Source organism: Balearica regulorum, chromosome 15, assembly GCF_011004875.1.
Source record: "Balearica regulorum gibbericeps isolate bBalReg1 chromosome 15, bBalReg1.pri, whole genome shotgun sequence".
Classification (NCBI taxonomy): Eukaryota; Metazoa; Chordata; class Aves; order Gruiformes; family Gruidae; genus Balearica; species Balearica regulorum.
In genome coordinates this window covers 11,288,701-11,850,522 of record NC_046198.1, presented here as the reverse complement: position 1 = coordinate 11,850,522, position 561,822 = coordinate 11,288,701, and the positions used below count along the sequence as shown (strand labels likewise).

General features: G+C 49.7%; 20 protein-coding genes, 4 long non-coding RNA genes and 1 pseudogene across 56 annotated transcripts in view; 13 read left to right on the top strand and 12 right to left on the bottom strand.

Annotated features, from left to right (window-relative positions):
* The window catches only part of FOXK1 (forkhead box K1), a 49,046-nt gene extending 45,181 nt beyond the window's left edge, over nt 1–3,865 (top strand). The window contains exon 9 of one of the 2 annotated variants that reach the window (XM_075768003.1): nt 2,143–3,865. In XM_075768003.1, the coding sequence (XP_075624118.1) occupies nt 2,143–2,363 (221 nt within the window). In that variant the 3' untranslated portion in view covers nt 2,364–3,865. The remainder of the gene's footprint in view (nt 1–2,142) is intronic. The other variant, XM_075768001.1, reaches the window with a different exon arrangement.
* Nucleotides 3,866–13,360: 9,495 nt separating this feature from the next.
* AP5Z1 (adaptor related protein complex 5 subunit zeta 1) lies at nt 13,361–22,515 on the top strand. Its single transcript, XM_075767185.1, has 17 exons — nt 13,361–13,459; nt 13,741–13,878; nt 14,270–14,456; nt 15,789–15,933; nt 16,400–16,512; nt 16,989–17,157; nt 17,595–17,738; nt 18,120–18,157; nt 18,237–18,399; nt 18,669–18,847; nt 19,367–19,509; nt 20,124–20,273; nt 20,403–20,514; nt 20,909–21,006; nt 21,271–21,403; nt 21,571–21,785; nt 22,080–22,515. The coding sequence occupies exons 1-17, from the start codon at nt 13,419–13,421 to the stop codon at nt 22,348–22,350; spliced, it is 2,439 nt and encodes an 812-aa protein (XP_075623300.1). The 5' UTR covers nt 13,361–13,418; the 3' UTR covers nt 22,351–22,515.
* A 408-nt stretch (nt 22,516–22,923) lies between these two features.
* On the bottom strand, nt 22,924–45,251 carry RADIL (Rap associating with DIL domain). Of its 2 annotated transcripts, XM_075767183.1 has the most exons (15): nt 45,148–45,251; nt 41,389–41,950; nt 35,685–35,974; nt 33,951–34,616; nt 33,745–33,782; nt 32,488–32,648; nt 31,641–31,753; nt 30,527–30,764; nt 29,603–29,775; nt 29,174–29,324; nt 28,623–28,813; nt 27,404–27,776; nt 26,971–27,110; nt 25,992–26,131; nt 22,924–25,423 (listed from the first exon to the last, which is right to left on the bottom strand). In XM_075767183.1, exons 1-15 carry the CDS (start codon nt 45,181–45,183, stop codon nt 25,318–25,320), a joined length of 3,378 nt encoding a protein of 1,125 aa, XP_075623298.1. In that variant the 5' UTR covers nt 45,184–45,251; the 3' UTR covers nt 22,924–25,317. The 2 variants fall into 2 exon arrangements, with proteins under 2 accessions (XP_075623298.1, XP_075623299.1); XM_075767184.1 differs by lacking the exon at nt 45,148–45,251 and having other exon boundaries at nt 33,951–34,611; nt 41,389–41,660.
* On the bottom strand, nt 41,917–69,327 carry MMD2 (monocyte to macrophage differentiation associated 2). Of its 3 annotated transcripts, none has more exons than XM_075767188.1 (8): nt 68,929–69,327; nt 56,615–56,696; nt 55,734–55,894; nt 55,570–55,644; nt 55,169–55,270; nt 54,504–54,573; nt 45,148–45,252; nt 41,917–41,950 (listed from the first exon to the last, which is right to left on the bottom strand). In XM_075767188.1, exons 1-7 carry the CDS (start codon nt 68,973–68,975, stop codon nt 45,196–45,198), a joined length of 594 nt encoding a protein of 197 aa, XP_075623303.1. In that variant the 5' UTR covers nt 68,976–69,327; the 3' UTR covers nt 41,917–41,950; nt 45,148–45,195. The 3 variants fall into 3 exon arrangements, with proteins under 3 accessions (XP_075623303.1, XP_075623301.1, XP_075623302.1); XM_075767187.1 differs by lacking the exons at nt 41,917–41,950; nt 45,148–45,252 and adding exons at nt 50,960–54,121; nt 64,488–64,602; XM_075767186.1 differs by lacking the exons at nt 41,917–41,950; nt 45,148–45,252 and adding an exon at nt 50,951–54,121.
* A 3,351-nt stretch (nt 69,328–72,678) lies between these two features.
* Nucleotides 72,679–96,407, top strand: WIPI2 (WD repeat domain, phosphoinositide interacting 2). 3 transcript variants are annotated; one of them, XM_075767081.1, is made up of 12 exons: nt 72,679–72,922; nt 82,186–82,268; nt 86,942–87,111; nt 88,361–88,457; nt 89,056–89,153; nt 89,628–89,720; nt 90,490–90,560; nt 91,489–91,596; nt 92,367–92,531; nt 93,529–93,636; nt 94,818–94,915; nt 95,709–96,407. In XM_075767081.1, the coding sequence occupies exons 1-12, from the start codon at nt 72,849–72,851 to the stop codon at nt 95,819–95,821; spliced, it is 1,278 nt and encodes a 425-aa protein (XP_075623196.1). In that variant the 5' UTR covers nt 72,679–72,848; the 3' UTR covers nt 95,822–96,407. The 3 variants fall into 3 exon arrangements, with proteins under 3 accessions (XP_075623196.1, XP_075623195.1, XP_075623197.1); XM_075767080.1 differs by having other exon boundaries at nt 94,818–94,948; XM_075767082.1 differs by lacking the exon at nt 72,679–72,922 and adding an exon at nt 74,419–74,577 and having other exon boundaries at nt 94,818–94,948.
* Nucleotides 96,408–111,100: 14,693 nt separating this feature from the next.
* On the top strand, nt 111,101–117,768 carry SLC29A4 (solute carrier family 29 member 4). Its single transcript, XM_075767694.1, has 11 exons — nt 111,101–111,278; nt 113,421–113,590; nt 114,281–114,412; nt 114,530–114,643; nt 114,723–114,851; nt 115,375–115,449; nt 115,836–116,101; nt 116,189–116,324; nt 116,565–116,752; nt 117,027–117,267; nt 117,342–117,768. Exons 1-11 carry the CDS (start codon nt 111,250–111,252, stop codon nt 117,482–117,484), a joined length of 1,623 nt encoding a protein of 540 aa, XP_075623809.1. The 5' UTR covers nt 111,101–111,249; the 3' UTR covers nt 117,485–117,768.
* Nucleotides 117,769–120,585: 2,817 nt separating this feature from the next.
* On the bottom strand, nt 120,586–177,912 carry TNRC18 (trinucleotide repeat containing 18). Of its 7 annotated transcripts, none has more exons than XM_075767958.1 (29): nt 177,716–177,912; nt 176,061–176,461; nt 158,537–158,662; nt 156,295–158,097; nt 152,933–153,035; nt 152,308–152,513; nt 151,948–152,094; nt 151,260–151,444; nt 150,067–150,490; nt 148,622–149,569; nt 147,811–147,986; nt 146,939–147,075; nt 146,333–146,461; nt 144,274–144,448; nt 142,846–143,212; nt 139,910–140,191; nt 132,672–132,911; nt 129,839–130,281; nt 128,853–129,017; nt 127,919–128,060; nt 127,335–127,452; nt 126,975–127,050; nt 126,486–126,594; nt 125,551–125,667; nt 125,109–125,273; nt 123,277–124,571; nt 122,693–122,929; nt 122,145–122,219; nt 120,586–121,587 (listed from the first exon to the last, which is right to left on the bottom strand). In XM_075767958.1, exons 2-29 carry the CDS (start codon nt 176,260–176,262, stop codon nt 121,381–121,383), a joined length of 8,799 nt encoding a protein of 2,932 aa, XP_075624073.1. In that variant the 5' UTR covers nt 176,263–176,461; nt 177,716–177,912; the 3' UTR covers nt 120,586–121,380. The 7 variants fall into 7 exon arrangements, with proteins under 7 accessions (XP_075624073.1, XP_075624075.1, XP_075624076.1 ...); XM_075767960.1 differs by having other exon boundaries at nt 128,853–129,014; nt 177,716–177,911; XM_075767961.1 differs by having other exon boundaries at nt 142,846–143,209; nt 177,716–177,911.
* A 34,678-nt stretch (nt 177,913–212,590) lies between these two features.
* Nucleotides 212,591–237,753, bottom strand: FBXL18 (F-box and leucine rich repeat protein 18). Of its 3 annotated transcripts, none has more exons than XM_075768122.1 (6): nt 237,191–237,753; nt 235,754–235,954; nt 233,320–234,860; nt 230,255–230,473; nt 222,328–222,406; nt 218,457–218,561 (listed from the first exon to the last, which is right to left on the bottom strand). In XM_075768122.1, exons 1-5 carry the CDS (start codon nt 237,545–237,547, stop codon nt 222,334–222,336), a joined length of 2,391 nt encoding a protein of 796 aa, XP_075624237.1. In that variant the 5' UTR covers nt 237,548–237,753; the 3' UTR covers nt 218,457–218,561; nt 222,328–222,333. The 3 variants fall into 3 exon arrangements, with proteins under 3 accessions (XP_075624236.1, XP_075624237.1, XP_075624238.1); XM_075768123.1 differs by lacking the exon at nt 218,457–218,561 and adding an exon at nt 218,581–221,344; XM_075768121.1 differs by lacking the exon at nt 222,328–222,406 and having other exon boundaries at nt 212,591–218,561.
* Nucleotides 237,754–242,799: 5,046 nt separating this feature from the next.
* On the bottom strand, nt 242,800–247,675 carry ACTB (actin beta). Its single transcript, XM_075767681.1, has 6 exons — nt 247,538–247,675; nt 245,975–246,103; nt 245,409–245,648; nt 244,439–244,877; nt 243,921–244,102; nt 242,800–243,549 (listed from the first exon to the last, which is right to left on the bottom strand). Exons 2-6 carry the CDS (start codon nt 246,095–246,097, stop codon nt 243,406–243,408), a joined length of 1,128 nt encoding a protein of 375 aa, XP_075623796.1. The 5' UTR covers nt 246,098–246,103; nt 247,538–247,675; the 3' UTR covers nt 242,800–243,405.
* Nucleotides 247,676–249,211: 1,536 nt separating this feature from the next.
* Nucleotides 249,212–265,932, bottom strand: LOC142604026 (uncharacterized). Of its 2 annotated transcripts, XR_012837929.1 has the most exons (4): nt 265,510–265,932; nt 254,051–254,317; nt 252,811–252,916; nt 249,212–252,578 (listed from the first exon to the last, which is right to left on the bottom strand). It is a non-coding gene; the product is annotated as an uncharacterized LOC142604026 (long non-coding RNA). The 2 variants fall into 2 exon arrangements; XR_012837928.1 differs by having other exon boundaries at nt 252,811–254,317.
* A 5,564-nt stretch (nt 265,933–271,496) lies between these two features.
* FSCN1 (fascin actin-bundling protein 1) lies at nt 271,497–283,180 on the top strand. Its single transcript, XM_075767871.1, has 5 exons — nt 271,497–272,373; nt 279,420–279,576; nt 280,080–280,201; nt 280,474–280,641; nt 280,742–283,180. Exons 1-5 carry the CDS (start codon nt 271,551–271,553, stop codon nt 280,942–280,944), a joined length of 1,473 nt encoding a protein of 490 aa, XP_075623986.1. The 5' UTR covers nt 271,497–271,550; the 3' UTR covers nt 280,945–283,180.
* A 1,620-nt stretch (nt 283,181–284,800) lies between these two features.
* On the bottom strand, nt 284,801–366,355 carry RNF216 (ring finger protein 216). 4 transcript variants are annotated; one of them, XM_075768078.1, is made up of 17 exons: nt 365,457–366,355; nt 350,475–350,603; nt 349,182–349,312; nt 347,238–348,095; nt 345,405–345,481; nt 341,617–341,719; nt 340,588–340,752; nt 339,482–339,596; nt 339,056–339,195; nt 337,812–337,862; nt 336,654–336,791; nt 335,527–335,675; nt 334,989–335,067; nt 300,187–300,284; nt 297,512–297,734; nt 289,047–289,116; nt 284,801–288,393 (listed from the first exon to the last, which is right to left on the bottom strand). In XM_075768078.1, the coding sequence occupies exons 2-17, from the start codon at nt 350,539–350,541 to the stop codon at nt 288,074–288,076; spliced, it is 2,784 nt and encodes a 927-aa protein (XP_075624193.1). In that variant the 5' UTR covers nt 350,542–350,603; nt 365,457–366,355; the 3' UTR covers nt 284,801–288,073. The 4 variants fall into 4 exon arrangements, with proteins under 4 accessions (XP_075624193.1, XP_075624191.1, XP_075624194.1 ...); XM_075768076.1 differs by having other exon boundaries at nt 366,183–366,355; XM_075768079.1 differs by lacking the exon at nt 365,457–366,355 and adding an exon at nt 363,738–363,761.
* A 738-nt stretch (nt 366,356–367,093) lies between these two features.
* LOC142603971 (urotensin-2 receptor-like) lies at nt 367,094–368,975 on the top strand (annotated as a pseudogene).
* Nucleotides 368,976–371,380: 2,405 nt separating this feature from the next.
* Nucleotides 371,381–417,598, bottom strand: SMURF1 (SMAD specific E3 ubiquitin protein ligase 1). 4 transcript variants are annotated; one of them, XM_075768114.1, is made up of 18 exons: nt 417,371–417,598; nt 390,573–390,611; nt 389,793–389,901; nt 389,054–389,187; nt 388,870–388,935; nt 387,937–388,012; nt 387,334–387,572; nt 386,422–386,506; nt 384,040–384,186; nt 382,568–382,772; nt 382,302–382,405; nt 380,994–381,108; nt 379,883–380,061; nt 378,920–379,057; nt 378,423–378,543; nt 376,694–376,895; nt 375,786–375,870; nt 371,381–375,078 (listed from the first exon to the last, which is right to left on the bottom strand). In XM_075768114.1, the coding sequence occupies exons 1-18, from the start codon at nt 417,423–417,425 to the stop codon at nt 374,979–374,981; spliced, it is 2,199 nt and encodes a 732-aa protein (XP_075624229.1). In that variant the 5' UTR covers nt 417,426–417,598; the 3' UTR covers nt 371,381–374,978. The 4 variants fall into 4 exon arrangements, with proteins under 4 accessions (XP_075624229.1, XP_075624230.1, XP_075624227.1 ...); XM_075768115.1 differs by having other exon boundaries at nt 375,786–375,861; XM_075768112.1 differs by having other exon boundaries at nt 387,334–387,587; nt 417,371–417,591.
* Nucleotides 417,599–421,348: 3,750 nt separating this feature from the next.
* KPNA7 (karyopherin subunit alpha 7) lies at nt 421,349–478,162 on the bottom strand. Of its 8 annotated transcripts, none has more exons than XM_075768039.1 (16): nt 478,023–478,162; nt 474,290–474,404; nt 473,410–473,471; nt 473,126–473,281; nt 469,749–469,843; nt 432,785–434,250; nt 428,784–428,892; nt 427,960–428,097; nt 427,322–427,407; nt 426,581–426,849; nt 425,998–426,080; nt 424,570–424,833; nt 423,979–424,212; nt 423,466–423,648; nt 422,614–422,760; nt 421,349–421,555 (listed from the first exon to the last, which is right to left on the bottom strand). In XM_075768039.1, exons 7-16 carry the CDS (start codon nt 428,847–428,849, stop codon nt 421,475–421,477), a joined length of 1,551 nt encoding a protein of 516 aa, XP_075624154.1. In that variant the 5' UTR covers nt 428,850–428,892; nt 432,785–434,250; nt 469,749–469,843; nt 473,126–473,281; nt 473,410–473,471; nt 474,290–474,404; nt 478,023–478,162; the 3' UTR covers nt 421,349–421,474. The 8 variants fall into 8 exon arrangements, 4 of the variants coding, with proteins under 4 accessions (XP_075624154.1, XP_075624153.1, XP_075624155.1 ...); XM_075768038.1 differs by having other exon boundaries at nt 432,804–434,250; XM_075768040.1 differs by having other exon boundaries at nt 432,804–434,250; nt 469,749–469,860; nt 473,149–473,281.
* LOC104642004 (uncharacterized) lies at nt 458,228–463,863 on the top strand. Its single transcript, XR_012837944.1, has 4 exons — nt 458,228–458,872; nt 462,530–462,692; nt 463,185–463,428; nt 463,758–463,863. It is a non-coding gene; the product is annotated as an uncharacterized LOC104642004 (long non-coding RNA).
* Nucleotides 465,393–471,360, top strand: LOC142598237 (uncharacterized). The gene is made up of 3 exons (XR_012837946.1): nt 465,393–466,403; nt 467,422–467,633; nt 468,381–471,360. It is a non-coding gene; the product is annotated as an uncharacterized LOC142598237 (long non-coding RNA).
* On the top strand, nt 477,455–492,672 carry ARPC1A (actin related protein 2/3 complex subunit 1A). 3 transcript variants are annotated; one of them, XM_075768042.1, is made up of 10 exons: nt 477,455–477,650; nt 480,872–480,976; nt 481,555–481,659; nt 483,927–484,149; nt 485,854–485,961; nt 489,281–489,493; nt 490,177–490,252; nt 490,442–490,635; nt 491,321–491,411; nt 492,287–492,672. In XM_075768042.1, the coding sequence occupies exons 2-10, from the start codon at nt 480,913–480,915 to the stop codon at nt 492,323–492,325; spliced, it is 1,113 nt and encodes a 370-aa protein (XP_075624157.1). In that variant the 5' UTR covers nt 477,455–477,650; nt 480,872–480,912; the 3' UTR covers nt 492,326–492,672. The 3 variants fall into 3 exon arrangements, with proteins under 3 accessions (XP_075624157.1, XP_075624158.1, XP_075624159.1); XM_075768043.1 differs by having other exon boundaries at nt 477,483–477,650; nt 480,895–480,976; XM_075768044.1 differs by lacking the exon at nt 477,455–477,650 and adding an exon at nt 478,312–478,449.
* A 4,317-nt stretch (nt 492,673–496,989) lies between these two features.
* On the top strand, nt 496,990–504,338 carry ARPC1B (actin related protein 2/3 complex subunit 1B). Its single transcript, XM_075767531.1, has 10 exons — nt 496,990–497,131; nt 499,992–500,065; nt 500,759–500,863; nt 501,217–501,439; nt 501,795–501,902; nt 502,259–502,465; nt 502,733–502,808; nt 502,892–503,088; nt 503,487–503,577; nt 504,035–504,338. The coding sequence occupies exons 2-10, from the start codon at nt 500,002–500,004 to the stop codon at nt 504,071–504,073; spliced, it is 1,110 nt and encodes a 369-aa protein (XP_075623646.1). The 5' UTR covers nt 496,990–497,131; nt 499,992–500,001; the 3' UTR covers nt 504,074–504,338.
* A 1,468-nt stretch (nt 504,339–505,806) lies between these two features.
* PDAP1 (PDGFA associated protein 1) lies at nt 505,807–515,091 on the bottom strand. Its single transcript, XM_075767533.1, has 6 exons — nt 515,001–515,091; nt 510,995–511,086; nt 508,947–509,054; nt 508,414–508,535; nt 507,358–507,509; nt 505,807–506,642 (listed from the first exon to the last, which is right to left on the bottom strand). Exons 1-6 carry the CDS (start codon nt 515,011–515,013, stop codon nt 506,584–506,586), a joined length of 546 nt encoding a protein of 181 aa, XP_075623648.1. The 5' UTR covers nt 515,014–515,091; the 3' UTR covers nt 505,807–506,583.
* Nucleotides 515,092–515,293: 202 nt separating this feature from the next.
* Nucleotides 515,294–517,658, top strand: BUD31 (BUD31 spliceosome associated protein). Of its 2 annotated transcripts, none has more exons than XM_075767534.1 (5): nt 515,294–515,403; nt 515,809–515,987; nt 516,546–516,668; nt 516,898–517,064; nt 517,393–517,658. In XM_075767534.1, the coding sequence occupies exons 2-5, from the start codon at nt 515,894–515,896 to the stop codon at nt 517,441–517,443; spliced, it is 435 nt and encodes a 144-aa protein (XP_075623649.1). In that variant the 5' UTR covers nt 515,294–515,403; nt 515,809–515,893; the 3' UTR covers nt 517,444–517,658. The 2 variants fall into 2 exon arrangements, with proteins under 2 accessions (XP_075623649.1, XP_075623650.1); XM_075767535.1 differs by lacking the exon at nt 515,294–515,403 and adding an exon at nt 515,569–515,681.
* A 416-nt stretch (nt 517,659–518,074) lies between these two features.
* On the bottom strand, nt 518,075–522,659 carry PTCD1 (pentatricopeptide repeat domain 1). Its single transcript, XM_010302650.2, has 8 exons — nt 522,102–522,659; nt 521,711–521,851; nt 521,295–521,513; nt 520,575–520,676; nt 519,435–520,193; nt 519,070–519,186; nt 518,637–518,819; nt 518,075–518,412 (listed from the first exon to the last, which is right to left on the bottom strand). Exons 1-8 carry the CDS (start codon nt 522,567–522,569, stop codon nt 518,227–518,229), a joined length of 2,175 nt encoding a protein of 724 aa, XP_010300952.2. The 5' UTR covers nt 522,570–522,659; the 3' UTR covers nt 518,075–518,226.
* Nucleotides 522,660–522,731: 72 nt separating this feature from the next.
* CPSF4 (cleavage and polyadenylation specific factor 4) lies at nt 522,732–529,839 on the top strand. Its single transcript, XM_075767532.1, has 8 exons — nt 522,732–523,036; nt 523,996–524,046; nt 524,551–524,703; nt 525,493–525,588; nt 525,743–525,836; nt 526,292–526,364; nt 527,242–527,334; nt 528,693–529,839. Exons 1-8 carry the CDS (start codon nt 522,934–522,936, stop codon nt 528,759–528,761), a joined length of 732 nt encoding a protein of 243 aa, XP_075623647.1. The 5' UTR covers nt 522,732–522,933; the 3' UTR covers nt 528,762–529,839.
* Nucleotides 529,840–530,973: 1,134 nt separating this feature from the next.
* On the bottom strand, nt 530,974–532,833 carry ATP5MF (ATP synthase membrane subunit f). Its single transcript, XM_075767536.1, has 4 exons — nt 532,695–532,833; nt 532,499–532,606; nt 531,508–531,624; nt 530,974–531,145 (listed from the first exon to the last, which is right to left on the bottom strand). The coding sequence occupies exons 1-4, from the start codon at nt 532,708–532,710 to the stop codon at nt 531,117–531,119; spliced, it is 270 nt and encodes an 89-aa protein (XP_075623651.1). The 5' UTR covers nt 532,711–532,833; the 3' UTR covers nt 530,974–531,116.
* Nucleotides 532,834–545,843: 13,010 nt separating this feature from the next.
* On the top strand, nt 545,844–558,793 carry LOC142604012 (uncharacterized). 2 transcript variants are annotated; one of them, XR_012837909.1, is made up of 4 exons: nt 545,844–546,088; nt 551,455–551,625; nt 551,886–552,568; nt 557,965–558,793. It is a non-coding gene; the product is annotated as an uncharacterized LOC142604012 (long non-coding RNA). The 2 variants fall into 2 exon arrangements; XR_012837908.1 differs by lacking the exon at nt 557,965–558,793 and having other exon boundaries at nt 551,886–552,714.
* Nucleotides 558,794–561,822: the final 3,029 nt, after the last annotated feature.

Sequence of the window (561,822 nt, the reverse complement as noted above, 5' to 3'; positions counted from 1 at the left end):
GGCTGTAAGTGTTGGTGGTTGATGTCCTTCTGTCCACCTCTACTCCCTTTCTCTAGTGGAAGAGTTTTTTGCTGTCTACCACTGCTTCTGAGAAGTCCAGTGTCTTTCTTTTGTCCTTGGCTATTCATTTATTACTGCTTACACTCTCTACCTTTTGAGGGTTAGTTGTTGAAAGTGTTAGTGATTCTCGTATAGGGCCTGTTTTCATCTGTTTTCTTCTGACAAACAGCCTTTGCTTTCAGCGTGCCAAATAATAAAATTTCCATGGTGCTCTTTAGATCTTGTGAAATATGACTCCATAGAGTATTAAGAAAATAACATACTTTCCCATCTTAAGGTCTTAGAGCCTGAGAGAAATAAGATTTATTTCATCAGGTGAGTGAATGTAGGATTTTTATGTACAGGATGTGTTCCAGTCATTTGAGCCTGATTTTTAAAATCTCATACTAGTTATGTCTTGGCAGCCTCCTCTTACTGCTTGCTCAGCACCTCAGGTTTTGTCCAGTTAAGGATTATGACTGGGAATGGTGATATCAAGGTTTCTTACAGCCCTTTTCAATGAGACACTAAGCACCTCCACTGTCCCAGGCAGGTACTTACAGGGCAATTTAAAATGAAGGGCGCTGGTAGGATTTTGATGGCTTTCATGAAGCGAAGTAGGAATGTTTCTATAGAATTTTCTGCCACAACTATTCAGTGTCACCTGGTTTGCACTTGAACTGCAAGAACCTTATTGGAGCAGTGAAAAAATGATAGCGATAAGGTTTTCATGCAAGACTTTATTTAATATCTTAGGATGTTAAGATATTAAATAGATAGGTGGAGTTGCTGCTACCCAGCAGTAGTGTTTGTCTAATGTAGAATCAGACAGGTTTTTATTCAACATTTTTATGTTAAGATATTCTAATCTCACCAAAATCTCTCTCATCAAACTGGAAAGTATTCCAGTTGCATCTGAGGTTTGTTTTGTAAGTGGTTGACAAAACGGAGCCGAGTCTCTTGACTCTTGTCTGTATAAAGTTAACTTATCTTCAGCTGCATGGTTTAGGTTTTCTGTAAGTCTCTGAACTGTAATTGGTGACTGCCCTCATCCTTGCCTTATTTTTTTTCCCCTTCATTCTCTTGATACTCTACAGCCTCCTTCCCATGCCTTGGTAGAAGTTGCTGGCACTGAGGGCCTTTGTTCTGTTAACTTTGTTTATTTATCCTAGGGCTCCTTTTTTGATGCACTTAGTAGTGAACACATCACTAATGTTCTGTCATTCCATGCTTTGCAAATCAGTCTGGAGGTCAAAGGATGTGCTGTCTCCTGAGTCCCCTTTGGCTGCCTCTCCAATTGATGCAGAGTCCAAAAACTGCATGTGTTTTGTTTTCCAAGCAGTGTTATGTGCCAAAGTCAGTGTGTAAGCACATTCTCCTGTCTGGAACTAGAAATTGTAGACATTTTTACTTAGGGTTGCTACTTAAATCGTCTTTTTTTCTCACCACTTTTATTAATGGAAGGGTGAGAGCTTTTGTCGGTACTGGAATACAAGATTGGGAACTAGAAATTTGTATGTTCTGATCCCAGTTCTGATGGGAATGCATTTGGTTGTCTGGGGTAAGCTCTTTGTTTTCCTGCCCCTTTTACAAGTGAGATGTCAGTACACTCAGTATTTGGATTGTAATCTAGTTTCCTAACAGACTGGCTGTTCTTACTGAGCAAGAAGGGCTAAAGAGAGCCCCCTAAACTGAAGGCGCATCACACAGATGTCATAGCTTCCAAGAAGTTCTGATTGTAGGTGGCCAGAGAATGATCTATCAAAGAGGTGGTGTGCTGTAATTTTAACAGAAGATTGATCCTCCCCTTCTGGAGATGAAGGCTTAGCTGGCAATGCCTTGTTTGACAATGGATAGGAAAAAAAGTTCTCCCATGAAAGGGGTTGTTACCAGTTTGGTAAACTTGCACAAAGCTGAGATTGTGGGTGGAGAGGGAGAGACAAGGCTAGCAAGCCTTACAAAATGGACTTGAAAAGAGTACTTGAATATGTGCCAGCTATTGCATTTGACTGTGGTGTTTTGTTTTCTTGTTTTCTGGAATAGCAAACACTTGTGGTACTTAATCACATTAATTCTCTTTCTCTCTCTTGTCCTACTTTCCAGCTCTTACAAATCCATTGCAGCTTCTTGCAGCCCAGGCCAGCTCGTCCACTCCTGTTGTAGTCAGCCGGGTATGTGAGACAGGGACCGAAGAGACAGCAGCAGCCTCTTCCAGTGAACCTGAAGTCAAAAGACCCCGGATAGAAGAGTCCAGTGGAGCAGTCCCAGCCCAAACTGGAGTCATCACATCTACAGTGCCACAAGGACAAGCAACCAGTGAATGAAGAACCGGTGGGAGGAGCTGGAGTGATGCGGGGTGGGCATGGGATGGCAGAAGCCCTAAAGCAGCTTTCAAAGAAAACAAACCACAACTGTAACAGCTCAAAACATAGCGGATAAAGAGCTCTTTTTAAAGTGAGATATTTAAATGGGAGGTCAACAACTGTTAGAATCACAGGGTGCCAAAAAGAATGGAAAACCCCTCCCAAGAACCCATATCTGGAACTCTGTTCTGTCTTTACCTATGGGATATTTCTCCTTTTTTTTTTTTTAAAAAAATTCAGAAAAATACAGACAACTGATTGTATGACTGCTGGGATATTTTTAACTGTCTTTTCCCCTTTTGGCTCCAAGGGGATGGGATTTGCAGTTCAGCATCTAAAGGAATGTAACACAAATACAGTCTGCTCCCTGGAAAGAAAACTCATTTTCTATGCCTTAATACTGTGCTTCTTGGAGCTTTGAACCATAGGACCATTTTAAAAAGGCCACCTAAGGCAATCAAATGCTGAAAGATGGGTGCAGTATCTCACAACAACAGCATTAAAGAAACATGGTACCAAGCTTAAAGAAAAAGGCAAATTATTTTGTTTTTTTATCACAGAAAAATTCTGAATGCGAACGAATGTTTATTTATGTGGAGATTCAGGAGGAAGAGTTACAGGGCTCAACCGCCTGGATTTCCAGATGCAATTTCTCTCCATTCCCTCTGAGGGAGAATAAGATGACAGAGGAACTGTATTAATTTGGTTCCTGTAAAGCTATTAAAAACAAAGGGGTTTGTACCTTCAATGATTTCTTACAATTATTCATCACTTGCTCTGGACAACAGCCAAAGTATCTTGATGACTGAGGATCACATGGGGAAGTGTATCTCCAAAAGGTTCCATGTGCATTTGATTGATCACATCCTGTGCTGGAGCATCAGGTTTTTGTTAAAAATAGCACTGTAGGTGAAGACATTGCCACTGTCTCTGAACTTGAGAAAATATTGGTTGGTCTTCTGCATTAAAGCAGTTTGCCTTCACCTCCTATTGGTAGTGTGGTCCTCAACTAGATGGTCTGGAGGCCAGGGCTGGGTAGGAGTCTGTCACTGACCCTCTGCCATGGCTCACAGCAAAGCTCCTGTGTTATTCTTCTGAGAGGGGAGTTGAGAGCTGGGGTGAGAGGCAACAAGTTCATACAGTGTTTAATTCTGTAAGGGTGTAGAGACCAAGGCAAAAAGAAGCCTTTTAATTCAATGTGGCAAAAGTCACTGGAGGCCTTTAAACAGGTTTTTCCAAAAGGAATTTGGAGGTTTCCTTGCATTGCCTAGCTCCCTCTCCCATCCCTCCTCCCTTGAGGACCATTTGGGTGGGCCAGTAGGAGGAAGTTTTATTGAAACTATATTCCAGGCTCTTCATGTACTACAAGTACATCTTTTTAGTAAAGTACTTTAAGTACATCTTACTTAGCAGATTTGAGTCACCTCAGCCATGTGGAGCAGTGGGTGTGTGAGACACCTTGCGACTGGCAAAGAAATCAACCCCTGTGTAGCGTCCAGCTAACCCCTTTGGGTTTATGCCTGTTTGCGATCCCCTTGGCTAACATGTCTTCTGGCAGCACAGCAGAGATCTTTTATTTAGAAAATGTTATGGCTTTGGCAATGGCAAAAGACTTAAGAGGGATGGGATATGCCTTTGGTAGGCTATCCCCCTATCTGTACTGATTTATTGTCAGGTTGCTGTCTTGTCAGTGTGTACAATACTATTGCAGAGCAGAGAGTCAAGCCCACTGCATAAACATGTTGCAAAAAGATTTCCCCGATGCGCAGTAAATTATATTGCCAGTATGTCTGTGGGGATTAGGGGGCAAGGCACAACCATTCAATGTCTACTGGAATTTGGGGAGCGGGGGAAATGTGCAAGGTAACAGCTGGCATCATTTGTTCCCTTCTAAGTTTCCTTTCTCTTTGCTAAATCCTGTTCAATAGCCAAGTCCCACCACTTGAATAAAACCCAGCCATGTTTTATTCTCAAGCCAACTGTTTTGTGAGAAATATTTCTGAAAGAAGGAAAGAATTTCCTGGTCTCGTGATTTGTGGTTACATTCTGCAGTTAAAGGCACACAAAGTATTCAGGACAGTTCATTTATCTACAGCTAGGCTTTCATAATTTAGGTGTGTGCTTTTAGTGACAAGTTATTAGATTGGATTTTAGTACTTTGGAATGATCTTGTGAAGGAGGATTGTTACAGACCACAAAGTAATTGAAGCAGGCCAGCCTCCAGCTGTCACTTTTCCTGCTAGGAAGGCTAGGTGCGGCATAGCAGAAAAGCTCATGGATTAGTTCTGTTTTCTGTAGCCTTTTCAAAGCCAGAATTCAATAAAATGGACTTCAAGGAAAAATGCACAAATGAGTGCAGCATAGTTTATCTGTGATTAATCCTTACTTTTGGGTGACTGGTGGTTTAGATACGGGCACGCCTCTGAAACAACCCTGAGGCTAGGGAGCTTTCCTGAAGCAGAGGAGTCTTTAGGTTTCCAGTACATCAGGTGAGTCAGGGCAAGATGAGCAACCAACAGAATGCTGTTCAGCATGTGAAGCTGCCAGTGTTTTGTGGATTTTTCTTTATAGCTGCTTTTTTCTTGGTAAGTCTAAATAATTGGGCCCTAAACTTCTGTAAACTAGTCTAGCACCATAGAAATACATCAGCTGAATGACAGTGTTTTCATAGACCAGCTGCTGCTTTATAGATACCTCTTGAAAGTCCGTCCTCAGGTTGCATGTATAGATCTGCCTTCTCAGTATCTGGAACAGTATAAAGCTTTCTCCCTCTTCCTTTTGTGGCTCACAATGCCTGCTGGTTAAAATGTGAGTTGAGGATAAGCAAATATCTTTGATCTGCTCACCCATTCTGCTTGAGGTGTCCAGAACTTGTCGGTTCATCCTGTCAGGAGATTTTTTGCTTTATCAGTCTGCTATATCATCCCCCTGCCATGAAAGAAGGAAGAGCCATACCACTTGAATTTTTTTTTTTGTAGGTTTGCCTATACATTGCTTATATCATTGGCTGATACTAGGTAAAATGACAGTTCTTCCTAAATCCTGTTGAGAGCTGTGGAAAAATGTGCTCATCTGGAACACATGAGATGGGGACATCTTGTTTCAGGCCTCAGATTAATTCTTTCAGTACATTGCTCAGTCTGGAAGACAGCATGACTCTATGTATCAGTCCTGATTCCCCAGGCTTTCAGTTTTGAGCACTGGAGAGGAATGAAAATTAATGTGATAGTAGAATTAAGTCTTCAACTAGAAAGAAAATGTTTACCTTAATGGTTATGTGCAGTACTTGGATTATTTTAAATTGATATCTAACTTGTTATTGTCTAAAAAGTTGCATCTCCTGTCCCTAATTAATTACATTAACTGAAGGAGGCTTGAGGGGAAGAGAAGTAGGAGGCTTCACTCCATCTTCCGCTGTCTGTATAACAAAGGTCAAAGCATGTTAAATATTTATCCTGATACAACTTAGACCTGGGAAAACTTTAAAACAGAGTTCTTAATGTGTGAATTCACTTTTTGCCATTCAGTATTGATTTTTTTTATCTTAGGCAACAACAAAGACTAATTTTACTTTTGATTGCAGTCAGTTTATAGCAACTTTTGTTGCCTCAGTTTGCAAAAGCAGAATGCAGTTGTCCTTGGGTTTATTCCACTGGAATTCCTTAGTTATTGTTTTGTCTTGACCTTGGCTCTTGTGATACAGAAAGCTTTTTGCAGTGAGATCAATTTAATCTGATTCAGTGATAACACAACACAGTACTGAGCACAGAATTGAAGTTCATGATTAGCTCATATATTCTTTTTCAACTCCTTTTTTCCTCCCATATTCCTCCCTCCCCCATACCATTAACGCTGTTCCCTGTAGCATGTCCAGTCATTTTTATCCACTGACAGGAGCAGCACCGTGCATTAAGCCCTGCCCAAGGACTCAAAGATGAAAATACCTGTGGGATACATGGAGCTCCAGAGCAGGTTGAGAAAGGTCAATTTGGTCACCCTGTATTTAATTTTCATGCTGTTTTAGCCATGTTACTGTTGGGCATACCTGGTTCAGGAGTGTGTTTTCAGAGACGTATTAAAGCTTTGTAAGAGGAAAGAAACAGTTGAATAACAGCTGAAGCCTTTACTTCAGCTTCTGCAATCAATGTCATGGTCTGGCTTCAGGTTTTGGGGGGGGTGAACTTGGGTTTGCATGTTTTAGACATCTGTCTTGTGTACTGACTTAGAACTGTCATTCAGAGTTAACTTCCACATTTCCTCCCCTTTTTTTTTAGTAGGGAAATACCAGCAGCAAAATAAAACTTGAAGCATAAAGGGTTAGGGACCTATATCTAAGCAAGTGAGAGCGTCTGACCTGAGCTTTCATACAGTGTGGTGTGGAATGCTTTTTGCTGACTGCTGGAGATGTTAAATTGGTGTTAGACCTTTTCATCTCTGTTAGCAAGGGAGTTTCCCAGTGAGATACTTGGTATCACTGTAATAGTGTGCTAGCATGTAAATGAATGTCAAAATGTAGGGCGAAAAGAAACATTTCCCTGCTATACCTAGGTTTGGGGATCTTGGGTGACACGGATTTAGTCTAGTAATAGTTCTGTACCTTTCCATAGAGGATCAAAAGCCATTTCTTCAAGCTTATTGTGTCTAAGGATTAAATTCCAACTGGTTGGTTAGTCCATCTTTGTTTCTGAGGCTTAAACTAGGACTTATAGTTTATCACTGATAAACAGATCACATAAAACTGCAGTATTAGGGAAGATCAGATCTCTATTTGTTCTTTGTTATTGACCAGTTGTAGCTGTGTAGAAATATAGAATAACTTGAGTTGGAAGAAACTGTTGGAGATCTCTGCTATAACCTCCTGCTGAGAGCGAGTCCAAGTAGATCATGTTGCTGTGACCTTGTCCGGCTGAGGTTTGAATGTCTCCAGAGACAGAGGTTCCTCTCTGACCACCCACTTCTCAGCTAAGAAGTATTTCTCAAGCAGCTGCATGTGTTCCTTTCCTCTTGTCCTATCATATCACACCTTTGAGAAGAGCCTAGAGAGCAGCTCTTCCTTCTCTGCATCTTCCAAATAGGTAGTTGAAAACACCAGTAAGTTTGTTTTCCCTATTTGCTTCCTTTTCTTAAGGCTGACCCAACCTAGTTGTGTTGGTCTCTTCTTGTACATCATATACTCAAGCCCCCAGGGCATCAGGTGGCATTGCTGCAGGTCTGTCTTGTGCTGGGGAGCCCACAACTGAACACAACATACTCCAGATATGATCTGACAACTGCTGGATGGAATAGAAGAATAATCACTTTCCTTGGCCTGCTGGCTACACTTTTGCAAGTACAGCCCAGTACCTGTTTGGTCTCTTGCTGCAAGACACTCTGCTGGCTCACCTTCAGCTGCTCTGAGTGTAAGAAACTAGAGTAGCAAAGTGAACTAGAAATACTCTGGATTACATTCATATGTATGCAACAATCTTGTCCCCCTCTTCCAAGGAAGAGTGGCAGGTTGGGTCTTACAGCCTTTTTGAACAGGAGGCAGTGCAGAAGGATTCTGATTACTTCTAAAAATATCTGTGCTTTACCTTTTCAGATGATAGTTTCAACCCAATGTGAAATTTACCTTGAGTTTTTACCTTGATGCAAAAATCTTTCAGGTTTCAGTTTAGTCCTGCTGCTAGTAAGTTGGACTTGGGTATTAGGAATGAACCTCCAAAGGAACATGACTAGCTTCATAGTTTTGCCCTTGCTGCACACTGAGTTTTTGAGTTTGGAGATGCCATTCTGCAGCAAATGATCAATCTTCCCTTGCCTGCTGGTCTCTCAGACAGCTCCTATTTCTGCTCCCCGTCACAGTTTTTTTTGCCCTCTGTTTGTAGCTGTTTTTGTCAACTCCAGAGTCCTTTAATCCAGCTCCTAATTTAATGCTATTGCTTCAAGGTTTGCATCTGGTGAGAATCTGTGTTAGGTTGCAGTTATACAACAGAATGTTCAGTCATGTAACTCCATTTCCTTCTGGGTGGAAAAATTATGCGAAAGCTGCTACTACTATAGCATACACTAGTGTTGGAAAGTGTAGCTTACAATGGAGCCAGCTGTGCTGCAGAAAACAGTTACACTACAAGGTCATCTGGATTGCTGGAACTGATGGGAGTGGGATGGGATCCTTCTTGCACTTTGATCTGGACCTGATCAAAACGTAGCTGTGACTTTGTGCTGGGGCGCCTCTCTCTGCAGCTGCCTATGGCTATTCGTGATTAGTTAGATCAGCATCTCTGTTAGGTGGATTGTTTGCAGGACAGCACATGTGTTTGTGCACACAGCTGTGGATATATGCATGTATAATAATTGGTGGAAAATACCTAGCTGTAATGGTGGGCTTTCTCTGTTAGGCTGTCTTTCACAGGGCAGTAATACAGCAGTAAGCATTTTACTTTGGCCTGAGCAAGACATTTTGAAAAATACTTGTTTTTCTTGGAGCACTATATTTAAATTCCAAATTTTTAATCAACTTTTAACCTTTGTATTTATATGTTCAGAAAACTCTTTTGATACCTTTTCAATTTACCAACACTGAATTAAAACCCTTCAGAATGTATGGCTGGTCCTCTCCTTATGTGTCACTTTTAAGTTTTAGAGACCGAGGGTAGTTGTACCCCTTCGCTCTCAAGATAGAAGAAACCATTGACAATTCATAGGTGGCAGCTAAGGAAGAAACCCTTTAAATATTTTTTTTTCAGAGAATATTAAATTAGATCTGTGTAAGCATAAAATTTATATTTATTTGTGTGTGTGAGTGTGTGTGTGTGTATATAGATATATAAGTGGTCCATGACTATTTCTTTCTCTTAAATGGTACTTTACACAGACTTTTATACAATATGTTGGTAAATTCCCGCACCAGGCACTGATTCTAAAAGATCGATGTACCTGTATTTGTAACAAATGTGGGCAGCCGGTAGAAGCAGTTTTACTTCAATGATTGCTTTCATTCCTCTCGCAGAGCAGAAGAGACTACTTGGTACTTGCATCCTCCTTGCGCAGGAGCCCTGCTTCTAGCTTTGTCATGCTTTCAGCAACCCCAGTCTGTGCTGCTTTTCTGGCAAGAACATCCCCCACGTGGCACTAATGAAAGCTGGAATCTTTTCTCGCCTCAAATTATCTCTAGATGTGGTATCAGGGAGCTCTTTACAGATTCTGCTCTGTAAGTAATGGGACCTTATTTCTAGCAGGAAATTAATGGAGGGTCCATGAGGGTGCTGTAAGGTTGAGGGGTTCCTCCCTGTCTGTCAGGTGGCTAAGCTAACACTGGGGCACTATGAAATAGTTTCTTTTCTGCTGTGGTAAGATTATTCTCCTTTTAAGATACTTCTGTCTCTTCATGGGGTGTGAGGTGTGTATATCCCCTTAAAAACAAATGTGTAAGAGGTTTTTTCTGATGTCCCATTCACAGGGAGTAAATTTTACTTAACTGGCCAAATTTCAATTGTAGTTTAGATCCACAAAGATCACTAAATTCAGAGGCATGTGTTTTGACCTACTTGGACCTTTTGAGAATTATTCTTAAAAGCAGGTGACACTTGGCTTCCTAATTCTAAGAGCTCTTCCAGAAGTAGAAATTCCTTTCTCTGAAAGGACCTAAATGAATGCTTCACTGCAGTTTCTGCTTACTGTCTGGTGTTTGGGCTTTGATACTTAAGGGAGGACAGGATTGGTGGTAAGAAGAGTAACCAGAATAGGAGCAGTGAAAGGAAACAGCTTTCCTCCTCAGCAGAAACCAGCCCTGGTGAAAACCAGACCTCCCCTAGTATTGGGTAACTGCTTTGTCTGCCACTGAGTTAAGCAATGCACACTGTATCCCAGTCCCTGGCACCTTTGCCATGATCAAGACCTTTCAGTCCTGCTTCTATCCCACCTCAGTTTCACTTAAAGCAGTCTGAAACAGAGCTTTTCCTAAAGCTAAGGGCAATGTTGAGGAGAAATGTCTGTTCACTGAAGAAAAATGAGATTTTAATGGAGCAGAAAAAGTGATATTTCCTTCTGTTTCACTGCCTTGCTGCTAAAAGTCTGGTGCAGAACATCATGATGTTCTGCTGATTTATACGCCGCTCTTTGGGGGTGGACAGGCTGCTAAGTAGGCAAGTTGGATCTGTAGCAAATGAATTGCTGTAAACCTAAACTCACTTTGTGGGTTTTTTTCTTTCCCCCAAATGGGCTTGAAGTAGAGGGAGGGAACCAGAGTATTGTTGTTTGTAAGATCTTTTTGTTTTATTGGAAAAGAAAACAGACAATTAAAAAAAAAAAGTCATTCAAATATGCTGATAGAGAAAACAGAATGGCTTAAAAATACAAAAAATCTTACAAGACAGTATATTGTCCTGGGTTCTGAACGTGTTGTTTGTACCATGATGAGACTGGCCTTGTCCAGCCTGCCAGCCAACCTCTATGGCTGTCCAAAGGACTGTTATCCACAAGATTGTTAAAAGCTGTTTAGGGATAAATCAAAAAATGTATGTCAGCAATGTATGGTAAAGCTGGAAATTTGGATCCAACTCTGAGTATTTGCTTTTAAAAAAAAAAAAACACAACAATTTAGGAAAATCTGAATCTCCCCCTGTTCCGCATATATGCATTCCCACTGAGTCCTTAGGGGAAGGCTGCAGTGAGATGAGGACCTGAAATACCTCCGTGGCTTGACAGAAGTGTTTTGCTGCAGAGATCTGGGGGAGCCTTACCCTGTTCACCTAGATTTGGCACTTAATTTAAGGATGGGGATGGGTGGGGGAACTAAAGCCATGCTTGCATTTCAGTTCCTGGTGTTGCCTGCACAAGACACCTCCAGCCAGATGATTTGGTTTTTTGGGGTTTTTTTTTTACAGCTGATATCAAAAGTATTTTTTGTGACTTGTTTTCATTATCAGTGCTTTTTAAAAAACAGGTGTGTATCCCAAGGGGGAAAGCTCCTTCTGGGGCAAAGGATGTTGAAGTTCATCATCCTTATCTGGCCATGTCGTGGCATTGCTCCTCTGAGATGTTTAACTGTGTGGGCAGACCGTGGCTCTGGCGAGGGGTGGGACAGTGGCCTGGTCACGCTGAGGAGCCGGCTGCTCACCAGAGGACGTGGCAAAGACGAGCGTCTGAGGAGCAGGACCTGCATTTCCACATCAAATGGGATACAGTGGGTTTGGTTTTTTTAATATGGAGCCATACTTTTTTTTAAGTAATTTGAGATCTGAATGTGATTTCTAATGTATCAAGAACGTTAATATTTTAAAGCTATAACAAAGTTTAAAATTTCTACTATTTTTTTCATTTATTTTAACTGTTCTGTTCTGTTACCTTAATTTGATGTATGTGGTTGGGGAATGTTGCTTCTCCTCTTAGCATTTGTTTCTATAACCAGAAATAAAATTATATATGAAAGAGAAAATGCCCTGAAATTGTTTGCTGCTTTTGAGTGACAGACTTGGATGCTTCCAGTGTCGTACAGCAGTTTGTGTTGTAGAGCCTGTCCCTTCTCACGATGAACTGCTGGTATGTGAGGGGACGCAGGGTTTTATCACTCTTTCCTTTTGTTATCTGCATTAAATGCTGTAGGAGGGAAGTATATGTCTGAACACCTTGCACTGTTTCAGTGATCAGAGATTCTACTTTTGATCCCTTGTCAGTTATTTGGGAAGCTCTTCATTTGCACCAGCGTGAACATAAGTACGTGTGTGAGTTTGAGATCTGTGATGCTTCCCCTGGGGATTATAAACTATTCTTCCAGCTCTAGCTTTCATTTTGTCATGAAGAGAAACATTGTTATTTTGAAGGATAAACTACTTCTCTGTATTTCTCTCTAATTTATAATAATTGTTTCATTTAAGCATGAGGTCAGAAAATACTTATTTTTCCACTTACCTTATAGTTACATTTTTTTCTCCCTTCTAACAGTTACAGTTTAAATTCAGGGTTTGTTTTGACTAAAAGTTATTCTGAGCTCCACAATGGAATAGGATTATCATTTTAAGATCCCACTTGACATAAAGTATCCATATTTGACTAATGTTAAAAAAAAAAAATTTACGCAGCCTAGCAAAGATACTCAACCAGAGCTGCCTTTTTTTTTTTATGGGGGGGTGGGGTGTGCATCTTTTTCAAAATTGTCATGTCTGGCGCATCTTCTGCCACAGCCAGAGGAGATGATGTGTGGGTGGAAAATCTGACTCTCTGTGCTTGCCCTCCTCTCTGTGTCAGCCTGCTGCCTGCAATTAGCTCTGTTAATGGCTGGGATGATGCTGCATCTGTGGAAGGCAAAAGGGAGCTGAGCTCTGCTGGCTAATCACCAAGGCACACTGTTAATGAACTTGGGTGCCCGGGGGCAGAGGGCAGACATGTACCAAAGGGCAAAGCGCCGAGCTTCTTCCCTGGGCGTCTTCTCCTCATGGGGTGATGTGCAGTGTGGCAGGAAGAGCTTCGGGCTTATGAGCAGTCAGGAGGAGATGTATCTGTTGGGGAAATGTTCTCCTTTTGGAAGCTCTGAAGGCCACCAGCTGAGCAGCTATTTTTCACATCTCTTGCCCTTTTCAGAAAGGATTGGTTTTGAATAGGTCCCAGAAAAGGCTAATGCCACCTTCTACTGTCATGTGCTTAAAAACCCCAACTCTGCCCTGTCCCTGCTGTGCGGTGATGTTTCCTGTTGGAGTCCGGAGAGCTGCTCTCCTTTGGGCTATGTGGGATGGCCTCAGAGCTTCACCTCGGGCTCCTGAGGTGGAGAATAACAGCACTATCATCTCAAAATAATGAGCAGCCACTAGAGAGGACTTTGCCACTATCCATTCTCCTCTCCTCTCTGCGGGCAGGATCCGGCCCCGTTTCCCAGGGCTAGGACCCGCCATGCTCCAGCCCCACCGGAACTTCCCTGGCAGGCGGAACCTTCGTGCAGCAGCAGCATCGTTCCCCCGGAGCCGGTCCAGCAGGACCGCCCACCTCTGCGGGGCCGCTTTAGCCGCGTACCGAGGCGAGGAGAGCGGCGCAGCATCCGGCATGTTCACGGCGGCGGCCGAGAGCTTCCTCAAGCAGGCGAGGTACCGGGGGGCTGGGGCACCGGGAGGGGGGCTGACAGCCTGGGGTGGGCGCTGAGGTACCGGGGGAGGGCGGCTGGGGCCCTGTGGGGGGTGCTGGGCCGGAGGCTGGCGGGGGTCGGGCGGGAGCTGAGTGGGGAGCGGGGCCCCGGGCGCTGCCTCACCGGGTTGGGGGGTTAGAGGGGGGTGGTGGGTGCACCCCTGCAGCCCCGGGGCTTCTGAGGAGGGCCAGGAATTGGGCCCGAGCGGAGGGGGCCGGGGTCTGACGCCCGCTGCCCCCCCAGGGAGATCCAGGAGGAGGAGCTCCGGAGATTCGCCGCCCGCGTCGCCGCCCTCCTGCAGGGCCCGGAGCTGGGCCCCGAGGCCGTGGACTGTCTCCAGAGGCTGCACCTCACCGTCGCCGCCACCAAGTACCCCCGCAAGTGAGTGGCCTTGAGTCTCTCTGATGTTCGCAAGAACCGAAGCGTGACTTTCTTGGGGGAAAGAAAGGAGGCGGGGGAGGTGTGCTAGTGCTTTAAAAAAACAGCCTGTTTTGAAAACACTGGGCTTGATATAAATGTAAAGCCCCTCTTTGCCTTTTTTTCCCCACTGCTAAGTAGAAGGTGCACATCTTTTGCAGTGAATAACGAGCATTTGTGCCACTGAGCACTCTTTAAAGTTGCGCTAAGGAACAAAATTCAGAAATGAAGATGATAAGATGGCATTGGTTAGAGTCACCATCAAGCGAGATCGTCCCAAGACCAAGAGTATACAGGAAATAAATGTCTGAATCTATTCTTGCTTTGTAGTGATGCTTTACTGTGACTCTTTTAGGTTAGATGGCAAGTTCGTGGAACTGTTGCAGACGGTGCTGTGTTCGTCCAAGTACACTGAGCAGGTTCAGGTGTTATGTGCTGCCATCCTGAGAGAGATGTCGCCTTGCAACGATCTGATCCTCTCTTATGATGAGATTCAAGATACAAAGCTCTTGAGCCTGGTATTATCTGTCCTTTTGGTTCAGGTAAATGACCTGTCAAGTCAGAAATCTTCTCTTGTCTATATGGATTTGCTTTCTGATTGTTCCCCGTTTGTTGAGCTCAAAGAGTATCACTTCTCTAACACGAGTGCAATGGGCAGCAACCTCACTCATGAAAGCAGCCGCACATAAAAAGCAGAGCCTTTGCAAACGTCATCATTGTGTTTCAATTTGTCACTGTTTTGGGTGGACATCATCCTCCTTCTCTTTGCCCTTTTGCCCATCTTGGCTCAGCAAAGCTGATGTTCTTTTTGTAAAGCTTTTGGTTTTCCAGAAAACACAGCCTCTGGTGTTGCATTAGGAGCTGGAAACCTGCCATTGATTTGAGTTCATCTGTTTTCCTCTGAGCAACAAGAGATGTCAGCAGCACACATAAGCAGCCCCATCATTTGTAGTGGGCTGCAGCAATGTATCCGCAGGAGGAGTAGGGTTGTCTCTTCCATTTTCCTTCACTGCACAGATCCTCATCCCTGAAACTTACACTGCCTTCTCTGTATGTTGTTTTGGTTGATTTATCCATGTCTGTTCACGAGAAGCACAGGAAGTAGCCTCGGTCATGGGTGAGGTTCCTGTATGAAATTCCGCACTGGATGCTCGCCTGTCATTTCCTAATTGCTCCTAGTGATCTGGTACAAATCTGACTATTAGGTGGGGAGTGTCAGAGACTGGTGTTTGTTGCCTTCAGCAGCCAGCTCCCCAAGACCCTGAGCAGCAGAGAAGGTTTGCTTCTTGTCAGCGTGATGACATTCATGGGGGAAAAAAAACCTGTCAAAAGTCTGGGTCCACCTGTCATCTTTAACAGAGTTGTATTGGACAGAAGGGTTTGACAGCATCTCGGAGCCACAGCCGTAACAGCTTTCAAAAGAGGAATCGGCTTTATTTTCTGCATTGTGAGGATATGGACTAACCAGAGAGTCTTAGAACATGTTACAACAGTCCATCTTCTGTTCATAAATTTCTAATTTAACAATTGAGCTAGTAAACTGACCACCTGGGGAGTAGTTAGTGCTACTACTCTGCTCTAGAATTGATGGATCATAGTGTTTAATTTTAAGAGCTCCATTGCAGTTGTTAATTTCCACTTCAGGTGCTGGTTGTCCACAAACCTGTTGATGCATCAGTGTACGCTTCCCCTCATGGGATCTGTTAATTCACATTGCAGAAGATCTCTCTGTACTGTGGTATAATAGCCTGTGCTGTGAGTTCTTTTTATGTTTGACATTGGTATTGATGTCTGATGGAAGAGTTTGTATGGTATTCTTCTCTAGCATTAGTAGAAGATTATCTGTCTAGCTTTACCTCTGCTTTATTTTTAAGGGAAATAAGAAGGCTGAAGTGTCTGCTGTGGGGCAGCGTATTGTAAAAGGCCTCGAAAGAAGACTGCCTGAGGGTCAGAGTGCTCGGTACCTTCTTCCTGTCCTGTCAAAAGTCATCAGTCTTTCACCAGAATCTCTAACTGAAGGTAAATATATAGGAAGGCCTCAGATTATTATCTGGCTGTGATCTGTATAGCGATCAGGAGGCTCTCTGAAGGCTTTGGCTGGGAGTAGGACTTGGAAACATATTTGCCACAGGGAAGGTGAACTTACTGGGCGAGATATTCCACCACTCAAAAATGGAACTGGGTCTTCAGCTGCTTTCAACCCTTCTGGGTGCCAGAAGGGGTTTGCATCACAAATCTGCATGGATTTGTATCACAGTAACCTGTACCCTAGCTAAGGTCTCCAGATGCTGTAGGAGTATGAGATTGTAGCTATCCTGAAGAGCATCAAGCAAAGAGAGAGAGAGAAACAGAGGCATGCCTGTGTATCTGCTCAAGAGAGCAGCAAAACCAACTAGAAGTGCTCTTCATAAGAGAGGCAGGACTGTGTTGCAGAGGCTGCTTCTCTGCCTGCTCTAGCAATGACCCTGTGACTTTCCTTGCACAGAGCAGACCAATGTAGTCAGTAAAAAGATGGCTGACTGGCTGAGGTATGCAAGTATTCAGCAAGGAATTCCTCAGTCCTCTGGAGGCTTCTTCTCCAATCCCAGGACCAGACAGGTGAGTGCCGAGTTGCTGTGGTCATCTCATGGGGGCATTTGCTAGACAGGTACCTGCTCTTTTGGGTTCCCAGAATCAGGTTCTTTTGGGAAATGGTAACCTAGAAGGGCTGCTGTTCTTTGTCACTTTTTCAAAGCAGGGGGATTTATAGCTCCAAGACTTAGGAGTTCTGCTCTAGAGCCAGAATTTTGATCCATGAAGTAGTTTTGAGGAGAGAGTCTTCTGGTGACCACGTACATCAGAGTAAAAGCTGATTTCAAATGAAGCTTGTGTGAGAGAGAAGGGGAATGTTTGGGATGTTTTAGCTGGGGAAGACAATCCAACACAGTTGGCTTTTCTCTCTCTGGATAACTGCCTCCCTGCAGGCCCCATAGTACATATAAACAAGGGCTACTTGTCTCCATGGGCTCAGTGGAGTTTGCCTTGCCTTGTCAGCCTCTTCCTGGGGATCTGACCTGCTGCATCTTTTCTCGCAGCCTGGTCCTGTCACAGAGGTGGATGGTGCCATTGCCACTGACTTCTTCACAGTGCTCTCGCTGGGTCAGTACTACACACAGGACCAGTGGCTCAACGTGCAGGCTTTCTCCATGCTGCGAAATTGGCTGCTGTGCTACGGGGGCCAGGGATTGAAGACCCCAGAATCAGGTATGAACTGAAGGGCTGCAGGCCAATGTCGGTTGTACCCCCAGGAGGGGGGTGTGTGCTCTGAGATGATGCACCAGCAACCCAGCAAGTGGCGGAAATATAGGCAAGAGTTCAGAGCTCTTGGACTAGGAGCAGGGAAACTTTGGGAGGGAATATCACAAAACCTCTTGACTGATCCTCACCAACCTTTCCATGAGGAATTATCCCTTCAGTGGGGCTCCTGGTTTTAAGCAAAACCCCGTGGGTCCCTGAGAAAAAAAGCCTGGGTGGTAGAAGACAGCATGTCCTTAGTGTTCTTGTATCCCTCCCTTCTTCCCCAGCCTCCTTTTTCATCGCAGTGCACCTGGGGACAGACAGCTCCCTTGGTGTTGCTGGGCAGCTGTGTGGGTTACACTGCCCATGACACGAGCCTATACGTGGTAATGTTTATCCCATAGATGACAAATCGGGAATGGACATGGACAGGTCTGTTATCTCCGCAGTCTCTACATCCACATCTAGTCGCCTGCTTCCCCCAAAGGACCGTCTGCGGGAAAAAGCCTTTGAGTACTGCCAGCGGCTTATTGAGCAGAGCAACCGGCGTGAGTCTTGCCATGAACCCTCCTTGGAGTTTTCTTGGTAGAGTTCTTGAAAATGTTACTGGTTCACTGCCTCTTTGGGCTGGGATCTCACTCCCTAGAGTCTTGCAGTCAGGCTCTAGGCATGGAACCTGTTGCAGCTGCAGGTGCAAGTCATTGATCAGTCCTGAGCTGGAGTGTTGGGAGGGATTTGGAGGCAATGGCCATGTTCTGCCTCCTACCCTTGATTTGCAGGGTGGAGCTGTGGAATGTGTTTCTCGTTAGCCTGGAACTGGGATCAGTATGTGTTCCCACCTGTCCTGAAATCTGTGTTAGTGCTCAAACTGACAGCCTAATGTTCCTGTTTGGACTCCAAAGTTTAACTTGGACTCCTTTCTCTGGCAGGACCCCTGAAGAAAGATGATGGAGACCTGCAGAAAGCTGTAAGTACACAGAGTTGGGGCTGAAACTTTGGGAGTTGTGGCTTCTCCCACTCTGATCTGATTCTCTGCTCTCCTGCAGTGTCTCATCGAGGCAGTGACAATCATGGATATCATCTGCAAACAGGACTCCTCCTATGTGTACCGCACAGTCTCCTTCCTGAAAATCCTGCATGGCAGAATCTCTGGGGATGCCACTTATGCCAGGGCCCTACTGCCCATTGCCCAGTTCTTCCTGAACCACAGTAAGTCAGCAGCTCTCACCGCCCCCTCCATGAGCTAGCCTTCCTACTCTCAGCGCAGCCTTTTGTCCTGGCAGTTTGCTGGCTGCCAGAGTGGGTAATTCAGCCTTGGCTGTACTCTGGGACGGATGGTCTTACTCCAGGAGAGCCAGGAGCTGGGGTGTCCGTGTGTTCTTTAGAAAAACATAACCCAGATTTAGCTTAGCCCCTGGAGCCCTTGTTGGCAGGGCTGCTGGGTGGGCTGTGCTCAGCAATGTGCTGTGTCCTCCCAGGCAAAATGGCAGCTGTGGACTCCGATGCAATCTACAAACACTTATTCACTGATATCCCGGCTCAGCTCTTCCACAACCCGTCACTGGCCTTCGAATTTGTCCAGTTCTGCAAAGACAACAGCCAGCTCTTCACTGAGACCTCCAGCATATTCAGACAGAGCTTTCCAAATCTCTTCAAGGTACAACTGCTCGAGCAGCACAGCAGAGAGCCTGCTGCACGTTCCTTTCTGTACCCCAGAACTTTCTGTTTGCACCTCAGAGCTCTCCGTATGCCTCCATGGCAGTGCTAGGGAGAGCACAGGCAAAAAGGACTGTTAGAAAAGCAAGTGTGAGTTTGAAGAGGGAAGAGGGTTCTGGGTGTGATTAGCACTGCCGGTAGAGGAGAGGCTGCATTAGTTTTACTGCCAGTGGCTTGGAAAGTGCAGTGAACACAATTAGGACACAGCACTTTGTTTCTGGAAAATTTTAATAAGTTGCAGCTTGCCAGCCGCTGAACCAGCTGCCAGATGCCTGTGTTGAGCTTCCATCAACCTCAAAACCTGGGACTTCCATCAACCGCAAAACCCTCAGACTTCTCTGGTTTTGCTTTTCAGAAGTGAATTTCCCTTCCCTGTCCCTTTTGGTCACAGTGTAAGAATCCTCTGGGTGTGTGGTGGAGTAGCAGGTACAGTGCAGCAGTTTGTGCTTGTTCCTTGCAGTTCCTGGCGTGGAACAGCCCACCCCTTATCTCTGAGTTTGTGGACCTTCTCCCATTTCTGCTGGATGCAGGCACAGCCATTGAGATCTTCCATTTGCTGCTTGACCTGCCCTGTTTGACAGCAGCTCTGGACATCCAGCTGAGGTAACGCTACCTTCCTTTCTTGCTACTTCTTGCTTGCTACTCAGGGCATTCACATTGACCATAGCCTGACAGACATTTCTCTGAGCCTTCAGGTGCCCTCTGGCTGCTACTGTCGCAGAACAAGAGGCATCTGCTACAGTCAGGTTAACAGTCAGGTTTCTGGCTTTGTTCTCCTGCAGTCATACAGGAGTTTCTTCCTGAGGTCATTAGGAACTGTGAGTCTCCAAGAAGATGGGCTAGGACTGGCACTGGTTCTTGGTGCTGTACCTCTGCTCTTCCTTGTCTTACCTGACATTAGCAGCTCTTTCTGGAGTGCTTAGAAAAGGGAGTCATCCTAGAGGCAGTGGGCTTCGATGACAGGGATACAGAGCACTGTTTTCCCCTTTCCCAGGAGTGATACAGAAGCAATTCTGGAACTGTTGCCTGAGCCTGAGGGAGGAGGTCTGAGCTCATGATTTTCTGTCATCCTGGTTCTCTGGCTTCCAGAGGGCCTGGATTAGACCAACTTGCTGTCCCTGTTCCAGTGAAAAGGGAGTTATTCCATTGTTCAGTATTCCAGCTATGCCCTGGCCCATTCTCATAACGCAGCACATTCTGTGTGTGCCTCCTGCTAGGTCAACTGCTCTTCCTACCTCTGAGAAGGCTGCCAGCGACCCAGCTGTGAAGCCGGCCACCTGTCTGGAAGCCTTTCGCCATCCCCTCTACAAGAGCATGTTCCAGTATCTTCTCCGCACCAAGTCTGCTCCCGAGGACCCCCCAGAGAGGTAGGAGGCTGCTGTAGGAGACTGCCACAAGCCTCAAAGCGCTCAAAGGTCTTGTGGGGAAATAGGGAAGGGCAGCCAGGAGAGTAGCTGGGAACAAGCCTTCAACAGTAACTCTTCTGTTACCCACAGGCTGATTCCACTTCGGCAGCTGCTGGGATCCCTGGCCAGCAGCCCAAGGGTTGTGCAATGTGCAGAGACTGTCCCTGTCTTACTGGAGCTCTTTCTCAGGGTGGTGGCAGAGGTAGGCCCTTCTTGAGGGAGTTTGGCTCCCAGTCGTGCCATAGGGATCTCTTGTTACGTGAAGCACAGCCATAGAAGCAAAATTGTTAAGACACTGCAGCTTCAACAGAGGGGTGCATGAGGGGAGTGTGGGACGGTCTGATACTGGCATGTACCAGCACTGAGCTGGCTACTTCATCTGGAGGAGCGGAAAAGCTCCATGGTGCAGTGTCAGGCTTCACGCTGTTCCCTCAGGCAGCTGCGAGAGCAGAATGAGTGCCTGATGCCTGCTTTGTGTGCTGCTCCCCTCCTGCTAGATCAGGCTGTTTCTGTGCCAGCTGCCTTATCTGACTGGTTAGTTTGGGTTTTGGCTGCTGGAAGACACCGATGTTGCTGAACCTAAAGTTGTTTCTCAGTTTGCAGATGGACCGCTGATAAACCAGCTGGTGGTGCTGCTGCTGCAGAGGAGTGACGAGCTCTATGAGATCCCAGCATTTAAAGACAACGTGTACAGGTGAGATGGGTCAGGAGGCCCAGCCAAGCTGCCAACCCTTCTGCTGGCTGCAGCCTGGCAGCCCAGGAGCCTTTTCCATTGTGGCCTAGTCCCTGCTGCAACGCATCTTTGGAGGGTGCAAAATGGGAGCTGCACCTTCAGCCCCGCTAGAAACATCCTGAGCGTACAGCCGCTGTGCCAGTGGCTGGGTGCTGCTAGCACCTCCTCGGTTTGGTGATGACCGCCTTGCCCATGGTCTGAGTTCTGCCCATCTTTCTTGTCTAGGGTGCTGGGCTCACAGCTGGTGATGCTCTGCAAGCTGCACCCTGCGCTCGTCGTGGAACTGTCCACGGAGATTCTGGAGTTCTCAGGAACAGTCAGCAACATCCAGAACAAGGAGGCCATCTTTACCCATGTGGTAAGCAGGGCCTGCTTGTATAGGTTGCTCCAATTGCGGTGCAGTCTGTTGGTCACCTTCCCTTTCCTTCTCTCCTCTGTCCTAGCATTTGCTGATTTGCTGTTCCCTAAAAATTGTTTCCTTCCCTTTCCTTCTGCTTGCCCTGAGCACATCTGCCTTTGCTTCAGGTCTGGGCTATTGGAGAGTACATGTCTGTGTCCTACGACAAGCGCTGCACCGTGGAGCAGATCAACCGATTCTTTGAGACTCTGGAGGCCATGCTATTTGAAATCACCCAGCTCCGACCACTGGCCAGCACCCCTAGCTATGCACCCCGTGCCATCAGTGTCCTCATGGCCACCTTGACCAAGTTGGCAGCTCGCAGCCAGGATTTGATCCCCAGGTGAGGAGGGATGGCAGGGGCTGAAACGTGCAGGTCTCATGGGTCCACACACAGATGTTTGCTAGTGTTAATGGAACCTGGAACTGAAACAGGCCAGAGGAAACAAGCTGTGGTGGAGCAGTTTGGGGAAGTGGGATTCATCTGCTGATTAACACTCTGTGCATCAGGAGGATGGGGTGGGTAGCATCTGGTGTTCACCTGCAACAGAATCTTTTGGAGTACACAGGCTTAAGTAGTGATCTTGCTGGGTGCAAAGGTCCTGCCAGCTGATGTCTACGTCCTTCTTTCCTGCAGAGTGTCCATGTTCCTGTCCAAGATGAGGACATTTGTGCAGAGCCCTGCTGTCACCGCTGTTTACTGCGAGGAGGACCTCGAGGAGATCCTTATCCGGGCAACTGAGCTCATGAACCTACTGAAAATGCCAAGCGTGGCTCAGTTTGTGTTCACGCCACCTGTAGAGGTGGCCAGTACACGGTTTCAGAGAGAGGTGAATGACTCCCTCCCTTTTGCCCTGAGGATTGTCACCCGTCTCCTAGAGCCGGCTCCTGGCTTCATGCCAGGGTGAGGGCATGAGGTTTCTGAGAGGCTTCAGCCTCTATTGTAGTTCATCGGACGCTGCTGGTGCTCAGGGCTGAGGCCCTGCTCTGAACTGGAAATGAGGAACTGGAAATGGTTGTGAATGAAACAGAAAACAGGAATAAGTAGAGCTGAGGCAGCTCTTCTGGTCTGAGGCTGTTTGTATTTCTGTCTGGTAGTGCCTGTTGCTTTTCTGTCTCCTAATTTGTCTTAGCTCCCCTGGCCAGTATGGATTGAAAATCCCCCTGGATGTAGGTGAATGTGGCAGGAGGGTGAGTGCATGCATTGATACCCTGCCAGCACACCATGCCCCTCTGCAGACGTCCTTCTTCCCTCCCCTCCTCTGACTTGGTTCTCTTGCCCTTCACCCTCGCTACACCCTGGCTATGCACGTGCTGCTTTTATTGCCTCTCTGCTTGCAGCAGATCAGCCAAGCAAAGGCCTGTGTGAGGTGGAGAAAGCAGAAGTGACTCCATTAAGTCTGCTGCAAGCCCTTGCTGCTCTTCTGTCTTGCCATCAGAGCGAACGTGTCGAGATCCAAGAGACAGCTACCAAATGGGAGCTTAGAGAGATTTATTGATCCAGGTTCTTGTTGACACCAAGAGCATGTCTTAACATACATTAGCCCCTTGTCAAGGAGGCGCCATGCTGTGTTCTGTATCTGTGTGAGAAGTTTATACACGTTTGAGCTGTACAGTATTAACAAATGGGGAAAGTAAATACGTCCCACTGCTTTTCCCAGGAGAAGCAAGTTCTCATGCACACTAGTAAATACCTGGGTTTATTTACAGTCTGTTTCAATACCTGACTGCGCTGTAAGCAACGCAGCTCTGGGGCTGTTCCCCACTCCAGGCGTGCCTGGGGAGTCAGGCTCTGGGGAGCTGAAGGTTGTGTTGGTACCACTGGATCTTGCCAGGGAGCCACCCCAATTCTGTCTAGTGCAAACCAAGCCTCCTCTGAGCCCCGGCTCCCAGGCAGAGGGGAGTACAGAGTGCATGCAGTTTGCCCAGGGACTCTAGGCAGCCGTCTCCTGCCCTACAAACCTGCTGAGCTCCGTGGAGGATGACAGCCCAACATACCTACCCATTCAGTCGAGTGAATCACCAGGAGCCCTGCGGGGCCCTGAGCCTTTGCTCACCTGCCTGGTACAGCTGAGCCAGTGGCAGGAGGGATGCGATGTTCCTGCTGGGGCGTGAGCATGGCCTAGCAGAGAAGCAAGGCACTAGTGTCTCAGTGAAGGTGCTTTGTCCATCTTGCTCTAGGAAAGGCAGGCCAGGCTGCATCGAAATCCAGTAGTGGAGTGTTTCCCCTGCATGGATTATTTTGACATCTCTCCTTCTGCAAAGTGCAAGACTAAGCACAGAACCCAAAACTTCAGCAGTGAGGTTTAAAATTAAGGCCAACCCTGTTAAGCATCCCTTTTTTTAGCATCGCAGTCTTCGGAGCACTGTTGTTGCGAGATGCCGTATGAACATCTGATTTGCTGCCAGAGCCTAGACCATGCTGGTTTAAGCGCAGGGTGTGATGCAGGGCTTCGTAGCAAGCTGTTCGAATAGGGTTCGGCTAAACTAGGTCTTGGTATTTGTCTATATGTGGAAATCAGGTCGGGTTTATCCCGTTACTGTTGCTAAAAGCGCAGGGAGGACTCGGCAGGCAGGAGGCCGGGTGTGCAGGGGCCGGCCAGCCGCGCGGTGGAGCTGCCACCTCGGCTCTGCTGACACCGTTGCTGTTGGCAGCAGAGCTGGGACTGTTTCTGGGACGTTCAAGACTGACCTTCTGAAGGAGCCTCTGCTGCTCGTCATCACCCATCGGCACGTCAGCAGCACGCACTTCTGAGATGCTCTGAGCTGGGCAGGAAAGGGGGCAGCCATACAATGGCCTGGCAAAGCTCGATGGAGAGGACCAGGACGCAGTGCCAAGATGTCGTTTGTCTGCCTGGGCTGGTGTCAGCCACACCTCCGGTCTGGCACCGCACGCTGCCGAGCTGGCTCAAGTCCTGGGTGGCACAAACCCACCGTTCTGGGCTTTTGCAGGGGCCAGGGGCAGGCACAGAAGCACTAACCTGGCTGTAACCCCTTGGAGAGGACAGCAGCTCCTGCATGGGGAAATTCTCAGCTGTGGATGCCCCACGCTGCTGGCTCAATCCCAGGAGACTTCTGCCAGGATTGTGGTGCCAGAGCCGGGCACTAAATCTGCTGCGTGAGCAAGGGCGAGAGAGTCCTTTTCTTCAAGGGGCTCCCCCCAGGACTCACAGGGAGGTGCTGGTGCTGTTAGCCCTTTGCTGTAACTGCTTCCCATCCCAAAGCAGGTCTGGGGACAGCGTGGTTGTAGCCCAGCAGCAGAAAGGCACCTGATTTAGGGTATGGCACCGGGGAACTTAACTCCTGGCAAGGCATCCTGCTTTGGATTCTGCTCCCGGGTGCTTGTGCTGCCTTTGCTACCCCCTAGAGCTGGGCACCCTCTTCCAGCCTGATGTGCCAGCGCCTCAGGTGGTCGCTGCCACAGCAAAGCCCAGGCCTGCCTCACATGCTGATCTTTAAATCCCAAAGGTGTTTCAAGCCTTCTGTCTGCCAGCGTGGAGGATCACACAGGGCTGCCAGCCTAGAGGAATAGAGGAGCCTGTCTACAGCCCCCGTGGGGGGAGCACTCCCTTTCTGCCCCCCCCGCCACGGGGGACAAAGGAAGAGGAAAGCTCCTGAGAAGGACAACACAGAGTATAAGATGAGGCCAGGCAATTGGTCAGGAATGATGCTCCCAGCTAGTGCAGTGGGAGAAGTGTGCACCACCTTTGCATGTCCTTTCATCCACTGCAGCGCAGGGGCGAGGCATCAAAAAAGCAAGTCGAGGGCAGTTGTGGAGTCCTGGTCCTCCTTCTTGCACTCCAGGCTCCCCAAGGTCAGCCTTAACCAGAGCTGCACCCACAAGCTGCTGCAGAAGGACCCTCGTACCACAAGGACTAGGAGGAAGAGGAGCTGGAACTGATTTTTTTGGCTATTTCCATGTCCGACTTGGCAACCAGAAACCGCAGCTTCTTCCCTCCGGAGCGGATGAGGTCCACCGCACTGCAGAGAGCAGCAAAGGGAGAGAGGTGAATTCCGGCTCCCCACAGGCTGGCAGTCCCCCAGGAGCCTGCCAGGTCATGGGCATTTGCAGAACACCCCCCCCCCCCCACCATCTGCAAAACACCTGCACCCTCTGCTCTGCGCCTGCTCAGCGTTACAAGCAGAGTCTGTTTCTCTTCTGCATGTAGCTTTAGGGGGAGCCTGGCCTTCACGCAAGTGCTGCCAGGACGAGGGCAAACAAGCCCTGAGCTGCTCTGCCTTGTGGGCACCTGAGCTCTGCCTCAGGGTGTGAGATGCTTCATCCCACCACATTTCCCAAATGGGCTCTCTAGCTTTTGCTCCATCCTCCAAATCCCTCCACCTAGCTGCCTGCCCTCCTGTCCAGTGTCCCGGGCAGGTCACTCCTCTCCCTGCAGCTTGCCTCTGCGTTGTTGGCCGGGATCGTAGCACCAAGCATGGGGAGACCCTGTGCAGCTCTTTGCTGCGAAACAGCTGAAAAACCTGGGCTTCGGCATTAAGTCTCACAGTGCCGATACTGGACCGGGCCCTCCGGCGAGGTGCGACTCACCTTTGGTAGTCTGCCCCGATGAGACTGGTGCCATTGACAGCCAGGATGCGGTCCCCGATGGACAGCCTGCCGTCGGCGGCTGCGGGGCTGTCCTCGATCAGGGTGCGGATGTAGATCCCCGGGGAGCAGAGAGGAGTGTGCTGTTGGCAGGGAAAGGCGGTGAGCGACCAGCCAGGGTGGAGAGGACACAAAAGGTTTGCGGTCCCAAAGGGCTGAGCTCCCCAGGCAGGGTGACTGTCCCCCACCGCTCACAGCTAATCGGGTGCCTGATGCCAGGTGGGACCCTGGAGGCACTGGGGAAGCTGATGGCTGGGCGCTGGGGATGGTGTCACTAACAGTACCAGGAAGGAAATGCAAACCTTCAGTTCTATACCATTTTATACACAGAAAGGAGAGGCAGGGGCAATTTTTTCTTGCGCAATTTAATTAAGAGTAAAGCACCGTTAACCTGCAGCCGCCTTGGGATGGGAGCTCTGTGCTCACGGCTGTCCCAGGGGCTCGGTGATGCCCTGTTTCCTACTGACTAATGCGCTGCCGTGAAAGGCCACTTAGTAAGATGATCCACCGCACTAAGCCAGATTGCAATGCCGCTTTATGCAAGAGCAGGGAGAGCAGCAAGTGGCGGAGCCGTTCTGGCACCCTGCGAGCCTCCCTGCTCCCCTCGCTTCCCTTGCCACCCACTGAAGGGTGGAGGAAAGATCTCGGCTGAGTCATTTTCCTTCCACAAGAGCACTGAGCCTGTTTGCTCTCTCCAGCTGCAGGCCAGCTGTGATGGACTCTGCATGCACGGCACAGCAACCCAGGAGCGGAGATCCGCTCCTCCCTAGAGATCACTCTGTGCCTCATTTTCCCCAGGAGAAGCAGCCCAGTCCCGTGGGAGGTCATTAGCTTCTCTGCTGGCTTTTCTTGGGGTATAAAATGTCCCACTCCAGTTATTTGGAGGGGCATCAGCACTGTCCCACAGTCGGTGTGAACTCACCAAGCCATCGATCAGCCCCATCCCCAGACCGATGGGGCCTCTCTCCAGCTCCACCACAAAGACGTAGCAAAAGTCATCGGTGGCAGAACTGCGGCTGGAAGACTCTGGCGTGGGGTAGTCGTAGGGGGTTGGTGAGCATCCTGGCAGTGGAGAGACCAGCTTACCGCCCTGGCATCCCCTAAACCCAGCCTCACAGCCTCCCACAGAAAGCTCATCCCCAAAACCCCATCAAAGCAGACCTTGGGTTGCCCCAGAGCTGGTTTTCTACTGGGGTGGGAGCTGGATGAGATGCTCCGTTTGCTCTCACCTGCCCTGTCCAAGCACAGTTCCCTGCAGGAACCGTGTGTAGGGGGAGGGCTGCACAGACCGGCAACAAACACCCTCGTGCCCCAATCCTGCGCCCCCAAAGCAGGGCAGCACCAGCTTTCGGTACCTTCAGGGGTGCTGCCTTTGGTGCCATTCATTCCGTTCCTCCGAGGGTCGTGCAGCCCCTTGCCGGTGCCTTGCGGGGACTCCGGGCTCCCAGAGTCAAAGTTCAGGGGGGTGGTGGGTGGCGTCAGCAGGCAGGAGAGGTCTGTGGGTGCTGTGCCAGCCTTGGGGGCCGGACCCCTGCCCAGCTGCAGCTGCTTGAGCTTCTCCTGAAGCTGCGGCTCGCCGGCGGGGTGCTCACAGGGGCAGCCGTTGGTGGCCAGGCAGAGCGGGGAGCCCCCCTCTACCTCCGGCTCGACGCAGCCCCCCAGGGAGCAGTAGTCCTCCTGGGTGGCGGTGCTCACCTCCAGGACATCTGGTGTCGTGCATGCCTCTTTCTTAAGAAGGAGAAAAATGCTCTGTGGGAACCCCCGTGGGTGCTGTTCGCACCCTACCTGCACCCCACCACCCTGTCTGCTTTGCAGGCAGGACGGCTGCTGGCTCCAGCCAAAGCCTTGGCAATTCGGACACCGCCAGGGCTCGTCCTGGCTTCCCAGCACAGCTCCCACACCCCAGTTTTGCAGCCAGGACCATGCTGGGGACCCTCACAGCCAGCCAGGAGGGGACTCCTGGTCATGTCCCTGCTGGGGGATGTCACTGGAGGGGGGCACAGGGAGAGCACGGCTCCTCCTGTGGCCCCAGAGCTGGGTGACATGGCCCCAGGGTGACAGGAGGAGGCAGCGCAGTACCTGTGGGTGTTGCAGCGGATGGGGATAGGGCAGGAGAGGAGAAGGGGACCTGCTGGAGGGACATCCGCTCCAGGGAGCTGGAGACAAATGGCAGTTGAGCTTAGCACCCACAGCATGTCTCGCCCTCCTGTGCTTTGTAGGCATTAGCTAATTAGTGCTTTTGTGCAAGCCTGCCTGGCTACGCAGGCAGGGCGCAGGGCAGGAAGGATGGTGGAACGTGCAGGGAGAAGGGGACCTCTGCCTGCAGATATCCCCTTTTCCTCCCTCCTCCCTGCTAACGAGATTGCTGGGACGAGCCTGTCCTTCCAGCTCACCTTCCCGCACCCCCGGGCTGGGGGATTAGCAGCACTAATCCTTCCAGCAGCTCTGCATGAGGGCATCGCTGCAGGCGAGGGCAGCGAGCCCTTGGTGCCGGGCTTGGAGGGGCTCCAGAGGGACCTGAGACCCTCCTGCCCACCCAGGAGAGGAACAGCCCCTCCTTGGGGTGCAGGCTACCTTTGGGGGTGCTGAACCCGGTCCCTCGCCAGCCTGGGGGCTCTTGCTCTGCAGGCTCCAGAGGAAGTGGCGGATGTAGAGGAGGTGCCGGTAGATGTTGTCGTCCAGCGTCTCCACCTCCAGGTCCACTTTGAAGCCCCCGCTGGGCAGGATGATGGGCGGGTGGTTGTCGAAGGACTCCAGCATCTCATCTGAAAGGCAGAGGGAGGGAGGCTAGCACTGACCCGGGCTGCACCCCGCTCCTGCCTCCTGGCTCTCAGCCACACGTGGTCCCCCAGCGGGACCGGGGACGTGGTGAGCTGCGAGGCAGCAGCAGCATCCCTCGCTTGGGAACACAGAAAGAGCCCCAAGCCCTTCTGAGGGCGCTTTGTTTCTTCTGCAACACCTGAATCGCGGGGCTGTGGTTATTCCTGATCGCTGCAGTTACTACAGAATCCCAGGGAGGGGAAGGGAATTGGCTGTTTGGTTTGTACATAAAAACCTTGGAGGGAGCCTGTGGGTGACCGGAGCACGGTGACGGAGCAGCACCGAGCGCGAAGCCAGGGGCTCACCAGGCTGGAAGGTGGCCGGGCTCTCCTCCTCGCCGGGCTGCCACGCTGCGATGCAGCCCACGTCCATCACCGTCTGGCATTGGCTCAGCACCCGGTGGAGCTGCACGGGGCTCAGCGCTGGGAACTCAGCTCGCAGGGACGGCCAGGTCATCTGAGCAAGGAGACAGAGCGTGGGGCAAACGGCAGAGGTAAGGAGCCGCTTTCTCCAAGAGGCAGGGGCTCGCGAGGGGGATGGGAGGGAAAGACCGGGCACGATGGAGTGAGTTCCCTCCTCGGTACTGCCCATCCACAGACCCACCGCCCCAGGAAGGGGCAGCTGGTGACAGGTTCCAGGAGAAGGGCCATGTCACTGCAGGGACCCCCACGCGCTGAGCCAGGTCTCTCCTGCCTGTGCCCATCCTGACACTGCGAGCCCCCAGCACCCCTCACCTGGACCAGCTGGGAGCCAGGCATGGCCAGCAGGTTGGCCACACTGGCGAGTTTGGCGAAGAACTGGTTGGCGAGCTGCTCGAAGCCGGCGCCGCGCAGCCAGTCCAGGAGCAGCCGCACGCTGGCCCGCAGCTTCACCCCCTGCGACCAGTGGAAGCAGCCGAGAGAGGAGCCTGCGGAAGCAGAGCATCCGTCAGCACGTGTCGGGAAACAGCCTCCTGGTTCCCCCCGTCCTTCAGCCAGAGCCCAGCCCCTGCCCCAGGGCAGTGAAATAAATCCACGGTTAATGTCCCCAGCATCCCATAGCTGTAGCTCCTGGAGGTGGCTGGACCTTACCTGGTGCTAACAGCAGGTAACGGGGCTGTTCCGTTAATGAGGGCTAACGGACACCATCTCACTCCTCAGTTACAAAGCAGGCTGCAGTCGTTTATTAATGAGCTGCCCTCCAAATTGCTCTCAGCCTCCTCTGCTAAGGCTCAAAAGGGCAGTGCTCTTGCAGAGGGTGAGGATGGGGCATTTGTAGGGTTAAACCCCTCCTGGGAATGGGGACCCTGGAGACAGCAGCTGGGTCAGTGCGGGGGGGGGGGGTGTGTCTACTTAGGGACAGCTTGACATCAGCCCAGCAGCGGATGGGCCCAGGAAGAGAAGCCAGGGCAAAAGTCAAATCCGTATGAGAACGAACCCCAGAGGGACCAGGGGACAGAGAGGTGAGGAAGCAAATCTGCGTGGGCTCAGCAGCTGGGTTTGTGCTTCGTCTCCCTATAACGGTGCTGAGACCTGCCCATCTCCAGCCCCCTCCAGCTGCCTGAAGCTCCCTCCCTCCTGTACCCCCCAAGGTGGCACTGGGATGGACTGGAGGGTCTCCCAAAGGACTCATTCCTTACGGGTGACCCAGTCCAGGCTGGGTGTTCAAGGAGGACTGACCCTTGTCCAGGAGCTGGTTGAAGAGCAGCGTGTTGGAGAAGAAGAAGAGGTAGGCAAACATCTGGGAGGTGATCTCGGGGTGCACTTCGTACTGTCGGAGCAGGTCCAGCGCCGCCTGGTAGATGAGCACGACCCTGCGGAGCTCCTCGGGCAGCAGTGGGGATGCCCGCCAGCTCTCCCGGCACTCATTCTGGAAGGGGTTGCACTCCAGCAGGGCAGGGAGCGACACGTACAGACACTGCCGAGAGAGCGGCACGTTCACAGCAGACTAATTTTGGGGGGTTTTGATGTAAGCCAAACCCTTCCAACCCTGTCACCTCCACAAGCCGAGCAAACCTCGCTGGCGCTGCTCCGGCAAGGGGCTGATCCTGCTTACCCCCCGCCTCGATGCGCTCCAGTGGTGTGCAAGTGTTTAAAAAAATAAAATGAACGTGTCTGTCGCTTTTAGCAGTTGGAGGTGACGACATGGGATGGCTCAGGTAAAGGGACCCGAAAACTGATCTGAACCAGGGCAGCAGCCGGTCAGTTGGGCACGAGGGTGAAAGAAAAAACCAGGACCGAGGGGGGTGACCTTTCCCTATTGCTTAAATGGGGGAGCAGCACCCACCTCTGCTGAGGCTAAGGGAGAGGCGAGGGTGCCGCTCCGTGAGAGCGGTGCAGGAGCAGCCCCTGCATCCCCGCGTGCCGACGCCAGCGGGCAGGCAGGGCCGTCCCGCACACAGCAGCCTTTCTCCTGCCTCACACTGCCCGCTCTGTTCCCCGCTCCCCATCCCGCCCGGCTCTCGCAGTCCAACGGTGACGGTCCAGGGGCCCCTTTCCATCACGCCCTGAATCGCACCATTATGCCGCGCCGGCCGGAGCCAAGCAGCTCTCCCCAAACGCCTCCCCTGAGCCGCTGCACTGCAGGCAGGGAAACACGCTGCAGTAATTCAATACTTTTCCTGGGCTGTGACCAAAAATCGGGGTGCTTCAGCCCAAAGGAAAACACCTCGGCGTGATGCAACCACTAAAGAGCAAAAGCTTAAAAAAAACCCCTCCTGCACAGCCCGCGAGCTGCTGGGGATGCTCGTGCTGGCCCTGTGGGACGCTGCCGCCCTCCCCAGGGAGCACGTACCTTGGAGATGTAGTAGACGCACTGCTGGAAGGTGTACATGATCACCTCCTCCAGCACCGTCATCGCCTCCTCGCTGGCTGTGATGGTGGAGGAGAACAGAGACTCCTTGGAGCCTATGGAGCAGAGAGGAGGGTGAAGGAGCTAACCTGCAGCAGCAAGGCAGGCCAAATTCACCGCTCCCCAAATTCCCAGGGTGGGAGTTATTAGCGCTCCTGGGCTGGCATCGCCACCGTGGCATCCCTCAACAGGGGCAAAGAGGCTCCTCTTGCGGCAGAGCGCGCCCACCTGCCACCTCCCAGGGCTCACAACGCTGCTGGCAGCACAGCCCGGGGGGTCTCTGCCCCGCAGGCAGCCCAGGGCTGCACCCCTCCTTCCAACAGCCTGTCTGACCTACGAACGTTTGAACTTGCTGCATAGACCAGAAGGATTCTGAGGCTGATTTAATTCCTTTTTCCTTCTTCTTTTTTTCTGCTGGCATTAACACGGGCTCACCAGTGAGCAATTCTGCAGGGCTGCCTGCAAATCCCGGTGCCCTCGCAGCGGCCGGAGGGGGGGCAGAAAGGCACCCCCGAGGCAGTACCCACATGCTGCCGTGGTGGAAAGGGGCGGCTTGACCACAAACACAACACAAACCGGCCCCGAAGCTGAGCAGCACCACGGCAGGATGCGATGCTGCTCCTCCCACACAGATTCCCCCAGCCTGCACCATGGAGACGTCCCTGGTGATGAGGATTACGAGGGGTTAAAGGAGCAGCTCCGGGGCACTGACCACCGCTCCCGAGTGGGGATTAGCAGAGCAAAGTCGCTCCGGCCGGAGAAGCGAGCAGGGCGCTGCGTCCAGCCCTACCTCTGACGTCCAGCTCTTCCTCCATGCTCTGGATGTAGGTGGGTGATTTCTGCTGGACGAAGTAGAGAACCTCGATGGCGTTGGCCATCCAGAAGAGGATGTGCTGCAGGTCCGGGAGAAGGTCCGTGATGGTGAAGCGGGACAGGGCGGCAGGGTCCTGGCTGGGGAGACACAGCGGGTGTTACGGCTGCAGCTCCTCAGCATCCCCACTCAAACTTTTGGGGAGAAAACAGCCAGCCTGGGGCAATGCCAGGAGAGCGTTTGCACCCCCTCCACCCCAAGCCTAGCACCTCTTAGGAAGAAAGACCCTTTGGAAGCAAAAATCTGGTGGTTCTTGCTCTGCGGGACAGCAAAGGGGACCCTGCAGGGACCAGGCTGGCCAAAGGCCACCTGGCCTTTCTGGGGTGCCACTTCTGGGGAGAGGGACTCCCCCTAATACAGCTGAGCTGCAGTAAATACTCGTGGCTGAGGAGCAGCTCTCCCCAAGAAGTATGTGCTGTTCCTGCCAGCTCTGGATGGTTAAACCCAGCCTGCCCGCACCAAGCTGTTCAAAAATAAAACAAAATAAATAAAAAGCATCTGGGAAGTTTCTCAACAGCTGAACTGCTTTTTCCTGCTATAGGAAAGGCCTGGGAAGCATCCTGAGAGCTTGTCCTAAAGGAGAGCTCACAGCAAGCACCAACAGTTTCTCCAGATGCTGCTTTGGAGCCTGGATTTTGGAAATGGCTGGGAAGTCGACCTCACACCCCACTGGGAGCCAGCCCCCCGCACCACTGTGGCAGCCCCGGAGTGGTGCTCCCCACCCCAGGACACCACATGCCACCATCCCTGGATGCACGCATGCAACACCAGCCCCGTCCTCGCTCCACAGGGTGGGGTTCTTCAGCATGAACGGGGTGACACCCCGCGCCAGAGCCATCCCTGCTACATCCCCGGGGGATGCTGAAGCTCCACGTGCAAAGCCTTGGCCTGGTCTTGGATTGGAGAAGACCCCAGAGCTGCTGCAGGTCCTTATCCTTGCCCCCCCCCAAGCTCGCCTGCTTTTCCAGCCCCACACGTTGCCAAGCAGGGTCCTCGCAGGAACCGTGGTGAAGGACCAGAGCGCCAAATGCATACGATTGAGCTGGAAAACGCAGCGTGCGTCGGCGCTGGGAGGGCGGTTATAACCAGTCATGGGCTCCCCTTGCTTGTGGAAGAACTGGTTTGAATTCTCTCTGTTTCAGGGCAAAATGAGGAGGAGCAGTGGGTTGCACTTACTGCTGGGACTGCTTCTCAGCCAGCTCCCGCGTCCGCTCCTGGGCAGGGAGAGAAGGGAAAGCAAAGTGAAAAACAGCAGGACAGGGTGGCACGAGCATTGCCCCAACCAGCACTCGCTGCTGCCAGGCGCCGGGCTGGGGGAAGCCCCCGGGGAGGCTCCAGCAACACTCCCACCCCACTAACGCCCCCTCCCACCGCCGACTGACCCACACTGTCCTCTGGATCATTTTAGCCGCTTTGAGCAGCAGCTGCCCGAAGTCACCCGGCTCAAAGCTGGTGGCCGAGTGCTGGATGCAGAGGCAGAGCAGGAAGGCAGGGGTCAGCTTGTGGTCGTCCCCCCCGGGCTCGATGAGGGTCATAATGCGCCGCAGTAGCACGTCCTCGGCCGCCGGCTCGAACTCCAGCAGCAGCTTTCTGCGGGGTGCCCTGGGGCCACCGATGGGCGACGGGCCCTGCTTTTTGGTGGCAGGGTCCCTCTCCCTGAGCAGGCTGCCGCACGCCCCGCAGACGGGGGGACCCTGGGGGACGGCGGAGTGCAGGGTTCGCAGCCTCAGCAGGGTCTGCGCCGGCAGCGGCTGCGCCTTCATGGGGTCCTTGTAGAGGAGCAGGTAGTAGAGACCGAGGGAGAGGAGGTCCCCGTGCCGCAGCACGACCGTCCGAGCCGCCTCGGCGAAGTTGACGGAGATGGCGGCACCAGCGATGGGCTCCAGCACCAGCTTCTCCTCCGAGCGATGCCGGGAAGGTCGGAGCTTCCTGATGGTGCAGTGCAGGGGCAAGATGTCGGGGGCCGACAGGCTGATGCTGGGCTTGCTCGCCTGCGTCCTCTGGCCCACCGTGTGCTGCTCACGGTTCAGCAGGTAAACCAAGCTGTCCTGCCAAGCGGGGAGATGCGGCATGAACCAGGGAGGAGGGGGGAGAAGGGACCCTCCTGCCCGCCATGCAGTGGGTGCTGCAGCCTCCCTCTGTCCCCAGCCGTGCCCTCACCTGCTGCACCTCTGCACAGCAGAAACACGTTGCTCTCTTATTTTCCTCGCTGCCGAGCAGAACAGCAGCAATTCCTGCTTTGGGACCGCTAGTAAACGGGCACAATAACTTTGGGCATGCAGTAAAAGGGGCTGCTTTGGGCATAAAGAGCCCTCCCTCCACCTCTCCCCCTTCACCCTTCCTGCAGCTGCTTTTCCTTCCCACGCTCTCTCCCCAGGCTGCAGCGATGCCTGCATCCCCCTGCCCAGGTGAGGATGGTGGGACCCCAGTCAGAGCAGCGGCTCCCTGCCCTGCCTTCTCCCCCCGCCTGCCCGCACGCCCCAAGGCAGCTCCCACAACCGCCCCGTGCCTCAGTTTCCCCAACTGCACTAACGGGATGGCTGCAGGTGGGCGAGGGCTGCGGTGCCAGTGTCACCCTTCCGGAAAGCTTGGAACAGCCAGATCCTCAACAGGGACAAAGTAGCCATTTACTACAAGAGCCATCCCATTCCTTCCAGGTCTCCAAGCGTCTCCAGCGCTGGGGACCAGGGGCTCCCAGACGAGCTGTCTCCTTGCTGCCTCTCATGACGTTTGCCACCACCGAGGCAGCCAGATGGGGACGGGGCAGCTCAGCCATCGCCCGCAAAACCGGGCCCCCCCCTTGTGCCAGGGCAGGGCTGCTGCTGCGGGGCTTCCCCCGTGCCCCTCTGGGGCATTGCCCGGGGGTCGTGGGTCCCGGCCCCGCGCCCCCCCGTGCTTGGGGACAGGCTTGGGGACAAGGCTGCAAGTCCCAAAGCTGGCACCGCTCGTTTTCTAAAGGATGCTTTCCCGCATCACCCCCCCCCACACACCCCAGCAGCTCTGGCCATGCAAGCAGCCCCTCTTCCCCGGGGCTGGGGGGGGGGGGGGGGAGAGAAAAGCCGGGGGGGTGCCGGGGGCTGCCCGGGGGGGTGAGCGGGAAGCTGCGCGGTGCTTACATGCTGCTGGCTGTAGCCCTGCAGGAGCAGGAGGTGCGGGGACTGGTAGAGGGAGTACCGCATGCTGCCGCCGCTCCGCGCCGCCGCCGGGCTGCCGGGCAGGGTGGAGCAGTGCCGCTGGAGCCGCTCGCCGGCCCCGGCCCCGGCCCGCCGAGCCGGGTGGCCCAGGCTGGTCTCGCTGAGGCTGCGCCGCAGGGCCGGGGGGGGGCCGCGCCGCTCAGCCCCCGCCGGTGGCCGCCGGGTCCCCCGCGCCCGGTGCCGCTGCAGCTTCCGCGCTTGGGCGTTGATGCCTGCGGGGATGGGGGGGAGAGCAGCGTTCAGCTACCACACACCCCCACACCCCCCCCCACACAAACACCCCCACCCCCCGCCACCTCCTGGGACCCCCGCAGCCGCAGCACTCTCCGGCTGGAGGGATGCTGCAGCGTGGGAGCGGGGATGGAGCAACTGAAGGGCCCCCCCCCACCCCCCCCCCGCCCCGGGACGACGCACCCTCCCTGGGCTGATGGCCCCTGGTCCCCTGCCCTCCACGAAGGGTGATGCCAGGACACCAGCAAAAGGAGTTTTGTGACCCGATGCCACCGTCGAAAAGGGGGTGTCCCAGCCCACCCCAGCCCCCAAACCCCACTGACCGGGGGGCAGCCAGACAGGGCTCAGCGTCTGCAGCATCCCCCACGCACCCCGGCCACGCTGCCAGGGCTGGGAGGGGGAGAGGAAATCTGTGCTATAAAGAAATTTAGCTCAATCTTTGGGGGGGGGGGGGGGGAAGCCTGGCTGCTGCTTTCGGGCCTTCAGCACTCAGTGGCCAGCAGCAAGCAGGAGCTGTGGGGACCCCCCCCGGTCCCCCAAGCATCAGCCAGGCATAGGAGCTGTGAGCTGCAGTGGAGCCTGCCCGCCGGGCTGCCTGCCTGCCTGCCGCAGGAGCAAGCTGTAATTAACTTCCCCCAAGCATCAATTCGGGCAGAGCTGTCCGCAAGACGAATGGGAGCCGGAGCAAATGAACAGGCCTGGCCGAGCTGCAAAAGCAGCCCCTCGCATGGTGTCCCCAGCGCCGGGGGGGGGTCCCTGAGGGCCCCCCTGTGCTGTAAGCGTGGCTCAAGCTCTGCAGGAGAAATAAGAAGTTGCGAGTCCGATGGGCGATGGTCGTACCTTGGGTGGGCAGCCTCCTGGGAGCAGGTCACTGGCATTCGAGGAGGACGGAAAGTAGGGACAAGACCTAAAGGGTTTCCTTGCGGGAGCAGCACTGCAGCGGTGCCGGTGCAGCACGGAGCCAGAGCCCCGCTCGCGGCTTTGGCCGGTGAGATTTGGGGACAGTCGTCGGGATGTGGGGACGGCAGAGCGCAGAGCCTAGTGCCCAGGGCTGCTTAAAGGGACACTCACAAGCTCAGACCCAAAAAAAAAAAAAAATGTCATCTGCCTTATTTGGTGAGGAATGGGCTGCCGGTTCTGAAATACATTTTTTTGTTTGTTTGTTTAAATCGAACGCTCCTTTGCTGGGAAAATGAAAGAGATGGGGATGGGGATGGGGGTGGGAGAAGGAGAAAATAGCCCCTGCTGTTTACATGCCTTGGGATTAGAGCAAGGCATGGCCAAGCGGCCCCGAGCGGTCCAGTGCCCTGCATCCTTCTTAAAAAGGCAATCGGCCTCCCTCACGTCCCCATTATGGCCAGTGGCACGGCATGGGACGGCTGCATCCTGCAAACATGAAATCCAAGGGGTGTGACAAGCCTACCCGGGTGGGGGCACAGCCCAAGCCGTGCCGCTGGGGATGCCACCCCAAATGTGTCTGCAGGAGGCCCTGGCTCCCCCCAAGAGCTCTGTCCCCAACCCACAGCACGGAAATGGGCCAAAGGGATGCAGGATGGCTGGGGCGATGCAGGTCCCAGCCCGGCCCGTGGGAGTGGAGGAGGAGAGGGGCCGGATCCTGGGGAGCAGCGATTGCTGGAGCTCATTGCACCGGGAGGGAACAGGGGCTGCGGGAACTGGGGTCCCACCACCCAGAGAGACACGCCATCACCGGTCCCTTATCTAGGGGAAAGGAAGCTTCTGTATTTATTTTGTGTAGGAAAAAGCTGCTTTTTTACTGCTGATAGAGCCCCTGTCACAGGCTCCCCGCTAACCCTGGAGCTGCGCTGGAAAGATAAACACAGCTCTTTTCCTGAGCATAACAAAGTCCCGCCATAAAACGGGTTATTTTTTTTCAATGCTCTGGTACTGTTTGCTCCTCCCGAGCGTGTGCGGGCTATCCTACCCAAAACACTGCACAAGCATCTCAGGCAGCGCGGCCGGGGCAGAGCCATCAGCTGCCGAAGCCGCATGGTGATGCAGATGGGAACGGGGCAGGATCGCAGCCTGTCCCTTAGGGAGAGCTGGGCACCCCAGGCAGGGGCACCACACACCCTCCAGCCAGCCCCCACCGACCTACTTCTTCTAGACCCATCCTGCATCTCGGGGAAAAACCTGCCGGTTGTGGTGCCTGGGGTCTTGGCTGGGACCTGCCTCCTTTTCTGCATAGGAAAGAGTTTCCCTTTTCCTGGCTGAGAAATAAAACAGTCAATAAATAACTCCATGGGCTCCAGGAAAGATGAAATGCTTTGAATTTACCCAGGAGGGGCTAACTCTGGGCTCGTCTTTCCTAATGTAATTGCTACGCAGACCCTGCAGGGAATCCTCCCTGGATGCAGTTGTGCTAAGGTATATCAAAGCCAGACCCTCAGAGGTACCTGGCAGAGCATCTTTTAATATAACAGCCTTAACTCCTAAGTTTCTCGAGGTGCGCACGCCTCCCAGGAAAGCCCCAGCAAGCTCAGGACATGGTGCAAAATGGGGCTGTTTAGGAAGATGAATGCCATAAAGATGCCAAGTGCTGCACCTCTGTCCCAGCACCCCCCAGTTTGCGGGTGTTTTCCCCAGATGCTCCCTAACCGCTGCCCTGTCACTCCCCCAAAAGAGCAGGGCCAGGGGTAGCAGTGAGAAAGGCCATCAGCCTCGTTTACTGTAGTGATGCTCTACCTGTGCTGCTAATTAGTGGCATGAGATGTAAACACCTTTCTCTCCAGTTGGAAGCAGCTAATAAGGTAATTAGGATAATGGGTAACTGAGCAGATAAAACTCAAGCTATTTGCTAACAGGTTATGGATGGGTGTGGAGCCTTTCCCCCAGCCACCAGCTCAGCAGCAGGGTGAGCAGTGATGCACCAGCCTGTGTGACACCAGTGGTCCCAGTCCTGCTGCTCCAGTGATGCCCTGTGTGGGGAAGGGCCCTGCAGGTATTTCCCTGGGGATCCTGCTTTGCAGCATTCCTCTTTGGGGTTTTTGGGTTTTTTCCCTAGGGAGCTACATGCCCAAAGTCCCTTTGGTTTTTTTTTTTTTTTGCACGGATGCTGCATTTTCCACACCAGTACCCCATGACCACGGCGTAGGCAGCTGATGCCTGGTGAGAGGACCTCTGCCAGCTTGATGCTGGTGACAAGGGTGACCCTGGCAGCAAAGACTTGCAGTCAGTCCCCATCACACCTGTAATTTTGTGTCTTTTTGTGGTGCTGGATGAGGGGGAAGCAGATGCGTTCCCCCAGATGTGCTGCATCGCTCCCATCCATCCCTGACAGCTTGCGGCTGGGGTGGGAAAGCGTAGTCCCAGCCCTGCAGCATCCCTTTGGCAGTGTTACCGGCACGGGGCAAGGCTGGTGACAGAGCCTGCCACCAAAATAAAGGGCTGAAGAAGTGAGATTTTTTTAATGGGTAAGAAAAATAAGGGCTGTGTAGTCTGCAGAGCAGACAGCCTAAATAAACGTGGGTGTAGGTTTTGTGTCTTGGAAGAGCTTGGTCAGCTATGGAAAATGCCCAAAGGTTAAAAAAATGGAGAATTTCCACCACTCCACCCAGGAGTGCTGAAACAAATGAAGCGATATCTACATTGGAAGTGTAATGGGCTTATTTCCAGATCCAGGGCACGCGATCCGGTCAGGAACTGCTACTCCAGCAGAAGTTGCCGAGGGGTGCCAAGCCCCGACCAGCTTGGTGCTGCCTGCTCCCGTGCCGGGCAGCCTGGAGCCTGCCTCTCCCCTGGCCGGTGTGGGAGCCCTACCTTCCCCACAGCTGCCAGCCCACCCAGGATCCAGGTCACGGGTGGGAATGCTGCTTCCCACATCCGAGGGGGAGAATTTGAGGCCAAGAGCTGATGTGACCTTGGGCTCAGGCAGGGAGCTGCCACGTGGCCCTCCCCACTGCGTGCTATAACCATTGCACTTGGATCTTGCCCTTTCCTCTATTCAAAAGCAGCTGGTTTTAGAGTCACCGCTCTCCCAAAGTGCTTAACGGCTCTCTGATCCCGGCTGGAGAAAGGGCCGAAGGGGGATGCTCTGCACTTCTTTTTGCGACTCCCTCCCTGGCCTGAGCTCCTTTCTCTCCATTCGCATCACGCGTGCAGCGAGCTGGGACCGATGCCGTAGCGTCCCCTCCCTGAGCGGACACAAGGACCGGACACAGGGAGGGGTGGGGGGAGCCCTGGCTTACCACCAGGTGCTGGCTCAAGGCTGGAGGTGAGCCCACCCTCGCATCCCTGCGCTGATGGGGACCTGCCCACAACACCAGCACCCCCCAAAGCTGCAAACTGCACACGCAGATTTTGGGGCACCCAGGCAAAATCACAATTGCAAATTGTGGCCGGTGGGACGCCAGCAGCATCTGCTCTCCCCAAAATGCCCACGGCTGGTTCCCTTTGTGCCGTGGGCCTGGGCTCCTTCCAGCCCTCGTTAACGGGGACGGGAAAGGAGCCCTGACCCGGCTGGCGTGGGACAGGTTGGGCCATTTGCGCTGCTGCTGGTGGGGGGAACCTTGGCTCCTCTTTGCCGAGCGCCTGGGGTAACCTAATGATGATGCAGGATTACTTCTGACAATCGCAACCCTTTCCTACAGGTGTGAGGAACCACTCGGTGCCCATCCCAGCAAAACCTCCTGGCTAACACCTCCTGAGCCTGATCCAGATCCCTCCCTCAGCAGGTCAGACCCATCAAGGGCATCATGCAATTTAAATACCTGATTTTAAACCCTTCCATCCCTGTCCTCACAGGGCTTCTAGCTGAGGGCAGAAGGATGGAAACTTCATTACTCTGTGCTGGGGTCACTTATTAATCTGCTGGTTCCTAATGATGCACTTCTCTCCTCCTGCCAGCCCTGGGCTCAGTCAGGCACCTCCAGGGGGGCTCTCCTGCCCTACATTGCTCTCTCTTCATTAGCTTTTAATTTTGTTTAATTGCTCCTGCAGATTTGCCTGGGGTGCCTCGGCCTGGGGGATGCAGGCGGGGAGACGAGGCAGGTGGTACGGGGGAACGGGACAGTGCTCTGCTGAGCACGAAGCTGCGCCGAGGTGTGGGATGCCGTGATGCCGGTTCCCAGCGATGGGAAGAGTGAGCAACGCTGATGGTCTTTCCTGCTGCACATGGGGATTTGCTGTGGACCCCTAGACTGGCTGGCGTAAATACCTGAGGTCGCAGGTACCGAATTTATGCAGGAGAGCGCTAAGTACCAACTCTACTCAAGAGTTGTGCAGCTAAAACACAGCTCTCCTCCCACCCAGCACTTGCACCACCCCGCTGTGTCCAAAACACAGGCAAAAGCTACTGGTGTGGGGTGCATCTCCCACAGGCAGCTCGGGGGGATCACAGCTCCCCGGACCCTCTCCCTGCCCCACTCCCGGCTCTGACCTGCGGTGGTGGTGTCCACGTCCCTGGCTGCCAGCTCCTCCACCTCTGCCCTCTTGCGCAGCTCCAGCCGCCGCGCGAAGCCCTCCCTGGGCTTCCAGAGGTCCTGGATAAGCAGTGGTTTCTCATGGTCACCCAGGACCCTCAGCCCCTCCGTCTGCCACTGCTTCTCAGGGCCCTCAAACTTCCCGATGACATCGCACAGGGCGTACTGCCCGGCACTGAGCTGGCTCAGCCCGTAGCGTTCCAGGGCTTCCTTCACCAGCTCCCGTGCGCTCGAGCTGCCCGTGGCCAGCACGCTCTTATAGTTGGTGCCCACACAGATGTTGCCCCCGAAGATCTTCAGGACGCCGGGTGCAGAGAGCTGCGTGGAGAGCTCGGCCGGGTCATCCTCACCGGCTGCTGGGGAAGCGGAGGTTGAGCTCCGGTCCTTGTAGCTCAGCGTCCGGTACAAGACTTGGGAGAAAATCCGGCTCTGACGCTTCAGCCGGTTCTTGGATGGCGGAGCCATGGTGGAAGAGGATGACCCATAAAACATCGCGTGTGAGGTCGTCATGAGGCACAGCTGGGCAGGGAAGAGGAAAATGGGAAAGATCAGCGGTTTGGAGGCCAGATGTGCAGCAGGGAAGAGCAAGCAGGAACTGGCTGGTGGCTGCGGAGGAGCCGCTGTCACCTCCAAGGTGGAAAGAGACAGCGGCGAGGGAGGGCCATTTCCCTTGTGCAACCCAAAACACCAGCAGCCAAGCTCCGCTGGGCTCCTTGGCATCAGCACGGTTACCCCAGGATGGATTTGTCCCTGAAAACAAAGCCTGGAGTGATCCCAAATTTCTCTATCAATCATGTGTATTAAGAGGTCCCTCTTGCCCAAGCAAAATGCAGTGGGAGGAGAGCAGAGCCCAGCAGGACTTGGCGGGGCCCATCCTGATCAGCAGCCAAGGCGTCAGGAGTTACTTTCACTAACGAGTTTACGGAGCAATCCAATCCCATTTTTTAGAGGTGAAACAGAAAGCTCAAGTGCAAATTCAATCACTCTGAGGTCACCGCTAAATGCTTTTGCTCACCAAGATGCACAGGGTGAAAATGGGCTTTAATTAGCCTTTCTAAAAATGTCCTGATATTGGCAAGTCTCTTGGCTGTTGCTAGTTTGCAGAGGATGTTAAAGCACGCGGTGGCATCGCTGACAGTGCTGCCCTCGTCACGTTAGCCGGGGCAGGGCTGCTTGGGGTGGCCCCGGACAGGCAGCGACCAGAGGAGACGTGGCTGTGGCCATGCAACAGCTCCCAGTGCACCGCGGTCACCAGGAACCGGCTGGAAACCACGATGCCCTTCTGGCTTTGCGCAGACAGTGGTCCTGCACGATGTCACTGCCGACAGCTGGGGCTGACTTTGAAATCGCATCCTGGCTGCACAAACACCCGTTGCTTGCACGGCGCTGATAATGTCACTGGCTGCACCACAAACTGCTGGCGGGGAAGGTCCGGAAAGAGGATTTGAGCCTTTCTGATTTGGACAGGGATTTCCCTCACCTCCGGACTGATAACGTGCAGCCTGCGTGCAATGAACAGGCACAGGTAGGGACTCTGTGTATACACAGGGGACCCCCAAAATGTCCCATCCACAGCTATCAGAGCTGTTTAATGCAGCAGTTGGCATGACCCAGCTGTGCACGGCCAGGGAAACACGGGGTGCCAGCAGCTTTCTGCAGCTCTCTCGCTCAGGCAGGATCTCGCCGCCGGAGCAAACCCAGCACTATCAGGCAGAATGATGTCGGCCCTGGAAAGCCTCCAAACCACCATCTAATTGGGGAAGAAAAAGCGTCCCTGCTGCTAATGGAAGAGGTCACCTTCTAACCCAGAAACAACCTCCCTGCTGTGCACAGAGGATGTCTGCAGGACATTCATCTCCCCATCCCAGGACTAGAGGTCCACTGAACGCTGTCGATGGGGAAACTGAGGCACCAGCAAGCGCTAAGGCTGCAGGACGTGCCTGGGAACCGTGTGATCCTGCAATGTGCTGCATCCCAAGTCACCCCTTTCCCCCCGAGCCCTCCAGGACTGTGGAAATGCTGGGGTTGGTCCTTCTTCCCAACCTGCTGGCTCGGAAAGCGAGGACACGCCAGCCGTCTGGGTGCTGCGGGGCAGGGAGGGGAGCTGGCAGCTGCCCCGGCACATCGCTCCTGCCTGGCTCACTGAAGCTGGGCTTAGTGAGCAGTCTGGAAAGCAGGGCTCAGCATCTTGTGCTTTGTACCTTGCCAGCCGAGCCAAACATTGACTCCAGCAGCTTCACCACAGCTCGCTGGGTCTGGGGAAGGCTGTTGCTGCCTTTCAACTGGGGAAACTGAGGCAAGGATGGGGTTAAAGCTATGGCTCCTCTCACACTGCTGCGCTTCCTCCAGCTGAGCCAGGAGCTGCTGCTCCTCCTGGGGACATCCCTTCACGTCTGCTGTGTGACATCTCCTGGGAGTGCCAGGGCAGACCCGACCTGGGGAGCAGGTCAGGGCACTGGCAGACAGTCGGGTTGGAGAACGGCTTCCCCAGGCTGTTAGCATGGCCCCGCCAGCCCTCATTAACATCAGGCAGAAGAAAAACTCCCCCAGTGTCCCTACAAGACCTTGCCATCAAGGATGCAAAAGACAAAACTTTGTCATCAAATCACTATTTTCAGTTTGCAGATTTAATCTCCGCCCTGAACTATCTCCAGCACAAAGGGAAACCTTTTAACATCTGCTGCTGGTAAAATCATTCCTCCAAGCCCACATCACAGACGGAGACACCATTCTCGCTTCTCACAGGTCCCTGCCTGGTTTTGAATATGTTATTTATAGCTCAGCTATTTTCCTGCTCTTTCTATCCAATGCAGCTTCTACAGAGTGCAAGGGCAAAAAAGCATTTCACAGGGAAAAAATATGAAGCCTGGATTGAAAGAAGCTTCTAGCCCGGTCACCCTGTTACTCAACATCTGGAGCAACAGCAGTGCAATTTCACCAGGCACCAGCCCAGGCCACCTGAGCAATCACAGCCTTATCCTGAAGACAGCGTAATGCATGGTCTTAGTCAACTCAAATGGACGTGATAAGATGATAACAAGATGGGCTCTTCCTGCATTCGTATGCTTGGGCATGTTCATCATGAGCATCTCTGAGGAGGCTAAAGAGAAAACCACGGTACGTGCGATGCTGTTGGGTCCTGCTGTGAGAGCTGGGATGCTCCAGCTGGACCCAGCTACCTGGGGACAATCTGGCAAGGGAATGAACTGTTTGGGCGCATCTTTCCGTAGGCTGGTGGGACACTTGCCCTGGACCTCCCCAGCCCAGGTGAGCCATCTCCTCGCTGCAGGCAGCCCGGTTCCCCGGCTGTGCTGTTGGAGGGCGTATCTCTGTAGCTATAGAGACATCACCCAGACTTCCCAAAGAGTCCCTTTCTTCAGCATTCAGTGACACCTTCTCTGCTAACAACTATACAGGAATTAGCCAAAAGTCTGTGACTGCTTCACAGCGGGATCTGTCTCAAGGATCCTTCACCTCTTCACACACCATGCCCAGCCACGCCAAAATCAGCGATTTACCTCAGCCAGCACTGTCTGTATTTACTCTGCAGTGCTATGACAAACACTTTTGGTATTCACATGGCTACCACATGTCCTTCTATCACCACAACTGACTCCAACCGCCAGGGACTTTCCTGTGGGCCCTGAGGTTCCTGCTCCCACCACAGAGGAGCAGTTCCTTCCCACTTCCCCTGCCCAGGCAAAGCCTCCCCTTACCTTGCCATCCTTCTCACGTGCCTCTTCTCCTTCCATTCATCCTCTTCCTCAAAATGGGCCTTTCCCCCCGTCATGCATCGGTCCAGGCAGGCGTCCGTCATGCCTCTGCAAGAGGAAGAAGAGGACCGGTCCTGTGCTGCTCACAGACATCAGCTGCTCACAGCATGGTGGCTTTGGAGGGCCCAGAGACACAGTGACGCCAGTCCCGACGTGCATCCTGTTTGCAGGCAGGCTACTGGGCCACGTATGTATCGTCTGTAGCTCAGCATCTCACTGTGCTCCCCCTGCCTCAAATCAAACAGCCCAAGCGCTTGCTGACCCCTGGAACAGAGGGGGCACGTCACCCACGGGGGACATGTGGCCGGTGCCGGGCGTGTTTGCACATGTGCATTCAGCCATAGCCTGCAGATGGGAAGACCAGCCCGGCCCCAAACTCAGGCTCCAGCGCAGGAGGAACACGGCAGCCTTGGAGGGGAGGTGGAGCAAACCCAGCCACATCTACGTCCACCAACAGCATCTATCCTGTCGCTAAGACACGGGGAGAAAACAGCCATAGGAAAAGACCCGCTATGGGAAAGGAAAGGCGGAGCAGGGGAGATGGGAACGGCAACAACCCCATAACTTTTATCTCCTTCTCCAAAGCACACATGTCCCTGGGAACGCCAGGCTGGGGACCCTCTCACCCATGGTGGACAATGAGTCCTGGACCAGCTCCTTCCCCCAGGGATGCTCACCGAGATTTCTTTTTCCTGAATCTCAGTCTACTTTGCTGGAGAGCCACTGTCCTCTTGACCTCCCACCGCAGAGAGCTGCAAGAACAAGACCACTGGTAACCAAAAAAGAAAGCGAAAAGAAGCACCTGCAAAGCGCCTGCAGTGATTTCATGGGTGTTTCTCAGAAAGAGCCAGCAGGGCACAAGAAATACTCTTCTCCATGGCTCCACGGTGATTGAAGACAAACGTGCCATCTAATTAAATCACCTAATCAGGGCCTCTGTGCAGGTTTGATTCAGCCCCTCCTGCTGGGGCTGGCCCAGCGCTGGGGCTATGGTGGCTATTCTGCAAGGCGACGGGTCGTGATGCGAAAGGCAAAGAGATGCCGAACCCACCTCTGCTGCTCGCCGTTTCTTCCGATGATTAATCTCTCCCGCCGGTTAAATATTTATGCCTTATTTCCAATGTGTCTGCCTTCAGCTGCCAGACATTGATTCTTGTCATGCTCTTCTCTGCTCAATTAACGAGCTTTTGGCTACCATATATTTTCTCCTCTGCAAGAGTATTTAGATGCTTTAATCGAGCCCCCCTCGTTCCCCTTTGATTTATGAGTAGTCTAACTGGATGGCCATCTCGTCCCTCACTGCATTTTCTGCAGCCCCTCAGTCCCCTCCCCTCAGTTCCCGCATCTCCTCTGTTGAGAGGGACTGGGTTTGGCTGTCATAACCCCAAATTTGGTTCTGATAGCGCCTCGACCAAATATGCAAATAACTGCTATATTTTTCCAGAGCAAAATTTCTCATTACCCTGAAAATTTTATATTCTCCAGCACGGAAATCAGGACAGACACACAGCCACCCCCCCCCAGGCAGCTCCCGCTGGCGGAGGGAGCCAGTGAGCCCCTGCGCTGCCTCTCCCAGCATCTGCGAGCGCGCCCGGCCGAAAATTTATCATCTTGATTAGGGACAGGAAAACATGTGCAACCGGTTATTATTTTTGGGTGCAAAAAGATTTCCATTTTCCATTCTGCTCATTTAGGATGCCTTTTGATCACTTAGTTCACCATCCGGATTTGTACAAAGTATTAACACTGTGCTGCTCTGGGTCAGCCCCAGGTTTTTCCAGAAATCATTTCTATCTCCTTCCAGATTAGTGATAAAAGCACTGAAACGCCAAGGGCATGCTACCAGGCAGCAGTGCCCAGCAGTGATAATCTCCTCTGATAACTGCCTTTGAAATGGATCAGGTTTATTTAATACCAGCTTTCTTGACACTGTATAATGTCAGCTCTAAATACTGGACTGGACTGGCTTTTTTAATACTGCAAAGTGCAGATTTTTACAAGAATATCACCTTGCATAACTCAAGTGATTCGCAAAAGCGTATTACAGCCAGAGAGTCACCTCTCACGTCGGAGACTGAAATAATTTCTACTTGCCAGGAGTTATTTTCCATATAGCCACATTGGATGGCAGGAATTTATTCCTGGTGCTGAAGTCTTTAATCAATTAAAGCCTGAGCCAGGTTTCTCCCTCTTATCCCTGGGGGGATGCTATCAAGCCAATCAACCTGTAGCTACCAGGTCATCTTAGTCCATTTTGGGAAGAGCAGCAACACTATTAAAACACTTTTTAATCTTCTGGAATTTCCCTGGGGCTCAACCCAGCATGGACACAGCTCTGCATGGATGGGTGGTGAGATTTCAGCTATAACCATCCCAGAACAGCAACCAGAAAAGCTATTTCCCCAGATCTCTATTTGAAAAAATTCCTTTTTTTTTTTTTTTTTTTTTGGACAGAAACAACTTGAGTCACAGCCTCAGTCTAATGGCACCGACCGCAGCCTGGATGCTGCAAGCAGAGGGAGAGGCCGCCCCGGCACTGCAATGTGGAACAAATTATAACTTAGAGAGCAAAGGAAATGAGAACACCCTGGACGTGGTGGTTTTGACGTGCGCTCCTCGGCTCCAAATCCTGCCCCTCTGCAGATCCTGTCCCTACAGCTGAGGCTGCCAGAGCAGAGCCCAAATCCCTCTGTTCTGAATCAGAGCCCCCCGCTCCCTGCCATTCCGGATCAAGTCTCCACTTGAGAGCCTGGCCTTTTCTTGTGTGAGTTTTATCCATCTAACCTAGGGACAGATCGGAGGCTGATAATGTCGATGCCAGCCTCGGTACCGTCTTTAGCCGGATCAGAGTGGGTAAACTCCTTACCGTGTTATTATTAGCAGCAGGCACTCTGCGGTAGTGCCCTGGACCCCACAGCCCAGGGACCATTCAAACAGGATATAAAGGCAGTCCCAGTCCTGCAAAGATGAACTAACAGTTTGTCCTAAAGGCAGCTATAGCTCCATAAACAGATTATAATGATTTGGGACGCGATTCTACAAGAACGGGAGTATTTTTAGCAGGTTTTCTTTTCTTGCCTTTTTTTTTCCTTTTTTCATTATTTTGTACGATCTTTTGAGCCACCAACGTGCATCAGCTCTCCAGTAATGCGCAAGTACAAATGCCAGCCCTCTGCCTGGGCAGCTCTATTCACACACACACACGCAAGAAACATTTCACAAAGAGCGTTTGCTTTCTGCTGCCTTGCGAGCAGCACAGTCTCGATAGGCTGCCTAATTATAAGATCTTAGCAGTAATTTTTCTCCAGCGATAATTAACTGATCCTGGAGAGCGCTGAAAATAAGCACTTCCCAAGCAAGTAGCAAACTCCCCTGAGTTTTCTCTGCTAAAGTTACAACTCAGCATGAAACAGCTCCAGCCTCACAGGGACACAGACCATCCTGGCACCTCCCTGCCAAGGCCTGGGATGCTACAACAGTCACAAGCAGCTGAACGCAGGTGAAATAGCGTGTGTGGAATAGCAGTGGGATCCCAAGGAGTGCGGAATGGGACAAGGATTCCAAGGGATGTGCAATGGGGAGAAGGATCCCAAAGGGTGTACAATCAGGGGAGGGATCTCAAGGGATGTGCAGTGGGTCAAGGATCTCGAGGGGTGTGCAAGGGGACAAGGATTCCAAGGGGTGTGCAAGGGGACAAACATCCCCAGGTGTTTGGCAATGGGACGAGGATCCCAAAGCGCTGCGTCTCCCCAGCACAGCCCTCCCCGCCTGCCCGGTGCTGGTCGGCAGGCAGCAGGGCAGACTGGGTCTCCAACGGCAACCGGACAAGCCTCAACCCTCGCCGCCGCGTCCCTCCTGCCTCCACTTTCCAAGGGGACAAGAAACAAACATTCCCGTCCGAGCAGGCGGACACACACACACACACACACACACCCCCACACACACACCTGCTGGCCCCATTCCGGGAAGAAGCTCCCGGGTGCGGGGGTGTCCCAAAGATGCTACAGGGGGAGATCTGCCCCACTACCCCCCCCCCCCCCCCCAAAAATAACAAGGGGGTACCACGGCCGGGTCCGTCCGCGCCATCCCCCGCGGTGCGCGCCCCCCGCCCCCGATACTCACCGTGCGGGGCTCGGCGGGGCAGCCTCGGCGCGGCCCCCGGCGGCTGCAGCGCCCGGAGCCGCCGGGGCTGAGCGGCGCGTCCCGCCGCCGGGGCGGAGCGCGGCGGAGCGGAGCGGAGCGGCACAGCGGAGCGGCACTGCGGCGCCCCCCCGCGGCCGCCCGCCGCCACTGCCCGCCGCGCAGCGCCGAGCACCCCGGGACGTGCCGCGGGTGGAACGAAGGGCTGCGCCTTTCCGCCGTGCGTTATAAGCGGCCACGCCGCGGCGGGACGGTGCCCGGCTCTTCCCGCCGGAGCCTGGGTACGGGGCTCGATTAAAGTCCCAGGGAGCGAGACAGGCAGGGCTGCGCGTGCAGCGACACCTCGCCTGCGTGGGCGGCTGCTGGGCTTTGGCTAAACAGGTTTTATCGAGCAAGCTCCAAAGTTGACCTGGAGACTGCTGTGGCTGCACACAGGCTGGTGGTTGAAATCGGGAAGGGATGGATCACAACTGCACCAGGGAGTTGTTTGAGACAAGGCGGTCGCTGATGGTCTGCCTCCCTTGGTTAAAAATTCTCCTTTTGGTTAAAGGGATGTTTCTCTGCCCGACGGTGAGGGGGTTACGCTTTGGGTGGGAAGGTGGGTCTGCCACCCAGACACCCCCAGAAATGGCAGCGTAAAAGCAACGCGAAGCCGGGAGGCCTCCCAGTCCAGCCTGATTGCCAGCAGCAAAGAAATTAAGGGCGAGGTGGAAGTTGTGGGTCAGGTTTCGAGGTGAGTTCAGCTGCCCCTGGAAGCAGGGGACCCTTCCCAGTTCCCCAGCAAAGCTGCTGAGCATCGCAGCCTGTGGGGGATACAGCCCTGGCGTAATTACGATGGAGAGGTGCGAGCAAGAGGGCAGCCAGTGGGTGTGCAGAGCTCGGGGCAGGCAGCACTGGCGGGCAGGCTCCCTGGATACCTGGATAGGGGCAAATTCTCCCTCTCCAAGAGGAGCCAGTGCCCACGGGAGAGGCTGGTTGGAGCCAGTGGGTGATGGGGTGGTGTTCCCTTCTGGAGTCTGCGACCAGCAGTGCTTGCCCTCTGCCCGATCTGCCACATCTTTTCCTCCTCCCCAAATTTGGCATCCTTCTTCCCCTGCGGTGGCAGCCCTGAGACTAGACGCATGTCAACCACAGACTCGGCCACTGCAGGAGTGGAAATGACAGGGCCAGAGCGGGCATACAGAGCGGTGACGCTGAAACCGCCTTGGCGAGATGCTGGCAAGCTCTTCAGCCGGCGCCACCGAGCACAGGGCTGCCATCAGCACGCTCACCAATTTATTTATTTTTTAAGGAAACTCCACAGCTTGGAGCTCAACCTGTCCCTGACCTCACAAATTTCCCTGTGCAGCTGGTGTGAAGAGCGGTGCTGCCCCCCCGCCCCCCCCCCTGCCCCCGGCAAGCTGAGCCAGCAGATGGCAATGCCATCCATGCACTGAGGTGAGTTGGTGCTCAGCGCTCCATCGCCGTGAGCAGGGCCCCGCTGCAGCTGGTTGAGTGGCTCCTCTCCTCACTGGGGAGCGATGCCATCCGGGGCAAGTCAGATAGAAAATGGGTTTATTTCCAGATGCTCAGGGAAAGTCATTTTGATTTAACAAGCAGGCAATAGTGAGGTATCTTGAGTTTTTATTTCAATCCTACTCCACAGGAAACAATATTCGCTAGCATTATCTTCCTTACATTTGTTTTTAATTTGACGCAATACTGTGTTAAATATAAAATACTGATTGAACAAGAATGGATGGTGAAAAACACGAGATACTAAAAAGATCCCTCAAACCCTCCTCCACAGACATCCTGAATGTTACATGTTGTTTAAAATTAGTATAAAATAGGAGGACAATCTGATAACCTGCTCTGTGTCTCCTACCCTGCTTTGCAAGGGAAGGACTTAGGGAACAAGAGAAGAGGAGGGACTTCTCAATTATGGAGAAGCCCACTCAGCAAATCTGGGCTCAAGGCAGGGTGGCAATGTCCCCGGCAGAGCCTGGCCACCCATTCCCACCCAGGCATCTGCCCTGCCCTGGTTTTTCAGCAGGAGACTAAGATGAAGTGGCCTCAGAAAGGTCCTTCTAGCACCTCCCTGTGCCTCGGGACCCCCCGGGATGGATTTAGGGCCCAAAGCCCCCAATGACAAAATGGCTTCTGAGATAAATTCCTTGGGATGAAGCCTGTGGACAAAACGTGATGGTGGTCCCTGGGCATCCTCAGCCCCTGCCAGGGGATGTTTGCCCAGCGGCTGGGTCTGTCCCCAGGGTGGTTTCCCCATGGGATTTAGTGATGGAAGGGGAGGAGATCTGGGCACGCTGAGCCGCAGTTGCCACCGTGCCCCACGGGGGCTCTGGGGATCCAGTGCCCCAGACTCGGGGAAAATCGAAGCACATATTTGCAAAGCGCTGTTTGTCCTCCAAGTGCTTCACAGGGCCCTCACACGAGCCCTGTAAGGTAGGTCGGTGTCTTCACCCCCATTTTAAAGATGGGGAAACTGAGGCACAGAGTAGGGTAATGACTTGCCAGACAGGAAAAATGGCACCTCCTGCTCTGGGACCCCATATCCCGCTATTCCAACCCCAGACATGCTCCACCAACTGCTGGTTACTCACAGATTGTCCTTCTCCACCCCTCCATCTGTGGTAAGTGACGGAGAAGGGCTGCGTCCTGGGAGCCTGGGAGAGGCAGCAGCAGAGACCGGGCTTACATTGGGTCATTCAACCCCTGTCCCTAAGACCACCCCAAGAGGTGTCCCAGCCCAAAGGCTGCTTTGGGATACCCTGGGCAGAGACCCCCCTAGCAGCCCCATGCCAGGCTAGGGTGCCAGGCACAGCACCCGAGAATCCTTGTAGGAAGCCTCTGCCTATGGAAGTAAAAACCCATCAGGTTTTTTTTGCCAACCTGGTGACCACAGCCACCATGTCAGGAGGGGAAGAGTATCTGGATGCTTCTCTTTGGTAATTTGCTGCAAATGGCACGGCCCTGGAGAGCTGGTCCTGGGGTACCACAGGCTGGGGGGGGACCCTAAGCTCTGCGGGAGGTGGGTCAGAGCCAGGAGCTCGGCTCCTTGGCACACTGCCGGAGAAACAGGAGATGTGGGATGGTGGCCATAAATCTCCTTCGCTTGCCACGTTGCACTGAGACTGCTGCAGTTGCAATTAATCAAAAGGCCAAAGAGATGATGGGAAATCAATGTCCTCAGGGTCTCCTGGGGAAGGTCCAGGCAGGGCTGAGAGCAGCGCTGCTCTGCTGGCTGGCTCCCGGCACAGACCCCGGCATACACCAGAGCCCGGCATGCACCAGACCCTCCCAGCTCCAGGAGCAATACCAGTGTGTTTGGGGAGTGGGACCGGGTGTGGGTTTCCCATTCCAGCAGCATCGGGGCTGCTCCTGATGCCTGGGCAGGCACTTCATGTCCCGTTATCCGCCCTTGGAGAGCACCGCGTAGCCGTGGTTAGGGATTTAAAAACCAGCTAGGACCTCCCCATCACAGCTGACCTCTGAGCATCACACGAATATGTCCCTTCCCTGTGGCATTCCCGGGAATGTCAGAAATCCTCCCAAAAGTGGATTTAAATCTAATACTGAGCAAGAGGCTCATCATCAAAATGGGAGCAGAGAAGACAGGCAGCCCGGTCATCCCAGTTCAAGGAGGTTCGCTTCCCTCCCTCAAGGAGAAAGAAAATCCCCTGACGCGGATGGGCTGACCCCAGCCAGGTGGATGCCAGGAGCCGGATCCCCGCTCTGCTCTCCGCCAGGCAAAGGCACGTGCACGGCAGAGCCCGGGAGCGGGGCCGTGATTTGGGGCTGCCGCCATCACCAGGACCAGAGGAAAACAAAGCGCCTCAGGGAGAAAATATCCGTGGGGGCTCCGAGGGCTTGTCTAGGGGAGACATATGGAGTTGTGCACTTAATATTGGCTTAGAGAAAGGGTTTTCCAGAGCCCTGGAGGAGATTCAAGTTTCAATCTCATGTAAGGCTTTGTTGACTCTGGACCTTCCCATCAAGAATGTGGGAGGGGGTGGTTAATGCTGACATGACTTAGGGCCATTTAGGAGCCAAGCTCGGATGGTGGGGGGGTGTCAGCGTGCCCCCCTCCCAGCTGGGGCAGCCGCATGCCCAGGTATCCCAGGGGAAACGGGACAAGTCTCTCCCCCTGCCCCAACACCTACAGCCCCCTTGGGTGGCCCATGCTAAGGGTTCTGGTAGCCAAACCCAGGGTATCACTAGCCAGGGGTGTGCAGGGCCAGGGCCCCTGCTCCCGCAGGATGCTTGAGGTCGGGAGGGTGAGCAAAGCCCCCCCAAGCTCCCCAGCGAGCAGTCGCTCCCCTATCACCCGCAACCCATTGGTCAGTCACCGTGTTACAAAACCTTTGCCTAAAAAAATAAACAGTTCCCAAGGTTAAAAAAGAAAAATCTGTTTAAAATCAGCCTCCAGGCTCTCCTGTCCCTGCGGAAAGGGCACTGGCGGCTGCTGTCCGTGGGGCGAGTGGGTGGTTTGGGGCGAGCCCACGGTGCAGGCTGCCTCCCTGCTCCCCTCCATGCCCCCATGTGCCGGTTGGTGCAAACAATGTCCTTAAGGCGTCTACCGGGATGTTTTAGCCTCCAGCGCGCCAGGCCGGTAGAGGTACCTCCAAATGGCATAGTAGTGGATGCCAGCTCCAATGGCCACAAAGAGGTGCCAGATGGCATGGGCAAAGGGGATGCGGCCGTCGCTTTTGAAGAAGACCATGCCCAGGCAGTAGGAGAGTCCACCAGCCACCAGCTCCGGGAGGCCGTCCCTGTTGGGCTGGGAGCAAGCAAGGAAGCAAGGCTCAGCGATGGCCATGGCATGTCTGCCCTTTCCCCACGGCTCCATCGAGACCAGGAGCTTGGGCCCAGCTGCGAGGTGCAGGCAGGACCATCGCTCTGCCTTCTCCTACACCCTCCCTCCAGCAAGGCGGTGGGGACCCAGCAGCCTGGCTTTGCTTGGATGCTTTTCAACGGAGCCTGGGCAGCAGGTCCGCCGGAGATGCACATGGTATCTGCTGGGCACCCGAATCATTTGCTAAACCAAGCCAGGCCACATCGTATTCAGGGATGGCTTTATCACTATCATGTAGCCTGGATGATGCCAACCCACTGGACTTATCCCTCGCGCTGAGCCCACCTGCTTCCCGGCAGGAGCTTACCATGGAGAGAATGACCAAGGCAGGGAAGAAGCCCATGATAACGTAGCACACCAGCTCCACCAGCTTGTACCTGCGACCAACAGAGAAGCTGCTTGGAGGCAGGTACAGAGGAAGCATTGAGTTTTACACTTGCAATGTCCACTGCCATGCTATAGGAAAAGGGTTGGCGGTGCCACCACAGCAGGTCCCACATCCTCATGCATGAGCCACACCACCACAGGAGGGCTGGCACCCTGCTACAGGGGTGATGGAACCCCCACCTTGGCTTGGGAGCCTCCAGCTCAGGGCCAGGCGCCTGGGGCTTTGGGGAGACATCTGAGGCCTTTTGCTTTCTATTTGGTGCCACCACGTGGAAGAAGCAACTCACGGCAGCACATCCCTGCTCCCAGGTCCCTGGTCCCATATTCCTGCTCCCACATCCCTGCCACCAAAGCTCCTAAAAAGAAGGTGCAGGTGAGGAAGGACATGGTCCAAGGAAGTCCTCCACTTCCAGTTGGCCAGGAGGCTGCCCAGGGACCCTGTATCTGTCTGTCTGTCTGTCTGTCTATCTCCATCCTTCTACTCTCCCCTTCAGCTCGACTACCATTGGGGCACTAAGAGGAGCTGGCAGAGCTTAGCTGGGCTCTGTGATACCCACTAACGCGGGGCCAGGTAAAAGCACTCACCGCTCATGGAAGAAGAAAACGTAGACGGTCCCGACAGACGCCATGATCCAGATGATCCACCGCATATGGGAGGCCCAGGGACCCAACTCCCGCAGGTTCAGCCTGCAAGAGCCGGGTCTGCGGTGAGTGGGGTCCAGGGCAGCGCCCCAATCAGGGCTGTGGGCAGCGAGGGGGAAATGCTGCCCTCATCCCCATGGCTGTCCCACCAAAGGGTCCTCCCAACTTGTAACTTCAACTTAAAGGGTTTGAAATCTATAGGATAGGAAGGTTTTATGGAAAGGGGTAGGGTACAGCCTTGAGCAGAGCCAAAGCCGGAGAGGGAAACCCTATTTTTTGGACCTAGGCTGATTTTCTCACCTCCAGTTGGGCCAAGCAATGGCCCCTACCCACCGACAACTCACCAGGGAGCGTATGATGCCGCGATGAAGAAGTAGATCACCATCCTGTCAAACATGTGCAAGCAGTGCTCCACGGTCCTGCGGGACAGACAGACAGATGGGTCACAGCCCGCGGCACCAGGGGCCTCCAGACCCTCTCCCTCTTCTTGAGCGATCAGGGTTGGTACCTGAGATGCCTCTTCTTCCAGGAGATGGTGTGGAAGATGGTGGAGACGATGAAGAGGCTGGACAAGCCAAAGCCATAGATCCAGGCTGAGATGGTTTCCCACTGGTCATCGGAGAGGATATAGAGGATGGAGCTGCCGAGGATGCTGGGCAGGATCCAGAACTGGAAGGGAGAAGCAAGCCTGTTGTTGACTCTCTGTGTTTCCATTGAGCAGCTACAATACAGTCTCTGCTTTTCCTTTCAGGTGTTTTTTTGCTTCTGCTTGAAGCTACCACCCATGAGGGGCAGGCTGGCTGCCCACGCTGCCAGGCAGGGTCTCTCCCTGTGTGGTGCAGCTCCAAAGTAGCTTCTCCAGGTGGAGGTAGGGGGAAGGAGGAAGGCACAAGGAGGATGGACACCTCTGAGTCATCTCCCAGGGCTCAGAGCGGGAGCTGCCAGCTCCCAAAGGAAACCCTGATGTAGGGAGCGCTTGCTCTCACGGCTGTGTAGGCAGCCCCATGGGGCGCCTGTCACTGTTCCTGCTGTGAAAAACACAATTTTCAGGGAGCTTTGCAAAATACTCCTGCTCCACTAAGCCCACAGCCAGCTTCCCTGGGGTCACAGGTGGGTGAGAGTGAGGAAGATGCGCACCGGCTTCTCAGGGCAGGAGGAGGGAGAGCATCCTCGCTCCTGCACATCTGCCTCATCACAGCCCCGAGACCCACAGGAGCTGCTCCAAGGCTGAACACAGACATTTTTAACCATAGAATCATTTAGGTTGGAAAAGACCTTTAAGATCATCGAGTCCAATCATAAGGACTAGTGTCCTTTGAGGTTCCTTAGGGGATCCACAGACAACTGAGCACCATCCTCCCTCGCCCTGGGATGGGGACAGGGACTCACTGCATGGGTGGCACAGTTTGCTGCGTGCTCGTACTCCGTCGGCTGGTACCTGCAGTTGGATGGGACACGGTGATTCATGAACCTGCAGGGAGAAGCAGGGAGAGAAACATGCTCAGGGGATGGGGCTCAGGGGAAAGCCCTTTTGGAGGGGTCTGCACAGGGACACCCACCAGCCCCCCCAGCCTGGAGCCCCACTTCAGCTCGGCTTTGCTCCAGCTGCCCTGCAGAAGTGACCCCAGCACTGGACCAGGCTTGTCCACCCGGCTGGCCCCAAATGCCAGGACCCCAGGTCTTGCTCATCTACAGCTCAAGCTGAAGCATTTCCCAGTAGCTGCCGTTGCTTGGAGAGCAGAAGGCAGGAGCCAGCTCTGCCTGCTGCTGCGGCAGGAGAGGGCAGACGTGGCAGCGGTGGGAAGAGCCCTAGCCATGAAGAGGGCACACGGAGTAGTGGGGGGACCTGCTCCAACCAGGGTATCCCCCGCAATGCCTTTGGTTTCTGGGTACCACCTGTATCTACCTCCTACCCATGGGGGCTGCATGTCCCAGCACAGACTGCTGCAGGGGGAAACCCCACTGTGCTCTCTTGGAAACCTGTATCTTTATTTCTGTTCCTCTTAGTCTGAGGTATCAGCTTGCTCTTGGCATTCAGAGGAACATACCAATTTCTCTTGTTGGATCAACACACAGTGATAAAAAATAGTGTTGGGCTTGGCTAGTCCATTGCTAGGTAGGTAATGCTGTATTAAGAGGCAAATTAAATGTGCATCCGCGATAACAGGTCGGAACAAAGCGCTGCCTTGCTCAGCATCCTCTTCTGGCAGGGGCCAGCAGTGGAGGCTTAGCAAAAGGGAATAAGAAACGGGCAAATAGAGAGTGATCCTTCCCTGGCTGCTCCTCGTAATCAGGGGTTTAAAGACCTTTTCTGCTGCGGCTCAGGTCAGGACAGCCAAGCTGAGCGGGCGCCGGCGAGGCTGCCCTGCAGGACCTGGGCTAATTGCTTTCTGACCCCGTTTGCTCTCGGCTCCGGCACCATCTGTGGCGTGTTTTACAGCTGAGCTGCGCCTGGCGAGGGGGCGAGGGGACTGGCAGGACCTTGCCGTTGGGTGCAGGGTGACCCCTCTGTCCGGGGCACTGGGAAAGGCACTAAAAGTCCCCTCTCCCCCTCCCTGAGCCACCCACACCCATGTAGACTCCTCTGCCATCTCCTGCCTACTCAAACCCACCACCCGAGCCGCTCGCTGCTGTTAGCAGTGAGCCAGGATGGATTAAATAGCTCAAATATCAATGGTTTGAGTGCGGGGGGAGCGTGGCCACACAGGCCCGGGCGTGCGAGGCGCTCCCCGGCAGGCGGCAGTGACAGCCCACACGGGGACCCTGTCCCCAGCCCCTGCCCTGCCTGCGCTGCGGGGAGAAGCATCATCATCGTCACCAAATGTCTTGAAGTAAGCGGGGGAAGTGGAGGGGCTGAGCTCCCATCACTCTGCGAACCGAGGACCCGCATTGTGCAAATCAGGGCTTAGCAAGGCTGCCGCGGCCGGGAAGCAGCCGGGCATCCCTGGGGATGTGGCCGTGCCCGGCGTGCTGTCACCTCCATCCCAGGGGACACGAGGGATGCCCTCCCCACCCCACTGCTCCGCCACGAGGGCTGGCCGGGCTCCCCATGCTGGAGCCATGTCCCCCTGGCAGGAGGACATTACTGTCCCAGCGTTGCCAGGAGACTGTCCCCAGCTCCCCTCCGCTTTCTCTTTCCCTTTCTTTTCCCTTTTAATAATAAAAGCCGGGGGGGGGGAGCCCAGACATGTTGCGTGATGTCGCGGTTGCTGAGGAAACGTGTACGAGGCCTTTTCCTTGAATTTATTTGTTTTACCAAAGCCCTGCACCGTCTCCCCTCTGTTCTGGCGGTTGCTGTTCAGAGCAGTAACGGGGAGCAGCAGCAGGGCTGGTTCCCACAGCTCCCCCCCAGGGGCCGAGGGGTGCCCAGGCCCTTTGGGAAGGGATCCCTAGGGTGCAATTATCCTCCCTAGCTCTGGAACAGGGATGGAGAGGCCAGGAAGGGCCACCCCTGCCATCTCCATGGGATGAGGTCGAACAGCATGTGCTTCCCTGAAGGCCAAAGCCATGCTGGTGCAGCCCACAGCTTTTCCTGGAGGGAGAAACAGCCTTGAGGAGGATCTTTTTTTTTGACCTGGGGAGAGATTGCTCTTGTTGTCCTGCTCTGCTTTCTAATAAGCATCATCCTGTGAAGGATGGGAAATGGAGCATTGTGGATGCGGGACACGCTGGGCCAGCCTGGGTACAGCCAGGTCCTCCCAGAGCAGCCAGAATTGCGTTTTGGGGCTAGCTGGGCACATTTTTGTTGCCCTCTGTGCTCAGCAGCAGTGCTGTGCAAACAAGCCCAGGAGCAGCCAGTGTTTGCACATCTCCTGGCAGGCCAGGATGAGTCCCCGGCTGCCCTGCAGCACCTCGGTCCCCAGGGGCGCAGAGGCCATTTCCTCACTGTCTCTTCTCTCCTGGGACTTTATCCCTGGCTGTGCCAGGATGCCAAGCATCCATCCAGCTCACGTCATCATAGGTGCAGGCCAGGGCACGGGGAGCCCAGCGTCACTCCCAGCCTGCAGAAATTTGCCATACCAGTGTACAAAACCAGCCTCAAACCTGAGCTCCAGCCCGGCCAGGCGGATGGACACTCTCAGGGAGGGCACCCGTGACTCCCGTTAGAGCTGACGAAAGATCCCCGGCTGCATGTTTCCCAGCCCCAGCTCAGGGCAACTGGGGTCAGGAGAAGGGGAACTGCTGGCAGCCGGGCAGAGCTCCGGAGTTTTTCAACACAAGAAAATAAGGGGAAGAAGGGATACACCTCTCCAAACTTAGGTCTGATCCCCTGCAGCAAGACTCCTGCCCAGCTGGCTGAATCATCACCAGCTCCACGTCATTGCACCCGTAGGCTTGGGGACACCCTGGCAGTGTCCCTGGGGTGGGAGGAGATGAGTGGCTTGTCCCCAACAGGCTCCAGCCCGTGCTGCCGCCCACCCAGGGACCCAGCAAAGCCACAGTGATGCAGCTCACTCAGCACGATGGGTCCGGGAAGCCACGGGCGGGTGGTTACATACCAGCTCGGTGCTTCAATGTATTTTAGCAAATGCTTTAGGACTGCAAAGTCCAAAAGACACAGAAAAGTTTAAAATGTCATGCACAGCAAGAACACGAGCATGTTCATTTTCAGGGATGGCGCACGGGAAGCAGAGACCCGAGGGGCTCACGGGCAGCTTTTTCTCCTGGTGCCATTTCTGGCAGATGCTATACAGACCAGCTATATGGAGATGGGGGGGCCTGGTGGGGGTCTGAGCAGGGGTTATTCACCGCAGCCCCAGGGTTTTTGCCTGCCCTGCTTATGCCTGCTTCCCCCTGGCCCCTTTCCCAGGGAGGGAGACTGAAAAGGGCCAGTGCAGCAGGCTCCGGCTGGGGAAACAAAGAGCCCCTTGTCCCAGGCAGCCGGGGCAAAGTGCAGAGCCGGCTTCCCAGGCTTGTTCCTTTCTCCTTCTCTTTCTCCCACTCTGTTTTTTTGTGGCTTTTGGGTTGGGTTGGTTTTGAGTTTTTTAAAGACTTTTATCCAAGAACAAAGTTCTGACCTCAAAAATCATGCAGATATCTGCCCAGCTCTTGCTTTGCCAGGGTGGGGGAGAAGAAGGTAAAAAGGGAATTAAATTAACTTATTCCTCAGGATGGCTCATGTGTGAGCATTTGAGCATCTGAGCTCTCCTGAGGGCACCAAGACAACCTGCATCAGCCGCTCTGTGGACACCACGCACTCACACAGGCAGAGCCATGGGACACTTTGCAGGAAAGCTGTCCCTACACACGGGGAGGCACAGCCCTGACGGAGACCGAGGCCCGGCTGCGATTCCGGGCAGAGGGGCTTTAGTCCTGCCTTCAACACTCTCTGGCCAACCTCTGCCACGTCACTTCATCTCCCTCTCGCCCCTGTTTCCCTCTGTCCAAGTGAAGATAATCATTTTGACATCCTTTAGGCGACCTGGTGGAAGCATAATGTGAGGAGGGTGTAAAATCACCACTAAAATACAGATGGGGAGGTGTGAGCTGGGGGTTGCCTCATTGAGCAGCTCATCTCTGCTCTTGCAAGAAGCCAGTCCAACCTCTGACACCCCAACCCCGCTATATATCAGGCTATATACACAACGCACGCCTGTGTATCTGTGCGTTGAGAAGCTGGGCTGCCCCTGCACATTGCTGAGGCTGTGGCCATGGCCGTGACACTTGAACAGCCACCACATCCCCTTCACATCCCATGAAGCACTGAATGACAGAGCCATGTGTTACACCATGGGCTGGGGGGACGAAGGAGCAACCAGCTTGTCCAAGGTTGCTCCCAGGTGATGCAAATGTCCCCAGACCAGCTAATCTCCACAGGTCTCACCTGTGAATGGCTTATAAAAGGGCTGGGCTTGCTCAGGCTCAGTTTTAATGTCTCTGGAGGTGGGATGCTGGTTTGCTGTGCATTCACCCTCCTGCCCAGGGAGCTGGGGTGTTTCCAGGCTGTGTTCCCTGCCGGGCAGCTCCTGGAGCTTTGACTGCAAATTGGAGGGATTTCTCCTTCTCCTTGTGACTGGGTGTTAGCACTGGTTTTCAAGGAATGGAGAGGCTGTTGGAGGATTATATCCTGGTGGTGCATCTTGTCAGAGAGGAAGGATGGAGAAAGCCTTTGCTGGGTGAAGACTGGTGAAGACTGGTAAGTCCTGCTGGGGGCCTTTGGCTTGTCCCTTGGCAGAGTAAGTGTTGCAATGCCTGAAGTGGCAGTGATGGAACAGATGTGTCCCTGCAGGGCAGACTGGACCCAGACCCCTCTTCACTGCATGGTCTGGATTTGCCCTAATGAGCCCAGAGGCTGCACACCCAGTGCAGATGCCAGGGCTTGGTCCTCAGGATTGCGCATGAGCATGCGTGAATGTGAGCTGCAGCAGCATCCCTGTACGCTGGGACTTGGTGTGTGCTCTGCTTCTGACCTGTAATCTGGTAATGTTCCAGCTGCAGTCCCTTGTAAGAGGCTTCATCCCCTTGAGCTCCTCCGTGGTTTGTAATTAGCTCAGTCCTGGGGAGCTGTGTGTGATGGTGCAGCGTAGGGCTCCAAGGATGTAGGAGATGGAGCAGGGCAGCAGGGATGCACTCAGGGCCCCCTCAAGTCCAGGACATCAATTCTGCAACTCAGCAATGTGGGAAAGGCTCAGCAGCCCTCCCATCTCCCCTATGGTTGCAGCTCCTGGTGCAGAGCCCCCAAACTCTGCAGGACCGCAAACCTGCTTTACTCAGCCCAGGACATTTAAGAAATCCTGCTTCTTCCTCCTACCCATTGAAACGGAACGTTTGCCACCAAGAAGCAGAAACGCAAAGGCTCGGGCTGATGCTGCCCAGCACTGCTGCCTGCAGAGTCACCCACGCGGCATGTGCACAGCTGTGTGGCACCCCGGTAAGAGCTGAAACCTCTGTTTCCATGCCTGCTCCTCAATGCTTCCATGCTCCTACGCAAACATATGGTGTTCCTGGTTTGGAAAACTGAGCTGTGCATGCTGTAAGCTTGTGGTCAGCTCCCTGGGCTGGGGGAGAAGGGACAGTCAGGACAAACCTGTTCTGTGGGCTTCTCCTTTGACTCCAGCCCATCCCACGTGAGAAGCAGCAAGATGGCACAGTGTTTTCTTTTGTACTGCTTCCTGGCATCGTGCAAAGAGCTGGCAGCTTGGGTAGGGAGTGACTGAGGCAGAAAACTGAAAGGCTTTTCATCTAAACCAGCATCTTTCAACCTTTTTTATGGGTAAATTAGCAGATCACCAGATTTCTGGAGTAACCTCCCCAGGTGCCCCTGGTACAAGACTTGCTTCTACAAAGCAAGTCAAAAAAGGACTGCAGATTGACTGCTCGTTTGTCACCTCTGATTACCCTCATCCCCATTTTGCTTGTTCCCAGCACTCTGACATGTGGAAACACCCTGGGCTGACTGCAGACCATCCCTGGCACCGTGCAGCCTGCACGCCATGAGAAATGCCGAACAAGTCTGCTTGCTGACTTAGAGATGCTCCTGGACAGGGACCACGTACTCAGCTGTGTCCATGCTGTGCCTGGCCCTGAGATGTCCCCCGTGAAGGGACAGGGAAGATCCCTCCCCAGCACAGCCTGCTGCCACAGCAGCGGGTACGTGAGGAGCCAAGGCTGGCAGGAGGGAATATGCCGCTGTTGTTTCCCCGAACACGCCGAGGGTAGAGCTGATTCCTGTTCCTTGCCCCTCACCCTGAGAGACAACCGTGGGAGGCTCCAGGCCAGGCTGGGTGCAGTCATAGACCATTTCTGCACCAGTGAGAGCCCATGTATATCTAGCAGGGCTTGGTTGGTGGGTGGAAACTCAACAGGTAATTCCCAGCAGGGTCATAACTGTCCACGTTCCCAGCCTCGGTGCAGAGAGATTTATTTTTCTCTCCGGCAGGCTTTCTGCTCTTTATGTATACAGTATCTCAAACTCCTCCAAGGCAATTCATGACCCTGCAACTACAGCAGAGCTGTTTGTTTATTCACAACAGATGGGATTGGTGAGTGTTGCCCAAATTACTTTCTGAGCTGGGACTTCTTGTTTCATTTGGTACTCATGAGACCTCCAACAACAGCTGATTAGTCACAAAATGACTCTGATGTCCCAGGTGTTTCACAAATGTTAGGAGGACTGTTTCCAGAACTGAAAATCCTCTGTTATTCACTATTTGCTTGTTTGTCATTGTTCATGTTCCTTGCTGCCTTGCCTGCGTTGCCCTGAGCACAGAAGTCAGTGGGACAAATCCTGAGCTGGCTCTTCCAGGTTAAACTCTGCAACAGCCCAAGGTGGGCAAGAGTGAGCATGACCATCAGCTCCTCTGCTTGCCGGCCAAGGATTTGGGCAGTTTGGGGGGGCTGGAGCCTTCCCAGCCTCTAACTCCAGCTGCCACTGTGAAAGTACACGGGCAAGTTGTGGTTTTCTGGGTCCGTAAGGTCTCCCCACAACATCCCCCAAAAGACAGAGCCTGGCTCTCATTTGGGATTCCTAGATGCTACTCAAGTACAAATGATATCTGTAAATTATTCAGCAAATGCCTCTGGACAACAAAGGGACAGGAGGAGAATCATGCATTTTACCAGCCAGGCAAGCAGATACTAGGACTTTTATTAGTATTACTTGCAACAGAGAGCAGGGCTGTGTCTAATGCTACTGTACCAGCCAGTGCTGAGCGCAGCAGAGGAGGAAGCTCCTTGCTCCTGACCTGCTGATCTCTCTCTGCATAATAAAATCCTTTCCTCAGCAGCAGCAAGCCTGGACTATAAACTTGAACAGGATGACAGACTTGGATCCAAACTCTCCTGAAGGTCAGCACTGCTCAGCATAACTAACTGGCATCTGAAGCAAACACCAGGCCCATGATGCTCGTGGTAGCATGTTACCATGAGAAGTTGCAGTGTATCATATCAGGCTCATTAAACTCTGGATTGTGAGCACTACATGAAAATGTTGAGGTTCAATTCCACACGGAGGACCCCAAAGGGAGACTTGAGCTCTGTGTGCTTGGTTGTGTCTCCTCTGCCCTGCTCGGCCCCTGCACTGAACAGCCATCCCCTTGCAGCATCTCTCTGGGTACCCAACCAATCTCCTTTTGCAGCTGTAGCCAAGCACCCTGCAAGAGCAATGAACTAAGTTATGCTCTTTTCTTTCCTGTCTGTAGGAGTTGTAGTTGGTTTGCATTGCTTTGTCTCGCTGTGGAGCTGGGGGTGTGAGAAGGGAGGAGGAGGGGAAGGCGAGCCTGGGAGCAGTCCTGGCAGAGCCATGCTTCTTGCATTCACTGACCTGCTGCGCTGGGCAGTGGCTTGAATTTCCCATGCATCGTGTTGGCTGCTACCTCATGAAGCTGGCCATAGTGAGCTGTGCCAAGGAATCACATCAGGCTGATATCCAACACCGGCTGAAGGAGGGAAAAAACCATCAGGCATCCATTTCCCAGGCAGCCAAAAGACCGTCCTTCCTCCAAAAGCACACGGCATGGGGGTCGGCTTGCCCACTGCTGTGCATCTCCAATGCAGTGATCCCCACCTGAGCATCTCTCCCAGCCTTCCCAAAGGAGGGAAAGGGGCAGTTTGAGGGAATACTCCAACACAAACGATGTTCTGAGTACTTGTTGCCTTCCAAATACCTGGCTCCCATGACATCTGTGCCCTGGGCATCTAAACCTATGTGAGAAGAATCCTGCCAGTGCTATCTTAAAAGGGTATCTGACTCCACCTGGCCTCACAGAACAACCAGTGTGGAATTGGTTAGTGACACTGGTTTCCCTAGGTATTTTGGGACCTCCCCATTTCTTGGAGCAGTGCCTTTTCCAGCAAAGGGATCTCCTCAGCTGGGGGCAGCCTGGCAGGTCATGCTAGGGACAGTGGGATGGGGCTGGTTCTTGCACAGTGAGGAGGTCTGAGCTGCAATATCAGTGCTGAAAGCATTTCCCTTCTTGCTGCTTCATCCCACACGGGCTGTGGGGGAAGCAGAGCTCTTGGAAAGCATCTCGGCATGTGTGGGAGCAGGCGAGGGCTGCTTGTGCTTTCATCGCAAAGCAAACAGGGACCAGATCTTCCCAATGCGGTAGCTCTGCTCAGGCTGTCAGCCTGGCATCGCTTTTCTCGTGTTTGGGGTCTGAGCACCCAACATTTTCTCACTCCTATTCCTGCTGGTTGTCCTCTCCCTGTCGTGCCTGTAAAATGCTGGAGGAGGAGTCGGTGAGTGTCTCCTTGCTCAGTAATTACGGGTGCAGGGAGCAACAAGGAAGGTCTTCCCAGCTGCCTTTCCCCAAACTCAGAGGATTTGCTTTTGAGAAATTGTAGAGTTCGGATCTCCATCCCGTTGTGCCGGTGAGGAGGTGGCAGTGTTTGCATTGCAGACACCAGGCAGCTGAGGACAAGCCTGGACCACACACCTACAGAGGCCCCTACTCTCCCTAACCTCCTGCTTCTTTGGTGCTGAGAAATTAATGTGGATTTTCCTGGCTGCTCTTCTTTGTTTCTCTGCACAGGGCAAGACAAGCAAACACAATAAGATTTAGAGCTTTTTACATGAACAAATCAAATTGTGAACTGCTATCAGTTAATTAGGATGATTCAGTGCCCTGCGTAGCCCGGAGCTCCCAGCAAACCCCTCTCCGCCGGCTGTTCCAGAGCTGCTGAAGCCAGCCAGATACCACAGTCCCCTGCTTAATCGTGTTTCCTTTCAATTACAGCTCTGGATGGCCAAAGTCTGGGAAGCATTTTGTGTCCCTGCAGGGAGATAGGGGCTGAGCCACAACCCCAGGGCAGCTATGTGGGCAGGAGGTATGGGACCATGTCTGAGTAAAAAGTGGGCCAAAGCTGGCAGTGAGGTGGAGGGGAGCGATCAGTTACTGGATCGGTATAACCTGGCTGATGAGACTCAATGAAGATGTGACTTGCACCCATTTGTCGCTCCGGTGGGAAACCAGTACTGTTTTGGTGAGCTGGGAGGAAGGGAGGAGGAGAGGAAAGGGCGGAGGGAGAATGGAAGAATAAAATGCTGGTGGTTGGGTAAAGCAGGAGGAATCGCATCTGCTTGCACCCCATAACTGCGTGCTGCTGCCGGCATCGTGGCTGAATGTGCCTGTCACGCAGGAGCTGGATATCGCTTGCCATGGTGCAGGCTGTGAGCAAGAGGGAAAGCCTTGCAGCAAAGGTGCTTTTTAACTCCCTTTCTGCATGGTGGCAGATGATGGAAGAGCCTTCTGGACCCCGCAGCAGAGCAGAAACCACCACCAGCCTCATTTATAACCACAACCTGCTCAAACAGCATTGCTGTGCATCCCTGCTCCCACAATGGCCACAGCCCCCTCCTCTTGCTTTCTTCCCCTCCACCCCAGCTGTGATGCTCCATCTCTGAAGCTGAGCCAGGAGGGATTCAGGGACACCCCAGTGTCCCTTCAGCCCCGAGTTTTCTCTTGGCAGTTCACAAAATGCTCCCACATTGATTGCTGCCTTTCATCTCTTTGTTCAAAGCCCGGTGCCTTCGCTGCAGCTTTCACATAACAGGTCTTTCATCACCACGCTGGTTTTTATTTATTCCTTTTGGCGGGTGTATTGATGGCCAAGTTCCTCCTTTCTTGGTCCTCGCTCAAAATTAGATAAAATGACATTAAAAATGAAGCCGTTCCAGGCTTTTCCACCACAAGGAAGGCTTTCTGATTTATTTTTTTTTTTTCTAGGAAGGCCACAAGCAAGAGCTTCTCATCCTCTGAAAAGATGTCACAAGATGCTTCTGATGCCTTGAAGGGCACGTGCCACCGTGAGCCCAGCCCCGTGGCTCCTGCTCAAACCAGTCCCCATTGCAAAGCCCAGTCCCCGTTATTTGCAGCCCAGGGAAGCTGACAGAGCATCCCTGGCACAAAAGGAGGAGCAGCTTTTAGGGTCTGTTCTGGGATATGCCACAGCAGAGCATTTCTGTGGAGAGGAGACCTGGTATACATGCAGCGCGGGGGGGGACAGGGATTAGCCAACTGTTATTTTTAAGCACTAGGCTAAGAGGATCTCTGCGGTGATGTAGGAAGATCTGGGTTAGCATCTCGTGCTGGTGATTGCTTTGGTGTGTCTTGGGATGAAAGCCAAGGGAGCACCCGTCTCCTCCTGCTCCCTGTCCAGCCCTGGCACCCAGCAAGCGGTGGAAGATGCCCTGTGGACCTCACCCTTCCCCTGCCCCACGTGTCGGCTCTATCCCTGCAAGAGACTCTGTAACACCTCATCCCCGTTTAACAAGTTGTCTCCAGAAAGCACCAGGACAAAGTTTAAGCATGCTAATTTTGGATAAATCAAGCAACAGGCTGGCAGATGGGTTCTACCGGGGTGGATTGAGGTGTGGGGCTGTCCAGCTCCCAGAGAGCCTCTGCACCACTGCTGTGGGGCAAAGGTACAGTTTTCTTCCTCCTTTGCTCAGCTCCATCTTCCCCAGCCCTGTCTTTTTTATGCTGGCTGGGAAAAACAGTTTTGGATTCTGTTTTCACAAGTAGTTTTGGACCAGAAGAACTGTGCAGATCTGCTGGGTACCTCCTGCATCTCCCTCAGGTAAAGGTTATCAGGAGGCAGTGACAGCATCAAAATGGTCTTTGAGCAGATGCCCGCATGTTTGAGGCAGCTTTTGGAGGTGCAAGCATGGATTTTCCCTGTGGGACACCTCGAAGGAGAGGAGCTGGGGGGCAGGAGGGAGATGTCCTGCCCTTACCCATCCCAGGCAAATACCCCTCAGGGGTGGTCCTGCCTGGAACAGGCAAGAAACACCATCACCACTTCTTTCCAGACAAGTTTTTCTCCAGTATCTGACTCGAACAGGACCACTTGGGGTCTGACAGTGACAGCAGCAGAGCTGAATGCCCCCAGGAACTGTGCCAGCCTGTGGGACACTCAGCAGCCATAAAAGCATCCCTACCACAGTCACAGGGAGCTGGGAGCAAAGCCTGTCCTTGGTGCAAAGCTGAGCACCCCCCCAGCACCCCCCGAGCCCCATCTGGCCATGCATTGCCCAGCGCTGTGTGACCTGACTCATCCTCAGCCACCTGGTGTGCTGAAGGGCCGTGGGCGGCCGTTGTCCCCGTGTCACCCTGCTAAAGGCCACATCTGATCCCATAGCAGCGTGCATGGCCAAGTGCCCTCTGACCCGTGCCCAGCAGTCCTCAGGTTTCCCCCTACGCAGGTAATGCCATGAGGTTTTCTAACACACCTGAGCTGCTAAAACAAGTCCCTGCTGCTGCTGGAAAACCTCCCTGGGTATTTCACGGAGCTGGGAAAGGATCCACCACCAGTGCATCCCATGGGAGCCCTGAGGAGTCCCCGGATCCAGACTGGGGGAGCCCCCCTGGTGGGGGTGGGGACGGGGGGGAGGCGTTCACCTGGGCGCAGCTGGACCCTGGGCAATATCAGTCCTTCTGCGGAGGGTTCATGGCTGGCGGTGGGGTCTGTCCCCGTGGGGAGCCAGGCTCCCGGTCCCCCAGCAGCAGGAGGACAACGGTGAAGTTAGACCCAGCGAAAGGCAGCGAGGGCTCCCAAGGATGCTCAGAATCCCTCAGGGATACAGCAAAGCAAGTAGCCTTCTCTCAAAAGACCAGCCCGCACCTGCCCTGGGCTTTGGGGCACTCAGCAGCTTTTGAAGGTCCCTTCGGGCTCCAACCCCGCCGGAGCCGAGCCCGGGCTGGGGCTGTCCCGGGACTCCCCGAGCACCGGGGGATCGGGGACCACCGCGCGGACGGCTTTACCTGGCGTAGCGCGTCTTCTGGAAATCCAGGACCCGGGACACGAACATCGCGGCGGTGCCATGGGGGTCCCGGGGGGGGAGGCGGCTGCTCAGCCCCGGGGCGGGGGGGGGGAGAAAGTGCCGCCCGGGGAAACCCCGCACCAACTCCGCGGGCTCCGGCGGGGCGGGGAGGAGAAGGGGCGGCCGGACCGGTCCAGCCCAGCCCGGCCCCCTCTCGCCCCCCCCGGCTGCTCGGGAGAGCGACACGGGGAAAACAAAGGCGACCTCCGGGAGGGGGGGAGCCGGCCCCGCTGCCGCCCTCAGATGTGCAAAGAGGAGGAGGAAGAAGAAAAAGGGGAGGGGGGGGATCCCGTCCAACTCCGCCCGGCCACAGCAACCTGCACGATCTCCCTTAGCAGCCCCGGCAGCTTTAAGCACAGCTAAAAATATTCCCCCCCTCCCCGCCGCCACCCCCGGAGGATCAAATAGCAGCAGATTTGAATTGAAAATGTGATTAAAGCATCGGGGGGGAGGGAGCGGCGAGTGCTGCCCACGGCCCGGTCCTCCAGGAGGGGCACCGAGATGTCCCTGCCTGCACGCTGCCTGCCCCAGGGCAGGGCCAGCCCAACCCGGCATCCCCAGGGAGTTGCTTTGTTTGGCTTTGCCTTTATTTATTTGATTTTAATGATATTTTTTTTTTTCCATTATTTTCCAGAGGCCTCGACAGGGGTGGGCGGCTCTGCCCTAGCCCCATCGCTGTGGGGTGCCCATGGGTGGGGACATGACTCCCACCAGCATCCCACCATCCCTCCCTGCTCGGGAGAAAGGGGAGGAAGCTGCACAGCAGCAAGGGAAGGACTGGAGACCCCAGGATCCTCACCCCACCTCCATCCTAAGCCTTCACCTCTCCGTCCTCTACATCACCCGGTGGAGGATATCACAGGAGGTGAGATCCCAATGTACATCTGAGGTTGGGCAGCTCAGAAAGGGGCTGTAAAGCGTGATGGGGACTTGTCTGCAGGCAGATGGCCATCATCCCTGCCCACCCTGTGCCAGACAGCGCAGGCACCTTCAGGCCAGCAGTTAAGGGACAAGAAAGGTGAGGTAAGGCCAGCAGCAACTGGAGAAGGAGAGCCACGATCTCCCCAATGCAACCTCTCCTTGCTGATGCTGTAATAATGTTCATGGGTGGAAGGTGGAACAGCTGAGGACATCTCGACACAAAAGGTTATGCTCATACGGCCATTGCCATGGGAAATCACACACACACACACACATCTTCCAAAAGCCAAAACGGACCAAAATTAAGGGGTCCCTTAATTGAAGACATGAATTAATCCTGGCACCCTCTGCAACCCATTCCAAAAGCAGCTCATCCACCCAGGGGTGATGCTCCAGGTGCATGCTGCATTGTGGAGTGTCCTCAACATGCACAAAGAAGCACCCCAGGGTCAGCCGCCCTTCACGTTTCCCATCATGGACTGAAGGTGCTGTCGAGGACTAGGCTGGTGACAGTGGGATCCAGGAGGTGCTGGGGGAACAAAATAAGCTCCACCTTTGGTAGGACCTTCCCAGTGTATCTGGGACAGCCAAGGCCTGGCTGAGATCAGCAGGTCCAAGCTGAGATGCAGAGTGAGATCATCTCTGAAAACCTCTCCCACGCTCTGCCACTTAGCCGAGAAGATTTTTTTTCAAGTTCCTTCCCCAGCCTTCTAGATGATGAGGCTTTGGCAAAGGCTATTTCATGGTGCCTGTGCCCTGCTTTACCTTTCTCTGGGCCTGAATAGTGGAGGGAGAGAAAAATGACAATAAAGCACATTTAACAAAACAACCCCCAGCCCCGAAGCCCCCAGCCCGCAGTCGGGGTGCTGGCGAGGGACACCTGAAGTGAACCATCAGTCCTGAAATAGATCTGTCTCAGAGGGCAAAAGGCAAATTGAATGAAAAATAAGTTACTATTTTTGAAGCCTGAATCCAGTTGTTATGGCAACCAAAGCCTCGCGCATCATGCTGGGGAATGGCTCCAGCCCCGGCGCTGCCTCCAAACCCCGCGGCCGGAGAATTGCAGGCAGCCGGGAGCTGCTCGATGGTGGGATGTGGAGATGTCCCTGCTTACGCCACCTGTACCCCACTGGGACACATCCCATCCCCACGTGGCAGCTCCCCTCGCATATCGGCTACCTACGAGACCGCCTTGCTTTTCTTTCCTCCCCCATTCCCAGCGCTCTCCTCACCTTCTTGCAAAGATCTGAGTAATTGCTAATGACGTTAAGGAGAGTTTCCAAGATTCAGGGGTACCCTAAATGTAGTGGCACGTTTGTAATGGCACCAAAATAGGGATGGGGGCAGGGGTGTCTTGCAGTTTTCCTTTAGAGGAGGAATCGGTCATGAAGCCCAGGGCTGCTTCCTCCCCAAAATATGCAAAGTCCCAAACCATGCAGGAGTCCCATAGCTGGAGACACCTCTGTGCGTTGTCCCCCGCCCCCCCATGACAGGCCCCAGCGGGATCCTGGCTGTGAAGGGTGCGAATACCCCCACCTTTGGGTGCTATGGCGGTGGCGTTGGGCTCTCCTGGCAGCACATGCTGTAATCACGTTTCCCCACGCACATTGAGCTGCTGGAGCCAGTAGGTAAGAAAAGAGACGATTTGAGATTAAAATCTGCCGTCTCTTAACAGGAAAAACCTTCCCAACGGAGAAGAAACTTTGTATGCGCAGAAGGAGTTACAGGGTGCACAGATAGGGCAGCAGCCGTCATGGAGGCAGAGGCGAGCGTGGGGGGCAGCGTGGGGGGCAGCGTGGGGGGCAGGACTGGCTGGGGGGTGGCTGTGGCAGGGTGGACACGGGGCAGTGGGGTGCCGGGACAGGGCCGCTTGGGTTTAAGCCATTTGGAGGAGTCTCCTCGCCAGCAGCTGGAGGGTAGTTAAATGGGGGGGAGCCCAGGGGGTCCCTTACACATTGGGGGGCCACTGGGCCGGTGAAGGAGATGGCTCCATCGCTCCCCACAGCGGCATGTGCATCATTCATGAATCCTCCTGGATGAGCCGGCCCCAGAGGCATGAACCCCAATACCCTGCACTCCCCAGCGCGGCTCATTTCCCTGCAATTAACTCCTTTCAGGACCAAGCCCTTGATTTCGATCCGGTTCCCAGCCATTCCCAGTTCAGTTGCCTTTTTTTCCCCTGCGGTTTATTTTATCTCCCCACAAGATGCACCCTGGATCTGGCCACGAGTGACTCCCCTTGCTCTGAAATTGTCTCCTGCCCACGCCTGGCTGTCCTGCGAGCTGGGGAGCCCCAAAAGCCGATGCACCCCTGGCCACTACAAGGCCATCGCACGCAGCTGCGAGCTCCTCACAACGGGCCGTGCCCAGGAGCAGAACCCGGTGTCCTCCGCTGTCCCATTGCTGAGCCTTGGGGACCTCCGGTGGTACGGAGCAGAACTGCAGAGGCGCTGGCGGGCGGGCACCGTGACGCCGTGGGGTCCGTGGGGACCGTGACAGGGACGTGGCCGTCGCGGCCAAGGCTGGGGACAGCGGGGACGCGTCTGACTTGGGGACCGCCGCCTGGACTGTGAGTCTCCCATCCAGCCGCCGACCCCCGCGGGCCCTGCTTAGCTTTAGAACGCCGCTGCCGTCCCCTTTCTCGCAACCAAGTTCGGCGCCACCGCCGGGGCGCGTGCGCGACTCCTCCCGCTCTCCCCCCCCCTCCCCGCAGGGTAGGCGCAGGCGCAGTTGCAGTACGGTGGCCGGGAGGAGGGCGGGCGGCGGGGGCGGGGCAGCGCAGGCGCGGGGCCGCTCCGCCGCCCGCAGCGTAAACAAGGGGCCGGCGGGGATGAGGAGGCCGCGGGTGTGCGGCGGGGGCCGGGGCCGCCGGGGCTGAGGTGTGCTGCCCGCTGGAGGCGTTCCCCCCCGCCGGACGGGGGTGGCGAGGGCCGTCCCGCCATGAACTTGGCCAGTCAGAGCGGCGATGCCGGCAGCGGCCATCTGCTCTTCGCCAACTTCAACCAGGACAACACGTAAGGGGGCGGCGCCCGGCCTGAGGGGGAGCTCGGCCTGACCGGGGGCGCCTGGCCGCGGGGAGGGGGCGCCTGAGGGGGCTGTGCCCGGACCCTAAGGAGGCTTGGCCGTTGGGGGAGCCGTGGTGGGGTTCCGTCCGCCCGCCCCGGCCTGGTGTCACCACTTGCCGTGGCAGGGAGCCCTGTTGTGCCTCTGCCCTCGCTGCCACAGAGCGGGGCCGGCGTCCCCCTCATCCCTGCGGCGATGGGAACGCCCCCCCCCCTCCCCTGCGGTTTGTGCGTGGAGCTGCAGGGTGCGAGGCCACCCTTGTAGGGACGTGTAGCGTAGTGACAGGCTGGTTTGGGTTGGAAGGGACCTTAAAGATCACCTAGTTCCAACCGCCTGCCATGGGCAGGGACACCCTCCACTAGACCAGGTTGCCCAAAGCCCCATCCAACCTGGTCTTGAACACTTCCAGGGATGGGGCATCCACAGCTTCTCTGGGCAACCTGTTCCAGTGCCTCACCACCCTCACAGTGAAGAATTTTTTTTCCTAATATCTGATCTAAATCTCCCCTCCTTCAGCTTAAGGCCTTTTTCCCCTTGTCCTGTCACTCCATGCCCTTGTAACCAGTTCCTCTCCAGCTTTCCTGTAGCCCCTTTAGGGACTGGAAGGTGCTGTAAGGTCTCCCTGGAGTCTTCTCTTCTGCAGGCTGAACAACCCCAACTCTCTCAGTTTGTCCTCATAGCAGAGGTGCTCCAGCCCCCTGATCATCTTTGTGGCCTTCTCTGGACTCACTTCAACAGCTCCATGTCTGTCTTGTACTGGGGACCCAAAAGCTGGACCCCAGCAGAGGCCTAATGGGCTGCTTGAGCTGTGGTTGCAGCGTATTGCCTTCTCCCTCCCCCAGGTTCTGGGCTTTACATTCTTGTACTTGCGAGACATTGCTCGCTGCTGCTTTGGGCAGGGTGGGGAGGGCTGGTTTTGCTTCTTGATGATGTCCAGCCAGAGACTACAATAACGTGAAGATCCAAGCCTTCCAGAAGGTGCAAAGATTTCCTCTGAAAGCTTGTAATAGTTATATTTTCATACAGCTTTTTTATTTTAACCTGCTCTCTGTGTTGAAGCAGTATGCCTTAGGCTTAAAGGTATTTTCATGAGCTAATGCTTGTTTTGGTTTTGAAAAAGAGGCCTTTCTCTTGTAGTCCTTGAAATCGCACTTATTTGTGTTTCAGTTCTAGAAAAGGTCAGATAGTTCACGTTCCACATCTTGCAAATTATTTAACTATGGCAGCATGTTTAGATTAACTAGGGCATATTAGTTTTTGTATGGGGTATTAAATAACAATATTTTTCAATTTAAGACATTCCTAATAGTTGGCATTGGAGCACTAAAGATCCTTTAAAGAAGGATTCGACTGTCTTAAATAACTAAGAGGTGAAACTGGGGGGCAATAACCGAAAGAACTTGTACTTGAGAAAGGAGGAGTTTTGTTTTAGGAAGTGAGTAAGAGGAAATGATCTCAGATTGGCATCACAGAGCATAATCCACGTGTGTGGTGGTGGTTTTTTCTTTTAACAACTTGTTCGTTTTGCAAGCAACAATATCTTGTCCTCACAAGAGAGATCTTTGGCTGTCTTGAGCATGTACTGTGGCATATGGGAATTGCAAAGGCGAGAAGATTGTGTATGGTGACTGCCAAGACTGAGGAGAAGGGTCACGTTGCAGAAGGAAATACTCTTTGCTTTTGTAGGTTTTGTTGAGGGTAAAGAGATGAACAAGTGGAGCCGGATAGACTTGAGACAAGAGACTTTAATAGAAAATAACTTATGAAAAATGATGGGGGGGAAGCAATAGTCTACTATGTATTTATAAGTAAATCATTATGTGTATGTTGATTTGAGCCAAAGACTTTTGCAACTACCTTTCATGTCTTTTTTTTGTCAAGTACTATATAGAGCTCGCTCTGCCATTGTGTGTATAAAACATGACTATGTTCTTCTCAGATACCATCAATTTTTTACCTATTACTAGATAAAACAAGTCATAATAACTAGGAAATCTGTCCCCTTTCTTTTGCAGTTTATAAAGTTCATTATCTAAGTTTTTGACGTTAAACAGTGCTGTCCAGTGTGGTGATCTAAAAGCTTTGCTATTTCTCCTTAAAGCAACTGCCTATTTTCAGTTGCACCTTAGCTTTGTGGAAAGCCGTATATATTTAAAGATCACTGAGTTGTGACAAAAAAACCCAAACAAACCTCTCTTTAACAAGAGAGCTGCAGGCTTGACTTGAGAATAAACCCAAGACAGATGTAAAAAGAAAGCAAATGTAATATAAGCTTATCTAGATCTTTGGCTTGTACACCTTGAAATCTTTCTTCAAGGAAGAGTAAAGCGTGATTACTTTTTAACTTTCAGTTTATGGGGAAAAAAGGGACAACTGGCTAATTATTTCTCTCTCAACTATGTATGTTACTTCACTACTTTTCCCACTTCATTTTTGTAAATATCCAAATTTTCTTTAATTTCTGTGCTATAGCTGACTTTTTCTTGAGTATTCCGCATTCTAATGTCCATTATGCAGGTAGATTAATTTTTTTTTAATATTATTTATATATGTAAGACACCTTGAGATTTGTCGATGAGAATTTTGGTGATGTATCTTTTTGTGATCCAGACCTGGCCCATATATCTTTGCAATTCAAAGTCTTGGGATATTAGGTCTTTCATATAGCTTTTTGGAATATGTTTGCATTTTCAGATATTCATTATAGAAGCTACATAAATATAAAAAGGCTCCTGTTCATATTTTTGTCTCAAAGATATGAGAATAATTTGAAAGGTCACTTACTTTGAGACAAATGAGATGGTTGGATGATGTGGAATAAACATGTCTTCTGTCTAATAGTGTCTTGAAGAAATCTCTCTAAGAAAAGTAGTGAGTATGAAACAAGTCTTGCAGATGTCTTTGCAAGCAGCTTTTCACTAAAACACTTGTCTGATGTGATAAGTGACCCAAATAACCAAGTTGCATTCTAGTTCTTGAACAGAGTAGAATTTAGTGGTTGTGTAAGTTCTTTAAACTGAAGTTTATGTGATTTTTTTTTTTTTTTCTTCCCCCCCCCCCCCCAGCCATGATCTCTCTTAGTTTCTTGTTTGAATAGAGAAACAAGAAGTCAGCTCTCAGGGTTTATTAGTATACTATGCTATGTATCTAGCAGATCACGGTCTACCAAGTGAGAAGAACTGAAAAGAACATACTAGGCATGAATTACACTTTCCCATGCTGGGCCTCAGAAAGCTTACTTATTTTCAACTTATATTACAAGTAACTGGAGTCCTTCTCCAGACAGGCAAGGTAAACAAATGCATATTCTTTCAGCCAGTATATGAAAGACAAGCTTTGTTTATGTCTTCCAGTCAGTAGAGCTCACATGTTTTAAGGTGTGCTTCAGTAATTAGAAAAATCGCTGACAGACAAAACCGGAGAATAAATGACATGGGTGCATTGTTGTTATTACATTTAAAGCTTTTACCTTCAACTTAACAACGTGCCAGTTCCACTCATGCTCAGATGTGTCTTGCTTACCTGGACAGCAGAGCCAATTGCTTTGTATTAGGAAAAGATGATACTTGTTGCTGGTAAAAATAGGTATCAAGCTAACTTTTCCTAGGCTTTATGAAAGGTCAGTAATTAATTATTGTCTCCTGTAGGAAGGAGATGAGCTTCGTGGTGGCTTTTAGTCTTGGGAAATTGGATTGCTGGTAGTTAGAAGAATGTTGTCCACATAACTGGGAAAAGCAACAGCAACATTGGTTGCAATATCCTCCATCTTGCTTTTAGTTGTTTGTTTTTCCCAGACTTAACTTCCTTTTTTTAAATGTTCATTCATGGATGGTGTATGTAGTGACATTGTCTCTTGGAATAATATCTACGTTATTGCAAGTGTTGTCTTGCCTCTTTATTCCATATTGCCCTAAGCTTTATTTACATGAGAGTTGTGAATTGTTAGCCGGGACTGGAACTTTGCCTGAAAACGCTCCACCTATAATGCAGCAGAAGCAGTTGGTTTGTGGCTTCTCTTTGATATAATATGTTTTCATTAAGTAAAAGCACGGAGAAGGTCATTTTCAGAAGATGTTAGTGTGCTTGTTTTGGACCTAGCCCTTTTCTCCAGTGAATCAATCATTGCACAACTCAGCGTGACTGGCATTCTCTGATTGAGAGGCAGAAGCTCCAGCCTGCAGATGAAAGTAACCGATCAGAATTCAGGTATCCTAGCAAAACATGGTGCTAGGTATGTTTTAGCAGTTGGAAATCTTTAATGATAGATAATTCAGTAAGAAGTACTGCTTAAACCTGAATGCTGTTTGTATTACTTCTGGGAGAACTACTAAAACTGAGCACAGATATCGTATGAAATATTAAACTGGCCTCACAAACTCATAAGAGAAATGCCTAATGTAATAAAGTTTGTAAATTTTTAAGCAAAGAATAACTTCCAAGATCTCAAAGCTTATATGTATCTATAAAATAAGTAAAACTTTCAGTCTTCAAATTGTTACACAAATATTCCCAAAGAAATGCCTTTGGAAGAACTTAAAAATTAACGTATATTGTGGTCAGATTCAATTTACAAAAACCCCCTAAAAACCTAAGAACCTGCTTGTGAAATAATGCAAGCTGGCAGACTGTAGAGAAGTTTTAGTTGCCCTTTTAAAAATAAGTAATTACGTGGAAACAAAACAGTCGCTGTAGTTTTGAAAACAGATTCCTGATGAAAGGACAAGAGGAAACCTTGCATTTGGACTTCTAATGAAAACACTTGTGTATGCCTTACTTGCAAAGTCATCTTTAATCTCTGCTTTCGTTTATGTATGGAGTGACATGTGACAGGTATCAGTCCATATATCTGTTCTTTCTGATTTAATTCTGCCCTTTATTCCCCAAATAAATCAGTTTCATTCTATGTTCTGAGTAAATGCTTATAGCTCTCAAGTTGTATAGCATGCTTCACGTTGCAGAAGCTGTATTCTAGTTCCCTTACCATGTCACGTTTGGATCTCTGTAGTAAACTGCTTGTGGTGAGAGGAGCAAACGTTAGGTGCTGAGCATTCACTCCTCTGCCTTTGTTTCTCCTAGGTTCAGGTGTCATTCACCCATGATCGCTGAGGACAGGAGAGCCCTTTATTCCAAGGAGGCTTTAAAGCTAAAACAAAACCAAAAAAAAAAAAAAAGCGGGGGGAGGAGGAGGAAGGAAAGAGCAATCTCGTAGCTCTCATGCTCAGGGAAGATAGCTGAGAGAAGCAGTCATATGTCATGTTACTTGCTGTTGTTGCAGTGGAGATAGCAGCTGGGGTGGGCTTGCATGATAAATCTGGACCAGAGGGACTGTTCCTCAGCATGTGACAATTTGGATGGGGATTTGGCCTGAGAGTAGGGATGTTTACTTGGATTATGAATGTTCTGTTGTCCCAGCCTATTGCTGCCTGTTAAGTGATGAGCAAGTGTGGTCTCCTCTTGCTGTAGCAGAGTTAACTTTGTGTTGGCTTTCTTTTAATGTAAGAACAATGGGAAAACCTCCTGTGGGTTGTCAGAGCGTTGCGGACATCTGTTGAACGTATGACTTTCTGCATCTAGCTCTTGTCCAAAATAATTACATTCTTGACCTTTCTATTAAGACATGTCTGTAAGATGTTATGACTTTGGTTTCAGCAGACATTTGGGAGGGGGAAATAAAGCAAAGTAAATTTCCTTAGTAGTTCTTTTCTTATGTCATTTCATTGATTTTTTTTTTTTCTTTTATTATTATTATTTTCTCCCTCTTCATTATAAGCCTTAGTTCACAAAACATTTTGGTTTTGGAAATTTACATTGGTTTTGAAGTGAAGTAGAGCATTAGTATAAGACAACTGTATCATAATGAAAGTAGGTTTAATTAACCAGTTATTTAAAATAGTAATGACTTCTGGAGTCCTGTTTATACAACAGCTGCAATTGATTTTAATCTGAGAGCGCTGCCCTTAATAGGATCTTTCTGATTAATGTAGAATATTTCCTTAAGGTCCTCTATGATACAGAAAGGGAAAAACTGGTTTTCTGCCTTCTGTATGTATATTAAAGAAGCAAAAGAAAACTGGTACGATTCTAACCCATCTGAAAAAACTTGTTTCTAAAGAGCCAGAGAGATTGAACCAGCTGATTTCCCAGTCTAGGTGAATGTCAGCATCTTGGAACAAGTGTGTGAAATATCTCGTAACACTGTTCACTTGATGAGTTTAGTTTTAATTATTTATGACAGCCACTCTTGAAAATACTCTCAAGATTTATGTAGTCTTGGATCAGAGTACAGTATTATCTTTGAAAAAAGTGGGTAAACACAGTTTCATAAATAATGGCTATATTGGTAATTTTGTACTGAGTAGACAACCTTGATGATGAAATAGCCCAAAGTCTACAGTCTAAGGTATGTAATAGAGACTACACATAATAGAGCTAAAAAATACCTATGTGTAGCATAATGTTAGAAGAAAAAAGGCAATTTTTTTGGATATTGATTTTATTTTCAATTTCAGTCTCTCATCAGCTTCTGCAAATTGGTGATAATAAAGCATAACACCCGCATTGTAAAAGGAGCTTCTGATAAACTACAGTATCTTCTTGTTGGCCACTGTGTATTTGAGCAATAGCTGAATGGCTTATTGATCATATTTCTTCCCCATATGGTTGCACATTTTTTCAGAGGTGAGGTAATTTTGGTGAGATACTTCTTTTGTGGGATTTGTTCATTTAGATAGCTATCAGGTGTCTTAAGGGCTTAAGTGTAGCATCGGTGCGGGGGAAGATGGGGGATTTAAATCATTATGATTATGCTGGTATAACTCAGCCTAGTGAGTTCTCTTATTACATATAAAAAGCCTTTTTCCAATAGTTTCATAAGAAGTAGTTTGAGAGTACATTAAAGAAAAACAAACAAACAAAACCCAAAACAAACCCAAACCTTTCCAAACCAGGAATGCTGTTCTAGAAAAATGGGTTGTTTTGTATTTATGCTTGTATACTGAAATGGGTTTAATTATACTGCTTGTACTGTCCTATCTAAACAAATGATTTGTGACTTCATCACCATGATCTTTGAAAGAAATAACAAAAAGCAGTTGCCATGGATGGAAAGGTCTGTTCTGTGCCTCTTCATTTTGACATCTAATGATTTTTATCATTTGTACACCTCACTTTTGCCACTGTTTTTGAATAAAGCTTGTTTAAATGAGATCTAGGTGGTCGGTAGGACAAGAAAAATGGTCTTGCTTACTGGTTTCAGTGATACAGCGATATTCTGCATTTAAAGCTGTAAGTACAATAAAGGGATCAATTCTGCCTAGTAATACACTCAGCTGCTATGTGGAATTCTCCGTGAGAAAATCATCCTGTGTCTTTCGTAGATCGTTTATATTGCAAGGATTCTTGTGACCATTTACTTTTAACTCACTTGAGTGCTTGTTTACCTTTGTGTAGTGACAGTTTCAATGTCATTCTTTGTTAAACTTTCTTTTGAGGGAAGCAGTAGATAATTTAAGAAAAGCCAACTCATTACTCTTTTTTTTCCAAATTAGTTTCATATTTTTTTCACAGAATTTGGATTTTCATTGAGTTGTACAAAAGTAGTTGAGGAAAAACACTGTAGCATCTTTGGTGACAAATCAGATACAGTCTGCTGAACATACCGATTTTGTCTGAAGTAAAATTAAATTCAGTATTTCTAAGGTGACTTAGAGGAGCAGCAACAAAATTTTGTTTTATAGCTGCTTCTCTGTCTCTAAGCCTAATATGCTGGTTTTAATATCTTGGTTATTGAATCTAGGGAGGCTTACTTCTCTTGCCTGGACGATGCATATTTTAATTTGAATGTTTAAACATTTTCAAATAGAATTCCTTAACCAGACTGTGCCAGTTGTATTTTTCTGTAGAAGAGAAAGTCATACCCTCATACAGAAGTTGATTTTCTAGCTTGGGCTCTTAATTTCAGAGGGTAGACCATTTGAGGAATTGTTAATTTTAACCTTTAGGGTACCTTGAAGTTTAAAAAGGGCTCACGCTGGAACCATGAGAGGAAAATACAGAAAGAGCAAGAAATCTAGGAATCTGTATTGTATTCTAAATGCAGAACTGATTATTAGTGCATCTGAATTATAGAGAATCACGTTGCTGAGTTCAGAAGGGCATTTTGGCAGGCTGACTGGCAGGGTTGCCTTTGAGCCTTGTATTGAATGACTCGCCACAATTTGGCATATCAGAATACATTTTATTGGAATTTAATTAGTTTTTCTCCATGTGTCCTGGCAGTAAGAAATATGTGAACTATAAGCATACTAAAATGCTTCTGCACAACTGTATTGACTGTTAATTTTCTTTTTCTGTGGCATAAAATCATCCCCTGCATGGGGAGGGGAAAATAAGAATGTGCCATTGTCTGCTGCCTTGATGCGTAAAGACCTGCAAGACAAGCCTAAAGGTTTTTCTAGCTTAAAATTTAAGACCTGTCTTTGACTCTGACTGGAAAAGCAATTAAATGGTCTGTGAGCTAAGTGTGAAAATTGAGTAATGGAGGAAAGACGGGTTTGTAGTCAGTGTTTTAGTGTTCTACTATTGTTAAAATCTGTTTAACATCAGTGACTAGCATTTTTAAGCGGGCGCCTCTGATCAAAGATTCAGCACGAGTATTTGTAAGACTGAGACCTAAGAATGTTCTTTGGAGATGCTAGGATATCATCAAATAAAACCAGAGAAAATTAGAGTTGGCAGCCTTTTAATTCCTTTTTTTTTTTTTTTATGTAAGCTCTTTTGGGGTGGTTTGGGAAGGTTACAGTATAAAGAGCAAAAAATCCCCAGACGATCCCAGTTTAAAAGGTCTTGGAGGTCACCTCTAACAATGAGGCAATGATGTAATTGGTTTGCATTACATTATTGAAGTCATCATCTTTGCCCCACACTAAAGCTTTTAGTTTGTGTGGAGAAATCGCCACTATGAATTGGGCAGTACGCTTACATTAAGCTGTGAACTCTCATTGCATTAAATGTGAATCAGGATTCCATACCTGGGGTAATTCTGAAGCTATTTGGCCTTTTCAGAGTTGACGAAGCTACCTGTGTCTATTGTGGCTTTTCATAGCTTTTCTTGAGCTAACCCAACTGGAGTTTTAGAATAGGGTAAGAATCTGAGTCTGAGAGTAATTCACAGCTGATTTGGTTTATGTTCCTGACTGGCTTGTTTCTTTTTCAGATCCCTTGCTGTTGGCAGTAAATCAGGCTACAAATTCTTCTCTCTTTCTTCTGTGGACAAATTAGAGCAGATCTATGAATGCAGTGAGTATCTTCTTTTTTTTCTTTTTTATCCCCTCAGTTGGCATAATTTGGGAGGGATAAGACATGTTTCATTTTTTTCACAGGTGGTTTGAAATTGACATAAGAGGAACCTTAAGTGTATGATGAAATATCGCACAAATACAAAACAATTGATTGCTGGCAGGGTAAAACTATATATCAGTGGCCAATATTTAAATTTAGCTGATATGTTGTGAAATTTGGTAATAGTTACGAGAAGAACTCTTTGCTTCTCTAATTTTAGGTCCAATAGCCAGGTTATGCAGCAGCTGGATGTTGTGGGGAGAGGTGGGAAGAATTTGTTAGAGAGTGTCTTTTGGGTCTTTGGCTAGTGGGGCAGGCAACCACTAATACACCATTATCAAATAAAAAACCCAAACCAGTCTTGATTATCTTTTTCTTTAATTCTAATACTTGCTGTTTAGAAAAATACTTTTTAACATGATAGTTGCAAGTTTACTTATCCAAAAGGGTGAATAATCTATATTCCCATAACTTCTCAATTCTGATTGCAATTGAATTGGATATGAGATGAAATGGAGGAAGGCTTAAAGGAGAAATTGTATCCCCTGTTTTGCCAGCAGTTCATGGACTTCCCTTTTTCAAGGTGCTAATAAGTAAACTATGAATGCTATGCGTGAATATCCTTGCTTTCTTATAAACTCCATGTGAACAGATGGTACCAGTAGTTATGATGTCAGCATTTATAGTAGGATCCTGGTGTATCATACTTCACAACAGAGTTGTCTTCAGACTCCATTCCCTAAGTGACCTGACCCTGTGGCATCTTAAGTTTGAAAATGGTGTGTGATTCAGATCACTATTACCTGTGGTGACAGCCTGATTCTGTATACAGTCAATGGAGAGGAGTAATTGTGAGGTTTAAATTAGGCACCTGTGGTCAGGTTAAATTCTGTTGCAGCTACATCTGCCTGTTTGAGTCATGGTCTGGTTGTACTGGTTAATCGGTGGGTTGAATTCCATTTTATGCCGTTGGGTTTAGGTACCTGACCTCTGTAGTATGTTAGGCACTTACAGTATCTGGCCTGGTATCACCCCAAGAGACTTGGAGAAGATGATTCCTGTTACACAAGACACTGAATAAACATATTCAGAGACACTGAACTGAACTTTGCAGGACTGATGCTTCTAGGTAGTCTTTGAAAGAAAAAGTACAGATTGGATAAAATGCCTTGCTCAAAATCCTGCAATAAATTGATAAAGCAGCTGGGATTAGAATTTAGACCTGCTGATTCCAGTCTTGTCTATGAACTGTTCTAGGTGTTGTCTACAAACTGTTGTGGGATGCCTGTATTGGCTTAACCTCTTTGATATTGTAAGTTTTCTTTCATGAGTGCTAAGTCTGTAAATGCAGAGCAGGGAATGTGAGGTAACACTTAGTAGAAAATTCGATGGTTTAACTTGTGTAAACCAGCCTGTCTTGACCTCGGCTTATAGGGCATGCAATGTCTGCAGCAGATTTAAATACTTGAAATCTTTATTTTTTTGTATGCAGTTAAATAATTTTCAGTCTTGGGCTTGCACACCATGCCAGTTTAAAACTTGATACAGGGGTGGAGGGCTTCCTACGTATTGGGTACCTTCTTTCTGCAAGGAAGAGGTATCTTGAGGCCTCCTGGACATGTGCCTGCTGCCTCCCAGTTTAGTTTCAGTGAGTCTAAAGACTTTGTGTTCTTTTGAGTGAGCACTTTTAAGGACCCCTCCCTCTCTTCTGCAAGATTGATCTGCCAGTTCTTGCGTAGGTGTGTAAACTAAACTACAGAATATGCCCCAGCTTTCTTGTGTTTGAGAGGATGACTGAGAAGAATGGGAAGTTTCTTTGCTCTCATCACTGACTTCCATGGTGGCTCTGTACCAATCGCCTAACTCCCTGTTCACTTGATCCCCCTGTAAAAATCAGTATTAGATTGGAGAGTGCTTTAAGGCTTAATGAGTGCTTATAATATGCTTCATGTTCTTGGACTAAAAATGGAATAAAAGCACAGCTGATCATAATCTAGCTGGTTCTAACCAGCTCTTGTCTGTGATGCTACACACTTGTGTTTATGAAACTGTAATCTTGTTATGTATTTGCTTGTTCTCCCCTCGCTGCTGATACTTAAATCATTTTGCAGTTCTTTTTGTTCTTACTATATTTTGAATCTGAGCTTCTGGTCATCCTCACTTGTGTAAAGGAGAAAATACAAATAGAAAAAAAAAAACCTGATTAACAGTAGTGCTATAGGACTTAACTAGTGCTTCTAAACATATGATTAATTCAGGTAAGCTGGATGTAGGGTGTGCAGTACAGCCCAGTACTCTACCCAAATGGTTACTAGTTAGGAAGCATATGTGAGTTGGCAGCTGTGAAGAGATTTTATCACTTCTTCCTGTTAGGGGAAGACAAAGGAACAGAGGTGCATCCTGTATGTTTCAAGTGAATTTAATTAAAAGCTTTTCTCTAAAGGTAACTATCTGTATTATAGTAAGTCTTTTTACAGTGAGACTGAAGAATTTTTAAGTGTTTTCTTTGTTGAAAGTTTTTTCTTCTGTCTGTGACGGCTTAGCTCTTGACAGCGCTCTTCTGTGTGCCTTCCCTGCTGCCTATATTTCCCATCAGTGCAGCATAGGACAGCACTTCTTCCATCTGAATCTCTGCTGCTGTTCCTCTTCTGAAATACCAGTTCTCCTGCTTGCCTGGGAGAGTAACAAATCCCAGAAGCTGTGTCTTAACACAGTTGCCCCTGAATGAGGAAAGAAGCTGTGCTTGTCCAGGAGCAGAGAGCAGTCACTGTGGTTTTTTGGATTTCTGTGTGCTGGTCTTCTGTCTTGTGTAAAAGGATGCTGTCATTACGAAGGACTTCAGACTTAGAGGCTATCAGCTTTCCATCCACTGTAAAATATTTGAGAATCTTTCGTTACTAGTCTTACTCAAGGAACATGGACCTCTGCATTTGAAAGTCTATGCATAATTTTATTGAAGCAGATTTTTGTATTTTTTTCATGTGTTGTGTGTGGCATCAGGAAAATGGAGAACAATTCCTTGGAAAACAAAGTCATTGCTAAAATGCATTATCGCTGCTGCAAAAGTGAGGAAATTGAATTTTCAAAGCTTCTGTGAGCTGTTTTGTCTTCTCTGGAAGAGTACCATATTAAATATGAGATTTAGATAAAAGTCAATTATGTTGCATAGAATAATGAAAATGCTTAGTATAAACCTGCTCCTGTTCCATAAGGAGGCTATTTCTTGTGCATGCTCTCTCTCAAAAGAATGTAGAGCATTAAATATTTTCTCTTCTTTTTCTTGAAATAGCTGCCCAGAAAAAGCACTTTCAAAGCAGACATGTCACACAGTGATGACATTGTCATATGCTGAGAATGTTGGACAGACCTTTTTTCAGGGAATTTCTGTCATTGGTGATGAGAACAGTGCCAATTATTTAATGTTTCTCTTGGCCAAAACAGAAGCCTTCAGAAATAAGCTGCTTTTTTCTTTTTTTTTTTTTTTTTTTTTTTACTGGCAGTTTTATGGTTTGGAACATGTTAAGCGTTGAGCTAATCCAGATACTGACTTCTGAAAAGTTTGGTTGTTCTGATGGATGAAGGCCAAAGGCTCAAGTCACTTGTCTTGATTCAGTTCCGTAACGGAACAGCAAATGTAGCCAGTAGCTGAGAGAGAGCTGCCAAGAGTGGGAAAACTCTCCAGCTTTCTCCTGCTGTGAAAACTACGTCCCCCTTGTCTCTGGGGCTTTTGGAGGGGACTTCAGGGGATAGTAGGGAGAAGCACAAATGCCAGGGTAACTGGTGGTGGGACTTAAACTCCTACCAGCTTGGTCCAGTGCTGTACTATAATCAAATGCTCTGAAAGTGCTTCTTTGCCAGAGATCCTGGACTCTCCTCCTTCTTGCTGTCTTCCCCACATTTTGAATGGTGACTTGTGTTCCTCCTTTGCCTCTAGTACTTCCATAGCAGAGCACGTGACAGAAGTAATGCTGTCTGATGGCTATGCATACATGCTGGGCTTTGACTCCTGTACAAATTGTTTTTAGGGACTGTCAGGTAAAAGATAGTATGTGTCAGAAAAACACTGATCAGTGGCTGAAGCAGTCTTATAACAAACAAGTTTAGCAGTTTCTTTGAGTACAATAACCGTTCTTTCTTCATGGAGAGGTGTGCAGAAACTGCAGGGGTTTTGGTCATTGAGAACACTTCTGTGCATAGTATAGCTTTAAAAAACCCACAGAACACACACAAAAAAACCCCACCCAAAATGCTAAAAAACCTTTGCCTTCCTAGATTTCTGCAAAGATAAGAGAATATTATAAAATTCTGGAATTCGATAATTTGCTATTTTTTGTATCTTTGGCATTTTTTTTTTCTGTTGGATCTTGGGCATGGGGGAGTAGATGCTCTGTTATGAAGGGTCATGCAAGTTTACACCTGGGGGGTGGGAAATCTTTGTAAATCAGCATTTACTGTGTAGATTCTCTGCTTTAAAAACCTGTCTTGTATCCCACCTCGACTCTGAGCTGTTGTGGCAGAATGTTTGTGGTGTTAGACTGTATTTTCTTAGACAGTATTTCCTGTTGATGTGCACCATTCTTCTTCCCTGAAATATCCCTCTGTATTTTTCCCTTGTTATTGTGATTCCTCAGCTGACACAGAAGACGTGTGCATTGTGGAGAGACTGTTCTCCAGTAGTCTGGTGGCCATAGTTAGCCTTAAAGCTCCACGCAAGCTGAAAGTTTGTCACTTTAAGAAGGGGACAGAGATTTGCAACTACAGTTACTCCAACACCATCTTGGCTGTCAAACTCAATAGACAGGTGAGTAGTAATTTTGACTAGGTGAAAATATGGGAAGGGGTTGTGGATCTTATTTCTGGCACTTCCTCTGCTGATTGATGTCTCTTCCGTTAGTGACAGAATTGCTATTTTGAAATTAACTTGTACTTTTCCAACTGTAGCTTCTGTATGGCATCTCAGTACTCTGATTTGGTTAAGTATTTTTGGTTCTATGTTTATTTACTTATTTATTTAGGAAAACGCCCTGAGTAAGATGGGCATGCTATGAGCAGGAAGTTGGACTAGAGACCTCCTGAGGTCCCTTCCAGTGTGAATCATCCTGTGATCCTAAATATGAAAGTATGTGAAACTGTCAGTTTCTGTAGAGGCCTAAACTGAAAGTTATTATCTATTCACTTTTTATGGTTTTTTAATCCAGTTTCCTGAATTCTTTCGAAATCAAAAAAAAAAAAAATCACTGAACTGGAAGTACCTGCAACCACAGTTTGCTGTATTACTAAGTCATTAATAGGCTGTTCTGCAAATACAGATCTCTCTGTCTTCAGTTCATTCAAAGTAGAGAGAATGGCATCTGAAGGAGAAAATCTTCTTAGTGTCCATCCCCACTCCCAATATCGGGTGTGGGAGGATGAGATTCCTGTTTAAAATTGTAAGAGAAACAGTGGCAAATTTTGATTTCTGGCACAGTGAGGTAGCATTAAATGAGTAACATCTTGTTAGTCATCCAGATGTAGTCTATGAAAGTGTAATGAGATGTTGAAGAACTTAGTTTAAAAAAAAAAAAGCCCCTCACAAAAGATTAGGAGTAAGTAATTGGCTCTGTAAATGGTTAAAAAGTCTTACATGTTTTTCTGTTTAGCCAAAGCAGAAAATTATTTCCACATGTGAATTGGCCTCTTGAGGCGGGGGAAATACATAAGGGTAGGTACAGAATAAGAATTAAATAGCTTTAAATTAAGGCTTCTGGCTTGCTGACTTAAACTATAATGTAAATCATTTTCATTTAAATCAATTTGTGCTAGCGTGGTTGAGAGAAGTCAAGTGCACTGGTCAGTTCAAGTGACTGAGCATAGTATTGCGCGGTTGAAGCCTTTCAAGAAGTGTATCTTGTGTATCTTCTATCAGACTCTTATTTCTGCCCATCAGGTGGGTACAATCTTTTCTCTATTGAAAGGTATCTACTGCATTTTGGATACAATTTTTGTAGGATTGATATATTAATTTAAACTCCAGTTTGATATCAGCATTTCATCCTCTTTCCCATGTCTAGAGGCTGATAGTATGTCTGGAGGAGTCTCTTTATATACACAACATACGAGACATGAAGGTACTACATACAATCAGGGAGACACCTCCCAATCCTGCAGGTAAGTATGTTGTTAGAAGCTAGCATAATTCTGAAAAGTGCGTTCTGTGTCAACGTATGATGTTTCCTTCAGGGAACTATAGCATTCTTAATTTCACTTTCAAATAAAAGTAAAAATACTTCAGTGTTGTCTTAAAGCCTACCCATTTGATCCGGGTGAGGATTTTGAGAACAAATAGCAGACTCTGCCTTAAACTGCATCTTCCCAGTTTTTTAGTCTCCTAGAGTGGATGTGTTGAAATGTTAGAAAGAAGCAGTAGAGATACAAAGTGGACTTTGCCAGCACTTGGTACAGTTAAAGGCTTTGTCAGGTTAACAGTTCAGGAGTCATGGCAGACATGGGAAATTCTGCTTGATCAGTTATAGTAGCTCTATTGGTATTCTTCCTTTTCTACTTTATATTAAACTTTAACTTATGTTAAATAGTTTAATATGTTGCAGGTTGACTCTGAGATCACTCATTCTTGTTCTGTTTCTGTTGATACCTTGTGAGGATAACTTGAGTTATCTTTGTAATAGTCAAACATAGAATCAGAAAGTTTTGCTACGTAAGTCTTGGAATTTGCCTCTTTCTAATTCTGTTTCTGCATCCTTTCTAGGGTTGTGTGCTTTATCAATAAACAATGATAACTGCTACCTGGCCTACCCAGGAAGTGCAACTATTGGAGAAGTACAAGTCTTTGACACCATCAATCTGGTAAGGATCTGTGTGAATGCTGTTTCCACTTCTAAAGATGCAGGTTTTGGTAATGACTGAACTTCCTCAGAGAGGAATTACTAGATGCTCAGTTAGGTTCCTCCACATTAGTTTGCAGTATCTCTTATAGCTGGGCTTCACAGAATGTCTAAAAGAAAAAAAAAAAACAAAACAGATGTTTAATATTGATTTGATGACTAGAGTTGGGCAAGTGGGTGGAGCAAAGTAAAGTAATTTCTGTTTGAATTGCATTTGAAGTATCTTTCTACTGTTTATACTCTTTATGCACATGCTTCAGTGATAATGTTATGTACTTCTACTTAGCAGTTACTGAAACAAATATTGAAGCTGTTGCCCATTAACACAGACCCATATTTGCCTTGAATGCTCTTAAATATGCAGTCTTTAGCTGCAAACGTGTAGCTTTTAACCTGGACTGTACTAAGGTTTTATTTTATTGATTCACTCCTGCAGAGAGCTGCTAATATGATCCCAGCTCATGATAGTCCCTTGGCTGCTTTGGCATTTGATGCAAGTGGTACAAAACTTGCCACTGCATCAGAAAAGGTAAGGTGGCTTTTTATTGACTTGCCGACAGTGATAAAAATGAAATTTGTTACTAAGCATTTTAAGTAAGTTTAAGCGTGCACAAGTGCCAAAAAAGAAGGCTTACAGTTATAATGGTTAATGATATCTGACACAATTTCAATGCTGTGAAATGTTGGATAATAAGGCTATTTAAACAAACACATTTTAATCTGGCTGCAATCAGGGCAATCCTCTAACTGTTTCTCCCTTTAGTGCAGGATACTTGTTAGAAATTAGTTGTCTTGTTTTGATGCTGTCTTCCTAATGAAAACAAGACAGCTAAAGTCAGAATAGAGAGAAGCGTCGAAGTGTCTTGCCAGTCTTTGGCACGTGATGACAAATTGTCCATCTAAATTGTATAAATCAGGAAGTCTGAAGCCTCTGCTCTTTGAGTAATAAGCTCAGAATAGAAAGGTGTAACTGATTCCATCTGATAAAGGTGCAAAGACATCCAGGTGACTGTACTTGTGGTCCTTGTCTAGTGTGGTCATCTTCATGATCAAATATGATAAGAAGGGCTGTTCTTGATGCATAGCTTGTTTTCTACATTAGTAGCTCCTGCCTCTTGTTTCTCTACTCTTCAAATGCATCCTACCAACAAGGTCCATAAATACTTCATGCTGGTATGTGCTGTGCAACAATGGCAATAAGTTAACAGCAAAATGGTTTTCTGCTTGTAGTTGTACTCTGCTCACTTGAGCTAATACACACTGAACGAACTTGAAATGATTTTTTTTTTTCTTTACAGGGGACAGTAATAAGAGTGTTTTCCATTCCAGAGGGACAGAAACTCTTTGAATTCCGAAGGGGAGTGAAGAGGTAAAGTTCAACTAGGCTAATTATCTGAAGTTCGTTCCTTACGGTGGATCTCCAGTCTGTTCTGCAATTGAGCTGGCATCGTGATTTTTGCCTATTTTCAGCTTCATTCATCCCTGCCAGTGTGCTTTATAACAGTTTCAGCTTGAATGTCTTCCGATTTCACTCCTTTGGACTTGACTATTCTACAAATCAATCCTGTCAGAATTGTACTCCCTCTTGCCTTTTAAAAATTTATTGGTGAGGGAACTTGTTTAAAGTGGGTCACCTTTTGTAAGATATATCGTATTCTTATGGCAGTTGGCGGCAGTACATCTAATATTCTTGCTCTCTTCTAAATCCAGCTAGTGCCATGATCATTGATAGCCGTTGTAAAATGTTACTATGACTTGTGCTAGTAGTTGTCACTCTGTAGCTCTACTGTACTTTATACAGAAGTAAGAATGAGTTCAGATTGATGTATACAAGATACAGGGGTCAATTAGTAACAGAGTTGAACATCGTTAATGGGGATCTTGCTCCTGAAGTGCTTTAAGAAGGTATCAGAACTCAGAATGCTTACTATGGCGATGTTCTTTTTTCTTACTTGCAAAGCAGTGGTGACTGAGAAATCTGCTTAACTATTAATTAAGCCAAATACTTTGCAATTGTGAGTCACCTGCAGTCGCTGACAGGAGAAGAGCAGCAGGTGAGTCTACCATGCAGCCACAGTTCCTCCCAGCTCTGACAGTACAGCTTGCGTGAACATTATGGAGCTCCTTAGTGGTGAATGTGCAGAAAGACTCCTACCTACCAAATAGAGAAGTAATAGTTTCATTTAAATCTATTCCCTTGAGTTGGTTAACACTAGCTTTCTTCTTATACCAATTGATACAGTACTAGAATGTCAAAAATAACGCTTCATTGTTTTTCCTTTTTTTTTTTCCCCTAGGTGTGTGAGCATCTGTTCGTTGGCTTTCAGCATGGATGGCATGTTTCTGTCTGCATCCAGTAACACAGAGACAGTGCATATCTTCAAACTTGAGACTGTGAAAGAAAAGTAGGTTTCAGAGATGCCTTAGATTTTTCAAGGAAAAGGCTTTAAAATCGATTATACTCAACAGGATGAGTTCTCCAAAGTGTGGACAGACTTCTTTTGAATGCTTCCGTAAAGGAAAGGGCATAAGAAGTCATTTATGAATCAGCAACTGCAGCTGAGCTATGTACTGTTCTCTCAGTGAATAGAAAAGGTATTTCTGCCGAAGAGAAATTGGCAATCCTTGGCAGAGGAATGTGGAGCAGCTCAATGTTTTCAGTTACATATGTGTTTCACCTCTTCTGACGTCCATATGAAACGAGCTATCTTAGCAACATCTTCCAGCTGCCTACAGGGCTTTAAAAGGCACCAGACTATAAAATGTTCCTATTTATGATTTGAGAGGACAGTCTTTCTTACATTTCTGTGGGTGTTGCTGGAAACAACTATTTGCTTAATGATAAACAAGTGAAATAAATCTTGACGTGTAGTACTTCCCAGTAGATCTTGCTCTTGTATAACGAACCTTATGAAATGCAGTTTTATAAGCAGAAGTATCAGTTTACAATCAAACATGCTTAAGTAACAGGCTGAGAGTATTGTAGGACACGTTGTGCCCTATAGCATAAGTGAAGCGCATTAGGGTTCTCAAAGGTGTTTGTTAGTTATTTCTGAAGAGAAGCAAATAGCTGCTTAATATCTTTAAAAATAGAAAGATTTTTCAAAGTGCTTATGCGCTTTTCTCTCTAATGTGAAGAAGGCAAAGTCGGTCACTCTTTTCTTCTGACTTGCAGACCTCAGGAAGAGCCTACAACCTGGACAGGTTACTTTGGAAAAGTGCTGATGGCCTCAACAAGCTATCTGCCCTCTCAAGTAACAGAAATGTTCAACCAGGGTAGAGCCTTTGCTACGGTCCGCCTGCCGTTCTGTGGGCACAAAAACATCTGCGCGCTTGCCACGTGAGTAGAGAAATGGAGCCTGCCTTCACCACCCTGCTGGGTTGCCATGTTGGGCTCTGGAGAGGCTGACACTGCAGCACATAACCTCATCTCCAGCAGAGTGGGTAGCACACAGAGCAGTGATCACCTGTAAGCATTTCAAAGCCTCTTCCAGTTTGAGCAACATGTCAGAGCTATAACACCTTACAGTCCTGTGAGGGGAGGAGGGAAAGGCATAATATTTGGATGAGAATAGATGACTTCTAAGTGTTGTTTAAAGATGTCTTTTAATTTTGAAAGAAGAATGTTGAGAACAGACCCAGGAGCTTATGGCATTTGCTTCCATTAGTGCCAGGGGGAGTGATAGTGTATGTTGTGTTAGTGAATTGCAAAATTAGGCAATCCAGACTAACCATTAAAGAAGTCTTTGAAACCAAGTTCACATTATTCTTGTCTCTGAAACAGCATAGCATTCATTAAAGCTAATTTTGAGGACTAACTCTAATCTTTATTCTGTCTCCACCAAAGGCAGGTCCCACTTGGCACAGCTACCAAAGCAATAAGCCGAGTGGTAGTAAACTTATTTTGCGGGGGTTTTACAGTTTTTATGCTAAACTGACTGCATGTCTGTACTCTCGCTCCTCTGATCTCAAAACAACCTTTAAGCAATAATTAAGCCTTGTAACATTTCTGAAATAAGCACATACTTCCCGTTAGAATATTTGTCTCTGGAGTTGCACAAAGCTTGATAACAGGATGGTAATTTCTGAATCTCTTCTACTAGGTTATATATAAGTTGCTTGATTCCTGTGGTATCCCATTAGCCCTAAAATGTCGTTAACACCTTACTTTTTTTACACACAGTTCCTTCCCAGGTGCTCTTGACTGTTAACAGTGTTCCCTGTCTAGAAGCAAGAGTGTGGAAAATAATGGCTTAAAACCATGAGAGGGGAGGAGAGTGTGCTGATATGAACCTTAAGTTCTTATTAATCTGTTGCTCTGCCCTAAACCTTTCTAGAATCCAGAAGATCCCTCGTTTGTTGGTGGGAGCTGCTGATGGGTATCTCTACATGTACAACCTAGACCCCCAAGAAGGAGGAGAGTGTACACTAATGAAGCAGCACAAGTAAGTCCACGTTAGCTGAGGACTGTTGTATTCTCTTTTTTCACAAAATCCAGTTTGTTCTTAAACTTAGTTCTGTTCTGCAAAAGTCTCACTTAGAACAGCTCATTTCTTTAATCTTTTTCCAGACCTCTGACATGAATGAGTAACTTCAGAATTCCCCTGTGCCTACCTTCCTAGTATCTGCTACGCTAAGCACTGCTTTACCAGCAGAAACTTAATACTGTCCGATTGCAGTGAAGGATCAATCGCTGTTAGCTGTATGATCTTGTTTCTTCTTACTTGGCAGTTTGAATTGAGTTACTTAAACAAGAACTTGAAACGTCTGACACCATCCTCTTCATCAATAAATGAAGCGGTTACAGAGATGAGAAAGAGATGTTACTCTGACTTCCCACAGAGAGGAATCTGGCCTACGAAATCTTCTGTATTCTCTCTCTACCGGTGTCCTTATTAAATTTCCTTGCATATAGGCCAGCCAACTAACATTCTGTCCCAGCACTGTAGAAAGCTTAAGGAAAATACAACAAGGCGTTGTTACTCTTTTTTAATAAGACTTGGCAGGAAAAGCTAGGTTAATATAGTCAGATTACTTACGTGATCAATCATAGAATTAAAGCAAGTAACTCACAAGGATAATTCAGGTCTGCAGCTTTGGTCAGTCTATAATACTGGTCAAAAATCATACCTTTTTCTGAACACTTTAAGATATGATCTCTAGTTTCACTTGTAGATCAAGTGAAGTCTCAGAGGGAAGTTTTTATCAAGTTCTTAATCTCTGAAATGCTCTAATACCTTCACTAGAGGGTTTTCTAGTATATGTGTATGAAGCAACTGCTTCTGTTGTGGACACAGCTCAAGAGACAATCTGTAATATTACTGATTGGAATGGTTATTGGTTTTTTAATCCTGCACTCTTGAGTCTTTTTTTCATAGCATCAGCAACTAGGATCTAGATTCTGATGCCATGTCAGAGGCAAGCATGTCACTGAGTGTCTTCCGTGTTAAATACCAAGTGTTGTCAGATGTCTTCGTGACAGTCCTCTAGAATGAAGGGACCAAATTCCTCCTGTTGCGTGTATTATTCTTGCATGTCTAATGAGATATTCTTCTGTAGCTATCAACTAAAGCTACGTTATGCTCGGGTAGATCACCTCTCCAGGTAACCTCTCTCTGCTTGCCAGGCTCGATGGCAGTATGGAGCCAGCCAACGAAATTCTAGAGTCTGCATCCCATGACCGGCCGTTGGTAGCGCAGACATACAGTGCTGCTGTGACTAAAGGTACATATGTGCCTTCCTCACCCACAAGGCATGGTAAGGAGAAGGCTGGGAATGGGGCAGAGAGCACCTCTGCGTATTGCTTCTTTCTAGATGGCTGCGTGAGCTCGTCTACTTCAACACTGAGCTTTTCATAACTGCGGGGGTGATGTGGAACGCTGGTGAGCAGTAGGAGAAGAGCGCTTGTGATGTACAGTAGCTTCCTAAAGATGGATCAGTCATCTTTGCTACTTTCTGGGTAGAACTTTGTCTCGAATTGTGGTTGATTACTGTACTGATAGTTGCAGTACATGCCAAATGGTTCTTGAGATGCCCTAACACAATTATTTCATACAGGAGTTCTGTACCCACACCTCATGCAAAGCATCTGAATTACAGCCTACTTTTTTTTTTTTCCTAACAAGGTTGATAAATGCTCCTATCGTTCCTTCATGGGAACAGTGACCTTTTAGCCTCATTTGCTGCTCGGTTAAATTGAGAGGATGAGAACTTGGTTAATGCTGCAGCTCTCTAAGTGGAGCTTTTACCATCTTTGTATGGCACTCAGGTCAGCGCAGAGGAAGGACCATCTGCACGTATAGCATCAATAGTGGGTGCAGACTAAGAAAAACATCAGCCTGCCCACAGCACCAGTACATCTTGTGCACACATGGAGTAGTTGAATTTTGATCACAAACTGCTCATGGCAATGAAACTGTTGCAACTAATGTCTGGTACTTGGGCTCTAATCGCTCACTTTGGTTCCAACCTTAGTTTGTGCTGTTGATCCCCCAACTGCTTGTTCCTTTCTCTATAGCCTATACGGATGACCTGGGTGCTGTGGGTGGAGCTTGCCTGGAAGATGAAACCAGCTCTCTTAGATTGGATGAAGACAGTGAGCATCCCCCCATGATCCTTCGGACAGACTAAACTTTGACCTGTGAACTCACTCCTGAAGCAGAGAACACTGGCTTGATGTTTCTTGAGGAACCTCGTGTTATGCTGCTATGAACTTTGACATGAGTTGGGAGAGAGGATGACAGACTCTTACAGTTTTAAGTCGTAGCTGTAGTTCTAATTCTATACAATTGGAAAAATATATGGTTTTCAATTCAGTGGCTTTTAATCTTGCTTATCTATTTTAGCTGTGTTTATTTTTTTGTTGCCAAAACCTGCTGTTCGTGCAGCCCTCAGAGCCTACTAGCTTTGCATGCGTTCATGTGCCAAGCGAGCATAGGAGGGGGAGAGAGAGAAGCCACTTTATAACAAACTCAAGTTTGTATTTTTTTTATATATGTATATAATATTTAGCTTATATAAGGAAGGAGTAGAGAAGTGGTTCTGGAAGCTGAGACTAGTTCTGCACTGACAAAGGTCCAAATGGTTTCCTGTGCATGGGCTTGCAGGCATACCTAGTGACTGACATGCAACCTTTCAAATGCAATGGCCTGTTTTTTTGGGTTCTCCCTCCCCTTTCCTGGACCATTTTGTTAATTAAAATTCCTTCTGAATGTTGTGTATTTGTGGGACTGTTCTGTTTGTTGGGATGGAAAACTGGAAGTGTTTCCCTTCATAAGGATATAGAATATAGAAAGTGCCTTTACAGGGAAGAAAAGAAATTGCTGCAGGAAGAAAGCTAGAATGAAGAAGGAATTGCTAGAGACTTGTTTGTATACTTTTAGTACTTGGGTGTCTGTGGCCCATAATGGCTGATAAGCTTGTGGGGTTTTTTAGAGAAGACTTGGAATGCACTTTCTCTCTCTCTCCTGTAGATTGTCTTATTTCCTTGGTGGAGTAGCAATAACCTTTTTTTATACTTTTTTAAATTATCCAAAGCAAGGATTCTGTCAGGTTGGATGAAAGTCCCTGTAGAGTATGGCAGCCCCACTCTTTAAAACAGCCTTAAGGTTTTCAGCTGGAAGGCATCGTGCTCAGTTCTTGCTTCTCTTCAGTCTGTGGCTGAGTGTACTGCTCTAATAGTGAAGGTTCATGATTTTTTTCCAGACAGTGATGTAAATATAAATGATTTTGAAAGATTAATTTTCTTCTGGGTTCTCTTCTGCTGGATAACAGTGCTTTTTCGTTTTTCTTCTTTTATTTCCCCTTTCATCAGAGTACCTCTTGCGGTACACTCAAAGGACTGGTTGTCTCTTTGGCAGTTGTGGAAAAAATCCTTAATTGCCCTGACCCTGGCTAGGGCTTTCCAAGGCTGAGCAGTGCTGCAGACTATTTTTAGGGTTGTAATGTGCCTTCTCTTAAGTCTTGGATAACGGTTAGTGAGCAAGTGATTAGCAAAGTACTTGGTGAGTGTTACTTTCCTTTGCCAAAATGAGCATGCTTTGCCTTTTGCGTAGCAATGTGGGTTGCTTCCTTTCCCTCTAGTGACTGCAAAGAAATAAGAACAGACAAGGAAACTGCAGATCTGGAGGGGAGGACAGAAGCTGAGTACTCCAGCTAGATGTGAACTCCCTACCACAAGTAGACAATGATGTGCTTTTAGGATTTGGCGCTGTTAACGAGTTTTCTCTCAAGCAATAGCAGGCAGTGGTCTTTGTCCCCAAAGCCCTGTGTGGGCTGGTGGGCTTCCACTTCCTCTAAAAATGCAAAAAGACGGTGGTAGCCCCTGCTAAGAGAGCTGCCTGTACCGGTAAGGCTACTCTTAGTCTGTGGGTGTGGAAGATGTTCTTACAGGAGCACATGTGGGAGGGAAGGGATCAGGCTTGTTTATTCACTGAAAAGCCTTGACTGTCCTAAGTAGCTGGCTGGAGTGGCTTGTGGTGTCCTCTCCAGAACCCAGCACATCTGAAGCACACCACTGAGTCGTGCTGAAATCTTGTTTAGTCTCTTGACTTTAAGCTCTGGCTGGCAACTAAATTCCATGGTCTGGAATTCGTTTTTAATTTTTTTTTTTTTTATTTCAAGTGCTATCGGCTTTGATGTGGAGCTCGTAACTGCAGAGTAAAATACAAGTCTTGAAGTAAATACAAGCTCAGTGAGCTTTGCTGGCAAACTGAACCGCCCAGGAGCTGTCAGATGTCTGCTCATTCCAGACTAAAGCTGTTAACATTCCCGATCACATACTTGGAGGCTTGGCATAGACTCCACAAGTAGAGTTAGCAGTAAACACACGTAAGCAACACAGGTCTGCTAAGCACGCAAGTTTTACAACTCTCGAGTGTAACAAAGGCCATCTTACATAGTAAGATAGACCCCTTAATGTAATAGCTAACTCTTACTGCTAAAAATTGAGAACATTTTTTGTACTAATTTTACCCCCTTCTTAACTTTTACACCTTGTCTTCCACAGGTGAGTTGGAGATCCTATATTCACTGTATTTGTGTCTTCCATATGCCGTACTATGCTTCTGCTCCTGAGCCACAGACTGACTGTTGAATCGCTGTGCCCTGCTTGGTTCACTCTTAAGTAGAAACTGGAAGCCAGTTAAAGTATCTATTTTGTTGTTGTAACTGGAGAAAATAATTTTAGAGAGCAGAAGTATTAATACTGTGGAGTTAGTGATCAGCATGGAGCTAGTAGGGTGGAGCAGGTGACTTTTGTCCCCATTGACAGTGTATTTAAGAGTGGTTGCAGTAGTTTGTCTTAAGTTCATTGCGTGAGGATATAAACTTTTTCTCAGAAAAGATAGGACTAATATCCTTTCCCTCTGATGGCCTTAGGCCCTCAGTTAACCACCCTGTTGTGGTATGCTACCAAAGTTAGAAGCCTTTCAGGTTGGGGTTTCATCCCAGTGACACAAAGATGTTTGGGTTTGTTTGTTGTGGGGTTTTTTTTCCTTAAATGTACCAGAAATGCTGTTTGTAGCTGCATCCTCACCTGAGTATGGAGCATATGATTGCACTGTTAATGCTCTGTGGATCAGGCAGTGTCTAAACATGTCTATTCTGATGGTGTAACAGCCCTGGATTCCCCAGGGTAAACCAAGGAGGCTCTAGCCCTGTGCTGTGGCCATGGGCTTCCAGCCATACGATATGGGAACACCTATACAGCTCCTCTCGTGTCAGACTGACCTTCCTTGAAAGGACAGTGTGTGTTCTGTGACAGTGCGTCTCTCTCTAGGTACAGACTGTACCTCTCAATAGCTTTTTAATTCAGTAGAGGGTTTGGGGCAGAGATAGACAACTGAAACAACCAAAGCTGGGGAGGGGGGAAGCACTTAGAAACTTGGAATCCTAAACTCAGGTCTTAGATTGCAGTGGGATCTGTTCCCAGTGAGTACCATGGGGAAGGAGCTGTTTCTCTTGATGTGCAAGTAGGTAGTGAGTGTACATACTCCGCTGCTGTTTCGACATCTGTCTGTTTACCCTACTTTGTATTTCTAGTTCTGAGGCAGAAAGCTTTTATCAGCTCTGGTCTCTTCTTATGTCACTGTTTCCAAAATACAAGTGATAGATACAAATCTAGCAGTTAAAAGGCTGGGCCTGGCAGAGGGGGAGGAAGTAAAAGGCATGAAGAGGTTAGTAAAAACTCTTTGTTCCGACGCCCTGTCCAGCAAGACGTTTGTGCGGGTGCTCCCTCCAGGATCAGGTGTGTGTATGTACCTTGCTGCTTCAGGTCCTGTGCAAGCGAGTTTCTCGGGCCTGTTTTATGCAGAGGGTGAGGGTAGAGGTGGTGGTTTTTCAAGTCTGCCTGAATGCAAATAAATATCTGAGAAGACTTGTAATACAGTGACAGGTGTCACCACAGAGGAAACTTGCGTCTGACCTATGCGTAATACTAGAAAGGGAGGAATGAACTGAAGAGCCACTGGCTCGGTGAGTAGCATAGAGTCCTGAGAAGCCGATCAGCAGAGCACTCTTCATGTTACATCCCGTGTTCTGCTTTCTTGGCTCTAATAATGGCATTAGCACCAAAGCAACATGCAGTAAGACAGTAGAATTTCTTTCCTTGAAGGTTGCTGAGCTATTCACTATACCACTTGTGTGTGCAGATGCTCTGCCGCTGTTTGCAGAGTGACAGGAGTCTTTGTCCAAAGCATTGGTGGGGATTAATCACTGCAGAAATTTGGAAAGTTTTATTCTGTGCTCCAGCTGTCCTGGCTGACCGTCGCCTTGATTTAACCTGTTAACATCTGAGAGCAAGGCAGAGTGTCCTCTCCACACGTGCAGAGCAGGCCTTTCTTTTTCTGGAATCTGTGCTGCACCATGAAAGGCTTGCAATGAAGAAAGCATGGCTCTGACTGTAAACAAATACTTTCAGATTCCAGTTGCACAACCAAAGGAATTCAGTAAATTCCTATTTTTCTAACCATGACATGCCTCATTTTAACACTCTTCAAATTGGCAAATCTCATCTTAGACTGCCTTGAGAATAACAGACAAGAAGTTTTTATTCTGGCTTGCAAATAGCTACCGTTGTGCTTGTTACAGATATCTCAGTGCTGTGGCTTTGGCCCCATGGCTCCAGCGATCCATACACTGACTCCCCCTGCACTGCCTTTGCATGTGTCTGACTCGTTTCTCAGGAGTGGTGCGTTGTTCCTGAACCTGTAGCTCTGGGTCTCTATGAGGCGTCAACTCAACCCTTTTGTCTACTTGGATCTATTTGCTCTTGCATTTACCTTCCTCACCTGGAAACAAACCCTGCGTGCTGCAGTGCTCACTTACTCTGTTCGATATCTGTGTCGATAAGTGGAAAAATCTGTCTAACATTCCATCTCACCAAGTGTCTGGCTCACTGCTAGCCCACCGCTCTTTGTAATTTTATAACTGCCTAAGAAATTAAATCTGTGTTGTGATAAGTATTCTGTGTCTTCTTCCTTTTGTTTGCTGCTTGGAGATGGGGCCGGATAAGATCAGGGTGTGACGCTACATGTGTTCTGTGGCCCAAACCGAAATGCCAGCAGTAATAACCCCTCTGTCCTAGCTGAGCTGCGTAGCTGCGCTCGAAAGACACAGTCAGCTTGGGTTTTGCAGGGACTGGGAAAGGAAAAGCTGAGTTTCTCCTGGCACACTTAGCTTGCAAATGTAACTTTCCCCTCCTGTTCCTCCTTAAAGCTGCTCTTGGACTTGGACTTGTGCATTTTTCTCCTGCTCCTCAGGTGAGTTTAGGTAATTTCCTTTATTCTTTCTCTTTTTGGGTTGCATCTGAACCAGTGCTTTCAAATACGCACCCGCTCACTGTGCTGTCACTCCACGCTTGCCGCTTCTCACCTTCGAGCCCAGGAGGAGGATCTGGAGCGAGCCCATGTGGATGTGTGAGGAGGCATCTCCTGCCTCTGTGTGTATCCTTCCTTTTGCAAAGCCACGGTAAACACTTTGATTGGGGTGGACGAGAGGAGAAAAAGCCTTTCTGCTCTTGCCAGCAATGGTGGAGCACGCAATGAGGAGACTCTCCTCATTCTCCTGTGTGACCGTTTCCTAGCGAGGCCTCGGCTGTGAAGCTGCAGCCAAAGCCTGATCTAGCTCTGGAGGGCAGCGCTGTCCTGCCGGTGCCGTCTGTGCGCCTCCGTTTGCTTTGGGCAAAATAGGTTGTGTTAGCTCAGATGAGTGTTTCTAAACTGTTTGTTCGGCGGCTGGTGATGTTTCCTGTCTTCTGCCTGGAGCAACCTGAGATCTGAGAGAAGCTGCTGGCGCATTCAGTAAGTGGCAGCAATGTCCAGCCGCAGTGGTGGTGCCAGCAACTCTGTCCCCTGGATGGATGCGATCGTCCAGACCCGCTGATGGAGCGGGAGGTTTGGCTGTCCCTCTGCTCCTGCCTGGTGCATAAATCACTGCAGAGCAGAATATTCTCTAGTAAGCATGGGAAAAATCCAAAATAATGGGTCAAACCCAGCGACAGCTGCGTTCAGATTGGCAGTCTCATGTCTCTGCCGTTACGGAGTCTGGCACATTAAGCCTGAATTCCCAGGGAAGGGACTGAGAAATCTCATCTCCAATTATTTACAAGCGTAGACATGGACTCATGCCTGTTTTCCTTCCTGGCGTGCTTTCTCTTGGTGTAGTGAGCAGGCTTTTGGGTTTAGCCACGTTGTGGTTGGCCACCAAGTGACCAGGCACTGAGACCCGTTGCTGCTTCTCCTCACTCGTGACGTGAGACTCGGGCCCAAGATGAAGCAATTCGGAGCGAGTCTGGTGTAAACAGCCCAACTTCCTGGGCCGTGGCTGTGCCGAGCGTGCTGCCGGGAGCGGAGGTGCCGGGCAGAACGGTTCTGGTGGGCTCACAGCGACCTCAGCCTTGCTGGTTTGCAGGAACCCTCCTTTGATGCAGTGTCACTGGTTTTTTAGAGCAAGTGAGTAGAAAGCAGATGCGGGGGAGCAGCAGGCAGCAGTGGGCACCATCCCCGCTCTGATCCTGCCCCTGTTTGGGAGCAGCCGCTCCTGGCTGAATACTCGCCTGTCCCCAAGCGTGCACCTTTCACGTACCCCATCTCACCTGGCCCTGGACAGGTCTCGGCAAAGGTTTGGATGTGGTTCTGCCAGGCAGTGACTTCTTCACCTAATTAACGGTGAGATGTGAGCTAATGAAGGCTTTCCGCCCAACCTGCTGGAGTTGAGGGAGTCTGATGCCTCCTGTTCTGGCACCTTGTTGCATGGTTTTGGTTTTGTTTGCGGCTTGTTGGTTTTGGTGGTGTGGTTTGGTTTTCTTGGTTTTTTATTTTTTAGCAATGAGCTTTACTAAGTTACAGGTTATAATAAAGGATTTGGAGATTGCTAAGTTCAGGTAAGTCCATAAAATAGGCTGGAGGTTTTTGACAGTATTTTGATATTCTGGATAGTATTTTGCAGGGGCAAGGAAGGCCCCAGAGGAGAGAGAGAGGGAGAGGAGCTTGTGTTTGCACAGGTCCAGGTCAAGGGCCACGCCAGGGACCACTGGGTGACACGGGGGAACGGACCCACTTTGCCCACGTGGTGGGTGCAGATTGTCACCTTTAGGTGCCAGCGTGGCTCAGCACCTCTGGCTGGGTGCCCCCCTGCCCTCAGCACCTTCCCGCCGCCTCCCCGGCCCCATCCCCGCTGAGGGCAGGGCAGGCCAGCCGTGCTTTGCAAAACCCCTCCGGGCCCTTCACCAGCTGCTCCCCCGGCAGCTCCGCGGCCGGGCTGGTATTTTATGTGCGGAGGGCAATCGGAGCGGTGTCCCAGCGGAAGCCTGCGCCTTCTGATTGGGAAGGCGACCGTGCTGGGAGCCGGGGGGAGCCGGGGGGAGCCGGGGGGAGCCGCGCTCTGCCGCAGCGCAGCCGCTAGATGGTGGTGCGGGGCCCGCAGCCGCCCTGCGCCTTCCCCGGCAGCGTCCCGGCCTTTTTCCCACTAGAATCATCCAGGCTCTTTCCTCCCTTCCCTGGGAAGCACCTCAGCCTTCGCCCCGCCATCCCGCCAGCGCATCCCCGCTGGTTCCCTCTCTGCTCATCTCTCTGCTCGTGTCTGCAGCGCCTTCGGTGGGTGCTCAGGGCAGCTGCTCGGTCACTCGGAGCAGAACAAGAAAGGGGAAAAAAAAAATAAAAAGAAAAATGCTCTGTGTTTGCCCTCAGCCAGCCCCTCAGCCCAAGCTGCTCGGGGAGGCAGAGGGCTCTTTGCTGTGTGTGCCACAAGTGTCCTGCGTGGGAAAGCTGCTGGAGAAGGAGCTTGTCTGCAGCTGTGCTGGGGGGCTGTGGAGGGGCCAGGCCATAGCAAAGCTGTGGTGGTTTTAGCTGTGTCTTTAAGCCAGTGACTGTACCGCTACTCTGCCCTGTTTTCCTGAACGAATTGTATCGCAGCTTTTGAAATTGGGCTCAAAAATTGAGTCTTGGCAGGAGGGGGCAAAGCTCTGGGCTTCACCTGTCCCCACAGCCCCTGGAGCAGGTCTGGTTTGTGGGGAAATGCAAACCCTGTGCTGGGACCCTCTCCCTGCGCACCATCGAGGTACAGGGGGCTCTGCTCCAGGTGCCCATGGGGACCCCCCCGGCCCTTCAGCACCCTGTATTTGCTTCGTATGGGCACCAAGCACAGTGAAATCGCAGAAAGCATCTCTTCTCACCCAAAACCAATTTTGAAAACAAAAGCAGGGAGGCAGAGCCGGGAGACGTTATCTCCCCGCTTTTTAGCATTTCAGATAGGAAACAGCCTTTCATGTCTCCCAGGACGAAAGGCAATTTGCATTTCAAGAGGTCAGGACACAGCTATTTCTTTTTACCATCTGAAATTAGTTATTAAAAGTCTATTTGGAAACAAAACAACGCACGCATGAAAAGATGGCCTCTGCAGGCTCAAATTAACTGCTCCTGTCATCCCTGATTTCCCTGGCTGCTGCTGGAGGATGCTGACTCGAGGAGGTATGGGCACTGCTGGAGATGCAAATGGTGCAAAACGACGAGCTCCTCTGGCTGGCTGGAACTGCTCCGGGCATGGGGGAGCTGCCGGGAGAAGGGGGACAGGGGTGTCCCCTGGGAATGGGGGAGCTTTGTACCCCGCTCCCATGCACAGCCTTGGCTCTAGACAGGGCGCTGCGGCGAGGATAAGTCAATAACCATCTCCCTGCAAACCCTGCCTCCCTGTTTGCTGCCAGCTCCTGCACTCACCCAGGAGCGGGACCTCAGCCTGGCCCCGACAATCTAATTCTGCCTAATAAAAAGCCACGGGCAGCCCAAAGCAGCCCCTGAGGTTGGCTGGGGCTGGGGTTTGCTGGGCTCTGCTTGCTTTGTTTTCTCAGCTGCCGCCTCTGCCCTCCCCGAGCTCACCGCTGCCGCTTATTTATATTGGAGTTTGCATTAGCAGATGCACTCTGGGATATTCAATTACCTATAAAAAGCTGTAACAACGCAAGCCTTTGCTGGAGCAATCAAGGGGGTTGGTTTTTTTTTTTTTTTCCTTGATTTTGGGTGCTTGGGTTTTTTTAACTAGCTCTTAAGAGAGTCATAGAGATGGGTGAAGTGGTGGCATTGAGTTTAAAAAAAAAAAAATAAAATGTGGAGTAAAGAGTGGGAGAAATAAATAATTCTGTTTATGAAATGAAACAACCGGGTAGAAAAATGATCTCCGGGAAGAAAGCAGCTCCCAGGGCTATTTTTAGCTCTTCTGTTTCTTTTTCCTTCCCCCCAGCACAGGTTGTGGTTTTGGTACATGTCAGTCCCGTTCCCCCCCGCCCCGCTGTCACCTCTTGAGTGCCAGGTGATGCTTTTTTTTTTTATTTGGTTTGTTGGGGGTTTTTTTGCATCTTATTTATAGCGCAGAGGCAGGGGGAAGGGCAGCAGCAGGCAGGAGAGAGGCCATGCAGGCTGGGAAAACTGGGGGCAAGCTGGCAGGGGCAGAGGCGAGGAGGCGGCGGCAGGGGCTATGCATCTCCTGCAGGACCTGTCAGCAGTGGGGTTACCCCAGAGCTGGACTTGGACCCCCTCTTTGCTCCCCAGTAGCTTCAGGGCTGTTGCAACCTACAGTTGCTGGGCTCCCTGCAGCTCCAGGGGCAGGCGTCACATTTGATGCTTTTTTCCCTTGGAGAGCCCCATGCTGTCACAGCAACCAAGGTTGGAGGAGCCCTGGAGATCCACCGGGTTCTTCTCCACCCCCTAGGCACCATCACTCCTCAAGCCCTCCCAGCAAAGCTTTCCTCTGCCGCCCTCAAAGGCACTCAGTGCTGCAGCCTTGCCCAGGCATCCCTCCCAGTGCCGTATCCCCCCCAGCTCCAGATCCCCCATCGTATCCCTCCTGGACGGTGCTGCTGCCCCAGGACCCCTGTCCCTGCATCTCCTCTGTCGCCAGCTCCTCCCGAGCGAACATCCGCGTGGGCTCCCATCTTTGTGCCTTTATGGAAGAAATACATAATTCTTTTATTATTCAATTAGGAATTTAACTCACAATCAGGTGATCGCTTTAAGAGGATTTCCTATAAGGCAGGATTTGAATAACCGGGCTACGAGTAATATATTCCCTTAACTGGTTTATTCCTTTATCAGATTTTTTTTTTTCCTAAGCACTTTAATGCATTTACTTTCCCATTGTCGACACTTTTCTCCGCGTTCTTCCTCCCTCCCCAAGCTTATGCAAATCCCCCGTAAGGCGTTTAACGCGCCGTGTGTGTCAATAGTGCCGAAATCTTCACGACAGCATTAGGCTTCATGCATGCCCTGGCTGATTAAGAAGGGCGGTGGGGCCAGCCTGGCCGCCCAAACCCCCTTTCAGCCCTCGCCATGAGGCCGGGGAAGGGGCCCCCGGGCTGGGAGCTGCATTTTTCTAGAGAAAAGGCTGGAGCTGAAAGTAGCTCTTTTCTTTTGCAGGGTAAAACGTGAATAGGGAGCGCGGGGCTGACCTGCCTGCTGCTGTTTGCTGCCCTGTCGCTCAGCTTTTGGGGTGCTGGGGGATGTGTGGAGGTGTTAAACTGGGGAGAGGGGACGAAACGCCTGTGGCTTGGATGTGAGTGGAGGAGGAAGAGGACGGTGGCAAAATACCATATAAGCCAATCTTAGCATCAATTTGCTCACACATCGCCTGCCCCTGTGGCAGCAAGTGCGCAGGGTGCATCACCCTCGGGTGCCCACCCGCCTTTGGGAGCCCTGTGGGAACGGCAGGAAAAGCAGATTTTTTTTTCCCCGCTAATTGTGCCACCGAGGGCTCAGGTCGGCTCAGCCGGTGGCTCTGCCCGTTGCCCATTGCCATGGCTCTGGGGGTGCTGCCCGCCCTCCCTCGCACCGCTGGGTTGCTTTCCAAGGAGGAAGAGGCTTTCCCCCTGGCTGGGGCTTGGTTTGCCTGGGTTTTTTTGGGGGGGAGGGAGGGAGTTAACAGCCTTCACAGATGTGGGGTCTAACGTACCCGGTGGGCGGGGGAGAAGCCTGCAGCACTGGCTCTGGGGGATGCGATCACCCTGCTCAGTGGAGCGTTCACTCTGAAACCTACAGACAACCACTTGGACACCAGAAAAAGGGAAGCGCGGGGAGGAGGGCAGCATGTGGCAGCACGATGGGAATAGCCAAAGGGGCTGTATTGCCTGTAACTCGTGGTTTCCCCATCGCCGGGGGGCTCAGGCTGTGGGGCTGCTGGCAAGCCCCTCTGTGAGCCCAGCGCAGGGAGCGGGGGGAAAACCATCCAAGGGTGGCTGTCACCATTTTGTCCTTCCAGAGAAAAATCGCTTCTCTCAACCTGAGTCTTTAAATAGCGCGGTGAGTGGGAGCGAGCTGAACCGGCCCTTCCCGGCCGTTGTTTCCTCTGCGCCCTCCGCTGACTGTCTCCTTTTTTATCCCATCCTGCTGCTCTGCCTGTGCGTGCAGCAATTATGCAAAGTTGCAATCAAGGAGCTGAATTAGCAGCTCATCTTGGATTAATTAGTGATGGATGCAAATCTCTCCCAACAAAGAAGCCGGGGGGGGGGGGAGGACTGCAAAGGCTGTGGGTATCTTCTCTGGGTTCCTCCAGCTCTCCCAGGCTGGTTTAGCTGATTTGGGGGTGGGAGAGATGCACAAACTAACCCCTTGCAGGAGAATCGGGGCATCCGCGTGGAAAAAGTTGGGCCTTGGCCTTGGCCTTGGGATGAGAGCTGCGTGCCCTGAAGCTGATGTTCTCATCTCTGTCTCAGCCCCTGCATCTCCCCAGAGCACTTAAACCCAATGCTTTGGGCTCAGAGCAACTCCTGCTTCCCAACCCAGTCCCGTTGCAAAATTTGGGGAAAACCCAGTTAATCCCCGTGGCCTCCAGTGCTGAGCTCCCGCCAGCGCCGGGGATTTCTGTTCACCTGCAATCGGATTGCGACAAACCCCTCCCCTTGCATTGAACAAATTCCCTGGCTACTCCCCGTTTCTCGCAGGCCCTGGTAATCCCCCAAGCATGACTCCGGCCAAGTGACAACATCCCTGGTTAATCCCCACCGTCTCCGTGCAAAGCCGGTGCTGCCAAGGATGCGCCCGGTGCCGGTACGGCACGTTCAGCCAGCACTGGGAGCAGCCTCCGGGGAAGGATGCAAAGGCTGCGATGCTATTTAAAGGAGCTTTTCCAAGAGGGGATTGCAGGCTCTGGAATGGCCTCCCCTCTCCGTGAAGCGCTCCCGGGACCACTGAGCACGGGGGAGCTCAGATGTTTCATCCCTTTGCCCGGTCCCCCCAGCTCAGCGATTTCAGGTGCGGTGTCACCCACCCTGGCTGGTGCAGAGGGGACACGGCATTGGGCACGGAAAGCCTGCGACGCCCTGGCAGGATGAGCACAGCTTGGTTAAGGAACCACATTTTGCTACTCCTTAACCAAGGGACGGCCCATGGCTGTGCCCACAGGGGTGGGGACAGAAGGGACAGCTGCTTCTCGAGGTCCCCAAGGGTTTAAGGCCATGGATTTTGGCAGCGGGTGGGATGCAGACACCTGAAAGGTCTCTCCTTCCTTTCACCTCTGCAACAGCAGTGATTAATAAAACTCCACTTTGCTGGAAGGGCAAGAAAAAAAACGCAGTACAGGAGATTTCTGGAGACCGTCCTAATCCAACGTCTCCGAGCCAAATGAATCAGCAGCGTCTTATTCCACCCGGTGGGATTAATCAGTGTTCGACCAGGCTCCAGGAAAGCGAGGTAAGGCTCTGAATAGCAAGGAGCCGTGGTGAGGCAGCCGCAGGGTGTTAGCTGGTTCACGGAGCCGAGCAAATCCCTCCTCGTAATCCGACAAACGCAGCCGGGATGTACCTGTTCGTACCAGGAGCCATGGGACAGAAGGCAAAAATACCTCTAAAAAGCTGCGGTTTGGGTGAGGGATGCTCTGTGACCCGTGTTATTGGATGTGGGGGGTGCAGGGGGAGACCGTGGGATGGGGCTGCATGCGTGGGGTGTCCCTCCTGCCATGGGGACTGGGGTGTCTGGGCCAGCTTTGCCCGGCTCACTCGGAGCATCGCGCTTGGCAGGTTCTCCTGGCTGTTAAAGTGGGTCAAGCAGAAACCCAAGGAGCATCCGAGCTCACCAACTTCGAGCCAGCTACATCAAAGCTGAATTATTCAGGGCCAGCTTAAAAAATTGAAAAACCCAGCAAAACTCAGGGAGAGCCCAGCTCCCGGGACTGCCCCCCATGGCCCCGTCGGGCAGAGGCGGCTCAGGGCACCTAAAGGGGGGGCACCTAAACCCTGTCACCAGCACAGAGCTTTGGCACTTTGGGAGGGTGAACGGTGTCGTTTGGGTCTAACGCTGCCCTTGGGGATGGGAAAGGCAGAGGGAAAGCACTCGGAGTTCACCCTGGTGGATTCATATGGTCCCCCATAGCCCCCCCCCCAAGCTGTAGCAGTTTCCTCTGGTACCCCAGCATGCCCCCCCTTGCACCCATAGCAGAAATAGCAGAAAGAGAACCCCTTTGTCCCCCAAAATGGGGGTCAAGAGGTCATGTGATTTTAGACAGGACGGTAAATTCAGGGCCTTGTTATTTGCCACAAGGTGTTTGGTCACAGCATCTCCCCGCGGCTCAGGGAGCACCAAGTGCATTTGGGAGCCAAGATGCTCCCTGAGCTCAGTCACTTTTATAGGACACGGGGACACACACACACACACACACCCCGGGCTCCATACCTGGGGCTTCAGGATGGGGAGAACCAGCTCAAGGGGAGAATCCCTGCGGAAAACCGTGAGTAATGCTGGCAGCGGGGCCTTGCTGGCGAGCTGTGAAAAGGCAAGCGCACATATGCTTCAGCTCGTCCTGCTCTTTTTGTAGAGCACTCGCACCATCTGGGTGCCAATCCGTGGCAGGCGCGGCCAGGGAACCCCCACCACAGTCACCCCCTTTTCTTAAATTTCCCAGTTTCCTGGAAGGGGGTGATGAGGTCTGGTGCAGGGCAAGGGGACGTACCCCAAGAGGAGTGAGGTGCTTGGAGATTTTATAATGCCTTGTTGTAAACCTAGCGCTATCAACGCTGAGCTGAACAAACCCAACCAAAACAAGCAGCCTAAAATAATCCCCCCTTGCACTAGTGCACTGAGCTTTGCAGGTGCTCAGCCAAGGCGGGAGCGGGGAAAGCTCAGCCCCTGGCGCTGGGCAGAGCTCGGTGCAGCAGCCTGGCTTGCTCTGAGCCAAACTCCAGCTATTTCAGCCAAGGAGAAAAGATGGAAATTTCCACCTGGCCTGTTTTCCTCCCTGCGATGAATTTGCAGGAGCCCCTTTGCCCAGCCCTGCTCCCGGCAGAAGGGCGGCTGAGGAGGCGCAGCCAGTTTTGCCTCTAATTTCCTCTGGCGTGAGCAGCAGCAGCACATCCTGCCGGCCCCACGCGCTGATTTACACAACGCAGCATTTATTGACTGCGAGAAGATTATAATTCGCAGCCCGGCACGTTGCAGCCACGGCATGCAAGCAGGCGTGGAACCTTTCCTCCTTCCCGCTGCCGCCATCCTCCCACGCTCTGGGTGGGGAGAGCCCAGCAAGGGCTGGTCCCCCAGGGCTCCCACCCAGCTTGATGGGAGGGGGTATCTGCTGTGTCATCTGTGTCCCCCTCCGTGCCTTGCTGCTCCTGCAAGAAAGCCCGATAGCATCAAATCCCCGTGACGTCGCCTGCAGCCTTGGCCGGCTCACTCAGCTTGGGAGGGGTGGGGACAACCGCGGTGTCCCTGCCTGGAACACGCTGCTTGGGGACACGCATCCTTTCCCTGGACAGATGTCCCTATGCTGTTGGTTCCCTTTCTTCTATGCTTCGACCCCCTGGCTGTGCTGGGGAGCAGAGACCCCCCACATACACTTGCTTCCCCAGAAAGCTGGGGGAATTGATGCATTCTGCTAGCCAGAGCTCCATCCATCCATCCATCCATCCATCCATCCATCCATCCATCCTTCTGTGCATCCACCTATTCTTCTGTCTGTCCATCATTTCATCCATCTGTCCTAGCTGTACATCCATCCATCATGGGGCAGCTCATGCTGACCCCGTCGGCCCCTTATGCCAAAACTGTTTGCAGGGTGGGAAGGACCCATCCCTGCCAAGCTCATGTCCTAAATGAAATTACCAGGGCTCCCTTCCTAATTAATCTCTTTGCAATTAGCTCCAGGCCTCTGAACCCACACCCCCCACACCACCCCCCCGCCCAAAGCGTCTATAGGAGGTACCTATAGGCAGTACCTATAGGCGGTACCTATAGGCAGGGGTATGAATGTGCTCTGTTCACTGCAAAAACCTTTCCTGCGGCCCCCGGGGCTGACCCAGCCCATCGCCCGGCGGCCCGGGGGGGGGGGACACGGACGCGGGACTCGGTGCGCGCCCCCGGGAGGGGACCGGGGGGAGCGGAGGAGGAGTGAAGGGGAGGCGGGAGGATGCGGGCGGGCGGGAGGCAGGGCCGGGGCCGCCTCTGCTCCTCGCTCGCAGCCGCCGCACTCGCTGCCGGCCTCCCCCCCCCCACCCCCGCTCCGCGCCCCCCCTCCCCCGGAGGAGGCTCCGGCATGGCGGGGCCGGGGGCCGGCGGCCGCGGGTGCTGAGCGGGGCGGGCGCAGCGCTGATGCCGCAGAGCCGCCGCGGCGGAGGGAGGTAAGAGCCGCCACCGACCTGTTGGGCACGGCCGGGACCGCCTGCGTGCGGGGGGCGAGGTGCGGGGAGACGCCTCCCCCGGGCCCCCTGCCCTCCCCGGCTCCCGAGCATCTTCCCCCGGGCGCGGCCGGGGACGGGTTTTCCTCCCCGCTCCCTCCAGCGAGGAGCTTCTCCTTCAGCCCGAGGACGGGGCGGGGGGGGGCGGGGGAGGTTATTGAATTCCCCCTGGCTTTTTGCAACTTCGCTGCTTGCAAGATGTCGGGGCAGCCTTTCGCTGGAGCAGAAATCGTTTCTCTGCCCTGACGGCGGGGGGGGGGGGTGTCTGTGCTGCCCGGGGGTCACCCGGCACGGGGGGTGCAGCGGGGCAGGGGCCCCCCCGCTCTGCCCAGCCCTGCCCCTGGGTGAGACCTCCCACCCCTGGCCGTGATGGAGGACCCCCTCCCCTCCCCTCCCCTCCCACCATGGGTCCAGAAGGGTGGCAAGGCCCGATTCTCTCCTGTGTAGACGGGTGTAAATCCAAAGGGAGGGGACAATCCAATTTACCGCCGCACAGGGATGCTCGGATCAGGCGAGGCAGACGGGTGCTGGAGGGCTGGTCCAGCGCCGTGGCTGTGCAGCGCATCCCGCTCTGCTCCCGGCCCCCTGGCACCGAGAAGTTTGGGCCACAGTAGGTACAGGGTGTTTCCAGCCAGCGTGTTCTCCAGCTGGGATCTCTGCTATGGAGAAACCCCGCAACAGGCTTTCCCGCATCCCAGGAGATGCTTCCCGGTGGGTTTTATTGCCTGGGGTAGCATCAGGCACAGGAGGGTGATCAGCAGAGATCACAGCCAGCTCCTCTGTGAGCGACGGGATGGAGGGGCGTCCCCAGCTGAAACGTGTCCCGCTGGCTTGTTCTGCACATAGTGCTCCGGGATGGGGGTCTTGGGGCCCACCCTGGCGTGGTGCAGGGTGGGGACCCCAGCCTGGCCCTGTCCAGGCCTCGGCACAGCCTCGGGGCTGTGGCAACGCTGCTCTGTGCCACCAGTCCCTGCAGCGAGCAGATGCATTTTAGGCTCTAAGATTGTGTTTGCAGGGATGCGGGCACCACGTTTGCCACCCACCCTGGGGTCCGCCAACATCTGACCCACCCTGGCAGCCAGGGAGATGCTAGAAAACCTTTCTGCTCCTGCAAATGCCATGTCTAGCAGGGAGACCAGACAAACCACTGCCATTGATTTTTCTTCCCTTGCCTGCCTCAACCTGCTGCCTTGGAGGAGGTTTCCCCCCTCCCCGTCCGGCTGGGTGGTCTGCGGGCGGCGGGCGCAGAGGCAGGCTGGCATCTAGCGACTGGCGCCGGTAATACAGAGCGGCCCCCGCGCTGCCCCGGGCTGCTCCCCAGGGCCTGGGCTGGGATAACCCCAGAGGGATGAGCCACATTTTGGGTGGCACCGGTAGGATTGCTGGAGGTGTTTTAGGAGCTCGTTGTGGGATGCATTTGGTGTGGACCCTCTCGGGCAGCTGCTGGGGCCTCTCTGGCAGCTCTCTGAGCATCTCCCTGCTGTGCCGTGGTCCCTCAGAGACACAGATCCAAAACGCTCGCCTTAAAAGCTGGGTCGCATCCCATTCTCTCTGCGAAAGGGCTGCAGGAGTGTGTCTGCCCAGGCCGCTGTCTCTGCCCCAGCCCCGGGCAGCAGAGAGCTGAAAAAGGGCATAAACCAGAGTAAGTATGTGCTGCCTGCAGAGAACAAGGGGAGGCAGCCAGGATCCTCCCCAGCAGCCGCCCTCTGTGAGTGGTTTTCACCCATTAATTTCTCTAATTGCTTTTGGAAAAAAAACGCGGTGGCGGCATTTGGCACTGGTAGCATTGCGGTGAGGTGTTGAGCCAGGCTAGGGCGAGTGCTGTGCCTTGGGGGAGGCTTGCACAGACCCCCTGATCACCCCTCACCACCCCAAATCCAGTGGGTCAAGGGACCCCACTCTGCTCGGGGAAAGCATCTTTCCAGGTGGAAAAAACATAGGAGCTGCAGCGGTACGGTGGGGTGACGAAGGCTCAGGGCCACCCACGTGCCATCCATCCCTTGCAGACCCCTGGCATCACCGGGGGGGATGATCCCCAGGGGGCACAGGAGCGATGCCCCCGGCTGTCACCGCTCTCCTTCCCAGGTTGGCCACGATGGGCTCGGTGGGAGCCGAGCGCTTCAAGGAGCTGAGCCCAGCAGGGACGCCGGAGGGCAACGTGGTGATGAGCTTCAGCTTCGACAGCTACCAGCTGGAGGAGGACGAGCTGCAGCGGGGCAGCCAGGCCAAGGGCATCCTCACCTTCATGGAGCCGGGTGAGGGCAGGCACGGCCCTGACCCAGGAGCCGGGTTCCCCACTGGTTTCCCATCCATTTAGGAGCTTCCTGGTTTAAAAGCCACAAATGGCCTGAAATGCCGTAAAATTGTCTAACAACTTTTTTTTTTTTCAGACCTGTTTGTAGCCGTGTGAGCCACCACAGCGTCCCGTGGCAGGGGGCTCTGCAGGTTGGCAAGGAGTTGAGGGCTCATGCCCTGGCTCTCCTGCCCAGCTCACCCCCAACCTGCAGCTTCACCCTTTCCCGTGTAGGGCTCAGGGATGCCCCTGGGATTTACCCCAGCCCTGCTCCACGTGCCAGGGCAGCCCTGTCCACCTCCGCACCCCCTCAACCCCTCCTGCACCCTGACTTTGACTCTCACCTACACTGCCTGGCTCTCAGGTTATTCGGCTGCTATTAAAACTCGTCAGGCCCCAAAGCCCGGCTGCTTTCCTGCCTCCTGGGTCTCTTGTAGAAATGCCCTTATTTAGGGAAGGAGTTTCTCGGGGCTGGGGCCCTTTATTGGTGAGAACTGGGGGGTGCCAGGCTGCTTGCTGCTGGTGGGACGGTTTGAGCCATAAGGATGTTGAAGCACCATTTGTCACCCCACGGCTGGGGTCTGCTGCAGGTCCCATGGGTGCAGCAGTGCCACTGTCACGTCTTTTCTCTTTCCTTCCCCTTTTGGGGCAGTTTCTGAGGATCCTGAGCCCCAGGATCGATACCATGGGATTTACTTTGCCATGCTGCTGGCCGGGGTGGGATTTCTCCTGCCATACAACAGCTTTATTACTGATGTGGACTACCTGCACCACAAATACCCAGGTAGGTCTCCAGCAGCTGCAGCACTTCCCAGCCACCCCAAACCTGGGGAGAGCTCGCCCCCCCCCCCCCCAAAGGAAGCTGAACCCCCACCATCCCTCATCACCTGCCTCTCCACAGGGACTTCCATTGTGTTCGACATGAGCCTCACCTACATCCTGGTGGCCTTGGTGGCTGTCATCCTCAACAACGCACTGGTGGAGCTGCTAAGCTTGCATACCCGGATCTCTGTGGGTGAGTGGGGGGGTCCCAGCAGACCGTGGCAGTCTGACCCGTGCTGCCGCCCCCACCCGCCTCCATCTCCCACCCACAGGCTACCTCTTCGCCCTGGGGCCCCTGCTCTTTGTCAGCATCTGTGACGTCTGGCTGGAGCTCTTCACCCGCAGGCAAGCCTACGCCATCAACCTAGTTGCCGTCGGGGTGGTGGCCTTCGGCTGCACAGGTACACGGGATGGCGGCCAGACCTTGGGCAAGCACAGCCCTTCAGACAGGGATGGGAAAACAGGCATCCCTAAGAGCCATGGTCTTCTGGGACAACCTCTTGCTCTGATCCCTATAAACTGACCCTATAAACTGGCCCTCACGTCCCTGCTCCATCCCCTCCACATCTATATAGGCACCGTGGGACTGGCCGGGGGCACCAGCACCAAACCGTGCATTGGTCCCTGACACCACTGACCTGGGCCACCACAATGGCTTTGCCATTTGGGCCACCATGGTGGCTTCCCAAAACTCTGCACCTGGTGGCCACTCTTGGTGGGAACAGCCATGGTGGGGCATCCAGGGGGCAAAAACCTCTCCCACTTTTGGGGCAAGAAGGCTTCAGGTGCTGCATTGGCTGTTCAAGAAGGGTGCAGCTCCTGGGTGGCATGGTGCATGGGCCCCCACCAGGGTTTCTTTCCCTACACGGTGTTTCGGCTGCAGCAATAATCCCTCCTTCTCCCCTCGGCGCATCTCTCCTGAAGTGCAGCAATCCAGCTTCTACGGCTACACGGGGCTGCTGCCCAAGCGCTACACGCAGGGGGTGATGACGGGCGAGAGTAAGTACCTGCACCCGCTGCCGGTGTCTGACTGCGTGGGCTTGCTCAGGGGGACCCTCCTGCACCCTCTCCTGGGGCCCAAGGCCATGCTGTCCCCAGCACAGTCTGGCCAGGTTGTCAGAAGATGGAGGACACCCCAACATGCTCCCCAGCAACCCGGGGTGTTTAATAGGCTATAAATCACTTGCAAAACCTGCTGTGCTGCCACACCAAGCTGAGGGTTGGGGGGTGTCTGCCAGGATCTGGCTCCGTTGCCCCAGAAAAATCACTGCTTGTAGCTCCTCCACATCTGGAGGCATCACCTCCATGCAGTGGGGGGCTGCTGAGGGTCCCCGAGCTGTTGGGCTCAGTAGGACCTGATGCTGACAGCTCTCCCATGCCACCAGGCACTGCTGGGGTCATCATCTCGCTCAGCCGCATTTTCACCAAGCTGCTGCTGTCGGATGAGAAGGAGAACACGGTCATCTTCTTCTTCATTTCCATCGGCATGGAGCTGACGTGCTTCATCCTCCACCTCCTGGTGAAGCGCACCCGCTTCGTCCGCTACTACACCGCCTGCTCCCGCAAGGGTCTCCCTGAAACCCGGGGGGCTGGTGATCGTGGGACGGGCTACCGCGTCCACCACGATGTTACTTCGGAGGATGTCCGATTTGTAAGCCAGGGGTGGGTTTCCTTGATGGCCTCTGGGGTCCCTCTCCCCACCAGAGCTCAGCACTGGTGTCCCCTCTGCTCCATGTAGGAGAATCGGCCACGGGGGCAGCCGAGCTCTCCTCAGGGCAGTCCAGACCCTGAAGCTGAGCTGGCTGGCAGCGGCACCTACATGCGCTTTGACGTCCCTCGGCCCAAAATCAAGAGGAGCTGGCCCAGCTTCAGAGGTGGGTAGTTGGCTTGGGGGCTAAGCTCTATCAACAGGGTGGTTTTGCAGCATTTTGTGGGGCAGAATGAGTGATTCGTGGCCCAGGGCTTTGGGGAAGGGTCATCCTTTTCTCAGTGCGCCCAAAACCATGAGGCAATCACATCTTTGGAAGCCAGTGTTGGGGTGCAGGCAAGACTTTCAGGCTCTGCAAGGATAGTGCTGTGGATTTTGGCTGAGCTGTGCTCCCCATCCCTGCCAGACATGCTGCTCCACCGCTACGTCGTGTCCCGGCTCATCTGGGCCTACATGCTCTCCATCGCCATGACCTACTTCATCACGCTGTGCCTCTTTCCCGGGCTGGAGTCGGAGATCCACAACTGCACACTGGGGGAATGGCTCCCCATCCTCATCATGGCCATCTTCAACCTCTCCGACTTCGTCGGCAAGGTAGGAGAGAGGCCAACTCCACATGGTGGAGTGGATGCGTCCCTTCCGCTGTGCTTCCTTTTTGTGTCTTCTTTCTAAGCTGCTTGGCTCCACCAAGGGCCATCTCCACCCCATGGGTATCGAACTAGTGTGAGGTTACTCACTGGCATGCCTGAGGCTGGGCTCCTGCAGCAGATGGTCTTGCCACCATCTCATCTCCTTGCTGCCCCATTTTGGGCACCATGTTGCCCTCCCAATCCTCCCCCCACAGCATTCTCTCTGCTCCTTCCTGCAGATCCTGGCTGCCTTGCCCTACGACTGGAGAGGGACCCACCTCCTCATCTACTCCTGCCTCCGTGTGGTCTTCATCCCCCTCTTCATCATGTGTGTCTACCCCAATGGGAGGCCCACCTTTGGCCACCCCGCCTGGCCCTGCATCTTCTCCCTCCTCATGGGCATCACCAACGGCTACTTCGGCAGTGTCCCCATGATCCTGGCCGCCGGGAAAGTGAGCCCTGAGCAGCGTGAGCTGGCAGGTAGGACCAAGCCCTCCCGGGAATTCCATGCAGGGTGTCCCGCATACCATGACACCCCATGTCCCTTCCCACAGGGAACACCATGACTGTGTCCTACATGACAGGCTTGACGCTGGGCTCAGCCGTGGCATATTTTGCCTATAGCCTCACCAGTACGTCCCACAGTACCTGTTTCTACACCGAAACCTCCAACAGCTCCTTCACGTCAGGGTACTGAGCCCCAGAGCGGGGCGATGGGGACAGGATGGGACCTGCTTCCTACTGTGGTCTCCACCGCCCCGCTCAGCCCATGCCCTTCTTTGGGGAGGGTGCCCGGAGCCGGAAAGCTGCCCCGTGGTGGGCAGGGACCAGCATCCCGTTGGCATGGGGCCATGGCATCCCTGGGCCATGGCATCCCTGAACAGCCCATGCTGCCCAGCAAGAGCAACTTCTTGGGGTGACATTCCCCAACTTGGGGGGGGGGACAGTCATGTTGCTCTTGGGGGGGCTTCCCATCAGCAACGTGCAGCTCTCTGGTGGAAGGGGTGGGTGGGTCTTCTGTTTGAGCCAAGCCATTGCCAGGAGGAAGAAAATACTGCCAAATCCCAAAGGGAACAGGACCAGCGCTGGGGAGAAGGGTGATGGAGGGCTGGTGAGGAAGACGAGGAGCAAACGAGGAAGGAAATGCTCCTTCAGTCCCTGCTGGCTCTGGGAAGGTGGGTCTCAGCTTTCATTGATGGTGCTGCAGGTTTTCACCTGCACCTAGTGAGAGACCGGCTTGAAATCACGATCCCTCCCCAAATACACGAATTGCTGTGTGAAAGAGTCAATTCACTTCTGCTGGCTGGAAAAAACAAACAAACAAACCACATTTTGTCGTGTCTTGTTTTTGCCACCCCGACTGCGAGAGAGGCAGGATCTTGCCTCCCCTCACCCCACACTGCGGGTCTGCCCCACTGAGGCCACAGCACTGCAGATGGCACCCGTGGGCAACTGCGGAACTTCAGGATTTATCGGAAGGGACATAAATGAAGCTGGCATCAGAGTAAATGTCTTTGCAACGATGCCTGGTCGTTAGCCATGTCACTGTCACTGTCACGGCGCTGGCACTGCAGGCACTCGGCTGCTGGCAACAGGCTGGGCTTGCAAACACATGTGGGGTGATGCCTTGTGCCTGTCCTGTGGCGTCTCGGGGGTGCCCCTTGTACTGCTCCCCATCTCCAGGGTCCCCTCTGTCACCTGGGGCAGCTGGATTTGCCACTGGGTCCCATCGAACCCCTGCCAGCCTGAAAACTGCTGCTGGAGTGCAAGACCTTTACAGACAGTAAGCGGGAGAGAGCCCCAGGCTGAGCGGAGCAGAAATCGTCTGGAGGAGGTGCCAACGCCAGAGGCTGCCGCGTTTCTGGGACCAGCTGCACCTCGCTGTGCCAGGAGTCGGTGGGTGCCACCTCCCGAGGAAGTGAAGTCCAAGGGCTGGCGTTGGCGGGAGCGGGGGGGCACCCCCGACCCAGCCTCACCCACACCAGAGGGTCTCGCCCTGCCGAGCCCCCCAGCTGGGTGAAATGCAGCTCACACCAAAAAGAGCAAATCCAGTGGTTCATCCTCCACACCTCATCCCTGCAGGGCTCGGGGTACTGGAGTCACCATGAGCACAGTCGCAGGGGAAGGACTCGCGCCTCCTGCCCCGGGGCCCCGGTGAAAAGAGACCTCCAGGGTCCCATCCGTCCGTCGGTGCCACCCCGCAGGGGGACTGTCGGACTGACGGGGTGTCCCCAAAAAGAGCCACATCTGCGCTGGGTCTTTCCCTGAACACGAGGCAGGGACTGAGCCAAAAAGTGACTGTTGCTACCAAGGGGAGAAAAACCCTGCAGTCAGGACAAGCGAGACAAAGAAAGATGCTTCATTGGATTGCTTTTTTTCAATTAATTTTTTTTTTTTTATGAAAAAAGATCACACAGAGTTCTCCAACAAACAGAATGCCAAAAAATTGTTTTAAACAAAACATAAACAAAACAAAACAAAAAAAAAAAAACAAAAACCTGGCTCTCCTTTCCTCTCGATTGTCTGAAATATCCTTGTGTTCCATAGAAGGCAGTGGGTTTTAAGTGCTTTCTATTTAACATTAGCATAAAATCTCTCTCGCGCGCTCTCTCTCTCTCGCTCTTTAAAATATGCTCACACAATTTGCTTCTAGAAGTACAGTACACTTTGAGCGTGGGGGGTGTGCCTGTTCCCAGATCATTTACAATCACAATCCAACAGGAAATAAAAAATAATATTCTAAACGTCAGACTGTGTTCATTTCTGTCGTTGTTTTTTTTCTTTTTTTTTATAGTTTCATAATTTTTTTCACAGTTTTAAAAAGTTTATATTTATATATATATATTTATATTTATATTTATAATTAAAAAGTTGAATCCATTTAAAGACTTATAATACAGGAGGGCTAAAGAGTCTTTTGGTACATTAAAACTGTACAGGCTAGAACCGTCACTATCCGCCGCGCCGAGGCGCCGGTGGCCCGGGGTGGAGGTGGTACGAGCTCAGCACCATGTGGTTCATTTAAAGGACGAGGGGTAACTTTGCAGGGGCATCCCTCTCCCCTAAGCCCTGGCCTCCGGTCTCTGGTAAGCAGCCGGTACCAGGGCGGATAGTTTCCAATCTGTCCTTGTCTCGAGCGTCTCCCCACTGGAGCCTGGGCCATCACTCCCGACTGAGCCGGGCCCCGCTCCGCGTCCTAGCAATCTGTAGTGCGAGTCGGTAGTTGCAAAGATCAGTGCGTCTCTTGGAGGTTTTTTTTTTTTGTGTGTTTTAAGTGCAAGGATGTTGCATCGTTGCGTGGTTCTCCTCCGGTGTTCCCTCCGGCCGGGGGCAACCCTGGTGTGGCAGCGGTGATGCCACGGGTCCGGCGCGTGCCCAGCGGGAGCGAGACGGGTCAGCGCCGCAGAGGGAGGAGGAGGCAATGGTGGCGGCTCTCTTGGAGCCTGGGGAGGTCACCCGGATCGATGGAGCAGGCTGAACGGTCCCGTCCCTGAGCCCAAGGTGGCAGTGGGGCTCTGGCTGCAGAAATGCCGCAGGCAGGCACGGCCAGGCTTCACGCTCTACCCCCACTCCCTTCAAACAAGGGGGTGAGGGCTTCCCAGCAGCTCCACATCTCTGCTCAGGCAAGGCATGGAGGGTAAAGCTGGGCGAGGGATGGCAAAATCCAATGGCCTGTGGTCTCCTCTGCTCCAAGCACTGAGCAGTAGCTTTTCCCGGTCTTTCCCTGCCTCCCTTCACTGCATGCTCCAAGGCGAGGTCTTTGTTCGCCCATGTCACCCCCTGGCCATGCGTTTGCTCCCCCCCAGCACCTTTCCAGGGCAGGAGGGATGCAGATGGATGGGGAAGGTGGGTTCAGACTGTTTGTTCAAGGGAGTGGGAAGGCAGCATCCAAGACTGGATGTTGGTTCATCTTCCACTCGGCTCCTCCCAGCCTGGAGAACCTCTTCTGCCATCTCCGTGCTGGGGCCAGCTCTGCCCCATCGTGCTCCACGCTGCCAGCCAGGGGCCTCCAGGGAAAGGGAACCGCAAAAAGGCGCGGAGAGGATCGAGACGAGGCGCTGAGAGAGACTCATCTCCTTTCTCTTTCACCCTGTCCTTCCTAAAGGGTCATGCGAAACTAAGCAGGAAAGGGAATATAAGGACGGAGAGGAGTGTACGCAGAAGGCTAGCAGGTGTCCTTCCACGTACAGGCGGCTTCCAAGTTACTGATGGGGGCAAATGACACAAAAGGGATCCCTCTTGCTGGGGGTCCCGCTGGTGAAATGATCACGAGACCCATGTGCTTTCCTGGACCAAAAGGAGGAAGGGAGAAGTTGGTCAAGTGTCACCTTACTTAAAGCCACTTCCAGAAGAGCCTTGGGGTTCAAGAACCACCACCACCCCCCCCCACCGGCATCTCCCTCAAATCCTGTAACTGCTTCCCCAACCCCTTTCTTCAGCCCTCTCCTTCCTCCTCGTGTCTCTCGCGCTCTCCTGTCTGTAGTGTGACACAGAAGTCATGAGCATTGAAAGAAACAATCATGTCGTCTGAACAGGCACGTCCTCAGGTTTGTCCCATCCCTTCCCAGGGGGTGGCACGTGTCCCCTGGGCGGTCAGCAGATGACAGGAACCCCGTCGGTGTTGAAGATCATGCCCGTCGTGGGCTCGTAGGTCCCTGCAAGGTAGTAGAGGTCCTCACTGTCTTGGTATTTCTTTGTCTTTAGCATCTGCTCATATTGATCCAGACCAACAACAAGACACTTGTGTGAGATGGTCTGGACATCGTTTTCATCCACGTGAGAGGACTGGTAGAGGGCTCGCTGCATTACAGGAACGGAAAGAGACGGAAAGAAAAGGAGCAATTAGATCTCACAGCATTTACAGCATCATCATCAACATGCAGGAAAAACACCCATCACCACTGGCCAGGGCTTGTGCTCACTCTCGAGCAGAACTCCCACTCATCCCCACTGCCAGCCCAGGGCAGGGACACTGGGAATCTGCACGGCCCACGAGCAGCGTGGACACAATCCACCCAGCACACTAAACCTGAGCTCTCACTCAGCTCCCACCGATGGGAACACCACAGCTGCCGAGCGCGCAGACAGGGGAATATGGAGGCCAGGAGTTTGTCATCCTCACTACAAGGATGCAAATGCAAAGATGGGTGCTGGATACCAGCACTGTGTTCCTCTCAACAACCAGCACCTGCAGCTACTCCCACCCTCCAGAAACACCCATCCCAAGTCCTGGGCACTGCCGACTCAGCAGCTGAGGCAAAAAGCAAGCGCCAGAGAATTTCAGGGAACATTTCCCCAGCAGCATTTGTTATGGCGTCCCTAGCATCCCCTCCCAGCCCTGCCCCAACCTCACCAACCTCCATAAAGTCCTTCCTCTGGTTGGATGCCTGCAAAGCTGTGGACAGACTCCTGCCGGATTTCTGATCCCAGCGCTGTGCCCAAGAGGAAGAGAAAAGAGAAAACAGAAATGAAAAGCAGGTAATTAGTTGGTTTTCCATGCTATCACCTCCTGCCCACCACATGTGCCTTCACAACCTCAACGCCCATCCACAGCCACCGGTAATAAATACTAAGAGCCGCTGGAAACCACACTGCACATCTGTACAAAATTCGGTGTTTCTGAGCACCAGGCCAGTCGTTTTTACACTGTAAGAAGACTTGATCCAGCTCTTTTTGGACCAACACAAAAGCCTTTATTTCCCACTATGATAAAACCCACCCTTCCTCTGCTCAAGGGGTAAACATCAGGCTTGTCCACACAACAGGCAGCCCCTCAACATGAAATAATGGGGTCACCCCCATTACAGTGTCAGTAACAAACTGGGACATGGGTGTTTTCCTCATCCATGGAAACAAAAGGGAACAAGCAGCTTTGCAGCCCTCTCGGCGAAGGAGACCAGCCTACCTTGCCTTCGTTGAGTTTCTTCCCAGGGTTGGTTTCTTCTGGGTGATAAAACCATTTGACTCGGACTACCATGTTGTTCCCCCACGACTCCCACATGCTCTGGATCCGGCCAATGTAGGGCAGGTTGGGGCGGCCGGCTGAGAGGAAGACCGCGCAGTCTCCGATGCGGATTATCTCCTTGCCCCGGACGATGGCCTTGTAGAAGAGCTTCCTGGCCTTGCCTTTCATTCCTCGTCTCTGCCAAGAGAGGACCACACAGGTGAGCAGCCAGGGATCACCTAGGCTTCCCTCACCCACCACTGTTTGCCCTGTCCCGCATCCCACCCTTCACTGTCGGCAGATCCACAGTGTCCACAGGCATTCCCAGAAGAAACGGGGTAGAGGGACAAGCGGTGCAGGACAGCTCCCCCAGCCACAGCGAAGGCCAACCCCAAACTCCTTGCAAACTGGAGACCCTGGCTGGGAACACACCAGGCCAGCGGAGTTTCACCACCCCAGGGGAAGGGAAAGGACACGGGTAAGAGGCACCAAAAGGCAAACACCAGCATAGAGCACTATGGAGTGGCAGGAGAGGCTCCGCTTACCTGTGTGGGTTTCCCAAACCACTTCCACAGCTGCCGCGCGGGGAGGAAAGCAGCAATCTTGGGCCTGTTCTCCACCGACGGCAGTCGCTGGCGCTTGGCCAGCTCCTTGGTGGTGGGCAGGTGGATGCCCTCGCGCTTTTTGGGCCTGCTCTTGTTGCCGCTCTGCTGTGGTGCCGGCTGTTGCACCGGCTGCTGCGCCGGCTGTTTCTGGTTCTGGGGGTGGGAGGACGCACGGGATTTCCCTGCCTGCTTGGTTTGCTTGGGTGGGAGGGTTTGCTGCACTGAGGAACTTGGCTGGGCCTCAGCTACTTCGTCATCAGAGCTACAGGAGGAGTCTTCATCTGTAGTGGAGGAAGAAGAAGAGCTGGAGCTTGATGAAGAAGAGGTTGATGAGGCTGAGGAAGAGGAGGAAGAGGAGGAGGAAGAGGAGCTGCTGCTGGAAGAGGAAGAGGAGGAGGAGTTGGAGGAAGAGAGAGGGGTGGATGCTCTCGAGCTCGCCGAGCTGCTGTCCTGGGCTTCCCCTCGGTTCTTCTCAGCCTCCTCTTCTCCCTCTGACTCCGAGCTGCTGTCACTGCTGTTGCTCTCAGACTCCTCCATAGCTGCTGGAGCTGTTGCCTTTTCTTCCTGGTCCTTTGAAGCAGTGAGGCTCTCTGCTGAGCCATCAAACTTTCCTCCAAAGCTGGCAGGGGAAGGGTCTCCCTCAGCTGCTTTGGCTCGGGAAGTTTTCTGCTTGCCCTCTGCACCCACTGCAGGGGAATAGCCCAGCCCCAAGAGGCTCTTGCCGTCTCTGCGACTGACCAGGTTCGAGTCCTCCAGCATCCTCATTGCCTCCTTCATCTTCTTTGTCTTTGGAGACATCACACCCTCATGGTCCAGCTTGATCAGGATTTCATTGTCATGCTTTCTCTGAGCCTTGGCCATGGTGCCAAACTCCTGTGTCTCTTCTGTGGGCCGCCCTTTCTTGGTCTTGGCTTTCGACGCTGAAGCATCGCTGGAGCCAAAGGCCGCCAGCGGCCCCGGGAGGTCGCTGTAGGGCTCTGTGCTGAGGATGCTGCCAAACACAGCAGGCTGGTAAGTGGGTTGTGGGGGGCTATGCAGCTTAGCGGAGATCTTCATTTTGCTGGCTTTTGACCGCTTTTCCTCTGTGGGGGCAGGAGAGCCTCCAGTCGGCAGTGGTTGTGATTTTCGTGACCCCTTCATGGTTGGCTTGCCCAAGCAAGCTGGCTTCTCCGGGACTGAAGAGGTAACAGGTGAAGACTCAACCTGGTCCTTCTCTTCTGGTAAGGCAGCCTCTTCTGCAGAGGGGAAGAAACACAAAGGCATGATGGTATCCATCCAGATGGGCCCTATTACCTCAGACACAACCAGACATCAATGCTGACTGGTCTATGGCCAAGGGTGGCTTTTTCCCGACACCCCAAAGAGGCACAGGTCCTCCCTGCTCACTGAACAGCCTGACTAATCAGCCTGGCCTGTGACCATGAGCAGCTGATGGGCAATGCCCAGCAATGCTGCTTCAACTGCAGGGGAACCGGATCTGCTGCATCTTTGGCCATACTGATGGCTGCTGAGATGCTCAGCTGAAAAAGGAACCCCGCTCTGCAGCGCTGACTGACAGAAGGAGGCTCTCGCAGTGCAGGCCAGCTTCTGAGCCAGCCTCCTGCAAACTGTAGCCACGGCAGAACAGGGTGATGCATGGATGCTCTGCATTCAAGCAGTGTATCCACTCCCCTCCAAATCTTTCCCCAAGCAATAGCTCTAACTTGGGGAGAGTGGTGGGGAACTGTGCAACGACTCTCTCAACTCCAGGTCTGGCAGTGGTGACAACCTACCAGCTTTCACCTTGATGCTTGGCTTTCTCCCTCGCCCTTTGCCCTTCGACACGGGCTCCTCTGACCCCAGCGTAGCTCCCTCTTTTCCTTCTCCAGTGTCTTTGCTGGATTTACGGCTACGGCGCTTGGTGCTGGGCACCAAAAGGGCCGGGGAAGGCTCAGCACCTGGAACAGGTGAAAGAGATGGTCAAATGCAGTCAAATAACACATAAAACAGAGATGCAACACGGGGAACGTAACCCTACCAATTCTGCAATAGAAACTGGGCCTTCTTCCCTATGGGTTATATCCCACCTCAGCTCTGCATGTCCATAATTGATGGTGCAATCTTTGTGATTGAAAGTCTATGAACTCAGCCCAAAATCTCAGAGGCAGGTGGCCCGAAACTCCCTACATTTCACAGTGGGAAGTGTCATGCAAAAAACTGAACAGCAAGACTCACACTGGATCTTGTAGTCAGGTGGGAGAAGCCGAATATGAGACAGTGGGATACGTCCCGTGTCCCCGTCATCAAACTCTACTGTGATGAGATCACCATCTTCCTCCAGATCCAGGGCTCCTGTGGGTTGGGAGAGCAGAAGACGGGATTAGGGACAGACATAAGAGTACAAATCCCTTGTCAGGGAAGTGGGGACATGGGAGAAGACAGGGATCCTGCACCAGTTCCAAAGCATCCTGTCCCCACTTTTCCTAGGCTGTGCAGGGAGAGCACGGAAGGCTTGCTCTGCAATGGAAAGTCCCGGATAATACTACACCCGCCCACCCAGTGTAAAATTTCCCAGTCAACAGCACTGCTCCAGAACATTAACAACCATTCCAGTTTGAATCCCCACCTCTTTCCCCTATTTTCCTCTATTCTTGCAGAAATTCACTTCTCTGTTTTCACTGCAGTATTTTTTTTTTTGACCGGCATTTTGTAACTACTCAGCAATCACAAGCTGTTGCTTTTCACCTTCTCTCCAAGAGAAATAAGCTGTGTTCCCACCCTCCCTGGAGTTAATTCTGACTTTCTGAAGTGTGTTGAACTTCTCTGATATTTTAAGCTCCTAAATTCACAGATTGGTAGGGGTTGGATGGAACCTCTAGAGATCATCTAGTCCAACCCCCCTGCTAGAGCAGGAACGCCTAGAGCATGTTGCACAGGAATTACTCATACCTCTTCCTACGAGAGCACATCTCCTGGACCAACAGGATGTTACTAAACCAGCATCATGATGGAGTTGGGCATGACCCGGTGGAGAGGAACGGGCCAGGCTCTGACCTCCAGGACACTCACAGCAGAACTCAGGGCTTCCCCAGACAAGCCTGACATCCCTCAGGACACATAGGACTGAGACATCCATGGTTCACAGTGCAGAGCATCCAGGGCAGCCTTACCTCGGACAACTGTCCCTGGGTAGAGGCAGCGGTACTGCTGGCTCCAGTAGGCTGCAATCCTCGTGCCCTCGGGCAGGAATCGCACTGAAGGTGGTTTCACATCGATGATCTGCTCGGGGCAAGAGGAAGCCAATTACTGACACTCTTGGCACCAGCACAGACCATCCCACCACACTTGGCGTGTAGCGAAGCAGCTCTGGAGAAGACAAGGGACAGTTTCCCTGCTGGGAAATGGTCTCCTGTCTGCTCACAGGGCAGTGTGAAGGACCATCCCTGCTGGCATACAAGCCTACTGCCCACTGCCAGTGGGGGAGCTCAGCCATGGGGCAGTGACCCACACAAAGGGGAGCTCTGTCCAGACTGGCCACAGAGGCAGGACCAGGGCACCCCTGCAGCCCCAGCTGGGGAAAGGGGAAGCTTCCAGTTAGCCTCCTCCACCCCAAAATAGGGCTCAGGCACCAAGGACAGGCACCCTTTGGCCTCACATACCGCTTCCTGCAAGAGCTGCTCCAGGCAATAAATGTGGGGACGGTTTCCTCTCTCACCTTCCACCACCACACGGTATCTGAAACACAAAGGCCTGGTCAGACACGGCACATGGAAGACATCACCCTGATCAGCTAACACCTCGCTGAGCCCTACCACCAGTTTAGTTGAGAGCATTTAATGAGAGGCAATTGGATTCTCCTCAGTGCAGATAAACCGGAGTGGACTCTCCTCCCCTCCCTGCCAGACTCTGTCAGTCTCTCTCCAGTCAGCTCTTCACAACCCCCAAATCGATCCCTGCATCAGCTACATCCCTGCTCACTGGCAGAGCCCAGGTGGATACAGTAGCCTCCCTCAACTCACATGTCTGGTGAATGCACCGTCTTGACATGCCCAGCATAGAGCAGCTTGTCATCCATGGGGATGAGGACACGCAGACCGTCTTTCAGCTCATCCTTGTCAATTATGCAGGAGCGGGGAGCTGTGAGGTGTTGGAGCAAGATGGGGATTAGAGAGCACCATACGTGAAAATGCCACTGCAAGGGGAGAAGGAAACCTCATACTCCCAGCATCACCCTCCCCCAGGAAAAGGCCAGTGAGCCCTTTGCAGAAAGGGCCCTCTCTCTCTGGCTAGCTCCTGGCAGAGGAAAATTTTTCCCTCTTGGCAATAATAAAAAGTTCCCTCTCTTGGTAATAATAATATACCAGTAAATGAAAACAGGGCAGCTCAGAGACTGGGCTTCATCTAGATGTCGCAGTAGGCCACTCTGATAAGGCTTGTTTTTGGCAAGCCAAATTGACTGGAAAAGCGGTACCTCCACCTCAAGGACTCGTAGCTTTAGATGAGGAACACGTGAAAGCTGTATAGTGCTCCTCCAAGCAGCCGTGGGAAACTTGCCCAGTTCCTCTAACTTTACCATTAGCCCCCCGACCCCTCCTGTGCTCACCTGGTGTGGGCGGTCGCTCGACCAGCATGCTCAGTGGGATGTTCTCATCCTCTGAGAAGCTGCTGTCTTGGTTGGGTTCAAAATCCTCCTCTGCTGCCATGCTCTCCATGAGTTTGCTGACAGCTCCTCCTTTCCCTCGGTTCTGCAGGAGAGCAAGCAGCGTATCAGCAGGATGACAACAGGCAACAGTTTGATCCCATCTCAACTTCCTCCAGCAACAAATAACCTGAGAATATTGGGACAAACTTGTCTCCATCCTCAGCAACATTAATCACACAGAGAGTTAAGTGGGTGTACGCAAACTTGCTTTTTGGTTGAACAAAGATCTTTGTTTTTCTGGGTTTATTCCCAAGCATCACTGACAGCTGACCAAAAGCTACTTAATACATCCTAGCCACATCTTACTCCTGGAGGTTAGGAGAGATGCTGTGGAGCAGACAGCTGTAGCTCTGCTCTGCCTTCACCATCTCTCTGCACAGTTTCCTGAGACCCTGTCTTCACTAAACAGGCAGCAGGCACTGCTCTGCTTTCTTCTGAAAGCCCCACGATCCATTTCCTCCTGTTACACAGAGACCATAAGCATTACACTCAGAAATCACGTGAGAAGACACGGTAATGTGTATTATGAGAGAAGACAGGCTACAGCAATGGAGCAGAAACCAGTGGTGACCTGGCTCGCCCAGTGCTGAGCAGGACAACTCCATCACCATCTCCATGGTCCTTGCTATCCATGAAAGCTCTCCTCCACCTCGTGGCCACCTTAAAGAAAGTTCTGACTGCTCACTAATTTGAAGGATGAAGTCAAACACCAGATGGTAGCAGCAGCAAAAACCTGCATGTCTGTTTTCCCTGCCTCACATTGCAACAGCCCAGAAAAAGAGCAGGGCTCTGCCAGCAACCCTCCAGTTCACCCAGACTAGAACCAGCCTCTCACCTCTTTTTTCACCTCCTTGGCTTTCACTTTGGCTTTGCTCTTCTTGGTGGAGCCCAGGGCACTGGCCAGGCTGACACGAACATCAGATGGGGAGCTAGGGATGCCAGGAGGAGACATGGACGAGGAGGAGGAGCAGCAGGGTGTTTCTTTACCCTTCTTCCTCTGCTAAAAATAAAAACATTAACATCAGTAAAGAGAGTATTGGTAAAGATCTGGGCCCAGGGTAAAGATGGAGCAAAGCAGGCTGAGCACAGGTAGGATGACATTCAACCAGCAGTTAGTTCACTGACCACACTACATCCTACATCTCCCAGCTCTGCTTTCAGACTTCACACATTTTGGGAAGAGCTTTTCATTACCCTGGAGAGCAATTCCTGCCCATCAAACCTTCCCCCAAAGAGCTCCAAGAAGATCCCAGCTGGCCTCATGTCACAAGTAACTTGTCTAACTCTCCCCATAATCAGTGCTCCTCCATAACGCTGCCATGAACTGAATTGGAGACGGAGGGAGTCGAGCTTTCAGCCAAGACAAGGAGGCAGCAACCCAGAGATCACTGTCCACACCAGCCAGGGACAGCCCTCAGAAGGCACCATATAAAAGGTGAACACCCTTAAAGGGCAGCATGGGGGGGGCACAGCTCAGCAAGCGGGTATGGTCGTGCAGAGAGTGGGAGAGAGATTTCTGAAATGTTTTAATGGATGATGTCCACTCTGGCCAATCCAAGCAGGATGGATTTGAGACATGGAGGGTGACACAAATAACCTGCCCTGTTCAAACACAACAGGCTTTTACTCCCTGTGAGTCAGATCCAAACCTGACAGCTCCTCAGGGTGTATGTGGGGCTGGCAGGGGTAACAAGGAACAGCCAAACAGCACTGGGGCAGCCAGTGAGACAGGACTCAACTCTCCCCTGCCCTAGCAGAGTTAATTGCCCTCCCCTCACCTCCCAAGGGTCCCACACCAATTCTTGCCAGCACATTCCTCACCTTGCTTAGGTCCTTCCTCTCCTTCCCCTTGCTGCCCTCCTTTTTGGGGCTCATGGGTGCCCCCTTGCCACAGCGCGCAGGCTTGGAGACAGGAGTAGAGCTGGCAGGCACTGCGGGGGTCAGCATGGCTGAGGACGTGGTGGCGTCATGGAGGAAGATCCGCTCACTCCGGCGCCGGTTCCACAGGTCATCATCACTGGCCTCCAGCCCAAATTCAAAGCTCAAGTCCTTGGGGGACTTGAATTTCTTCAGCTTGCGGCCTTTCTCAGACCCAAGCTTGGCCTTGTCAGCGCTCCCAGATCCGGAGTCAAGGCTGCTGGGGGCCTGGCTTTGCGGGATGCTGCTTGCCTCCAGCGGCCCCTTCTTTCCCCGCAGCAGCCCTGAGGGCGACTTCTTCCTGATCTTGATCTCACTCTCTGAGTCGGTGTATTCAAACTCTGTCCCTAGGTGCAAAGGATTTAACCATCAGTCAAAGCCCAGGCTGAGCCAAGAGAGGCAACGTCCTGCTGGAAGCTTTTGGGCTCCATGGGAGATGCCGTGCCTGTTCAACAGAGCCTTGCTTGTTACCCTTCCCAATCCCCACATCCCTCACATTTGCATTTCTGCCCCATAAAACACTGACTTCCCTGAAAATAAGTCTCCCCTGCCCCAAACCAGAGCCCACCCATTCAGGCAGTGTGGTTCAGTGTGTACCCTGCCTCCATTTTCTCCCTTCTCCCACAACCAAAACCCTGTAGGGAAGCTCTGAAGAAATAAGAAACTCTAACATTTGCTCCTCCACAAAAAGGAGTTGCTTGGCTGAAGTAAAGCACAAACCCCACAAGCTAAGCCTTCCTCCCCTCCCGGTGGGAGTCCTCTCCGATCTCACCTTCGTTTTAGGAGAACGATCTCTTTAACGAATTGAATAAACCCAGTTTTCAAGTTTATTTTTTCCCATTGGCCATCAGACACCACAGATCTTTTTATTGGCTCAGGTAATCGCCTTTAAAGTCAAGAGAGGTAAATGATCTTTTGTCTGTGGCAAATGGAAATCCCCTCACATTGGCCTCCGCTCGGCATCATGGGCACAGCAGTACCCAGAGGCCTGAAATGTTGTAGTAATGCCAAGATGTTCACCACCTTCAGTGCATTTCTCTCTCCAGAACCTGATGAAGGAGAGCAAGATCATACATTTCCAGGGACAGAAAGGAAACTGAGGCAGCATCTACACACACAGCAACATGGGCAGGAGGTAGGCAAAACACTGTGGCTGCACAGGCACTGTGCCATCAGAGGGATACAAAGAGCCAGGAAGAAACTTGCCAAGGTCATGCGGTAAGTCTATGTTGGAACAAGAGACTGAGCCCAGAATTTCTAAATCCATTAGTTTCCCAGGGCACTGGACCTCATAGGATGGCACGGCACCTCTGAAGATGTGTAGAAACATCAGCAGAATCTGGTTCTCCCCCTCCAAAAAAAACCATCAGCCAAAGATCTCTCTTGTATCCTCCTCCAACCGGCTGTGGATCTGCCCTCTCTGCACACACATCTGCATGACTCTTGCCTTCAGACCAAGGTCTGAAACCAGGTTTCTGCTTGGCAGAATCTCTTCTCAAGTGCAAACAGTGAACAGTCCCTGCTGTGATAACCACTGCTTGCAAAAGACCCTTGAGAAAGGACATACAGGACTGAACAACATTCACATGGGTAAATGAAAACATACGAGGCACAAGCACGGAGAACATCTTCTCTCAGTCCTTCTCTCTCAACTATGCTCACTTTCCTGAGTAAATTCAGTCTGCAGGAACCTGCTCGCATCTTCTACCCAAACCTCTTCCCCTGAGACAGCAGCAGCATGAGCAGGAAAAGAGCAAGCCTGTCAAAGTCAAAGCCAGCAAGGCTCAAAATGAAAAACCCACTGGAAATCACAACACCCCTTCTCCTCTCTTACTGCCACATGAGACAATTTCTAGATGCTTCCAGTTTCAAGGAGGGCAGGTTACAAGACAATAAATTCTTAACAGAGGCTGTTGGAACAAGTTGGCAAAAGCCTAATACAGCTTAGAAACAGTGCTAAAACAAGCCGGGCTCCCAAGGAAGACATCATTTTCCATTCTGAAGCATGCTATAAATTCCATTACCACTTAATAAATATTAATAGAGAATTTATAAACGGAGCTCACATAGATCTGTCTGACCAGGAAGAATGTCACCAGCAGGCACTTGTGCAGCAGGGCACAGGGAGGGGAAGAAATGAAACTGCCAATAATGTGCAACACACTGAAACTGAGAGACGGGTACAGAAACGCAGGGTCTGGCACTGCAAACGTGTGAGCAGAGGAAGGAATGCTTGTTTCAAGTCTCGCTGGCCAGTTTCTATGAGGAAGCTGATGGGATGGGCTCATTGAAGGGTTTTTTCTACTGCTCAGGTATCTCTGCTTCTCCTGGGTATCTAAGATCAGCTGCATGTAGCACATGCTTCCTTCCCTGAAATGTAAAAGCACTTCACTGCCTTCAGCACTCTGTCCAAGGGGACACAGTATCCCGTCACTTGCCTTTGCAGCGTGACTTGTTCAGGGTTCACCAGGGAGGAAAAGAGGAAACTTTGAGGAAGCCACACGCAACTGCACCTAGGGAAGCCATGGCTGCAGCTGCTAAACCTCCCATACCCGTGACTGGTTCTTGTTTTCTTGCCATGCAATTGACCCCGCCTTCAGCATCAGCACCAAGCAGTCAAACGCAAACAAAAGGCAAGACAGTGTCTGGGTGACAACCTGCTCTCTTGCAGCACAGTAGGACCTCCTGAACCTTCTACCTTGTCCCTCATGGCACCAACCCTAACCACACAACTCACCCATCAGGCTCTGCCGCTCCTCCTTCTTTTTCGCCTTCTGCTTGGCCTCCAGCTGGATGATGGAAAGTGGAGGGGGAACGATGGGGCTGGGCATCGCGCTGGCGGCAAACCTTGCTAGAAGGCCCAAGCCACTCTCGTCGAGGGCAGGCGATGAAAGCCTGTCAGTGCCATCCATCCCATAGTCCTCTGGTTCCTCCTCTTCTTCTTCGTCCTCCTCTTCCTCTTCCTCTGAGCTAGAATCTAGCACGCAGAGAAGAGGGAGCCCATTACAAATCTCATGGAGTTGTGCATCAGCCACACTTCCACCCCAAACCGATAAACTCTCCGGCTGCTCAGTGCTCATGTAAGCAGCACTGAGCCACCCATGAGCTGAGCCAGAAGATGTTGGCCATGGACACATACATCTTTGCAGCCACATAGCCACTATCACCCTGCCTACCACCACCCCTGAAGGACACAGCAATACAGGGTATGGCAAAGAGGGAGGGAAGAGCAGGGTGTTGGCAGAGATTTGAAAAGGACGCCATGCACCCTTTCCCTGCAGCTTTCAGGAGGAATTAAAAGCTTAATTCCTTTGAAAATCCCAACCTCAGAGCTGTGGGATTCCCCTCCCGCCCACCACCTCTCCCTCCATAATGAAATCCATTAGTGTAATCAGAATCAGAGATCAGCATGGGAGGGGAATACCAGAGAGCAGCCTGTGCCATGGTGGGAGGCAAGGAGGACACAGAGAGGAGAAGGGGCAGGAGGCAAAAATGCAAAGGGAGGGAGGGAAATAATAATTTGAAAGCAATGGATTTGGAATGCATAAGGGGGGAAAGCGTAGGTAGTGTTGGAGACAAGGAGGAGTGTTTAAACACTCTGCCTCAAAACTCTCCATGCCCTTCATTTCCCTCTCTACAGCTCAGCCTAGGAAAGCCCAGCTCAGCACAGGCAGGAAGAGCTGCCCACAGCCCAAAATCTAATTTTGGCAAAGAAATCAGCCTTGCTGCCTGCCTCGGCTGACACCCGCAGAGAGCAGTGGGCTGGGATTTTCCTTTACGGTGTGCACACAGCAGGTATTTTGGGGGTAGATGCTCTGAGAGTGGCACCTCTCCCTTCCTACAGCACTTCCCAAGAGTCTGTCATCAGCTCAAAGGCAATTAATTTTAACAGCATCTCATCCAGTTAGTGCTGGTGAGCGAGAATCACTACACAAATGCACATACACCACACACATACATATACACACACATATAGGAGCACATATATATATATATTTAACTGCAAAAAGTGGGTCTGGAAAAGATATTTCATTTCTCTTGAAATTGAGGGCTTAAGTAGGATCATCAAGGTTGTTGAAGAATTTCCACCGCTAGCAGGAGCCCTGCTCTCCCTGCCTGAGCCCACTCGCCAGCTCCCCACCAGCCGCTATCCCTGCGTCTGAAAGCCAGCCAAATGAGAAACCAGATCCCTTCAAAATGAGCTGGAATGAACATGAAAATCCTTTTCTTTTCACGTATGCCCTCCGGGATAGATAAAAACGTCCTCAACACTTGGTTGTTAAAAAAAAATACAATAACATAAGTGTTATTTTTCCACTTTGGATTATTTTTCCATGACATTAGAAATAACCAGAATATCAAAAACCAGTGTTCTCATCCTTGCATTTTACCAACTGAAGTAATGGCCAGCTATTCTTTTATTATTATTATTTTCAACAAGGAGAGCTTTTCTCCATAGCATACATCAGACAGTCACAGAATACTAATTTTTCACTGCATAAAAATCCCTTCGCCCTTTCAGTTGCTCAGACTTGTTCCTTGTGATATAAAAATGCTACTAAACCTACAGTCCTGCAATAAATACCAAGAAATCCACAGCCCTGCTCACTCCTTGCACAAAAACCACATGAAAAAAAAAAAATCCGCAGCAAATTAGGATCAGATTCCTTCCCCTACCAGAAAAGGGGGCACAACTGCTGTTTTCTACCACATTTTGCCAAAAGAAAAACAAATCCAGATGAACTTGGCTGAGATGCAGAAACCACCTGCCTGAAAAGAAGCAAAACCGTGCCTGAGTTCAACACACCATGGGGTATTGAGACCCCCCTCCACGCATCCCATTTGGCTCCAAAATTCAGTAATTCTCAGCAAAACCAGAAAAATTTGAAAAAAATCAACCTGTACAGCCCCTCATGCCAGACCTAGCTGGCTGAGCAGAGAGTTGCTCACTGAGCAGCTGAGGAGGAAAACAGGCCAAAAGAGGGGAAAGTTTGCAGGAAAATCCCTCCACGACCTGTCCCACGCGAATCCCCCACAGCACTCTTGGCTTAGCTGCACCGACTGCCCAGGGGCTGTGCCAAGCACGGGCAGCACCCCTCCTTCGGCACTTAGAGACCCTGCACGTGCGAGGGCACACAGGTATCCAGCAGCTACGGTATTTCAAATGCACCAAGGTAAAACAGATTTAAAAGCCAGGATGAAAGTGGCTATTACTCACGCTATAGAAAACGTACGATACAATAATGTACCTGGCAGTTATTCTAACCTCTTTCAACTATACAGTGTCACACTATGGAAAGACAACTGAAGATAAGCCTCTTGTCAGCATTTTTACCAAAACACTTATCTTTTTATCTGCATGAGATTCAATTTTCAGCCTGAAAATAAACACATTTTAATACATTCACAGCACAGATCTATCCTCCTCCACCTCTCACGGCGAGGGCAGATCTTGCTAACTCCACTCTACATGCGCAGCACAATCCCAGCTCCTCATTTTCCAAGGGACAAAAACTAACAAATGAAACAAAAAGAACACATTTGGGACTCTGCGCCAAACCCACACGCTTCTAAACTAAGACCCCAAATTTATGGTCATGGTGGCAAATAAGCTGCTGGTGCTCTACGGCCATCTGCACAGCTTCTTCGGGAGACTGTATTTAATCTGAAGCAGGAGTTTTACTCCTACTGTACCCAAATTATGTGTGGGCTTAAAACGAAGTATGCACAGATGCCTTAACACAATTGAAGCCTCAATTTTTTCTCCTGAAAAGGTGATTTTTAGTTAACAATGGGGAAAAAGATATTTTAAAAAATCATTTTTTCCTTCAACAGTAGTTCTGTTAACACTAAGTAAGGGTAAAGGAAAAATATTCAAAGTTAAAAATATCTTTTCTATTTGACATTTTTAAGAGCATGTATATGTGTGTATATACCCACACACGCAACCACACATGTACATACAACTCTACTGCCAAAACAAACAATAAATTCATATTTAAATGCTACTGATGCCAGATAGAACAGCCAAAAGATTTTTTTTCTAAAATTTGTACCTGCGTTAAATTAAAAACCAAACCCAATTAAAACCACTAAACTTTCTCATTGCTTTTAACAGCTAAGCTGCCGTGGTATTTCGCTGTAGGAGAGCAGTAAATGAAGATTTGTTAATGATGAACAGAAATTTGTTAAGCAATTAGGTTTTTAAAGACTGATGTAACAAGATGGATTGAGGGGGATGTGGAAAGGAAAGGCTTGGGAAGGGGGGAGTAAAAACACACACTTAAAAGAGTCATTTCACATTGTAAAAAAAATAGCATGATTTTCTCATAACACCAAGCAGGCCTACAGCATACAAAGCAGGCTAAGTACAGGCAGACTTTAGACAGCTACTGGGTCATTGACATCTGATTTGTGTGATCTGTCCAAATTCTGGAGGTTACTTATTTTTGAATGTCCAATTTAAGATTGTACCTTTTTTTTTTTTTTTTTTTGTGAAACAAGCCAGTTCTCATCATTGGAAGATTTCCCCCCGCCCCCATATGTGCTGTGCTGCTGACTCCAGAAGTACTTTAAAATTAAAAATATTACCACTATCACATGGGAATGACTGTTTAGGGAACAGGTTAACCCTGTTTGGTTAACTGTTAACTGTTACTGTTTTGGTTTTTTCATTGAGATAAAATCATCCTCCAAGTCAGGGAATGGACAGCGGGGAAGAAGGTAGTTATTTCTTAGTACTAATTTCTTAGTAACTTTTCAAGGAAAACAGAGTATTGAGGAGGAGGAAGTACTGGTCTTCAGCCTCAGAAAGCTCATGGTATTACCTATCTGATGGTTTTCAAAGGTCCCCTGTGGCTTTGGCCCACATTAGCGGTTTCCTCTCCAAGGTCACTGGATGAAAACCCGCAAGTTTTGCCCGTTATCAGAATGTCAACGTGGTGCTCGGTGTGCAAGAAAGCACGTGTCCCTATCTCTTCTATCTCAAACCAGATGATAACAGGTCTTCCTGCAGCTACTCCTACCTCTGACGTAGATACAGGCAGGGCCACGGCCAGCCAATTACCCTGAAGGTACAACAGTCTGCATCATGGGCCAGAAACCTTTAAGGACAGTGGCAGAGCCTTTGCAGGCAGGGCCGTGGCTTCTCATCTCGGACCCATCTGCAAATCCTTCCCTTCGCTGGGTTAAGGGGTTCTCCAAAAGAAGGTCTGTAAACAGTAAAGCATTTCTGGAGTCCTCAAACACATACACACAAGCCAATCTTCCATGCAAGATTCTTCATGGACAGAGGAAAGTCAAAAGTGGACAGCAATCATCTTCAAAATTCAAATAACCAAGAGAATGCAAAGAGCTACGTGTCATTATTCATGGAGGTAACATCGAAACATCTGAGGCTGACAGATGACATAAAGAAAAGTTATTTTGCCTACCTACATAACAATGGTCAAGGTTCGGGTTCATGGCTAGTGACCCTCGCTGAGAAGTGTCTGCCCTACAACCAGCCAACCACTTTGCTTCTTTAGTGCAGCGTGAGAGCAAATGCAAGAGACCGACACAGACATTCAAAGCATCATGGATAGGGGCAGGGGTGAAAGGGTTGGTCAAGCAGCTGCAAGGAGAAAGCGAGCACTTCTAGAAAAGCTGAGGTTATTAATCGGTTTAGTATCAGGGAAAGCCATTAGAAACCCTATTACCCAAATATCCCTTCAAGTAATGCTTCTGAGAAAGAACAACCAAAAAAAAATCATTTGCAGAAAAAACCAAAACTGTAATCAATAATCCCTCCCCACCTCCCCCTCCATGCCCACCTCCCACCCCAGGAGGTTTTGCATCTTTGGTTTCCCCACCATTAAATGACACCCCAGAGGGATTTACAATGCATTTCCCCATTTGTTCCAGATTGCCCAACCTCCTCCCATATCCCCTCCCCACCCCAGACTTCATCCCATAAAACTGGGATTTTAGTTGTTAGGTTTTTTAAAAGCAGACAGGTTACTTGAAAAATAGACAAAGCCAATTAGGGACAAGTTACCTATCTGCTTACCTGGAGCAAAACCAAAAAGCAAACCCAAAAAACCCTCAAGAACTTGGCACCTAAAAGGGACTGATATCCTCAAAATTTCCAATAGCAGCAAAATAAACAAAGAAAAGATGCAGGAAGGAACAGGGAAGGGAAGAATGGAAGTTAACACAGACTCTTCATGGAAATGTGGCAATCTCACACTTACATAAAATCCACGATCCCCAGAACTTTTTGAATTCTCTAAAGAATTTTTTTTTTTTTGAAACATGTATTTCTCTTTTGGATTTTCTTTGAAATGCATTGGTGGGTCCAGCCCAGAGCCACATCAAACCAAATCAGCATTCTGTATCTTTCTGCTGTGTATGATTTTTTTTTTTTAGCTTAAATTATCTTTCTTTGGAGGTTGGGTTTGGAGAGAAGAAAAAACAAACAGGTACATGGAGAGATTAACATCAAAAAAATAAGAAAAACAAAACAAAAGCAAAACTATCCAGCCCCATTTTCAATTAACAGCCGTCTGAGCAGTGTGAAATACTAAAAAGCTTTTGCTGCGCTGCATCCAGATCTGCCATGTAAGGTAGATGATAACAACTGGGGATGCTCTTGCTTAGCATTCAGCCCAGATGAGCTACTTTCTTTTGGGAGCCAAGGGCTCATTAAAATGACCTTTCTCCATGATTATTATTTAATGAGTGTGCTCTAAAACAGAAACCCCTTGTGTCTCTGGAGAAAAAGTCTCAAGTAATCTCTTTTCCCACTGAAGTACTAATGACAGGCTGACAAAAAAAAAAAAGCTGCAAGAAAAAAATTGGGGTGAGGGTGAGGAAGGGAAACTGCAGAGTCAAATTTAATGCAGTAATTGCCACATCCTTGAACACCATGGGTTACATCTGGGCATCTGAAAAAATCTTACCACACAAAAAGAGACACAAAAACTCACTGTATACAATTTAAAAAGTGAAAAAGAAAAATTTCTGGCAGTTAAATAATGGGGACCTTACACCCAGCACCCTCCTGCAGCACCAACGAGGACCAAGTGCCTCCACGTTTATCCGCCTGCCTCAAGAGAGTCTATCAACAGAGGAAACAAGCTGAAAAAAAACCTCAACAAAACAACACTGGGCGAACAAAATAAAAATGAAATCAAAGGTGTTGGGAGGGAAAAGCCTAGGCTTTATCTGGACAAAGGCAGAGGGATATTTGAATAATAGAGAGTACCCCAGACTAGGTTAATTCCAGTTCTACTCATGGGGAGTGGGAGCAGGAGGGGGATGCAGAGCAGGATGAAGTGAAGCGGCAACCTAATCGCCTGATAAGAGACACAGCAAGAGAGACAAGGTACACAGGTTTAGTTAAAAATGAACTCGATATGTTTAATAAAGCTTGGTATACCAAATCGCAGTACAAACATCAAGTCACACGGCCACACAACAGTATCCCGGTATTAAAAAAAAAGGAAAAAGTAAAAGATAAAAGAAAAAAAAAGGAAAGTAATTTAAAAAGACCAAAAAAAACCTCCTTCCAAACCTCTACAAGGCCCATGCCAAAATAAAATAATAAGAAATAAAATAATAGTAAAAGTAGTAATAATAATATAATGGTGGTGGTGGCAGCAAGGAAGAAAGTGAGGGAAAAACTGAAGGGAGAAAGGGAACAGGAAAGCAGGGAGAGGTGGACACTAAAACCCAGTTGATATAAAAGCTCTAAAAGAGCCAGCCAGTAATAATATCACAATGATACAGGTACAAAAAGGATAAAAAATAAATGTTGGGCTGATAAAGCAGGCTACGCTGCCAAGAACAAAGATGGCCACCCTGGCTCCGACCATCAAAATGGCTGACCCCAGCCGGCCAGGCCCCTTGCTTGCTCTAGGCCCCCCGCCCCGCCCGCTCCCACACAGACATGGCGGAGGGGTGCATTTGGGGTTGCGTTTGCTATAAGCTAGTAACCTTGATCGAACGAGTCCTCCGAGGAGTCGCTGAAGGAAGATCCTGCCTCGGCCTCCCGCAGCAGCAGGCAGAAGGGCTGCTTTCGGCCCGCCGCTGCCTTCGGCTTCAGCGGCCGCCCGGCCACTGTGCTGCGGGGGGCCACCTTGGGGCCACCGGCTGCCCGGCCGCCCTTCCTGGCTGCTGTGCTGTAGAGACCGGGCGGCCGCGGCTTGGGGGCAGACGGGGGCTGCGCCGGCCACTCGTCCCTCAGGGATCCCTCCTCCTCCTCCTCCGAGTCCGTATCTGTGGTCAAAGCGGGTGGGAAGAGCGTTACATCAAAGAATGGAGGTTTGGGGTTTTTTGGGTGGGTTTTTTTGGGAGGTGCTTTGGTGACTTTCTTTGTGAAAAGGCTGTAAACCAGGAGGGTAAAATAGCTGCAGGAGGGGCCGTGTGCTGCCATGTCCCCCACCGCCAGATCCTTCTATCACCGCAAGTCTCAGGCTTAAGAAGTGGGAGCCAAATAAACACAGAAATAGGTATTTCCTTCTTTTGGTCAGAAATAGACACTCTCCTCCTAGGCCACAAGGCTCCTGTCCTTCCTTAAGACAAGATCCAAGGAGTGGTTTTAGCTCAGGAGCAGAAAACTGAGGCAGACGTTTCCACCGTGAAGATGTCCACCAAAGGCACAGCAATGCCAACACCTGGACCATCAACCTGAATTAGTCTTAACCACGGTTATGTTCAACACTCGGACCTAAATCTCCTTTTCTACACAAACCAGCTATCCCAGAGGGTTTTCGACGTGGGCAGCAGGAGCGAGCCCAACTGCCAAAGCAGGCAATGTGTCTAACTCCAAATGTCTAACTCCAACCATGCCACCCCAGCCACTCTGCAGTGTGCAATACAAAGTACACTGAAATGAAGCAGGGACCAAGCTGCGCCTAGGTCTATGAACTGCAGCTTTACAAAGCCACCAAGCCCCATGGGTGGTGAGATGTTATCCAGCGGTCCCCTCTGCCATCTGATGAGTGGAACGAGAAGTATATGGTACCTCTGGACACAATAAAAGTGGGTATGAATTGTCACCTCCTGGCTCATGAACACATCGTCAGCTCCACAACATTAGGGACATTGTGGCAGGGACCATTCCAGCCTGTGAGCAGCAGCAGATGTTCTGCAGTGTCAGCCCAGGTCAGGCATCACTCCCCACCTCCATTGCATTGCTTGTGGAGACGAAGGAACAAGGGATAGCAAGTTTAGAAGGTTCAGAGCCCAAATACGCAAATGATTTTGGGCATCTGACTTCTGTTAAAATCTGTGGGAACAGAATGCTCAGCTCACCCTTTGGATCTATGCCCAAGGTTTTCAGGACTCCAGCTAGAAAACCATGAGGTTAGGAGGCAGAAAGAGTTGGCGTCAGTCCTGCTTCTCCTCCTCCACAAGAGCAGCCCACCAATAATGAGAGGTGCTGCCATATGCTCGACCTGCCTCCCCAAATCCATCACGCCTGAGCGACCAAATGACAGACTAAAGCCCCTTCCTTGAACCTGCACACAGCTGAAAAAGCACGCACCAAAGCCGAGCCATTTCAGAGTAGGTTCCTCACTGACAACAATCCACCTGTGCTGAGATTCATGTGACAAAGGGGCACATTTCTACACCAGGAGACTCGCTGGAGAGGAGAGGTGTGAAACAGCAGCTCCCTTAAGTCCAGGAGGGAAGTTTTGTTCACGAAACCAGAGTACCAAGTGCCAAGGCACTGCAAAAGTTCCCTCTACCACGAGCCAAGGCTTTTAGCTCCAGCAAGAGCCTGTGCCTCCTCTCCCCATTAGCTCCAGAGCTCCCAGTCTAGGAGCCATGCGTCTGTCCTCGGGAGTGAAGCCCATTCAAGAGCAGAACTGTTGGGTGGTGTGTACAGTACAACCAGCCAAAGGCTTTGTTCAAGACCAGTGGACACAATGGCTCCTATTTTGCGATGTAAATGGCTAATTTCATGCCAAGCATTTGTTCAGTTGGAGAATCACTAGCTCATCATCTTCCTCATTAGTGAAATTTCTAAACCGGTGTTGCACCAAGAGATACATTTGTTATGCATACAAGCACCCCATTATGGTTTTAACATGGGACTTAAATAGCTGCAACCAAAGGAAAAGATGCGCATGCAAGTGAGCGAAGACAATTACACAACCGGGCCTCAGACCATGAACTCCAAGTCCCTCATATGCTCTCTGCCCCGTTGTCTGTCTGAACCACTAACGACTCTTCTACCTCTGGTTCTACTGCCTTCCCAACGCTATCTGCAATTCAGCTTTTTCCTTCTGTAACAGGAGTCCTCAGGTCTGCTCAGTTGCAAGAACCTTTGCCTCAGGCGCACTTTGGGTTCAGAAATGGCAATTAGTACAGAGGATGCTGGGGTGGAGATGAACACTGATGAGACAGATGGGAAGGCTGAGAACAGTCGGCCTGGAACCAAGCCGAAACACTGAAGGGCAGGAGGACGCCTACAAACATCAGTGCCCCTGGCAGCCTTTGCCTTCTCCAACTGACTCCATGGCATTCTACCCAACTCACCAAGGACCTCAAAAGTCAACCATTAACCACCTCCTGGAGCAGAGGCCGAGTCCTCATCTGACAGGTAGATGGAGAGTGTCTACTCCTACCAAAAGCAAGGAGGTGAGTCAATTTCTTTTTTAAAGCATTTTTCCCCACTGATGATCTGTACAATACAGGCCAGGAAGAGACACGCTCATGTCAGCCACCTCTTGGATGGCAGGTTGGGCAGACAACTCATGCTCACCCCAAAGATGCAGCAGCATTGATTAGCCAGGGAGGAAGTCACCTTTCACACATGAGCAAAACCAGATCCATCTCCAAGACCCCTTCCATGAGGCCAGAAACCCCCACAAGCCCCCACAACAGATTACACTGTAAGAAGAGGTAAATGCGGGATTACTTACTATAGGAGTAGCTGCTAACTTCAGATATTGCTGGTGAATGGGAAACCTTGAGCTGATTTTTTACTTTTAACCCCATCTCCATCTTCTTCATTTTGGCAGCCACTTTATTTTTACCTTCCTTGGTGGTTTTCAGTGACAAGCCCAGGTTCTTGGCCAGGCTCTTCTTCTCCTCCTTGCTTGGCAGAGCCTCGTGGGGTGGGAGGTACCTGCTGCTACCTCCACTAGTTTTCAGCTTTCCCCCAGAGCTGTCGGCAAACTTGAAGGGGGATTTCAGCTTGTCTTGTTTGGTGAGCGACAGGGCCTTGTCAAGCTTGCTGGCCAGCTGCTCCTGATCTGATGGCACCTTCTTCTTCTTGAGCTTTAACTGCTGGGGTAAAAGGAAGAGACACAGGTGAATATAGAGCAGATATCATGGCAGGCCTGAGGGATTTTACTAGCCCTCGTAACAGTCTCTCATGCACGCTAGTTAATAAGGCCTCAAAATGATGGTCTTAAGCCCCAGTTGCCATAACCCACCATGACGCTAGGGAAGAAGGAGAGGAAAATGTCAGCAAACGGCACAGCTTCACCCTTATCGAGTGCTACAAAATCACAAGATTAACTTAGAAAAATTGAATTTTCTTCCAAAAGAAGTATGTTCATAGAACAACATGTTTTGGAATTCTTTTTTCTCAACACCTTCTGGCTTTTAGGATATGTTTGGGTTGGTTTTACAAGCTTTTCTCTAAACCACGAGGATTAAAAATCGTCTTTACCCAAAACCCCAGCCAAATAAATACAGATTTCCACATAATCAACCAGCTCCAGAGGCTGGGATGCCAAAAAGACCCAAATACCTCTCAGCACTACTACATTACAGCCAGGGCTGTTACATTCTTTTCAGTATTTTCTTGTTTCTTGAAAAAAGTAAATATACTTTACATGTGCTACAGCTAGATAACAGCAGTTGTAACTCAGTACTTCGCCTGGATGCATTTTGGATTTCATCAGCAGCTTAAAGCTCCAGTAAATATCTCATTGCCTCAACAGGGGCAGAAGAAAGCCCTGCATTTAAAATAGCGAGGTTGCGCTCCCTTTCCTCCGTCACTTCGGAAGTCCGTTCCCCTCCGCTATCTCGACAGGCGAAGGGGTAAGACAAGCACTGCTCTGGATTCAGAGCTAGTGCAACACTGCAATGCTCTGGCTGGCTCGAAGGCGCTTGCCTCTCTGCTGCCTACCAAAGAGGTCCAAGCTCCATAAGCCAACGTTAGCTTTTGCAAACACCCCTCCGCTGCACAGACAGTCCTCTCATGAAGAGCTCCTAAACCCACATGAACTGAGAGCAGACTCTCTAAGATCAGGGGTTATCCAGTGCAAGCCAGCACTAGCAAAGCAGGAAAGAGATCTGCTTTTGGCCCGTGGCTCCATGTTCCCCATGAGGGCACTGACCTCGTTTGAGAAGCTGGGAGCTGCATCATGCTCTTCCCAGCTCTGGTTCCTCCCTTTCACCTTGCCACTGCTGCTCTCCACATCCTCGTCCTCCTCTGGGAGGGCCCCTTTGTGCCGCTTCTTCATGCCCTCGCCAGTCTCAGAGTCTTCAGAGAGCAACAAGGACTTGTTCAGTCTGCAAGCCAAGCACAGGATGGGTCAAGGTGGGGGGCTTTCCTCCCTGTGATCCCCACCAAGCTCAAAAGTGAGGTTAAATGCCTCCTAGGGCAGCAGGGATCCTCAATGGGAGCCAAGTCCACTGTGAAGTGACAGCCGTTTGGACAAGGTTTTCCACCAAACAGGAGAGCCAAGGAGCCCTTCTTGCACACTCTTGGCCACCAGTACAGATGAGGGTGCCTGAAATCAGAGACCTGCCAGGTGGTCTCTGAAAGGAAGTAACTGGTGTCGGCTACTGAAAAGTGCCCAATTTGGTACAGAGCAGCAGAGGGAAGGACAGACAGCTGAGCTGGCCCTGTAGGTCTTTTCCCACCTCTACTTTCAAGGACTCTGATGAGGTGCAGAGAGAGATTCTCGAGGCCCGGGGAGGTGCCTCACTGCCCAGACACTTGCTCTGGTTGCTTGCGTATAAGCAAGGAGGTGGTGAGGAACTGCCACGCAGGGTGACACAGAGGGACAGGGCACTGCAGGGACTGGCTTGCCCAAAGGACAGGCAATCTGCTTTGCAAGCCTGGCTCCTCTGCAAGAGTCATTTGTGATGTACGTCTTCGGTCTCGCTTTGGGATTTGGGGGGAAAGGAGAGGGTAAATAAATAATAATTAAAAAAAAAATAAAGTCAGTGAGACTGTAAGCACATCTTTCACTGCTCCCCAGCTGTCTCCAGGAATTATCTGATGGATGACCAGTCAGCACCTCAATACCTCTACCAAGCCTCCATTACAAGCTCTCGTATGCTGCATCCTTCATGTGAAGCCTGCTGGCCCAACGTTACACCACCACCACAAAGCCACTGACATGGGGCAGCCTCCTCAGCTTCCAGGTATCTCCCCTCCCCTCTGTCCTCTCTGCTGACCTCCACAGACACCTAAACCAACACCTCAGGCCCTGGACACTGGCTGAGGGTGCATCTCCATCTCCCACGCCACGCTGCTCAAGCATTCCTGTGATGCGGGGACATGCACACGCAACACGCTCATGCACGCATACATGCACAACTCCAGCCACCTCTGGATGACTCCAGCCTGTCCAGCCATCCAAATAAGAAGAGCAAAACACAGAGCCACCAAGAGGACAGATTTTCAGAAGTACATGGTCAGTGGGAGCTGGGCACCTGAATCTAATTTGTAGTGTTGAAAGGACATTTGCAAAAATAAATAGCACGCATGGAGGCAGCTTGGAGGTGCCTTTCCATTGGAGGGACTTGGTCATCTAGGGATGGTTAGATGGCCAATGGTGGTGAGATCCAGGCATCCAAACAAGAGCAGCTGGACTTGCAAAAGAGAAGAAAGCAGGGGAAAGAATGATCCAGATACCTGAAAGAGAGGTCAGGCGAAACCAGCTCCCACTGATTAAGGGAACAGATGAAGACAGCAGAAACACAGCAGAAAGGCCCTATAAAGTAGACAACCTGGAATAGCCCTGTCCTTCCAGTTTTTGACATCAGCATCCCTGCAATTAGCTCTACAGCACCAGCTTGCACCGTCTGCTCTCCTAAAAGCACATGAGGACGCACTACCTGACACCAAGAGCTCACCTACAGGTCCCTGCCCAGCTGGCTGCTCTGTATCACCTCACTGCCGCTCAACTCAGCCTGTCCTACTTGTACCCAACACCACAGACACGTGCTCTACCAGCGGGGAGGGAGGAGGCTGGCACCGTATTCCCACCGCAAGGACACACTCACGTTAAATGCACACGCTTCCACAACACCACTGCTGCCAGACACCGGCCTGCCACCAGAACACCACGGCGAGCCCCCGCTGCATCTGAGATGCTCTCCCCAAGTAAGACCCTGGTGCAGCGACCCTGCCATTTTCCCGTCTTCCCCAAATTCCAGCCTTACTTTCCACTCTTGCTGTCACTCTTCCCTCTCTCCTTAATGGGTGACAGAGCGCTTGATCCAAGTTTCCTCTTCCTGGGCCTTCCAGGGCCTCTTCTCGCCAAGCTTCTACTTTTCTCGTCATGCTTTTCCCTTTAAAAAAACCACACGCTTCACTGTTAACCAAGGCAACAAAAAAAAAAAAGGCAACAAAAAAAAAAAAGGCAAAGGAAAAAAAAAAGCAAAATCAAATTTTGCGACCAAAAAGCAAAACAAACGGGAAAAAACAAAAGGCAAATAAATCCAAAAAAGAAGAAAAAGCGAAAAAAACTAAAAGAAAGCAAGCAAGAACGGGAGCCAACCCAGAACCTTCGCCTGTCACCAAACTGCTAAACTGAGCTGCTGAAGCCAAGGTTGTCTCTAATACGGTCTCCCAGCTGCATTCACCAGTGATCAGGGTGTCATGTCCACATAGCCTAGGAGTGTGTTGTGCAAAGCTCTGGCAGGCTGTACCAGGAGGAGAGGAGAAGAGACAGGGAGGGATGGAGGGCTGTTTTCTCTCCTGGATCGAGAGGCAGTGAAAGTGCCCAGCTGGAAAAAAAAAGACCAAGTGAGCAGCCTGCAACTTACTCTGAGTCCCTGCGGCGCTGCAGCTTCACCAGCTCCCGCTGCTTCTCCTTGTACCGCCGCTGCAGCTCCGCCAGCCTCATCCTGTAGTCCAGCTCCATTGCATCCATGTTCTCAATGGCTGATTTGATGGAATACATCTGCGGTGGGGAGGCAAGAGGGGGCAAGAAGGTCAGGACATGTCCAGGCCCCCACCTAGACTGGGGTGGTGTACATTGGGCTGCCCTTGCAATTGCCAAGATCTGCAGCCTGGCAGGGAAACCCTCCATGCTTACAAGGGGAGCAGAGCACCCTTGCCCACAAGAAGCACAGCCCCAGAGCGGTACCAAGGCAAAACCAACCAAGCAAAAATGTTCTGTGGTGAATGCATTGGATGGTATCAGCTCTGAGGGAGAGTAGCCCTGGGAAATACACCCATGGAGTCTCTTTTCCCTTATTTAAAAAGACAGATCAAAATACTCCCTGTCGTGGAACACTTACTTGCTGGGTACAAAATAATTTGTCAGTCTCTCCCATGGGGAAGAGTCAGCAAAGAAAAAAAGGAAAAACTTTCCTGCCACTATCTTTAATTATCCCCCCCCGCCAAAGCAGTAACATACGAGTTCCTGCTGGCTTTGTATTACAAACACCACTTCTAGGGCTGCCGAGGGTCCTGCTGAGATCAATGGCGTTGATTCACAAACAAGGGAGGAAGCTAAATTGCACTGCACTGACTCCTGCACAGCTACAAATGCAACGTGAGGGAAGCGCCGGTTCGCTTTGCTGAACACAGAAGGGCAGCACGAGCCGGGTGGCAAACTGCAGCTGGAAGAGCAAGCTGTGGTGAGTGGATGCACTGTGGTTTTTCAGGCTCAGCCACACTTAGAGCTACTTACGGGTTCATCTTTCTTCTGCATCCAGCTGTACTTTTTGTTGGGATTCAGCTCTCGAGGCAACCGGATGGTTTTCAGACTTTCCATAAAGGGGGTGGAAAGTACTTCCATGAGCATGTGGGTGCTGGCAGCCAGCAAACTCTCTAGTGTTGGCCGGACAGGGAAACTCTCTGGACCTGCTGAAGACAGAAAAAACAGCTATAGAGGTTCACCTTCCAAGACTGCTCCTCCAGCAGGCACAAGGTGAGGCTGATGTCCCTTTCTGGACCATGGCAGCTCAAGGAGCCTCCCAGCCACCCTTGGCCCCCGCTTGAGATCTCCTGCTGTACCCAGCCATGGTGCAACTGGCAGTTCCCATCACGTCTCACCTCAGGAAGTTACTGGAAGGTGAGATCTTTTCAGGACCTGCCAAGCTCTTGGAAAGCATCATCTGGAGCTACCGAGGCCTCTTGTGCCAAACCCTGACAGACTGTAGACTCAGTGCCTGCCAGAAGGGCGTTACCCTGGCAGCTCTCGGCAAGTGGGGCTCCATTTCCGCTACGCATACCACAAACTGTCTAGACATGGCGAGGGCCTTTGGAAGGGGAGAGCAGTACAAAAGCCACACGTAGCTCAGCCTACTGCAACAAAACCCCCTGCTCCAACTCCATCCAAAGTACCAGCCGCTCCTGCGACTCAGGGCGATGCTCTCCTTCCTCAGGTTGCAAGAGGTCCCACCTGTGGCTCTGCTCCTTTGCCCGCACAGAGCGCAGGGACAGTGCAGGGAGACCCAACCTGGTCCAAGGCTGGCCAGAGTGCACACTTAATGACTTACTTTGCATTTCTTGCTTCCGTTTCTCCAGCTCCATCTCTGCAATTTCACTCAGCAAAGTGATCCCCTGCAGGAAGGAGTGCTCCAAGGCCTGGTCAGGTAACACCTCCACCTTTATCTGGGACGGAGTGATGCTGGCCGTAGTCAACAAGGAACAAGCCTGAGGCATCTCTGTGGCAGCCACCAAAGCATTCATCCCAGCCAGAGGGTCACCTGGCTTGATGTCCAGAGCCGGGATTTGGCAAGAGATTGTCTCTTCCGTGTAGGAAGGGATCTCTGGCCCCTGCTCCTCCTCCTCAGGGGGCAGGTTGGGAAACTCCCTGCCCCGGGGCACATCGGCACTCTGCAGATCCATGGCTACAGAGGCCTCCTCCCGCTGGGGCGTCAAGTCCATCTCGGGTGGCTCGTTCTCCGCGTGTACGAGCGAACCGTCATAGTCCATGTGCACGGAGCAGGTTTCTGCTCCACTCCCAGTCTCTGCCTGAGCCTCTGCTTCTGCAGGGCAGGCCACAACCTGGTAAGGAGGTGGGCAGCTCTGGAGGTCTTCCTGGTCCTGCTCCACAGCACCCAGGGCTTCACCTTGATGCAAGAGGAGATTGCAATTGTCCACATTCTGCACTGGGACGGCTGCAGAGGTGGTGATGTTCAGAGTCCCCATGTCCTGCTCACAGATGCCTTCTTGGCTTTCCTCCATCTGCACCTCTGATTTCACCCTCTCTTCCAAGGACTCCTCTTCTGCTGTTGCTTGGATGGGCTCTAGCATTTTGGACGGAGACAGGTGGATGGGTTTGACCTCTGGGGAAAGCTCCATGTGCTCAGAGCCTTCAGCAGGCAGTGGGACATCAGGAGCCAGGCCATCCGCATCAGATGCTGCGGTGGGCTGGAGGAGGTAGGGATAGTGTCTTCCAAAGGAGGGAGGCAGGGACTGGAATGGATATCCTGGGGGGATCTCTGCAAGACATCAGAAGGGACAGGCCCTGTAATGGCCGGATCTCCAAAGCAGCTCTCTCACTAAGGCATAGAGATGAGTTCCCTTCATCTGTCATCTCTTCCTATTCTCAAGCAGTGGCTGCTTTGGGCACCACTCTCCTGGCCAAGTTGCCACAGGCATCAGCACCCCAGGGGTCCCTTCTGCACCTTTCGAGCATTCTCCTGCAAATGGAGACAGATCTGCTCCCTGCATCCTTCTCCCACTGAGACTTCAGCCCTGGAGGAACCAACCCAGGCTCAACCCAAGGGAGGAAGACAGCCTACAGCCCCAGGCACCCCCAAGACCCAGGCATCGATCCAAGTCCATCACACCACCCCTGGCCCTTGCCTCTGCCCTGCCTTTTCGAGGAGCTACATGGTTTTCTCTAGGGGAAGGGATGGAAGCAGGAAAGAGCTGAGGAGAAAAAGGGAGGCAGGCACAAACACAACGGGACTCTGCCAAAGCAGGGCTCTCTTACCTGGAAACAAGGCCTGATATGGACCAGCAGCCTCTTTTTCCAGCTCCAGGTCTTTCTTCTCCACAGTCTCGGGTGCCTCTTCCTTTGGAGGGATGGCAGGGGCAGGGGGTGGAGAGGCGGGGGGCGGGCTGGAAGGATGGGAGCTGGGGGTGGCGGGGTAGGAGTAGGCTGGCTGCGAAGGTGGCTCCTCCATCTTTTGGATCACCTCAGCTTTGAGCACAGACACGGGTGAGGCCCTGGGAGAGAGGGGAGGTGGACTCACAGCCTTGCTGTAGGACGTGGAGGCGCTGGGAGACAGCACGGGTGGTTTTCGATGCACCAGTCCCGGGGTAGAGGAGGAAAGGCCTGATTTGGCACTGTCCAGGCTCCGTTTCGTCACCTTCTCTTCCATATCTGCACGCTGCTCATTCGCCTTCAACCTCTCCTGTGACAAGAACAAAGCAAAACTCAGCATGACATCTCTACGTGCTCCTGGGAAGCACAGATTTACCACCAAACGAGACCAAAACACAGTCTTATCAAACATGGACTGGAATAAAACACATGTTCCTCAGCGCAACACCATTTTAAGGCCAATCTGATGGGGGGGTGACACTGATCTGTCAAATCACCCTTTACAAATCCCTGGCTCCAGGAGTCATGTGAAGGGTGTCTCAACTTTCACTTGCAACCAAAGCAAACTATTTTTATTTCTAAGTCTCCAGCTTAGCAAGAACATGTAAAATGAAGGCTGAAAACCAGATGACCACTATAAAAATTAAATGGGTGTAAATCAGCCAAATGAAAGCTCACAACTTCCAAAATCATTTGGTGAATGGGAGCTGGCTCCAGGACCCAGGGTGACTGCTGCCAGTACCGCAGCTGCTTCTCCGAGCCACTCAGGAGGTTGGTTTGGAGGTGACCAGGGATGAAACCACTCAACTAAACAGAGACATCCCTAGGGAAGGAATCAAGGTCGCACTGCTGCTGGGCAGCTCTCCTGACAGCACTGCTCTACACCAAGCTGCTCCAAAACCCACCCCAACTGTGCAGGGTGCACTGAATGCCTCATATCCCGGGGATCAGGGCAGGATCGCTCAACGCATCCGTCCCCTTGAGACACACCTACAACACAGGCACAGCTGCTTTTTCCCCCCAGACACTTCAACTTCAGACTCGTTTCACATCCCAGCAAGAAGCTCTTGAAAACATACCACGAGCTGGGCGCTCCTCTGTAGCTCCATGGCGTGTGCCGCTTGCTGCTGCAGGATGTACAGCTCGTGCTGCCGCAGCAGCTGCTGATGGGAGAGGAGCTGGAGCTGGTGAGCGTGCTGGAGGGAGCTCCTGGTTGGGGGGTACATGGCAGGCCACAGTGGGGGTGCCCGGTCCATCAGCTCCGCTGGGGAATGAGCAGAGATGCAGTCAGGGAGGCAGGAGGACGGGGATGGCTAGAGGACTGAGGATCGCTCAGGGCAACTGTCGCTACCCCAGCCTCAGGGTGTGGGGGATGCCAAATGCCAGGCTATGCAGAAATGCAGAGAGGAAAGGGTGCCATCCTCCCCTCGGCAGCCCCACTCCCACCACCCCATGGGTCCTGGGGCCATCTGACTTGCTTTGCTCTCTACACACCCTCGGTCTGACTGTCCCTGGCTGAGCTCACAAGTAGCTTCTCCTAACCAAGGACCCAAAGTTTATGTGGTCCTGCAGGGGATGAGGAATCACTGCTGAAGATCAGACATTTCCATCCCTGAAACACACCTCCCAAGAGGCCAGCTCACGCCCACCCTCGAGCTGTGGCTGCTGGTCCCCACGGGTAGGTATGCTCCTATCTAGCCCTCTCTGAAGCCTGTTTCCTCCATAGCTGTCAAAGCATGGCCCTCAGGGACGCACTCACATCCTTACCAAAGTGTGGCAAGTGCTCGCTGGGGATCACAACAAGCTGCCCTGACTGCGGGTCTCTGGCAAACTGGTAGGCAGAAGGGAGAGCTCCCCCCATGGCAGGGGGGAAGCCTGGAGTCATGCCCTGGTGCAGGGAAGGGTGACCAAGTCCTGCAAGAAGAAACACCAGAGTCACAACTCAGGGAGATGTAGGCAGCTCCTACTCATGCGAGAAGTCATCTACCATTTGACTACTCCAAAATACCTCCTTCCCCTTCCCCTGTGACCAGACAGCAGCCTCACCGGGCACTTAGCAACACCTCTCCCTGGATTGCATCGGTGTGAACACCCCGTGGACACAACACTCCCTCCCAGGGCACTCACCGTAGGGATGGCCAGCCAGCCACATGGAGGGGCTCCCCGTCCTGGGAAGCCAGGGGTGGGCTGCCAAGTGCGAAGTCGGGTCTGCAGACCAGCGCCCAGAGCCCGTCAAGGCTGGGCCTCCCGTCACCATGAGGTTGGAGTTCAAACTGTTCGTGGCACAGCCGGAGGGGTGTATCCGGGCAAAATCTGCCAGCTCCTTGCTCTCTCTGGTGATGGAGGAGGCAAGAGAGAGAGTGAGGGAGGATCCAAGTGCTGCAGGTTACTGCGCAGCCGGAGGAGCCCAGGGGTATGGACCAGTCTGCAGAACGAGTGTGTTTGCAAACCAGGGTCAGACACTCAAGGAGAGCTGTGATGGAGGTGGTTAACGCCATGTCCAGAATAAAACATCCCATCTCTCCATCCCTTTGGGGCATGCATGGATTTGCAGCAGTGTATTAGGATTGCTCTGCTGTGGATTCAGGATCTGCCTATAACCCCATGGTACCCCACTCAGCGCTCCTCTCCACACCAGCAAGGCTGGTGCCAGCAGCTTCACCAGGATGGATGCCACCCTGTCCCCTCTCTGGACAGGCTGGCCCTGAGCACGGCTTGTGGCACTGTGGCAAGAGACCTCCATCTCCCTCACCTGAGCAGCTTCTCCTGATCCCGCTCCAAGCGCCCTGCTAGGAGATGGCTGTCCCGGTGGCGGCTCCTCTCATCCCCGCAGTCATCTTCCGAGCGTCCGTGCCCTAAGAGACAACTCAGCACCATCAGACACAAGAAACAGTCCGGGGAAAGCTGTCCCCTCTCCTCTGGGCATGGAGGGGCAGCACCCTGCCTGGGAGCCAGCACACCCAAATGCCACTGTCCCCAAGAGTATATCAGGTTCAAGCCCTAAAGGACAGGGCGAGGCCGTCTATGTGATCAAGATATTCTCGCTAAGGTGGCTCCTGGTTGCACCCAGGTGCATGTGGTTAGACATCCGTGTCTTCAAGCCATCAAGGGACGGACCCACTCACCTGGTCAGGCTGGTCTCCCATGCCAGGACAGCCACCAGCCTGGGAGCAGCAGGACCAACGGGCCCACTTTTGCTGAAGGACAGTGGCAGATTTCCTATCTCAGAAGGAGACAATGCACAGCTAAATCCCTCCATCAAACCATACAGTCCTGCTTAGCACATTTCGCAGGGAGGGGGTTTTATCTCTGTACCTTCTGAAGCACTTTCTGCTCTTGTAAACCAGTCTGGGCACACTGGGTGTGCTCTGCAGCCCTGTCCTTCTGCAACAGGCAGAACCAATGCTACAGACCCTCACATAACCAGCGTGCTCCGCTCTGTAATTCAACCCGTTAGCAAGAATCTGCATCCCCCCCAGCCATGCAACAAGAAAGGGTCTGGCGAGGCAGGGGCACATATGGCAGATGAGGGCAAGAGTCCAAAAATGGGGGCTGGATGTTTGGCTGGAGAAACAGCTCGTCCAGAATCAGAACAGCTCTTGCAAACACAGCGTGGCACGGTAGCAGCCACGAGTGTGAGGGGTTACGAAGCACATTCACAGGAGTGAACAGCAGTTCCTCACTGGCCCTACCAGGACCAGGTATTGGGGCCACCCTTCTTTTATTTTATCCAAGGTCTTCAACCCAGCTGCCTGATTTTAGGCTTGATTTTCCCTAGTTTTTCCCTAGTTTCTTTCTTGCATATTAATTTTTCCACAATTCCCTGTTGCTCCTCTCCGTGTCATGCTTTGGTGATATGATCTGCTCCTAAATCCCAGCCCTGCTTGCAGCGAGCTGCCGGCTGGTCCAACAGGGCCTGGAGGAAGGTATTTGCTTCCCCCCAGCTCTCGGTGCCCCCTGACAGCACATCCCCTGCCCAGGCGATGCTCTGCACCCCGCAGGGCTCAGCGGCGCAGCACAGCCTCGCACGGCTGCACCCTGGCTCCCGGCAGCCCTTTCCAGGGTCCTCATTCTCCTGTCTGGATAAGGTTTGGCACATGGGAAAGCATCTCAGAACATCAAGTCTATTCTGCTGACAGGCAGTCTTTTCAAGGAGGGCTCCACTGTGTATTTCCACAAACCTGGACAGCCCGTGGATTTTTTGCTGTCAAGTCTCCAGTTCCCTCAGCTTTTACTGTCAGAAGGAATCCAGGAACAAGACAACATCTCTCCCGGCTCCTCTCCCCGAGGCTCCTTCCATTGGCTTCAGGCAGAAAGCGAAGATGCTTTAAAACCTGGCACACACCTCTTCCTCCCAAAGGACTTCCCAGGGTCACCACATTTCCCTTGCAGGCTGCCAGGACACTGCGGGCAGTGGCTGTCCCCAACCAGCCCCTCCTCGACTCGCTGAATGATGCCCTATGCAGCCTCTGTTGCTCAGTTTTACTACCCGGCCTCCATGGCACAAGGCATCGGGGTTCACAAATCCCTCCAGAGCCACAGTTTCCCTCCCTGCCTCTCCACCAGCATCCCCACTCGCACACAAATCCCCTTTCACCCCCTAGCCCAGGTTTTCCCCGCCTTGGAGCCCCTTTTCCTATTTATTTTCCCCAGTCGATGCCCAACTCCCTCTTCGGTGCCAGCAACATGGAGCAAGCCCTTGGTTAACTTGCAGCTTCCCTCTGCTCCTTGGCACAAGGTGAGCCGACCCCCTCCTCCCCACCAGCCTTTTATTAGAAACATATTATTTTGTTATTTTACCTCCGCTCCTCCCTCTCCCATCTACATTACTTGCACTCCGTTATTTATAGACGCGTTTATCATCTTCTTCTCGTCCCCCATCCAAACACACACTTTCTTATTTGTCTAATTCCCGCCTAGCCCCCACCCCGCCGACAGGACGGTCCCTTTTCTGTACAGACTGATGATTGTCCAGACAGTGAATGATCATTTTGTCTATATATATGAACATGACGCACGGACTGCATAGAAAAATTCAATCAGTTATGCACGGAGGAAAGGCTTAGGTCCGTTTCCTTGACAACCAATGCCCGGCACTAAATACTTGCATTTTACTTGCCAAATACTACAGATTAGCCAACTAAAGCCTGCTTTCTCCTTCTTAAAAGGTCTAAACATTCAAGCACCGTCCACTCAGCGCAAGCAAGCTAATGTTATTAGACGAATATCTCCTGGCACACAAAAGGGGGGCAGCATTTGGGGGGCGAGAGGAGGAGAAAAGCAGTCTTGTTTTCTGTCTGAAAGCCAACCGCATCACTTAGCAACGAGCCCGGAGGCCTGCCAGAATTCAACCCTTGTTTGCAGCCTTTTAGTTCGGCTCAGTAAATTACATTTAACGCAAGCTGGGAGGGTCTGGGACGACTGAACGGCTGAACAAACAGCTCCCTGTGCTGCCCACGAGGTCCTCGGTCGGCTCCCGCCCAGCCGTGGGGAGGGCGACAGGAGGCGATGGGAACGAGGAGAGGGATTGCCGGCCGGGAGAAACCGCCTCTCGCCACTGAGGTTCGGGAGGGGGGGAAAGGCAGAAAAATGGGAAAGGTGAAGGCTAAAAACAGAAAGCCAACCATTGCTTGCAGGCCGCTCACTTTGGCATCGCTCCTTGGCACGGCAGAGCCGAGCTCTCCCTGCGCCAGGCACCCCCCAAGTGTTACCGTGCTACACAAGCCAAGCAGAGCACCAAAACACTCGCCGGAGCCATCCCCCTCCAGCCAGCACCATGGCTTAAAGCAAAACCATGAGACTAAAACACCAGCACAAAGGTGGATTAAGGGGTTTCTCTGCCACTCCCTTTGCTAATGGGGATCAAAGACGTGGAGAAGGGTTGTCCTCGGAGGTGGACAGAGGGGATGGCGTGGGGGAAAGGGGACTGCCTCTTGCACGGGCAGTCTCACTCCCTGCTGTGGTGGTTTGCAACGTGCCCTGGCTTGGGAACAGGAGGCAAAGAGAGCTGAGGATGCCAAACTGAGCTGATGCCACACAGCCCGCACTGGGTGGCTGCTCTCCCCAGGGAACAGATCCCGCAGGGAAGTCCCACGGCACATCTGGGGAACCTACCTTTGATGCTGCTGAGAGACATCGAGCGATCCCGGTCTGCCAAGCTGGGCCCCAGTTTGCTGCTGCTGCTGCTGCTGTTGTCCTTCTGCCGGGCCACGGCCACAGCAATGCCGACGGGCAAGTGCCTCACCTCTACCTCGCCCTGGGAGCCGATGCTCTCGCGGCCAAAGGATTTGGCACTCTCGGGTCTCTCGGGGTCCCTCTTCAGCTGCTTCGCTGGCTGCTGCGACAGCAGCTGCTGCACTTTGGAGGCGCCCAGCTGCGAAGAGTCCAACTTCATGTTGCCCAAGCCGCCAAAGGGGCTCTTCTTCCCACAGCTCTGCCGGGACGCGGTCTCCTTGGCAAAGCTGCCACTGTACTTGATAAGGCTCTGCATGGCCGACCCTTCACCATGGGAGGCGGGGTGGAGGACGTCCGTAGCACCCCGTGAGCCCACCACCGAGGACCGTGGCAAGCCGCTGGGGTCAAGGTAGACCTTCTTGGCTTCCTCTTCCACCCGGGTGACGTGGTTGTGCTGCGCGGCCAGCACCGCCATCTGCGTGGTGGCAAAGTTGCCCATCTCAAAGGGCTTCCACTTCTGCTCAGGTGGTTTCAGCTGACCATGGTCCAGGTGCTGCCGGGAGGAGTCCAAAGTGCCATAGACCTTTGCCGCTTCTTTGGAGCTGGATCGCTGGAAGCGGTCCCGCTCACAGGGGCGATGCTCTGTCTCCGGACTTGGCTTCAGCAAGTCCTTGGAGGCCAGGAACTCCCTGCTCTCTGGAGAGCCAAGTCCTGGCCGGTTGAGGAAGGGCTCTGAAGTGACCTGTCTCTTCAGTGCCATGGAGTTTGCCCTGATCACTGAGCCCTTCTCCCGCAGAGCCTCCATCCTTTTGGCATCGCTGTGGCAAGAAAAGTCCTGGGACAAGAGTGTGCGGGAAGCGTCCGCAAGGCACCGCTCCGTGGGCGACTGCAGCACCCCCACCTTGCCAAGGTCTTTGTCCTTCGCCTTGTTGTCGCGGGCCTGCGAGGCGATTTGGATGGGCCCACTCCTCTCATCGTAGGCTTCGACCGAAGGCACAAAGGTGGGGGCGATGACTTTGTGCTCCCTCCCCAGCTCCTTGGCCGGTGGGAAGATGGTGTACATGCTGGAATGGACGGGCTGTGGAGGGAATGTCGTGGCCGGCGTCATCTTCCCTGGCTGTGAGGGGTGCGGGGATGGGCAGCTGCAGGAGACGTGCAAAGTGCCCATGGAGGGCAGGAGGGGCTCCCCCCGCTTCAGCCGCTCCGCGTGAGCATGCGTGGAAGGCCTCATGTTCTCATCATGCCGAGCAGGATCCTTGGCACAGCGGTCCTGCTCGGCACCCAGGACCTTCAGCATGGGGTCCCCACCGCCATTGCAGTTGCTGAGGGAAGAGCTCTGCAGCGGGTTCTTGGACTTGGGTTCCCCACTGCCTGCGCTCCGATTTGGCGTGTGCTCGGCCAGGAAGGGCGAGAGACGCTCGCCAACCTTCACTGCCTTCTCCACCACACTCACTTTCCGGTCGCTGTCGGGCTTGGTGTCCTGCGTGAGGTCTACCACGCTGCGGGGCCGGGGCTCCTCCTTCGGCTTGCCCTCTTTCTTGGCAAAGGGCAGGGACAGATCACTCCGGCATGCCCGCTCCTTCCCACCGGGGTCTTTCAGGCTTTCTTTCGAGCTCTTGTGCAGTTGCCCAAGGTCCTTCTCCCGGAGCAGAGTGCTTGGCGTGTGGTTGCCCGCGGTCCTCGAGAGGGGAGGCTGAGGGTGCAAAGCAGACTGGCCTGCATGGCCGGACAGGTAGAACCCATCTGCAGAACAAAAGCAAACAAGATTACCATGGGCCTCCAACCCCGTCAGTCCTACACGCAGACAGACGAGAAGTGGCAAACCAGGACGGAACAGGTTTCAAGGATGTCTCAGTAATGACCACAGCAGAGGAGACCAGGCAGTTAACTCCACATGGTCCAGGTGGGATGCAGGACAGCCCTGTCTCCGATGCACACTGAGCCTTGCGATGTGGCAGCACCTGGGGGCTTCAAGGAGGGACCCTGCCAGGTTCCCTACAGCAAAGCCACATCCAAGACCTTGGTACTGCCAAGACCAGGAAACATCCCTGGATGACAACCCCACGGAGCTCCTGCTCTTCACCCTCAGCATCCAGCAGCTCCAGCAGCCAAGCAAGCACAAAGGACAGGGCGAACATGCAGGGGTGACCAAGGGGAAGGGCATGCGAGGACCCAGACTCACCTTTCTGTGACTCGAAGAGGCTGTGCTGACCTAGCTGGGCTAGGAGAGGACTGCCGGCGCTGGGGGGCTCAAGGTGGCTCAGGGGTATGTACGATGGGTAGAGCCCGTTAGGCAGATGGGAAAAGCCTGCAGAAAATGGGAAACAGAAGAGGAAAATATGTTTCAGCCCAAGCGGCACACTGCCTTGGAATGAGACCCGCAGGAGCACAGACTGTTGTGGCTGTCGGTCCCTTGTGCGCCAGGAGCAGCTGCTGCGAGGACGCGTGCAGCAACGCACACAGCCCACGGTGGGGAGAGCTGCTCGGGGCCCCGATTTCAGGTACTGACCCCCCACTGCGGGTTCCCCAGCTCACCCCTTTGCAGCAAATGGAGCATGCTGCTTTCTGAGCACAGCCGTAAATCTGTAGGCAGAACAGCTAAACCACCTATAGATAAGAAGTTTTATGACAAGTACAACGACCTGCGGGTGAGGGCACTCCCCAACACACTTCCTGAGCAGCCATAAGACACTCTTGCCAGCACAGCTTTGCCAACACAGCCCGTCCCCGCCGCAGCTGCCCCGCACCGGGTACAGGCTTTGGGGAAAACATGAGAGCCTCCTCCACAGCGGCTCACACAAAGCGCAGTTTCATGTATCCAAAACCAGCACCTTGTGCCAGAGGAAGGCGAAACAGAGCAAAAAACCCATCCAGGAGCTGAGAAGGTGGAAGTACGGCCCCAAGGTCCTGCTGCCAGCGGTCTGCATTATGTCCTGGACATTGAGGCCTCTTCCAAGAGTGGGCCCCACAGCAACATCCTCATGCAAATAATCATCAGCAGCATTTCACCAGTGAATACAATCACCGTAATAGTGTTAATAACACAAGCTCTTGGCTACAGGCAGCAATTCCTCTGCAACACTGCCACCAAACGGCACCCGTGCAATACTACAAACCCCAACGCTCTGCAAGAACCAGCCTCCCAGTTGGTGCCATCATTTAAAAACTGATTAAAAGCCATCAGGAGAGTCTGAAGGAGCCAGTCAAGCCCTTTGCAACTCTCCTCCCTTCCCCTCAGACCCCATTAGCAATGAACCTGCCCAAAATTCAACAATCCCACTGAAAGCAACCAGGCAATGAGTCTGTCAAGACTCCAGCATCCAAACGGATCAAAACAACATCACACCAAAACCCAAGAGGAGACAGAGAAGTTCAGTCCCCGAAGCTGCACGTGGAGCACCATCTGCGAGAGCGAGTCAATATTTCACATTATTTAGACAGCCGGGATCTCTTTTCGCATACATGTTTGCATCCCGGCACATGTGCTTCACCGGCACGGTGCTCCGTACAGCTCCTGGCCCAGATCCATCACCCGACAGCTCCCAGCAGCGTCACCCGCACACGCCAAACCTCCAGCGGCAGGACCAGGGGAGCTGCTGTGCCCATGAAGTTCAACACAGAGCCCGTTCCCAGCAGGTAAAACTTGCCATTTAATCCTGTGCAGAGTGCTGTAAAGGCACTGAGCATGCACACACATTCAGACCTCTCCTTGGTAACCCCAAAACCTTTACATTGGAGCATTTCCAAACACATTTTCTGGAGAGCGCTGTGCAGCACCCAGGGGCACCTACCCCAGCCAGCTGTGAGCAGCTCCACTCCACAGCATGTTTGCCTCGGCCGCGCCACCTCCACCGCACCGCTCCGGCGTGGCTGGGCTGGCGACGAGCCAGCCTCTGGAGCAGGAGCGACACATTTCCGAGGGAACGCGAGTCCCATCTGGCAGAGCACATGGTCGCGGCATGGCAAACCCCCTGGAGCACCCCGTGTCATGCCAGCCCGGTGGCCCCAGCCCCAGACATTGCCACGTGAGCCCCTTCTCCCAGCCAGACCTCGATGCCAGCTGCAGCCGCTCCAGCAGGCGAGAAAACTGGCAGGGAAATCGCGGTGAGACACATCCCACGCTGCAGACACCGCCGTACGCAGATGCCCAGGGCACATCCCCACTTGCATGCAGTGCAAGGACATAAAGCCACCTGCAGAGCTTCAGGAAGGGGACATGATCCAGCCCTTTCATCCAGCACAGGGATGCCTACACACAGCTTAAGCTACTGGTACCCAAAGGGGCATTTTGGTACTGGTTACATCCCTGGTCCTACTGGGGCAGCTCCCTGTCTGCAGCATCTTATCCTACCCAAGGATAACACAGGGTCAGCCCCAGCCCCAAATGTCTGGGGCTTCCTCCACAATCAGCATTATCACATCCCACAGCTGGGACCCAGTCTCAGCCCAGGGCTGCAGGAGGAAGAGGAGGAGGAGTGGGAAGGTCAGCTGAAAGAACGAGGGGATAAGGGACTGTGATGCCAGTGGCCGAAAGGCAGACGAAATCCCCTCCGGCTGCCCAGCCTAAGAGAAGCCATCACAAAGGTTTTTCTAGCTGCTGCACTGGAACAGGGAGCAGAGCAGCGACAGCCAGCTTCATGTGCAGTCTGAGCTGGGGACAGGTTCAGGGGGACAGGCTGAGGACCCCATGGGATAACGTCACCACCCTGGCTAGGAAGCAGCAGCAGAACCAAGCTGATGCCACCAGCCAAGCCCCAAAACCACCTCGCACCAGGCAGCCCCTCCCAACGCCTCCCGCGGGCCACAACAACAGCGCTGCCCCTGGGAGAGGTGTAAGCCCAGCATGGGGGCTCAAAGCACATCCCAAAGCTTTGCAGGTGGGGAAACTGAGGCACAGGCAGGTGGAAGGACCTTCCTGCGCCACCCAGCTGACCAGCAGCAAAACCAGAGAGCCACCCAAACCCCAGCCTCCAGTTTATCAGCCACACTGTTTTCCCTTCCTAAATACCTGGAGGTAGAAGCTGCCCGGGCTGTATTTACTTGGCCTGTTCCCTTCCAGGAACCAGAGCTGGGGCAGGGAGGAGGAATCAGAGCCATAGTCTTCCTGGGGATGAACCCAATGCAAATCCAACCCCGAGGCACTGCCGGAGCATCCCTTCCTCCCTACAGCCCCCCAGCAGCAACGCTGGACTGGCGTAAGACACACACACAGCCTGAAACCTGCTGCCCCACTCCCCCGGGCAGGACCTGGAGGAGAAGCTGCTCCTTCACACACTAAGTAGCTGTATTTGCAGGAGGCAGCCGCAGGCAAGTCACTCCCTCCTTGGATCTCCACGCCAGAAAGCGATGCCAAGGGGAGAAACTCTACCGCAGTGAGCAACGCACAACTCACCCCAACTATGGGTTTCTGCCAGAGGAAAGGGAGGGGAAAGGGGGAAACCACAACCATCTCCATCTGCCTGGGGCCAGAGCATTTGCTGAACCAGCGCAAGATCCTTTTTGCTCAGGGACACGCCGACAGGTCTCGGCAGGCTGAGCCACGCTCCTCCAGCCGACTGCTCCCCCAGAGGCAGGCTGGCACCACGGCACAGGCAGGGAGGCGTGAGCTGGCAGCGCTGCCAGCACCAGACCGACTATTCCCCCCTTCCCTGCCACGCCACACCAAACATGCGTGCCCATCAGCACGGCCTCTGGTCACCAGGGAAAGGCACCACCAACATGAATCCCACGCAGGTGCTTTGTCGGTGTGGGCACACGTGACCCAGAGCAGCCCAGCTCAGAGGGTAAAAGCTTTTAAGGGGCACAGAGATTGTCCCTCAAGCCACCTTAACCCTGCAGGAAGGCGAGAGCCAGCAGCTAAAGTGCACGTCCCTGCTTGGCTTCTGCTGCAATAATGCAGTGGGTGTAGTGGATGGGCATGGAGGGGGGATGCACACCCAACCCCTCCTTCCCAAAAAAAGTCCACTCCAAGATGGGCTTTTAAAACGTACCTGCTTTGCACAACTGAGAGATAAATCACTGAGGGCTGTTATTAGAGGAACTTGGCGGGTGCAGATGCATAAGCCCAGTTGAAAACATCTTCATCTTTGCTCAGCTCTCCTAAACGGCACTGGGGGAAGAGGTATGGCCGGGTGACTCACCACCGAGAGGGGATGTGACTGATGGGGAGATGAGATACCAGCAACCGCACAAACCGCACACCAAACGTCTGGGGGCCGGAGGTCGCGTCGGGGGAAGCGGGAGGGAAACGGGCCCCACGTGCTCAGCCCGCTCGGGGTTTGCCCACAGTTCCCCAGGAGGAAGAAGCCGCCAGAAAACATCGCCTGGTCGAGGTGGCGAAGGCAGGCGGGCAGACGTGCCCGCAGTGGAGCGAGCTGCCGCGTGCCACCAGCCGCCTGGAGTTTTTAACCTGCGGGCTCTCTCCGTCTCGCGCCCCCCCCCCCCCCCAGTCCTCCAGGCCTGAAATTCAGCCCCAACTGGGCAAGTCAGCCCAGCCTGGGTTGTGAAAGAGCCAGGCAGGAGGGGGACACGCTGGAGGGGACATGCTGGAGCTGAACATATCTCCCCCATGGACACAGCTCTGGCCGACGAGCCAGCCTACATGCCTGATGCGATACATGTGTGCCAGAACTGGGAAAACAGCTCCACCCCAGCCCGGTTGCCGGCGACCAGCCAGCACCTTCACGGCATCCCTGTGTCGCCCACCATGCCAGCTGCTGATCCAGCACAGAGGTGACTGCTCACTTGGGCATCCATGAAGGGCCACCGACAGCAAGCAGGAGTGACACAGAGACACCACTCAATGAGGAATTCACTCCCCATGCTGCCAGTCCGGCTCTGTGTCCTCCAAACCAGCCAACAGCGCCGATGCACCAGGGAGGAGCAGCATCTGCAAAAGCCTCTGCTAGTGCCCAGGGATGGCTCTCCAGTCCCTGCTGTCACATCAAAGGGAATCACGCAACAGGACGCAGCTGTGTGACAGCCCCGTGGCCTGGACGGGCAAGCAGACGGCCACGTGCGATGCCGGTTGCAAAGCGCAACCCCAAAGCCAAGCCCCAGGCACGAGCCCTCTTTGCCCGAGAAGCCGCAGCCCCATCGCCGGAAGACCTGCGGCCTCCAGCGCCCCGGGAGAGGTGAAGTAACTCTCCCCCATCGGCCCTGTCTGCCCGTTACGGGTTTCTGCCACTTATGAAATATTTCCAACTGCCGGCATCTCAACCCCTCCTCCCCGGGCCGTGATGGACGGACACCCTGCCAGGAAGCAGGCTGGCACCGCGCAGCGCTGCGCAAGGGGCTGTGAGCACAGGGAGGCCCGAGCCGAAAGCCTTGGCCCTGTGGTCCTTCCAATCTGAGCCCAGAGGGGCTGGGAAACACAGCGGCAAGGGTTGGGGTTTATTTCCACAGGACGTTTTCAAGGCTGGGCACCCGAGGGAGATTTGCAGCCCCGTTGCAGCCGGGGTCTCTGCTGGCTGCTGAACTCTGGAACGTAGCAGGGGCCACAGCCACCCTCGGCCAGGAGCACGGTCACCTCTTCCCCAGTCCGGCTTGCAGCACCTCGCAGGCAGCCAACTGGGACACCAGTCCAGGCCACAAACAGCTGGATAAATGCTTACAACCTCACGAGTCCCCTTTCCCCAGCAGGGAGGGAGGGGAACCTGGAGAAGTCCAAGCACGGCGAGTACCCGCCGGCCACCAGCCCCCACAGGGCCCCCTCCCACCGCCGGTGGGACAGCCGCCATACCAGACCGGCTGCCCGTGCTCACCATCATCGGCGCATCCCTGATCCTCTCCCTGCAGAAGCAGCAGCTTCCCGGGGAGACTCTTTTACCTGCTCCCACCTCTCCATCTCTATCCCGTAATGGTGGGGCATGCGGCACAGCGAGGCACGGCCAGAACTATTTCTCATGCACACATTTATGGCTGCAAACACCTGAGAGCCAGGAGTGCTGACAGCGTAAATCTTTGCTGCCTCCTCCCCTGTCTGCCAGGGTGGCTCTAGTGACACCTGAGGCACCGGAGCCGCCTTGACTCCGTGCCACACACGAGACAGCAGCGATACGAGCCCCTGAACATGCCAGGCTGAAACCAAATCCCCCGGATCAGATGTGCCCGGACCACAGTGGTGGCCAGTCCCTGTCCCTGCAGTCCCAAGCCACTGCCGCCATTGTAACCCACTGCCCTCCGCCCCAACACATGACCCTGCCGTATTTACACCCGGTGCCACGGGGCTGGCAGTTGCTTCAAAGCCTCAACTTAGAGCCTCGATTCCCCACATCCCCTGAAGGTTTTCGATCTCATCCCCTGGATCCAGAACAGCCAGATCAATTTAACTCCTCGTTTAATCTTCTAAGGGCCCCAGCGAGCTCAGAGACAGCATCTTCTGGCAGGCGGTCCGTGCTCCCAGCCTTTGCCGGCTCGAACACCGCCGCGCCACTTCCCTTCAGCTGCAAAATCACTACCTTCAAAGCCAAGGTGAATTCCCCCCCTGCCAGCTCAGTGTAGCTCTCTATTGTTTCTTTTAATTTTATTTTATTCCACATGGGAATCTGTGTCCAGGCTGCTTTATTTTTAAGTGGCTCTTGCTCAATATTTACTATTGCTCACAGCTGCATCAGCACAGGAACACAGCGCGCTCCCGCCGGGTTTGCGACGAGCCCTCCTGCAGCCATTACCCCGTGGCGATGCTGTGCCATGATTTTAGTGCCGTGCTACCCTTCACGGTGAATCACGGCGCTGCCGGGCCTCCCGCAGCCATGGCACACCAAAGGGCAAGGGGGGGGTCCCTGCCTCTATGGAAATAAGTATCAGGCTGAGCCCTATCGCTAACCTCCTCCTCACCTGGGTGATGGAACAGCCCCAACGCCCCCGGAGATGGCAGAGGAGGAGAAAATGGGAAGAAGTGGCTGCAAGCACTCAAAGGATTGGTTCTGTCCCCAGAATCCTGCAGACTCAGTTTCCACCGTGCAAAAAAGCAAATACAATCCAAGGTATACATACCAGCGCTTCAGGGCTGGGGGGCCACAGGAGAAGGACACTGATGAAATGCCCTGAAGATCTCCCATGAGGTCACCCACCACATCCCTGCTTACTGTGCGCACAGTGTCTGTGGGGGGGCAGCCAGAATCCACCCAGACGGGGACACGAATCCCTCTGGCAGAGAGAAGGTGGCTTTTCCTCCCACTGGAGGGGCCAGGATGAAAACCATCCCACTAGGACCCTTGACGTGATGCGTTGCCGGTCTGCACAGCCTGAAACTGTGGTCTGGGAAGCACTGACCTGATCCCACATTAATCCTGACGCACAAACGCTCAAACCGGTGTCAATGCTCCTGGGTCACTGCTGGCTGCTACAGCAGAAGCTTCTCTGCGCCTCCAGCCTGAAATCCCCCACCACGTCGGACGTCTCTCCTTTTCCGCCGGTCTAATTAAACCTGACACCCCAACGGGGGTCCACCAAAACCTCCAAGCTCTCACTATGCAACCGCATAGCTTTCCTCAATAGCACAGAGCGACTCGGTGGGCTCTTCAGTTCCACACTTACTAAGATGCTGTACGGAAATTAAAACATAATAATTTCAACTCTTAAATTGATTAGCAGAATCCCCAGGAACACAGAACCCAGCTGCTAGACTGTAGTCTTGCCTTCACCTCCTGATTTTCTAAGACAACATCGAAATGCCTTTGCTCTGGTCCATCCTCCAGCCACTGGTAGCTGGCACAGGGGCCCTAGGGCTGACTCTGCTCCTGGCCCTGGGCACACGCTTTTGTTGCAGGTGCTCCCCCTCCTTCCTAAGCACAGAAACTTAACCCGCTCCGTTTTTTTAAATTTTTTTTAAATCTCCCAAACTCAGTGCAGAAAACGCGATGCAAACGGGCGAGTCCCCACTCCCCGTGGACAAGCCCAGCCCGTGCGATTAATCCAGCAACACCCACGTGGCGGCTCTGAGCCGCTGTCCCGTGCCTTCGTTAGAAAAGAGCTCGTTACCTTCACTGCCAGAGCCAGGAGAACTACGGGCGCTCGGTGGGGGAAGGTTATTGTGGGATGGCATGGGGTGCTGGTCCCCACATCACCTGCACCAAGTGCCTGCCAGCAGCAATTAAATCAGCCTTCAAAGAGAGATCCCAGCTTTCCCAGCACCATTAGCCGTGCCCTGGAGGGAACACGGTCTATTTTCAGCCACAATGACTTAAGACCAGGTCACCAGCAGGTTAAATGGGACCGTGCAGCATTATCTCCCTGCCTTCCCATTGAGAAATTAAACACCGCGGCGTGATGGGCAGCAGCCAGCCCTGCGGACACACCCCCGGGTGCCCACCGAAAGGTAAATGCCACCTGTCCTCTCCTCCCCTCGGCTTCCCAGTGCCGGCCGTGGCCACCCACTGCCCTGGCTACCTCCCCTCTGCGTGGGGTGGTGGGTTGGGGGGCCACCGTGGGATCGCCCCCAGGTTTGTCCCTGCCTGTCCTCCTGTCCAGCACGGCGAGGGGTTGCAGCCAGGACAGTCCCCACCATGCCACCTCTGCGGTCACATCTGGCGGGGAGTGTGCCGCAGCTCCATGGCCACAGGGACACCCTGCAGAGCACATGCTGGGATGGCACCTCGACCCTGCTGCCACGAGATGCCAATGGGCACCCAGAGGGGCCAAGCCCAGGCGTGCTGGAAGGAGCCTCTGCACCCCCATTCTGCGAACCCAGACCCACACGGTACCAGACCAGGGCTGTTCATCTCGCCTCTTCCTCCAGAAATGAGGTGGCCCGACTGCAAATCCCCAAGCTGGGGACTGCCCCAAGCCACGGGTTTCACCAGGGCCACCACAGAGGTGGCATCTCCCCACAACAGCTCAATCTGCTTTGCTGGGAGGGCCATCACCAAAACCCAACCAGCCACCCCATCACTAACCTCTGGCGGGGAGGTGGCAGCTGGACACGGGTTTGTTTTGCCTCCCAGGCCCCTGCCAGGCGCAGTCAGCACAAGCCGTGATGACTCAAAGCCCTGGGAGACGTGGGCTCCGTCGCTGCCTATTTGAAACCTTCTTGTTTGCAAAGCAGCTGCCGTTGCTCAGCACCTCGGGGCGCCTTGCAAAGGGGGGTGGCACTGCAAGGGGAAACTGAGGCACAGAGCGGCACAGCACCCCGATCAGACCTGAATGCCACAACATTACTGCATCCATGCTCAGCGAACAGCCAGCAACCACAGCACGACATGGGGCTCCTGGCAGCGAGAGGAGACCAGCTCCATGAAACACCCCACAGCTGGAGCGAAGGCATCACCAATGACCCAACCGTGTCCGATGGGCTCCGGCTTCACGACTCCCGCTCGGATACCGTGTGGCCAGGACAGGGCAAGTACAAGGTGAAGCCAGAGGCACCCGCCAGTACTGTTCTGTGTGCCACAGGGGCAAACACATCCCCAGCACTGACCTCCACGGCATATGCGGCAACCAAAACCACCCTGGGAGAAATTCAGCAATGGGCTGCAGCCATCTGGGGGTGGAAGAAAGAGATCCACAGACGGACCATGATCCCATAAGCCTCTTTTCCTTAGGAAACCAGGCTCAAAAGCTCAGCCTACGCCCAGCCTTTACCCCTGACCCCACGTTCAGCCCTTTTTCCTTCCAGAGGCTCCTGCCCTCCACGCATCCTTCTGAACATCAGCTCACGTCACCTTTTCTGCACTGAAAAAGCACCAAACCATCAAGCGAAGGGGTCTCTGCGGCCGGCAAATGCCCAACACCACACACCTCCCTGCCGCTGATAACAGGAGATAAATGCAGAGGCAAATATTATGGCGGCGTGGTTTAATTCCTTATGAATTATGCAAATCTGTATTCAAATTGAAGCACAGTCCTTGGGCTCCTGACAAATTGCCAAGCTGGCCCCGATGTCACAAGGCAGGGACAGACAGCCCTCCGTCAGGTGAAGCACTAGATGGATGCCCTATAGATGTATATACACACACACATATGTATTTGCACATCTCAGCTAGGGAGACCAAGGAGCACCTCCGCAAGAGCGATCCAAGAGTGACTTTCGCATTTGTCCTTCCTCCCAGCTGCGTTTAGCCTGGCCAGGGAAGGCCACCCAGCTTTCGTGTCCTTCACAAGATGGAAGCAGCTCGGGTTGACGACAAGATTCAATCAGGGAAGAAGATAAAATTCACCATGGCTGGGGCTGGGAAGGAGGGGAGGCATGGGGGAGCGGGAGGGGAAAGCCTAAAATGCTTGTGCCAACATGAATGTCAGCCCTGCAGCCGAGAAAAGGACGATCTGTCCACAAAATAGTCACAGAGAGGGCTCATCTGATGAAAGCAGGAATTTCCGATCCCACGCAACCCCCGAACATCCATTAAAAGCAGCAGAAGAATCGCCACTTTGTGTCACTAATCTCATTAGGGAGAAAGCCCCGCTGTAGCGCTGGGATTGCAAAGGGAAACCCCAGCACGCTGCGCACACCGGGAGCCCGGCACGGTGTGCCTGCCCGGCGGAGCGGGGCCGGGGGGGTAAAGATGCGCTGGGCTTTCACCGGCACCCCGGGAAGGTGCCTGCACCCATCTTTAGTCGCCTGCCCGGATCTTTACTCACTGGAGTATTATCCGCTTAGCTTGCGTGTGACATGGTATGTGAGATGCCTCCCCACCTAGCAGATCAGGACACAAAACACCAGAATTACACACGCTGCGCGGCGATAACACGGGGGCTATTTCATTCACACACCACTACCGGCACTGCCTGCAAGCAGCAAAGAGCTGAATCCCTTCACAACCCTTCCTCCCAAGCACACTGGCTGTTTCAATTATTATTTTTATTTTTTTTTTAATTAAAAGCAATTAAACCGAATGTATTAAAAGCATATTCAAGCCACAGGGAATTCTGCTGAGAGGGGATCGAGGGCAGAAAGGGAAGCATGGGCAATATATCTAACCACCAAACATAAAGAGGGATCTTTGCTCGCAGTAACACGGCAGGGTAAGATGGATGGCAGCTGAAACAAGAGCAACCTTTGCAGAAGTTGCCGGGGATGATACAGATCCAGAGAGATGGGGCTGAGTGCCTTAAAATCTCCGTTATTCCCCTAAAAAGGTACGTTCTCTCCCGAACGTACCATGTCGCTCCTTCCCTTGCTCCGAGCCCACCATGTTCGGCTTGTCTGCCTGCATCCAGCTCCCTCAAAATGGCTCTTTGGCCACTGCTACGCTGGCAATAAAATTTATTCCCAAGGTCATTTCACTCTTTTGCCACTATTTCAAGTCTTGCTGGATTTAAACAAAAAACAGCCTCAGATATACGGAGCCCTCCCTAAACCCCTCCTTTCTGCCCATCACCTCCTGATTTAGAGATACCAAACTCTCAACTACCTTTCGCTTCCCATAACCGTCAGCGACAACAGCTGGAGAGGAAAACCAGAGCATATTGTGCACCCAACAGCTGATCCTCACGGCGTGGGGAAAGAGCCCAACTGTCACCGCCGCGGCGCTGCCGTACGGCACGGGGCTCCTGCCGCGCCGTCCTCCCCAGCCAGTGCGGACAGGGATGGGTGTAAAGGGTCTGTGCGGTAGCCATCCCCTTGGTGTTTGAAGAGCTGGAGAGAAGTGAACGATAAGCAAAGCAAATACATAGCAGAGAGAGAGACGGCGTTTCTCCCCAGTCGGCGGGCACGTCACGATGCCTGCAGACATCCAGCTGTGCCACCCCAGAGCGAAGCCAGTCAGAAACGTGGGGCTGGGAGGAAACATGGGGAGAAGGAAACCCCCAAATACTCACGGGCAGGGAGAGGCAGCACACTGCAGGGCAGCCGTGCCGGAGTGCTCACCTCCCAAACTTTCCTTTTTAAAGCGCATCCCCGGCTGGCAAAGCCATCGACTGGCTGCCGCGGCAGCATGCCGTGTTGCTCCCTCGCCCTGGCCCTGCAGGCAGGGAGCTCCGGGCTGCCCTCAGCTCCCCACCTTCCCCAACCCCGCCTGTGTTTTCGGGTCGGTTCAGGGCCCACCGTGCTCTCCATTTCAGCGGCGAGGCAGAACAAAGCGCGCCCTTGTCCTCGGCACCTCGAGCAGGAGATGCTGGATCGCGTTACCTAACCCAGACCGACATCTCCTCGTCCCGGCAAGGCAGCTTTCGTGTCAGCACATGCCAGGCTGGCCCCGATTCCCTGCACCACCTCCTGCCCGAAGCTTTAACTGGACCAGTTTAGTACACGCTGAAAACACACGGAGCCTTGTTTCAACTCGTCGAGCGCTAACCCCAGCTAAAGGAGGTGATCCGACACCCTCCCGCCGGTCGCAGCCGCAGCCGAGCCGCAAGGCGCTCACCTGGAAGGCTGCCGTAACGACGTTAATTCCCCTTAACAATGTTCATTTCCATATTCATCAGAAGATGGTGAAATGACAAGATGGGGGGTTATTTACTATATAATTATAAACTAATTTCAGCTTTACCCTGGGTTATCCTAGGAAGGAGATCTAAAATTTCCCTTACGAAAGCCCTGCTCTGCTAACCACGTCTGCAGCGAGATTACTTCCCGGCCATTTCCATTTCTCTAACAGCTGCTGTGCTGGGAAAGAGCAGGAGCCTGTCCCCAACACCGGGGACCTGCCCGGTGCCCCACGCCATCCCAGGCTAGGATTTACAGCACTGGCACATCCTCCGGATCAAATTTTCACTGGCACGCCATCAGTCATGACTGGGGCCGGTGGTTGTCCAGCCCCGCCAAGGAGACTCGGTGCTGGGTGGGGGCCAAGGCTGGCTCGGGCTGGGAGAACGGCTGCTAGAAACAATGCTAATAAAGCACATCTTTACCAGCGCGACGTATCAGAGGCAGAGCCAAGCTCCTGCCCTTCAGCTGGGGAAGGTATTAGAAACCCTAACACAGCGGAGAATCCCGCAGGACCTTGCTCCGAACAAGTTTACGTCACCACGTTGGCCCTCGGGCTCTGGTCTGTGGTCAGAGCCCAGCACCCCCGGCCACCAGCTACCGCCACTTGGGATGGGAACTTCAACGGGGGCCAGAGGAGAGGGCAGACAGTCCTTCCCAGCCCTCCCGAAGGATGGAGATGCCACCCCACAACCCACCCCACCACCAGCACCTCAGGGAAACCACCGGGACATCAGGGAAAGGAGTCCCCAGCACCCCAGGGGCGCGTGATGGGAGACTCTGAAAAATGCAGAAGTCCCTTTTCCCCCCCCTCCCATTTCATCCCCAGCACAAAACCAAAGAGAAGCTCCTGCCTTGACCACAGCCTACGAGTTGGCCGCAGGCCCGAGGAAGCTGCAGGGGCATCACTTCATGGCCGAGCGCTTCCTCCGCCCCCGGGGACGCCGGGTGCAAACGGGAGAGCGCGACGGGTCCGAGCACAACATCCCTGCCCGGCCCAGGCCAGCGTCACCTCCCCGAGCGCTGCCGGGACAAGCACGCTCACTGCTCTGCCTGAAAACATCTATCAAAAAGCATCTCATTTCACCAGGGCCTCAAGGGAGGAGAAACATCTCCCCAGGCAGGTCTCCGGCCAGCCTGCATTCCTCCCGGTGTTACACGGCGAGCCCCTGCCCCAAGGAGCCCCCCGCGCTCAGCCCCTCGCACCACCCCCTGGGCGGGCAGGGAGGGGGAACCGCGATTTCAAGGGCCATTAAACACCGATGGTATTTTCCTTGCAGCATCAAAACGTGACCAAAAAGAGCCGCATCGAACCACAGCCAAAATCCCACGGCTGGTCTGGGAGCCCCCCTCCTTCCCAGCCCAGCTATAGGGAGGAGATGGGCATCGGCGCTATCTCGGTGTCTCCTATCAGCGAAACGATTTTAGCATTGATGCAGTTTAGACGAGCAAATTGTGCTTCTGCTGGCACCGCCGACAGCAAGGCCTCCTCTGCAAAATCTGCCGGCTCAGCAGAAGCACAATTTTGCCATTATAAGGATGGCTACAGTGGGATTTTGCTGGCACAGCAAAGCTATCCTGGGGGGGAGGATTTTTTTTTAAATTTTTTTTTCTACGCTCATACCTGGCCCAGCTGACTGGAAAACTTGTCCCTGGGCACAGCAGGCCTGGAAGCAGGGATGGTTTCCAATCAGCCTTAAATCCCTGCATTTGAATGCACATGCTAATGTGGAAGTATGAAAGCAAGCGAACCAAAATCTCTCCCCTCCGCCTGACCGCTTTCCTTTCAGTCACCGCTCTTGAGCTGGATTTAACACAAAGTCAGCTCTGCTCGTACAGGTGTGTCCCTTTTCCCAGGCACTGGAAAGCGTTTCTGAAGCATATTTTAATGGAAGAGGATGGGCATCCTTTTATACAAACACAGATCTGCGCCAGTAGCCCAGTAGCCCCCCCCAATACACATCCCACCCAAGAAAGGATACCTCAGTACGTGGCAAAAAGCAGATTTTTATTATTATTATTTTAAACTCAGAGAAATCTTTTTGCATCTGGATGATATCTGCTCATGGGCAGACCCGCTGCCTGGGAGGGACACGGTCACAGAGCAGCCCGTCGCAATTGAGTCCGAGGGAGCCTTTTCCACCTCCCCCAAAACACAGAAGCTGCCAAGAACAACGCGCCCGCCGCAGGACGGAGCCGAGACCAGGACACTCGCTTGGACCCGAAGACGGCGGGGTAGGAAGGAGCAAAACTATAAACCCCCCAACATTTTGAGCCGCGGGCTGCAGAGCTGCAAGCAACTGCTTTAATGGACTCAACCGCCCGACTCCATCGATTGCAGCCTCTTTTTATGCAAGGTCTTCCCGGCAAGCCGCGCTGCTGCCAGGGATGAAATTCCATTGCAAACAGTCACCTTCCTCCCCCGGCCCTTGGCGGGGCCCGTTGGGAGCACCTCGCTGCTCCCCGGCCCCCAAAACCCCCCTTGCCCTCCTCGGGAACGGGGGAGGCGGCGAGGCCCGAGAGCGCAGGGGGGAACACGGGATGGCAGCCCCGCAGCCGAGGGCTGGCTCACCTCCCGCCTCGGCCTCCAGCTCACTCCTCCCTCCGTGCGCTTCCAACAAAGGGGCTTCTGTCCCCGTCCCCCGGGCCTGCACAGCGGCAGTCGAAACGCCACTATGAAACAGAAACCCCCCAGAGAAGAGCCAAGGGTCCGGGGGTCACTGGCTGTAGCCCAGGCGCCCGTACTTTGGTGCTGGGGCAGAGCCCGGACAGCCGTAACGAGCAGCGGGTACGAGAAAAATAAGGAGTCGGTGCCGGCGATAACTGGATTCTCAAATATGGCCAATCGCGCTATTTTTACAGGGGCGTATTTATTTTAGGAGAACGCTGGGACGGATTCAACAGTCTCTCTCTTCAGCCCGTCGGTATTTAAAGATCGGTTTGAACTGGCTCTATTTAAAGGCTTCGCCTCCTGCCCACTTTTCTTAACCCCTTGCACAAGGCTTTGCTTTCCACCCCTCCAAACCCCTCCTAAAAACAAAACAAACTAAAAAAAACCCACAACAACAACAACAAAAAAAACCCCAAACCCCACACATCAACACTGCAAACGCAAACCTACAAAGTGCCCCTCCGTACCAGGAAGCAATCATCATTTCAAACGATATTGTTAAAGCCGTAAAAGGAAAAAAAAAAAAAAAAAAAAATCCCTGCCTATCCTGCTGCTGTGGTGTAATGAAAGTTTTGCCTGTTAATCGTACGTATCTTTTTACTGCAGTTTAGCCTGGTTGTGAATTGCTGTGCCGCAGCCAACCTCACAGAACGAGCTTTGCTAGCGATCATCCCGGGGAGCGCACGGGGAGAGCCGGGCACCACGGAGGTGCAGGCGGGGTAAGGGAGATTTTCAAAAGGTTTCAGAGAAAGGAAAATAAAAATAATAAGAATACATTAAAAAAAGAAAAAAATTGGAGGGATCACAAAACCCATTCCCTCTGTGAGGGGTGCCAAATCCAAGGCTCGGTCCCAGCCCAAGGGTTTGCGGCGCAGTGGGAAAGCTCGCGGACGGCGGCGGGGAGCAGCGCTTTGTCGGCTCGGCTCGGCCGGAGCTCGGCACCTCCTCCCCAGGCTGCCTGGATTTCAGGGAAGCACCAGAAAAGGAAACTTTGGGAGGGGAAAAAAAAAAAGGAAAAAAAAAAAAAGAGAAAAGAAAAAAAATCACCCAATAAAAATTATTAATAATAAAAAAAGAAACAACCTGCACTTGGTTTGGCTTGAGATTGTCCAGACGAATTTTTGCAGAGATCATATTCTGCTTTAGCAGGAGGTGGAGGAGGGGAAAAAAAAATACCCAGGACAAAAAAAGGGAGAAAAAAAAAAAAAGACAGACAAAAGGGAAGGAAAAAAGAAGGTGTTTGCCCATGTGCTTGGCTTCATAGCCGTTCGCTTTACACCTCTCCTCTTAGCACCTGGGAAATTGGCACTGCCACCTAGTCTAAAACTAATAAATCTTTTTCCCTCGATTCGGGCTGCTTCCTTCTCTGCAGATGTTGGCAATCAGGTTTGCAAATTTCAAAGTCATTCAGCCCGGGCGGCTGGGAGAAAAGCAGGTTTATTATTGCAAAACCTGTCACCCTCCCAACGCCTAAAGTAAACTCCAAGTCACCTCTCCACGCCCAGGGGAAAGAAAGGAAAGGGGAAAAAAAAAAAAAAAAAAAATAGAGCCAGAGAGGGAAATCAAACGGTCAGAAATCCCTCGTGTCCTCCCAGGGCAAGCTCGGCAGCAGCCCGGCAAAACAGCAGGCAGGAGTGCAGGCAGGAGGGTGCAGGCAGCGTTCTCCCGGCGGCTGCCGGACCCCGCGTTATCCCACCCTGCGAGTGGCTGGGAAAGGGAGGGGAAATAAATATCCCTCAAAAAAAAAAAAGTAATTTAAATAATAAATAAAAAGCTGACTGGGGAAAAAAAATAAACCTCGTACATTTCAATGTCTGCTTTTTTCTTTTTCTTTTTTTTTTTTTTAAAATAGAGAAGCAGCTGTTGGGCTGCCCGGGGATGAAGCGCGTCGAGAAGAGGGGAAAAAAATATAAAGAGGGAGCAGCCCCTGCATGGAAGTTTTATTTGCGGGTTTAAAAAAAAAAATAATAATTACCAAGAAAGAGAAAAACCACCACCAAAACCCGCACCGCCGGCAGCGCTGCCCGGGACCGCGGCTGGGCTCGGGCTGCACCGCCCGCCGCCCCCCAGCCCCGGCGCGGAGGGAAATCACCAAAACTGCTCCGGTTTGCCCCTTTTCCCAGCCCGACGGGGTTGGTTTTTTGTTGTTTTTTTTTTTTTTTTGCCTGGCCGTGAAGCACCCGGCGGGGCAGCGCAGCCCCATCCCCTCCGCACCCCGATCTACCTCTCTCTCGGCTTTCCCGAAAACCGCATTTATTCTACAAAACCCCCGCAGCCGCCTCGGCGGGGATTTTCCTCGGTGCCGACAAAACCGTGCGCGGGGGGGGGGTAGGTGTTAGCGGCCAGAAACGATTTTTTTTTCCTATTCCCGTATTTTCCCCCCCCCCCATTCCCGTATTTTTTTTCCCCCCTCATTCCCGTATTTTTTTTTTCTTCCCCGAACCAAAGCCAGGACAGGCAGAAAACCCTTGGGGAAAACATGCGAAAAAGCTGCAAGCGTACATATATATATTATTATTATTATTATAATTTTTTTTGCGCTTAAAGGCCCGCCGGCTGCCGGCCCCGGGGGTCCGCAGCCCCCGCCGCTGCCCGCGGAGACACAAGGGAGGGAAAGCGGAGGATTGGGGGGGGGGGGGGGGGCTGCCGGGGGGGTCCGCGGAGCCTTACCCGGGTGGGAGTGGAGACTGATGCCCGATGCGAGGAACTTGCCGGGCTGGAGGGCGGCGGGGAGCCCTGCGGCCATGGGACCGGCGGCGGGGGCCAGGCGGCCGGTGGCTCCCAGGCGGTGGCTCTCCATGGCCAGCCCGGAGAGCAGCGGAGGGGGGCCGTGCACCGAGCGGGGGGGCCCGAAATCTCGGCCATCCATCATCCACTCGCCGGCTTCAAGGAGTCTCCCGGATCGCTGTCGGTGCCCGCCACCGCCTTCCCCCCCCCCCCCCCCCGCCCCCCACCCCCCTCCTCCTCCTCCTCCTCCCCCAAAAAATCAGATGGTTTTCAAAAATAAGGCGTCCAAGCGTCCCATGGCGCGGTGCAGGGAGCCAGCCCCGGCGCGGCGGTCTCGGCGCTGCCTGCAAGAGAGAAGGGGGGTGCGGTGAGCCAACCTGCCCCGACCCCCCCCCGCTCCTCCCAGCCACCCCAATAAATACCCCCAAAAACCCACCCTCACCTTCCCGACCGGGGCGGAGGGGGGGGAAAGGGGGGGGTGGTGAAAAAAATAATAATCCAAGGAAAACTTGTGGCAAAGGGCGGGAAAAAAATTTAAAGTACTTCAGTTTTGTTTTGTTTTTTAAAAAAAAAGAGTGTTATATTTGTCACCGCCAAAGCCGGGCCGGGGAGAGCCCCGCCGCACCGCCCGCAGCCCGGCTCCGGCGGGACCGACCCGACGGGGACGGGCGGCGGGGAAGCGGCGTTGCATTTCTCCCCGGAGCGCAGTAAAACAAACACCAAAAAAACCCCAAAACAACAATAACAAACCCCCCCAATTTTCTCTTTTCTCCCCCCCTCCCGTGGGGCCGCTTTACCCCGCCGAAAGCCGCCCCGGCAGCGGCCGGCAGCGCCCGCCGGGGAAAGGGCTCCGGCGGCGGCATCGCTGCCCCGAACCCGTTTCTCGCCTCTTTTCCCCCATTCCCAGGGCTCTAAATCTCCGCCTGGCTTGTGGGGTTTGGGCTTTTTTTTCCTCCCGTTTTTCCCATCGCCGCTCCCGCTCGGGAAAACAAAACACGTATTATTATTTCCCAGAGTGAAAAAAAAAATATATATATATTAAAAAAATATTTGTACTTGCAGCCCGATGAAGCGCTCCCCCCGCCCGTCGGGTTTTGCACCGGGATAGCGAGAAATAATAAACACTGCGGGGAATAAGGTGGGTTTTTCTCTCCCCCCCCCAGCGCTCCCGGAGCCCCGGGAGCCGCCGCTCCGCTCCGCCCCGGCTCCGCCGCCCTTCCCGGCTCCTCGCCGGCCGCTGCCAGCGCGGGGGAGGGGGGGTGCTGCCGGGCCAAGAAATTATGAACAAAAAAAAAAGAGGGGGGAAAATGCGAAATAATAAGAAAAATCCCACCGCCTTGTTTGGGTTTTTTTTTTAATTTGGGTGAAATTTAGAAATTAAATGCTGCCTGCGTGGCTGAGCGGGGCGAGTCTCACCCCGGGGCTGCGGGAGCGGCCGGATCCGTTTGTAACTACTAGAAAAAGAGGGGGGGGAAATGGCTAAAAGGGGGGGAAAAAAAGCACCCCGGGATGGGGCGGGGGGGGCCGGAGCGAGGCGAGGGGGGACGCGACGCCCCCGCCGCGGCCGGGCCGCTCCTGGGGAGGGGGCCGGGTCCTACCTCGGCGCGGTTAGGCCGCCTGGTCGCGGGGCATGGTGGCGGTGCGGGGCTGGGGGTGCCGGCTCGCCGCCCTGCCCCGCTCCGCTCCGCTCCTCAGGGGCAACGCGGGAGCGACGCGGCAGCCGCGCCATGGAGCGGCGGGGCCCCGCCGAGCTGCAGCATCGCCTCCACCCCCCTGGCCGGCCCCGCGCGCGGCTCGGCGGCGCTTAAAAAAAAAAAAAAAAAAAAAAAAAGGAGGAAAAAAATAATAAAAAAATAAAAAAGGGGGAGAGCGCGAGCGCAGGGCGGGAGGGGAAAAAAAAAAAAAAAAGGAGGGGGGGGAAAACGGCGGCGCCGGGGCCATGAAACACGCATTGTTCTCGGCACGGCCGGGGCGGGCTCGCCGCCCTCCAGCGTCGCTGATTAGTCGGCCGGCCTGTCACTCACCGGCGGGTAAACAGGCAGCAGTTTCTAGGCTCCCCTCTCCCTCCTCGCAGCGTTCGCGGGGCGGCGACGCGCTCCCGCGGCCGTTTCCAGGCTCCCCCTCACTCTCCCGCTCTGAGCTGGCGGCGTTTGGCGGGGGAAGCGGCCCCGGGTTCCCCCCCCGCCCCCGGCGAAGCTGCCGGAGGTGTGACGGGGGAAGGATCCGCCCCACAACCCCCCTATCCTTTATTATCTGTGGGGGTTAAATCCTTCTCTCCGCCAGGCCCGGGCTGAGGCAAGTGAGGGCCCCCCCCGCCCCGGGAAGGGCTGAGGGGGAAGTGCCGGCGGGCCCTCTCCCACGGCCCCGCCGCGGACAAAGCGGCCTTTCAGGGAGAGGGGGAGCGGCTGGAGGGGGGGAACGGGGGAGGGTCCCCTTCCCTCCCTGCGGGCCCCGCCCCTCCAAAATTTAAAAATAGGGTGAAAAGGAAGGCCGCGGGGTGGGGGAGGAGACACCCCCCCTCCCATCACCCTCCATTTAACCAAAACTCCTGGGTTTTTTTCCAGCTGGGCGCGAGAAACAGGCGGGAGAAGCCGCGCTGCCCGCGGGGGGGGGGGGGGGCACGGCCCCCTCCGGCTCTGTCCGCCCGGGCTTGGGTTCTTCCCCGCCGTCCAGCCCAACTTTTACTTTTCTTATTGATTTATTTATTTTCTTCTACACCCAGCCCTGTGCAGCGCCGAGCGCCCCCGGGGGGGGGGGGTACACGGGCACCCCATCGCTGCCAACACCCCCCTCCTCCCGAGCCTCCCAATCCACCGCCCCCTTCTTTATTTACTTAAAAAAACCGGCTTTTATAACGAAAGAGGGGGGGAGGGGAAATATAATTTAATCCTAGTATAAATTAGAAAAAAAAAAATCATAATAAAGCCCCCCTCCCCGGGCAGCAGAGTTTTCACGGTGCCCGTTGTCACTGAGGCAGCGGCCAGAAAACGGGCGAAACAGCCCCAAAAGCGGAGGCCCCAGGCCGCCCCCCCCCCATACACACAGACACACACACACGGCACTTTCCGGCTTATTTTTAATCGTTTTAAGGAAGGGAGCGCTGCGTTCCTCGAAAAGCTCTCACGCTCCGAAAGGCGCTGTGTTTAACGCGAAAAAAAAATTATATATATATATATATATGTGTTTTTATTTATATCTAAGAGCATAACCCGGCTGCCTCAGAGGCGAGGGCTCAAACCCCGATGCTTCCAGAGGGAGGGCTTTTATTTTTTTCTGTCTCCTTTAGTAAACCAAAAAGGGGGGAATTGGGGGGGGGGGGGGGATATTAATGGCTTAATCGCTTTTATGTGGCTTTAAAAGCATATTTTATAAATGTTTAATGCCTTCACGCCCGGACCTCCCCGCCGCTGTCCCCGGGACGGGGGGTTGGCATGCCATAAATCAGGGAAATGCTAATAAAAACCCCGGCCCGGGCGTGGCGGGGGGGGGCCTGCCCCCCCCTGCAGCTCTGGCCCTTCCTCCTCCTCCTCCTCCTCCTCCCCCCCCCCCCCGGCCGGGAGCCATCTTGTAGCAGCAGCTCCCGGCTCGGGCAGCGCCGCTGCAAAGCACCGAACCGCCCCCCCCCCCCCCCCCGCACACGCCCCCGCAAATGTCCCCCTATATATATCTAAATGTACACTTCTTTATTATTTTTATTCTTTTTCTCTCCGAGGCGCGGTGCTGCAGTTGCCCCGGGGGCGGGCACCATTTTCCCACCATTTTCCACATTAACGCCCCCCCTCTTTTCTCCGGATTATTTCCCCGAACACGGGGACACGCACCCCACACCCCCCCCCGCTGTAGCTGCCCCCCCGGGGGGGAGCCGGGCTGGGGGACCCGGGCTGGGGCCGCCAAGGTCTCGGCCGCTCTCACATTTTCCCCGCAAAGCTTTACCGCAAACACCACTTTCTCCAAAAATACCCATTTTTATTAAAAATATATTGGAGCGGGGGGGTCCCCGCCAGCAGCCGCTTGCTCAGCACCGCCTCGCCCCCCCCGCCGCTGCCCCGGGCTCCCGGCAGGTTCCCACGGTGCCGCCCGCCCCCGGGCCGCCCCCCGCCCCGGGGAGGGGGCTCCCCCCGCCCGCCCTGCGCGCCCGGGTCCTCGCCCTCCATCTCCCCTTCTGTTCTCTTCCTTTAGTTTTATTTTCCTTTTTTTTCCCCTCCTTTTTATCCTTTTCTCCATTTTTTTCCTCCTTTTCTCATTTTATCCATTTTTCTTTTTTTCACTTTTTTCTCTTTTTTTCCAATTTTTTTTTCTCTTTCCCCCCTCCCCGGTCGGACCCGAAATTCTCTCCGGCCCGCTCCCCTCCTCTCCTCCTCTCCCCGTCCCCGCGGAGGCGGAGGGGAGCGGCCAGGAGCCGGCGGAGCGGTGCGGAGCTCACAGCCCCCGGCCCCACACCGGGCATTGCCCCCCCCCCCCGGGGATGCAGGTAGGACGGGGGGGGGGGTGGGATGGGGAGGACCTGTTTGGAGACGTGGGAGGCAACGCAAATTGATGTGTGTGTGTCCCCTTAATGCATCTTCTCCCGTTTTGGGGGGCTGCCAAGGTTTGGCGCGGGGGGGGGGGGGGGGGGAACGGACTCACCAGCGCTCGACTTTGCACCCTCAGCCCGGAGCGGGCCCCGCTGGAGCCCCAACTCAGCCCATCTGCCCCCCCAACAAACCCCCGTGATCTCCGTCCGCAGGCTCGGCAGCCCCAGCAGCGGGGGTGCTGTGCATCTCCTTCGCCCGGCGCTTTTAACGTGCTTACTACACGTTTTCAGGGTGTTTTTGGAGCTATATTTAACGCGCGCAGTCAGTGGCTGGATTTAGGAAACCAGGCATAAATCACATTCAAACACGGACGGCGACGATCCCAACGCGGCGGCAAAGCTTTGCCCTGATTTCATCATATCCCCCCCCATCTTAAAAGCAGAACCGAGTCCAACAACGGGGTCCCATCTCCCCCAGATAAAACCTTGTGGGGGCAGAGGTGGGATTTGAAGGCAAGGGGGTCCCTGCTGGGATTTATTCTGATGAATCCTGGGGGATTTATTCATCGATGGAGGGGTTGGTTAATTCAGAAGCCCGGGGTCCCTCCTCACCCCAACCCCCTTGCCTGCCATCCATGGGGAGGGGGCTGTGAGGTGGGGGGGTCCCTATGGGGTGATCCCCGGGAAGCAGCTCGGGAACCAAGCGAAGAATTCCTTATCAATGACCAGAACAGCTCGGGGTTTCATTTTTCTCCATAAATTCTGGCTGATTATAAACCCTGCGCTCAGCCTGGCTGTGGGTTTCACGGGGGGCAGGGGGGAGCCTGAGAAATCCCCCCCAGGGGCTGTACCAGGAGCGGCTGGAGGTCACAGCATCCTTGCACCATCCCGGCTCCGCTGGCCCCCTGCCCCGCTGGCGTGGGAGCAGGGCTGGGGGACACACACAGGGACACGAGTGGGGTGTCCCCGTCCCCCCCCGAGCTGCAACAGTTCTGATCCCACAGCTCCGGGGTTTGTAAAGCCAAACGTCTCCCAAACCGCAGTCTGGTTTTCAAGTCCAAATAAAGCCTGCTGGTTTTTTCCTTGCCCGGCGCGGGAGGGCGAGTGTGTGTGCACAGAACCGCCCTGCTTTCCCGCTCTGCCACCTGCACGCTTGCTTGCCCCCCCAAACCCCAAGCTAGGACCCCCAGGTGTCAGGACCTGCCCCATGCTGGGTGCCCTGTGCTTCTCACACCCTCTGCAAAACCCCTAGTACCAGGCTTTTGTCACAGCTAGACTGGATCTTTGATAGATCAGCGTGGGTTTATTTTCTTTCTTTTTTTTTTTTTTTTCCTTTTACCCAATAATAAGCTTTTTTCATCCAAGATCAGGAATAAAAAAAATAGGCAGGGAGGAGGGCTGACATGCACAACCCATCGAGAGCTCTGAGAGGAGCAGAAATCCCAAAGCTGTAATTACTGCCTGCGTTTTTGGGCTACGGACCGGCTGCTAAATTGGGTGTAAGGGACGGAAACGGCAGTTACACCTTTCAGCGGAAAAAATGTGGTTTAGCAGAGAAACGTGCATGGGAAACCTCTCCAAATCTGCAGTCCCCCATATAACACCCTGATATTACAGGTTCTGCATTTGTGAGTTTAAAACAATCCTACGTCCAGGTGGACCGGACTGCTGAGCTCCCAATGGTGACATCTTCTACATCGACAGAGTGAATTGGGGATTTTTTCCCTTGATCTGTCACTTAAATCAAGAATACCCTCCTGGATGCAGGACACGAGCGAGTGAGGGCGAGTAGCATGTGCTATTTTGAGGTTTGATATAAAATAGGTACCCTTGGCTTCAGCATTTCTCCGTAGCCCGGCCCAAAGGAGCTGCAGGTACTTTCGTATGCATACAAAACATTTTAAAATGGAAAATATTCACAGCTGCTCTTGCCATTTTGACAGGGGGGAAGGAATCGCAGGGCACGTTAAGGAGATATTAAAAGCTGTGGTTTGAAGCTCCTAAAGCATTTACTCAGCAGGAGATCCAGAGAAAGAAGTTTAGAAGTTAACTGCATACTTGTGTGCCTTTGCTCTGTCCTTCTTAAAATTCACCTCTTCTATCTGCTTCTAATTTAAACAAGCAGAGCCCTCCAGGAACTGGAAAATCCAGATTTGCAGCATCTCCCAGGGAAAGATGATTTCCTATGTGCCCCCCCCAGCGCGAGGGTCCTGCTGAAGGTTAAACTCCCGAGTGCGGATGGTTTCGCACTAAGTTAATCCCCCCCCCCAAATAAAAGACCAGGAATGCCGGTTAAAACTGCCCCGATGTTGCCGGCTGGTCCCCAGCTTGGTCCTGTCCCCCTTCCAGACCCAGGCGCGGATTTCACCACCGCTGCCGGCGGGAAATGCTCGTCCCCGCACCGTGCCCCGGCCTGCTTCGGCTGCCCCGCCTGAAAACAAGGTAAACCCATCGACCTCCCCGGGGTACGTTATCGTGGCTTAAAATTAACACTCACAAATGTATTTTCAAATCCCTTCATGAAAGGCACCAGAAGCCCTAGGTGTTAGTAGAATAGATCTTTTGCCTTTTAACAGCTGTTAATTGCCATTAAAACCAAACATCCACAGCTTTATTGGAACAGCATCTGAATTTCCGCGTTGCAAAGCCTGCGTGTGTGCTCGGTCTTGCTTTTTTGCACGTGCCAGCCTGTCACGACGAGGTGCAATCGCTAAATCCTATCTCGGTGGTAGTTATCTTGCGTGCTGGGACCCATTTTTGATTCCCCCGATGCCAGGCTTTTACCTTCGCCCTCCCCACCAGGCTGCAAATCATTGCACCAGACGTGCCGTCATTGCAAGAAACTCGTTCCCCCCCCCCCCAGACACGCTAGCAGAAAAGAAGATGGGATGCAAAACCTGTTCCCAAAAATACCCCGAGGAAGCAAGCAGGAACCTGCCCGCGAGGAAATGGGTCCCGAAGGCTGAATCCGGCCTGCAGCTGCCAGCAAAAGCACGTGCTGGGTGTCACAGGGATGGGAATAACCCGCTGTGACGAACGCGGAGTAAATCAAAGTCATTAACAGGCAGGGCCGGGGCGAAGGCTGCCAGCCCTGCCCTCCTTGCAGCCGCAGCACTGGGGGCTCCTTCCCCTGCTCCCTTGGGGGTCCATCGAGTTGGCCCCATCCGCAGCATCCCTCCGGGATCTGAGACCGCCGTACGGAGAAGCCAGACGCCGGGCAGGGGAGAAACCCTTGGGAAAATGGTGCAGCAGGAGTTTTCTCCGTGTCCAGGAAGCTGCTGGCTCCTCGCGTCCCTCGTGGGTATTTTCTGCACCCACCAAATGATCGCACCGGCCTGGGAGTCCCCTGCCGCAGCCTACGCCGGGTACCGAACCGCTGATGGTAAAACTCCTGAGGTGGATTCAGCCGGGCAAGAGGGGAAGAAATATCTGTGGATCCAAGCCCTCGAGCACCTTGTTAGACGCCAGTGTTTCCTCTCACCCTGAACCTCAACCCAAGGAGGGGGTGTCCCGTGGTTGGCTCCCGGGGCTCTCCCCCCTCTTTCCATCACCCCAGTCCTCTGCACGGCCCTGAGAGGAGCCAAGGGTGAAGGAGTGGCTGGACAAGACGAGCCCTTTCTGCTCCACGGAGCTCGTCAGCCAGCAGCACTGGGCTTATAATTATTATTTCCTTAAAGACGAGCTGAGCAGCTATAGACAAAAAAAGTCCCCTCTTGTGGGAGCTGGAATTTGATGTCCTAACGACTGTTTTTGTACCGTGCCTGTTAGAGGAAAGAGCTCGGCAGGAGGGGGAAAGAGAGATTTAATTATAGAGCTGCATTGTGATTTTGCACACATAGCTGGCTGTTGTAATCAGGTTACAAGTGTATCTGATTTTCTTCCCTCCCCTCCCTCTTCCTCCTCTTTCTCTTTCTTTTCTTTTCTTGTCTTTTTTTTTTCCCCCCTATTTTTCCTTTCGGTGGTCCAAATTAGTTGCTTCTGTTTGGGTGTTGCAGAGACAAGCTGTTATTTGGCTTCCCTGAAGATCTTCATCAAGGGAACAATGTTTCCGAAGAGCCTCGGCAGCTCTTTGCTGGAGAAAGCCGCTGGCTCCCGCAGAAACCCCCCAGGCTGTGCCAGCCCCCCATCCCGGGGCTCCCCCCACCACCGCCGCAATAACGGGGGACACACATATACATCTACCCCCCTCCCCATGCTCCCCACCAAATTCCTGCAGATCCAGGATTCCCTCAATAAATAGAGGCTTGTGAAGAAGAGGAGGAGCCCTATTCGCCTCCGTTGGGGTGGGAGAAGGAAAAGAGAGGAGAAAAGAGCGTTTTTAAAAGCAACTTTGTATTTTTTTTATCTGAGGCAAGTGATGCCGCACTTGGATTGGGGACTGTTGTTGGGTTCATTTAGGAATCCATTGTTGTCCATGTGAATTCTTTTTTACATTTCAAATAACAGGATTATTTCCCCAGGGGGTAATATCCTGTAATTTGAACACAATAATGGGAATAAATTACTTACTTAGAACTAATAACGACAGCCTGATTCCAATATATATAGGAACTGTAACAGCTTTGGTTAGTTAAAGTGTAATTGTGTCGACGGATGACATTTTCTTTCAAAGGAATCTGAATGACTTTTAATTAAATTTGCTGGGGGTGGGGAAGGGAGGGAGAGATACGCCGGGAGATCTCGGCTGCTGGGGCTGCCGGCGGGTCCCAGCCGTGGTGCCCCAAGCCAGGCATCGCCCCGCGGTTGCAGCGTTTCCAGACCAGGCCCATAACCGGGGAGAAGGAACCCGCCGCTGAGCCCCATGGCCAAGGGAGGTTTGCAAGGTTGCGGGGCAAGGAGAAGGGACAGCTTCCCCCACCCCAGTTTGCCCAGTTTGGCGTCCCCAGGGGGCCAGGTTGCCACCGTCCAGACAGGACCGCGCTGCCCCAAGTCGCCACTGAGCCATCCCCAGCCCCGAGCGTGGATACTGCCTTTGGGCCATCGCCTTCCAGATGTAGGGATGCTGCGGTGAGAGCCCACCGGGCCCCCAGGGCGCTTCTCCTGTCCCACCTTGCAGAGCATCACCTCTGCTGCTGCTCCAGATGGGCAGGGAGGGATGGAGGGGATGGCGGGATGGAGGGATAACGGGGATGGAGGGATGGAGCCCAGGCCATTCCCTGAGCACTGCCCGTATCCTGCCCTGGGCACCACAGCATTGCCTCTACCTGCGTGGGGGAGCGGAGGAGCCGACGGAGGGCAGGAGGCACCAGCAGCCAGGTGAGGCGGCTCTGCTGCTACTATTGCCGATATTGCCGATATTGCCACCTCGTCCCGGGGCGCTGCCCCAAGGGGGTTGCCCAGGGAGGGCAGCTCTGCCCGAGGGGGACCTGCATCAGCTGCCGTGCATCCCGGCTCCTCGCCCTCACCCCAAAACTCCCCTGCAAATCCCCAGCTTTGCACCTCTCCCCACCGCTAGCTTCACTGCCAAACGCTCCTCAGGTTTATTTTTGAATCAGAAGCACGCGAGGTTCCCTTTGGAGGCAAAAAAAAAAAAAAAAAAAGCATCTTTCAGCCGCAACATGCAGAAAGCCAAGTTCTGCCCTGAAATATCTCCGTGAGGAGCAGCGTGCCGCTGCCAGCGGCTCTGGCCTCCTCCAGGACTCATTTTCCTCTGTTTATCTTGAAAATATTTCTGTACTGAGGTCCCACCCCGCGCGGCAGAGCCCTGTGAGGCCGCCTTCAGCCTGACACACGGCCTCTTGTTTATCCAGAGCGAGTTTTACAAATAGCTTATTAAGCCCAGAGGTCTGTTTGCTGGAGAAGAACCTCGCGGAGCAGCCCCTGCAGCCCCCACTGAGGCTCCTGCCGGCCAGCACCCCCCCCCACCCCCGGCAACCCCTCTGACATGCATCAAGTAGCTCAGGCCTCTGCGGTTGCAGACATCGATATCTGATGGCTTTTGGAATCGTTTATAGTTTAAATAATTAAAAATTGTGCTGGTGATGGAGCTCCCACCGCCCTCGTCCTCTCCCTGCTCCCAGGGCTGATGTCCTGGCTGGGATTTTGGCACGGCACGGGGATGCCATGGCACTGCCGGCTCTGGTTCTCACGATCCCGTGGTGGCAGCCGCCGGTAGTTGTTGCTTTTTGCAAGACTCCACTGCAAAGGCTGCTGGTTTTGTGGGGTTTGCAGGGGTTTGGGTTGCAGGCAGTATGCGTTTTGGGGGTTGCTGTATTGGTTGTGCTTTGGGGTTGCTGAAAACATGCCCGAACCCATGAGGAATGATGCCAGTTGGATGCTGTGTGCAGTGGTCCTGGCAGGAGCCCGGTGGGACTGTGCCTCAGTTTCCCTGCCCATACCTCTGCTGCCCACCCGGCCCCGGGAGCCCCCAAGATGGAGCTGGGACAGAGGGTTCCAGGCCACAGCAAACAGCGTCAGGGATGTCCCACGGGACTTGGAATCCAGGCACAGGCACCCCTGTGGCCACGGGGTCTGTCAAACCCGTGCCCAAGCACCTCTGTCCCTCCTGCCACCGCTGCCCTCGGCAAGCGGGACAGGAGCCCGGCTGAGCCCCATCGCCGTCCCCACTCCCCAGTGCTGGACTCAGCACCAACCTGGGCCCCCCACCCCGAGCATCCCCTCCCCGAGAACCCCTCAAGCGTTATTCCCAGAGCACGCACCCGCGCAAAACCCCGTAACACAGAAACATTCACAACCTGGACGATGAGATTAAATTACCTGCCTCTGGAAGAATAAAGGAGGCATTCAGCTGTTTTTTAATGGCTTTTCCCCTGCCAAGGCCAGACACCACGGTGATGGTCGCGCACGGAGGTAGGGAAACACAAGCCCTCACCTCTCCCTCCGAGGATGACCCCGATCCGCCCCATGTCCCCCCCTTCTCCGACCCTTTAACACCCAGGAGAGCACATGCTTCGCTCGCCCGTCATGAGCTCCCTTATCTTTTAATAAAACCTTTAAGAGCAGAAGTCAGGCAACGCCGGCACAAAGGCAGCTAAACCTCCTCCCGGGACATTAATCATTTTCTTTGACACGTTTTGCTAATTAGCCAAAGCGTTTGCCTCGACAGGGGAGAAATTGGGGCCTGGGAAAAAAAAATAAGAAGGGGGAGAGGTGGAAAGGGAGGAAGAAATGGGGGAAAAAGGAGCTGACATTGCTCCTGTGCCATCCGGCATCCCTGGGCATCACCTCGCTGGGAGAACACCAGTCCCGAGGTTACTGGGACACGGCGATCTGCGACACACGCTTTACCTTCCCCGTCCCACTCCTTCTTACCCCGGTTATTCCATATTGCAGCCGCGGTGGGTTATTTGAAACATGCTGTTTGGAGGTTTAACTCACTGCTTTATCTTTTACATGGCTGTTAATCCTGGGGACACATGTTTCCTATCAGCTGTTGATATTTAACATACAATAAGTGTCTTATTAAATCGCAGCAACTGGCTCCACACAGACCGATTCTCCCAAAAACCCACCCTGGGGGCACCCTGAAGGCAGCTTGGTCACTGCTATTGGGAGCACAACGTGTTATACCCGACGGGGAGAGAAATATGGCAGGGCGAAGGTGTCTATGCAGCAGGAATTCAGCCCTCAAACCGGGTCTTTGAGCCCCTTAGCAGCCACTGCTCCTGCACACGGGGAGAATCCCTTGCCATTTTTTTTTTTTTTTAAATAAATTGTTTTTAAGGGTTTTCTGGCAACGCTGTGGCAGCTGGTGACCGCAGGGATGAGCTCCTCCCAGGCAGGACCAGCTACTGCCCTGGCACAACTTCTTTTTCCAAGCATAGGACCTAGTTTTCAAAGGACCGGATGTTTTTTGGGGGATAGGGACCGTAAAGAGCACCCACAGTGAAATTGCTCTAATCCACTGCATTGGGAAAACAAACAAACAAACAAAAAAAAAGAGTCCCAAGGAGAAACCATCGCCTGCTCACGCCTCCCTCCAGCCTGGCAAAACATTGGCTCCCATCCCATCACTTAACATCAGCTCTGCATCCGAATCCCCCGGGGAAGAGCAGGGCAGAAAACCACACGGCACAATCTCCTTTTCTCCATAAAAACAAGTGCAACAACAACAGACTTGGGTGATAACGGTCCTCCCCGCACCCACCCGTGGGTGTCCTCTGCCCATGGCGGCTCGGCTCTCCCCATCAATGGGTACCAAGGGAGCAAGAGCAGCATCCCAGAGCCAAGTCAGTCCTTTGGGTAGCATTAAAAAAATAAATCACAGCCTTTTGCTCCTCTTCAGCACGAGCTTCTCATTGCTGCGGGATGACACACACCACCCCCTCCAAAACAAGGCGCTTTATTATTATTCTGTTTCTAATTTGGGGGTTGGAAATAATTTTCCATCCTGGCTTCCAAACTAAACCATCCCCAAAAAAATCCAATACTAATCTGCTTTCCAGAGAGCAGCGGCGGGGTCAGCACTCTGTAAGAAAAGGGTGAAGGTGTGAAAAGGCAGGCGGGAAAGCTCATGGCAGCAAACACCGAGGAGCATCCCTCTCCGTGCCCATTTCCAAGAAAAAAACATTTTAAAAAGCCAATTTAGTTAAATATAGAGCTGCCCCGGGCCCCTTCTGCAACCATCTGGGGCTGGGACAGGCTGGTCCCAGCGGGAAGGGGCTGTGCTCCATCCCTGCCCTCTGAGGGGAAAGGCAAGTCTTTGGGAAGCAGCACAGTGTGGGAACCCGGAAGGGAAATTACCATCGTTCACCATTTTGAGTGTTTTAACCCAAATCTACCGGTGGATCCTGCTTGCTCCCTACAAGGCAGCAAGGAGCTGAACTGAGGTCCTGCTTCACCCCGTCCCGCCTGGCCTTGGGGACAGCGGGGACACCCAGAAACGCCCCCGCCGCGTCACCCCAGGTTGTGCCGCAAACCCCGCCGAGAGGCTTCCGGGGGGCCCGGTGCAGCCAGCGGCGCTGGCAGGCATGCCGAAACCAGCACGCATGGAGCTGGCGCGGGGCGGTGGAAACCCTCCAAGCTTCCTCCGCCGTTGTATAAGAGCCACTCAAAAATAATAACCCCAAAAATATTCGACTCTAGGAGCGCAACCAGGCTGCTTCCCAGGCGGCCACCGGAGTGTGGTTTGCACAACCAGCCCTGCACACACGTGGAGGGGGGGGAAGATGCCTTCAGGTGAGACAAGCTCCGCAGGAAGGTCAGGATCCCAGATGTTTTCATACCAAAGATTTAAAAAAAAAAAAAAAAAAAAAAAAGCAAGGCACAGAGGCAGAAACACCCGTCATGCTGAGCGGCCGCTGCAAAACAAGTATTTTTCTGTGAGTCACCAGTGGAAAGACCAGATCAGGCATCCCGCGGGTGCGCTCAGCCGGAGCGGGCTCCCCGTCCCCGCCACGGCCGGGGGATGCTGCGTGTGCAGCCCCGTGCACCTTTCCTGCCCCGTGCACCTTTCCTGCGCCGCTCTCCGCCCCGGGCCGGCTCGGGACGCTGGACCCTGCTGGGGGGTTTTCCCAAGGCTGCCAGTAAAATTGCTTTGGGGTCACGCTGGGATGGACTATGGAAAGCCCCACGCGTTGTGGGCCTCTGGTCACGGACCTGCGTCCTGGCGGTGTTTAGGCACGGGGAGCGGTGTTTAGTCTGTACCAGCGGCGCAGGATTTTCCCAACTCCCCCTATTCCCAGCCACCAACATTTCACATGGAGACCCACTGTGCCTTCACCGTGGCCTCGGGGCTGCTTCACTGCCCTGCTGCTGTCCCCCACGCCTCCGATGTGCCCCAAAACCCTTGGGGACTGAGGGAGCCAGCAGTAGGGGGAGAAATAAAAATAAATAAAGAAACGGGGAAGGAGCAACCCGAAACAAACAGGTTTGATTTATCGGTGGCGGGAAGGAGGCGAGAGCGTTGAAAGGCAGCGCAGGAAGTCCTGGGGATCGTAAATCCCGGCGGGAGCGGATAAAGCCGATGTGCTTCCATGCGCTGGGAAAGCGGGAGGTTACGGGGAGGGCGGGCGGGTAAAGTTTAGGGAATCTGGGGTGGGGTGGGCTTTTTTTTGTTGGTCTATAAAAAGGCAGCGATGACGGGGAGGCAGTGCCGCAGCCCCGACCGCCCTCCCCGGGGCAGCACCCAGGGCAGGGTGCTGGCTGCAGCTTGGGAAGGGATGGGATGGCATCCCCGGGAAGGCTGGAGCTCCGTCCCGTCATCGGCACCCGCAGAACAGCAGCAATACTGGCTGTGTTGTGGGTACAGAAACGGCACGTACTTGTTGCTGGCCTGATTTCCTGGCAGCCCCGGCCAAGGATTTGGCTGTGCAGGAATTTGGAAGCTGCCTTATATCCAGAAAGAAATGAGAAAAGGCTGAGAGTGACTTTCTGAGCAGAGTTCAGCTGCAAATCTCTGCTCAGCGGCAGCTCGGAGCGGGGCAGCGGCCACGGCCGCCCTCTCCCGACGCACAGGGTTAGGGATGAGGTTGGAGACGTGGCCGGCGAGCGTCGCATCCTCCTCCATGGGGACATCAGGAAGGGCTCCCCGGCACCCCTGAACACCGCCGCCTCCCTCCTCCCCCTCCCCAAAAAGCCTCCTCAGCCGCGATGCACCTCAGCATCCAACCCCCCATCCCACCTCCCCCTGCCGCGATGGTCCCGACAATCGATAGCGCTGATACGAAACCCCATAAATCCACCTCACCTTCCCCCCGGGGCTGCCGGCGGCCGCTCTCACCCCGTGGATGCGCTGGCTCAGCTGCGGACCGACGCCAGGCTTCACCCTGACCTTGAGATTGACGGGGCTGTGGCTGCATTGCTGGGAAGACCCACGGTCAGCAGCAACGCTCGCTGCTCATTTTGGGGGTATTGAGGAGGGAGGGAGTGAAAAAGAGGCAGGAGGTGCCCAGCGCTGTAAAAATAAGCAGCAAAACCTCAAAGAAATTCAAAATCACCCCAGAGCCTCCTCTGGATGCTCAGGGATATGCTTCCCTACCTCCAGAGCTCTGCACAGGAGGCCATCCTTGCCCGGGGTTGGTGCTGGGGCCAGCTCAGCCCCATACGCACCGGGAGTCCAGCGCTGGCTCCTCACGTCCCCAAATCCACTTCCAGGGACCTGCCTGCTGCGTCCTGGTTCATCGTATTCATGGGAAATCCAGAGTTTCTTGGGAAAGACAGGCCAGTACCCGTGATGGGGGATTACCTGTATCTGCTCAAAACCGCTCCCCACCCTGAGCGAGGATGCTCCCCGCATCCGCAGGTCTCCCTGCAATAACCAGGACGGGAACAGCTACACCAGCTTCAAGCTGGAAATCGGTGTGAACCACCACCGTTCCCAACTCACTCTGGTTTTCCAGCCAAAACTCGGCTTCCCCAGCAACTTCCTTGGGTGGAGAGGATCCCAGTGATGGATGGTACCCATCCCATTCCCATGACCAGAGGAGGCTCCGGGATTTGGGTTACCCCTCGTCCTGGAGAGCCGAGGAGGAGCAGCAAAACGCTTTCCACCACAGTGATTTTTTTCTCTCACTTAGGAGAACATTTTTAATTAATATCACCATTACCCCATGCACTTGCTGTATAAACAAGACCTCTCCTTGATGGTTTAAATGCCCTGAAATCACACGCTTTAATTAAGGCGTCCGTCGGGGTAAATAACCGGCCTCACTGTTCTGCCAGAGAGAAGGGGAAGCTCGAGCCGAGGAGGCAGATTTGCTGCAGGAAGGAATATATTCTGAATATACCCCAAAAAACCCATCATCTTTGTGTTTCCCAGCTCCCTTCTCATTCAGAGATGGAGACCGACACAGGGAACCCTGCACCGTGTCCCCTGTGAGTCCCTGGATTTGCCCTAAAGCAGCTTTTCTGCCTTGTTTTTGCCCTGGCTACAGGCTCAAGCACCATCCTTTCCACTAGCGCCTGGGACATGACGGATGTTATTCACCATTCCAGCTAGATTTTAAATATTAATCTTTTAACTCCCAAATTGGAGCTTGCTGGGGAAAAAAATCAAGTCTGAGGGGAACGGGATCCCAACCACAGCACTCCCTATTTTTCAGGCATCTCAATCAGCCGCTCGAGCATCGTTTCGGGAAGCGAATGGCTTTTCCGTGTTGGGCTGCAGCTCGTGCTGCCTCTCCCTGCCGGAGAAGCCCTTGAGCATCGTGCAAAGGGCTCAGTTTTTCTTTGGTGGAAAGCTGCTTTCTCAGCAAAATCTCAAAAAACAAGCTTTCCATTAAAAAAATAGATGGTTTAGGATGACCGGGGGGACGCTTGCCACAGATTCAGGGCTAGGTTTACCCCCTCACCCCCCCTCGGTGGCCCCACCAGCAGCGTAGCCCCCTCAAAAAAAGCCATTTTTGCTAATTGTTAATAACCCACTACAAAAAGAGGAGGGAAAAAAAAAAAAAAGATCCCTTCATGCCCTAACTTATGCACAGACAAGAAAATGTCGTTAAACTAAACCAAACAAACGAATCAAGAGGCAAAGAGAAAAATCACATTAGCCCGAATCATAAATCCCTGAGAGGGGTATTTACAGGCTGAATTGCCAAGTGCATTGAAACTGCAGAGAATCCGAAAAGCAGATAGCCATAAAGGCAGACAACGGCCCTGAAAAAATGCTTTGATTAGGATCTGGGCAGCATTCAGCCCAGATGTTCATTTGTCAATGAAAGAGGGATGGGGGGAGGTGAGAAAGGCTTTAAATTAATCTTTACAACTAGAAAGGAGCTTGTAATACACACCATATGGGGAGAAACGTCCTTCGAACCCCCTCGCCTTCCCCCAGCCCAGCGCGTTTGGAGTCAGGCTGGGACCCCCCGGCTGGAGCGTGTCCCCCCCAGCCCCACCACCATTTCATCCTCCTATTTTCCACATGCACCAAACACCCCGGGAACCCAAAGTGCTCAGCTTGCCCCCTCCTTCCACACATGTGGTTTTTTTTTTTTTTTTTTATCATGAACAAACCAAACTGCAATTCCTCTTATAACGCCAGCTCTCTTTTATTATTTCCCCCTGCCCCAGACTCAGATACCTGCTCCCCCCTCCCTCCAATATCCACATGTGGTTTCTTTTTAACCCTTCCGACATGGCGGTTGGGGGGGGGGTAGAGAGGAGGGACCAGGCTGTTTATTAAATGCCAACCATTCAAATTAATTCCCCTAATGGACTCGCCGACATCATGGTGTGCATTTAAATGAACGCTTTGTCATATTTCATAGCCAACCTGCAGCTCTCTGCAGAGCAAACCTGCTGGAAAGCCGGGCCAGGAACAGCAGCAATGACAGGGACAAATCTACGAAGAAATAAATAAGAATTAAATACAAATCCCAAATGCAACATGGGGGTGACGAGGGAGCTCGGGAAGCCTGTGGAAACTTGCAGGTGGGGTGCAAGCGAGACCCTGGGCAGGGCAAAGAGAGCTGTGAGAGCTGTGGGAGCTGTGGGAGCTTCTTGTCCGCACGGGAGGAGGGAAAACCCTCTCGCTGCTGGGGCAGGAGGGACCAGAGGAGACCCCTTGCCCAGGACCAGAGACCCTTTGCCCAGGCCAGCACAAAGCCACCACTTCCCAGCTGGTGTCTGGGCCGCGCTCACTCCACCGAAGCCCCGGGCAGCCCTGCCACAGCGGGGACCAGCCCCGGCACCCCCCGCTCAGCCGCAGGGACCCGGGGAGGAGGCAGACCCCCATCCATCTTGCACCCCCAGCCGATACATCCCTCCAGGCCACCGATTTGGGGGCTGACAGCAGAGTTGCCCAGCTGGCGTCCCTCCTCACAGCGTGTGCCGGGATGCTGAAACCCAGCCCCTCCTCGGTGAGCTGTTACCACCGCAGAGCCCACCGCCCCGGCTCCTGGCAGAGCATCCCTGCTGCTCTTGAATAAACAGACTCCTGCCCCCGCCCCCCCCGGGCAGCCACAAGTTGCTCACCTTGGCTTCAGCTTCAAGAGCTCTCGGTCCTTTCATCCCTCTGATGGAAAGCCGGCACGTACGTGTACACACACACACACACACACACTCTCCCCATCCTGCCCCGCTCAGCTTCCCCAGGGGCCGGAGGATGGGAAGTGGGGATAGGGGCATTGCTGCCCCCCTCCTGTTTGGCACGCCGGCCCAAGGAGGGGTTTTTGCACCCCATGAAGGGAAGCGGGGACCTTCACAGTCAGGGATGGGGATGCGGTGGCAGCCCCAGCCGGGGGTTTGGCACGGGCAGGAGAGCAGAGGGAGCAGCGAGCGCTGGCAGTCGGGTCTCCCGCATCCTTTTAGCCCCGCTGCGGGCTGAAGGTCACTGAACACCGATGGGCCAAGAAAGCAAAAAGGATGAGAGCAGGCGCTGGTCTGTGGCCGGGGTCAGCAGGTGGGATGCTGGAGGAGCAGAGCTCTGCTGTTTTGAAAGCAAATGTTAAATCAGATCCAATCGATGATGTCTGAGCTCACAGGGTATCAGCAGCCCAAGTAAAATGGGAGTCAGGGAGAGGAAACGGCTCATGTTGGAGGGGACCACTGGAGCAGCAAGAGCATCCCAGCAAAAGTCTGGGCTTAGACAGAAACAGGAGGTGGCTCAGGACAGGGCTGGTGCTGACCTTCCACGCCAGGCAGGGTCCTGGGCTGCAGCAGCAATACGGGGCTCCTCGGTCACACCTGGAGCGAGCGGCCGAGCCCCGGCAACGGCACAGGAGCTGGCTCACTCTCAATAACACCCAATACACAGAGATGTCTTCTCTTGCCCTCATCCTTTTACCCCTGCGCATCTCTGAGCATGGGTGCTTCGAGCTCCAGGTGCTGCTGAGCCACAGCTCCTGCTCCCGGGGGTTCCTGTCCCGTCACCTCCGGCTTGTCCCTGGACCACTGGGGCTGGGGAAGGGAGGGGAGACCATGGGCACGGGGCGCTCACTGCCCATCCCCAGCCTGGAGGACTGGGATAAGATGAAGCCGTCCAGAGCGAACCAGCCCAGTGATGCACCCAGAGAGCAGAGGGTGGAGGGGGGACATGGTTTCCCCACACATCTGTCTGTCTGTCTGTCCATCCGCTATCCCATCAGCACAGCGGCCCTCGCTACAAACACGAGCTGCAAAAATGTTAATAATTGTCATCATAACAGCCCTTTCATTTTCTTTCGATATGAAAATAAACCAGCGCTGTTTGCAGAAGGTTCTCATTTAGGGAAACATCTGGAGTCAGCGCTTCTCCACCAAAGGGCAGTGAAGGGTTCAGAGGATACTGGCCCTTGCACCAGGGAGGAAGAGGAGGAGGAGGGAGTTGATCACCTGGTCCTCTGTGGAAGGGACACAGCACGTTTCTGTGCGGTGTCTGCTACCTGGCCTCAAGCAAGCGAGGCACCATCCCCCCAGGTATGAAGGATACAAACCCTCCTGGCACCCCGCCCTGCAGAACAGCACCTCCAGGTCCCAAAAGCTGTGGGTGCCAAGCAGGTCTTGGCGATGCCCAAGGTCCCCCCAGGGCCAAGGGGACACCCAGGTTTGGCTGCTGGGAAGGACCTTGGGGACCCGAGGGGACAGGAAGAGCAGGGATGCTCCTGGTCCCCTGGGCTGCGGGTGAGTGGGGAGAAGGGTTTACAGAGGGGCACCACACCTGGGGACACGGGCTGGCGTCACAACCCAGCCAAGGCCGTCACCCCCTTTGCCAGATCCTTCTGGACCATCTTCCAGGTTCTCCGAGGGCCCCAGGGCAGGAGCATCCCCCCAGCCAGGAACACCCCGCGTGCAAGCCAAGCCCTTCCTGCTACCCCGGGGGGGCTCGCAGGTGAGGAAGGGTCCCGTCCCTCCCTGGCAGGTTCCCGGGCGCCGGGGGTGTGAGCAGGACTGAGCCCCGGCCGGCCCGGGACCCCAGGCAGGACGGTCCCGTGGAGGCTGCGGTGACGACACCAGGCTGCGGTGACGACACCAGGCTGCGGTGACCTCTGCTGGGCTCCCACTCGGGGAAACCTCCGGCCCCGGGCTGCCCACAGACACCGCAGTGCCCCGCGCCCCGACCGGGACCCGCTCCCACGGGGTCTTCCCGGCTCCAGCCGGGGCTCCGTGTTTCCAGCCCCAAGACCACCCTGCTCCTCCCCAGCTCCCGTTCGGACACCCCCACACCGCATCTGCCACCACCAGCCCTGGGCAAAGCCCCCAAACCGCTGCAGCCAGGGGAGAGGGGCAGCACCCACACCCTCCCCCCCTCAGCACCCATGCTCCCCGGAGAAGGGTCCCGGCGGGGGGTGGGGTGTCGTGGTGCTCCCAGGAAAACCAAAAAGCTGAAAAACCTCCATTAAGGGAGAAAATGCTCAAATTAGGAGTGGGGGTAGGGATGGGGTGGGAGGGAGAGTTGTTTATCTAGAGCTGATTTTGATTTTCGTCTTTCAAATATCAGCAGGATGCTGAGCCTCGCCTCATTATGCAAATAGAAGCAATTAGAGCTCACCCAGGCTCTGCCCACGTGATGGGTTTATGGCACTCGCAGAAATCCTTCCTGCTACATGAGAGGAATAACAACAGCTCCCCTGCGCCCGCTCCAGCCCCGCCATGGCCGGGAACCCGGGATGGTTTGGTAAGGGGAGTCCCAGAGCCGGGACAACCACCCCCCCACCCCCCCCCCGTCACCTTTCAAAGCCCTCGGAGAAGGCTTTCCCAAGGAAGAGTCTCCCCCTCTTTCACTGAGACACCAACCCCACCGGCAAGTCCTCCCCGGCTCTCGGGATGGGAAAGAAGGAAGGATGGAGGGAGAGAGCAGCACTGGGAGCAGCTCGAAAGGCTTTTTCTCCACCAAGTCAGAAAGTCAGTCCCCGGCAGGGCATCACTACGCTTTGGGACTGGTGTCCGAGCAGATGTGCTTTGCTGAACACCAGCAGAAAGGGGCAAAGCAAAAATACCTAAATTCCCTGAACTGGGGTTAAAAAGCAGAGAAAACACCCCCACACCCACCACAGCAGCCCCAGTCCCACCTCGGCTGCAGCAGGATGCCGGCACGGGGGGCCGGTGGCGGGAGGCAGGGTGGTGGCTCTGGTCCCCCTCCGGCACTTCGTCTCCCCAGGGACACGCGCCGACCTGCAGGGACCAGACACAGGAGTGTAAATCAGACAGGACTCCCATAAATCCATCATCTTCCTCCTGATTTACATCAAGGTAGCCGGGAGGATTTATTCCCAGTACCTGCCTTGAGTTTTCCACCCCCAGAGGAGCATGTGAAAAAAAAAAAAAAAAAAAGACAGGCTCTTTGAATATTGATCTTTCTCCTAAATCTTTTTTTTTTTTTTTTCTCTGCTTCTTTTGGATGCAAATAGAGATTGATGAGCCCAAGCCAGCAGCTGCTCACCTCTGAGGGCAACTTCTACCTGTGTTCCCATGGTAGGAATGAGCAGTGGGATGCCCAGGAGTCCTGCTCCACAGAGACCATCGCCCGTGGCCAGGGGAGAGCTCCCTGGTTCAGCCTGGAGGCACTTGCTGTTCACATCGCAAGGCAGCGTGCGATTTCTGTGGGGAGAGCTATTTCTGGGTTGGGAGAAAGAGCCTCGTACCCGCCCTGAAGGATGCGCGTGCGACCCAAAGCTGTAGGAGCCGTGCACCACCCAGGCACCCGCAGCGTGGCTGGAGCTGCCTTGGGGTACCCCCACACTGCCCCCCAAAAGAGAGATGTTTGCTCAGAGCTTCTCCGCACACTGAAAACACTCAGCGGCACTGCATGTGACACCACACGCAGAGACGAAGACTCTCCTTGGTGCTACCACTGGAGGATGGGGTCCTGCTCAGCCATCCGCTGCCTTTTTCCCAAGGACCTGATGCTTTCCAGACCTTCTCCCCAAGGGGCAGGCAGAGCCTGCGGGCAGGCGCTGGAATGGGGGCACTGATCCCACAGGCAGGCTGCTTCACAGGGACTCCTGCCCTCAGAGGGACCTCATCAGAAAGATGCTGTCACCTCCTGAGGGGACTCGTGCCGGGGCTTGGTCACACCACGGGGAAGCACGATGGCTCCAGCGCAGCCAGAAAAGAGGGGTCAGGTCCCAACAACCCCAGGGCTTGGCACGCAGACTCCTCTGCCCCACACCCATGGGGCTGTGGAGGAGCCAAGGAACCGCGCGGGGCAGGAGTCAGCTCCCCAGAGCCACTTCCCTGCCAAGCGGTGCAGGCAGCGGGAGGTGCAGGCAGGCAGGCAGGCAGCGGGAGGTGCAGGCAGGCAGGCAGGCAGGCAGCGGGAGCTGGGAGCCGCGGGGAAAGGGCTGAGTCAGTACCAGGAGTCACCCCCAGCCAGGCCATTTGGCAGGCAAAGGTCGGGAAGGAGCTTTTCTTCCATAACAGGGCCGAGCAAATAATTCATAGCGGATAAATAATTCACTAAGAGTTTAGCGGCAATCCTCTGGCAGCGGATTGTCTGCGAGCTGTTAGCAATTATCCCGTATTTATTTGCGATCCTGAATTTTTAGTTGAGTTATTCAGACAAGTCGTTGCTGGGCTGAGGAAAAGCCCGGGGAAAGGAGGAGATACCTGAAACGACAGGAAAAATCATCGTCAGGATGAGTCCATGGCTCGGGAAGACACGGTGTTGTTATGATTATTTAGCATCTGTAGTGCAAGAAATACCCAGCGCTGCAACGGGCCCCGCGGCAAGAGGTGATGCAGAAGCGAGCGGATGGATGCAGAGGAGGCACCAGATCGTTGGGTTTCCACCACCCAGGTCCATTTCCAGCCAAGAGCCCCTGGACATCCCTGGGTTTTCTGTTTCCTACAAGCAAATTCATCTGCTGGGAGATTCGTAGAAGAGGATGCCAAAGGAAAGACAGCGCAAGCAAAATAAATTCACATTTCTGTTTGGATGAATATCTCCAAAATTGTTTTAATGAGGTGTCTCCCTGGTTCGTTCAGCAGCAGAACTGCTGGGTGGCTCTTCTACAGCTACACAAGCCCACGTGGTGGGGACACCCACACGCATCTTAACTCATCCAGAGTCACCAGCCCGAGGGCTTGGTCCCTGCCTCCCGCACACAAACCAGAGCTGGCCTGCAAAGACCCGCGGAGATGCGCTTTGGGGGCAAAAAATACCCAATATGCTCAATTCAAGCAAAAAAGAAATTTTCTTGAAGTACAAAGCAAACCTTCCAGCAGAAAAGAAGAGGAGCGGCGTTGCGGAGATGCAGGGAATGAGAGCGGCAACAATCAGCTGCAACAACCTCGTGCTGCGGCTTCTCGGGCTCCGGCTGCTGGACCCGCTCCTGCTCCCAGGGAGGGCTGGCTCTTCCCTTGATCCTGCACAGCAGCGAGAGCACCAGCTTCTGGCCCTTGCCCAGGCAGCTCCACCTACTCTTCACTCCCAGAAGAGACCGATGAAGGAGAAGACCTGCCACCTTTCCCAAGACACAGCCATGGATGCTCAGCTAGCGGTCGGGCTGGAATCACCTCTCTTCAACAAGAAACAGCAATAACCCACCTCACTGCAAGCTACAGGACTCAAACTCCCAAATGCAGAGAAAAGCTTGGCAGGTGACTCCTGAAAACACCCAGACATACTGGAGAGTCTAATAATAATAACGATAAAACCAAATACAATCCCACAGCTGGATTTTTTTAAGCCCATCTGGCGATTTTAAGCATTTAACTCACGTTTACTGGCTGCTCAGGGCTAGTGACCCAGCACCGTGGGGCTGGTGGTGACTGTCCCAGCAGCACAGCCAAGGCTCTTTGTCCCCTCCCATGGTGGAGAGCAGCTTTGGCAGAGCTGGCGACCACTTTCCTGCCTTCCCGGGGCCACTCCAGGCACCGCACGGTGCCCAGGGACCAGAGCAAACACCTCTCCCAGCTCCCTCGGAGGGCTGGTGTCCCAGCCCACGCTGCCACGGTCCCCGCTCACGGCACAAAGCATTCCCCCGAGCCAGGAGCTTCAGCAAACTCCCGTCCTCCACCGACCAAAGCTTCACAAGACTTCTGAATTAACAAACCTCTCTCTCCATGAGCCAACTGCTGCAGGCCCCGGATCAATGAAATAAGTAAAAAGAAGAAAAGCGAAAGAAATTTGCATGACTCTTCTCTGATGGATGTTTCATTACACAAAAGGAACATATCTCCTCTGGCTGGGCTGAGATCCTTGGCAATAATAAGCATTTCTTCTATTTTCTCTTGAATTGCTGGTCATGCACTTAAAGTTATTTATTTAAAAAAAAAAAAAAAGAAAGAAAAAAGTGATCACCTAGGGAGATGCTAGCTCGGAGGCACGGCCCCTGGAGAGGCATACGGGGAAGAAGGAGGTACCAGACCAATGCAAACTGCTCTCTGGGCTGCCAGAGCCCACCCAAAGGAGGATGAAGCCCCCAGGAGGGTTTTCCCTCTGCCTGGATGGGACTCACTCATGGGTGTCACACACTGCCTTCCTCCACTTCTTGCTCCTCACTCTCACCTGGCTCCTGCCAGCTCCCATGACGTTCAGACAAGTGGTCCTCAGCCTGCAGCCCTCTCCATCTCAGCTGGGACAGCCCAGACAGACGATCTTGGTGAGTTAATCCATGTGATTTTGCCCAAATTTGATGAGAGCGTGATTTATTACACGCTGAAAACAGGCAGGAGCGGCAGCCAGCATCCCTGGCCAGGAACAGGGAGACGGGCAGAGGTTTGGGCAGAGGGAACGGCCCTGGGGCTCAGGTTGGGAAGTCCAGGAAAGTTTCCTCCTCCCTGCTGAGGCTGCCCAGGTGCCTTCATGTCAACCCGTGCAGCCAGCAGGACCTTCCAGGCAGACGGCAGGAGGCTTTCCTAACAGCAAGGTGACCGTTTCCAAAGGCGACTCCTAGCTCCATCCTGCGCAGATCACACTTGCTCAGGGTCCTTCCCAATTACCAACCCTTCCTTCCTCCACTACCCAAACACCTCTTCTCCTCCAAAACTACCATTCCTCCTCTTCCTCTCTGCAAGGCTCCTATTGCACCTGCAGAGGCTCCTGCACCCACCAGTGCTGCAACATCAGCCCCGGGAGCCCGAGTCCAGGGTCTGAACATCTTCACCCAAACCCCGCCTGGAGGGTTGGTTGGTTGGCACCAACGCTGGCTCTGTGAAGGTCGCTGGCTGCTGGGAAGGCTGCCCAGGAGCGAGAACAAGGCAGTGTCACAAGCTGTGGTAGTGGAGATGTCTGCCTGGGGAGAAGGTTGGGGGACAAGACCCAAAGGAACCACAGAACCTCAGCATCCACCCCACCGTCTCACCACCTGAGCCAGGGGCAGCCCAGCTCAGCCCTTTCCCAGGGCCGGGGTTTCCCCTGCAGACTCCTCCAGGGTGGAGGTTCCAGTCCATGCCAGGGGATCCCAGGGGATCTGCTTGGCCAGCTGAATGCCCCCGGGATGGGGGCTGGCACCCAACAGCTCTTCTGCTGAGCGCAGGAGGGGCAGCCAGGCACTGGCACGTAACTACACCACCCTGGAAGGAGCCTGCGGTGTATCGGAGAGCAGCCCACCGCCACGAGGAGACCTGGTTCAGTCGTGGACTTGGTAGTGCTAGGTTAATGGTTGCACTCGGTGATCTTAAAGGTCTTTTCCAACCTAAACAATTCTATGATTTTATCCCATCCCGCGGGAGCGGCTCGCCAGGAATGCCCCGCGTCAGCGCTTCACCAGAGATAAATAAGGGAGGAATGCAGTGGCTCTGGCCCCCAGGACCTGCCAGGCTTCTCCACCAGAGAGGAAAAATGAGGGTTCTGGAGATGCTGGTGCACTCATCCCTGCCAAGGCTCCCCCTCCACCACCACCAGCCCGGGGTGACAGCGAGGATCGCACAGAGCTGCCTTCTTGCTCCTGTCCCTGCACGACCTCGAGGAGGAGGATACACAGCAAGGTACCCTGAGACCCCCAGGATGGGGGGGAGAAGTGCAAAAAAAAAAAAAAAAAGAAAAAAAAAGAGCTTTTACACAAAAAACAGATACTTCTATCCCAGCTGATGTGCAAAGATAGGAAAGGGAGGCAGGAGAAAAGCAGCAGCTGGGATTTTTGAGAGAAAGGGAGAAAAAAGAAACAGGGAGGAAGACAAGCACGGTTGAGTCGCCTGCGGTTGTCAGCCCTTTTTGGGGGGAGGGCGGCAGGAAGGTTAGTGATCAGCCAGATCTGAAACCAGACAAACTACTTCCACATGCCAATAAAACCCTGAGCGCGAAGCATTTGCAGGGCTCTGGGGCCCCCGCGCTGCCTCTAAAACAAAACAGAAGAGCTGGGAAGCTCACCCAGGCAGGAGCTGGCGCGTGGAAGGGAGCACAGCGATGGCATCTGACCTTTCCTTCCTCATCATCCTCCTCGCCTGCCACAGCTCATCTCTCCCAGCATTGCTGGGTCTGTCTCAAAGGGATGGAAGGAAAAGCAACCGGGCAGCGCAGGCATCGCTCAGCAGGGCCGGTGATGCTCATGGGGGACCTTGCCTCCCACATGGGTCTGAGAGCTGAGAACCTCAAACAGCTCACTTGTGCCTTTGGTAGGCTCCAGCACATGGGGTCGGGGATCGACGGGCTGAAAGCATCCCCGCTGCCATGGAGCCAGCCCTTCGCAGGGGCCGAGCCGAGGCAGCCCCCTCTCCGAGGAGGCTGACAGCCCCAGCACTCCCCACGCCGAGATGGGGACATTCTCCAAGCTGCGGCCGAAAGAGATCTGCACCCACCTGCGTCCCACCACGCGGTGACCTTGGCTGAGCCTTTCACTCACCCACGGCTTAGTCACGGCAGCCGTAAAACCCAGCACAATCGCCGAGACCTTGCCAGAGAGGAAAGCAGCTGCCGCTCTGAGCCACTATAAATCACCGCACCAAAAAGCGCGGCACCCACCTCCCCACTCCCCGGCTGTAAATCTGCAGGAGCAGAAACCGGAGCAGCTTATCAGGAGAGGCCACATCGCCACCCCAGCCCGGCTCAACCCTCGTGCGGGCCACGTGGGTCCCCCACGCCCTCCCACACCTCCCCAGGAAGGGGAAGAGGATGCCCGGTTAATATTAACTGCCAGCAGCGCTCGCAGCCTTATCGGACAGGCGGCGGGCACCCTGCGTCTGCCGAGCTTCACACCGCCCCGATGCTGGCTCCCACGCTCGGGGTAATCACCGCTTCCACGGCCCCTGTGAGGGAGCTGCTGGTCCCAGAGCTGAGCTGCGGGGTGAGACAGGTGGATGCTGGGGTGGGACGGCAGCTCCAGGTCACGAACAGAGCTGAGCAAACCCTCAGCACGTTCCCAAGCCATCTGCTTACCTGTGCTGTCCCCCAGCCCCGGTGTCGTGTCCATCCCCATACCTACGTACCCTTCCTGCCACTCAGGTGGACGATGGCCGGGACCCAAGCCCAATCCCTCAGCCTGGAGGAAAGCTCTTCATCCTTTGACCATTTGCTCAACAAGCACGAGGACTGGACAACTGTGGTATTTCCCTCTTCATTGCAAGAGTTTAAGAAACCTTGGACACTTCAATCCTACAGGAACCTCCTGCTCTCTGATGGGTACAGGAGCCAGAACCGAAGGGCAGCGCTGCCATCCCCTCTGGGCATGGGAGAGGAGGGCCATCAAGGAACACATCCAAGGACACACCAAGTATGGTCCTTGGGTACTTTGGGCACACATGGAAACTGAAAGGTTTCAGTTCACCAAGCAGCCCGGCAGTCGCTGTCACATTGATCTGTGCTCACACCACCAGCTCCTGTCTCTCCAAGAAAGGCTTCACCTTTGCTACATTAATTAATAGCGCAGAAGAAAAAAAAAAAAAAAAAAAAAAAAAAAATCGAGCATGGGTCAGTGCCCTGCCCCATCGTCCCATCCCACCAAGGCAAAACCATCAGTCTCTGCAGCTCCTGCTGCCCAGAGCCCCTTCCCAGCCTTCCCCATCCAGGGAATTCACAGATTTCACCAGAAAGCAACAAAAAAAATAATCTGTTCCAAAATGCTCTCCCCTTGTCTCCACTCCCATCCTCCCTCCCACGCTCATTACCCAGGTGCTATTCTGCTCAGGTCCTCCTGGCGTGCTCATCACCGCAGCATCCCCACCACGGCCAGCAGCGACTAACATCTGTCACACGTTTGCTCTCTCATCCTTGCCCAGAGGCTGGAAAGTTCCCCCGTGTGAGTACACACACCCTTCAACGCACCAACGCAGAAGCCCGGGGTTTAAGCCACCAGCTCGTTTTGGCATAAATCAAGGGTTTGCTGGATGTTTGCATCAAAGATGGTGTCTTGCCCCGAGAGCGGAGGGCACTGCCCTGGCTGTGGTCTGTGATCCCAAGGCGGTTTGTGTTCTTCCTCGCCAAAGAAACATGACCATCAGCATCACCACAGAGCATTTGCAAACACCCCAACCTGCCCAGCATGGCATCCAGGAGGCCAAGCGATACTCCGCACACCGCAGCACATCCCTCCAGCCCAGCTCTCCCCGCTGCCCCGACCAGCACGCAGGGCTCGCCACCGCCCGGCACTTTGTCGTTCGTTCCCTGTGTCCTGACCCAGGCACCGGGCGATGCTGGGGTCGGCAGGGCTGCAGGCAGGGAAGGAGAAAGAGAACTGGGAATCACCTGGAGTCCCCAGAGGACCAGTGCAGTGGGGACACCCTGAGAAAAGAAAAAGAAGCCGCTCCTGTAACACAAGGAGAGATTGCGTCCTGCTGCCGAGAGGCGAGGAGGGCTGCCCACACCACCTTCGCTCCAGTCTGCTGTAACTCATAAGCCCTTTGAGTCACGTACCCTTAAAGCTTTCTACAAGTGTTTGAATCATTTCTTTTTTAATCCGAGACTGTAAACAGAGCTGGATTCCTGTGTTTAATCCAGTGCAGTAAGCCCACCTGCTAACACAGCTCCATGGAGTCATCCAGTGGCCATCACCTCCACATCACTCGCTGGGATGAACTGCAAGTTGTCTGTTGGCCGTCAGGAGTAGCTGGCTCTTACCACGTGCATCTCGCTGCCCAGGGAAGGAGGTACAGACCCAGAAGGTCCATGCGGACCCTCCTTGGTAAGGGAGATGTGCAAAAGATCCAACCACCTCCAGCCCAGAACGTCAAAGGAGGCAGCTGAGGGATTTGGATAGACGGCATTAGCAAGGTGTGAGTGGTGTCACAGCACAGGAGGAGGGCAAACAGCGTCCCCTTGATGGGGAAAGGGGAAAGCAACTCAAGGGAGATATCAAAGACTGCTAGGTCAGTGTCAGTAGTTAATTGAGGCTCTAAAACCCATTTAGAGAGACACCGTGTAAAGCAAAAATATACGTGGGACCATCATTTTGTCACCTATACCTAAAGAGAGTAAGATCATATTTGACTTCTGCAGCATCACCTGACTTTCTTGAGAAAGGAAGATCTGTCCTGGGATCACAACTCATCCTGGCACAAAAAGAAATGTCTGTGGCAGCAGCTGTGGGAGGACGAGCCGGTTTCCACTGGGAACTGGGTGGCCCCGAGGAGCAGCGTATGGAAGAGAAGTGGCCACCAGCAGCACAATGGGGAAGGCAACACATTCAGCAAGGACAAATTTTGGGTATAAGGCGGCAGACTGCATGGGAAGTGGTGACGCAGGGATGGACCCAGGTATGTGGGGACATCAGGAGCTGATCAAGAGCCACTGATGGGTGAGAAGCCAAATGCAATTTTAAATTTGAGAAGCGTTTTCAGTAAAGGCAGAGGAATACAAGCACCATCAGACCAGACACTGGGGAAACTTCATCTGAAAGGTAAATAATTCAAGGGCAGTAAAGTCTTGAGAAGGACAGAAGACCTCATCCAGGTCAGCATTGATCCAGGAAGAAGGGTACAAACCAGCATAACTTAAAGAGGGCAGGAATTTGAAGTCTGCTCCCAACCATCAGAGCAAGGAGACGCTGGCACAACCCTGCATAAGAAAAGCAGGTGAAACACCCAACTGCTCAAACCAGAGCAGGATCCATTCCTCTTGACATAGTCACCAGCAATAACAGGAGACAACCATCAAACCAGAGCCTTAACCCTGCTATAAATGGAGACACATTCCGATTAAAACAACTGGGCATCTAGTGAAAGCCTGATTGCAGTAGGCTGCTCACACATTTGTTGACCAGCTGAGCCGTGCTCCTGCAGAGCTTGTAGGGCAGGGGGTAGGATTACGCTGGAAATGGGAACATTCCTCAAAATCACACACCCCGATCCTGACGGAGTCAGTCACCCTCCCCATGGAAAAGGAGCCTGCAAAAGTCAACGGGACAAGAAAGAAAATGGTAATGAGAGATTTGGAGTTTGAAGGTACCACTGAAAAGCAGGTCCTAGGTGCAGAGATACACTACCATAAGTTTTAAAAGAATAAATCTTGGTGCAAACATCAGAGCTTCTGCAGGAGGCTGGTGTAAGCCCTGTCTTCTCCCACCGCCCTCAGTGGTCCTCAATTCCCACCCAGATAAGCTCAGTGGTGTGCTGCACCCAACATCTGCAAACCATGGAAGAGCTGGGAGGCTGGCGACAGAAAACCCCTCTTTATCACACTTGGGACTACCAACTACTATCATGAACGTGGTTTGGGGAGCTCAACCAGGCTCACATCCCTTCAGCCCGTGGGCTTCTGAGAAGAAAGCTCCAATCCCAGAAGGGACCTCAGGAAGCCACCCAGCTCCATCCACACCATGGCAGGATCTGATGCACCCCAGGCTTTCCTGGCCAGGAGGTACTGGTATGAAAGCCGTGCTGAGCACAGCCGTCCTGCACGGTCACTGCCCCCCTCGAGGGAATGGAAACCACAGCAGGGTTTTATGACAGCATTAAACTCAGTGTTCCCAGCACCTCTGGTAGCGCAGGACCTGCTCAGAAGGGTTATTTCAGCCTGAAGGGCAGATTTACCAGAAACAAATCCAAACGGAGAAGCAGCCGCAGGGCTGTTTGCACACCTTCTGCCAAGAAATGTTGGGGCCTCCAGCATGAGAGGGGCAACAACTTGTTTCTTCCTCTCTCCTTTCTTTTCCCTAGTAAATTAGAAATAATAATAATAATGGTAAGTAAACTCCCCTTGGCTTTATCCTCCCCCACCAGAGCAGATTCAATTAGCAGCTTCCCTGAGTGGCAGAGGTGTGATTTACTCCCAGAACGGGATGCATTAAGATGTAGGGTCAGCGGGAAATTTCCATTTGCCTTCCAATGAAATTCCCCTCCCCAGCCATTCCCACCACCGAGGATCAGATAAGCTTTCCTGCTTCGCTTCCTCATTAACAGGTTTGGGAGGCACAGCCTGTGGTTCGGTTAAAGAAGCCCCAAAGACACATTCACCTGGGGGACCTCACACCAGATTGCTTTCTTCAGGCAAAGCAGATGCCATCACCCATCCATAAGTCTCTCTAAGTCTAAGCTCTCTAAGTCTAAGCATCCCCCAAAATCGTGTTGGTACCCACTAGCTGGGCACAAGCTGCTTCAGAACCTGAGTTGGCAGCTGGTGCTGCTGATGGCCAAAGCACCCCAAAATATCCCAGGCCCAAAGTGAATTCCCACGATATTGGTGAGCAGCTGAAATCTTAATGGGTCCCCTATCAAAAGGGCCAGTCCACAGCACGGGACACGGCTGCATCCTTGTGGCATCTAAAGTACTCAGCTGGCTGGAGCAGCTACAGCCATCCCCATCCCGGCACCGTGCCCCACACGAGGGGCAGCTATCAGCCGTCCCAGAGGACCCAAAAACCACCAGCTGGTCCCTTTCCACCCACATATCGTCCTCCCGATGCTCTCAGTCAGGTTTTCATGCCGCTTCCCGGAGCCAAGCTCCCAGCGAGGAATGCTGTGTACGCACGGAGGCCGGGGAGGAGAGGCAACGATGCTCCATGCCGTTCACGTCAAGCCCTCCGCATCCCGCGATTTCTATTTGATTCCCTTTTAAAGGGGCTGTAACACAGCGCATATTTATACTTCAGAACAGCTTGTTTGTGTAATTGCCAAAAAAATTAAAAAAAAAAAAAAAGACACAAAACAACCCTGCTACAATGACTAATTAGCTCGCTCCTGCCTCGTACCCTGTAAACAAATGTATTTGTAACCAATTTGCAAGCACTTTGCATAAGGGGCCCAGAACACTCGTGCCTGTTTGATGCATTTTGACATTAATTTGATAATAGCGGCTTAACAAGGAATCCAGGCTCCCTAGCTATAAATATGCTGCTTTTCCACTTCCTTTTATCTGCACAGTGAAATAATGTTGTTTTTCCCCCTGCTGCAATAACCACCATCCAACCCTTTCATGAATGCCCTTTATGTCCTTTAGCATTTTCAAGGCTTTTTTCTTTTTTTTTTTTTTTTTACCTTCTCCTGGAGAAAGTAAAAGGGTTTTATTAGTTGTATTTTTAATTCCCGTTCATCAGGGGGAAGGAGAAGAGAGGACAGCGATGGTACTCTGATGATGCAGCTTCCAGGAGACAGAGATGAGACACTTGTTTGTTCAGAAATACTTCTCCATCCATCCGTGCTTCATAGGAGAGAGAAAGCTCATCCTACTCCTCCTCTTCTCCACTCGTGTGGCTCTCCCACTCCATGCAGGCCTTCACCAACATATCAGAAAGCAAATTCAAGCTTGTTGAAATGGGAACGGGACACTGGAGTCTACTCTGATGCCAACCACAAAGCCACCATGGCTCCAGCCCCAAAGAGTGGCACTCCAGGACCACCCCACTCCAAATCTCTGCTTGATGGGACAGTTCACACCACCACAAGAACCTTCACGTGTCCCATAGGGACAGCACAAAAAGGGCTGGATCATGGAGACTGAACCAGGGCTACAGCTTGTCCATGCCCCAACACCACCACTTCTCCTCTCCTTCTGGTCCCTCCCAAGACTTTCCACCTATCCCCGTGGTCAGCACCTTGCTCACACACAGGTTCTGACTCATGCATGCATCCTCCACCTCTGCCTCGCCTGTCAGCCCCCGGGGAGAGGTTATCCCTAGGGTCTTGGAACTACCAAGCACAAAATTAGCACCTTGGAAATTGTCGGCTGCATCCTGCGGCCACAGATGAAGCCTCTGGAAGATGGAGCAATATAGCCTCTGTCCTCCATACTCCCTTCTCCCCTGCCTCCACCTTGGAGCCAGCGATGCACAAGCTGCTCCCAAATGGATCCAGGGGGTGAGAAGATGCACTCAGAGCACAGACCCGGAGGACCACTTCTGCTGCCATCCCAGACCTAGAGACCTCCCAAACAAGGTCCCAGCAGATGGAAGAACAAGTGTTCACTGCTGCAGGCTCCAAGTGAAGGTCTGGGAGGTGTTTTAGCCAGCAACCCTGCAGACCTGACCCCTCTGAGGTGCACTCATGCAAGATGCATCAAATGCTGAAGAACAGCTGGTGGGAGATAAGAGCTATGAAAAATAGATCAGGTGGACCAGCCCAGAGAGCAGCATCAGCACTCACCCACGCTTCCCGTTTCGACCTGCAGTGCTCTAGTATCCAATAGCAAGAGACTCTACAAAGTGAGAAGAGGACCAGATCTCCAGGCAGGAGACAATTGGATCATCTGGTCCATTTAAATGCCCTCCCCAAACCCTTAACTGCAATCAGCAGCCAGCTTCTTTCTATGGCCAGAGATACTGTTAAAGATGCTTCGCCCCTGCCTCCTCACCGAATCTCCAGGATTTCTTCACACCCGAAGCGCATCGGCCCCCCACGCTGACCTTCCTCTGCCTGACGCGCAGGCTGCAGAGCTGCGGTGTTAGTGGTGACCTGCTGCTTTCCCAGCAGGCTGGTACCTGCTGCCCAGCAAGCCCAGTTAAACCAGGCAGCGAAAAGCCAGTTGGGCAGAAAATGGAGACAGGGAGGTGGGGACGGAGCAGGGGACAGCTGCTGCCCGGCACCATGGCAGGCGGGGGAAATCACTGACGACCCAGACCTGCACGTACAAGGTCTCCTGTCCCCTTCACTCAGCAAGCAAAGGCAGGCGCAGCCTTGTTCTCCACTAGCAGGTCCCACCCTACACTTTTCATACAGCTGGGTCTGGACAACGACAAGGATCTGGGAACTGTCTTCTGCACATCCACACGCTGCCATGAGCCCAAAGCTCTCTGACAGCCCGGGGACGATCGAGCATCTCTGGAGGTGCAGGGCTCCAGCCCTGCAGTCACCCACCCCCATCAGGAGACGGGCAGGACAGAGGAAAACCCACAGGGCAACCCAGGAGCCTTCCCAATTTTATTCTTTCTTCTCTAAACATGTCCTGGATCCCCATGATCTAGTCTTGCCCAGAAGTGCCTCTTGCCCCCTCTCCCCAACCCCCTCCTCGCAGAGATCAATACTCCATTTGCCCAAATAATGGCTGCATAGGTAAGGGCAAAACCAGAAACACACCGAGATGTCCAAGCAATCGCAGGAGATCTCTCCCACTGCCAAGCTGAGCTCTCCACCGCTCAACCCTCTCTGGACCTCTGCTCCAGTTCCCCCTCCTAGAAACCAAGTCATGTCCCTCCTTCCCAACAGATAAGCTAGCAGAGGGCACAAGATCAGTACCGAATGGGAAGAGGGCTGTTCCGCATGGGCCTTCCCCAGCTTTCCTCCCTCCAGCGTATTGACCACGGCCCTTTCAGCCATTTCCCCCTTAAGTCCTCCTCTGGGATCGTTAATGCCGAAACCCCACGGCAAGCCCCAGCGATAAGTTGGAGGCTTAGCAGAGTCCAAAAGCACATTCTTTCCTCAGCCTCCTCCCTCCTTATCTCTTTCCTCCCTCTCCCAAAACCACGTTTAGATAAAAGTTATTGGAACAATAAAATCCATAACTTAAACACAAGTGTAAGAGGGATGGAGGGAGGGTCTCCGCTCCGTGCCCTAGTGAGCAGACCTGCCAGAACAGAAAAACAACAGACCGCCCATGATCCCCTCTGAAATAAAACCCAGTGCAGGACCTTGGGTCACTGCAGGGACAGACTGCAGCACACGTGCTCTTCTGCAGTCCCACCAGAAGTCATGCGTGGACTCACTCACCTTTTTAAAACTGATCACACATCAATTTTGAGTGATCTCCTAGTGCTTCACTTACCTAGGCTGAGTTGATTTAAGCACATAGGTACAAGAGCTGCACCTTTTTTCCACCAAGCTGTTGATGAAGCCCAGCTTCCCACCATATTGCTATCCTGCACCCTAGAAAAAGCAACACAAGAGACAGCTCAATAGGATGCATAGTTTCTTCAGCATTGACCACCCTTTCCACCCAGGCAAGGCCAGGGGCCGGCGCTGCCCCAGCTGTATTGTGCACAGGGCTGCAGTCCAGCACATTCATCCCACTCCCCTCCACCCCTTCAATTTTGGTGGCGACACAATTTCAACCACCGCAGGTCCTGGGATTGAGGGACCACACGTCTGCAAGGGCAGAACTACTGCTGCTGCCAGGGCAGCTGGGTGCCTGCACAGTTTCCTTCATCACGAGCAGCCCACCATAGCAGCTTCCCCATCCCATAGCCTCACCCCTCCCAGCCCCACTGCATCCATGCAGTCGGGGTGGCATTAATAGGATTTTGGCCACACCAGTTCACATTTAACCAGACCCTTGATTTCAGCTCTCGGCTCCATGCAGAGAAGCAGTGCAGGTCCAGACTGCTGCCCGAGGGCTGGAGAGGTCAGAGCAAGGCGTAGGATGTAGCCTGGGGTTTCTCAGGGTGATGGACCTTTTGCAAGTCACTTTGGTTCTCTTACCTGCAGCCCAGGGATAACAGTTGTTTCATCCCACAGCAAGATGGCTCAGCAGTTGAGTGCTCAGAAATCCACAGAGGAAAAGCACTTCCTACACACAGAGTAGCTCCTTCTTTAACGTGCAGCTGAGCCCACAGCCACAAGCACCACAGTGCACAGAGCAGCATCCGCAAACTGCAGACCTGGGGGAACGGGGCTGTAAACCCCATTAGCACCGCTCACCCCAGCACTCCCAGCAGGCAACACTTCCATGGCTCCCAGTCCAGACTGGGGATACAACCAGGCAGGTCCCTGCCCACGCACCTTGCTGCAGCAGCTCGCTTCGCGTTGCTTAAACTTAAACTTACAATGCGACACCAAAGCATGCCTCCTGGGAGGATGGCTTTGGTTTTAAAAGGAAATAAGAGGCAGGAGGCAACGAGAGAGACCTGGTTCAAAATCAGTTTCACTCTTTATTTGAAGTTTTACATGCCACCAGCGTACATGAAAGTTGCACATTCAGAATTCGACTCACTACTAGAACAAAGGGGCAGATGCAAACACAAGTGTCAGACGAGTGCAGAGATGGAGGAGCCCGAAACGAGGAGCCCGTCGGTATTTGCGACCAGGCTGTGCCGCATCCTGATGGCACTTCGGGCCTCAGAGGCGAACCCGCAGTTTTGAGGGCCACCTCCCTTTGCCATCTCCAGGGCATTGGTTGTGACCTGGGCCTTGTCTCCCAAGGCAGCACCGATCTCTTTCAACAGGCTAAATAAGCAGTTTTGGTAACATCTCTACCAGAACCGAGGGTGTTTAGAGACCAACTGCCCATTTAATGCTTTTCTGAATTCCCCTTTCTATCAATGCCAGCAGTTTTTACAATGAGAAACAATTTCTACCCGCTGTTTATAGGCAGAGACGACAGAAATAGGGACTCTTACACTGACATTTTATTTTCAAAGAAAGTTTTGCTAGAAAAACATTTTCCCCAGCAGCCTTGGGCAGGGAGTTGCAGCTTCCACTTCAAAGGACAAACTTCAAAAACAAATCCAGTGTCCTAATGGTTTTGTGCTACATTACTTAATTGTCATACAGCTAATTAGCAATGCCTGATTTCACATTCTCTGTACATAGATGAAGTTCACAAAAGAAGGGGCTACTTAAAACAATAAATAAAACAAGGCACCAGGCAGCCAGACTCCGACAACATTAACATAAAACGTTACACTTTACCATTTTAAAAAACTGAAATAAAAACCCCATCATGATTAAACCTATATTGATCTGTCTTCCTTCAGATCTCAGAGCTTTGAATCTCTGCAAGGAAAGGGGGAGAACACAACGCAGGAAGCAGGGGCTTAGCGTGCACGCCTGTGTATGTATTTCGCCAGTGTGCAGAAGAGATCTTTAAAATTCTAATTATTTCCCAATCACCAAGTAAGATTGGGATCAATAGACGGTACAAACTGACCCCTTTCCTTGAGTGTCAGGGGGAAATTAAAAAAAAAGAAAGGGGAGGGCAAAACGAGAGCGTCAGAGGTCAATGCCACAAAACAATAGATATTGATGTATCCATTCATTTCAAACAGCGGAAAGGTCAATGCCTCCCTTGCTTCATGTTTTATGGCTGAAATCCTGCTGCTAACAGCAACAATGTTAGTAGTCAGACCCCATCCATCCTTTTTTATTATTATGATTATTTCTAACCAGGTTAGCCATTTTGAAAATTTGACGAAAGCTGGGAAGCAGCAGTGGGGGGCAGGGCAGGAGAAGAGGGGAAGCTGCCCTGGAAATTAATGGAAAGGATGGTTTCCATTAGTTTTCGAGCCTGCCTGTCCCTCCACCTGTGCTCCGGTTTGTCCCTTGCTGCCCCCTAAAAAATGAAAAGGGCCTGAGGCAACATCCCTTCACTATTAATCATTATTCCCCGTACAACATCCCAATTGGTTTCTATGGAAATGATTCTCCTGCTAGAGTACCCCGGCCGCCTGCGCATCTAATCAGAGAGGCAGGAGAGCTGCAATGGACGGAGGTTTGCCTCTGCAACACCCGGCACAGCTCCCGTGGCTGGCTGCACAGGTCTCCCTGCAGACAGGGGCGAGGAGCTCTGGCTGGACACTCTCCGCTGGGACCAGCCAACGGGGGACTGCATCTCCCTTAAGCAGACAAAACAACCCGCCTGCACCGATTAACTCCACAAACGGAGAAGCCCCACAGTTCTGTGGCCATGGGGGGTGATACCCCATCCTAAAAAAGGGCTGCTGGGACAAAGCACCCAGCACCTTGCAACGTACAGTCCCGTTCCTGTGCATCACCCCAGGACTTTCGTGCAGTGAAGATCAGCAAGGTGAAGGGACAGATCCTGCTCTGTTCCCCTGGGAGCCTCACATGCCTCAGCAGAGGAGGAGGTACTCATGCGAATTAAAGCGAGCAGGGTCACTGCTCTGCTACCCTCAGCCTGCATTAGCAGCTCCAGCCCTGTCCTTTCTTCCCAAGGGAGCGCCACCTTGCCTGGGGGGGAGAGCATTTTGCACCCCTGCCAAGCTCTCTTGCGCAGGGCAGGTGAGCCCTCCTCGCCTTTCACAAGTGGGGAAACTGAGGCCAAATCTCACGGTGCGTGTCTGACTTCCAGTTCAAGGTCCACATCGCACTCCTGCCCTGCCTCCTTTCACTCCCATCTCTCCTCCTGTCGAACCACCTCTCCAACAGATGAGCAACCACAATCCAAGCTCTCCTGAAGGGAGAGGCTGTTGCCACACAGCCCCCTTTCCAAACTGAGCAGCGGATACACTGTCATTTTCTAAAGAGACCATGAAATCAGCTTTGCAAAATGGCTGAGGAAGCAATCCTTTAACCTACAGTCCTAAGAAACTTACCATAACACTGATGACTTAGTCCCACCAAATTCCCCACACCAAAACCACTGTCACTTTGCTAAACAAGACTTTGGACGTTAGCAGAGCAGCAAACAACTAATGATTTTACGTACTAGTGGCACTTGTCCCAGAATATCCTTCTCCCAAAGCAGCACGGACACCTTGGTGGTGGTCAAAGCAAAGATTTCTTCTGCGGTCCCCAAAGATCGGAGGTCTGATTTGAAGCGCGGCAAGAAACAGGCCAGCAGGGACTGGGAATCCTGCAGAGGCAGCCCCTGCGAGAAGGGCACCTTCTGTAATTGAATTCATTTATTTTAGACTACGGACAGTGGCATCAGCAGGCTCAGAGATCACCTCATTAGATGCTCACAGATAGCAGGAGGGAGATTTCTGGAGAAATGGGGACAGACACCAGAGAAAAGGAGGGGGAATCTCATATTAAATAAAAGCTAGGAACAGAACACCCATCTCTCTGTTCTCCTCTCCTCCTCTAATGCTGCACGCCGGAGTCTCAGCGCTGAGTGGGCTCCGAGTCCCATATATTGCTCTGCTCAGAACATATGGTGCTATGTTTAATAGCCCAGCTCTGCCAATTGGGGACTATTAGGGTGGGTTCTTTTCCCAGTGTAAATGTTGCAGAATATAAATTGTAATTAACACCGATGCCAAAATAGCACTTAGAGAAAATAAGCACATTATTAACATCTGGTGAATCCTGCCTGGAGTGCAGCAGCAGTGGAAATTCTCACTCACCATAAGAGGATTTTTAGTAGAGATACCGAGCATTGGCCCAGAGTTGGGGTGTTGGGGGTGGAAGGCGTTTTTAGGTTTTTATTGCTATTTGTGGTGCTATCTTTATTACCTGTGGGTGACCTTTCCTAGCCCTGATTATAACTGGCAGTGTTCGCATCAGGACTTCTGATCCGCTTGCGTGAATACAGATGTCTAAACATCATACTCCAGGCAACGGAATAATGGTGTTATAAAACATGCCTGATTGCCTGCCCCGATCTAGCAAGACACGAGGCAGATGGGTATCGCTTTGCCAAGCAAAAGGTCCAAGTACAGCATGTTTCGTCAGGTTATTCTAACCCCCAAGAGCAAAGGGTTAATACCACCATTAAGCTACAGGTGGTTTCTGCGTACCACTGTCCTGTAGCCCAGGTTTTTCAGTGGGACAGGTATAGGCGAGCCAGTGGTTCTGCCAAATTCTTGCCAGTGCCACAGCGTGTATGTGGAGGGGAAATCCCTGCTAAGGGTGGGAACGGCTTTGCTCCTACAGCATGCAGCAATCGTCAGCATCTCTCCGTCAGCATCTCTCCACGGGACAGAACATTAAGCATCAGAGCTGGCTCTATGCCCTCAGTCTTCCCCCAACCCTGCCCTGAGGCTAGAGGCACGAGGAGGAGAAAGCAGCTTTGCTAAGGCTTCAAACAGCTCCCTGCCTAACCCTCACTATTTATTCTAGGAAAGAAACGCCGACAAAAACTAAGCAGAGGTGAAGTGGATTGAATTGGACAGGGCAGTGCCAAAAATTACATCTGATTTGCTGAACTGAAAGAGGAAGAGAGAAGAAAGATGTTGGAGAGGGAGAGAGGGACTCAAACAGGCAAGCAATATGACAAGAGGTAGAAAGAACAACCTCGCCGGGACAGCAGGAGAGAAAACAGTGGCAGGATGCCAAGAACAGGGCATCGGCTCCTCGCACTCACCCGCACGGTGTCTAACCCAGGGCAGAGTCTCAAATACTTCAGGAGCGCTCGCGGCTCAGCTGCAGCCATTCCCGGAGGAGCATGAGCCGGCCTCACCACCTTGTTACTGGCTGCAACCAGAGACCGCTGCTGGCACCTTGTCCTGAGCGGGGAAGGGAGAGAAGCTCAGGGCAGATAGCAAAAGCATGCAGTGGTTAGTTTTAGCAATGCACAGACTTGTGCTAGTAGAAGTCTAACATTAACCTGCTAGTTAACACCATAATCTATCTGAGCATAAGGGTTACCCCAGTCCGACTCAAGATTTACACCAGCAAGACAGATTTCCAGACAGGTTCACACCTGATTGATGGGAAAGTAAGGAGGGGAAGTCCTCCAAAGCTGTGAGATGCATTTTGTTCTCACATCCATCCCATCAGACCAGGCTTCCTATGAACCACTGATCACGGAAGAGCATTTGGAAGATGGCATCGTGTGTAGAAAATGCTGACAAGGAGATGGGACATCATCTTTGGACAACACTGGGCCTCCCCAGAAAAGCACTGCTCAACGCATTAGGGAGTGTTTAGGTGAAGTCAGACAGCTCTGGTTGATAGCTGTCTTGCAGAAGACAGACCCGGTGTGCTACCACAAAATACTCCAGCAGAAGGGAAATCCGACTGCCACCCAGAAACGTAGCTCCAGGAATTCATAACTCTGCTTTTGGTACAGCTGTCTGATGCTTTCAAAAGTGCTCAGTAAATAAGGCAGTATGAAAGTGATCCAGACCACTACTGATGCCTGAGGAAGTTCTGTGGAGCAGAGAAGCTGACTGAAATCACACTGTGAAAATACTTCATAACATCTCTAAAATTAGCATAAGCTCAAGGCATGGGATCTAAGGACAGAACTGGAACACTACATTCCCATCTACACTGCAAGACAGAATGCATTTAAATCAGATCTGAGCCTCAACTTATTCAGTGTAGGCACCATCTACCCTAGGACAAGGTTTTCCAAAAGAGCTGAGAACTTCTTCCACCAGACCGATGGAAACAGCATCGGCAAGAACATACCGTGGTTGAGGTGCTAATGACCTTAATTTGTTATTCAAAAATAATTTTAAAAAAAAGAGTCCTTGTGGTACTTCTCAATCAAAAAACAAACCTTTAAGTAGCTGTGATTGCATGTGTGTGACTACAAATGTGTATTTGTAACATAGAAAAGATGTGATGCACTTCAACAGAGCAACACATTTTTGTGCCTCTTAGCTGGCTTAGGCTTTCTACTTTGTCAAAAATACCGAAGCAAAGAATGATTTCCACCAATATCACAAAGCACACTGCCAAAGTACACAGGGGCCCTTAGGAAATACACCAGGCGACACAGGGGAAAGAGCATCATTAGGTCAGTTTCTTACACCTTTAACTTCAGTAAAATAACAAAGCAATTCATATTAACCGCAAGGAAATACTCATCAGATTCCAGAAGCCTTTGAGACAGGATTTTCAGATGCAAGCAATATCCAATAGATGTTTCCTCACTGCAAAGAACCAGCTTTTTTTATTTTGCAATTGCACCTATTTAAAGTGATTGTACAGAATCCAGTGAGGTGGCCAGGAGCTGAAGATGGGAAATCCAGGCCAAAAAGAAGCTATTTCATGTGTTCACACTGACCGTCCTTTCCATGTGTGACAGTCACCACCACAAATTGGGAGGTTCCTCGGCCACTCTGCTTTTAAACAGGGTAATTTCATCCAAGTGCCGCATGGGGACATCTCTGATGACCTCTGTCAAGTCTTCATGAAGCAGAGGGAAAATGACAACATTTAATGCAGGGCGGTCCGCCTGGAAACTAAATCAGACATAGGTTATTAGCTGAGGAGAAATACGAATTCTCCGGTGCACGAGAAAGGGATTGCATGGATATAGATCATGTGGCAGTGAGGGCAGGGAAGGGTTGTTCAGAGGAGGCAGGAGGGGCAGCTGGATGTCAAGGTCTCCCACTCTCCTGCATGCCAGCGGGGAGCATAGGCTGGGCTTGCGCCCCTTTTCAGTGAGTCTATTGAGCTGACACAAGCCCAAATTCAGCCTAAGATGGGGAGGGAGGAATAAGGTTTTTTTAAAAAAATAAAATCACAACATACAGGTATTCTTAGAGGACCAGAGATCCTAAGAGCTCTGCCCAAGCTGGGCAAGGTGCTCAGAGATAATTTAAGCCACCTACAACAACGAGCAGCAAGTTGCAGAGCCATTAAGAAAATCAGGCCAGAGCATTGCCAGGCATTCCCTCAGGGCTGAGCCCGGTATTATCACTTCAGGCTGGGTTGTTCTGCCTGCAGAGTCTACACTCTGCAATTAGAGCACAAGAAAGTTTAGAAAGCTCAGATTTGCAGATAAGCATTTAAGTGTGCACACACACACACACACTGCAACCTTCTTTTTAATCCAAGTTATGGAAAACCTGTCTTGGCACCACAGGAATTCACCCTGACAGAAACACACACAAGTATCCCTGCTTGCCACTTGAATTTTGGGTATCAGTTTCTGAATCTACAGCCTCAGTTTTTCGGTCCCCTCTGCTTTCTCCTCCTGCCCTCCCAGCTCTTCCCACCAACATCACACCACTGGATCTGCCTTCCAGCCCACATCCCAGACTTTGCAAACGAGAGGCCTGATAGGACAACATGAGAGGGGAGCAGCTGGGTTGTGACTACAGAGCAGAGGAAGAGAACAGCAAAACTTAAAGCCATTTTATAATGTAAAAAGAGCCATACAAAAAGAGTCCAAGTCCCCATCAGCAAGTACTCTACATGATAGCAACCTGGTGAGTAAGAGAATGTGGGGGAAGAGAAATAGTATTACTCAGTGTAGCATAACAAGAGTTCAGTCTTTTAAAGCTGGGAGGTAAAGGGAAGTTATGCTACAGCTTAAGAGTTACACCCTGAAGATTAAAAGACTTGTGACTATTAGCCCCATGCCACCAAGACGCTTCCTCCGAACCGTGTGACAGTTCATTATCACTCTAAAGGACGCAGAGTCAAACTGGCAGCATCAGTCCCTTCAGGCTGAACCAAGTTGTACTGGGTCAAAAGAGAAGTTCATTGCTCAACAAACCTTACATAGATGTGTGTCCAGAAAATTCCCAGCTCGTCTCTAGTTCTGAAACAGCCAAATTAGTCTAAAACAGAGGGAATGGCTGGAGATTTGGCTGCTGGAAACACACGTGAAAATCCCAGGTAGCTGTAGAAAAGGCCACGAGAATCTGGCATCTCCCAGGGCAACAGAAAGGATGTTCCCATCCATAAGTGATTTGGAGTAGGGCTGCCAAAAATGTAGCAGAGAAACTCCCATTCCAAGGCTAGTTGTTCAGTCCTGGTGGGTTAAATTAATTTGCCTGGACCTGAGTAGCTGCAGGAGTAAGGATTTCCAGTGACAAAACTACCTGGGGCAATTTTATATCTTTCTGCATCGCAGACCTGCTCTTCATGCCTCACGCCTAAGGGCTGGCAGAAAAGGACACCACTCCTTGAGTGGATCTGGGGGCTTGTGTAGGAGCTGAGCAGTTTCTTACTTCCCAGCACTGCCCAAAAGAAATCAATCAGCAAATCATTGCTGATCTGGGAGGCAGTTGGTAAAGTCAACAGTGAAATTACATAAAATACAGCAAATATCTCTTTGATAGTCCCTCCTCTGCCTCAGCTCTTCATGTTTCTTATCCAACACCACAGTCCTGCAGAGAAAATCATGTTAATAGACCAAGTTTACTGAAGTTCAGCTAGAAAGAAACAGCCATCTCCCCAAGGCAAAGAAACCTCTGCTTCTTTCTTTGTATACAGACTCTCTCAAATTAGATCTGCATGCTGCCTTCTCACCATATACAAAATTGTAGTTTATAAGCAGCCTTTACATGTAGCTATAAAAATGAGAACCTAGACAAGTTTACATGACAATCTGCCACCGAGACAACTGAAAAACCCCAACATAGTAAGTGTACCTTCCAAAGAGGCTGGATTTATATGAGAGGTTTGAACTTGATCTTAAAAAAAAAAAAGAAAAAAAGAAAGCTTTGTAATTTTCTTTCCCCCTCAACAGGAAACTGTACGTTACTGCAAACCTTGTAAATTCCATACCCAGCAAGTTGACGCCGGAGAATTCTTTCCATGTACAATTTGCGTGATTTAAGAAAAAAAAAATCAAATGCACATGGCTCACTATTATTCTCAGCTAAATGTGCGTGCAAAGCCTCTCCTTTAACTGCCTGTTAAAAAACACCCTGATTTTAACGAGCAGCTGTCATAATGTTAAACTGGGATTAGCAGTTCCCAAAAGCAGACTCCCTCTGCAATCTATGCTCCTTTAGTCCTTCCCTGGAAGGCAATTCCTTTCTTCATACACCTGTCCAGGTGGGCTAGATTAAGTGAGAAGCACTTAGAGCACTAGTTCGAAAGGCCCCAGGCATGGGGAGGAGATAACAAGAAGGGGAAGAGATTGAGTTAATGAGTTGCAGAATAGCTCCTGTAATCTTCTTGACGGTTCTTTCCTCATTCCACACCTGGATGGACTTCAAACTGGATCTACCTCTGCAAGTGCATGGCTTGTAAAATTAAAACCCGAAGGACAGAGGAGGATGTCGACCTGGGGAGACAAAAGAGCTGCATTTTCAGACATGAAACCCTGCTTTTTTTCCAAGGGAAAGAAGCCAAGGATATGCTTCCTTGCTCTCTCCTACAAAACCTCCAGACTAAACTCATCATGATTAATTAAATGAAAGCAAGTTTTCTAGGCAACTGACTAGCAGCCCCTTCAAAACAGATCCTTTAATCAGAAACAACTACTGGGATAACAAAGAAAATACCCCCAACACACATTTTTTCCAGCATAGCCTCTGGTCCAGCAGACTCAACACCAAATCAACAACCACCCAGCGGGAACTTTTACAAGGAGGTCTCTGAAGTGTCCTCATTTGGATGTGGACACATACCAGGCCTGGCTTCAGCAGCTGGCTGGAATCATCCATGGAGCTGGGAAATGGAGAGTGAAGCACACGCTGTGTCACAAATTCCTCCTGGCGTCAGCAGAGGTATAACCTTGCTCTAAAGTTAGATCTTGAACAGGCTGCGGGTGGCTGAAAGGGTTAATGGTGATCTGCTATTTGCCTCCAAAATTATCCCAGAACAGGTGTGGACTGGACACAGTAAGGTTATTTTCAAGTGAACAGCTTGGTAAATAGCCTAACACTACAGTCTCAATTACTTCCAAACAGTGTGGCAGGATCCAATATGTAGGTCAGGGACAAAGTCAAAAAGAAAGAGGAAAAAGTCTAAAAGCAAGGCCGCACTTTGATCAGATTTCCTCGATTTTACCAAGACAAAAGACTCACTCCCTGGAATGCAGTTATCTCCTGGTAAACACTCTCAGTGTGTTTTCAGACATACCTCTCTAGAGAGGCCAGCGAGTCCCCAGGACTCCACCTGCTGATAGAGCTAAAGGGCAGCCCAAAGCTGCAGGAGAATCTCACCAGCCAGCCTCTAACGATGGATGATGCCCCACTGTAACTCTCTGCACCACAGACCCCAGAAGATGATGCCTCTGCTGCTTTAGGTGCTGCTCAAACTTACCTTCTCTTACTTGTAAGGAAAGGATAAGGCAGTATTTGAGACTGAAGAATGTATTTCCCCTTGAGATTTCCAGGGAAACCTAAAAAAAAAAAGCCCTACACCAAATTCAGATGTTTCAGCACATCCCACTTCACAAAAGCTGGCAAGCAGGAATAAGGGTACACAAGGTGGTATAATTAAGCACTGGCAACAAAAGCAGCATACACCAGATAAAATGAGGAAATATGGTGTATCAGGAGTGGATCAAGGCCAGGTTTTTTAAGTCTACAAACTGAGATGAGTTTATGTGAAAAGAGGCTCTACAGAAGGAAATTAAGGAAGAAAACCAGGAGAAGCTTGATTTGGGGGAACAGAGCACAGTGGGGACAGAGCAGACACGGACTCAGGTTAGCAGGACTCCCACAAATGTAAACCAATCTCTGCTGCAGTCACGCACCTTCTCCCCCCTCCATTTAGACTTCCCCCATGGACTGCTGAGCTGTTTCTGGAGAGGAGCAAGTCTTCCAAGAGAAGAGAATTCAGACCGACTCACTTTTTGCCATGTACGCAGTTCTTTGACCCACATGCACAAAAACCCTGTTAATCCTCTGCCAGGCACAGCATAAGTTTGTTTTCGCTGGAAGATTTGCTCACATCTGAAAGTTCAAATGTGACATCTGTCTTGAAAGCTTCAGCCAATGTACCTGAGCCAGGCTGGAAACTCCCATCCCTGAAGCATGGCACGGTAGAATGAAGGAAGTGCCAGGACAAGCTGGAGCAGCTGACAAGTGGCATGACCCAACATACATACACACACTGTTCTCATCTTTTCAGGAAGATCAGACATACACTTAAAATTTGTTCCACTGGCCGTGCCCTGAACTCAGTACCAGGGAACTGCAAAAGCTCTCCTTCTTTACAGTGACCGCCAGGAACATAAAAATGAAGCTTCTCCAGAGCTTCTTCCAGCCATGCCGAAGAAACTGTGGGTGGGATTCCGCCAGGCCCCTTCCTCCATGAGCAGGGAGGACTCTTGCCCCCCACTCATGCCCCAGGAGCCTCTCAAGGGGGGGGTCCAAAGCCGCCACACACTGATACTAAAGCAAATCCATTGCCTAGTGCCATTCTCACTCCCAACCCTGCCAGAGTACAAGCCAAGCAGACTTCATCTTCTCATCTCAGAAACAGCCTTCAAAAGTTCCCTAGGAAAGCTGTTGTGATTCCTCAGGTTGCTCTTAACTCCACACAATGAGATATTTCCTCCATGAAGTGTTTTCCTTGAAGGGTGTCTTCCATCCCCTCATGTCTACACGGACAAACCAGCATTCTCCTGAGGCCTGCAATTTCACCTCGCCTTAAGCCCCATCACTACATCCTCCGACCTGAGACCAAGGGGTGCAGATGGGACTCTGGAAGTCATTCGCACACAACACTGCCGACCCTCCCATTACCTTCCATGCAGCATCCTCTGTCACTGCATCGTGACATGGGGAAGGAGCAAAACACATCAGACTCATCCCGAGTATAGGCAAATTACATCTCCGTACTGTGGTTTCTCTCTGTAAGGCATGAATGACACTGCACTGCTGCTCCTTTAAGCTGAGGTTTATACCAAACATGCTTGCAGATTGAGGTTCTTACATTATTTTGCCAGCTGAACTCTGCATCAGTCAAATGTGACCGGACAATTAGAGGGGGAGGGAATAAGAACCCAAAGAGCAATGCCAGAGCGCCCAGGACATGTCCTAGGGGAGTGCTCTGCCAGAGCAAGCTGAAAGTTATTTCCTAATCTCTTCCACAAATTAAAAAGCTACTGCAATAACTGCTCAATTAGATTTATTTTACTATGGAAATGCTTTAAAGCTGCAGTTAATGCTTCCGTTCAGCCTTTTACACCCTCATGAAGAGAAAGCACGACAGTACTATTCCAATATTTTTTCTCAGCCAAGAGAGGGAGGAGGACACTCCTTGAAACCTATTTCATGCACAAACCAATCTACGCACTAAGGAGGGTTTCAGGACTGAATTCCCTTCAAAACACATGAGCTAGCAGTTAGAACAAGCCATTTGGGTCAACCACAGGAATGCATTTAAGAAAAGGGTATGGTAGTATCCCCAAAAGAAGATACATTAATATGCCAAATTGGGGATGGTCCCACAAACCGTGCTGGCTTGTAAAGTATTTGAACCCACCCATAAAGAACATCTCTGGTAGAAGCAAAGGTGTCTGGGCCACACCTCAAGCACAATCAGCCTTCGCCAAGCCCGCCAACGAATTCTTGGGTAACGCAAGCTGACAAGGATGCAGTTTGTTATTCAGTCTGTGACAGAATGATTCAGGGGTTTCTAAGAGCAGGAAATGAAACAGACAATGAAAGCTGGAACAGGATGCTAATGATTCACTACACCAGCCTAGCGATACATTAAGTCTTCTGCAATCAGAGGCAGGGCCCGAGCCCACAACATGCTTAGGCTAGCGGAGTGGGACTGGCAGCTACCGTGCTGGCTCTGGGATCCAGGAAAGCCAGCGGTGTACTGAGAGGGACTTTTTCAAGGTCAGAAGGAAGAGAAGGTGGGGAAGGGATGCAAAACCAGCTTGAAAATCTCAAATAAGCCCTGGGTGGTAATACTGGCTTTTTGCAGCGTCAATACAATTGCACCAGTGAGATGGGCAGCGCAGGAGGGATGCTGGAGGACTCTGCAGAATTCAAAGATGATCTTGCACTCGCTTACTGCCCCAGCAGCCCCCTCCCACCCAATCTAACAGTGAAAAGGATTACCCAAAAGGGCTTTTCTGACGCTGAGCCCACAAGGAGAATCCAGGCACGAGGAATACTGCAGGGATATCCAGGGCAATAGAAACAAGGGAGTGGTGGAACGCTTAGTGCTGAGGTGAACAAAAATTCATTTGTGATAGTTCAGTCCTGTGCTAAATACCAGGAGAGGGACTGGCTCACTCAGCACTTTCTAAATACTCCATTTCACCCCCATGCTCCCACCTGGAAGCCCTATTTCTGCAACTGAATCCCAGGAGGGTGCTTCATCCCTTCAGCAAGCACCATAGCTCTCACAGCCACACAGGACCACTGGCATCAGCAGTTTAAGAAAAGGTAAGATCCAGCCAAGAGTTTCATGTTAAAAAAGGACAATAACAAGCAAGGGAAAATTTAGGTAATGCTACAAAGCTTGAACAGTAAGATCTAATTCAGACTGAAATAGCTGTTCCTGGAAAGTGGCAGGAGTCCTATTGTGAAAGTCACTTCAAACTAAGCAGTGCTCATACCTGACACAGGCAGAAGGAAGGTTAAGTTAGTGTTTCCCTTTCTCTGGGTCTTGGATCCCCAGATTGTCCAAAACCAGTAAAATTCTCTGCACTTCCCAGCACTGGTTAACCCTTACAGTCACTTGAGTTGCACACTCTCTTTGCAAAGCCATTTGCTGGAGCAAGGTAGCCAGAGTGGCTAGGGGAACAGGGCCAGATAGCTTGAGCTAGGACTGCCAGCCCCCCACTCCCCACCCTGCAGCTCTTGGGGGATGCTACACCAGGACCCCCGCTAGCCCCAGCAGCTATCAGATCCCAGGAGATGACAACAACGCTTTTGGGAGAAGTAAGCAGTTGTAACCCATCCACCTCCCCAAAACACACTTCAGCTGCACCACACTCTTTTGCTTCCTGACCACGCTCTCTACCAAGGCTTAATTTAGATTGCATTTCTGTAAATCACAACTCACCTCTATGCCTTGACACTTCCCTCTTATGTATGAAGAATCCCTAATGACATCATGCTCTCAGAGATTTTTGTTTGCTTTGGTTTTGGGTTTGTTTTTTTTTTTTTACTGCTGCTTTCTTGATCTCTTCCAAGGTGTTTTTTCAAGGACTTTTCACAGGCTTGTATTGTCTGGTGTTGTAGAGTCCTTGAAATCATTACAATGAGAGGAGCTATCTAAACACTTAAGCTAAAACCGACAAAATTCTAAAGGAACACACTGGAAAATAAAATCTGTCCTTGAGGCCAAGGGGATATTTGCCAAAGCATTTCCCATCCCCTGTTTTCTGCTGGTAAGCTTCGCAAGGAAAGCAACTTAGCCTGCACATTTGTGAAGTGCCCACTAACCACACAACGTAGCTGTGCAACCCTGAAGTCATCCAAATTCCTTGGCTGCAAGATTTCTGGGGCAGAGAAATACAGGCGTATATATATGATTATTTAGCATGCAACACATCAGTAAGCAGTGGGACACCTTCCATAGGTCACAGCTCCATCTACTGACTATTTCACAAAGTAACTGTGAAAACCTTTGGGGAAAGCTGTTCGAAGCACACTGCGTCCCCTCAAACCGGGCTTTGGACACACTGGCTTTTTGCAAGCATTTAGAAAGAATCCCAGCACTGCAATCCAGCCCAAAAGGGAGAAGCAAATCTCCTTTGTCTGCAAAGAAGCCTCTTTGCACAGCAACAGGTCTGGGGTCACACTTGGAACCTGCAACCATGGGTCCCTGAATTGCGGTGGTTTACTGTTTCTGAAATTACCGCTGCAGTGGTTTTAACAGAAGAGTTATTTAAACAAAGACAACACATGCTTGGAGCTAAGCACTTTGGCAAAGTTAGGGTCTAAGCATAAAAGGGAAAACCTTGTGTTAGCTAGATCCGCTACTATCTGAAGTGTGGCAGCAGCTGAGTACCATGTGATAGGAAAAAAAAGTGATTTTACAGAGAAACTGAAACTAGACCACTCACATGTGAAATCTGAGGAAGATCAGGGAAGTCGATATGGATCACTCAAGCCACATCTCCCACTCTAACCACTAGGCCCCTCTTATGTGCACAGAGTATCTCCCTAACCATAAAGGAGAATACCCCTCCCATTCACACAGAAGAAAAAAGAATAAAGAAAAACACTGCAATGATTTATCTGCCCAGAGGGAAACAGTCTTTTCTAAAGCTCAGAGGAGACCTTGCCCTTGCAAGCCTCTTGTTTGCTGATGAGGGCTCCAGATGAGTGCTGTTATGCTTACTGTGTTTCATTGCAAAAGAGGCAGAACTGAATCAGAGGCTTTTAATGACTTAAATACATAAACCAATCTGTCCCAAATAGCAGCAAACTTCAACCAGAAAACTGTCCACAAGAAAGCTGGACACCACAGGGCTTGGTCAGAGCTGTCACAAGACTAACAGACATGAGAACAACTCTTTTTTTGAGCCAGTAGAACAGAAATACATAACAATATCCTTATTTTACAGTCAGAGAGAAGAGTTTGAGAATCAGTTCAGGCTTTAAGGCATCGGTGTGACATACGAGATTCAATACCCACACCCTGTATATACACCATCTTCCAGTACAACTCAGCAGTTGAAACCAGTCTGTTCTCCCCAAATCGATCCCAGCTTCTTTTGCCATCTGAACTCTCCTATGTATCCACATCTGAAAAAGGATTGCCCTGCACTACATTGCATTTTCAAGCCCTGCCAGCTCTACCACCTGCAGCAAACTACTGGTGCGTGCCCAGCTCTAGGCCTTTCCAGTTCCTGCTCGTATTTCTTCTGGTTTTAGAGGCATTGTAAGAACAGGAGTCACTTTGGCCCCATCTCCCTGTTCAAAAACAGCAATAACTTCGCTGCTCTCAGCTGGACAAGACTATCTCCAAGCCCTAAAACAGAAACTCTAACCCTTAATAGGACCCAAGGAATATGGATCAGTTCCCCCAGCTGAAGAAAGGGAGCAAAGACAGACTCACAGCCTTGCCTTCCCTGCTCTTGCCTCCTCCTTCCCACCCACTCTCCATGTTTTCCCCGCACACACAGTATCTGCACATTCCAAACAAAAACAAACAAAAATAAAAAAACCCCACAAACAAAAAAAGAAAAGGGATAAATCACCTTATTTCACTCTGGCACAAGGATATAGAACTTCAAACTTGCTGCCCAATGTGCTCTTCCAATTTAAAACTTCGATTAAAGAGACACTAGCAACATATTTTTTAGAGGAAGCTACGCTGTGTGAATTAGAGCCTCATCCACAGGTTTAAACCATGAACTAGCTCATACACGGATTTTACGTCTCTTTGCCCTTGGAGTAGCAGACAAAACGCAGTCAAGAGAAAGTCAATTCCTGACCTCATCTGAAGGCACATTTGTGCAAGGATGAAAATGGGATCCCTGGAAAAGTCACGTCGTTAAAGACTCACTGATGGCTCGTGGAAGACTCCAGGCTTAGCTTACACATCATTTTCTGTATTTTGTTCCTTCCATTTTATTACTAGAGACAGTTGCATGAGAACGGGATCTTTGTTGCTTAGGAGAGCATCTGCTCCCACTGCTTATCCTCCTCCTGAAGTCATAATCTTACGTGACATCAAAATCATTTCCAGAGCCACCAATTACAGTGTCACAGAGGATTATGACTTCAGGTGTAGAATTTGCAGTGGGAGCAGATGCTCTCTTCAGGAAAAAACAAAACAAAACCCCACACTTCAAAAATCCTATTTTCATACAAACGTCTCTATTAATAAAATAGAAAAGAAGAAATATAGTATGACAGCCAGAACTGTTGCTAAATATAAAAATAGTTTTTAACATTTCCACAAGGCATCAGCTGCTCTTTGGAAAGTTCCCAGGGTTTAAATTATTAAGAGGTACAGAACATAGTGAGAATCTGTCCATGACAGAGAAAAAGAGGGAGAAAAGACTGCAGAACAGCATATTTCTGCTCAGTAAGCGGACATTGAAATTTTGGCCAGTGCTGCAACAGAATCTCAGAGGGGAGGGCAAAATAAGAAACGGGAACTGCAGATTCTTGTTTCTTTCTAAGGAACCCCAAGGCAATACTGAAATCCACCGAGAAATGTTTTTACAGATATCAAGCCCTGTGAAAAACAAATTCAAAGAATCCTTGTCACATCACAAGGAATTTGCTTAGATGTTCCAACAATCACTATCCCAGAAGGACACAGAGCCTTTGAGAGGCTGTAACAAACAATCTCGTGTGCAGTTTGGTAGGTAGCTAATATAGTCATAGGCTCTTCTGGATTTGATCCGCGGAAACAAGCCAAGTGTAATAAGTCAGTACGAAGCTGGAGAAAGGCTGGGGGGGAGGAGCACCCTTTAGGATGCAGTAATAATGCCGTGTGATTTGAAATTTTTATTAGAGCTTAACAGGGCAAAGCAACAGTAGGTGACAAAGAAAACAGACTGAAGGCGGAGAAAAAGCCTTATAGAAAAAAAAAAAATAATGGAAAGTCTGTTGCATGGGAAATATTTTGTAAGATGACTGCCACTATTAGAAGATTTCAAAATGCCAAGCGTAATTAAAAGCTCTCTTTTCAAATGCAGTTCACGGCTCACACACAAACGTTTCCCACCACGTGAGCCTCAGAACACTGCAAGGGGCCAAGCAAAATGCATTTAAGAACTGCCAAACGTGCAAAGGCAGTTTGTACCAATTCTCCCCCCCCCCTCCGCGCACCTCCCCCGAAGAAAAACCCTTCACAACAACCCTTTAAAGGCTTTGAATTGCGCTGCCAGGGGATTATCAGTAAGTGACATTTACAACTGATTAGAGCACAGAGAATTATCTTAGTCACTTGTGGGAAAGGAGGAAAGCTTCAAGGTCAAATCTCTCAGTACTTAAAATGTCGGCAGATGTTTTGTTTACACGAAAAGTGTCGTTTGATTTATGATGGAGCTTTACATCCAGAACTACAACTCAGCCAACGGAACTGCAGAGAACATGGGTGGGAATGGAATCAAAAATTCATATAATACCTTCAAATATTTCACTGATTCACTCTTATTAAAATAAGAGGCTAGTTCATGTGCCAAGTGGTTACACAGTACCTATTAGCTTCTTGGAACAAGTGCTCCAAGCCATATAAACCTTGGCAAGCAAGGAAATGGAGATGAATCTTCAACAGCTCCAGAAATCCCACATCAACCCCTTTCCGCACTCACCTCCGGACAATAGATTGCTGGAGATTTTTGCAAACAGTAAGAGATTCTCCCATAAACATGTGGCACATGATGACCTCAAGGCAGTTGGCCATGAATGACATCACTGCGTCAGACTGCAGAGTCCCACTCCGGGAGACGATGCAAAGCCGCTGGAGAGAGGAGCAATGACTCAGTGCCTGGAAGAACTGGGCACCCGCACAGAAGTACGGCTGTTCCAGCCTGCAAGAATAAACAAAAACAAGTCAATGGGCAATTCATGCTTGGGCCGCTTTCAGACAAGAGGGAAGATGGCACATTCATGGGGGGCTGGCAAACGGAGCAACCAGTGTCCCCCACCGCCTGTTTCACTTACACACGTGATAACCTTCTACCTGCTTGTGCCAGTGGTATGGCACAACAAACGCAACGCTGCAAGCTCAGACCTCTTGCTTGCTGGTTACTCTTGAGCGGTGTGTGCTAAAGGACAAGGACACAAATAGGCAGAAATGCCCTGAACTGCAGAATTCCAGTGCCTGCAGGGAGTAACCGTGGTTTTGCAAGTTTTCCACAAAGCACGTTGGGTAAGATGGGCCTTAGATCTGACCAGCAGATCCATTCTAGTCTTACGACAAGCACAGCCTGGCTTTTGCTACCCGACATCCACCGAGCAGGTGATGGGGATTTAGGGACTTACTGCTCCAGTGCACCAAACACTGATCAAACCGGTCATCTTCAGTTTACTGCCTAGGGAGAAGCAGGCATGAAAAATTCACAATGCACACATGGTGATGCAGAACTTGGGCCTCTGAGCCAGAGTGACCACAACCAGCCCTCCCTGGTCAGAGGATAGCAAAGGAACAAGGCTACTGCTCTCCCACAGGAAGAAAAACCATCATCAATCCAACCTTTACCTTGGCCCAGAGAAGACAGACAGGATTTTCTATCATGGCTATCCACAATCTTACATCACAGCCCAGAGTAGGACAACAAAATGACATAGTGAAGCCATACTTGACCAACAAGGGGTCCATGTTTTAACTAGTAGCGTAACTGGATGACTCCCTCACAGAAACCAGCCTGCAGGGGCCAGTGTCACCAGAAGAGTACATCTGCTTAGTGCAGATTTACTACAGGGCCTCAGAGCACTTGGGAATCCCAGTCATTGGGTCAGCAAGGCCAAGAGCTCCAAGAAGGTTAATCCATTAGGTGGTAACAAGCTGTCAGTCCCAACCTGATCTGGATAATCTCTGCGTAGGCTTTTGTAGTACACGGGGTATCTCAGCAACTTAATCCTGTTAATTGACAAATTCTGTTTTAGAGTCTCAGCCTGTGACTGCTGGTCAGGTAGCATTGCCTGAAGAGATCCTAACAGCCCAGAAGCACTTTGGGTAATAGCTTAAAATTAATATTAAGGAAACGGGAAGCCTATCCAACTTTTCAACAGCGTTATTGGTCCATTATAAGTTTAGGAAAAAGCACAGAAGCCCCTGCAACCTCACAGTAGGTTTCTAGGTTAATCTCTGTGACACAACAGCCATAGTTGCAATACTGCCTTTCGCTCGCTAGATGACAATGTTGCTCTGGAATATCCCCTTCAACTAGTTTCTCAGCCTAGAAAATGGGGAGGGGAAAAAAGGGTAGAAGCAGCAGAGAACTAGTCAAATGAAAAGGAAACTACATAATCAGGAAGAAGCGCTAAACATTAAAATCCTCTTAAACCTCTATAAACCCTTAGACTTTACTCAAGAAAGAAGAGTGATGGCTTACATTGGAATGCCTGGCTGTTACAAGGAGACACCCTTGTTCGTCCTTTATTCAAGGCTCTACACTGCCTCCCATTTTTATCACTCTTGACCTCCATTTCAAAGTCTCTGGAAACTACCGGGCCCAGACTGAGTGAAACACCACTGCACACCCAAACCTCCTTCCCCACATCTCCCTTCTTCCATGGCTATTCAGTCTCCTGAAGCTTAAAGATACATTCACCTGACTCAAGCCATTAAGCAACTGAATTTCCAACAGCTGTCATACCTTGGATGAGAGACCAACACACTCCTTGCCTGTTATAAATGGGAAGTGGTGGAAAATCAAAACCCTCCTGAGGTGTTTTAGCCACCCTGGCTCCCTTCACTATTGCAGTGGATCAGGAAAATGCACACAAACACCAGTCTCAGCTGATAAGCAATAATTTTAGTTACGCTAACAGTCTTTGTGATCACAGGAGTGACCTTGCTGTGACTACTGGCAGGCCTTTCAGACCCGTTTTGTGAACAGATGATGACAACGGGACTGACAGGTCTAGCAGTTTCACCAACAGAAGCTGATTTAGGGAGAAAAGTAAGGAAAAATAAAAAGAGGATCTTTCAAGTAATAACATTTGTGTTCATACGGACTGGTGCAAGGAAACAGTCACAGTTTGCGCCCTTTGCTTTCATAAGCACATTTTGACTACCGTGAATCAACTTTATGCACCCTTTAGGATCAGGTCCTAGATGTTTCAAGACAGGAACATCAACAGGACAAACTCTAAATTAGGAATGCTTTCAACATCCTATCAAGAAAAAAAAAAAAAGAAAAAAAAAGGAAAAAAAAAAAAAAAAGAGGCAAGATTTTAATACAAACCAAAGGCAGAAAAATATCTCATTGGGAAACCTGAGGAGAACTCTACATTATCTAGACATTGTAGAAGTCCCTTCCTTCCGTCCTTGAAATTTAAAAGATGTATGTGTACATAAAGCCAAAAAGTCAGCAAAAGCATGTAGTATTCAAGCTAGCCCTGACAGGCTGCTAGCTCCCAAATACGCAGCATCCACTCTTCCTTATCTAAAAGGAAGACAGTTGCAGGATAGAGACTTTTTGCTCTTAGAACCCTGGTTAAAGGGCACATCCTGAGCCCTCAAGGACAGCACGTGATGCCTTCCCGTTCTCCACAAGTCAGGAAGGAAAATACCCAGTTTGCAAGCCATTGCAGCTACTTTTGACCAGAAGAGGAACACTCACAGTCTTAACGCTAACCACAATAAACCATGCATTACATTTCTGGAGATCCACAAACAAGACAGAGATGTTCAGTGGCAGCCCCTCACCTGAGATCTCTCAAACACCTGCAGTGTTTCAGCATGTCCATGAGAGCAGACATATAGACCATTTTCCCCATCATGCCCAGGTTGGCCAACGAAAGAGTCCGCAAATGCTGGCACTGTAATCCAATGTTAATAAGCCCAGAGCCAGTAAGAATATTTGGCAGTTGTGCTAAGGTCAGGCTCTGTAAGTAAGTCAATTGGCTAATGGCAGCCACCTCTGAATCCCCCACGCTTTGTGCCCGGACACAAGGAGGCAACGAGTTCCGAATTGCTGGCTCATTGCGGGGCATGGCAGAGGAAAAACTGGACCCAATTATTTCCAAGGTTTCCAAAAATCGGAGGCTTCCCATCAGAGCCCAGAATACCGAAGATTCTATCTTCTGATTTGCCTGGTCTGCTAAGTTCCTCGGATATGTCTGTATCCCAATCCGCACTTTCCTTCCAAGTGTTTGGGGCACCAAATTAGAGGCCACAGGAGGCTTTTCCACGTTTGCAGCAACATCTGTGATAGAGCAAACCGGTAGTGCTAATGAGAGCAGGTGCTTTAGCCTGGACAGAAGCTGGCACAAGTGATTCCCTATGCTTTCTGAGCTGTGATGGTGAGCTGCAGAGAGGTTGAGGTGTCTCAGGTTGCAGCAAGACACTACCAGGCTTTCCAGAATGCTACTGTCAATGTCATCTTCCGCTTTTCGAAACAAGGACTCCGGAGCCAGACAGTGAACGCAGCCACTGAGATTCAAACTGGTCAAGCTTTTAAGATCCTTCCCACCATTAATAACCCTCTGGATCAGGTGACCACCAGATAAGGTGCATCGGCTAAAGCTGAAGTAGAAAGGGTTTTTGAACTTCAAGTGTTGCAGGAGCCCAGAGCCATTAATCCAGGCTTTGGGCAGTTGTAAAGCATCCAGACGTACATTTCGAGCCATAGAGTCCAGGAGGTTTTTAGTGGCTCCCGTCTCTGCAAAGCTACCGGGGGCAGAAATAAGGAAGGCGTGAAGGTTCTCAGGTGTCCGATCACTTAGCACCGCCAAGTACAGCCTCACCACCTCCTGATTAACGTAGCCAGGAGCCAGCCTGGCATAGAAGATGCGGAGGTTCTGGTAATGGGGCACATTGCTCTCACCTACCATTAGCTGCCCAGAGAGCATAAAACCTTCTCGTGAGCGATCAAGGATCTCAAAATAAAGCAGCAGTTTCTCAAGGCTAGTGCAGCACGGAACAACACCATATGACGGCGTGTAAAGGGTTTGCTTCAGTTCCGAGACACGGCTAAGAGTGGCTTTACACTCACTGCTTAGCTGACTGGCATCGAAACCCGGATTTACATCTATTGCCAGGGAGCGCAGGTGCTGGAGCGTGGACAGCATCTTTGAGAGACGGAGAGAGGTGACGTGGCACCCAGACAAGTTCAGTTTTACCAGGTTCTTGCATCGTGTTACGTGATCAATAGTGGAGCTGGGCAGCCAATAGCACCCAGCCATGTTCAGCTGGTAAATCTCTTTTCCGATATCCCTCATCAGTTGCTTCACTTTGTCTTTGTTTACCTGTACTCAAACAAAACCACATTCAATGAGATATACAGCAATGGTGTGTACTGACTCAGTTTCCCATCTGAAGATGGGGATAAGAGTGGTTAGCACCTAGATTATGTGGCTCATCCAAAGGTTTTGGTATGCTAGCACAGTCTTAAGAATTATTATACTGCTGGTAGCTGGCTTAGTCTGCCATGCTTTGGACTCTTAAGATTACACTTCCTTTAGCTTCTTAGTCTGTGCAGTCCTGCATTACTGACTGCAAGGCCAAATCTGTTCAGCAACTGGCAGTGGAATGGAGGGCCATCTCCATTTTCTAACAGCAAAGCTGTTTTGGCAGAACTAGCTATCTACAGAAACTCAAATTGAAAGAAGAATGTTTCCATTCTCCTTTGCCCAGTTTCCTCTTTTGGAAATGAGTAAGAGAGGCTTCCCCTTGCCTGCACTTCATGATACAGTCCTCATAAAACGTATCACCCTTCATTCCCAAGCTTTATTTTTGTTCTAACACATATACAGTTTCTGGCTTAGCTGACTGCATGCCTGACAGCAATATGCATGAGATTTTTTTGCACAACATGGAAAATGTATTTTGAGAAAACGGTAACTTTACACAACCACAGCTACACAGGGAAAGTCACATTTACTTTCATTTTAGCTTCCAGAAATCCAGAGAAGATAGTTTTCACTGACAGTATTTTATATAACTAAGGGAGCACAGAGCTGTTCTAACAAAGCATTCTGGAAAACAAATGCTTTTATAAAACAGTTTATTGTTTATTTGATTTCAGAGTTCAAGAGCAGTTCATTTATGCAGACACATTGGAAAGTTCTACTTCTTGGCATTTTTTCAGAAGTCAGATTTGTCTTCATAGCTAACAGAAGAAGCAAGCTACTCTCCCCACCTTATAGTCTTTCTGAAGTAAAACTGTGTGTGTCAGACTCTTGTCAAGGCAAAGCGTTGCAAGTTTCCTGCAAGTTCTCCTGACATTCAGGACAAGGTCTGTGCAAGGGACGTAGCTGAGGATGTGCAAGAGGATCTCATCTGAGAACTCCATCAAGTTGACGCCATTACTTTCCTCCTCGCTCTCCCTACTTACGATCTCCTGGGGGGAAGAAAAAAAAATAAAAAAGAAAAAAGAAAACCTACTAGCTCAGAAACTTTAGCAAAGCTTGTGAGAAAACAGATACCCTGAGTCTCATAAGGATTTATAAAGTGAGACCAAACAGAAATGCTTGAATCTTTAAGTACTTCCATCTGCATAAAGAAACCAAAAGCTCTCCCTTAGAAGACAACATGGAGGTAGTGCAAAGCTTCACACAAAGCCACAGTGCCTTCACTCTTTCACTGTTGGCTACTTTAAAATGAGAAAAAAACCCATTTACATTCATTCCACTTTTGCCACTTTGCAATTGGAAAAGTGACCATCTCTGATTCTTTCTAAACATAACGCAGCAGACTCTTTCTACAGCGTTCCTCTAAGTGCCATCCATTTTGATAACATTAAGAGTTATATAAGCATGCATATATATATATATATATATATACACACACACACACAAACAAAACTGCAGTCCAGCATCAGGTCACCCCTAGCTCTTCTGCAACATGCTTACACCTGAACCATGTGAAACCACAGGTCCAACAGCTGGGCTCCAAAGGGGACACGAGAACCCCTTTGCTCCTCCACCCCACGCTCCCTTCCCTTGACACCAGCGTGACAAGAGGCACCCCAGCAATCGCACCCCAAACCCACCCAGACCACCTGATGAGAAGGTGACAGGGTGCACAGAGCTTTGTGTGGTGCAGGGACCTGACACGGCCCCCAGCCCACCCCACCACCACGATGCCAGTTTCAGGGGACGGCTGGGACTTTAGCACCACCTTTAATAAAGCTCAAACTGGCATTAATGTCATGGTACTCCCTAAAGGGATGGGGGGAGCCGGTCCCACCTCACAGCCCCTGTAAAACTCTCCCAGAGGCACCCCAAAGAGAAGCAATTTCGGCGCCCGTACCCAGCCGTTAGACGGCGGCGGGCCCGCCTCAGGAAACGGCTCCCGGGGCCTCCCCGCGCCGCGGGGCAGCCCGGGCCGAGCCCCACGGGGAGAGGGGCCGCCGGCACCTCCCGGCCTCGCCGCTGCCATTTGAGCCCCCTCACCGCCCCCGGGGCCGGCTCTAGCCCCTCTCGCCTGACCCCCATCCCTGAGGGGCCCAGCTCACCCCAACCCCAGTCCAGAGAGACGACGGCGGAGGACAAGCCCCGCTACAGCCCCGGTTAACGGCCCTCCGAGAGGCCGGGGTGGAGGGCGAGAAAAGCGCCCCCCCCCCGCCCCGGCTCACCTCTCCACTGCGCAACATGGCGGCGGCCGTGCGGTCCCACCGCCACCGCCACCGCCACCGCCGCCACCTCCCCCAGGCACCGCTCAAACCGGCCGCGTCCCAGCCTGGCTCCTCGCCGGCCCGGCCGCCGCACGGTTCTTCCGGCGCTGCCATGACCCCACTTCCGCGGCTCGCCACACCCCCGCCGCCCCCTCGGCCGTCCCGCGCCTCCATCTTGAGCGTGGCCCGTCGTCCGGCGCCAGCCGTTGTTCGGCGCCATCTTGAGAGCGGCGCCGCCATGATGGGAGTGGCGGGTCCATGTTGGGCCGCATATGAGCCGTCCCCTCGCAGTCCGGCTGTCTCTGAGAGCCCCTTCATCTTGAGGGGCAGCAGCTCTCCGCGGAGGCGAAATCCGAGTTGTTCAGCGGGAAGCAGCCTGGCTTCATCGCCTCTGCCCCCAAGGCGACCAGTGCTGAGGCGTCAGGGACAGCAGGAGCCAGGCGAGCATCCGCTCAGCCTCCTCCGCCCTCGGCAGCTCCCAGCCAGGGGCTCTCAGCCACTCCGGCAGCTGACTCACACTGAGCCCTGAGTCGGCCTTGAAAATGTAAATCCACCCTGCCAAAAAGAGCCATGGGGCGCAGCAGTGACTCAGCCCCGCCAGGTTGGCGGGACACCCCCGCCGGGCTGTTCTGCAGCCCTGGGCCGCTCGCTGGATTAGCACCCCAGTTTTCCAGGGAGGCAGCAGAGCGCTTGGGAGGGCGAGCGTCTCCCAGTTCATGCTGCGGGACATGGATGTGAGAGACAGGAGACCCATGAGCACCAAACAAGGGGGCTGCAGATACCACTCCCTTCCTCCCACAAAACCCTAAATATAAACCCATCAGCTTCAGGTTCGCTGATCATTTGTGCAACGATTATCAGTCTGGGCTCTAACCAGGCTAAATATTCTAACTTTGGCTGTGGGTGTGAGGTGCGATCCTTTGCTTCAGTGATGCACAAGGGCCATGCAGAAGTCATCCAGGGCTGCTCTGAGTGCAGCCATCGCACACAGCAACGTCCAAGGGGAGCCGCTGGCTCAGCACTCTTACTATTAGCTCCTCATCCCAAATCTCAAGTACAGACAGGACCAGAGTGCTGGTATTTCCAGTTACGTGTATGCTTCGGGAATTTTGTTCATAGAAAATGTGTTTTAAAGATGACCCACAAAGGAAGATGAATAGGTTGCTGCTTTCTTCCTGCTTGTTTGATTGTTGCCATTTAAGGCCATGAATTAGATTAGGGGTAAATTGGGGGTTTCACTTAGAAATATCAAGTATCTCAAGTCTTGATTACCTATTTTGCTTCTAGGCCTGTGAGAAGGCTCTGGAGTTGAAGAGGAAAACCTCTCTTAGCCCTTAGATGACGGAGAGCTTCAGTAAGAGAAGCTGTACCTGCTTTGTTTGTCATATGTTGCAGTTGAATAGAAGGTAATGCCAAATTAAATCCGGAGGCCCTTCAGTCAAGACCAACTTGTTTGACATCTGGGAAAAATACCAACCTACCATATTTGCAGTCATCAGGGAAAGCAGAGAGCAGGATGGAGGAGACCTGCATTTCCAATGCAAATAAAATCATCAGCAGGGCCCGTAAGCAGGGTAAAAGCCCTGCCCAGAGAGCCAGATTGGCTGGAGCAGCCTGTGTTAGGACAAGCCACGGGTTCCCTCCAGCCCTGGGGTGTACATGGACCAGACGGCAGTTGACAACCCTGAATAAGAACTGGGAACAGAGATAGGTATAAGAACCTCCCGAGGAGAAACCAGGCTTGCAGCAGTTTGTAAGAGGAGCTGCGCTTGGGCTCATGATCCACCACATAAATGATCAATGTGGTGGTGTAGATAAGACATGGAGGTTGAATGTAAGGCAGCAACGGGGCATCAGATGGTGGTAAAAGAGGAAGGAAACGAACAGCTACAGCAAACTCTGGCATTTCTTTTGATGGTTGCTGGGAGGTGGCTGGACGGTGAGAGGAGAAACCATCCCTCATTTCAGGAATGCTCTCCTCAATGTGGGCACTTGGGAGCCTTCTGTGAGGATGAGTTCAGTTCAGGGCTGGGCCATCTCAGGGCAAATTTTGATCATCTTGTGACTAACGCACAGTTTTCTTAGCCTGAAGAAGGCAGGCATATACCATGCTGTCCCAGTCCAGAAGGGGAAACAAACAAATTAATGCTAGTATCAAGATATTTTGCTCTGTATAGGACAAAATCTCTTAACTGTTCAAGGCCAGACTGACCTGGGGGGGTCTTTTAATGTTTTTCCCTCTGGAAAGTCTTGGGTCATTTCTCTCCTCTGATTCTTCTTAAGACTGACACAGTCCGGACATCTCATCTTTTTTGTCAGCATGACTAAAGCCCAACTGGACTGCAGTGGCCAGGGCAGTAGGTAAGCTTGGGTGAACCACTAGCTACACTGCTGTAAGTGATTTTCAATACTTGATACGGTTTAGTACAGTAAGACCTGCTAAAGTAGATTACAGATGGGTATAATAGAAGTCAGGGTAGGCTCCAGGTCAGCAATCCCTCTGCAAAGACCAGCCTCAAAGACCAGGACTCCTCCTGCCCCAAGCACAGCCGATACCCACGGTCCCATCCCTGAACTGAGATCTCGGAAAACCCATTTTCTTAAGCTGATGCTTTGCACCCTCGGAGGGGACTTCCGCAAGGAGGCCAGTTTTGTTTGAACGCTCTGAGGTTTCCTGGGACTTTTGCATGCAGCCAGCTGGCACCTCTCCTGAAGCAGCACACGCTCACTAATGAGAGAACGGGAACCCCCCCCCAAGCTGGGGACCATTTCTGGTCGACACTCCCTGACACAGCTAAGAGACAATGAGGCCCTTCAGGGTTAAATCCTGAGAGCCACAACTGTCTCCTTTGCCAAGGACATCACTAATTCGTGGCGGTGGCTTGATTCCATAAGCCGCTCAGCAAGGTGACTTTCCAGGTCACCAGCTAATTGCAGGTGAAGTGCCAGTGACTGTCTGCGGCAGGAGCGAAAGTTGGGAGCTCTGAGGGAACAAAGAGCGTCAAATGTGCTTGCTCAGTTCCCTTTGGCTGATCCAGCTCCCCCAGGCAGCTGAAGGGAGGGGAGGAAGGGCTGGGAGGCTCACAAAGATCTACGACTGAGTCCCACCATCTCTGCAGCCTGAGAAATCCTGGTATGTCACCACCCCTGAGCCAGATGGAAGGGCATGCTCAGCCTGGCCCATGGGTGGCCATTTTAAACCTCCTGGTCCCCGTACAACCCCTGGCTATTTGTGTGCTGCAGAGGAGGAGGAGGTGGTAGCCAGAGGACTGCTTGCTTATTCCCTACGCATCTTCTCCTTTGAGTCTTGCCCATGGCTCGTGGTTTCAAGAGCTGGGAGATGGCTACACCACCTCCTCTCCCACCCTTCCTGTGACCGGCCCCTCAGCATTTCCCCACCTCTGTGAAACAGCGAAGGGTGAACCAAGCCCTCCAAAACGCCATGACGGAGAAGTTGTGGTTAAAAAAAAATCCCCCCCCCTCCCCTTCCAGCGCCTGCCGTTCCTGAGAGGAAACCACCCCGGGCTCCCCCCTGCTCCCCCTCAGAGTCGGGAGCAGTGAGTAATGCTCGCAGGTTTCCCTGCCCGGCACCACATTCTTTTCTCCAGCATGTAATGGCCCAGAGGAGGAATAAACTGAGCTGTGCTGGAGCAGCCTGCAGAATAGCTGTGCACGCCACGGCCTCGTGCCGGAGAGGCATCGGGAAGGATTGTGAAAGGCTCGGCATCATTTTATTGGAGGCTGGCTGCCTGGAACAGCAAGTGAAATAGGAAGAAAGGAGGAAAAAAAAACAAACCACCCTGCAAAGCATTAACAGAAAGCCTCGCCTGCTATGCTCTGGAGCATGAAAATCAGCCCAGCTCCCCTGCACCAGCCCATCACTCGCCCTCTCCCTCTCCACGCCTCTGCCCACCTGAGCTGCTCTCGGCCTCTGGCATTTTGCTGCTCTGTAGTTTCTCCCTCACTGCCACCATCATCTCTTCTGTTCTTTGTGTCTCAACACATTTTTTCCAAGTCCACTGATCTTCCAAATGATCAGTGACCATTTCAGGGAGGGCTGAAGAAAGGTGCCCCATTTCCCTATTGCCATCATCTCTTCTTGCCTCCTGGCCTTTTTCCTGACCCACTCCCACCAGCTCCTTCCCCAGGAGCTGCCATTGCCTCCTCCTCACCCCATTTCCCCAAGACCTCAGGTTACAAGCCCAGTTTGGGCCTTGCTCCAACCTGTTTCACCTCCCCAGTTGCAAACTGGTGCTTCCAGTAACTCGTCCGCCCAGCCCAGTGTCTGCACCTACAGCCCTGCCAGGCTCCTGCTGCACCCGGGAGGGAGGCTGGGGAGATGAAGGGCAGAAACCGGCAGGTCCACCCTGAAAACAGCAGGATGCCGGAGCAGAATCAGGCCAGGCAGAGGATTAAAGAGCCAATGGAGCCTGTTCCCTGCCTTTCATCTGCTGCGGGCATGACACAATCACAGGCATTAGCTCTTCAAAGACAGGCAGGTTGGAGGAGCCTTGGGAAGCCAGCACACCTCTGAGCGAGGCTCCAAGGTCTGGTCTGCCTGAGCTGGCAATGCACAGCGTCACTCAGCTTTGCACATCCTGGTCCCTGACCTGGCAGCCTTGGTCCTGTCTCCTTCCTTCCACAGCAGCTGCTCCAGCTCCTGGAGCTCGCAGGCATTGCTGTGCCCAACAGGTCTCAGCTCCCAGCACAGCTTTATGAGGTCCCCTGGCATGGGTGCTTCTTTTCATGAGACTGGAGAACTTGATCCGTCAAACAAAACTGAAGCTTCACAGAAGGTTCAGAAGCCCAGAGGATGGGGACAGAGCCAAACAGCCATGCAAACTTCCTTCCTGGTAGAGGCTGAGCTGGAGACAGGTATCTGCACTGCCCACAGCAAGTCCTGGAGCTGTAGGTGTCACTCACCATGCAACAGCTTCCTCCCTCCCACACCCTTTCCCAGCCCCACCCCTGCCCAGCCAGCCACCCTGCTCTCTGAAGTCAATTTTTTCCACTACACAAGACTTTCTCTTGCTTTCACCTGAAAGTTGCTCCACCCAGCAAGCAGTCTGCCAGAGAGCATGAGTCTCCCAACCTGAACCCCAGCCTCCCTCCCAGAGCGATCCAGGAGCAGGACAGACCAGCTCAGGGACAAGAGGGAACACTGCTGCACAGGCCACAGAAGGCTGCAGACCAGCCAAAGAGGCTAAGGGAGAAGCCAGCTACTTTGGCATGTTTATTGCACCACCACCCCACTTACTTTCAAAGCCAGTCATCCTGCAAAGGATCTGCACACAAGGCAGCACTTCAAGAGTGCAGCTGGATGCCCACTAAGCCCAGCTCCTCCAGCAGCTCCCAGCTGCACACCAGCAGTATCTGGAGAGCTCCAGCCCTGGGGCCTGCAGGTTTGGCAGGCTCAGCTCTTCGCTGCTGTATCACCATCAGCCATCTGGCTTGCACACCAGCATCCTCCCTCAGGCAGATAGCAGACCTGCACAGCCTGGCAAGGCCAGATCAGAGGACAGAGTAACCGTCAAGAAGGGGCAGGGAAGAAAATGAACAACCAACACCAGTCAAGCCTCTATGGTGTGCACTTTTATTTGAACTGGTCTTAAGTCAGTGTACAGGTAGCCCCTCCCTCCCCCACATACTGGCACCACTTCTAGACCCTGCGGGGGACTGTAAAGCCTTCATTCACATCTATCACTGGGGAACACAGCCCGCTTGCTTGACAAATCGAAGAGAAAAAAGGATCAAGTGTGTTTTGTTTTTAAGGCGGAAAGATACAAAAAGACACTTGTTGGGTTACATAATTTACAGACAAGCAATTATAACCAAACACCAGTAACTGGCATCGGCTCCCTCCGAGCTGGGCTGCTGCCTTCACAGAGGCGAGTAACTTCCTGTAACAATGCATTATAACAATATTTGGAATGACTATTAAAAAAAGAAACAAATGTACAATCAAAGTCCTCAGATGCATTGTAGAACTTTGGGGGCATTCGCTCCAACATGTTTCATTTTAAGACTGCTGCTGACACCTTCACCGTTCCAGTTTTTTAATCCTGAGTCAAGCGCCAAAAAAAAAACAAATAAAGCCATGCCAATCTCGTCTTGTTTTATGCGCATTTATGGGTTTCATTTCATCACAAGGGTGTGGGTGTTGGTAACAGTCCGGTTTAGAAGCATTTGCGGTGGACAATGGAGGGTCCGGATTCATCGTACTCCTGCTTGCTGATCCACATCTGCTGGAAGGTGGACAGGGAGGCCAGGATGGAGCCTCCGATCCAGACAGAGTACTTGCGCTCAGGTGGGGCAATGATCTGCAGGGAAGAGGAGGAATCAGCCAGATGCACAGTATCACACTACACCCACTGCCCACACACGGCCCTGCAAGGCAGAGCTGCCCAATTCCCTTATCTAGCCTTGGCCAAGATACCACAAAGTCCAAACAAACTTTAGACACAACCTCACACACCCACCTCCCGCCTCTGCAGCCAGCATTTGTGCTAATCCCGTTATCCATATGGTTGGGTGGATGACATTTCATCCAGAGCAAGGCCATGAAGGCCAAACCACACACACAGAAGTATGTTTCCATCTTCTCTAGTAGTTCAGCTTACCCCCTTACTGCACCCGTCCTGCATTTCAGCATTAACAGTGGTGCAGAGCTGTTCCCCTGACTTCATCCTACCTTAATTTTCATTGTGCTGGGTGCCAGGGCTGTGATCTCCTTCTGCATCCTGTCAGCAATGCCAGGGTACATTGTGGTACCACCAGACAGCACTGTGTTGGCATACAGGTCCTTACGGATATCCACATCGCACTTCATGATGGAGTTGAAGGTAGTTTCATGGATACCACAAGACTCCATACCTGTGAGGAAGAAGCAGTCTCAAGTCAGAAGGGCTCAGAAACAGCTGAGGAAGCCTGAGGAGCTACTCCTGGCAACCAAGAGACCAGCAGCCCCTTCACAGTGGGTAGGCACTACAAAGCCATGGCTCTGACAGGCTCAACCTCCTGTTCTACTGTCCCAAGTCCCTCTAACAGCTTTAGGCTGTGTGGAAAGTGAGGCTAACTGGTAGGACAGGACAGACCTTGCTATGGACCAGCAATAATAAGAGTCTACCTGCCATGCTCTCTAGGTCACCCTTTACAGAAAGGAACATGGAGGGGTAGGGGCACGGGGTCTCCTAGAAGAGTTGGACTTACCCAAGAAAGATGGCTGGAAGAGGGCCTCAGGGCACCTGAACCTCTCATTGCCAATGGTGATGACTTGGCCATCAGGGAGTTCATAGCTCTTCTCCAGGGAAGAGCTAGAGGCAGCTGTGGCCATCTCCTGCTCAAAATCCAGGGCAACATAGCACAGCTTCTCCTTGATGTCACGCACAATTTCTCTCTCGGCTGTGGTGGTGAAGCTGTAGCCTCTCTCTGTCAGGATCTTCATGAGGTAGTCCGTCAGGTCACGGCCAGCCAGATCCAGACGGAGGATGGCATGGGGGAGGGCATAACCTTCGTAGATGGGCACAGTGTGGGTAACACCATCACCAGAGTCCATCACAATACCAGTGGTACGACCAGAGGCATACAGGGACAACACAGCCTGGATGGCTACATACATGGCTGGGGTGTTGAAGGTCTCAAACATGATCTAGGGAGAGAAAAGAAGGGGTTGAGTCAACAGCAGAAACTAGGGTTCTTGCTAGAGGTCTACACCAAGTCCATGCAACTGTGGTCATACTTTTTGTCCCTAGATAAGGGAAAGAGACTTCACTCCCCCTTGAAATCCATGCTTATCTGCCTGGTCTCCACCCACACCTGCCAGGTCCAAGCCTGAGCAGGGATACCACCACCACAGACCCATCCACATGTCACAGCAAGGAACAAAACAAATGCCAAGTAAACTACAGTATAGTCACTCAAGGCTGGTAAATGGATTAGTGTGTCTAGGCAGAAACAGCAGTTAGACAAGTTGCTAGTTCAGTCTCAAGAGAAAGCCAGCTTAGAAGAGCAAACAAAACCTGTCAAGGTCCAGCAAAGAGGATATTCAGGTCAGGAAAGGAAAACCCTGTAAAGATGGCAAAAAGGGAGAATAGTGGTGAAGGAGGAGAGAGGATAACATGGAGGAGAGCTGGCCTGCAGCAATATCTGCTGTAGCTCCAAGCTCCAGAGTTTTACACACCTGTGTCATCTTCTCTCTGTTGGCTTTGGGGTTCAGGGGAGCCTCTGTGAGCAGCACAGGGTGCTCTTCAGGGGCTACTCTCAGCTCGTTGTAGAAAGTATGGTGCCAGATCTTCTCCATGTCATCCCAGTTGGTGACGATACCGTGTTCAATGGGGTACTTCAGGGTCAGGATACCTCTTTTGCTCTGGGCTTCATCACCAACATAGCTGTCCTTCTGGCCCATACCAACCATCACACCCTGTGAAACAAAGAATAAGCAGTAAGTGCAGCTGAAGGGAAAGTCCCACTGGGTGGATAATGTGTTTTTCCCAAAGCTGGGTCTCCAGTTACCATCCCTCTGCTGTCCCCACTCTATGAAGAGAGGCATTCAGCCAAGTGCTCCAACTCACACTGCACAAAAGCTCTGCAGGAGGCTGTATTCCCCACCAGTTGCACTGCAGTGCAGAAGCCCCTTGTGTTACGAAGCCAAATAAAAAGGCTTCTTGAAGCTCAATGCCTCTAGGGGAACGGGTTCCACCAAAAACTCCTCGCTTTTGTCCAATAATAAACACCCCAATCACCTACCTGATGTCTGGGGCGACCCACGATGGATGGAAAGACAGCACGGGGGGCATCATCCCCGGCAAAACCGGCCTTGCACATACCGGAACCATTGTCAACAACGAGCGCAGCAATATCATCATCCATGGCTGGCTGCGGGAGAAGAGAAGAAAGAAGGGGACATGAGCATCACCCATCACGTACCAGCCACCGAGCCCCGTCCCCTGGCAGCGGCAGGTGGGGAAGGGAAGGTGATGCCGCCGAGGCCTTCCCCACCCATTTCCTTCCTGCCGGCTCCGCTTCGCCTGGCGCCCGCTAGAGGGGGCGGCACCTTCCAGATTTCGGCGTTGCACGGATTTGGGACAAAGGAAGTCCCTGCGCCCTCTCGCATTATTACCATAAAAGGCAATGGATGGAGCGCGCCGCGCCTCGCCGGCCTCACCCGCCGCCAGCTTTCGGGGGGATGCCGGCGGCCATCACCCCCCCCCCTCACCCCGGGCGGGCGCGGCTGCCACGCCCCAGCGCCCCGCAGTGTGCCAGCCGGCCGGGCTCGACGCCTCGCCGGGCTCCGCACAGCCCCCCGCGGGTCACGCACCCTGCTCGCCCCGCTGCAGAGCGGTTCGGGGAGCCGGAACCTCCCCAAAAGAGCTCATGGAGCCACGAAGGGGCATTGCGAGGAACCGCGGTGGGGTGAGCAGCAGCCAGCTCGGGGCTCTGCCCCGTCAGACAGGGCAGCGCGGGTGGGATTAAAGCCAGGGTCTTACGCAACTGCCGCCCGCCCCGAGGAGGGCGAGCTCAGCTCCGGCGCCTCCGACAGCGCCGGTTTAATCCCGCTGGCGGAAGGGGGGGGGTGGGTGGCAGCTGCCGGCACATGTGCCAGCCCCGCACGGGGCAGCCTGGGAAGTGTAGTCGCTGCCCAGAACGAGCAGCCTGCCTGCAGAACGGCATGGCCGCTGCCCAGGCACACGGGGGGCTTTTCCTCTTCTCCCCCCCCCTCAGCCCTTTGCATGCAGCTTTTGTTCCGATGCAACAGCCTCGCCCTCGGGAGGGGGTGGCGCCCCCATTCCCCTCCACCAAAAAGCCACCAGGGCTGCTTCCTTGCGCCCAGGCGGGGGGGGACAACGCCCCCAGGCCCAGACGCGCCGCACGTCCCCTAAACCCCCCCCACCGACGGCTGGGGGGGGTGGGGGGGGCAGCTCGGAGCAGACAAAGCCCCGCGCCCCGTTCCCCACCCCCCGCCGCTCCCCGGGACACAATAGCCGAGCCGCCCGCTCGCCCCGGCCCCATGCACAGCCACCAACAATCCTCTTAGGAGACGGATTAGCCCCACTTGAAGCAGAGAGGGGACACCCCCCCTCCCATGCAAGCACCACCCCAGAACCATTATTAGAGCGCGATCTCCTTCTACACCCCCCCTAACACATCGCAGCGCACGGCGGGCCGAGGTCCCGCATCACCACCCCCAGCAAACAAAGGGCGCTCCAGGAGCAAGCACCCCACCTCCTAATAAGCTTAATTAACCAGCTATTAATAACAGCAACGACCCAAACGGCGGCGCGCAGCGAGGAGCCCCCCGGCCCCGCTCACCTTCGGGGAGTCGCGCGGTCGGAGTCGGGGCGGGCGGCGCGAGGCGGCGGCGGGAGCGGGGCGCGCGCGCGCAGAAGGCAGGCAGAGCTCGCAGCGGCGCCCGCCCGCCGCCCGCCCCTCCTTTTATTGGGCCGCCGCCGCCGCCGCCTCGCCATAAAAGGAAACTTTCCGAGCGCGCCGCTCTGATTGGCCTTCGCCGCGCCTCCCCGCCTCGCGCTGCCCCGCCCCGCTCCCGCCCGGCGCGTGCGGCAGCGCCCCCCCCGCCCCGCAAAGAGAAAAAAAAAAAAAATATTGGGGAGAGCGACTGGGGGGTGTGGGGCGGGGGGCGCGGGCGTCGGGGGTGCAGCAGCCCCCCCCGGTTTCGCTCTGCTTTGCTGGGGAAGGGGCCTGTTGCCCCCGTGCTCGGCCCTCCACCCATCCCACCCCCCCCGTGGGTCGCGGTGGTCCCGCCGCCTCCGTGCAGCCCCCCCCGCTCCCCCCCCCCGGAGGGGAACCGCCGCATCCCTCACACAAAGCCCCGCGGCTGGGGGGGCCCGGCCCGTTCGCCCCCGGGGTGTGCGGGAGCCGGGCAGGCAGCTGCAGCCCCCCCCGCCCAGGAGGGGAAGGTGGTACCCCTGGGTACAACGTGCAGCAGGACCCCGCTCCCCCCGGGCGATGGGGTTGGCTCCTGCCTGCTCCTGCCTGCAGCACTGCCCATCACCTTGGCCCTGGGGAGGGCCCATTGCTGCGCCCCCCGGGCACGGGGCAAACACCAGTAACCCCCGGTGGGTCCCAGCCTAGAGCGGGATGCGACGCGGGGCCAAGTTCACTGCTGATGTCAGCAGGCAGCGGCGAAGGGCTCCTGCCAGCCCCGCTGCCAGGCCTTCGGCCCTTGAACCCGCCCGGGGAGCGTCGTGGGTGCCTCCGGGCACCATTAGAGGCAGCAGCAATACCTGCGAGAAGGAAATGCTCCACCGGCTCTGACTCGGGCACTGAGTCAAGTGGGGGACCCTGGTCCCCGCTCCCCGTACTGCCCCGGGCTGGGGGGGATCATCACGGGAGCAGTGATTTGGTCAGATTTGGGCAATATTTGTTTCTTTCCTCTTTGATCCAAAGCTTGCCAGAGAGGGAGACGTGGCTGCTCCTGCCCGGGCTGCCTTTCTGCAATTCCCTCTTTGGCTGTTACGATCAAATATCGATTGGAAATAAAGGTGAGGGCAGCGCCCGCGGAGCAGCAGGCAGCAGCAACAAGGGGGCTGCGCATCTCCAGAACGTTGTGCAAACGCGGGCTGATTAATCAAGTTAATTAAGCAGCCCTGTAAGTAAAGTAGCAGCAGCCACTCGCAATCTGTTGCCGGTTGGAAGCACGCAGGCTTTGGCATGGGGACCTTGAATGTCTAATCTCAGCGGTTTGAAAACAGCAATGACAGGGAAAAAATTAAAATTCCCTGGGAAAAAAAATGCTAAAAATGCTTATTCTCCACGGGGTGCTCCTCACCCAGCATCATGGGGGGGGGGCAGCCCTGCCGTCAGGGTCTTGCAGCCCACACCAGCAAGCTCTTTGTCACCAGGGAGCTGCAGAGATCACAGGGAGGATGAGGATGGGGCTTCCTCCCAAAACCACCAGTTGCCCTCCCCAGTATGGGGTCTGGCTGATATCTGGGGCGGATAGCCAGCCGTTATTCTCCTCCCCCCCCTCAGCATTGCTCCTCGCTGTGGGACAAACGAAGGAGGAGAGCAGCTGGAGAGACCTGCAAAAACCTGCTGAGATGCAGATTTGCAGTTACCTGGTGGGGCGGGGGGGTATGGGAGGAGATGGGACACTGGGCATGGATGGCAACACGAGAAGCAGCCTGTTTCCATGGGACGGCATCCCCTTCCCCAGGAGCACCTTGTCCAGGAACTGGTGGAGGTGCCCCAACACCCAGCACCATGGCTGCTCCCACATGGGTGCTTTGGAGGGGATGGTGTGGAGAGACAGCAGCCTCGTGGGCTCTGCTGGGCCACCCCAGGGCAGAAGTGGCCATGGTGATGGACCTACCCTGCCAGGCCACCTTGTGACTGTGCCATCCCCTCCACGCTGGAGGTGGCCACGGTGATGGAGCAGAGGTACCCCAGCACATGGGGACTGTTCCAACGGGAAGCCCTCGGTGGAAGGAGACCCGGCCCGGGTGAGCCGGGGTTTCTGCAGGGCCGTGCCGGAGCGGAGCTGCCTTTGCACAGCTGGTTCCCTGCCACCTTGGGTGGATCGTGCAAGATCTCTGTATTGCAGCTTCCCTTGCAGTAAAACGGGAGTCATTGCTGTTAATTACCTACCTCACGGGGAATTAATTAATGTTTGTGCTCCACTTTGAAAAGGCTGATTATTAATTAGAAGATTATACGTCAAATAAGGGGAGCCACAAGGCATGGGTACAGCTGATGGCCCTTGTGGGTGTAAAGTGTGGTCCACAAATGCGCTGATAATGGGTCTACAGAAAACAGCAGTGGGACAAAGTCCTACAGTAGCACTGGGGCCATGGGTTTGGGGTGGGGAACACCAACAGGAGGTCAGGACAAGTGGGGAGGTCACCATGGCTAATGGGGGTCTTGGTCAGCTGGATGGGGCATGCATCAGAGGGACGGGATGCTCCACTCCACTGCATCCTGGTGAGCCGGTCTGGTGGAGCGGGGCTGGAGAACCACGGATGCAAGATAGCCCATTAGGCAGGGAGGGGAATTACCGCGCAATTAGTGTCTCCTGATCATTGGCCTGAATCAGAAAGCAATCAATCCGCCAGCATCCGGCGGGCAGTAACACCGGCCCCATGTCTCCTGCCTTTTGGGGGCGGTGGGATTTGGCCTCGATGGGGATGGCAGGATGTGGCCTGCAGCACACGGCCAGGTGCCACCGCTTCCTCTCAGCCTGAAGACACTTTGATAGCAAAGCCACCAGCCAGTCACCACGTTCACCACCCAGACCATGCACGGTGTGACAGACCAAGCCGGCTCCACTGGCCGCAGCTCGGAGCTCTCCTCCTGTTGCAAGAATCGAGAGGAGAGAAGAGAAAGCGGAACCGAGCAAAGAGGTCCCCGGCCATCACGTTACCCTTGGGCAGACATCGCAGGCTCCTGAATTTCCCTGTTTGCTTCACTTCTCCCTGCTTGTCCTTGGTGCTGGGCTCGCCCCAGCTCAGGACAAAACTATCCGGGGGAGGATCCTCCTGCCCTTCACTGGCTGATACGGCCGGGCTTGAATTTTTGTGCTTGTGGGACAACATGTAAGCTCTCCTTTCCACTCGCTTCTTCCAGCCTGTCCCCCATAGCAGAAGATCTTTGCTCACACAGGGACAGGATCTGCTGCACATTTGGGGAGAGGAAGGTCAAGGGGAGGAAATAATCCCAGCAGCTTTTGGGGCTAGCTTGAATTTCTGCACATCCCCTTCAGCTCCTCCATCGCTGCCCTTGCCATGCGCTTGGGCCTCCGCTCTCTCCCTCTTGCTGTTGTGACAATGAGAAAAAAGGTGGAAACTTCTGAAACCGGCCCAATTGCTTTAAATCACCCTCCTGCAAAAATCGCTGAGGTTTTTTTCAGAGCGCTGCCTTTCCCCTCCCTTCCCACTCCCCAGAGGGAAGAGGGAAAGGCGCTGGCCACATCCCCTATTTCGCAGGCACGGGGACCTTCCCAGCGCCTTCCTCTTTTTCAATTCACTCCTTGCAGCATCAGCTCCAACGGGAATTTGCAGGAGGTAAAATCTAAGCAGGAACCCCAGGCCCATCTCCCCCTTTGGAGGTGTTCAGGGGCCTCACCGCAGCCCCCACCTCTCCTTTATGGGGACACGTCAAGCATTAAAACCTGAAGCAAAACAGCCCCTGACATTTTCCTGACTCGTTGTGTTGCATCCCCAATGCCAGCTCATCTACAACGAGCTGCAGACTCTCCTCTCCCCCTTTAAGCATCACTCCTCACTCTCGTACATCCCTCCCCGAGGTTCCTGCTCCTTTGTATTGATCCTCGAGCTCTCTCCGATTTATCAGTGCCTTTTGCAGAGAGAGATGAAAGCCTTTCCCTCTGCAGACCTCCAAGTGCAAGGGACTGTTCTCCCCCGCTCCGCTGTGTCTGCAGCGTATCGAGCATCTCCCCCATCCACAATGGAGGTAAATCATTATATTGTATCACGCTGGAAAGCTGTATAAATTCACCACTTTCCACCTTCAGGCCACCGATAGATATCCCGTGCCAGGTTTTGCTGAGGCTGTTGGAAAGGGCACAGCCCTGCCCAGGTAGCGGAGGTGGTGGAAGGGGACACATGCCTGGTTTACAGCCTGCTGTCCCTGCTCACAGGACTTTGCTGGAAGGGTTGAAGCCCTGAGCAGTGGTTTTTCTCCCCCCATTTCCCCAGCTGTGCCTATCCTCGCTGCCTCCAGCCCCCTCTCTCCGTGCCCCCGTTCCTTCCCTAGCCCCTTCATTGCGTACCCCCGGGCTGGTCCCTGCGCCAACATTTCCAGATCCCGGTGCTGGCCCCGGGGTCCCCCAGCCCATGCAGGCAGCAGGAGACCAGGGCTTCGTTCCCAGCCTCGCAGGCAGCCGGGAAACCAGCCGGACACGATGCTGGTGGGGCAACCAGCCGGGGCTGGGGCTGGGCACCGTCTGCTCAGCTCCATCCTGGCCCCCAGCAGCCGTGCCACCCTCCCACCCCCCCGCGGGCTGAGCTGGCTTGGCCAGAGCAGAGCACAGCCCTCCCTTCCCCCACTGGTTAAATGTGCTGCTGGTGCTGTCTTGGTTGACCTTGACAGCAAGAGCCGATGAGGCCCAAGCGTGAATTGTTTTCGACCCAAGGTCATTCCCCAGCGCAGCGCGATTACACCGGCACGGCCAGACGCCCGGGGCGATGCCGGCCAGGGTACCAGCCTCGGCCCTCCTGGCCACTCTGTGCATCTTTGGGGTTTGCTTCTCTCACGGCAATGGGACAGGTATAACCTAAGCCCTACGCTGGCCTCTTCCCGCAGGGATCAAGAGCGGCGGAGCAGCCCTGCCCCTCCAGCCAGGTCGGGTGTCAGCTTTGGGGGATATTTCCTCCAGCTAAAAACGGAAGAGGAAGAGAAAAAGCTGATGCTCTTTGGGCTTTCTCTGCAAGTCTCAGCCCTCTGGCCCTGCTCACCCCACCCGCATCGCCTCCCACACACCACGGAATGACCCTTCCGCAGTGATGCAGCCGGGGGGGACTTTCCCACAAAAGATGCTCCCCAGGGTTCTGTTACCTGGCCCACCAAAAGGTTCCCGCAGTGTTATGCAGCGCTACGCCAAGCCGTACTGTGTATTTTCAACTGCTTCTTAATTACTTTGAGGATTGATTTTTCTCAGCCGCTGACAATAAAGGCAGGGAGGCAGCTGGATGGCGTTTTCCGCTTGTACGGTACCTAGGAAATGAAACAGATCCTGGGCTACCCAAGCACGCCGGGAAATTCCCTTTGATCTCTGTTGTGCTAATGGCACTCTCCATCTGGGGACTTCAAGCCTTTGGTAGAAGAGACCCGTCCCACCTTGGAAGGGAAGAGCGCTGACTTTATTTTTGGTGTGGGAAGCGGAGGTGCAGCGAGCAGGGATGCCTGTTGGCCTTGGTCAGGAGGGATCTCCCACCCATGCCAGGTAATATAAAGCGCTTCTGACTGCACGCAATTCTGCTTTGGGTTTGGGGGTATAATCCCCGTTTATCTCCAGCAAGGGGGGGCGCACGTTGGCTTAATGGTTAAATGGAAGAGAGGGGTCTGACGGCCGTGCGGTGCTGCTGTGGCTGGGGCAGTCCTGAGCGCCCACAGATGGGGACCCCCCACCCCTCCGGCAGTCCCAGACCTGCACCCAGCTCCTCCGCCTGCGGGCGCAGGGATGCTCGGGGAAGGGTGGGGTTTGCTGGTTCCTAGAAGGAGGGATGCAGAGGCACACGGCCCAGCCCCATCCCTGCCTGGGCTGGCCCCCGGCTCTGTTTTCGCAGCCGGTGCTGAGCCCTGACGCAAGTGGCTCACCCCAGGTGGGGAGTCGGCGATGGAGGAGCGGGACCTGCTGTTGTCAATGCCCTGTCCACTCCCCGTGCTCCTCCAGGTTAAAATATACCCTCGGGGTGGTTCGGCATGTACGGAGCACTCAGGCCTTTCACCAGAGCCACCAGAAATGAAACCCAGCTGCCACCCGCCTCCCCCCACCTTTGGCTCCCTGCTGGGGAGCGGGTGCAGGGGGGGAGGACAAGGAGGTTTTCACGTGGTGCTGGGCAGAGCGGGCTTGTTTCTGGTTCCCGTGGCAGGGATAACAGCAGGGTGATGCCGCTCACGACGAGCAGTCAGCAGGAGCCCAAGAGAGCCTGTGTGCTCTGCAAGCTCCCAACCAGCCTCTCTGGTCCGGAGATCTGCTGCAAACCTGGGGACGAGCCGGTGAGCTTGCAAGGATATCATTCCTGTGATATCACCCGACGGCCACTCTGCACACAAACTGGGGACGAAAGGAAACCACCGCCACAAAGCCTGTGTGCAGAGGCACCAGTCCCCGCTGCATTTTATTACCATCTCAGCCCGGTGCCCCCCACGTTTCGATCCCTCACTCGAGACAGTATTTCCGCGTGTGCTTTGTTTGGCTCATTTCACACATTCCTGCTGGCAGGAGATAAGATCTCAAGAGAAAGACAAACAAAAGCTGTGGGTGCTGTGTGCTGTCTGTCACTCCCCCGGACGCATTCAGGTACCCTGCCTGCTCCTCACCAGCTCTGACCTGGGACTAGCCAGGACACCTCCATGTTCATCCCACCGCAGGCTGGTCCATGGGATGGAGATCTGCAAGGAGAAATCGTGATGGGACTTGGGTGGTTTTGTGAGTTGTCAGGTCCCTCCTGCTCCCGAGGAGGAGGAGGGCAGACGACTGCTCTCTCCTGGTACCAGGGACCCTTTGTCACCCTTGGGTGCCCTCTCCGCTGCCCCATGTGGGTGATATGTGCACAGGTGGGTATTGAGTCCCTCCGGGGTGGGGGAGGTGTTATGCTCTGAAAATATTTGAAAAACGCACTTAAGTCTCACTAAAACCTCGAGGGCTTCCAGCTCACGCTCAGGGAAGCAATGGCACTGCCTGGGGGGACTCCCTGCCTGCCCTGGCCCCCGTGGACCCCGCGCTGGCACACGCAGGACAGTGTGTGAACGCATCCCTCCCTCCTCCAGCCCCTAACAGTACATGGGGTTAAGCCATCCACGCTCCTGCATGTTCCCCTCCTCACGCCAGAGCCATGCAGGGTTGCAGAGGCTTCCAGACCTCCTCCGTTGCTGGACCACCACGGGGAGCAGAGCACGGAGGAAGCCAAGCAGATAAAGGGACCACCAAGGCCATGGTGGGGCTCAGACAGAAAACGGTCTGAGATGTGAAGGGTGGCTGCTGTCTCTACAGCTTTTCGGGCCGAGGAAGAGGCAAGCTAGCACACAGAAAACCAGGGGGTGATTTTCCTACAGGGACTTTGCAGGAGACAACCCAGCCTGGAGCCCCCGTGGTCCCAATACCACTCCCCATGGCCACGAGATGGCTGCACGACACCTTTCACTCTCTGGGAGCCCTTGTTCTTGTTTTGCAACCCCCGGGGGGTTGGACACACACACACACGAGCAAGAGGAAGGCGCAGCAACCAGCTGCAGTGCCAGGAATGAGGAAGCCCTGAGCATGGGGCAGCTCCGGCCGCGGCACAGCCTGGGCTCAGTCCTGGCGACAGCCTGGCAGGGCAAGGGCTGTCCCTGCTTCACCCATCCAGCCCAGGTCCCTCGCTCGGGGCGGGCTCGGCAGGCGGGGGGGGGGCGGCTGTCCCAGCCCCAGGGGGACCAGAACCCCCTGCCCGGACCCTGCAGCCTCTGGGACCGGGGAAGGTTTTCTCCTGCCCATCTAGCACAGGGCACATCGCTCCACAGTCAAACCTGGGTCTCTTCCCTCGGCTTCTTCCTCTGCCACGGAGGTCGGCAAAAGGAGGAGACACAGAAAGAGGGAGGTTGGGATGGCGAGGGTCCCCCCCCTCCTTGCCCGCGAGCACCCACCCCTCTCTGGGCACACAATTTAATGACAGAGTGGCCGAGGGACCGACCTACCCAGCAGCTCTCGGCACCGCTGCCGGCCTGGGGAAATAAGCCTTAAATGGCAAAACCTGGCCCTCTCTCCGCGTAACCAGCTGGAGAAAGAGGCAGCGGAAACCGGAAACCAGAGAGCAGCTGAGGCCTGCCGCCCGCCACCCCCCTCCCGCCTCCTCATAAACCCTAAATTCCTCAGGAATACACCTTAGAAATGCTCCTCTCCCTCCTCCGCCCCATCCAAGCGGCAGGGGCTGCCCTCCCGTAGGATGGGTGCCCCGGATCATCCTGCACCCCAGATCATCCTGCACCCTGATTCCCAGGGCAGGGGAGGGAAAAGGTCTCCGTGTTTCCTCTCCCTTGCGCATCAGCTCAAAGAACAACAACGATGGACAAGAGCCCCCCCAGCCTCCGGTTGCTGGTTTTGCACGTTAGCATCCAGCAGGTGCTGGGCCACGAGTTGCTGAAGTGCTGCAGGCCTGCGCTTGCTTCCAAGATATCTCTTTGTGCTCAGCAGTGAAAACATTTCTGAGCTCCTGAAGTCTCCAGGTACTAGGATGGAAAGGAGCCTGGACGTTCACTTACATCCCAGGGATTTTGAGGTGCCCCCTTGAGTCCAGCTGCCCATAAAGGAGAGCCACTGATCCGCCGGCAGCCTGAGCCCCTCTGCAGGGTTGATGTTCTCTGTTGGGTTGTCCAGAGAGAGGTGGGCAAGGTGGGTCTCACGGTGCAGGACAAGCCCATCAGGATCATAAATTTCCTGCCATAAATCACCAGTCCCACCTAATGAACCCTGCGCTGCTGCCCGGCATGTCAGCAGCTCCCAACGTTTGCTTTGACTGGTTTATTGGCCATCCCATTTTTTTTGGAGCACGTTTCTTGCACTTGGTCTAATCACAACCTGATAGCAAGCGGGCAGCAGGCTGTCAGAAAGCTGATGCTGGGGTGCAAAGCAAGCTCCTTCACCCAGCTGCTCCCATGGATTCAACGCCGAGACTTGCTGCGTTACCATTTCTCAGCACGTTTCTCCATGAGCGCTCTGCCAGCAGACTCGTTAGCTGTGACATCTCATTAAAGCAACCATCCTTGGGGGAACTGGCTTGCACACATGAATGCTGGTTTTGGCGTTGCCCTTTTCCTCCCCACCTTCAGACGGGAGCAAGGACCGAGCGGTGGGAGAAGACCCATCTATTGGGATATATGCAGCGACTCCCCTTGCTGCAAGGGAAAATCTGCAAAGGGAAAGTCAGAGGAAGAAGTCTGCACACATCAAAAAGAAATAAACTCAGCAAAGTCACGATTATTTAAAAACCACATAGACAGTCGCCTCCCTACAGCTCTCAGCCTGCAGAGGAGATGGGTTTCTCCTCTGCCAGGACCAGTTTCTCAGCTCGCCAGCCCGGTGGGGATGAAGCTTCGCCCGTTCTGTAGCAGGGTCCCCACCCCGGCTGGCCGGGGGACGGCGAGTCGCAGCACCCGCAGCCCCTGGACGTGGGAGCGTTTCCTCCTGGAGAAGGAGTATGGAAACTACATGGAAACTGGCTCTGGGTGGATTTAATCCCATCTGATTTCCTCTTCTGTGAGCTTCAACCAAGTCTTTTGAAATCGTTTCCACTCCTAAATAATAAGAGATGTTTCCAGCATGGGATACACTCTTCATCAAATAGGGAAGGACTAGCCCCTTCATCTCCCTTTGCTCCACAAGTCCTGAGGCTTGAGCTAAATAGGACACAACCATCCTGGGTAGAGATCTAAATCCCCTAATTCTAAGCCCAGTTTTAAACAGCAGAATGGGGCTGTGGGAGACCAGCAGAGCGATCGATCCCTGCAGCCATCCAGCACTTTGCTGTCCAGGGTGGTTGATTTTCACCATTAAAGGGGATGCCACCACCAGCAGTTGGCTGTTGTGCTGCATCACTGGGTCACCTCCGCGCTGCTTCCCATTGCTCAATCTTGCAGAAAAATCACAGAAAGTCAGGTTCCGAGGATGGAGACCCCACGGTCTGCATAGGAAGGGTTTTCTCACCTCTAGCCCGCGTCTCTGCTGCTGACGGTTCAGCCCAGGACTTCTGCCATCGGTCACTGTGGCCATGGAGGACAAGGTAGTCCCTTCCTCTCCACCTTGCCCAGTTGTGTCTCCTCTAACTTCTTTTCTCCAGGCAGATAAGGGGAAGGGTGGTTCCCTGCAGCCCAAGCACTGGGGATGCTCAGCACGTTTCTAAGGTAGGCAAGGCCTTTTCCAGCCCATCACAGCTGGCTCTGGAGCTCAGGTCTCCCAGCCCACCTCCACCCTGCTTTATTTGTAATATTTAACATGCAGGGGGTTTGAGCTTGACCAGCTCAGTAAGAAGAAGAAAACCAAAGACAAAAATATTTTTTTTAAGCTCCTTCACCCTACCTTTTTCAAGCCTCAGAGAAGCTCAGCCCCTCTCTGCATGAGCTCCTGGTCCTGGGAGGACCTCATTGTCCCTCCAATGCAGACAGAAGAACCAACCCATGAAAAAAAAGGACTCCAGGACCCTTATCCACAGTTTTACTTTTCTGCTGGTGGCTCCCAGGAGCAGTCACGCTGCTCATGGAGGTCAGATGGTATTTTTTCCCCATGGGTTGTCTTGACCCAGGGTTGAGTGAGCCCTGCCCTCCAGCCAAACCTGGCTGCCAGCAGCTGGGCCAGGCACCCGCAGGGACCGCGGAGATCGTCCTCCGTCACGCTGTTCCCACAGTCCCAGCCTTCGAAGATTTCACCTTCTCCGAGGCGGAGCAGTGCCTAATGACAAGCAAAGGATGGTGCCACACCTGCAGAAAGCCATTTTTGGAAGGACACCTGGGGAAAAAATGATTCCCATGCTGCTGCTCTGTAATTAGCATTAATTACTGGGGCTTGTGAAACCTATTCCCCATTTACTCCAGGCAGCACCTGACGGAAACTGTGGGAATCCCGTCCGGCTGAGTCAGCTGGGAGCCAGGGAGGGGACAAAGGGCCCCCGTGGGGTGCAGGGCCGAGTCCCAGGGGTCCCTCCCTCCGCCCCCCAGCCCATGGGGTTGGGGTTTTGGCTGAGGGGCTGCAGGACAGCCGAGGCTCAACCATCTCACCCTTCCCAACAAAATGCTGAGGTCCTTCCCCACCCTGGTGACAACCTGGCACATCCCAGGGCTGGGGGGCTCTCATGTGCCCCCTTTTAAAGCATCCTTGCTCCCCAGCCCTGCCTCACATGGCAGAGCAAGAGAGCTGTCCCCGGCAGCACGTTTCCTTGGGTTATCTGACTCTACCCCAGCTCATTGCCTTCAGCAACACCCCGAGGTGTTACTATAGACAGGGGAAAATCCACCCCAAAAGCCTAACCCCAAGTAGCTGCTCCGTCACCACCAAATGGCAGGGTACCACTCCTGAGTCACTTCTTATTTATTTTTTTTTTTTTTATATTAACGATTCAAATGAATCAGGGCATTTCATCATCCGGAGCCGCTTTAGAGTCATCTCACCCTGCCCCAGTGACTCCTCGGTGGCCCGGGGCTGGAGACACATCCATCCTCCCTCCCCGGGGAGGGGGGCGGCTGCTGCAGCCTCACCCCCAAACTAGCAGGTTTTGGCTTCAAAATAAAATGATAAAACAAGAGGAAAAACCCCTCCCCACCTGCAGGGACTGTTTTGTCCAGAGCTGCTGGCAGCAGCTCAGGGTGCTCCAGCACCCTGGGGGGGCCAGGGGTGACCCCAACCACCCGGCTGGGTGGGGGGCCCAGTAGCACAGGGCATCACAATGGGGGTCCCAGGAGCAATGCCTGGATGTCCCCCAACTTTCTGCACACCGTCGCTGCCGTGACCCCCAGGGGTGGCTGTGGCCCCCGTCCCCCACGTAGGACCCCTGTCCCTCCCCAGGGACCCAGGCATCCCCTCACCCTCCCATTTGACCTAACCTCCTGTCCATAAATGGAGAGGTTTGAGAGCTCGTCCCCGGGGTGGAGGAGGAGGAGAAAAAAAGGAGAATAATGCCAAGAATGCAGGACACAACGTGAGGAGCCCGGTCCCGGCCCCCCGGCGCGGGCTGGGGGCTATGGGGGCGACTGCCCTGGGTGCTGAGGGAGCCCGGCCAAAGCCTGGCCCTGGCCCCGTGAGCCACCCCGGCTGTCGGAAGGAAAGGTGCTATTTGTGTTTCTCTTTCTCTGCATTTCTCACCAGCTGGGGACTTTCTGAGGCTGGGCTGCCCCATTTCCACCTCAGCCCCACGGAGCAGCCCCAGGGTGCAGAGCAGTGCCCCTCCCTGGGGTGTCCCTTTGCAGCGATGTGTCCCCTGCAACGCCATCACCTTGCAGCAATGTGTCCCTGTGCAGACGATGCCCCCACCCCTGCAGCGGTGTCCCCTTGCAGCGATGTGTCCCCCTGCAGAGACACGTCCCCCCGCATCCTCGCTCCCCTTCGCCCCAGCGCCCACAGGACCCCCAGCCTGCGGGAAAGCCACGCTGGGGTGGCCGTGAGACGGAGGGGTGGCCTCAAAGGCAGGTGGCACGGAGGGTGCCAGCAGCTGCGCGCCCTGGCTGGCACCATGGGCCGGGCCTCGGCTCGGGGCCAGCGTCCAGCTCCTTAAAATAGAAAGTGAAAACATTCGGGTGCCCCATCCGGATGGGGAGAGGGGGGTCGATCCCCGCCTCCACCGGCCGCACGATGCCCCAGCATCTCGCCGCCCACCTTGCTCCCCAGCCACCTCCAGCCACCCCGTCCCCAGCCCCGTGGTGCCTGTCCCCAAGGTCAGGGTGGATCCCTTTAGGTTCTCTCGGAGAATGGCTCCAGCGGCTCGCTCAAATCCTCCATAAAAGGAAAAACAGCCGGCAGGTAGCACTGCCAAACTTAGTCATCCCCAGTCCGGCAGCACTCACAGCTCCGTCAGCAGCAATTTCCTCCCCGCGTTCCCCTCCGCGCGGGGGGGACAGGGAGGAGCGGCTCTGCATCGGCAAACGCCGTGCCGAAAGCACCCCGTGCCGGCCGTGACGCGCTGGGCTTGGCTGAGGGCCGCTGCCGGACTCGCCGGGCTTGGGGAGACGCTGCCGTGGTCCTGCACGAGGTCTGGGGGGAAAACGCACGCCCTGGAGAAAGCAGAAAGCTCAGCGCCCGGTGCAGTGGTACTGCAGTCGGTCAGGCACCAAAATCTCACTTTCTGCAAAGAATTTGGTCTAGAGGCACGGAAGTGTAAATGCACCTGGGAGCATCTTGAAGCACCTGGAGTTTGGTGGGCAAAGTCTGTTCGCTGCCCCTGGGACAAGCATCACAGAGCCCATCAGAAATAAAAAGGACCTCCAGCCCATCCAGAGCACAGGGACTGGATCCTGGTCCCATCCTGGTGCTGGGCTGGCACCAAGGATGACCCCCGAGCTGGCCCATCCTTCCCCAGCCATGCCTGGGGTGGGATGCGCAGCATCCATAGGTCTCCCCCATGCTGCCTCCTCCAGCCCCATCTCTGTCTCGATTTCCCCATGGAGGAAGCAGGGCTGATCGCCCGCTCCGCCCTGGGGTGGTTTAACAAGCCCTGGAGAAGCGACCAGGGCTCCGCACCGCCATAGCTGGGAATTGCCTGCCTGACGCATTCACCAGGGATTATGTCGGGAAACAAATGCCCCAGGGCACGAGGAAGTGGCATTTTCACCGATCGCCCCTGGAGGCAGCCCAGGTGTTGGTCTGGGTGGCCACGTCACCCACACGTCCCTTGTCACCTCACCACGGGGATGTGGCAGTGCTCTGCAGTTCGGAGCCTTCCCCCGGACCAAGGGGCTGGGAGGGAATCAGGGTGGTGGCATCTCCACCTGCGTGATGAGGCAAACGCCCCAAAATACTGATGGGGAGGCCAAAGCAGCAAAGGGGCAAGAGCTGACCCTGCAATCGCCCCGGCAGTGGGATTCTCACTCCAGAGCTTTCCCAAATCCTGGCTAAACAAACGCACCCCGGATGGGCAGCCCCAGCAGGCAGTGATCGCAGCCATGCGCCCACCATCCACCCCGTCCCCTGAATTCCCCTTTTGCAACCGGTTCCCCGTGTGGGAACCAACAACAGCCCCTCAGCTCGTGGCTTCACTTGGGGCAGCGAGACCCCCGTCCTGGCCGTGCTCAGCTGGCACCGGCTGTTACGAGGCTTTTGTAGGCAATCTGCCCGCCCGGGTAAATGATTCACCCCAGCGATAAAACACTGAGGAAATGTTCTGTTGACATCCCACAGCATCGAAGGTGTGTGCAGGGCCAGAGGGCATGCGGCGTCCCAGGGGTGAAGGGAGCCCCAAGGGATGGCCAGGGCTGCTTTGAGGTAGTTTGTGCTTTTCTACTGCAGTTTTCCTGCAGTTTTCCTTTGGTGAAGGGTGATCAGGTCTGTGCCAGGGCCAGGTCCACCCCCAGCCACAGGGAGCAGCAGTGGGGATGACGCTGAGAGCATCATGTGGGGTGGGGGCCTGGGGGATCCACAGCCTCTCATCTCTGTGCTGGGTACCATGATCTGGATCAGGCTGTGATGGAGTGAGCAGTTACACCATCATTTTGTGAAATCACAGCACAAGACGAGCCAACCTGAGCCATCAGGTTGGACTCTACTGTCAGCGGCACCAAGTCTCCAGCTTTGCTGGCAGGGATCAGCCAGCACTGGAGCACCCAGTTGCCCTTGCTGTGATGCTTGCTCCCACCCAGGCTCAAATCCTGCAGCGCTGGCTGCCAGACTGCTGCAGAGTCCTGGTTTGTGTTTGCAAATGATGCACGAGAGCAAGGGAGCTGCTCCTGGAGAGACACAGCATCCCTAGAGGGGATCAGAGACACTCCTGTGGGGCCTGAGCAGGCAGCAGAGTCTCCACTCTCACTCCCCTTAGCTGCTTTGTTCGTCTCCATATTGTCCACCCTGCCAAAGATTTCCACAAGCTGCAACACCCATCCGATCTGCTGCAAAGCACGGGCGGGCTGCTGGGTGGCAGTGTTGGGATGCACACTGCACTGCACAGGGCCGCGCACACCCAGGTGCTCACTGCACGCAGGACTGCACGCCAAGATGCACACTGCATGCAGGATCATGCACACCAGGATGCACACTGCACGCAGGACTGCACGCCAAGATGCACACTGCACGCAGGATCACGCACACCAGGATGCACACTGCACGCAGGACTGCACGCCAAGATGCACACTGCATGCAGGATCATGCACACCAGGATGCACACTGCACGCAGGACTGCACGCCAAGATGCACACTGCACGCTGGATCATGCACACCAGGATGCACGCTGCACGCAGGATTGCATGCGCTGAGGTGCAGACTGCATGTATGCACCTTGGCGCGTGATCCCGCTACACATGGAGTCACATGTACCAATGTGCACACCGCACATGGAATTGTACACACCAACATGCGTGTTGCACAAGGAATTGCACCCTGAGGTGCACATTGCACATGGGAACGCACAGAGCAAAGCACATGCTGCGCAGTGGATCATGCACACCAAGATGCACAGCGCACATGGGATCACACGCACCAACACGCACGTTGCACAGGAAATTGCCTGCATCAAGGTGCATGCTGCACGTAGGATTGCGCACACCAAGGTGCGTGCTGCAGATAAGGACCATGAACTACCCAAAGCCTCCATCCAGCTCCAGCCCCACCACACCAACACGTGGTCCCTGCTGTCCCCCCAAAGGCCTTTGCTTTGCTCTGCAGAGCGACAGCAGATCCCGTCCCGTCCCCTCCGCACACCCTCGGCTGGCCCTGCACAGGGGACCCGGTGCCTGCCCCGGGCTGCAGGAAACCCGGGCTCCGGCCCAGTTTCTTCGGGCACCCCCCATGCCGGGGAACCGCCGTGTCTCCCCTGGACCCCCCGCCCTACATCACCCGGGATTTATTCTCCTCCTCGCCTCCGTTTCCAGCTCTCGCAGGGCCTAACCCCCAGCAGAAGCGGGCGGGGGGGGGGGGGGTATCGGCACCTTCCCTCCCGGGGGGTGTTGCACAGCCCAGCCAGGACACCCCCCCCCCCGGGCGCAGAGCCCCGTACCGGGCGGTGCAGCAGCCCCTTCCCGGCCCGAAGCCGAGGGGCCTCCCGGATGCCGAGACCCGGGGCCCCTGCGCGGCGGTTTTGGGTTTCAGCGGCGGCCCCCCCGCCCCGCATTCCTGCCTTCCCGGGGGCCTCCCCGCAGCCCGCCCAGCACCGCCCCCGCGGTGGGATGGAGGAGACGAAAGCCCCTCCCCGGCCCCCCCCCTTTTCCCATTGCCACTGGTTTCACACCAGGAGCCCCCGGGTTTGCCAAGCCGGAGGTCGGATCCGGCACCTCTTTGCAGAGCGCATGGGGAGTCATGCTCAATTCAACAAAGGGCTCCAAATTTTGGGTGTCGTCCCCACCCCAACTGCCCCTCCTTGCAGACCCTGCAGGAAGGACAGCATCCATTTTCATCCCAGGTGTGGTTTTCTGCATGCTGGATGGTGAGCACAGCAGGGCATCCCTTGCCCGTACAGGCACGGATACCTGCTCCTGTGCCTCAGTTTCCCCATGTGCAAAGCTCCCTCCAGCCTCACTGGGGCCCTCCCTATACCGACACATGAGAAGCCCAGATACCAAAGGAGATGGATTGGATATACCAAAGGAGAGGGATTGGATGTACCAAAGGAGAGGGATTGGATGTACCAAAGGAGAGGCAAGGGGCTGCAAAGACTCCCAGGCTAAGAGCCAAAATCCTGCTCTGGGATAGCATTCCCTTCCCTCCCGCAGCCCTGAGCGCCTCCCCCCCACAGCTGCCTCTGAGCGCAGGGAGATCTCTGCTTGCCCCACTGGCTCCTTCCAGCAGCCATTCCCTATCAGCAACCAAGGCAGCACAGTCCTGTGCACCGGCCGACGGTGGTGCCACCAGGACGAGCAGCACTGTGGGCCACAGACATCCCCCCTCTGGCTGCTGCTGGGGCAGGGTTGCAGGCACGTGAGAAAATGCAATGGGGAGCAGGATATCCGGTCACCTGCGGACCCAGCTCCCCCCTTTCTCAGTCCCATGGCTCAATGGGAGCCCCACTCCCTCCTGCATCTGAAAATGGGGGGGGGGGGGGGGGGGGGGGGGGGCAACAATGCCCCAAGGAGGCAGAGATGCCCTCCAGCCCAGTGCCTGCAGGAGGCAGGGGACCACTGGGTGGGAGGTGTGGGGCTAATCCCCAAAGGCCCCGTTCCTAATCCTGACTAATGGACTCTTTTCACCATCCACAATGGAGTTATCCATCTGGAAGGGGATCTCTGGGCCCAGGAAGGCACAGCTGGTGGGGGCTGTGCCTGGGCAGGGAGGTTTGACCCCCCCCTCAGCCTCAAACCACTGCCTCCAGCCCCTTCCCTGGGCCAAAATCTCAGCCCCCATTTGCCCCAATGCTCACCAGTGCAGATATGGATACAGCCCTGCAGTTCACCCCGGGATGCCTCAATACTTCCACCAAAGCATCAAATAACCACCTCCACCTCCTCCTCTCCAAGCCAGAGACTGTAAAAGCCATGCTTCCCCCTGCTGCCCCCCTCAGCCCTTTATAGGGATCCCCGGGGGCTTTCCAGCTGGCTCCTCTTACTGCTCCTATTACTGCTACCTCGTCCTTAAAGAGATGGGTCCCCCTGCTTTGGGGGTGTCTGGGGGGAATCCCCTGGTCCTGTTGGGGCTTGGCCTTGGTTTCTCTCCAGGCCAAGCCTCAGCCCTCTCACCCCACTGGAGGGGATTCCACACAAACTCATGCACCCACAGGGTGTAGCCCCCAAAAGGATGGGGGTCTCGGTGGCAGCCCCCTGCAACAGCATCCTGCAAAGTGTGTCCATGCACGCGCCCCAAAGCTGCGCCTCAAGCCCACAGTGAGATGCTGGGGTGATGGAAAACACAAAAACACGAGCCACCTCCTCTTCCTTATCATCCTCCTTGTCCCCCATCCTGGGCAGCTTCCTCTTGGCCTGCTCACCTTGTCCCCTGTTCCTGATGTCCCTCTGTGCCACCTTCTGACTCATTTCCAGCCACTCCAAGGTTCTGCATCCCTCTTAAGTCCTCTTTGCGGTGTGCCGAGCACCATCCCAAGGTGAGGATGGAGCCGGCATGTGTCTGATCGCAGCAGTGTCACGCCGGGGATGGGGACCACCATCCCAGCCATGCTCAGACCAGCTTTTTGGTACCCTGCGGGTTTGGAGAGAGCAGCCAGGCCCTGGGGATTCAGGCAGTGCCATTCTTCTGCCCACCAAACCCTTCGGCAGTCCTGGACGAGGCCATGAGCGGAGGCGGTGCTGCGGCCGTGCATCAGCCTTAGTGCACCAGCCGCAGTGGGAAACATGGATCTGGGCATGACCGAGCAAGAAAACCAGAGCAGAAAGGAGATGCTGTCACAAGCTGAGTCACCTGCTCCGCCTGGCGCTGCCGAGCGGCTGGGGCCATGTTATTTTGGAGAGCTGCGTGGGCAGATGCTGATAACACACTTTCTTCTTTCTTGCAAATTCTTCCACACTGAGTCCGTGCTGCAGTGGGGAATTAAAAGCAGCGATGTGCGGTGGGCGATGGGGCTGGCGCTGAAGTCTTCCTCTCCACCCCCTGGTTTGGGTGGTGGTTGCAGCTTCTGCACTGATGGGTGCAAGCTGCAGACGAGAGCTGAGCACGCACGCGCTCATTGCACCTCTGGGCAGCGGCACCACCGCGGCTTCCCCTGGCATCACCCTCCTGCCGCCACGGACCGACCCAACCCCGGCCCTGGCCGAAACCTCTGTGCCAGAGCAGCCCTGGGGGAGGAGGGCAGCCGGCATCGCCCGTTGCCAGAGGCTCCTCTGAAGAGGTTTTGGGGCCAAGATTCACCGCTGAGCTGCACGGGGGTGGCCAGCAAGAGGCAAACACGCTGCGAGGGCCAGCGAGAGCCTCCCCCGCCGCGTGTCATGGCAGGGCTGCTGCCGCCGCCACATCACCCACGGGCTGGGGAGGCCCTGCAGGAACCTGCCACCATCACATGGATGGGGCTTATTTTTCCCCCTAAAGGACTACAAAAAGCCCCCCCGGGGCTCTCGCACCTTCTGCTCGCAAAACATGCTGCATTTTGTTGCAAGATGGGCAGCAACGAATGGACACAACCCTGGTTTTCGTTTGTTTGTTTGTTTTTTCCTGGGTTTTTTGGTCTTTTTTTTTAAAGGCTGGAAAGCATCCCAGTGCTACCTGATTATTTTGGCCCACAAAATGCCCCGCGTCTCTCGTCTGCTGCTCCTGGGTGCTTCCATGGGTTACAGGTGCCTCGTGCCCCAGCAGAGTCCCCGGGGACCAGGCAGGGTGCTGGATGCGGGACGAAGAGCATCATCTCCACCACGAGGGTTAATAACTGCTAGACAAAAGACCTTTGAAGCTTGCCTAATAGAATCCATTCTCCTGCTGGATGAACCAGGCTCTAGCCTCCATCCCACCTTTGTGGGGTCCTCGGGGGAAGCTGGAGGAAAGGGCAGGTTTTCACCTTAGCTTCTGGTAACGTAAAAAACCACACTAGAAAACAAGCTCGAGCAGGAAAAGAAGGACAAAGTTTCCAGCCCAGGCCCAGGACTCTCCAGCTGTACGTGCTTTCCTGTCCACTTTCTTCCTTCATTTGTTTGAGGCTTGCCTATGCCCAACACCCAAACCGTTTTAAACAGTGCGCTTCAAGCACTTCCCTCCCTTATTACACTCTGGACACAATTAAATTAGGATAACAGGATAAACCTGGCTAATAAAGCACCGAGCGAGCACCATGGCCGGTACCATGACCACTCCTGATGGCCACGAGATGCAGGGACACGTCTAAGCCCAAATGATGCTCTGCCACTGTCCCTTGCTTCCCTGGTTGTGGGGCTGAGCAATCCCCCTTGGGGCAGCATCCCATGGGAAAACTCCCCCAAGCATGATCCGCCGCTCCGAGCCCCTCTCTTAGGGCTGCCCTTTGTTTTCCCTGGTGCTGCTGCTTTTTTTTTTTTTTTAAATACTGCCTAATACAATTTTAATGAGGCCGGGGCGCCTGCCAACTGTCGGGAGAGCCACCAGAGAGCCTCTGCTGAGCTGCCTGGCAGCATAAGGCAGCAAGGCTGGGGTAGTCGGGCACCCCGGGGTGTCCCCTGTGGCCCCAGCTGTGGGAAGGGACATGTTGGGGGTCCCCTGGGAGATGCAGCCTCCAGTCTGCATCCATGCCGTGGGTGCTGGGTCCATGCCTGGGGCTCGATCCCAGCCCCAGTCCCCTATTGCCGGGTGGTTTTGGCAAAGCCCTTTACCCTTGCTGGGCTGCACAAGGGCGCCCTGTCCTGCGCAAGGGCTCCTGAGGTCACCATGCCCTGTCTCTCTTAGGGACAGAGGTGGCTGGAGAGATGGTGGCCATCTGGCAATGTCGTCCCCAACTTCTGCTGAGTCCCCTCCGCAGGTGAGGGCAGTACCTGCGCTGGGGGAGCTTCCCAGGCCAGCCTTGGCCATCTCGGAGCCAATGCCACCACCACAAGGGACACGGACACCCCTGGGACATTTGTCCGCACGTGCCAGTGACACTGAGCTGGGGTTTGCAGCACACGGGGGAAGCAGGTGGCCGTAAGCCAGCCCGTGTCCCCTGTGCCGTCGTGGTGCCACTGGGATGAAAACCCGCGAGCAGCCCCCTTGCAACGAGTCCCCGGAATCGCTCCAGCAAGGGCAGGGAGGGCTCAGGCCAGGCTGGCGGCCGAGATGTGGCCTGAAGCCAGAGGACAGCCGCGCTCCGAGGGGTGACCCGGTGGCACTGGCTCCGGACGCCGTGTGACACAGCTGCGTGTGCCAGAGCAGAGAGGGCTGAGCACACAGCCCGAAGCATCCCCGGCTGCCGCGCCTCGGGCTGCTGCCTCTGCCTCCACGCTGCCCCTTCACGTGGGGACATCTCCTGCTGCCCTGGGACGGCTCCTCTGCCCTCCCGGGGGGGACGCAGGGATGAAACAGCCCATTGCACCCCAGTAATGTTCCACCAGACATGGCCGCACGCTGCGTTTGCCGTCTCTGACCCCGCCAAGCCCCTCTGTGCCTGCCGTCGGCACCACGCTGGTGTGCCCTGCAACCCGCCCTCCCTGCAGCGGCCCCGGCCGCCCAATTTCACGAGCTCGACTAAAAGCCCCAGGACCTCTCGCAAACGAAGCCGAGCTGCAACAAAAAGCATCCAGGCAAGCATGAAAATCTGAGGGCGTTTCTGTGCCCAAGGCAGGCAAGGCAAGGGTCACTCCATGACCGGGGCTCCTTTTCTCTTTACTTTTCTTTATTGGAGCCGGGGTTTATTTGAAGTCCCAGCGGGTGAGTCACGCAGCCCCTCCGGAGGGGACACGGCCGCGCTCCGGAAAGCCCTTGTCATGGATGCCGTGCGCCAGGGATTGGGTCTCCTGCAGGAGCAGCGGTGGGAGGGCTGCAGGGGGGGTAGGGTGACCTCAGAAGCGTTTAGTCACGGCGGCTTGCAAAGACGACGGGAAATGCAATATATAGAGGGAAACCCAGCACCTTTCTTACTGCTCCATTGCACCCGGCACGCACGGATGCACATGGGAGATGGGTTTGGCCGCTGCATCCCCTGGCCCCGGGGCAGCAGTCACCCTTTGCCACCACAGTGACATGCAGGGACATCTCAGCTACGTTTGGGCTCTCCCGTCCCCCGCGAGCAGAGGGTGCAGGCAGGGCGGGTGCAGGCAGGCTGCCCGTCCAGCGAGGGCAGGCCCTGCTGAGCCAGGCAGTGCCAGCCGTCCACGCCGCACTGCTGGGTGGTGGGGAGAAAACAGGGTGGTTTGGTTTTTTTTTTTTCCCCCTGCATAATTGCTATTTTTTTTTTTTTTCCCGAGCAGAAAAGCCGTTTCTTTCTCAGCCTCACCACCATCTGCCCGCTGCGGCAGGAGAAGGCAGATCCCGGCAGCTGTGGGCCTGGGCAGCTGCTCGGCCTCGTGGCCGGGTCCTAACGCCTGGGTGCTTTTAGCAAGAGGAGCAAAAGGGGTTTTTGCGAGACAAAAACGTGGATCTGCCTCGCTGGAGCTGGGAGGGATTTGTATCCAACCCAGCTGAGAGGCTGTGGCGTTGGTTCTGGTTTCAAATGGCCTGTCTGTCTGTCTGTCTGGATTAGCAGGGCAAGCACAAGCACAGAGCAGGTCTGGCTGAGGCATCCAGGAGAACAAACCCCATCCAGGGTTTGTCCCGGGGCAGTTGTGCCAGCGACCCCCGGGGCAGGGGTGGGTGGTTGTGGTGCAGCCCGAAGGAGGAACAGTGGCTCTAACCAGTACGGCCAGTGCAGAACCAGCGGAGCCTGGAGGGCCTGGGGAGATGGGGGCTGGATGCAGCCCTGCCCCGGGGTAGCCATGAGCCTGAGGAAAGTCTCGGTGCCAGCCAGCCCTGAGTGCACCCTGTGCACCCTCCCACCCGCGCCCATGCTCCAGCCCTTCCCTTGTCCCTCTTCAGCTGGAGCATGTGGTTCAGCTCCCCGATCCACCTAAAAACCATCCCTGTGTCCCTCCCGTCCCTCTTTCTCTGATTTCCTGTTTCTGCACGTTCCCCCGGCAAACAGCTCATTTCCCCCAGCCGGCTTCCCCCTGCAAGCGCATGGGAGTGTGCGTGCAGCCAGGGGGGCTTCAAATCTGCCACCCCAGCCACGCTCCTCTTTATCTGTGTTTGTTTCCACGTTATAGACATGAGAAGCGTCCCTGTCCCCGCGGAGCAGTGGGCAGCACCGCTGGGCAGCACAGGCGGATCTCCCTGTGCCGCATCCAGGCCGCAGTGCCTCTCCGTCCTGGGGTCAGCCCCTGCCGTACGTGCTACTGGAGCACGGCCTCGCACGTGCACAACAACGCTGCTCACCTACACCCTGAGAAATGGCCTCGAAATACACGGAGAGTGCTCGCGTTTTGCTTCCGGCTTAGATGGAGGGACTTCAGATTCCCCAGGGCCCCGATAATCCAGCCTCACTGGTGCCTGGTGCTGGGCGCGGGGATGGCTCAGAGATGTTGGGGGGTCATGGCACCGTTCACCCTTCTCCCCTTCTGTCCTGCAGCCCCGCAGCGTGCCCAACGGCCCGGGAGGGGTAGGTAGAGGGGTGCAGGGGGGGGTCTGGCAACGTAGGAGGAGTCTTGCAACGGGATGGGGTCTTGCAATGCAGAGGGGATTCTTGCAACGCAGGAGGGGAACGTGCAGTTCAAGGAATGTCTTGCAATGCAGGGGGTGGTCTTATAATGTGGGGGGATCCTCCAATGCACTGGGGGTCTTGCAATGTGGGGGTGGGCCTTGCCATGCAGGGGGTGTTCTTGGAACGGGGGGAGCGTCCTGTGATTCAAGGGGGCTCTTGCTATGCAGTGCCAAGGGGGTTCTGCGATGTGGAGAGGAGTCTTGAAATGGGAGAGGGGGGTGTCTTCCATTGCAGGCGTGGGGTCTTGCAATGCAGAAGGGTTCTCACAGCGTGTGCAGGGTGGCCTTGCAATGCAGGGAGGGGACTCGCCGTGGGGTGGGGTCTCCCAATGCGTGTGGGGTCCTGCAATTCGGCGGGGCTCTTGTGATGCAGGGAAGGGTCTTGCAATGCAGCGGGGTCGCGCAGCGTGTGAGAGGGCGTCATGCAATTCAAGGAGGGGTCTTGCAATATGGGGAGGGGGGCTGTCCCGCAATTCAAGGGGACGTTTGTAATGCGGGGAAGGGTCTTGTAATGCAGTGGAGTCTCGCGATGGGGGCGCGGGGGGGGGGGGGGTGGTCCCGCAATTCAATGGGGCTCTTGCCACAACCAGGAGGGGTCCTGCCACGCCGCGGGGGCTCTGCGGCGGTGCGGGGGGGGGGGGGGGGGCAGCGGGGGTGCAGCGGCGGAGGCCGGAGCGGCCGGAGGGGCGGCGGGGAGGGGGCGGGCGGGGGTCGCGGCGGGGGGGCGGCCCGGCGGGCGGGCGGGGGGGGGGGGGGGCGGTGCCGCGGCGGCGGCGCTATAAAGACGGTGTCGGGGCGGGCGCGGCGGCAGCGGCGGTCGGTGGCGGCGGCAGCAGCAGCGGCGGCAGGATGACGGCGAACGGGACGGCGGAGCCGGTGCAGATCCAGTTCGGGCTCATCAACTGCAGCAACAAGTACCTGACGGCGGAGGCTTTCGGCTTCAAGGTGAACGCCTCGGCCGCCAGCATGAAGAAGAAGCAGATCTGGACGCTGGAGCAGGACGGGGAGGACTCCAGCGCTGTGCTGCTCAAAAGCCACCTGGGCCGCTACCTGGCAGCCGACAAGGACGGCCGGGTGAGCTGCGACAGCGAAGAGCCGGGTCCCGACTGTCGCTTCTTGGTGGTGGCTCACGGCGACGGGCGCTGGTCGCTGCAGTCCGAGCCCCACCGCCGCTTCTTCGGCGGCACCGAGGACCGTCTCTCCTGCTTCGCCCCCGCCGTCTCGGCCACCGAGAAATGGAGCGTCCACCTGGCCATGCATCCCCAGGCCAACCTCTACAGCCTGGCCCGCAAGCGCTACGCCCACCTGGGACCTCGCCGCGACGAACTGGCCGTGGACCGCGACGTGCCGTGGGGCGTGGACGCCCTCATCACCCTCCTCTTCGTGGAGCAGCGTTACAGCCTGCAGAGCTGCGACCACCGTCTGCTGCGCAGCGACGGCCGCCTGGTCCCCGCCGCCGAGCCCGGCACCGCCTTCACCCTCGAGTTTCGCTGCGGGAAGGTGGCCTTCCGCGACGGGGAGGGTCGCTACCTCGCCCCCTCGGGACCCAGCGGCACCCTCAAGGCGGGCAAGAGTGCCAAGGTGGGCAAGGATGAGCTCTTCGCCCTCGAGCAGAGCTGCCCGCAGGTCGTGCTCCGAGCCGGCAACGACAGGAATGTCTCCACCCGGCAAGGTACGAGGGGATTGGGGGGGGCGGGGGAGGGGGGGGGGGGGCCACGGCCACCTCTAAGTCCCTGGGGTGTCGCCGTCCCGGGGTGCGCCCCTGCATCCCTCCGGCATCGTCATCCCTCGGGCATCGCGTGCCCCGAGGTGCCCTCCTGCATCCCTCGGGCATCACCTCCTCTGCATCCCTTGCATCCCTCCAGAATCGCCCCCCGGCAGCCCCCCACATCCCTCCAGCATCCCCTGCCTTCCTGCAGCAGCATCCCCATAGGGTGCCCCCCTCATCCCTCTGCCACCACCTCTTTAGAGTCTCTTCCCCTCCTTGAGCCCCTCTTCACACACATCGCTACACCCCTCCCCCAAATTCACCATCTCCCCAGGGCACCCCCCCTCCAGCATGGCTGCCTGCGGTTCCTCCCCCAGTCCCTCCATCATCATCCCCCCGCACCCCTCCCACATCCCCCCCCCCCCGCATCCCTCCAGCACCGCCTGCCTGGGGGCCCCCATCCTCCAGCACCCCCATCCCTGCAGCATCGCCTCTGCAGGGCACCCCGGGAGGGGGAGGAATGGTGAGGGGCCTGCCTTGGGGTGCTGGGATGGACGGGGGGGGGCTGTGGGGGGTGGATGGGCTCTTCCCTTGCCACGAAGGAGGCAGGGCCGTCATCCTTCCTACCTGCGGAGCTCATTGTTCACCCAACAAAGCCTCCACCAAACTCCCCCTTCCCCTCCTCCCCAGCATGGCTGAGCCACACGCCCTGCAGAGCGGGGCCCCGGGGGGGTTGTGCTCCCCCCCATGGGGCTGTGGTCCTCCCTGGTTGGTGCCACCAGCCCCCCGCCCCCCCCCAGCCTTGGCAGCGTTACATAAATGGCTTCACCAAAATGCTCGTGTCGAGCCGTGACCTACATCCACCCGCACAAAGGCAGCCGTCCCGCTGCGCTGCCCGCACCCGTCCCCTCTGCTCTCCGGAGAGGCCACCATGCCACCTGCCTCGAGCGTTGTGGCCACACGGCACAGCTCCCCGGGCACGCGGCTGCCTGCCTGCCTTCGAGCACCCAGCATGCATCCCCCCACCCCCCCAGCTTGAGGGGTGCTTGCTGGGGGGGTGGGGGGGTCCCCGCTCCATGGGCAGGGCGATGCTGGAGGTGCACAGCTGCCTGCCACGACTGGGATGGTGTGGGAGCCCCGGGGCCCCAAGTCAGGCTGGCACACGCCAGGCGCAGGATGGGTGCGAGCATGTCTCACTGCAGCAAAGCCTGGAGGAACAAGCACCGGGGAATTTTTTTTTGATTGTATATATAATATTTCAAGGTTGCAGCTTAACCCTCGTCCGTGCCTGGGCAGCTCCTTGCAGGGAGCTCACGGCCTTTCTCCTTTGTGAGAGCAAATCCTGTGCTGCTAAGCAGCCTCTTTAAAAAAAAAAAAAAAAAGGCTGAAAAGATGAGTAGTGGGGGCTATTTGCCCAGGCGCAAGGTTTTGGGGAGGTGGAGGACGGTGATGGTGGGAGGCTGGCGGGAGGCTGCCGCAGCGCCGTGGGGGAAGGGCTGCTGCAACCCTTTGTCACCGGAGATGGGAAAACCAGATGTAGGGGGGAGACGTGCAGGCTGGGATCCCCCACGGTGGGATGGGATGGTGGTGGGGGACCCCGTGGGGCGGGTGGGAGCGCTGCTGGTGGACCCGCTGGCTTTGTGTGATTTGGGATGGATGGAAGGGGGAGGGGGGGCACAAATCTCCCCAGCAACAGGGGGCTCGGGGCTATGCCCGGCCCTCTTCCAAGCAAAGCACAGTGGGGAGGGGTGTGCTGGGGCTGCACATCCTCGCTTAAGTCCTTTTTGGCCGGAAAAGCCATTTCCACCCAGTTTATCCTGCCTGGCAGCAGTGAGAGGCTGGGAGCTGGCGCTCTCTGGGCCTCACTCTCCCTTCTCCTGTCGGGAAAGCGCCTTGTCCCAAGGTTACCAAGAAGGCAGCCGAAAAACAGCCGTTGGAGGAAGCGGCTGCAGACAGCCCTTTCCCCCCGCCGAGCTGATAAGCGCCGTGCTGCTGGCAGATGCGCCGGGGGACGCCGGGAATGGGGGATGCGGGATGTGGGCAGGGAGAGGCTGTAGCTCAGCGCTGGCTCGTGGGAAAAGGCAGCTCCTGCCTGCGTGGAGTCGGGGAGGGAGCAGGGGTGGCAGTGGCTGTCACCCCCCCTGCCCCACGGGAGGAGTGGGGATGGGGCCACGGGGCTTCTGTGGCTCCCCTGGCTGGGAGCTGGAGCCGGCCCAGCCTTGGGATGGGACAGCGCTGTCCCACGAGTGCCGAGTCAGCTCCTGGCCTGGAGCCTCCTCCCTGTGCCCGGGATGGCCAGCGCCACCATTCCCTGCACACAGGGCGCTGGGCGCCACGACGCCAACGATCCGGGGGGAGCATGTGGTGGGTGCCAGCCCCTGCCTCTGCACCGGCCCTGGGGGTGGCCCTTGCACCTCTCCCCTGCCTCCAGCCCTTCGCAGAGGGACGGGATCCCCGGGGAGCCCCGGGCTCTGTGAGAGCCCCCATCGCACCTTCAAACAGAGCCGAGTCGGGGTGCTGCCGGCAGAAAGCCGCCTCCTCCCTGGCTCAATGGCTCCTTTCTAGCCCCGGCTGCAGCAACAAAGGGCCCTTTGTGGGCGCGAGGGTCCCCGGGGGCAGAGTGCTGGCATCCTCCCCGCTCCGCTGGGCCCCTGCCAGCCCCCCACCCGGCAGAGGTGTGCCGCCTGCCTCCCCCACCGTGATGGGGGGAGAGGATGGGCTGGCTCGGGAGTGAGGCATTTCGGGAAATGGGGGTCTGGGGAGGGGGGGGGGGGGCGAGTGAGCAGTGCGGTGACGGGAGCGTGCCTGGGCATGGCTGGAGGGACGTGGGCTCGGCCGCAGGTTTTCATCTGGAGATGCCAAGTGGCATCTTGGCACTTGGTGGTACCATGAAGCCACAGGAAATCCATAGGGAAGGAGGGGTGGGTTTCCCAGGAAACCCGTGTTTCACCTCCCACCCGTGCCCCCCTTGCAGAGCTGCACCCCCAGCGGAGGAGCTGCACGGTCCCCGGGTGCTCCGGGCTTTGCTTTTAGAAAAAAACGTGCTTGGATTTATGTACGGGTGCAACATAAGCCCATCCAAAGGGCCGGGGGGGGGGGCACATGCATGGCTGCGGCGTGGGGTGGAGGGTGCCAGAGCCCGGCAGGGAGACCAGACCCAACCTGCGCAGGCAGAGCTGGGTGCAACAGCCTCGGCTGCTGGGGCACGAGGGCCCGAAATCCTGCCCTGCTGCCCACGAGGGCTGGGGGGCTTTGCGGGGTGCTGCCGGTGCTCCCTCAGAGGGAGGCAGGCTCGGATCTTTCAGGTATAATCATGGGTTTTTTGGAAGGGAGCCTCTTGGCCTCTGGAGAGTTGGAGGATGGGAAAGGTGCGGCCTCCCGGCTGTTCCCGGTGCTGGGCAGGGCTGGCAGCTGCCTGCGGACCCTGCCGGCTCCCGGCTGTAGAAAGGCAGCGAGCAGAGCCTGTGTGCAGGCAGCTCCTGACGTGTGGGTCTGTCCCCCATGGGTCTGGGCATGGGGGCTGCTACAGCTGGCTTGTCTATCCCACCGGTTGGCCATGGTCTCGCCAGCGCCCTGGGATGGCTTGTCGGACACCCTCTGCATGAACCTAATGTAGAGGGAAGGGTCCGGCATGCTGTCAATGCCCTCGCGGCACGGAGGTTGGCATGGCCACAGCAAACCGCTCCTTTACAGGGAGAAGCTGGTCTCTTTGGGAGGTGTGGGAAGGCGTGTGCGTGCTCCGGGATGGCCACGGGCCTCCGTGTGCGTTCGCCGCCCTAGGCTGGAGAGCCGCGAGGGCTGGGACATCGATCCTGCAAACCCCAGGGGTTGGCAGCGGCTGGAAACCTCGGCAGCCGGGGGCTTGGGAAGGAAGAAGCCCTTTTCTGCTCCAGCACCGGCTCTCCTCCCTGTCGCCCTTCCCCAGCTCTCCTCTCCTGGGACCTCCAGCCCAGGGGCTTTTGTTTGGAGGGGGCTTGGTGTTAGGAGGCCCTGGGGACACACACACCCCCCCAGCCCCCCCTGCTCCCACCTCCAGCCTCTCCATCCTCCCCAAGACCCCGGCAGCAAACCCATGCTGCAGACGGAGCCGGAGGCCATCCCACGCGGGGAATTTTTGGGGGCGCAGGCATGCCTCCGCTCTCGCCCCTCCCGAAGCGCCGCCTTGCCGCGGCGTGCTCGCCCCCTCCTCGCCTCCAGCTGTAATTAGCAGCTTCGTCAAGGTCAGGCAGAGTCGTGCCGGCTCCAGACTGTAAATTTACCAAGAGCGGTAATTAAAGCGTGATTGGAGCAGCAGCAGCGCGGCCGGGCGCTGTGGGAGACGCCAGCTCCCCGCAGCAGCCCTGGGCTGCAAAAAGCAGGGGTGGGGTGGGGGTGGCTGGAGGGACAGCCTCTGTCCTCCACCGCAGGGACACGGGGACATCTCTCTTGGGCCTGCCATGGTCCTACTGCCTCTGACCCCCCCCCAGACTTCCTGCTCCGGCTCAGTTACAGCCCTTTGAAGCCTCCTTCTGCCCCAGCTGGAATTGCATTCCTTTCTGCTGAGTCGGTGTAACCCAACCCAGCGCCTCTTTCGGGGAGGGGGCGGCGGGAGACCCTCCTGCTGCCGGGCCCTGCGAGGCACCGGGGAAAGGCAAACCTCTGCACGACGGCGGGAGCGTGGGCAACTGCACAGCGGCGGGGCGGAGGCTGGTGTGTTCACTGTGCTCTGGAGTGGGGGGCTCTGGGGGAGAGGGAACGGTGTCGGGAGGCTCCTGGCACTCACTGCCCCCCATCTCTGGCCCATCCGATCCTGCTCTGCGGCACAAGGCATCCCCCCGTGCTCTCCCCATCCCTGCATGGTGAGGAGGAAATGCTGCTGCCCGCTTCCCCCCCGCGCCAAACCCCAGCAATAGCTCTTACAGGTTTGGGGGTGCCAGCAGCCTGGCATGGTGGGCTGCATCCCCTCCCGCAGCCCGGTCCCTCTCCAGGAGCCCCCGCAGAACCCCTCTTCCCTTTCTCTCGCGGTCGTATTGCTCTCGAGGGGGGGCTGGAGCAGCTTGCCGTGGCGCTGCTTTCCCGGCGGGGGTGCAAAATCAAAACCAAATGTTTCCACCGACTGCTGGCTTGGCCCCCGGCAGCCCGGGGAGGCGGCGAGAGTGGGGCAACCACACAAGCTGAGGACTTGGCCAGCGGGGCTGGGGTTGGTGGCATTGCAGCACCCCTCTGCCACCCCCTGCGCTGCCCCAAATACCCCAGGGAGCAAAGCAGGGGGTGGCTGCATGTCCCTCCCGGGGGGGGCTGCAGAAGGTGCTGCGGGATGCGGGATGCCTGGCGGGAGAGGGGATGCTGTGAACAGGCAGCGGCGTGGCAGCCGTAGGAGAGTTTGGGCGTGGGAGATAAGATTACAGCCAACAAAGAAAAGCCTTCAAAGCCTAATCCCTTTGGGAAAGGTGGGAGACTGATATGCAAAGCAGCGGCTGCTCCCTGGGCGCCGCTGCACAAACTGCCTGTGTGGAGAGGGGGGGTGACGGAAGCCGCCAAGTAGCTGTGTCTGCCCCAACTGTGGGACCTGGGGAAAGGCATCTCTGGTTCCAAGGCTGGTGTGTGGAGGTGGATGGTTCCTCCCCAGGTGGGTCAGCACCCGCTGGGTGCAGCTGGTAGGGCCTGCTGGTGGCTTTCTAGTGCAGAAGGGCCACCAAGGCAGCAGTCCCTGAAGCCCTCCTGGCGACTGTGTATTGCAGTACCTGAAATCCCAGCAGCCGAGAAGCTGGGAGGGAGCGCGCCGCAGGGGTGCAAGGGGCTGAACACATTGCCAGCCCCACGAGCAGGTTCTTGGCTCCAGGAAGAGGCAGATTCGGGCAGAAAGGTTGCACGCACGCTTCGCAGCCTTTCTAGGACCAGGCGCATGGTTGGACTCGAGCCTGTAGCACCCACGCAGCAGGGGAGGGACGTGGGTGCTCTCTGCTCTGAAAAACTCATCTGGTTCCACTAAACCGCAGTCCGTATCGCCATCCCCTCCCGGTCTGCTCTCACTGGTGATGGTCCTGTGCCCCACAGGCGGTACTGGGACCCATCTCCACTTGTCCTGGCTGTAGGTGGATGGGGGGAGCGGGGCTGAGTACTGCGCCGCAGCTCCCTCCTCGAAACCCGGCACGGCAGCTCAGCCGCTTCGCTTTGGCTCCAGGCTACGGCTTGGTGACTCGCATCCCAGAAGTATTTTTAGGCAGAAATCCACCAAGCGGGAGAGCTCTGGAGAGGATTTGGCCCCACTAGCCCTGACTAAGCAGGTTTGCTTGGGCTCAGTGCCCGTGGGTGGATGTGCACGTGGCCGGGGGGGGGCTGGCGGTGGCTCCAGGACTGTGGCTGGTGGCCCCAGGACCAGCTGTATCCACCTCTGAGGCTGCCAGGCCAAATGCTGTCTCTGGTCCCTGTGGTGCTGGGACGGGTCATCCCGGCTGGCAGAGCTGGGGGAAATGCCGGTGCTGATGGTTTTTTGGGAGCCAGGGAAAGGCTTGGCTGCCCCAGGGCTTTCCTGAGCCTCTTCTCCCTGCAAACCTTGCCGCCCCAACGGGCTGTGACAATTTACGGATGAAAAACAGTGCCATGGTCCTTAAACACATCACGAGCTGGGGATTCATAGGTGGTGAGGTGGCCTCTGATAATGGATTGAATAACCTGGCTGTCACCTCCGGGAGAAAAACTACAGCCCTTTTCCGTGTGAAATATCTAAGTTGGTTTTTGCTTGGTGCTTAATCGTGATGGAGCTGAAGAGTCCTGAGCTGAAGCTTGTGGCTGCACGAGCTCAGTCCAACCCTCATTTCTGGCCTTAATACTTGAGTAGCCAAATGAAAACCTGGATTTGAACCCAAAATGCTAGAGGCAAGATGTGTGCAAGGGATTTGGGAGTCACCAAAGCTCACCTTGGGGAGCAGGAGCCCCTCTCACTTGGGTTTCCCGGGCTGTCCCCTCACCTGGACCTGCTGGAGGTGGGTTAGAGGCGCCCCCCACCTCCATCTGCCTCTGCCCCGCAGGGATGGACCTCTCGGCCAACCAAGACGAGGAGGGTGACCAGGAGACCTACCAGCTGGAGATCAACAAGGACACCAAGAAATGCGCGTTCAGGACCTACACTGGGAAGTACTGGACCCTCACCTCCAACGGGGGCATCCAGTCCACCGCCTCCACAAAGTAAGTCCCCTGTCCCTGGCAGCTCGGGGCCGTACCTGGGCTTTGGGGACCCCTCTGCATCTCCCAGGGGACTCCAAGGGGGATTTTTCCAGCCTAGGCGCTCACCCCAAAACGCTTCCCAGCAAAGGCAGCAAATTCCCCAGAGAGCTGGGGCTGGGTCGGGGCTTGCCGCCCACGATGCTCAGGAAGTCCCTCGGGCCACGTAATCCTTCCCGGCCGGCTGGTGCTGTCGAAATGCTTTACCCTGCAGTTCAACCCTGCGCTAGCTGAGAGCCGGGCGGAAACTCCAAAAGTGCGTTTGGCTGGCTGCCTGCCTCCTGCCTGCGGGGTGAGGGCTTCCCACCGGGATGGCTGCCACGGCGTGGCTCATCCTGCAAAAACAGATCGAATCGGCCCCCCCCGCCCCCCGATCCAGCCGTGGCCCTTTCCGAACCGGCGGGGTGGCACTGGCAGGGTTCCCGTCCGTCACATCCCGCCGATGGCTCTGCTCTCTGCCCCCGCAGGAACGCGAGCTGCTATTTCGACATTGAGTGGTGCGACAAGCGCATCACCCTGAAGGCTGCGAATGGCAAGTATGTGACGGCGAAGAAGAACGGGCAGCTAGCGGCCTCCATGGAGACGGCGGGTAAGGGACCCCCTGCCCCGCACTGGGGCAGCAGGGGACAAAGCCATCCTCCACCCCAAGCCAGGCTCCTCTTCCAAGTGATGCTCAGAGATGCAGGCAATACGTCGTCTTAATGACCGTGTCACGTGCTGTGAGAAGGGGGGGACAGATGGGGTGGGTGAGAAATGGGTGGGGGGCACAGCCCACCCTCCTCACTGCTGCCTGCCAGCTGCAGGGTCCGGGCTCTGCGCCCCCCCCGGCCGCTCTCACCGGCTCTCTCCCCTCCGCCGCAGGCGAGACGGAGCATTTTGTGATGAAGCTGATCAACAGGCCCATCATTGTCCTCCGCGGTGAGCACGGCTTCATTGGGTGCCGGAAGGTGACCGGAACCCTGGACTCCAACCGCTCCTCCTATGACGTCTTCCAGCTGGAGTTCAATGACGGGGCCTACAACATCAAGGGTGAGTGCTGGGGGTGGGTATGGGCTGGGGGGGTGATGGCCATCGGGGTCCCCGTGGTGGCTCATGGGGCCACCTCGTCCCCTCTTCCCTCTGCCCACAGATGCCACTGGGAAGTACTGGATGGTGGGGAGCGAGTCATCCGTCACCAGCAGCAGCGACACCCCCGTGGACTTCTTTTTTGAGTTCTGCGACTATAACAAAGTGGCTATCAAAATCAATGGCAAATACCTGAAGGGTGACCATGCCGGGGTCCTCAAGGCATCCGCCGACGCCATTGATGCCTCCACCCTCTGGGAATATTAATGCACTTTAGCGTACCTCCCATTGCCAACTTTTCTTTCCCTTCCTTCGTCCTTTTTTTCTTCTGGGTTTTGTTTCTCCTCTCTGTTAAAAAGGATTTTCAGATCGGCTTGCCCTTCCCTCCTGCCGTAGAGTCGGTGCGTTATGTGGGAGGTGGGTCTCCATAAATCTCTGTAAGAACTGGAAAAGTGATGGGGCAGCCTGCCTATAGCTTTGTAGAGGGGTCTGTCTCTCCCCGCCCCCCCCCCCCAGGTTTGCTGGGCTTGGAAACTGCCGTACCCCCTTCCCGGCCCGAGCATCACCTTAGGTAGTTTATTTTACCCTCCTCAATTGAAAAAAGGGAATAAGATCACCTCTGTGCTCGCTTCTGCCATATCAGCGCTGGCACTGCCTCGGTCTGTGCTGCCAGTGTCCCCCGAGCACCCATCCCATCCTGCCCCGCTCCTACCAGGGACAGAGCGATGGTGCTGGGCTCAGCTGGCTGCTCCCGGCTCCCCTCCCGGCAGCTTCTCTCTGCTCCTGGCTTTCGGGGCAGGATTCATCCCCAGCTGAGCCATACGAGGTGACCTTACATATCACAGCATCCCCGGGGACAGGGCTGGCGTGTGCTGGCACATGTCCCTGCCGAAGAGCCAGCAAGCCAAACCCCCTCCCGCTCCGTCATGTCCCCCCGTCCCCCCCCACCATGTACCTGGAAATTATTTTTTAGGGTGATCCCGTCTGGAAAGCCTCAGCCTTTCATCTCGTGAAGCCCCCCGCTCCTTGTGTCCCTCCTTGTGCTTCTGGCTCTGGAGGAGCAGCGTAGACCCCACTGGTGGGTCCAGCCCCGCAGGCGCTTGCCCCGAGGCTGGTCCTGCTGCTGTGCCTGGGGGGGGGAGCGGGGAGGAGGCAGAGTAAGCCCATGCCGGGTGGGGGGCTTCATCCAGCCCACGTCCAGCGCTGGTGGGCTTCGGTCCCCGCAGGAGCCCAGCTGGGCGATGCAACCTCCCCTGGGCGGTGGCTGGAAGCATAAACTGCAGATTTTGGTTTACAGAATAGAAAAGTTCCTTAGCAAACTTTGCACAGTGATATTTGCTCAGTACCTTTGTTTTATGCTTTTTTTTTTTTTTTCCTCTCATAAAATACTGGAACAGTGATGCAAATCACTGAACACCTAATGCTGAATTAGGAAGTGCCCGTTCCGTGGGCTCCCCCAAGGAGGGCAGCTCCAGGTCCCACCGCCCCCAGGGCACCTGGGCTCAGCTCTCATGCCATCACAACCATACTGGAAAAAAAAAAAAAAAAGACAAAAAAAAAAGACCAAAACAGTATTTTTGTTAGTCTCTATTTATATATGCTCTCCATGGCACTGTGTTACCAGCTGTTGTCTGTACTAGGTCTGCATTAGAATATAACGCTGTTTGTAACGGGTGATGCTGACGTGTTCGTTAGGGTGTTGAAAGGCACTTTATCCTTTGGGGCCTTCCCAGGGCCGGTATTTGCTCCCTGCAAACACACCAAGGAGCCTTTTCCCCCGTGGGCCCCCTCCAGGGAGGGAGCACTGGGGGGTGTGTGTCCCCCACCCCACGCCAAGGGTGCTCATGGCATCGCTGCGTGCCAACACGGGGCCGGTCCCTATTGCCGGAGGCAAGGTAGGGGCTCGTCAGCCTTAAAGCCATGTGGAGGGACAACCCTCCGTAGGAGCTTGGTGCTAAACTCTCAGCTGGGAGAGCGAGCGACCCATCCCCTGCCAGGGGGGACACCCGGGCCGGGGTCCCTTGTCAGCGCAGGGGATCCCGGCTGGGACTCTACCTCGGCTCTGCGCTCACATCCAGGGGCTGCCTGCGCTCGCACGGGCACCACGCGCCCGCCCGGGGACCACGACGCCTCTCAAAGGACCGAGTGTCTTGATGAAGCCCTGAGTGACCCTGTGACTTGGCACACACTTTTCGCTGGCCTTCACCCCCCCCACTCCGTGTCGCCTCCTCCCCGTCCCCCGTCGCAGTTCGAACCACGTAACTCCCGCTCCGGCTTCTTCCGTGTGACACTAGGTCAACATCTCTCCTGTCTCCTCTTATCGGGTGTCGTGACTCTCTGAAAACATCTCACTCTGAAAATTTAAGTTTTGGGTTTGTTCATTTTTTGGGTTTTGGTTTTTTTTTATTATTATTTTTTTGTAAGTGCCATTTGTATAACTTAAAAAAAATAGCTTCAAATGGAGAAAGATGAATAAAAAAATAAAACCTGCATTCGGATACAAGCGGTGGCGTGTGGTCTGTCAGGGCAACCGTGGTTGGGGCTGCAAGGGCCTTTTAATGAGAGGCACGAGTCCGGGCACGGAACATTTGGGGTGGTGGAGCCTTTGGGGGCCAAAGCACTTCACAAAGACTGAGCTGGGTCTGGAGGGCCCGAATGAGTTGGTGGGAAGGGAATGGTGACCAACCAGCTCACCTCCACCGAGCAGGCTTACAGCCAAGGCTGGCTGGAGGCCAGGTCGCCTCGCGAGATGCTCAGAGCAGCCCGAGCCACCGAGCCCACGGGCATTTTTGAGGATGAGTGACCTGTGGATGGGTCAGGGGGCCGCACTAGCAAACCACCCCCTCCTGCAACCCACCCCCTCCTGCCCTCGCAGCCGGGAGCGGAGCCGTGAAGGAGCTGCTTTTTCTCCCCCTGGCTCAGGTATTTCCCCCCCATGCGATGGCCCTGAGGGGGAGGCACCTGCCAGGAGGGGAGAGCGATGGGCACTGCCTTGGGGCGCATGGCATGGCCCCCTCCTCTGCTCGGTGATACAGACAAGGGGAAGATTAAAAAAAAGCCAAGGACAGGAAGGAGGTGGGAAGCTCATCCATCCGCTGCAGCCCAGCCTGGGCCAAGACAGAGCCTCTGGCTGGAGGAGCTGGGATGTCCAGGACGTCCCTCCAGCCCTCCCGCACCCTGAGACAGCCAAAACTAGCCCTAAACCTCAACCAGCCTCAGGTTTGGCTCCAAAGATGAGGCGCAGCACCTGCTTATGGAGGGGCTGGGGGACAACTCCATCGCCCATGCCAAGAGCAGCCAGCCCTGGCACAGCCCTTCATCTTGCCCAGCCCAGCTCAGCACCTCCAGGTCACCGACAGGCTCCTGTTTGGCTTTTAAAATCTAAAGCTGCTTTGCTAGAAGCAAATTTTGGGAAAGAGGGGCTGCACAGCCCCCCCCCCAAATTACAGTCCAGGCAGATTGGGGGGGAGGGCATTGCCAGGAGGGACCCGCAGCTTCAGGCACGGGTTTCAGCACCACAGCAAGGGGCAAGGGAAGGAAGGATGTTCGTTCCTTACTATAAACTTACTAAAGCTGCGCAGGAAACGCCGAGCGGCTCCGATGGCCACACGCTTGCCCTTGCCCCCTCACCGACATCCATGTGTGCACGAGCGGACCCGGCCGTGACACTCGGGGTGCCCGCACGGGGAAGGGGCTCCAGAGCTGCTGCACCGCGGCAGGGAGGACCCTCACCCTTCCCCTCTCCCCCATTTCCTTTTGCTTTCAAGGCCAAATTCTGTATTTACCATCGCTCCTGCAGGGTGGGGGGGGAGGTCCCCCCAGCCTTTCCCCCACGACATGCGCATCCTGGTTTCCATTTAGAGCAACTGGAAACCATTTTCTATCCCGTCCAGTTTTTCCTCAGGAGCACATGGAACGTATTAAGCTTTTCCAGGAGGGTCAAATGGGTTTTGCCTTGCAACTGCAGAGTTTTCAACCGCGCAGGCTGAGATCTGGCAAAACAGCCCTGCCTGCTCACCCCTGCTGCCTGCTGCTGCCTGTCATTAGCCCCGGCGTCAAGCCGGCACAGTCAGGATGGAAGGACGATGTTCCGACTGTAACGAAAGCACAGAGGTAAAAGCCAGAGTGCACAAATTTATTTACAAAAATTCAAATTACAATATAATACAGAAACTTTTTACACACAGAATATTAGAACAGTTTACTACCAGAAGGTAAAGAAAAATATTTTTTGTTTTCTTTTTTTTTTTAATAAACCACCTATTTTATTTTCAGCTATTGTTATACAAAGTTGCAGAACATGCACATCTTTACAGGGTTTCTTTCTTTTAATATAATGTTTTGCTAAGTGCAAATACTAAGTTTTTCTCTCCACCTTTAAGGCAAATAAATTGGGACACTGCAATTAACCATACGAAGTACCTGTTACGGGATCAGCCTGGCACAGCAACCTCCCTGGTAAAAAACAAATGGTTTCAAGGACGGCGGGGCAAGAGGGAGAACGGGATGCAGAGCCCGGATCTGGGATAGCTCAGTCGGAAACCACAATGCTCGAGGTCTCTCGGTTAGAGGGGAGGAGCAGCCACGCACTTTGGCTGCGGAGTGTTTTTTGGTGAAGCAGCGCCAGGAGCCCAGCATCGCCCCAGGGCCAGGCAGAGGGCTAAGCCCAGCTCAGGGCTGCTGGGCACGGTACACCTCCCCACCACAGACCAAGCACCCATTTCTCTCCTCTCAGACACAAATAAGCTCACGGTTTGCAGGGGACATGGGACAGCAGTCCTCTCTCCCCCTGCCTCTACCAGGCTCCTCCAGGACCGTGACCGCTGAAGACACTCACACCCTAAGCAGGACAGACCACGGACACCAGCCTCCCCTTGCCACCGCTGCCTGACGCTTCCCCGTCCCTCTCGCTCCATCCCTGCACCTCCCTCTGCCAAGGCTCAGTTCCTGACACCCATGCATCTCTAGACATGCACAAAAAAATGGGATTAGACCCATCATTTTTTGTTAGTGCTCCCAGTCACGTAGCGCTGTGTGACACGTCACGTTTCCTTCATGGTTTGGGCCACCAATTCCGCAGCTAAGCTGTGCCCCGGCTGCCCGACCCACCTCCACTGCCTGACCCCCCTTCGCACAGGCGGGTGCTGGAGAACCACCGTGACCACCCTGCCAGGGAGAGGCACACGCTTCACAAAGCCTGGAGGGCTCATCCAAGCCGGCTCTTGAGCCCGTAAGATCCTGGTTATTAAAGCCCCAGGACTCCCTTCTGCAAGGGGAAGCCACTCGTGCCTGCTCTGACCCAGGTCCATCTTCTCACTGCCCGCTAACGCTGTGAACGCAGCCCTTCCCAAATCCAACGGGACACCCTGCTCCTGGCTACCGCAGGAATCGCTCACTGCAAGCTGGGGTTTAAACCTGGCTAAAACCCGGTTGAGCAGCAAGCGGTAAGCTCCTGCAGCCCCCAGACTGCTTCCAGAAATAAATTAAAATAAAAAAAGCGATAGCAGCAAGGGAATACCACTTGGTTAGTAATGCTAGAGAGACCACAGCACTGTGGAGCTGGAACAGAGCACTCCGCAGGATACATCCAACCCGTAGGCAATGCCCAAGAGTGAAGAAATTGCTGACTCAGCTCCAAAAAGCATGGAAGGCCCCTCTGGGAGACGCTCCTGGGGACCACAGGCCCCAGATGCTGTTCTGGGCCATGGTGGAGGCTGCCTCTCCCCAGGAGCATCCCACCAACAGCCCCATCGCTCACTGCAGGCCCGAGGAGACACTGTGCCGGGGGCTGTTACAGAGAGCTGCAAGCAGAGGTTTGGCAGAAGCTGTAAGACAAAGGCATGGATTTTTACCTGAAAAAAAAAAATTAAATAAAACAAACCAAAAGACACCTAGATGCTCAAATCCCAGGGGGAACTGCGGGGAGGGGAAGTGCACCCAGCGGGTTCCCAGCAGGACGGAGCAGGATGCTGCCCAGACCAAACCACGCCAGCACAACTGGGCTGTAAAAGCTAGCCCAGCATTTCTGGGAGGAGGGGTTTTTCCACTCCAACCATTTTCTTTTCTGAAGGGGGCCTGTACCAGACAGTACAGCCAAGGGCTGTGGGGAAAGGGCTTTGTGCCAGCACTCCTCCTGCAGCCCAGCAACTACACCCTCTGTTTCTTAGGAGGACGTTTTGCTTTTCCTAAACCCTCACTTCCTAAGCCCAGCAATACTCACGTTTGCCTTTTAACACACTTTTCTGAAGCCAATTAAGCTGAAACACACATTTTCAGAGGTTATTAAGCGCCGCAGAAGCGGCCAGCTTCCTGCACACAAGGCTACAGCTGCCCGTTCGGTTGCAGGGGCTCAGCTAAGGGGGGCTCCCAGCTCACCGCCACCCGCATGCACGACTATGCTGGTAGTTCCTAATTTTCCTGCCACAGCACACATCACACCACTGCCTACGCATCCAACCGGGTATTTGCCCAAGCAGTTTTTGCACCGAAGGGCGCAGCTTAGGCTCCAGGTGCTTCTACCTGCTGCCAGAAGTGGGCGGGGGGGGTGGGGGTGGGATTTAGGATGCCAGATGAAAACAGCAAAGCAAAGGCCACATTTTGGAAATTGAGAGGCACCCACCTCTGCAGGAAAAAAACTGAGCCCTTTAAAGAGGGCAAGTTCAGTTCAGCCAAAGATTTGGGTGCCTGAGTCTTCTGCTACTTGCTAAAGCCAGAGACAGAACATGGCTCTGGGCTTCTTGCCAAGATCTCAGCAACGAGATGGTTGCTGCATCTCCTCACTCCACTTGTAGAGCGAGAAAGGCTAAAAACACTAGATTGACATGGTTTTGAACAATTTATTTCTGCTGGGAGGTGCTAGCAGGTTACAGCAATGCTGGAGAACATGGGAACCCCAGCCTCATGCCTCTCCGCAGGCAGAAGGCTGGGGCAGCTGACTCCCATTGTCATGTTTCTGAAGGTTCTACTCAGATGCCAAGTCTCTCCTCCCTTCCCCCAAGACTCACTTGACTGTGCAGCAGCTGCTCTGGCCAGCAGGAAGGTAGGATTTTTGGAAAGTCCCCGAGGAACGGCTGCATCCCTGCGCTCCACCAAGTCTCACTTTCCTTCCCAACAGCTGCCTGAACGGACTTTGCCAAATCAAGATATCTGGATGCCAACGTAGGGAGAGACCCCTGGAAACGCAGCACCAAGCCCTGTTGCAGCACAGGCTGAAATGTTTGACTGCAAAGGTTCAGAGAAGCTCTAAAGAGGGGTGCAGTGCAGGTACGCGTGAGTCAGAGCAGGTCCCCTTGCAGCTGGCTAAACCAACCAAGGGGCTGGAGCAGGAGGGGGGGGTGACATTACTGGGGTGGCTTTGCCCTGCAGTGACTCTACGCCAAGTGCTGTTTGAACCAGGTCAGAACCGGTGTCGAGGCTGAGGGCCAAAGTGCATAGGCAAGTTGTGCTCCAGCTGAACATTGATCTGGGGAAAATCATAGTTCACCCTCATGTTAGGTAACGGGGGGACGTAGGGGGCAGGGATAGGGCCGATGTTGAGGGGGATGTTATTGTACATGGGACGGACAGGAGGGAGCGGGAAGGGAGGGTGCACAAAGGGGTAAGGGGGCATCCGGGGTTGATGGAGGTTCTGAGGAACAGGTCTGGGGATGACTTCAATTCTCTGGATTTTCTCCATGGGCTTTTCTGCAGGAGGGCCGATCCGCTTGAAGCTGTTCTCTGCAGAGAGAGGACAGAAAAGAGCCAGTCACCCCACAAACAAAAACTCAAGCTTGGTCCATGGTTTTACAGTTGCAAATCCACATCCTCCATCCCCAGCATTCCTTAAGCACGCTCTCTACAGCGTCACTGCTTGCCCCTGTCATGCTCCAGGCACCACGGAGCACAGCACTACTTTTCCAGGTTGGCTCCGTTCATCAATCCCACACCACACAGGGGGAACACCTCCTCTTGCAGAGATGTGGGGCAGCCCCATGTGTGCCCGTGTTCCCCCACCACAGAGCACAGAGGTTCCGCTGCCCTTCAGCTGCTTTGCCAAGTGGAGATGAGACAGGTCTGTGCGTCCACAACACCCGGTGCCAAGTGAGAGCTGGACACTTGTGGCTCCCCACAGTCCCAGTTAAAGCCTGCAGGTAACGGCACTTTAAAGCTAGACTGGTTCCCAGGATGAATAGGGCAATGGCTTGCACTCCTCTCTGTAGCAAGATTTGGGTGATGCTTGGTGCAGCACAGCAATGCACGGAGAAGCCTGCAAACAGGCAGGCCGTGGGAAAAATCCCATGGAGATCCAGAGACTTGTCAGTAGTGGGAAGCCTACGCTCTCCTGTCGTCCTCAGCCTGATCTCAAAGCACAGGTAAAGACTGTGACTTACCTCCATTTTTCTTCCTTTGCTCCTCTTCAGCCTCTTTCTGAATCTCCTGAATTATCTTCTCATCGTCTTCCTAGAAATCACAGGAGTATCAAGAGTCAGTGGGTAATTCCTGCTGCAGCAACCTTCTATTCTCTCAACGCTGCTTTTCTTTTCGGCACGTGTTTGCACGGGAATAAAAAGGTAAATTTGGCTGAATTGTCCTTGTTTGGGGTTGACCTGGGTTTAATGAAAAGCAAGGATGCGATGGGGGACTGCAGCACAAGTAACTTGCACAGAGCCAAGCCTACTCCACGGAGTATGACTAAGAGGCTTAGATCAGCTTTCCAGGGAGATCAGCGCTAAAATTCATTGACTTGATGGAAACCAGAGAACTGCAACCCAGCTCCGCCCATCTGAAGAGTTGCTGGAGAGCTGTTAATCTTTTAAATGGCAATAGTCTATTAAATATTTACATTATGCTAGCACTTCTAGAGTTTTTGGCCCAACAGCTGGAATTAACACAACTTAAATCCTGGCTCTAGTAGCTAAACGGTGCTGGGAAAAGGCCATTTAGATCTTATCTGTAACACTGAGGAGGGCATAAATCGCAATATGTTTCTTTAATGTCTATCTAGAGGTTATAGCAAGAATATTTAGACCCGTTACTCAACAAGAACACAAGGACAAGCCAGAAATTGCAAGTGTCCTCCTGCCTCTCATCATCTTCAGTTTTCTCAACACAAAGGAGCAGCAGTGAGAGCAAAAGTACTCAGGTGGCTGCAGGTATCTACAGAGCTGCCATTTACTCCACCTTTTATTAGATTAAGGGAGGACGATGGACAAAGTCCTGGAAGAAGACTATGAAACTCCTGAGCTAGGAGAGGCTTGCTTGGAGGGATGGCCATGGGCAGCCCATAGGGTCTGGGCAGCTCTCAGGCTTTACCCAAGGCTGTACCAGCATTGGCACGAAACCAGAGAATCACCCTGATCCACGCTTCACCATCAGCCGTCCCCTCCCAAGAACGGCTGTGAAAAATTAGTTTCTTCACTGCACCACAGCATGCAACAGCTATCAGGGTAATAAAGATGACACCAAACGACGAAGGAGATGACTCCCTTTTAGTGCCAGGCAGCAGATGCTCCTGCTGACCATATGTGCAGCGATGGCAACAGAGCTCCTCCTGGTCTCTGCTGGGTTGCATCTGCTGCTGCTTTGTGTCCGTGGGGATGAAACACTACCTGGCACTTTCAGAAAACAAATGAGAATAGCTAAACCTCCGGGACAGTGTTTGTACTCTTGATGTTAGTTATTAGGGAAGAAGGCCAAGAACAGGAGCTGTTGGGTGACACACACCACCTGCATCAGCCACTCTGGGTCTACCTGCAGACAAAGGAGCATTTGGTTTGCTTCAGCAGTTCACAGCGGTGGAGCAGGAGGGAAACCCCAAGCCCCGCATACTCCACATGTGCAAGACTCCGCTTTGTTTTATTCATCCTAATTCCAGTACTGCCAAACCCCATACATTTCTTCCTGAACACTCTTAATGTGGAAAATATCCTCTATTTTGAAGAGTGCTCTGGGACTAAATTCGAAATATGCTTCATGTGTGCAGATACATTGAAATTATTTTAAGTCTAGCCAGCTTCCCAATTCCAATCTCACGGTTCTGCACGTGTCTAAAAGCAACACCTGGGAAGCTTGCTAAGATGTCCCCTCCTCCCACCACCAGATAAGGTTTCCCCAGGAGACTGAAGTTATCTTCATCTGCAGAAAGCCAAACTCAATACTTCCCTCCCTTATTCTGTGACTCAATGGTCAAAATTAAGACTTTCCAGGACATGCTTCCCCCCCCCCCCGCCCAAGCAGGCTGCTTCCATGGACTGTTAATTACAGCCTATCTATCTCCATAAAAACTGCTGAAGAATGGCTCTTCTGAGCCTACACAGAACTTCTAATTACCCCCCAAGTATCAGATTGCGACGTTCCCTGGCTGGAAAACAACTTGGGCATGCTCCACAACAGGCAACCAAACATCCTCTGCTCCTTTGCTGCCCGAGCAGCGCTCTCAAAGGGTGGCCCCCAAAGCTTCAAGATTTCAATTTATTTTTCTTCACAGAATATTTTTTGCAATGATGTTGAAAATGGAGATAGTCACCTCTCTGATATTATTGCCGCTTACCAGAAAAGAGACGCCTGAAGGTTTTTTTTAGTTATGTGACAAGTAAGAAACATTTTAAGCTCAACTGAGTAAGTTCACCCTATCTCCTTCCCTCGCGTAAAGATATAAACCTCACCTTAAAGCCTAGAAATATGCACAAGTCCCTTCTAACTTAAAAAAAAAAAAAAGCTTTTACTTTAGTTTAAGTCTGTGATTAACCCTCTGAAGCAGTGCTTTCCAGGGACACCACCGTCCTGCCACCACCACTCGTGATGCTGCAAGCCCCTGCAAACCCCGCTGTCGATACCGGTCAGTCCTGCAGAAGTCTGGGGAATTGGACACATCAACTACGCAACTTTACAAGATCCTCCTGTAGCGAGGGCCCCAGTTTAAACTGCAGCTGACCTCCACACTAATGACGGATCGACAAAGCCATCTGCCCCCGGGGCCGGCGAGCCAGCTGCATGCACACCCAAGGTGATGCCGGCTTCAATTACTGCAGCTCCCAGAGCGCCGGGGAAATGCGCAACAGCAAACCCCATCTGCCAGGTCTCCAAAATGACATCTATCTCGTAAGGACAACATAAAACACATCGCCTCAAATGCAACGGCCAGAGATCCCTACTCAACCCCATCCCCTCTTGGTCTTCAAGAGGGAGCACACCTTGCAGCACGCACTGGGTGCAAAAAAACTGCCAAGAACTGACCCAGATTGGGATGATGAGTTCCCGACTAGTTCTGCAACTGCAAATCACAGCAGAGACATAACAAACCCTATCTCCGAGAACAGAAGTTATCAGCTTTGTTGTTTCTCTGCTGATAAAAACGTATTCTCACACTGGAAGGCTAAGAAATGTTTATACTTAATCCCACATACCAAGCCTTGGCTTAGAATATTTTGCATCAGTATTTCTGAAAAACTGGTATCCATTAATATAGAAAGAACAAAAATACACCGCACAATATGCACCTTCCTACTTAAGGAGCTGACATTAAATTTGGCAAGTGATGAATACACCAGCACAGTGCAGTACCTCCAGTATTTAGGAAAGATCCCTGTCCCAGATGGAACAAAAGATTGATGATATGTACACAGCAAGATAATTTTAGAATATTCATGAAGGAAAGCTGATGCCACACGTTCTGGCTAATACATACTGTACCGGCGCAGGTCATAATTAAAAAACAAGTCTCGGTGCTGCAAATATTTAGCGCGTACAACAGTGATTCCACAAAACATCTCTAATTCTTTGAGAAGCAAAGGCTGTTTTTTGATTCCACAGTAATTGGAGAGAGATGATAGATTCATCTAGGGGTAAAGTATCCACACCAAAAATTAAGTTTTCATTAGCACACTTATGGCTGGCTGTTGTGATAAGAAACCATTTCATGTCACATGGGGTGGAGGCTGCAGTACAATTTCAAAAGCCTCTTGTGTCCGTTTTCCTGAGCGGGTTCAAGTCCCTTAATAAAGGATTAGATTATAATTTTAATAGCCTGTTCACAGGCTGTGTGGATTGAAGGGATTTATCTTGTCAAGTTAACAGTCATCTTCCTGTCAGCTGCCTTGCCTACAGCAAAAAAAAAAAAAGGAAAAAAGAAAAAAGAAAAAAGCAACCCCCTCAAACCCTGGGGGGGTCTCAGCACTGGCCAGCCCACATGATTTTAACCAAGGATGTAACCTGCCTCTCCTCCTGACCGAGAAAATGCAGGGCAATGCTATATAGCGTGGCCCTTCCCCGTGCTCCATTGCATCACGGGAGAAGGGAGGTGGCCAAGAGAAAAAAATGCAAAGGATCTATGAGATGAATTCACCCTTCTTATCTGCAAACACTGCAGAAAGCAAACGCCGTTATTAATAGCAGCTCCATTTTTAAGTGGCTGAACAGGACCGAGCTTTGCCCCATGCCCAACAGCAGGATACTCATTGCAGGAACCATCCCCAGTCCCATAGCCAAAAAATCCAAGTGTTCATCCCTGGCCAGTCCGAGAGGGGCCGAGAGCCTGCCCTTGCGTCCCCCACCTGTGAAAGGATCTCGGCACGGAGGAGGCTTTTCCTTTCAGCCCTCTCCCATTGAATCCAGGGAATGCGGTGAGGCCGGAGCCAATCACAGCAGAAAGGATGGCTCGGGTCTGTGGATGGATTAGCTGGAGAGCTGGGCTGGGTTGCTAAGCGAGGCACCTTTTCATGGCAGGGAGGCCCGTTTCAACAATGCTGGTACAGAGAAGCCGCGTCCGACATCCACACAGGGCCCTGCAAGCACGCAGGAAGAGCCGCCGGAGAAACAAAACAGCTCATCGGGAACAAGAAAATACAGCGGCAACGGAGATAAAAGCTCTGCAAGTCACACAGAGACAACCTCCCCCCAAATAAAGCCTCCCCTGCCCAGAACAAAAGTGCATGGACAAAGCTTTTTGGAAGCTCTGTTTTTATCTACTGTGCTTCTCATTATCTTTAATTATTAAGTGTCACAGGAAAACGGCTGCCCGCCTCCTGAAAGAGGGAAAACAAGAGACCTGGTAACTATTTCTGGGCTGTGCTACCCCTCCCTTGTCTTTAGAAAGTGCCTTCACCACCACTGCCTCCCCCTTTCTGGCTTTTTACTGCTTTCTTTTTCCACGTATGTGTGGCCACAGCCGTTACTAATAAACTTGAAATGATTTTTCATGACAGAGGCTTCCAAAGGACTAAGGGGTTTTGTTTCAAATCATTCCCAGATCAGCTGCGGAGAGCCTGAGCAAGAACAGGCATCGGCTGTCTCCGGCGTGTTCCTCCATGCAGCAGGAAGCAGGGGATAAAAGCAGGCTGTGTTGTAACTGGAACAGGGCATCCGCAGTGCTGCAGGAAAAGGGGGGCCAGGACGGGGACGAAACACACGCTGGCGTGTAAGAAATGCAGAGTTATTTTAGCAACAGGCATTTCATATCGATGGCTTTCTGTGAGTAACGTGGATTAACCGTATGCTTATGATTAAGGCATTTTATAGCACGATTAAAAAAACCAAAAAAACACCACCCTAAATTTAGGGGTGCTTCCCCCCCTTCAAATCCTAAAGCAGTGCTGTGCACTTCATACATTTCCTTAACACAGTTGAAGTTTTACACAGTCTTCACTCAACATCTTCTGTTTATAACACTAGAAGGAGGGATAATTGCAAACACCTTCTAATGATTAGTCTTCTGCTTTGAACTTTAATGATGGGCTTTTGGGAGCATTTTAACAGTTTGCTGAAAACATCTTAAACTTTAAAGCCAAAAAAGCTGCTATGCAATATTATTGATAGTCCAAAGATGAGTATTAGATTAAAAATAATACATACAAGAGCAGAACCTGGTTTACCAGAACAGTCAGAACACGTTAGTCACATTGCATCACAGGATTTGTACAAACTGGCTAAAACGCACACATTGGCCTCAGGTTTGCTCCAGATATTTAGAAAAATCAGGGAACGCCACAGCCGCCGAGCCCCAGAGCCTGCTGTTTGCAGAGCCAGTTCTCACCGCTCCGTCCCCAGCTTTGTCTCTGGCAATATTGCATCAGCCCCTCCTGCAGCCAGCAACGTCTCGGCGAGCTGAGCCAAAGCTAGCACGGGCTGCAGAACAGGCACACGAGGAGTTTTGGCCAAGCAGCTTACCGACAAGAGCTCCTGGCCCGTGTTCATATCCTGCAGGGGTGCAGGGCACCGATTAGCTCTAGAAGAAATGCAGCGATTAAGCGATTACTGCCTGCTACCCTGGAAGCTGCTGACCACAGCCCGATTGCAGCCTGTCTCTGAGCCAGCAAATATTGCACCAATACTTTATGTTGGACTCAAGTCTGATTACAGCACAGGGACAAGATTTTAACTAACCTTTTATTATGGGAAATTTTGAAGCATCTGCTTTACTCTCTCAAGATCATTTGAGACAAAGACTAACAGATGCTGCAGTTCCTAGAGGACTGTCTTTAATTTGTTTTTAACCCAAGCTGATGAACAGGTTTACTTATGCTTTCTCAAGAACCATTTCAAACTCAGAAAACGTTAAACATTTGGAAAAGAAAAAAGGTTCCCTATTTTAAAGGAACCTGAATGTTGCTGTAAATAAGGAGGATCTAAACCAGATCCTTCACAAAGGTGTGAAATTATCCAGGTCTGACAGAAAGCCAAAGACTACATCTGTGAAATGCAAATGGTCAAGACCATGGTACTGTGACCATGCCACTAGTCTGCTGTTCTAACGTTAAGGGTGTACGTGAATGCATCAGAAATCAGAACAGAAACACCCTGTCACCCTCTGGAAGCCAGGCTCCGGTGCCACCCGTGTACCCTCCCCATTTTGCAGCACCGCCTAATCCAGGGAGAGGAACGGCAGCTCCTAAGTGATGGGCTGCAAATTCCACAGGTGATGAGACGACCCAGTCTTGTCTTCTCTGTACTCGCACACACGGAGCCTGGCAGCAAACATGTGCAAGCCCACAACAGATACTCTCTTCCTATATGCACAGCATCAGCTGTCTACTGACTTCAACAGAATAGAAAAAAATGAGCCAAAAGAGGAAACAGAGGAGTTGAGAAAGGCACAAGATGGCAACGCAGCAGCCAGCAGAGCCAGGATCACTTGGATGGACATCCTCTCTCACAAAGGAGAAGACGCTACTGATACAACGGCCTTCTGCTCTTTCATATCCCCATGTCAAGATTCAAATTCATTCCCCCTCTTCACACCTACCACCTTAACTCCTGTTTACAAGTCCCATAGGAGAGTGCAGATGACCCAGGTGGGACTGGGTTAGTGTCACCAAGCCTCTTATGAAGGGGGACGACGCACGCAGGTATCCATCATTTTGGTCTTGCAGGCCAACAGTTGAGTTTCACGTTATTCTTTGCACCGCAGTGAGGACAGTTGCCCAATTTCACCTCCCCAGCCCACCACTGCTCTGTCATCAAAAAAAAAAAAAAAAAGAGCAAGCAGTGCCAGCTCTTTGCTGACGGTGGGAAATTTTTCTTTGCCACAATATTGGTTAATTAGAGAGCTGGAAAGGGCCTGGTGACAGTGCCCTCTTTGTGCTGCTTATTTATTTATTTATTTTAAAGTACAGTACGAGCTTTTTGAGAGGTCTCATGTTTTCTCTGGCTCTGAACAAATGCCATCACCCAGCATAATCAGCAGCCTGATGGGAACAAAGGACACCAGCACTGCCAAACCCTGAATCGCATCCTGGTGGAAAACAGGGAGGAGTGGGACAGGAATCTGAGGAGCGAGACCGGAATCTGTGGAGGCATAACCAGGTGTCAGAAGTGCTACAGGGGTGCCTAGAAGGAGATGTCTGTGTTTAGTTTAACACCTCGCATTGATACGATAACACAGGGAACAAAGGCAAGCAGAGTTTACGCTGGTTGGGACATTGTGGGGAGATCCCCAAGAGCCTGCAGGTAAACGGGAGAGATTTAGTGTGGCTTTTCCTTGGCTCTGTGCAAGCGCAGGATTGTGCGTATCGCCTGCAGAAAGAGGGGCTGGTAGCAGTCTCTGGCAAGCTGCAGCGGTCCGAGACAAAGAAGCACTGGGAAAAACGAAGCTCAGGCGAGCCCTGGGAAGGCAGATCCACATTCACATTGCTCCACTGATTGCTGAAATCAGGAAATTCAACTCCTGCTCCTACCTACACTCCTTCTGGATTTCTGGTATTGAAGATCTCTGTTTACAGAGATGCTGCACTAAGTTTTCCCAGGCTTGTCACAGCTACACGCTGTATTAAGTTACTACCGCTTCCCTTACGGCTCAGTCCGTGCTTCAGTTCTCCCTTTGCAGCTGTTGAGAACAGCTGTGAGAATGGACCCAACTGTAACTTCGGACCGTTGGCTTGCCAGCAGCGTTCTCTATCTCTGCGAAGGGACTCGCAGAACAAGCAGATGATCTGGGCACCAAAGAGACGTGACTCCCCTTGCCTCCAGACACAAAGCTGTACCGAACTGCAACTCAGCTGCAAAACTAGGAACGAGTCCCAGTAATCCCAACGCTGGCTACCGTGCCTGGTGCCAGCACACGCTCCTTCCACAAACCCACTCCCCAGAACAGTGCTCAGAGCACTTCCAACCAAAGCCCTCGTCTAACAGGAGCTGTTTTTCCCTAAAGCAACACCAGTTCCTTCCAAGTTGCGGTCAGATGTGACTCTGTGCTGATGTAGGCTTCCAGTGTGGTTTTTAACTGCCTTGGGAGAGGAAAAAAAGTTGTGCATCTAAAAACAGTTGTTTTCCTCTGGTGGAAGGCATGTATTTCAACACGCTGGCATGGAACAGTAATTGAAATCAGGGTGCGTATCATTCACGAAAGTCCTTCGTTACTTACTGTGGGATCTGTCCAGAGAGAGCACTTTGCACAGTCCTGGCAGGGAGCCCCGGGCGACCGGGGGTGTTGGCAGAAGTGGTCGTACCCGTTAATGGCAGCCCGGCAGAGGTAACACATCTGAGCACCGCAACGGCAGGACATGCGGTTGCAACCCTCCGATTTAATTAGGCCAGTCCCACACTTGTGGCATTTCCTAATTCGGGCGGCTGTCATTTTCTCTTCTCTGCAACGCAAGAGGAGGGAGAAGAATTAAAAAAAGAGATGTTTGCAGTCACTCACCTGCAGTAAAATTACTATTACACTATCCCAGCAATGCTTTAACCCCCCCTTTCCCAGTGCACCTCTCCCCCTCCTCTTTCCTCCTACGCCATCCCCACGGTCCACTGCTGTTCCAAGGCGGTCTGGGCTCAGCTCCACTTGGAGCCAACCCATGACAACTCAAGAACAAATGAAGTGAAAGAAAGTCAATCACTGGCTGCATGCTGCAGACCCAATCCTGGTTTCCACGCGAGCCAGAACGCCGCAGCGCCAGGCTCTGGCTTGGGAGGAATTTAAGCCATAAGTCCAAGGGCCAAAGGGCACGTGGATGCTTGACTTGGCTGCGGAGAAATACAGCCCAGGAGATAAAGTTCAGGAAAAGAGAACCCTTGGTTGTCATCTGCTAGCTAGTTTTACGTTTGCCTGTTGCTCTGGCTACAAAGTCACCATAACTATATATATATATTTTTTTAACCCTGGCTGCTACACTCCAGATTTATTTGGTTTTTGTTAACTGAAAAATAATCACATCTTTCCCCACAGAGACCGGGCTTTGTCCTTTCTCTTAAGATTCCCTACATACATTTTCCAGAGGTTATTGCTTTAGATTCAAGAGACGGGTTTTACTCTAACAGAGCACAAATGGGAATCCAGGACAAAGCGCAGTCCCTGTCCCCAAGACACATCCTGGCAGCGACACGCGCTGAGTGCAAAGACTCAGCTCACAGCAATGCTATTTTGGCACAGAAATGGAGGAAAGCCTCGGCCATTTAATTAAAAGGCTTAAGAATATAAGTTGTCATCCTAAGGGCCAATTTTCTGACCGCTAGAGATCACATTACAATTTAATTCACAACCTAGAAGTGAAATCTGATGACAGAAGAGTAAAGAGACTGTTTTCATTGAGGGAAGCACAGTTCTCTGGCTGTGCTGACCTGACAGTGGGGAACGATCTTCCCTAGCCAGGCATCTCCACCCAACTACTTCAGTGGACCTGCAAAGTCAACACGTTTGGGAGATGACAGGGAGGTATTCATGAGGAGGATCACAGCAGCAAACCAGCCTACAGCACAGCCCCACAAACCGCTCTGTTGGCACAACCGGAGGAGCGGGGAACGGCAAGGTGGGAACCTCAGCTGCCTCGCAGCCACACAAAGCTCCCACGCAGTTATACCTGGCGTGACCTGCACCCAGGCATCTGGAGAAACGCTAAAAATAGAGACAAAACCCCAACAACTTGAGACTGACTTTCCTCTGAGTTGCAGCTGCTCTTCCCTTCGCTGCTCAACAGGATGCTGCTGATGCAGATTTTTTTTTTTTTTTTTGGAAAGTTTGAGCAAGGCAGGAAGTTTGGCCTGAACTCCAGCTGTGCTTCCCTTTCCTCACACAGGGCTTCAAAAGGAAGCTTTTATTGTTATCGGGCAGTAAGACTCATCTATCCACAGCAACGTTCTGCTAAAGGTTTTGAAATGATACTTTTTTTTCCTTATTAGGGACATGATAACTCATTCCTCCTCCCTTTCCACCCCTCTTTCCTACAGGGAAAGGAGTGGTGGAGAAAAGAGTCATATCAAATCTGTAAAGATTTTGTTCTGAATTCAGGACTGTGGGATGAGCAAGCAACAGTCATTCAGCCTCCCCAGTGGTGGAGCTTTCCAGCCTCTCCTCATGCCAGACTGACTAAATCAGAAGGGAAAGGATTGGATAACATGGGCAAGTCCCATTCAACGGCACCAGACATGCAGCTCCGTGGGTGAACCTTCCCTTACATCCTGAAGGCAGAGGATTTTGTCATTTACTGCAGCTAGAGAGAGATCAAACTTGAGAAGATTTCAGGGAAACACTCAAGATTTACACCTGACTATTTCAAAATTCCTACAAACAGGTTAGAAACAGAGACAAGCTTCTGCAAGAAAACACACTGCCTCCCATGAAGCCAGAGAGCAGCAGCTGAGCAAACGGCACATCATCACCAGTCTAGATTTTCAAGGGGTAATAACAACTTACTGTGACTCAATACACTACTTTGCCTCTGTGCAACACCTCCCTTCTCCCCCCCCAAGCAACGTTAATGGAGGTTTCTCACCTCGGAGAAGAACCAGGTGCCAGCCTGCGAGACACTGGGCTAGCCAGAGGAACAGGCTGGTCTGGTGACAACTCTCCCATGTGCTCGAATTACCAGCTGGATCAGCTGCCAAGTGTCTTTCACAGAAAGAAATCCCATCCTGAGTGCCTTCTGACCCCTTGGCTTTAACACCCTAGGACCTCCCTGATGGAAGGCAGTGGCACCCAGCAGAACTTTAGGGCCTCTGCCAGTCCCAAGAACAGAGAGGTTTCTCACCCCCTCCACACCAGAAAGTATTGCCCTTACGAATTCATCCACCCCCTCATTTTTGCCTGTTGTGGAATTTACTTACATGGACGTCCTGTATTTGATGTCATCCTTCTCAGCCAGCTGCTCGCAGGTGAGGTTCATGTGCTCCTTCCACAGCCCCTGGCACTTCCGACATGTTTCCTGGGGAGGATAACAAGTATTAAAGAAAGAGAAGACCCAGCACACCACTAATAGCATTAGGAATCGGAAGAATTCCCATCTCTTCCCCTACTATGCTGCAGGCACCCAGTTGAGGATGGGGCTGGCAGCATGGCGTAGAGGTCTGCAGGTCTGTCCTCCACCGGAGACCAGAAGTCCATCAATAACGGGAGCCAAGGGTTTTTCCAAGGCACGAGAACCCAGGTACAAAATGAAATCGTAAATCCTAGTTCACCTAAAACTCATGGAACAACTACAAGGTGCTCTGGCTCTCTCTCCCCAAGGAGACTACAGAGATGAAACCACAGTGCTAGAGGACATCAAGTTCATCTGTTTCCTGACCGAAATCCTTCACCTTCATACAAAGGGCTTCTAGTTCAGCAGGTGAGGGAAACCTTGCAGCTGCATCAAAACCTCTGCTTCACTGTGTGCACAAGCAAATCCACATTATGCTTTGTAAAACCTCACAAAATAAAGCCGTTTACATAAGTAAACAGCTTAAAAAGGCACTATGTGGACAAATGTCCATAAAACAGAGGTGGAATATAAACAAACATTTACAAATTTAACTAGAAGAGCTGAACTAAACTTAGAGCAAGTAACTGAACTCTCCTGTTCTTGTATACTCTTTAGCAACAAGTCTCTAATCCAGGACTGGTAAAGCTGCGTGGAACAGGAGAGCTGTGGAGGCACTATTGGCACGAGAACTTGGACTAAGACTAGGGATAGAGTTGATTTTTTCATTTGGCTGGCCAAAGAAAACATAATTTTGTTTTGGGTCAAACAAGAGATTTTCCTTTAATTTAAGGAAGATTAAAAAACATCCAAATCAAACTTGGAAAAAGTACATGTTTCACAATCCAACTGTTTCATCTTCAGGATGGCTGGGGCTCAGGCTTTTAAATCCAATTTTCTCCCCCTGGCAGGAAAACCCGTACGGCGGTGAAGCATCCTCTTCCCCTCCACACCAAAGAAGGTCCCAAAAGAGCTTTGCCCAGCTCCGGTCACACTATTAGCGAAAGACAACAGCTGCAGAGATGGATCTTTTCTGATTGCATTACCTTCATTTTATTTTATTAAAGAAATGGGACATTTATATGAGATGTGATAGAAGTAACCGCCTAAAGACACACGTATGCAGCAACACACTTTTGATCCCAAATGAGACAAACAGGATGAAGACCAAAGCTTCCAAGGAAGCCACCCCTAGGAGGGGGTGCAAAATGTTGACTTGTTTGTATTTGTGCTCGCTGGGAGACGTGTAGCAGCTTGTGCTTTCATCTGGAGAATTAAAGGCTCCTCGTCCTGGCTGGTAAGCCGGACGTGTTTGTAGACTGCAAGGTAAGGGCTGTAGTAAGAGGAGAGCCAAGCATGTGACTGTGCCCCGAAAGCTCAGCACAGGATTTTGTGATCACTCACCTTGCAAATGCACCCTCTGGCAGGCAGGCATTAGTTTTAAGGGGCAGTAAATGCCTTGGTTCTACTGATCCTCATGAATCATTCATCATACCCTGCGTTTTCCTGCTAAAGCCGTTAAAACAGGCACCATTTTGTGTGCATTTGTTGGCAGGTCAGGTCTGGCAGTTACCGGCATGGGAGGATCGGACTTGGAGTAGTTCACGTACCTCAATGACGACCCACCTTCCCCTTTTATTCTCGACACTCGGCCACATGCCATTCCAAGATCAAAAGTGCTGTAGGGTTTTTTTTACATACATCAAGGGTTAACAACAGTCTTTGGAGCCCTGCCACACAGAGCCACTTTCACACGCCAGCAACAAAGATTTAACAGCTTTTTGCCAGAAGGGCTGGCACACTTTCCAGCCAGGAGCCTACTATTCCCAATTACTTAACTCCAGGAGCCTCCTTCGCTGCCGAATTAGAAACGATGCCCTTCTGAAGCAGATGGTGCCGCTTATACTTTCGTACCAAGTCATTCCCTTTGCCTTTTGTTGCTGCCACCGTCCTTGCTTTGCACGCTGCAGCTATTTAAAAATAATGCTCTCCTTGAGCTGAGGCTGCTGTTATTTGCCAAACAGTTGTCTCCTACACCCGGGAAAATGGATTTCTGGGGAGGCGAGGAGAAAGGGAAGAGGAACGGCAATGTAGATTCCCAAACGCACTGGGATGGCATGAGATAGAAGGTATCCAGTTCTCCGCATTACTGTGACCGCTGCCCAGCAAGTGCCATCGCAGCTGCGCACGTTTCTGGGATCCCTCCCAAGACATGTTGGCCACAGGGAGCTGCAAACCCACAGGCAGCTCTGCCTGTTCCAGTGCACCCCGTGAGGGAGATGTCCCCATGGCCTCCTAACTCCGCCTGTCACCTGGTGCTGCTTTCGACCGAGCCACATCCTCTCCAAAACTGAGGCGAGGGGAAAACGGACAATCCACGAGCCATGAGCAGAACTCGGTGCAACTTCTTCCCTTGTTCTACCCAAGACAATGGCACGTTGTTGGCAGTTGCAGGAACCCTTTGCACAAAAGCGGGGAGAAAGTCCACAGTTCAGACAAAGGCAAATACTCCAGTGCCGTAACTGAGGTCACAGCTCTTGCCCGAGAAAAGAAGAGTGACTTTATTTTTTACTCTTATTTGAATCCAACTCGCTTGGCTACTGAGGGTTTTGCACATCTCACATGATGACAATTCTGATCTCTACAATTTCCACAGGGGGTTCTTTTATTTTAGAAACAGCTTTTAGTTTGATAAAGAAACACTCTACCATTACCATATTAATTAACCTAAACAGACAATAGGATGGCTGATTTTTTTGCAACCAGCCTAGATTATTCCTATTGTAAGAGCAGCACTTGGCACCAAGACTGGCTACAGCAATATAAGGCAGCACGTAAATGCACACAAAGAGGGAATGAGTCCTTCCCAGCCCCAAAATCTTCTACTCCAAACCTAACAGCCGAGAAGCAAGAGTGTGCACCAACACCAGGACTCTGCCCAACTCTTCCTCCAGCACCTTGTTCACTAGCAAACCCTGGCCTGCTCACACATGGGTACCTGATGTAGGAAAGCATGTTTTGCTTTAGTTTTAACAGCTTTTCAGTTAAATTCATAATTTCTGGAGGCTGTGCATTCCACGTGTTTCTCCTGCCTTTCCCCAGCCCACTCCTCCTCACCGGCAGGTAGAGCTAACACAGCTCACGCTTTCAGTGCAAGAGTCGGTGTGGTCGCAGAAGCCTTGGCATTAGCAAACGGCTCCAAAGCAGGCACGGATGCAGGAGATTAACTATCTATATATTAACCATGCCTGTTACATCTGCCCAAGCTCGGCAGGCAGGCAGGACAGACAGTCCATTAATGCACCGGGCTGGGACGGCAGAGAGAGGATGTGATGGAGAGGGTGTTTAATCGCGCACTGTAATCTCCTCACTGTACATCTGTTAGAGGTAGTGGCTCCGTTTCCTCTCGCTGGCCGCCAGGAAGCAGCCGGGATTAACACAAACATGTTTGGGTTCAGGAGGATCCTTTGTTCCCAGGGTCAGCAGTGCGGATATGCAGCTTTCTGTGCTCAGGGCCAGCCTGGTTAAGGGCAGCCAGTTTGCTTTTAGCACAGGCATCGCAATCCTTAAACATCCTTGTTAATTGTTCCTGCAGCTAATGAAGGTAGAAGGGAGCGTTCTGCAGGAATCTACTGCCTCAGCACTTCTACTGGTACTTGCAGCGGATGCTACAGTTTTAAAACACAGCCTAAACTTTTTTTCACTCTGCCGTCTACTAAAAATAACTCTCCAAGGTCCAGCCCACATATCGGGGAGGGGCGAGGCGGGGGGGGGGGAAAGCCAAATAATCAACTTCTCCCTGCCAGTCTCCATGTCCTTTTGGCTACAGTCAGGTTGTTGTACGCAGTGCTGGCAATGTAGCTGCACTGGCTTTCCTGGTTTCACCCCAAACAAATGCCACATGGACAAAAACATCAGATGATACGCACAGATCACGGACCGACTGCCCACGGCATTCCTGCGTGCCCGCTTCTTCTGTAGGAGTTTACACGAAGCCATTTACTGATTGAGCAAAATGCAAAGGGAGGAGGGGAAGCTCAACTTAAACAACAACAGGCGATGGACTAGGCTGTCATCACCGCCCTCCAGCTCTCAGTGGCGGCTCTGAGTGGAGTCCAGCGCTTGCCTTAGCTCTCCATATGCTGGTTAATTAAATCCTTTTGCCGCTGTGCCGTGCAAATCCCTGTGTCCCCCCGGAAGGGCGAGTTGCACACTCCGGAGGTCTCTGCCGACTGCACACGTGGGGACGTTAGCTGCTGCGCTCCTTGCTAGGAGCGAGAGGGAGGTAAAACGTACCGTGTATCCCTTCGATGCTCGCTGGGACGGAGCCCCAGTGATTGATTCTCTGCTTCTTCCTGCTTTCAGACACACAATAGCACAGGCTAACCTCAAGCAGGCCAAGTTTTACCCAAAAGCAGATGTGAATGCAACAGTCTTAGAACAGCACCTCAGGGCCAGTCTGTACTGCGCTGGTTTAATTAAAGGGCTGCAATTCCCAGCCAGACGAGTTAATGGGAAAACAAAGAACCACACAGTCTTCCTCCCCACAAAGTCTCCACTGTCCATAAAGCTGCACTGACCTTAACTATAAATGGATGCAGAAGTAGTTAAATGAATGCAACCTTTAAGCATGGATAAGCTCTCATGAGCAAACTCCTTCAGGGCTGTTTCTGGGATTTCCTATACATTAAGCTGGGATAAAGAAGCTATAATCCAGCCCAAGACAATCCATTTTGGTGAGAGACCCCTCTTTAGAGATGAGCAAATGCCCAGCACAGTGAAGTGGGACCCCAACTCCACAGGAACCCGACAGCCCAGTACACAGAGCGCTCCTTCCAGCACAAACTACTGCAGCAGCTCTCCAGTCCCGGAGCTGCCGGCATCGCCACGTGCAACAGGCGAGACGGGCAGCAGATACCAACTCCAAACGCACAAAAATCCACGCGGCGTGGAGAAACGAACACCACGCCTCGGGTGGGTGAGGGGACAAGGAGCTGGGAGGATATCGGCGTTGGGTGAGTTTGGTGCTCCTCCCGGGGAGCTGTGCTGGGTCCCCGAGCGATGCTGTTCCCCGGGCAGCGCTGCCGCTCAGCGGCCACCGGCCACACCGCAGCTCCGGGCCCTGGGACAGAAAGGAGGAGACGAGCAGCTAAGAGAAACTCTGGAAAAACTGAAGTCTCTTCTCCTTAGCACAGCCATGATTTATTCTGGGAGGGGTTGCAAGGAGAAATAAAGCAAGGGCACAAGGCTTGGACTAGGCTGTAAGAACATGTCAGGATGGAAGCAGAGACTGATGAGTGACGGAGAGTTAAAACCTGGATAAGGAAAATACACATTTATACCCAACACCCACCAAGAGGGTTGCTTAAAGCTTTTATGGCCATGTATTAAACCCCATTACCAAAACCAATGACTCCAACCAATGCCTCCAGTTTTACATGTTCTTGTTAAATTGAGCATATTCTACTCCCTCCCCACCTTTACGGCCCTGGAGATACACAACACCCTTTTGCTTCCAGAAACACTGGCAGGCCGGTTCCCACGGTGGTTTGGGTCATCTGTGTTAGAATCTGAGAACCAGAAACACATGGTAGCTCCCACCCCACGCTTGCCTAAATCAGTAGGACTATCTCGTATCTGTAATTCAGAAGTTCCTGAAACACACATACCAAACCAAAGCAAACTTTTCCCCTCCCCAGAGCTTGACTTTAAAAGGCCAGATCAACTGTTGTTTTGGGTGTAGTGGTTAGAGACCTACAGAGCAAAAATATCTGCAGCCTCATGCCAGAAGTGCTGCTCAGCACCAACATCACCCCTCCCTGGTCAGAGGTGGAAACTGTGCTAGCACAAGAAATTGCTTGCTGATCTCACGCTTGCTTACTGTAATTGGAGTAAGAGAAACGGCTCTTTCGTGCTTTAATTTGAACTTGTACAAAACTTTAAAGAATTTAATTATTTGGGGTGTTTTGAAAGAAGTAGTTTTGTTTCAAAGCTACTTCCTCTCAAGCTCCAGAGATGTGAAGAATATAGCAAAAGTTGCAGGCAGCAGATCAGCTATGTAAATGAGTACTGGAGTATTTGCATCATATGTTCACCTCACCAGGATCCCTTCTCCTAAACTGAGAAACAAGTGTTTCTCATAAGGATAAGCTTCCCCTGCCCCAAATAACATTTTTCAGAAGCTAGTCCCCTGCCCTGAGCAGACCGATGTCACACACAGCATCTCTCCAGCTCAGCCCGCCGGGAAGTTTGGATACGGCTGGGGTGGACTGACTTTGTGACCTACCCGGAGGCAGTCACCCACCAACCTCCAAGAGGAAACCCTCGCTTGGTCACTTTATAAAGGCAGGTTAAATATAGTCTGTGACCTCACACCGAATATGTTGTCTAAATCAGTATACCTGAGGTCGTATCGCTCCTTCTCAGGGCAGAAAGTTGAGAAAAATTCAGCACATGCTACTGGAAACACATCTGTAGTTGTTAATCACAGGTTTTTTATATCTGTTGGACTGATTGCAAATAATAGCTATGTGCCTTCCCAGCCAATGTAAATAATTAAATACTAGCAGACTAGTTCAAAGCACTCAGCAGCTGACCCTCTTGCATCTCCCCCCCCAGTGCAGATTGCCTTGCCCCATTCAGCAGAGCAGAGCTAAGGGGTTATCCGTTTAATCCTACACGCAACCTCGCACAAAAAGGGATGCTGCTTACAATAGCTGGATCTCTAACTGATGAAATCGAGCAGGGCTAAACAACAGGGGCAGCGACTGCGGAACTGGTGGAAACAATAGAGACCTTAGGAGAGGAACAGATTTAGATTTCAAGACAAGCAACCTGATTTTTAAAGGATAACTCTGGAAGGTCACTCAAGGGGTTGCACCCAACCACATCAAGAAGGTTAAGGTGTAACAAAAGCAAGGTATCTCATTTGCAGAGGTACCTGCTAACAATGCATTGTAAGACTAAGAGGAGGAACAATTACTGAAGTTAATTTTGAAACTTCCCTCTTACACCACCGCTGATAAACAAATCCCCCATCACTCCGCCCCAGACACAAATCCCTACCCAGAGCTTTTGGTGGCAGGAACTGGAGAAAGCCTCCTCCAGACCTGTGCGTCCTGTTTTTCTCGTGGTTCTCTCTCCCCCTACTGTCTCCCAGATTTTATTGTATTATGAAAGATCACACGAGGAACTCGGTTACAGATGTCTTCTCCTCCATCAACAGTTGCGTGGAGGCCCACGTTTACGTAAGACACCTACGACCACTTTTAATGAGTCTCTGCAATATGGCAATTTAACACACTTCACTTCCAATTTAGAGCCTATTTAACTGCACTCTCTACCTACAGCAGAAGTTAACACTCCAGGTCATAACACCAGCAAGGGAAGAGAAAAGGTGAAATGTCTGAGCAGAGCAGCTTTAGTCTAGGTACAAATATACCCTTGGAAACTGGGCAAGTACAGCTTGCTTTGCCAGAGAAATTAAACCCAAACGAGGGGAAAACCCTGAAGTAAGGCACTTCTAGCTTTATATCGGCCATGGGGGAGGGGGGAGAAAAGGGAAAAAGAAGTAGTTGGGGAACTAGCAAAGAAAAATGAAAGCAAAGTGATACCTGACCTCCTTGAAATCTCAGAAGTTGAGATGATTTATTGTTTTAATGCCTACACAGTACAGACTTACCTCTTACCTGCTGCTCCTGGCAAGAGCCCCGTGCAGACAGCAGGACGACAGCTTTCACAGCCCTGAGCCGCACTGCGCAGCGCACGAGCCACAGCGGCCAGCCTTGTAACTATAGTATTTATAACTATAGTATTTACAGCAGATACACTGAAAATGGCCCTCTGAACTGCTAACCTCCATCTTCCAAATTCACCAGCGTGACAGTGAGTCATCTGCAGCTCATTTGCTACGCTAAAATAAGCTAGTGGTAAAACCAAAGCTGATGGCCCATACCAGCAGCCTGCTGAAACTTCCCGTCGAGGAAGAGCTCTGCGCAGGATTTTGAAAAGCCAAAACCACCGAGAAGTGCAGCATGATGGAAGTGTTTACACCTGAAGCTCTGTGCAGACGTGCACTGGATTTCCTCCCATACCACAAAAATTATTCAGATGCCTGTTAAAAATAATAATGATAATAATAATAAAAAGATACCAAGCAAATGAGTATTCATCAAAATAAAGCAGAGTAAAGGACTGAAAACTAATCAGGGAAATAGATGTACAACTCACTGAATCTTCTTTCAGAGCCCCCAAATGCCTCCCGTACCTACAGCACCCTGAAGCCCAGCCTAACAGCAGCTGGGCCTGGGTTTCTGCCTGTTTGGTGCAGATGTGGCAAAGAAGCCTCAAAACTGCAACTTGGGGGTGGTTTTTCAAGCCCTGCTAAGGCTGGTTGGTCCCACAGCTTTGGCAGATGCAACATGCCTCCCCAGGGCTGCAGGAAGGCACAGGGACACTGGGAAGGAGATGCAGTGAGAAAAGTGATGTCCAAAACCACGGGGCAGAGGCTGCAGCAATCGGAAGCGTCTCTTACCCAAAGCACACCTTGCAATGGGGGAAAACACCAGCTTCAGCCCTTGCCAAGTACACGCCGTCACGTCCCCGCAGGTCACTGCACCAGCGCTGTGTCAATGAGTGGGGGTGTTTTGCAGGCAGGACCACACCAGCCTTGAGGTTTTGAAATAACAGAGGAATGCCCAGCGCACACCCCACAAACCCGCTGGTCCCGGCAAGGAGCATGGCAGAGGGGATATGGCGATCCGAGGCCATTGCTCAAAAGTGCCTGCTTACCCCCCGACCAGTCTAATCTTGACCAAAGCCGATCAGCCGCCTTAACTCCCGAGGGAGGACGGGCAGGTTAATAACAGTGGTGCTGCAATATCCTGCCAAACAGGGGTAACTCAGGACACATTTGTCTTCTAATTAGAAGAGTTGTTTAATCTGTAATTTAATTTTCATTTAATTCATATAATCCCTTTCAATTTTTTTTTTAATAGTCACAGAAAAATGTGGGGCTTGGAAACACTTTGGAATAAGAGGAAGACCATCTCAGATCTGTGGACATCAAAACTAAGCTGAATGAGCAATTCCAAGGGAGGCCTTTTCATTCGCACCAGCTCCAAAGCAAAAACTGGTAATCCAGCAAGACAGGCTTGCTTCTGCACAATCACGTGAAACCAGGCAAGTGGCAGGGAAAACAAGACCGAAAACAACCCCTCGAACCCTGTAACATTTGTGAGGTCCCAGCACCATGCAGAGCATGGCCCATCACAACAGAAGTGAGACGGGAAGAGCATGCTGCAACCCTTGGCGTTGTGAAATCTCAAGGCAAGCAGTTCCCTTTCTGTTACGCTTACAAGCGCTCATCAGAAAGACCGGTTCCCCTCTTCCCCCCTTGCTCTAGTAGAGCACCCAACAAGTTTAATTAAGCGCACTGTTCAACTATTTGCATGGCATGACTTACTTGTCCACGAACCATAAATGTTGCAAGCCTGTTTTCCGTAAAAGTCAAAAAACAATAAAAAAAAGCACCAGCCACCTCCTCTCCAGGGATCTGTTTGAGACCCAGCAGTCATTCCTAAGCAGCAAGAGTAATTTCTGCCATGACCCAACCACAAAGGCAAAACAAACTGGAATATTTCACGTTGTATCGCTGACCTCGGTTCGGTTTTGAGGGGAGAATCCTGCCTGGTTCAGGCAAACAAAAGCCATCCTACCACCCTGGGCCACTGAGGAATGCTGCTCCTGTTGCAAAGATGGGGTCCACCGGTCACTTCTACCGCACGCAGACCATCACCCTCCTCCTACTGGGTGTACAGTAAGAAAAAAAAATTTAAAAGAACTGCAAGTGGGGAGTCCTTTGGTATGGTTGAATGTAGGTAAGGATCAAGACTGGTGCTTTGGGGGTTACCTTATCAAAAGGGTGGATTATTAAGTTATGCTGTACATGCAGTTCCTCTGAAAGGATTAAGTACAATTCCCTCAGAGGGGTACAAACCACAGAGAAAAATGCAGAGTGTGGAATACAGAAAGATTAAATCAACAATTTTGGCAGCACAAGTGAAGTATTTAGAAACAGGGCTGGTTTCAGCTATTCCCCCAGCTCCAGAGCAGCTTACAGACCCTGTTCTCATTTTCCTGGGATCTCACTTGTAAGGACAAGGAGAGGAAGTAGAAACACACGTGTGATCACAAACACACCATCATTAAACTAGAGCTGAAGAATATGCAGATGCTACTGAAAACTGTTTCCAAGCTGCTTCCCCAAAACAAGGGGAAGCGTTTAGCTCCCACTGACCAGTCAGTAACACCAGGGAAGAATCTTTCCACTCCAGCAAACCCCACTGGCCTTCCTACAGTCAACCACCAGGGAACGGAGATCTTCAGAACACCTTTCTCCAAAAGAGAAGTCCCAACCATACCCCTGCAACTGGAAGTGGCGATCTAGTGAGGAGTGGCTGGAATGAAACACGAGATCCGTAATGTACTGAGATGGTTACACGAGCCCACGTCCACCACTCCTGCTTTGAACGTCCCACTTTTGTTCAAAGGTACGAGTAGGGAAATAACAACCAGCTGGGCCAGGGTGAGAACGGTCTCTCAGCTGCCCGCTAGAGGAAAGAGCGGGGGAGCCCATAAATGAACCATTTTGTTTAGCTCAGCAGCTCCTGGAAGCAAAGGAGGCTCATGGACAGTCCCAGGAACATCACAACTCTCCTAACCAGTTACTCTTTTTTTTCTTTTCCTCTCCTAATTTCAGAGCCCAAGTGCTGTACAAGAACCAAAACTAAAGCAGCAGCCAACAGGTTTTGCAGGGAAGAAACATGAGTTGTACCACTTAAAAATCGAGCAGTTTAACCGATTGCCAAACAAGCTATTTGCATTAATGTCGTGAAACAGGATATGAAGCACTTAGTAGCAAGAAACAGAAGACTCACTTTATTAGAAAAATACTTTTAAGGTTCAAATTCATCGAACCATTTGCAGCCACGCATGATTTGTAAAAGACATTATTGGCTGACAAAGCTGGCTTTTGGCTTACCCCCACCGGCAATTACCACCCAGAGGGACATTACCTGTTCTCAGCTAAAGAGTGAAGCCGGTGCCAAGTGTCAGGCACAAAGACCACGTTAACTGCTGTGGAAAATGCCTCTTTTGGGTCCAGGAAGAAAACTATTCAGAGACACCCGTAAGAGGCCAAGAAATTTTGCTTGGTGTAAAGGACTGAAGGTGACTGTCAAATAGAAGTGAGTATTGTCATCCTACGCTTATCTAGATTCAATCAGAGTTACCTACACTCAGACTATCTAAAAACCATCCTGGGTTTGGACCAGATAAACTTCTCCCCATGAAATTAAGGAGTCACAATTCCTAATTGCTGTCTTAAGCAACAGGACTGGAAACCTAAGGCACCCCTCAAGCAAACAAAACCAGCACCTCCGGGTAGGTGTTGTAACTTGGGTTTATTTTAGCCTAGAATTTACTATGTCGCAAATCACATCTCCACCCATTTGGAGCTGGTAAGACCAGCCCCTTCCCCCTGCCCGACTTCTCGCTTCCACTTCTGACCCGGGATTTTATTGCAAAGGGAAACCAACATTATTGGCCATAAAAGGAAAAGACCCATCTGCCACATTTCTGCGGAGGGGAGTCAACAAGGAGGAACTTCAGCAACTTCCTTAAAACTCCGGAAACACCAGAGGCCACTGCCATCCCCCTCGTAAGGATTAAAGGGTTTTTCTCCCGCTTCCATCAGGGATGCACATGGGCAATGACACCAGACTGTGGAGGAGCACAGATGTCTCATTTTAGAAGAAGACAAAAGAGGAGGGAAACAAAAAGAAGTCAGCAGCGAACAGGCAGAGTCGGGCAGCATTCGGGGAGCTCTGCCCTGGGCTCCCGTGCGCAGCCAGGAAGCCTCCGCAAGGGCACTTCAGATGCACCACGCACCGTTTTACCAGGCGACTCTTCTCCACGCAACGCCAGTTAAACATCATTTTCCAGCAGACACCTAACAAGCTGGGAATTTCACTTAAATCAGGAAGACATTAGGGCTTTTAGTTAGGGCACGTTTATGTTTGTTAAACTACCCCTTAAGTTTCTTCCATCAGATATTATTCTGAATTCCTGAGCTTAAATACAGACATGCTCAATCAAAAAATAAGAGCAGAAGTGATGTCATTCATTAACTTTTTTTTAAATGAAACAGTATTCTCTTCTTACCTTTACACCATTAAACATGGCCACACTTAAACCCACTTGCACAAAGATGAAGGCCAAACAGTCCTGCACTTAAAATCGCTCACTAATTGCCATCAGCACTATACATCTCACATTTCAGATGCATCAACAATAAAAGCTGACACAACAATTTCAATTTTTGTTTGGTGCTTGTTTAACTTTCAGAATCACATAAAACAATGCAGCTGTAGTGGGTTGAAATCATAAAACTGGTTATGATCCCAGAATTAAAAACGAACCTGAGCTTCAATTTATCGAGTCTTAGTAAGGGAGATGATGTCTGTGCAATGGCATTTGGGGAGAAAATGAGTGTAATGCTTGTAGGGCACGTTAAGATCCCAAGACATCATCTATTGTAGTTTTTTTTGGGAGGAGGTGGCTATTACTGAGAAAAATACCTAGTTGGAGTTTTATGTTTAAAAAGCATTTTGGAGAAAGTGAAAGCATCATCATCACTTTGTACTCACAATGTCTCCGAGTTTCTTCCCTACTGTGCTTCCCACATGCGTGAGTCTTGCGGTGCATCCCCCCTCCACAGCATCAACCTCACAAACCAGAAGACTTTCGGCAAGAAGGAAGCCAGATAACACTGAAGGATCTGTGTCCTTCCCCTTCACACCGAAGGAAATATTGCTCCGTCCCACACCAGACCTTAGGACAAGCTGCTTCACTCTGTGCAGCTCCCCAACCATCACCAGTTGCTCTCCAGTCCCACCAGCAGATCACCCGAGAGCACTTCCAGTATTTATCTTGAATTTCAGTTAGCCTTGTTCAGGTGCGTACACTTAACCTTTGGTAACACACACACTACAAACAACTGCGCACCTCTGGGAAACGGTTTGGTGTGGTGGGTTGGATGCTGCCTGGCAGCCAGAGCGAGCAGCTATTGAAACCCTCAACCCTCTCCCCTATTTTTTCCATATGTAAACACTATTACTTAGCTTTCCAGGAGTGCTAAGAGAATATACTGTAACAGAAAACCCACAAAAGCTTCGCTTTTTTGTTTTGGCCACCAATCTGCAACCTCTCCTGTGGAAGAGAACAAGCCTGAAAACCACCTTTATGGTGTTACGGTCTTACAGGAGAGTCTCACTACAGGACAGCGAACAGAAAAGGTTTAGCCTCCCTGAGACACAATAAAACACCAAAATTAAACACAGATCAGATAGATATCAGACAGCTTCAGGCAGCAAGGTTTCTTTGGGTGTATTGTTTGAACCATATTCTTCTTAAGTCAGATCTTCGCTATCCACTAAGCGTTTGGCTGGCTGTGAGTCCCACTGCTAAACCTGGTGCTGATGTCCCCTTGTAAGCAAGCCAGCAGGCTGTGTTAGCTATCCCAACAATTTCCAAAGCCAATTTATTTTATGAAGCAAGATTCTCAGCACATTCAGAGGAAAAAAAAGAAGAAAGAAAAAAGTGCAGGTACAATACCTCATTTTACTGTTTTCAGACACAAAACCTCACAAAACTTTTTTGACATGAGGCTGCTAAAAATAACTCATCCTTAAAAAGTCCTGTTATTTTTATACAGTCACAAGAATCGCTGGATTGCTTCTAATTATCCCATCCTTCCTTGGAATTTCTATTTGTGCTTAACAAGACACAAGAGGCTGTGACACCAGTGCAATCATCACACATCTTGAATTACAGGCAACGGGATAAGTTTAGTTTCTCCCCATGAACAATTTTGGGAGATCGACAGTTAAAAAAGCGCCTGTTTTACTCTGGTCTTTGGAGTCTACGCTAAAAAGGGACAAGCTTACAGCTAGGTGCCAGATCAAAGTAGAAACAGATTTTACTCTGGCCACGCTTGTAAACAAAAATGGTCTCTAACACAGATTCACAGCAGGATTAAAAATGTTCCACCAGAACAGGATCAACAAGGAGATTCCTAAAAAGCCCCAGGAGCAGGACTAGGTCTACTGGACTTCACTATCTTTCCTGTAAATACATCCTTACTGCTTCTGGCTTCCAGGGGACATTTACTTTCCCCCAGACAGTGGTAACACTGAGGAATCTGCTCTAGGCACAACAGAAATATAAATAGTTGGCCATCTGCACTGCGCCTGACGTACCAGACTGGCAGCTGTATCTTTGCTGGTAAGCACATTATCAGTGTGCGGGGGCCCCCTCTCCCAGTATCTCCCCTGGTGCGAGTCAGCAGTCAGCTATTACTGGAACTCATTACTGCACGTCCAAATATTTGCATGGAAAACTTGCTGGACACTTACTCATAAGGTGCCTGGCTCCTGCACGATCTTCTTAATGCTCCCTCAAGACCCCAAGGGGAAGAACATTTCCAGAATTGACACCTACAACCCCAGGTTTTTTAGCAAGCCGCACCTACTCGACGCTAGAATTCCCACCGTATTTCAACTGCTATTATTTTACATCACTTTCCCCCCCTCCTCCTTCGAAAACCGTGACGCTTTCATCTGAAGAGTCATCCATTGCAATTTGTATTGTCATGGCAACACAACTCCCTCCCCTGCCCCAAACCCCCTCCCCAAGTCTCATTGTGTTCGTTACCAGACGGGCAGGCAGCACGCTGCATACAGATGAACGGTGCCTCTCAAAGTGGTCTCAGGCCTCCTCTGTGCTGACACAGCTCCTGCTATGGGGGTTTACTTGAACAGGATAAGGGAGGGAGTCTTACTAAGTTGAATTTCTCTATTCAAAGAAATAAACTTTATTAGTACAAAGCATTTTTGTAGTATGTACAACTATACTGGTTAAAATAAAAAAGACCAGGTTCACGATCAGTCTGAGCAATACAAGAAAGAAAAACAGTTTAGAGCAGGTGTAAGAGGGTTTTCCTAAGGCAGCTTAGACATACTGGTAAAGCAAAGGGAAGATTGCTCCACAAAGGAGTGTGCTCAACAACAGGGCTCTGGAGCCCTCTTACGGCAGCTTGCTCTCAGCTTCCTCAGAGCAAAAACCCACGTACACCTCACAGTATCTCTGTGTAGAAAAGGATGCAATGTGTTTGAGATAGGGTGGGAAAGAATATTATCAAAGCTCAGTCCCAGCCAGATAACAAAAATGTTAAAACCCCACGCTTCCAGCTATTTGACTGCTCCTGCTGTGTGTGCAAAGGCCAGACAACCCCCATGTTTAAGGGGGTGACAGAAAACAGCGAGACCAACCTCCTCCAAAGCCGCATTGCTGCTTTTGCAATAGAAACACATAAGGGGTGCTAAGGAAATTACTGGAAGCTACTGCTCTGGTACTAACAACTGCTCCATAGGGATGTCAGGCTGCCCAGTGCCACGCAGAAAGGCCAGACTGGTTTCATACCAACCCTTTCTGAACTTCTTCGGGCCAGTAAGGTCCAACAGAGCCACAGAGCTCAGCTATAGATGGGTCAAAATCTCTGCCCAGCAGATAGTCAGCAAGGAGACAGCTCGCTGCTAGCAAAGAAGAGCATGGCTGCTGGGCTCCGAAGGGGTTACAAAGATTAAACAGCAGGGAAATATTTATGGAGGAAAGATGCTGAGCTGTGCATGTTTCCCAGGCTGGGGATGGTTTTAATTTACCTCTTGCAAAGGCTGTGATTATTTGCTGCTGGTTTTTGTTGAAAGCAACTATTTCAGGCTCGCTTGCTCCCTCTGCTGTCAAAGCTCTGCAGCTGATTTAGAATAAAAACACTCCCCAAACCCACACAAACCACAAGGAATCCTGCTTTTTTTTTTTTTTTCTTCCCCCTCTGGGCAAGAGGGGGCAATACTTGCAAGCATTAGCGATTACCACGGCCTTGCCAGGCACAAAGCATTGTTTGACTATGGCACGCTAAGGACATTAGAGTTATCTCCTAGAGTTTAGAGCTACATCCACGAAGACACTCTTCCTCTTTTTCCAGCTTTCCCCTTTTAGGAGACTGGTTTCTGCCTGACTTTAGCTGAACCGCAACATCCACCATGCTCCTCGCTAGGTCTTCCTCTGCAGCAGCTCCCGAGGGCATGGTTCACGTGTTGACACACTGCTGTTAAAATCTTAGTTTAGACCTTTTTATGAGCACAGGGATTTTTGAAACTAGGAGAGTATCCTCGTCATTAGCTATACTGGAGTGTGGCACCCAATCGCCTTGGGGTACTCTGGGGGAAGAAGCCGTACCTCACTGACCCTCTCACATCACTCCCCAGACTCCAGAAACCTGCACAGCCCCAACGACCAAGAAGATTCAGACTTCTCCAAGATTAAAACTATCATCTCCCATCCAATACAGCCCACCCAGGCATTTATTAGATGCCACCTTGCTGTCTAGCTCTCCTGCTTCTTTCTTTCAGCCTCAAACTGCTCCCTCCTTTGATTTGTCTTTGTGTTTCTTCTCATTTACTGTCATCACTGAGTTGCTGTATGATGCTGCTATAGCACCGAGAGCAACGGAGATGCTGGTTCTCGTCCCTTTTCCCTCAGTGAGCTGTAGCTGCTCCTTTCCCCATCCCCACCCAGGGGATGCCACACACAGAGGCTGCCCAGCCCCTGCATCCTTCCCTGCACGCTCACTGTCATCGTAATGGCATCGGCTGCCCCGTGCCTCTTCCCCAAGCCGGCAGCAGCAGCTCACCCACCCTGGCAGAATCCCTTCTCAACCCAGGCGAGCAAGGTTTCCAAGCAATCCTCATAATGCATCTACCCCACTTCACGTTCTCGGATTAATACATACCTTGAAGGGAACCATAAATATTTGCCTGGATTTTCTGTTAATCTCGCTATGACATAGCTATTAGGATTACTGAAGTGTGGGTTGATAAGCAATGGGGTGGAGTGCTGGAGTGTTTCAGGAGATGACAGCAACGTCTCGCTGTATTTTACTGATGTGGATGCCTTGGTGACCTGCACTAATCCTCTTAGAAATTACTGTGAGGGAATAAAGAGTCTTAAAATATGAAGTGGGAGGTGGAGTGCTGCAAAGAGGAGTTTATTTCCAGACCAGCCTTCTCTAAGTATATGCATAAACATCTGTATTCAGTGCTAAGTGGAGAGTCACAAATAGCAAAGAACCCAGAGCAGGACCTTCCCGCGTGCCCACGTCCACAGGCATCGATTCAGTAGCAGGAGGAATCAAGGAACTCTAATTTATAGCATAACCTTTCTCTCAGTATACACATACAGAAACAACTACCTTCAGCTTGGAACAACAGCCCTTTAACAAACCACAGTGCCGAAATGAAGGCTGTTTCGCAGAGTTCAGGCCAAAAGTGAAGTTTTGATGCAGTGATTACCTACAGATCTCTTACTCCTTCCTGAATATCAAGACAGTGCTAAGTTTTCTCCACCAGGAAAATTAGCATGACTCAGCGTGGTGTCACCAGTTCATCTAGAACTGTGTTGTTCCCAGCACAGGAGGACGGAGGGCAAGTAGGAAGCACCAGACAGACAGGGCAGGCATGCTGCTCCGCTGCTCTCCGTGGGCCAGGGACTTTCTGCACTATTGATGGTACTTTGTCTAACGGCTCTCTATAAATTTTTCTTCTTTTGTCCTGTGGTCTCTGAATCATGTTCCAAGGTTGTCTCTCCCCCAGTAGTGCTAATTAACAGAGCACACAGTCCCCGGGAAAGCATTACCTATTGAATCCAGGCTGCCACTTCTTGCAGTTCTTCAGCTCCCTGGCTGTCAGTCAGCCATGTCTGTTCACACCTAGTCTGGTTTAGCCTGGACAATCTAGCTGAATCACAGCTTGAAATGGTGGGGCTACAGACTGTAGTGATGTTACAGCAATAGACTTCAACCCAGCATGAAGCCAAAAGTGACCATTAAAGTAGGGAGTCCTATAAAAGCATCTATATTCCCTATTTCAAAAATTACATTTACAACTGAAGTCTAAAATCGCCCTTCTTCCCTCTCAATCAGGATACCCAACTTGATCCAAAAGCTCCAGGCTGACTCAAATCATGGGTGTTCAACCAGCTTTACCTTCTAGACTACCATTACCTGTTACATTTCAGATGTTACATACATCTCTGAAAGTGCACATTTACAGACTTCTCAAGTGATCTCATAACATTTCTCTTTTTAAAGAGTTAGCTTTAACATCTTACCATAAGGCAGGATTTCTAGACTGCAGAGAATACTTTTAACTTTTTCCAAGGGTCTTCTAGCTTCCTGTCATTCTTGACTAAGAACCAGAACAAAACACTGGTGTCACTAATGCCATAATATAAAGAAAATAAGAACTTTTTCTGACTTTACGTGGCCCAGCATGCAAGTCCAAGGATTACAGCAGCTTTCCTGGTAATTGCATTGCTTGCTTTCACTTCTCCATGGTGATGTAAGATACTTCAGAGGAACTGTCCAGTCAAATTTTAAGGATAGCATCTGTCATCAAGCCTGTAGAAGGCCCACCAATACTCCAGACATAAAAGAGAGAGGGACTCTGAGCAGAAAGGAATCTGCATCTTCCTGAGAAGTAGTTGTAATGAGTCCATGTGGGAGACAAGTCAGAGGACCTTGCTCTGTTTTGGTACAGCTGTGCAGTTGCACAACTCATTACATAAAAGAGCAGTCCACCCAACGTGCTGAGTAAATACCTTTCAGTTTTACACTGCCAAATCAGCCAAGCCAGCCTTTCCCCCACACCCTCTAACTCCCCAGCGCCTTTGGGCTCCTCAGGGTCAGGGCTGTTTATCCAGTCCTGCAGGCAGTGAAAAAAATGAGAGAAAGGGCCTACAGGAATGACAGGGGAGTGTGTATGCGCCTGCACATACACGCACACACAATACGCACACACTAATATCAACACTCGCTTTCACAGATACTTTCTGGACACTGGAGATGACAGATACCTATTTCTATAAAAAAGCTGAAGAACAATCCTCAATTTCAAATAACAATAATTGATCAGTGTCTTAACCATGGCAACTTGCTACATATAACAGGATGCAGGCGAAGGATAACATGTCTCTTATGCGGCAGCTATTTCATTCCCATTTAACTTTCAAAGCTCACAGGAGGGAACAGAAAAGCTCACAGCTACAGCTAATGCACAGCAGCTTTTGCCTGATCGGGTCATCTCATTCCTCACCCTGGCTCTGCTCGCAGCTGGACTTTAAGGCTGCCCCTCGCAGCGACAGAGATTTGAGCCAAGCGCAATTTGAGAAAGCACATACGCTTTTACACGTATGGCCATGCACAGCTATCACTTGCCAATCATTTTCCCCTGGTATGAGTCGCCCACGTTGGGACTGGGATAAGTGATTTTATACTACACGTTTTAATGTATCTACTTACAGCGGTAAAGCATAAGGCAGGTAATTGCTAGTGTCACAGCAACACATAAGAGTTCAAATTTCAGACAGGGAACCTGATCCACGTGTTTGGCGAGTACCCAGCGCTTGTACCTGGTCCTTAGGGGATGATCTGCATTTCTCCATATGATCACTGCTTTTCCTCATTTGCACACTTTGAGTTCATCACAGTACTTGGATCAGGAAAAGGAAATACAATTATATAGAAGGCACTGCCTTTTGAAAGGCCACCTTAAGAGCAATGCTTTTTTTTTTTTTTTTTTTTTTTTTTAAGATCAGGGGTCAGCTTTGACTAGGTAAAGGGTGCTTTGCTTTTAGAGGACCAGCTCAAAACAGCTGTGTTAAGTCTCCTAAGCAGAACATGGTTTAGTCTGGCAGATGGAGATGCTAAGTAAAACTCATTAATCTGTTATCACTTTCACCCACCCACAAAAATCCCAGTGGTCTGAAGTCATGGTTTTGACACAAATCTAGAAATCTATAGCTTGTACAACAGCTGCAACCAGAATAGAGTTCCAGGAGGAAAAAAATGCTTCATTTAATTACAAGGGTAGGTCAGAATTCTTCAAGATGGGGATCTCTTACAGTAAAAGAAATTTGCCTCCGAAAGTATCTGTGTGCTCATTTGTGTTACAAAACTGGAAAAGTTACCTAATGACTTCTGCAAAGCGCCTGTTCTTTGCTCTGCACACCTGAAATACACCACAAAGAGGTAAAGTCACAGGAAAACAAAATACTCCAAAAAGAAGCTTTTCTTAAAAGATACCCCAGGTTTCACACGCAGACAGAACAGCTACAAGAACAACTCTCATTCACCTAACTATCCTCTACCCCCAACACAGGAACAGCAAGGATCAAAGCTGAAAACAACTATAAAGCCAAGGAGTTGGCAAGCTGGTTAGTGTTGTGCCTATCTCCATATCTAGAAAGGTTCAATGTGTCCATTCTAGGTGGCCAAGAGAAACTAAATATAGTAGCAGGCTACCAGCAAACACACAAACTGGCACGGCTTCCAGCTACCTGAAAGATCCATCCCTCTCTTTGCAGGCCACTCCGATAGCTGCAATCCTTTCCCTTGTTTGGGGAGAACATGCCATAAGGAGGCACTTTTAGGTTTTACTTACACGGATAATTGCATACACAAACTTTAGGATGGAGGAGGTAATGCAATAACACCACTGATACTCCTCTCTCGCCCCACTTGGGGGGGATCATCTGGCTCTTTCAGATTGTTTTTTTTATTAAGCCTGACATCCGCTTGCAAATAGGAGGTAGCATCCTTGTTTCATGTGCCAGGAGCCAAGGCCTCTTACAGCAACTGCCTCTTAGCAGAGCAGAGGCACCATCCAAGAGCATCTGTTTTGTTTTAACCTCTGCCCTTTAAGGAGGACCCAGAAAGGAAAAAAAACAAACCACGTTCTAGCTGCAGACTGGCTTTGTTGGTTTGTATGAGGCTGGATATTGTGGCAAGGCTTTTCAATACAGAAAAGGCCTTGGGGAGAGATGCTCGCCTCTGGGCTTCTGAATGGCATCTCTGCCACTAACGGCCCACGGATACTGTGTTTTAGCAGCAACCCTGAAGACAGACCCCAATTTCGACCAGGCTTTGAGATTTAGCTTAAAGGCATGCATGCTCCCAACACAAAAAATGAGGTCAAAAAAGCTTCTTTTGAAAAAATAAATAGAGCAATAAAGCATTCTTTCAGATTAGCTTCACAGAGGATAAATCACTGAACAATACGACCATCTTATCTTGTTGGCCAATGGTACATTACAGTGTCCAGCTTTATGGGAAATAGTTGGTTGGTCTGGAGGGCAAACCGACTTTTCATTGTCTAGGAAAATGCTGCTCTTTTTTTTTTAAAACAAGATTTGTTTGTTTTTTAAAAAAACATACGATATCTAAGCAGTGCCAAGCCTGCTTTACCTCCTGTCTCTCAATGCTGTCCTGGATGCCTCAAGACTTCCTAGCAACCTCGCAGCCGAAACACGATCCATCTCTTTTTACCAGAAAGACAACTTGTTTAAAACAAGATCTCAGCTGCCTTCCTGCCATCCCCCAAACGGGTGGGATGCAGTAACCACGGGACCCCACAAACGCTGGGGGCAAGGCGTGAAGCAGGCAGGGCTTTCCCAGCACATGGAGGTAAAGCTTTCCCTAAACCCTCCGTTCTCAGCCTGTTTGTCTCTTCTAAAGTCAAACACTAACAGCACCCAGTGAGGAAAGCAGCCACCGAATAGCTAATGGATGGTTACAGAAACATCGCTGGCTGCGGGATCCAGCGGCAGCTATGCCTGTTCAGTATTTTGGCACTGATTTATGACAAGTGTACTTGCATTTCCATTAGCCGCGGCTTTCTCGGTTGACCCCCTCGGCTCGGAGAGGCAGACTCGACATTAAACTCCCATCAGCTTTCAGTACCGCTGACCTCATCCCCAAAACTCGCGGCGATGTTTTACATCAGTCGGGGCCAACACATTCCATTAATGCTCCCCCGACTCGGGGAAACATCTGCTCTGTTTACACTGGTAGCAGCATGGAGAACACTTAAGCATCACCTCTGCTCCCCGAGCCCACGGTGAGAGGAGCAGCCGCACACGGGCCAGGCTCTGGACCTCCCGGCCTCCGGCACGACGACCCGACCATTAGTTATTCGGCAGGGCAGGGGTCGCTTAAACCATCAAGGCGCAGGAGAGGTGTTATGTAGTAGTAGCAAAGAAGGTGGTTTCCTTCAGGCCAGAAGTGCAAGCTTGAAAGAGGTATTTGTGCTGACTCCAGTTGAACAGGCTGATTAGAAATAAGGAAGAGTTAAAGAATGCTAGAAAAGAATTAAATTTTTTTAACCCCAATGTTTTTACAGATTCATATGTTCAAGGCAGAGATTCAAAGGACACAGCTGATTAATGCAGGTTAGAGCTCCCACGTGGAGGGCACCTCTCTGTGCCACCTCTCCAAACGTGTATCACCAGGGTGCTGGGTGCCAAGCCCACCCTCGCACCTCTCCAGCTCCACCGCTGGGACAGGGGTACCTGCAGGGTGGCTCTTCCCGCAGCAATGGCAGGAGACAGGATACCTTCCCGAGAGCAAAGCTCATCCAAAACAATCCCCTCGGCCCCCAAACGTACCCCAGCAACGCTCGTTGCTCCCATTGTTCCAATGCTAGATGTGCATTAAATTAACCCCCGATGTCTTCTATGGCTGCTGGAAGCTTTCTTTTCTATTAACCATCTAGTCAAGGCTATAGCTGCTAACAGGCCCATAATACACATAAAAACATGCAGTAGCCTTGGAATATTTGACAGCATCTGTCACAAATCGAGACAGAGCACACCACATATGGGGACATTCAGCAAGAGTTGTAAGTTTTTATTATAACAAAGTCAGGAACATAATCGGCTGTTTCCATCACTGGTCATTTTGCTGGTACGTGGATTTGGTGCATTTTAGATTTTTGCCTCTTTACAGAGGTTTGCAGAGCTTGGACGATGAGCTCGCACAACAGTTGACAGGAGAGGACCACAAAGACCTCAATTCTCACAGAAGCCTTAGGCACTAAAACCACTACTCAAACACCCCTGAAAACAAGCAAGAAATCTACCCCCAAAACTTTTTTTTTTTTAAACTGCATGCTAATGAAGGCTGGTTTGATCCAGGCCATGACAGGCAATTCATTCAACCCAACCCCACCAATGCTGAATGTGACAGCACGTATTGGGGTGGGAAGAGAATAAAACAAATCATGTTTGCTCTCCATCTTCTGTAATACATTAGGGATGAGTGACATGACCTGCACAAACACTCCCTGGTTTTCACCTCGTTCCCAGTGTCCAAGGAGTCAGCAGCTCACAGCTTTGCCAATTCCACCACAAAGCTAAAACACTCACTCTTCGAAAGCATTTTTATCTATTCCTCTTTCAATCAAAGGGATGAAAAATCAGTAGAAGAGGAAGAAGCTGGCACTAAATGAGACAGTTCAAATTGTCCCTTTCCAGTTCCTTAATTCACATATTAGGGGACAACCACAGCTGGGAATTTCAATCTCTGGAGCAATTAAAGAAAATTAAATTCAGGGAATGAGGCCTTGTGCACTCAAAGCTTCATTAACCCTGTCGCCTTTTAATTAAATATGTGCACATGAAATTTTGGACTGAGAAAGCATTTGCCTTACTGACAATGCTTGGTTTCAATGGCAAAGCAGTACTTGCCTTTTAAAAAACAGAATACCGAGGTCGTAAACTCTAGACCTCTCCCGTTCCACAATGGCTTTATTAAATACATAGTAGAAATTATTGTCTATCATCAGCTCCCACTTAACGGGAATGTCTGCTCTCCCTCAAATGCCCTTAGCTGTACTAGCAAAGCTCTGCTCTGGGCTCGCTTCGAGATAACAGACAGCCCCACCAACACCACGAGTAAAATATGAGCCAGGATTTAAGAGCCCTACACTTATTATGATCGGTTAAAGAAATAAAGTTGGCTAGCTCCAGCAGGATAGATTTTTTCAGCCCACGGAGAAGAGATTAGAGTAGCCAGCCTCTCTCTTAAAAACCGTTCATCCTTACAAAAGGCTCAGGCAGGCACCAAAGGCGGTGTGCAACTAGGACAGTTTAAAGGATAATCTTTGAAAAGGGATATTGTCGAGTCTGCCCAGCCTAAATATCCAGCTTGCTTTGTGCAAGTTACCATCTGACTTGTGAGGGAGTCATGCCGCTCATGTGCCGGCCTCCCGGCTTTGTCGAGAATATAAATGAAGCACGCTACTAGTTCCTCTGGATGGACGACTGCCTAGCAGGGACCAGGCACAAATTGCTTTGATGCTTCCCCATATTCATCCGAAAGCAGTGTCACCCAACTGACGCACGCACAGGCCGTCACCAGCAACTCAGAGGGAAGAAACTCTCAGTCCCTTCCCCTGCCTCCAAGAGAAGGAGTAGTCTGCCACCTTGAGCCAGCCATCTCTGAGAGACATCCTCTCGCCTGCTCATCACTAGCAAGCAAATTTATACAAGCCTCCCAGCTTGTGAGTAGGGAGACTGTGTAGTGAGTCTGGGAGAGATGAGGCTTGAGTTCATCTTTTTTCTTTTAAAGCATCTTTTTGAGAGATGGACTTCTTTTGCCAGCACACACTAATCAGTTTTGTATTTGTGTTTTATTGCTTACCTATGTATTTTAACTGTTTTAACTATTTCAAATAAGAGAACAACGACAGCAGGCGTTTAAAGAGATTACTTTCTCTGTCACCACAAGAGTTGGTATGTTTTGCAGTAAATGACACTTCCCTTTTCACACTTGCCCCTCTCTCAAGGAGCAAGCTCACACGACAGCACAGCTATTCATGCACAGCCTCCGAGGAATGTCAGATTCCTAAGGGGATGCTCTGCCCAACTGAGTGAAAAGGCACAGCTCCATTAACCAGAAGCAGGATAGACAGGCAATTCCTTATGCTTACAGCAGCCCAGCGTTCACAGGTTAATCGCTGCATCCCCAAAATAATGTTCTCATTCTGATTTCATAGCAGCCACATTCTCTTACATGCAGCACGGAGAGCTGTTTGCCGCTATAGGATGCCCTTGGTACTACCAAGGACAATCTGAATGCATCGAGCGTGACAGGCTCCACACTGAACGCACAAATAAACGCAGCCACTTATGCTTCCTCAGCCTTTGACACCAACAAGGGAAAGGGCTTCCTACTACAGCGCCAGCAACAAAGAACACATGAATTTTGTGATGCTTGAAGTGCTACCAGGCAAAACACAACATATCCACTCCATTACTCTGCTCCTGGAAATTACAGGTCTGTTAACCTTTTTCTGTGTGCAAGATGGTCTTCCTTCCCCCTTGCATGCAGCAAATAAGGAGGACGCGAGTGGTGACCATGTGCAGGTATGCCACCAGGTGAAGGAGACTGTTTCCAATGCAAACCTGCTCGTACAAAGAGTTCGGCTCCCCAGTTCTGATGCTATCATTTTATGATGACAACATTTCCTGACCCAGTTTCTATCTTGCTCCTCATTCCTCTGCTACAAGCAGTAATTAGTAATGTCAGTGTTCTGGCTGGATTGCTACAGTCCCATTAATAATGCAAGAGTAGTAACAGAGAGAGAACAGAAAAAAAAGAGAGGTTTGAAGGTTAAAAGCAATAAGAGAATGCATTTTGGGGGGCACTGGAAGGGGACAGGGGGAGGAGGAGAAGAAATGCTGGCCTACTGAGATTACAAACCATAAACTTCAAAACCTATTGTTCCTTTCAGGTGGAAGTGGTGAGTGAGTCAGTCATGGCTAATTAGAAGATAATATGCAAATAAGAGTGACACACAGAAGTGATTTTTACTAAATTAGAAAAAACCCCTTCTGTTTCACCTTCCCTTTCCCTCCCTAAACTTGCTGCCTCACCACTTCATGTTCCCATTTCCTCGTTACTCATGTTTCAGAGGTCAATGGTAACCTGGCATCCAACACATGATGCACACTCAAGTTTCCTCTCTCCAGAGAAACTTCTGCAGAGACCAGCCCATACTTGCCCATCTACAGCCAAACCTTTACCGCCAGTAATCAAGCTGCTCCTCATGCACCTTACCCTGAGGCTCTGCTGAAGCTGTTTATGACATGTACTCTGGACCTAAAACAGCGCTGGATTTGGGTACATAACCCAGCACGTCTCGTGCTTCCAAGGCCAGGGAGTCTTAATGGCAGCTCCCTCAACAGCAATAGCTTCACCACTATGAAAGGCACACAAGCCTCCCAACAGCACTGAATAAAGCTGCTGGAGCTGCTTCCTCAACTGCATCACCTGGAAACCTTTTTCCCCCTCCTCCTTTTCCTACTACATCCAGCACAGAAATAAAAGGAAAAAAAAGGAGCTTCCAGTTTTGGTGTTGATTTCTCAGCTGTTCCTGTTGCTGAATGAGAACTCACATTGACAGTGGAAGGGCTAAGCTGTCTCCTGCACACCAAGAAGGCGGCTCGTCTAGGACTGACCCTGGTCCAACACCGAAAAGCAGGCATCTTCCAAAGGGGTTGGTGGTTCCTAGTTTTCTTGAGGATTTGCAAGACACATGAGCTGACTTTTAAAGGTCATTTAGCATAGCTGACCACCCACACTATTTCCTTCCCAGTGTTTGGCATTTACAGCTTCCTACATGGTGCCAGGCCTCTTGTTAGCGGTGATGTAGGAAACAAAAAGCACGTGCTCTTTCCATTAGCTGAAATGCCACACACCTCTCTCCCTTGCAATATATAAGCTGATATATCAGCATATCAATGTTATCATTTAACTGCAGCACCGCTCCCTCTGTCACTTAAGAGAACTATTCCAAAGTCCTCCAGCACTAAGGGCTCAGATGACCACCCAGAAGGGATGAAAGACAGCAAGCTCATTGAGATGAGCTCACAAAAAAGTGGCAAAGGAGGAAAAACACCCCACAAACTGGAAAGATCAGCTTCAGAACTGCATTGCTTTTTCAAAGAGACCTTTCAAGTATCACTTCCTCTCTGCAGAGGAAGTGAGAGGAGAGCTGGAGGTTCTCTGATACAAACAGCTTCCCCTCTACGACAATGATATAAAAGGATGGGTGTTTTTAAAAAGAAAAAAAAAGAAAAAAGGAAAGCAGGCCAGCCCTGAGCACACTGTGACCAAATTAGGAAACAAACTCTACTGACAGCCTCCAAAATGGACATCGTCTGCAGCAGGCTTGTATTAGCTCAGGAAGTCTGATGACTGTGTCATCTGCTGAAATCTGTTTATGTGCAAACAGAAAGGAGAAGCAAAACACCTCCCTGCACTACACATGCCAGGTTAGGCCATCTCAGTGCTCTGGCCCGTACGGGGAGAGAGTCATCAGCTGCCCTGACACAATACTATTCAAACCCTCCACTGCTGACTCACCCCCTCCAAAGATAACTCTGTCCTGGAAGTGCTAAGGTGCAGCAAGGTGAGGCGTATGCAGAGAGTCGCAATTTTTTAAATGCATTTCTTAAGTGGTTAGCTGTGGTAGATGAAGCTGAGGTTAGAGATCAGTGATTACTACGACAGGAATGTGAGGGGGAGGAAAGAGAGGGAAGATGTAGCTTCTTGACTAAGGTCAGAACAATGTTTTTAATTTAGCTTGGGAACAGCCTTTTTCAATCCTCTCCAACCTCCAGTTCCACTGCAGCAGCAAAACGATAACCCTGCTCCGATGCTCTGCAAATACAAGTAGCACCAGGCAGAGTTTTAACCTTAAACTTGCCCCTGCTGCCATGAAGGGTACCTGCACCGAGCTCCCACAGTAGTCCCAGGGCAGCTCAGTGGCACCACTACCTGTTGTGAGGACAGACAAGTGACAGAGGCTAAGTTACTCCACTGTTTAAAAATCAAACAAACCAAGCAGTCTGAGCACTCTGGTCTGTACAGAGGTTTAGGGTTTCTCCCTGATGTTAGGGTGATCACATTACATTACTCCCTGCATGAAATGGAGGAACACCACTCCTCCCTTTCTCTTTCAAAACGATCTAAGAGGGAAAAGCAAAGCTCACAGCTTATCTCAGCCTCTGCTCGACCCTCAGCACAACTACAGCCTTCAGAGTCCTTCCAACCCCAGCAGTTTGGCTGTGGGGCCACTCCAACAACTTGCCATGTTCAAGGCAGCCGAGGACCTTTCATACCCTGGCACCGCTTGCTCATGGTGCTCTTATCCAACCCCCGTGGAGTCCATCAGCTCCTCTCCAAAGACATTGTCACCATATGTCTGCATCAACCACCACAGGTCTGCAGCTGCCCTCAGGGCTCCTTTGCCTAACTGGCTGCAGACTGAGCCCAGGGAGAGGAGGCAAGACCAGACAGCAGAGGCTGAAGTTTCCATCCCCACATGAAGTTGTGTTCACCTTATTACCCCTGGACCATTCCTTGGCAAAGGACAAAGCTACGAAGGGAAGATAGCACTGCTACCTCTTACGGACCTGACAGAGAGGTATTCACTGGTCAGTAACCAGTGGGAGAATTGCCTTTTCACTGAAAGGATATTGCTATATAAGGCAGAAAGCAAGCACAGGAGTAAGCTTTGTTGCTTGAAATTGCATTGACTTACATGGTCTATTTTTAAAGAGACTAGTTTTGAGTTCTTGCTTTCAGCAGGTTTTTTTTCACCCTCTAAGAGACAGATACCCCATTTAAACTGTCCTCTTCCTTCAGGTCTATTTCCAGGCTGGGCTTTGCCCTTTCCTCCTCTGTCAGACTCATTTATCAAGTGAAGCATTTCCACATACCACTGCATAAATAGACTTGACCTTGTAAAAGCAAGAGCACCTGAGCTGATGGAGTCTCTCCACCCCACCACAGCAATGAACCCAGCCTACTCCTACCCTCTTTCCAGGTGAAGCTCCTACAGCCCCTTTCTACACGTCCTGAGAAAGGGTAGCAGGTCATAGACAAGGCAGGGAGTGATTCTGGGCTGATCATTGTGCCTCCTCTCTGGAAAGGTGCAAGCTACTGCTGGCACCACCCAATTCTTGTAGCTGCTCCTGGCCCAGACGGACCATACACCAAAGAGCGAGCTATGGGAGTTCCCTGAGGGGGAACAACTCGCTCCTGGTCCCTCACTTTCCTAGATGCTCCCTGGCTGACGTGGGCGTGCACCATCCAGCTTCCAGGGAAGCAAGGACAGTCCCTGGCACATGGCTCTCCCTTGTTCCCCTTGCAGCCCCCCCGCCAAAGGTAACTTTCTTGCCCAGCATAAAGCTCGAGATGAGAAGATCACCCCACTCTCAGTACTCCCAATGCAACTTTGACCCTACACGCCTTGATGGGACGGACCACGTGGTTTAGCACGTGCACGCTCTTCCTACGCTGTACTTTTAAGGCTTTGCCGTACAAGGAACACTCTCCTCATTATCTATCTTCCTTTAGGACCTGGCAATAAAACCTTATGGGGTGTTATCTGCTGCCTACAATTACCTCAACCCCACCTTCGGCCTTGGTCCCTCCCTCCTGCCCATCCCTTTGAGGAGAGATACAGAAATCACCGACGCTCCTGCTGCAGCACTGCCGGCGCTGCCATCGATAGCATCACTGCTCACCCTGCCTACAGCACAGAGCTCTGCTGCTGCAGACTAGTTTCAATGTCCTTTTATGGAAGAAAAATGAAAATCGCCTGCCCAGCCGCGGAGTGCCTCAGAGCCGAGCCGAGATGACAGACGGAAACTTGCCATTTGTTGTGGTTTTGGCAGTAATAGAGCGGAGCGTGTTCCCATGCGCACCACTCATTTAAAAAGGGTGCAGTGAAGGCATTGAGCTGGAGGAGAAAGCTGAGATCTCCAGAGTAGGTGGTTTCAGGGATGTAGCACCGAGGAGGAAGATGGCAGGGTCATGAAAAGATGGCTTAGACCATTCTGCTGGCCCAGACAAGCAGGAGACAGGCCTCTGGACAAATGCATATGCAAGCACAAGTGCTCCACTGCCAAACCCCCAATAAGACATGTAGCACAGTCCTCCACGCTGCATTTCCCTTTCTTCCTCGTCCCAACAAAGTCTGCTAAGCCACACTCACACAGACACAGGAGGATGTTCCCATCCTCCATTTAAACATGGGAGTTGGTTCTTCAGGTCACTGCCACCAGAAGGAAATTACAGGGCTCTGCCATAAGTGAGTGCCACCTTCAGCTCTGCTCTCCACTAAAGCTGTGGGACTAAGCTCTAAGTAATAATCAAATCCAAATAAATACGCTCAAGGAAAAGCATACAGAGAACAGCAATAAGAACGGCTGAACAGAGAATGAGACGGGACCGTGGGACCTTCAAAATGTTTGCGCTGCTGTCAGGAAGCTGAATGAGACAGCAGACTTCAACAGCTGGGAAAACATGTTGCAAACCAAGGAGAATTAAGTAATTCTCCATATGCACATCCTACTCTGAGGCATTTTGGACAAGCTCAATTTCTCCAACCAGAACAATTTTTTTTTCCATGTTGTACACACACCCTGCCAGTGACAAACCTTGATACAGTTTTAGCCTAAAACCACAGCACATCTGGAATCGGGCAGGGCAGCTCCGGGCAGCAATGGGCCAGCCTCTAGCAGAGCAGTAATGGGCCCTGTGGTACGTGCTGGATGACACCCTTGGAAGGCTATGTCATCCTGAACACATCCCCTGCTGCTGGGTACTTGATTACACAAACATTTCCCCTTGCACCCTATAAAACACTTGTAACTGGATCATAGTTTGCTGGGGCTGCCTCGTTACCTACCTCTGAATCAAACAGCTACGTGCCCCATTACCGCACAGGTACAGAGATCGCAGGCGTTGCAGTATGCCCCTTAGCAGCAATTTGTTATTTCAGCAAAGCCACTCGCGTTAAAGTTGCTGCAAAGCGTACAATGCGACTTACGCTTATTAACGTAGGTTGTGGATGCAGTGTTAGCACCCTGCTAGGAGAAGCCATGTTCAGACACGGCTTGCTAGGCAGAGCTCTGTGCAAGCTTAAACCTGTCTTGCTTCCAACAGAAAATGAAGGTTAAAAGCAGCCGGGTGCATCTGTTCCTAGCTGGCACCTTGAAATCAATCCCGAGACATTCTAGCAGCTTAAAAAGCTAAACCACCACATTCTAGCAGCTTAAAACCCCTAAAACACCACATCTTAGTCCTGCAAATTAGAAGTACACACATGGATTGCTGTGGCCAGAGAGCCTAACCCAAAGATGAAAAGGCAAAAGAGTGGGGATTTTATCTGACGCAGGCACATCAATGCTCATTTTTCCGGCGTGACAGTTCGGACGCCCAGCAGGCAAACCCACTCCCTAAACACAGCCTCATTAACAGGACACGCTAAGGAGCCCTGAACAAGAGCGGCAGCTGCCCCGTCCGAGGGCAACGCAATTTAGCACCATGCAACCATATGCCGTCACCTCTTCACATCCAGCCAGCACCGAGGCAGACACCAGCTCGGTCCAATAAAGTAACAAAAATTCTAAGCTATGCAAAGGAGTTTTAAGGAAAAGTCTTGGAAATGCAAGTCCCTGCAATGTGGCCTAGCTATGAAATGAGCGTTGAGGGTTTCAAGCTCTCCGGCACCGGAGGGACAGCGCTGCTCCATGCATGCATTATTTCCATGGCAACTGCAGCTTTCACCTCCCCATCTCTTCGCTGGCTGAAAGCCCTGCAGTGCTTTGTGCTGAGACTGCAAAGAGGGGAGACTATCTCTCCCACCCGCAACATGGCACCGGGGATAGTAGCAAGCAGCCTGGGAACAAAAGCCTTGTCTTCACCAACAATATGGGGTCTTGGGAGGAGGGAGGCACCACAGAAAGGATGGACTTCCTTTTCTGGTGGGAAACAGTACTTCCCCCAACGTGCAAAAGTACACGCTCACTTCCCAAGGCTGGACAAGTCAACAAGCAACACGTGCCTTTCCGAATTTTACCAGAATTGCCAGCTTTTGTTTGCTCTGTTGGAGCACAGGGAGGAGAAACACGCATCATTAGAAATGAGAAATTAAAACGCTGCTTCCACGCAGGGATCCCTGCGCAGACTAAGATGGAGGTTGACTGCGCAGGCTGGCAAACCCTCCTGTTGCTGGGAAGCCTGGCTCAATGCACGCTCTGTGAGCCGTTACACAGAAAAACCTCAAAACTCAACCAGGTCTGAGCAAAAGATACCTCTCCCCCAGCACCAGCTTAGACTGCACACACACACAGAGGAGAACACATCCTTAGGGTGGCTTGGACAACGTCTTTCGTTGGCTAATTAAGCTTTTCCTCCACCCTGCAGTTTGTGGTATTAAGATTCAAGCCCTGGCCACCTAACTAGGAGCCAAACTTCACGCCACACAGCTGGAGCCACAGTGGCCCTGGCAGATGGTGCAGGCTCATCTGCATGCTCTCCATGCAGCCGTTCAGTCACAGAAGGCCACTGGCAGCTCTGCCCGTTGCTGAGGTTACAATTAGCCACATTTTGGTCCCTGCAAGGTGCAAATGACTGGAACTACAGGTGAGAAGGATAAGCAGTGACCTGGGTATGCCCAGAGCTGCTCTTATTATTGAGCCCAACATACATATACACAGCCAAAATGAAGGCTTCCAGCTGGTTCCCATCACTTACTTTACAATATGTCCACAGTTGGCCCAAATATGAATCAACCTCTCTGCAAGATTTAAAGGAAAGCCTGAGAGTATCAACATGAACTCTCAAAGCAAGACAAAGGATCCAGATGATGGAGCACAGAAATACAACAGGTCCACACCTGGTCCTCCTCTCCCCACCCTTGGAGAGCCTGGAGGTTTCAGGAGAGGCACTTTTTGACCTTTCCCTTTCCACACTTCCCCTCGCTTTAGGTTCAGCTGTGCAAGTGCAGTCCTTCCAACCAGAAAGGGACCCCTTCCAGGATCAGTCATCACCACCACCGAGGCTGCCAGAGGCACTGCTAGCAAAGCCAATGCATCCTCTCCAACCTCTGTAGAGTTCCCCAGATTAGCCCTTTCCTCCCTAAGGGCAACAGTTTCCTGCAAGCAAGAGCATTAACTGAAATTCTTCATTCTGGAAAGAGAGAAGATAACAGGAATATGAAGAACCACTGCAGCTGATGCTGTGAGACAACACCACATCCTGCTATCTGAATTCCTCATCCTCGACTTCAAATCCTAAAGTCGTTCAAGACTTAAGAAGAACACAAAGCTACTCAGCAGATTTTCAGCTAATGAATCAACACAAGCTGTCCAGGAAACCAGAAATCCAGCCCACTGGAATGCTGCAACCCCAGGGAGGGGGGACAGGCAGTATGCTAGGAAGGAAATGAAACAGCAAAGCAGAAGGAAAGGAACATTTCAGCACTGACCCTTCTTACCAGTTACTGTGACACATTACACATTTTAGGAAAAAAAGCTACTTCAATTTGTTTTGCACATTGAAGCATTCATGTTCTTAAAGCCTGAATTTTGTTCTGTGGTGCTGACACATGTACATTTTGAAAACAACTTGGATTTTGGAAAAAAAATTTACTCAAACATGAATCAACATTGCCACCTAGTGACTAGCAAACCTCCTTGCTCATGACACTTCGATGATCCATCAGAATCACATCCTTCCCAAACGGCAGAGGTGGATGTTAGTAAAACATATTTGGAGATTAAAGATCTAAAATGGAATTGTGCTTCTTTTATACACAGCTTTCCCCCACTGGTAAGTTCAATTTTCACTGCAGAATGCAAAGTTTGCTACTGGCAACTTCAATTTTTCCAGACAACAGAATTTGACTTCCTATTATCTTCTCAATACAGGCAAATGGTAGTATCACAGCAATATGAGAACTCAAAGCTATAGCAACTGCAAGTACAAGGTTAATGCACTAAAGAGGAATTTCAGCGATACGCAGAAATCTCTGCTGGGGCACTGACAGTTCCCTGAATATTGCATGAGAATTCATTGTTGTGGCTAAAGTTGCACAAGAGGCCTTGTAGCTTCAGGGCTAAACACTGACACTGTAATGGCCTTGGCTCACTGGCACCAGATATAAATGGGGTTCTGGATGCATTCAGGAGACCGGGAAAAACATTTCTGTGCTGCTATTTTTCCCCAGAACAGATGGTGCAGAAACAGCAGCAGCAAGTCTTCCCCACTCCGTCCCCCCATTGGGCCTGACGATTCTCCCGTTATGGCTATTAGCAAACTTTGAGAGAAGCACAAAGATCATCTGCCCTTTGAACGGACACATTTCAGTGAGCTCTTCAAACAAGTTTTTTGAAGATTCTAACTGAATCTGTATTCAGGCGACAACATAAAAGAAAAATGCAGATGCTAATTCTCCTAAGGACAGCACATAAGCTTGTTTCAGCTCATTCTCCAGAAGTTTCATTAGATAGAAGATTACAATTTGGTTTTATGCCTTTTAAACACCCAGCTCCCTGTTCACCTAAACCATTTCTGTATATGCAAGACAGCAACCTAAGGCTCCTAGAAGCTTTTTTTAGCCAACATCTTCCAAGGAAAGAAAGGAATACTGTTGTCTTTTATCAATAGCGCCCTGAAATTCATCTGTCCAGTCACACAATTTTATGGAACATGAGCGGGATCCAGCAAGTACTTTTGACTGCTGCCCCATGCAGCCACATTTAGATACTCATTCACCTGCTACTAGGAAGTGTGAGTTGTCCTCCCAGTTATCCTGCCCAACACTCCAGAAGAGACCAAGTGGCAAGTATCCCTCCAATTACCTTTCTGCAGCGGGGATTAGGGCAACTGAACCGCTTCACATCATTGTCCAGTAGAGCTGGGAAGTTACAGAAGGGACACCTGCAGCCCAAAATAAGATGCCATTAATGCAGAGTGCCAAACCTATCTTTGCTGAAAGCAGATTCAGTCAAATAGCTATGTGGTAGTTAATAAGGCTGCCAACCCAACGCCTGCTGCCAGGATATGCTGACTACTGCCTTTTTGCTCATATTTTTTCGATCACTTCCCTGTCTGCAATCAAAATATTATATGCTCAGCACTGCTTTTGACCATGTAATTTAAAGGATCAGCACAGAGCTGGCAAGCAAGTCTTGGGGGAGACAAGTCTATTGAATTTTAATCTGCTCCTAGTCAAAGGCAGACCAACTTGAATAAAAACAGATCTGGGAAGGCAGAAGCCTGAATTTATAATACAGCTCTTTGAAAGCTACCTATCTCATAGTCAGCACACATTCAGGGTTTCAGGGAACAATTTCCTACAACAGCAAGCACAGTCTGCATCCTCTGCTGGACACTTACCTGACAAGCTCGTCTGCACAGGCAGCAGCCACCTCCTCCTCAGCTTTCCGCTCATAGTATTTACAGAGGATGTTCTCTGGAAGCACCTTCTCCAGCTCGCTGGTGGGGAATGAACATGTGCAACTGCCTTCCATGCAGCTGAGCTCTGACTAGGGTTGGAAGGAGAGAGCTCAGGTTCAGTATGATACTAGCAAAAAGCAAGACCCAGTATCCAGAACATTTCCAAACAAACTAGCGCCTTAAAGAGGATACAGCTTAACTCAGCCAGAGAATGGATTTGTTATGGAAAGAACAAGACTACTTAATCAAACAGATCAGGCCTCAAACAGACTCTGGGCATGAAGATGCTGTTGATAGCTGGGATCACAGTTTACTCACTCCAAGACCACTGTGACCACATAGTGGCCTGTTATTACTGTATGGTCTCTGCTCACAAACAGCATGTTGCATTCTTTCAATACAGTCGTATAAAGTACAGCTGCCAGTTTATACATTTACATGAAATACAGATCCCAGAATATGAAAGCATCCCACAGTCTGATCATCACACCGCGAGGCAAAGGAGCATGCACACCTCAGAGCAGGTTAATGACTCATTTATAGCACAGTTAAGTACCAGGATAATTGCTAGCTAAAATGGAGACTAAGAAGGTTAGTAGTATCATAGAGGAACCAACCCTCAAATTAAGTTGTGATCACAGTGATATCATGAAGGACAAACTCTTAGCTAGGAGGAGACTGGCCAAGTCAGAGATAAGAGTGTGTTCTCTGTGTAGATACCGTTGGTTTATTAAGTAGTAGATAAAAGCCAGACGAGTGCAAGTTATTGTTGTTACTATGAACGCTGTAGAAAGTAGTGCTGATAATCCAAGTTGCTAAGCATAGAGCACAAGAGACTAAGGTTAGCAAAACTGAAACCCTACTCAGCAAAGATCCCACTGTGAAGCTGTTTGCTTCACTTGACAGTGAGACTGACCCGTTGCATTTGGATTTCAGGACATAATTCCATTTAAGTATTTCCTGGGAAGGGCAGTTACATCCAACTTAAGCAACACTATGCAAACAGCAATGTGATCTTCCAATAGCAATTTACGCATTTTCTCCTCATCGGGTTGGGTAATTCTTACCTTCCCAGAGCCAAAGACTGCCTCCTGAGCATATTTAATTAGGCACTCCTTGCAGAACAAGTGACCATCTGCACACTGAGTTAGCTCTTCAAACGCAAACTCCCCATAACAGCAGCGGCACTCTATCATCTGACCATCCTGCAGCCATAAACAGAAGTATTAGCATCATCATCGAAACAGCGATAGCTATATCAACGTACGTGCACATACACCTGCAAGCCATAAACAACACCAGCATTAATTCAAGAAACAAGCAACAAATATACACCATTCCATTAGCGATTCTATTTGGTGGTCAAAACTCACTAAACACAACCAGAAAATCAGTTTTCAGTAACTTAATATCTACGTGTCCTGCTTGACAGGTTCCAAAAAACTACAGAACACATGGTGTTTTAATAATTCTTATCTCACAGGCAGAGAAGTATCTTGGGTGCGGGAAGCTGTAATTGCAGGGAAGCAGCAGAGAGCACACACCATTCTTGTAGGGAAAACCAAGCTTCAGATCCGTTTCCCTCTAAAGGAACATGTACCCATCTGCCAGGAGAGACCCTGTCTCAGCCTCTGCACTGCAGGGGTGGAGAAGCTTGGCACTGTTGAAGTGTAAGTATGCTCACTTCTTCAAAAGGTCCAACATCTTCTCCAGAGTTTGAAGAGAAATGGGCATTGAGAACAAAAAGATAATTTCACAGCTGCCGAACTGATCTCCAACTTTTCTCTCTTTGTTTAAAGGCAAAGACCTGATTTTCAGGTTTTTAAAGAGTCCTTTTTGCAAATGAGGAAGGCCTTTCCACTGGCAGAGCTCCAACAACAGCAAATCTGTTTTAAAGAGCCATAACGGTTGCAGCAAGAGCAAACCTGGTACTATTCTATTGCAATGTTTGTTCTGGCCAGTGAAGATACAAGCAGCAGCTGACTGAATTACTACAGATCATTACATACATCAATACTGTCTGCCGGACTCAGCTCCTGTCTACCTTTTCTAAAAACCAGCCAACACACACTACACAGGTTTTGCCAGCTCATCAAAAGCAGCACAGTCCAACTGCACCTTCAGAAAAGCTCCATTCCAGAAGCCAAAAGAGCCTGTAAAGTACCAAGTGTGAAACAGTGTCTATGCATATGCTGAACTCAAGGGACCACATTATAGATACTGACCTTCTGATACTGCTCCTCATTCATCTGCAGAGCAAGGAGAAAGTCTGCATGCTGTAAGAAAGACACGTGCATCTGTATTTACAGAATAGATAAAGCAATTTTCCAGCCTCCACACTCTTTTACGTTACTTCAGGACTTACAAACCACCATAAAAGGCTTGCTGTCTGCTTAAACATCACTCAGCCCACCCTCCCAATCCATTAAGCTATTTATGATTCAGCTAAAACAGATGGGAGAAGCAAAGGCACCAAGAACAAAGAACTGAATTCTATATTATGGAGGGCTTCTGGTTCAAGTTTCCATGGGCAGAGATGATGTCACCCAGAGCCCCAAGGAATATTAGCTTTGTGTTTAAAAAGGAAATGCTATCCATCTGCCTAGGAGACAAGGATCTTCAAAAAGCTACTTTAGGAAGAAGGACTGTAGGTGCAGAGCTGGGAATTCAGTCTTCCCTCAGACTACAAGGGGAAGACAACACACCAGCAGGTATTGCAGGGTTCTGCTTCGAAAAGACATGGTCCTCAGCACAGGACAAGATGTTCTTGAGACAGGGTTGCCAACTTGTGGAAGGCAGAGTGAGTGGACAGACTGCCTTGGGCCTGGTCATTATTTGCTACCAACACTGAGCTGCAATTACAAGCCCTAAAGCAGCAGAGAAGCCTGCTAACAATTAGAGGAAAGAATGAATTAGAGCTTTTACTACTTTGTAGCAAGAAAAGGTCCAGAACAGTGTTGTATCATGGACTATACACGGACATTAGCAGATACATGGAAGGTTTTCAGTAGCAAAAGTAGCAGCTATATATTTAGGTATGTATAAAACTCTACTTGTTTTTGGAGGGGTGAAAAAACAAGTTACTTGGGAAGAGTCATACATCTTAACAGGTAGTAAAGGGGGAAAAGGTGGTCAGTTACTCAACATTTTGTTCAGCATTTGAATTTCTCTAAAAGGCAGATTTTCATGTTTCAGGCTAAGACCTCTACAGTAGTTGAAGTTGTTTGAATCACAGAATGGTTTGGGTTGGAAGAGACCTTAAAGATCATCTAGTTCCAATCCCCCAGCTGCAGGCAGGAACAGCCTCCACTAGACCACGTTGCCCAAAGCCTCATCCAATCTGGTGTTAAACACTTCCAGGGATGGGGCATCCACAACCTCTCTGGGCAACCTGTGCCAGTGCCTCAGCAACATAGTGTGGTGCAACATAGTGTGTTTGCACAAGATCAAAGCAGATCCTACCACTCACCTCTGCCATCTCTTTAACTTTCTGCTCATAGAATTCCTGCTCCAGTAGCACTGGTGGCAGAAGGGAGAGCTTGTCATAGGACCTCCAGTGCCGTCTCTTATTCTCCAAGAAGAACATGCGCTTCTCAATTTTCACATCCCCTAAAAGCAGAGTTAAAGGCACAATGAAATGGGATAGAGCAGCCAAAACAAAGCTTAAATCCTTCTTCCTCCACACGCCACCAGCCGCATAACTTCAGCATCGCAAACAGTACCGTACCAAGCCAATGCGCTAATGAAAAGTATCTCCAAAACAGATACCAGGCAGTGACAGAAATATAGCTGTTCTGGGACCACATCCCTTTTCAAGAACAGTACTTTCTGCTGCAAGTCAGCTCCGCTTACAGTAATGGTGCGGAGAGCACAATACATACAGCTTGGTATTTACCTTGCTCAAATTTGAAGTCTATATATGAATACTGATTCATTTCTTTCCTCCTTTTTCGTTTCCCACTAGTTTCAGGAGACAGCTCCTGCCATTTTTTGATAGCATCTGAAAAGGCCTAGAAAACAACATACAGACTTAAATCCTGTCTTTTCCTGGAAGAAAACAGAAGCACATACTTCATATCAAAGCACAGTACAAACATGTGCGTAAGACTGATCCAAAACTGGAAAGCCAAACACCCCGTATAGAGGCAAATACACCTCTTTCCTTTGCTCACCTTGCTGCTCTATGTACTCATAAAGCAAGCATTCCATGAAATAGTTGAACCCTACAACACCTCAGCTACTAACCCTAATACAGCTGGTGTCCGCTCTGATGCAACAGAGCTAGTTTGGCTTTGTTGTTGTTGTTGGGTTTGGGTTTTTATTTTTAAAAAAAGTAGCTCAAACACTCAGTGCTCAAACAGGTGGAGAGACATGGAGTTTTTCTTTTAGTTAAGTCCTGAAATAGTAGAGAAAGAAGCTCAAGCAAGAGGAGCATATCAAAGGGGTAGATCCAAGTCAAAAGCTTGAAGCCACATTTACATTCAGTTTGTTGATACTTAAAACAAGTGTCTTTGCAGCTCCATTACAGTGAAACTCTTTCACGAGGAATACAGGACTCATTCCACAAGTCATAATAAGAAGAAACAGGACAGTGAGACTTGGGCTCCTTTTCAGTTACATGCAGTCAGTTAACTAATAGCAGCAGTTAAATGTTTTAAGATTTAGCTAAATGTCTAGGCTTTATTGGCAATTATATCGGACTTCAGTGGCAACATACAGGAACACTTCCCAGTTTCATGCATCACCTACCATCAACTAGGTAGTGTTTCCCGTGTTCTCCTATTAGAGAAAAGTAAAAGCTTCCTGCAGCATTCTGTCTGGTCAATGAATTTTGCAAGTCTCAACTAAACAGATTAATACTTCTTAAAAGGAAAGTAAGATAATTAAAAAACCCCGTAACCACACACTAGCAGGTGGTACAGTAAGGCAAAAGACATTGCACTGCCCTCCACAGACACCAGAGATAACCCTAGGAAAGAAAACAGACTTGAACCGGAGAACCTTTCGCGTGATTGCATAGTGTCCCTTGAGTTCATGTAGTGCCCACTTAATGTCTTGGCTGCTCAGCATTTTGAAGTCTGCCATAAGGAGGTCAGCTGCCTGGATAAAGCACCGCTGATCAAGTGGGGCAAGTTTGGAAAAGTTGAAGTAGTCCACTTTAGGCACCTAAGGAGAAAATGAAAGAGATATAAAAAGGTTTCTACAAAAACACCCAAGAACACCCCAAACCACTCTTTCAGTGATCAAGACCTTCTGCAAGACCACTCAAAATGGTGGTTACATAGCATCCAGTTCCGAGCATCAGCTTAGAGCACAGCATGGGTGGGAAGCCTCCTGGTCTATGCACTTGTGCAGGTAACCTGCACCATGCTGCAGCTCTGCTCCTAGCAGAGCCCGCGCCACATAGTTTAAAGCCGGTGTGTGTGGCTGCATGAGACAGTGAGGAGAAGATACGCTTAGGATACTGCAATGGGTGACCAACTTTATTGGCTTGAGGTTGAGAGATGCTTCCAAGAACAGAAAGAAGTATTCAACACCTCTCTCTCTCAGGCCACACACCGCTATTTCAACATACTTAGAACTTTTTGTCAAATGGACTTTAAAAATAAAAATAAAATCAAGCAGCTGTAGGGAGATTTGCAGTTAGGAGGTCGAAAGGCAATGTCTAAAGGCCACACAAGAGACCTGAGGGCCAAGTCTACTTCCTGTGACAGAATGACCAAGAAATTGTTCTATCAGTTATCAAAATGAACACTTTGGATGGGGTAGCTGACAGGCAGACAGGGCAGAGGGTCTCGCTGAATGCAAAAGAGCAGATATGGTGCAGCTACACAACAGCAAAACAGGAAGTCACCTTGCAAGCAACTAACGTTTGCTATTTAACACCATCTTAAACGCACCCATAACTCTGGGTATGGCTCAACCAGGCACTCTACAAATCCGCACTAATAGATCCAGACATCCCAAGATCCGCTCAGGGTGAACAGCCTGGATAGGAGGCACGTTATAGATGAGGATACTCTCACTTGCCTTTGTCTCATCTTGGCTGGCAAGCAGGCTGCTGCTGGGATTTAAAACCACTCTGCCTTCCTTCTTTGGGTAATCTGGATTTTCCAGAAGAAAGTTACAGAGTCTGAAAAGATAAATATAGTTACTTCAAGGTTTGGGAGCTCAGGTTCATTCCTCGCTTGTCCAATTTTTAATATTCTATTATTATGAGGCCAGGCAGGCAAGTCACAGCCTGCTCTGTAAAAACCAAGAGAGGTCTCAGACTAGAGCAAACAAAGTAAGCAACTAAGAATTAAGTAAAGAATGATCAGCTGTATGACTGCAGAAGGAAAAGCAAATAGATCTTCCATCAATTACATTTACATAAGAGAAGCTTGTATGGGTGAACTACTAACCAACCTATATTTCTCCATGCCTCTGGTGAGCAGTCAGGCTTATTTCTCCACTCACACCTATAGGTAAAACCACGTAAAGTGGTACCTCCTTTGAGCAGGTGTCAAATCCTGCACAACTAAGTGTCAAGGCGTACTAACTTCCCACTACTCTGGAATTAACATTAGAAAGACCATACAACAAAGAACAGTCACAGCATTAATCAAAACCTAGCTGCCATCTACTGCAGCAACACAAATGCATCTATGGAAAAAGCAGCATACAAACCCCTACAAAATCTGTGAAAGGAAGATTACAGATTCAAATTTGAATTAAAGCCTCCAGTCTTGTTCTACTTTCACATTAGAGCAGAGATAGAAACGTGTTTTAACTGTGTTTACATACACTATGTACTCTGAACACAGGCTTCATTGTAATAAAGCTTGAAATCACACCAGCATTGTCCAACTCCCACTAGAAATTGGTCTAGTGAGAAGAGTATTTAGAAAATAATCACTAAAAATTGCTGAAAAAATTGCATACTAGCCTGTAAATGCAGCATACCTGAGGTCCTATCACAAACAATCACAACTTTTTCAAGGAAATTTAGTTTAACAGAGTATTTCAGCTTAGAAAAGACTCTAGCAATGCCAGAGATGCACAAATACTTCAGAAGCCCCTTTGAAAGGGAAGCTTGCTGTAGGCTATTTGTCTGAATCAGACTTTCAGAGCTTATTCTGAACCATCACTAACCAGCTGTGCTAGCTGGGTCAAGTAACACAAGCTGTTCCTCAGTTTCCCCAGCTGTAGAATAATATCCTTCTGAAAGGAGCTAGGACAAGCAATTAACATTTGTAAAACTTTTTGAATGAGAAGGTGCTAGGTTGCAGCAAAGACATAATTGCAGCTAATTTACATTCCTGATGTCAGAAATCAGTCCCTAATTAAGAAATCTGAACTGGCTTGAAGCATTAACCCACTATCAAGGCATGATTACTTTAGCCCTGCTTTCACATTCAAAGCAGAGGCATTTCTTTCTGTTTAATCAGGTATTGACATATTGAGCCAGAAGCTTTTGACTGAGTGTGAATGCTTCTGCACACAAAAGCTGAATAGATGATACCCTGCTAAGAGGAGCTCCCACATCTTATCTTTCACATCAGTTGAAAGTTTTAAGACCATCATTTCAGAAAACAACAAAATATCTGGGCACTGAGCATTTAATAGCTTCCAGCCTGCCCGCCCCCCCCCCAATCCCTTTTGTAAAAGATAACTGTTTTAATCCAACAAAACAGAAACTTCAAGGAGCTCAAATCACTGCAGCTCAAACACAAGGGTTTCAGCTGGGGCACAGTCAGAATACATTTGAACTGTTCTGCATGTTGCCATTTCAATGCTCAGGATTTTCAGAGATGTTAACCTTCAATGTCTGACAATTAGTTAAGTGGGTCCCAGCGCGCAATGCACGCACACTTGCAGCACTGTTCATTAATATCTGCACCACAGGACACAGAGCCAGTTAAAAGCCTCATCCCTGCCCAAACCCAGCCACCCTTATTTATTATATTTCAAGCCTGATTCAGCTTGACATACCATGGAGATCAAAGAGACCCTGCCAGCGAGGCTGACCAGTGCTTTGACCCATTTGTTCTCATACAAAAGATGCAATGACAACTCAAAAGATAGTTTGGTTAAAGGAGTAAAAATATGGAGAAGAAATCTTTATCATCCAGTAAGTGGGTAACACACCACTGAGCAGACACTGTAGATGACTACAGGGAAGCCTGTAAGCACCTTTTCATCTCACTGGGTCTGTGGCACACAATAGGAGAGAAGAGATTTCGGGAGCAAAAAGGGAAGGAACACATTAAGACTGATAGAAGCCGATACTGGGATTTAATTCCATCAGGCTTCGCTAAATCCCCACAGGACACAATAACAAATTTTTTTCACACAATCTGTGAGAGGGTCCTGCAGCCAGATGCCTAACTTCAACAGCCTCATCACCCCAAGGAATGGCTCTACCTGTCTTCTACACTCCCCATGCCACCATCCACACTGAGGTGCACCAAGCACGTGGTGCGGGCACCTGAAAGCTTCTCTCCTGCTGACCACACCACTGCTGCAGGGAAAGCACTTTCAAAAGACAAAAAAGAAGTTACAGTCTGATGACTTTCTAACCAAGAAGCCCTACTTTGGAGGTACAACTTCACAACACTTCTGCAAAGGCAGCAGAATAGGAAATCTATGCCCCAATGGATGGGATCACCCTTTGTTCCTTGCCAGTTAACTTATTTATGGTCCAATAACTAATTCCAAGCCTCACGCACTTGGAATACTGCTTAATTAGTGCCCTAGTTAACTGGAAGGGGCATTGGATTCATACAAGATAGAGCAAATACTCCGGCAACCAACTTGAATATTTTCTTCATTCTTGTATCACATAACTAGTTTCAACATGTTTGATATAGCAGTGACAGCTGCAGAGAAAGAGAGTGGGGCCACCTAGCATCAGACATAAGTCACAAGTGATTTGCTTCAAAACACTCTCCCCCCTGTGTTGCTGGAGCCAACACACATAATCCTTCGCTTTTCAGCTGTGCGGGCTTTACCCAAAAGGGTAGGGAGATGATGCAACTTATCAATAAGGATAATGACTTTTTTTTTTTTTTGAACTTTTGACTCTCACATAGGTCACAGAGATATCAAGCATGACGAACACCAAGGTATTCTTGAGCTGCTAATGCAATTGGGAAAGCAACAGTCCTCACACTGGTTTTCCACTCCTTTTATTTCCCTTCTTGGCTCACATTTCTGTTCAGTTGGACCAAAATCAGTTCTTCAATAGATACGTAGAATCAATCCTACCAGCTCTTAAATGTGTTTGCCCTATTCTATCTGCAAAAAGTGATGTGAGAGAACTCAAACAGTACCACTGCTACTTGATTAAGTAAAGGGGATTAAAAGCCAACATTGTGACACTAAATAAGGGAGTCCAAAACAGTGTCAGCTTTGCTTGGAAAAAGCCGAAAACCAGTGAAATGAAGAGGTAGGAAACTATTTTCTCCAACTCAAAAAACTCACCAACCCACCTTCGTACTATGTTTTATACGAGTCATCTCAACACCTTAATCCTGACACTCACCCTCTTTAAGAACCCTAGTAATAGTTAAGAGGAAATTAGATCTAATTTCTTTAAAAAAAGCAAATGATCTTTGTGCTGTAGCTTCTCTGCTTCAATGTCAGAATTAGAGAGGAATTAAGAAACGCTCTATTAGAAAGGAAAAAAAGTTCTCTGCTGTTGGGCACTGTCAACGCAGTGGTGACTCCCAGCCTGGATATGCTCTAGAACAGAATCATTACCAGGCGGGGAAATGGAAACCTGACTGCAGCCAGACTGTTGTATGATCCACCTTGGCTCTTAGCTCTATACTTACACATTTAAGTCATAGCAATTCTTGATGCTGATTAGCTCTTCAATATACTCCTTCTTCACATCTGGGAATCTTGCTTCCTACAGTAGGAAAAGCTAAAGGTTACGTAGGTGTCAGAGGAGCTGCGTAGCACAACCTAACAACAGCACCAAAAGACAGAGATGTATACATAATTATCTAGCACGCTCTTGAGACAAGGGCTGAAATGGATTTCAAGAGACCATTTATATCCATCCAGCCTGGATACTGCAAGGTGCTGGCTTTCCTTTGCTTCACAGGGTGATTGCTAACAGCTCTTTCTCACAAGAGTATGGGTAGTGATGTGAATGGCCTAACGAGCAATTCAGGCTGGATGGAAAGAGGAGAGGCACATAGGTATGATCTACAACACAAGCAAAGCTAATATTTACCTTCAGGCAGATTAAGGAGTTCCAGACTGTGTGCTGAAATACAACATTCTGAAGCAAAGGGAAAAACCCCAACAATACGGATATCCACCCAAAGCACCCAGACACACTAGATGTGAGATCAGAACAGACAATAAAGCTTTACTGGCATTTCTGTGAAAGCTCTCCCAGCAACCTACCAAAGAGCACCCTTTGCTGCTCTGTCTCCTTGGGTTTCTGTACAGGTTTTGCAATCAATTGCACCATATGATATTTTGCTTTGCAAGACTGAACTGGTCAAGGTTGTCAAGTCTGACAATGGAAGAGTATCTACTTGCCCATCTCAAAGCAAGTCACTGATCAACAAGGTCTTACTCAGAAATAAATGAATTTTGTTGAACTACTACTTGAATATTTTCTTCAACCTCAGTTTTCCCAAAGGAAAAGGAGGGAGGGAAGCCTTGGAGAGGATAGTGTGAGATACAGATGCAGTAAAATACGCTTGTTTGCAAAAAGAAGTATTCCATAAGGCATCAAGGGAGACCCTTTCTCCCTAGCAATCAAGGGGAAGAGTATGTGCTGGAGGGGAAGACATGAGACATGGAAGCATCACCACATTTTTTTGTTTTGTTTTTTTAAATATACATCATGTTGCCCAAGCTGTTAAACATACCAAAGGTTAAGGAGTACCTTTCTTGGTGGTTCAGTTCTTGCAGCTAGTGCCCCTCATGCTAACCTTCACATGCAGAGTCAGAAAGGAGTGTCTGGAGTTAACGTATATGAGTCTTCACGCTGCTTATCCAGTAATTCCTCAGTGCTACTGCTTGGAAACCCATACTGCAAGGGCAACTATTACCCTGACCACTCTGGTGGCCTTAACATGGCCATGGACCAAACTACTTTAGGGGAGTCAGCTGAGAGCAGCCATGGCTCTCAACCATGCGTCTCTAAGCCTTCTCTACCCAACCCTCTATCCCTCTTGCCAGTGCTTAGTGTCTCCGTTTTGCTCATTTAGCTCTACATCTGCTCCTAAACCAGCTCTACAGAGTTAGGTTAGGAATCAGCCAGACAAAAACAAACTGAGAAGGCAGTAGCCTTTAAGGGAACAGACCCAGGTTATTCACCCCACTGTGTCCTTGAGACCCCACAATCAGTTCTGCTAATAAATCTCTCTGGCCAAGACCCCATCCCAAAGCAGTTTCCTCAAGATTCACATCCTCTCACCACTTCTGTCATAGCACTGGGGTGAGTCGTTCAAACCAAAGTGTCCCAAGACAACTCACTGCATGCTCCTCACCTGGTGCACAGCTGAATCTCAGCCAAAACAAAGAGGATTTGCAGCTGAAGTCAACAGGGCTGTGCTTTGAGCATGTGAAACACTACATACCTTGAAAAACCTGTCTGAGAATAACGTGCAAACTGAAGGCAAACAAGCCCTGGGTATACTTACTGTCTCTCTGATGAGCAGCGCGGTGAGGTCTTGGTCCTGCCCAGCAGCATCTTGTTCTGGCACATTACTAGAGCCAAGTTCGTGAGAGCCCTCTGCAGGGAATGCCGGACCTGGCTGTTCATTGTCTATCGCTGCCTGCTGACCCGTTTCTTCTGGTGGATGCGCCAGCTGGGGCGAAGCAGGACCTGGAATCCCATCCTGCTGTGGTTCAGGTCGGGGGAAGGCTGGCCCAGGAGCCTCCTCTCCATATGCCCTCAAAGATCCTGGGTCTGCTTCAGGCTGCCCTTGCTGAGGAGCACAACCATTTACTACAGCATGTGGCTCACCTTCCAACAGCTGGAAGTATGGGTGATCCAGCTGGCTGTTCTTGTGGATCTCCTGGTCTGTGGTGGTTGCAACAGCTGTTCCTCCAAGGTTTTGCTCTGGTTCCAAGTCTTCTCCTTGCCATCCCTGGGCTTCCACCTTTTCTTCCTGTTGTGGTAGAAGGTCTGCTTTCTCTAGACTATTGATTTCTCTGTTAACAACAGGCTGTGGACTCATCTGTATCTCTGGAAGCAAACTCGGGCCAGGCTCCTGGTTACTTGTAAGTTCAAACCTGGGGCCATTAAGCTCAGATGGTCCGGGCTGCTGCAAGGCAAAGTTCACATTCTCATCCCTGCTTGGTCCAGCACTGCTCTCCACCATGTGATTATACCGGTCTCCCTGGCACAGCAGAGTTGAGTTCTCATCTTGCACATACACGCTCCTCAGGGGCACAACAGCCCTTTTAGATCCTCCTTCTCCCACAGGATTTGCACCCTGCCATTGAGCAGCAGGTCTGATGACATTGGGACGCAGAAGCTGCTGATGCTTTGGGGTCTAAAAAGAAGACACACAAGAGTAAGTAGGAGTTCTTGTCTGCATGTCAGAATCCTTGCTCCAGATGATCTTTTGCACCCAACCAAATTTCTGATAGGAAACATGAAAAGTGTGTTTAGCAAGATGCTTAATAAGGCATAAAACTGCAACCCATATACATTTGTTTCATTGAACTCCATCCTCAGTCTGTCCCCAGGTGCTAAGAGAACATTTGGCAGAACTGAGGTGCACAGGACTTTCAGACTGGAATAATTTCCTGAGCTCACCCCAGACCACACTTCCAGTAAATAGTCTGGAAAGGATGAACTAACTGATGGCATATTTGCATTCTCACCAATTTATTTAAACAGGCAGCAGGAACCAAAGCTCAAAACCGTTAATCTCTGGCCTTGTTCTTGCCTCTGGCAGGCTAGGACCGCTGTATGCCAGAGTCTGAAAATTCTCTGCTACTGTTTTCAACTAAGAAACAAAACCTTCAGCTTCGCAACCCATTTTCTCAATGTCTCTGGTTACTTTAACAGAAAAGCAGAATACTTTCTTAATAGAGCTTAGATGTGAAATTAGACACTTAAAATAATCAGGGTAAACTAAAGCCTTTGGCCCTCCTCTGTGTGATTGCCTGTGCCAGTGGACAGAGATTTACCAGGTGAGCTGGCTTTGTAAAACTGCAAAAATGTAAATGCCTGCAACAGCCCAACAAGAATCCAAGCAGCACAGAGAAATATAAAGCATACAAGGTCAAACAAGGCATGTTTTGAAAACTTGCCTTCTGAAGAATGTCAAGTCCTCTTACAAAGCACTCCACTTTTCTGCATTTAGATAAATAACTTTATGGAAGCTATGGCCTTCGTTAAGTAGAACTTTAAATACAATGAGTTTAACAGTCTAGTTCTCCCCTCCTGAGCCCAAAATACAACTAAACACTTAAAGCCAGCAAAATCTCATCATTTCAGCATTCATTTCAGACATCCTAAGTAAATTACTGTAACTGGACAGGACTCTCAAAGGAATGCATCCAGTATTTGCACAAGAGTTGGCTAGAAAAGCCATGAATAAAGCAGGGCAAGTACAAGAAAGAAAAATGACCTCTGCCAAGATGACTACATCATCGTCATCTTCCTCACGCTGCTGCTGTGTTGGCGTTTCCAGCAAAGGTAATTCTTCATCTGAGGAATCTGATATCGTGATGAGACCTTCGTCCCTGTGGTTTATCCAGTCTGTAGTAAAGCAAGTAAAGTTAGCTATTTGCTAAAGGTAAATAACTGAAATCACAGGACACAAGCACCGAAACATATGAAAAAGCAATCTTCACATTTGCATTGCAAGAAGAAATGCTCAAAGGTCACCAGTTCCTCTGCAAGTTGCTGTTACAGCCGCTCCTACTTCCCTCGGCCCTCTGAACAGAACACCTGCAGAAACTATAGCTCACCACAATGGCACACGCATGAAACAGTCACTGACACTCACGCAGAGATTCTTCTATCCCAAACTTCAGCATGAGTCAAGCTGCCGCAAAAATTATTCCAAACAAGCCACGTACAGGAGTACTTCCTAATTTTTGCAGAGAAGTCCTGTATCTCAGGAATGATACATTTTCTTTTATTAATGTGCAGTGCATTCTAGAAGAGAGATAAGGTTCCCTGTGCAATTTGGCCTCTTCTGAAAGAGCGTGACTTTGCAGCAGTACCTTATGCAAGACTGAGATAGGGCCCCTGACTGTGGGTGCAGAAGATATCCTGCTATTAGATGACAACCTTGTCCCTCAAGGCTTGTCAAGAGTGGAATACAGATGCTACTGAACACAGCTGCTGGAACGCAGGAGAGACACTCCAGCCAGAAACAGAGGGTTTCTGTACTGCAGAGACAGCATACAACCATGCTCTCCCTATGATTTGACACAACGATTTGGCTTATGCTTTAGCATGAGTATTCATTTATCACCTTTCAAGCATACACAGAAAGCATAATTTTGAATTCCACTCTTGGAGGAACGGGTGCCAACGCATACAGCCCTATGGGGATATGAATGCAGAGCCAGCCTCTCTCCTAGGAGGTCCTCAGAAGAGTGGAACACCATAAGCCCCTCAGATCTGCTAAAATACCTCTACATGGTGTTCCCAAGAAGTTAGCAACATGCCTTAAGGCAGTACAACACAAGACAGACAAGAGCCAAATGTTTTGCATGTCAGCATAAAATGAGAGAATTTTCTGTAGGTGGCTGTGAAGTAAGTGTAACAGAGCAGCGTATGACACGGCAAAACAGACCCCAGCAGGTTCCCATTAACAACACTCCCGCAAGTTTAGTATCTATGAATCCCACTGCTTGTAAGCAGAATTTTACAAAGAGAGTTTCGGAAATACGCACAAATTGGTACTCACCTTTCCCTCTGTGACTACGGAAGCTGTTCAAGTTAATTACTTCTTCATTTCCATCTCTCTCCGCCATTTTAAACAGCTGTACCTGAAAGAGTCAGTGCCCAAGCATGGCAGTTAGGCTCGCATGAGGAACTAGAAGACAAAAGAAGAACATGAGAGAGTAAGGCAAACTCAGCAGCACCTTAATTGGGCTTTCCCAAGCCCAATTAAGCCGCGAGACATTTTGGGGTTCTCCTGGCTCTCCCGGCACAGCCCCTCCATGAGGATATTTTTCTGTACCACCTTCTCAGTACCTAAAAGCAGACATGTTTCTGTTGTCTTCTCTTCCGACAGTTAAGACTGAAGAGTACCATCAGGCCCAAGAAGCCTCTCTGGAGAAGAAACGAAGATTCTTGTAACTCCGCAATCACAGAAAGCACGTGTGGGGGTGCAATTCCGTTCAGCCAGGACTCAAACCCTCCCCATATGTGGATCTCCTGTTTCCAAAGTGGCAAAAACCTGATGCATCGACTCATATAGCGGTGTTTCTGCCACCAGCTACTGTTGAGAGGAGCAAAAGCCGCTTGCCTGAGCTGCCACAGGGCAACACCGTGTGAGCCTGCAAATCAAACGTACCAGTTGACGTCATTACAGCCATCCCCTATCGCACTTAATGCCATGAAGTCATACCACACACAAGTGCTGCGGAAATGCTAGCACGGAGGTGAACAGCCAGTATTATGGGTCAGATCTAACAGCCTAGCTGCCGAGGAGCTGAACAGCGGAACGAGCCGTGCTGCTCAAATGGAGACACCAGCATCACGCCCTGAATTCCCCTGTGTGCTGACAACCTGAGGCACAACTTCAGGGGGAGCAGAGATGCTTTGAGCTCACTTCCACAACATCCATGCTGTTGACACGTCAGAAGGAAGCTGCACCCCTGACAGGGCAGTATATAAGTGCGTGTTTTGTGCCCGCACTGTGAACCAGCACAGGAACAAGTCACATTTACAAAGTACGCTTTCTTGCCATCATCTGCTATCTTAAAGGAGACCTCCCCTCCTCAATGAGGGTTTGATACAAATTCCAGGATAGGCCACCTGCTCTCAAACTGAAAAGAGAACACAACAGGGATCAGGTTCCTTCACAGGACTGAGCTTTTGGGACTACCCCCACCTGTTCTGAGAGGCACAATGAGCCGGCTGGAGGCTCCTGAACAGGATTAGGCGATCAGAAGAATCACTGCAACCTGAACAGTAGGTTTCCATTTTATGCTCTGTCAGCTTACAGCTCTCAATTCCCGCTATCGCAGAGCAGCTGAATATGTACAGGAACTCTGACCACAATTTGATCACTGGAATGAGAAAGGAAGTCTTTTTATTGAGAAGTATTCATCTCATTATTAGAGCACAGAGGAATCTGTATTATTAAATATTTACTGATGCATAAATTGGAAGAAGATGGTGGGTCTGCTATAAAATCCTGTTTGCTTGTGCACAAGAGCAGTGTAAATTCCTCCTCAATAATTCTACTTAACCTCCTCTGCAGGGAACAGGATTTGCAGCTAGGATAGCAAGATGAAGAAATCAGTTCGGGTGCATACTACATACTTACACCTATACCCCCCCTCCAAGGAACTAGTCATTACCATCTTCAAAATATTTTAATACAGGATAAAATAATAAAAATAAAAAGTGTAATTTAACACTTTAAAAAGCCAAACCCAAGCCACATTTCACAGAAAGCGCATGCTGCACGGCAGTGCTGAGAGTCGGCTGGCTTTGGGCAGGAGCACACCTTCCTGCTGCAGAACAGCCTGTGCAGACACGGTCCACAGCCTCGCACCGTAGGCAGCAGGATAAACAAGCAAGGCAGCAGCATTCTCCCTGTTTGCAGGGCAGGATGCTTGCTTAACACACAGAAAGAGTGCCAGCAGCACGGCTCAGTGCCTGAAGCAGCCTTCTCCAGAAGGAACCTCCACCACGAAGGTTTTCCAGGCTTGGCTACAAACTGCCAAGCCAAGGACTCACCTGGTCCCAGGCACTGGTGATGGTCCAAATTCGAGTGGGACATCGGGCTAGGGAACTGCAGAGGCCTCTTCTAACCAGCATAACTACAACTATGCAACTACCCCTATATTTGAGCCCTGAAACCTCAGTAGCACACCCTATTTCCAGTAAGCAGCTCCAAAAGTATCATGGGCATATCGATGCTTTGAAAACACTTCAAAAGCAAGATTTTTAGGAGTGTTTCTGCTAGGTTCTTCAGTTTTTGCATTATAAGCAACAAAAAAGTCTTATTTTATTTGCCAGAACAGCACGATAGCACTGTTCTCATCACTGCAGACAGGTGCTGGAGTGACAGCTCAGTAGCTGGATCACTGGAAGCATACCTGGTGAAAACCCTGTCCTTTTTAAAAGGTCACGTCCACATTATTACAGTTGTATTTTTCCCTAGTACTCCTGAATAGCTACCACCTAGTCCTGCATAGCATTCTTCCATCCTTAGCCCTCTCAGTACTTTAGAAAACAAGATCAATATGCTTCTTGCCACTTAAAAGATAGAGGAATGGAAGCACGGAAAGGACCAGCGTGGCCGAGACCACCAAGCAGGCCAGCAGCAAAGCCAGAAGCGGCACCCAGATCTCTCCAGCTCATGTACCTACACCAACCACTTCTGCTTCCCAGCAGGTTGGTCCTACAAAGCACTCCTTACAACAGCCCCTGCACAGCTAGCAACTGTCTTCTCTCAGCTGCCTTCACGCAGCCTCACACTCAGGAAAGGAACCTCTTGGCAAAGGATTGCTCCAAGACTGGCTGGGGAGGAATAAGGATGTTTGTGAAAGCCACAAATCAGCCCTCGCAGCATCAAGCGATGCGGACAGAAGCTAGACAGGTGTCTGCTCAGATTTGCTCTGAGCAAAGCTAAGTGGCTGGGATATTTCTCCCCCACAGGGGTATGCAATGCATTAGCAGAGTTCGGTATGTGTGTGCGCGTGGGCGGGTCGACACCAGAAATGCTCGGCACGGTCACAAAAAAAAAATCTTGTCCCAAATAGTTCAAATGGTGCTTTGTCCAACGCTGGCTAAACCACAGCTGTTCACATCCAACAACAAGGATAAGCCACAAGACCAACATCAGGACCGCATTCTCCATAGGCAACTCCAGTTCCCATAGAGAGGAACTTACACACTTCAGCCTTGAGTATCAAGAAAGAGGTATAGGAAATAATCTGAAATTAAATTTAGGATAACAGACTGTCTTCCCCCCCGTACAAGAGAAAGATGTGCACACATCACCAAAAGACTCATAGTGGTTTAAAAAGCAGGAATATAATAAATATCATTAACTGTAATACACAGTCAAGGCAATAACAAAAAAAAAAGCCAAGCCTGGAAAGAACTGGCAATGTCCCACTTTACTATTTCAAAACAGGCTGCATACAAACCCAAGCAGCTTAATAAAGCACTGCTTTGAGGGTAAAAGCCAAGCCTCCACCAAGAGCTAGCAATTCATTTTGTCAATACTCAATACAGAGCTCAAGTTTAAACAAATATCTGTAAGCATGGGCCAGTTCCATCTAGTGGCACGAATAAGTAGTTTATTCATGTTTATAGCACTAGGCCACCAAGAATGTGAAGTAACAAGATCAAAGCCACCCTAGGGTATTGCCCTACATAAACACCATAATAAAAAGCAAGCAAGACAGATGGAAAGAAGCTATCCCACACTACCTCAGTGATTTCAGTGCCTATTTATAGGTGAAGAATAAGGCTACCTACAACCAAGCTCTAACCTGACCATCAGCTTTTTCACAATACAGTCAAGGACAGGCTACTAGAACCATCTGAAAAGAAAAAGACCTTGCAGAAGGCAGATAAACATTTGCAAGCTTTTTTTTTTTTCTTAAAAACTCCCACCATCTGCACTACAGCACACAAACTGGACTTGAGACTTTAATCCCTATACAATATCAAGGTGACACAAAATTCTTGTCACGACCTCGAAGCTACCCACTGACAGTGCAGTGAAGGCCACCACACTAAAGATGTGGTTCCACCAAATCTCCCCTCCATTTTCTGCATTCCTTCATGGATTCATGACTCTGCACAGGCAATAAAATCCTCCCGGTTAAGGTTTTTCCTACAGTAACTTGAGAGGAAAAGAATCCATTAACAGAATAGCTACTGGAAAAAAAAAAATCAGAGACCATCAGGGACTTACGTATAACTGTTCTCTGAACCGACTAGATCTCAGACTGACAGTTGAAGTCACATGTAATTTCCTAACAAGCTTCTCATACACGCAAAAATATAGTCTACAAAACCACTGGTCCCAACCACTACTATGAGTTGACGGATCAGCTGCCAAGAGGTGAAGCAGGTCTCAGGTACACACAGAACGCTTACACAAGGATTTCCAAAACCCATTCAGAATCCCTGCAAACACCACGTTACGTATTTTTAGCCCAACCTAAAAATAGCAAGCACTGGTACTGTGCATATGTATTTAAGCTCCTAGTATATGCAGGCATTTATGGACTGCAGTAATTCAAGCAGAACTCAAATTTGCTCCCTCCACCTTGCATTTGTGCCACAATGAGCACCTTCAGATGGTGCTGGAATTTAAAGCAACAGTCAAGGGGAGGACACCCCCCCCCCAGACACAGTGTAATGTATTTCCCCCCCCCCCCCCCCCCCCCCCCCCCCCCCCATTTACAGCATTTGAAATCTCAAACTCCCACATCCCCAAGATGGGACTAGACTCAAAGTGCTCTTTCAGGCTTTAGCTCAAGGCAACAGGACTAGAGAGAAATCACTGCAGGGGAGGTAGGAATTGAAATCCCAACCGAATGGGGGGGCAGGGGGGAAGAAAAAAGTAAAGAGCAACTTGAAAGAGATGTCAGCAGCATCAAATCATTGTGTGTTCTAGCCTCTCCCCAATACAGCACCACCACTGTTGTTCACCTACATTGACAGAAGAGCATCAACTCCCACTTCCTGCCTGCAGGCAGCAAACGTGTCTCTGGTAGCCTGCGAGCAGGGTGCAATTCTGGCTTGTTTCAAGCTGCTAAAACAAAGAGAAGCTACTTGAATAATGCATGGCTTGTGACAACCAGTAAAATGAAAAGCTAAAATTTCAGCCCTTAAAAAAACCCACCACAAAACAGAAGCACAACAGAAGGGAAATAAACCAGCCCGACTCACTGTCAAGCATTTCATTGAAACATTTCAAAGGGTTCACAGTTCGCTGGGGGCAGCTCCTTCTAACAGTCACTTAGCAAAAGCAGGGAGAGTTTAACAGTGGTTGATCATGTTAAGCGGCATCATCCCAACCGAAAATTAGAAATCCCCTGATCATAAGCCCAGCAAGAATCACTAGGCACAAACAAATCCTAGTCGCTACGCACGAGACAGCTACCACCACCGCATCGCACCTTGCAAAGCAATAAAGCCAGAGGTTGAAACGTGGACCTGCAGCACAGCTTCTGCTGAGCAGGTTTGCATGGAGGCCTGCCACCCTAAAACAAAAAAGCAAGACCACCTGGTTTCCAGCGGCAGCCCAGTTTGCAAAGGCAACAGCACAATCAGCTACAGATATCACATAAAAGCTCCTCTTCAGAGCACAGAATAGGGGGTAGACTTACAACAACTGCATCCACATAGCTCTGCCACCAATTTTTGGACCCATAGCATGTGCTGAAGAGGAACAACATACTAGAAAATAACAGAATTGGCTTGCAAGTTTTAAAACACTCCCTAAGTGTTTCACAAGACATTAGCAGCTGGCTTGGTTTACCAAATGATTTTGGACACACACATACGCCCTCTGAGAAGACAGGATTCCGGATATCTGAGAAAAAAAAATAATTAAGGAACATAAGCTGAATGGAGGAAAAAATCGTTCACTTAAGAGCCACGTAACAGTTCTACTGCAGCAAGCCAAAGAATTAATTTCATCACACCAAAACATAACACTAGAAGCATTTTGTGGCAAGTAAATCAAAGCTGAATGTTTACCTCCCCATACATACAAGATGACCAACACACACATTGTTCAGAAAATATCTCAGCACCCACGATTTCTGCAGCCAGACCAGCAGCATAACTGGCTTCAGCAGCAGTACTCCAGGCTAGGACATTATTAAGATGGAGAAGAGGGACAGGGAGTCTTCAAGCTTCTCTGGCAGCAATCACAACTTCTAGTTATATCACAAAAGTTCCCTATTCCTCACACACTGCTACCTAAAAAGAAAAGCTGCACCGTGAAACACGCACCGCAGCGAGCAATGCCCTTTCCACCAAGGCTTACCATTGATGTGAGCTGTGGATAACCACAGAGTGCTTAGTGATCACTGCATCGAGGAAAAGCAAACTACAAGCTCGCTAACGTGGGGCTGTCTGGCTTTACTAAAATCCTGCTTGTGCCAGAACAAGGACCACATGTTGTAGCTTCGTGCAGAGCTCTGCCGTGCATTTCTGCAGTCACTTCTCAGTGGTGTTACCAAGAACACATCGGAAGATACTTTGAAAAGAGAGGCTACAGATTAACAGGGTGTGAGCTACACCTATGCATCACTGCTCCAATCTAACACGAATTGGTTAGTCAGGAGCAATTAAGAGAGCAGATTTTTAAGGATTATTTGGGTTCAAATCCCTAACTATACTTCCCCATTTGCAAGTCAGCTTAGGACTTACAGGAAACATCTCAACTGTCTGTACATCACAACACTTTTAATCAACCTCACTTGCAGTTTGTTGTTCCATTAAGGTGACAGTATCACTTAATCGTAATTTTTTAAAATACCCAATCTCCATTTTTATTGCACCTATATGTACACAAAGTACAAGAGGAAAGAAATCTGTCCAGTTTCATCTTATTCATCTAACAGCTGGCCACCTACAATGATACCAGTTTTCCTAGTGAAACCAATTTCTGCTCTGTGAGCTTGTCTCTAAAATGTAATCTTCTCTAATGCTTCAAAACATATGTACTTGTTTTCCAAAAATTGACAACTACTAATTCAACACAATTGAAAGCTTCTGATGCTTTCAAGCTATTCCCTGATGACTGGCATCAAGGCCAACTGCTGGACACTAAAGTGCCTTCCCACGACTCCCATCAGTCCTTCCGCTAAATAACAGGGCTCCGTATTGTCACGTCTCTCTGACCAGCACGAAGCTGCTAATTTTGAGATATGTAAAAAAAACCCCACACTTGGCATAGAGGTGGGGAGCTTTGGATCCATCATTTGCCTCCCCTGTCAAATTGAGCCCTAAAAAGAAAAAAAAAAAAAAAAAGAAAAGAAAAGGTTAAATTTGAGAAGCCTGGGTGGAAAGGGGAGTTAATGCCATTGCCCTGAGCAGCACATTTTGAGAGCAAAGCAGAAATCCAAGGCTTTGAGGGGGAAGGAAGCATCTCTGCAGTTAGCTCCTGTAAAGGGTACCACTCCACTGGCCTCAGACTGCTGGCATGTGTAGGATAATACAGTACCATCCCCAAAATCCAAACCCTCCCTCCCACATCACAAACACAGGTGTCAGCTTGGCATTTCATGTCCAAGCAACAACTCAAACATTAACTAGCAGCTCAGCACGTAGCTACGGCAGCACATACACACAAACCCAACCTCTTTGGGCTCACAGCCTATTTCCCAAACCATCATTTTAAAGAACTGTTTTGTTCTGATTTTGCGGTATAAGGGTGGGGACAAACTGAAAAACACATGGAACCATGTGATTTGCAGCTTTGCCACTCCTAGAGCGAGTTTTACTTCCAGTTTTCCTGCCCCGAACTCACATGTACCTCAAGAGAAGAGGGCAGAGGCTCCTTCCTCTGAGCAGCGCCGTTATTAACCCCACCGGTGTCTGAAAGAGCCGGACTCCACGGACTGCCAGGCTGCACACACCTAACAGGGCTCTACATACCGTTAATTGCAACTGTCTTCTCTTCCCCATCAACCCAGTGGCCATGCAGAAAAGCACAGGAGAAATGCCCTACGTGCCCCAGGATATATGTGAGTGCTCCTCTGTTACTTGTACTTCATAGAGCTCTCCAGGAGAAAGGACACAGCATTTCCTTTCCCAATCCATAGCATTTTTTTTTCCTCCTTTTTTCCTTTCCTTTTTTAAGGGATCCTGAATGTCACCTTTAAAAGGTATAACAGAACAAAGAAAACCAAGTGCAACCTTTTAAGAAGTTATTTAACAAGTTGGATGCACATCTGCAGGAACCTTCAAGTTACCATCTTAGCACTGGTTTTCACTGGAGAGGAAAGAGAGAAATAAAGGCATTTAAGGTTGCTGGTTGGAGGAACCCCAAGACAGGCTCTGGCACTGACATTCACATCGATGAGCAACCAGCAGGCTGCTCTGCTCACAGCCCTGTGCGCAGGGGGCACCGGGAGCAGGAGGAAGAGAGACAGGCTGCACGCAACCAGCAAACTGCCATTACAAGCGGCGGCGAGGGAATCACTAGAGCAAAGTCAAGAGGGCTGGAAAGCACAAAGAGTTAGTTTTAGTTGCAATAACATGCAGAGGAGTTTAAAATCATGAAGGATTGATAGGTTGCAATGGCATCCTGGATGTTAAGCTGCTGCCCAGCAGATCCACTCTGGAAACAACAATCTAAGCTGCACTTGGGAAGCTGTGTTCCAGAAAAAAACCATAATGCATCACCAGGACCAAGTGTGGAAAGAAAGGGGGAATTTTTTAAATTTTATTTTAAATGTGACCTGAACCTATGACAAGAAGCTTTGCTTTCAAGGATGACTGCAGTCTGCAAAGCACACCTCACCTCATTTCACAAAGCTGCTGACAATATAACAGCTAAGACTTGATCCTGAAGTGGCACAGAAGTAAAAAAACCCCAACTTAATGCAGTAGCCCACCTTAGCAAAAAGGAAGGTTTTTGTGTCAATCTACACAGTACTTTTAGAAGTATCAACATAAAAGTTTGCCACCAACCATTCTAGGTGCCAAACATCCCAGAATTAGGAACTTCCAAGAAGAATGACTTCACAGGTCATCTATTCTGGTTATGACAGCCGTACCCTTTTTTGAGCCACGTTAAGCATCTGCACTTGCTATAATTTCAAAGGTCAGTGGCCAGAAGCTGTAGCTTCATGTTTAAGAAGGGTTTCACTGCAATACCTGCTTAAGACAGTCATGTTCCCACACCACAGCTTGTCACCTCCTCACACACTGAGCTCCACCAGCATTCGTTGCAGCTTTGAAAAGAAATGCCCTGGAAAACTTTTTTGTAGAATTCAGACCAGCTACCTTCTCTCCTCACATATCCACCACAGCATAGCTCAGAGAACAGAAAGAAGATGCTAAAATAAACTGCAAGAAGAGAGATGATCTTAAACTACAGCCTAATGGTTGACACTATGTAATCACAGCCAAGATGCCAAACTAGCACTCAAACTATACGTGCCCCTAGTCCCAGATCAGGCACCGCTTTTGAAAGATACTTTTACACATTAATGGAAGGGCTTAAACACGTACAAGAGACAGCTTAGAGCCATACTGAGCCAACAGGCTGAGTTCAATCCACAGTGAAATGAGTCTTAAACTGTCTTAAGCACTGAGAGTAACATATCGATAGACACCTTGTAAGGCACATGCAATACCTGAGTAGCACATCTATGCTCTGCACTGATTTACCGGAAAGGGTAAAAAATAAGGTGCCTATTGCACCCAACTACTGCTGCACGAGAAGGACTGTCACCAACCCATCTGAAGAAGGGTAACTACACCCGTACTGCTCAAGCACAACAGATGACCAGCTGTTACAAGATTTTCAAGCCAGCCAGCAACTGCTTTTGTAAAACCACGTTTTATTTGTTTGCAGCCACGCGTTAGCCTTACGGCCAAGCAATTCCAGCCCAGCAAGCAGGCTCTCAGCAGCAGAAACTGAGGGCAGCCTTCCAGGCTCATGACAGTTGTCCAGTCTGACTTCATCCACGCCACGTGGCAGTGGCCATCGCAGGGCTTAAGCAGAATGTGTTAAAATAGCAGAAAAGCAAGGTGGTTGTATTTGAGGTAAGCATACTGCTACATCACGACTGGTAACAGTGAAATCAGATCATGGCCAGATTTAGACATGCTCCACATCCAGCATTATTCTTTCCTGAGCCTATTAAAGTTCACAAATGAATGAGTTATCAGCTGGTCAGCTAAAATCGCAAGGGAAGCGGCACTGCACATTAATTCCTCAGTCCACAGTCACGCAGATTTAGGAGACTGCAAGGCACCTAACAATTTCACCCCAAGGGAAATAAACATTTTACATATGCAAGGCTACAAAAGCCACTACAGGCCACAGCTAAGAGGTTACACAGGCTGCAGTCAGACCATTTGCTAAGGACACGACTGTCTTCAGGCTGCAAATTTGTGTGCCTACCCCTTAGTCATCGCAGTCAAGCGTCCAACACTATTTAAGCCTTCACATAGCAGAATATAAATTCTTTTCCTGGGTGTTGCAACAGTACATCATCAAACAGATTATTTAACCATCTGGGACGGAGGGTCAGTAAAAGCAGCCACAAACTGCTAAACAAACAGAAAAACATTAAGCTGAGGAGCACTCTTCAGACACTGTGTTCAAGTCAGAGGTGCATTCCAGCCGTTGCAAGCTGGTCTGTGCTAGTCCTGGCTGATCCAAGGGCACCTCCTAGTTTATACACAATGAAGCCTGCTCCACTACAATAGGATTCCGGTTTAACAATATATAAAGAGGACATGAACTATTTATGCTAGCCAAGTTACTGCTAATGGGTCTTGCCAGTCTTCATCTGTAGCTGGAAATCCTAGCAGCAGGGGAGGTATGAAACGCCCTACACTGCTGGTTTCTTGTAAGGGAGAAAAAGCTTCTTTTCCTGCCTCTCCATTATGCTGCTGCTGTCATCTTCCTCAAATTGCATTACAGCACACTCCAGAGAGAGCAGGGAGACGAGGAAAGTCTTCTAGGCAGCATCACTGCTCTGCTGCAGGCAGCTGTCAACATCGCTCCCTGTTCCTCTCTGGTATCCCACTGTAACATGTTTATCCAACAACATTTTGTATTTGCCAGGGTTATGTGGGTAAGCACTCCTTCCGCTACCAGACTTCAGGTACCTTCAAGCAAAAATGATCTGTAAGAGAGGTTTCCCTCTGCCCCTCCATCAAACATAAAAATGCATCACATCTTGGGATTGCATTTGGAAGTAGAAGTGTAAATCTGTTCCTAATTCTGGTTTTGCAAAGGCTGCAAAAAAGCCAGTCTGTCTGTCTGCCTGTCTTCAATCGAGCAACAGCAATAACAGTGCGCACAGCTTGGTAAGAACAGGTCAGTATTGACAAAGGAGTACAGAAACCTTGTGAGAGAAGTGCTTTAGACAAAATATATTACTTGAGGCCATTTTCCATCCTTCTATTCCCCAAACAAAGATTCTAGCTAGTACAACTCCTGATCACCTTGTACTACAGAGTGATATCACGTGATGCCTCTACAGACCTTGTCCAAATGTTTATCTAAACAACTCAAACAGTAGCTTGGCCTCCTTACAGAGGTAAGCAGACCTAGTGCGAGCAAAACAACACTCATCCTCAGAAGCCAAGTGAAACCATTTCAGGTCACCCTGACACCTACATATGCTCCCAGACTTATTTCAGCTCATCAACTTCGCTTCTCGTTATGAGTGACGACAACAGCCTCCAAAAGTCACCCCGTGAACAGACAGACACCGTCGGCATCAGCAAAGGAGTCGGGCTCCCCCAAAGCCAGCAAGGAAGCCACACTTTAAACTCCCCCTGACTTGGGTCAGAAACACTGCAAGATGGCATCATGACTTGGGGTAGCAGCTTCCCAGTGTTGAAATCTTTCCCCAAAGTGCTTTTTCCACCTAATCAGACACTGACAGTTCCCCTCACGAACACAGGGAAGGAACCACAGCAGCGCTGGCAATTAGGAGAGAGGTGTCATTCAGCAGGAATGATTTCTAGTCCTCAGGAATTAAGCTTTCTTGAGGATCATTATGAATTTAAAACCACCACAAGCTCTTAAGCACTGACCCAGAGGAAAAACATCACTCCTGAGATACTCCAAAATAAACCTGAAATTCTATAAAAGCCACACGAAGGCTGCTGAGAGTGAGATTATCCCAGCTCAGTAAAGCATTCCTTATTATCTCACATCTCAGTGCTTTGGCAAGGATAACTTACTCAAACCACCAGGACACTGCTAAGTGGCCTTTTTCTCTTTTTGCTGTTCTCCCTCCCTACCCCCTCCCCAATTTCCCCATCCCAGTAACCTGCTTAAAACAAAACTACTCTGCTTCTCACCAGACCAATGCTCATCAGGACACCATTTAGCTCAATTTCAAACACAGAAACTACCACGTCAATACACAGATAACCTTATCTCCTGGGCTGCTACTGGAAGATAGCTAGTGTCTCGAGTCAGCGCCATGTTTCACACCTTCCACTGCTCACTGTATTAAAAAAAAAAAGGCACCTACCCCACTGGGGACAGATCCTACTGAGAGTAATTAAAGTTACATGTAGCAGCTTGAAAAGCCCACCCATCTACCAATAGCAATACAAAATGCTATTATTTTAGCGTGCATACAGACTTCGAGACTATTAGCGCCTCTCCTTTAAGTAGTTAAGGAGATGTCTGAATTCAATAATTTAAATGGAGACTTAAAATATCTCCAGACCAAATCCACGTGCAGGAAAACACCAAGCTTCTGACGAGAAGAATTAGCGGCGCAGTTCTGACTGTCCCGAAAAGAATGCAGCCGGTGGCAAGCCTCAACGCCCATTGCTGCGCCGAGCTGCCGGCGCTATGACACAGTAAACCACTCACAATGACTTTAAAAAGAAATAAATAAAATTAAGACACCCATTCCAAATTAATGAATGGGAGCTTCTTCCAACAGGCACTAAAAAAACACCCAAAGGGCTCCACGTCTCTTGCGTGCTGGGGTTGGTGCTACTCTGGCTTGCTAATCAGCTCCTGGCCCCCGAGACACCCTTCCTGCCTCCCTCCAGCTGCACTGAAGTCGCCGGAGTTGCGCACTCACTCCACCTATTTTTGCCACAGGACTTTTTAGCGATTTGTGTCTGATTTCAAAGCCCAAGCCACACCGCCAGCAATCGTAGCTTGCCGGCGGCAGTAACGCCCACTGCATTCTCAGGCAGACAAAGCGTGGACTACCCAGGAATTTGGACTTCCAAGGCAGCTTCTGAAACACAAGCCCAGGAACAGGCTGCCAGCACCCTCCTGGAAACCAGAAAGTACCTTATCATCAGTAAGGCCTGCCCCAACTGCTCTTCCAGGAACTGTTATTCGTGCCCTGACTTACGCAGCTGCCCAAGAAGGATGCCTGCAGCCAGGCCAACAGGAAAACATCCTAGGAAGGAAAGAAAAAGAGATGGAAGAAGGCCCGTTACTAAAATGCAGCACTATCAAGCAGGCTGAATGTCTCTACAGATCTTCTTCAGGAAATGGGTCTGAGTCCTTTCGCAAATCTTGGTATTCCAGGCACAAACTCCTGTCAAGATGATTGTTTATTAACATCTAGTCACACCACGCAGACACCCAGCACATGACATCTATTAAGATGTTTACAATATTGAAAGGCCTGATGTAAGGCAGTGGAATTTTTGCACAGCTTTCATCCTAGAAATGAAAAGCTCAGATTAAAGCCATAAATCCCACAGTTCTGTAATTAAAAGCTATCCCTGCAATTCTGCTAGTCCTAAAGAAAATGAGGCCCACCATACGGTTTGTGCTGCAGGCTCCTACGGCACAGTACGTGTACAGGAACCTACCAGAACCTGCTCAAGGTTTGGGTCTGCAAAGCGATGGGTCTCAAACATCCCCCTCACCTTCCAAACAGGTCGCTGGGGGGAAAAAGCTCTCATGCCATCCTCTCTGGAAACAGGAGGCAGCCAATTTATAACTGAGCACACAAAGTCCAGTCTATCCACCTGACCGGGGACGCCTACCTTCTCCTCCATTGCTAGTGCTCAAAACCTGCAACAGCTCCAAAGTATGTCAATTCAGATAGCAGAAATTGTAAGAGGAACCAACCATTACAGGGGAGAATACAGAAACAGGGATCTGCTCGTTGGTCTTAGCACTAATGCTGCCCATGCCTTTCAGCCACCAAGGCAATTAGCTATCGCTTTTAGAATTGCTGCCCAAAACAAAGCAGGAAGAGTCTGCTGTTCTGTAGGGCAGTCAGCTGGAAAAGAAACACAAGAGACACTGTGAAAAGTACATGGACAACCGAGCTATAGTCCTTCAGCATTACACCTCGATAATGGGAATAAAAGTGCACAGCAGGAACATTAGCTTTTCTTTTTTAAAGCATCAGAGGTCTCAGAACAGTGACCAAACTGTAACACTTTGTGTAAGAAACTGAACCTTGCTTGACAAGCAGTAAGAAAGCTGAAAAGAAACATCAACAACTAAATTTATTCATGTGAAAGCTATGTTTCTGGTATAAGTATTTTTCAATAAGACTGTAAGATAAGGTATTAGAAGACATTCAAAGACAATGCTTCAGGTCATAAAGTGAAGGTGAGATGGAAAGAAAAACCTCCCAAGTATGAGTGGCCGTTGTCAGCCCAATGTCTGCACAGGGGTTCCAGTGAGCGCAGCTGCAAAGCCAACGGAGCCACGAGCCGCCAGCGACTTTTTAACCCAACCTACATTTCACCCATCCCAGACCGGTGTGCGGGAACGCTGCCTGGGTGAGCTCACACTCCCCTCCTCACACACACACCAACTTCGCTGCGACTCTTCGGTCTCCAAATACTCTGTGTGAACACCTGACCTTCCTCCAGCCGTTTGGGGGACCGAGCGCAGCTCCAGAGGCAGAAACACCCATCAGACACCTCTGTTTTATAAACGCTGTACACATTAGCACTTCCAGCGTTTGCTCTCTCCCACCGAGCTGAGCTGGCACTCAAATCAATAGAGAGCAGGGGAAAGAGGAGGAGTATCTCTTACACAGATCCCTCAACTCCAAGGACAGCTGTGTTTTGGGTTTCTTTCCTGCAGCAGCTCCTACAGCAGATGCCTGAAATGTCAAGATGTCCCAACGGCACCCAGTGTTTCCACAACAAGACGAGGGTCAGAAGCAAAGAACAAGCTTAGATCCGCCTTCCCCCACCAGCTCCGGAACCGACGCTATTTTTCTTCCTGCGCACGAACGCACGGCCCCGGGTACCCGAAACGAGCCGGTGCAGGGAGCCCACGGAGAGCAGCGCCGGGAAACTGCACCCGGGTGTCCCCCGCCCCCCTCACCTCCTACTGGGGGACACGCACGGGACTGCAGCCAGGACCCCAGGGCCGGGAGGGCGGCTGAGGGCCTCAGGGGAACCGGCCCCCGACCCCGCGGGGAAGGGGAAGAAGGGACCGGAGGGGAGCGACCCCGGCCCTGAGCGAGGGGAAGAACCGGGCCCTGAGGGGAAGGGGGGGAGGAAGGACCCGGCCCAGGGCGGGGGGACCCCGGCCCTGAGGGAGGGACAGGCGGGGCAGGACCCCAGCCGGGGACAGCGACCGAGCCCCCCGCCGAGGGGGCAGGCGAGGCCCACGGGACGAGGCGAGGAGCCTCAGCGGCCGGAACGAGGCCCTACCCGCGCCGCCTAGCTACCGCCGTTCTTTCCCCCCGAGCACCGCCCGGGACGCGGAAACCGCGCCACAGCCCGCGGGAGCCCCACGACCGGCACTCACCGAACCCGTCCACCCCCGCGCCGCCCCTCCGGCCCCGCTTCATTTAGCCGCCGCTGCCCGGCTCCTTCCGGCCTGCCCGCGCCACGTGACCGCACCGCCCCGCACCATAGAGAGGAGCGGCGGGGAGCGGAGAGCGACGAGGGAGAGACGGGCGGCCCGAACGGTCCCGTCTCGGCCAAACCTACCATAGAGGCGGGTGTAGGGCGGTCCTCCAGGCGGCCCCGCCCCACCCCCTTCCGGGCGGGCGGTGGTTTCGGGGAGGGGGCGGGGCCTGAGGGGAAGGGGCGGGGCGGGGGCTGCACGTGTTTCCTGGGGGGGTCAGGTCCCCGTGGGGTGCTGGGGGGGGGGGCAGGTCCCCGTGGGGTGCTGTGGGGGAGGGGGCAGGTCCCCGTGGGGTGCTGGGGGGGGGCAGGTCCTTATGGGGTGCTGGGGGGGGGCAGGTCCCCGTGGGGTGCTGGGGGGGGGGCAGGTCCTTATGGGGTGCTGGGGGGGGGGGGGCAGGTCCCCATGGCGTGCTCTGCTTGGAGGGGAGTGCAGCACCAGATTGGTGGGGGCTGGTTCCCATCCCCGAAGCCCCTAAAATCCAGCAGCCCTCCCCCCCTCACCCCACCCCTGGCCTCGCCGCGGGACAGAACAGCTCTGGGGACAAGACACCGCTGTGAATTTTTGATGACATTAATTTCTCCTTTGATACCTGGTTACGGGGAGCTGAGCCCCCCGGGGAGGGCAACGGCTGGGCCACGTCCCGCTCCCACGACACCTCCCAGCCCCAGGTCAACCCAGCACCCCAGACCTGGAGACACCCGGGAGATGGGGAAGAATAAAAAAGAATAGTAATTAAAACCAAATTGCATAGAAAATGCTCTGTCTGCAGCAGTGCACGCTGAGGAAGGAGCAGGGCAGGTGCCCGAGGCAGCGGGAAGGGCTGGTGGGTGGCTGGGGCATCCTGGCACCCCGGCTGCGAGGGCAGAGGGACAAACCCCGCCGGTGCTGAGGCTGGTCCCCCCCCCCCCGGTGCACACGGGGAAGGCAAATGGCTTTTCCAGGCAGCGCCGGGGAGAGCGGTGCTTGCCGGAGCAGAGAGCTGCTGCCCCGTCCTGCTGCCGGCCCACCGCCGGGACATTTCAGCCAGCAGCTCCCACTCCTGCAGCTCAGGATTGCCTCCAGAAGAGCTCCTTGGGACAGCTCTTGGTGAGGCAGGATGGAGCTGAGCACATGCATCTCAGTGTCCTGCCACCCCGAAAATGCCATCAGCCAGCCCAACACCTCTTCTGAAAGCACCAGCGACCTCGTGGTCACCTCCTTGGCTGCATTCTGGCCACCATGGGTGTCGTTGAGGTGGTGGGAAACATCTACACGCTGGCAGTCACCACCATCCCCACGAGGTGCACCAGCTCCATGTGCGTGTACATCGTTGCTTTGGCCCTGGCCGATCTCCTGTACTTACCCGCCGTCGCCTTCATGTGGGACTAGTACCTCGGAGACCTGGGCTGCAGGATCCTCTTCAGCCTTGACCTCCTCACCACGCACACCAGCATCTTCATCCTCATCATCGCGAGCACCCAGCACTACCTGGCCATCATCAGGCCTCTGGACGTTCTGCATAGGTCAAGGGACCGCTGGCGGGCAGTCACCTGCCTGGTGTGGCTGGTGGCCTTCCTCCTCACCCTCCCCACCGTGATCCTCATCAACCTGCGCACCAGCCACTGTGACGGGTTGACCAAGTGTACGTACCACCTCATGTGACAGACGGGGACCTAGCCAGGTGGGGTATCTCACCATCCTCTTCAACACCTGCATCATCCTCACCCCAGGCATCATCACCTGCTGCTTGTACACCAAGCTGGCTCTTGTTCTCAGCGCTGCTGGAACCAGCCACTGTCCCAGGCAGAAGGTCCTGCGTACGATCTTCAGCACCGTGCTCACTTCCTGCCCTTCTGGCTGTGGCAGCTCTTCAGCACCTACTGGTACGAGCAGGGGAACCGGGGTGGCACCACCGTCACCTCCATCGCCTTCCTCATCACCTGCCTGGCCTACGGCAACAACTGCCTCAACCCCTTCCTCTACACGCTGCTCTCCAAACCTCACAGCCCGGCTCCCGGGGGAGGACGGGTGCTCCCTGGGAGAGGCGGGTGCCCGTGTTGCACACCGGTGTGCGGTCGGGTTAAGCCCTTCTGCCGGGGGACGCGGCGCTGCTGCCGCCTGCGTGAGGCCGTAAGAGATACCGAGTGCGGTAACAAATAACAGGGTAAAAGTCGGCTCCCCTGCAGCGGGGCGGCTCTGATCACTGAACTCATCCTGAGCCTTTTGCTAAACGTCTTTCTCGCAGTGAAGTTTTTATCTAGGAGCTCTATTGAAAACTAGTTTATTGCCAGATTAGTTTGAAAAACAATTTCCCAGGGGGAATTGGGGCTCCGGGCTCCCACTTTTCCAGATCATTTCAGCCAACCCCTTTGAGAGGAGCCGCTTGCCCAGGGCTCCCCACAGACCATCCTCGCACGCTGCCCACGTGCCACCAACTCCTCCATCCTGCAAAAAGGGGATGAAATTTCAGCAAATTTTGGATTTCCAGCAAAAAGCAGAGGCATAAGGAGCTCCAGCACAGGGGTCCCCACTCTGAGCAATGCCTGTGGGTGCTGGGGGACACCATCCTGTTGTCACCCCCACCCCGCGGCCATTGATGCCTGTGGAGGTGAAGTGACGTGGAGCCACGCAGGACATTCTATGTCCCCCTCGGCCAGCAGCTGTCTCAGGTCGGGACCCCGCTCTGGGGCTCTGCCGGACGCTCCCGGACCCAACACTTACGGGACTTCGATGGCAAGTGTTGCCTGGCTGCGTGCAAGACTGGAATCAGGGGAGGCGGCTGGACTCATTTAATCAGCATCTAATTAAAATTTAATTTCAAAATCTCCCAGACCAAACGCTTTGCACCTGCCCAGGAAGATGCAATGTGCGGTAGCTCTCTGACCAGGGCTACTGGGTTGGACCAGCAAGACTCACGTTGCTTATCTTTTCAGCCTCATCACCACGTCCAGGTGGTCTCTCTCACAACTCTTGTTCTAAAATCCAGCCAAATACCACGACCAGTGCCAGGGCCCCCCCAGCCCTCCAGGAACATTTCTCCCCCCTCCCTGCGCAGGGACTGCCCTGGCTCAGCCATATGGTTTCCAGCCGCAGCCTGACCTCCGTCTCGGGTGCCAACTGCTTCCGAATCTGGGACAGAGATCAGCGAGCTTGGCACGACTCTCCCGCAGAGCCACGCTTACCCACCCCGGAACACTCCTCCTCCGCAGGCCATAAAAGCCAGGTTGTGGTGCAAGAAAACATCTGTCCTCAACCTGCTGATGCCTAAACCTCCTCCCGTCATCTTCCATCCAGCCGTGAGCTCTCCACACAGGTTTTCTTTATTTACGCTGCAACACAGCAGCACCCCGGTCCCACGTCAGGGGCTCTGATTCTCTAGAGGGATATAAGCAACACAATAACGCTGCGGCCAAGGCTGGGAGAGGGTCCGCAGGAGAGGTGGGGGGTGTTTGCATCATTCTGCCAGCAAGTAGTTGTGAGACTGTGTTATATAAATATATAACCCCCTTCTGATCTCGTTCGATCTTGTTTCAAATTAATATGATCAGAAAGAGAGGCAGCATCCTCTCCCCCATCCCTCCCCACACCTGAAAGCGTTTCATCCGTGACTATTTATTGGCAAAGCTTTGGGGTTTTAGTTTTATCCTAAAAGCCACACGTGAAAACAGACTGAAAAGGGACGTGAGAGGGAGGCAGCAAACCGTAAAGAGGTTGGTTTGTGAATTAAACCCCACTCTGACGTGCCTTTTTTAAGCACATGGCAGTGGGCGGGGTTGTCTTTCCCCACGCAGGCAGAGCGCCCAGGACACAGGAGCATCATCATAAATCAGAAACGAAATTGCCGCTACGAGACCAGTGCTCCTGCTCGTAGTCTGGCAGGAAGAGGCAGAGGCTGGAAAATTTAACTTGAGGAATTTAATTGACTTGCCAAGCTTCCATAAAAGAGAGAGTCAATTACTTGAGCTCTGTAAGATTTCTTAAGAGAAATATTTTTTTATCATGTTTTCAAAAAGTTCACATAGTGCAGAAGTCCTACAGCAACCCCTCCACAGCATCCACAGCCACTGGGGCAGATACAGGAATCCTCTTTTGCTCTTCAAAAGAATACCAGAAATCAGGAATACTTCCCCAAAAAGGCGTTTATTAAAGAAACACAAAGCAGGACCAGTGTTTGACAGAGCACTGAAGGACCAACAGCATTTCTTGCTCCAAATGAAGCAGAAGTTGTTCAAATCCCTGCTGCTGGCTGAAACGAGGCAGGAGGATGAATCCAGCTCCTCATGAATCATTTGCTCATAGTGATCATATTGTGAAGTTACTCAAAGAATAAAAAAATTCTTGAATTGCTCCCCGCCCCTTTTTAAAAAAAACCCCAAATATGCAGATTAAAGAAATCCTAGTTTCCAGCTCTAGAGAGGGAAGGCTCTGCGGCAGCACACACCAGTCACTGCCAGCACCCTCCTCATGCTCGTATCCATCTTCCTCCCCCTGCCACACACTACTAATTAGGAAAAATACAGGAAAGCAGAGATTCATCAGCATTAACGAGTCTTTCTCCAACTCTCATTAAGGGCAGGAATTACCAGTTTGTTTCCTGAAAACTGAGATTTTTCCCAAAATAACAAGACAAATGACAAAGTAAAAAGGGAAAGAGGTTAAGGCTGGTAATTAATCAGTTGAGGACTGAATGAAACGATGTGTTCTACCTCGAAAGGAGTTGTACCTGGGCAGTCTATACATATCTGTTAAATCAGCTGAGTCTGCTACCAGGACCCCACCGCAGCGACGCTGGTGCTCAGAGCAGCGTGAGCCAGTTTTGTGAGAGAACAGACGCTGAACATCCGTGAGCCCAGCCACTGCTACCACCAGGACAGCTTCATTGCACTCAACTCTGGGTCTGTCCAACAAATCACTACTTTTTATTTTGTAATGCTACTGAATTTTTACTAACAGCAACATTTTCCTGTTGTTGCCACCTTTAACACCCTGCCTTTATCCTCCACCCCCGTCTCCAGCTATGCTATGCAGAGCACTACCATACTTTGATTGGGAACGTGTCAATTTTCCTGTGACTTCCATAAATATTTTAACAAACAGAATGGTGGATACAAAGATTTTAAAGTTGTGAGTTTATTGCATATGTAACAAAAATGAACATGACCTCCTGGGTCCAGCCTACTATACAATCACTGTTTATTCCAGCTGGTTCCATAACCACATTAAATAGAACTAGTATTTCTTTAAATACTTTGATTTAGACATAAAATGAAACATTAGTGTACAACTTTCACAAAATAAATCTGCAATAAAAACAGTGGGAAGAATAACAAGGATAGCAGCAATACTTAAACATGACATTACAAAATAATAAATTAAAAAAATACATTATAAAGTGGTTGAGGAACAAAAAATTAACAAATTAAAAACAGATCCATACTGTGTTTCTGGGAACTTGCTGTGCCACACGGCCCTGAACCTGGGCACCGGCTCCAGAGGGCCCGGTGGCCGGATCACTAATTTACAAAAACTGCTGGATTTCATAACCACCTCGACTTGAACTAAGTACAAACTGCTGAGCAAACGCCGATTTCACCATCTGGAGCTTCGAGCAGCCTTTTTGAAGCAGGGTCTCATCTAACATAATGCCCAAGTTAACAACGCTAACATTCGTAAAGCAGTCTCCTTTCTTCCCGATTTAAAACACGAGCAAAGTGGTGGTTTCCTACATCCCTGAGCATATAGTATAGGCTGATGAGCAGTATCAGGGCAAGCACTGAAGGTCTGTGCCAACGGACCAGCTTTTAGGTTTGCCTTTAGGACAGGAACAAAAGACACGCTGTACCTTTTATTTCCTTCAGGTCAGATCCAAGAGTATCCGTGTACAAGGCGGAATGTGTAAGGACAAAACGAACACCAGACTCGATGTTATTCTTTGGGCAAGTTTGAGAAGTAACCACCAGTTCAAGTGCTGGCAGACCAAGTAGTGGGAATGAAGGTACAAATTCCGACAGCTGAGGTTATCCAAACGGCTCCCAAGACCTCCGAGAGTCAACGGCTCAAACCCTGCAAACTCTTGTTTGCATTTCATCCTTCCCTGGCCTTGAAACCAGCCACGGGAAGAACAAACCGTTGCTTAAACCCCATTCTGCCTCACTTCTTTATTTTCCTCCATCCACCCAACTGGCTTTAAGGCCTGCCTCAAATGCACGTACAGAACAATACAAAAAATGTCTTCGTCGTCACTGAAGTGGCACAAAATTGCAAAGACAACACGATGGGAGGGGTGGTGAAGCCATTTAAGAGAGAACTGAAATAATTAAAAAGACAGTGCCCTATTCTCATTACTGTCAGCATGGAGGAGGTACCTTGACAAGGGCTTTTAAATACAGCAAAAAACAGACGGACTTTTCAAAACAACAATCCTTGCCTATTCTTATTTTGTGCATTCAATAAAACACTGACCTAGCAAAGACATTAGGAACTATCGTACGTCAACTGTGCTGTTGACATAAAGCTACTTGACCTATAGATCTCCAAATCAAGGGCCTTTACCTTCACCTCGCTTGGTTTTTACTGAGCCAGTTCTGCTGCACGCTGCTTGCGTGATAGAATTTTTGTTAGTGGTGGGCTTTAGCATCTGTTATTTTTAAACTCTTTTAGTGAAAAAATCCACATGAGACTGCATGCAAAGCTTTTGGGCAATAATCCGTTTTGCATTTTTCCTATCTGACTGGTTTATTACACATTCAAATGTACTGAAAGGATTAAATACACTCTATGAACCGGTATGACTTCACAGCCATGCTGAAAAGCCAGGGCCGTGGGGATTCTGCTACTCAGCCCAAGACCGTACAGATGCTTCTCTGCAGACAGTTGCATTTCCTCTCTTTTCTTCAGCAGAGTCACTCAGTTTCATTTACATCCCAGCAAACAGTACTGCAGAAACTGGTCCCCAAGTGCCAAAAGTTTCCTACAGAACAGGGTCTGAAAACGCCTCGCCTGTACAGTCTTGCGGGATGAGCATCTTTAGCCACCCCGCGCAAATCTCACAATATGGTACAATTTTACACCTCCGATGCAATCCTTACTCCCAACAACAAATCACAAGGATTATGGTCAATGGAAAAAACAAAACCACAAACAAAACAGAGAAGGATGCCAGGGTTTTGACAAGTGTCTACCTTCTGTCCTATCACAGTTTAAAGCTATTATCAAATTCAATTAAAAAAAGACAAAATAGAAGTATTCCAGTAGACATCTTCTAAGAACGATCTCTTACCCACAGCTGAATTTCAACGCACTATTCCATAAACATAACATCTGTTAAATGTTTCAGTAATGAATCTCTCTAAAAATCAGGCTTGCCAAAGAGAAAAATCCTATACAAGCAAGTCTGCTTCACTTAAGTTTAGACATGTTTGATAGATAACTGGGGCTTTCTGAAGCCACGTTATTTGTTAAAATACTGTCTCATCTTGGTGTGCAAACTGGAAAAAATGTTAGTGATTCAGGTATTTGATTTGCTTTTGTTTCCCCTGGGAAGTCGTTTTAGCAATGTGTTAGAGAACAAACCTTTTAATATTAGTTTCAGATATTTGAAAAAAATAGCCTTATATGGCTCTCTGGAGAAATTTTCATCCCTACAGAACTGAAGTAATAAATTCTTCCAATAGCTTTCCATAATATTTAAAATGTACTCACTATATCGTTACCCTTTTACCTCAACCTCCAAATAAACCTTTCCCAAGGCCAAAAACTTCAGAAGAGAAGTATGCTCTGCTAACTTAGCCTTCAGCGATTTCCATATGAGTCTTAGAATTCGAAGTCACACAAATACATCTCAGGTAAAACAGCGGCACAGAAATCACAGCTTTGGGATTGAATAGATTTTTATCCTCTGTCTCCTCCTTACAAAGCTTCTCTGCAAGGTACTTACATCTGAACGAACTATGGAAAGTAATTCTGCAGGAGGAAATAATTGTTTTCATGTGCAAAACAATTACATTTCAGCCAGGACAACCAAAAAGAAATCATACAATACCATTTAAAGCTGTCCCAGATTCCTTCACTTTTCTCAAGGTGAGCCACAGCTTCCACTGGGAGCTTCCTGCTAAGGCAGAACTTGGATTTCTTTACCTTTCAGTTAAATGTTCATATGGAGGTATTTTCTGCTAGAAGTTTACTTTTTCATCAGGTGTTTAAAGTGTGCAATGCAAATTCTAGTGCCAGTCAGACACTCTGCACCCACCAGACTCTACAAGGGCTCAAGCTTGATTTAAGACAAACAAACCAGGTACACCTACCAGTTGCAAGTCCTCAGCAAATTAAGCTCATTCTTAATTACACTTTGATTCTCCTATTAAAAAAAACCCCACAGGTCACTGACCCTATCACAATATGTGTTACAAATCTAGCAGAATATCCTGTGTAACCAAAGCCAAATGCTGAACTTGGCTGCATTTTGTTTTACGGGGGATGGAAGAAGAGGGAAGGGGTTATTGTAACAAAGGGGAGAAAGTAAGAGTTGGAAACCACCAACAAAAGCCCCTACCCCCACCCTCATCCACCAGCGGCGGAAGGGAAACAGCCCCATCTCTAAGTTGTCTAGAGTTTCGATGCTTCAGACAGCTTAGCAGGAAGTTCACAGCAAGCTTCTTCTAGCTTTTGATTTGGTGGTCCATGAGCTAGCATCTGTTTCCTTTGGTTGCTTTTTCACTCCACAGCAAACCCACATGTCTCTTCCACAGCTGTCAACAGCTTCTCATAAAGCTTCTCATATGACTCATAAGGCGGAATGTCAATCCGGTTAAAGCTAGAGGTAAAATAACAACACATTGCAGTATATGAATCTAAAATATCTAATAAAAAAATAATCTAGATCAGCTACATGTAGGCAGAATTTGTAAAAATTAAAGAAAACCTCAGCCACTTCAGTGGCCAAAGGAGACAAGATAAAAACCAACTGTACTTCTGCAGCAGGAATGTACAACTTAATAGGACGGCGTTTGGGAGGAGGAGGCAGGTGGCAGATGCAGGAGACTCGCAAATAAAGCGAGACATCAGACAGGCATACTCCCTGCTCTGCCTGCAGACAATCTGTGCGAAATGATTTCCTGTCTCTGATAGAGTGAGACTTCCGTACAAGAGCTCAGATCTGTGCCTATACTGTACCAAAAACCTGTTCTTTGTAATCCTGGATGAGGACTCATTGCTGTGAGTCATTTCTCGGTGAATACTTTTGCTGAACATGTAGAAATAAACTTACAAACATCTCACTATCCAAAATAATCAACTCTGGGATAAAAGAAAACCACAGATAGTATAGAAGACAAATCAAGCTATAAGAAGTTGATTATTTTGCTGTCTGCAGAGTACAGATATTTCCAAGCTAGCAGAGCACACTTGGAGTCATCTCTGCATATCACACCGTTAATCCATACCCAGGACAAACAGAGATAACTCCTTTGAACCAATACAAAGGGAAATCAAGCACTGACATGCAGAATGTTTTCATCTTACCAAGTATGGGCTTTTGGAAGGTTGTCCGTGTTTGCATCTATTAAATGGATGGTAAACAGTCTGGGTCCTGCAGCGCCTGTAGAACCTTACAGACAGACATTCTAGTTAATGCACTTCAACAAAACATCATTCACGTACACAGATTTTGCTACTTATGAAAAGGCAAGAGAGAAAATTACAGTTCCAGCTGCAAACGTAAGTATGTCATAGGCTAAATCTGTAGATCAGATTTGCAGCTGATGAAGGGATGGCAGAAGTGACAGGGCTCTTCATGACGATGAATTTGCAGACTAGTATTTTGGAAAGCTGCTAAATTTTATATTAGCAAAGTTGCACTTTCAAAAATGAAAAGACTTAAGTGCAAGGAGGTTTTCCTTGTAAAACAGAACTATGCATTTTCATTTTGAACATCAGTTTACTGTCAGCCAACAGATGGAATGTTATCAGGAGAATCATAACAGCCTAGGACACTGCCACCTTTTCTGATGAAAAAAATGGCAATTTTCAGGAGCTTGTTTTAAAGCGCAATGGTTTGATACCAAAAAATGAAGAGAATACAGTTTTCATGTGAAAAAGTTGTTTGGTCAGCTCTATAATCATGTGCGTGCTTGCACACAATGATTTTAACATTAGTCCACAGAGTTGCAGGAAACTGATAAGCTAATATCGACACCAGTCACCATGCTACATGATGACAGATTTACCAGCTTCTATCAGTATCAGAAACAGCTAAAGTGCTCACCATCAGCAGAGCTGCTGACAAATGAAAAACTGCTCTAGGGATCTAAAGTTTCTAAGTGCTCCAGTTATCCAGTAAGACGCTGATACTTTACAAGGGGCTAGTAAATACCACACAATTTTTATCTCCGTCTCCCACCACAGATTAACTCGGCCTCCACATCAGTCACCTTGTAAAGCCTTGAAACCTTGAAGTGGGACACGCGTCGAACCCGTCACAAACTGCAGCAGTCTCGCTCTTCTTTCTTCATCAAATGTTTCCACTGCTTGCCAGAACCACTTCACAATATTGCTATCTGCCATGCAGTGCTTTAGACGTGTGTTTGACTTCCAGTCATTCAGGTCTATCTTATCCAGGCCTCCTATGATTAGCTGTTAAAGGATTAGAAAAACGCTTTAACATTGAGTCATTTCAGGTTTGCAGCTATAAAAACATACATCCAACTATTTCACGAAATCTAGCATTCTTCACGTGCTTGAACCACCTTTCTGATGCATGGTAACACTCCAAAACAGTTTAGAACAGGCAGTAAATCTCTACAGCTAAACTGCAGTGAAACTGAGGCCAAGGAGTACACTTACCAGAACTAGAATTTTCACAAGAAACTAAAGTCAAAAGCCCATTCAAAACCTGCCTTTAAAAAAAATCTATCCTACCTGAAAAGTACAGTATATCTTTATGGTGGTACAGCACAGACTTGGAAGAAGGCATGCCATCTACTGCACTACACATCATTGTCCCAATGAAGGTTTGTCCTAGAGGTGCCAATACCAACTACGACAGAATCCTGCTCGGTTTATGGTAACATCCTAGTTGGTTTGTTGTTCCATAACCCACAACAAACTACAGAAACTTTTCATCTGTTTTCTGATGTAATTTGTGAGAGGCTCTGACACAGACCAGACGTACTACTTCAATCTCATTTCCAGATGACACCAGGTTGCAAAATACTGTAAAAGGAAGTTCACTGCTGGCCATGAATCTAACCACCTCCCCTGGCAACAACAAATAAATGGCATAGAGAAAACTTCATCGCTCAAAACAAAACATGCGTCATATTCTAGATTTCCCACAATATTCCATATTGAGGCTCCCATTTCTGAGAGCTACCATTTAGCAGTTGCCTTTTTGTGCCACCAAGACAGCACCCACTTGCACTCATTTACATTATTAGGACAGTTGTGACTGCTCTGACACAGACAGTATTGAAATATTTAATGGATTTTTAATCTGCCTTTTCAAGCAGCTAGCAAATGGAATACAATAACTTCATGGGATTAATCAGTACGCACGAACAACTAGCACGAAGATAGCGCTTCCAATACCACAAATGCTCCATATTTCACAGGTTGCCTTAGCTTTTTTAAAAAAAGGCAAAACCAGAGGAAAAACTGCTACAACAGGAATTATTTTAAGGGGTAGCATTCTGCACCTCAGGATTAAATGAAAATACAAATTCAGTTCTTTTCTGTATGCTCCACACTTCTATTTTAGTCCCTGTAAACCATGCCCTATGTGCATACAGAAACAGCCATGTAAGAAAACACGTTACTGAAGGCAACAAGTTGTGGGGTAGATACACGTTAGGTCTTGCCAACAATTCCTCAAACTTGCAGCACTCCCTCCCTGCCCAGACCACCTGCTTTGAGCATTAGTCCTCGGTTAGACAACATGGTGTATTTGTCTCTCCCTGTTTAAGTAGCCCTCTCAATAATGTTAACCCAAAGAATGTCTAGAATAAACCAAAAAGGGGTTGGTTAAACAAATACACAGCTTTCTGGTACGTAAACTGGACTAGGTTTGTGGGTTTGTTTTTTGTTTGTTTTGTTTTTTAATCAGTGCTTGATTGAGGATCAAACAAATTACAAAACAATATTCCATGTGGATAAAACATATACCTCAAGTTCTTTCTGGTCGAAAGGCTTAAGGAGATGTTGAGGAATAAGTTCATTAAAACCCTTCTGCAGAGCCAGGAACTGCGCCTCTATTCCTCTCATAAATCTCCAGTTTACATACAACCTGGGGAGGGGGAAGAAAAAGTCAGGGATGATGAGCTACATAGGACTGGGCTTTTTATAGCAGAGCTGGAAAATGCTCATTTTACAGAGGAGCTTGTTTTAATACACACATTTGGTATTACGAAAGAAGTGCTAATCAGTTTCTTTTTCCATCAACAATTTATTACTGCACCGTCAACAGAAAAAACAAACTACAATTCACAGCTTCACCTTCCCAGGTCTTACAACATGGCATTGGGTGAAAATGCTCATGTCATTTATGACTCAGGTATTTCCCCCTAAAATACTTATGTCGTTAGTTTCACTATATAAAAAATTAATCTGTTTACTACTTTCTTTCCACTGCATTTGCAGGATATATTTTTGTTCTGCAATACCTGACATATTCTTTCTTGTTCTCTTCTGTCACTGGAATATTCCTACCATTTGGTTTGAGTTCATGCTGTAAAATCCGCCCAAAAGCGTTGTGTTCCACACAAAACGTATGATCCAGAACTGGGGTGATATCGTTCTCTCTGGCAATGGAAAGACAGAGGGTAAACCTAGTATTTTTGATATTTTGATAACTCTCAGTGCTGGTGCTGACAGTTTGTTATTTGAACGCTTCATCTTCAGGATAAACCTCGTAACTAGCCATCTGCATTTCACACCACTAGAGGAATATTGCCACAATCACCAACTTCTGTATAGCTTAATGCACGTTGAATAGCCTGACCAGATGTGTCATCCTCGCTGTTCTAATTCTAGTAGTACTCAGGATAATGAAGAAATAATTAAACCCTATATACACACACACAGAGCAATAAACTGATCTGCTGTTATGCATCCATGTGAAGCATGGAAGAGTTCACTACTTTAAACACAAAATTCAAAAGAGTATTTAGGGGGGAAAAAAAAATCAAGATAACGCAAAGCAGTGCTGAAGAGTCCCAAAGCTACACTGAACGATGGATTTTGTTCTGAGCTGTAAGTGTACAGAAGCCCAAATTACTTTCCATTTTAATCAAAGTTGGTTTTCTTTTGAACAAGGCTGTACTTCCCCTCAGAACTCTGTCCTGAGTTTGAATTTTGATACTGTGAGATTCTACCATACCCATGCAACATTTAATGATTTAGTATCTACTTTGCTGCAAGGAGAGCTAACACAGAGTTTGCAATGAGAATTTTTTCTCAAGTACCTTGACTTTTTTGACATAGAAACAGTGGTTTAAGAATTTTGTACAAATCTCCCCCATTACAAGATTTTTGCAAACATTTTATATAAAGCATTATTTCTCTATTATCAACATACTCTACTCCACCTTCTCTACAGCAAGGCAATTGATAAACACAGTACTTACAAGATCCAGACTAAACTTTTGTGTAATTCTGGGTCAACAGATTCCAGATCGGAGAGCTGAATGGGCTTCCCCAGAAGCTGTTTGTAAAAGGGAACCGTGAAACCCCCATTGATATAGTGTCCATGGAACACAGCCAAACCCATTATCCGACCAACAAAATGGAAATAAGACAAATGGTCCTGCAGGGAGAGAGGGGAGAAAAATCAGGCAGCGGGAAGATACTGACATCTTGTGGTTATCAGTCCTGTGTTCGGTGCAAGTTATCTGCAACCCTCTGGGCAAGAGGAGCCACCATTTTTCCTCATAACATAACCAAGAACAGAAGCATTTAATGATTAAATGTCTCAAACATGCCTCTGTGCATTATCTGACTAATAAATTGGATACAAATCCTCTAGACCTCTCAAAGGGCAAGACTCCTGAAAAGAAAATCCCCATGAAACCCTCAGAATCCAAGATATGACAATTCCAAACAAATTAGTTTATTCTTTAACCATCAAAATATTCATGTTTTTCATGTTGCTTATAAATTGACTTTTGAAAACTGAGGCGTAAGTCCTATGAGTGAGATTCTTCCAATCTATTTCCCTCATCTTACAGAGCAAATGTCAGGAAATGTCACGTCAGGAAAAATTCCCCTGTACTAATACAATTGCTGCTCTTTTTAGAGTCCGCATCAATACAAATCCTCCAGTAAAGAAAAAAAAAAAGCAAGCAGAGCAGCTTATTGAGAAAGGGCAAGCAAGGCACACAAGCCCCTGCAGTCATGGGGTGAACACTGCTTAGGTTGCCATGCTGTTTTCACAACCGCCGGATTCAGAGTGAAGATGAATTTCACCCGTGTGTATCTTCTCAGAATCGCTGTGCATCCCAGTCAGTACCGAGGAGTCTCAAAGAAATCAGATACTTATTAAAGGATTCCTCCTCTCTCACATTTTCCTTTCTGAACAAGCCCCCTCTGCTTCACACCACATCAACGTCAGACTCATTAACACATTCTTAATCGGCTTTACCATTCAGTTTACACTTTTGTCATGGAAGAACAGCTATAATAAAAAACTGCAGGGGGCATCTGTTAAGGTAGGTATGTCACTCAGAAGTTCATACTTACAGGATTGATAGAAGAGTCTGGATTGATTTGCAGCATGTAAATATTATCTGTGGAGTACTGGAAGAGTCCGTAATAGGGATTCAACATTTCATGGCACAGTAAATACAACCATTCTCTGGTAGGGGAAAAAAAATAGAAAGTATTTTAGAAGTGTGCAACTTCCACTTAAGTTTCAGACAACATAATTACTGTGAATCATCAAACTAGTCATCAGTTATGAAATGCTTATTTCAAAATCAGATCACCTTGCACTGCCCTCCATTTGCAGACCAAAAAGGTGTGCTTAAAAACCTATAAAGTGTCTTACTCCACTCACAGGCAGACTTGTTTTAGTTTAGAAGTACTGAAGGGATTAACACCAATTAGAGAAACTACAGCAAGCTGTTATGAAATGCCATTATACTCTTCACCTGTTCCCTGAACACTATCAGAGACATGCTTAAACAAGTAAGAGTCTGAACAAGACCCACTTCCAAAAAAGTTTGACTTTGTACAGAGTTCAGATATTTGGAGAGTAAGAAATCTGCTCCTTTGCAGGAGGATGTAAAAAAAACAACCCAGGACATACAATCAACTCCAGAACTTCAGATCTGATGTGACCCACAGGGAATTATTATTATTATTAAGAGGGAGGCAAGTCTTCTCTAAAATTTTAGCCTTTGTTTAGGATTAGCTCACTTCCATTCCTGCTCTAACACATCAGAGGACTCTCATGAATGTGGCTGAGAGGTAACAAAAGGAATTCCTATCATCTTGCAATCCATTCACTGGAAATCAGACAGGTGTATTTAACAAAACCTTTATTGTGATTTGGATTTTACTTCAGAGTCTATATCCTTCTTCAAAGACCTCACAATTTGAGCTGATCACACTTTCACACTTACAAAACTGGAGCCCATTGCTGGGTTCAGCACTTTCTAAGATAATATCAATAGCCTATCCTAAATGAGCCTTTACACTCACGGGGTAATGGTGATGAAAAGAGAGTACCTATGTGGAGGAAGGGAAACAGAAACACCTCAATCTGGCATTAATTCCAGTAATGTTCCCAAATACATGGCACACCGAGTCATTTAGTATGAGTCTTTGACATCAGGAGGGCTGTGGGACAACTGTTAAATCACATGCTTCCACTTTCCAATTGACTATGATATGAACACTGAACCTATAACCAGGACCTATAAACTTGATCACAAACAACTTACATATACCATTAACAGATAATTTGAAAGGGAATGATATCAGCCACGGGTCACTCTAAGGACAATTTTACAGTTAAAAAGTGTCAGATGAACCCCTAAATCTCACCTTGCTACTCCTCCATAATCCAGGCCTTCCTCTCCTCGAAATTTCACCATCAGCCTCTTTTTCAAGTCCTTTGGCCTCATCTTCATTATCTGACGGTAGGATTCCTATATGTGTATTTTTACAATTAGATTTTTAATTTCCTTCCTATAATTAAGTCTACTAAGATGCATTACTGTAATACATAAATTGTCGTTCAACAACAGAAGATCAGTTTTACTTAACTATTGAGTGACAAAAGCTGCTAATAGTAAGAAAAAGTCAAATACCTCAAATATTTCCTCTCTGGATACTTCAATGCGACAGTGGCCAGCCTGCGGTTGCTGAAGAGAGAGCTCATGTCTAAGAACTTTCAACTTTTGTACCAAGTCTCTTTCATATCTCTGTGCAGGCAACTCCTCACCATCTTCTAGTGACCCCTCATTTGGAGCTGGCAGAGGCTGCTGGCTGGGCTCTTTTAGCTGGCATTGATGGCTTTGAAAGAAAAGTAAGATACTTATTCTAGAAGAATAACAATAAGGAATATGTAAAACAACAATGGAAGAACTGATCAGGTTCCTCTTAGAGAAGCTTAGAGTAAAACGGATATTCATCTGAGTAACTTCTATAGCATCACTACCCTACATTCAGGGCCATGAGGAACAGAGGTATTTACAATAAAGAGTTTCAGCATTTGTTAACTAGGTTTTTATATGGCAATACATTGTGGAAGGCTGTGGAGCATGATCACTAAATGCTGACTGAGCAGTAATTAAAAAATTTGTGTGGTATCTCTCCTGTATGGAGACAACTTTCAAGAGTGTAACAGACCTCTAATGGAACAAACGACAGCTTTATAAATGGAACTATCTAACAACTGCAATGAATTTTATTCCAGCTCCATGCAAAATAAGGCTGGGGATTCTAGACACAGTAGAATTACTGCATCTATGGTTATTCAAAGAGAAAGATGTACCTGTCCCAGATAGTTGCAGCTTCATACATTCAACTATCCTTATCCATCACTGCTTTATTTGGGTTGTGGAGCAATGATTTTTTTAGATACAGAGACTCCCCAGCTGGCCTCAAGCACAGGCAACTCAGATCCAGGAAAAAGTCTGATCTTGGACACAAGAAGCACTGCCTTGCTGCTCCCAGGGTCAGTTCTCTAACAGTTTGCTGTCTTTGCATGATGCAGAGCTTGAGCTTATTATATCCTGTGCTAAACTTGAGCTGGCTGTGCACAGCACCAGGCAACCAGACTCCAGCTGGCTTTATATTCCTGTTGTCTGTCTGGAGCAAAAGAGAGCACGAAGCCAGTTCAGGTCTAGCATAGCTAGCACAGAGCTAAGCCAGACAGGCATGAGCTGACTGCTGGGGAACTGCCTGGCAGACCCTCTACCCCACACACCAGCATTTCCAGAACTGCATATTCACTCCAGCACAGCTCGGCGCAATTTTGTCAAACCAGCTTAAAGAGATCAGTGTTATGCTGAAATAAGCAAGCCCTCTCTTAAACCTGAGGACTGAAAAGTATAATAAAAACATTTCTAAGAGTCTCTGCAAAAAGCTCAGATAAAACCATCACTGAGAACCAATGTTCAGACCCTGACTAGAGCACTGGTTGCATCTGTTCCCCAATATCGTTATCATGCAGTTTTTCAGCCCCTCATGACTCCCAGAATATAGTTGAAATTGGACAAAAATAAAAGGTTTAAATAATTCATCTCAAGTTTGGATTCTTATCAGACAAGGTTCTTACTTCATGATGTGATGTAGTCGTGGATCTGTGAATTGTGTGGTTCTGTTGTTATGATCTACAAAATATATTCTTCCTGAAACTGTACTTCTAACTTCCCAACCCGGAGGCAAAGGTCCTAGTTCATCACAATTCACACTGTTAAGGTCTCTAAGGAGAAAAAGCAAACAAAAAGTTAAAGCGTTCCTGAAGTTAAGATGAAACCAATTTATATTCAGGGGAGAGGGGGAAAATGAATTTAGTGCTCGGTCATTCCAGGCTATGAAAGTCTTAGGGAGGACAAAGTAGCTGTTTTAATGTTGTCTTGTTAGAATTCTCAATCTAAGCAGTGCAACTCCCTATGTATGCATGGTACACAGATACAAAGGTAAATTAGCAAATCGTCTTCTGTCTTTGAAAGCCTCTGAAAGTAACAAATCCGTACAGCTTAAAAGTGACTTCAATATGCAACATCATTTAGGTGATGACAGGGCTTCTGAGGGCTGTAAAAGGAGGAAGAGATTTTTTTCATAGCAAAAATTTCACACAAAATTTCCCATTAACACTAATGGGATCCAGGTGCAGAAAACCAAACATCAAGCAAAGGCTTCTGCACTAACTACCGTCTCCAAAGACCCAATAAGTTAAGAGGCTAAGGCAACCAAATACTAAAATTACCTAAAAAAAACCCCAAACCATCACCTCTTTAATGGGACAAGGTTAGAATCCTAACTATTTGACTCCTAAATCATCGAGAGCAAGGCTTTACCAACACATTCACCCGTTTCATCCTGGATCAATTCTGGATATCATTCTAAGTGCTGCTAGACGTAGTCACTCACTTTCAGGCAGTGTTTGGATTCAATATATAGGATGTATTTACACCTAGAAAATTGAAAACACTTAAGGCCCCAGCCACCTAATAGAGGAAAACACTGAGTGGCAAGAAAAGGAAGGATGGAAACCTGAAGATTATTTTTAGACAGAAAAGCTGCTGTTAAATAAAGTATTCTCTAGAGAACTGGCATGGATTCATCTATTATCCAGGGTCGAAGGCACCACTCTATATATTTCCTTACCTAAATCTAACCATGCAACATCGATATAAATGAGTAAACCGAGAGGCTTTAGAAAAGATAGAAACGCTTCGTACACCAAAGGCTTCATTAGTGAGTATAAGCCAGTGAGGAGTACACAGGGAGACAGACAAGCCTTTGTTAGGCTCCTTAAAGAAGATTATGGTTGTGACCATTTGTTTCAATCAGCTGTGCATCTGAAAGTACTTTAGAGATCTGATTACATCAAGTTTTAACCTACGTCTGTGCTAAATGCCAAGGTTAGGTTTTTGCACTGCACCTTGGTAGTAAGAAAGACAATTTTAACTAGAGTAAGAGTGACCTGTGACTCACAGGACATTGTTGTGTCCACTTAGACTGCTGGTCCTGAAAACCTGGCTCTAAGATTTGTTGAGAGAAGCAGCACTACCTTTCATTAGGCCAACCAGCATCACTTGAAGAAGAGACAAGGCTTTGGGCACACAAGCTTGACATGAGTGACAGGAACAAATGAGCATTGTCATTTCTTCTCCCAACGATACCAGCTAATCTAACATCAGATATTTCCTCCCTTTCTCTCAACTCTATTTTTCATATCCTTCCATATACTGTGGCTTTATCAGCACTTTTGCCTACACTACTTTATATCATTTTTCTAATATCCTGTATCCCATTCATGTATTATCCAGCCAGCAGAGCAGCTGAAGAGTTACGAATGTCATGTTTCACTCTTCAATCTGGTGTGCAAGTGGTCCAGCGAAACAGCCCAGATTCAGAGCTCCTCAAGGAAGAGCGCCAGACCTTAGCCATAGTCACAAAGACCTGGATTAAGTGCAGGTTAAAGTTTAAAGAGGCTTTACTAAATCAATCATGTGAAGGATTCAGATTTTCTAGCTGCAAATCATGGGTCTAAAGCATAAAAAACCCCAACACCACTTCAAGTTTAAAGATGACAAATAATCTCTGCTTCAGTTATACCTAAGTGAGCACTATTCGAGCAAAAGCCACACGTTCAGTACTCAAGGAACAATGCCTTTAAGAAAGTAGTCACTTTTTTCTTCAATTTGCAGTCCAAACTGGTTTTGTACAAAAAAAAAAAAAAAAAATTAGGTAAGATTCAGAAATCTGCAGCTTCACCAAAAAATAAAGTCACATTGACATTTTAGGAAGAATTTGTCAAATGGGAGTTCTTGAAAGACTATATATTTTTTTTCCCCATTTGTTTTACATTATTCACAAGTAGATAATTCTTTCTTTCAAGAAGAGATTTTTGCTCTTAAAGATTCAGCTTACAGCCATACAGACACACACACACACCAAAAAACCTGACTTTGTAACTATAAATACATACCTTGGTATCCTAGGGTCATGCCATGTGCTAACTCCAGTCTGTGTGTGCAAAAAATAAACCTGTCCCTGTACCGTTGTTCTTTGTTCTGTGAAAAGGGAAGAAAGATTATTTGTTATTACAAATCTGGAAAAAAAAAAATCAGAATAAACAGTTTGTTCAAAGCCATTACCATATTATCTTTCTGTCTGAGCTAGGAGAAAGTACTTCAGCCACCCCACCTGGTCTCTTGCAGCATGGACTGTTTTGTCCTTAAACACGGTCTTCACAAGTTTACTTGACTACACATTTCAGTGTTCTTTTCGAAACTCACAAATCCATGCATCAGTATGTTTTAGTTTGCATTTTTATTTTTAGATTTTGAGACAACCCAAACCCCCAAACTGGATTTCTTTACTCCTAGATTTGGTGTGCTCTTTTCCAAGATTTAAATTCTCCTTAATCTTATCCTCCCTAATCTTCTGTACTACTGGCTTCTTTGTTGCTTTCATATTTTCCTGATCTTTTCTCAAATGTGGGCTCAAACCTACACAACATGCCAAGGGGGAAGGAAAAAATAGCATTACTGCTCTAGTTTAAAGAGCTCTTTACATTCGTTCTCCCTAGATACACAGCCAAGATTAGCAGTGAATTTTCTGTAACAGCATCATACCACAACCTCATGTTTAATTTACCATCAACCCCTCAGTGTATCCTGGCATAGCCAACTGCTAATTAGCCAATCTCAAGCTCCCATCTGCACTGCTTAGTTCCTTTTCCAAAATGCAGACCATTAGATGCACGTGGATGCTGCGTGTTCTAACAGGCAAACCACATCTATATATTAAAGTGGGAGAATTTTTCTCTGAAGTCTTTTGAAAACAAAACAAAACAAAAACCAACCCCTTAAATTTCATAGTTCTGGAAGACTCTTACCGTAGCCTTCTGGTAGGTCAGGTGACTGGTGACCATGCGGTCTGTTCTGAGGTGTCTGTACATGACCTCTGACTTCAGGAGTCCGAAGTCGCTGTGCCTGAAGCCTCTGATCTTGACTGGGGGACTCTACGAAACGACAGTTGCCTCCACCAGCAGCCCCCGTAGTGTCTGTATATGGTGCTGGTTCTTCCATGAAACAGCTCAGTGGCCTTCCCGGTCCGGAATCTTCATAAACCGTTCTGAAAATGGGGAAACTTCAAGAGTTTCCATCACAAGAGAAGTGAATGCAGAAATAACCATTTCTCTCTCTTTCTCCATTACTTCAAGTACTGCAACTTTTAACCCAAAATATGCCACTTTCTTAATGTTTTTATACCCCAAATTTCTCATGGAGGTGTCAGAAGCACTGGTAACAAAAAATATCAAGTCCTACCCAGTTTATCTTATTTTCTTCAAGTAAGTATCCAGCTATAACCTTACTACCTGATACATACTCCCAGGAAATATATTAGTCACACTGATATTAAATATTTCTAGTGTTAATTACATTCTTTGCACACATAAACCACTTTTCTAATTAAGTGTAAAGAAAACAATACTTACCCTTCATTCTCCAAAAGCCCTCTACAGTCTACTACAGAACCTCCTGTGCCTATTCTGTCCCGTGTCTGTAAACTGACTGAAATAAAAAAAACCAAACACAAGTTAATAATAAAAGAACAACTGTTTACTTAAAACCAACATAAAGCCAAACAACCCACATTTATACAGGGTAAAATATTAAGGAAAGCTATATCCTACACACAAGAACACACCACTTAGCAAAACTCTTTCTATAACCCTAAAGCATTACCGATTTTTTAAAAAGGGAGAAGAGAAATGAGAGGCATCACCCCTTCAAAACTTAAGCTGAGTCTGTTTCTGTAAATATCAAACATGGTCAGGTTCTACATTTGTGTTTCAGGAGGATCCAGAAAGGTAAGCTGGAAAGAAATGACTCACCACTAGATGTCATCATTACAGTGATAATTTGGGGTTTGCCAAAGATATAAAAACATAAAAGCTTCGGTTGGGTGGGGGGCAACAAAACGTGGTAAGATGGGGTAAATTAGCCGTAAAGCTAGCACTGCCTTGTTGAAATGTGGAAATGGGTTACATGAGTCAAAGGCATTAAAACAGCAATCTGCAAAATTTCATTTAACTCTCCACATAAAAGTCTCTCTGCCTGTCACCTTGGTCCAAAGGTAATCAGTTTCACAGTAACATTTACCCTTCCAGAGCTGCATTAGAAACCTTGCCAGATGCATTCCCCTCCTTTTAATATTGTTTCCCATTATCAACTGAGAGAAAACAAACTCCTACATAGGAGTACAATGAAAATTTTCAGGCTATGTAATTTAATCCCATTAAAGTCAGAAGAAACAACACAGAAAGGCACAGGAGCAATGATGACTACAGGCTTCCTTTTTAATACAACATTTGTCCATACAGTATATTTACCCAAGAAGATGAAAGTTTAGCTGAGAGTATTCTTACCCACTATTTGGCCTCGTACAGCATCGGTATCCGTGGGATTTAGTTTGCATAGATCCAAACGCTGGTCTGCAAACGAGAATTGGAAAGATCAACAAAACACTGGGGCAGGTGTGGGAATACTATTCACTACTCAGATACGAGGCACCGAAGGTTCTTGATTGTGCCAGGTAGGAATTGCTCTTACATCCAGTATCTTTTAGCCTGCTGATGGCATTGGAGAGGAGTCGGACACACCCCAGGAAGCCAGCTCCCTGTTTCTTGTGGATTTTTTTATGGTTCCATACACTGATGGTTATGGAATCTGTCTTCCCAACATATCTAGAAAAATACATATTAGAAGAGTAATTTTAGAAAAAATAACCTCTTTTTGCTCCACAGAATTTATGCTTTGTTACAAATTCTGAGACATTTTAGTACATTGGTCATGCTGCTTTATTATAAATACAGACGTGCTTAAGCCTAAATGGTGTTATTAATGAATTACTGCACTATAATTTCACACAGCATGTTAAATTGATATTGCTGCAGCATGAATTTAACTACAGACAGCCTCATTAAAAGCTATGCAACAAGCTGATTAATGTACAAAACTTTAAAATTTACGTTTGCAATAATTTGAAGAAAATAAATCACTACAATGAAGACAATCTTTTGTAAAACCTGGACTGCACGGCTCCAGTAGAGCTTACTCTAAGCAGTTGTGCTGCGTACCTGACACACAAATATTTCCAAATCCAAACACCTAAAAGCAAAGTACCACTCCTTTATTAAAGGTTAATTTCTTGTTGCAAAAAATCAGTCCTCCTCAGCAAACGTGACTCTTCTTGCTAACACAAAATGAAGCTGCAGTGCCAACCCTTGCATTGTGTTTACTAGATAAATCCCTGGAACATTTTTTACTTATGACTTTATGAACAACTCACAGATCATAATGCTGGTTCCATTTGGGGTCCAACGTGTTCTTCACAGTGTCAGTTGAATGGCACTGACCTGACCCATCAACAACGATTTTTGCAAATGGGTCAGGAAGTCCTGTGGAAGGGAAAAGGTGCTATTAAACATAATATTTTTTGGTTTGTTTTCTTCCAAGATAATGCTATCATGAACTCCTGCTTGTTCCCCCCTCAAGAAAGGAAAGTTGCCATTATCCTAAAACTATTTAAGTAAATCCTAAATAGACAATTGAATTCCTAATTGGACAACATACTTTTGTCATACAGATTGACATCTGCCATAAATTGTGACAGTTTTTAGAAAACAAAATGTTAAACATGCTTTATTTAACAGTGCTTAAGTGACCCATGCGTACTGATGGGTGGGCATTTTTATTGAGTCCTTAACATAATATTGAGCCTGCAGCACTGGGACACTTTACTCACACCCCTAGCATGATTTACAAACAGCCAGCTGAGATGAACACTCCTGGTACACCCCCCCAGAACTGTAAACAACAACCTGCTTGTGGTCTCATCAGCCACACTTTGAACTAAAATATGTGAGCCCTCAGTCTTTCCAAGCCTAGAATTCTGCACTACCTAAATACAATTCAGGGTAACGTGTATTCATGTAGTAATGCAATGTTACTACAAGAATGGAACCACAGAACAAATTACATACATAGACGAGCCACGACAGTAATGGACAATCTACACATAAATCTGATTAATCAAGAACAAAAAGTTATACAATTAGGGCATACTTACTGAAGAAATCTTTCTTTGCAAGATTCTTGGCACATAATACTGCAAAACAAAATATCAGATAAAGAAATCTTAAAACCATTTAAAAAAAAAAAAAAAAAAGCAAGGCAATCATACCAGCTACAATACTACCTGATCGTAACTCATAAAAACCCACCCAAATATTAAATGTGAGCATTGTTTTCTTTATCTGTGATCGGAATACATATTTAAAGGAAAAAAAATTCCTTTGCTTTTGTTCTATTGTTACAGAAGATTTAATGAACGTCCCTTTGTGTTAAAACCTCTTAATTTTCTATGCTTACACACAAATGCTAAACCAGAATTTTGTTGTTTCAGAACCCACCCATTTTAGAACAGAGACTAAACAATTTCTGAACCAAGAATGGTTCTGGGACTCCTGGAGGAGACCTCTATGCTGAGTCCCATAAAATACAGTGCAAACTACTGCTCTTTGCACACAAAAGGTGATACATCATAAAACAAAACATGGGAGGTATGCTATAACAGCATAAGCAGTTTGCAAATACAAAAAGGTTTTGTGGTAAGTATGACAGGACCTCACTCAGCAGAAAATATATAGTGAAAAAAAATGGCATCGATATATTTTCCTTTGAAAGGGCCACAAATGAGACATCATTTCCCTCTCTCCAATTCTACTAAATAGCACAGTAGTTTAAGCAAAAATTAGATCAGGAAACTCACATCAATCTCCATTTCTACTAAGCCTATTGCCAGCTACAAACCTAATTTTGCTTTTCAATAGGGACTGCTCAGTACAATCTCAGCAATCCAAGTTGTTCAGTATCCATTAAACTCTTATAACAGGCCAGGAAAAATAACTACAGAGCCAAAGACGAAAATATTAGAGCTCTAACTTATCTAAAACTAGGATCCAAGAGAGGAAGATAACTATAAACGACCTAACAATTTTTGAGGTAGCCTCTTTCCCCACTCAGTTTGAATCTTTCAGCATGAGAATAAATGCTCAGAAAATACTCAAATGGCCATTTCCCCTGGTACAGACCCCTTCCCATCTCTATCTCACCTTGCTCCTGACTTAGTTTGGGGCATTTACACACCTTAACTCTGAATTGGGGAAAGTGAAGACATGGTAGCAAAAATATGTAGATATATTTATTTTTTTGTTTTATAGTTCAACTAGAACTCCAGAGCAACGTTCCTCACCGACCACAGCTAGCAGAATAAAAACTGCCTCACCTCACATGTCAAGTACACAGACCTAAGTAGTCCACTATTTAACCCAGATGTTCGTGGAAAAAAATATACAAAACCTCCATCTTAGTAATAATTAAAGCAGCTGCACCAGGAAACTATTTTTAGAATGGATTAAAAAATACTTATTTCTTACACTGGCAAACTGCATAACAAGAGAAAGCTTCTCTGTTTTGTGTTTTTTTTTTTTTTTTTTTTTTTTTTTTTTTTCTTTAACAACTGACCAAAAAAAGAGAAGTCTGCAGGGCTATGGCAATTCAATATGAAACAAAACAGGATTACAGAATCACCATCCGCTGTTCTATGGAAACACGACAGAGCAACCTTTAATTTCCTCTTCCTGTTGCGAGTTCTTCAGAGGAAAAACAGGGAATAAATACAGGTAAAATTAGAACTTGTATGTTCTAGTACTAGCCAAAAGGAATTTTAAAGTTCTTGTGAGTGGTGGAGCTTTGTTTTGTTTTTTTGTTTTTTTTTTTTTTTTTTTTTAAAATTCATTTTACTTCCCCATCCCCAATTTTAAGAATACATTACTGAGCTGGAAAAGTATGCCATCTGCAACTATCTGCATGTAGTCTGACTGTATAATTATTACCATTATTCTATATTTCAGGTGTGCTTTCTAGAGCTAACTAGCAGTGTAAGTTTCTAAAGCTGTTATTGGAAAATTGTATTTTTTCATTTAACTCTTTTCTCTCTGCCGTGGGCTTTCAGTCTACAGTAGAGGAGCATGGCTGCCAGTTTTCCAGCTGCAGCCTATGAAACCCTCAATTTTAGGTTGCAAAAGTCATTACTCTTTCTTCTAAGAAAAATATTGGCACAACAGCTAATAGCCAAAATAAACCTTTATGGAGCAATCTCTAGAATCAGGCTGCCTGAGATGGACCATTGGCTCTATTCCACTATTTGCATATTAAACCCACTAGAGCAAAAAATATTTTCAAGTGCTCTATCACTTAAAAGCCATAGATTTCTAAATTCCAGTAAAGAAACAGGTGACAAAGGTCAGCAATGGGAGACTTGGACATGAAACTGTGCCAGCGGTGGAGCAGACAGCCGTTCCCTGCTCTGCAAAGCTGTGTATATGCCAGATTTTCTTCTTAAATACTTTGTCTTCAACAGGACTTCAGCAAGATTGCTAGCAGGATCTGACTGCTGCTACTTCAAGCCCAAAACACGTGAACTTGTGTACACTTAGCTATAAAGGCTTAAAAAGTTATTAATTTTACCCCTGCATCAGAGGCGGCATAGGAGAATGGGATGGATACTTACATACAAACCTGGCACCTGAGAAGCACTTCGCACAAGCTTTGCACAAAACCCATCTTTGCCTACCTTCCATCTTTCCAAAGAGCTTTTTCTTTTCACTTTTTTTTCTTTTAAACAAGAAAGGTTTAGGGCTTGTCAGCAGAAGCAATCTCACTGCATTTGTTGCAGTGTTACAAAAGGTACTAATTCTCTCTTGCGCATTTACATTCTGCCGTCTCAAAGTCAACCGACTTGTTTCGGCTTGACATAGTATTTGTTTATACTCCGCTCTGGATTGCTGCACAGCACTAAAGAACTATTCTTTTTAATACAATACATCCCAAACAACACTGAAACAATGTCTTTACATCTATATTATAATATTTATAAAGGGATGGGAATGTTTTTTTAAGTACCTGACATTATTGAGATAATTTCAAAGGCCAAATTAGCCAGCTGGGTAAAGTGCTAGTGTGAAAGCATATTTGGCAGGAGGTGAAGAAAGGACAAGCCTTATACAAAGTCAGTATTCACCCTGGGGATGTCTTTGATGCAGATGTAACTTGAGCGAGTTGAGTGGTTCCTCTGCCAGTCCCCGGTTGTCCACCCTGCTTCCAAAGCAGAAATTAATCATCTGCTGTGGTTCAGGAGGTGCCGCAGGAGCAAACTACAGACGGGCGTAGTAAGGAAAGCAGAGTGGCACCGATGTCTGAACAACCCAGCCGAGAATTGCATCAGAAAGCTGCTGCTTCATCACTGAGACACCTATCTCTGCAGCAAGACTAGCATTTTCAGAAAGGAGGCAGAGAAAAGACAGCCTGACTGAGGAACCATTTCAAACATCCCTGAGTAAACAGACCCAGCATACAAAATCAAAGCCTTTGTGTGCAAGTTCCTCCTCCTGAATTGTCGGCGCTCAAAGGATGGCTGCTAGTCTGCAGGGGAGTCCTCACGTTGCTGTCTCTCTGCATCAACACCGGATTTATTCACATATAACATACCCCATCCCACGGCACAGTACTAAGATGCTACAGCCATTTTCAACTGCACAGTGCTAACATGCTACAACTGTTTTCAGCTGCACAGTGTAAAAACTAGGTAGTTGTGTTTTGGGATCTAGGAAAAAAAAGAGGGAAAAAAAAAATGTAAGTGATGAACATCTTCAGTAGCTCCCAGCCTGAACCAATGCAAAATAGCAGGCAAATTTGCACCTGGGATGGCATTCATTCACACTTTGTGAATTAAAGCTAAGAGCCTCCTCGCTCAAATTAAGGACTTTTACACGTGGACAGGATCTGAGCTAACGATGGCCTTCAATTTAGTACTCAAGTTAATTTTGAAAACGAGACAAACCAGCAGTACGTCCACATCTTCCTTAGGAAAGGGGAGGTCATACTGAACAATGCTAGCAAATACACCTTTCAGCCATCTTTGGCCTTCCCTTTGATATTCCAGGTTAATCATTTGTGCTTGTACAAACAGGCAGCTTAGATTCCAGGATACATTCGTTTTACTTTCTGACAGAAGATAAACACAGGCCAGCAGGCTGATGACGTAGAAAGGACTTTACTTAATATTTACTTCTGTGTAGACCATCTTTAATCATAGAGATATGTAGCATAATCGTTAAAAGCATCACAGGTTGGTTGGTTTGTTTTAAGATATAAGCAAGAAGCAAAGAACAACAATGAGACTTTGGTGGAGAAGGAATAAAGATCTTGGCATAAAATGAAACTAAAGTTACTGCATCTGCTGAAAAATAAAAAAGGCCGCAAAGCAAGTCAAATTTCATGCATCCAAGTAGTCGAAACATCTCTACTAATGCTTCAAAGTCTGCCTAGCTTTTGACTTGCGAAGCTGGCAACCTGTGTGGGAGGTAAGGATTGCTCCAGCTCTATTGTACGACAGCATGACAGCACCCCGTGCACGCTGGCTTACAGGCTGGTTTCCACAGCAAAAATTTTGCCATTCTGAAAAACAGTTTTCAGAAGGCTGCACGGCAAAAATAACGTGCTCGAAGTGTAAAAGCCTCAAAAAAAAAAAAAAAAAAGCAAACATCAGCTATTGACCACATGCTGCTCTAATGCCCAAGAGTGCCACGGCCCACAATTAAAATCTTTGCTGAATCTGTTACATGAAATCATGTCTCGTCCAAATGGTTTCAGTGTATTTTGTGGAAAATACTCCGAATACCACAAGCCACCTCTTCTGAGCTGCCTTTATGAATGACTTGCTTACTGTTCCTATCCTCTGCACATAACTTTAAATGAGACTTCACTGCAGATAAATGTCTGGTTTTATTTCTACTACTAGGCAACCCATGAAAGTTTTAAGTGTTCTGGTTTTTTTTAAGGGTGACAGCCATTTATGCTTGGTAGGGTACAAGAGAAAGAGTTTAATGGGAAAGGAAAGATGGCTAAAGGCACCAAGTGTGTAAAAATGCAGGTTTTTTTACAGCTAGCCACATCAGTGAACTGAAATATACCACTTTATTCACAAACTGGAGTTGAAATTGTTACCACAAAGGCCAAGGTTTCTATTCTAGTCCTTTTTTTTGTTTGCTTTATGAATACTTTTGGTCTTTCTTTCCGTCTGCTTGAGACTGAAATGCATAAATCCACGGACTGCTTTAACTTCTCAGTAACCGAATCTGAATCATTGCAGTGCCTAGCATGCAGAAAAAGATAAACAAAACTGAAGTCTTCTGTTACATTTGCCAAATAAACCAATTATCTGTACAGAACTAATTTTATACAGACGTGTACATTGAGTGGCCTTTGCTAATGATCTTAGCATCATGGTGCCAATGAGATTTGCAATCTGACACGTAAGCCAACCAAAAAAGCCCTGAGACCCTTCAAACTTCAGGACCAGTATGTATATCGTGCCCTGACATTCAGAGTCTGCCTGAACTTCGGCTCAAACAGACCTTGACTACGAGATTAAAGCAATGCTTCATTAAAAAAACCTCAATTCTCAACGAGTTGCTAGATTTGATACATGAAGCCTTTTTGTGGCCCTTTTGTGTAGGCTGCAGTGAAAATCAAAGCTTCTTCTCAAGGCATGCTTTCCTCGTGGGTTGGAACTTGGCTTCGTGTAGCCAGTTGCAAACACTAGACAACTTTGAAGAGATCTTCAAAAAACCACACACCCAGAAAAAGCCATTTTTATTAGGCCATTAACATGTCGTTAAAGTACCTACTTAGCCAGGAATCAAAATTCCATCCTACCTAAGCAGAATGAGAGTCAGTCCTCATAGTGCAAACAATACCAAGTTGACAAAACAGAAGTTTCATCTCCAGGATTCCTAAGAATTACTCAAACTGAAAAATCCTCCTGGGCACTGAACAACAGTAAATCTTCATATACAGATACACACCAACAAGGGCTGATTAAGCCCTCAATAGCATAAATCATTAAAAAAACCAAAACCAAACAGCAGAGGACTATTGGAAGAACAAGATTCATTAAATTCCCACTTAACTGAGACTGTGCAACACAAGACCAGTAAAGCAAGTTTAAGAATGAACTGATTGAGATGTAAAACTTGGAGAAACACTAAAAGTTACGGAATTAGTTTAAGAACTTTGCAGGGATAAAAAAGGGAGATCAGTTGGAAGCTGAGTGAATGCTGATGTACAGAACCAGAGAAAGGCACGCAAATCAGAGAGGTGGAAATAAGCATATCCAATTATCTGCCATACTAACTTTTCTTTCTTTTCTTCCTCCTCACCCATAACAAATGCCTGATATAAAGGCTACCTCCCAGATTAAATCTTTCATTAAATCCTAGCTATTACATCAGTTTTCTTATGACTTTGCTATGCCTTCCTCTAATCCAGGCCAAGAACCTTCTCATTCTCTCTACACAGCCTCCTCTTTCCTAGATAGACATAAAACCCAAGCATCCCCGACTGCTTGAGTCTTACAGACATGCCCTCAGCTCAGCCTCAGCTCCCAAAACAGAAGCTGCCCATGGAATTTATTTGCCCCATGGTACACAGGGCAAATTCCAGCTACATGAAATTCCTATTTCTCATTCAAATTATACTTACAGTGGAGTGGGGTTTTTTTTGTTTTTTTTTTTTTTTTTAAGTTTATTTTTTAGGGCAAGCCTTTCATAAACCGCTGCTTCACCACCTTCAGCTAACCGTTTTTCTGGGCCCTACAGTGACTGCTCAGCTATAAGAAACACAGCCGGAGACACTGGGGCAAGAGCGAAGTCGTAACAGGGGAAGCCTCCTCTGTCATCAAGAAGACACCCTTGAAGCACCATCTTCCCTCACATCCTCGTACCTTTTCTTTGCAGACTGTCTCCCAACATGTTCAAAGCCCAACCACCTTCTTGCAGCACTGGAATTCAAGAGGTACTATCTCCATTTTACAGCCATTCTCAAAAAAACACCCTATCAATTACACAGTTTTACCAGAGAAAATGTTAACAGAAAAGTCATTTATATCCACTGTATGGTTTTTAAAACTCAGTCCTCTACCCCCACCAACACATCTGCCAGAACCACAAACTAGTAGAATAATAATTTTGTAGAGAGAGATTTCCCAATTTCAGTCAAGTTTTTCCTCTGTTAAAGTGTCCACAAATGGTCTCCCAAATCTCTGAAAACAAAGTATAGGCTCAGGCTTCAGCTATAGTGTCAGCTTCTGTACACACTAGTAAGAAGTAGAAGTATCTGGAAAGAACTCAAAATTTCTGTTAAAACCACACAGAGTAATATCCCACTCTCAGGGCAAATACACTCTCTTAGCTGACAGCTAAACAAAACAATTTCATCAATGACAAAATTCCTGCTGGAAATACAAAATGGCATTTTACATTTACTCTACGCTTTACTGTGCAAGTTGTATTTACTGGGATCAACACGATTCTGGATTTCTTCCCTTACATCTCTTGTATCTCCAACCGCACACGCTTGCATTGAGTAATTCATATTTTCAAGCAAGTAGTGTCTATCAAGATAGGCTTATCAGCATGGCTTGCACATACTTGTGCTCACATTTTGAAAGAGACACCAACGTGTGCTGTGCAACATCATCACCATAATAAAGTTAAAAACACACCACGAAATTATGTGGCTCAATTTTCTTAAATTACATTAAAACTATGAAATAAATCCACGCTGAAGTCTTAATACTTAGCTTTTATAGTTACCCAAGCACTGAGAAAGCATCTGGAAAAAAATTCCTAAAGCATGAAAAACATGTTCCTCCACCCACATGCACTCATAACTCGGATTCCAAACTGAATTTTACTAAGATTGCCAAAAATATTTTGCACTTTTAACACTTGGAGTTTTCAAAGCACCTTTTTCAAATCTCTACAAGCATCAATACCTAACAGGACCATATACTCAACATTGCTCACAACAGGTCCCAGACAGAGCTGGGGATCAAGCTCAAACCTTCCCCTATTCCCCTACTGCCAGGAAACAAAAGGTCCTTCCTAGAAACACTGTCCAAATCTTCAGACGTATAGATTTGTTTCTCTGGAAAATGCTAGATGAACAACAGTGAATTACTAATCAAGTATAGAAAAAAAGCCCCAAACACTCTAGGTATTACTTAGGCAGAAATTACCTATTAAATAGCTGACGCTCCTGTAACGGAGAATGAGAGCCCCTGTGCAGCACAGTCTACTGCTCAGTCAGCATTTCATTTAGGTGTGTTTAATTTAACATGCCTCTGATCTCCACTTTCATAAGTTAAATGTATAATGCATTAAACACCTTATTTTCATTACCAAAAAGAATCTTATAAAGACTCTCCCATGCAGCTGATCATTTGCTTACTAATTCAGTACATAAAAGGCTTTTCCAATAAATATTATGTTCACCATAAAACACAGAAATTTAGATTCCCCTTCTTCCCAGATATTCTCTATGGGGCTACCCTTACCACTACTACAACTGTATGTTTTATAACCAGTTTGAGAGACTCAAGTTACAAGTACATTTCTGTATTAACAGCAGCTTCCCCCCCCCCCCCAAAACACCATCCAATTAATGGACTTAGAGCTTTTACAAGACATTCATTTCCTAAGTCCAGGAGGAAAACCTACACAACTGCTCTCTGATGCTTTATAAAAGAGGAAAAAGTACAGAAAAAGAGACCAAAACCAGGAGCAACACATGCTTACCATACACCTAGAATTAGTAGAAAGCCCAAGCTATCATATCAATTAAAACAGATCCAGCCTTGGGGTCCTGTCCATGGAGCAAAACGTATTTTAAATGATGGAAACAGAACACACAACTTTTGTACTTTCTAACTCAGTATTATCTCCAGCTCTCTTCATATACATATTATCATGCCTCAAAATATCTGCCTGTTTTGCAGAAAGCACAAAAAAAAAAGACTGGCTTTCCACTACAAAACACATAAAACCTGTGAAAGCAAAAACCGCGGTATTGGAAATCCTGGCAAAGTTTGACTAGATACAGCCAAGCAACATTTCAATAGAAACACTGAATTTCTGTCAAACAGTAAAAGGTCTAAAACTTCCAAGCTAAAATTAAGCATATTTTTCAGTTTAAAACCTAAAACATATGTTTTCTATCTCCAAAGACTGACTGGTATTTACAGCCTTTCACATACAGGTAGTGTCAATATTTCAACAATTTGAATGTTAAACACTATTGTAAAGGAGGAAAACCAAATGCAATTTAACACATTCTCAATCTCAATTTAAGAACTGAGATTTGTTTTTCCAGTCAGAACCTGTATTTAGCCTCTTTGATACCTTACTTCAGTTAAATAAGGTACAAAATCAACTTTATAGGAATAAAATTTTCCAAAAGGGCTATTTTAATAAACAGTACAAAATTAATGTCTGGTTTTCATCAAGTGCTAAGTAGATTGCTTAAAAGCAAGAACATTGTTATTTAAAAAATGAATGGCGTTATGTGTAAGTTGTAAACTATGTAAACTATTAGTTCATCCCATGAGGGCTTAAATGTATCAGTAGAAGAGTTTTAGTTAAACAATTCACATGGAACATTGTTTTAAAACTAAATATACAGGTTTGGCTCTGGTCAAAGTTGGACTGCTCAACTCAGCGTTAAACTAAAGCTGCACTGCGAAACAAGAACAAGAAGCTGCAAGAGAATTGCTTAGGTGACTTAGGATGCTGCTGATGTTGAAATTAACTGCCAGCAAAATGAAAAAAAAAATAATCTTTAAAACATTGAAAATAAGAAACAACAAATTTTGCCAGAGTAATTTTTAGAAGTTGCCATTAAATGTATAAAACACTGATGACCACCATGGTCACAATATTCAAGAATCCACATTTCTTCATTCATTTTGAAACATTCGAGTGAAGAATCTCCAATAAAGAAATTCCACAGAAAAAGAAATTTAGCCTACAGAACATTAGATATATAAAAAGAAAAGAATAAACCTGAGGAAAAACAGTGCACTGGGCTTAAGCTGTTTTAGTAAAACTCAGACACATTTTACATTTCTTTAATAACTGGACAATCATATAACAAGCAGTTGCTAGGAATCAATTGCAAAGAATAACACTTACCAAGCATCTCTTCTACCAACAACTTCCGTAACTGCTACCAGAACAAATTCCAACAGGTACTGGATGACTTTTCAAGAGGCACAGTCAGCATCCCAAATTTTTTTGCAAGTAAATAAAAAGCATTCTTTCTTTCAAGCAGGGCATCAGTACCATATCACTGCTTTAAAACCACATACCTCAGGTTAACTAATGACTTAAAAACTTTCCCTAATTTCTAGTGCATCTAGTTGTTTTCCATGCTTGTACTTTAGCTGAGGTATGCTGACTGCTTTTTGGCATGTTTGGATAGAAACAAAAAGCCTCAAGTCTTGTCATATAAAGCTTTTCAAAGCCATGGGCCTCACTGCCAAAGACACTTTTTCATGCTCTTACAGCTTTTGCCTTCCTTATTCACAAATCTGTTGTTCTTTTGTGGTAAGCATGATAACAAACAGATGAGATGGAGTCCTATTTTCTGAACCAAGAGCAAGCTCAGATTTAAAAATCAGGGCGGTGAAAGTCAATATCCAGTGAAGAGTTAACGGTGTACAAAAACCTAGAGAATGAGTTCATTTTGTTCTAGGCTACTTAGCGAGTGGACAGCCAAAAATTGAATCAACTGCAATTCATTCAGAAGTACTTCTTTCTTCCCATAGCTCCCCGGGCTGTCATTATCAACCTGAGGATAACAAACATACGGATCATCAAAACGAGTTGGTGCTGGAAAGAAGTAGCATAGCCCATAATAAAAGAAGTTTTGATCCTAACTTGGATCTTAGTACTGAGGTATAAATGCTTTTAGTGTCTTGTTGGGAAAAGTGTAGGATTTGCCCAAGCTAGATGGAATTAAAACATTCTTGATGATTACGTTGTTATCAGCTCTTGTACGTGCAATATTTAGTGAACAGTTTTAACCTCCATTCTTTTGCTGGGTTGCAGTTGCTGTCAATAAAGATCAGACAGTATAGACTACTGAAATGGGAAGACTGCACTTGTTTTAAAAACACTCAGTTAAGTAAAATTATTACCACAAAAAAACACCAGAGTTGTTCAGAATAATACTTGGATACCTTGCTGTAGCAAATCAGTACTAAAAAGCAGGTAAGCAGTTTCAGTCATCACATACAACAGACACCGTATGTCAAAAAAGGAGCAGGGTTTCACCTCAAGCACAATCCAATATTTTTTCTAAGTCCATTCAGCCACGCTGAGCAGAGTTTGGTTGTTGGTATGGACACAGCCACCCCTCGACTGGCACAGAGGAGGATCGCCCTTCCAGCCACCACCATCAGACTGGTGTTCTGCAGCAACACTAACCATAAGGCTGTTACAGCAACTCTGCTTACTGACATGTGGCAAAGAAGAGAAAAATTACTTTAGAAATTTCCAATAGAAAAACTAAAATAAAGGTGCAAAGTTTAAATTCAGGAAGAGGAAAGAAAAAGTGTGTTTGCCCAAATTAAATTCTTAGCATTGTTTCTGATTTTGAATAAAGTACATCAGCCATTTTAAATTATTGTTTTTTAAGTCCTGGAAAATTTCAACTCTAAAATCTTCAGTAGTTTGTTTCATGATTATTCAGCCTGTTATAATCCCTTTCAACATCTGCCCAAGATGTTACAAACGGCTCTCCACTTTATGCAGTTTTTGTTCATTTGTTCAGAGAGCTCAGCTTAAACCCTCCTTGTTTACAAATGAAAAAAACAGAGGAAGCACCAAACACACGACTGTATTTGTGAAGGGCACCGGTGCTAAAAGGTGAGCAGCGACACTGGATACCTGCCAGTCAATAAGCTCGTCTCAGTTTATTAGCCTGGGCCCTGCGCCAGCGCTGCTGAACTGGCAGGGGGTGCAGGGGTGACAGCAGTGGCACCAGTTAATGGGGAAGGAGGGGGGTACGTGTGTATCTGCAGGAATAAGGAAGCTGTGGCAGAGGGGAAAGGAGAACAGGACAGAAGAGAGGCTTGTTCCAAAAAAAGACTGCAATTACAGAGATATTAATAGCTTTTGGAAGCCAAATTTTTATCATTCATTCACCTACTTTGGTTCTTTCTATTAACCCCAGTACAGAATCACCATTTTCTTCTATAGGTCATTTGTCCATCTGTTCCAGGAAAAACATCCCTATGTAACAAACTTTCCTAGGAATTAGCATGAAAGCTTTTATGCAGAGGAAAAAAAATAAATCTGATTTAATAACCAGTCCTATTTAAAAACTACAATAAGAGAATGAGATGCATGAGACACTTTTTATTGCTGTTGTTGTATTACAGTAAGTATTGTAGAGAGTGTATGTACGTGCTTCTTGTAGACAATCCACCTAATCACGTATTAGTCACACAAGTGGTAAATCCCTGAAAGCACTTTGGCTCGGGTCATGCAAATGCTGGATGAACCAAGTTACATCGGTTCTCATCTGATTTCCAAGCAATGAGATGCATGTGACTGCTGCTCTGCCCGAGGAAATGTGGGTCAATACATGTGTATCCTACTGCTGGATTTGCACGCTCTCTAGGGACTCGCAGAAGAGTGACTCAGGAGCACCGGGCTGTCTGCAGGCACACGCTACACATATATTAATGAGATTATTGCTACTCCTTGCTGGTGTGTTCACACTACACCACGAGCCCTCTGTAACAGATCTTCAAGGAGTCCAGCACACATACAGCGAAATACTCTGCGTCTCTTACGGCCACGCTCCAGCTAAAACGTTAAAATGATTTAGAAGGTTGACAGGCACACCGCACGACAGTAGCCATTAAAAGGAAACGTCTCACTTCAGAAATAATTAATCACCCGTTGTGTTTGAGTATAAACATCTAGATCTAACAGGCATGTGTTTCTCTCAGCTGAGCAGCAGCAAGATGGACAATCAAAACCCACTACTGCTTCAGAGCTGGAAGCAATGCTGCTTGCTTGGAGACAGAAGGTGCTCTATCTGGACGTGGTTAACCAATAACCTCATGTTGGCACCTCCTTCTTCCAAACACTATCTCCAATTAATATCAAAGTTCAGCAGATCCATGTTATATCAGTGTCATCACTCTCTTATCCAAGCAAAGCCATCCTCTTCACTTTAGGTATTTTAAACAAAATGTCTAATTCTTGTGTGACCTACAGGAGGCACAAAACTGAGAGCTGAATAGCACCAAACATGATTTCATGAAAAGAAGGCTTTTATTGAAAATAAAGCTGTATCAGCCTATGTGTTACTCCCTTGTTCTAATTATATAGGACAGCATCTATTTAAACTGCCAAGTTAATGACTTCAAATTTGATCAATAGTCTCTGTTTATTCAGCCCAGTGCTACTGACAGTCACCAGGGATGAACAACAAAACAAACAGACTTGTCAGAGCCAATCTATGGTTGAGCAAGAAAAAACAATCCGCGATGGCAAATACCCTTCGATTCAGTTGGAAGGTGGGGAGGGAGGTCTGTTGCCTACGGACAGCGACACAGTCCCTTTCCTTCATGCCCATAAAACATTTATCCACGTTATTCTGCTAACAACCAACTTGTGAGTTGAGTGAGCTCAAGCAGAACTAACATCATGGATACAGAGTGACTCCAACCCTTATCTTGTACCATCTAGCTATGTTAAATATTTCCATTTGTTTTCAGATTAAGCATGGGAGGACATGACAACAACAAGAGGACGTCACTAAGCCTTTGGACCATAAGCAGTGACTTCTCTCATTGTCACCGTACCCACTACGGAAGCAAATTTCCTTTGGAGCAGCTTCAAGAAAAGCTGGAACCATCTTCTTGAAAGCAGGATGAAAAACGTCCTTGACAATCTCCAGCCAAAAGATGCTAGGAATGTTTTAGTTGCAGACTGGCTTCAGAGAGTAAAATAAAAATAGAGTTAAGAACAAAAACAGATACGGTACAGCAGGCATGTAGCATTCTAGCAAAGATTTCTTTTTTTAATTTAAAAAAAAAAAGCTTTCATTGCAAAGTCAGTTTCTCAACAGTGCCCTAACAGCAACTTATGTGGACCTCCCCACTGGGCAAATTTTTTTTTTTTTTTTTTTTTTTTTTTTAAGAACAACTTGCAAGCTACTCAATAAAGGAAACCCCCTTTCTGATCCCAAGTGAATCCACAGTCACAAAGGCTGGGAAAATGTTTTAGTGCATTATTCTGACCAGGATGTTTTGTTACAATTTTCTCAACTTTATACATTCATCACCTGCAACAGCAACTATTTGCTATTTTCCTTCTACAAAATGTCAGTGTCCATTACATCAATAAATTACAATCTCACTACTGCTCCAAGACACCTTGATCAAAGGTATTACATAAATAAACTGGAGCTTGAATGAAAAGATATCATGCCTCTTCCTATATGACCTTAACATGTGTGTTTCATATTCAGGCATAAGATCTTATGCAAATTACACTACTTGGCTGCAGGATCCTGCAACAAAAAATATGAAATTCTCCTAAACAAAAAATTCTTTATCCAACTAGTATATTAACACATCCAAAGTCAAAATTTAATATCTAAAAAAAAGCAATACATGAGGACAGCTGGTTCAGTCAAAGCCTAAGATGTTTGCTTTCCATTTTAAATTGATTAAATAGATTCAATACATTACATTTCGTACGGATGGTTAACAGTGCTAATATTCCAGACAAAACGAAATGCTGTATGAGAAAAATTCTCACTAGGGCTAGCTCTCATTGAATATATCACTTGCTCTCACAGTAATTTAGTATAACAGAGGCCTAACAATTTCACTGAACAGGACTACAAAAAACATCTCTTCACAATTGATGACATTCCCAGAAATACCTATTTCTTTACTACCTTCTCAACACAGGGTATGCACTTGAAAACAGGCTAACACTTGCTTTGTGGGAACCATAAAATAACGTTTGTTTTGTAAGAAGATGATTCCTATTTATCAAATAATTGACATATTAAAAGCAAGTCTTTTATTTGCTTTCATATCACTACCAGGACTCGCACACCTAGGAATCTGATATTGTCCAAGCACTGAATGACAAACTACTAGACAAAACCAAAAGAGAGCAAAATTTAATAAACAATTTTCATAAGAGGAAAAACCTTTAAACACCATTTCACTCCTTACTAAAATAAGCTATGTGGCACTAATTTGAAGTGATAGTGCTTTTCTTTTAATTAAAAAATGACAGTGGGAGGTTGATGCATTGGCTGATGCTGTAAACGACATGCTCATAGGATGCAGATGAATCTTTGTGTAAGGAATTAACACACAAATTCATCTGGGTTAAAAAGCAAAACAAAATCCCTAAGTCAAAACAAACATATAGGGAGTGTTATTACAGGTGCTTGATAAAGTCATCTGGATGTTTGCCTCAGAGAATGTTGTAAAGTTCGAGGGGGAACAAAAAAAACCAAAACACTCTCAGTCCAGTTGTGCAATTAGGAGTTTCATTCATGAAGCTTGATTTACCTATAGGTGTGTGGTGGACTTAATACACATATATGTCCCTCCCCTTCCTACCTCAGAGCTCCTTTCCCACTCTCCCAGGTTGCTCCTTCCACATCTCCTGTCCACACAGCTGGGATTGGGACCAGACAACCCTCCTTGCCCCCTTGGGCAGCTCCAGCGGACCACAAGAGGTGGGATTTGTTCTATCAAGCTACTCATCTCCATGAGTCTTGGAGACCCAGTATGCGTAACATCTCTGCCCTTATCAAATTTGATTGAAATCAGATGAAGAGCCAAAAATTAGTCAGGGAAGAATGACAGGTACAATCCCTTTTTCAGCCTGGTAATTTTTTAGTCTGGAAAGAAGATTAAGCTTGTCCCGTAAGTTTATCCATCAGCCTGATGGTGAACTAAGGCAGCGCCGTTTCCCGAAATACGTAGACAGCTTCCATGTGCCAGATTTCACTGCTGATCTGTGAAAGCACCAAAAATCTAGAAAACTGATTAATATCAGCTTTCTAATCTAGAAGAAAGCCCTGTAGAAATACTTGCTGGATCCTTTTCCCCTTGGTCTTGCCACATCTTAATTCCACCACCCTAGAAGAGGCTGGCAGCCATGACCGGGACCTCCTGCACGTGTCCTTGGTTGCTGCTATCATAAAAAGACCTCTCCATCAGCATCTGGAAGCATGACCGTCCTTAAAACTGCCAGCTGCTCCACCTGATCCAGCCTCCCCGGTGAAGAAACATCACAGAAACAAGCAGGACATTCTGTCTTTACTTGGTATACGGACTATCAAAGGGAAGTCAGTTTATCCAAAGGCTTCTAGTATATTTACTCACCACTCTTACAATGACTATTTCAAACACGTTTATACTACCAGCATCATCTCAAACACGACAGATTAAGCTGTTTCCTTCTGGTGTTTCAAAGTCTGTTTTCTCTCTGCACACTTGTAGGATTTACATCCTAAGGCAACGATAAGAAAATCTGGTACTACTTTCCAACTGGGCTTTATTTTTTTCTCTCCCCCCCATCAAAAATAGTTCTCATCTATGCTCTAGTTCAATTTGGAAGTAGCACATGCAGACTTGATAAGCATCCTGCGAAGGAAATGCCTTGAATTGCAGGCTACTTACAACACATTTTCCCAAGCAACTTTTTATAATTCCCATTTGATGGCTGGTTTGCTAATTTCTATTGAAGTTTATCAAAATGTTATTTGTAGACAAGTGAAATTACTCCCGTGATTGAAGAAAAAATAATAATAATAATAAAAATCACTGTGACTGCAAGTCCAAGCCAAGCTGCTGGATTATACTGAAGTATTATTTATCCTGTTACCAGACAGACCTTTAACTCTGAGAAGGTATTTAATTTTAAGCTAAAGAACACAACACAGAAAAGCGCCCATTTACATGTTTCTTTTGTTTGCCTGAGTCTTTCTAGACTATGTACAAGCACTACTAATAAGAGCTGGTGACAGCACAATTACTGGAACTGATTACATTACCCTAAGCAGATCTAGGGGTTGCACGCTGGTGTCAGTCTGGCCAACTGACTCTCATACCAGTGCTGGTTTATTGTGCTGTAATAGACACATTTAATTAATGTCTCAAAAAAAGTCTATTAACATTCAATTCCCTAAAAATCCTGGAAAGAAGGAATAAAAGATGTAGGTGCTCCCATTATGGCATGTTAGCTGTACATGCAGCATACTATATTTTAGGTAATTATTGCACAATATGCGGAAGTCAGTCTTACAAAGAGTGAGACATTTATTCCTACAGCCTGTGCTTTTGCAGTAGCACATACAATGTTAGATTATTTAATGAATTATGGGATCTCTGGGAAAAGGTGCAGGGGCAGAGATTTAAACCCAAGTTTAACTTGGTTACATCACACGACTACTAAGTTGAACAAAGTTATTAAGGAGTAAGTTCACATTTCGGACCCCTTCTCTGACTCCAGAACATTCACAGGCTGACAGACCACGCCGTGTTTCAAACAGTTGTGCCATTCGCCAGTACCTACAAGCTCCCTAACTTCTCTTAAGCCTTTTAACCTTATCTCACTTGTATTTCAACACTCATCTGTGAAAGGAGAACCCCAAGAGAAGTATTTTCATTCTGGTTAAAAAACAATTTCAGTAGTGGGTTATACGCATCAGCAGCAAATGCCCAAAGCCCCAACACTTCAGGCTCTCCCCTGCCCAAGCCATTCTGTTCTCTCTGCTCTGTTGTTTAGTACGGTATTTACAGATACATGAAATGAGAACATGCCCACTGTAGTACTTAGCTTGATGGTTACCTAACTGCAGATGTTTAAGGAAGAGATAAAAAAGATACTACTTGGAATTTCTACTACTATATAATTTCAAGAACCCAGAAAATGCACCCAATTATTTTTTCAAAGGCTGACAACAGAACTTTAGCTAACATTCACCTACTCAATTCCAAACCCAAAGTTTACCAAATCTAATGGATTCTCTCCCCATTAACGCTCTAAGTACCCAAGAAGCCTCGTTCAACAAGGTAGCCACTCATTAGACTTACACTTGTGGACTGTGATACCTCCTGATTTTAAGTTTAAACAGAAGTGCCCACATGCTTATAAAAATGTCTGCACATGTAAAAAAAAAAGTGTATCAATCACTGCAAGTCTAAATCAAACTGAAATTCTGCACATGCACAGTCAAAAAAAAAAGATGTTAAAGGAACAGCACAATCCATGTACTCAGTTAATTTTCATATGCAGTCTGGACTTTTTTTTTTTTTTTTGCTTTTGCTCTTCAGTAAGATGAAGCACATGCATTTCAAAATACGTTTGCTCTTCAAAAAACTTTTTGGGTCATACACCCTGTGTACTAGAAGATGTAAAACCACTGACCACAAGGACTGATTTCTCTGCTGTAATGTCTGCTTTACTTTGGGGATGCAACACAAAGCACATTCGGGGTGTGAGGAAGAAAAGTCAAGGTGCTGAAAAAAGAGTTCAGACTGATGTTAGCAGTTGCCTTGAATTCAAAAATAAATAAAAGGTAACTATTTTCAATGGGGTTTCGACCTTTATTTTATGGAGAAAAATACAAAGGAGAGCTTTTAATACAGTGTCCTGGAAACTAAGGAGATTAATTAGAAGAATAGGTTTTAACACGTGCAAATTTCATTTGCTGCTTTGTGAAATAAACAAGAGATGGAAACTTTAAATTGCTAAGAGCATATGCATTTTATTTTAGTCTAACCATTAGAGGAAATAGGCGGATTTTTACAGAAGACAAAAATGCAAACATATGAAAAGGTCAAAGAAAACGCTATTCCTCCTAATTCACTCATGCCATTTTACTCCAAATAATAAAATGTATCAAGAAAAACCTCATCAACTTGAAGAAAAAAAAAAAAAAGACTGTATCCTATGAAAAAAAAAAAATCTTTCTTTACCTACTACTGGTTGCCAGTAAAAGCAAAAACTACTGCAAGAGAAAGATAATACCATGTTATCTACAAAAGAAAGAGAATCAAATTCTATTTTCTTCAGCAGGGCTTTTTCATAATCAATTGAGAAAGAAACATCTACCATTCAAAAAACCAACCATGGCTAAAACTGCACATTAGTGAGGACATTCAGGGACACATAATATTCTTGAAGTATTCTAGTGGTCAATAATACTTGAAGTTAATAGTGTGGTTTAACATTGCCCTTTATTCCTAAATGGGCTGCTGTATATTATAACGAGGGAATCAGGAACCAAAGTGTAAAATAGAAAGCTATTACAAACACCTAAATCCACAGGATTTTCCATCATTTCTTATGGTCATAACAGCACGATTTAGGATTATGAGCTTAACCCATTTGAACTGCTTCATCACACAACAGCCAGCCTAAAGGGCTGGTGCTCACCGGGATGCGATGCTGGAGCCGGTCCTCCACCAATGCCAATTCCCTCCAGCTGTGGCGGAGGTGAGCACAGCTGGAACAGCAGAGCAGCCTGCAGCACCATGCAGTCACTGGGGGGATTGTGCATTATTTTTGCATTACTCCCAAACAATAATGGATTGTTTTACCCACAAACAGATGAACAAACCTTCCATTTAAATACTTGCTGTTAAATTGTATTAGTATGCATCATGGTGTTCATATCCTCAAAAAAAACCCCAACAGGCAAGAGGATTTTTCATGGGGGAGGGGAGAAAGAGTAAACCATGCTCTGCCAGCTTTATCTATCTATGCTGTGAATTGGGTAGCCTTGGGGATTTTTGCCTGCTGTGCTTAGTGTCCTTGACAACAAGCCAGTTTGATTTTTGGCCTTTAACTTGACAAAAATTACTTACTGAAGAGGAAGGCATCAAGCTATTACAGCCCTGTGGAGAGATTCTTTCTAAAACAGCATGCATGCTTATTCTGCCAATTCGAGTATCGTTGAATTTATCATCCTGCTCCTACACCCCCAAATATTCCCAATGTAGTTGCCGGTTCATAAGAGAATATTTGAAAGAAAAACTTTCAACATTTTTGCTCTGTCCTCCCATGGCGTTTTACGACTTTCACAAAGAAAGATGGAAAACAGAGAAAAATATCCCCAGGGATCTCCTCTCTGAAATTACTGAATTTCTCTTCAAAGAGATGTGAAACTAAGTTTAAAAACATGTAGCATCTTAACCTGTTATGGACCCGCTGACTCTTCTTTAGCAAGCATGTGCAGATTTCTTTTTATATTAAATTAATACTTAAATATTTTATAAATGGATATATACTAATAAACAAGCTCTAGCAAAGCTTGCTGCTTGGTTTAAGAAATCACTACTCTCTCTTTTCTGATTTTCCCTCCCAAAGTCCTAACAGAAGGCAACACGTGCACATACCTCAGCTTTTCAAAGTCCAGCATCTTAGTTTAAATTCTTCAACTAAACTTACATGGAGAAGCTGAATCTGCACTGAAGCAGCTGAAGTATGAGCACAGGTTTTCTTCTGCCAGTTATCACAGTGGGTGACAAATTTTTGGCAATGAGGGTCAGCAGACTATTGAGGAGATAGCATCTTAAGTTACTGCAACAGTATCTGCTGGAACACATTTGTAAGCACCTCAAACATGACAAGCTGAGAGCAGTGCAGCTTCCTCAACACCAGCCATGAGCGCTCAGCGTTGTACGCTTAACTTCAGGCTTTCCAATATACACGCTAAAGAAGGCAAGATGATATCAAGGTGAAAAAGCTGGATGTCGATCAGCTGTAATTCTGTCCTCACGGTCAACAGAGGAGGCGTCCTGGCATTGGTAAGAGCATCAAGGACCTTGACACAGACACACACCCTAAAACTACACAGATCCACAACTGGAGAAACAGCACAGTGGTTGTCAACAGGTACCTCGAAACTCGGGATCTCACTGACTCCTTTCCTGCCCCACGACTGCTGTTGTAGGAAAAACCCTCAACATTTTCAGTAACAGGGTAATACAAGCTTATTTCACTCTGGGAGAATAAATCAGCATCAGTTTTTGTATCAAAGCTCTAATGCAGGTAAAAGCTTTCAATGATATTCCAGCATTTGATCCTTTTCAGAGTAACATTTTGACCATTTCCAGAGGAATCGTAATGGAAAAACATAACAAAAAAGATTCAATTCCTAATTTAGGGAAAAAGATGGCAGATGGAACTGTCTCTTCTAGCCTTTTTCTTTTTTTAATATTCTCTTCACTCAAGTCTTAAATGAGTTGCCCTGCTGTGTACATACCTAAACTTCACAAGTATACTACTCGGACCAACTGCAATGCATCTTTTCCAAACTACTCTGCCCTATCACACCACCTCAACCAACACGGCCCAAACCAACGAGGCAGCCGAGCAAGTAGTTAACTCTGGACCCATAAATAACAGCACGTAATCTAACCAGATTAATCCAACTTTAAGCGCGTCAACTAGACTTGCTTCAAGTTGGGCAGCAATCCAGGTAAACTTCCAAAACACACACATGGATGGTATTTCCATGCAGCACTTCTTCACTCTCTGACCCACCACACACACCTCCAGCCAGCCACAGAAACAACCAAGGGGTCTCGTTTATCTTCATTTACGGTGGCAGTTTTTGCAGTCTCCGAGTTGCTGTCAGTAAGAGGTCAGCTACGCAGCACATACAACATTGCAGTGTAAAATCAACTTCTTTGCTGAGAAATTGGAAACACTGCTTATATTACCCCGGAACTGATGCTTAGTTTTGCAACACAAAGTATGATGCTACAAATTTTTAGAAATGTGATAAAGACATTTAAGGAAATGGACGAGAAAACTGTTCTTAGACTGGTGGGTAGTATGGAATAAAAAAAAAAAAGAAGAAATCATGAAGTAAGTGTGCAACCACATCCCAAACTGCATTTTTTTATATGAAGACATTCGATTTGAGAAAAGAAAGTTTCAAGTTAGGAATAAAGTAGTTATTGTTTCTACTTTCCCTTCCTGAGGGGAATATTCAAACAAACTCCTTTTGGAGATTTGATTTACTTCCACCAGGACAATGGTGCTGGCACAGCTTTGACTTACTGGGAGAAACAAAAAAGGGAGACTGACTACCCATAGCCTGCCCAGAGGAAAAGGCTGCTCTTTGGATTCCCACTCCGGCAGCCCAAAGATGCCAGCTGGCCGGCTGCAAAGGCTGCTCTCTGCACTTCCCCCCATGAAAGCAAGATTTTTATTTTTTTTTTTTTTTATGTTGACATCCCCATAGCCTCTTTGCCATCCCTAACCAAGGGCCTCTGAACAGCCACAAATTTACCTCTGCGAAAATGCTACTACTTTGTAACACAAATGGGGAAGAGAGGCAGAGAAAGATTAAGTGCCTTGCTCAGCGTCGCACAGGAAATCTGCGGTGAAGCTCAGCGTTGAGTTCCAGCCCAGCGCCCCAACCACAACCAGGCAACCCGCTCCCAGAAGACACGGAGCAGAAAAAATCCTTACAAGAAGAAAATAACGAGACGTAGATTTCGACATACTCCCAGATTACCATGCAAAATAAATTTGGAGCTACTTAACTGCCGCTTCCCACCATGTTTCCCCATTGCACGAAACCGGCTCGATACTGAATTCCAAACAGCAAGGCAGGCTGGGCTGACCAGTCAGCCGTTTCTGCCTTCTTGCACCAGCGCTCTCAGCCTGTAACTCGTAGTTTTTCTAATGTACAAACATAAAACTACAGACAGCCTATGAAGTATTTACGATGTCTGATATAGAGATCCCTACACAAATACTTGTTGTTTCTGAACACAGGACATAAAACTGTCCAGGTCACCAATATTAGCGTTGCTATTGATCAGTCAGTTAACTTTGCTGCATTGATCAATACGACATTAGTCATGAAAGGGAAGCAAAACATAATGACATTTGCGACACATTTTAACCCATACCTTTGTAACAATCCTAGGTGAACACTGCTCTTAAGGAAACGTAATATTTTATTTTCTACTTGAAGTCGCTGTATTCTTTTATGTATTCTTTAAATTACAAATGCACATCTGCAAAAACACCCAAAGCCACCCAGTTTCCAGCTACTAACTGGTCAGGTTTTGTAGATGGGACTTCCCTAAACTGTGCTGACTACAGTGAACTGAAAGTGGCATTCAGGATACTCGTCTGCATCACCTCTTTCTGCTGAGCACCAGCGCCTTTCCTACAGGAATCAAACTTGTAACTTACAAATCTCCTCCGGCTCTTCCCCTCACTTCACAGAAACCACCTACTTTCTCATCATCTGCCTCACTCCTCCTCAATGCTTCTGACAGCACTTTGCTCCCCCTCACACCTGGGAGGGCTCTCACCTGTACCCACCCTCCGAAGCTGCAACAGCCACCAGCTGCCCAGCACCTTCCCAGGCCAGGTCTGAAAGGAGGAACACGTTTTTACACTCCGGAGTGCTCTGAATCTCATTGAGCGAGATGCTTGGAGATGGTTATTTGTATTCTGTTATACCAACTTCGGCTTTTCTGCTAAAGAAGCTGGTTTTGCCATCAGCCCTCAACATGGCCATCTGACCTTATAGATGAGATCCTCCCCCCTTCCTGCTCCATCTATGAAGTGATCCATAAAGTTTAAACTAATGCCTTTTCCTTCCCAATCTTTTCTCAGTTCCACAATTGTACCAGAAGCCAGCCAGCTTTTAACACCTCAGCTGAGATACTGCTGAAAAAGCCAGTTCTGACAAAGCCAGAACAAAACTTGCAGCTTTTTTTGGTAGAAAAGTTACATGTTTAGTCCACTTCATCACAGTCTTCCCAATTCCATCTGCAACCTTCGCCCGCAAGCTACCTGGAATAGGAACGTCTCGATACCCAGGACAACGAGACTGCAGTTTTCACGAGTACTTCTGGGTGATATAACAGCATGAGCAAGACGCGTGTAAGCCTTGGAGATGATGAACCCTTTGGAACCTCCCCAGGGAGCAGCGACCGCAGCAGCAAACAAAGGTTTCAGAGGAGCACATCAGTAAAAAAGGGACACATGCTCCGTGAAGGTCCCCTGACCTGCAGATCGCGTTCCTCCCTGGCCCAGAAAATCCCGAGCGGACTGTTCGAGCACACGCACTCACAATATCACTTTACTGTTTCCATCCCTGTTTTGATAATTCCACCGCTGTTGCGCTACCCAGATGACCGTATGGATACAAAGAGACCATGGACTTACTAAGTTTTGCCTTACTTTGCCTAGAACTGCTCCAAGCAGCAAGAGGCAAGGCCATGAGTATCTTTGGCTCCTACATCACCAGCAGTGGTGAAAGCCCCCATGGAAATACGAGGAACTCTGCACAGGCTTTCAGAGAAACTGAGGTACGACAAGAGATTAGCATGTTTGAGATCCATAGGAGACAAAGTCATTTTAACTCACCATCTAACTTACTTGTTGATGTTGCCGGGTTTTGGGGTTTTTTTTCCCTATATTTCTGAATAGGATGTGTTTTGCCATTTTACTTCATCACAATTTGTATCAGCATAGGACTGACACCATTCAGTATAAACTGGAAGATCATTTCTGATAAACATCACAGGATCCAGAACTTTTAGACAGATTCATGTAAATAAAATAATCTCAACACGCTGCTAATACAAATTCCTTTCCAAAGTACAAGAAAATAATTACGTCTTTAAGGGTGAAAGATTCCACCACTGTTCACTTCCCATGTACAAAGTAACGCTCACAGGCACCTTCAGACTAAGTGGTATTTACACGGCTATTTTCAGTAGTGCAAAACATAAATGGTTTCTAATCACAGTAAAGACAATGCAGGTAGTAAATCATAACAGAAGAGGTCCTCTGTCTTGATTTAAATTTGCTCAAATCTCCCACTAGCAAAACAGATGAAAAAACAAAAGCCACGCTAGCTACAGCTTTTTGAAACAGGTAACTCAGCACGCTAGTCTCCAGCGAAGCCAAGAATACAGCATTGCCTAATGATTCTAAAGCTAAACCTCTCCCAAAGCAATTTATTTTTTATTAAATACAGCAATTTTTGTCACACCATCCAGGTTTCCTGCTTGCAAAAACAGAAGGTGTGTTTGAGCAAGCAGATTTCTTCAATATAGTTAATAGAGTAAAAAAAAAATTAAAATCCACCAAGTTGCTCAATAAACTGAAACTTCAGTCTCTTCCAGAAAATGTTCTCAGCTAGGAGAGAAGACTAGTGCATGCTAAAAAAAAAAAAAAAAGGCATTTTGATGCAGCATTCTTCCTTTACAATTAAAACCAACCGCTTCTGTTATTCAAATTATATCCTCCAGCTCAGAAGGGCTACAACCATGGTGTAAGTTACTTAACTCACAACGTTATTGACCGACTTGCATAAAAATAAGCCACATTAATGACTGAGTTGACATTTAGTATACATCACCACAAAACTAATTTCAGATCAAACATCATCCATACACTCTAAAAATATTTTCAGCCTTCTCATGTCCAAGAAAAGGATTTTCAGATTTACATTATCCTCACAAACTTTAGTCTGCTAAAGCACAAGCAGTGCAGAATCAAAAAAGGATTAAAACCAGGATTTTTTTTTTTTTTTAAGAGCTACTTCTGATTGATTGTGTTATATGCCAGAAGCAAGTTAACCTGTAACTTAAGTTTAACTAGTGCCGTTTTCTCGTTATTTGACAACGCTTTATGCACCCACAGAAACAGCTCTATATAGATCAATGCCAGTGACTCAGAGTAGCACCGTGGCTCCTTCAGCCCCAGAGATCTCCAAACATCCACCTGTTGCCTTTGAAATGCTGCATCGGGCCTTATTTATTAATAATTCACACAGCAGTCTCAAGAAGCAGAAACTGTGTCTCTTTCATTAAAGAAGCAGTCTTGGCATCGAGCGGAGCAGCTTCCAGAAGACCTAATCCAGATCCTTCAGGGTGCAACATCAGTTGGCTTATCCATACGTGCACCCTCACACACCACTTTTGGTGTCACCTCTCGCTCAGGGAAGGAACTTCAGAAGTTGAATGGGTGATTTGCCAAGCAAGAGCAAGTTGCAAGGAAGGAGGAAAAAAAATAACCCAAATCACTAAAAAAAAAGCTAAAAGCAACTAAATGCACACTTTCTCATTAGCAACAGAGTTATCCTCCCTGGCTCACACAGGAGGCTGGGGGAGGGTTTGTTAACCAAAGGGAAGGAAGGCAAATTACAAAAGGCTTTGCTGAAAGCCAGTCTGTGGGAGAGGTGGCCCTGGAAATCCTCCTGAGGAAGGTGAAGGTGAGATCCCAGGAAGGGGCTGGGTGTCCTGGCCTGCTGGGGGGTAGCACATGGACCCCCCCCCGACAGGGAAGGTGCAGAAGAGACCCCAGGAAGGGGCAGGGTGGTCTGGCTTGCTGGAAGGGGTGTGTTACACAGGGAACACCTCCCCCAAGAGGAAGGTGCAGAAGAAACCCCAGGAAGGAGAAGGGTGCCCTGGCCTCCTAGAAGAGGGGGGGAGACAGGGACACCCCCCCTCTCCCTCCAAAAGCCCCCCCCTCCCCGCCTCAGCCCAAGAGGACTGAAGCAGCCGGTGGAGTCCACACCGGGGGGGGGAGGAGTGAAGCAGGGAAAATATAAATAAATAAGAATTAAGAGAGGCTCCAGCGGGCCCACGGATGGGGAAGTGGGACTTCAAAAAAAAAAAAAAAAAAAAAAAAAAGGCGGATAAAAGTTAAGTAACGATCGGAACTCGGTCGCCGCCGTCTCGGCCCCACGGCCTCCCCTCACGCCGCCGCCTCCCCCCCTTCCTTGGGCCCGGCCTCCCCTCTCCTCACGCCGCCAGGCCGGGGAGGGGGCGAACGCCCCCTCCCCGGCCTGGCGGCGTGAGGAGAGGGGAGACCGGGCCCCAGGAGACGGGGCCACACAACATCGCCTCCACCCCGTTACCTGTGAGGCGGATCTTGATGCTGGAACCATTCCGGCGGGTACCGGGATTCGACATCGCGCCGGGAAACGGCGGTAAAGCCGAGATCAACCGGCGGCCACACCAACCCCCCCCATGCGGACCCGCCCGTTCGTCTCGATGCCGTTAATCTCCGGCCTCTCCGTTCCACCGCTCTCTTCAGCCGCCGCCAGACCGACGCGCCCGCCCGGCCCGGCTCGGCCGCGGAGAACGCGTTGGCCACGCCCCCACCCCCGCCCCACGTACGTCGGAGGGTGTTGACGTCAGCGCGCAGTACGGCACGGACCTCACCCAGCCGCCATCATGGGAAGGTCGGAGGGTGGGTGGGACGCATGCGCGGGGGGGAAACATGCTTGGGGGGATGGACAGCGCCCCCTGGCGAGAGGGAGGGAGTAGGAGTGGGACGGGGGGTGCCCGGGGGTGCGGGAGGGTTCCCAGGGGTGCCCAGGGGGGTGACAGGGGGCTGGCGGGAGGGTGGCATGGAGGGTGAATAGGGGTGCCTGGGGGTGGCATAGAGGTGCCATGGCCGTGGCAGGGAAGGTGGCGAGGGGATGTGTGTGAACGCGTGTGTATCGAGCACGTGGGGTGTGGGAGCAATGCCTGCAGCCCTGGGCAGCTGGGACCACCGGCGCCCCCAGGAGCTGCCCTGAACGGTCCCCACATCCCCATGTTCCCCCATCACAGGCTAACAGCCGCTAACGTCAGGTGCTGCCGCCCGCCAGCTCCGCCATGCTCCATCCTTCCGTCCTCCTCCCGACCCAACACCAACGATTGCCTTATGAACCACACCACCACCCCCAAAAAAAAAAAAAAAAAAGCATGCCATAAACCAGCCCTCCCGCTCCCACCAGAAATGAAATCGCATGCAGTGGAAGAACCCCTAAATCCTGAACCCCTCCGGAGGCAGGAGCATCCTCCCGGCTCCCTGTGCGGTGGCAAACCTTGGGGACAGCTTTGCTTCGCACCGAGCGGCTGGGCTGGGCTGGCCTCTCTGCTCCAGCCTGTGCCGAGGGCACCCACGGCCAGGCACAGGCAGTGAATACCTGGCTGTTGTTTCTCTGCTCTGCCCACCCCTTCCCAGGGGCAAGGGGAGGAAAAAGCTTTTCCCCATAAATCCCAGGGAGAAAGCAAAATAGAGATGGGGAAGAGGAGAAAGTCTCAACGATTTACAGCCCAGCATCAGGCGCAGCAGCAGATCTGGAAGCTCAGGCGGTGCTTTTCACCATCCAAATTCTTCTTTAAAACCCCCCTCCCCAGCCTTCCCCCACCCTGCAGCACCAACCTGGCTTGGTCCCGCACGGGGATGCTGCCCGTCCCGGCAGCCCCCTGCCTCCTGCCCAGCCGAACTTGCCCAAAGCCATTTCTCCCACCACCTCTTCCTTCTCACCAACCACCGGGCTTTGGCTCACGTAGCTCCCTGAACCGGCCCCCGCAGGCTCAGGGTCGCAGCCTCTGGGACAGCCGCGGAAACCCCCTTCACCTGCTCCTGCAAAGCCAGACCCGGGTAACAACGGTGGGCTGTGGGGTGCGACAGTGGGGGTACCAAATGAACAATTAGGCATAAAAGTGCTTTAAAAGAGACCCTGCTTCACGTGCATAAATTCATTGGGTCCTAATTTGGGGCAAACAGGCCAGCACATGCACTGGCAGCACCTTTTCCAGCTCTCCAAGGACGTGGGGACTGAGCAGCGGTTGCTGTGCTCCCCTGGGGCCAGGACGCAGGATGCTTTAATTAGAAAAACTACTTTTTTTGTGCATCTCCATAGGGAGGGTGAACTGCTCTGGGGAAGCAGCACGACAGCATCTCACCCTCGCTGGTCCCCACGGATGTCCCATCCCATCAGGAGAAGCGTGTGGCTCCAACCCCCCAGCACCGAAGCCAAAATTGCCACGGCAGCTGCTGCCTGCACCCCGGGCAGGAGAGAGCTGGGGCCGGTGGCGATCAGAGGAGAGCAGCCCCAATTAACCAGGTAAGCAGATGCCTGTAGGTCACTCGCACGCCCACGGTGCAGCAGCAGGCAGGTACAGCCCAGCAGCCTCACCGGTCCGGTGGGCACCGGTCCTGGTTCTCCAGCCACTGGGGGATGACAACAGCAGCGCTGCCCCAAACACCTCCTCCGCTTTGCTTGCCCTGCGGCACGGGACAGTAGGCACATACTGATAGTTTTAGGAGAAGGGGCATGTTTTCTTTCCATCACATTCAGGGCTACAGGGACCCTATTTTATTGCAGCTTAAGGATGTGACAGTGGAAACAAGCAGCTTTGGTCCCAGGGCTCTGTGTAACACCATCTACTGCAGGCTCAACTCCAGCACATGCAGAAAAGCAGGAAAAAAGTCAAATAGCTCTGCCCTTTCCCTTCTAGCTTGAAGTCAGCAGAGCATCAGCAAACAGCAGCCCCACTGCCCAAGCGCCTCTAAGGGACAGCCCTGCCTCACCGTGGGAAAAGCCACGTGGGATGCTGAACTGGGGTCTAAAGTCGGGGGGCTGCGCAGACCCCAGCTCCGGTCCACATCTCCTTTTACACTGAGGAAGCACCTGCCTCAGGTTCATTTTACCCGCTGAAACCTGACCATTTCCAGACACCGTATCAGCCTTGTCAGCAATGCAAAGGCACATGCAGCCGAGCCAGAGCCCTTTGTGTTAACCCACGGGCACAAACAAAGGATTTTCACAGGCGCTTGTTCCAGCTGCACATTCAGGCATTGCTTTATTGCCGTTTTAAGCATGTACTTTTGGATCCATAATAAAAAACCAGGAAACACTTTGCAATTGATCAGTTCCATCATTTTTATATTAAATAATTGATACCCAGCTCTGGCTGGGATCAGGGCTGCACACCTCCTTGCAGGGCATGGAGCACAACCAGACTTTACCTAACTCCTTTAAAAAAAAAATCATCTGGTGAACAGATCCAGGGTGGAAGAAGAGGTTCTGTTCCTGCAGAGATTTTCCCCTTAGAATCATAGAATGATTTTCCCTTCAGATTAAGCTTATCTGTCACATCAGAAGTAAAGCTCTGAACCCACCCAGGATCTTTTTGAAGAGCTAACCCCCCCCCAGCAGGGAGGAGGCGGCTGCCACCCCCACCTTGCAGGGAGCAAAGCCCTCGCAATAGCTCTAACCCCTGGGGACTGAAGGGGACAAAGCAGAACCTTCCACGCTCCATCAGCGCTGTAAGCGTGGAGCAGCATTCAGCAGCTTGTCCCGAACCTGCAGCACACAATGTTTGTGCAATGCATCCGCTAGCAGACCAGTACCTACAGGGGATGGACACAGGGCAAAGCTTGCTGTGAGCTGGCCTTGAGATCCACATCAGCTCCATGCTCACCTTCAGCTAGAGGGAGGACTCCTCTCAGCAAGGGAGAGTGACATGCAATGGAAACCTGAAGTACAGGTCCTCAATCTTGATGTGCCAAGCAGATCAATGGGCTCCAGGCTGGGGGACAACATCTGGGAAGCTGCAGTGGGAGATGAACTGCTCCTGCTGCCACAGCTGCCTCTGACCCAGCCTCCCCACTGCAGGACCAGCATCTACTCAGCAGCCCCTGTGTCCATGGGGGGTGGAGTAGCACACACAGGGGTGACCATGACTCACCTACCTTCCCCTGGCCAATTTCCTTCTCTGCTAGAAGCATCTCCTCTCACATGGAAGTGTTTTCACCCACAAAAAAGGTGAAACCTCTTGAACAGCTTTCCAGAGCTGCTTCAGCCACTCTAAAGTCAAGCCTAGAAGTCTCAGCACAAGCACCAAGACCCAGCTGGATTTGGTGGTAAGACCCTGCTCTCCAGCAGCTTAACACAGCTAGTGGAAAGTTTCTGGCTGTGCTTTGCACCCAGACAACATACATACCCAGAAGCTCCAATACATTTCTGCAAGGCCTTAGACACTATGGAAAAGTCTCTACTGTTTGCGACAGCAGCTTATGAGGAAGAGTCAGAGGCAAGAAGTACAAAGCCAGAAGTGCAATTTATTGACAAGTTTCAAAAGTAAAAAAGACTCAGCATCTTTGCTCCTTTTGATTTGGATGTCTGAGCTCTACCAAAACACCTTCACCCACCAGCTCAGAGCCACATAGTGCTTCATCTTCAGAAGTTGAAGTCTTGCTTCTCCACTGAGAAATCATACAGTCCATCTTGGCCAATCCCAGGCTGCTGATCTGGATTTTCCTAGGAGGAAGTTGATAGCCAGTTAGAAGTTCTGCTTCTTAATAAACCTAAGCTTTTTGCACCAGAGTTTGCCTGAGGCTTTTTGCAGCAGCTTACTAGTTTATTCTTGTTAAAAAAAAATTAAACAGCTTGTTACAGCAGCAGGAGATCAGCTTCACTCTAACAGAACTCTTGGAGACCAGACCAAGTCCTCCTGATCTTTACAAGACACCATGAAACTGCAGCGTCCCTGCATCTCACATATGCAGAGCAGTCACATCTACAGGGTCAGACACCAGAGGTAGAAAAAAGTAGCCATAGTGGCAGAACTCACTCTAATTAAACACCTGCTTGGAACAGCAACAAGCCAGGACTGCTTTGGAGATGTTCCACCAGCATCCAGCCCCTCAGGCAAGTGCTGGTGTGTAGGAGAGCTTCCTCCACACCCTCTCACAGGGACATCCTGCAGACCCTGTTCTGGGCAAAGGGCTCACACAGACATTTGCTCCTTGCTGCTGCAGTTCACATCTAGACTGAGCCTCAGCTCCAAGGTCTGCTAAGCCTCTTCCCTGATGTTTCTCCATCAGGAAGACTAAGGCTAGGACCAAGCAGGCCATCTGTGACAGTCATGGGCCTCTTGCAGCTGCTAGCTAGCATCCTATACTCTTTTTCCATATGTTCATTAGCACAAGAAGGGTCAAGTAACCCAAGCACAACCTGAGCACAGTTATCAGCCAAGTAGGAGGCTTCCATTCATAGCAACAAGCTAGCTCACCTCCGAAGGAGGAAACTTCTCCACATTTGGTATTTGTATCAGCAACCACAGTAACTCCAGCTGATGCCAGTTTAAATTCCAGCAGCAAGATGCTATCAAGGCATCCATATCTGTCATGCAACTCATGAGCTGACAACTCAGAGCTTTACAGATCTTTAAAAGAATCTGGAACAAGCTGCAAGGACTACTCTAGTCATGTATAGGTCTCTTCTGAAAACCTATTTCAGCATCCTTAAAGTCTGTGCTTCATTCCAGCATGTAATAGCTTCATGTTTTCAGATAAGAAACAGCAAGTCTCACATACCTCAGAGAAGTATTTCTCTATGATGTTCAGCGCAGCTCGGTAGACCATGTTGTTGTCATGGGTTTGCAAGGCTTCAATTTTCTCCAGACCATCAAGCTCTTCCACCAGCAGACACAACCTTTCTGTCTCTCCCAGCTTCTCAGCTGCCTGTAACATCAGGTAGCCAAGCAGGAAATATAACCTTTTATCAGTAAAAAGTCTGAGATGGTTGTTTTACTGTAACACCCTGATCTACAAGTCAAAGAACCACAGTCCCTACATTTATGGTCCCTACCTGATCCCAGGGATAGGACTACTATGGATATGAGACATCAGTCCCTGCTGGTATTACTGCACAGTGGCTTGCCTGCCAACCAAGCAAAGCTAGCCAAACCCCACTCAGTCACATCCACACTGAGGAGCAGCAGGTGTGACCTGCCACCCACTATTTCATTTGCAAAAGCCATTTCACAGGTTCAAAGGTACTACAAGAAATAGGCTTTCAAGTGAGACACAGGCATCAGCTGGCAGGGAGCTGAGCCAAAATGCACCCAGAACCACACGATTTCTCTGCATTGCATTTCTGCAAGACCTTCACCTCTGTCCAGCTTGGTGATTAACACATAACCTCTTTTCCTCTCCAGAAGGAGACTAAAAATCACAGGAGGTGAAGAGGAACACTTTAGGAACTTGATCTTAGCAAGCCCTTTGGACAACCCATGGATATCCAAGGACAAGTCAGACAACATGAAGTTTAACTCCTACTCCTGCCAGGTCAGTAGCTGCTGTAGGAAGAACTGTTCCAGCCACACAACAGCTCACACCTTGCTGCTCTTTTGGGGAAAGGATGCAAGAGTTTGTAGGAGAACTTACCAGGAAGAGATTTGAAATGGTATCCAGGATGACCAGGATAATTTTGCTGTCTTTGGCCAAGAGCAGGTTGAGCAGAGGTTTGAGGACCCCAGACTGGATGAGCTCTACCACCTGCTCTACAGTGCCTCCTGTTGTGAAGTTGGCCACTGCCCACACAGCCTCCTTCTGGGCTTTGAAGTCCCCCTGGAAGAGCAGCACAATGAAGGCACTCCCAAGCTTTAGCATCCCTCTAAGATCAGTGTGAGGTGAGGAGAGCCATTTCCCTTGTATTGTTTGGACTGACCCACCTTCCCTAGCAGTTTGAATGATAGGTGAACACCAAGCCATGCTTTCATGCAGGTGTACCAAGTCTGAGTGCCCAGGCTGTTCCAAGGATCCCAACAGCTTTGAAGCGGATTGCTCTGGTGGCTCTCGGGCACATGCTGAGTGCTTCACAAATGAGGCATCATGGACCTCATGAACCTCAGCATTGCTTCTGCAGCTGCTACACACAACACTACACCCATCCCTTACCTTATCAAGCAGCTCCACCAGAGGTGGCAATAACCTACAGGTGATGAGTTGTTGTATCTGCTGGCAAGGCCCTGCTGCGATGTTACTGAGTGTCCATGCAGCTTCCTTCTGTATAGTTGGCTTTACATGTCGCAGAAGACTGGGCAGAACAGCCAAGACACCAGCATCAATAGCCGCCTGGGTCTGCTCATCAGTCCCGGTGACTACATTCCCAATGGCACGGAGAGCTGGAGTCTAGACAGAGATTAAAGGAGATGAGGAGAATCCTTGCCTCAAGGGATACGTGCCAGAAAGTCTAGCAAGATCTTCACTAAGTGCTTGATCCTTCAAATAAGGAAAGCATTGTGGGTGATTACTGTTGTATTTACAGACCTATCGTCCTCCTATTTTGCTCTAAGCAGCTTTACAGTCTCTATCCAGTCTGCCAGCCACAGCAAGCTGGAACAGAGCAGTGGCCTGACCAAAAAAAAAATCAATACTGTAGTCTGATGAGACAATAGGCCACACTAGTATAGGAGACATGCCTTCCCTCTCCTCAGATGTTCCTACATTAAGGGACAAGAGGCTGGAGATCACCAATTTTTTTCCTACCATAACAATCAACTCTGGGCGGGCCATGAGTTGCACCAGCCTTGGGAGAATCCCTGTATCCACCACAATTTGGATGCGATCATTGGAGCCATCAGTCAGATAGGAAACAGCCCAGCAGGAATCAGAAATTATTTCCTTGTCCTCATGTTGCATGAGGCAGATGAGGACTGGCAGCATCTTTTTCACCGCATCCAGGGGAGGGTAGGGGTTCTTGTTCCTGCAGAGGTTTGACAGTGTCCATGTGATGTTTCTCAGGAACCCAACCTGAAACACAAGGGAGGTGTAAGATCCTCACTGCAGCAATAAATGAGGAAGAGTTAGCACCCTGCTTCTGGTCCCTACAGCTCAGATGTTATCCATAAGCAGCCTCCTTAAAGGCTGAGGCTTATCTGAAGGAGGGAGATAACACAAGGAAGCAACTAAGACAGTAAATCCACCCTCTGCCTCCCCAATATTAAGTTGCAATAACTTCAGCTCTGGTGGTGTGACAAGCTACAATGACTAATAAAGGTGCCAAACAGCTTCTTTGCTGGGTCCTTGGACAAATTACAGAGCATTCTTTAGACAAGATCAGGAATTTGTGGTGTTGGTTTTTTAATATTAGCATCTCATTCTTCTAGAGTAGGGCACCTCAAGGATTTAAGTTGTATCATCCAGACAGTTCATCCCAGTAAGGATGCTCCCAGGAGAGCACTGGAGCTCCATTCAAAGCTTTATAGCTACCAAGGTGTGTATATATGAACTGGTGTTTTGTCATGTTTCTTCCACAGGGCTCCCTAAGAGGGAAGGGTGACTTGGGCTAGCAACAGAGCAGCCAGAAGAGTTGGTGGGTTCTTTTTTAAATAATCTTGCAATATAAATTCATAGAAGGCCTAGAGGGAATTTCCTTAATGCCAGCCTGAAAGGCCATGGTTGTGCCTACAGAAACCATACAGCTTCTACCACACCCAGGGTAGCATCACTACCACTATTACAGCCCCTGAGACCTGCTCCATCCACCTTATGCTTCTGAGAGGGTCCTTCTCACCCAGAGACCAAGAAAGCAGTGGGGCAGGCCCCATTGCAGAAGGGCAGAGATAAGCTACAAATCCAGCAGCTCAGAGCTATCCAAAAAAGCATCAGGAGGAAGCTTGAAGGGCAAGTTCAGCCCACACATATGCAAGTTTACCTTGCACCAGTTCCATCTTATTCCTAGCTTGAGATGGATAGGAAAGCCAAGACTAGAAGACACCACATTGACTTGAAGACTGCCTGCTTGGCACCTCCAGCTCTGTATACAGCTGAGAGGCAGGGTCATTAAAAGCAGTTTAGGACAGGGTCTCATTCAATGATACAAACAGCTTATTGTTTATAAGGCAGATGATAGACCACCCTTCACCCATTACCCAATTAATTAAGAGCTGTTAAGTCAAGAAGAAGGTTATTTACTGGAGTTACAGGTGACACCAGAGCCAGCAAGGGAGGAATCACATTGCAATTGATAAGAGCATCTCTGTATAGAGGACCATCACCTGTACAGATAAAAAGGTTGTTTATTGCATCTGCCCAAGTCACAAGACAGGCAACATCAAACAAACAGCAATCAGACCTGCAGGCACACACCAGGGCTGGGTGACTGCGCTCACCAGCCACACACCATGAAGCATTTTCAGTTGGGGAGAATTTACCAGGTAGACAGCAGTGCCATCATGGCTAGTGCATTGCAGGCTAACCAGACACAGCCCACTGTTCTCCCTACTGACAACACTAGTGGGTTAGACCATCCCAGCAGGATGGAGTCTTGCACTTGGCTTTGGCTGAAACCCTCTTGGCAGGACCAACACAGGGTCCCAAAGGCTGCCAGGCCATGTGAAAGGACTGAAGGGTTACAGGTTTCAATAGGGGCAGCAGCTTGAAGACAGAGCTGCAGGGAGACAAAGCTATCTTGAGGAACATTAATGTCTTTAGCTCCCCAGCACTGGCTTGGGCAGCAACCCTCTGTGTGTCCCCAGCCCTAGAGCCTTCTGCTTACCTGCAATGTTGCCCAGGGCCCACACTGACTGCTCGCTGATGTGCATGTGCGGGGAAGACAGGAGGGAGATGAAGGCTGGGATGGCGCCTCCCTCCACCACTGCCTTGGTGTGGTCAGAGGTGCCAGAGGCGATGTTAGTCAGTGCCCAGGCTGCTTCAAACTGCAGAGGAGCCTGGTCTGCATGGTTCAGGAATTCAACCAGTCTGGGGATGATCCCCAGCTCAATGATTTGATTGATAGGTGGGTCCTTCTGCCTGGACAGCATTCTCCTGCAAGAGGACAGCCTGCCATGAGAAACCCTGTGTGGTGCTGTGATAGACCATGGGTGGGGGGACAGCCCTGCTCAGCCTTGACCCTTACAGAGCCAGGCTCTCCAGCCCTTGTTGGGACCAAGCCTTCAGCACTTGAGTTCTTGTGGGATCCAACATAATCCCTGCCCCAGCACAGCAAGGGTGGAGGGGGCAGCTCCAGGAGCCACAGCCAACCCCCAGGCTGGGTTCAACCACACAGGTCCCTGCCACAGGCACAGCCCAGGACTGTGATAGAGGCAAACAAGGCACATAGGGCACAAAACAGGCACCAGCTGAGGTCCTTCAGGGCAGCTTGGGTTACCAGGCTCCTTCCCACTTTGTCATCTGTTGAGAGAGCTCTTCAAACAGGAAGAAATGCCTCCTGCCAACAGGACCCACTGCAGCTCCATCAGCCACCTCCCTCCTGGCACGGAGCAGCCAGGCAGCATACCTGGTGGCCTGTGTAGCCTGCAGCTGCAGCTCAGTGTTGCTCCCATTCACAGCTTCAACAATTTCCTCCAAGGACATCTGGGTAATCTGTGTCACAGGGAATGATTCAGAGTCAGATGGCAAGCCAGGGCTCCCTCCAGTTTAATCTCCACAATCAATCAGCTGTCTAGACCCAAGTCAGTCACCACTTCATATCTGAGCAATGTCTACTCTTTATGCAATGCAGTTTCATGATGAGGCAGAGGAAGAGAATCCACAAAAGCCTTCAAGGCAACTAATCCTTATAATCAAGCAGGGAAAGAGTCACTGACACACCATAATGATCCTACGAGCTTGGTAATTACCTCTCACTGCACAGAGCACCAGACAGGAGATTTGCCAGCTCCCAGCTAGCTGGAGCACCAGCCAGTTCTACCTGCCATCGATGGAAGCCACACAGAACATCATCTCCATGCAAAATAACACAGAAAAAGGCCAGGCAGTCAAACACACCCCAACACTGGGTGTGGTGATCAGGAAGGGCACCAGCTCTTTAACCCAGGTCACCTGAGTCAGACTTAGTAGTGATCCAAGTAGATGATACCTACTGCATAAGCTGCAGCACTGATCCTGCCCAGGTGCAGAGCACCCAGCACTCACCTCATTTCTTTTGTCTTCTCCCAGAGGGAGAGTCTCTTCCATCAAACTGAGTGATATACTCCTGCGCTTCAGGATCTGCTCATCTTTCTTGGTCTTTCGTAGCTCGATGCTCACCTCCACTCTCTGCCTCCGCAGGGCCTGGAGGGGAGAAGGGCACCATCCCACCAGTGTCTGCATCACCCAGTTCCCCAAGGAACTCATCTCTACAACCCTCTGCCCCAGGTTTCCTACACAAGGAGTGCAGAGAGCCAGTATCTGCTCTCCAGCAGCTCCTTGCTATGGCCTGGAGGGTTATGCAGGAGATGGGACAGAGTAAAACCTCTCACTTTGTGCTTCCCAAGGACATGGACTGCTGGATGAACCAGCAACCGGTGTTTTTAAAAGTAGATTTGCTGAATCTGAAAGGCAAACTCATCTCCTCTACTGGCTTAAAGCAAACTGACAGATCCCCTGGTCTGACATCCCATACCAGCCCCCTCTCCGCAGGGATAGCTGCTGCAGAGAGCTCGGCAAGCTGAGGCTGAACCATCTCCCAGCACATTCACCAGTGCAGTTCAGAGTCACCCACCCAAAACTCATGTCCCCCTTACCTGGGCCACCACACTCCTTGCAGCCCAGCCAGCTGCACACCACATCTCAAAAGCTTACTGAGCATCAGTGCTGGCAGATACATCCCACCACCCCCACCCCCCATTGGGGCCCCATACAGGTGGATTTGGATTGGCAACTGCCCTTCAGAAGCCTTTACATCAGCTCCTGCCAACAAGCAAACCCCCAGTGGGCTGTGCCGCTGTCTGAAGGGGATGGCACAGGCAGGTACTCACAGCTGCGTCCTTGCCCTTGTTCTTGAACTTCTTCATCCGCTCACTGTGCTCGTTCACAACTGGCATCTTGGCAGGTTTGAGAGAGGTGCCAGCTGACAGCCTTCACGTGCTTTTGGGGTTCAGGACAGAGCAGAGCCAGGTCATGGCTGCACAGCAACACCTCTGCAGAGGGGTCTGCACACCCTCCCCACACACACCCCTTCCCACCAACAGCCTGTGCCACACATTTCCTCCCCCAGCAAGGGAGATGCTGGAGGTCCCCTTCCCTAAGCAGAGCTCAGAGGATCCTCACACACCGCAGCTGAGCCACCAAACTAAATGCAAGCACAAACTACACTTAATACCAGGCTACAAAAATTACAGCTGCTGCAATCCCCCGAGGAAGCTGGACACACCACTTCTCATTGTTCTCACACCACCCTCCTCCCCTTCTGATCCTAGGGCTTTTGGGTTTACTGAGACACACAGCCCAAGCATGGCAAGGCTCCTGGCCTCCAAAAACATCAGCTTGAGGACAAATAGCCACATCCAAGCCTACTCACTCATCCCACCCCACACCAGGGCCCCCACTAGGGAAAGCATGAGGTCACATACAGTGGCCAAGTTCAACTAAACAAACAGATCTCCTGGAAACCCAACTACTAGTAAGGATTGCCAGGTGAAAAACATTAAATAGGGACAAGTAGAAATTATTTCTAAGCCTCTCCTAGAAAGACCCACAGACATACACATAAATAAGAACAAGGCCTTTGGGTAGTTTTTGTCAGAAAAAAGCAAGGCTTCCACCCAGCAGGAGCAGAGGTGTTTTCAGAGCAGCCAGACACCACCAAGGGCCCCCTAGAGCCAGGCTGGGCACAAACACACCCAGGAGGTGCATCTCCACCTTCCCTCCAGGCTCACAGCCAACACCTGCAGCTCAGGCCAGCCTCCAAGAGCTCCCCTTATTCCATCTTTAAATTTTTGGTGGGTTTTTTTTGTTCCTCTCCCCATTTCCTGTCCCAGCAACCAAGACCAGATACCAGTAGCACCAGCTCTTTACCCTGACACAGCTGCAGCCCTCCCCCAGCTCAGAGGGGCCAGGATGAGCCACCTCTTGGCTCAAGCCAATTACAGCCCATAGCCTTAAGCCCTACACTCAAACCTCAGGAACTGCTTCCTCTCCAACAGGGAACCACAATAACACCCCAAAAAGACCTCTTCTATTGGGGGAACCTCCCTCCACCCCATGTCAGCAGAGGTGCACCACAACCCACACCCTGATACCAGCCAAGCAGCAGCCCCATTCTCATCATAAGATAGAGGGGAACACCCAGCACCCCAAAGATAAGAAAAGCTACTCACCCCAACTCTCTCTCATGCCCCATCACCCTCAGACTGCCTCTTTTATTGCCCCCATGGAGCCACGTACCCTCTGGTCGTGCCCCACGATTGGCTCTTCCCAGGACAGCCTCCCCGTTATCTCCAGCTGCTCTTTGCCAGGGCCACCTGGATGCACCTGGAGGAGGATGGATGGTGATGCCTTCCCTCCTGAGCTGTCCTCCTGCCTGGGCCGCCCCACTCATCTCCCCCACCTCCTCCACACACTTACACTTTGCTAATTTTGGGCTTGTTTGTGGCCAGATCCTTCATGCCCAGCCTACATATGTGTCCCATAACACAGGACACAGCCTGGGTGCTGCCTCCCCATCGCTGCACAGGTGAGGGGGCAGGGGATGGGCAGTCTAGGGATGCCCCTTTTTTGTCCAGGTAGCTGGAAGGTCCTTGTGGGTGGTGATGAAGGCCAGGAGAGCAGTTGCCTTCAGATAGTGGGAACTGGGACCATGGAGCCAGGCGGTAGCTGAGTGGAATCGGCCGCACAGAGGTTGCAAGCGGGTTGAGACAGGATGAAGAAGCTTGGAGCAGCAGCAGGGACTGAGCTGCTGGCTGGCATGGGTGGGAACCTGGCAGGGCTGCAGCAGGAGGTAGCACGGAGCGAAACCCAGCAGGAACCTATTATCTCCATGAGTCCTTTAGATTTTGGCCAGGAGCTGCTGGGCAGCTCTTATCACACTACGCTATGTGTCTATCACAGCCTCCATCAGCTTTCGTCAAGAGATCTTTGCATTTGCAGTGCCCTAACACCAGTTACACACTGATGCTTGGGCTGCATCCTGCCCGTGCCACTGCTCCGGCCAGCGAAGACCACAGCATCCCTGCCCTCAAAATAACCACTCGCAGAGGGGCTCGGCTACAGCACTGCGGGCAGTTTTGGGGACTCTGAAGTACTGAAGGCACCCTGGTTTTGTAAGCCCTCCAAGCCTTCGCCCTTTTTAGCAAAGCCCCATAAAACCCAGTCTGTGCACCTCCGTCTGTGCAGAGGTGCCAGCCTGGTCCAGCCGACGGGGAGAGGAGGAGCAATGTTTGTCGAATGGGCAGGGAAAGCAGCTATTAAAATACTTAATTAAAACCTGATTTTAAATTACTTGACATCTTTTTCTGCGAGGGAGGTGGGAAGCACAGTAATTCAGAGCAGGCGCCGGCTGCAGGAAGGTGGGAGCGAGATGGTGGTGGGAGGCAAGGGGGAGCAGCACCCACCGCCGGGGTCTGCACCCTCCGCACCCCAGGAGCACAGCCTGGGCCTTCGTACCCCGCCAGCTGCGGGAGCCATTTCAAACTAAATTATCTGAGTTACAGGGAACAACTAGTTCACTGTGCGGCTATTTCCAGCATGGAAATATGGATGGAAATACGCTGTACGATACCCAGGCTGCTTTAAGTCATGGATTCACATCCCGGGGTCATACCAGTTCTCCCTTTCAAGGCACGTGAGACGAGTTGTATGAAGCTTTGTGCGGAAAGTGATGGGGGAAGGTTTGAGAGAAGACCTACAGATAAGTCTGTTGTTTGTGGGCATTAAAAAGCCAGTTGTGCTAATCCTAGATGTTGTATTTATAAGCTTCAAGTGCCACCGGTTGCATTATCTTGTTTCTTTGCTGCTTGAGACCAGAAAATTACATTTCAATTGCTTTTTAATTCAACTTAATCTGGTGCAAAAGTTAGCGTGCACCCTCTAATTTTGTTTTCTCAGCGGTTTGTTTCAGCTAATTCCTAATCAGCCAACACTAAATCAAAACAGGCCTGGCTCAAGCTGAATTAGATGAGTCCTCGCAACCTTTCCAAGCTATTTAATTAAATTGGCTTAAAATCATGCCCTAAGACAAGTGGGGGCAGCCTCCTGCACCGGCCAGCCCCCAGCATTTGCTCCTCTGCCTGGAGAACTCTCTCACCCAAGGTGCTGCAGGATACGAACGTGCAACAAGGCGGCGAGAAGTTTATCGTTGTCCTGGGCTGCTCTTTCCCTCTCTGCCCTTTCCATTCCCTCTCCGCCTGCCAAGTGCAATCAGACCCATCCTGTTCGGTCCTCTGTCACTGCCAGCGCAGGGAGGGAGAGGATGGGGAGGGAAAAACACGTGCAAATTGATTAGCAACCCCCCTCCCTGGCCTTCGCTTCAGTCACTGATGGCATGAGAGGTGGCACCGCCGAGCGCTCGGCCCCGCGAGCAGGCGGAGGATGAGCGGGACTGATTTCAACCCTGTGCTGAGGACACGGACAAATCGATATTTGCCGAACGGGAAAGGGGGCAACCGCTGGAGGAAGAAAAATCACGTTTCGGTTTTCAGCATAATAAGAGGGTATCACAGCTAATGGAGAGGAAAGGAGATAAACCCCTAAATCTACATGACAGTGTCCCCTGAGCTCAGCCTTGTGTGCTCATGCTGAAAATCCACATCGTGACAGGTATGAAAAGCTGCGGTTCCAGTGTAGAGGTTTTCTTTGTGGCTGCTCTCTCCCACCCTGCCGCCCTTCGCCCCGTGCTCCCACCAGTGCACTGCAGGTTAGTTAGACTGTGACTGGTGGCAGAGTCGGAAAAACCTGAAAATATCAGTTTTTAGCGCTGAGATAAAAACACTGATTTTTCCTCCTCCGTTTTTTCATGTTTCTTTACTAGGTTTACCCTCACTGCATGTAGAGAAAGGTACCGGTCAGGAAAGATGTCAGCACGTGGCATCTCCGCAGCGGGGTTAGACGAGGCAGGAACAGCCCGGGCTCCATCACCGGAGGTTGCACGGCCACAGCAGCTGGTCGGAGCAATCCCTCTGTGAAAGGAGAACCTCACCTGGCAGAGAGTGAGCAAAGGTAGGGATTCCTGCCAACCCCGGAACGCCTGCTCTCAGACAGCATATTTTCTCTGTCAGCTCTAATGTCGTCCATTAAGTTAACATCAACAAATTAATTTTACTTATTAGTTACAGTAACACCAAGGAAAAATCCACGTGGGTTCCTGAACTAGCTGCTGAGGTAACTGCTGGTGCATGCGGGGCAATTCCCAAGTGTGGCAGGGATGGAGCCTGGCAATTCCTCCTTTTTTTAGTTGGGATGCATGATCCCGCAGGGAGGCAGCGCTAACCCTGCAGCCTGCACCGGCTCCTCCCGGGGAGGCAGACGTCGGGCAGCCGGTGACCTCCCCACCACCAGCCATTAGATTCATTTCAGTCCTATTGTTCATGCAGCAGCCGCAGGTTTGAGTCGAGATCAGAGCCGCATTGTGCCAGGCACTAAACAAGCACATAATAAGTGACAATCCCCGTCCGTTACAGTCTATCTAATCAGGACATGCAGAAGGTGGGAGAAGGGATTTATTGTTATCCCTGTCTTACTGCTGAGCCAGAGGCAAAGCCAAGCACCGCAGCTGGATTTTCTGAGGCTCAAGATGCAGCTTGTTGTTTCCCCTAATTTAGTGTAGCAGCCTCAAAAAAGTGGTCCTGCTTTTCTCCCCCTCCTCTGCTTTTCTCCTCCTGCTCCTCTGCAGCCGGGGAGCCAGGGGGATGCGTCAGTTCAGACAGCTCATTCAAAGGGAAAGCAACCCATGAAAATAAAGCAAGCAGTGTGGTTTTCCATCAATTCGGTTGAAACAGCTCCTGCTGTGGCCACGGGATCGTTAGAGCTGGTAGACAAGGAGGAGAGGTGTCCCCGAGGGCGGTAGCAGCGCAGCATCGCATCTTGCATTGCCGGCAGTTAGGGCAGGGCAGGGCAGGGCGAACTGGTCCCCAGCCCAGCGCCGCGTCCCTGCGGTCAGTGCAGGAACGCACCAGGGCTCTGCGATGGCGCGGCACCAAGAGGAGGGAAGCCTGTCTTAAAGGCAGCTTAATTTTCTCCCAAATACCTGGGAATTTGGCCCGTAACAGTGGGTTTGATAAATACCAACTCTGCCATGGTTGCGTGCTGCGCTGTGGGACATCTCCATTCCCATGATCCTAGGTGAAGTTTGCTGGGAGTTTTTATTTGGTTGAGCAAATAGACTATTCACACCGAATACTTGTGTGAGGTTACATGGGCCAGAAAACTCGTCCCTCTGTGTGGTGCTTTTCAAGGCAAAGTATTCTTTGCCAGCCAAGAAAAGGGATCACTCACTCAGAAATTTAGGTGCTGAAAAAAAAGATGAAAAAAAAAGTCACATTGATGTTATACAGAAGAGATCTATATTTATTGATAGAGGCCTGGCAGAGCTTGGAATTCCCTGGGAATTAAGGAGAAGGGAGCTGCTGTGCGGGAAGCGAGCTTGTAAAGCGGGTAACACCGTGAAGCGTAACACCGACTGGTTATCCCTTGGGCCGGGCTGGAGTCGGTGGGAGCTGAGCCCCGGGAGGGAGGAGAACAGCTAAACAGCTACCAGCGGGAGCTGGGGGCGCGCTCCCCCGCTCGCCCGGCGCAGCTGTTAATGCCCATTGCGCAGCCGGTGTAAGGGGATGCCCCAGAAAACCAGCACAGCCCTGGGGGGCCTGTAACTCCACACCAGGCTGAACGTTAAGGAACTAATTTTAACTTCTAAGCTGCATCCTTTCTGCCAGCCACGGAGGGATCAGAGTAACAGTTTTTGAAATTATTTAAAAATAACGTCAGACTTAATCACAGCTATTTATTAAATCCATTATCCTCCGTCAGTTATGAGACACCGATTTATTCAGCTGCAGAAACTATGGTAAAATTTTTTTTTTTTTCCCTACCGGGGCCCAGCAATAATTATTCCTTTAGGCCTAAATCCCTAAGTTGAGGAACTGAAACAGAGAAACCTACGGTGAATTTGGGGATGAGGCACAATAGTGACAGAGAAACCCTGGACTTACTGAAAAAAAAAAACCCCACGTAATTTTGTACAAATCATGCGTGACCTTGCTCCATGGCACCTAGCGGGAGAAAGGCTAAGGAGTAAAACTTCGTAAATCACGTCGGGGAGAGAAATCCCGTGAAAACACGAGAAAACCCACACCAGTCATGGGGTCTTCAGCCTCTGGGTGCCACTTTGCCGTCAGGGAGTCCACGTGCAGCTTAATTAGACGAGGAGATGAGCTTTCCGTTCTCCTGCGCTGTTCCTGCGGTTGTCTCGGCAGGGAGGGCTGCCAGACGGCTGCTCACCTTGCTCCGGCACCTCTGATTATCACGGCACCTCTGATTATCACAGCGAGGACAGCATTTCAACAGAAATTAGTGTCTTTGTTTAAAATGTGTATTTAGGGGCCTTTGTTTGAAAGCCGCGCTTAGGAAATGCTAAAAAGAGGATTCAACATGCATATTCCACCTGATCATAGGAGCTGAAGATAATTTTTGCTAAGCCTGGGGGGTGATATTCCTCTCTGTTTCAACTGCTTCACATCGCAGACACACCCCGATTTGGTAATGAGCTTTCGGGGGGGGGGGGGGGGGGGGGGGGCAGTAATTACATCTCATTGTGCCATCTCCTTCCTGTCACTCGGCTGCTCTGAGGTCTGTCCTGGGCCAGCCGGTGGGAGCAGCTCCCTCCCCACCAGCACAGCCCCTGGGCAGCACCGTCCCGCTGGTGTGATCCTCCAAGCAGATTTGTTTTGTCTGGGGAGATTTGTATTTGGGGATTAGATACATAAAATCGCATAATCAAATTCTGCACGTCACTCCCAGCGGGCAGGTAATCGGTACGGTTCGTTTTTCTGAGGCTGAGGTACGCAGCTTCCTGGGAAAGAGGAACAGCAGAGGCCCCTCCTGCCTGCTCTGCCTTGCCTTTTCCGCTCCCGAACGTTACAGGCAGAGTGAAGAGGAGGTGCCCGCAGCACAGATGGAGGGTTGCAGCAGGCGATGTTCCAAACGCAGGCGGTGAAGGCCCTGCGGACCTGCCAACGAAGCTGCTGACTGCCCATGTTGAGGCCCTCGTGGTTGTAGCCCATGGTGAGGGGTAGGGCTGTGCTGTTAGCGGTGTCCTGGCGCAGGGCTGTGGGTGGTGGGGCAGAGATGGGCTGGAAAGAAGCCCCAGGCCAGTGCTGGAAGGGATTGACCCAGGGACAGTCCCAGGACGGGGCTGGGATTCGGGTCCCTTTTTGTGGGTTGGGGCTGGAGACATCCCTGTCCAGGATGAGGCTGCGGCCTCGGCGGTCTCTGGGTAAGCACGAGGGTTTGGTTGGTGGTGATCCTTGGCGAGAACTAGACATAGAGCCTGAGGCTGCAGGCTGGGGCTAGGGGAACGCTAACAGGGACCCGCTTCAGGTTTGGGGTGGGCTCTGAGGGTTTTGGCTATTCCTGACCTCTGGTCAGAGCCATTTGGAGAACTAAGGTGGGACAGACGGGATGGAGTGGGAGGTGTGCTAGGTGTGTTAGTCCCCACTCCCTTCCTGATCCGGGCAGAGACCTGTTTTCTGACTGTTAATACTCCTCTGCTGTTGGCAGGCGCAGCTAAGCCCTGGTGGAAGAATTGGCTTCCAATTCCCTTGGTACAGCTGGTCCACCTAGGGCACAGACACTCACCAGCGCGCTACGTCTCTCCATCAGCTCAAGCGGCCGAAGTCTGTGCTACGCATTACGAATTGCCAATATTGCCAACGGTCTGTGTGAGGTCAATTTGATGCCACGTGCCAGAGGTTTCAGGGGATTTTTTTCCCTCTCTTTTTCCTTTAAAAAAAACCTTCTGCAGTTTTGGGGCTGTTTATTTTGCCTCCATAATTCCTTGCATTAAGAAAGTGCTATAATTGAAAAAGCTGACCACTGAAAAGTTGACACCAGATGACACCAGAAAGACAGACGTGAACTTTGCTTTCATGTGCATACTCTTCCTTGTAGAGTTTTTGATCATACAACCGCACAGAGTGCCTTCTGCAGGACTCGTGACTCACTGAGCACCTAGTGGGATTTGAAAGTACTTGGCATCTTCCCCATCAGACCCTCTGTGCCTCACGAGCAGCGATCTGTCCTTGTTTGGTTAGGGACTGGCTGTGTCTCCGTGCAGCCAATTCCCCTCCAGCCCTCACAGGAATACACTAATCCTCCCCAAGCAAGCAACAGACAACAGCTGAGAATGAGGATACAGCTTTCATTACAGAACCAGCATTATTTTTTAAATGACTAATAAATGCAAAAACATCCCACGGTCTCCTGGGCCAGATCTTTATATAACCCTGTGATCCTTCAGCAGGGCTTTCTGATCCGGGTACGGTTCCTCCCCTAACCACCAGAGATCAGTTTGCTGCCGCTGCTACTGAAACGCAACCCCGAAAGGCAGCATCTGAACTGAGTTCCTCGTTACGCCAAGGCTTGTCACTACAGCGCAAAGGCTGAGGCTCTACAGCGAGCTGTCAAAAGCGGTTTTGTACTCCCCATTCCTTTCCCTGCCCTCTGTACATTTACAACCTACTTCTTTGTAACTGGGAATGTGATTATGGACACCTGAGCTACTGTGTTTAGCCTGGGATCCCTGGCAGGGCTCAGGGGGAGAGATCAGAGCCTTCCTTCCACATGGTCTGGATTATATGGGCTGATTTGCCCCTTATCTGAAGACCATTTTCCAATCTGGAACATAGTTACGCTCCCCATCCCTTCAGGCAGGAAAGCTGGACTCTTTGTCTTACTTTAAGATGATGAAGAAATCTGTGTCAGAGCAAGAAACTGAGCCCACATTGAAGGCAAACATCCTGCTTAGCAGACTGTTCCCTCCCCGTGATCCACTGCCCGCAGAGCTTGCTGTGCAGTGCTATCAGGACATGTCACTGCAGAACATGTCTCCTTCATTTTCTAAGAGAACCTTCAAAAACCTCCCTACCAGATAATATAACTGTCGTAACGTGGCTGGATGAACCAGCTGCAGCCCAACTCCGGCTGTCGCAGCGGGATTTACAGATTGTGGTGATGTACCGGAGCACAGCGTGGCCAGGGACGATACAGGACAGGGCCTGTGCTATGGAAACTGCAATGACATTTCATTAAACTCAGCAAGAGGCATCCTAGGAAGCAATCTGGCTGAGTTCTAGCTGCTGATGATCTGTCCATGGGCTGAGTGAGCTTGTAGCTATTTAAGGTTTGCCATTTTGACCTCTATCACTTCATGGAGAGATCCGATTGCTCCCTTTGCAGCTCATTGCTCCTATGCAGCCAAAACAGACATTTATGCATGTTACACACGAGTGAACAGGTCAGAACCCATCATTTATTTGATGCATTTCACGTCTTTCTCTAAGATGTTTGCCTGAGAACCTTTTATAATCTTCATTCAGATTGAAGGTTTGAAATAATTATCTAAAAAAGCCCATAAAATATGACTTGCTCTGGAGACATTCCTGAGCAGTTAAACACAATTCTCAATATTCAACACTCAAGCTGGCCACAGCTTCTGTGGTATTATCCCGCTCCTGACAGGACATGCTGAGTTCTTAGAATCAGATTTTCAGGGTGAGTAGTCAGTTACAAATTCAAGAGGTGGGTGTAACATGAACTCTCTAATTTTCACCTCAAAGCAGCTGTTTATCTGAATCTTCCTGCTTGGAAACTCTATCCCAAGTGTATTCACCCAAAACACCCACAATGGCAATACTTGCAGAGTAACCACATCCCAGGCACTCCAGCTGAGGCAAATATAGCAGAGAAATATGTAAAGCTGATACAGAAGCAGTTGTCTTTTGGGGCAGTTCACATCCACGGAGCAACTGAAACAAGCAAGACTGCAACACAACAATGGTCTTTATCCTTTCTGCTTGTAGCAAACACACAGAATTTATTCATCATAAATGTAGTGTCTAGAAATGATTTAAAAACGAAACAAATTCCAACAAAAGCCAGTTAGGTCACCAACGTGGCTGCTCCTGCCAAAGATTCAGTTTGTCTGCCAAAGATGAGATCCTCTCACTGATGAAATCTGCCAGCCCACCTTGGCAAGAAGGGCACAGCCGAAGATGTGACTTTGAATGAAGGCTTCATTAGACGATCTTTCTATTTCAGCCTCTTGCCACTATACTCCAGCAGCTGAGTTCCTAAAACACCCTATAAGGAAAGGAAAGACAAGGAGAAATCCCCATGAAATGAAGTATTAGCTGGTCTCTCCTGAGGGACCAAAGCTTTCCCAATTGGGCTCCCAGCGCTACAGTCTGCTGAATTTATGGATAAGGAATGTGTTGTCTCTTTTAAAGTGTAAGTGCTGGCTCAGGCCCTTTGGACAGCTACGACAGAGCCTGGCCAGCCCTTGTACACATACATCTTCTGGGATCATGGGTTAGCCTGGGAGGTGCTTGCTGGGTGTGATTGCTGGGAAGAGGTGTGGAGTGGAGATCAACGGGGAACTTATACCTCCATGGGGCAGAAACTGCAAGCAGAGGCAGGAAGAGAAAAGCACAGTGCCTGCAGGCCAACGTGAAGCTTGTTTGGATTCATATTCACTGTGTTTTATAACAGGTAGACTTATCTCACAGGTATTTTAACTGTAAGTTTATTATTTCCATGTGATTTTGGGAAAGGAAATTTCAGAATTTTAACTCACCCGCAATTGTTGGCATGGCCTTACTGCTTTCCTGACCCACAGCTTCTGGGATGACATTTACGCCTAAGCTTTTAAAAACATATTGTCACTGGGTACCTAAACAACACAGCTGAGGGCTGCCTTTAGAGAAGCTAAGCACCAGTCACTCCTACTGACTTCAGACTGAAAGGCCAGAATAAAACGGACTTTTCGTAGGTACTTTGTCTGCCAAAGACTGGACTGACAATGGGTGGACAGCTCCGAAGATTTAAGTTGTCATCGTGTTGTGCCTCAGTTTCCCCAGTTGTAAAAGGATGGTGAGACATAAAGAATTTAAAGTTCCATGAAGATCTGAGACCTGCACCCAAGAAACTCTGTTTGCTGCAAGTATGAAATATCTTCAGTGACATGCATTTGTCTTCTGTAGGTGTTTGCCTTAACACTTCATTGATCTGTTTCAGAGACCATGCTAGTCCGTGTATTTCAGGGAGGTGACAGATCCAGTGTAATCCTGAGCCTTCTGTGGAAAGGGGCCACAGAATCAGGTCCCAAAAATACACTGCAAATATGGGCATCTAAACCCAGCCAGTCTACAGATCTAACTGTCTAGATTGAGGGGGGAAATGATTGCTGGGCTGTTATAGTTCCTTACCTCTGCCTGACCAGAAGTGGAAGTAGACAAAGTTCCTCCTGCCTGCTTTATGGGTGAAATTCACCCCAGAGCAGCAGACTGCAATTGATACTGATACACCAGGATCTTCCTGAGCCCTGAAACCAGTTCCCAAAGGTGCAGCACTGCTGCCTTGGAACCCTTGCACACACATGTATTTTTAGACCACCAAGGTTTTCAGGAGGATGGTGGGGAAAATGAGATTACCAGAAGGGCCAGCGCCCTCATCATCTCTCACCAGTGCCAAGCTATTCTGACTTCGGGCCAAGCAGCAGCCTCTCAAACCAGACCTGCTGGCAAGGAGTCCCCCGCCCACCCCAGGGGCTTCTCCCTCCTCCCCCAGACTGACTCTAACTCCTGTGCAGATGCAGATGGCTGTGACTCACAAGGCTGGCGTGAAGTGTTGCTTGGGGCTGTCATCATGGGGGCTGCAAAGGTGGAAAGCAGAACAGCGCTTGGCCTGGGCAGTGTGTCTGCACTGCGAAACAAAGGCACAGCCACAGCATAGTGCATGTTTCCTTTAATCTAAGTAATGCATAGTAGTGATGAAATCAGCTTTGCCTCTGCAGGCAGCTACAAGTTGAGCAGGTATCACAGGTCCCCAGGAGGCACATCTTTAGGTAGCTGGACACTGACAACAACTACTCAGCATCAGCAGTCTGACTGTTGCCTTGACAACATTAAAGCTAGTTCAGATGTGTGGGTGGGGGAAGGAATGCTGCCTGGAGTGTGGGACATAGTCTGCTCCCAGCATGAAACAGGTCCCAAAAAATGCAAAGCCTTGGGACACGAGTCATGTCCTTGAAATCCTCTGCTCCTTCCTGTGGAATGGCTTTGCCACAGGTTTAAGTTCCCCAATGGTCTCATGCTGTGACAAGGGTGCAAAACACCAAGGGGCACGTGAAGTGGTTATGCCACGAACTCTTCTGGATGATCCTGGTGGTTTTTGGTGGCTGAGGACAGGAGCTGATGAACCAGGTCCTCCTTTTCAGGTTCCTCTGAACTCCTTCTACAGCCATGCCTGCATTTGTGCTATTTCGTGCACTGCTGTAGCCTTTCATGCTGTGAGAGTCTATGCCCATACTGCACAGGAGGCACCTGCACAGGGGTTGCCTTACCCCAGGGAGGGAGTGAGAAGCTCTGTGGTTGCTCTGACTTACAGCTACTTCGTGGGTTTCTCTGGGAACCACAGAAAACCACCAACACCCTCAGTGCTGCTGAAATCCCACTGGCACCCTCCATCCACAAACTGCCCTCACCAGAACTGGGCCTTAGGGTCTTACAGATTTCTGGAACGAAAGATGGGAGAAAGTCCCACTTTCTCAGCCACAGGCAGGTTCCCAGTGGCCCGGCACTGGACAGTGAGGAAGGCTGAAGAGAAAGTGGGAATATTCTCCCTATTTCTCCCCCGTTCGTGTCTTATTTTCTGGGCCCTCTTAAGAACCACCGAGGTTTGGGATGTTGACTTGCCTGTTCCTTCTGCTGCAGGTTCCTATTGAACTGGAATGTATTGTTGGCATGAACAGGACAGCACCACAGGAAATTCCAGGCTTCTTCAATCTCTGCTTTCTCAGCAATGTAAGAAGCACTGTTCCCCTTTTCCTTTCTTTCTAGTTTTACCTTCTCCCTAAAAGAGAAGCAAAGATGTCAGATGGTTATAAGGAAGAGTGTGTGGATGACACTGACCCCATGCAGTTCCTGGCTCCTCCTGACATTCTGCTGGGAGAAAGATGAGAAAGGGTTTTTTCCTTGCTGTGGAGATCCTATCTGAAAAGGATGACAAAGTTCTGGTGAAGATGGTAACCAACCAGCCAAGCTCTACATTATGGGTTCAACAGGAAAGCCGTAGCCTACTGCCCCCAGAGGTGCAACCACATCTGAGTCCAGACCTATTTTGCTCTGTGGGTCAGTGGATTTGTGGGATGCCTTTCCTGAGGCCACCAGCCAGGGGCCGTGGTAGCTAGAAGACCTGAAGTGGGAGCATGTCCAAGAGAGTCTCTTCCTGTGTGGTCCATGGAGACCTATCTGGGATAAGACCACCTTCTTCCTGTTCCCCAACACTGCAGACCATGATGGTGAAGACGGTGGATGACAAACCCGTCCAAATTCAACCAGATTGATGACATGGCAAACATAACCTCCCTGAACAAGGCCAGCGTCCCGGACAATCTATGTCAGCACTACACCCACATGAGTATCTATGATTTGAAAAGGCAGAGGGGAACGGCCAAGCAGCATGGGGTAATGGCAGGACAGGAACCAGTCCTCACTCAGAGGGCCAGTCTGTGCTGCTGGAAATTGTGTGTCTGCGTGACTTAAACCTTCCAGTGTCAGCTCATGTCCAAGCCCCTTTTCCCTGCCTGTCTTAGCATCAGGACATTTGAGTTCTCAGCTTTACTCTGCCCTGTTTTCAAATGAATTCTCTGCATTTCTTTTTTCCCATTCATAAAACAGAGGGTGATATTGATCTGTGGCTGCAATGAATCTACCCTCACACAGAGCTCTGGGGGCTTGCAGGTGGTCTGGAAACTGAAATAAATAGCAGTGGGAGGAATAATCACAGTGTTTACAAAGAGCATGGAGGTTCTTTAGAGAACAGTGCTGTAGAGCAGCCTCAGGGATCCTCGGCCAGGTGGGATTTCCCTGCACTTTATTTCCTGCCACCTGCAAAACCGAGACATAGTAAGAAGTGTTTTATCTGGGTAAAACATTGTGAACAGCAAGTTATCCAAATAATAAAAGAGACATAAACATCAATAATCAGGGAGGGAGACCTGGTCTTTTTTCTCCTGATAGCAATGAAGTATGTTGTTTAGTATCAAATAGAAAGAAGCCCTCCATGCTAACGGCTGCTTCAGCATGCAGAGGCATTGCAGCTTCTGGCTGATCACAGTGGTTTCTTCCTTTCCCTTTCCCCTTCCCCTTCCCCTTTCTCTTTCTCTCCTTTTTTTTTTTTTTCTTTTTCCTCTCCCCTCTGACTCTGCTATGGGGATCAGTAAAACAATTCAGAATTTAAAGACATAAATAGCAACTACATTTGGCCTTGCAGCAAAAATTCTGTTATTCTAGCCTCATGGGATTCCTTCAGTGGCTTCCTATTTCTCCTTCCAGCTTCCTCACCACCAAAGCTCCGGCTTGTCATGTCCCAGCTTGTACCTCTGCGCCTGTTTCCTCCTTCACAACTTCTCCCCGAGGCTGTCCCTACCCTACACGCATCCCTAGCCTGTCTTATGCTGCCCTCTATCCTTGGAATAACCTTCTTCTTCCTACAAACAATAAACCTCACTCCTCTTTCCTAACTTTCTGCCTGCAGATCCCAGCATTGTCCTACCATTCCCCTCAATCCTGGCACATCCCAGTAACTCTTTTCTGGAAGACTGAAGTACTAAGCACTGAAAACTGCATTACACTTTGCATTTGGTGTTGCTTCTTGGAATTGGGGAGATTAGCCAGACTCCTGCCTGCCCCAAATCCACAAGGCTGGACCTCTGTGGAGAGCCTTCAGTAAGGCTGAACCTGAAAAGGAATTACTGGTCACAGCAGTAATTCAGCTTTCTGTGGGAGCTGACTGACAAAAAATGTATTTCACAGGTTGCTTTGGATGGTGAGGAGTAGGTGTGTGCAAAGCCTAAGTCTTCAGTGTTGAGCATCCTGCTGATGCTGACTTTTATCTTCTTTTTGTAGGAATTCCTGGACGATCAAATCATCCAGGTGAATCCGTTCTGGAGATTCCTGAGAATGCTGAAATTATGAGGAAGAAAAATTCCTGCCATTTTGGAAGTACTAGCCCTTCACTAATAGGTCACTGGTAGGTCATACAAAGATGTTCCCTCAGAAGAAATAAAAATTAAAATAATTTTTAAATGCTTCCCCAAGCACTACAGTTAGTTTATATTTACTAACATTTCACATGAACCATTATTGGTTCCCATTTTCTTGAACTGTTTGTCAGTCGATTTTGCTTTGACTTCATATTTTTGTATGTCAAAAGAAAAAATAGTTTTGATCAACCCCAAATCAACGCCCTTTCAACTGTTTACTTCTGCAAAGATTCAAAATGCTTTTATTTTTTGCAGATTATTTTTAATTTTGAAATTGTCAGTGAAAATGTGAAACATTGGGGTTTTCAACTGAAGTCTCATTCCTCTGTTTCTGTGTGCTACATACTTCTGCCATATGCTGCAGAGAAAGGAGGATTTCTTTAAGCTCTAATACAGAATCCAAGAAGAAAGAGGTTTTTTATAGATCTGATCTTTGAAAAGATTAAATTTCCTTTCACTAACTTGCAAATTTGCCCCTACAGGCAATGGTGTCTGTCCCTGATGAACGCTCAGAACCTCTCAGCTAGTTTCTGTTTTCCTACAGATATTGCATTCTTGATTAACAGACTCGTCTTTTATTTTCTCATCTAGGGCAAATTTATCTGAATACACTTTGGTAGCACAGGCAAGCTGGCTGGGGCTAACACTGAGAGCTGTAAGTAACTACATAATTCTTTCTATTAATTTTGCTTTGGATTTTTTCTTCTGTTGAATGGACCCTCTTCTGATTACTTCAGATGTGCAAATCTGAAAGGAATTCTGTTAACCTGAGGGATCTGCATTGCTGTAAATGAAACCAAAATCTGCCCCTACTTCCACAGTGAAGTTACATGCTTTAGATGATGACAAATTTATTTCTTCTTTCTTTAGTTGCCTATGAGACTCTGTGTGAACACATAAAAGACACGTCTCCCCCAAAAGCTGTACACTTTTCATTCTACAATTATATTGCAGCCATTACTCACGTTCATCAGTACAACACTATAATTGTCTTGCAACCAAGACCCTAAAAATAGCTATCCAGGGAAGGTGCATTGTTCTTTGTTCGCACACGTGCATCCAAGACTAAATTGAGAACCACAAATCCCAGCTCTCAAGACCCCACCATGTTTCCTGACTAAAGCCCTTTAGCATACAGAAAAAGGAGAGAGGAAACATATGGACTGGTTATTCTTTAATGTGGGATTGTCTGCATCCCTCCTACTTTCAACTCATCCCAGATTTGCATCACACCCAGAGACCATATGTTGGATTTGCCTCTCTGGACAGTGGGCCAAGGCAAGTTTCAGGTTGTTTACTGGCAGGTTGCAGCTTCTTCCAGCCTGGGCTAGAGAGCAAGGACATGGACAGACAACCACTGTGCAAGCGGCAGCACTGGCTCAAGGTCCTTCTGTGCCCTCACTGGAGCTCTGCTGGCAAAAGAGATTGTATGAGTGCTCCCTGAAGTCATCTGGACTAACTAAAATTGACAATAAAGGTGGTTTGAGTCAACCCAAATTTGTCTGAAGACCTCACATGATGCCGTTCACCAGCAAAGCTATATGGTCAAAAGACTTCAGCTGAGAGGCAAGAATGAAAAATGCCCAGCCAGGACTGCCAGCAAGAACTGGTGATTTAGTACAGCTGAATGAATTGATACAGTGAGGTCTAAAGGAGGATGTGTTTTGTGGAGATCAGAAGCCAAAGTCAGCATGTTAGTGCCTGACAGAAGGTATGGACAGAGTGATCACAAGGTTCAAAATATCTTTTCCAGAGCTCTTCTCAGAAAGAAAGGGCAATACAAGGACATGTTTCACAGGTCAATCTTACAAACCATGCACTGGCAATTCAGAGGATGCTTAGAAGTAGGATGAGTTAGTCTGGAGATCAGTTCCTGAACCCACCACTGACATAACTGGACAAGTGATGGTATTTTTTGCCTCCATGTCACTAGCTGCAAAAACTTATGCCAGTGGGAATGTAATGAAGCTTAAAAGCATGCTCTGAAAGCATCACTGACAGATACTATGGTTCTTGCTTCACTCACAGGACTTCCAAAGGACATTGGTGAAATGCCGGTTTCACTGATATCAAAACCAAAATTCTCACTGACATCCATAGGTCCATGATTTTTCAATCTCTGTCTGCTACCTACACCTAGATGTGTTTCCTTTTGTTTCTTCTCTTCTAGAGAAGTCACGTGCCATTTCCCAGGAAGTGGCTAAGAAATATTATCATATTTTCCATCAGATTCTCTCCAAGAAGAAACTTGATCTTATTGGTATGGCACTTTGTGTGTGTTATTCACTCCCTTTAATGCACACATCCCTGCTCAATCCTCTGTTTCTAGAATAAGAAACCTACTCACCAGAACTGTACTTGGCTAGAGATTGAAATAGGCTCTCTGCAGTGGGGGTTTGTTACTAATTATCCAGGAAGAAGAGGATTGCAAGTGACTTTTCCTTAGGCAGGCCAGAGTGAGAAAAGAAAGCTGTCTTCCCTTATCTTGATCAATGCATGGTAAGGTCCCGCTTGATCTGGCAGGGCTGCCACTAAGGTGAAAATGATAATTTTCAAACTGAAGTGTTGAGCTGCTCCATGTCAATTGCTTACGGCTCCTCAGGACAGGAAAGACAGCCAGGACAAGTTTTTCAATATTGTTGAAAAGGTTTGGGTGTTCAATCCCACTTACTTTGATGCGGCTGCTATGTCAAAATCTCCTAGGTAGCCTAAGAAACTCATCCCACAAAAAGCTTTTTTCTTAAGTGATACACTCAAAACGTGTTCAGGAATTGAAACCTAGAAGAACCTTCAGTCTCCAGTCATGTTATGCCTTGATTGTACTGATGGCAATTGGTGTAATCACTTCTCAGTCTGTCTCTTGCTGCAGAAGCTGCTTCTTGAGCCCAATCCTAATCATTACTACTGGGTGCATGAAGGTGTGATCACAGCAGACAACATGGATGATGGGGAAGAGCCAGTTCTCACTAATGTAAGTCTGGAGAAACATCAGTGAAATTGAAAATACACCAAACAGGATGCTGCTGCCCCGGCCTAAGTTTCCCCTAGGAATAAAATTCAGCTTCTTCAACCTGAGGATAAATAAGCTACTGAAGAGAAGCTAGGGATAGCCTAAAGATTTGTTCAATTGTCTCTGAGCTGAAGCCTGAATGTAGAAGATCTGTTCCAGAGCAAATGAGCTTGACGTAGGAGTTTCTGGTTAACATTCAATGGCCTGGGGTTTGCAGGGCTTCAAGCAAGCTAGTTACAGGGTTTGTTTGAAGCCTGAAAACTGACAGATCTGAAAGCTGTGGCAGAGACCATGGGTTAAAACCTGCTCATCTCACATACATATGTAATCGCAAGGAGCAGCTTTGTCTGTTTTTGACAGACATTTTCCTTTTTACTATCATTTTGAAGAGTATCTGTTACTGAAAAGAGCTTATTGGGAATATCTGCTGGCTCCTGAGAATATTATTATAAGCAGGACTTGAGCTACACAGCGATCAAACAGTCTCCAGCTGCTGAACTTACAGTGCCCTTTCTAGCAGCTGTTGGCATTTTACAGCTTCCAGGATTTGTATGTTGCAAACAAGCCTTTTGTAGGCTTGAAAATCAGATATGATTTTCATAGCCACTAAGACAGGCAGTCCCAAATCATGGCTCACGAGTAAGACACTGTCTGCAAGATTCTCCAGCACGCTCAGTGTTGTGCGTTCTCCCTTCTCTGGGCATGCTGTGAGACCAAAGCACAATGTTCCCAGCAGAGCTACACTTCCTCCGTATCTGTGCTAGCTGAGATGTGGGATAATTGCTATAAGGGGATGTTGCTGCTCATGTCCTGCTGATTTTAAAAAGCACGGTGAAGAGTGGAATGAGCTGATATCCCAGATGATATGTTGCATTTTACTCATGGTATCAGAGACACTTAGAACAACTGCTGTCAAAGCACATGGTTCTTAGCTAGCGTAAATCGGTATACGAAAGAAAAGCAGAGTGCTGGTTTCCAGCAACATTAAGCTACTCTGTCCCATGCTAGTCTGAAGGGACCTGGCTGATCAGATTTCAATGGGCTGGAAAATTATTTTAGATGTTTAGCACTATGGGCTGGCTTCCAGCTTATGGTGCAGATTAAGAATTCCCTTGTGCGGGTCTGTATCTCTTCTGCCAGGTGGCCTTTGATGTCCTGGGCTCCAGTCCAGAAGAGAAGATCTGTGTTTACAAGCTGACTAGGGGTATCATGCACTTGGGCACTATGAAGTCAAAGCAGACGCCAAGAGAGGAGCAGGCAGAGGCAGACAACACGGAGGTAGGTTCTCAACCTACCTCACACTTGGTGACAGCAAACCACGACAAAGCCAACATGCTAAGGGCTCAGCCAGTTCGTTAAGATTGAAAAAGCTGCTAAAACCAGACTCTTGTTTCCAGAGAATATAAAATGACCTTAAACAACACACTGATTTTTTTTTTAAATGAACAGATGTGCTATTGAGAGTCAGAGCTTGCATTCACAGCTGCCACAGGGCAGCAGGCCTAGCCAGATGGTTGAGCTGTCAGCTAAGGACTTTATTCTTCTTTGTTGAACAGCCCTGCTTTGCAGGTGTTTTTGGAGCCATGGTGGAGCAAACAGGCACACACTTCCCAGAGCATATGGGAGCCCAGACACAGAGCAGTTGCTGCAACACCTTGTTTGAGGTGTGTATTATTTCCTCTGCTTCATCCAGCAAGCTCTGCTGAATGGTGTGTGTGTGAAGGGACAGAGCTGACAGACCTGCTTCCCTTCTGTCCTTCCCAGTGAGCTTCCAGCAGGAAGAGCTCACTGGAGAGCTTGCCTGCCCCTGAAAGCAGAGCCTGTAACCATTTTCCTGAGTATGCAGCAAGGGGCTGTCCCCACAATGAGTGATTTTCTTCCTGTTACTCAGATTAACATGTGAATCTTCCCTCCAATAGTAGCTGACAAAGTTACTCAGCTCATGGGCCTGAAGTCTGGAGAGCTCCAGAGGGGGCATCACCGGGCCCAGGGTGACAGCAGGGAACAAGCTGGGGCAGAACAGCCCTCTTAGCACTACAGTGCCAGAACCAGGGATTTGGCCAGCATATGTGTGCTCCCCAAGGCCATGGATGGCCATTGAAGGCTGCAATTATAACGACCATCTGGGCAAATCACCCAACTTCCTCAAGCCCAGGGGAGGCAAAGGGGAAGAAGCTCATTGAGCACCACGGTGCATTTCACTGGCACAACAAGTGCAGACCAGTGCTGTTTTTGCCATACCCATCTCTAACCCTGACTAAGCTGGAACATGCATTTAGCAAGGTCAGACATGAGGCCAAGACGTAGAGGCCAAGCCTTCTGCATGAACAGATCATGTTAAACTTCCATAGGTTTTAAGTACACCAACACTAGTGCAAATTAATGTGTCTCTGTTGCCTTAAAGAACTACTGCAGCCAGAGATTGGCTCTGCCACACAGAAATGTGCATCTCAGAAATCCTTTCCAGCAACAATTAATTGAAAACACTGATTGTGCAAACGTCTGACCAGTGACGCAACAGTTGAGCATTTTAATGTACAAAGAACAGCAAGGCTGTTTCAGGACTCTTCAACATGTTGCCACTGGCCTTGATTAAAAATATAATCCTTGTAGATATTCTGAAAAGGAACAAAACCCCCAAAACTCAAGCCAAGGCTTGTTCCTAGTAACACAAAGCTGCAAAGCTGTAGGAAAGCTACCCAAAAGGCACATCAGCCAAAGGATTAAATTGATTTTTGCTTCTGTTGCTTATGTGTTGCTGGAAGAGCCAGAGTCCTGCAGTTCGCTGCAGCTTGTCTAGCCTTTCCTGGTGTATGTGACTTGCCTCTCTGCTGTGTTGTCAAGCAGCCATGCTAATTCTTAGCAGCGGGAACACTCTTTAAGCATATTATCAAACTCCACCAGTTATTCATATACTCCACTGCACAGACATACTGACAGAACATGATCAGATCATGAATCACAGGCCCTTTGCTCTATCTTTTTTACACTCAGCAATTATTTCCTTTCTTTGCTACTAAGCAGGTTTTTGAAAGTGACATTTGATTGTGCCAAAATACGTTCTGATTCTGCTTGGTTATACCAGTCTATAAGCCACATTGTCCCCTCTGTCAGCGTATCAAAGTACGAACCTAAAAGGTAAAAATATAATCTCTCCACAACATCCTTTCCTTTGGCAGTCCTGCAGAATCATTTATTCAGGGCAAATGGGCTTTCCATGGTAAGGGGCCCCCATGAGTCCTGAGACTCTAGGGAGTGCATTAATGCTATTCCCATGCCAGCATTAACTCGCTTCCTTTCCCTGTACCCCCAGATGGATATCTCCCTCTCTCTACACAGGTTAACGATCAGAAATATGCTTTCTCACACACTGCAACTGGGCTATTCTCTCGTTGGATGTGAATTGGCCATGCCTTTTCTCCCCTCGTCCTTTCCAGGTGTGACACAGTATCACAAGCTGGCTACAGAAGACTGAGGATCCCCTGAATGAAGCAGTGGTGGGCTTGCTCCAGAAATCCCGCGTGCCCCTGCTCTGGGTCCTCTTTGAAGAGGAGAAGGCTGCACATAGAGTGAACATTATGTGGTACAATCAATACTGGCAGCTCAATGTGTTGGCAAGCAAATGTCATCAGTTCTGGTGCCCAGTGCTTCCCAATCATTCTTTTGTGGAAAGGATTAAGCCTGTCATTGTAACACTCTCTTCCTCCAGGTAACAGCCTGTGTCTGCTTCTGCACACTTCTATTCCGTGCTGAAAGACAATCTAGCTCTGTCCTTGAAAATTCTGCCCCTCCAGCACTAAGCGGGGCAGACGGTACACACTCTGTTCACTTTGCTCAGTGAAGACACTACCAAGCACTGCTGCAGAAACATGCTTGCACAGATGGAAGCGTGAGTGCAGTCCCAGCTTAACGACAAGCTACATAATCCCCTCCTGGCAGTCAGTGGCCTTCTGCTGCCCAGACAAATGTCAGATTTCTATCAACCAGAAAACTTCCTGCCTACTAGGATTATCATCAGCCCAGCCCAGGCCTCTGCAGTTGAAAGGTAAATAGGAAACAGTTTACAAAACTGCTTTTCAGATTTCAAGCTATCTAATAGACAGGGTCAGATCTTATTTCTACTTCCTGCATGTGCAACTCCATCTCAGCCTATGCTAAACTGGCAAAGCAGCACCAGCGTAAGAGAGGAGACTGACCTAGAGTGCAAAAAATTGTGTATGCCAACATATTGTGAATGCAGTTTCTCTTCTCTTCCGAGGACAATATTTACTTCTGGTTTGAGCAGAATGCAGGTAAAATGATGCATACTTTTATTTGGTTAGTAGTTTATGCAGACAGCACTGAACTGCGAACTTAAGTCAGTTAAGACAGATTTATGTTGGAGGCTACAGTATACTACTTTAGCGCGACTCCTTTTCAAGAGCATCTTGTTTTCTGTGCAACGATATTGATTTTAGCTGGTGGCAGCCAGAGGCAGTGAAGAGGGTCCTCTTTTGTGACTGTGTCCAACTTCTAGAGAGTAAGCAATCATCCACGCATTTGTATTTAAACTGCCGTCAATGCCTTTGTATTCCAGCAACAGGACAGTCTCCCTAGTTTATCTTCAACTCTGGCCAAGGCTGGCTAATGCCATTACTCTGATTTTACCAACACAGAACTGAAAGAGAGAAGGGTGGTGTTCAGTTACAGAAACTTTGGCATCTAGTGTCACTGGTGTCATTTAAAATGCCCTTGGGTATCTGGGACATCCACACAGGGTAAAAAGATACAACACAGGGCTTAGAAGAGACCTGTGCTCTTCTGGAGCAGTGGCTGGTGATGCATGGTCTCATCTAAAATGCCACTATGTTTAGGCAACTGAAACCCCTCTAACAGACTTGCAGGGTCATACGGGAAGGATATGGCAGAGCACAGAATTACATCCCAGCCTCTGGAGATGCAGGCCAGCACCCAGAGAATGTGGTATACCTTTCTGAGGCTGGTGTCACAGTACTTACATTAGCTGTCATGAGTGCTAGAAACAGGACAAGAAAGGTCTAAAGAAGCCTGTTAGTACTTTGGCTTGAAAGTCACAAATGAAGAGGGGAAATACGTTATGGGGAAAGTCCTGTGTTACTATTTCTATGGTATCCAAAGCTGAATGCCAGCTGATAAGTTATGGACGAGTTCAATCAATACAATCCTTTCAGACATCCTTGTTTGCTTCTATTATGCACCGCGCTGCCATTTCACCCACTGTTCACAGCCATGCAGGAGTTTTCACATAAGCCTTGATGAGGTTACTGTGTGCTGCCTGTCCTCTGTAGCGTGCTTCTGTCTCTAGCGACTGGTCCACCCAGCAAATAAAAGACAATTGCTGTTTTCAGTTCATGGAGCTATTTCTTTAGGCTTGGTGGTGGAGAGCAGGACTTTCATTGTTAACTCTTCGTATGACGGTAATCCCCAAAGGAATAGTTATATCACACTATAAGCCAGAATCACAAAACAACATTTACCTAAAATTGTTTCAGGTTCACTCCATGCCCAAGGTTGCTTCCATGCATGTAAGCTTGTTCCCCCTGGGCCACACAGGACCAGGCTCGCTTCCTGCCTTGCTGTGTGTGGGGTTTTTTTTGTTTGTTTCCAGCTGTGAAATGCAAATGACTTTATAAAACAAAAGGTTTTCTCTCTCCAGCCTTGGTAACTCCTGTTAGTTTTTTCACTCCATTCCTCTTTGTCTCATTCCAGGAGCAGATGATGACCGATTTGCACAGCACATCCCTGTATTTCATCCACGGCATTGTTCCAAATGAATCCAAACAGTCTCGTAAAGCAATCCTCAGGCAAAGCCACACAGTGCCTTCAGCACAAGCTGTGGCTGGCTGAACAGCAGATCTTTAATCAGGAATGAAAGAAGTTGGGTCATCACTTCACAGACTACCTTGTACCCCTTCAAGGGAATGTTAGTCTAAGAGATGCTTCCAAACACCAGGGCTAGAGACAGGATGTCTAATAAACCTCTCATTTCGTGACAGAAGCACAAAGAACTGGGAAATACATGGCCTGGAACTAGACAAATTGGCACCATTATTTATTAGACTGCATTACCTCCTGCAACCTTTTTTTTGCAGGATCAGCCATGGAAACAGTGAGTTGCAGAGGGGAAGAGCAACATAAGTTTTCACCTATGATATATAATAAAGAGGAAGGGCAAGTAATGGAGAACAGTGAACAGCAAACAAATTTGCTATAAATAGGCAGTTACTCATGTTGTTTGAATTCCAACACTATTACTGAATGCACATCTTCCATTTTCAGATAACAGAGGTACGCATCCTATGCAGTGATCCTGTCCAGGAGAAATCAGAGGGAGTGGGTATGAATGCCTACTTCTAATGCTTCTGCATCCCCCTCTCAGAACTTTCACTTTGCACAGACAGATAGAAATGTCCACGAGCTTCCTTACCACCAGTAGTTCAGTGCCATGCCCATGGGGCTAGGAAGCTAAACCAGAGAAGATCTTAAGCAGTGATTAGCCTTTCTGCACTACCGCTAACCGTAGCTCTTATATCATTATACCTGTCTTTCTCACTTTAGATACCAAAGCCTGAGTCCCAGCATAATCCCTCCAGGGTCTGTGAACAATAAGAAGGCATCAGAGTTGCTGCTTGGCTCTACTGACCTGGGGGAGAAAGAGTATATAACAAGGTACTGTTTACTCCTACCAAATTGAGCTAAATAAATTGATGGTAGTTATGACTCAGCATGCCTTTGGTGTAGATATAGCTGCAGAGTTAAGAGTTTCTACAGCAACCTGCTTCCTCATGCATATAATGTTCTCTCTTACACATGCTCCCAAAACTGACTTTTAATCAGACAGTACAGTTAATATAATGGAAATGAAGTGCACCTTAAGCTATGCAATAAATCTCACTTGCTCTTTACTATTCCTTAGTCAGGCAAAAATCCTACTAACTGATCATTTATCCAATTTAAGACTGGAAAGGAAAATGGAGAGAGACTGTTGTAGCTGTCTAATATGAGCAGCATATATCATTAATTTTGCACATATGTTTTTGTCATAACATAATGAAAGTAGCTATTCTAACAGCCACGCAAAAGGGAGCATTCTGTTCTTCGCATGAACCTAAAATCTGCATTTCCCAACTTTTATAATAATTACACAATATTCATCACTCCTCCAGCCTATTCTATCCTTAGTGTCAACTTATGGATGGAGGTTAAAGTGGACCAGATACAGCCCCTGATCTTACTTTTAAAGCCAACAGCCGCAATATTACTACTATTATTTTTTCATCATCACTGAAACTACTTAAGTGTGTTTCCTGGCACAGGAGATCACAAGATATATTTGGGTTTCATCAAAGAAAACACTTCCACTCCTGCTTTACTATATGCCACTTCGCTAGATCTTATGATGATCCTGCTGTTATTTTTTTATAGCTAGACACCTTGGGCACAGAAAAGGTCATAGAACTCCAGGGAAATCCATGCTAAAGGTGCATGGAACCCAATTCTTAGTCTTCCATTCCCATAACCTCCCCAAACTTTATCCTTTTTGTAAATGTAAGCAGAGAACCAGACAAGATTACAACAGGATAAATTGACATGTAAGTAAAATATCCTCATTTCTGAGTGCTAATACACAACAAGCCCAAAGTTTGATAGTCCTGAAGGCTACCTAGAACTCCAGGTTCTAACTGTACCCTGTCTTCCAGCATATTTTTCTGTGCTGGGATCCTGGCCACACTGGAGGACATGAGAGATGAACCTCTGGCAAAGATCATGACCATGCTGCAAAGTCATGCTCATGGCTTCCTGATGAGGACTGAGTACAAAAGATGCTGGAAAGAAGGTATTCTTGGGGGAAAAACTAGGAACTATTCTGTGAATCCAAGGCGACATTAGAAATCAACCACTCATGTAATTCATTTACTAGCAAGAACCATGAAACTAAACTGAGACTTTCAAGTTCTACATCCCAGTACACAGCAAAGCAATAAAACTTCCCTGCTTTTTCTACATGGCTCCATGCAGTTGAACAATATTGCAGCTGGATGGCTGGTAGCTCCGTTACCCCCTGTGCATCCACTCCAAAGATCAACAGCTGGAGGATGTCTGTAATTTGGTAGTCAGCATTATCCCTGTCCAGAAACCCTAACCCACATGGTGATGGATGCAGTGAGACTCCTGGAATTCAACCACAATACATATGTTTATGAGTCACAAGATTTTGATTTCGATCTTACTACTTTTTCTGTCACTGCCTGTGGCATCTGTGCCTGCAGGATAGAGGAGAGGAAAGACGGGAAGCAAAAAACACCCTTTCAATTAGCTTCCAGTTCATAAGCAGTATTTGTTTCTTCCAGTAAATGAAAACCATGATTTCTACATCTACAGTAGCATTTTAAAAACAAATTCAATAATGTTGTCCTTTTTTCTATGTCAGCAAACTGCTATGACTCTTCTTGCACGCCAAAAAACTGTGGGGCATCGAGGCCTACCCTATCTGACTGAGGCTACACACTGACTCCAGTGTTCTGCTGTGTACAATTGAGCGTGAACACTTTGAGTCCCCCTACATAGTTTCCCTACTGGAAACAATTGTTTTAAGCCACACACACTCTGTTTGCTACAGGCTAGGCCTGATGGCAATTCAGAGGAATGTCCAGAAGTTTCTGCTGCTGTTTTTCTGGGGAGGGTGGAAATTGTACAGTCGGGCGAGGAAAATACTCTGAGGTTGTCCTGTTCTGCAGAATTAACCAGTGGCAATTACAGGCACTGAGAACCTTGGGATGTCTGGGGAGGGAAAAAAGATAATGGCCATGTTCACTTAAGTAAAGACACTGAGAAAGCTAGTGACTTTCTTGTTAATTATTAATAGGGCAAGGGCCCTGAATGATTTCTTTCCAAATCAACACCAGAAAAGTTAGTAAATGGAGTGTGGTGGGTTGACCCTGGCTGGGGGCCAGGTGCCCACCAGAGCCGCTCTATCACTCCTCTCCTCTAGATGGGGGAGAAAAGGTACAACAAAAAGCTTATGGGTCGAGGTAAGGACAGGGAGAGATCATTCACTAATTATCATCACGAGCAAAACAGACCGAACTTAGAGAGGGAATTCATCTAATTTATTACTAAGCAAAACAGAGTAGAGGAATGAGAAATAAAATAAAATCTTAAAACACCTCCCCCCACCCCTCCCATCTTCCCGGGCTCAACTTCACTCCCGGCTTCAACCTCCGGCCCCCCTCAGCGGCACAGGGGAGCGGGGAATGGGGGTTACGGTCAGTTCATCACACGTTGTTTCTGCCGCTTCTTCATCCTCAGGGGGAGGACTCCTCTCATCGTTCCCCTGCTCCACCATGGAGTCCCTCTCACGGGAGACAGTCCTTCATGAACTTCTCCAACGTGAGTCTCTCCCACAGGCTACAGTCCTTCACGAACTGCTCCAGCGTGGGTCTCTCCCACGGGGTGCAGACCTTCAGGAGCAAACTGCTCCAGTGTGGGGTCCCCCACGGGGTCACAAGTCCTGCCAGCAAACCTGCTCTGGCATGGGCTCCTCTCTCCACGGGTCCACAGGTCCTGCCAGGAGCTTGCTCCAGCGCGGGCTTCCCACGAGCCACAGCCTCCTTCAGGTGCCTCCACCTGCTCCGGCGTGGGGTCCTCCACAGGCTGCAGGTGGAATCGCTACACCCCCTCATCCTCCCTCCATGGGCTGCAGGGGAACAGCCTGCTTCACCATGGTCTTCACCATGGGCTGCAGGGGGATCTCTGCTCTGGCGCCTGGAGCACCTCCTGCCCCTCCTTCTGCACTGACCTTGGTGTCTGCAGAGTTTCTTACATCTTCTCCCTCCTCTCTCCGGCTGCAAAAGCTCTGTTTCTTTCTTTCTTAAATATGTTATCACAGAGGCGCTGATTGGCTTGGCCTTGGCCAGCGGCGGGTCCGTCTTGGAGCCGGCTGGCATTGGCTCTGTCAGACACAGGGGAAGCCTCCAGCAGCTTCTCACAGAAGCCACGCCTGCAGCCCCCCCGCTACCAAAACCTTGCCATGCAAACCCAACATATGGAGAAAGCCCTGAAATCAGTCTAAGCCTGCTAACTATAAGGAGTGGAAAGAGAGCGTCTTAGAAATTCAAGATGTGGACTTCCCATTTCTAAAAACAGTATAGAGCGAAGTGGTGAGGTTCTGAGCATGGGAATACAAGATTTTGCTATTCATTAACATATAAAAGCTGAAACAAAGCTGCTTGGTTGACTTCTCTTAAGCAGGACCACATTGTCAGCATGAAAGGGCAGTTCCAGCTCAGACTCCCTTCACCTAGTCCCAGGATGGACAATTCAGTTGGTTTTCTGGCAAGAGAGGGAAGAAAGTGTTGACCAAGACATTCAAGCTTAAGTGAAACAAAACTATGTTAAAGCCAATTTTCCACATACAGGTGAAACAAAATCTGCCTTTTTATCTGGGGACAGACCTTCCCAACTCCAGTGAAAACCAAGTGAACTTCCACAGCCTTAGAAAGAAAGAGCTTTCAAAGGGTTCTGGTCCCATATGGGCTGGTATGAATCTAGATCATTATAAGAATAATTCTGCATTTAAATCAGTTCAGAATCTGGAATACAGTCTTGATTTCTATGCTGGCATGCAGATCTGCTACTGTGCACCATAACAACCTTTTCTAGGAGTTGTATTACTCACACTATAGATACGAAACTCTCTGCACTAAACAGGCATTTCAGGAAACACCAGGTCTCCCACTGGTATGCAAAAAATACTAGGATCTGATAATAAAAGGACCACCTCAGGGCTTTTAGGGGCCATTATAATAGAAAAGGCTTGTTTTGGGAACCTCATTGCTTGAACTCCTTACTTCCAGGTGAAGCCTTTGATGAATGTGGCCCAAAAGGAGAAGAAAATGTAACTGAAGGAACTGGAGCTGTGAGGCATCATGTTGAAGACTCGGGAGCTCTCAGAACATGCAGAAGAGCAGAGGAGCAGACAGCCACCCTCAGCCAGGAGAATGACCTCCCCATCCAGCTGCAGGCTTAGAGTTATCAATAGGGGATGGTTAAAGGCTTAGTATTCATTTAGGCAGGGCATTGGCTTTCTCAAATGACTCATAAGAGGCTCCTTTTTCAGAATATGGAATGAATAAAGAGCATATGGGGATGATGCATGAGATTCACAGACAGCCTGACTGTATCTTAAATACAGCTAAGTCCTTAGAAAATAGAGGAGACTGAGAGGCCTCATGGCTAAAGCAGAGGAGCTGTTGTCACAAGTCCCGAGTTCTCTTCCTCATCAATCACTGATGCTCAGTATGATCTATGGCCAGTCAGGGTGGCATCTTTTTAAAATGTAAACTCTTATTTAAGGACCTGTGTGTGTACAAACAAACAGATTTTTTGATGCTCAACTTTAAGAAGCTATGGCCTGAGTCATGGAGATTTAGATCAGCTGTAACAGGTATATTAAAGGAATCTTAATAGACTCTGCAGAAGAGGCAAAATCTTGCATTTCTTGCAAATGGAAGTTTGCTGCCGTAAGAGGCAGGAGTTGTAGCAGCCTTTTATAGGATGAACACTGGATTCCCACCTCTTCATCAGGAACAAGAGAACATGTTGGATGCTGAGGAGTGCCTGGCCCAAATGATGTAATCAAAGATGGACCTACTGAGCCAGATCCTGGATATGAAGGAGCTGAGATGAGTGCCAGCAAGTGGATGCTGGAGCATTAGCTCAGAGATTTGAAAGGCAACTTGAAAGGGCTGGAGACTACCTTGGCTAAAATTGAGAAGGAAAAGCAGGTATGAAGCCTGACAGAGACGGGTTTTTTCTGCCTCTTTCTTCAGGGAAATGAACCCTGACAACCATTACAGCTCCTCTAGTCAGAGCACCCTTTGGGATGCTCAGATTCACTCAGCTGATCTCCCCCAGAGTTTCTTATATTGTCTTCCAGCATCTCATATAACCTCATATGGTCTACCCCATAGCAACAGTAATTTCTCAGCAATTTCTAGTGATCCCCCTACATAAAGACATCTCCATCTCCTCTACATTCTTTACTAATTATACCCACTTTTACATGGCAGTGCTGGTAGGCCTCTACTTATAAAATGCCCCCTTCCACAGCCATGGGGAATACTCCCTCAACTGCACCTGAACTGCTTTTTATGTAATGTAATTGAAGAAGTTTTAAATCTGTACTGTAGCAGCCATGTGGCTGTCTGCTGCTTCTTCTGAAGTCAGTGTTAACATCCACAGGATGTTAAACTCACAGATGCCTCATATGTCTCAGAATTTATTAACTGAATCTCAGATTCCTTCTAAAGAAATATAAGCTTCCAGTGACATTTTGTCCTGATGCTGTTAACGGCTTCTGTGATCCACAAAAGCTGCGTGATGTTTCCTTTCCTGTCTGCAGGCATTAGACCACAGAGTTTGAACTCTGACTTCAGATCTCTGCTCAGAATGACTCAGTCACTAAATTCCAAAAGGAGAAGAGGGGTTTGGAGGAAGTTCATCAGGCAGAAATAACTGCTCACTTTTTCTTTACTCTCTCCCATTCTCATTCTCCCAGTCTGGGGAAAGGAAAAAAACCCCATTGTCTGCTTGCTTAAATACTGCAAGACTACAGTTTATTGCACAAACAGGAATGGGGGCCATGTTTTTTTATGTATTAACTCATGGCAGCACAGTGAAGTGTTGCCAATGTGTGCCACTGCCCAAAAGAGCTATGTGAATTGCTGAGGGCGAGCAGGATTCTTCTGAAAGGGGCAATGCTGGACCAAGTTCCTCTGGGCCTATTGAAAATGCACACACAAAGAGCATACTGCGTTCAGGAAGCACCTCATATTAATCTATTCTTTGGGTTTTCAGTCTGTTGCCAGGGCAGTTAGTTTCTCACCCAACTCTGTGCACTAGGGTCTCTCCCTTCCTAGAAAATTGCAAGGTGAGGAGAACAAGCTGAAGCACCAGACCAAGAACGGCAGCAAACCTACCCCTCAGATGAATGAGGTGAGGTGCAGTTGCTATGGTCTATATTTTAGATGGCCCTCTTTGGTCTATTTTTGACATCTTGGGCCCTTCTGATAAACACCACTTAGATGTGTCTTACAAAGTTCTTTTTCAAACTGATTCCACTTTTTTTAACTCTCTGGAGGACAAGTGGGAACAAGAAGAGAAGACCCATGGCGAGGTGGAAAAGGCTCATCATAAAATAGAGAGTGAACTCAAAATGACAATTGCTAACCTCAATGAGATTAAATGAGCCAAACTTGGAAGAAGTTGTAAAGAAGTAAGTGTCACTTGTAACAGAATTTCCCAGGGTACAGGATCCTACCAGGTGCAGTTGTGTTACATCATAGCTCTGACAGCATTAGCTATACCTGAAAAGTCACTTGATCATAAAGTCACTGGGAAAATCCACAGTCATATCCTGATCTATTCAGTATTAACCTAATGACAGGCAGAGCTACAGTTCAGTAGTTCAGGCAAGCAGAATCAGAAATACAGGATTTTGTTTCCTGAGTCTTTCTCTGACTCATTGTCTGATATTTGTAATTCATCTTCCACACTCACCCACATATAAAATGTGTATAATCACCGGAAAGTTCTAATGCTTAAATGATTCATGTTTATGTAAGGCCTTATGATCCTCAGACAAAAACTCTTTTAGAAATGCAAAATATTATCACAAATTAGAACTTTATTTTAGTGTCACTATTGACTACTTTAGTGACGGGTCTGCAAGTACTTCTCTGACAAACCTCCCCTTAGAAATTAACTTCCCAGAATACAAATATCCAACTCTATATTATCCAAACCACTAATTTACCTAGTTAAAAAGCTAAGTAGCTAAGGCAATGTGTACAATCATTAATAAATACTGGCAAGCTTTGCTAATTCAAATTCTAACACAGTGTTCCACAGGGAATATGAGATACTTGTGTTTCAGAGCAAGGCCACTGGGACACTTAAGTGCCAGAAGAAAAATTATGTGCTGGTGTTAGTCCTTCAGAGCTGCAAACAGACAACGCAACTTCCTGGCGTGCTGGTGTCTTTGCTTGCAGACTAGTTAATGATGGGGTAAGGAGGAGCCTCCGCAAAGGAAAACGGGACTTAAGTGCCTTGCCAGTCCCACTAAGGAGACAGGACACTAGATCTCAACCCACTTTCAACAAAGATTAACCTGTTCACTACAGAGTAGGAACACTTTACTTGGCTTAACTCATTTACTGTAACATCCTACCCTTTCTTACCCCACAAGAGCCTGCTTGCACAGTTTTGTCTTTTTGATAAAACTGAGTTGGTATAAAAGATTAATGCAGACCTTTTAAACCTACCCTGTTAAAATGCAGTCTGGAGCCTATCACTCTTTAAACACTTAAATAACAGAACCGGCTGAGATCTAGTATTTATTTTTTCCCCAGGCAGATTTTGAGGATTTTTCTACAGCAGATTCTGACTACTTGTCTATAAGCTTGTGAAACCTCTTGGCTTGAAAATATTTACCTTTTTAGCTTCCACTAAATCAATAGTTCAGCCAGCTCTGAGATCCAGCTTGTCTTGTGTATTATCCACTCACTCTAAACTCCACTTTCTTTGAAGTCTGGGCAACTGTATGCTCACTGGAGATCTCCTGCCATGCTGCTATGGCCAGAAGAAAGGTGATCTGCTGCAGAGATCTCTTCTGCTTGCAGGCAGCCAGCAAAGACAGCTGACAGACCTTTTCATCAACAGGTTTAAAAACCCAAAATTCCTCATGAAAGAGTAATAAGATGGGCAACAATCTTGAACTCTAGATTTAGCCCATGCAAACTCCCCGTTATACATTGCACACGATACTCCTTTCATAGCAACCTCTGACGAAGCAAGTTACTGATGGGGCTGTTCTCCACAGAGCAAGAGAGTAGCAGGTTGGGGATTTCACTGACCTGTGCTTCAGCTATCAAATCACCCCATCCACTTTTTACAGTTCTGTAGTGATGGATGGATCTACTCTAATAAATCTTATGTAAATTGCCAGGATGTGGTTGTTAAATACATAATGAGATTCATTAATAATGGAAAAGCCTGAAGATAATTTAGTCCCCAAAAAAGTTATATTTTAATAGAATGCTCTGAACGCATCCTAATGACTAATACAAATTGATAGCATCAATAACAAGTAACATTTCCATTTAAATTCACTTTAGAAATGCTAGCTAATTAATTCTCAACCATATCAGAAGATAGGTCAGTGTTAGACACATTGCACAGGTGGGAAAACAGAGGTAAAGGAACTGTCCAGTGACACAAAAAGCAGCAATGTCGGTTAAAACAGAGCATAGCACTGGGGAATTCCTGTTCCCTCTCCGATTATGCCTCACACTTGCTACTATTGTTTCCAAAATAGTTATGCTTCTAAACGTACAAAGGCTCTCTGGGATGGAATAAGAATTTCTTCCCCTCTTTCCCCCTAGGTGGAGAAACATGGAAGGTTGCCTGGAAGAAGCTGATGTTGCAACAACTGCTCAGGTCAGACACATTCCCAGCATCTGAGCATCTTGTCTCTTTCCTCAGAGAATGAGAAACATCACTGGAATTCTCCAAAGGAGAAGCTTCTTCAGCAGCTTCATGGAACTCGTAAGTGGGCCAGATCCTGCAGACCTTACCCAACCTTTCCCTCATAGTGTGGACCTTGGAAGGGCTAAAGCATCAAGGCTTCATGAAATTCACTGTGGCCATTGTTATTCCTATAGATCTGGACTGGAAGGTGATCAGAGATTCATTAGAAAGTTGCTAATTCAGAAGCACACAGTAAAAAGAGGAGGCTGGACTATTAGGTGTATTTGCTATTGTTTTGCAAGGAAAATGCATGGCCTGCAGTCCAGATAATTAGTCTGAGCTTTAGCAAGGAGGCCTAGAGATGGTTACTCTTTCTGGAAGATACCAGCCACTCACCTTCTAATGCATTAATAACAAAGATGGGATTTGTCCCAAAAAAGAGACTATTAAAGCTAAATAAAAGGCTTCCAGAAGCCTTTCTTATAAAGCATCTCTGAGGGCCTGAGGGCATTACTGAGACTGAAGGCCCGCCAGATTCCAGCTAACAACATGTACTTAGCCCCTTCTCAGATCTAACAGAATTGCAAGCAGGAGGCTGGGCTGCTGAAGCTGCTCCTTGAGCTGGAGAAGGCAGCCCTGCAGATCCAGGCCATGGGCTCTACCCTGCACAGGAAGCATGTGGTTGTTGTGGCTGAGATGGCAGAGCTTGTGGAGAATTCCCAGTGTGAAAGCAAAGCTGGAGACAGACAAACAGGTCACAAAAGCAGAGATGGATGATCTCAGTGCAAGCATGGAGTCTTTGCAGAAACACAAGGTGAGAGGCCAGCAGGGAATTCCTCAACAAACCACCAATGCAGACATGGGTGCAGCCATCAGTGCAAGGCAGAATTGAGGCCTCTGCAGTGGGAGCTAACCAATACCAGAAAGCAGCTGTTTGCAGGTGGTGCTGAACACTGCCTGCCCCAGCTGATGGAGTGGGCATCCCCCTCACTAAAGATCAGGACACTCTACCTTCCCCCTGGCGATTACAATCATCCCATTGTAATTACAACCAACTGGCATAAACTGAGTTTGCAAGAGAGAAAGGATATTGTAGCCTTTCAAGACCTACTCAGCATTGTATGACTGACTTCTTTCTTACAGCTGAACTCAGATACTCACATTCACAAGATGGAAGATAACCTGCCTGAAACCAATGCCCAGATGGCTGAGGTGGACAAGAGCCAAGCTGAAATTAATGCCATCAGGCTCCAAGATAAATTCCTTGACAGCTTTGTGCAATGCTACCTCCCTCTGATCTTCCTCTTCCCCTACATTTCATCCAGCTCTGGCAGCCCTGCCCTGTCTCCTCTAGCAAATCTGCCCCATTCTTCGAGACTTTGCTTCTCTTTCTTTCCAGTCAGATCTAATTAGTTCCTCTCCTGCTTTTTTTTAATGCACTTTTCTCACAGCTGAAAACAGCCAGCTGAGTTGGGAGCACAAGGAAGCTCCGAGCACGCTTCACCAGATTGTCCACATAAAGACTTCTCTCGTCTCACAAGCAGGTGACTTCAAGAGGCAGCTGGATGAAGAGTCAAAGGTACGAGGGACCACGAACTGGCTATAGAGGTTGTTACTGCCATGTGACACACAGTGCCTGCTCTTTGGCACTCTGTCCATTTCAGAGTAACAGATCTTTTGTGTTAGATTTCACAAAAGAAAACTTTCTCATCCAAATTAATCTCTGGGCTTTTTACCAGCCGATCTTGGAGGCAGTGTGGGGGACATGAGCCTTGTACAGATATGAAAACAGGATACAGAATCTCCCATGAGTCAGCAGCAAAAAAGCAGAACACACACCTCTTGATTCTCAGTCCACTGTCCATTCAGTGGATAGTACACCAGTTTATTTGCATAGATCACACAAGTTCGGCACAAAATATACCAGTATTTCAGGTCTCTGTCTGACACATCTTGTAAATTTCTGCTTATCTCCAAAGAGTAATTCTAGTGCTGCACCTGTATATCAAAAGTCTGGCAAGAATTCTCTGTGTTCAGAACAATCACCAAATGGGTTTTCTGTCACAATTCTTTTGAAATACTGTTTGAGAGAAAACAGTGATGATGACAAGCCAAGTTCTGTTTTCTGTTGTATGAGCTCAATTCAATTCACTGCAGTACAACAAAAGTAGGTATGGAGAACAGAAACTTGTCTCCTGACCAGGAAGATATTTTGAAGTCTGAGATGCTTCTAGCTGGTCCAGAACTGAGTTGTTCAAGTGGAGCACTCCAGCTCTGGGATTCATACTTCCAATAGGACAGACACACAGTAATGACTGTGCTCTCTCTAGACCTGCACTGCTGCTGTAGTGAGCCTGGCCAACACCAAGCATGATTTGAACCCGATGAGAGTATTCGGAGGACGAGGAGGAGAGCAAAGCTGAACTGCAGTGCCTGGTCTCTACACTCAATCCTGAAGTCACAATCTAGAGGACTGAATACAGGACTGATGCCATTGAAGAACCAAAGAGCTGGAAGAAACCAAGTGAGCACTCAGCTTTCAGGGAGTCTGGGCTGGGACTTATGGCAGTCTCATTATTTAGTTTGGCTGCTGAGTCACAGCTTATAGATGCGATCTGTTAGTACTTGGTTTGGTAAGACAGAGAGGAAGCAAACAGTTCCAGCCAAGAGAAAAAAAACAACCCAAAACGTGCAATAATAAACAGGGACCATTGAGACCTAACACTTGTACACTGAAACAGAAAACAAACACTGATCCTTTCCGATAAAGGCTTATTCCAGCAAGCCCTACAAAAGCCACTAGCTTTACTCTTCCAGCAGTCCTACAAAAGCCACTAGCATTTCCTAAGAAAAAAGCAATCACCAAATCAGATTAAACCCCTTAGAATCTGGTCCTTGAGAGCTGGTATTACAGGCCAGAAGTTGAGCCAATCTTTGTAGCAGTCTCTCTAACAGAGCTAACAAAGGTGTTTTCACATAACAGCAACAAAAGTTTAAGACATCTGGAGGGTTTCACTGTGCGCCTGAACAAGTTGATACAAATAGAATAAACTTCTACATCTCTGCATGACTTTGTACTGACACCCAGGGATATTCACTTTGTTCTTAGACACTATCCCAGTCCTTGAGATACCTGAATGGAAGATGGAAGTGTCTATCACCAGGCAACAATCCAGCAATAAAGAGCTGACCTGTGGCCCAATATGCCACATCCAGCAGTGGAGGGGAAGAACCAGTCACATCCTAGAAATGGTTTAACAGTCCCTTTTCTGAGACTGCTGCCAGGATTTCACCTTTTCACTGGTCAAAAAAACAGTGATGGTGCTCAAGACGAGGGCTCCTGACTCCATGAACTACTTACTCACTAGGATATTTCTGCCCTCACTCCCTCTGTACAAAGTTGGCTGTGACGCTCCAAGAAGAGGAGGAAACAGCTGACTCAGTCCAAGCCTGGCTTGCCAACACAGAGAAAAATAAGCGGAGACTTCAGAAAGAAGTGGAGAACCTCACTGTTGACCTCAAGAAGGCAAGAAATTCAGACATTCAAAAGTGCTTCCAGTACAAGCTGGACCAGCAAGATCTAAGCCCTGGTACTGGAAGCCCTGGGAATCTTTCTGTTAACTCAGGTCAGCTTTGGACTGGTCCCTTCTTTCTTAACATTTTAAGATCTCTCTATTAAATGTCAAGTAATCTGTATGACCATGAGAAGCAAGGATAAGATTTATTACATCAAGAGAAAACCCAGATGAGAGCCGCAGCTAATTCCTAGGAGCACACAGCATGCTTCTGGTAAGCTCATTAGCTGACTTCCAGAAACAAGAGTACAGCTAAAGCAAAAGCCCTCCTTTATTGCAAGGCAAGGTATTCATCTTCTTTTTAAGGATAATGATATCCTGCTTTGAACTTTTCAGTGTTGCAGTACCAGTGGGTTGGCCACAGGTTATTAACCACCATACTCAAAGCAGATCTAAACAACATGCAGTTTAAACACTAACAACAAATGCTCCTTCATTAAATTAGTATTTCTGCTCTTGCTAGTGTCAGTGTAAGAGCATGAATAGTAGTGCAACTGTGGGACATTTGAATAAAAACGTTACTTAAAATAGGCACAAAGGCTGCTCCAAATCCACTGAAGTCCTTGGGTATCTGCCAATGACTGCAGTCGGCTTTAGAACAGGGTCTCAAAAGCTGAAAATCCCACATACATCATTACATTACTGGGCTGAAAATCTGTTCCACCATCACTTTCTTTAATGAAGCAGTTCTTTATTCTATGGTTCCTGTGGTGTGCTTGTCACCATGGTATCTGAACACATGTGCAGATCATAAGGATATGTGGAATATTTGTGATTAAAAGCTCCTAGGAAAGAAAAATGTACCTTTATTCTTTCCCTTCATGACAAGCAGTTAAACACAGTCTAAAATAGTCTTGAATAACATCTTGTTTGTAACCGAATCGTCTTTGAAATAGAAAGAGTCACACTAATCAACCCAGGCAATTACTAACAGCACATCTGCACAAGGAATATCTGAAGTGGAAAACATTTGCTCCACAGCAGCATCATTATAACTGCAGGAGCAAGGAAGACTATCACACTGATGGGAACTGGGTGATCTTGTTAAACTCCTAATGGTGAGGAAAGAAAGCCTTATAAACATTTTAATCATCCATTCAGAGTGACCAAGAGAAGCTCTGCCAGTCATTAGACTGGCTGCCAATTTAACTGTGACTAGCTGGCAGGACATGCAGAGAAGTGGAGTGTAAAGAAAACTCGTGTCCAGTGAATGCTTGGCTTTATCTTTCCAGGCCAATGCTGCTTGTGCTGCCCTGGACAAGAAGCAGAGAGCCTTTGATAAGATGCTGGCAGAATGGCAACAAAAAATGCAAAGAACTGCAGGTGGAAGCAGATAGTTCCCAGAAGGAATGTACACAACTGAAAATGTTGAGCTTAAGACTGCCTTATGAACAATCCTTGGAGCACCTGGAATAGATGAAGAAGGAGAACAAGGCCCTTTAGGGTCAGTACTGGTTTGATGTCAAAAAAACTCTGCAAATCATAAGTCCCTTGATTCCTACTGAATGATCTCTTGTGGTGTCTTCCAGCACCAATTCCACTTTTCTTATTTCTAGCAGTGCTTTCGCTCTCTGGAAACTTATGTTTGACGCACTTGAAATCACAGGTTAGATTGTGCTCTTGGGACAGAGTCTGTACTCAGACACACCCCCCACTCCTATTGGATCACCCAAAATTGTAACTAGCACCAGTGTACTGCTTCCAGGGAACCAACTCTGGGGAAAATGTTCAGGATCAAGGTCCTTTCTGAACCCTCAAGGTGAGTCACAATAGCAGCTTGGTTGTACTCACTGTAATCCTAGGAGGTCATCACTCCAGGCTGGGCCAGGTATCATCACTAGAGCACCGCATAAGGGAATAATGGACTGGTTACAGCATTAGGCTTAAATAAGACAGAAGCTGCAGTCCCAGTTCTGGATACCAACATTCTCTCTAATTCTGAGCAATTCACTTAGAGGACCATTAACAATGGCCAGCTTTACCCTGGGAAGATGATGTTCCCTTTAACCTCAGGAGGGAGGATTAAGCATCTCTGGGAATCAGTTCAGAGCAAGTGAGTTAAAGTCCTGCTCAGAGTCTCCCTCTTTGCATCACTTCTCCCCTACTGGCTGTACAGGGAGACCAGCTGCCTTGGCTCTTTTTTTTTTTTTTAAAAACACTTCTGTAAATTGCAAAAATTAATCTCTTACAGGAGGCTGGAAGATGACAGTGTAAATATTTAGAAGATGCTACAATCTGCTGCCCTTACAGCCAACAGAAAACAGTGATGGACTCCCTGGCAGAGACCCAGTGTTTTCTGGGCTATCTCCCCCAACCCTTTGCTCTGGCCTACATCAGCTCACCGAGAGCCCCATTCTGCCATACAGATGATGTGGCATCCTGTTTTCATTTTGTAAGAGCAACTATATGAAAGGGGGAGAGGGGAAGGCTGGATAAAACTTCTCTTGATTTAATAGGCTTCATTCTTCCACCTCCATGAACACATGCAGCGAGCAGGGCTCATTCAGAAATCCAGGATAATATTTAGCAACAAAAGAAAAGGGCAGCTGATATAAAGTGACTGGAATCATTTCATGCCATTTCCATTCAAAGACTCTGCCTGGTGCACTTGGTAAAGTTCATAGTCCTGAAATAAACATATCATATGAAATATCTGTTTTCTTCCCTAGAGGAAATTAAGGATCTAATCAATCAACTGGGGGAGGGAGGGAAGAGCATTCATGAGCTGCAAAAGATAGAGACTGGAGATTGAGAAGGATGAACTGCAGGTGGCACTGGAGGAAGCAGTCTTCCCTGGAGGTACCAAGGCTACAGACGCCAGAGCTGCATGCCAGCCGGGTGGCTGCTGCCCACATTCCATCTGATGGATTTTGTATGTTTAACCCCACAAAGGGCATTTATTTGTCCATCTGTTGCACCCTTCCTTGCAGGCTGAAGAAAGTAAACTGATTTGCACTCAGCTCAAACTGGCTCAGGTTAAAGCTCATATTGACAGGGGAACATGAGAAGGAAGAATTTGAAACAACCAGGTACAACGATGATATGACATTGAGCCGCAGTGGAAGGCTGCAGCATGGAAGTTTTAAGTGAGACACTAGGAAAGTTTTGTAATAATTAAGAGGAATTGCTCCTTAGACCACATTGTCTGGAGGCTGTAGAGTCTCCATTATCGGAAGTGCAGTCTGGTCACACTTTGTCTAGTGGAACTGGTATAGCAGGAGGTGAACCAGATTTTAGGCAGTAGATTTTTAAGCTGACCTCTTCAAAGCTGCCCCAGCCTTATGTTTTACAAGAAGATATTCATGAATGGCTTGGTGCAAAATCCTGGTATCTCAGTTTTAAACAGGTTTGAAAAGTTACTGTATTTTTATTACTTGGTGGGCAATAATTTGATACAAAAGCTGGATCAGACTCAACATAACAGAATGCTGTACCATATGCTTCACTGGACTCTGCAGAAGTAATCACCAGCATGCAATTGAGTCTCTGCAGGCGAGTCTGGAGACAGAAGCTAAGGGGAGCGCTGAAGCTCGCAGGCTCATAGAAGATGGACACAGACCTGACCAGAATGGAAATGCAACTGGATCACACCAACAGGAACAACAGTGAACTTGTCAGGACACTGAATAAACTGCAACAGCACATCAAGGTAAACTGGTGGAAGCAGGTCCCTGGATGGAAAAGCATACCAGTTCTATTTTACAGATTAAGCAACAAAGCAGTAGACTATGTACTCTTGTTTAGACAGACATCTTGAACAAATTGAGAATTTATATTTGAAAACCCTGGTTCTCCCACTCATACCAATTTCAATCTGCAGTAGTTCCAACAAACCTTATATAACACAAGCATTATTATCAGCTTTTGTCAAACTAGAAACCCAAAGAACTATTCATATGTAATTAAAACAAAAAAAGTTCCACTTTTAAGAGAAGTTGTAATTGCTGTTTGAACAGGATAGACAAGAAATTAACTAGAAACTATCAGAGATGCGAAACTAAGGAGCTTCCTTTGGGTCTTCATTTCTAAAATAAAACTAAGTAAATTAGTAAAAGACTAGTTTCTTTGTTGGAATATATTGATACAACTGCTGCCAAAAAATCCAATGTTAGTAACTTAGAGTGACAACAAAGATTCTTTCTCTCTATACACATGTGTGTATATATATATACACACAAACTCTCAAACCTAACTTGTCCTCAGTTACATCAGTCTCAGTCAGAAGTAATTCTCTTAAAGTCAGTGTGACTACAATGACATAAGACAGACATACGTGATACTGGCATCAAGCAATGGGGTTTTTGGGGAGAGGGTTGTTTTTTAAAATTCTTTTTAAATCTGGCATCACCTTAAAGAACAGCTCTGCAGAGAGACCTCCTACATCTTTCAGCTTCCTCTCCCATCATTATTAACCTTTCATCTTGAGATCTAAATGGATGAGGATGCCTGCCAGCATGAAGAGGAGCTGCAGGAGCAGTATATGCCACCTCAGCCCACTACAGACAGAACTGGAAGAAGCACAGACCGACCTGGAGGGCAGTGAGCACTCTCACAAACTCCTAGAGCAGGCAGAGGTCATGGAGAAGACATAATGAACTTAATGTCCATGTACAGAGAAAGTAGAACTATTTATGCAACAGCTATCTTGTCAGAGAGTTTATGTGCAAGTAGTTTAACACTGAAACTGAACTCTGGGTAAGAAATGCAGGATTAGGCCAATAATGGATAAATATAACAGTGGTTTATAAGATAGGTCTGATAACTCTATGGAACATGAAAAGCTCAGTCTTTAGAGATATTACACTGATAGCAGGATTTTTAAAAAAGCACCATCCTGGCCCAGCTTTGCTCCTAGCAAGGCCTATGAAAAGACTTTTAGCAAATTTGGTGGAAGAGTTAAGACAGTGCTGAGCACTTTTGAAAAACTCACCTTAAAAAGGACAGTATAAAATTCTGCCTCCATTGAACCTATAGCTTTACTAGTTGTTTCCATGGTACTCAGATTTCTTCCATAGACTGTAGCCGACAGCAAGATCCGTTTTAGTGAAATTTTAAGCATCCTTGCATTACAGATTGCAGTATGAAATAACATTCTTGCCATTTCATTTTGTGTATAGATTTAAGAAGCTACTTTAACATTCACCATTACACTCTGCAGTTCTTTTCCATAAAGACCACACATGCTAACATTTCCAAGGAGAAGAGTATAACATCTGGAAAGGACTGATAATACAAGAAGCATTTCTTAGCTGCAGCTGCAATTATGGGACATCAGTTACAAAAACTGAGTCGTAAACGTGGCTTTTATTCAAATAGGTTAAAAATGCAACTAATACATTCACTTCAAATTGACTGATAATAAAAGGATACATTTGTAGCAGGTGAACTGCTATCTCCATACCAAATTTGGGGATTTAAACTTACTTGTTATACAAAACCTACATAGCACAGAACTTGTGCAGCATTCTGGAACACAATGGCACATTTACATGATGTTGTTTTGCTGAAGAGCAGTTTGTGTTGCTAGAATACAGTTTTTCTATTAAAACCTTTGTAGTTCTCCTTCCTTAGAGTGGGGTTTTTTTAATTTATTATTTTTACAGCAGCAACAACAACAGTCCTCCAACGATTCGTATCAGTAAACAGCAAGCACTAAATGAGCTGTGGGGCTTATATTTTCCATGAGATAAAAAGACAAATACATATTGTAAACTGTGGAGCAGAGACTATGTTTGTTGAGAATGCAATCAAATACAGTTTCAGTTGGGTTTAAAGCCAGCTGCTGCTACTGCAACAAAACTTTGAAATAAGTAATATTGGTATAGAAACTCAAAGTCATACACACAGAAATGCAGGAAAACAGACTTAGACTCAAGGCCTTCATAAACAACAGGGTCTATTTCTGCCTCAGAGGTGTATCATCATTTTAGCTTTCATTTAGTTGCAAGTAAATACTCAGGTCCTAATGTTCCGCAATGCAGATCCAGTGGGTATGAATCCCACTTGGCTTAAGAGTGCACAATTTTACAGAGAAAAAACAAACTCTACAGAAAACTGCAATGCACAAATCATCTCTTTGAGAGCCAAATAGAAGAGCTGAGCAGATAAGACATTCTGGGTCTCTGAGACCTCTTTCTGCCCTCCAGAACCAGTCTGCTTACTATTAAATGAAAGCTGAAGTCTGACCTTCAGCACACTACTAATGAGCATGAGGAAATCATCAGTGAGCACTGAGCAGCTGATGAGAGAGCAAAGCAAGCTGTGGCTGATGTAAGTCACCTCCCCACCTTTCTGCCCTTTATGTTGGTAGCTGGAAACCTTAAGGTATATATTCCGTTATTTCTCTCCAGTGCTGATTTGAAAGCACAGTGTTAATAATACATGTTAGCACTTGCATTGCTTTTTATGATCCTGAAAAGCAGAATGCATGTTAGCTCACTGATTGCAGTCTGGCAAAATTAATCCACAAAAGAGTAAATCCACTTCCTCTCTGCCTCCCTGGTAATCTACATCACAGATGGCACCCTGAGGTATTCCTCCATTTCCTCTCGATTTGTCCTTTCTTTCACTTATTACACAACTCCACTCATCACACCTATCAGGCCTCCAACAAAGAGTAGGCCAGTTCCCTCTCCAGCTAGTCAATGGCATTCATAATTGGCACAGAGGGGAAAAAAGTTGCCAGCACTGAGCAGATTGCTCCTTTGGCACTGTGCTGACAACTGGCACTTCAGAAATATCATAGCTAGCTGTGGATTTAATGCACAGCATTTCCTCCCAGAGCGAGGCTAAGCCTTCTGCCACCTTTGTGCTTTCAGCTACTGCATGTTCAGGCAATACCTTCACCTTCCATCTACAGTACACTCTCAGCCACCTTCTTTCCATTGAAGGGTAGAAATAAAAACCTGAAGTGCCATTAGAACTAAAGCTACTGACTTAATAATAGGTGGGGATAATACCGTTGACTAGTCCAGTGGTACTAAGCGAGCATACCACCACCTGGTTTATGGTCCAACCTAGAGTTGTCCAAGCCAGCTGGGATTACTTCCACTGATCTCAGTGAACTGTGGATCCAGTCTTTAGAAAGGTAGCCTATGAAACACAGAAAAAGTAAAGATATGCCAAAATTTCTCAGAAGGTAACATACAGATATCAGGTCTACATATCCTAGCTTTCAATGCTCTGTATAAATAGCTGTGCTGTCACAATCTGTTTCGTACCTTCCTCACAGGCTTCCTGTGTGGCAAAAGATCTCTGTCAGGAGCAGGATCATTATGTGCACCTGGAAAAGATTAAGAAGAACTATTAAATTGCAGTAAAAGACCTGCAAGCCAAGATGGAATAGGCTGAGCAGCTAGCCCTGAAAGGAGAAAAAAAACCAACCCACCATCATGAAACTCCAGGGTAAGAAAAACATGTACAAATATATTAGAAAGATCATTCCAACAGAGCAGCTATGAAATTCTTTCCTGCACCTGAGCTTCCACATTCATCACAAATACCTGAACAGAAAACTTTCATTTAACAGCCAACATGTCCCAAAGGGAATGCACTAATTTAAAGAAATCCAGACTATGCAGAAAAGATGCATGTAGGATGCCCTCAGCCCACTGGAGCGCAAGAGAACTTCAGCACTTTGCACCCCATGCGGAACTCCTCGATCAGAATCTTTATGGTGCTTGAGTACTGCAGTAACAAGCCGCGGGTATCAGCAGCTGATCTACGCCCAAAGAAGAATTTGCAAGGTGTACCGTCATCAGTGTCATGACTTGCTGTTTATTTTTCAATGGCTACAAAACTCTAAAGCACAAGTAGCTTCAAATTCCTCATGAAGATACCATCTTCCTGTTTCTTTTTCTGATCCTCAGAATTCCACATCAACAGTTCAAATCCCTTCCATAATCATTTATCCTTTTGCTCCCTTTCAGATTAAGGAACTGGAAATAGAACTAGACTCCAAACAGAAACACCATGTGGAGACCAAAAATTCTGCACAATAACAAGAGGCCTCTAAAGGAGCCCATCCTCAACAAACAATGGCCATAAAACAAACGCATGCAGGAGCAACTGGAAAAGATGCATAACAAACTGAAAACTTACAAGAGGTAAATTGAGGAGGCTGTACGTATTCCCTGCTCCAGCTCACTGCTTCATCACTTGGGAGTTGGACTTGATGATCCTCATGGGTCCCTTCCAACTGGAAGTATTCTACGATCTTGCACACATTCCACATAAAATTAAAACAGGATTTAGCAAGGGGACACAGTATTAAGTAGCAAAAAAGCAAGATATTGGGATACATTGTATTTCCCTGCTTAAAAATCCCAAATTTGCAGTTATTTAGATCATCAGTGACTTTATCTGATCTTAAGGCAATGTTCTTGGTAATTTAAGAATATTAGTGATGTAAACTGATTTTGACAAATTACTGTAATCTAGACGGCAGTTCTAGAGAAACAGGGAATACAATTAGGGGGGAAATTACATTTGTTGCATCTTCCTTTTAAACATCATGCATGATACCACACTGTGCTGGAAATTGCTACATTTTCAAATACTGGGGTGAACAATGCACATCTAGAATGCCCCTCAAGGCAAGTATTTTCATCCGCAATAATCTGTTTGTATATATAACAGCCTGCTTCGAAAAGATCTCTTTTTGACTAGCTGCTACCCATCCACATCCATTTGCTGTTTAAAAAAATAAACCAACCACCTCAAAGGATGTCGCAGCTCAAGCTTTTTTCATATATATCTTAAGGTCAGACTGCAGCAAACTACTTTCACTGGGATCAGTTCAGCTGTGCTTCCGAGACCTTAATCTCAAAAACATTGGCATTCTTTCTGGATTGGCATAGCATAATTGTATCAGCAACACAGCAGGAACAAAGGTGGAAAATTCTCTGGAAAGCTTTGCTGGAGACAGAGCCTTAGCTTTTCATGCTTAAAAGCTATGCTGAGTTCCTCATTTAGATACTTTCACCCCATCTGGTGAAAATAATTTTGTAAATGTAAAACCATACGTAAACGTAATTTCATTCCTGTTACGTAATTTTACTTGGCCTAGTTGCGTATCTTTAATCTGTGCAGCTGATCTAGTTTTATCGTTAAGCCAATAAGAGCTGCAATGATTACATATCTCGCAGTTACAGAACCATAGTATCACTGATTTAGGAGACCATTGACTCTAGCCTCCTTCCTGAATACAAGATCTTATATTGCACTTTTGCCATTCTGACAAGTATTTGTCTGATCCATTCTTAAAAACCAGTAAGAAAAGCCCTGCATCCTGCCAAGTCAGTCCAAGACAGGGCTTGACTACTTCAAAGGAATCACGGAGAATCTTTTTCACTGTAACCTAGATCTGCCTTGCTGTTATCTTAGCTTATGACTTCTCGCCCTACTCCCAGTGGACGTAAGAGAACAAATTGTTCTTTTCCTCATAGCAGCAGCCTTTTATCTATTTGAAGGCTTACCACACCTTTCCTCAGCTTTCTGTCAACAGGCTCAGCAAAAGTCATGTGTTCAAAGACTCTGATCATTATTGCCACCTTTTTCTCCAAATATCCGTATCACTCTTGTGCAGAGCCCAGGATGGGACATACTCTTATAGCACAGCTCAGCACAGCAGGATACCTGTGTATGCATTACTATAGTTTTCTTACCTATATTAACCTGCATGGTGTATGCCTCTTCTGCAAGACGTTATGGACTCCTACTCAGCTTATGACCCACGGCAGCCCCTCCATCCTTTCCTGCAGCAGAGCCAGCTACCCAATTCTTTCCAGTCTGGTAATTCTGAAGTTGATTACGTTGAAGTGTGCAGCAGTGCACCTGCTACTGAAACACATCCTAGTTTTTCCATAGAACTCCCATTTTGAATCCTACTTCTATAACTATGTTTATTCTGCCTTCAAACTTGATCTCATCTTCAAATGCAGTAATTACACTATCTGTTTCATCATGGATGAGTAATGGACCCAGGGTGATTCCCTGTACAAGCACTGATACCAAGTACATTTTTCCTCAACCAGTTTTGCAACTCCCTTAGAGCGGTATCATCTAGACTGGTTTCCCAGTTTATTATTAGAATATCCTGCAAGCCAGTGTCAGAAGCTCTACTAAAAATCAAGATACATGACTTATACTGCTTCTCCCTTATCTGCGAGCCCTGTTATGCTGCCAGAAAAGGAAATTAGATTGGCTCAATTCACTCACAACAGAGCCATACTGGCTAGCATTCACCTTCTGGTTTCCTTCTAGATACTTACAAATTATTTTCTCTCAGACTTGAAATTAAACTTATTACTTCATTGCTCCTCAGTATATCTGGGAGTCACTGATCTCTCCCCATTCCTCTCGCTTGCCTTTTTTTGTTGTTGTTGTATTTGAGCTGACAAAACCTCACAAGCAATGGTTTGAAGTTTTACAGGTGCCAAACCATGAGACCCCAAACAGCAAGTAACTCAAGGGATTAAAAGTAGGGCAAAGTACTGCAACTGCACTTCTTTCTGTATTCCAGCCAGACAGGAGGGAAGGTCCTAAAGCATCTGAATGAGTTAGGATAGGATTGTTATCCCCTGCAGTGGGGAGCACCTTCCTTCCATCCCTCAGCCTCCAAAAGGGAGGGTAGCCTCCTCACTCTGTTAGCCTACGCTGAAGAAGCCCAAATGATCTCCTTTCAACTCCTCACAACCTCCTTCCTAAGCCTACAGCTCTTCCCTAGCGCTGCCATCTGCAGCCCTGCTGACCCCCAACTCAGGGGACCTTGCACTTCAGGCCTCCTCATACCCAGAGGACCTGCAGACGCCTGGCTCATGCCCCAACACGGACAGCCATAGCCTCCTTCACCTCACAAGGTGATAAAGCATCAGGGATGACAAGGTTTATGGTCCAATCTAGAGTTGTCCAAGCCAGCTAAGACTACTTCCATTGATCTCAGTGAACTGTGGATCCAGTCTTTAGAAAGGCCGCCTATAATACACAGAAAAAAGTAAGGATATGGCAAAATTTCTCAGAAGGCAACATATAGATACCAGGTCTCCCTTCCCTGGCAGGATTTAAGTGCCTTCCCAGTCCCCGGCACACTCATCCTCTCCCTTCCCTCTGTGAGGGAGTCGAACACCTCACGGCGCACGCGCATGCCCGATGGCTGCCTTTGTGTGAGGCACGGGCACGGCGCGCGGTCGTGTCCCCCCCCCCAGGCCTCCCGCTGCGCAGGCGCAGAGCGGCTCCCCGGCGCGCCCCGGCTTCCCCCGCCCCTGCAGCGCGACGGCGGCGGCGCAGGCGCAGCCCGCGGGGTGGTGCGCAGGCGCAGAGCGCGTTTCCTGGCTCCCTTGTCAGTGCCGGGCCCCCCCCCCCCTCGGCCTCCGCTGCCGGCCGCTCCCTCTCTCGCCGCCCGGAGCGGAGTCGCGTTGACTGACCAGAGTCCGCGAGTCCCGCTCCGCTCCCGCCGCCTCAGGTGAGTCCCCGCACCGGGGGCGGCTGTCCGTGGCGCCGCTGGGCTGGCCTGCCCCCGCCCCTAGTGGGATGGTGGTGGGGGGGAAGCCTGCAGGCCCGCCGGTGCTGAGGGGGTGGCGGGGGGGAGTCACTTCAGCCCCGGCCCACCCGGGGGCGGGGAGCCGTGCCCGGCCCTGCCGCTGGGCGGGGAGGCTGGGGGCACTTTTCTGAGGGTGAGGCGATGGGGACCCCTCAGCCCCTTCGCCCTGATGGGACGGGCCCGCGCGGGGTGGATGGATGGGGCCGGGGAGGGAGCAGCCGGGCGGGCTTCGGCGGGGCGGCACCTTGTCCCCTGCCTCTGCCCCACCGTGGCCTCCGCAGCAGCGCTGTGCACCTGTGTTATCTGTGCGGGGCAGGGCCGCAGCCCGCAATCCATCCCAAACCGGTCGGCTTTATAATGCTAATGGTGTCCTGTGTCAGTAGGCTTGCCTGTGAGGAGTCACCCTCTTGGGAAAGCTGCGCTGAGTGACTTGGAAGGGAATGACAGTAGTAGGAGGCAGTCCTTAATTATAGGCATGTCTCTGCCAGATGTTTGAAAGTGATGTAGGTGCTTTGAAAATAGGCAAGGATTAAAAAGATCCCTTTCATACACACACACACACTCTCTCCACCTCTGAGTCTGCACCCTTCCTAGCTGCTTGTCCAGGGATGGCTTTACACCAGGTATCTCACCTCATAGAGAGATGATAACAGCTAAGTCCTGTACTTCCCAACCTTGATCTTCTCAGTCTACTTACTGAAAGAACTCCTGCTGTACCAAGGTGCAAAACGTCCTTTTTTAAATTTTTTTAAATTTAGTGAAACTCAAGGACAGTTACTTTGCGTTTGAAAAAAAGATCAGGGATAGCTATGTTAAGTACTTGGCTAACAAAGTTATCCTAACTATCTTTCCTATGTGAGATGCTGAGGCTGGCTGACAGGAGGGCATTGAGGGCTTCACTACATATGAATTGTATCAAGAATTATAGAGCCAGTTGCATTTTCTTTTGTGAAATACGAGTTTGATTTTTGTCTGTCTATTGCTAAGGAATAAATATAACTGGAAGACTTCTTCCTGAAGAGCATAGCACCGCACCTATCAAATGACAGAAATAGTAGTGCTTTGTGAGATTATCATCACTCTTGTTTTTTATGAACTTGTTACCAAAATGGAAAACAGTCGCTTGCTACAAGTTACGGTGCTTAAGAAGCTCAGTCAATGGGAAGGAATGGATCATATTGCATGTCTAGGCTGTCTTTGGGAACAGTGTGTAGGTTAGTAAAAATCTGTGAACTAGAAGTTAGGATGGGACCATATAATTTATATGTGGTGCCAATCTGTGAAGAAAATACCAGGGTTATATTAGAAAGTGTTTCGAAATAGCTGCATTCCTTGGGGAGGGGAGATTGGATATTTTTATGTTTTATTTCAGAAAGAGTAGAAAAGGCTGAGCATTCCTTGTTGGTAGAACAGCTCTTCAACTTTTCCTGTATATGGAAATGTACTGCTACTGAATGTTGGCATGTACTAAAGCAAGATCGTGGAAAGAGCAATTTGCAGTTGTGTTTTGCTTACATTAACACATGGAATCTCAAATCATGGCTGTCCAAGGTAACTTGGATTATGTCAATGTTTTCACATTAATAAAAAGTAACTAATTATTCTGCTTAGGACTGCATATATTTAATAGCTTCATTTGATTGGTAGAATATGATTATTAGAAGAACCATGAAAATCATGCTGGTTAAAATTATGAACTGGACTTAAAGCTTATATAATTAAAAGTTATATTTGAAGTACATTTGAAATGTAACCATAAGTCATATTTCTTTAAAATAGGAGTGCTTGATTTCTCAAAAAAAAAAAAAAAAAAAAAGAAAAGAAACTTTCTCCAGTTATTTGCATTGGCAAAGTACTGTATCATCTCTGCTCCAAGGTTCAGCACTTTCAGCATAGTTGTTAAACTAGTGGTGTGATAGTAATTGCTAAGCTTCGTAAGAACTTACTCATCTTTCATTCACTCCTGAGTTTCTGTTGGACTGCCATTCATTTCCTGTTTGCTTCCAAATTCCTACCTTGTCCTGAAGTCTCCACCCTGTGCTAACATAGCCATACTTGGGTATGTTGTAAATTCAGGCTATAATGGGTGTGGATGTGTTGGAATGACATCACAGAGATACCTCTTTTTAGATGTATATGTAGGGGTAAAAAGACTTTGATTCATCAGCCAAGGATAAATTGCTCTGAAAATCAGAGGAATATATAGAAGGAGTTGACAAATCCAAGTTGTATGAATTGAACTATGCACATTTTAATTATTACAGGTGACCTTGAGTTTTTATGATGCTATCTTCCATCCATTTATGCTGCCCTTGATAAATACAGGACATAGAATACAATATGATATTTCATACAACTTTGTAATTGTGGGTCAGCACGCCTCCGGTTGCAGATGTTCAGCTCTATCTCTTGTAGCAGTTGTAAGTTAAAGAAAAAACTAGGTGTCTAGCTAAAGTACTTGCAAACTATAATGATTCAGCTTGTTCGTTCGGTATTTGAATCTCATGGGGGCAAAAGCCTAACTATAAAACAGTTAAGTGCTAGGATTAATTTGAAGAAATTAGTAATTAGTTAATTAGTAATCTTAATATTTTTTCCCTAGGATACATATAAATGGCTTTATCAAATAATACATCAGCAGATTACAGTTACATATCAATGTTCTGGGCACACCAATTTAACCTCCTGAAAAAGAAGAAGAAAATTACTTTAGTGTTGCCTGTGACCCTCAATACATGTCAGGATTTTGAATCAACTCGCTGAGATATGTCCCTAGAATTTTTATTTATTTCCCCAAGTATTCTATTTCCATAGTAAAATTATTAGGTTTGTTAGATTTCCTAAGAACCTGGTGTCTCACTTGTGAGGATACACTAAGAAGCAAGCATATATGGCTTTTAGGGCAATTGCAATTAGCTATAGTAAGCAGGACAGTTAAAATTCATTGGCCTACTGAAGAGATATAGACACATGGCAAAGACAGCTCTTCAGTGGTCTTAACATATTTACTGAGTAAGTTTGCGATCGTCTGTAAGTAAATTGTAATATTGGACTGAAAAAACCTTGGTAAATGTTGAAGGCTGATTTTATTTTAATAATTATCTAATTTTGAAGTGTTTTCTTTTCAATTTTACACCTTTCAGCTTTTTCAATTTTTGCAACATAGGAATATCTTTAACTCGGAATGTCTCTACATCAGTTTTTACTAGAGCCAATCACCTGCCATGCATGGAACAGAGACCGTACTCGTAAGTAATATGTTAGTTTTAATTTTTTTTGCAGGGCTATTTTCTCTTTGCTGTCAGTTTGTGATCTTGTAATTCTCTGGATCACGTTTAAGGAATGTATGGTCAAATACATAGTGCTGCATATTAAACGTTCCACTTGTGATCCAAAAAGCACACATCTTCTAAATCTGGACTTTTCTACACCCGTTACTGGAACTCTGGCATATGAGCAAATCTAGTGTTAGTAGTGTTCCAGAAAGCTTTGCCTCTTGGTCTGCACCTCATGAGAATGACCTGCCGCTTATCCTCTTTGACCCTCTATTTCCATACCCCCAAAGCAGCCCTTAATAGCCTACTTTTCTACTAGAACATGGATTGTTATGTTCAAAATGTGTTGTCTTTCTGTGCAGTATATTCACGATCATGTTACAACTACAGTTATTTAAGGTTATCCAGGGATGTTGGCCCTTTGTTTACAAAACCCATGTAATGCTCTGAAATTTGAGAATACAGGCTTTAAACTGGAAAATCTTTCCAAGTAAAGCATTTGTTACTTAAAAGTTTTCTGTACTATTGGGTTATTTTATTTCTTCTTCAAGAGATTGCCATTAGCCCTAATAATCATGAAGTCCACATCTACAAGAAGAGTGGGAACCAGTGGGTGAAGGCTCACGAGCTAAAGGAACATAATGGACATATTACAGGTAAGTGAAGAATGTGCTGTGTCAGACATTAGGTTTGTCCGCCCCCTGTTTTTCCCCAGCTGAGAATCTGAACAGGAAATCTGCAAGTGTTGAGTAAATAGATCTTTTTATAGATTGGCATTCCCACTTGCAGAGAGCTTTGCAGTATTTTTCTGGACCACATGCAATGAATGTTAGGAAGAAAAGCCCTATGTCATTTTCAGGCATTTTGGTAGAATAACTGAGCTTTTCTATCTATTGCTTATGTTTCATGTGTAATAACATAATGAGAATAAGTTTTCAGTTCTGAATTAATCTGGTTGTGTGTCAAACTCTCCTGGTGATACATGCTGCTGTCTTTCAAGTGCTAGTATTAAAACTTCATCAAGTATACAACTGTTGCGTTGGTTTGTGGTTTCTGACAGCAATAAATATCCTTTTTTACGGACTGTATAAACACTTGAAGTGGTCAGTCCTGGACTTATGACAGACCATCAGTGAGTGCATTTTACTGCAGGCCCAGAGTATCTGTAGATCCACAATGAAAATACAAGAATAGCTGCCACGATGAGTCACAAGGTGTTATTTTTAAAATGTGATTGTCTTGCGGTAGTCTTTTATATTACTGTTTTTTTCATGGTGATATTTTTATAAAGGCTTTATTCTCTAAGGAAATGAAAGTAATTAATACAAGCACTTGCCCAAAACAGCAATATCCTTTATTCTGTTCTCAACTTGCCAATGGGCAGAAGTATCTGCCTAGCAGTGTTTTGCAGGAACTTTATTCAATTTATCTGATTCTTGCTGTCAAAGAGCCCAACTGTACCTGCTCTTTTGTGAAGAGTCACTTGGGCTGGATTTATAAATGACATGCTGTTCCCCAAAAACATTTCTCTGCATTTTTCTTGTACCTGTTAGTGTTAGAAGCCAAATATTCATGACTTGGGAAAAGAGCTCTGCACTTTCCTGCGTAGCATGTACCTTTGGAATACTAAATGCTGTGGTTGTTGTAAAGAGTAGACTTAAACTGTGGTTAGACGCAGGAGATAGGCTGATCAGACCGCCTGTTGCCTCTGACAGGAGTGATTCAACTGCTGCCATTCCAGCTTCTGATCACAAGGGACAGGGTCCCTTGTCTTGCTTTCCTCTGTCTTGATTCAGATATTTGTGGTGAGCTGCTTCTGTTCACTTACAGGAAGAGTGTTATTCACTTTTTTTTGCTGGCTTAGTTTTCTGCTAGGCTAAAAAGCTGAACTTGCCGTGGGTCAGAACACTGGTGCTGGTGCAAGGGATATGGTGGGAAAGAGAAGTGAAAAGAGAGAGGATGGTCCCCCTTTCAAAAGCAATGCTAGATTGACTTCTGTAACTGGTTTCAGACTATCAGCCTCCTCAAAATTGAACTTTTTAAGCATAAGCCTGTTTTGAAGTAGACCATATATGACTGGTATGGGAAAGTTAGTACAGATTCTTTCCATATCTTTTATCCTTTTTTCAGTTTATGTGCTTAAGGAATGTTTTTAATACAGACAGTTTTAATATGGAAAACCATTGAAATACGAATTTGTGGCAGGAGAGTTAAGGATTGCACTCTGCATCTCAAAGAGTGATGCTGAACAAAAGATGAAAAATAATGTTGCCGTGAGAATTTCTGGGTGAGAACATCCTTCATTGCATAAGAAGGCAGGCTTATCAAGGGCTTAATTTATTCTTTGAATTTGGATTGGGTTTTTTTTGCTTGGTAAACTTTTCTTTCTCATGGCACAGCTTACATAGGCATGGAAAAAATGTAAGGATTGTATCAGTACATAAAGATTGATAACTTCTAACCAAAAAAAAAACCAACCCAATCCCGCTATCTAAACTTCCAGATTGTGTCTGCGGTCTGGCAGTAAGTAGACAACTATGTTAGCAGTTTGTGCATAATTTTAGAATTGCTGGATTTCAGCTGTTGAAATGGGTCTCTTGCAGAAGTTGGTGGTTTGCAGGGTGCTGGCGGACAGGCCGTAGCTGGTCTGCAGAGCTCCACCTGTTGGCCAGCCATCAGAGCAGGCTTCCTTAGCAGGCAAATTCTCTGTGGAATTTGGAAATTTGGGATCTGCAATTTTGGTGAAAGCTAGTGGGAGAAACTGATATCCCTAACAGTTTAAAATGGTGCTTGGAGAATAAGTGCAGAAGGGGAATACTAACATAACAGTAATAACTGTCTCGGTGAGACTGTCTCTGTTTTGACTTACTGTAAAACAAACTGTATAAAGGGAAAAGTTTATTAATGTGAATTTTAATTGCAGGTATTGACTGGGCTCCCAAAAGCGATCGCATTGTAACTTGCGGTGCAGACCGTAATGCCTATGTCTGGAGTCAGAAGGATGGCGTGTGGAAACCAACCCTTGTGATCCTGAGAATTAATCGTGCAGCCACCTTTGTGAAATGGTCTCCCTTGGAGAACAAATTTGCTGTGGGAAGTGGAGCTCGACTTATATCTGTGTGCTACTTTGAATCTGAAAATGACTGGTGAGCTGTTTGAGTTTAATTTCCATTTAAGCCTTTAAGGTCTGCATGGGAAAGCTAAAGCCTGCAGTTTAATGATGGTAACTAGGCTACTATTTTACTAATTCCCAAAATCTTCAGGAAACTTAGAGGGATAGGCCTCGTCAGTTCTTTTGTGGATTTTTTACATCTTAAGGAAAAGGTTCTCTCTTTTACTTCTTTACTTTGGTGTAGCACCTAAAGGCTTTTGACTTAGCATATGTCCAGGTTATACACGTTGGTGTGGATGTGTTCCGACTGACTGCCATAAACATATGTTGCTTTTCTAAATGTGCAAGAATTTCTGCAGAGTAAAAATTTCTTTACCACAACTGTGTGGCTGAAAAAAATAAAAGGTTTCTTCCCCCTACTTACTTCCATAGTGAATGAAGAAACTTTGACTTGAGTCTTTCTTCCGTATAGATTATTTTGGGCTATTTCTTGTCATTAAAGAATTCAAGTCTGTCACTTATCTCCAAGGTGGTCTACTGGAAGATGTTCGAGCTTGTCTCTGTTCTGTATTCTGTCATATATTTATATCACAGTTTATAGATTTCAGACAGGATTATCACAAATATTTCCACCATTAATATTTTTCTCTCTTCGGCATCTAAACTTTGTGCTTCTGATCTTTAATGGATCTACATTTGTAACTGTACACATTGGAGCTACATTTACCATATCATCTGTAGGTGAAATCAGTATGTGAGTATCTGTTACTTTAGGTTGCATAAACATGCATAAAAACAGAGTGTCTGTGCCTGCTGTTCTGTGTGCAGTCTTCCGTGTGGAGATGGTAAACAATGAGACCATTTGCAAAATATATTTTAAAGATTGTTTTGGACTTCTGTGCTTTCCAGCATATTTGGTTACTAACATTTTCTCTGCCTCACTTGTCTGCAGAAGAATCAAAATCCCATATGTTGAAGACAAATAATTTAATGCAATCCATAAAACTGCTTGTGCCTGATGGAAGTAAATTCAAAGAAAAAGCACCATCATCCCAAAGGCCATCAAGTGAATAATAGATTTCATTACTATTTTGTAAATAGTTCAAACAAACCAAATCTGCTGAGACATGTTTAGGCTAATATAGATGCGTTCAACATCAGGACCACTTGTCACTGTACCCCAAATAATTGAGATGTATACACTGGTCATATCATTGGCAGTTCATCTATTTACCTGTGGTGTTTTATAGTTATTGTATTACTAAACAGTGGAAAAGTTGATAGGTAAGAGAGATGACTGTAGAACTCACTGGAAGAAGCCAGAGAGGAAGTGTACTTAGTGGTGTAAGAAAATAGTGCTTCTTAGCTCAATATCACTGTCAAAGCTGAGCCGTTGTTCATAAGATGTAAGGGACCACACAGTTACTGTGCAAAATTCACATTAAGGAGTTCATTCTGATGCATTGCAAACATGAGTTAAAGGGGAATAGGATTCAGGTGAAGAAATACATATTTAATGTGAATTTGTTTATAATCTTTAAAATTTTAGCTAAGATAACCATATAAAGTTCACAGACTATACCAGGCAATATGAAAGATTTGGGTAGAATGTGAGTTTTATTGCAAAACTGCTGGGTTTAGTCATTGGCAAAGGATGATCTCCTTGAGGAGTATTTCATGCATTTGGGGGAGTCCGGTAACATATTTTCATATAAATTTTATCTCTCTCTTCATTTAGGTGGGTGAGCAAACACATTAAAAAGCCCATTCGTTCCACTGTCCTTAGCCTGGACTGGCACCCCAACAATGTTTTGCTGGCTGCTGGATCCTGTGACTTCAAGTGCAGGTGAGAGAAAATAAAGTGTCTGTAAATCAATTTGGATTGGTGGTTCAAGATAGTAGCGTGAGCATGTTGACCACGTGTTTGCTATCAGAATAGAAGATGGCTCATTGCATACTGTTGTTGTTACCAAAATAAAATATCCAGCTTAAGAGACTTGGCTTTGGTGCTTCTGCCGGCAGACTTTGGGCTACTAACATGTATCTGTCAAGGGATACACCTGAATTTAATGAACTGGTGAGTTTCGTTACTCGGAGTACACGGAAGTACTGCTACTCAGCACTGGGTGCTGAGATCCAGTTATTAGGCTGAAATTAGACTACCAGGTGCTATCCTCCAGAAAAACACCACTGCTAGTTAGAGTTTAAAAAGCAATATCCTAATGCTGCAGTTCCAAAATCAGGGTAACTCAGCACTTCCAAAGGAGGTGTCTCACCTTTTTCTTCCCCGAGTCACTCGCTCTCTCCCCTTTGCCTGTCCTAGCCTTAATGTTCTTGCAGCACTGTGGTGAGCAGGGTGAAGGAATTGATCCACCTGAAACTCAGTGTAACATTTTTGAAGAACATTAAAAAAAAGGCTGGTAAAAGGATATTGGCATGTGAGATGGATGGGGTAGTCTTTCAAACTGACTGTGAAATTATACCATGAGGGACAGGTCCTGCAAGTTGCTCTGTGCTGAGTGATTGGGGTCACTGCAATGAAGTCTACATGGAGAACTTCTGCAGAGTGGTTGACTTTAATTCATATTTTACTTAATCACTTGTGCCTTGAATAATAATGAAAGCTTCTTTTCTTAAATTCTTGATGTAATAGGGCAATTTTTAAGCTTCAAAGTGTGTACTAAAAATGACTAAGATGGTGTGGGAGGGGGAGGTGAGACTGACTATTACATTCCTTATTTCAGAATGAAACCCATGCCTCTCAATTCTATCCTTTGATACCTTTTTATGTAAGGAGACATGTTAAATGGATGCTGGGAAGAAGAGAGTTGTCTCCCTTTCCTGCTTTATCTCCAGTTTTAATTAGAGAAACGATACATGTTCCCTTCCTTTCACAAAAAGTGTGATGTAAAACGTACTCTTTCATCTTCCAGAAGCAGCTGCTTTTCACATGTGGAAATTTTTTCATGTGTGTTCATAAAGCATCTCGGCACTTTGACATTAGGTCAGCTGATATATATATATATATATTGCATTCCTGATTATCTCGTCTTTCCTGTTTTGGTTGAGAAGTTAGATTCACATAATTTTCTGTTCAGTGTGATTTTTTTTTTTAAATTATTTTTTGGGGAGAAGAAAGTCAAGGTTTGGTTCAATCAATTTCCTAGGAGCATTCTCTAGAAGACTTGCTTAGTCTTTTGTTTCCCATCGAAAAACTCATTCTGTCCTGCATCTTATTTCTCTGAAAATGGGATATATTTGGAAAAAAAAACCCCACAAAAACAAACCAGATACTGATTTAAAACATTTGGGAAACTTTCTGTTCTTCCTTAACATTGTACTTCAGGATGAATCATTTAATAATTTTGCTGCTTTTGTCATAGAAATCTCCATAAGGAAAAATTAAAGGAAGGAAAAGTAATGGAGAATGATACTGGGGTTTTGTTTGTATTTGTTCCCCCAAAATCATGAAAGAATATTCTTTTTGGTAAATGATGAATACAGATCTCTGGAATTCCAGTTCTAGGGAATGCTCATTTACATATTAAACATAATAAAGCTATCTGGGCCTGAAGTATGCATCTGTTCTGATAGGTGGTTCTGAAGAAAATTATGAAATGGATCTGCCAGAGCCACTGCCAACTAATAAGCAGCTAAGTGAGAGACATTTTGGAAAAATAATGGAGGGCAGAAGAGGCTTCAAGTTGATACGTATTCAGCAGAGCTTTTTTGGTGGCTGGCCTAGATGAGCTCCTCTTAGATTTGTCTTTAGAAATACATATATAGCTAACAGCACTGCATAGGTGTGAATTTTATATTCTTGCTGGAACAATGTTGCTGTGGGAAAGAAAGTCATTTCCCAGTATTCTTTGAAGGCTGGGGCCTTCAAGCTGAGATGATTTTGGTTTTAGAGAGAGACTTTAGTAAGGGAAATTACCTTTTTTTTTTTTTTTTTAAACAGCTATCTTCAAGGTCTTTCACTACTTAGGAATGATTTTTCTGCCTTGTGTCAAAGGCTGTTGCTTTAAACATCTTGTCCTATTTCCATATATTAAGAGAACCATCCTTTTAGATGTCTCTATAAAATTAAGTTTGTTGAAGGATTATCATTAGATTATATTTAAACTGATAGAGCCGAATATAAATTCATACTTAATTCTCTGAAAATCTGTACCTAATATAGCTGCAGTTAAACCCTTCTTGTTCCAAATGATCAGCTGTATTTGAATAAGCTGAATATAGGTATCTTTTGAAGTGCATACCCCACACATGTAAAAGGTTTAAGAACAGGGAGGGGGGAGCAACATTTCCCTAAACTTACTATAAAATAATTCCTTTCTGTGTTTGACTGCAACCATGACTATTTGATCATGTTTTTTTGTTTATACTGAAACATTTCTTTGGTAGTAGTATGGTGTAGCTCACTTGCTCCTCCTGTTCAATGGACTCTAATCCTATGTTTGTGACGTCCCAGTAACTTCCATGGTAACAGTCAAGAACACCATATTGTGGCATGTCTGAATCATGCAGAAGGAATTTGATGAAAGGGGGAGGCTTTCTGTTTAAACATATCTTGAAAATTGTAGTGCTGGGAAAAAAACTATAAAAACATTGTGGTATTTCAGGTTTTCAAAGCATTCTTTCAGTAATGAGCCAGAATAAGGTGGCTCAGAGCCCCTTTGCTGGCATTTGAACATCAGTTTTCTTTCTTTGAAATCTGGCTAAAAAGTGAATGTTCTTAAAAAGTGGGTAATTTTGTAGGTGTTTGTATTAGCTTCTAATTATACGGTGCGATTCATGGTTTTTCTCTAACTGAAGAATTGACTCTTTGAGTTACTTGCACCACAAAAGGATGAAAGGGAAATCTGAGCACAGTGGAAAATGCAATGATAATGTATGGTTTTGTGCCATCTTCTGGAAAAAAAAGGAGATACACACAAGACATGGCATTTATGAGAAACCTGTGTGGATTACACCCTTTGTACTATTGCTTTCTCTCTGTATATGGAAGCTTCCCAGCCACTAGTGGCTTGTTGTTTAAAGATACTGTAGTATTTTATTTTGGTAGAATTAGAATGCATCTAGTTGATTCCAATGTGAAATATGTATTCAACTCCCAGGAGGTTTTTTCTGTCTGTGTTCATGCTGAAATCTTTTCTTTGCAGGGTGTTTTCTGCTTACATTAAGGAAGTGGATGAAAAACCAGCCAGTACACCATGGGGCTCCAAAATGCCTTTTGGGCAGCTGATGTCAGAATTTGGGGGTGCTGGAAGTGGCGGATGGGTGCATAGTGTCAGTTTTTCTGCCAGCGGTAACCGCCTAGCCTGGGTCAGTCATGATAGTACTGTGTCAGTTGCTGATGCCTCAAAAAATATGATGTAAGTACGCTCTTTCTGCTAGTTATTAGCTGTTTGACACTAGAAGGAAGCAGCATGTGGAATGTTGTGCTTGCAGCAACAAGAGGAAAGCTGTGACTGCTGTTTCCAGTTTTGGCAATTTTATTGTAGGTTCCAGGGGTCTCTTTGAGGCATCTATAGATAAGGTAGATTCTTCGAATTTTAGAATGTATAATTTAAATTTCTTATAAGATGACTTCTAAGAGGGTCTTTGGGGGGGGGGGGGGGGAAGCATTTGAGAAAGATATGTTCGACTCGAGTGTTTGGGGAAACAGTATTTCCTTGTAAATGGATCCAAGAGACCTCCAGAAACACATTCACTCCATAACTCCTAAGACCCCATCCCCAGCCAGGATCTGGAAGGTTAAGTTGAAGTTTTTTTGGGCTGTATTCTTTATAAACTCTTGCTGCTGTTTGCACATGATGCTAGCTAATTTCAGTGTTTCACCTGGAATACTTCATGTTTGTTATAAATCTTCCAGGACACTTTAATTAGGTTAAAACTTTTTATCACAAATTACAGCCTTCTGATGTCACCTCAGGACAACAGAGCTACACTGACTTCTTTCCAGTAACCCTTGTGTGGGAATGGTCTCTATTTTTTTTGTTGGAGCCAAAGATGAGAGGTTGCAGTGAAGTCCTCTAACAAATGTTCTTGTGTTCAGGGTTTCACAGCTGAAAACAGAGTTCCTCCCACTCCTGAGTGTGTCATTTGTCTCCGAGAACAGCGTGGTGGCAGCTGTAAGTGTCTATTATTTTCTCCTTGTAGAGTGTTGTAGTGTTTTGGAGAGGGAGAAACACCGTACATTATGAAGTTAGTAATAAGTAAGCCCTTCTGTCTGTATTTCTGCAATTAACAGCAGCAGGAAAAAGGAAGGGTGGCTAGGTTGATTATGTCTCTTGACATACTTTCATGATGTCTGGTTGCAGGGCCATGACTGCTGCCCAATGCTCTTCAACTGTGATGAGCGTGGCTTGCTGACCTTCGTTTCCAAACTAGACATTCCAAAACAGAGCATCCAGCGCAATATTTCCGCCATGGAACGTTTCCGAAACATGGATAAAAGAGCCACTACAGAAGATCGTAACACTACCCTGGAGACACTGCACCAAAACAGTATAACGTGAGTGTCTTGGCTGTCAATATGAGGTTTCCCAGAATATACCACAAACCCATGAGAGCTTGAATTTGCTATACCAGATGGGTTGAGCTGGTATCCCATTTCCAGTTTTGCCTTTCACTAACAGCTGTCTGTTTCTGGGACTTAGAAGCTGGTAAAGTTAATCATTAACATGGCATGCATGCTATTTCTGTTTGTTCATGTATAATGTGTACTGTAACTTGAACACGGTTTATCTTATCAAATATGTAGGTAGCTCACAGGAGGTTGGTAGCACTGTGCCAAATGTAGTCGGCAAAATTCACCTGAAACAGGAAGTCACAGGCTTCCTATTTCAGATGGTATTTCCATCTGTATTTATTCACCAAAAGGATTGATTCAGGTTAATCAAGTAAAATATCCTTGCATTTTAAAAACCATGTGAGCCCAGAGGATGCTAACATTTCTGAGGCAATTTGTCTTTATTCAAGGAAAATGTATAGGCTACAGCCACCAAGCGATAAAAGAGCTTTCTGCATCCTTTTTCTTTGCTTTTTTTTCTGAAGCATTGTACCAAAAATCTAGCATAAGCTCTGCTATACTCATGTCTCCCTTTGAGAGCGTAGGAGTTGAATTCAGCCCAAATTTCCCAGCTTTTTGGCTCTCTGGAATGGGTGTCTGTGTTACAGCTATCACTCTCTGTTTTCAGCCAAGTGTCTATTTATGAGATAGACAAACGAGATTGTCGTAAATTCTGCACCACCGGCATTGATGGAGCAATGACCATCTGGGATTTCAAGGTATGCTTTTACTACCGTGTTTATGTGAACTGGGTGCGGTGGTGGGTTTTTTTGATCTCTAGCATCAACTTCTGGGGCTCAGCCCTAATGCAGGTTTTATTAGCAATAGGAAATCCAGACTGGAATATTCAAGAGCATTAGTGAACTCCATAAGGAAGCAAGATCCAAGATTCAGCATAAATGCAGATAGACTTTGTTTAGCATATGGTGCTAATCCAAACTTAATTTTTTAATGGACTCACTTAATGTCCCTGTAGGAATCCCACCAATTCTTTCCTTTTCCAACCTCAACCTCAGCCACAACCAGGCTGGAACGATCATCGATACAAGACGACCTGCTATCTCTTCTTGCTCCCTTCCTTGTGCATTCTGCTCGCTATCTTTCTGCAGAACATGGTCCTGCCCTCTCATAATTAACTCCTCAAAGTAGTAAGAAGTTTCCTGAAAGAGTTAGAAAATACAGTAAGCACTGTATTGAAAACCTGAAAAGGATTTAATGCAAGTGCTTGCTTTGCTGGGGACTGGCCAACAGAGGTCTCTGCTGGCCTCCTCAAGCTGCTGAGAGCTGTGCGCTGCCTTCTAGGAAAAGAATAATTTGTCTGTATTTCATAATGCCAGAAAGCTCTGGTGGGGACAGGAGCCAAATAAGAAATTGAGGTGGTATATAGACTGTTATAATGCAGTTTCAGGGAAAGGGGGTGGAATCATTGGTCTATATATGCATGAATGATTGTAGTGGTGTCTGGCTTTTGAATATGAGCCTAATCTCAAGTATTCAGAGTTTTTCCTCTTTGTTGTTAACATCAGCATTTACACTGAATTATTTAACACAGGGTACTGTAGCAGATTGTGATTAAGATTTTCTCTCTTTCAAGACCTTAGAGTCCTCTATTCAAGGTCTACGAATCATGTAAAGACGGATTTCTGTGATCTAGCAGGACAAACTGCTTGACCGAACGCAGCTCCCACATCTGCACAAACCCGAAAAGGGAGGAGGAAGGTGGAATATTTGGAAACACTGAGAAAATACAGCTTGGCAGATTTTCTTTTGAATCTAAATTTGGTGAATTGTGTTGGTTTCAATCAGCTGTGATTGTTCTTTTTTTTTTTTATTTTTTTCAGTTGGTTGTTTCATTCCATTCTTTACCAAAGCTGCTCCTTAAGTAGTTTATTGCAGGAAGTTATGAATCACTAACTTAAAAGGGGAATTTTATGTAAATTGTCTGCTAGAAATAATAATAATAAAAAAAAGAAAAACTGATTCTTTGTTTTGATGCTCATTACCAGTGATAAAAAAGGGATATTAAGGGAATTAACTCAGAGAGAGAGGGAGGGTGGGAAAACCCTGCAGTGATGTTCTGTGGCCTTAAACCAGGAAGAGTTCATCTTAACTGAAAGTTTCGTAAAGCTGACAGGTGAAGGCCTAGAGTTCTGATGGTCTGGATGTGAAGATTCAGCTGGGCTTCTTTCAGGGGAATTGTTCCCTTGAGGTGATGATTTTAGAGGATGAACGATTTTGTCCTGCTGACTCATAGTTCTGTCTGCCTGGCATTTAAATCCAGTAATAATAGCAGATTAACCTGAATGTCTTTTTGCATTGTCCGTTTAGTGGCTCGTAGTTTTCCAAAGGCAAATGACCAGAATTATTTTTCTACAAATCCTAAAAGGTAACTACAGACTTCTCACAGTGCAGTGCTTAGGGTACAGGGTGGAAGGCCGCACGTAGAAAGTGAAGGAAAAATCTGCTGAGCCAGATCTTAGGAGGACAAATTAAAAGCAAATCACTTTTTAAGGCCATGAAGCTACACAGGCCTGCATGTCATATCAGAGCCAAGTGCTTGGCCTATAAAATTCTGTGTTTGTAATGACTGGTGGAGAAATGAAGCACACTTAATGAAGGTATTGGCGTGGTCTGGCTTCTGTACAGATCCTTTGTCTCCAGGTGACTGTATCTTTTGAAGTTCAGTTCTGAGCCTTGGTAGCTCACTGAGGCATTTGCGCCTAACTTACTTTATTCGCGTAGTCTAGTTAAGATTAACTGTGTTTCTGCCTTGAGGCAGGGCTGTGCTCTGGAGGGGATTATCTGGCTCACAACATTGCTTTACAAGGTTTAAGACTTTGTAATTTCTGTTGAAAATGCAGAAGTGTCTTAAAAAAACCCCAATGACTAAATTTACCACTTCCTCGGGAACCAGAGTTGCTTCATACGCTGCTCATTTCTCAGCTCTGAGTGATTGAAAAGGGAGGGTTTAAGAGAAGCTCACAAAGCTGACAACTGCTGTTCTGCTGTAAGCGAACTGTCTGTCGCAGAGCTGGATCATTTTCAGGTGTGATGTTGGTTGCATGTTTTTCCCAGTTCCTTCAGGTTTTCTTGTGTCTCCCACCCTCCTCCCCTGGCAGTCAAGTGTGGCTTTGCAATTTCCTCTCCCTTCTAAACATAAAATAATGACTGTTTAACCTCTGCTCATCTTGCGGTCTAGTGACCTGCTGTGTGCGATGACTTGGGTTTATCAGCTAGAATATAATGCTAATGGAGTGTAAACCTCTTCGGGATCAAAGTGACCCTGCCAGCCCTGGCAGATGGGCCAGGGGAGCACGGGTTTGGCTTCGTCCATCTCCATATGTACCGTTAGATGTTTATAGCTCACAGGCAGTAATGATTTTGTTGCTGAAGTCACTTTTGAAAGTGTGGTGGTTTATTTCCAAAAAGTATTAAACAAATGAATTCTAAAATATATGATTCAAATAACATAAAAGGATAGGAAAAAACCCCATCTAATGAGAGAGTTGCAAAAACGGATCTCTAAATTTTATGTCTTGTTCTTTTTCATGTGAAAGAGGTGGAGAAGGTAAAAGCCAGTTTGCTCCAGAATGCCAACAAACCGCGGTTTGAGGAAGCTGCCCCAGGTTACTGTCTGAGAAACGTGTGTGCTAGGAGTCTGGGACCAAAACCAGATTGGAGATATTTATAATAGAAAAGGTCTGAGCAAGGGGAATATAAACAACCATCACTTGAGGCATAATTGAACTTAAAACCACCCCATGCACAGGGGCTGGGGAGAGCGCTGCACCTCGTGCACCGTCCGATGGTGGGAGAGGGTGGTTCTCTGGATTTCCGGGCCGTCGCTCTGCTCTGGGAGGATGCTCTGTGAGCCATGGTGAAGGTACGTGGTGGTTTTGCCTCTGCCATTTCCCTGGTCACCTCCCCCATCTCTAACACTGTTAGGACATCCTTTGTGACCAGCGTGGGTGAGAATTCGCTAGCCACCCGCAGCACTAGGCTTCCTAGCACATGCCTGTATGTGCTCGGGTTAACGATGGCTTCAAAAGAAATGTTCACAAAAAAGCTCATGGTTGCAGTGTTAATTACAGGATAGCTGCTGGCTGCACGTGCTTGACGTTACGCTCCAGTTAACAGGCTGTCGGGGGCAAGAAATGGGGCTCCACGCAGGTGGGCATGCCAGAGACTGTTCACTGGAGCCTGCCTGAAAAACTCCCTGGCCTCAGAATGAGAAGAAGCTGCAGAATCGCTGCCACTTGCCATCCCCTCTGCCCCACCTCCAAAGAAAACCCCGGCAAAAAGCCATTCTGGTGTCCCCAGCACCCGTGCATGGGATCGTTCCTCCACAGCCTTTTCTGCGGAGGACCCAAGCGTTACAAGACATGCTGCTGTGGATGCAGGAGGGTCTTTCCACTTAAGGGAACGGAGGCAAAAGCAGGTAAAGGATTCAGCTGAACCTTGAGTTGGATCTGGCAAGAGACCCAGCCAGGCTGAGCCTTTGTCCCTGGCCTCTGGAGCGCTGGCTTATTTCCCTGTGGGCTGTCAAGTCCAGGGGAAACCCAAGCGTGTTGAGAACCAGTGCGTCCGTGGCGGAGGCTGCTCGCTGGGCTCGTTAGCGCAGGCTCAGAGAGGAGCAGCCTCAAAACCAGAAGCGATGAGGAAATGCAATGGCAGGCAAGGAACTGCTCTGCAGGCAGCGCTGGGGGTGATGCTCTCCTCTCCCTTCACTTAATAATGCATGCTGATACCTACTGTGGAAGTTAAACTGACCTACCGTTCATTCACATCCCTGCCCGGAAGGGATCCCATGCAGAGGGATGGCAGAGGGATGGTCTCCTCTCCTGCGTCCACGGATGAGAGGTGCTGGTCTTGGTGCAGGGCTGGTGCAGGAGGCAGTGGTAGGACACCTGGAAAGCTTGAACCCTCCTGGTGAAGAGCAGAGGCAAAGCAGCTCGTAGCCAAAGAAGGACTAGAGAAAATGTGCAGGCAACAGGAAAAAACTTCAAGAAGCCACAGCTTTCTGCCGTCTGGGAGCCGCTGTGCGAGTGGCGTCCCTTTTGCCACATTTGGGGCAGCGGTGATGCTGGGGGTGAGGCTGGGCACTGCTGTGGGCACACTGCTGCCAAGGGACAGGGCAGCTCGCTGCTTCCGAGAGGGACTTTTCCCACTGCAGGGATTCAATCCTGGCCAGAGCCGCAGAGACTCGCCACCCTCTGGGGACATCTCGGGATCTCCCTCGTGTCTGCGTGGGATCATGGCAACACGTGTGAAGGGAAGCATGGCTAATGGACTCCAGGAGCAAGATGAGCTGCCGGCTCAGTGCCACCCCATGGAGCCCTTATCTAGAGCTGACCCCTTTCACTTGGGATTAATTCTGCAGCTCAACAAATACGAGGTGGTTGTATCCACATCCTGAAGCTGAGAAACCCCGTCAGGGCCCTGCCCTCCCTGTACAAGACCCTGATGCGCTGCTGTCCTGCTTCTGCGATGTGACTTGGGGAGGGAAGGGGTGAGTGCATCCCTCCACGTGTGACTCTGCAGCCTGCTCGCAGCAGGGGAGCGAGAAGCTGAAGCCCTTCTCTCCTTCCCAGCACTGCCAGCAGGAGCGGAGCTCCTGGGAGTTACCCTGCCTGACGAGGAAAGGGATAAAAATTAGTTGCTCTGAAGCAGGAGGGAAGAAAATAGAGGGGTGCATGTCTGGTAGGTGGGGGTAGATGCGGGTGGTATTGGGGTGCAGAGCTCTGACTGCAGCCAGCCTGGGCTTGGGTCCCACTGGGCTCAGTGGGATGCGGGAACTGGCAGCAGCTGCTGCTCAGGGTGGCCGGAACCAGGCGCTGCGGGGTCCTGGCAAGCTGCGGATCTCCCCGGCAGTGGGAGGCGATGCCGACGCATGTCTTACCCGGGGTGGGCTCCGACTGCTTACCCGGGGTGGGCTCCGACCGCAGGTATTGCCTGCACCTGGCCAGCACCAGCAGGCAGGGCCTCTCTGCTGCCTGTGTCCCCCCCCCCAAAATGCATCGGGGACCAGGGGACGAGCAACCCTCCCGCTGCCAGAGGGAGAGGACGGAGCTCCTTCCTCTCTGCTCTCCCAGCCACATCCTTCCCCAGTGCACCCGGGGCAAGTTGCCCACATCCCGCCGAGCAGCGGGGGCTGCCGGGAGCATCCCGGGGCCAGTGGCCCATCCACGTGCGGTGATGGCAGAGAGGCCTGGCTCGCAGGCAGGCAGGCAGGCAAGGGCAGGGCGGCCGCCGAGCTGCTTTGCACTCCCCCAACGCCCACGTAAGGAAGTGGTTGCATTTCTCAGAGAGGAAAAGGGAAGTCAGGCTGCCTCGGCGGGGCAGTCAGCAGCTCCCGCCGCTTGCTCTGGGCTGCCGTTCGTGTCGACTGCCCAGAGTCCATGAACTAGCCCTGCCTGCTCTGCCTGCGCTGCCCAGCAAGGTAAGGAGGGGGGAGGCAGCTCTGCCACCCTGCGAGGAGCTGGGTCTGTCCCACAGGGGCTGTGGCCGTCACCTCTCCAGATGCTCACACCCTGCTCGAGGGGAGGGGGGGGACCCCCAGCCAGGGCTGCTTTGGGGTCCGAGGGGGGTGCAGGCTCGTCGGTTTTGCTGTCGCTGCATTTCAGGCTTCCCCCCCCCCCCCCCCCCCCCCCCCCAGGTCTGGCAGCAAGTTTGAGTTTAATCTCTTGCCGGAGGCCCGGCAGCTGTAGGGTGTAGGAAAGGGTCCCCTGACGGAGGATCCCTGGGGGTTGGTGCCAGCAGGGCCGGAGCTGCCTGTAATCTGCCCTCTCCTCCTCGGGCATCAGCTGCCTCCAGCTTTACACAGCACGAGGAAGAGGAGGGTCACAGCTGCCCTTCATCTGCCCTGGGGCAGCAGGGTTCCCCCAGCGCCAGGCTGGCTCCTGGGGTACCTGGCACCAGCGTCAGAGACCAAGGATGGGTGTCCCCAACCTGGCTGGCAGGAGCATGGCGGGGGGGGGGGTGACACCGTGCAGCCTCCATGGGGAGCAGAGGGGCTCCCGGGGGTCGGTGCTGGGGGCTCAGTGGTGCAGGAGGACTGGGCCACCACGGTGGCTGTGGACAGCTTCATGGGGTCCCACAGCTCCCGGCGGGACCGTCACCACATCCCTGCACCGGTGGGTGCAAACCCACCTCCTGCCACCCCGCCAGGCTCGGCAAAACCAAAACTACAGCTCCTCAGTGCGCGGTTTCCTCCCCAGGACCGGGAGGAGCCCCCAGCGCTCGGCTCCTGCCAAGGTTTGGTTATCTCCTCCAAGGATGTTTCCGAACTGCTTGGCGCCTCGGGGCTGGCCGGGGAGATAACGGAGCTGCATCGGGTCCCAATCCCGCCCTGTCTGGCCATCTGAAAATGCCCATTTTCCTCCCTCCAGAGCCTCCCCTTTGAGCAGGGGGATAGCCACGGCCCCTCCGATGGCCTTCCCTGCTGAGGAAGGGGCTGCCACGCTCCCTGTGGGTCACCACACGGCTCCCTCCTCGGGCGGGAGCATGGCTCAGCCCACGGGGCGTCAGGAGGGAACTGGCCGTAGCCCAGCTGCTGGGGAAGTGAGACTGAACCGCTGCAGGGAGAGCTCGGAGCTCGAACGGCTGAGCAGCCCTTGCTTCTTACCCAGCACTCCTGCAGCAGACGGAGCATGGCTTCCGCTCCCCGGTGCAGCGGCCGAGCCCGTCCCTTTGGGGGCTGATGCTAAATGGGTGAACAGCAAGGCCCCCCTGGGAAGGAGGGTCCAGGGCTTGGAGCATCCAAACCAAATTAAAACAAAAAAATCATTGCTGTTTTCTTAGAGAGGGTTGAAACTGGACAGTGCTGCGGTGTGCCCTGCCTTCCATCCCTCCTCCCGAGGAGCCCTTTCGGTCAGGTCCCCAATTCAGATGTGGTTTGGTTTTTTTTTTTTTGCTCCTCATCTTTTCAACACCACCAGCAGCGTCCCTGCTTGCCACCAATGTTATTCAGCGTTCGCGGTGCAGCTCTGGCTGCAGGGCTCGGGGTAGAGGCACGTGGTGGCAGTGGCTTTGTACCCTCCTGTGGGTCACCCCGTGCTGAACCCCAGCAGGATCGGTGGGGCTGGGGTTGGGCAGCTGCCTGCTCAGCCCTGCCCGCGTCCTTGGCCAGCGGGGACGGATGTTTCAGCAGGCACTCGGCCGTGGGGTGTGTGATGGCAGGGGTTGTGCCGTGCATCGGCACTGGGATTTCTCTGTGTGTGAAAGGGAGGTGATGGAGCTCCATGGATTTTCTTTTTAGCAGCCTAAGGACAGAGGTTTGCTGGGAGGGACTTTTTTCCTTCCCCTGTACCGTTTTTAGCTGCCAAAGAAAACGGGCAGTGTTCAGGGAGTTCCCAAAATAGCTGAGAGGCAAACCGTGAGTAATCCCCGTCCCTCACACCCTGGTGAAGTGTTTCCCTACATCCGTGTCTCATCTCGGCCGGATGGCCAAGGGGCTGCACTGCTGCTCCGAGCCCTTCCCGGTCCTGCGGCACCCAGAGAGGGTTTGCAGGAAGCCGCTCTGTGCAGAGCGGTCAGTGGGTGCTGGTGGGAGCTCAGCCAGGGGAAGGGATTAGTCACCCGCTCACTGGGGCTGAGCACGTGCAGGGTGGGACGGGACAGGATGGGATGGAGGTGCCTCCACAGGGCTTTGGCTCTTCCTAAATGAGAGGCAGGGAAGGGGCAAGTGGATCTGGCCCAGTAGGACTGGTGGGAGCAGCCAGAGGGAGGAGGTGCTGCCCATGGCGGGACCCCCAGGATGCACGTGGGGCTGGCGGTGCTGGTACCGGGGTCCCCGTGTGCCCGGCTGGCTCCTGCTCACCAGGCTGCAGCCAGCCAGGGCAGGATGATGGCATGGTTTGGAAGTCCCTGGAAGTGGTTCCCCCTTCCCATCTGGCTATTGGACACCCATGAGGCACCCAGCTATAGGGGGCCTGGCCATGGGCACCCATCCGGCACCTGGCCACAGGACGCTCAGTGTGGGGTGCCCGGCCATGGGGCAGCACGATGGGGAACGTCTCCTCCAGCTTCACCTGGACCCTCCCGTGCCCACCCCCACCCCAAGCTGAACCCACCGGGGCACCCTTCCCCATCGTCTGGGCAGACTCTGAGCTTGGAAATCCTCAGGAAAACCCCTTCCCTGGCTGGCTGGGGGGGGGGGATGCGGTGGGCTGTGACACTGGGCTGATCCTGGTGGGAGGGAACGCTTGGTGGGGCTGGGACGGGGGAGTCTCGCTGGGGGCTTGTCCCCGCGGCCAGAGCAGCATCTCCTGACAGCCGCGGGGGTCTCACCCTGTCCCCAGCCCGCCAGCCATGGCCTACCACAGCTTCCTGCTGGAGCCCATCAGCTGCCATGCCTGGAACAAGGACCGGACCCGTAAGTATGGCCGGGGCTCCCCATCCCAAAATCTCCAGGGACAGCCCGAAGCACCGACTGTCCCAGCTGAACATCCCCCAGTGGGCGATGCCCCCCTCCCCGGGTGGGACAGAGCTGGGTCGGGGCTGGGTTTGGGGAAGCAGGTCCTGCCACGGACAGATTTTGGGGCTGGGGACAGCACAGCGTCCGGCCCCAGGCACGGCGACGGCCAGCGGGGAGGGACGGGCGAAGCACGGAGAGGAGAGCGGAGCCGGGTGATTCATGGCCGATGGCATTTCCCGGCCACGGCGCGGGGGATGTGGGAGAGAACAAAAAGGGCTTTCTCTGCTGGGGCCAGCGTGCTGGGCAGGCAGGGCAGGATGGGGCCAATGGGAGCTGAGCACCCGCAGCTGTACTGTCCCATCCCATCCCGTCCCATCCCACCAGCCCCACGGGACCACACGCTGGGGAAGGGAGGACGCTGGGCTGTCGGGTCGGGGGGGGAGCTTCTCCCTTCCCCACAGGGACAGTTTGCAGGGGCTGGGGGGCTTGGTGGGACCCCACCATGCAGATAGGACTCAGTGGGGTCCCACCATGCTCCACTGAGCCTGGAGCACAGGAAGGGGCAGGTGGATGCCGGCTGGCCCCCATCCCTCCCCCGGCAGAGCCTGTGACCCAGGGGAGGGCTTTGTCCCGGCCGCTCTCGCCCCGCAGAGATCGCCCTCTGCCCCAACAACCACGAGGTCCACATCTACCGCAAGGACGGGGCCAAGTGGAGCAAAGTCCATGAGCTGAAGGAGCACAACGGGCAGGTGACAGGTGAGTGCCCGCCGACGGAGGGGACAGGGACACAGCTCAGAGGTGACCCTGCCCCAGAGCAGGTCCCAAATCTGGATGAGGGTTGTGCGGCAGGTAGAGGAGGGGGAGGAGGTTGTGTCTATGTCTGCTGGCCCTGATCCAGCATGTCACAAGGCGGGATGGGATGGGATGGGATGGGATAGTTTGCAGTGGGAGGGATGGGACGGGATGATTTGGGATGGATGTGGGAGTAGGGCAAAGAGGGACTCTGGGGCAGAGACAGCCAAAACAACTCTGCCTTCAAATGGCTTTGAGCCCCAAGTGATCTGTCCTCGTGGCTCCCTGGGCCACCATCACCCCCCTCTGCCTTCCAGGCATCGACTGGGCCCCTGAGAGCAACCGGCTGGTGACATGTGGGACCGACCGCAACGCCTACGTCTGGACCCTGAAGGGCAACGTCTGGAAGCCCACCCTGGTTATCCTGCGGATCAACCGGGCTGCCCGCTGCGTCAAGTGGTCCCCCAAGGAGAACAAGTTTGCCGTGGGCAGCGGCTCCCGGCTCATCTCCATCTGCTACTTTGAGCAGGAGAACGACTGGTGAGGCTCAGCCATGGCCTCAGTGGGCCTGTCCTGTGGGAGATGGATGGATGGGTAGGAGATGAACTGGGAGATAGGAGACTGGAGGAGTTGGAGGTGAGACAGGAGGAAAACTTGGGAGACAGAGAAGAGCTGGAGGAGATGGAGGAAGAGACATGAGGGGAGATGGAGGGAAGTGCTCTGACACCGTGCTGCTGGGGATGGGTCATGCTGTCCCCATGCCCTGGCTGCTGCTGCAGGCTGGTCACCCAGGGCACTTGGAGCCCCGACCACCCTCAGCCAGCCCCCCAAAAGCCTGGGGGGGGTCCCGGGAGTGGTGATGCTTCCCCACTGACACCAACCGCTCTCCCCGCAGGTGGGTTTGCAAGCACATCAAGAAGCCCATCCGCTCGACGGTGCTCAGCCTCGACTGGCACCCCAACAACGTCCTCCTGGCTGCCGGCTCTTGCGACTTCAAGTGCCGGTGAGGAGCGAGGGGGGGGTATGAAGCGGGGAGGCACCCCAAGGATGGGTTGGGGTCCCACCCTGGCGCAGCACAGAGGGGTGTGGGGCGGCCCGGTGCCCAGCCTTGCCCGTGGGGCAGGCTTCACCCCTTCAGGTGTTGCTGGGAGCTGGAGAAGGGGTGCAGAGGAGATGTGAGGGGGCTGGGGGGGGTGTCCCAGGGGCCATTACAGCATTACAGCACCCAGTGGGGCACAGGAGTCAGTGGGACACCTGGCGGGCTCTGGCAGGGAAACTGAGGCACAGAAGGAGGCAGGGATGGAGGCAGCTCCGGTGCTGTGCCCGGGGGAACGTGGCAGGGCTTTCATCCCCCACCAGGATCTTCTCAGCCTACATCAAGGAGGTGGAGGAGCGGCCCAGCCCCACACCATGGGGCTCCAAGATGCCCTTCGGGGAGCTGATGTTCGAGTCGAGCAGCAGCTGCGGGTGGGTGCACAGCATCTGCTTCTCGGCCAGTGGCGCCCGTGTGGCCTGGGTGAGCCACGACAGCACCCTCTGCCTCGCCGATGCCAACAAGAAGATGGCGTAAGCAGGGCTGGGGAGCGGACGGGGCTTGGAGTGGCTGGGGGTGGCTGTGCTGTGGGTAGCAGGGGGGGTTGACCACAAAACTGATCCGGGGGTGGAGGCATCTGGGTTGGGGTGGGGGCGAAAGGCCAAGCAGACGTGGTCAGAGGAGGTGGCACATCCTCTCCTTGCAGTCTTGTGGCTTCCACCTGTGTCACGAGCCGTGCCAGTCTCAGCACAGAGAGGCAGAAGCTCGGCTCCCTGCTAATGCTCTGCCCTCCCTTGTAGCGTCGCCTCCCTGTGCACCGAGACCCTGCCCCTCCTGGCCGTCACCTTCATCACCGAAAACAGCCTGGTGGCTGCGGTGAGTCCGGGCTGGGGACACGGGGTGGGCACCACACCGGGAGCTGGCAGGAGGGTGTTGAACAGGACAGCCTGGTTCCCCAGGGCCACGACTGCTACCCGATGCTGTTCACCTACGAGGAGAACCAGGGCACGCTGACCTTCGGGGGGAAGCTGGACGTCCCCAAGCAGAGCTCCCAGCGTGGCCTCACCGCCCGTGAACGCTTCCAGAACCTGGACAAGAAAGCGAGCTCGGACACCACCAACGCCACACTGGACACCCTGCACAAGAACAGCATCAGGTGTGTACGGGGGGGGGGGGGGGGGGCAGGCTCGACTGGGTCACCCTGGGGGGCTGCTTGGGGTGCTGGTCCCTGAGCATCCCCTGGCTGTGTTGCTGTCCAGCTGGGGAGCCAGGACAGCCCCGGAACATCCCCTGGGCATCCCTGGGCATCCCTGCATGTGGGTGGAGAAGATGGACGGATCCAGCCCCAGGAGCTGACACAGCCCTTGAGCATCCCTGGGTATCCCTGGAGCATCCCTGAACATGGGTGGGCGTGATGGAGGGGTCCAGCCCCAGAAGCTGGGACAACCCTGGAGCATCCCTTGGAGCATCTCTGCGCGTGGGTGGGGGAGACGAGCTCTGAGGGCTCGGCAGGGGCCTGGGGCTGATTCCCGGTCGCCTTTTTGTGTCCCCCAGCCAGATCTCGGTGCTGGCGGGCGGGAAGGCCAACTGCTCGCAGTTCTGCACCACAGGGATGGACGGCGGCATGAGCATCTGGGACGTCAAGGTGAGGCATCCCCACTGTGCCGCGGTCCCTCGGCGCTGAACTCTCGTTACCCGCAGCTTTAATTGCAATCCCTCACCCCGCTGCTGTGCAGGTCTTTGCTGTGGTGGTGGGGCCCATCCTGCCCATGGGGGTCCCACAGTCCTGGGTGGGTTCTCCTTTACCCCAGGGCTGGGTGGGGACACCCCTGGGTGGCACTTTCACAGCTCACCATCAGGGGGGTGGTTGAAGCCAGACTTGTGCGGTGACCCAGCACCCTCTTCTGGCTTTGGCTTTGTTCATAGAGCTTTAAAAATGAGCCAAAACAAGACAAAATTGGGACCTTCTCCCCACAGGGATGGGTTGGCACCCCAGGGGACAGTCCCCCCCCAGACTGTGCCCCCCTTTCAGCTCCCCAACCACCTCCAGTTGCCTTGGAAAGCAAAGAGCTGATGACGAACAACCTCCCATTTTGTTTTAGAGCCTGGAGTCGGCACTGAAGGATCTCAAGATCAAATGAAGGAGCCATCCAGGAAGGGCATCCTGGCTGCCGGCCCACCCCTGCTATGCCGCGCCTGCCTGCTTTCCCCCGCGCCACGCGAGCCGGCCGTGATGCCACCAGCACGCTTCCCCGGCTGCCAGCCAGCCCTGGCGGCTGCTCTCAGACAAAGAAAACAAAATTATTTTTTTTTTTTTTTTACACTTTTGTTACCATCCTACCCGATGCTGGTCATACATCGCTTAAAGAAATAAAAAAATAAAGTAAGGATTTTCCTGTATAAATCCACTATTTTTTTTTTTTTGCTTTATTTTTCTGAACAAGTTGAATGTGAACATGTGCGTGATCAGAGCACATCACAGCTGCTGTGCCACATCTCACTGCGGGTGGTCACATCCTTTCTGCTGCCAGCTCTGAGGATGAATCGGGACCACGGGGATAAGGGGAACGTCCCCGCTCCCTGCCTCAGCACAAGTGCAAAACAGGATCGGTATTTGCACAAAGGCGGGGGAGAGGATGTTTGTGGCAAGGGAGCGCAGGTTTCCCACACTGCTCCCGGCACCGAGCTCCTCCTGGCCACCAGTCCCATCAGGTGTGTGATCCCACACAGCTCTGAACCCTTGGGCTGCTGAACCAATCCTGCCCCTTTCAGCCCATTATCGCAGCCTGCCTGGCAGCGGTGATCAGAGCACCGCCTGCTTCCACCTTCCTCATCCCTCACTGGGGCACGAGCGGCCCCATCTCAGCCACACTGGGAGGACGAAGCTGCTCCCAGGGGTGCCGAGGAGCCTTTGAAGCAGCTGTAAGAAAGCAGATAAATCTATGTTTCAGAGCAGGATTTAACTGCGTGTGGTAATCACCACCCGCTCCAGCCGCCTCCCTGCACTCCCAGGCCCACCCAAACTTTCCATGTCTGTTCCCTGTCCCCACCGTATCAGTTCTTCCCCTCTGGGAGCACACACCAAGGGCTCTGCTCCTGGAACCACTTGTCTTGCGTAGCTCCCTGAACTTCCCATCTCTCACATCACACCTGGGGGCACACAAAGTGCAGGCTGGGGAACAGCTCTGGGCTTGCATCTTCACCCACGTGCAGAGATGACCCAGCGTTCCGGCACCAGGAAAGCGAGTTGCCCTCATGGTTTGAGCAGCAGCTCACAGTGATGTTCCTCGTAGCACATCCCTCTGTCACGCCCTCCTGCCCGAGTGCCTGCAGCCCAGCATGGGCAGCATGACACAGAACAAATCACATTTGTCATCCTGCAAATCATTTCTATGACCGTGACCTCTCTGCTAGTGGCTCCGAGAACTCCCGTCTCTGCTTCTGGGGCTCAATCTCTCCCAGCCTTTGGTGAGCAGGTCTGGGAAGCGCTGGTGTCCCTGGCACAGGCTGACTCCCTTGGACGGCCTGGGATGCAGCAGGTTAGATCATCCCCTGCTCCAGCAGCCCTGTGCGGAGGGCTGACAGGGGTGGCAGTTTGGAGACTGACACAGTGATGGTCAGGCAGCAGCCTGAGGGGAATTGTTTTCTCAGCTGTGGTATCCAGATTGTGCAAGGCATCCATCAGATGGCAGGAAAAGCTTTGTGCCTTCAGGCTGCATCTGCCGATGGAGCTCCCCAACCTCCAGCCAAGCTCCACACCACGAACACAAGAAGGGCAAAGCAGCAGAAGTCACCACAGCACCAGACTGCTACTGCACCTCAGCAGCAGCCTGTACGCTCCTGCTCATTTACACACAAGACAAGGACAGAGCAGTTATGATAATTTACATTTTAATCAGCCAAATATACAAGTTCTGTTGTTGTTGGTTTTTAAACTTTAGCAAGTTTTTTTTTTTTCTATCTGGGTCGGATACAATTAATGTTGGGTTTTTTTCCTTTAAACAAAGGATGATGTGGTTAAAAACTGGCACTATCCCTAATAAGGAGGAGAGAAAAAAAAAAAATGAAGAGGAGGGAAAAGGGGAGACTGGCTGCAAGAGAGGAGGGATGAAACCGGGAAGGAACGGCACTCCAGATGTCCATGAAGTCAGGCTCCCGATTATACTGCAACACCCTGCAGCAAAATTTGATGGGCCACCTGCCCAAAAGGATTCCTCAGATATGTTATCCCTTGGGCTTTCACTAGCAAGTCCAAGTTCCCCACCCCATGCCCCACCCCACAATGACCCCACAATCTATTTTCTTGCAATCTAATATTTGAAGCATCTCCCCTCCCTCACAGCTCCCTCCCGCCCTGCCCCTGCCTATGAGTTCTTAAACCTAAAAACAGCAAAAACATTCAGGTTTCCAAACTGTTACAGAGAATTGCTGTTCAGCACAGTTCTGCACCGAAGATAGCAGCTGCCCCTAACCCCAAATGGAAATCTGTGCCAGGATGAAGACAAACACATCGTCAGTGTCTCTTGAAGATGAAGGTGACTTCGATGCCGCAGTACACCCTACGTGGCATCGATAGTATGCAACGCGACAGAGTTCCTGGTGGGCACCAGGCACAGTTCCCTGGTGTTTCCTCCTCTTGCGTGTCCTGTGCTTACTTGTTAAGGGATAGTGACTGCAGTCTTTTACCTGCCATGGCCGCTTCATCTTTTGCTGGGGGAGGAAAACAACAGACGTTTCATCATTTCACAGTGCACACATCAGGACTGGTGGTGGCTTGACAGCCCCAGAGACCGAAGTCCTGCTAGTCACATACAGCAAGGTGATGGGGAAAAATGTGACCCTCCCCGCCAACCCCGGTAGATCCCCTCCAGAATTAGGAGGAGCAGCCACCCTTGCATGCTCCCTTCTGTCTTGTGGACTCTCTTCAGGCATCCACAAATTACCCTGATGCTGAAGCTCAAATGTCTCAGTGGAAGCCACTGAGAACACACATTCGTCAGACTTCTGGTTCGCACTTAGAGCTGAAGAGAAAGTCCAGGCAGGGGAGGAGCGCTGCCAATTCCCTGGGCAGTTTGGGTGCCCAGTGGGCAAAGCAGATAAATCACACCCAGCACAAGGAACCCGATAAACCCCCAAACTGGACCCAGCATTGCCTGGGAAGCTGAGGACAACGTGGATATCAAGGGCAATTCCCTTCTCTCTTTCCCTGCTCCCTGTTCAGATGCCCTAGAGCTTTATAAAGCAAGAGCTTTAGAAGAATGAAACAGCTGAACCTGGTTTTGATGAGAGAACTTGTAATGACACTCGGCAACACCATGCAGTCTCAGAGATGACGGATGACTATGTGTGATATGAGAAATCATGCCTCTTGGCAGCGCAGCCATTGCAAAGAGAAGTAAGAGGATATGATTAATTACTCTCTAACCTTTTCTTTCTTCTTCTTTCTTTCTGGCAGCTTCTTCCCTTTGCTTCCGAATGATGGCTAGTCGGGCGAGATCTGCCTTCGCTTGTTCTGTTTTACCAGCTAGGTGCATTTTCATGTATCTTTCTTTTGCCTTTTGTTTCTCTATTTCCTCTCTGTTTGAGTGAAACACACCAGTCACCAGAGCATCCAAGTGAGCATGCAGGTACAGGCAGAGCAGGGGAGGTTTTCTGACTGGGAAGGACGGCGAGGACAGAGAGGGATTGCCCACAGAGACTGGGGGGGGGCCCTGTCACCAGTTTTCAAGCAGAGGTTACATCTATGGCAGGGTTTGAACAGGAATGATGAGAGAGATTATTCAGCTAAATCAGGATGCTGACACACAATGAGGTCAAAATTAATTAGCCCCAGACTGCACAGCACCCTGACATGTTTTTCCCAGCCTCACCCTCAAAGGTGTACTTCTGCTGAAGCAATCTATCCCACAAAAGCAAGCTTAAATCTTTCACTCCAAAACTCTCCATTGCTAAATGAAACTAGAAAATTAAACTTTGGTTCTCATCTTATACATCTGCTAAGGCAAAAATTTCACATGACCCCTGGAATCTGGGAAACTGGTACCTGTCACTAGGGCACCTTCTGTAGGAAGATTAAAGCAGACCCCAAGGTGACCTCTGGTCAATGGATTTCAGTTACATCTGATTTTTGGCATAAAACTTCAGGGAAGGAATAGTCTATGCCCGCTTCACAGCAACAAACTTCACTCTCTCATCATGCCTGGCCAAGCTGCCTGGCTGCAGGATGGCCATAGTTATTTCCAGAGAACAGACAACTTCTGTAAAGTTTGTAAGGAAGGACATTTTGAACCACAGGGAGTCCTGCCTGACAGTTTGCTGCTGTTCAGTGCCCACTTCAGAAAGCAACGCATTTAAAGGGCTTCCCTGCAACACCAATGCTCGTGCAGCAGGGAAACACCTCCCCACATTAAGCTGCTGCCACCAGCAAGGATGAAATTCCAGGACTGCACTAGCTCCTGCCGAGGCAGCAGGAAAGACTCACCGCTCCCGTCGGGAGAGTTCCTTAGGTCCATCCAGGTCCAGCTGAGTTACTTTTTTGGTTGTCTGAATTACACGATTGGGATTCTCTATGTCTATCAACCCTTCCACTCCTTTGCGCTTTTGCTAAGGTTCAAGAACAAGAGGAAGGTTAAGAAGCTCTCTCATACCCAATGTTGTGTTGTATCAGAACTCATCAAATACACTGCAACACACCCCAAAAGCAGAATTCAAGATGTTTTCACTACCAGACAGCAAAACCATTTATGAACCAAGACGTATACTACCAGGCATCTTCAGCCTTTTTTGAAATATTCTTGCCTTTGTGTATTTTCCTTATAAAAACACACAAGTTTTCATTCTGAAGGCAAAATGCAATCAAGTAAAGGTTTTTCTGGTTTCTAAAAATAGTCCCTCCATAAAGAATTTACTAGAGGTAGCTCTCAAAGAGAACTTGGAGTCAAGAATGTGCATGCATCCCCTGCCCCGAGAATCTGGGTGGTGCAAATGCATGAAGTGCCCTGAGAATTACAGTACCTGATAATCCTCATCATCTTCATCACTCTCATCTGAATCTAAAGACTTCTTCTCCTTTTTGGGGTCCCCTGTTGCTCCTTCACCTCCTTCTTCTTGCTCCTCTTCTTCCTACAAAATCACAGGAAATTGGAGAAAATGTATGTCAATAAAAAATCCCAAATCCAACAGTGACTCTTAAATGAGATCATTTTGGAGGGACAAGAGACAGCTCTGAGAGCATTGCTGTTCCTGACGTGGCCCTTATGACACCAAAGGTGCCTCGCTGTTACAAAACAAGAGCTCACTCTCAACATGTAAGTGTGCATCACCTGCCCTGGCAGATCACCTCTAAACAATGCTGCTGCTCGCTCTCTCTAACAGGCCAGGAAAATTATTGTAAAAAGACAGAACTGGCACTTTAGTTTCCCCAAATGAAAGATCACCAGGAGACATTTTGGCCTGGGTTTCCAGTGCACGATATCTCAGAGACTGGAAACCACATGGATGTAGTGTAGAGCTGGATCCCATCCTAGATCTAGATGAAAAAAAACAACACTAGAGAAGAGCAAATTGACAACCGTCAACCAGAACATTATTATCCAAGTAATTACAGCCTTTTAAGCACAGCTTTTACCAGTCAGAGGTCTAGGAATTAATTTGTAATTAATTAGAAGATAAGATTAGAAGAACCAATACGGGCGTGAATAGCTTGCTTTACCGTTGCCAAGTATCCCTCATCGGAGCAACCAGCAAAGTGGATGAGCTATGGGCAATAGGAGGAGTAATTTTGTTAATTGTTTTTTATAAGCTTTCCCTAAGGAAACAGCGATAGATGTAACCATCACTACGTGGTATGGATTATCACAAAAGAAAAAGAAGAAATCCTTCTCAAAGAGCAGTTCTCTGGTTTGTTTTGAAAGACAGACATTTCGAGTGGGGTCCTGCTTGTTCTGTTCCATTTCCAGTTGGTATTTTTATTAACAACTCAGAAGTAGAGAACACTTATAAAGTTGGTGAATGACATTGCACTGGTAGGAGTTGGAATCATTTTGGAAAACAGGATCAGACCCATAAGTGGTTTCAGAATTTGGAAAGAGGGCACAAAACCAAGAAGGTGGAATCAGAAAACAAACCAAGAGGAACTTTACTTTGGAAGAAGAAATCCAACACAAAGTCGGAATATGTGGCTAAGCAGCAAACCATACAATCATCTGGAGTTACAGATGGTCAAAACATTAAAAAGGAGTCAACAATATGGCTCATAACTGCTTGAAAGAGTAACCTTCTCAGAGGTATTCATCAGTATTTCCTATATGGGGTGCAATTATCCTCCCATAGTGCTGTGAGGCTTCAGCTGGAATAGTGTATTTGGGCTTAGGCAGCACTTTCAGAAAGTCTCAGAAAAATAGCAGTGAAAGTGCCACCGTAGCTTTGATGATTTCGGAATACAAGAGAGCAAGTACTGCAAAAAGTAGCCATGCATTTTATAATGCCAGTCAGGTAGTTGTGGAAGCAAGGGGAGCTGTTATGATCCTATGTTGGGGCACAGAAACAGGTCCAAAAAAGGATTCATGCCAGAAAACATGTCCCTACAAGTCAGAGGCAAACAAGAAAATCATTTGTACAGGAAGAAGTCAAAGGAGTTTGGTCTTTTAAGTCTAGAAGAGGGCAAATATAATAATTTCAATATACATTAAGACGTCAAGATGTGAGCCATTTTCCTCCACAGACAAGCTGCAGAGCATGGATAAAATAATTAGCTGGCACTGGAGACTAGAATGATGAAATATGAGGGGGAAAGATGTCTAGAGCTGCTGTAGAATCATCTTCCCTATCCTTTAACCTTCAAATTGTGCACTGGATGGTCCACCTGGCCTCAACTGTGAGGAACCAGACTGGACCACACCTTGCCATCTCCTCAGCCAGAGATATTCAGAATTCATATTGTGATCACTGACAGAATGATCTGCAACCTTGACTAAGCTGCCATTTCTCATGAACTGCAAGTTAAGCATGCTGTACAAGCCAGAACTTATGACAGCAAGAACATAACGTAGGCAAACACATACCCTTGCCTTTTGCTTTTCTGCTTGGAGCTGGGCATCAATCTCTTCAGGACTTGTGTACTGTCTTGCTCGGCCTTTGTGGCCTCCTTTTCTACCTGTACAAAAAAAAAAGAAAATTAATAAATGGTTTAGTGATAAGCTTCCAGAAAGGTCATCTCCTCCTGCAGCACTCTCTCTGGATTTTCGTGCAGACAGGACAAACCAAAATAGCTCCTCTGATAGAATCTAAACAACAACAACAAAAGGACACGTTGAACTTGCCAACCTCAGTGAAACACTCCAAGAATTTCGGGTAAATTGCACAGAGAATTGTGATTATTGATCCATAGAAAGATACTCGGAGAATCAGTTCCTCCTTTCCACTTGAGCTGTTTTTGGAGGCACCAGAACCAAGAGCAGCCTGTCAGTTGTACAGCGTTCTCCAAATCAAGCACAGGCTTGTCCTACAGACAGCGGGCCAGGAAGGCACTCCCCAAAGGGGGTACCCCATCCCTCAACCATCGCAGAGCCGTCACACCGTTTATCAGGCAACAAGCTTCCCAGTACCCCCTCAGCTTTTGTGATGCCACCCTTCCTTGCCCACCCATGCCTACACTTGTGGCCTCTCTGATTCACTTCTTGGGCTGGCAAGGGGTGCTCAGTCCCACAGCCACTCCCCGCGTTTCCTGCGCAGGAGGAATCACAGCATGTTCCTGTGGCAGCCCCGCTTACAACCAACTCTCGGACAAGCTTGTCTCCTTAACCCCTCCCCTACACTAAGGCTGTGCCAAGAGAAAATCGGAAGCTAATTGGACAAAAGCTTTGGGAATTATAATGAGAGCTGAAGAACTAATATAAGAGGCCTCTATGTTTTTCTGCTTTATAAGGAAAAATAAAAACAAGCTCTAGGAACGAGGAAGACGACAGAGTCAGCTTAGCTGGCTAAGATCTGCTCTCAGGTTCAAAATTCTGTTGATTTAATGAATCGCTGAAGCCATTAATGCTTCCTGCAAGTGACTGCTCTGTTTATGTTCTTACAGCTCAAAGAACTGCTGGAAAGCAAGCTGAATAGTGTCAGTCTCTAGCCTTGAGCTAGGGAGCAGCTCAAGATTGGCAAAAAGCAAACAGTGCAGGCAAGGGAGCTCTCTGCTACTGCAGGGGTCTTTGGAGTCCAATGGAAGGAGCAGGAAATCCTCCCACTCTCTCTCACCCTCCCCACTTCACCTGCCGAGGACAAGGGAAACCTTACAGTGGCAGGGAGGGTTGAGGGAATCGTCCCCCCTTCCTTGGGACTGTGCGGGACGTATGGGAGGGATCTGTCACTACGGCACCACCGTGCCACGGCCACGCCTGGCTGCACTGCTGGAGGGACAGGGAGCACCAGCACAGGCAGCCTCTGCGGGCTGCGAGCTTTAGAAATTCCACCTTTTCTGACCAGTCCTCCTGGCTCAGTAGAGACAAACTCTCAAACATTTTAGCTCAGCAAAAGCTGAGCTGTGGAATAAATTATCTCAAAAATCCCACTGTGAAGCCTTATGGAGACTCCCGAGATGTTCTTCTCACGTGAAATGGGGAAGCGCAGAGATCAGATTCTTCTCTCCAAGCTCAGCTATGGAAGCTCGTGGGCACTCAAGCCACAAGCGCAATGAAAAGCTTTGCTGCACCCAAAGACACGTGTTTTCTGTTTGTCTGTTCCCAACCATCCCACGTGGCAATACTGACACCCTCTGGGAATGAGATCTGCTCTAGCCCAGGAGACGTTACCTCACTGCCCAGCAAATGACATCACTCTAGATGGAACAACAGTAACATCCCTGACACACTACGTAACACCAATGAAACCTAAACAAACCAAAACAATCCTGTGCTACAAGCTTAACCAATGCCAGGCAGCCTTATTGTCCAGCTGGGTGCAGAATTTTACCTGGGCTCAGAAGTGATGAACACAAAAGCCTTATTAGTGCAAGTAAAAAGCACCAACAAGGGGAGGGGAAGCAACTCAAGAGAAATTATCTTACATTAAATGCCTAAAAAGAAGCAAATTGAGGAGTGACTCAATCTGATTGATATTCGAGCCTGCACACAGAGAAATAAGCCCCCCTGAGCGGGAGCATCAGTGCTGCCGGCTCAGCAGCTGGAGGGACTGTGGGGAGCTCAGCACAGGGCAGGGACAGGGCTCTGCTCCTCACAGGGAGATCAACCCGCAGTCAGACAAGCGAGTGCCAGTCCTACGTCTGCCGCTGACCTACCGCATCATGCTGCTGGGCCTCAGTTTCCCCAGCTGTAAAATAGGGATAATGATTCTTATCCTCCTCTGTGAACCACTTTTCAAATATGATCATCTGCAGATTTCACCTGCGGTAAAGACCGCCGGCACCTAAGGCAGGGACACTTACAAATACATTCGTCTTCAGCTTTGAACACAAAAATCAAGGAATTTAAATCAAAAAGAATAGAAGAATGTTGAAGGAATCACTTATTCTTTTTGAATCAGGATATTCAAAAAAAGAACAAAATAATGAGAAATAATCCTGTAACAAAATTTATTAATGGCTGGTTAACTCCCCCATTTTATATTAAACAGTGAGCGTGACAGTTCACAATATAACAACTCCTACTGACTCAGGGAGGGGGGAAGCAAAGATGCGTCTTTTCCCAAGAAGCAAAAGGTTTGAAACAAACATTTAAAACTGTACAATGAACAGAGCAAGAAATTATGAGTTACGGGGCATATAAATATGGCAGCCAGGGTTATAACCCACCACAGTTCTTTGCCTTCACAAAAAATCTGCGAAAGCTTCAGCCCTGTCTATTAACATTGTGCAACTGGACACAAAATAAAGCACTTATAGAAAATCTAAATAGGGAAGCAGATTTAGTACTAAAGCTTGGGAAATGCTGATGAAATAAACTGGAGCAAACTACAGAGAAGACGAGTGACGAGGGCTGGTTTACATTAATGTATATGACCGGGGTTTCACAGACGCTCGCACAAGAGCCAATTATGCAGATGGTGCATTTGGAGAAGGTTCTGGGTGGATCCAGCTCAGCCCTGACAGCCTGTCAGTCCCTCATTACCTCTCCTTAATCACACAAGCAAGTTGGTACCCGCTCCGTAATACCCAGATGCGAAGCTGCCTGAGCCACATGAAAGGAGCTGTGCCAGGAGCCCCTGAACCCAAGACCAGCTCCGCACCCCCCCCCGCTGCCCTTCAGGGCCGGACCCTCTGCCCGGCCACTCTGATTGCCTGTACCCAGCCCCGAAGGCCTCTCTCACTGAACCACCGGGAGGAGAAGGCCTTCGCCCCCCCCGCCCCCATCACCTGCATGCCCCCCAGGATGCCCCCCCCGGATCCCCGGTGTAGCTGTAAACTTCCCTCCCCGGGTTCCGTGTGCCCCGAGCCCTGCCCCGGAGAAACCGGCTGCAGCTTCCAGCCCAGTGGGGAGCACGTGGGGCCCGGTCTGCTCCCGGTCCCACGGGGGGGCCCCGGCACCCCAGACTATGGACACCCGCAGGGGCTGCTGCGATCCCACGGCATTGCTGGGGGCACAGAAGGGGACCCCCAGCTCCAAGAGAAACGAGGAGAAGCTGCCATCTCTTGGGGAGGGGAGGCTCCCCCCCGAAGCCCTCCACGAGCGGGCTGAAGGAAGAAACCGAGCCCTCCCCAGAGGCCATCCCCAGCCGGAGCGGGGGGGGGGGGGGGCAAGGGGCCCTCCCCCCGACACCCTCCGCGGCCGAGAAGAGGGAAAGGAGGCCTCCTCACGGCTGGGAAGGGGGTGGGGAGACAGACCTCCCCTCAGCCCCGAGGGCGGGGAGCGAGGCCCGCGCCCAGCACCCCCACAGCCGAGATGGGAGGGGGAGCACGAGCCCTGCCCCCCTCCCCCGGCCCTCCACAGCCGGGGCCTCCCCCCACGCCCTTCCTCTCCTCCCGGGGACTGAGGGGCCTACACCCCCCCCAGCCCCCGCTCCCACCCCCCGCTGCTTCCCGCAGAGGCGAATCCCCCCGGCCCGGCCCGGCCCGGCCCCCACCTCCTTTCGGCATCGCGGCGGCGATGGCGGCTGCGGCAGCTGCAGCGAGGCCCCCCCCGGCCCCGAGCGGCGACCCGGAAGCGGAAGCCGCCCCACCCCCGCGCGCGGCCCCTGGCGCCCGCCCAGTCACCACGGCCCGCGAGGCCCCCCGTCGCGGGGCTGCCCTCGGCGCTGCCCTTCCGCCGCCCCTCCGGGTTTCCCCCGCAGCGGAGAGCGGGGCCGCTTTCCCTCCCGGCGAGCCGCGCTTTCCGCCCTGCCCCGGCCGAAGCGGGGGGCGCGTACGGCGCTGAGCGTTTTCCTCAGGCACCTCAGGGGGACACCCCAGGGAGGCGGGGCCATGGGGCGGCCCGGGTGCGAGAGGCCCCGCGGGTGACGGCGGCGCGGAAGCTGCGGCCTCCGGCAGGTGAGCGGGGACCCGGGCCGGGGTCTGCCCACCGCTCCGCCGCCAGCACGGCCCGAGCCCCGGAGCTGCACCGGGGCTGGCGGGGCGGGGCCGGGCCGGGCCGGGCGGCCTCGCCCGGGTCTTCCGTAGGAGCTGACGGAAATTGTTGCTTCAGGGTAGCCCGGAGTGGGGGAGGGGCGGCTGTTGTCTCACTTTGCTGAGGAGAAGAACTGGTTCAGAGTGTGAGGCGGATGCAGTGCTCACCCCTGGGCCTGCTGGTGTCCCCAGGGCCGCATTGGGTGAGATCTTACCTCTTTCACGAGCTCGACAAAACTTACTTTTATCATCAAAGCGCAAAATGGCAAAGGGGCACAGAAATCTCAGGAGAAATACCTCTAACAGCTGTTTCGCTTTCTTTTTTCCCAGCGGTTCTCAGGACTTTGAAGTACCTACACGTTTGAGTGCTGGCAAACCCCATCCCTTGCCTTTTGCCTTCCTGGTTTCTGAGGCCATGCCCAAAGTGAAGAGGAGCAGGAAGCCTCCCCCGGATGGCTGGGAGCTGATTGAGCCAACGCTGGACGAGCTGGATCAGAAGATGAGAGAAGGTGAGCGGCAGAGCTGGACGTTCTCAGCAATGTGTCCCTGAAACAAACTCATCCTTAACTACTTCAGGAAGCACAGCTGCCCCTACAAACATAGATGGACCTTTTTTATATCTCTGCCTTGCAGTGATGCTGCAGACTGAGACTGGGCCAGTACTGGCCGCTTTTCTCTGGGTGTACACAGGTTACAGAGCACAGAGGTTTGGCGTACAGTTCTTTTAGGGCGTTCCACAGCCAAGCCCTTGCTGAAGCTCGCTGGTGTGTGTGTGGAGAGACTGGCAGTTCTTGTCCGTGCCGTTGCTCTGGTCTGATGAACCAGGGCAGCCATGAAGTCACACACTATCCCAGCGTGGGTCATGTCAACCCCACAGTCTTTCTGTTTTCATTTCCTAAAGAAGCTGTTCCAGGTCAGGTCCCTTTTGTTTGAATCTTCTCCCGTTAAGCTCGGTCTTATCTCTGTAATGTATTAAAGTTATGAATGTTCATTGCAAAGTGACTTAAGGAAGTTAGTTGGCTGCCTGAAACAGTCAGCTAAAACCTGGTATTTGTGTTCCCTCCCAGCGGAGACTGAGCCTCACGAAGGAAAGAGGAAAGTGGAATCCCTTTGGCCTATTTTCAGAATTCATCACCAGAAAACACGTTACATCTTTGATCTCTTCTATAAAAGAAAAGCTATCAGCAGAGGTGAGGAATGCAAATATTTTATCCTGGGCAGGGGAAAACAGAATGGAGTAAGATGTCCATTTGTGGATGCACCTGAGTCAGGGTGTTGGTGGGAAGGATCAGGTTTCTGGGGAGGGAAGGCTGGCAGCTGCCTGGCTTTAACTGCTCGTTACTACAGTTAGTAATTCCTGATAGTGAGTCCTCTAACACTTCCTGGGAGCTACCTGTGATGGTGTCTGCTCCTCTACAGAGCTCTATGAATACTGCATCAAGGAAGGATACGCTGACAAAAACCTGATTGCAAAGTGGAAGAAACAGGGTTATGAGAACCTCTGCTGCCTGCGGTGTATCCAGACACGGGACACCAACTTTGGAACCAACTGCATCTGCAGGGTCCCCAAAAGCAAGCTGGAAGTGGTGAGAGTTTTTAGTTTGTTCCTTGTCTGGCCCCTTGCAGTACCCGGTCTAACCCCTCCCAGACAGGGACAGTGCTGTTCTTTTGGGTAATTTCCTCTAGCACTAACATTTTCAATCTTTGCTGGTAGAGTTGGTATCTAAGTTGGTTCTAAAGTTACTGTCAGCTTTGGCATGCACTTGTTTAAAGTCGTTAAAGTACGGGAAACAACAGAAAACTAGACGGCAGAAACCCTTCCCATATAGACCCATTGTCTGCCGTGAGGCTCAAACCTGCTGGTCAGTCTGCTCGCGTGGCTTGGCTGAAATACCCGCCTCGTTTCTTTTTCAGGGGAGAATCATTGAATGCACTCACTGTGGATGCAGAGGCTGTTCTGGGTGAAGCCTTTAGCCATAAGACTACTTTTTGAACTCATACCTATCATCCTACACCATGGACTATTAGTGCAGTTGAAGCCACCTTCTGTGTGATTGGGTATTTCTGTATAGCCATTAAAACAGCAACGTATTCACCTGGATCATATATACAATGGTGGTTGTTTTGGAGTAGGTTTTTGTGTAGCCATTTATTTTAAAATAAAGTCTGCCCTCCTGAGAGAGTGGTGTGATCTTCTGACAAAACGTTTCTATGCCCCTCTTCTCCTCTTGGATGTGTTTTGGTTGGTTTTTGTTTGAAGGTTGTTCTAAACAGTGTGAGGTGTTCTAAATGTGGGTTGTTTTTTAACCAGCTCTTATCCCTCTTTCTGAACTAACTGAAGACTGTGTGGAAAGGAAATAATATGGTTCTCAAACATCCAGCCTGATTCAAGCTTTCCCCTGATCTTGTGTAGAAAGAAGCTAAATTTCTTTGGAACTCTCCGCTAAGGTTTTTAACCTGGAATTAGTGCGTAGATATGCTTAAGAATGCCAGCAGTCTATAGAAACTCACAGGTCACATGTTAAGTGTTTCTCCCTTGTTTAGCACGATAGCATATCTAATCCTCTGCAGTTTAAGGAAATTCACTGAACATGTATTTGATTCTCCTTATAACAGAGGACAAGTATTTTATTTAATAGCTACTGCAAGAGCTTGGATTCAAGGAAATGCAAAGCAGCTTCACTACAAGAAAGGAGCAAATTCCATGTTCTTCCAGCACAAGGAAGATGCAGGACTTCAGCGTCCTGCTCACTGTGACTTCTGTCCTGGCTGCTCCTGCACAGCCTCTTCCTCATTGTCACCTACCGCATGTTTAGCTGTTCTGTATTTCTGCCAGGGGTGGGGGGTCTCCTCTCCTGGCATTACTTTTAACCACCGATAGTAGTAGCCACGGAAACCATCAATTTTCTCCAGATATGGGTTCTTTGACTTATACTGCAAACAGAAGTGTAACAAACCAAGTTTCTGTTAGAAGAGAGCTCACTTGAATACCAGCATGCAATAGCTGCAAGCTGCTGCTAAAGAAACAGCTATTGAGTAACTGTCAGACAGATCAGACAAACCCAAAGGAAAAAGACTAGGGCAGAAATCTGCATTTCCCCTCCCCTGCTGGTGTCCTCTGTGATGACTTTGCACTGTGAGCAGTTGTGGCTACTTACCCTGTCAAATTTCGGAGGGTACTGTGCTGCAAACTCCAGCTGGCGTATGATAACTTCATTGGGAGGCACCTGGTTATTCCTCATGTCTCGTAGGATCTCTGTGAGGTAACTGTAATCCAGCTGCCTCACAGCAGCAGCAATGAGGGTGCTGTAGATAAACTTGTTGGGAGTTACTCCAGACCTCTGGAAACAACAAATGCTACAGTTAAACTTGTTTATCTGCTGACCAGCACGGGACTCCTAGAAGGAAAAGGCACGCTCTCACTCCCGAACCTGCATAGCAGCTGAGCTGGCACCTACTCTAGAGTTGCACATTCTTGGAGTGAGAACACAACTGCTCACCACAGAAACCTCAGCAGGTTTTTTTTATAAGCATTAATGCTTCACTTTGCCCCTTCCTGCAGCTCAAACCCTCAGCAGCAGAGTTTATTACCTTCAAATCTGAGAGTAACTGCAGTCCATCCTTCTCTCGGTGGCAAGCAATTGCCAAGTTACAAAAGGTCTGGAGGTTAGGAGATAGTCCCCTCTTCACCAGAGCTGGCAGCACACTCTGCAAGATACAAGTGTTGACATCAGTTTCCAAAAAGTCTCACTGTAGCTCTTCAGTCAGAGCTGGAGGTGCTAGAACAGAATTCATAACTACTTAGAAATTAACCTGAGCACTGGTTTGTGGAAAAGAGTGTGAGGTTCCCAGTTTCTATTGCGGATAGAGAAACAGGTCTCACAGCGAAACACAGGTAACGCTGGAGGCCTGAGACAAGGAGATGGTGACAGGGCTAGTTCTGAGTTGTTTCTCACCTTTGCTCCTTCTAGGTCTCCCTGTTTACTTTTCTTCCTTATTAAAGTGTTAAAGAAGGTCACATCTACTTTCACTTTATGCTCATCTACAAGTGTCAGCAAAGAGGACTCCGAGGGGCTTTGGGGTTCCACCAGCTCAGCCAGTAATGTAAATGTTTTAATGTTGGGTTCTGCACCGTCCTCTTTCATTTTATTCATGAAGCCCTCCACATCCCCCATCAAAGCCAGTCTGTGGGACGGTGTGGCCACTGTCCCCAAGGAAACCATGGCTGCGTCAGGCATCCTGGAATCCAGCAGGTTGGGCAGGTTGCAGAAATGCTGCTTCTGGCTTAGGCATCCTTGTTGCTGCTTCATCTTGTTCTGGCCTCTCCTCATCAGTGCTCCGGTTCCACTGTGAGCTGTGCTGGGGCTGTTGAGAGCAGCTGCTTCTGTTTCAGCCTGATTCACATCTTCATTTTGTTGCTGGATCAGTTCTTGAGGCTGCACTGAACTCTCGTGAAATAACTGCTTTTCCATGGCTTCCACATCCAGCTGGACAGCAGTTGCACACTCTGATCCCTTCTTCCTCTGACTTGGCACCTTTTTCTTCAGCCTCCCGGGTGTAAGCCTTAGCTGCGATGAGTTCTCGTGGGTGGGTCTGAGCAGGAGTTCAGAAGCCACGACCGGATCACCTATTCCACAGTCTCTTGCAGCACGCAGCATCAAATTGTAAGTGTGGCTGTTGGCCTTTATTCCTAGTTTAGTCATTTGTTTCCAAACCTGAAGAGGGAAAAATTAACACCAGATGTAGGTGACACTAAATAACAGGAGCGTTTCTAGCAGGTTGTAAGTGTCTCTACCACGGCCACTGTTACGGTATCTACTTGTAGAAAAGGAGGGAGTTTACAGCACAACGGAGTGAGATGCCACTGGACAGTGAACTGCCATATTGAGCTAGTCCAGTCCTGTGAGATCATCCAGGGTGGTTCACCAGTGTACGAGACGTCCCGATGGAGGCCCAGGTTACAGAACTTGTCCTAGGAGGAGATGAACTACTCCTATTTCATCAGCTCTGAACAACCTGCTGCCTTATGTGCGTTCAAGTGATGAGTTACAATACAAAAGTGTTTTTTCCTCCCCACGTAGAACATGAAGACAAACCTGTAAGGCGTATCGGAAGCCATTTTCGCTGTCCTTTATGCAGCTCATGAGAAGGAAACTGAAAGTCTCAGCTGTGAGAATGTGGCCCTTCTGCACAATTTCCTAAAAGAGCAGAGAGAGCAGTTACCCACACAGTCTGTCACAACTGGCTCTGAAGCTCCAATACAACTGTTGTCTTCTGGGCATGCAGCAACAACAAAGCATAGGGTGAGCTGACAGTGCTGTGGGCAGAACGATTGCTCTAGGAGAGAAAGAGCACCAAAATGCCTGTGTAGATCCTGGCTTCTCCCTGGTGGGAGCTACAGGGGATTTGCAGACAGGAACAGGAATTCTTTTAGCTATGCCTGGACTGGCTCTTCTGAGGAGAGCTGCTGTAAGAGCTCTAAAAGGAACTAGGTATCAATACATGGATCTTCAAAATGAACCAAGACAGACATAGTAGCTGTGAACCGTCCAGAACTTTTCTTTCTTAAGTCTTTAACACCCTTGACCAGAGTTTTAAGGCCAACCTCTGCAGCTGCCTCCCTTTATGTACTTAAGCTTAATGTTTGGTATGTACTGAGACAATTTCATTGTATGAGACCAAGGATTGATAAAATATAAACACGTGATCTGTAGTTACTTCTGCTACAAATTAAATAAAGCCTGTGCAATATGGCAACTTCCAGGAGCTTTAACCAGAGCAGAATACGCTTAACACAAGAGAAGTCACATCTTTACCTTCAGTACATCAAAGCACATCCTGAGATCTGAGCACAGGGCGCAGACCTTCAGCAGCGCGTGGTAGGTGATCAGGTTCAGCTCTTCATTTTTGTTCTTTAGCTGCTGCCGTAATTTGAGAGCGCTCTGCAGGCCCGAGTCCTTCCAGGGCGATTCGGCGCAGGCATTGAACAGGGCTGTGTAAGTGGCCTCGGTGGGGGTTAAGCCTCGTTTTTTCATCTGAGGAGAAAGAAGAATTGTAACTGGCTTTTAGGGAAAGACTTCTAGAATTTCATAATTTGGTTTTAAGAGTTTCAGGCTAAGACGACACTAACTCAAAGGCATTTTAGAGACAAAGTAACGTGATCGCATACTTGGAACGGTTTTAGCTTAGAAAACACAGTGAACTTCTGAGAGAGGAGAGAATGGAAACCTACGTCATTGTAGAGCCTGAACGCCTTTTTCACATAGCCAGCCCTGCCGCAGCCGCCAATTAGAACAGTGTAATTGCTTTCTTCCGGCTGCACGCGCTCTTCCTTCAGCATCTGCACGTCAAACAGCTCCAGAGCCTCCGCCAGCTACAGGGAAGAGGAAAATCCGTGATGAGACAACAACAGAATCAATTACAATGGGTGTAGATACATGCAGCCGTGGGTAGGCTCTGGTGGAAGTCCTACAGAGCACAGGATTCCTCACAAATCTTACTTTACTTCTTGCCATAAAGACGCTAAGCGAGCACGTAGGACGATACAGACGGGGCAGCGTTGCAGAGCTGCACCTTTCATCAACGCTCTTAAAACCCAAATGAGCCAAGAACCGGGAACGAACCTTATCGTCTCTGATGAGAGCCTTGCATCGTAAGAAGTACCAGTACGGGGTGTTCTTACGACCGCGTCGAGGTTTTCTTTCCACTTCATCCTCTCCCTCTTCTTGAAGCTTTAAATTGTGAGAGCGTGATGTGGTTTTGTGATAATATTTTCTAGAAGAAAATTTAGCAGACAGCGTCCCGAACTCCACGCCTTCATCCTCCTCCTCCTCCTCCTCCTCCCCAACAGCTTCAGCGCAGCTGCCAGCATCGATCTCTCTCGGGTCGCTACCGGGCAGCTTGCAGGACGCCTGCGACGAGCTGCACGGCCTCCAGCCCGGCAGCGGCCCCTGGCCTGGGGGCCGGAGCAGACGCGGCGCCCTCCCGGGCTGCTCGGGGGCTGCCCACCGCCCCCGCGGGACAGGGGAGGAGGCCCACCGGCACCGCGAGGCGAGCGGCCCCAGGGGGACGAGGAGCCGCATGGACCTCATGATGTGCCCGCGGCCACCGGCAGGGACCGGCCCCGGGGCGACACCGGCCCCGCTCCCCTCACCTCAGCCGCGGCGCCTGCGCGGGCGGAAGGGGCGGGAGCGGAGCCGACCGGCGCGCTCTGATTGGCAGGGGCGCGCGCGCTGCCCGTTGGGCGGTGGGGTCGGAGGTGACTCCCGCCATTCCGCGGGCGGGCGGCGCGGGGCGGCGAGGTGCTGCCGCCGCCGCCTCCCCTCTCCTCAGGCGCTGCCGGCGCGGAGCGGAGCGGGCCGGGCCGGGCCAGCCCGGGCCCGGCCGCCCGCTGCCACCACCACCACCACCATACCTCCCCTTCCTTCCCGCTGCCGCCGCCCCCCAGCCGCCACCATGCAGGAGCTCATCGCCAGCGTGGACCACATCAAGTTCGACCTGGAACTGGCTGTGGAGCAGCAGCTGGGGGCGCAGCCGCTCCCCTTCCCCGGCATGGACAGTGCGTGCGGGCACCGGGCGCTGCGCGGCTCCCTCCTCCCCGGGGTGCTGGGGGCCGGCTCTTGTCCCCTGTCCCCGGAGCCGTCGGCGGGGCTGGGGCCGTGTCGGCTCCCGACCGGGGGCGGCTGGGGGGCTGGGAGTGGGGGGAGGGAGGTTTCCGAGGGTCTGAGCGCTTTGCTGAGGTCTTATCCTTAGATCCGCCCAACTTCTGCTTTCCCTGTGGCACTTCTGTCGCAATCCAGGTGTTTTTCTTTCCTAATTAATGAAAGCTGCAGTTAGTACCCAAGCAGGCTGGAAAATGAAAGTTGAGGCATTATCGTGAATAAACGTCACTTTCCTGCACAGTGCTTTATTATTTATGCCATTCCCTTTTGATAAATGAGGCATTTTGATGGCAGGGAGACCTCATCTTTAGGTATATTCGTGGCCTAGTCTCTCAACCTTTTCCTTCGGTCTAATAACCTGACATAGGTAGTGTCAGGAGACTCTTAGTTTGCTGAAATTTTCTGGCTGGGCTACTAAACTTGTGTTTTAACTCCCTCGAATGTTGTGGTTCCTGTTGGTCAGGATCAGCAGGGCATAACACACTGATGGTTGTTTCAGACTGTTGTGGTCAAAAAATGCAAGTCTGTCATTGCCAGGCCTGTAGATACAGGCTTCACTGACAAGATTGACTTAACAGCAGAGGAAGACCCAGTCAATTAAACCTACATAGCTGAAAAGCAAAACCACCACCACCAAACCTCTGCAAATTCCCCTTGGTGTCTCCCAAGAACAATACAGATATTTGCGAGGGCCAGACTTGAACAAGGAACTTGTGTGGAAAGTAAATTCCCCAAACCAAAACGCTGCTTTTCTTCTGATGTTGAAGAACAGATTGTCTTTCTGGGGAAGGAAATATTTCAAAAGTTGCCACAAAATTTTGTTAAAATTAATTATATTTCTTTGTTCTCTTTACAGAGTCAGGCGCAGCTGTCTGTGAATTTTTTTTAAAAGCGGCCTGTGGAAAAGGCAAGTAGTATTTCTAATAAATTATGCTTATATGGATGGAGGGGAGAAAACTAGATTTGCTAGTGCTGTCTACAGTACTTGTCTTTTTTGTGAAGACAGGGGGATAACCTAGATAGAGGATAAAACCAAAGAATTTTGGAATAACTGCAGGATGGTAAATTAATGGTATTTTTTAAAGAAGTTGGGAGGTGAATAAGCAAAGCTACCGGTACAGGAAGGCTTGAACTTATCGCAAGCAGACCTTGCTGTGGAAGTGCAACTATTAGTTGCTGTGGGTTGTGCTTGCCGGGATTAAGAGTCTACGTTGCTTAGCTTGTTAGAGAGTAAGATAAGACTTGTCCCTAGTGGCCATTGCCACTAAAGGCTAAATTCATAAGAAAAAGTGATGCCTTCTGAACCCTCTCCTGCAGAGAGGAATGAAGTGTTGCTGTTGCCCTGTGCTTTCTTGTGCCGCAGATTTTAATTGTTCTTTTTTTCCCTTCTCCTTGCCCCATCCATCCGCAGGAGGCATGTGCCCGTTTCGACACATCAGTGGGGAAAAGACAGTTGTTTGTAAACACTGGCTACGAGGACTGTGCAAAAAGGGAGACCAGTGCGAGTTTCTGCATGAGTACGACATGACCAAGATGCCTGAGTGTTACTTCTACTCCAAATTTGGTAAGGGACATTGTAGCTCCTACTTAGCGTTCCCTGCTGGCATGGGAGTCCGGTGAAGAGGATCCTGGTGCATCCCTCTCATCCGTCTTCAGAGCATTACAGTTCTTCTGTGCCTGATCATATCGTTAGATTAATTTTTCAGATCTGCTTAGCCCTTCGTCTTACTATCCCCCTAAATTTGTGACGTATTGTAGATGTCATCTCTCTCAAGAGCTTGTCCCTTGGGGGAAGAGGGGGGAGGTTCAAGTTCTTACTGGGTTTTGTGCCTTATGTTCTGTGTTGGGTATGAGATGACTAGGCTGAGCAGTTGGTCTTTGCATGACTCTTATTTTGGGGAGTTGATGAGCAGCAGAGGGCATGGGGGTGCAAAACTTTTATGCACTTGCTTTCCAGCTCTGGAGATCTGGACATAATGAGGCAACTTGCTGTCAGAAACTTACAGTCTTGTAGGTTTCCTTGGATTGAGGTTAGTGTGCAATTTGTAGTTTCTCCACACTTCTGGTGCACTAAATGTTTGGTTTTTGTTATCATGACTGCTCTTTCAAATTTAGTTTCTGCGTTGTTTTTAAAAGCACACATAAATAATCCAGTCTGGTAGAACTTAACTCACCAGGGGTGAGTCCTTGGTGTTTTTCATCTAGGTTAAGGCAGACAGTAAGACTGTTGTGCCTGAACTTACAAATGTTGGTAACAGCTTTGTGGGAGCTACGTGATCCAGGTAACGTTTTGAGAGTCATTTGATCTTGAACCTGCACAATTGACTAAGAAGTGTGTTTGCCTTTGGTACAGGGGAATGCAGTAACAAAGAATGTCCATTCTTGCACATTGACCCGGAATCTAAGATCAAAGACTGTCCCTGGTATGACAGAGGCTTCTGTAAACATGGTATGTACGTCGCACAGTTGCAGCTTCTGTGGCTGTAAATTGAGGGTAGAGTGTTGCTATTCTTTCTTTGCATGATCTGCTTGTATGCTTGCTACTACTGAGCGCTGGGGTATGTATAAAAACAGAATGTGAACTACTAAGCTTTGTGTTGCAGGTCCCCTCTGCAGACACCGGCACACTCGGAGAGTCATTTGTGTGAATTACCTAGTAGGATTCTGTCCAGAGGGACCTACCTGTAAATTCATGCAGTGAGTATGCTTCCAGGCTTGTCCTGGAATCTTGTGTTTCCCTTGTAATCGGGTCTATGTCAAATGAGGGTGCTCCAGTGCTTCCCAATGGCTTTGGAGATTTGGCCAACGTTTAGTTGCACCGATTTGAGGATATGGGGCAGGGCCTCTGCAGGGAGTTTCCAGTAAGACTCTGGACTGGTGATCACTTGCCATCAGTGCAGTGGGATCACATGGGTTTATATTCCAGAAGACTTCCCAGGTAGAGGGGTATGCTGCATACCAGATTGTCATTTTTAATACGTAATTGCTGAGCATCAGAATGCAGAGAAGTGAGAAGGGAGGGCTCTGTTTCCTATGAGCCAGATTTAATTGGCTGAGTGTTTATTTTGTTGTTTGGAGTTACTTGACTGAGCTGATGGTAAAATGTTGCCATATGATTTGAGAATCAATTTTCTTGTTTCCATCTAAACCAGCCCTCGGTTTGAACTGCCAATGGGAACCACAGAGCAACCACCACTGCCTCAACCGACACAAACACAGCAAAAGGTACACGATTCCCCTGCCTCCCCTACATGCCCACCCTCAAAGCATTTCCCACAGTGCTTTAAAAGAGGGTGTGTTGTCTAGCGATCAAAACTGGACACCTGGGCTCTTGGATCTGGCTTGCTGGAAAGTCTTGGAGAAATACTCACTGAATGAGAGAAAACCTTTCCTATTTTACAGCAGGGTTTGATATTTTGTAATTAAGAACTTGGAGACGAAGCCTAATAAACTGCAAAGCGCTGTCCCTTCTCTCTCCTCCTCCCAGCCCTCTAATGTCCACAATTTGATCACAACGGACTGCTGCTGCCTTTGTCCTGGGACCACAGTGTTTTGCTTTGTTCTGTTTCTCCCCTCCCCTTGGTTAACCAGTATTGTCCTCAGCTCGGAGGCCAGCAGTGGTGGTTCTGTGGCTTGGGGTGCTGCCTGGAAGGGAGGGTGCTATGCAAGAATTAAGCAGTGAGCAACCCTGAGTGCCATTACAGTGCCGAAAGTCCTACGATTGCTCCAACTTTACATGGAGATCGAGTCACAGAACACTCCCACATTACACATAGAAGCACATCATACGTGGTTGTGCAGCAATCTGCCAGTTTTTGTAATCTGCGTGACATCTGTCAGTGATGGCAATGATATTTTAGCAGCTTAAACCTACTCTCCAAAACTGCTTTCCAGAGAAAAGCAGGATCGCTGGGCTTTGTAAGCCTCAGTGCTTGATTTCTTCTCTCTGGTGCTCCAGCTGGCAGAGCACCCACACAGATTTGGAGGAAAATTGATCATTTGATATATGGAGTGCTCTTATCTCTTCTTAACAAAATAACAACCATAAAGGTCTTTATCCTTGATACACTTAACGAGTCAGAACTCTTCTCCTAACCAATAGAGAACACCCCAAGTCATCGGAGTCATGCAGTCTCAAAATAACAACACTGGGAACAGAGGACCCCGGCCGTTGGAGCAGGTCACCTGCTACAAGGTAATTCAGAGGGGAGAAAGCAGAGGGTACTGGATTTAAGAAGTACAAAGTGCGTGTCACCTGGACTACAGCATGCTGCTTTGCTGCTGCTTGCTTGTCAGGGGCAAAGGAATGGACTGTTGTGATGAGGGGTGTTGGTCCGGCAAAAGGTGTTTTCACAGTGTGAACAGGTTCACGAAATGTGAACGCTGTGCTCCACAGACATTGCATTTTGGTGCGTGGATATTAGCATTGAGTTCTGAGGCCTCTAGTCGCTGGTTTGCCATGGACTTGCTGTGACAATTAACGCTGCTGTAGGACAGACTTTGCTTGTCTGCTAATGAACAGGAAACCCTACCTCAATGACAGTTAAAGGAGACTGCTTAACTGTACATTTCAAAATAAGAGCTAATACTAGTTTTTGTCTCATGAGTTAATTTGCTTATCCTTGGTGATTGTAGAAAGATTTTCTTCTCCCCTGTTAGCATGGAAGGTCCTTGTGAGCAACAGAAATTGAATATGCAAAGGCTGTTCAGTATTTCAGCTAAAAATGCACCTCGTTGCTATCAAACCAAGGAATGAGCTGTTCACCTTGGTTGTTCATCAAGGAGCACCAGTAAAACTTTGACACAATTGAGTTTCCATCTCGTTTATTTTTCCACAAAAGCCCCGACCCTAGCCACTAGAAAAGGGCAAAGAATTTTCTTGTCCCATCAGTTTTGACAGTTGCATCGCTGTATGTGCCAATTTCTGTGCCTTAGCTGCTTGTTTGGGTAAAAATTACTGTGATTGGACAGGGATATTAAGTAGCTGAATCCATTTCACTGAAAACCTTTAATGGCTGCTTATTATTTCAGTTGCAAGTAAATTACATATCTGGAGAATGGTGTAGCATCAGATACTGGCATTTCTCTCTGGGCTTGAAAGCTTCAAGGTGCAAAGTCATCAATCTCTTGTTCAGATGCCCTTTTCTCTGTGAAATTCAGGATAGCCGATCAGGAGCGCCTCCGTACATCTCTGCCGTAGTGCACATCAGATGGAGTAGTCCTGGAGGCCTCAAACATTGAAATTCTCCTTGTGTGTTACAGCCTTTTGCTGTTTGTAGTGGTACACAGAAAGCTCTCTCCTTCGTAGTGCATTACAATGACATGGCGTCGGGTTGCTGCTGGCACAGAAGCAGCTTTTGCTCCAAGGAGTAGAACCAGCTCTTAAATCATGTCCCTTGTGACACCACATTTCACTTCACTTGCTAAATGCCGCAACTTCCATATGCAGAAAAGCTTCCAAATCCAAACAGTTGCCAGCTACCTTAATAAAGGCAGCTAGAGGAAAAAAAAGCTGTAACTGTGTAATAATTCCTCTCTCTCTTTCTCTTTCAGTGTGGTGAAAAAGGTCATTATGCCAACAGATGCACCAAAGGACATCTGGCCTTTCTCAGTGGACAGTGAAAGAGCAGAACGAAGAGTGCAGGGGAGCTATTGACACTGAGAAAAGGTTTCTGCCTAGCACTATGTCTTGAACTATTAATCAGGTTGTTTTTTAATGCCATTACTGAAAGAACTGGTCAGAGGCTGGCTGCTGCTAAGCAACATTTTTGTAATTGTCCACAACTTTTTTTTATGTTTTAACCTTTTTAAAATAGATTTTGGCCTCCGCCTGTTTTCATTGAGCCCTGCTGAAAGGTAGATCTAAAAGCAAATAGATATGCAAACCCCTCATCGGTGCAGCACTCTACATAAACACATCTTACGCCAGTGTTTCTTTAAAGTGTTTCCCTTCTGCCACTTCTCTTTGGAGAACCTGCAGCATTTCAGCCCTCCCTGTGGAAGCAGGGAAACTAACACTTGAAATGCATTTCCTTCAGTGAGGAAGCAGAGGTTCTGCTGTCCTGTAACTCTTAAAAAGCAAAGTCCTGTTCCCAGATCTAGCCTGTCGTAGGCGGTAAGCTTGTCCTGGTGGCTGGCTGACTTAACGCACCATGTATATCAGGCTGTAAAACTCTCGTCCATTTGCTTTGTTTCTGTGCTTCTTGCTATACTGAAGGTTCGAAATTAATCTTCTGGGTGAGAACCGATCAAGGGGAGAGTAAATTGGCATTTCTATGGTTAGCCAAACAACGAGGAAGAGTGATTGTAGGAAAGCCGCATCTGTGCTCATTTTCCATTTGCAAAAAGCAGGGAAGGAAATGAACATGGCGTGAAGAATAGAAGAGCCTTGTCTCAGCCCCCATCGTCCAGCTCAGACTGAGCAGGTATTTCCATAGCCTAGGGAAGACCAGGAAGTGGAGATGTGTATTCTTGTGGAACACTGCTTTTAAAAGTGGTAGAGCATTCTTCTGAGAACAATTTTTGCAAGCCAAAACCCATTCATTTTGTGAGAAAACTATTTCAAAAGGGCCAATGATAAAATGTGAATTAAAAAAAAAAAAATTGCACCTACAATGTGAGCCTTATTGATTATAACCCATCTCTCATTTGCTGACTGCCTTTATACTTTGTTTTTATTGAAATGTACTGATGGAAAAAGCTGGCTGTGAATTTATTTTTGTTTAAGACCAAGGTAACATGACAAGATTGAGAAGTGACCAGAGGCTGTGTTGGTTTGAATAACTGCAGTTATTTCACTACGGAGAGTTGGAGTCAGTCAAAATAAAAGTTTCAAATCTAAGTGATGATGGTCTGACAGACCATCAGAGACCTTGTCATGTGCTGTGCCCCCAGGGGCTGAACAGCGGCCAAAGACGTGCTGCCTGTGTGGAGCCAGGCACGTGGAAAGGGAGCCACAGCCTTCGGCATCTGGCTGCCTTCCCCCTCTAGTTCAGTTCATGGTCTTCACCCCCTGAACGCACGTTTTTCTGAAACTGAAAGCTCCCGAGTGATTCTTCACACCCCCTACGAAGGGGGTTTCATTGTCCACACTATTCAGAGAAGGGCAGCACGGTTTCAAGTGCCAGCAGGTAGTGTCGTGACAGCGGGATGTACGTGCTTAGGGGTGCGAGGAAGGTCATCAGCTGGGCCCATCCATGGGTGCCCAGCTCCTTGCTGCTGCGTTTATCACAGTGTCTCCTGTTAAACATCTCACCACTGCATTTACATTTTCCTTCAGTTTAACTTCATGGACCTTTGTTAAATTAAAAGTGTTTTAAGCTTATACCCGTTCAGAAAAACCTTCCTGCTACTTTTAGTAATGAAAGTAGGTAGAGTTTTCATAGAAATAGGTTGTCAGAGGTAAGAAGTATTAAAATCCCCATGATAGAATGAGTTGCAGATCTCAAAGCTAAACCCCTTTCCTCTGAGGCAGCGCTCTGCAATGATCGAACTGCCCAAACACCTACAGCCCCCAGGTGACAGCCTGAGGATCAAACACACCAACAAGCCTCTCAAAGCTCAGACACTGTTCTTTAAAATCAGAATTTTATATCCTTTCAGCTAGTTGTCCAGCCTGTACATACTGGCCATTAAGAAGCAATCCAATGCTTTTTACCTCTGTGAAACAGTTAAACAGGAATCAACTGTATTAGTTTCCTGAGTTCATAGCACAGCCCAAGCAGCAAACGTTTTCCCACCCATCTCTGAACTTAACCTTGAGGGGTGAAACTCTTAAGAAGATAAACTCACTTGCACAGTACAATTTAAGTCAGTTATGAGAGTGTCAGCTCAGTAAGTTTAAAGTGTATGCACTTTATTATTGGTCATAATAGTACAGATTTTAATATGAATAGTTCTGCTGTCTTCTGTCAGGGTAACTGTTCCAGCAGCCAAGTCTGTTCAAGAGCTGTACTTTCACCTTCTGAAATTCATGCTTCAGTGGTACTTCCTGTGGCGTTCATGCTCTGTATCATTCAAAGTAAAGCAAGTTAATTTTACTGAAGTCACAAGGTAAGAGACACCACACCTGACATTACAGGAAAGAAAGCACTCAAAAAAATCTGAGTATGGAGTTTCTAAGTACTGCCCGGTCAGACAGGCAGCAGGATCTAAGCTTTCTTCATCACGAAGAAAGTATTTGCCATCTGATAACTTCCTAAAAGCATTCATGTTCTCTATGGCTAAAAGAAGTTTGCTTGCCCACAGTCTTGGATTCAAGCAGCATGTCTTTCCTTTTATTTCTAGGAGCAGTGGCAGATTGTTTTTATTGCTCCAAGCAACCTTCTGAGCTGCACCATACACACTCAGCCACACTGCTTTTACTTACTCAGGTGACTGTAGCTCCAGATGTAGCTGATGACGACATAACCAGCAAGCACCATGGAGATACCACCGAGGCCCCCTTTCCTGACATTGATATATTTATTGTAGTATCTGTCGTAACCTGTGTAGGAGAAAAGTTGTTTTTGTAGCAGCCAGATGAGTTGCATATTTTTCTGTCTCAGAAAGCAGCAGGCTGGTTTCACAGAACTTCAGGAAATTGTTTCTAATGAAACCTCTGAGTGTCTCAGAAGCAAGTCTGAGAGAAGGCAACCTGGGTGTTAGTTAAGCAAGGCGAACTCAAGTTAATAGTGCTAAGCCTTAAAAAAAAAAAAAAAAGAGGAAAAGAGGAAAAGAAAAAGCCATTTGTTATTTTTCCCTAAACATTATTGTGACTCAAGCTGTTTTGGAATTCTCTAATTCTTTAATTCTAGTGTATATACATTATGTAGACACTTGCGTTTGTTCCTTTGTGTTTATATCTACCTGAATGCCACATCTGTATCTATAGCAAAGGGCATCAGTCAAAACTTTTGCCAAGTGACCTATAAAAGCCCTGTGTCCTCTCTTACCATCTTCAGGGATCAATTGCCTTTTTTTTTTTTTTTTTCTTATTTACTTGTGATGTTGGGGAACCCCCAGATTTTCAGCAAACGGGTTCAGGAGTCAAGTCACTGTACTGCCTTTTTATACAAGAGGGAATACAGAAAACACACCCCTGACTAATAAAACCCACGCAAGAAACACATTTACAGACAGGAGGAGAAGACTCTACAGGCGGCCCTGTTCTGGGAAAGCAAAACTCGCCCTGAAGCAGCCCCTGTGCCTCAGCCAGCATCCACTGCCGCAGCCAGAGATGCTTGTGCACTGATCTGATCTGCCCAGCTCCGTCAGGAGAAGGGATTTCGCACCCTCCAGGCGTTCGCCGGCCGAAGGGGTGCGGAGCTGTTTCCGCAGGGCGGGCAGCCCCGCCTCAGCCTCCCTCAGCCTCCCCTCACCTCTTCGCAGGGCCCCGACGATGCCACCGGGGGTGAAGTCTCTCATGGCCAGCCAGGTGGGCAGCTGGCCCAGCTTCACGTCCAGCAACTTCATGTCCTTGAGGAGAACTGCGGCACAGAGACAGACACAGCCCGGTCAGAGGGGGAGGGAGGGAGGGAAGGAGCCGCGGTCACCTTGGCGGCCAGAGGCACTCACCCGGCGGCTGCGCCATCTTGCCGCTGCTGCTGTGCGCCGCCGCGGGGCACGCCGGGAAGGGACGCGCCGCTGAGGCTCATGGGAGGAAGGTCAGGCGGAAACCCGGATGTCGGGGCGGGTAGGGCCAGGATGGCGCCATGTTGGGCGGGTCGCCAGGATGGGCCCACTGGGGAGGCGTTGGTCCCGGTGCCGCCGTGTCCCCGTCCCGTCTCCTCACCGGGGGTCGCTTCCCCAGTGGGGGCTGCACACGCTGCCTCAGTTGCCACAGGCACTGCGTTGAGGCCTCTGCATGTGGGGCCCTGCCAGCATGGCGGCCTCTCACTGGGCAGGGGGCACCCTGAGGCGTTCCCGCTCCCTGTCCCGCTCCAGCGGCTCTCCTCAGCGGCCGGGACCCCTGTCAGGAGCCGCTGGCCCAGCCACGCTGCGCGACGCGTGCGGGGTGTCCTCTGATGCCCCAGCGCGCCGGTGCCTTGCACCATCCCCGCCATACGTGGCGGGATGTCGGGTGCCAGCGCTTGCCGGGCCGGCAGAGGTGGAGACTCCGGTGGATGTGAAACCAGCAGAGAGAAAAATTCACAAGTCTTCGTCAGCATCGTCACAAGACTTCATCAGCGGTCTTTTGGGGCTGCTGATGTCCCACAAATGAACATTTGTAGCATGCGTTGAAGACATGGCAACTCTTTGTATTCACAGATAGTATATACTGCAACATACATTTAAATTTGTTAACGTACGTTGTAATGTGAGAAGTAAGGGGTTCTCAGAGCTCTTTCAGGGGTCACTTGCCCTCTCCTGCATTCTCCTTACGTGGCTTCAAGACAAGAGGAGGAATGTTAGACTATTTTTTTCACAGGGATTAGGTGACAGTTGAATAATGTGTCGCGTGGTCTCATTTCAGTGCCCACTCGGGATTTTTCCCTGTGGAAATATACTGTGTTTTACTACAGCTCAAAGGCAAAAAGAGAGGCTGGGCTTCAGTGAACCTTCATAACCAGAGTGGTGGAAGAGGTAATGTACGAGGATGTGCAGAGGAAATCTATTTTTGCCTTCCTGCAATAAGGAAGAACCAGCCAGATTTATTCCGTGTTGCCCAGGTGTCTTTCTGGGGGGATTTGGCGCACGCAGGCCCCCAGAAGGGCCACCCTGGGCAGGTAAAACCCCTGCAGAGCTGGCGGCGGTGGGACGGGCTGGGTTCTGGGGAAGAGGACCCCAGCAGGTGTCACTCGCACTCAGCAGAATGCAGCTGCTGGAAGGATGCTCTCCATTAGCCTGACCTCTAGAGGTTTTAAATCGTATCATTCAGGTTCGTAAAATAGTGTCGGGTTTTGCTGTTGTTTATTGTGCTGAATCTGGAAAGCAAAGTGATACAGCAGTAAACAGGGAGCAACCATCCACCGCTGTTTCTGACAGGTCAGCCAGGACCCCAGATTTCCTAGATATTAAATCTCCATCCCACAGAGGACTGTTAGAATGGGATGATGAAGACTAAATTAAGGATGCTGAAGGGGGCCCACTGGGCTCCTACATAAACACTAATCTCTGCAGCTTTTACTCTCTTAGGTCACAGAGTCTTATTCCACGTGCCTTCCTCCTGCCTCTGCAGGATTCTTGCATTATGATCTGTAGGGTTTGTGGTACCTGGCGTTAAATGAGTTGAGGCATGAGACCTCTGTTGTCTCAAGAGATACGGTACTCTGTAACGCTTCTTGCTCAGAGGCTGGTCTACGTGTCTAGCTTCACCTGTTATTTTACTGAAATTAATTTATTTACATTGAATAATGCTCTCCCATAACATGAAAATAAAAGCAGAAGGAATAGATTACTGCCTGGTTTTTTTTCTTTTACTTATTAACAGAAAGGAAGATTAGGAAAGTACAGCATGCCTGATCACTTGAAGAAAGGGTTCCAAATTTAGTTCCTGTTAAATGGGTTAAAAATCCCCTTATTAAATTATCCTTTATTTTATTATTGAACTTTACCGGTAACTGTCCTTTTATTGCTGAAGTGTCCCCTGATGAACTACTATGTGGCCTTTTGCAGTACTTGCATAAAAGCATGCTTCAAACTCGCTTCCCTCATTCTTGCAAGGCAACCTATTGTTTTAAATAGGATTACTCATGCAAGGCAGATTAATTCACCTGCAGGAAAAAAAGCCAATGGCGAGTGCCTCATTTTAAGGAGTTCCCTGCAGAGCGGAAGAGCACATAGAGTTGTTCAAACTGCTTGTAGCAAGTTCTGGGGAAATTTGGGTTCTTAGGGTAGGAGTGAAAGTCCATAGTGAGGATACATCTCCCATGCAATTAGGGACAGCAGAGACCTAGAACCCAGCCTGAACGGCCCGCCCTGGTAGAGCGAGAGAGGAATCGTGCTGTTGTCTTTATGCCATCTTAATCCCGGACCAAGCAGGAAGAGTTAAGTGGTACGGATGTGCGGGAGGTTTTGCAGCACACGTTTCCTCCCTTTGACCCACGCTGCTGGCCAAAATTCAGGGTCTTGTTGGTTGATCCAGATTGGAGGAGGAGTGATGAAGAAAGGTATTTCTGATGTATTTCTGGTTGCTTACAAGAATGCTCACCGCCCTTCTTTCCTGAACACAGGCGAAATCACGCAGTTGAGAGCCAGTTTCCTTGCTTATAGCTCCAGACCTGCTCCAGGCAGCAATGTGACCCCAAATCCCTGTTTCTTGTATTCAGTCCAGGTTTTATATCAGTGATTGTTCAGGCTGTTTGAAGTTTCCGTTCCCTGCCTGTTTCAATATGCTGTCTTTCTGTCTCCTCCTCCACCTGAACTGCATTGTCCATCCACACATAACCTTCTTTCCTTTTAATATCCTACCCAACACTGTCCTCCCAGACCCTTCAGGTGCTTGAGCAATCTTGCATTGTGGGTGGAAATAGACTTAATGTCTCCTTCAGCTACCCTAAATAAAGGAATGCAGTTAAACCTACCAGTTTCAAGAAGGTTTAACCCAACCTACAAAAATAAAAGCCTAATGGAGTGTTGCCCTGAGGTTGTCATCTTACTGCAGACCCCTCTAGAAAATGCTGTGCAGTTTATAAGTAATGGCATGGAAATAATAGGGAGTACATCATTCAAAAAACCCAGAATATTTTGCAAAAGACATTAATAGATACAAAAGAAGTTTCCTTTTTCCGGTAGCAACCGTAACACATAATATTGCAGCTTTGAGACCAAAGATTCAGTTGTGGCCTGAAAAGTTAAGTAACACTCTTCATTAAAGTTGCTGAAAAGGAGAAGTAAAAAGCATAAGACAAAACTCAAGGTCTCACCTGGGCCTGGTGGTCAGCGCTACTGCAGCAACATGGAGGCGCAGCGTCCACAGGTGTGTAAAGTAGCACAGAGCGGCCTTCAAGAAGGTCAAGAGACGAGGATTTACCTACCTGATCCTGCACCCACTGAAACTGATGACAAAGCACCCAGCGCTTTTAATAAAGGATCAAACCTACACAAGTGGACAGATATGGTTCTGAGACGCGTGGTTTGGCATAGGATGCTTCTTGGCTCCTAAACACTTATTTCAATCTGATGTCTTCCCACCAGCACAGGCTAAGCGGCTGCAGCCGTCACGGAGAAAGAGAAATCTTGGGCTACCAGCACTTCCAGAAGGTCAACGGAGAGGTGCATGTTTTATCAACCAATAATTTGGAGAAAAGTTATGGTCTCAGGTAGCTTGATCCTATCTGTTATTTTTTAATTGTATGAACAGTCTGATATGGTGAGAGCAATGCAGCTGCTCAGCGTAGGTGTCAACCTCATTCATCTAAAATTGTGCTCACAGTGGAAACCAGACTCCTGAGCTGAATAGGATGAGAAAGGGGCTTGGAGTTTGGAATCTCTTCCATGGCCAGAATTCCTCAGGAAAATGGTGAATTGCCTTGCATAGATAATAATACCTAGAGATTGACCCAGCAAAAGCAGTCGAGAGAATTAACCTATGATTGTAAGCGGATTGCCTGCTCTGTGTTATTACAGAGCCATTTTCCTTAGTCAACCTCAAAAACACTTTACGAAGGAGATCGCTTACCAATGATTAATGGTTTAGCATGTACATGGTTCGTTTCTCCTTCACAGCACTTGAGTATCGATGCATCTTCATGCTCTTCAGATGAAAGGTGTAAGTTAATGTTATGATTATCTTTTCAAGTGGAGAAATTTGCGCCCTGTGTTTAGGACCAGGGAGGGGGAATTCCTCCCTCCTCCTTTTGTCCCATCTTGCTGGCCTCTCCTTGTATCTTAGTGTCAGTTGCAAAAGTACCTTATTTTGTAGGTCTTTGATCAGCCTGCTGGTTAGCTAAATATATACCTGTGGGGAAATAATTACATGCTATCAGTAGTAAAGTGTAGTAAAATAATTTACATTAATTAAAACGCTTGCAAAACCAAAGCAGGAATTTTCACTAAGATAAATGTGCTGCAGTGACAGCTGTATCTGAGTCTGCCTGCTTCCCGTAGACAAACATGAAAATAAAACCAGAGACCAGTCAAAAACAGTTTCTTTATGCTAAAAAGAGGAAAGACCTGTACCCGCTGGGAAAACCACGGTGGTATCAATCCAGGAGGGTAGGGCTGAACACATCTGCCACATGTGCAAGCAGATCCGCGTTCACCACCGTGGGGAAGATTGGTGTGACGAATCCCAGCTTACCAATGTGTCTGTTGGGCAAAGAGTGAGTGGCCCAGCAGGAGGGTTGTACAAATGGGCCTCGTGTTATCAGGGGAGGATTTGGAGACTAATTAAATAGTGTGACGGGCTTAAAAAAATCACCTTGTTATCATCTTTGAATCCACTGTCAGTTCCTCCTGCACAATCCTTAGACTCTTCCTCTTTTCCCACATTTACATCTGATGAAAATACTCAGCACTTTCACAGCCTTGCGTGGAAATTGTCTATCTGACCTTCCCAGCTGAAGCAGTCGATGGCCATTCTCCCTCTGCTACCTTGTATTTTGGAAGAAGCTCAGTTGCCGGCGTGAGTCTTATTCGGACCAAAGTCACTGGAGGGTTTGGGACGTTATCGCTTCCACTGCCCTGTGGCACCCATTGCCGTTGCTTCCTGCAGATCTCAGACCACAGCCAGTCTCCAGCTCAACCCAGTGCATCTCCCCAGTGCTTCTAGAAGGGCTTTTACCCCGGGTTTCTCTTTCCTCCTGACGGCTGCAGTCACTTAACTTGTCATAGAAGACGTGCTTAGGAGCCAAGAAGCACTACTGTTTCATTTAGATCCCATTCTTATTTTTTTTACCAGTGGGTGAGCTGAGCATCTTCTCAGAAGACACAAAGGAATCAGGAGGTTTGTAGGGCAGCAATGGCAGAGCCACAGCTCAGCCCCCACCAGCAAATTGTCTCTCCCTAGAAATGTAGCCCAGGCCTTCCAGTTTGGTACTTGCACATCCAGAGTTACACCATGCCTCTTTCTCCGATCAATAGCTGCAGTCACCGGCACAGGATTTGTGGCTGTGTTTGATTAGTTGGTGAGTTGGTAAGATACCTGCTCCTCCATCTGTTCTCCCTTTTCTCAGTTCTTCTCTGTGGTGCAGCGTGGATGCACACGTGTTTCTTTGCATCATTCTCCCCCCGCACGTATCTCTGTGTTTTTGTTGTCGTACTTCACTCACAAATGAGCGATGCATTGCACCCCCTCCCCAACTTGCACCAGATCAAATTCTAGCTTTTTGCAAGGTAGTGAAAGTGGCATAACAGATCTGTCTAATCAGGCTTGCCCAGTGGCCATGTTATCCTCTACGCTCGGCAAGAAAGGAGCTTAAAGCCAGGGTGAGAAAGAGATTCCTCTCTAAAGATCAGCTAAGAGTCGGGCTCCTGCTCTGCAGCACGAGCTGGGAGGGACCGCAGGGGACTGGGATGGGGGAGCCAAGCTGCAGCAGGAAGTATTCAAACGTATTTCATTTCAGGGTGACCTTTAACAGGTGTGGATTTACTGATGGGGAGGGGAGAGGGAAGTAAGCAAGGGATTAAGGGGACTTTACCCTCCCTCCACTTTAAGCACCAGCTTGTGCAGCATTCCGGTACTGTGAGATGCAATTCGTGGCTGTGTGGTTTTATATCTTCTGCCTCCCTCGGTTCTGGCCAGGGTTGTGGCTGCCCCTGGTCCTTAGCGCTGCTGGGGATTCAGTAGATGGAATACTGCACTGCGGGTGTCTCAGGTATAAACCTGGGGTGCGGGGTGGGCGAGAAGAATCACCCTCTTATCTGCAAGGACTGGGATTTAACCTATACTGGAAGTGCACAGTTCAGGCAGACACGAGGTGTGTGGTACCTTCCCTGGGTGACTTTGCCTGGAGCTCTTCTCTCCTTGCCCTAGTGCTGCTGCATGCTGCTGAACAGCTGCTTTCCTCTAACCCACTGTCTGCGGCAGTTCGGTGATGGATTAAGGCAACTCTCCACTTTCCTTATCCCTCTCCGAGGGGAGTTGTAAAGTTTAATTAATTACATTTTGTAAAACATGATGAGATTCTTGGATGATAAATGCTATACAAATGTAGGGTATTTTTTAATGAGCACTGTATGACGGCTGCAACAAAATGCTTGTTTAATCAAACCGTTCTGAGCTGCAAAAAATCCTCTCCCCGCTGCTATCAAACAGAACTGTTGCCAAGCACTCTGTCTTTCATGGGCTATTTGATTTGAGGGTCCCAAGGCATTTTTCGAAACTTTAACAAAATAAAAAGGCAAGGAGTATATATCCTTACAGTATATATCTGTACGTTATAGACCTTTCCCTTTCTGTATGCAGTTTAGATGATATGACAACACCATTTAGCAATAGGGAAGGGAAAGAGCAGCTCGCAGTGGGGCTACCTGTCATGGCTGTGTGGCAGGGGTGCGTATACCTGCTCCACTTTTGCCTGGCCGTGGCAGGCACCAGAGTTCTGGCACCATATATTTTGTGTTTTACAAGTTTCCCACAGCTGTGGGTATACGGAATCAGCCTGGCTGCAGCTTCTCTGGTGCTCCCTCCTAAGCAAACAAGGTTAAAACGAAGTCTGGGGATGTGTGCCTTTGTTGCACACCGCAATGTAAGCCTACTCACAGAACTGAAGGCAGTTTCCGTAATGAAAATTGCAGCCTGCTGTAATTGTAAGCAGAGTGCCTTTTCTTTTGCTGGAATTCGGTCAGGAAAAAAGAGAGTAATTTCTGGAGCTAAAAGACCTGCCTTGGGCTACTTGGTGGCTAGAACTTCAGCCTTACGCTTCCTCCAGAAAGCTGCTTCTGCTGTGATCGGAATGCTGAAGCGTCAGATCACCGGTGAACAGAGAAGACCTACGACTTGGTGCAGCGCTTGAGGCAGAGCCTGGAAGAAGCAGACTATAGATTTCCATCCGGTGATGACACAGCCCAGTCCGACCCAGCCTTTGGGATCCAAGGATGCTCTCGGCAGAGGCCTCTCTGGTTTCTGGCACTGGTGTTGTGGGACTGAAATGGTGGCAGCCATCGGTCAGAGCTCCCTGTACTTCATCTGCACTACCATTTCCTTAAAGCTGCTGCTTTGCAAAATTCACCTCTTGTGGACCTTTTATAGTCTCTGCTTCTTTTGGCCAGCTGGAGTTTTCCTTAAGGGGAGAAGCAGAGGAGGAAAATGGCCTCTGCGCAGATATTGGCTGGCTGTGCCGGGAAAGAAAAAGAAGATGCAAGAAATGAGCTGTTGAACCCATGGTGATATGAGAGGGATGAGTGAGACTTTTTAAGGAATAACCAACCAATCAACCGATCTCACAAGCAATTTGTCTTTCCTCATTATAAGGCAACACCATAGTGGGAGAAATGTAGGGCCATTCTTCAGAAGATTTATTGCCCTGTAGCATCTGCATGAGAAAACGCTAAGCACTGAGTAGAGCAGGAAATTGGAAGTAGATTGCACAACCTGCAATTCAACAAAGTTTTTGGACCTTCTGTGGAAGGAGAGTGCCGGAGTTTCAAAGCTGCCTTCTGCTTGTAAGGCTTTCTCAGTCCTGGGAGAAGAACCAGTGTAGGTTTGCTTAGAGCTGATGGAAGCTTTGTCATTTACTGGGCTAGATAATAACAGCATCCCAGAGCGCTGCTTTAACCAGTATGGAGGAAAATACCTCCCAGAGCTGTGATGGATCTAACCGTGCCTCAGATTAGTGAATCAAATGCATTTATGTGAGCTATTGGAGTTTACAGGACCTCTGACAAGAGAGGGGTGCCTGTGTTTCCTGCCTGTGAACATATCTCTTTACAGCCCTCTGTATGTACAGCATTTTCTCAGAAACCAGCCTCAGGGACAATTATACATTAATAGCTACTTCTTTCAGAAGCAGCCAGCCCTGCTCCTGAGAAACAGCTATTTTCAGGCAGTCTTGTTCCTGAGGAACTGCTATTTTTAGCGAGTTCTATTTCTGAGGCAAAAAAAAGAAGAAGCAGCCATTTCTGTATCCCTCCACCATGGCCCAGACCCACTGGCTGTGGTTGAGTTGCATTTTCAATAAACATTTCCTCCTTGCATCTCAGTAGCCTGAAGAAAGTGGCTCTCCAGCCATTACAGAAAGCAGCAATCAGAGCTGGGGCTAATTATGCAGGGAGGGCTTGTGGGAGGCAAAGCGGTGCTCACATACTATAGATTCCATTAGAACAAGTAGGGAGATGTAATGGGGCTCTCCTGGGAGATGCAGGACTTTTAGATACCTAATTTGGAAGTCCGTTCTGGTATCCATTTTCAACATCCCAAGAGTAATGATTAATCCTGTACTCCAGGTTTCTCTGAATCAGTTTGTAGCTGTAGTAAATATGGGCTGAACATGATAACGTCATTGATGCTATGGGTAAAGTACTCGAGGCAAGAGAAGCTCAGGTTCTGTGGCCGTTAACTCACTGTGCACAGTCATCTGGCAGCGATTTCAACTCAGGAATCTGCAGCTGAGATAAAAGAGGCTCCGTCAGAGCTGAGGAATGTGGTGTTTTGCAATATAAGTGTCTAATATGCTAAAGGCCCCATAAAGGCACCCCAGCAATGCTGTGTTCTCATTCCTGCAGCATCCCAACAGCATGGACCCGGAGATCTTCCATATGTTCTTATGGCCGTGGCCTTTCAAGGGGCATTTGCTAGATGCAACCACATGAAAACTCCAGTAATACCTTTTTGCTGTCCACAGATTTAACGCAAATACTGGTGTCCTGACACAAGGGTGAAGTGATTCTCACCGTGCTGAAGCTCTCCTGAATTTCACCAGAGCCTATGCAAAGTTCATCTCAGGTGTGTTCTGATCTCTTCCCTACAGCTACTTCTGCCTGTCGTAGGTGTGTGGCTGGAGGTAACGGGTTTGGATGACAGTGGCATCGCAAAGGATGTACACTGGAACAGTGTCTTGGCAGGTTTGTATGTACTAGTAGGTCTTTCCTCGGCGGGGTGTTGCTATCTGGATTCAACAGAATCAGCAGCTTCAGTCTTTGAACAGGGTCACGGCAGTACTGGAAACAAGCCGCCCATCCTTGCTCCGGCACCATTTGCTCAGGGGCTGCTCTCTAAAGGCTCCGGCGTGTGTGTGGTCTGAAGGTCACTTTTTCTCGGAGAGAGGCTCTTCTTTCCTGCCTGAGTGGGAAGGGGAGGCTGTTAGTGGTTCAGCATTGTAAGCAGTTTCCCTCTGCTCTTGTGCAGGCAATACTGATGAACTTAGTCTCTAAGTGATGATTATTTAACTTGTTTTTAACCCTCTGCAAGAGAAAAACTTGGATGTGTTTGTCCTGCAAAAATGGACACTTCCCCCTCCCCTCTTTTTAAAAAATATTCCTCGTATTCTCCCATCTCCAGGAAAAGTCATTATCATCTCTTGACAGTTTCTTGCAACCCAATTGCCTTTGTATTCTGGTCATAAGCAGAGCATTGTTCAAAGTGCGAGCGAGTCGTGGCTGCTTTTATCACAACGAGAGCCCATTATTGGCACTTTTCCCTTTTTACTGCTTCACTAGAGAAAGGCAGGCGAAAAATGGGACAGAAATCTAGGAAATGAAGGGTAATTTACAGTTCACAAAGGAGCAGTAAAAATTAATTAGCTGTCTGAGGATCCATACCGACCTGGGCCGTGGAGTTTGTGCCAGCTCTTTGCATTGCATAAACTGTCTGTGCTGTGCTAGTCTGCTGAGATCAGGCTTGTGCTGTGAAATTAAGGCTCTTTACTGAGGTAGAAGTCCTTTGGGGCATGCAAAATGTGTATGCACACCTAATTTCGTGTGCCAAAGAGACATGATGGTGAATATAACTCAGGTCATTACATGCTCAACTGGCTACTTATGACGTTCACTATTAGTTGTCACAGTAACTGCTCATGTAAATTACGGATGCAGTTATCCACATAATTTAACACCGAGCTCCTTTGAAAATCCAGGCCTAATTCCTCCTCCTTTTCCATGCTGGTGTCTGCACGAGTGAAACACACTTTACACGCCATATCCGTATGGTCCCATTCCAAAAGGGGACAGAGCCCCAGAGGGACCGGAGAGGTGACAAGACAGTGGCCCAGCAGGGCCATGGGCCGGTTTGGTCCTGCGGCGGGATGCAGGAGCTGAGCAACTCCAGCATCTTGCCAATCATGTTGCCAGCCCTCCAGTCAAGCCTGAGATCCCCACCTGGAAAAAGAACTTCACAAATCAGAAATGTCCTAAATTGGATCCTTTTTTGGTGCATAATTTTCAAAACTGTAATTTCCATTTGAGAACTATTTGTCCTGATCCTGAGCGTCAGCTGAACTCATTTTTTTTCCCTGTAGTTTAATTTAGGCAGCAGATGCCATCAGAATGTTAATGCCTTCTTAATTCTCACCTACATGCTTTTATTCTTATTAATTTGTTATCTGGGGCTTTAATATTCTATTTTTTTCCTACTTTGATCAGTTGAAATAATTTGATGGCAGCATTTCAACAGGGCTTGCAATGGGAAAGTGTGTAATGGTGCATCACCAATGTATGTTGCTGTGTATCCTGCAGCGCGCTCAGCTGTTGTACTGTGAGAGCATGAATCATGTGATGTTTTTAGGTGATTATAGATGAGGCCTTACTTATCCCTGCTGTGAATAACTAGAGAGGGAACAAGCTTTAAGGACCGTTTCCCTGGTTCAGGATTTTGCCCAGTGCAAGCTAAGGGCTGGCTACGCTGCCATCCGGGAGTGTGATCCTAGCCCATGGAAGTACAACTGACCTGGGATGGCTGCCCAGCCACAGCACCCTTAAATAATTGGTACGGGGAGGCGATGGAGATGTTCCCACGGGTCCCTGTTCTCAGCTCAGGGATGGTGCTTCCTAACTGAGAGCCACGGGGAGCGGGGCAGGGACCTTTCCCGGCTGAGATACAGTGCTGGAGGATGCCAGGTCCCGGGACCGGAGGGCAGCAGGAGCTCTCTGCAGAGACGGGGGGACGGATGGGCTCGGTGCTGCTCCCCAGCCGGTACCAGCTCTGACTGCACAGGACTGTCTCTGTTGCTTGAGTGGGGGGATGCAGCAGGTTTGGCTTCTGAGACAGGTGTGGTCAATGTTACCTAGGAAGGGATGTTTCAAGCTGGCTAGAAGTAAGAAAAATAAAATTAAGGCATTCAAGAGAAAAAGATCGGGTTTATTGATTTAATCAAAACACTTCTGCTTAAAGGAAGAGGAAGAAAAATGCCCAAGTCCCAGAGAGTTTCTGTCAGTGTGGTTCACTCCCTCTCGGCAGCAGAGAGAGGGGAAGCCTCGCCAAACCTTGCTGGCTACTTTGGTACGACTTCAATTAGTAAAGAAGCCTTTTTGCCCAGGAGAGGGTGGGAATGACCTGAATCCACCTGGAGGAGGTAAATAAATGGAGAGGGGAACTATTTGACCCTTTACGTTATGACAAAACTCTGCTCAGTGCACTCGTAGGTAGGTTTGGGGTAGGCAGCTGGAGGGTTATTTTATCACAACTAAAAGATACAAGATGAGATTTTCTAGAGGGACTGTCCCCCGTTGTGAGAGAAAAGACAGAAGAGAAAGGGACGAGGATGAATCAACATTTTACTTGTTGCTTCTCAAGCCCAGTTTCTGCAATGGGTTCCAACATGAGCATACTTAGTGCTTTAAATTGGGTTTACCTACTCTTAAACTATTCACTTTCTCCTAGGAAATCTAAGTCTGTGGGATTGCAAATACACCTTTTCCTAATGTCACTGGCTCCATTTTGGGAGGCACTAATTCAGGAGTAAGGGTGTGATTCTCTGTGTTCTTGTTATTGCTTGTTATTTGGGGGATGGAATATGTGTTTTGGGTTGTCCCCCAGGCTTTCTGGGAAAAGCATGGGACCACGTTCCGTTTTACCCCTCCAATACGATTTGCAGGCACCAGAGGGTCAGAGCGAACATCTCTTCTCATTGGATCCTACCTACAGATGAGGGGTGCAGAAAATTTTAAAGTCACGTGGTTAGCTTTTTGCAAAGAAGTTTTTGAAGGTGAGGTTTGTGTTCAAGCAAGCAGTGGCCTGCATTTGCACTCCCAACTGTGTCTGAGTAAAGCCCCGGTCCAGATGTGCCCGTTATGGACTATTACGAATAACTGGCTGGTCTGTGCGGGTTTTTGCACAGGATCTGTGCTCCAAGCCAGGCAAACGCTAGCCAGTACGATGTGCTCAGAAGTGCTGACTCTGTTCGTTGGAGCACAGTGACTCCAGATCAGAGCTTGCTCGTGTCCAGGCAGCCTGAAGGGTGACCGAAATGGTAACGAGCTTGTGAAAGAATATCTCCGCATCCAGACCAAAGACTGCGTAAGGCCGGGAACAGCTGCATCCAGCAGTTTGGTGGGAAAAATCTGAGTAGGGTGAAGCTGTGGCTTTCATTTGGGCAGATGTAGTCCATCTGCTGATGGGATCAGGGATGGGACAGCATCCTCTGGAAAGTTGGGATTAAGATACACAAGTGGTGCATGCAAATTAGGCATCAGATTATGCACATGTGAACCATGACGGTCTTCTGGTATTTTGGTTGGCTTCCAGTTTCGGATTTGGAGTCCTTTGTTTCTGGTGCATGAAGGCAGCAGCTGATGTGCTGTGCCTCAAAAGATGCTTCTGCCCCTGACGTCCGGATTCCAGCGTGACCTGGTGCAATGTCAGTCACACACTCTGCCCCCCCCCGCTCCGTACTTTGCTCCACAGGAAAGTGGATCCTTCTGCAAACCAGTCCCGGCTTGGACAGAGGCTGGGACAGAGATGCCAGAGGAAGAATTTTCAGAGGCCAGGTCCTTCCACAGGCTTTGCCCTGTCCATCACCCTTGAAACTCAGTCCCATTAAGAGACGATAGCTTTCTGGCTGATGTGAACTGCTGCATGACACATCGGATATTATGTATAGGACTTGAAGAGGTCGATGAGAGCTATCTGAATCATTCATTACCCGGTGAAGTAGGTGAGTGACTGCTATTGTCCTTATCCTTTTAGAGAAGGATGCTCAAGCACAAAAAAGGTTGAGAGATTTAGTGAAGGTCCCTAAAGGAGGAAGCATCAGAGCTCAGAAATTGTGCTTGGTCCCATGCTCAGACAATTATTATTCACTTGTTTCTCTCTGAAAATCATGTACTAAGGATTAGTGTTGTTGTGGCTGGTCAGCTTATGCCGTAGAAACACCATAATGTGAATATGGTCTTTTCCACTATTTTTTGGTAGTCCATGAATCAATCCCAGCTAACCAAACAGTTCCCACTGTGTCTCCATGATAAGCTTTCTCTCTTGGTAGGTGTTCTGTGTGCTTGGTTGGTCATTCGGTTCACATGGGGGTTTTCCTGCTTCTTGTTCTGAGGAATGAGGCTTTTTTTAAAAACAAGGAAACCCTAAATGTTCGATTGCTGCTAACATTCCCTGGGGCTGCGTGGAAGGGTTCATTCTGTAGGCTTCCTGAATGGTTTCTTTGGTTCCCAGCAGCTCTCGCACCATTCACGAACAATGTTGTTATTTGTGTTGACATTGACTTGGGCAGCAGCGGTGCAGAGCAACTGGGTGGTCCTTGTCCTAAGGAGCTACAAGACCAAGGTTTGCAGTGTGCTGCAAGTCAGGGCTGTGATCCTTCCCGCTCTGGTGCAATTGTGAGAGGTAAATAGTAGAAAGGACAGAGTGGGAAGAAGGTCTTCTGCCTCATATGTGTGTCTGAGGTAACTCCAGGGTAGTGGGGAATAGAGAAATTCATATGTATACACTGGTAAATATGTATAAAGGAGGGACTTGAAGAGACCTTCTGTCTGTTTGGGAACAACCAGAATTCCTGCTAAGTAAGACTCAGCAATTCATGTGGCAACCAGGGTGGTCTTGATTTTTAACCAATAAAAGAACCAGCCCCTTGATCCTTGGCTTTTTTTTTTGCAGTATCTGTTTCTTTCTCTCTTTTTCTTTTTCCTTTTCCCAGCCAAATGCTCCAACATACCCAGAAAAGCCTGTTCTTTTTCCAGCTGGTCTCTGTGGAGAGAGTCTGTGGCCCTCTCCCATTTCAGGCCCATTTGACCTTGCCTTGTAACCAGATGTTTCACTGGAGAACTTACACTTGGGAGAGCCTGGGTTGCATTCAGCTGCTGGTGAACTCTCTGCCTCGGTCAAGAGGCTGTAAACAAAAACAGCCCAAGAAAAACAAAACCTTTTTTAAACTGAGTTGGCCAAGGACAGGACTGAATCCAGAGATGCAGATGGCTGTTAGCATGTCGGTGAGGCTGCAGAGAGAAGCTCATCTGCAATCCCTGGTCTTCAAAGATGGGTTTCGCTTAGCTGAGGGATCATTTTTTGGGGATAACAACTATTGTTCCCCCCGGTTTCCAGCGGTTTGGAGGTACATGACACGGAGACCCCTTCCGATGCTGCCCGTGGTCCATCACACTGTTTGCAGCTGTCGATGCATTTGAGTGAGTTTCTGGCCAAGAGTATTTAGAAAGTGGTGGCTTGCTCGCCTGAAAGTCTCAGAAGAAGGAATCACAAGAATACCATAGCACAATGATTAGTCAGAGACATCCTTTCTTCTGTGAGGCATCTGGCGCTTGTAGACTGGCTTTCTGCAGAAACAGTCCTGTCTTCCACATTTGGGCAGGAGAAGATGTGAGCAATGTCTTCTGGAGTTAAAACTACAGCAGGAGTTTAGATTGTCAGGATGTTGTTCTTCAGTTTGGGAAGTGGCCAACTCTCAGAGTTCCCATTTTGCACAAGATACAGTGGGGCTGATCATTAGCTTAGAAGCCTCGCTCGCAAGATGGCATCTGGAACAGCACGGGGTCCCCTCATCCTGTTACAGCGACAAGTTACAGGAGTTAGGAGCTGCTGCTCCAGACTCTTCCAGCTTGCTTGGGACCTGGGGTTCAGATCTGAGAAGGCTTTTTCCATGTGAGTTGTGCTTGGCCTGGTTAGAGGGCAGAGGAGCTTTGCAAACAGTGAGATTCGCCCCATCATCTCTGAACAGAATCAGTTCTGTAGCCTCAGCCATTCTCTGGTGAAAGGGTGTGTTGACATCGCTGGGAGCGGGATTGTTTGGCACACTGATCACTGCTGTACCAGGAAGGATGGAGGTCTGTGACTGAGCAGCATACACACAGAATTGTGTTGATATCCACATCAGTGATTTCTCCTCCACAAGGGTCAGGCTTGCCTGTCCCTGAACATCTGCTACCACTCAGCAGACATCCACCACTGTGTTGAGATATTTATCCAATATTCAGTATTCCCTCAGAGAGAAATGTGCTATCTCCTGCTCCTACATGTATACTAGCTCCACTTTCTACAGCCAAGTACCAGCTTGCCTCAGGAAATGTCGAGGTGACCTGGCTACAGCCCATGGCCAGTTTCTCCTCTGATCCATCCCTGGCCCCATAAATCATTTTTAATAACCAGAGTGCGCTTAATGCAGCAGTTCTAATGTGAGCTAGATCTGTTTAACCTAATCTGAGTATTAAAGCTGGTCACAGTGATATCTGAGCACCTGTGACTTCCTCAGACCAGGACTGTGAAGCCAATGGCTTTTCCTGTTCATGCTGTACTGACACATCCCTCTTGGGGTGATGAATACCTTCCCGAGATGGCATGAAGGTCAGTTACACCAAGGTAAGGAGGAGATGAATGGGACCGTAGGGTAGGTACTCCTTTCAGATTCCCAAATGAAAAAGTTTTCCGACTTTCCAGTCCTTGGCTTCAGCGTCTCAGGGAGACATTCTTCTTTTGTAAGAAGCTCTGGGGGTGGCATTGCTCAGCCAACTGGGCACAAGGAGAGAGCTGGGAAGAGGAAGGGATCTGATAACAGTATTTTGCCCTCTGTGCTTAGATCAACACTTCACTCTGTTTTAAACATCCGCTTCATCATTCCTGCTGTCCAATATCCCACTATGGCCCCAGCAAGAGCTATTTTAATCCCTCATCATTCATCGGGAGGCCCCTTCCTGTTCCCTTTCTATCTGGTCCTGCATGCATGTATGTGCATCTCTCCACCGAGAAATCCCCTGTGCTAGCTGTTGTCGGAAAGGTCACCCAGGGATATTCACAAACAGCAGGTGTAAAATTAACAACTGGTGTGATTCCAATCATCTGGCAGGAAGGAAAACATTGGACAATAGGTAGGGCCAGGGTAAAGTTTCCAGCTGAAGGCTCATTGCCTGATATAGGACAGCAGATCGGTGGGCTGGGAACTCTCCTAAGAATGTGAAACCGATAGGGTATTAGCAGGCCCTCTCTGCCCCTCCAACACAATTGTTTTCAGCTTGCTCAAAAATATTTGGAAATGTTACCGAGCAGGACGTGTGGGCGAGAAGGCATCCTCCAGCCAATCAGCCGGGTAGATTTCAGCCCTCCCCTTGAATTTCAAACTTTTGTTTTCCCTGATGGAAAGGAAGGTGAATCCTCCATGATTAATTTAGGGATCTTAAAGCATTTTGGATGACTTCCTGCAGCAGACTAACAAGTGGTGCTCTCAAGGATTACGGAAATTGTGGAGAGATGGCAAGATAGATGGGTGGATATATGATCGATACGGATGCTGGCCCATTATCATTTTTGTTGGTGGAACTGATTTTAGCTGCATGAAACAATGTGAGTATCACTCGATAACGGCATCTTGATGGTATAAGGTTTTTGGAGGCATGAGTGGTAGATCCTGTTAGACCTTGACTACTGTCAGCAACCAGAATGGTGGCTTGAGTCCATGAGCACAGCAGTAAGATTTACTGTGTAATTCAGGCTGTGGATGTACCCAAGGGAAGCTGGCAGCACTCAACACAATAAAGACAATGGAGAATGGAAAAAGTTGTTGAGAAGTTCGGTTTAAACTGTGGTGAGCTGAGTTGTTCTGCAAGTATTAGAGACTGCAGTAGCTGTTCCCAGCACGGAGAAAGAGTTTGGCCAGAGGTTCTAACTAACACACAGCCTTTCCTCTGCTAGAGTTCAAACACAGAGGTCTTGCCTCTATGAAGTAAGAGTAAATGTATGGGGATTGCTGCACATCAAGAGTGGTACGTCGGTGCCTACAGCTATCTGGCTTCTTCTCCGCCCTTCTCCACCCTCGAAGCTGTCAGTTAGTGTGACGTGACACCAGGTTTCTTTTGGCAAAACATCACAACCAGAACTTACAGGCTTCTGTCCAGCTTACACAGCATCCATCCTCTGCTTAAACAGGTTTGGTACAAGCTTCATCCACCACAATACAATTAGTGCTGAAAAACTGCTCTTGCGGGTCTCTGAGCCTACATAGAGACCCCATTGCGCTCGCTTAGCAGGGATCTCACACATGGACTGTGCTGACAAAGGATGCCTGGGCTGAGAGGAGGTCTGATAACGCAGTGTAACCCTGACATACGTTGTCAGCAGCGCTGCCATCGCCAACGACAGCAAGGGGGAGGACTGAAATTCTCCCGTTCAATTGGGTGAATTTGACACCTTCTCGTTCTTGTGTCCTCGTGGCTCGGCCACTTGACATTTCTAAACATTCTCAAGCAAGTTCACTGGAAAACTATCCCATGTCAGGAGCTGGTGATGTCAAGGCTAATAACAGTCCTGGGGTCAAATCCTTCTGATCCTTCAGGCAAGGACCTCAAGATTTGGCTCCAAGTCAATAACAAGGTCTGTCACGTTGATGACAGCTTATTATGAATCCCAGCGCAAGCCTTTCCCAAACAAAGTGCGTTCGTTTGGTTTTCCATGCAGGGAAAGGTTAGCAGTTTCCAAAGGCGAGTTCTCTCTTCCTTGCGTGGAACAGTGAGTAAAACCAATGAGCTTGGAATGGGCAACAGCACTTTGCCGTAGAGCAGGAGACAGGGACGATGATAAATCTTTATCTGGAAAATTCTTATCTTCCCCTCTAGAATGGTGCAAGATCATTGTTTTCATCTCTAGAGATGCTGAGGGTTTTTTTTTCCGTGTCCCCTTCCATCATTTGGATGCTAACAGTACCACTTGGCTGCCTTTGTTAATGTTACAATGGACCTGAGAAGGAGGGAGCTAGCCATATGGGGAAACGCACGGCTGGATGTCAGGGAAGGAGATAGCAAGGATCTTGTTGGCTCACACTTGTGCTGCTGTGAAAAAAAGAATTGTAGGATGACATTCATTTTGCTATTACATTATAATCTCGACAGCCTGTTGAGAATGATGCCACTGGAATGGTGTCCAATATGATAATTATAACCACTTCCTATTTTTAATTTCCTCTTAATAAGGGAAGCACTGGTCATCATCCTAACAATAATGATTCTGCTCTGCCCTTCCAGATGTCAGAACGTTATAAAGCATGGGTTAACAAACACTGATGTCTCTCTACAGGCCTTTCTTCTGAACTGAAAACTCCTGCGCAGCCCAGCCCACCCAGACACGAAGGGACAGGGACAAACCAGGGCGCTACAGAAAACGCTGTGCCTGCTTTTCTGTTGGCCTCATTTTACAAAGGAGTATTTGAATCATGGAGAAATAAGATGGCTTGCTCCATGTCCCTTGGTGAGTCAGTGGTAGAGAACAGATTCAGCTGTTCATATCTCCCCATTTTTCTCTGTCAAATGACCTTTTTGCTATTTTTTAGAGGGCATTTGACATAAGTTCCTAAATATGTAAGCTGATGTTCAGAATTGCCGAGTCCTCGCTAGTTCCCCTTCAGGCAGTACCTAAACAAGGTATCTGTGGGGAAAGCTGTCTTGTCTTGAATAGCAGCAACCGCTGATGCTTACTCCTCTTTACGCACTCATATATGTGTTTTGCAGGTGGAGTCCAGCTCTGCACACCCATCCAATCTGATGCAGGCAGAGCCAGCGCAAGACAAGGAGGACCGTAGCAGATAGCCCCAGTTTCCTGAACTGCTATTGACAACAACGTGACTAATTCACACATCCCTCCTAAAGACCTGCCTGATGATAGGAAGTCCTGTGGCTGGGAGGGTTTGAACTAGGGTTGCCAAAAGTTTTGGTTAAGGGAAGGTTGGTCCACATGGCTTGGCTGAGTGATGTTTTGCTTCCGAACAGCTCCTGACTCCAGAGAGTGGGTTTCTCATTTTGCAAAGTAATTATCTCCTGCTGGCTTATAGGAAGTTTCTGTAGGATCTCTCTCCATTGAAGGTCAGATTTCATGTATCTTTTGAGATCCTAGAACCAGGGTTCTGCTGTGCTAGAAAAGCAGAATGGAGAAGACTATATGAGGTTAGCAACATCTGAGCAAAACAACGTTTATGGCTCAGACAGCAATTCCAATTATCCAGCACTTAGGCATCGAGAAGATTCAGATAAGAGGTCTCAGATTTAGCTCCTCTCTTCTCTCTGCAAGTTAATGTGCCACTTTTCTTCTTTTTTTTTTTTTTTATAGCAGACAATCAAATCTGTGATAGCAAATTTCAAGTTAAAAGGAAAAGATTCTCTCTGCAGAGAATGGAAAGAACCATTTTGGATCTAGGGTGAGTTTTGTGATCCACCTGAAGCATGGGTAGCTGTCATTATACACATATTAAACAGAAGCTAGTGAGCTTGTTGCAAGAGTAGCTGGATAAAATCCTATGTTTTTTTAATAAAAATATTTGAGTCCATCATTTGCTGTACTGGGTAAAACCTAACTGAGCTCCTGTTATGCTTCCATCAGGGCTATTTATACACTGTGACAATGCAGGAACCTAGTTTCTGACTTCTCCCTTAAATCTGAGAAAAGTCAATTGATAATCATATAGTTCTTGCAGTATTAGATCATATGAAAACCTTAACGAAAGCTCTGCTCTGTAGCCCCATCCATTTCTTCTCCATTGCAAGGAGCCAGATTGCCAAAAGAAGAGATTTTATCACCATGCTGATAAGAGTTATCTCCCTTCCTTCCCTGGAGTGTTTATACTGGTCAGTCCCTCTAATTCATAAGCTCTCATCTCCTGGCAGTTTCCTCATAGGAGAGCTTCCCAATTTTCCTTCTCTCCTCACTGCATAGCCACCCACAAACAGCTTTTCAGTCATCTGAATGCTCAGAGATCACTAGCATACAGCAAAGCTTTAAGGAGCATGTGCAAACAGCCCATATACTGATCCAACAGCACCGTGTTGAGGCTTGTCCTTATTTTCTGGGGTAGGTGATCATCATCTTTAGAAGAGCTTCTTCCTTAACACCTTGCTTCTAAGAGGCCATCGATCCAATGCAGCCCTGTTTTCTACCAAGAGAACCCTGGTATCCTCCTGAGCGATGCCCGTGGCCCTCACCCATTCTAGCTGCTTCTAGCTACCTGGGTTTGTTAGGAAAAATTTCTGCAGGGTCCTGATGCCTGGTGTGAGGGTTCGGCAGCAGAAAAACTCTGCTGCTCTGAGCCTTTTCTATCTACCACGGAGTTGATTGAATCTCCCCCCCGCTCGCCCTTTACATTACGCTATGGGGTGGAGAGGAAGCAATCCTCTGAATCTAAAACTCTCCTACCCTTCTTTTCCCACACAAGTTAACTCCCAGCCCTTGCTTGCTTCTGCTCCAGCCCCCTTCTGAGCGTGCTCTCATTAAGACCCCAGAGGGAGGAGGTGATGCTCTGAAATTGTCTTAATTGCTCTTGTTTATGCTGGTTACGATGGCAATAAGTTGCCATGCAGAGGAGGCTTTCTTCAGATGTGCAGGTTCTCCATTGTTCCGTATTCTGAAGGATTGTCTGTAGGCAGCTCCAAGTCATTTACAACAATAGATTAATATGAAGATCGGTAATACTGGGTGACTCACAGTCACACACATGCGAGACCCGCCAATCGCTGTGACCTGCCACCGGATTTGAGGGGAGGTTAAATGTTGCTGATGTGCTCTTGCAGGATGCTGAAGAGATAATGCTTTGCACTTGAACAGTTTCTGCTATCCAGGAGCTCCCCAAACATGAATGGAGAATGCTGTTTTGCTAGGGCAGGCAATGACTGTTACACTTGCTGGAATGCAGGGAACGGGAACAGAGCGTGTCTTTTGTCCAATGTAAATTTTCAGGTGCCAAGGTTTAAACAGGGGTTGGGAATCCTGAGTTTTAGTCCCTGATCTATCTGCCAGGCACTCTATTATCCAGATCCTAAAGAAGATCTTCTATGTGTGTTGTGCACTATTTGTACTGTATCCCATTTATCACCCTTGAAAAATAACAGAGAACAGCTTCATCTCATGGGTTCTTCTCTAGGCCTCTGCAGTACAATGTGTGGGTCTTCATTTGGCAGAGACCCATTGGAGATGATGTTGGTAGAACCCAGCTGTGAGTTTGCCCCTCTGTCCCACTGCTCAGACTTAGGGCTTCATGCTGGGACCGACTATCTGGACTAGGGGTACTTTGCTTTCCATTCTTACTTTTTTTTTTCTTACTTTTCTGGATAGTCCCAGTCTGCCACATCCCTCTGACCCATCCCTTGAACCAAGAGGTCCATGTGCCATCTTTTCCCCTATATCCTTGGCTCAGGGATATATGTGCACTCAGGGATATATGTGCCCTCCTACTATGTCCCCACTAGTCCCCATTCCTCCAGGATCCACCATTCTCCTTCCACGTGGCAGGCACTCCATGCATCCCCTGCCTCTCTCACCCATCATTCTCCCTACATCTCCCCTCCTGTCAGGGGCTCATCATTCCCCCCATCTTTCCTTTCCCCCATGCTACGTGAAAGGGGAGATGCCCACTCCCATTTTTCCCCTGTTTGGGAGATACATTATTCAAACAGAGGGGAACACAGGCAGAGCTGAGAGGAAAGCTGGGTTGTGCTGGAAGGGATTAACAGCTGTCGTCAAGCTGCTCTTGACTCTAAAGGCCATTACAGAGCTGGGTCAAGCTGCTGAAACTCCTCACCACTTTCCTATTTTCTGCCTATTTTCAGTTCTTGGATGGTGACAACAGCCCCATAATTTCCAGTGTCAGCTAGGTTTGGTGCTCCGTGTTACCATGTTGTATGTACTCCAGCAAACAGACAAGTGGAGAAATACTTTCCAGCTGAGAGTGAAAAATTGCCTTGCTCAGTCCATAAGTTATGCGCTTCGATGAGTCTAGCTAATTTTCTTCCCCATAGAAAACATTGCAGTTTCTGCATAATTTTGCGCATTACAGAAACACCAGATCTCAAGAGCTTGATGGTGGGCCAGGCCCCGAGTGTGTCGCCAAGCAATTACTGAGTCCCCGCCTGCCTCAAGCTGAATAAAACCTTGAGGCAGAAGCTGAGGACCTGACCCCTGATTAGTTCTGTGTGCTTTTCCATATTCATAACAACAGAAGTGTGCTTATACTGGGTCAGCAAAGGGCTGATTAAGTATCCTGTCTTATATATAGCCCCAAAGAGGGTGCCTAGGAAGGACTGTGAAGACTTTTTGGAAATATAACTTACATAAATGGTTAGAAGTTCTATGTAATTAGTAACCCTCAGTGGATTTCTCTTCCACAGACTCTTCCAGACTCCCCTTAAGTTCGTGTACATTTTTACCCTCTACAGCATCCTATGGCAAGGTGCTCCTCAGCTTAGCCACACATCTCCTTCCGTTTGAACCTGAAGTCCCCCCCATTCCCAGGAGGTTTTGAACCACCAACATTTTAGCTAGCAATGGTACACAGTCTCAAAGATCTTGAATCAGCCGTATATTTAGCGGTAAAGTTTGTCTACTTTCTCCATCCATTTGAATCCACTATCTGCTGTAAATCTGCACTGCAAGTGTAGTCACCATGCTGGAAGGAGAAATGCAGAAGAACTCAAAGGTCTTTGAAGGCAATAGTGCAAAGCACCTGAATGAGGTACCAGTGGTCACCTACAAAATAGTCCCCTTGGAGTCACCACACATTGCCATCACTAGACGGTGACATCTCCCAAGCTTTGGAGCAGACCTGGTTGACAATCCAGAAGAGGGCAATGGTGACACATCCTCACTGATGCTCTGAGCACCAAATCAGCTGAGGACAGCCACTGTAGGACTGTAGCCAAATAGCCAAACCACCTTGGCTAGCAAATCTGCCTGTTCCTGGCTGTTTTGTGGCAAGCAGATTGAAGTGGGAGGCAGCTTTCAGCTACTGTCTCAGGTCAGATGGGACTGTCAGTCAATTGTTAATTATGACTCTTCTTCTTACTAATTTCTGTAACTTCTATCACCATGGCAGCTAACTGCCGTGGAAAGATTTAGCCAGAAAAAGGAGAAGACAACCAAACTTTTCATAGCAAGAGAACAGGAACAAGCTACAGAGGAGGGGGGGGTGGAGGAAGAGATGTGTAAATTGTCTTCTAGGAGAGTCTAACGCCATGGTCTGAAAGCTGGTCAGGTTTGGCTTTGCATGGTCCTATCAAAGGGAGTCAGACCTGTTTTCTGACTGTCCTGTGCCTGAGACCTTGCGTTCAGCTAGCCTGGTCCCAGCACAGCACACGATGGGTATATGGTACCCATTCATTGCACGGGATGCTGGCCTCTATGATTTTTCTTACTCTGTGTCGATTACTGGAAAACTGCGTTATTATCACGTCTTCTCTGCCCTGACCTGGTCAGTCGATCAGTTCTAATCTTTGGTGATGGCTGTGTGTCAGCATAGGGAGGGAGGGGGAGAAACTTGACAGCACTTCGAGCTCTGATTAATTTTTAAACTTCCTCTCTTTCTGCTTATTTTGTAGCTTTTGTCCCGATGCTGAATGTGTTCTTTCCCCCATGTGTCACTTCCAGGGGAAGACTGTGGAGATGAAATGCCACTCAGCCATCACAGGGCATTTTACCTGGGGGGACTGGGCGGAAAGCCATAGGCTGGGACCACAGAGGGCCCTAGGACAGTTGGCCACTTCTGTCACTGCAGCAGCCCGCAGGAACGCAGTGCCTGAGCACTTCTGTAACACGGGCAGAGCAGGTTGCATGGGATCGTTCAAACAACAGCCATTTTGTTGCTGTTTTGCAGCAACACCACGCGATTCTTGCTAAAATGACTCTGTCTGGCCCATTCGGCAACCTTCATTTCTGATTAAGCTTTCCAGCCTGTAGGTCTCTTCTCTCACACCTGTCTTACCATTTCCATTTAGAAGGATTTAATTTAGAAACCCATTGTACCTGGCCCTGCATAGACCAAGCCCATTTATTTTACATAATGCATCAGCACATCAGGGAAACAGACTCGTTCGAAGTCCTTTCTGAAGGGAAGGATGGACTCGTGCTTCAGGTATTGCTTTGAGATCTAGGAGAAATGGACCCTGTTGTGACAGTGTTCACAGATTTCCTGAGACCTTATCAAATCACTTACCCTGCCTTGAACGTAACTTCTGTATCTGGAAAATAATCAACATAACAACACTTTTCCCTACCTCTGGTTTTAGGAGGATAAACATAGTATCTAGGTGGCATCAAAGTCCTTGCGTTCTGTGCTTTACAAATAGAATAAAAAGCTGATTTCTGTGCTGGAGGGACTTCAGTGCGTAAGTGCAAGATGCAGGTGCAGGTCTGCTGAGAAGCAACGGAACAGGGCAGAGCCGGCGGGCAGACAGACCCCGGGCATTGCCCACCAGCCTGGCTGCTCTCAGCCTTTCCATCGGCATCTCGTCAGGGATGTGCCGGGAGAGAACGAATCGCTCCGTGGGCGTTCGCAGGAAGCTACCCCCGAGCGCGAGGGAGAGGCACGGGACAACGCACACGAGGGGCGGTTTGAGAATCCACGTGGGTGATCTTCCCAGCAAGCCCGGGGGACAGGAGACGCTGTGATATGTCTGAAGGAGGCACAAACACCCCCCCCCCCTCAGCAGAGATCTCAGCTGGCAAGATTTGATCTTTTCATTCACTTGAGGCTTTCTGTTTGCTCACCAAATGCCCCAGAACCTTGCTTTTCAAGTCTCTTTCCCTTCTCTTTCTTTGTCACTGCCACAGCAACACGTGAGTTTGAGAAGTTACGTGCAGGGGAAGATGAGTTTGCGCTGAGGAGGTGACTCGAATCCTTTGCGGACCCCACTGGAGCCAGCGGATCCGAAGGCAGGTGCTCTCCATCCATCGGGCCACAAGCACGGGTGAAACTTCCAGTGGCTACGTGTCCTCCGGAGCTCTCGTCACCGTCAATCAAGCTCTTCCCCAAAAAACAGTAGCGGAGGAAGCTCAAGATGTATTGCTTTTTAATTTCAGTGCTGCCACAGTCACTGACGTCCTCGCTAATCCTCTTGCGGCAGCAGGCTGCTAATCAAAAACTCTTTGCTCGCCACTTTGGCATCATTCTGGGAAGCCATCGGAGCGCAGAGATGCTCAATTCCTCCCCCTCCACACACCTTCCATTGTCTTCAGGACTGACAGCTCTGATGTGGAGCAGTGATAAAAGCCAGCTGATGCTGTCAGGGCCTGGTACAATTGCACCGCAGGGAAAAAGGCGACTGGCTCTGACTCATCCTAGCCGCCTGGAGCTCGAGATGCCTCACACACGTGCTGTCTCCTGGCACGGCTCAGCACAGAGCGATGCACCTTTGGTGGGTTCTGGATATGGCCCTGTGAAGCCGGAGTTGACCATAGGACTAAGAAAAGTCTAGCGCTGGTGGCCAGCTGGGTGGCCAGCCATCCTTTGAGATGCTAGAAAAACCCACAGGAAAAAAAAAAAGACTCATTTGCAGATCTCTGCCAAAGTCTTTGGTGTGCATGGGGGAATAAAGGTAGTTGGTTGGATGCTCCTCTGCTTGACCTCTGTCCAGGGGTGTTTAGCAAAGCATTTGTGCAACTCCTGGGTGGTAATGTATGACAGTAGCACCTCTCCTTCGGCTCCTCACATGCCCATCCTTATGGAATGAGCTGAGCTGGGGCTGAATTGCTGGGAGGCTCCAAAATGCAGGGGGTCCAGCCATGAAATGCATCAGGAGTGCCAAGCCAAGAAGGTAAGGACATTCAAAGAGGGGACATTGGACCGTGACATGAACTTCTGCGTGACCTTGAGGAAACTGGCTCAATGCTGCCCATCCTGGCCATGACAGCAGCTGAAATTGCCATTACTGAAGGTAGAAACTCAGGGGTCATTTCTGGTTTATTTTTCACTTTTTCCCAAACATGACATTGAATGAGAGGCATTAGGAGTTCCTCCTATAAATAGGATCACCCCTGTCAAAGCTGGTTAAGTCATACCCAGTGTCAAGCCCATAAACAAGGTGCCTCACAGATGCACTGTGTGGAGGGTGCAGAGGGGTGTACGGGGAAGTTTGACAGCTCCCTCTTTGACTAGTTGGCACTGGGACACCAGCTGTTTTCAAGGCAACAAACAAAATCACCCCCAGCTCCCATTTGGAGGATTTGGGGAGCGATGCAGGACAGAGGCAATGCAGTCGAGGACCGCTGCTATATGTTGTAGCAGAAGTGACGTCTCCCACATACATTGTGAGAGGAGGCAGCTAAAGCATAGAATCATAGAATCATTTAGGGTGGAAAAGACCTTTAAGATCATCGAGCCCAGCATAAGTGTGCAGGTGCTGGGACCTCCATGGCTGCCATCACAGCAGGGGTTAAGCACCCTGATTTCATCCATTCCTTCAAGGTCTTTCCCCAGTTCTGCCCTAGGGCTCTGGGATGACCTGGAAATCCTGCACTTTCAGTTGACTCAGTTTCCCCTGGAGGGAGCTGCAGTTTCCTCTTCCTTTAGAACTGCCCAGTTCTTCTTTAGCTCCATGAGAAGCAGCAGTTTCAGCGGCATCTATTACAAAGCGGCTTTGCCGTTCTGAAAGCCAGCTGGGGCATGGCAGCGAAGCCAGAGACACAAAGCAAAGCATCTTTGAAACAAGAGAGTGTAAGCGTCCTCCTTTGCCAGCTGCAGGAACATCTGGATGGAGCCGGCTTGGCAGAGCTGCAGGGGTCACCAGAGTAATGCACCACGGGTGACTCCGTGGCAGAGCCCCTTGGGGTAGCGGGAGCTGGAGGAGGGACCCTGAGGTCCCCTTCGCTTTCCTTCTCACCCCTGGGAGCTTCTTCCCACCTCTTCACCAAACTTGGTGCTGCTCTGAGACTGGGGGCTGCAAGGAACCTGTTCTGCTGAAGTGATGCAAGTGAATGTGTCTTAAAAAAACAAAGAAGGATTTTTATTTTTTTTCTAAAAAAACAGATCATTTCTGTGGTCTGATTTCCCCACAGATCCACAAGCAGTTGCATCAGTACAGCTGAGGGGGTGGAAAACTGAAGTGGGGGCAGAAAGGAACAAAAACTTTCTAAGTCAGCTCTACCACTGAAAATTTTCTGTACCTATATGGAGACTTATAGCTGCTTGTCCCCTCCAGACTTTAAGAGCTGTCTGGTTCTCGTGCACGGAGACACAGGCAGCAGAGCAGAGAGGAGAGATGATTTGTTTGAAGCTGAACCGGGAGAAGCTTAGCAGGGGAGGAATCGCTACTTGTTCTGAGATCGGCTAATTATATTCTGTGTCCTTGGAAGCCAACCCTCTTCTACTCTGCTTGCATAATCGAGATCCTATAGCTTTTTACAGAAGTACAAGGGTTTCCCTCCCATCGCTGCGGTACACAGCAGCCTGTCCCACTGCCAGCCTCCCCCCCAGAAGCGTCTGGATGTCAGTCCTGCATTCCCCGGAGGGCTGCTGAAGCACTTTGGATTCCTCGGAGATGGAAACCTTTCCAGAAACGCAGGGTAGAGTTACTCTAATTCCTTGCTGTTTGGGATCAAACTGAAGCCTGCTGCTTAATGGGGGATAAGTGGATGTAATGCAGTCAGTCAATAACTTCACGCACACACGCAGAGCCCTTTGGATTACTGATTTCCAAAAGAGAGAGTCTCTCCCTCACGAACCCTGCAACTCACTGACTCAGCCCTGAGCCTTTTGACTTTGTTTTTCCTTCTTTACAAAGTGACTTGTACTTTTAATTCTCCCCCCCCACTTATTCTTTTTTTTTTCCACACTTATTCATTTTTTTCCCCCATAAAAGTTTTCAGCTTGTCAAACGACTCTCCCTCTCCCTGTCTTTTTTTTTCTCTTTGCCTTTTGCAGTGGGAGGAAAGATAATAATAAAAGGAGCAGTTTTCAAATAAAAAGCCCCACGTGTTACCTGGGAACTGTCTCTCAGCATCCAAATACCCGCTGGGGCAGAGATCGCTGAGTCCCCGCTGTTGTTTTGTACCCGCCAGACACTGTTTGTGTTTTGTCACTAAATGCTGCTGTCAGGTCTGTCACTCGGTACACGCAGGACTGGCTGGGCCCTTGTGAAATAGGATTTCCCTTTACACCTCCCTGCTAAGCGCTGCTCGCTCCTTCCCTTCCTCCTGACAGGGGAAACTGCTGCCTCGGCTGCTGCCGTGGTAGTTCCCAGGCTGGAGGAATGGCTTCGGGGAGGTTTTTGCTCTCTGCCTCGTCACTCCGAAACGCTCCTTGTCTTGGGCAGCCCTTTGGTCCTGCCTTACATCTCAGCGGGGAGGGAAGGGCGAGATGAAGGAGTCGGTGAACCTGCTGTCCTCTCTCTGTCGGTCCTCAGTCCCTGCTCAGCTTCAAGCTGAGCCCTTCAGAACTTCAGCACTCTCCGCAGCCTCTTGGGACATTTAGGTTTTGGCCACCTTTTTCATGGCCTTACTGAATTGCTCCTAGAGGGAGAAACTTGCAGGAGAAGGAGCTGCGGGCCAAGGTGTTCCTGTAAGACCAAAGGACTTGAAATGGCTCCCTTGGGCCCCCCAGATGGGGAGATGCCGGAGGTGATGGCCCTCGCTGCCGCACTTATCCCAGCCCTCTCCATTTGACTCCAAGGCTCATTTGACTTTATGAGGGCT

Excerpts from the sequence above, each read along its gene's own strand:
- AP5Z1 (XM_075767185.1), top strand. The coding sequence starts at position 13,419 with ATGTTCACGGCGGCGGCCGAGAGCTTCCTCAAGCAGGCGAG. Across the intron at positions 20,274-20,402 it reads CCCGAGGACCCCCCAGAGAG|GCTGATTCCACTTCGGCAGC; the intron begins GTAGGAGGCTGC and ends TGTTACCCACAG. Across the intron at positions 20,515-20,908 it reads TTCTCAGGGTGGTGGCAGAG|TTTGCAGATGGACCGCTGAT; the intron begins GTAGGCCCTTCT and ends GTTGTTTCTCAG.
- FBXL18 (XM_075768121.1), bottom strand. The coding sequence starts at position 237,547 with ATGAAGGGGCTCTCAGAGACAGCCGGACTGCGAGGGGACGGCTCATAT. Across the intron at positions 234,861-235,753 it reads TACTTCAGAAAGACTATAAG|GTAAACAAAGACAAAGTGAA; the intron begins GTGGGGAGAGTA and ends GTTTGAGTACAG. Across the intron at positions 230,474-233,319 it reads AGGTGTTTGAGAGATCTCAG|GCTGGAACAGCCGTACTTCT; the intron begins GTGAGGGGCTGC and ends TTATTCTTGCAG.
- RNF216 (XM_075768078.1), bottom strand. The coding sequence starts at position 350,541 with ATGGCGGAGAGAGATGGAAATGAAGAAGTAATTAACTTGAACAGCTTC. Across the intron at positions 335,676-336,653 it reads CAGTCTTTGGCTCTGGGAAG|TCAGAGCTCAGCTGCATGGA; the intron begins GTAAGAATTACC and ends TTCCAACCCTAG. Across the intron at positions 300,285-334,988 it reads CTAATCCCCGCTGCAGAAAG|GAAACATGTCGGAAGTGCCA; the intron begins GTAATTGGAGGG and ends TATCCTCCCCAG.
- PDAP1 (XM_075767533.1), bottom strand. Across the intron at positions 508,536-508,946 it reads AAGATGATGAGGATTATCAG|CAAAAGCGCAAAGGAGTGGA; the intron begins GTACTGTAATTC and ends CTTGAACCTTAG. Across the intron at positions 507,510-508,413 it reads GAACTCTCCCGACGGGAGCG|AGAGGAAATAGAGAAACAAA; the intron begins GTGAGTCTTTCC and ends TCACTCAAACAG.
- MMD2 (XM_075767186.1), bottom strand. The coding sequence starts at position 68,975 with ATGTTCGTGTCCCGGGTCCTGGATTTCCAGAAGACGCGCTACGCCAG. Across the intron at positions 55,271-55,569 it reads GCGGCATCATACGCTCCCTG|GCTGAACCTGCGGGAGTTGG; the intron begins GTGAGTTGTCGG and ends CGGCTCTTGCAG. Across the intron at positions 54,122-54,503 it reads CCTTGGTCATTCTCTCCATG|CCCAACAGGGACGGCCTCCC; the intron begins GTAAGCTCCTGC and ends GCTTGCTCCCAG.
- KPNA7 (XM_075768039.1), bottom strand. The coding sequence starts at position 428,849 with ATGCCAGTTGTGAACGAGCACAGTGAGCGGATGAAGAAGTTCAAGAAC. Across the intron at positions 427,408-427,959 it reads GAGAAGACAAAAGAAATGAG|ATTACCCAGATGTCCTTGGA; the intron begins GTGAGTGCTGGG and ends CCTGTGACACAG. Across the intron at positions 426,850-427,321 it reads CAGGCTACACAGGCCACCAG|GAGAATGCTGTCCAGGCAGA; the intron begins GTATGCTGCCTG and ends GTCCTCTTGCAG.
- SMURF1 (XM_075768112.1), bottom strand. The coding sequence starts at position 417,425 with ATGTCGAATCCCGGTACCCGCCGGAATGGTTCCAGCATCAAGATCCGC. Across the intron at positions 389,902-390,572 it reads TGCAAAGAAAGATTTCTTCA|GACTTCCTGACCCATTTGCA; the intron begins GTAAGTATGCCC and ends TCCCTTCCACAG. Across the intron at positions 375,871-376,693 it reads AGGTTTCAAGGCTTTACAAG|GTTCTACAGGCGCTGCAGGA; the intron begins GTGACTGATGTG and ends TCTGTCTGTAAG.
- BUD31 (XM_075767534.1), top strand. The coding sequence starts at position 515,894 with ATGCCCAAAGTGAAGAGGAGCAGGAAGCCTCCCCCGGATGGCTGGGAG. Across the intron at positions 516,669-516,897 it reads AAGAAAAGCTATCAGCAGAG|AGCTCTATGAATACTGCATC; the intron begins GTGAGGAATGCA and ends GCTCCTCTACAG. Across the intron at positions 517,065-517,392 it reads CCAAAAGCAAGCTGGAAGTG|GGGAGAATCATTGAATGCAC; the intron begins GTGAGAGTTTTT and ends TTTCTTTTTCAG.
- SLC29A4 (XM_075767694.1), top strand. The coding sequence starts at position 111,250 with ATGCCGCAGAGCCGCCGCGGCGGAGGGAG. Across the intron at positions 111,279-113,420 it reads AGCCGCCGCGGCGGAGGGAG|GTTGGCCACGATGGGCTCGG; the intron begins GTAAGAGCCGCC and ends TCTCCTTCCCAG. Across the intron at positions 116,102-116,188 it reads CTTCGGAGGATGTCCGATTT|GAGAATCGGCCACGGGGGCA; the intron begins GTAAGCCAGGGG and ends TGCTCCATGTAG.
- FSCN1 (XM_075767871.1), top strand. The coding sequence starts at position 271,551 with ATGACGGCGAACGGGACGGCGGAGCCGGTGCAGATCCAGTTCGGGCTC. Across the intron at positions 280,202-280,473 it reads GGCCTCCATGGAGACGGCGG|GCGAGACGGAGCATTTTGTG; the intron begins GTAAGGGACCCC and ends CCTCCGCCGCAG. Across the intron at positions 280,642-280,741 it reads CGGGGCCTACAACATCAAGG|ATGCCACTGGGAAGTACTGG; the intron begins GTGAGTGCTGGG and ends CTCTGCCCACAG.
- ACTB (XM_075767681.1), bottom strand. The coding sequence starts at position 246,097 with ATGGATGATGATATTGCTGCGCTCGTTGTTGACAATGGTTCCGGTATG. Across the intron at positions 244,103-244,438 it reads CTTCCAGCCATCTTTCTTGG|GTATGGAGTCTTGTGGTATC; the intron begins GTAAGTCCAACT and ends TCTTCCTCACAG. Across the intron at positions 243,550-243,920 it reads CCAGCACAATGAAAATTAAG|ATCATTGCCCCACCTGAGCG; the intron begins GTAGGATGAAGT and ends TCTTCCCTGCAG.
- RADIL (XM_075767183.1), bottom strand. The coding sequence starts at position 45,183 with ATGGAAGGAGAAGAGGCACGTGAGAAGGATGGCAAG. Across the intron at positions 34,617-35,684 it reads AGGGCTACAGCCAGCAGCAT|GACAGCTTGGTTTACCTGCT; the intron begins GTAAGCACCGCG and ends CCCGCTTGGCAG. Across the intron at positions 29,776-30,526 it reads CAACCAGCTCCTGGACAAGG|GCTCCTCTCTCGGCTGCTTC; the intron begins GTCAGTCCTCCT and ends CTGCTTCCGCAG.
- WIPI2 (XM_075767080.1), top strand. The coding sequence starts at position 72,849 with ATGAACTTGGCCAGTCAGAGCGGCGATGCCGGCAGCGGCCATCTGCTC. Across the intron at positions 82,269-86,941 it reads AGAGCAGATCTATGAATGCA|CTGACACAGAAGACGTGTGC; the intron begins GTGAGTATCTTC and ends GTGATTCCTCAG. Across the intron at positions 87,112-88,360 it reads CTGTCAAACTCAATAGACAG|AGGCTGATAGTATGTCTGGA; the intron begins GTGAGTAGTAAT and ends TCCCATGTCTAG.
- ARPC1B (XM_075767531.1), top strand. The coding sequence starts at position 500,002 with ATGGCCTACCACAGCTTCCTGCTGGAGCCCATCAGCTGCCATGCCTGG. Across the intron at positions 503,089-503,486 it reads CTGCACAAGAACAGCATCAG|CCAGATCTCGGTGCTGGCGG; the intron begins GTGTGTACGGGG and ends TGTGTCCCCCAG. Across the intron at positions 503,578-504,034 it reads TGAGCATCTGGGACGTCAAG|AGCCTGGAGTCGGCACTGAA; the intron begins GTGAGGCATCCC and ends ATTTTGTTTTAG.
- ARPC1A (XM_075768042.1), top strand. The coding sequence starts at position 480,913 with ATGTCTCTACATCAGTTTTTACTAGAGCCAATCACCTGCCATGCATGG. Across the intron at positions 481,660-483,926 it reads ACATAATGGACATATTACAG|GTATTGACTGGGCTCCCAAA; the intron begins GTAAGTGAAGAA and ends TTTTAATTGCAG. Across the intron at positions 489,494-490,176 it reads GATGCCTCAAAAAATATGAT|GGTTTCACAGCTGAAAACAG; the intron begins GTAAGTACGCTC and ends TCTTGTGTTCAG.
- ATP5MF (XM_075767536.1), bottom strand. Across the intron at positions 531,625-532,498 it reads CGTCGGGGCCCTGCGAAGAG|GTTACGACAGATACTACAAT; the intron begins GTGAGGGGAGGC and ends TCTCCTACACAG. Across the intron at positions 531,146-531,507 it reads CTGGAGCTACAGTCACCTGA|AGCATGAACGCCACAGGAAG; the intron begins GTAAGTAAAAGC and ends TGAATGATACAG.
- CPSF4 (XM_075767532.1), top strand. The coding sequence starts at position 522,934 with ATGCAGGAGCTCATCGCCAGCGTGGACCACATCAAGTTCGACCTGGAA. Across the intron at positions 524,047-524,550 it reads AAAAGCGGCCTGTGGAAAAG|GAGGCATGTGCCCGTTTCGA; the intron begins GCAAGTAGTATT and ends ATCCATCCGCAG. Across the intron at positions 527,335-528,692 it reads AGCAGGTCACCTGCTACAAG|TGTGGTGAAAAAGGTCATTA; the intron begins GTAATTCAGAGG and ends TTTCTCTTTCAG.
- TNRC18 (XM_075767958.1), bottom strand. The coding sequence starts at position 176,262 with ATGATGGATGGCCGAGATTTCGGGCCCCCCCGCTCGGTGCACGGCCCC. Across the intron at positions 130,282-132,671 it reads GGAGCGGCAGAGCCTGATGG|GGACAGAGTTTGAATACACC; the intron begins GTGAGTTGTGTG and ends CTTTGCACCTAG. Across the intron at positions 128,061-128,852 it reads CCAAGGAGGTGAAAAAAGAG|AACCGAGGGAAAGGAGGAGC; the intron begins GTGAGAGGCTGG and ends GCTCTCCTGCAG.
- PTCD1 (XM_010302650.2), bottom strand. The coding sequence starts at position 522,569 with ATGAGGTCCATGCGGCTCCTCGTCCCCCTGGGGCCGCTCGCCTCGCGG. Across the intron at positions 521,514-521,710 it reads CGTTCAGGCTCTACAATGAC|ATGAAAAAACGAGGCTTAAC; the intron begins GTAGGTTTCCAT and ends CTTTCTCCTCAG. Across the intron at positions 520,194-520,574 it reads GCTTCCGATACGCCTTACAG|GTTTGGAAACAAATGACTAA; the intron begins GTTTGTCTTCAT and ends TTCCCTCTTCAG.